General features: G+C 40.8%; 27 protein-coding genes, 3 long non-coding RNA genes and 2 other non-coding genes across 50 annotated transcripts; 18 read left to right on the plus strand and 14 right to left on the minus strand.

Annotated features, from left to right (window-relative positions):
• Positions 1 to 1,287: 1,287 nt before the first annotated feature.
• On the minus strand, positions 1,288 to 5,070 carry LOC135491164 (uncharacterized). Its single transcript, XR_010447783.1, has 4 exons — positions 4,901 to 5,070; positions 4,482 to 4,712; positions 3,984 to 4,216; positions 1,288 to 3,611 (listed from the first exon to the last, which is right to left on the minus strand). It is a non-coding gene; the product is annotated as an uncharacterized LOC135491164 (long non-coding RNA).
• A 2,161-nt stretch (positions 5,071 to 7,231) lies between these two features.
• On the plus strand, positions 7,232 to 16,337 carry LOC135491427 (slowpoke-binding protein-like). The gene is made up of 14 exons (XM_064777293.1): positions 7,232 to 7,417; positions 8,192 to 8,274; positions 8,615 to 8,712; positions 9,317 to 9,394; positions 9,686 to 9,837; positions 10,014 to 10,124; positions 10,477 to 10,658; positions 11,137 to 11,243; positions 11,368 to 11,462; positions 11,800 to 11,847; positions 12,336 to 12,466; positions 12,836 to 12,895; positions 13,997 to 14,038; positions 14,421 to 16,337. The coding sequence occupies exons 1-14, from the start codon at positions 7,361 to 7,363 to the stop codon at positions 14,692 to 14,694; spliced, it is 1,518 nt and encodes a 505-aa protein (XP_064633363.1). The 5' UTR covers positions 7,232 to 7,360; the 3' UTR covers positions 14,695 to 16,337.
• A 1,493-nt stretch (positions 16,338 to 17,830) lies between these two features.
• LOC135491372 (E3 ubiquitin-protein ligase Hakai-like) lies at positions 17,831 to 23,820 on the minus strand. The gene is made up of 5 exons (XM_064777194.1): positions 23,716 to 23,820; positions 20,995 to 21,171; positions 20,451 to 20,581; positions 19,980 to 20,128; positions 17,831 to 19,720 (listed from the first exon to the last, which is right to left on the minus strand). The coding sequence occupies exons 1-5, from the start codon at positions 23,738 to 23,740 to the stop codon at positions 18,553 to 18,555; spliced, it is 1,650 nt and encodes a 549-aa protein (XP_064633264.1). The 5' UTR covers positions 23,741 to 23,820; the 3' UTR covers positions 17,831 to 18,552.
• Positions 23,821 to 23,983: 163 nt separating this feature from the next.
• LOC135490752 (optineurin-like) lies at positions 23,984 to 35,811 on the plus strand. Of its 5 annotated transcripts, none has more exons than XM_064776200.1 (15): positions 23,984 to 24,119; positions 24,669 to 24,851; positions 25,851 to 26,050; positions 26,538 to 26,729; positions 27,055 to 27,342; positions 28,060 to 28,179; positions 28,457 to 28,705; positions 28,878 to 29,156; positions 29,588 to 29,746; positions 30,273 to 30,376; positions 30,801 to 30,953; positions 31,411 to 31,576; positions 31,885 to 31,998; positions 32,192 to 32,497; positions 32,796 to 35,811. In XM_064776200.1, the coding sequence occupies exons 2-15, from the start codon at positions 24,680 to 24,682 to the stop codon at positions 32,916 to 32,918; spliced, it is 2,625 nt and encodes an 874-aa protein (XP_064632270.1). In that variant the 5' UTR covers positions 23,984 to 24,119; positions 24,669 to 24,679; the 3' UTR covers positions 32,919 to 35,811. The 5 variants fall into 5 exon arrangements, with proteins under 5 accessions (XP_064632270.1, XP_064632272.1, XP_064632274.1 ...); XM_064776202.1 differs by having other exon boundaries at positions 32,799 to 35,811; XM_064776204.1 differs by having other exon boundaries at positions 32,192 to 32,410.
• Positions 35,812 to 36,608: 797 nt separating this feature from the next.
• On the minus strand, positions 36,609 to 56,239 carry LOC135490594 (inosine-5'-monophosphate dehydrogenase 1b-like). Of its 5 annotated transcripts, none has more exons than XM_064775812.1 (17): positions 56,015 to 56,239; positions 54,585 to 54,779; positions 53,473 to 53,571; positions 52,707 to 52,755; positions 49,354 to 49,455; positions 48,870 to 48,944; positions 48,343 to 48,549; positions 48,091 to 48,178; positions 47,706 to 47,808; positions 47,468 to 47,564; positions 47,094 to 47,190; positions 45,207 to 45,302; positions 44,791 to 44,934; positions 44,409 to 44,553; positions 42,064 to 42,207; positions 41,534 to 41,571; positions 36,609 to 39,979 (listed from the first exon to the last, which is right to left on the minus strand). In XM_064775812.1, the coding sequence occupies exons 2-17, from the start codon at positions 54,752 to 54,754 to the stop codon at positions 39,861 to 39,863; spliced, it is 1,773 nt and encodes a 590-aa protein (XP_064631882.1). In that variant the 5' UTR covers positions 54,755 to 54,779; positions 56,015 to 56,239; the 3' UTR covers positions 36,609 to 39,860. The 5 variants fall into 5 exon arrangements, with proteins under 5 accessions (XP_064631882.1, XP_064631883.1, XP_064631884.1 ...); XM_064775813.1 differs by having other exon boundaries at positions 47,100 to 47,190; positions 56,015 to 56,237; XM_064775814.1 differs by lacking the exon at positions 41,534 to 41,571 and adding an exon at positions 41,625 to 41,708 and having other exon boundaries at positions 56,015 to 56,235.
• A 2,083-nt stretch (positions 56,240 to 58,322) lies between these two features.
• Positions 58,323 to 60,971, plus strand: LOC135491363 (mitochondrial inner membrane protease ATP23 homolog). Its single transcript, XM_064777170.1, has 6 exons — positions 58,323 to 58,459; positions 58,952 to 58,997; positions 59,358 to 59,439; positions 59,683 to 59,817; positions 59,993 to 60,082; positions 60,451 to 60,971. The coding sequence occupies exons 1-6, from the start codon at positions 58,432 to 58,434 to the stop codon at positions 60,646 to 60,648; spliced, it is 579 nt and encodes a 192-aa protein (XP_064633240.1). The 5' UTR covers positions 58,323 to 58,431; the 3' UTR covers positions 60,649 to 60,971.
• Positions 60,972 to 61,888: 917 nt separating this feature from the next.
• Positions 61,889 to 67,425, plus strand: LOC135491293 (actin-related protein 2/3 complex subunit 4). Its single transcript, XM_064777055.1, has 6 exons — positions 61,889 to 61,926; positions 62,908 to 63,026; positions 63,520 to 63,631; positions 63,845 to 63,940; positions 65,181 to 65,375; positions 65,626 to 67,425. The coding sequence occupies exons 1-5, from the start codon at positions 61,924 to 61,926 to the stop codon at positions 65,355 to 65,357; spliced, it is 507 nt and encodes a 168-aa protein (XP_064633125.1). The 5' UTR covers positions 61,889 to 61,923; the 3' UTR covers positions 65,358 to 65,375; positions 65,626 to 67,425.
• Positions 67,426 to 67,934: 509 nt separating this feature from the next.
• On the minus strand, positions 67,935 to 75,836 carry LOC135491752 (mitochondrial carnitine/acylcarnitine carrier protein-like). Of its 2 annotated transcripts, none has more exons than XM_064777876.1 (9): positions 75,636 to 75,836; positions 73,768 to 73,860; positions 73,066 to 73,193; positions 72,681 to 72,771; positions 72,381 to 72,498; positions 71,992 to 72,064; positions 71,527 to 71,636; positions 71,056 to 71,180; positions 67,935 to 69,092 (listed from the first exon to the last, which is right to left on the minus strand). In XM_064777876.1, exons 1-9 carry the CDS (start codon positions 75,732 to 75,734, stop codon positions 69,030 to 69,032), a joined length of 900 nt encoding a protein of 299 aa, XP_064633946.1. In that variant the 5' UTR covers positions 75,735 to 75,836; the 3' UTR covers positions 67,935 to 69,029. The 2 variants fall into 2 exon arrangements, with proteins under 2 accessions (XP_064633946.1, XP_064633947.1); XM_064777877.1 differs by lacking the exon at positions 75,636 to 75,836 and adding an exon at positions 74,299 to 74,546.
• Positions 75,837 to 76,063: 227 nt separating this feature from the next.
• On the plus strand, positions 76,064 to 91,765 carry LOC135491751 (ubiquitin carboxyl-terminal hydrolase 15-like). Its single transcript, XM_064777875.1, has 19 exons — positions 76,064 to 76,190; positions 77,026 to 77,153; positions 77,572 to 77,681; positions 78,180 to 78,324; positions 79,664 to 79,865; positions 80,126 to 80,194; positions 80,428 to 80,617; positions 82,062 to 82,235; positions 82,469 to 82,627; positions 82,746 to 82,970; positions 83,303 to 83,481; positions 83,635 to 83,847; positions 84,082 to 84,176; positions 84,593 to 84,778; positions 86,209 to 86,398; positions 86,976 to 87,125; positions 87,559 to 87,662; positions 87,885 to 87,973; positions 88,150 to 91,765. The coding sequence occupies exons 1-19, from the start codon at positions 76,102 to 76,104 to the stop codon at positions 88,312 to 88,314; spliced, it is 2,862 nt and encodes a 953-aa protein (XP_064633945.1). The 5' UTR covers positions 76,064 to 76,101; the 3' UTR covers positions 88,315 to 91,765.
• Positions 91,766 to 99,157: 7,392 nt separating this feature from the next.
• LOC135490837 (NUAK family SNF1-like kinase 1) lies at positions 99,158 to 117,778 on the minus strand. The gene is made up of 7 exons (XM_064776388.1): positions 117,167 to 117,778; positions 114,135 to 114,255; positions 109,825 to 109,976; positions 105,703 to 105,768; positions 105,293 to 105,412; positions 103,843 to 103,975; positions 99,158 to 103,111 (listed from the first exon to the last, which is right to left on the minus strand). The coding sequence occupies exons 1-7, from the start codon at positions 117,446 to 117,448 to the stop codon at positions 102,015 to 102,017; spliced, it is 1,971 nt and encodes a 656-aa protein (XP_064632458.1). The 5' UTR covers positions 117,449 to 117,778; the 3' UTR covers positions 99,158 to 102,014.
• A 167-nt stretch (positions 117,779 to 117,945) lies between these two features.
• On the plus strand, positions 117,946 to 123,732 carry LOC135490782 (actin nucleation-promoting factor WASL-like). Of its 2 annotated transcripts, none has more exons than XM_064776274.1 (11): positions 117,946 to 118,009; positions 118,545 to 118,685; positions 118,801 to 118,887; positions 119,084 to 119,183; positions 119,752 to 119,853; positions 120,203 to 120,320; positions 120,684 to 120,726; positions 121,058 to 121,238; positions 121,752 to 122,251; positions 122,558 to 122,675; positions 122,970 to 123,732. In XM_064776274.1, the coding sequence occupies exons 1-11, from the start codon at positions 117,983 to 117,985 to the stop codon at positions 123,029 to 123,031; spliced, it is 1,479 nt and encodes a 492-aa protein (XP_064632344.1). In that variant the 5' UTR covers positions 117,946 to 117,982; the 3' UTR covers positions 123,032 to 123,732. The 2 variants fall into 2 exon arrangements, with proteins under 2 accessions (XP_064632344.1, XP_064632343.1); XM_064776273.1 differs by lacking the exon at positions 117,946 to 118,009 and adding an exon at positions 118,191 to 118,383.
• Positions 123,733 to 132,809: 9,077 nt separating this feature from the next.
• Positions 132,810 to 134,859, plus strand: LOC135490961 (protein shisa-5-like). Its single transcript, XM_064776548.1, has 4 exons — positions 132,810 to 132,873; positions 133,424 to 133,661; positions 134,046 to 134,182; positions 134,525 to 134,859. Exons 1-4 carry the CDS (start codon positions 132,810 to 132,812, stop codon positions 134,857 to 134,859), a joined length of 774 nt encoding a protein of 257 aa, XP_064632618.1.
• A 1,273-nt stretch (positions 134,860 to 136,132) lies between these two features.
• Positions 136,133 to 138,019, plus strand: LOC135491212 (uncharacterized). Its single transcript, XR_010447787.1, has 3 exons — positions 136,133 to 136,300; positions 136,845 to 136,981; positions 137,223 to 138,019. It is a non-coding gene; the product is annotated as an uncharacterized LOC135491212 (long non-coding RNA).
• A 3,248-nt stretch (positions 138,020 to 141,267) lies between these two features.
• On the plus strand, positions 141,268 to 143,356 carry LOC135491569 (uncharacterized). Its single transcript, XM_064777542.1, has 4 exons — positions 141,268 to 141,408; positions 141,497 to 141,743; positions 142,010 to 142,152; positions 142,387 to 143,356. Exons 1-4 carry the CDS (start codon positions 141,348 to 141,350, stop codon positions 142,773 to 142,775), a joined length of 840 nt encoding a protein of 279 aa, XP_064633612.1. The 5' UTR covers positions 141,268 to 141,347; the 3' UTR covers positions 142,776 to 143,356.
• Positions 143,357 to 143,881: 525 nt separating this feature from the next.
• Positions 143,882 to 153,485, plus strand: LOC135491570 (uncharacterized). 2 transcript variants are annotated; one of them, XM_064777544.1, is made up of 4 exons: positions 143,882 to 144,715; positions 152,046 to 152,231; positions 152,378 to 152,500; positions 152,797 to 153,485. In XM_064777544.1, the coding sequence occupies exons 1-4, from the start codon at positions 144,436 to 144,438 to the stop codon at positions 152,907 to 152,909; spliced, it is 702 nt and encodes a 233-aa protein (XP_064633614.1). In that variant the 5' UTR covers positions 143,882 to 144,435; the 3' UTR covers positions 152,910 to 153,485. The 2 variants fall into 2 exon arrangements, with proteins under 2 accessions (XP_064633614.1, XP_064633613.1); XM_064777543.1 differs by having other exon boundaries at positions 143,896 to 144,715; positions 152,794 to 153,485.
• A 734-nt stretch (positions 153,486 to 154,219) lies between these two features.
• Positions 154,220 to 156,637, minus strand: LOC135491246 (EKC/KEOPS complex subunit Tprkb-like). Its single transcript, XM_064776982.1, has 4 exons — positions 156,307 to 156,637; positions 155,753 to 155,875; positions 155,290 to 155,469; positions 154,220 to 154,771 (listed from the first exon to the last, which is right to left on the minus strand). Exons 1-4 carry the CDS (start codon positions 156,487 to 156,489, stop codon positions 154,679 to 154,681), a joined length of 579 nt encoding a protein of 192 aa, XP_064633052.1. The 5' UTR covers positions 156,490 to 156,637; the 3' UTR covers positions 154,220 to 154,678.
• Positions 156,638 to 158,210: 1,573 nt separating this feature from the next.
• On the plus strand, positions 158,211 to 161,059 carry LOC135490851 (E3 ubiquitin-protein ligase TRIM71-like). Its single transcript, XM_064776405.1, has 2 exons — positions 158,211 to 158,311; positions 158,453 to 161,059. The coding sequence occupies exon 2, from the start codon at positions 158,526 to 158,528 to the stop codon at positions 159,939 to 159,941; it is 1,416 nt and encodes a 471-aa protein (XP_064632475.1). The 5' UTR covers positions 158,211 to 158,311; positions 158,453 to 158,525; the 3' UTR covers positions 159,942 to 161,059.
• Positions 161,060 to 164,361: 3,302 nt separating this feature from the next.
• On the plus strand, positions 164,362 to 164,679 carry LOC135490963 (cytochrome c-like). The gene has a single exon (XM_064776552.1). The coding sequence runs from the start codon at positions 164,362 to 164,364 to the stop codon at positions 164,677 to 164,679; it is 318 nt and encodes a 105-aa protein (XP_064632622.1).
• A 577-nt stretch (positions 164,680 to 165,256) lies between these two features.
• On the plus strand, positions 165,257 to 384,906 carry LOC135491390 (plexin-A4-like). Of its 5 annotated transcripts, none has more exons than XM_064777229.1 (33): positions 165,257 to 165,287; positions 176,406 to 177,580; positions 184,844 to 185,029; positions 197,535 to 197,663; positions 299,516 to 299,616; positions 299,814 to 299,946; positions 300,901 to 301,069; positions 303,847 to 303,937; positions 350,853 to 350,967; positions 351,250 to 351,372; positions 351,701 to 351,817; positions 352,035 to 352,131; positions 352,738 to 352,767; positions 357,685 to 357,854; positions 358,059 to 358,204; positions 358,649 to 358,754; positions 359,246 to 359,382; positions 359,720 to 359,981; positions 360,316 to 360,570; positions 360,752 to 360,907; positions 361,141 to 361,378; positions 367,391 to 367,542; positions 367,783 to 367,973; positions 368,413 to 368,557; positions 368,961 to 369,107; positions 369,438 to 369,606; positions 370,957 to 371,160; positions 372,624 to 372,662; positions 374,007 to 374,110; positions 374,335 to 374,427; positions 376,146 to 376,315; positions 376,619 to 376,907; positions 377,112 to 384,906. In XM_064777229.1, exons 2-33 carry the CDS (start codon positions 176,444 to 176,446, stop codon positions 377,277 to 377,279), a joined length of 5,769 nt encoding a protein of 1,922 aa, XP_064633299.1. In that variant the 5' UTR covers positions 165,257 to 165,287; positions 176,406 to 176,443; the 3' UTR covers positions 377,280 to 384,906. The 5 variants fall into 5 exon arrangements, with proteins under 5 accessions (XP_064633299.1, XP_064633300.1, XP_064633298.1 ...); XM_064777230.1 differs by lacking the exons at positions 165,257 to 165,287; positions 372,624 to 372,662 and adding exons at positions 165,313 to 165,483; positions 371,635 to 371,667; XM_064777228.1 differs by lacking the exon at positions 165,257 to 165,287 and adding an exon at positions 165,313 to 165,483.
• Positions 384,907 to 388,248: 3,342 nt separating this feature from the next.
• On the minus strand, positions 388,249 to 396,970 carry LOC135491200 (uncharacterized). Its single transcript, XR_010447785.1, has 8 exons — positions 396,889 to 396,970; positions 393,262 to 393,383; positions 392,750 to 392,867; positions 392,138 to 392,253; positions 390,907 to 391,438; positions 389,811 to 389,981; positions 389,357 to 389,519; positions 388,249 to 388,932 (listed from the first exon to the last, which is right to left on the minus strand). It is a non-coding gene; the product is annotated as an uncharacterized LOC135491200 (long non-coding RNA).
• Positions 396,971 to 401,509: 4,539 nt separating this feature from the next.
• LOC135490905 (ankyrin repeat and BTB/POZ domain-containing protein 1-like) lies at positions 401,510 to 408,377 on the minus strand. The gene is made up of 12 exons (XM_064776484.1): positions 408,217 to 408,377; positions 407,826 to 407,888; positions 407,349 to 407,404; positions 406,960 to 407,104; positions 406,420 to 406,579; positions 406,159 to 406,204; positions 405,691 to 405,807; positions 405,174 to 405,301; positions 404,712 to 404,801; positions 404,155 to 404,316; positions 403,450 to 403,650; positions 401,510 to 403,073 (listed from the first exon to the last, which is right to left on the minus strand). Exons 1-12 carry the CDS (start codon positions 408,270 to 408,272, stop codon positions 402,867 to 402,869), a joined length of 1,431 nt encoding a protein of 476 aa, XP_064632554.1. The 5' UTR covers positions 408,273 to 408,377; the 3' UTR covers positions 401,510 to 402,866.
• A 241-nt stretch (positions 408,378 to 408,618) lies between these two features.
• Positions 408,619 to 418,788, plus strand: LOC135490645 (uncharacterized). Of its 2 annotated transcripts, XM_064775943.1 has the most exons (11): positions 408,619 to 408,818; positions 409,445 to 409,676; positions 409,997 to 410,146; positions 410,458 to 410,714; positions 410,927 to 411,056; positions 413,130 to 413,310; positions 413,713 to 413,772; positions 415,493 to 415,578; positions 415,793 to 415,890; positions 415,979 to 416,074; positions 416,394 to 418,788. In XM_064775943.1, exons 1-11 carry the CDS (start codon positions 408,624 to 408,626, stop codon positions 416,607 to 416,609), a joined length of 1,701 nt encoding a protein of 566 aa, XP_064632013.1. In that variant the 5' UTR covers positions 408,619 to 408,623; the 3' UTR covers positions 416,610 to 418,788. The 2 variants fall into 2 exon arrangements, with proteins under 2 accessions (XP_064632013.1, XP_064632014.1); XM_064775944.1 differs by lacking the exon at positions 413,713 to 413,772.
• On the minus strand, positions 418,752 to 422,327 carry LOC135490647 (cytosolic Fe-S cluster assembly factor NUBP2 homolog). Its single transcript, XM_064775947.1, has 8 exons — positions 422,190 to 422,327; positions 421,922 to 421,985; positions 421,491 to 421,574; positions 420,923 to 421,088; positions 420,464 to 420,615; positions 419,957 to 420,162; positions 419,617 to 419,709; positions 418,752 to 419,293 (listed from the first exon to the last, which is right to left on the minus strand). Exons 1-8 carry the CDS (start codon positions 422,265 to 422,267, stop codon positions 419,177 to 419,179), a joined length of 960 nt encoding a protein of 319 aa, XP_064632017.1. The 5' UTR covers positions 422,268 to 422,327; the 3' UTR covers positions 418,752 to 419,176.
• Positions 422,328 to 422,428: 101 nt separating this feature from the next.
• Positions 422,429 to 429,015, plus strand: LOC135490646 (POC1 centriolar protein homolog A-like). 2 transcript variants are annotated; one of them, XM_064775945.1, is made up of 11 exons: positions 422,429 to 422,522; positions 423,204 to 423,288; positions 423,498 to 423,669; positions 423,926 to 424,105; positions 424,323 to 424,430; positions 424,666 to 424,781; positions 425,232 to 425,365; positions 425,889 to 426,113; positions 426,610 to 426,696; positions 427,117 to 427,305; positions 427,531 to 429,015. In XM_064775945.1, the coding sequence occupies exons 1-11, from the start codon at positions 422,508 to 422,510 to the stop codon at positions 427,633 to 427,635; spliced, it is 1,416 nt and encodes a 471-aa protein (XP_064632015.1). In that variant the 5' UTR covers positions 422,429 to 422,507; the 3' UTR covers positions 427,636 to 429,015. The 2 variants fall into 2 exon arrangements, with proteins under 2 accessions (XP_064632015.1, XP_064632016.1); XM_064775946.1 differs by lacking the exon at positions 426,610 to 426,696.
• Positions 424,996 to 425,117, plus strand: LOC135491877 (small nucleolar RNA SNORD67). Its single transcript, XR_010447956.1, has one exon. It is a non-coding gene; the product is annotated as a small nucleolar RNA SNORD67 (small nucleolar RNA).
• LOC135491876 (small nucleolar RNA SNORD67) lies at positions 425,516 to 425,637 on the plus strand. Its single transcript, XR_010447955.1, has one exon. It is a non-coding gene; the product is annotated as a small nucleolar RNA SNORD67 (small nucleolar RNA).
• Positions 429,016 to 465,560: 36,545 nt separating the features above from the next.
• Positions 465,561 to 466,559, minus strand: LOC135490964 (somatostatin receptor type 5-like). Its single transcript, XM_064776553.1, has one exon. The coding sequence runs from the start codon at positions 466,557 to 466,559 to the stop codon at positions 465,561 to 465,563; it is 999 nt and encodes a 332-aa protein (XP_064632623.1).
• A 2,054-nt stretch (positions 466,560 to 468,613) lies between these two features.
• On the minus strand, positions 468,614 to 470,491 carry LOC135490965 (adhesion G protein-coupled receptor L4-like). Its single transcript, XM_064776555.1, has one exon. It carries the CDS (start codon positions 470,489 to 470,491, stop codon positions 468,614 to 468,616), a length of 1,878 nt encoding a protein of 625 aa, XP_064632625.1.
• Positions 470,492 to 472,662: 2,171 nt separating this feature from the next.
• LOC135491755 (neo-calmodulin-like) lies at positions 472,663 to 475,693 on the minus strand. Its single transcript, XM_064777882.1, has 5 exons — positions 475,670 to 475,693; positions 475,147 to 475,177; positions 474,337 to 474,480; positions 473,518 to 473,760; positions 472,663 to 472,955 (listed from the first exon to the last, which is right to left on the minus strand). The coding sequence occupies exons 1-5, from the start codon at positions 475,670 to 475,672 to the stop codon at positions 472,930 to 472,932; spliced, it is 447 nt and encodes a 148-aa protein (XP_064633952.1). The 5' UTR covers positions 475,673 to 475,693; the 3' UTR covers positions 472,663 to 472,929.
• A 937-nt stretch (positions 475,694 to 476,630) lies between these two features.
• LOC135491754 (glutathione S-transferase 1-like) lies at positions 476,631 to 479,610 on the plus strand. The gene is made up of 5 exons (XM_064777881.1): positions 476,631 to 476,811; positions 477,847 to 477,939; positions 478,190 to 478,305; positions 478,402 to 478,503; positions 478,749 to 479,610. The coding sequence occupies exons 1-5, from the start codon at positions 476,679 to 476,681 to the stop codon at positions 478,911 to 478,913; spliced, it is 609 nt and encodes a 202-aa protein (XP_064633951.1). The 5' UTR covers positions 476,631 to 476,678; the 3' UTR covers positions 478,914 to 479,610.
• A 126-nt stretch (positions 479,611 to 479,736) lies between these two features.
• On the minus strand, positions 479,737 to 527,835 carry LOC135491753 (probable G-protein coupled receptor 173). Of its 2 annotated transcripts, XM_064777878.1 has the most exons (3): positions 527,459 to 527,835; positions 514,507 to 514,563; positions 479,737 to 482,126 (listed from the first exon to the last, which is right to left on the minus strand). In XM_064777878.1, the coding sequence occupies exon 3, from the start codon at positions 481,558 to 481,560 to the stop codon at positions 480,406 to 480,408; it is 1,155 nt and encodes a 384-aa protein (XP_064633948.1). In that variant the 5' UTR covers positions 481,561 to 482,126; positions 514,507 to 514,563; positions 527,459 to 527,835; the 3' UTR covers positions 479,737 to 480,405. The 2 variants fall into 2 exon arrangements, with proteins under 2 accessions (XP_064633948.1, XP_064633950.1); XM_064777880.1 differs by lacking the exon at positions 514,507 to 514,563.
• A 1,548-nt stretch (positions 527,836 to 529,383) lies between these two features.
• Positions 529,384 to 532,861, minus strand: LOC135491566 (uncharacterized). Its single transcript, XM_064777538.1, has 2 exons — positions 532,585 to 532,861; positions 529,384 to 530,819 (listed from the first exon to the last, which is right to left on the minus strand). Exons 1-2 carry the CDS (start codon positions 532,855 to 532,857, stop codon positions 529,863 to 529,865), a joined length of 1,230 nt encoding a protein of 409 aa, XP_064633608.1. The 5' UTR covers positions 532,858 to 532,861; the 3' UTR covers positions 529,384 to 529,862.
• Positions 532,862 to 557,650: the final 24,789 nt, after the last annotated feature.

Consider the following 557,650-nt stretch of genomic DNA (forward strand, 5'->3'; position numbering starts at 1 on the left):
AACTGCCTGTGTATCGTGCTATGAAGTGTTCGATCCTGAGGCTCGACCAATTTTGGTGGGGATGGTGTGGTGATCTGGTAGCTCTTGGTGTGTTGGCCTTAGGCCAGATGGCGCCACCAGTCTCTTCGGAGGCTGCCGGGTGACGGGACCATGATGAGACACCGTAGGAGTGGGGAGGGTGAAGACGGCATGGTTTTAGATGAGATGTGAGGATTCTGTGTCGAAGGAATAAAGGAGTTTTATAGACATGAAGGTATGTTAGCGTGAGTTAATGCCGAGCAAGGAGAAGTACCCCCGACGAAACTTCACATTGGGGATGTACTAGGCTCGTAAATAAGCATCATAGATCTACCATTTTTATTCATTTCTAACTGCGTTGAACAAACATTCCCTTTTGCATCTCCACTTTTTTGGTGGTTCAGACTTCTGGGTGGCGACGTTGGACTGGATGGTTGGCAAACCACCATCATTCATCAAGCAATTTGACCGCATCAACCTGTGCATTTCAGAATACTAAGGGGCCAGACACGTTTTTCGAGGGGACAGTTTCTCCGTCTGGAGTGTAAATGGGGCATCTGAAGCTAATAATTTGAATTAAGCACTCCAAGCAAATGTATTTACTATTCTCCTACTGCTGTATTAGCAGATTAGAGGGGACTGAGGGCTTCACTTCTCTCCAAGGTAAGATGTCACAACTTTCTCAACACCAGATTGAGCATGGGCTAACCACAGGTTGTGACAATGTCCCCATCAACCTGTTTACAGCATGGTGAACAGAGGGCTACTTATTTAGTATGTGCATTCGGGGGGTGGGGTGGCAGGGACAATATTGAATTTCACCTTGGACATTGTCCCTGTGGCATATATCACACTATTTTATACTCCATGCAAATCTTCATGTCACACCCCAAAACGAATTCGTATCAGATTCAGTAGTGTCCACTGCAGGTTGTGACATTGTCCCAGTCATGCAACCAGATCAAACCAAACTCTTGAGTGGTGAAATTCAAAGACACCTATTCATGAACAATATAGGACCACATTTTCCAGGCATGAGAAAAACAAATCTAAGGCGACATCTCTGTAGATTCTTGAAATGCTATTTTTTTCAGAGCATTACTAGTTTATTCAGAGGAAAGCATTTTCTTCTGCAGCTCTTATCTAACAATGCAACGCCATAGACACTAATAAAGCAAACAAAATGACACTTGCATAGTTTACAATTTTATTCTTAACTGTAATTTACAACAATAACAGGTTGTAGGCCTAAATGGGCCTGCTCGTGGTAAAAAGGAATCACGGAACTGACAAGAGTGATCATGATCTCCAGTAAAAGACCAACATCAGGGAGAATCGTTTCTCCACCCGTTCTTTTTGCCCATGAGATGCAAGGTGAAACGAGCAACACAAATTTATAAATGACACGAAAGAGTAAACAAGGAACAAATGCCACATAACTATCAGGTATTTTCCCTCGAGACTGGTGACAATCAGACTGGCCTGACATTCTCATTACCGACTACCCCTCGGTGAAAAACCATCTAACTAAAATGGGGTCATTGTACACAGTGGTACTGTATTACCCCGATGAGAAGCACTTTCGCGTATGTCCCCCACTCTCAACTAAGATATTTGCGCCTAACGGTTTGACTACAGACGAAGTTGACGATGTGCTCCTAACTGATTATTTTTGTTACATTCAATGGACCCAGTCCTACAATCTCTGGAAGAGCAAAGTCAGCACATAATTACTGTGGTATGCAGATTTGCCGGCGAGGCAGAAAAGACCTGAACATTGCCACTCCTTTAGGAGTGTAGCAACAATATTGCTTCAAAGCAAGAAATGAATCTGCACATATTTACTGGTATGCAGATATGCCAGCAATAAGGCATCAAAACCTCGGTAAGCCCTTAATGAGCAACTAATTTACAAAATTACAAACAGGATTTATCTTACAACTACTGGTATGCAGATATGTCAGCGAGGCAGACAAGACCTGAACACTGCCACTGCTTCACAAGTGTAGCGCGATATTGCTTCAAAGCAAAACTTAAGTCTGCATATAATTACTGGTATGCAGATTTGACCGAGAGGCAGAAAAGACCTGAAGACAGCCACTGCTTTAGGAGTGTAGTAACGATATTGCTTCAAAGCAAAAATGACGTTTGCACATAATTACTGGTATGCAGATGCGTCTGTTCGACAAAAAGACCCTGAACACTACCAAGCAACACTAATTTACAATTGATATGAAAGAATAAACAGTTCAATGGAAAGCCACATAACTATCGGGTATTTTCCCTCTGGACTGGTGACAATCAGACTGGCCTGATGTGCTCATTATCGACCACTCCTCAGTGGAAATGAATCCAACAAAAAATGGGGTCATTGTATACAGTGGTACTGTATTACCCCGATGAGAAGCACTTTACTGATGTCCCCCACTCTCAACTAAGATATTTGTGCGTGTACCGGTTTGACTACGGGCTGAAGTTGACGATGTACTCCTGACGGAGCCATTGGGTGCTTCGCCCGCTCATTGACCGAGGCATGGTGACCTGGAGACAGTGACCGGATTAGCACTAGCTGGTCGAAGGACACTTCACAGGGCGTCAATTCGCAACTTCTCATCATTTTTAAGGCACGACCCATTCACGTGGACCAAGTCTTACCCGTCAACCTACTCCTTACGTAGCGTGGGGTACCAACCCACCGCAGATTCAGGAGTGTGCAATGGTTTTCGAATATCCTACACCCAATTGTGCTGCCCATTCGCAATAGGTTTAACCACCGTCATGCACCCCTGACATCGCCATCTCTCAGACGGTAACAGGAAATGGTGCATTCTGGCTGCAAATTTTTCCCAGAGGGGCGGGATAATGATTATTTCAGATCGATCAGAGTGTCACAAGTTCAGAGTGAAATCACCTGACAGTTATATGGAGTTGCACCAAAATGCAGACTCTTCATTTCATTTGTAAATAGGCATCGATTATTTTTGTTACATTCAATGGACCCAGTCCTACAGAGTCAAGGTTAAATGCGACTAACCCCATGGACTTTCATAACTGAAAACAACTTCATGTAGGTCACTACCTAAGCTACAGTGGCTGCAATACCAAGACGTTGGTTCCTCACTTGAAAAGGTCACCTTCACTGCCGATTCACATCTGTGTCTGTATCCTTCAACAGTGAAAACTAACACTAAAACTAACTAATAAGTAATGTAACTACAGTAGAACCTCCCTTAGCAGACACCTCTCTACGAAGGACAACACTAGTTTTGGTCCCAAATTGGTTGTTTCTATTTAGTTTGACCTCTCTAATCAGGACATCTCTTTATTAAGGACAGCACTTGTCAGTCCAGAGGGTGTCCTTAATAGAGAGGTTCTACTGTACAGTCTTTCTCTGCATCCAGGATGAAATGTTTTCCTTAGGAGCAAGTCAATAGTCCTGACGAATTTAGGTATAACTTCTAAACCTTTAGGCCTACAAAGTCATTCTTAGCTGAAAAAGTAAATCTTCAGGTATTTTCGGCGCCACTCAGTCCTTCGTGATATTCTCGGCGTTCACAATGTCCTGCATGTTCTGTATAACTGGTGAACCAAAGCTGAAATAATGATAAGGACTGAACGTGAGTAAAGGAAAAAGATGTTCAGCACAGTTTTCTGTCAAGTGATTTCAATGATCTCCTCCTTTCCATTTATAACCGTAGTGTTTCCCACGGCCACGTTTAACCCAGGCACGCTGTAAAGCCAAATGGTCTGCACGCGATTGATGATTGAGCTGCTCTAAATCACGGACAGGGACTTTGATCCCAAATGGCCGGTCTTATCAAATACGCTCTACTATTCATTCTTAAACTTTCAATTAACGACAGCCATTAAAAGATGACAATAAAATGATTGTGGACATTGCAATATGACAGAATGCTATCATCAAATATTTAGGTCCTTGGCAAGGAAAGGAAATGTTGTCGCACCATTGTTGAACTCCACTGCTTTCCATTTTTCCCAGCAAAGAAACTGTAGATACCCTTGATCATGTACAAACAAAGATGATAGATGTCTTTTCCAGTCAGTATGGAAGGGGTCCTATCGCGTTCAAGACATTTGAACTTGGTTGATGTGATCCTTGTCCACAACCCAGCTTGTTTACGAGAGATGTCACAGTGATCTACCAGCTTCAATTACCAGTAGTTTTCCCTTTCTGGTGCTGAAAATAAGAAAATAATTCTTTTGATTTTAATGACTTCTTCTACAAAGACAAGAGTTTTTAGAAACAGCTCCATGAAAGGCCTCTGGCTTACTAAGAGAGGGTTGTCAAATGCACAAGGACATCGTACAGTGATTGCAGTTCACTCTGCAACCTTATACGCCAGGAACTTGCCAGCACTACTGACTAACAGCTGGCTAACAGGACAGCACTTGACCAGTGTTATGACTAAAATCTGTTATTAACTTTCTGACTTAGTACTTACCCCTGGAAAACACCACTGATTGACATCTGTGTCTGCAAACTGGTGTGGTCAGCCGATCCCAGTCAATCTTGGCAGTGGTGTTTGGCTGGTTTTCCGGTAGGACAATTATTGTGTGATACCTTGCTTGCATGATCACCTATGCTCTTGTCCAGTCTGGGTCATCAGGTGGAGGTACTGGAAAGGACCGGCATAGTTTTCATTACCAGCACCCCTCCTTTGTATCTGCTGCACCTGTGAAGTATGGATGAAGTAGCCTACACAGCATATACAGTGACACAGTCAGAATCATGGAATGATGCACAGAAAAGTCGAAGTTTTAAAAAGTTTTCAGCTGCATTTTGCAAATTCCAAATATGCCACACCTACATTTTCACCTAAAGTTTGCTGGAAAACAAGAGAAATACAGTCTAACTACTTACCATTGTGTTCTGTAAATTCCGGCACTGTTTACTCTTGGAGGATAGGAGATGGCCCATTTCATGACAGCCATTTTTGCCCTTCATGATGATGTACATGATGATGTCATGATGATGTCATGATGATGCATTGATGGCCAAAAAAAACCAACAGGTCAGAAGCTCGCGGAAAATCGTTGTTAATGGCTGAATTCAAGCTGAAACCAAAAAGAAGGACTTACATTTAAGGAATTGAACCCGAGGCGGAGGACCTTGGTTGAGTTACCAAGACACTCGAGGGTGGAGCTAAAATACAGTCCAAACCCGAGCCGACAGGCGAGGGTTTGGACGAAATTTTAGCTCCACCCGAGAGTGTCTTGGTAACTCAACCAAGGTCCGAAGCCGAGGGTTCAATTTCTATTCTAAAATACCTCAAACTTAAAAAGATAGGCCACGAAATAACTTGAATATGTGCGAATTTGGCAAATTCCATCCATCGCCTGCCCGGAGCGCCGGTAGCGCCGTTGTTTACATTATGTTACGGCAGCCCGTATAGGAAGTCCGGATCGGCTCGCTCAAGTGACGCTAAAATCCGCGCAAATGGGCTATTTGGAGCGTTTTTCTCAGCAAATATGTGTAGTGCTCATTAAAAAACTTAGGGTGGTTGATGCTTCCTTGGCTGATTTGTGTTTGAAGCAGTGTTTTGAGAGCCTCAAACTTCTGAAGTGAGCTGTGTGCATGGTTCCACATTTTAGTGCAACCCGAGGGAACTTTGGTAGAGCATCTTGGTTGCGTGTCCAAAACACTCCACTCTCAGAACGAGGCTTATGCATTTTCCATTTAAAAGTTGACTTTACGGTACCAAGGTATTTTAGAATGACGAATAACATATTTCATGTACTACTTTTCTTAGTTTAGAACGGCCAAACAGTCTGATTCATGATCGAAAACATCGATGAAATCATCAGGACAGTGCGTCGCAGCATTGCGTGCAACAATGTATTCTTCTAGAACACGCAATATCCGCCGAAGTTTCTGGAATTCAAAATCCGATTCCACGCACTCATGTCATATTGTGCTTCGCAATATTCGGTTCTACAGATGTAGAATTACTCATAGAACCTAAAATTCATTATTATTTGTGCTTATTCACTAGGATGATGAAGGATTAGGTCAGTGTTTCACGACCGATTTTTCGTTTTCTCTGAGCAGCGAAGTTGCGCATTGAAAAATTTTGCGCAAAACATCGCCCGAACTTTGCCGACTGAAAAAATAGTGAAGACGTTGACTTAAATCAAGTAAAAGCGATCGTTTACGATCACGAGATCACAAAGAAGAAATTGACATAACATTTTTGATACTTACCCAACAAAAACCGTGTTTAAGGACAAAAAATTTGCACGAAATTTCAAAACTTCGCGAAATGTCTGTTGTCTGCGGGCAACGTGCGCACGTGCGGGAGTCACGTGGATCCGCAATGCGCCGAAATTTGCCCAAATATGGGTCTTTGGAGGGGGTGTTGGGTCAAATCCTCGTATCCTCAAAAAGGTATTTTTGCCTTCACAAACCCAAATATTGGTCCTAAAATTTACCATAGAGATAAAATCATAAAGGCGTTGGCATAAAAACTGCATTCACCCCGTCTTTTTGGTTTTGTGGCCTTTTTAAAATTCCATCCTCTACCTGCCCGCCCCCACCCCCACCCCGTTGGGCGGTTTCATTCTCTCCGTCGTCGGCAAATAGGAAAGTTGTGAAAACGGCCAGGAGCGGTTGCAGCTATATATGCTTGCTTGTCCACTCGGGCGATGAGTATAGCCTCCGCCGCGGAGAAAAAAAGCTATCTTCAATTAAAGGGAGCATATAAAGATTTGTTGATGGCAGCATATTGGGCTTGAGTTAGGTTGAAGGGATACTATTAGAGAATGGCTGTATAGAGACCAATCACAGGATAACTGTGGTAAGACGTTCCAGTCAGTGAAAATATAAAGCCTACTGCTTTCTCTGGTATTAAGATGTATTGCTGTAATTCTAAAGATTAGGCATACACAAGGACCTCTCTATTACTGACCACCGCCTTGGGACTGACAAAATCTGTCCTCAATTGAGAGGTGCGTCTCCTGATTACAGATGTTGAATTCAATGGAAATTGGAAATTTGGGACCAAATGCAGTGTCCTCAATAGTTATCTGCTTAAAAAAGTGGTACTGGTGTGGGTGTTAGCACCAAAAGTGTGTCCATACCAGATGACCGATAGGACATTATTGTCACAACCAGACAGATTAGCGGACACTTTTCAGTTCTACCGTCTGCCGCTAGATGGCAGGTAAGCATAAGATTAGTCATGTGATACATGTGTCCGTACAAAAGTACACAAGTCACAATTCATGTTTATTTCCTGTCATTATCTTTAAATCAACATGATCAATGTCTTATTTCATTGTCATGGGTTAGATCAGAAATGAAAGTGGTGTTTTAGGGATTCACATGGACAATATGGACCAAGGAAACGCTGTCATTGATTATTTCAATGAGAATATTTGGGTAAAGTTTGTCTCAATTTGATTTTCAGACACTAAGTCAGTGAGACAGTCAATTTGAACACTCTCCAAGTATTTTGACAGCTGATTTAGTCTAAATGTGATCCCAATACTTTATTGCAGCACATGATCTAGCTGTCAAGTTGTACTGCAACCTCCTTGGCATAGATCAAGATCGTACATTGATCATGTATTGCCCCCCCCCCCCGGCCCCGGTCAGGTTCTACCCAGGTTGAACTATGTTTCCCTAAATCAGAAGGGTTCTTTGTGTCCCAGATTTTATGCTTCCCACCCACATTCTGTGTTTCCTAGTTGTAAGAGCACTTTCTAACTTGGGCATTTTCGAACAGCCTGACCCTAACCCCAACCTTCTCTGACCACTCATCAGAGACACAAAAAACTAGGGATATTCAAAACCTGAGACACACAGAACCCGGGATGAATAATAAAACTCTAATGTTATCAAAAATAAAACCACAATGTTTGTTTAAATGTTATCAAGAATGATGTTCCAAAAAAACACAGAAATTAACCCAAAATTTGTTGTGAAAACTAATGGAAAAATCACTATAGGTCGATGAAAAATATGTTGGGCACATGATGACTATTAACCTGTTAGGCTAGAATAAAGACTTGTAGGTTTTATCGTAAGTTGCTACAATAGTGGAGTATCTAGACCTAGAGAGTTTTGTCATAGACCCCCCCTAAAGGTTTTGTTCAGGTAGAGTAGAAGTGGAATATCACCATGACTGACTATTTTCTTGCTTTTCTCTTCCAGCTCCCTATCGTGATAGGATGCGTTGGTTTACTTGTGCTGGTATTATTGATCTGGGTCTGTTGTAAAGTCTGTGGCGACGGAAGGTAAGCAGGATATCGAATATTTGGAACGGAGACCAGTGGCATAGGGAGACCAGTGTTTTAACCATTCCATAAAAAAAATTCTGTTGTGCAGACTTGGGGACGAGGTCACAGTCCTCGATCACGGCCCTTGATACAGCCTGACAAAAATCACCATGATTTATTGTTCAATGCGATCGAACTACGTCATTTCTGATCAGGGATTGTAAATTTTAACCCAGACTTTCAAAGCCAAATTTTCCTCGACCACCAGTATTTACGAACGGCATATCCCTTTGAGGAAAATATGCTGTAATATGCACAACAACATGATGATATTATCATAGTTTGATCCTTTTTCCAGGAACCACAGACAGTATGATTACACAGCTCTCGATCAGGAGTTGGGCCTTTCCCACAAAATGGATCTCGAGAGACGGATGCAGAGAAATGCTTTCAGAGGTCAGTCTGTCCTGCGTTTAAATTTGCCCTTCTCTGGCAAAAGTAGGGTCAAAGACAGATATTGAGCTATGTGGGTTTATTTTGCACAAAACTATCTTAAAAATGATATATGCTTGAAAAGTGATTGAGGTATGGACTTCAGAACACATCATTCATTGAACTTTTTTGGAGAAAAACTCACTCAATGGGAAAACCATTTGTAATGTCACCTTATCCACTTGTTATACTCTATTATAATAGCCTCCAGACAGTTCTAGAACAACTAAGAATGTTCATTTGACTTACACAATCGAAAAGAAAAAAAAATTGAGAAAAAGATTTCAAGAAATAGTGTGAAGGAGAATCAAATTTTAAATTCTGCCTGGCCTTATGATATAACCATGTCTACATGTAGGTCAATCAGCAATTCATACGGGTTGGTGTGTGGTCAGACAAGGTCATACAATTGTGTCTGTCTCCAGTAATTAAAATCATAAAATGGGATGCACCAAAAATCCAAATTGGGGTATCATACCTCACCCATGTGACTACCATTCAATTGAGGCATAGTTGGCCAGAAAATAGTTCTATAAAATTGAAATTTCATTGTTGTTCATTTTTTCAGATTCTGCTATAATCAGTGGCCAGTTCTACATGAGGTCGTCAGGAAAATACACATTTGTGGAGCATTTAAATGAGATAGGTTGGTAAAGCACTGATGGCTGAATAATGACTATTCTAAACTCTTGTAGCTCCTGGCATCAGTTTGGAATTTAGAGTTTTACATGATGACAGCACTTTACAAATACATTTCAATCCTTTGTTTGATTTATTGATTGTTATGTTTTAACCAGTGCAGGCACAAAAAGTCTCTGTGAAATCTTATCTTTTATAGAAGTAAGAGAATATCCTGAAAGACGTTTCAAAAAGCTCACACTCACTCCTGTGATGTGTTGTTGATGTCAACGTTGAGTTCTGTCCTTGTTTCTTTCAGGCAGCCGATTGAATCGGAGCTACTTCATGGTGAAGAGTAATCGACACAAGGAAAACGTTCTCTTGACCTTGACCCCAAAGAGTGACAAGTGTCCGCTTGAAATGAGCAACAGTACAAAAAATACTCTGACAGAACTTTTCAATATTTTAAAGGTAAGTGGTATGATTTTTTCGGAGTTCTTTTAGATAAGCTTGAAATATGTTGGCCCTGGAATGTTAGAAGCATGGATGCTATGATGATTATTTTCCATCATATATTCTATGACCATGATGACAAAAGACTTTGGAAGTCTATGGTATTATTGATACAGATTCTTTTTCTTTTCCAGCATCCATACATTTTCCCACTATATGACATTGATTTCACCCAAGGTTCTGACCACGTTGTCTTCACCATGATCTTCAATAGATATGGCTCACTGAAAGATCTCATCTATAAGGTAAATCATTTTTCCTCTATTTAATGGATCATAAATGGTGAAGTACTAATTTGTCTGAAGTAAATCCCTGATGAATTTGAATTACATGGCATTAATTTTAGAGATAATGAGGTAGCAATGTATTACATGAAGAGGGTGGCTTGACTCACATCTAGGGTCCTAAATTGACCTCTGACTGGTTTGTTGATTTGCCTTTCCAAAAGTGAGCTCAATTGAAGAGCAGCCTTGACATTCCAGAGGGTCCTGGGAAGATGTGTGCCAAGTAGATCTACTTTAGACCGATCGAACTCTGTTTAGAAAGCTCCAGCTGTACAAAGCCACAATTTTCTGAATTGATATATTTTTCTTCCAGTCTCGAAGTGAGGATGAATACCAGAACAAGTATGGGACAAAAGGAAAAGGTCTCTCCCTGACAGAGATCAAGACGTTTGGTCTCCAGATACTGACTGGGTTGATGTTCCTGGCGGAGAAAGGCTTTCCCAAGTTCAAGCAATTACACACTGGGAACATCATGGTTCAAAATGGGGTCTGCAGGTGAGAGGGGGTTGAAGTTTTATTGGAAAGCATTCAAAAATTGAAATTTATGCCGCTGTGAGAGTAAATTTACTCCCCCTGGAGAATTAGTCCAAGCCTAAGCAAGGTTCAAGTATTGAAATTCAATTCGACAATAGAATATTCCATTCCAGGACTTTCTCTCCAGGGATCTAACATTCCATTTACACCTCCTTTGACTGCTGACCACTATTTCCTGTCACTTAGTGCCACAGTGGAACCTCCCATTGTCGAACCTCTGTAAGCAGAATGTCCCTCCGTATATAAGGACAGTGATTATGGTTCCAGATGGATAATTTCTATACAGTTTGACCCCTGTAATCAAGACACCTCCCTTGTCTGTCTCAAGGGTGTCCTACAAAGACAGGTTCTACTGTGTTTACTTTCTCTATGTGTCCCTCCATACAGATACTCATTATGTCCATTAAGAAATAAACAACTATTTTCAAACTCATTTCAGGTTGACAGGTTTAGAGAACACATTTTTAGGATTCCAATCAAAGCTACACCCAATCATAAAGAAGAAAATAAAAAGAGACAAAAATGCTGTGGATAGCGTCTGCTTCGGTAAGTTTATAGTCAGATTTGATAGCCAAATACCATAAGACCCCACGTGTGGTCATTTGTCTCTGAGGCCTCCTTGTCTTGTCCATATTCACCTTGTCTTAACGCTGATATCGTTTGTTTTTAGGTCACGTGATGTTTGAGATGGCCGCAGGCTACGAGTTGGATGTCGGTCATCCTCAACCAATTCACCTGATGGACTGCCATAATAATGTTATCAAGGTAGCAAGATCATTTTGAATCTTTGAGAATAAACACAAAATGTATAATGTCAAGTTTTTTAAGGCGCTTTTATACTGACCAGTGCTTGTCGCAACTCAAAAGTGCTTTGCAACAACTGTCAATAATCCTATGTCGCCCCTCGGGGTCTGAGATTTCAAGTGGTAGCTAATTTGGTGCCTACTTGAGTGCAACCTTAAGGACAAGCGGCCACCAGACCAGTGTTAAACAAGACAGTGCCAGTGCTTCTGGGCGTGCATCCAAGAAAGTTACAATATGATGTATCTTTTGACTTGGAGATTAATTAATTTTAGTCTGACGTCATGATATGTTCTTTAAGGTGTTGAATCTGATTTTTGAAGAGGACAACTACCCAACTATAAAAGAGGTAATAACTTTCTTCATACTTCTGCTTTTTTAGCATTTTCCCCACACTTTGATGTGTTTTTCTCGAGGGAGTATTCATTCTAGGCGGAATGAGCATTTGTGTGTGCCACTACAGTTTGGCACCAATTGGGTTTATTGGCCAAGTGACTGAGTCTTTAGCCTGGACTCTTTATACAATCAAGGTCAAAATACAATCTCTAAAATGCACGATCAACTTCCATGCAAAGTCAGACGGTCCACCATTCAGTCATGGGAGCATCCTAAAATGTGGAATCGGGATTGAACGCCCCTTGGCACGGCAGGGATGATGCATATCATGTTTAGTGTGAGAACATTACACCACATGCATTTTCTTGGAAACTGACCACCAAATGACTTGTTACATCCGTGTCTCTCTAAAGCTTGCTTGGACAACCTATTTTTAACTGTGCACATCATATGTCTATCTAAAGATCACACCAATTTCTTTTTATTGGGGTTCCATTACAGATAGCAAACCATGAGTTCTTCAATGATACCAGATTACCGGAACTAAAAGCGTTTAACCCAGCACCAGTGAACTTCACTACCAATATGAAGGCATTACTGAAAGCTGCAAAATCTGGTAAACCAACAAATAGGTAAGGACAGATAAGACTTTATTTTAATTTGTTAACTGATTAGGAAAACCAGTGCAGTTGTTTTGAAATGGGTTGATTGCTTGATTGAATCATTTCAAGGTGAATACTGTTGAGTTTGAACCAGGGACCTATTGACCACTAGCTGAGTCTGAGCCACTAGACCACTACAGCTTCTTAAGTTGTCACTCCAAAACTTTATATCTTTTTGCTTTTATGAGAAAAAAGAGTAGTTCCTTGAAAGGCACCCTTCTAGCAACATTTTTGCACAGCGTTTCAAAGCGGTGTCCCCTGGCCATCCTCTGATCCGGTGAATTCCTCAACAATAATATCGACTGTGACAAGTTTTGATTTGTTTGTTTCTATTTATAGATCAAAGGAGAGAAGAAGATCTAGTCTGATGAGATCAAATTCAGAACTTGACACAGACAGGTAAGCATTACATAATTTTACCCCCCCCACCACCAGCCTAGGTTGTACCAGTACGCCTTTGGGAAATCATATATGTATAGTAGGCATTCGAACAGCTACTTCCTAATTTTGGTTGGGTCTGTATGTAGACAAACTGACAAGAAAGGTACTCTCAGACTTTAATACGACTTAAAGTATGTCAAACTTCTAGGATCTGGGATCCAGGTATTGAGATGGTTCAGGTAGGGCAGGCAGGCAGCGACCTGATTATCTATTTTTAGCATCTTATTGGCAGATGTATTGATGGGGAAGGAGCATCTCATCGTAGTTGATAATCTTTTACCTGACTCAAACTGCAGTTGCCCTTTCTGTCCTTGAAAAACTTGTCCTAACAAAAAATGTTTCTGAAATTATTGTTAAAATCGACCTCAAGTCCTTTGGATTTTTAGGGAAGTTATGATATCTATCAAATAGTCCTGTATAACTGTTTTTAGAACTACTAGAATAGTTGCAGAAGGAAAGGATTTGGAAAAGAAAAACGTTTCTCAAATTTGAGGAATATATGTCAATGTGACTTTTTAACTTTGCCACACCCGAGTTCCAAAAATGCAACTAGTTACAACACTGAGCCAATTATCATTGAACCTAAAATATTCATCTCTGATAGAACCAGCCTTATCAGGTAGATACTGCTGTCGATATAATGTTGAGGTTGCCCCTCAGGTAACGCATGTTTTGTCGAAAAAGATAAAAACTCAGCATCCCATGGAATTTTTGTGGGCGGCCAATCATTTACTGAGCATTCTCTTCATCTACCTGGCGATGTTCACTAAAAGAAAACTCCTGTACATTTTGTACTGAAATGTAGTATCATTACTTAGAGATTTACGTAAAGTTAGGGTGACATCAACTTACTGACAGTTTCAGATCAGTTTGGTCAATATCTCATGTACATTTGTGCATATAAATTTGTGCACTGTAGAGTTCTTTCAGGTCAAGTTAGCTCGGAATCAACTGCAGTAAACATAGTGAACGGGGTGTGATTTTCTCAGCAGATGTACAGTGTACAAACCACTGAGTTTGGCAAGGTTTGAGAATTGACTTCTAAAATTTTCCTCCTAGGACTAAAAGAGGCAGAAAAGCATCAGAGCCTGGAGGTGACAGGTAAGATGCTTGCAGAAAAAGCATTTTCTTTTATTGTTGTATTCCATCATCATAAATGGTGGAAAACAGGAGACAGATAATCAGTCTAACTGCAGAACAGCCGGCAGTGGTAGGCAACATTTAACCTGTGGAGCAGAATTTGAAAAAATGGCGAGTCTCAGCCAGGCTCCGTTCATAATTAGAGTCCAGGAAACTATCATGAAGACACTCAACCCTGATTAGCTTTCTGAGCACATTGTATAGTAAGTTGCTGCCTGTAAGGTAAAGCCAATTGTTTCCATGATAGTTAGGCAAAGCCATCTCCAAGTTGACCCCTAAGCAATTCAAACAATGCCAACCAGGCCAAGCCGATTGTCAAAAGTGTTTTCTATATTCATTTCAGGTCTGCCAAAAAGAAGGCCCCAAAGTTATCATCAAGGTCGCAATCAATGTCGTCTGACATGGCTCAGTCAGCACCAGGTGCCCCTGTGGCGCCCCCTCCACCCCCTGCATCAGCGATCAACGACGTTCCAGAGGTCAAGATCGAGAAAGCAACCGGGCCACGTGCTGCTCTCCTCGGCGAAATTCGAGATGTCCGAACGGTAAAGACGTCACTGAAGCATGTAAAACCGAGCCAAAAGAAGGATAGGAGTAAACCGATGCTGAGACGAAAATAGGACGTGCCAAGTACTGGTGGAGTCCAATAATCATGTTTATATTTTGGTTAAGCCATCCGCCAAGGTTGCGAAATAATAAAATGGACTTGCGCTGTGTATGACTCTTTGATTTCAATCCGCCAGTTTCGACCATTCCCTTGTTTAGAGACAAAGACTTGTCTCCAGGTGGATGTGTTATAACGTGTACATTGCGTGGCATGGTTGAATTTCACTCCCTACCTGGACACAAGGTCTGTTTGAAATTAACCAAGGCCTAGAATAGTAGCCAGGTCATGTGAGACTAAAGTCCATATCAAGCACTGTACATTTAATTGGATGTTTACCTAGGGACAAGAATTTGTTTATCAACAAGGGTATGGCATTAACTGGGGGATTCATTCACGATAACAATAGTAAGGGCTATCTCACAAGGAATTCAAGCCATTAGGACTTTCGAAGGACTATACCAATTTTTCACAAGTAATTTTGTGTCCAAGGGTGTGAAACTATTATAACTGCACGGTCTAATGTCACCAGCAAAAACAGTCACTTTTAGTTTTTTCAAAAGTTGATGTGTTTGGTCTGTAGACGCTCATAACAATTTATGATTATATCAATTGGAGTAACGCAATTCAATATCATACTATATGCTAATACTTAACACAGAAGCTACCGCTTTCAGAAGCTACCGCCTTCAGAAGCTCCTCAAGAGCAGATACCAGGTCATGGGGGGATGTTGTACAGTACATCCAGCTGTTAAGGACACCCTGGGACTGACAAATGCTGTCCTTGAAAGGGGGGTGTTCCGATGGAACGAGTTTACAATCCCTGATCATGGCCCCCCCAAAAGTCATTAATTGATGAAGTAAGTGCTAGTGTTCGATGGATTTATTGTTAAGTGTGATCAAACTACGTCATTACAGCTCGGGGATTGTAAATTTTAACTGTTCATATTGCTGAGGTCGCTTTGTATGTCGTGATGTATAGCAGCGACCCCTTTGATACCAAAATTGTCATCCCTCATAGAGAGGGTGACCTGCTAAAAGAGGTCTTTGTCCCTCCCATCAGGTGCTTTATAGTTGCATGGTACACCATGCTATGTATCGGTAGTTATTTTCACTCACAAGGCAGTGTCATATTTCAAAATTTTGTCACTTAAAAGCAATATACAATGGCTTTTCTAATGTACCAGTATGGCACTGTAATCACTTGTCTCTGCTCAAATGATAATGGCTGATGCATCATACTAGTCAGTACTTTTGATTTTTCTCCAGATTTAATAAGCTTGTAACACATTTGTATTGTACAATAACATTGTATTGTATGGCTCTAGGAAAATTCGTCCCCGGATAATTCGTCCCCGGAAAACTCGTCCCCGGAAAATTCGTCCCCGAGAAAATTCGTCCCTGGAAAATTCGTCCCCGAGGAAAATTCGTCCCCAGATAATTCGTCCCCGTGGATAATTCGTCCCTGGAAAATTCGTCCCTGAGGAAAATTCGTCCCCGGAATATACGTCCCCGAGGATAATTCGTCCCCGGAAAATTTAACAAAAGTTGAAAGTTTCCGACATTACTTTCTAGTAATAACTACTACCTACTCCTTTCGACTTTTCTCATTCAGTGTTATATCTCTATTTACTACCCTACTAGCTAGTTACCTACTCCACTTTTTTCATAGTAGGTAGAGGTAGGCAGGCAAAATAAATTTTTTTTTCAAATAAGTATTTTTACTACGGTAGTCAGAATGAAAGAAAAGCTCTAAATTCTTCCATAAAATATTTTGCCTGCCTACCCTACCTGTTATAAAAATAGTGGGGTAGGTAACTAGCTAGTAGGGTAGTAAAGAGAGATATTACACTGAATGAGAAAAATCGAAAGTAGTAGTTATTACTACAGTCCATTCGACAAGACTTAAGGGTCTTAGAAAGTAAAGTCAGAAACTTTTAACTTTGTAAAATTTTCTGGGGACGAATTATTTTCGGGGACAAATTTTCCCAGGGGACGAATTATCCAGGGACGAATTTTCCTTGGGGACGAATTATCCGGGGACGAATTATCCTCGGGGACGAATTATCCGGGGATGAATTTTCCTAGGGGACGAATTATCCTCGGGGACGAATTATCCGGGGACAAATTTGCGGGGACGAATTTTCCGGGGACGAATTATCCGGGGACGAATTTTCCTGTAACCGTATTGTATTGTTAACACTAAAGCACGAGTTCATGTTAGAAAAATTGATACGACAGGTTTTTTTAATGATCCTGCAGCTACATTCTAATGAGATTCTCTTGTTTCCTAATATTGATGGCAGCATCAATGACCCTGTTGTACTTAACTATTAAACCATCCCCAAAAGTGTAAATTGATCTTTTTGAAAAAGCATTGTCAATAAACAGTTATTGATATAGGCCAATATCAAATGATTTGACAGCTGATCTTAAACTTTATGACCAGCATTTTGGTTTGAATTTGCCAACATAATTCCAGAGACAATTCTACCACCTGTTCTGAGAATGTGGGCTGCCATAGTCATGCTTTTTTACAAATCATGAATATCTTGATTATATTATCTATGTGCTACTTTTATTTATGATAACAAGATGACAGTTAAATTGTAACTGACATTTGAGCGATATATGATTATGTATCTAATACTCACAAAGTTTTGTATACATGGTGTGTTAAGATTAATACTTAAATAAATATTTAAATAGATGTTGATAAGACATAGTGTTTTCTTCCTGCACTAATGGTGCGTGCATGACATGAAGCTATCTGGGTTCATGATTTTCATGATTTCCATGTTGTAATGTAAGAACTGTTGGAAAATGCAGAATGTCTGGGAAAGACGCGACATCACAAACTGCGGTGGGCGTCAGCTGGTGGCGGCAGGCCAGACATTGGGGAACCCACATCAAAATTAGCTAACCAGGCCAAATCTCTGTGGCAACAAACATGGCAGTTATTATTGAAGCAAACTGATGTCCACTCTCTGCACGGTACATTTGACTTGGCAGAACTTATCTCGCTCTCTGTACAGGACTTTGACTTGGCAGAACGAATATATCCCCTCTGCACTATTGACTTGGCAGAACTTATGTAAACTCTCTGCACTTTCGACTTGGGAGAACTTCTGTCCACTCTCTGCACTTCTGACTTGGCAGAACTTACGCACACTCTATGCACTTATATTGCAGAGAAAAAGGAACAATTGTATTTTCATGACAAGTGAATTTTATTGCCATCTCATGAATTCTAACATCAGGAAAATACCTTGGCAATTGTACACAAAATGAATTGAACAGTTTACTCATGATTCAGAGCTTACAACAGTTTTGAGACAGAAGAACACAGGCACGAGTCACTACCTTCGTTTGTATAATTGGTCAGACCTTACAACACCAGGTCACAAATAGTACAAAAAACAGAATTACGAAAGCATACCATATATCAAGTATTCATTAATACTTGCATATATTAACCATTTTTCTTATTTGGACCATACATACCAGTGGGACATCAGTGTGCTGTAAAGCCGGATAGGCCTATATTCACTGCCATTTTATCATACTTTTGCAAAATTGCAACTTTTGCGAATTTAAAATTTAGCGTGTTGACTTCTCCATTACAGTAATTTCAACTAGATTTTCTTTTTCTCACCATGTTTTCCGCGATTATTTGCTAACATGAAAATAAAATTCACACACAAATATTTCTCAATTTACAAATTAGTATTCAGTGAAAACGTCATATATCCAAAAACAATAAGATTCGAGAGAATGGCGAAGATGACATGTACACTCATATTAAAATACAGAAATCTGCTCAAGTCAAATGCAATGAAGCACAAATGTCTTCTTTCAAATGAGCCTTGCCTCATTAATGGAAGTACTGAAAATTGTCTGGGGGCCTCAAAGGTGGGGGTGCTGAAACATTGGGCCTGGGAGGGACAGGCCCAGGAGGTCCCCCTGGGGGGCCACGTGGTGGTCCCGAACCTGGCCAAGGAGGTCTAGGGCTGTGTCCCCCTGGCTGATTATATGAGGGGGACATCGGAGTCTCTTCATACTGCCTGTGGGGGCTAGGGTAGCGCTGTGGGGGAGGCATACCTTGTGGGTGGCCTGGTGGAGGCCCAATATGTGGTGGGGGTACGTTCATTGGAGGAGGATGCATTGGTGGTCCACCGGGTCCACTAGAGAGGGCAACAGAAGGCCGTGGGGGCATTTGGGAGGGTACCATTATGGGCCCTGGCATAGACATCGGGGCTGTGGCGTAACTTATAGGATTCCCAGCATGCGACATGGGGGCATGAAAGGACTGTGGCGGAGCTTGCCTCATTGGAGGTGCATGTGAATGGGATGGGAAAGGCTGAGATACGGAGATTGGGGCAGGCCCTGGTGGTCTCGATTGTTGAAACGAGACCTGGGGATACTGCATCTGCGGAGGCTTGTACTCCTGATGCTGTTGATGCTGAACACCTTGGATCGGTATCGATATCAAATTCGTCCTTGAGGACAAGACAGGAATACTTGAACCTCTAAAAGAGTCTGGTGGAGGTTGTGAATGTGACATTGACGCTGGAGGTGGCACAGGTTGAGGATGCTGCACCATCTGAGGTTGCGGTGGCGGGGCATGCTGAACATACACCTCCTGTGTCTGAGTCTGGTAAGCTTGTTCCGGCCGCGCCATTGAAACCTGCGGTTGCTGCATCGGAGCCTGCGTCTGCACAGGCTGAGAATGCGACACTGCACATACACCAACACTAATCTTCGCCTGTGCTCCTAAATCCGGCAGTGTGATCTTAAATGGATTGCCAGTCGACGCCGTGAGGGACGCACTTGTTGCGGCACCCGGAATTTGTCCCGAACCCGATTTCTTAGCCTTGGCTTCAACAGCCTTTAAATGGCGATGGCCAATATGAGCTTGTAAGTCTCTTGCGGATAGGTAAGTTCTCTTGCAACCTTTTGGCGTGTGTCTGCTTCCACCGAACGCGCAGATGTACACTGTACCGAGAGCCGATTGTTCAATACGTTGCACGGATTCTTCACACCTGTAAGACAGAAATAAAACAGGTCAATATTCGAGGACACTGTTTGACAATGTAGACCTATGTATACGTCCTTCAGCCAACACGGTTGGGCGTGAAAGGCGTAGATCTACGTCATTAGAATTCTCAAAACCTAGATGTATTCACCTGTACTTTGTTGCAAAGCTCTCAATGAGAAATTTCTGCTTTATCAACACATTCCTCTTCTAAAATTCTATTCGGATAAAATCATTTCAATATTATATTCATTTAAGTTGTTTACCTTGGGCAGTTTTTCTCTGTCTTTTTAGCACAGTTGAAGCAGAAGACGTGTTTACAAGGAATCATCCGGCCGTAGATGAGAATGGGAAGGCTGCATGTGTCACAGCTATGAATCATAGGGTCAAGCACTTTCTCTCCAATCAAATTCACCTGAAAGGTGGAAATAATTTAAATACACCAGTCATGCCAGTAGTCATTTTTGACCATCTTCACTATCAAGGTACAGCTTAACAGGACAGGTCTTCTTGGAAAATGGGAATAATGAAAGGGAATGTAACAGCTTATGACGTAAACAGACACATTTTTGTGCCGTTTATTTTTGCGATTCACAAATATTCTTGAAGAAGTTAAAATTTCACGATTTTTAGTTGGACTAATTTGCTAATTTCGTTCAGTTTTCCAATCAAAATTTCTTTAACTTGCGATTTTTATTTATGCGAAACTATGTGGGCATTTGATTATTGAATCGTACCTTGTTGGTCCAAGAGACCGTCTGGGTGGGAGTCCATGGTTCTCGGTCTTTCACCGGCGAGAGTTGAATATTTTCATGGTTGAGCAGTGCATTTTCTCGTTCTCTTTCTCTTTCCCTTTCCCTTTCTCGTTCTGGAACCACCACAAAGAAAGATTTTATATAAGTTAAGTTTCTACCAATTGGAAAACATTGTAACCAAATTATCTTTTTTCTCTCCAACATTCCAAGATGTGATCTTAGAATGAAGTCAGAGCCAGACACAGGAACCATCAGACAATATAGAATGAAACTTTTACTTCTCATTCATGGAAAAGCTGCCATACCACCATCAAATGCTATTTACACAATACTCTTTTTGACTGTATCAAGTCTCAGAATTTGGAATTGTATTGGACTTCATCCGTATCGTAACTGTCCTCTGGAAAACAAAGTCTAGACTCCCAATACCAAATTGGCATTCACTTTGTTTTGAAAGAGTTAGTTGCTTAAGGATTTCAAGTTCTAGCCAAAACGGTGGTGCAAACATTCAACTTATGATGCATACCCTCCTCCATTTCCTCCTCGTCATCATCAGGAGGTGGAGATTCTTGTTTTATCTTCTTGACATTCTTTGCAGCTTTACGCCCTCGACCTTTGCTTTCTGGACGTAACTTTAAGTTGATCGTTTTCCGGACAGATTGCGAAGCTGCACCAGCTGTTCCTTCATTGAGGAGATCAAGATCTGAAAATTAAATGAAATGGCCAGGGCCATTGTGCTCACCTCATGTGGAGGAAAGATGGATAAAGAGCATGGTATTGTGTCATGTAGTGTTAGGTTTGATGTAGGTCCAAGCAATTACAATTTCCCCAAAATGGCCAATTTACAGTACATTCGACCTCTGTGACCTTGAAAAGTAGGTCAAATCAAAGAAGACCCGGGTGACACATTGAATGGTTGTTAGAATTAGATGTACCTATGATATAAAATTGGTGCCAATCGGGCAAGTCATTACTAGGAATAATGGCATTTTGAAGAATTTAGGATTTGGCCCCCTCCCTGGAGGCCAAACGGCAAATCAGATCGCACCAAACTTCGGTACCTGAGATCACCTGACCAAGGGGTACATGTGTACTTAATTTGTGATCAATAGTCATTGCAGTTAAGAAACGTGCCATAGTTACGGCCTGACGGCGAATTTACGCCATTTGACCTCTGTGACCTTGACAAGAAGGTCAAATTAAAAACCTGTGTGACATATACTGTATGGTGGTTAGATGTACCCATGATATCAAATTGGTGGCAATCGGGCAAGAAGTTAAGGAATAATCACATTTTTAAGGTTTTTGGATTTTGCCCCCTGGTGGTCAAGTGGTGAATCATATTGGACCAAACTTCAGTCCCTGAGATCACCTGACTAAGGGGTAAATGTGTACCAAATTTGGTATCAATAGTCATTGCAGTTTAGAAACGTGCCATCGTTACATCCTAACGGCCAATTTACACCATTTGACCTCTGTGACCTTGAAAAGGAGGTCAAATCAAAAACCCGGAGGATATATGATGCACCTTTGCTAGAAGTACCTACCATATTTTTTTCAAAATTTCCCGACTACTATTAAGGGAGATATTGCATATTTTCACTTTTAACGTTTGGCCCCCTGGTGGCCAAACCATGAAACGAATCGGACCGAAACTTGGTCTCCAAGGTGTCATTACATAAGGGTACATGTGTACCAAGTTTCAACTCAATAGCTCTAACAGTTACGAAACGTGCCCTGCTAACGGACGACGACGACGACGACGACGACGACGACGACGACGACGACGACGACGACGACGGACGACGGACGCCACGGTATGGGATAAGCTCACCTCTGCTAAGAGGTGAGCTAAAAAGGAAGTGTTTTAACCAAAAAATGATTGATTGGTCGTTAGAGTTAGACTACTGACATACTGTATTCCAATGATGGTCTGACACGGTATCAGGCTGTTTCGCTACATTGCCAGTTCGCTACAAGTCGTTTCGCTACATGTGGCGGTCGTTTCGCTACATGGTAGGTCGTTTCGCTACATGGGTGGAGTCGTTTCGCTACATGATGGGTATGGTCGTTTCGCTACATGGAGGACGTTTCGCTACATGGATGTAGTCATTATTTTTACTCTATTTTACCCTACTATAATTCCCGGTGGTGACTACAAACCACAGTTTGCCGGTAAAAAAACTTATACGGTTTGATGGCGCGCAAGGGGTTCTTGTCGTCCTGGCCTGGGTTAGGCCACATAAAAAAAAGAGTTGGTGATCGTCCCCGCCCGCCCCTACGAAAAACGCCCGGTCCCATTTTTTGTTAAAATCCTAAAAAAGTTGGTATAATGTTCTCTGCTATAGGGTCAGAATTGCATGGTTGGAATCTCTATGAAATCTCCTTTCAAATGACACCAAACATGTCTGTTTAGGTTTATTTTACCCAGAGATATTTACTTGATTTGAGCGAAAGATTGCTCCTATAGCGCCACTTTGCAAGGCCTTCGCGTTGGCTCGCTCGTCTCCACCCAAGTAGCGAAACGTCCTCCATGTAGCGAAACGACCATACACATCATGTAGCGAAACGACTCCACCCATGTAGCGAAACGACCTACCATGTAGCGAAACGACCGCCACATGTAGCGAAACGACTTGTAGCGAACTGGCAATGTAGCGAAACGACAGTAATTCGTCTGACACTAACCGAGAAATCACTTTGAAACTAGCCTCAAAATGCGCTAAGTAACAGTAGATTTCACTCTACAGGGTGTAAATGTGTTCTTTAATTTTGGCATAGAGAGCACTGCTGCTCCACATTTACATTCCTTTTAAGCTCTGGCTGCCTTTTGACTTTGACAGCAGCGCCTCGAAGACGATGACGACGTCTGCCTAGTAATAGTACTAGGACTAGGGGGGCATCCCGATGAAGATCAGGACGCCCAGTATACAGAAGAAGAACTTATGGTGAAATCTTGGTTTTGATTGCATGCATTTGCATTTATAGGGGGGCTATTGCAACATACATTATACAATGCATTACAATACAATACACGTCACATGCATGGTGAATGACCATGTTTGTTTTGTTTTTTTTATCAGGAAGTAGCCAAATGCATCATCCCCCTGCGCTGAGACTTTATAATCACCCATCCTAGAGGTGGAACACATATCAAAGACTCTCTTGGACGAAGAAAAAAATTAAATCAGTCTGAAATACTCAAGAAAAACGGGAATTTTCAAGCGAAAAAACGAAAATTTGTTACCATCGTCCTCCATGTTGGAAGTCATTCTCCACTGCGCCAGTCCAGTTCAATATATAAAAAATACACGGCGAAGTATGTACTCCGTGCTGAAGAGTAGCAGGTACTGTATTTTTAGGACTACTTAACATTATCAAATACATCAAAGTACGAGTAACTGTAAGAAACGAATGCACATTTATTAAATAAATATATTTTTTCAAATGTTTGAAGTCGTAGAATTACGACAACTATGTGGCAATTGAAATCTATTTTTAGAAAAAGGGGAATCCCAAAATGGCAACCCCTGATTTTGAGTCACTGGACTTTCAACTTCTAATCTATTGAAACTTCATTTTGGGAAAGTACGCAGTTGGATTGTTGCATTTCTGGTGTCTTGGTATTGGTAACATATTGATTGTACTGAGGTAAGTATTGGAACCATATCCAAGTGTTGTTACACATGATAAATGATGAAATAAGATTGGCAATGACACCGTCTCCGACTGATCACTGAGTCGACTGACACTGATCGGGTCTGTTGTTTCATTTCCAGGAGAAAAGGTTAGCCTTTATACAGCAGCTAATGTTGGAGATCCTATTCATCACCATTTCATTGCTGACCTCACATAAGATTATCACTACATTTTCATCAGAAATAGCGTTTTAACATAGATCGCGATAATTTACCTCATTCCTGATTCCAGTATATGGCGCGCGGTAGCGATACGGTAGTAGCCTAGCGGGCGTCATATTTATCATAATAAGTTCATTGGGAATTAGCATCATGACGTAAAACGCAATAATACCGATGACGTGGTGTTGATATGTCTTCCGACGTATTTTTAGTTGGCAGAGCTTCGTTGTTGGGCAACAAAATTGCAGGCTTGTGGAGTCGGCCTTTGATGTTTCTACAAAATGGGACATAACGTAAAACACGGGCCTATCCATCCTAATCTACAATCATTTCGTTGCAGTGAACTGAAAAATGGAACTGAATGGTGACGTTCACTCACCTAGTGATGGGCCTGAGCATATGTCAGATTTCATAGTGCTTGGCCATGGATCGGGGGAGTTTCGGCGAAACAGTGAATCGGAATCGATGGAAGAAGTTGGACTCAGAGTAAGACAGCTCCTGTTGGAGAATAAGGAGTTACGAGGTGAGAAGATATGACAAACTGATAGTTTGACTTCTGAGTCGATGATTTATAGCCTATTTCAAAATTAAACTTAGTCTATTCTACTGTCATACTCCTCAGGCGTCAGATGAGCAATTGTCACCTTCACGCTCCATGGAACGAAAAAATTGAGAATACTGGCCGAGCCCTTCATCTGAACCTAACTTCAGATGTCAAAGTTGGAATTTTAGAGAAAAATATCATAAAATCACAAATGTTAGAATATCAAAACATTTAAAAATATGTTATTGTAATATAATAGCAGGATTGGCAATGATAGCTTTACACTACCTATGACTGAGTATGTCATGTTCATGGAATTCCCCAATGACTAAGTCTACATTTGTAAGGCCTACGACTTCAACGGTATGTAATCTAAATTCGTTTTTCCAACCTAAGTTGGCCCCTGCATTAGTTGTACATTTGTACTTTGTATTGTAGGCCTACAGGTAAGCCATTCTGTTGTATATGGTAGTTACTATAGCTAGTCACTACTGCCTCGATAAGCAAAAAGAAAGTGAAACGAAATGATGCAGATGCTTACCGAATGATGTTGAATGTTCTGTAGATAATATGATATGGCACATTCTCTCATTCTGCACAGGTGCAGGGCCGGAAAAGCGAAAATTAACCCCTGATTACCTCCGAATGCATTCGCTTGAAATTCCACAGATCTTCGACTCGTGCAAGGTTCCGTTATTTCACTAGACTGGTATTTCGGACCAGATTGTCATGACGTGCGCTCCAATATGGACCGAAATACAAGGCCAGTGACGTCATGGTGCTACTACAAAACCTTGCGAAATACACAAAGTTACGTCAGTGACACTGTAACAAGGCTAAGTCAATTGGCATTCACTTTGTAATGAAAGAGTTGTAATTGCTTTAGGATTTTCGGGTTCCAGTCAAAATGGTGTTGCCTATGGTCAAACAGCAACTATACTATACCAAACTAATTTATTTGAATTTATTCCCTATTAGAACATGTTCAGCAGAACACAGAGGCGATGGCCCAGCAGTATGAGGTGCTGAAGCAATGGAAAGAACAAGAGTTGGAGAGGCAGGCAAAGATCAAGACACAGTACAACAATGCAAAAGAGATCATCACAGCACTGAGAGAGGAGAACGCTAGGTTAAAACAAAAACAAGAACACATGGAGAGAGCACCAAGAAATACCGAGGCTAGTATCATGACGGGCAATTGGGATTCAATAGAGGGTTGTCCATAGGTAGGCAACCACCATTTTCGATAGAACTTGAAATCCTGAAGAAATGACTTAGACCTCCTTCAAAATTAAGTGAATGCACATTGGGAGGCAGTTCTCTGGAAAACAAAGGACACACTCTCACCCTTGAAATTGGCATTGACTTCATTTTGAAAGAGTTTTAATTGCTTTCGGATTTTGAGTTCTTGCCAAAATGGTGGTGCCTGTGGTCAACCCTTGTGGTATGAAAGGTACAAATATGATTGGTTGCAAGCCATTCAAAAAAGTGTACGTGTCAAATTTGGAAAACAACGGACCCGGGAACCATCTTGACATATATAGTTGTATCATACCGCATTGGGTAATGAGCTTTGACATGGAAAGTTACTATTTTCTCGCTCTAGTGAGTTAATCTGGGATGGACAATCTGGAAAACACATATATTTTGTTGTATCCTTCACAGGCTGTTACCGCTCAGACTGAAGATGAAAACGTGGAGCAGGAAATGTTGCATCATCAACTTAACCTACTCAAAGTAGAAAATGATGATTTGAAGAAGCAGACGTCAGAGCTGACGCTGTTAAATGAAGAACTGAAACAACTGAAACAAGAAAATGAGGAGTTACAAAAGAAGATGGTGTCTATGAGTCAGTCGGTAAGCAAAAAGAATAAAAGTGATTTCTGGGATGGTGGTACCAGTAGATTCAGACAATTTGACAGACATTTCCTTCATACAAGGAGTTGCCTTTTTAAAAGAAGGTGAAATACAAATGCGGAATAGCCCCCTGGCCAGATATGCAGACACAACCTGAATTTTTGAAAACGAAACATCTTTACAAAAAAAGGTTGCCAGACAGTGCCTTAAGACTAAGAGCCATTGTCTGGTGTCATTGACACGAGGACCTACTGTAATGATAGTTCGTCTTCCCAGCAAAAGGGCTATATTCTATTTGTCACCAAATTTGAATAAACAATTTCAGTCACCGCCACTCAAGAGAATGACGTCATCCAGTATGGAGGTGAATGTAGCATCCCATGAAGCAACAGAAACCCAGACTGAGGCTCCGACTGCAGAATCAAAAACTCGAGAATTAGAAGTTGCCAGAACGCAGGCAAATCAACTAATGCAAGATTTGGAAGCGCTCCAGAAGCTGAAAGATGACATTGAACAACAGAAAGCAAAAGCAGAACAAGAATGCGATAATTTGATGAACAAGATTTACGAAAAGGAAAACATCACATCGAAACTGCTGCGGGAAAAGCGAGAGGTGGGTTTTTCTGAGATATTGTCTCCATAAATCTTAAGTGCCCTGCAAACAAGCAATTTTGATGGCTGTGACATGCGACGATAATTGCTTTGACAAAAAATATTGTGTGCGGGTAAAACTGGTAAACGCTTGCTCATTTGCGGGATGCATTACCTTTAATGTGAAATGTACATAGTAACATAAATCTGTGCTGCAAGAGAAGTGTAGATTAGGAATATCCTTAGGATCAAAACCAGTGATCAGTTATCAGAAACTAGAAGTAAAACTAAGAGTCGGTCAATATTTTCGCCAGGGTTGATTTTTCTGCTTCAGGTTTTCTGTTGCCATGGAAACTCATCTCATTGGGATGAAGGTATTGGTTTCTGGTGCCGTTTTGTTTCATTTCTGGTTTTACTTTGTTTCTAGTTTTGCAGGAGCCCCTTTTAGATAGGAAAGAGATTCCAGACGTCTGGTGCTTTATGGTCGTCTCCTGCCTCTGTCTTGTGTTTTGGAGTGATATAACTCTTTCTCTAATTATCTCATCTGCTTTTTGAATTGTCACAATGAATAAGCCGATGAATATAAAGGTGGAAGAGCTTGTGTTACAGGTACCCGTGTAGATTTACTCCTCGAGATCTACCTTGATTACGTCTTTCTTAACATCCGTACACAATTTTGTGATGGAAATCCTGGATTAATCAGAATACTGATATCATCTATCTTATTCGTCTTTTCTAGGTCGTTGCCATGAATAACCAGCTTAACATTGAGGTGGACCGCCTCATGAAGGAGAACGCACACCTGTGGGAAAATGAGAAGGAAAAGGTCGAGAGCCTAAGGAATTATGACACTGTCCAGGTAGGTTTTCTTAATTAATACACCTCCCTTCAATATAGAGCTTATAAATGCTGGAAAATACACCTCCCACGGGCCTCTATAAAGCTTAGATACATCTCTGCTCTATAGCGCTTAGACATGTTTGAAGATACACCTCCTGTCTATATATATGTATGTTTATTTTCGTACATAATAGTACAGCTACAAAATATTGTGCAAAGTGAATGAACTTATAGCTTAGACATATTAGAAGATCAAAGTAAAACCAAGATTTAACCTATTTCTCCATTATAAACAGGACTTCGGCAGTGAAATGGACCAGTGTGTCGAAGTTGCCCCAATGCCAAGCCTTTCCACCGTTGAGAAGGAAACTGAGGAGAAGACGGGTGATGCGGAGTTGGGGACAACTTCGGGTGCCATTTCAATCAGGTCTGGCGATCTTCACGACAAATCGCAGAAGACTATTCAGGCAATTCTTCTGCAGCTGCAAGAACAGCAGGAAGCAAATCAGATAACTTCGAAAGAAGTCACAACAAAAGCACAACAGGTAAGAAATGATCCATGCTTTAAAGGAAGACTATAGGCCTGGGGGCCAGATGAAGTTAACTGAAGTCGCCAGTAGGTATCTCTACTATCTCACATTTCATTAGAAGTATTCATGCTTGTACGAGGTCTATTTTGATTGCAGAGTCAAATGTAAATATCTTTTTCTTATCTAGATCACCCAGTTACAATCTGAGCTTGACGAACTGAAAAATGCTTTGAAAGGAAAAGATAAAGAGATCGAAGAAGCCAAACAAAATTGTGCGAAAGAAATCGACAATATGGTGTTGATCGGTGTTGAAAAGGAAAACAAAGCTGAGCGACTCGCCAAAGAAGAGAAGCAGAAGTTGGAAGAGAAAATCAACTCGCTTATTGCAGAAGTTACATCAAAGGTGGCGCAGTTGGAGGGACTGAGAAAACATCTGGATAATACCACAGAATCACATCAGAAAGAGGTATTAAAGAGATTGACAAGCTTTTAGTTGATGGGGTTACCTGGATGTTCTCTTGAGAAACCTGGGTTGATCAAAAGTTGCAAATTGCACCGATTAAAATCACCAATTGTTTGCCTTATATTCCAACGGAGCAGAGCGTCGGAGGCGAGGGGTTGGATAAGCGGATTATGGTGTGTTATACAAACACACCGCAATCGTATCAATGGACGGAGCCTGATGCACTGCGTCATGACACAATTTGCCACAACAAGCCTCTCTCACTCACCTCAATCATGACATTCACAAGAAAGAACACCGGTCTTCCTCTAAATATGAAATTGAACCACACTGAGTAGCAAAAATGAGAGACCTATTCACAAAAATTTGAATGCACCCCCCAGGGAATTTGGACTCTTTGACATAGTTTCACCTCCTTTAATCTTTGTTTTCAGATTAGAAGTCTGAATGAAGTTAATGAAAAATGCAAGTCTGAAATTGCTGACCAGACGTCAGTGTTGGCAACACTAAACAACAGCCATCGGCAAAAGATTGAAGAGATGAGGAGAGAAATTCTGCATCTTATGGAGGCTGCTGATGACAAACGGCAGAAGGTAGGAATGATTCTTAAAAAGACGAACAGTGCATTGGATTACTAGCGTGGCGCTTGCAGAGGTAAGCGTCACCGCGTTCTTTCGGGCATTGGTCCTCACCTTGCACTAGGCAGAAGTGGCTACCCTTGCAGTTGGTCACTTTGGAATAAAATGACTGACGAAATTGACTTTTGAGAAAAGATGTCAAAGGACCTGCAAATGCTTCTTTACTCTACAGTTACTTGGGCTAGGTGTGAGAGCGCTTGCATTGAGGCCATACTGGGCATGCACTTCAAGCTGCAAGATCCAATGCTGCCAAAAGCACGGTGCCAGACGCCATAACTGTAAAAGCGGCTGCTGTTACTACCCAAATCGATACATGTAAACTCTAGAAACCCAGCATCACTGCTGTCACTTTCATTTTCCCTTCACATCAAGTCATGGTTCCATAATACATCCTGACTAGATTCAATCAACGTTAATTTGCTTGGCATTTCATTTCCTTTAAAACTGTTGTTCAATTTGAAAAAATTACTCAAAATTTCAGACCATGAGTGAGAGCCATCAAACTGAGCTTCTTCAGGCGCAGGTCAACAGACTGATCACTGATCTCAGGACAGAGTGCAGTAAACTAGAGACAAAGACAAGAATGTAAGTTGGCGATGCACATTGTCTTCAGAAATGCAGCCTTCATGAGGATTTCTGGCTTACATGTTTATTAAAGGGGTGAATTCAATTACAAATTTCAATTTTTTTAACAAACAGCGCACTTCTTTAACTCTTACGTTCCATTTCCGACTTTCATACCAGCATATAATGCCATATGACAAGCTGTGACCAAACTATGGCATATTCACCATAGATACTATGTGGATAATCTTTAGCTGGAGGGGCGCCTCTACAGAAGGCATATCTCATTCGTAATATGCCAATGTGTAAAACAGACGTGCCTCAATCGAGTAAATAGTGTTGAAAAAGTTTCAGATCTGACTTATCACCTGCATACATCGTTGTACAGCAAGAATAAAAAAAGGTTATGTCCAAAAAGTGATATGAATTTCTGTTTCCACTCCAGGTGCAATGATTACAAAGTTGAAGCGGACCGCCTCAGTCTTGAGATCCAGAGAAATCAGACGAAGCACAATGAGAGCGTCGAGGCAATGAGGCTTCAGATTGGCTCCCTCCGGTCCAAACTTCGTGCAGCTGAGATGGAAATTGAGAAAAAGAAGTGAGTCTCCAAGAATGACTAAAAGTGTCGAAATTTCTTCTCTCCAGGGATGAAATTTTAAACACGGATTAGATTTTTTGTATTGTGAAATGTTTTTAATCTCAGTTTGGATCACCATCAATACGTGTAGGCCTATTGGTGCTTTGACAATCTTGAAATTTGAGAGTGCCCCAAGAAGCTGACTCGCAATTTAGAAGCGGAGAGAATAACCCACTGCACGAAATCTGGGGTAACACTCCAGGATTCCAACTCCCGTCAGCAGTCTGTGACCTGGGATTCCCCAGTCTGTGACCTGGGGGCAATGGACCACAGAACTGATGAATTTGCTTGAATACTTGTTCATCACATACACTAAATCCACTTTCCTCAAATTCCTGGTGATTTTGCCTCCTAATTATCCGCTAGCTTCTAGGTCTAGTTCTAAAGTACTTATATGTTTATTTCTTCTTTAAATCAGACAAGATTTTGAAAACATTACAAGAAGTCAAACTCAACTTCTCGCCGATTATCAAGACCTTTTCACCACACACGACAAAACGGTGCAAGAGAAATCAGAAACGGAGACCCAGTTACGACAGAGGATGACTCAGCTTCAATCAGAGAGCATCAACAGACAGGAAGAGGTAAGACTCAAATGACAGGACACATTTAAGTCTCAAGCTTTTTATCCATGCCTCCCACTCTCACAAGAGAATACTGGTATTGGATATTCCATCTCAGCACTTGAAAAGTTCAATTTTCCCAATTTGCTACGACTTGCCAGATGGAGAAATAGTGCCCACAAGGAATGTCCCAGACATTTTTATGCACCTTTTATTTTTGTATTTCCTGATAACCGTGAAAATATGTATATTTATGTATAAAAAACACACAAAGTCACTTGTCTCTGAAGGAGTGAAGTTAGAGGACTATATTTCATCTTCTCTTACAGTGCAAGGCATTGAAAGATGAGGTCAGGATTAAACAGGAGGAAATTCAAGACCTATTCCAGAGGATTCGTACCATGCAAACCGAGAAAGAGGATTCTTCTGTGTATCAAATTCAGGTTAGTTAAATCTTTCCCTGTTAAACTTGAAACTTGTAGTTAACCACAAGGCTGTGTTGAGGGAAACACAGCTGACATATCAGGCTGTCTCTAACCTGCTCTTACACTAGGCTGTTCTGTAAGCTTGATGTGAAATCAAAGAGCCATCATTTGTCAAATTTCGTCATCCAAATTTATGATTGTTCTCCTTCAGGCTGAGGTGTTTAGAGAAGATTTTGGTCGGGAGCGCGAGGCACGTGAAAGAGCTCACGAAGAGCTGGCCGAAGCGCAAACAAAGCTCGATGATCTTCTTCAAGTAAAACAAAGACTAGAAACAGAGCTTCAGCGGTACTCCCAGCAGCAGATTTCACAGATGCAGCAACGGGATGAATATGTTGTTGTACCAAACACGTATCAGCAGCCGTATCCCCAGGTGAGGCAGTATCCACATCCTACTCCAAATAATGAAGGACTTGATGCGTTTGGATACCCACAACCAAATCTGACACCGCCAGCCGGGGTAATTATTTAGCCAATATTTTGTCTTTGGATTTACTTTTAGTAGTACCAGAAACTTATTACTTTGAAGTGATATGTTTGTGGATATTTGGCCAGATTATGTCACTGGTACAATGGGCACATGAATTTCTACATCCATGATATGAGTGGGTTACTATGTAAACAAAGCAGAAATTGATGCACTTGACCTGCTTTATCATGTTAAAACGCATCAGATCTTTTCTGTAAATGTGACAAATTGTATCTTAACCGAAATGTCAGGGTGGTACCCACTTCTAACTATATGTTTCTTATTTCAGCAGGGGCAAAGACCGTCCCCAAGTCGGCAAACACCAGAAAAGCACACCTGCCCCAAGTGCCAACAAGAATTTGATGACCTGGATACACTACAGATTCATTTGTTCGATTGTTTGGACCAATAATAGACAGTGAAAAGTGTTAGGTACACACCATCGTGTTGGTTCTGTGTTCTTCCACCAGGTGGCCTTCACCTGAAGAGGTTGAGACAGATTAACGACAGAGGGTTAACGAAATCTACAATTAGAGTTGTGCTGCTGATACATGATAAATGTACCAAATCTACAATCAGAGTCATTTTGCTGATACATGATACATGTACATACATACTGCCTTACGGGTATATCATCTGAGAGTTGTAAATATGATATGAAAAGTGTGAGTGCATGAAAGTGTTTCAAAAGGCTTCAAATTTGTGTGCATTGCGAAGAGCTTTGGGGGAAAGTGCAAGATGTAATCGAAAAGGAATGGTGTTTTCCGGTTGTTGTTTAATGTCTTATATTTGGTGATGTGTGGGCGTCTGCATTCCATAATTCAATATCAATGTACAAATGTATAATGTGATACAAGTGTGCCATGACAGTACCAATCCAGTTTGCGAACTGTGCGTGTTTAGTTGCTACTAGCCTTGTGTTATGCCTGAATGTGATGCGCTTAAGGTTTGCTTAAATTCGCTTGAAAATAGAATGGAAGCTTTTTAATTTGGATGATATGGGTAGAGCGAATGTCCATTTCATGGGAATATGGCATACACTAAAAAAATGTCTACAATGGCTGGGGAATGTTGTCAGGGTTTCAATTCAAATGGCTCATTCTTTGTGATGCACTGTCCAATTCTGACATCGTAAGTATTTTTAGATACCTCCAATTTTGAAGTTTCAGATAAAATGATAAATTTTGTTCAACTGTTGCATTTTCTGTATGAAATCACCAAATGTCAGCTTGCCATTTTCTAGTGAAATAGGCTATAAACTTGTAGGCTTCAGGTAAAACTATTTGGGATGGTATAAGGCAAGGTGAGGACATGACTTGCTCAAGCAAGATCTAATAGCCTAGTGTAAAATGAATTGTATCTTTTGGTTGAAGATAAGTTCATGGTGAAAAAATCTTTGCTTGAAACTATTACAGCATAGTAAGTCGTAAGATATTCGACATAAATTCATGGTCACCTGCTTTATAGAGGCGCAGATGTTCAAACCGTATATATGGTCCTGTAAATATCAGCACATGTGAAAGAAAATATGTTAGTTCAAAATTGTCTTATGTTAATGTCCATCTGTGATACCAGTTAGTTAGTAGCTGTGAGTTCGTCCAAATTGTTGTTTATGGCTGTTAATTGGATGTCGTTATAGTCTGATATCAACAACAGTAGAGGTTGTCATCCAACTTTACACTTTAACACTGGTCTACCTGAAACCTTTGAGTAGAACTCAGATGGGCTGCATATTCAAAGCCCTGCCTTAAAAGGAGAATGTTCACCAGAGACACATTTGTCATGTCCAAAAACCGACAATGGCTGAAGATTCTAGATATCAATCTATCTAACATTCAGTCAATGATATGAAAGTGACATCGTTAAAATCAAATGTTCATTGAACAAAGAGAACATCATGATACCCTTAAAAACCTGAAATTCAACTGCAAAAATCACAGAAAAAAATGAACAGAATCTCGAATCGACCTTTTCGAAGAACTTTGTTTGGGCCCTAACAATTCATGCGTTTCACCTGGAACAAAGGGACATGTAGTCTGGCGAGTGCAGTTCAGAAAAGCCTAAGAAAAAACCCCAAGTCATGGCTTTTTCTTGTGACAAACCATACTAACCAGACTCATTTTGACAAAAGGTCGGGATGCATGCAACAGGCTCCAATTTGTGTGACACCTTTAGGGCCCTCTCTTAAATGTCGGTTTAAGAGCAGGAAGTTGTATGACTCCATATCCCCTTTAAGGTGGCTCAGGCCTTCCCTTAGTGTGAACATTTGATGTGTTTTTGGCTTTGATTAGTCTTCTTCGAAAAGGCCTATTGAATCTAAGTACTTATCAACTGTGACTGGGTACATCTACGCTGCAGGAAGAAGAGTTGGGAAGGTGAAAGTCCCAAATCATTTGTTTGCTTTCCTCAGCTGTCGTGTTAACTCCAAGGGTCACCCAGGAAATGGCTGCAGCAGGGCTGGTTTTTTTATCCAACTTCAGGCCTACTGACACTGTCCATGGGCATAATCCAAATATCTTCTGCTAGAGCTGTATTACTGCCCAAGGGTGGAGGTTTGAATGTGTGATTGTTTTCCCGTATCCTGCCACATGGGCAGCCAGACTCGGACTTCAGGGGAAGCTAAATTGTATAGTTTATATACCTACCTGAAAATTATATAACTGCAATTACAGATTCATCAGAGGCATTATGAAAATGAAATATTATGAATTTGAGTTTTGGGGAGAAATATTAGGCCTCATGGATTACAAAGGACGTAATATATTGAGTAATCAATAGGCCTAGGTTCCAACAACTGCACATGCCATTAAAAAAGACAGAATATAACAGTCATGTTAAAAATTTCCAGACAATTCAAAACCATGCATGGTTTTTTTGACAAATGTAACCCGTTCTAGCAAAACCAGCTGCATGTCGCACATAAGATGAGCCTAGATGACACCAGGAGATAATAGAAGAAATTGATGTTGTCAGATTTCACAAAAGGCAGACAATAGCGAAATGAACAAACAGTCCGTCTCAACCTGCCAAGCTCAGAGCGACATAAGACTGGTTTTGCTGGAACGTGTCACAAATGTTTTTTGTTGAAGTGCTTTTGAAACCGTCATTTTTCATTTATTTCATTTACAATGTATCATTGGTAATTTCAAGTATGGATAACTTGATTACTTGGTACATACATGTATAAGTAAGCTTCGTGTACAGCTATTTGTATAAATAGGCTAGGTATAACTGATGATTTGGCAACAATTTGACCGGATTCTATGTAATATAGAAGAAATAAAACCCGTTTTATGTTACTGTCACTTCAGTTGTTATCTGCATCTTTATTTATTGATTCCCAGTCGGCATGAAATGCATATTCCTCAGAATGAGAGTGCTCAAGGTCAGCCTCATGAAACTCTCCCAGAACAGCAGAGTCATGATTCAATGATCCCGTCCACTGAGGCATCCCCAAGACAGAGCTGATCTACTTGCCAAAGATTGAAGCCAACAACATCCGGAAGAAACCAGTACCTCTCACAGGGAAGCAAAGACCCTCTGAAAAACGCCCACAGAAATGCCTTGCTGAGAGTAAGCGGTGGTCTCAAAAGCAACATCCTGATATGGACAAGAGGTGACCACCCTTTTGTTCTGGGGACAGGCAAATGCAGACTTGAAGCCCACCTCAAGAGGATGAACATGGCCATGTCCGGAAGGTGCCAGTGCAACACATCATATTAGACGCCAGCATGCATTATGGATTTTCATAACGGGTCACATTGGGCTCACCCAGCTAAGTCCATCATGCACCCGACTTCAAGATCTTGGAATATTTTGGATGGCATTCGCTCCATTTATCATGATAAATCTCAGCCCAAACATTTTTAGCATTTCAGAGGATATGTGGTGGACCATAACCACGTCAGCTCCCGAAGGGGTTTATATGCATAACCTTTCTTCCATCCAATTCACCAGTGAGCCACGAAGGATTTGGCAGGTCCAATGTTTAGGGGAAATCTATCCCCCACTCGTATCGATTTGACACCATAGTCATGCGTGCGAGGATGTGCCCCATCCTGAAGAACTCACAATTTGGCAAAATATAACAAGAACGCCTGGATACTACAACATAAATTCTTTATTTATTTGATTAATATATCAACGACTTCAACTTTGGTTTATACACAACACTTGGACCCATGCTTGGCCTGCTGTGTGTTTGAACATGATAATAAAATTGTTGATGACGAACGAAACAGTATAAACTAATGCTACAACAATATGATAAACATCTCTTGAGGATGTACGATGGGTTCCCCCTTATGCATATATCAATGCATCTTGTACCCCCTCCTCAAGGTAGGAGTACTTAGACCTCTCAATCTTGTAGTAAAGCTACAGTCAAAAACAGGATTGGCAAGTTTTCACCCTCTGCCCAAGTTGACATATACGACACCATTTTATCATGTTTTCATCAACATAGACACACTGTAATGTTGCAACAAGATTTCAACAGCCCGCTGAGACAAATTGCCCCAAAGCTTCAAAATGTTTGTGACATTGTTGCATCATTAGCTTGAGGAGTGTCAGCACAAGGCATGCATTGATACTTGCATACAGCACATATAACATGTATGCTACATTGCAGATGATACAAATTTTATGTTAATTTATGTTAATTTTAAGGCCTTAAGTTTTTATTTGGCTGTTTACTCAACTGTTACAGAAAGAAAATGAAACATAGGGTCTGACCCTTTCAGGATCAGTAGTATTTACATGTGTTGATGAAAACTTTTTCATCAAAAACAGTCGTAAATTTCTAAAGAATTCAGTTGCTTTTATACATTGGGATCAATTGCGCAGAACAAATTCGTCCCATTACTCCAGATCTTGAAGAAGTAGCCCAGCTAGCTGAGCTCAAATTCTTCTCAATGAACACATTGGTAACACACAATTTCACCCAAAACGGAAAAACCTTTTCCACAAACTAACAAAAGTGTGCCGTTATTTTGGCGAAAAGTGTTATGTCCTTAATAAGAAACAAATTTTGAGGCCTGCAGAAGGCCATTGGACACATGTTAACCGTAACCATACTTTACAACCCAAACTAAACCTTCCAGACAACCTCTACTAGTGTTCTCCTAGTATGTTTATAAAGGATCTGTGCAAGGCATGAAGTTGTGTGGGAAATTTCCAAATTCAAAAATTTTGCTGAATTTTCTGCTGAAAATGTACATGAGTTTGGTAATTTCCCACATTCACATTTTTAACATTGAGCTGATAACATTTAAAGACAATGATTTAACATGAAAATTAAATGCATTATGCAGAAAATAAACTTGCAACGTAATCTGAGGTACCAATGTTGTCCCAACACAGGAAAGACAAGAAAAGACGCAATCACATTTAACATTGCACTACTTTCAAGAATTGGCGATTATTTTTCTTTAAAGGCTAAGTGTGAGTTACTGGCCAACATCAAAGTATTACAGATTTCCCCTGTAGAAGGCACCTCAGGACTAAATCAGAAAGCGCTAACAGTTGGTAGATGAGCACATTTTCTGATTCCTGCCAGAACTGCCCTCTATGTAGACTGGGAATTCTGTAATTACATTTGGTATAAATGACCACCAGTAGATACTCACATCCTTGAACTGTGCAACAGAGCGGCTGGGTCGTGAAAAACATCTGGAATGACTTCTGACAAACTACAGACTGAACAGCATACCTGCGATCTTGATCACACTCATCAAAAATCGCCTGTCTGCATTTAAGTCATTGCAGATGCAACGGAGTCATTGCAGCAGTGGAATCATTGTTTTGGTATCTGATCCAACACTGATGACTCCTGATAACATAAACATGACCAGACAAAGATTATCCTTCACCATGTAAACTGGTTGTCATATTAAAGTGTGCTGCAGACTTGAAAAATTTATCGAAGATGCGCGATAAAATCAAACAGGTAGTATATTATTGCATATTGCAGTGACAAATGACTTTGCCACAGGCAAGAATGATAAACCCAAAAGACTAGCAATATTTGTTGTCTGCGATACATATTGCACATCTATGCATATGAAAACTGCTATAGTCTGTCGTGAGTTTTACTAGTAACTGATTTTTGTATGGTGATGACACATTTTGTACAGGTAATCAGTTCTAATTAATGTGAAACGGAGTGTTACAGAACAACATTCGAATACAATTTCAGTTAATTATGATGAAAACAAATAAGCTCAATTCAGTTGATGAGTACATGAAAGTTCGACCTAGTTTCAGGTGCAAACTGACAACTTCCATGTCAGGGCTGAGGCTGGACATTTTACATGGGGAGTCACATCATATGATTTCTGACAAAATCCCATGAGTCTTGTAAAGGTTTCAAGCTAACAATTTCAAAATTGAGGATCCCGGCCAAGTTTCAAGCTTCAAAAGACAATTTTCAGGTGTCATCTCGAGCCCTGAACAGGAATCGGCGATGGATACACAGACCTCAATTCAGGGGCCAAAATACTAGACATCCTGCCTTTAGTTGTTGAACTATGTTGATAAGTACAGACCAGTTGTATGTTATAAAAGAGCCAGATGATAAATGTAATTTGCATGTACACAAGATTTACCCTTCTTTGTGAGTCCAATCTGACATACAATAAACGTGTCTGGTAATAAACATCTCAACTAAGAACAGAAATTCAAAATAAGTACCAAACTTGAACCTTCCAAAAGTTCAAAAGAAAATACAGACACCACAAGACTTGAAATGACGGTTTGTTTCAAATAGCGTAGACCAAAAAATAGGGACTGCCTCTGTCACCTGAAAGACTTACTATCTTCACAGAAGGTTCACAATGTAGCAAGAACCATTTGTTGGAACAATTTCCAATTATCCAAATTTAACCGTTCTTGCAACTAAGTTAGAAAATGCAATGTCGACATCAGTTTTGATGAAAGGACTTTAATAGGTATTATTTATTTGTTGTAAAAAATACTACGTATAGTATTTAAAGTTGAGCCCCTGCGGTAAACCGCTGCGGTCTGCCACTGTAGTAAAATCAAACTTTATGACAATAGGAGCTAATAATGATGTTAAGTCTTTTACATTTTCCCATTATTTGACCTTACATGATGCCACATGGACCATCCAGCACTGGCCACGTTGAGAATATTTGGTATCTTTACAGTTCTTACAGAGCTGGCGTTTTCAACATCCTGATATTTCACCACAAACTGAGTGCAAAGCTCTAATCTGATCCTCAGTGTGAATACATGTGAGTATACAGTCTTTAGAATCCACGAAATACCGATCTTAGAGTTTCATGCTGAAGAATCTTTCGAAAAGCTGTCGATACCTCAGAAAATGCACTTATATTCATTTTAAATCCTCCTCCGGCATGATGTAGCGCATCACTGAACAATCGTGCATGCGGCTTGTGGAGCTGTTGGAACTGATGGGACGCCACTTCAGATTAGTAAAGCCTTTTTTCGAAGCTGCAAAAGAAAATATTAGATTTTATTTGCCATTGAAGTTTGAACAGTGTCACGTTGATGAGAACGTTGATAACCGAATCTGCTCGGGGATGCAGACACCTGTGTACCATTTCACGGCTGATGAGGTTTTGAAGCCAGGATAACAACAAACAGGGTAAGATGATCACGGCGAAACCACAAATTTCCGAATTTTCAAAACCACGGCGAAATTTAATGCGTCACTGTGACCACATTCGCTGGCACCATTGACACCGTGTCAGTTGGCACTGTCGATCCAATATTCGCATGGCCCATGTGCCTTGAAAATGTACCGTACACACCTGCAGCGGATTTCATACGATAAACCACAACCTTTACCATCACCTTTTACCTCTGGGTAGAATATCATATGTACAAAACACTTCAACATTTACAGCATTTTCCAGAAGAAACCCAAAGGAGATACACATGAAAGGGTCTTAGGCTTTTATTCGCCTGGCAATGCTAAAGCTAAGCTTCATACAGTGTGGGGTGAAATGTGGCTAATAGCAAGAAGAGAGGAGTCCCATCTTCTAGAGACAATCATAGAGAAGAGAAGCAAATAAGACAGTAATGTGTCCGGTCAAAACAATTTGTTAAGATAACTCAGAATACTCTTGTCCCATTTTCAAGCAAGAAAACCACAGCAAATGCTGTGAATCTTAACGTTAAACTTAACTCAACAAAAGTCCATGATTATTGTATAGCTAACATGTATTGTTAAATGTGCTAGCTTTGGGCCTGCTAGATCTCATAAGGTGCATAGATTCAGCAGATACACGGCATTTTCTATAAATTAAAGCAAGTATCTACACTTGATTGAAGATACATGGAGGGTTGGCAAAGGACTATGATAGAAAAGCAGTTAGTGAAAGAACTAATGTATTAGAAGCAACAGCATCAAGAGAATCAACTAACGTCCATTCATGAATGTTTTTTACACATCATTTTGGGCTCTGGAGCGCAAACTGCTGGTCATATTTCATTGGTTTTTGAATATGTCAATAAATATGGTTAGATAGTTTTCTATGTGTCAATGATGAGAAATATCCCAAATCAGGCCTCACTGAAAGAACCTTTTCATTTCAGACTACACAGAAGTGTTAGTATGCGAAAAACAATAGAGGAATGAAATATTGGCACCATTCACAAATTTAGTCCCAGGGTTAAAGCAAAATCCCCCCCCCCCCCGCCCAGTCAGTTTGCCAGTTGTAACCTTGCATAGGTATTTGGGAGAGAGTAGGTATTTGGGACAGGGTAGGTATTTAAGACAAGGTAGGTATTCAGGAGAGGGTAGGTATTCAGGAGAGGGTAGGTATTTAGGACAGGGTAGGTATTTGAGAGTGGGGCCCGAGAAGCCAAGATTTGAATTGCTGAGATGTTAATATTGGTGGTCAAGATGAAGGTGCATGTGCTCTTATGTGCTTGAAATAAAGACAATTATATCAATAATAATCCGATTCAACTAGAAAATAATTTCAAGAAATAAAACTGAAAATGTGATTCTCTTGATGTTGCTGTGGTTACATGACTTACAGGACTTAGGTGCAGCCGCACGCATGAATCTTGCTTCCCTACAATGGAAAGATGGACCAATAAGATATGAGCAATGAAACGGCAAACTTACGAATGTAATCCATGAACACCACCCTCTACTTGAGCAGAGACCGTTCGTCTTTCAAACTTCAATTCCCCAGAATACATCATAGATCTGTAAAAGAGACGATTTGATATCAACTGGAAAGGGGATCCATGGCATAGTGGTGAGGAGCTGGGTTTATAACCTGGCAGTCTAAGGTTTGACTCTCAGATGGGTCAGAAATGTTTCATCTTCTTGAGATGCTTAACCCTACTTGTTTCTCTCCATCTAGAAGTGAATGGGAACCTATCTGGTACTGAGGGTCAAATGCAAATGCCAGCTTTTGAGCACTGAATACATGCGACACTCCCCATAGAATTGAGCTAGAACTAGTAAGTCTTGGCCTACAACTGGCGTAATAGCACATCGGAACCCCTCATATAAATCCAACAGCAACTATCAAAATACTGTACCGAGCTTGACCTACCTCAGAATGGACAGACTCTTAGCACCGATATCCTGGCAGCCATGTTGGATTCCAGCAACCAGATATGGAACGAAGCGATGGATAGACCCCTTGTCGACGATATTACCAGAGACACCTTGAGCTACTTTGATCTTGTCATTCTCACTGAAACGATACGAAGAATAAATATGAGGTAAGGCATGTGCTTCCGTGCTTCTCCCAGGTTTTGAAAAGAGTAGAGGATCTTCTCCTTTTGATGGAAAAGAGCATAGGGGCCTTTTTACACTGAATTCAGTGCTTTCCATTGTTTTGAAGGTGCTAATGTTGTGAGCTCAATGTACAACCAGCGTCAGTGCTTACAATACATGCTCAATGTGCAAAAATACTAGTATAAATTGACCTAACATGGTACACTCACTATCAAATAGAATTACACCAAAAGTACTATTTTAACACTATTTTTTTCTGTCATGCATCACCTAGCGGATCAGAGAGTAAACTCTGTTACCAAGACTGAAAGTATTTCGAGAGAAATATTTAAATGAAATGGCCAGGGCCATTGTGCTCACCTCATGTGGAGGAAAGATGGATAAAGAGCATGGTATTGTGTCATGTAGTGTTAGGTTTGATGTAGGTCCAAGCAATTACAATTTCCCCAAAATGGCCAATTTACAGTACATTCGACCTCTGTGACCTTGAAAAGTAGGTCAAATCAAAGAAGACCCGGGTGACACATTGAATGGTTGTTAGAATTAGATGTACCTATGATATAAAATTGGTGCCAATCGGGCAAGTCATTACTAGGAATAATGGCATTTTGAAGAATTTAGGATTTGGCCCCCTCCCTGGAGGCCAAACGGCAAATCAGATCGCACCAAACTTCAGTACCTGAGATCACCTGACCAAGGGGTACATGTGTACTTAATTTGTGATCAATAGTCATTGCAGTTAAGAAACGTGCCATAGTTACGGCCTGACGGCGAATTTACGCCATTTGACCTCTGTGACCTTGACAAGAAGGTCAAATTAAAAACCTGTGTGACATATACTGTATGGTGGTTAGATGTACCCATGATATCAAATTGGTGGCAATCGGGCAAGAAGTTAAGGAATAATCGCATTTTTAAGGTTTTTGGATTTTGCCCCCTGGTGGTCAAGTGGTGAATCATATTGGACCAAACTTCGGTCCCTGAGATCACCTGACCAAGGGGTAAATGTGTACCAAATTTGGTATCAATAGTCATTGCAGTTTAGAAACGTGCCATCGTTACATCCTAACGGCCAATTTACACCATTTGACCTCTGTGACCTTGAAAAGGAGGTCAAATCAAAAACCCGGAGGATATATGATGCACCTTTGCTAGAAGTACCTACCATATTTTTTTCAAAATTTCCCGACTACTATTGAGGGAGATATTGCATATTTTCACTTTTAACGTTTGGCCCCCTGGTGGCCAAACCATGAAACGAATCGGACCGAAACTTGGTCTCCAAGGTGTCATTACATAAGGGTACATGTGTACCAAGTTTCAACTCAATAGCTCTAACAGTTACGAAACGTGCCCTGCTAACGGACGACGGACGACGGACGACGACGACGACGACGACGACGGACGACGGACGCCACGGTATGGGATAAGCTCACCTCTGCTAAGAGGTGAGCTAAAAACAAAACATCGAGAAATTGAGACACTGCTACACTGGGTGTATGGAGCAAACATTACACAGTCACAGATACCGGTATACATCCGATCCTATCTACACATTTCATAAAATTATACTGAGAAATCGTTGCTCCTAGACAATAGCGTGATAAGCGTGACCGGACCTCTGGGACAGCAATTTCCATGCACTATAGAACCAGCTGGCTAGTATGGCTCACGACACTAGCTCACCTCACGGTCATCTCCAAACCAGACTCGCTCGACTTGTGGGAATTTACAGTATCCAAGTCGGGGGACGGTTCGGGAATGCCTGGGTCATTTTCCCAGCCCCAGTTTATGTCTCCAGGAAGGAAGTGACTGTAGGCATCAGACAAAATGATATAACGTAAGTACCATCTTAGCCCTAGTCTTGGGCAATTTGCAACAGCGCTATTAAACTTGTGAATATTCCCCTAGGTGGTACAATTTAGGAAGGTACATGTACATGACAAAAAAACAAATTTCATTGTAGGGTTAGGTTAAATAAGAGTTTTTCAGAACAGACACTATGTTCATGAGCACCATTTTTTAGTGACCTAGCATACCTCGAACAAAAACACACGAAAATGCTTTCAAAACAATAAGCAACTCAAAACGCACTGAAAGAAAAGCGTAAGACATCACATTACACTTTCATTCCAAACAATTTTGAGAGAACTTTACCTGAAATATCTCATCGCACTGGACTTGCTGACCTCCATAGCGTCAAGAGAGCCCATGCCACGGTACTTTTTCAGGCGGACGCCATCGGCGAAGAAATATTCCCCTGGTGCTTCCGAGGTTCCTGCGAGTAGGGAGCCCATCATCACTGAAATGGAAAGTGTTGGAATAACAATCAACTTGCTGGATAACAATGACTCCCTGGAAGAAGTCAGTTTTAAAGCCTGAAGTCATGGGCTATCAGAAAGATAAAGTGGAAAGATCAGGGCCTGAAACCACTGAGGTCCTGGGTTGGATCCCCAAACATTCATGGGACACAGTCTTTGACAGCATACAGTTTAACAAGAACTTACGCCACCTATAATCAATAAGGGCAGAAACTCACCAGTGGATGCCCCGAGTGCAAGACCTTTGATCACATGGCCAACAGTCTGTATACCACCATCAGCTATCACGGGGACACCAAAGCGCCGGGCGTACTCAGCTACTTTATAAACAGCCGTTCCCTGTGGACGTCCAACAGCCATCACTGCAAGAAGAAAACATTTGGAAATGACAAGAGTGAATCACTTGAAAGCCTGACATCTGTTGACAGCATTCAAGTATTTTCGTACTCAGAATAACCAATAGCCGATATTCCTCCATAAATGTTCAGCACTTGACAGGGTGCACCTTTCTCAGGGGAGTCTTTTTCCGTCCCAAGGGTTTCAACTGTTGAACATGTTGAAGTGTACACCAGACCACTGGCAATTACAAATAGGAAGAAGAGCCAGTTATGGAGAAGAGGACTAGTAGACGCACCTTCCTGTGTAATACATATCGAGCCACTTCCCATCCCAACACGTAGAGCATCGACCCCAGCATCAATAAGGTTCTTGGCCTGGGCAGCAGTCACAACTGAAAGACAGAAAGATGACATTAGGACATTTGCAGTACGACTAAATCATTACAATTAGTCACAAAAGCACAAACACCAACAGTACATGCAGCATAATCTGCACACCACTATTCGTGCCCCTGTGTTTCAGTAACCCCTTCGAATCATGCTGAGGACGTGTCTTGAGATTATCAACTGGTAAAAGCTGTTTGAGGTGTAAGGATGCAAGAAAAGCTAGCTTACAATAATTATGGTGGCGATGACAGTTAAAAGTTACACTGCTTCTACCCAGAGAAGAGCCTTTCAAAGCTGAACTTTTAAAAATTTTGGTTAACGAGAATGAAGAGTATTTTGATAAAACCTCGAAGAGATATTTCTCGTTTTTTGTCTCCACATGGGATTAAATACACGAATGTATCAGACCAGTTCTTTTCATCTATTTCTTTCATTTGAATTGAAAGATGGTCGTTTTTAGCATGCTACTGCTACAGAGTATAGAGTGGTTAGTATAGGAAATCGAAAGGTATCACATTTCTTCCACATGCTCCAGCCACGGCAATGTAGGAAGCCATCTTGTGCGCCAATAGTACCCGTCACCACGGCAACCAATGGACACCTGGAAATATTCTTGATCGTTCTCAGTGTTAATTGTGCAGAGTTGTGAGCATTCACACCAATACTATGTAACACCTATCCAAAATGAGTGCACCAAAATCCGTCGAAACACCCATTGTTTTATTATCTATGATAATGAACAGATATATCGTAAACTTGTCTTTACTAGACAATTCATTAGAATATTTGAGTCAGGCAGTTCTAATGCAATCTTGGGAAGTTCTGGCAGGATTGTGGGAAGATGTTGTTAGATCAGCTGGGGAATGTAACTTAAAAGCATTGCAGCAATAAACAGTGACCCCTTGGTCCAGCAACAAAGCAAGATTTTTTAAGCAATCTGTTCCAATTAGTTATATGCACCTCATGACGCGATCTCAAGGTATCAATTTGACCAATACAACAAGTTAAAAATCTTTCTTACAATAAATCTTTCAACTCGTCAGATAGCATACGGTTGGTTAGCTTACCAAAGCTTTTGCAGTAACCCAACTGCTTTGTTAATCATGATCTACACTTCGCATGCAGTTTGATGACCGAGAAAGCTTTGGTCAGCTAATCGACTTCATGAAACATCGTACTTTAGATAAAAGTCTTGACCATGGGATCAGGCAACAGATCTCTTTTATCAAAGTGAAAAAGCAGCTAAAATCTATTTGATGATCAGAATTTCAAATCAAGTTGACAACGAAGTTGGAATCAAGGGAAAGGGACTCTGACTCTGTATCCCACGACAAAGGGTACCTTCCCGGCACATCTGTGGTGGGGTGTTTTTTTTTTGGTCAATGAAGTGAATTCACTTTTCTGTGATATCAAATTCATGGAGCAGTTTCATCTAGCTCTTTAAATGAGTCCACCACCACCATTACTACTGTGCAAAAGCAGCTTTGGTAAAGCGCCCACAAATGAGCAATAAGCACTGTGACCTGCGGTTTGAGTTGCATGCAAAAATCATTGCTTGTTTGCAATGGTCACTACAAGTCACATTGATCTGCAAGTCAATATCAAACCCAGCGACCAACAGTTTTACCTGCAGACAAGAGATCCTTTTGTCATACACAGCAGCGATTATAATTGCAGGTGGCTGCAATTAAAATTGCTCGCTTGCACTCCACTTTACGTTAGGAAACTTGCTTAATTAGTGCAGCCAGAGTCCCTTTCATTGGATTAGATTATTAATTCAACTAATTTGAACATACACTCACCATTCCCTCCAATAATTTGAAGTTCTGGGTATTTTTGTTTGATGAAACGGATCATGTTGATTTGATACGCAGAGTTGCCTTGGGAAGAATCCTAGAAGGTATACATTTATGATCATTTAACATCAGCAGCAAACTTCCACCAACTGAAAATGAACTTTAAGCCTCGCAAACTTTTCACAGGTTACAGTAGCTGGTTTCATTTGGGCTATCATCTGAACCGAAATAAGTGCTCTCTTTACATGAGTCAATTGAATAGGAATCGACAATGTCAGACCAAAATCAAATGTCCTTTTAGGAAGGGTGTCCTGCTAACCCAGACGTCTGCTAATAAACGATGTTAAACTGAACTCGGTATTGTGTAAGCTTACCAATACTATCACATCAACACCGGCTTGAGCTAACGCGTCCAGTCGACCCTTGTCATTTTCATGCGTACTGATGGCACCGCCTACTAATAACTGTTTGCTGCAATGAGAAAACGCAGTGTCAGATCAGAGGGAAACGTTAAAGGCGGGCCGTCCTGGAACAATGCTGAGTCGGCACTAATTAAGTTACAAGAGGTGGATTCTGTGAAGAAAAGAAATCTCCCAATTCATCTCAACTTACTGGTTGTCTTTTGATGCAAGTGGAAATTCTCTATTCTTCTTTAAATCGGTTCTTGAGATGATGGACACTAATTCCCCGCTCTCATTCACTATTGGCAGTTTACCTGAAGCAAGAAGACAGAAATTATGTTGGCTGCATATTACATGTACATGAACATGCAAGACATTTTAGAGTCTCCTGTACTGAGCAAAGCATGAATACTTTCATCTTGACCCTCAAGTTCTGGTTACCATTACGCCAACCCTTCATGAAGGATAGAGCAGGTCAGTTCTGGAGCACACGTTTTGGTGTCTGATCTGATGTGTTGCACTGGCATCTTTTGACTGTTCAAAATTGACAGAAGACAACTCGAACAAAAAAAACAAACTACCAAGAAGAGACTTACCTTTTTTACTTTTCTGCAGTATTTGGTTAGCTTCTTTTAGAGTAATACCAGCTGGTGCGACGACAAGATCTTCTAACTTGGTCATAACCTGCAAGATGAGGAAGAAATTTATTGTCCTGAGAAAGAGAAAGTCCAGTACACATGGTCTTTGAGCGTTTTATATGCCACCATAGTTAGGCCCCAATTGCATTTATGGCCCTGGTGACTTGGTATTCTTGAGTGTTTCACAATGACCGGAGAAATTCAACCTACCTTATATATGAATGTATTGTGTTCTTCTTCTGGTAAGAAATCGATATCTCTCTGTGTGATAAGCCCAACCAGTTTGCTCCCCATTTTCCCATTCTCTGTGATCGGGAATCCAGAGAACCCATGTGCATTTTTGGCTTCTATGACTTGTGCTACCGTTTGTTGAGGGGACATGACGACAGGATCCAATATGAAACCTTGTTCATATTTCTGAAAGAAATTGTTCGAGCATAATGTATTGTCAGTGAGAAATGAAGACCAACACTAAAAGATCACATGTAAAAACAGGCCAGATGTTTTGCAATTCACTCAAACACTTCAAATCTTTAGGTTTGGAATTGAAATGGAAGTAGATACAGGCCAGTAACTGTAGTACCCAATAGGAGCTGAGATTTCTTGTAAAATTGTCAGAATTTGGTACTTAGATCTAGATGACGTAAAGTAATATTGGTTGCTTGCACTTTCTTAGTCTTTATCAATTCTTGATAAAACAGATTGATCTTGTAAGCTCAGATCTCTTATTTCCATACCTTTACTTTTCTCACTTCATTTGCTTGGAACTCGGGTGTACAATTATGATGAACAATACCAATTCCGCCACAGAGCTGGAAAACAAATTGATTTGTTACTTTCGGTATTGATAAGCAAAGAGCCAGTCAAGAAATCAGATTGTTCAAATTCAAAGCAAAGTCCAGGGAAACACCAAATTGCTCTTTTTTTTCGAAGGCAAAGAATGGCACGACAACACTGACTCCTCAACTTTGACTGAGCCCAAAAGCCCGGATGCAACTATTCTTTTTAATCTTTGATAAAGATTCAAGTCAATGTTTTCCAATAGGGTACCAATATCAGTATCGTTTCAAGGCTAGATTATTTTATGGCCTGTCATGTACACGGTATGAAGATAGTCTGTCTGTTTTCCCTGGGATAGAAACGGGGTCAACTTGCATGGGAGCCAGCAGTGTTAACCACTTGGCTATCACCGTATCAGGCTCTTTTACATTGCATACTTACAGCCATTGCTATAGCCATTTTAGACTCTGTGACAGTATCCATAGGGGATGACACAAGGGGAGCATTCAATGTGATTTTCTTCGTCAATGCAGATGTCAGATCCTGGAGAAAAAAATATTTATCAGTGTGCATTACTGGTTGTATTCTTCAAAGTGATTTTTAAAGAGATTATAAAGTCCTTGTCGAAGTTTGATTATAATAAGTTTACCCACAAAATGAATACAGAGCATGCCAGAGGTCGCAGTATACAAACCGAAACTCTGTCTAATTTGAGCTGCATAGGATTCCAGGCTATAGAATTTTTCCCAGCACTGGGAGCAGGTCAAACACTGTTCCATGTGCTGGTACTTATCGATAGCAATTATTGCCAGAGTGCTGATCAAGTTCAACAGAATCCATTAGCAACACAAACAGATCAGGTATTTTCGTATTTTTACTCCATCTGAATGGAAAAAAATTGATAAAAAATCTCAACTGATGAATACAATTCTGATTGATGGGTTGATCAATATCATATCATTTATGAACTGAATGAAAAATCAATCCAATCACTGCCGAGGAAACTGTCAATCATGCCAATTAGTACCACTCCCGTTGTTTCTCATTAAAACGGACGAGGCTCTAAGGATGCTCTCGAGGAAAAAGATTGAGATGGACGACCCCAGTGACCATGGCGACACGTCAGAGTATTCTTCATTAACACACAGAATATCCATCCTGAAGATTTATTGATGGGAGAATTACCAAGACGGTGAGTTCGTCTGGTAAGTTATCATGCTTCTTGCAACAAGAAGATAAGGCAGCATTTGTGTTACTTTTACGTAGCATATCAGTATTCAATACATTTTGGTTCTCAAACCTCAGTTTTTAGCTCAAAACCTTTTTGGCTCACCGTAGGGGAGTCTATGTAATACCGCAGTGTCCGTCGTCCGGCGTCCGTCGTCGTATCCTATTTCAAAAACAGTGGCACGTTTCTTAACCGCTAGGGCTATGAACTTGAAACTTTGTACACAGCACCCCCTAGGTCAGGTGACCTCTGACACTGAATTTCGGTCCGATCTGATTCTCAACTTGGCCACTAGGGGGCCAAATGTTGATATCTAAAAGTGTGATATCTCGCTTATTAGTGACTTGTTTTCGATGAAACTTGTATATTTGCTATGAGTACCTACAACACGTCTTATATCATACGGGTTTTTAATTTGACCTACTTTTCAAGTTCACAGAGGTCATATGGCGTAAATTGGCCGTTAGAGTGTAAACTATGGCACGTTTCTTAACCACTAAAGCTATGAACTTGAAACTTAGTACATATAACCCCCTATATCACATAGCCTCTGGTGCTGAATTTCAGTTTGATCTGATCCTCAACTTCGCCACCAGGGGGCCAAAAGTGGAAATCTAAAAAGTGTGATATCTCGCTTATAAGTGACTTGTTTTCGATAAAATTTTTATGGTAGGTGCTCTTAGGAAGAATACATCACATATCTTACGGGTTTTCAATTTGACCTACTTTTCAAGGTCACAGAGGTCATATGGCGTAAATTGGCCGTTAGAGTGTAAACTATGGCACGTTTCTTAACCACTAAAGCTATGAACTTGAAACTTAGTACATATAACCCCCTATATCACATAGCCTCTGGTGCTAGATTTCAGTTTGATCTGATTCTCAACTTTGCCACCAGGGGGCCAAAAGTGGATATCTAAAAAGTGTGATATCTCGCTTATAAGTGACTTGTTTTCGATAAAATTTTTATGGTAGGTACTCTTAGGAAGAATACATCACATGTCTTACGGGTTTTCAATTTGACCTACTTTTCAAGGTCACAGAGGTCATATGGCGTAAATTGGCCGTTGGAGTGTAAACTATGGCACGTTTCTTAACCAGTAAAGCTATGAACTTGAAACTTGGTGCATATAACCCCCTACATCAGATAACCTTTGATGCCGAATTTTGGCCTGATCTGATTCTTTATTCGGCCACCAGGGGGCCATAATGGAAAAAGAAAGAAGTGCAATATCTTGCTTATTTGAGTGAATTGTTTTCGATAAAATTTTTATGGCAGGGACTTCTAGCAATGATACACCACATGTTGTACGATTTTTGGATTTGACCTCCTTTTCTAGGTCACAGAGGTCAAATGGCGTAAATTGGCCATTGGAGTGTAACTATGGCACGTTTCTTAATTGCTGAAGCTATGAACTTGAAAGTTGGTACATGTAACCCCCTACATCAGATAATCTCGGACACCAAATTTTGGCCTGATCTGATTCTTGATTTGGCCACCAGGGGGTCAAAACTGAAAAAGTAGGACGTGCAATATCTCGCTTATTAACGACTTTTTTTTTCGATGAATTTTTTATTGCAGGGACTCTTAGCAATCACACGATATTGATCTGGTTGATGTCATAGACAATTATTGGTTGGATCATAAACTTATATATACTGCCCTGTCTTATTACTTGACATCAATACACATCTAAAAAAAGTCTTCATGCCTGATTGTGTTCACCATATTCACCTCTAAACTAAGCATGATCCTGCCTACTAAAAGATGTATACGGTGAGCACAATGGCCCCTGGCCGTTTCATTTTTAACAACGCTTCTGGTCATTCCAAACAGAATGATTTTGATCCAAAAATTACTAGTCCATAACATATTATTAAACCAACACTTTCCATTCAATCAACATCCATTTAGATAGTGACCCCAAATTGATGAAAAGAAATATTTTAGGAAGAGGAAATATGGGTCATAGATGGGTCTTTGTAATGGTTTCTAAAGGCAAATCATAGACACTGTCGCTATTCAGATCATTCTATCTAAAAATACGGTGCTTAGATATCTATTTATCCCCCATTGGAATATGTCGATGTTTCAAAGCACGGTCCACTTTTTGACAGTCATACATGTCCTTTGACATATTAGGTTAACAACCCAGACAGAGCCATAATTGAAAAGGAAAGCATTTCAAAGATGCTATTGAAACTAGGGCCAATTACATGTAGCGATTCAAGGGAGAACTGTGTCATATATATGTACTGGTAAGGAATGCCAATCCTTTTCTTGTCTTGTCATGTGGACTTGTCAATGACAGGACAGGTGGTGCTGCAGTCTTCTGACTCCATAAGGCATTCTGAGAGAAATTCTCCTCTGGACTTTTAGTGGTAAATAAACTGTACTTGTTATACACTCTTGGTTCCAGTGTTTCACCTGGTACAAAGGGTCCCAGTGGCTTATGGCATTGTATCAAGTTCGCTTAGGCCTGGCCCTAATGAATTGTTCTGATTGGGCGCATTTGTTTTGTTCGGGCTCTGGTTCGTCTTTGTCCATTGCCCCAAACACACTTACCACTTCAGTGACTGCAAAATCTATGAAACCAGGAAGAATGAGGAAATCACTGAAAAGCAAAAGAAAGATTTTAGACAGACCACATTCAAAAGTCAACCAGCGGTTAACCACCAACTTACATCCCAGATATGCTGAGGGTATGGTTTGCGCATAACTGACCAATCAGCTTACAGAGCCATCAAATGACGTTGTGCACCTGATTATGCATGATTTTAAATTCATTCACTGGCTGTGTTAGCTGATTGGTCTGTTATGCGCAAACGCAAACTGTACCATCGCGATCGCTGCATCGGCATACCCAGTCCAAGTTCTGAAGTGTTGTACCCGTATTGCCCAAAGTCATACCGCCACTAAGTTCGACCATCTGGATCCAGCTGTTACAGAACGTGCTCATTACGATGATTTGCTGATGCCACACCCACAGTGTACCGTGATTTCAACTTCAATCAATGACTAGGCCTAATGAGTGTCAGTTTCATCGAAATCTACGAAATTTTTTTCGCAATTTCACTACGCGAGTCTACGGTAACTTCTCTTAATTTACCGTCGGGAGCCTCCTAATTCTTCTCTATTACTTCTAATGAGCAAATGTAAACAATTTTAAAACAATGACGTCATGTTCAGCCCTTAACTCTCTTCCCCCTGTTCAGACACATGACGTCATCACACAATCCCCACAAATGCATACACTACAGTGTACACTGTACATGCTCGTGTGCAGATAGATCCGGCTATTTTTCATAACACCTCAAAAGTGCAAACTTACTCGTATGTCAGGCCATGACCATCTCCAAATAGAAGGGCACCAGATAAACCATCATCAGGGACATAGCCTGTCCCGCCAGTTATCAAATAATCAGCCATTCTGTAAGATAAATCACGAAGAAATTAGCGCCCCGAAGTGATCACCATAAACCACGCTTCGCAATGGCGTGGTGGACACGCGCCTCGTTCTGACTTCTCAGGCAGCACAGGCGTGACGTCATATGTCAAACTAAAATACAACATTTTCACTAAAAAATTGCCAAAAAGTATAACCATCTCAGGAGGCCGTAATTCAAAGTTTTATATTTGTCTCTCTCTACATTTTCATTAACACTCGTTGTCTTTTCTGTTTTATGATGCGTCACTATATCAACACCCCCTGACCCTCTATCGCAAATGGTGAATCACAATCTGAAAATAGCTTATTGGACTTATTTATTATTAGTAACCAGTCAGTAACATCAGGCCTTACTGGGTTCTGAGAAGCGTATTCAACTTGAACAATGCACCTCACGATACTAGACTCCTGGGGCAGTCCATTGCGTCATCCTATGGTATATCCTTGGGGTGAGGGACGAGGCCGGTCTACTGAGTCCGGAGTGTACACGATACCGACACACCAATCTCCATAGCAGCGATAATACTCAAGCATAAGACCGCCTCATCACACTACTATTACTGCCCAAGGAGTATGTTCGAGGGTATATACCCGGGGCATATTGTAATCACACTGCTGGGTGCAAGGACCCTGATATTCAAGAGTGACTTGACCACTAAAGTATTCCAAAATCTCCCGCCATTTCTTAGATTCCCGGGGCAATCCATTTCGCCTGCTTATGTCCACCGCGTCTGGAGTGTACGGTAAAGACATCTCATGCGTCTGAGACATCGTGAGGCGGACTGTGCGTCTGAGACACCGTTATGCGTCTGAGAGTCAATAATTGCGTGAAGGACATCATATGCGTCCCATGATCAGACGACTAATGCAGTCATATCAAGATCAAATACCTCTGAGTAGAGATATCATTATGCGTCTGAGTGTCCAAGGAATGGTGCCGTAGAGGTATGGAAGCTAACTGGGGGAATAATTTTGCCTTTGGATTCTTTACCTACCGTTTTTCGTACATTGAATGAACATATCCGCTGCTCCTCATATCGGCTGTCTGGTGGCCAACGTGTGGACGCGTTGACGACGACGGAGAGACAACCTCGGGCGGGGGCAGATGCGCATTTATACCACTGCATGCATTTTCACCCATTGTGTCCTCTTGGTTTTCTATCATCGTTTCAATACCGACAGAAACATAACTGGAAAAGAAGACATATGACAACTGCTTGCCAAAATACTTTCCAAGCATTTAAATGTGATCGACTGATAACCAACACTCTTAAATGCGACGGAAGCTCTGCCGTGAATCGGAGAGAAAGCGATGCATATGTGATAACCAATCAGATATCAGGATCTTAGTCTTGTCGAATTGGTTACCGGGCTTTTGTTTTGAGCACGACACGATGTCATCGCGGTAGCAATGACAGCGCATAACACAACCAGCTTATCAGATTAGATTGTAGTTTGTATTTCTCCATGAAATACTTGGTAAAAAATAGACGGCAACGCCCTTATTCATCGTGATATGAGAGACCAAATACTAAATATGATTATTAAACTCCTGAGGCAGACCATTCGTCTTCCTCATACTTTCTTCAGGGCGGAGGGCCGGTCTACTGCGTCCGGAGTGTAGTATGCCGGAAAGTGACCACAATTATAGTTTTAGATTGGGAGTCCTTTTGAGGTATTTTGTACCAATGGCCGTCAGAATATCTCATTCTCGGCTAATTCCTCTTGATGTGGGTAGAGGGTGTTACATAGGTCATTAAGCTCGCCGGTGAGCTGCACTTGGGGTGCCACCTTTACCCCGCTTCTTCTGTTTTTTTCCACCCCAACTTCCAAACCTATATGAGCGGATTCAGCATCAGATGTTGTACCCGCTGAGACAAGGACAGCACATCCAATCAACCGCGGTGGTTAGTCAGAGGTCCCTGGTTCAAATCCGACCGTCGACGTTAACCTATTAGGCAGGTCACTTTGCCTCATGCCTTTCTCTTCCCAGGTGTGAAAATGGTACTGGTCAGAAATGCTCCAAATGGAGCGCCGATTGAGTATATGCATTCCGGACCGGTCTGGTCCTGTCGCATGAAGGAAAGACGACCAGGATGACAAAATGGACTGCATAGGATTCTAATGTATGAGAAGCTCGTCCAAATTCTACTGTATAAACCCGAACATTTAAAAATTTTAGCACTGAATTATTTAATTCCATCTTTAGAAGCACAAGGAAAACTGTCAATGTCGTCAAAATCATCTGCCCTGGCACCAAGCATTTTCGGCTAGAATCCGACACCGAGCTAGGATTCGAACCCCGGGGTTTTGTACCCTGTGCCAAACGCTCGTCATCATGCAATATCAACAACATCATCATTCCTTACACAGCTAAACATCAATAAATGTACATTCAGCGCAAACCCAACAACAAAGACCATACCTCAGCGATCACACAACCACATTTATCGAGTCTCGGGAAGCAAATCAGCTACGAATGCAAACAATTCGCATCAGCAGACGTCATGAATTGGATGTTTTCATTGAAGACGCAACTATGCTACATTCCAAATGCGCTTTTCCGTCTCTGTCCTGACAGTGTGTAATTTGACTGTCATGTGCGAGATCTGCCGAACAGACCTAACCAAATTTAGGTAAGTAGGGTGGATACCGGGATAAAATGATGCTAATCCTGATCAGTTTCTCCGCCAACTCGGCATCACACAACCAATGCATCGACTATGCCACAATCCCACACCCACAACGTCAGAGCAATATCGATTTTTCCTCCAACCGCGTATTCTTACCCCAACCTATCATCCCTTTTGTATTCGAGGAAAATGTTGGTATCATCCACGAGAAAATGACGTTTCGCCACAAATTTCAGCATAATTCATGCAACCTTAGAAGGGAATTCATTGTTGAGTGACCGAGGACCGATGCTGGTATATATCCATAAAAAATAATTACAATACGAAATGATTAGTACATCTTATCAAAAAAATATGCAAGAGTCAGCACTCAGAACCAATTTATGAAAATAGGGGGCTCTTAACAAATAGAGCTCCTGTGCCATAACTGTTTTTAAAACTGGTTGGTTGTGCTTAATTCTTACTTCAAAATGTTCCCCGTAACTGTTGATATTGATTCCAACCGTCTCACTGAATCAGGATGACGAAATAGACTGCCTCGGGAGTCTAAACCGGCAAGGGTGTGGCCAAGAGCCCATAACAAATATTCATTATCTATATATTTGCTACACCCTTGGAGTTTCTCACTAGAGGACCAAGGTTACCCTTTTCAAGGACCCATAACATGTGTTGTCTTTCCTCGTTCTGTGCTCATGGTCGCTCTAGAAAGCGTAAGTGTCGTTGTAGTAGTTGATACATAGTGTAGCTATGGTGATACATAACCCGCCTTCCCAGTTGCCATGGAAATAAAGTGAGCCAGGTAATCATCACGATAATGGTTTTGAGCTGACATTCAGTTGTGTTGCGATCAATTTCGGCCTGTGTCGCTGTTAAAAATGTCATCATATAAAACATGTATTGGTTATTTCTCAAAATAAAATACACTTTGAACTAAACCACGTGCAATCTCGACGACACTTGTGTCCCTGAAAGGACCAATGGCATTATCAAGGGCATTATTACCAAGCTGTCTGGCTGCCCAGTCACCTTCCACTCTTATACAGCAACCGGTCCCGACCCCGCAGTCGATGATAACCGGGAGTGTAATATGTGTTTGCGGCGATCTGTCAACGTCGTCGTCGCAAATTCCGTCAGAGACATCATCATGCGTCCGAGACATCATGATGGGGATGCGACTCTTGACATCAGCGTGACAGCTAAATAAAGACAAAATGTTGTTTCTTAGACATCATTATTCACCAGAGACATTCAACTGCATTATACATAACGGAATTGTCCGTCGTCGCTAACACACCGCTCGTCACGCCATACAGGAAGAATGGCACTCTGGGTGTTAAAATGACTTTGTCTTGTAACTTCCGTCTCGCCATGGGGGTTCTGAGCTAGATGCGCACATCCCTTCAAGTCATGTCAAAGACAGCAGTTGGAAATAAGACAACCTGACTCGCCACACGTTATAACCAAACAAAACATACCACTCGAGTCCATCATGAAGCAATTTGTACAATAGAAATGAAAGCATCCATTAGACAAAAAGAAAAGCAAGAATCAATCAATATTCAGATCGATATCCCTAATCATTACCTGCCGCTGCTTCCAATTACTAAAAGGCTACGATGAGAATTAATCAGCTGACAGAATCTAGAATACTAATCGAGTACACGTACTTGTAAGGTAAGGATGTAAAAATTTAGCCTTGGCGATATAATTGATTTACTGTAAAGTCGGTTCTGTCCCGTCACGTCCAGGCGCGGCTGGTGTCAGGTGAACCAGCTACGCGCGCGCGGTGTACCTTTTCTATATCACCACTAAGTTTAGCCATCCAGATCTACGTGTGGTACTGGGGGAAACACTCGAAAACAAAAACGTTAGAGTCCCACATGGATAGCCAATACCACGCCCAAGCATTTTCCCGCCACGAAAATCAGTCAAGAAAGCACCTGCTAACCCGTTTCCACAATTCGACGTTGGCGGCGCTTTTTCACTCTCTTGTCAATTATCTTGTGGAGGTAAAAATTTCAGAAGCGTCAAAATGGCGGAAGAAGGGCAGAATTCGACGGCAGAAACGGACAAACCGTTCCAAAAGGCCGGTCCAGATGACTATGGTTACTATTTTTACCCGCAAAGAAACGAAGAACAAAGTCAAAAGACTTCATACCTATCAAAATTCTTCAGTTACAATAACGCAAGGCGACACATCAAGTGTGAAATGAACGTCGTGTGGTGTGTGAAAAACAGTAAGTTAGTTTCGCCGTCTAGCGGCAAAAGGAGGAACTGATTTTCACCAAGTAAAATCCAGTGTTCTGGAATGAAATGAGCTGCTGAAATGAAATGAGATGCATGAAATGAGCAGCTTGAAATGAGCTGCTGAATCAATTGAAAGATTTGTTTGAAATAACTATTGATCGATCTGGTTATGTGACCCTATATACTTTTAAGTACCTTCTCAGTTGCAGTGTCTTAAATTAAAAGGGTGTGCCATTCATTATATTTGATCCTGTGAAAGGAAAACAGAATGCACTTGTACACAATCATGACTGACAGTGCCGTCAATCAATGGCAATTCCAATGCAATAGTGGAGACAGCGTAGGCCCTTAAGATGCCAGTAAAGTGGAGCACATGCACAGTCTTCCACAGACAATAATCTACATGCTGATCACAGTGAAGGGGTCTTGTGTCTTTTTATCATAAAATAGGTGATGAATCTTTGATATCTTTTTACTTTCAGATCCATTTGTAAGGCTACTAATGGGAGCAATGAAAAACAGCGGATGGTAGGTTAAACTGTAGATGTCAACACAGTCAACAATTAACATTGAATGGTGGATTGTCCTCAAAGTCATGGATCATGGTTGTGACTACGTCTTCAGAAAAGAGTGTGCCTTTTTCGCCTCATGACCTGCGCTTTGAAAGTTTGTGGCCAACCTGTTTATGAGACAAGAGGGATCAGAGGCTATCTAATCTAAAATATTGGTACTGTGAGACAAAGGAGGTCAGATTGAAAAAGGCTTTCTAAAATGCATTACTGTGTCCTGAATATTTGTTGATCTCGAGGTTCCATGAGTAGGAAGTTTTGCTCATCTCATCATTTTCCATTTTCTGCTTGGTGATTATTGAATGTGTTATACTTCCAGTCCAATAACTCTCAACCGTCATGTATCTTGTGAGAATTGTAAAGGCCGCGTAAATGGTGGATACGACCCCGAAACTAATCAGGTACGGTATTTCAATAAGTCTGTGCATATAAAGTTAGGCATGCCTCTACTTCTGATTAGGTTGGTTATATTTGCCAATACTTCACACACTGAGACCACATCTTAACATGTGCGTTGTGACTAAAGTAGAACTGTGCAGACCTATATAAACTATAACAGTGCATGTTTTCTTCTCTGTCAAACTTTATTCCTGGTGGAAGTCAAGAAAGTTTCATCAAAATCTAATTCAGTATTTTTTTTTCAGGTTGTAGTTTGTCAAAATACCGCCGTGAAATCGAGTACATGTTGTAGTGTACTAGCTCACGAATTTATTCATGCCTTTGATGCATGTCGAGCAAAGATAGATTTTGATAATCTGGAACATTTAGCATGCACAGAAGTAAGTCCGATTTTTGTCAAATAATTAATGGGTTGACAGTCGAACCTCCCTTAGCTGGCACATGTCCATCAGAGATATTCTACTGTACTCGAATAAGCAAAAAGGACAATTTGTAGTCCCAATTGTTTTTTCATTTAAGATTGCCTTAATTATCATTATTTTCTCATTGTTACAGATTCGAGCAGCAAATCTAGTCCATTGTTCGATGTCTACTGCAATTTTTGAAGGGGATGCAGGTTTCAATAATATCAAAGAGGCTCAGAAGGTGAGATGTAATTTAACCCTCTTCAACTCAGGTCTACAGAGAAAACTTATCTGTATACTGGGGCATGTTTTTGGAAATCTTTGGTCAAGAATTTGTGAGAAAATAAATTTGTTAACATAACAGTCAGGTGGTGAGTGTCAGTTACATCACCAACCTTGCTTTTTGCCATCGCTAGGTATGCCCCCTGAGAATTACAATGCTTGGATGTATTGCAAAACCCCTCATTTGAGGAGACATATTCACTGCTTTACTGCAATCGTATAGTTTACTTAGAGTGGATACAGTGGATATCGGAGGCAAGGCATTTTGATATGAGGCTTTTAGAATGGTGTTTCGAAATTAATAGCCCATGCTTTTCCTCTTTTCAGGAATGTGTAAAAAGAAAAGCGATTTTATCAATAATTATGGTCAGGCAGGTGACTGCTGAAAAAGCCCGAAAGGTAGTCGATAAAGTTTTTGATAGGTGCTGGAACGATCTTGAGCCAATTGGACGTAGATGCCGGCGGAAATCTAAGGACCCAGAAATGGCCTATCACGAAGGATATTTATATGGATATACAGATTGATGTACATTATTTAAGGGTGAATATAGGCAAGATACTTTATTAATTTTCAAGAAAAGGCGCTCCAAGTTGGTACCATTGGATCACCATGCCTATTTTCTCCCTTTAAGATTATTTCAAAGATGAGAGTCGAAATGCTGCTAGTTTTATTCTGTTTTATAGGGTCTGAAGTTTATATTCATGTTAAATTTTTGGAACCTGTGAACGTCATCGGGCTTTCAAGTCTGTATGTTCAGCCTACATCGGCTGCAGTATGAAGCTGTGATGAAATAAAGCCACCAGGAAATATAGGTTTCCAGGTTGTGTATGTGTGATTTTGAGATTAAAAATGCATTTTATTTCATCAATAGTGAGTTAGTTGCATTTCTTAGACCTCTATGTATTCTGCTAGAAAATCTCATATCAGTGATGGCTGCAAAAGTATGCAACTTCAGAGCAGCATTATATTACATATCAATGCTTGAGTTTATTACTCCAGGTTAGTGTGTCTCTCTGTGATTAATAAGCTTGAAGGATGGGATACAAGCAATTTCTGATGCCGCTTGGTGCAGATAGGTTCTGTTGCCCAAATGCTCTCTGCTTTATGTCATTTAGCAATAATCATCTCCGTCAATGGATGCTAACACAACGGATAGTTATTAAAACTAATAAATAAACTTTGGCCTTTTTCAAGCCAAATTATCAGCATTGTGGCATTGTGAGTCGGAAGACTTGCGAGTATCCTCCAGCTGGAGTGTGGCATCGATGAGTGAGTGTGCTAGCTAAATTCTTTGTGGCTTTTGACAATCACTCCCCCTCCAATTATCTCCCAAATTAGCCCGCCCCTGCCCCCCTCCTAGCCTCCTCCAACTGGAGTGTGGCATCGATGAGTGAGTGCGCTAGCTAAATTCTTTGTAGCTTTTGGCAATAACCGCCCTCAAATAATCTCCTTAGTTAGCCCGCCCCCGTCCCACTTGATTATATCCCCATCTCCAAAGTAGTGAGTTGTCAAATGAAAAGCCAATCTCCCAGTCTTCGGTCCGTCTGTCGAATGTTAGATGCACCCGCTGAAATTCTCACATAGTCAGTAGGTCGAGTGAGACAGGCTTGACATAGATGATCACCATTGACGACGCTTGGAGAATGATGAAAAGCACGTGGTAAGTGGGCGTGGTTTGTTTACAAAATCTCGCTTTAGTGTCGTTCCGCTAGCACAGAGGGCGCGCGAGATATTGCCAATACGGGCATGCGCATTTGAGAATTGATCGGCGATTTTTACTTCCGCAATTTCAGGAAATTATGGTGGGTGTGATTTCAACTTCAATAAAGTTATGATTTCTCCAATATCGAATGAAAAAACATGATATAAGTCGTTCCTGGTATAATTGCCATTTCAAGGGAACAAACTGATATGACATTCACATTAATCAAGGCTGCTTATTTGCAGTAAACATCGAACGAAGTTGAGCTGTTTTTTTCACTGATCTCTCGCCAGTCATCACTGATATCAGTGCACACTGCATTCCCTCTGATCTGTATAATATACTTCCATGCATGGAACATGTATGAATACATGCTCTGACAAACATGTTAGCAAAGATCAGACTGGTTCATATCGCACGGCCTTGATCACTTAATCTCACGCTATGCAGTTCATGGCATTACTTGCGCGTCAATGCCGTCATGACATGACCTACAAGACGAGTATGAGCTAGCTATCCGTATCGCTTGCGCTGTGCTGTGGTGTTGCATGGTTATTGGCATTTGGGAACAAGTTTACAATCCCCGATCACACCCCAAAAAAGGTCATCGATTGACTAACCAAGCACCACTGTTCAATGGATTTATAGTTGAATGCGATCAAACTACGTCATTTCCGATCGGGGATTCTAAAGTTTAGCCGGCATTTGCTAAAGTATGGAAAATTTAATCTATTTGAACGACTGAACATGGCGAGTTGATAAACTGTTTAGTTTCAGCAACAGTAGACCACAGACACAGTAGACCACCTTCGAAAGTCCACCAACAAACATGGGAATTCAATTGTGGGGCATCTTGACCGAGTCAGAGAATCATGCTGTGCAGACACCTGTTTTACACCGATTTTCGAGTGTGGTCTATGTTACCAAGTTATAATGTTGCTGTAGTGACATTTCTCTGAAACGTGGCATTTTGATGAGATGGCGTACTGTGGATAGGGCCCAGGGGCCCTGGCCTTTGGCCCTTTCAATTCATCCCTTCCGGGGCTTTTTCTTTTTCTCACCCAATTTCCTATCATTTCAGTCTGCCACATTAAAGCCATACTTAACAGCCGTCCGGCACACCCTGACGGCTGCAATGTGCCTAGAAAACTTTTCATCACAAGTTGTAGAACGACATAACAAGCCAGAGGTGGAAGTAAGGCAAGTATCTGTTTCACACCAGTCTATAGCCAAATGTCTCAAGGTACACTCTTGTAGGAAAGTGTAAGACAGCAGATGAATATTGTTGGAAGCACTTGGATATATTGGCTCATACACATGGCATATAAATTTAGTATCAGTGCCACAGTTTCTAGCAATATGCCAAGAAATTGCTTTGCCACAACTTGCCATGTACAGTAGAACCTCTCTATCAAGGACACCCTTGAGACTGACAAGTGCTGTCCTAAAGAGAGAAATGTCCTGATTGATAGAGAGGTCACATTGAATGGAAACAACCAATTTTGAATTAAAAGTATTGTCCTTAAAAGAGAGGTTATCCTTAATAGAGAGGTGTCCGCTTAGGGAGGTTCCACTGTATATCTATAGGTTTCGATAGGTGCTCTGGAATATATTGTCTTCATGAAGCTACAGCTGAAACAATCCTAATTTGAATTTTCATCAATTCTGACGCAATTATATCCCTTGTTTTCAGGAGTAGTAAAGAACTTTTGTTAACACCTGTGGTAGTAAGCAGGAATAGTAAAGAAAAGGTTCTAATAGAAGGCTCCGTTAATTCATTACGATTCAGCATTGCCATCAAACAGGTAAGACTACTATACTATTTACAAAATTAAAGAAATGAAGGTATTATTCCCTCAATTAATTTGTTCATCGCCTGTCTCACTGGTAAATCAATTTTCTAAAAGTGTTTGACGTTTTGTTTCAACTCTTTAAGAGATAGTAAAGACAGAGTTTTTAGTGCGCACAACTCCCAGAATGCTTTTTAAACATCTCTATATGACATCTGCTCTTTCCAGGCCGATGAAATCGAGAAGATCTTATGCAAAAAATTCATGCGGTTTATGATGATGAGGGCAGAAAACTTTATCATTCTCAGGCGAAAACCGGTCGAGGTGAGTGTGATTACCAATAGGACCAACGAGACTGCCCTGTGGTCAGGGTGGTGTCCTTTGGCCAGTATTGCTCTCTATTCTTCATGAGTTGAAGTAGCTCAGTTATTATAGCAAGTATGAAGATGAGAGAGGTATGGTATTGTTTATACTGTCTTCAGTAGAAACCCTTGCAAATTTCTATGGGGTCAATTGCAATTGAGCACTGTCCTATTTAAAAAACCAAATATTAATGGGGATATTTGTAGTGGTTCATTCTTCTCTAATCTAATACTTGATTACATCAAAGAAACAATATCATAAGGACGGCTTGAATAGGTCTACGTTCATAAATTGATGACATGAAAACTTACTCTGCATGGAATATCTTGTTGGGTCTTCTTTTGCCGAACTTTCTGATGGGGAAAAGTGAGGATTGTGTCTTTTATAGTGCAGTAGGCCCCCTAGAGTGTAGCTGATTAATATTCTAGAAAATAGGAACAAAATCGGCAGAGGTCGCCATTCACCCCATGTGTATAATACTGTCGTGGGTGATAAGTTCTTTACTTTGTCACGTTTGTGGGGCATAACTCGGGTAAGTGTGAAGCCCCTGGCCAGAGTGTTCTCTACCCATTGTCCCACCTGGTCTTTATGAATTAGCAGCATCATGCTTCATGTCATTGTTAAGTAATAGTCAACAACCAAGTACACTAGATAACCCCAAAAAATAAAGCGCTCTTTAACAATATGCTGCTTGGATATCTTGGAGAAATCTGGGCCAAAGGTTAGCTCTTCAAAATTAGACACTTAGTTTACCTCTACCTGGAGATGACTGTCTTCGTGGGTTGGAGTTGCCGCCCTGGCCTATGATTGTGGGGGAGGTGTCCCCTTGATGAACACCCCTTGGATGGATCAGTCCTTGCTTGTACACAATTCTCTTGGGAGGTAGCAGTATTTTTAGGATGGGGTCCTTAAAATAGCCAATGAACACATTTTTTATGTGCTCAATTTAAGCACATTTAGTTGTAGATTAGCCTAGACCTTGTTCGAATATTGGTTTTGGGCCCCTTTTCTTAATCCCAAGTCCACTACATATTATTGTAACACTCCCTCCCACAAACTCACAGACTTCTACCAAATATCCGGATTATGCAAACGTGAAGAAATCATGCTGAAATCAAACCTTAATTTGGGAGAGTACAGGGTTTGTCCCGAATTATGGAATTCAAAACTCTTCAGACTTGTGTATTTCATCTCTTTCCAGGGCTATGACATCAGTTTCCTGATCACAAACTTCCACACAGAACAAATGTACAAGCACAAGCTGGTTGATTTCGTGATATCGTTTATGGAAGATATCGACAAGGAAATCAGCAACATGAAACTGGCGCTAAATGCCCGTGCCCGTATATGTGCGGAGGAATTTCTGAAAGAGTTTTAGTTTGAACTGAATTGAAAGGTAAGCGCAACTTGCTTCAGATTTGGTGATAGCCTTTAGGAGTGCGCCAAAACCAGTGATTTGTGGTTACCCTTTGTTCAGATACAGTCCAACAGAATTATTTCACATGTGGTGCTGTACGAATCAATGTCTTTCACTAGATATAAATGACATTATACGGCAAGCAAAATCAGGCGATTAGTAGCTAAAGGGTTAATGTCAGATCCCATCACAGCTAATCTGTCTCTAACAATTTTCTATTCTTTTCCAGACCAAGCTTAGATTCAACAAATGTGGTGTAGAGGACTTCTATATTTCATCAGAAAATCTCAGTCCTGTTGTTCCAAGTCCAGATGTTGATAGCTACACCCATTTTCCTTAGTCGTGAGAAAAGGGATAGATGATATAGAAAATGGATAGGTGCAGTGATAAGATAAACAGGATGAGACATTCAGTCAAGAATTTTCATTAGCCATAACCCCTGAGGATTGAAAGCATGAGCGAAAAATTGTCAAAGCGGAAATTCCAAGATCAACAACTGTTGGTTCAATAGAATCAGATATTTCGACTGTGTTGGGAGTTAGGGTATTCTAAAGTTTCAACAAACCCCCTTACTTCAAAGAGATGGGTTTTTGGTTCCAGACAATTATCTTAATGTAATCTTTCTTACCAAGCAGCATTCCAGAGTGGGTTCAATATCTGACATTTGTTGATTGATTTTGATTGACACTTACTTAATTGATACAGTGTATATAGATAACTGAAGGCTTTTATAATGGGGTGTATAATTATTAGATGCATAACATTTTCTATGATCATGCAGTGGATGAACAGAATAGAGTTCATCCAGTCATGTCAGTATCTCTAACCTGCTATTAGTTGTGACCAAACTTTTTGAGAGCAGATTTCCTGGAACAAGGGTTTTCTTGAGCTAGACCTCTGCCAGGCTGGGAGTTACCCCGTTCCACTATCAAGGTCACCTACTCAAAGTAACCTGTACTTGCATGTCATTGGCTCCTTTTCCTTGGGTGCCAATAACATAAACCAACAACCTAGGTGTTTTCAAATCATTGGCGGATTGTCATTGTCCTGTAAGAGGAAATGCGTTACATCTTGAACTTACTGTGCAGATGCTCTTTGGCTGATTATGAGGGCGTCTGAATAAAAGGCCTATATTATGTGTAATAGGCCAATATGAAACGGACACAACAACACCAGCTCATTAGCGTCAACGCAGTATATTTTCCCTTAACTTCTAGCTAATTGTACATTTAGGAGATATACATACTGTAAAAAGAGTGAAATCTAAGAGGTAGTTCATTCCATTGCAAGTTCTCTAGATATAGACCACGTGTTTGTCGGTTATATTGCACCGATTTTCAATGCTACATGACTCAGTTATGGCAGCAAGCACCTAGGGATGGAAAAAAAACTGAGGTTTGTGACGAAACGACTGTCAATACCTGGATATAGACTTTGAATGAATAGGATAGGACTTAGTGTCAAGAGGGACTAAAGATTGTTTCACACCACAATAATGGAAAAAATAACATATACAAAACTCTTTCGACCTGAAGAATTCGTCATGGGTCAGAATAAAATAGTGTACATCGAAATTTTCTGGCCAACTTGCAATGTAATAAGCTGACACTGATGCATTGATGAGCAGAGTGTGCAGGATTATTGTAATTAGTGGCCCTAGTTATTTGTATGAGAAATGGCACTTGATTGTTTGTCAAACTTTGTCATGTTGATTCTTTTGTATACTATGCTCCTAGGGTATTTGCATTCTTGAAATTGTATTTGTTTTATGAATAGCTGATGAGATAGACATACATTTGTCTGTTCAACTAGATAATTTGGATTTTACACATTCGTACATTATGATGGACATGTATTATATTGAGAGTGCAGCAAGGTCATCTGGCACGATTTGATTCGTAAGTAACCAAGGCTTTGGTTAATGAATATCTCGTTCTGATTTTGACTTTTACATTTTAAAACATGGCCAGGTTTGACATAATCAGGGTGCCACATGACAAAGATTTATGATATCAATAAACTAAACTTATGTAAATAACTACAGTTAGTTCCGATTTCATTTGATATGGAACACATAGCTAGCCTCTCCCACATTTTGGATGATGTGCTGTTGGTCTTTCTGTCTGTCTGGTGTGACCCCTCTGGGGACAACGTGGCTGCATGCCCTGAAGGACCAGTCATGGTAGTCCAAAATCGGACACTGGCCTCCATCTAGAGTGAATGTACAAAGGATTATCTCTTTGTTGTCTCCTCCAGGGACAGTGTTTGAGGCTGTCCATCTTTAGTGTGACTGTGCCATGGTAGATCATGTTTCATGCAGATTTGGGACTAAAAGTGCTGACCTGCCCTTCCATGGACACGGATGTGCATACCCCTTCATTGGAGTGACCCCTCGGGGCCTGTCTTTGCTAGGTTCTGTGCAGGAGACCAGGCAATGACTGCCTGCAGTGTACTAAGGAGGGACAAATAATGTCAGATTCAGATGCTCGTATAGCCGAGGTCATTAATGAAATGAACAAGATTCAGTTCAATGTTATCTTACAAATTTTATTCAACCTGTTAAGCCACACACGGGATAGAGATCACAGATCTTTCAGTATTAGTTCCTGAGGAAATCAGGGGTTAGTGATCACTGGGGCCTTAGAGGCCACACAAAACCCTGACTTCCTCAGGATGCCATTATCAAATTATCAATACGTAGTTTGTATAAACAGGATGTCTCTATTCCCTCGGGATAATAGCAGCAATATGTTGCATACATTGGTTTAAATTACCTTATCAATTACCTAAATAAGTCTCCTGTTAGCTTTTAAAACCTGATACAGAGGTTTCCCATCATTTATGACTCCCACTCTGACTTCAATGATGATTAATAGTTGTTGATTCAACTGAACTGATAAACTTTTTCATATTGACTAAGTATCTTCACTGGCCCAAACATTTTTCAAATTCTGGGTAAGACCTGCTCAAAAGGCAAGAAATAACGAATAAGTTTTCTTTGTTAAATCCTTTTTATGGACAGGTCCAATTTTGAATTTCAAAATTGTACTAGTGCAACTGAAGTATGAAAACTAGTTAGTCAGTTGAATCAAGGATATCACTACATAACATAATCTGACCTCAAAATGGGAACTGCAAGGGTGCACAATCTCTCAGTGCTCCTGGAAGGGAGCTCAGGTTTCATCAGCGGTGACCCGTTATAACCAGTTTCTATGAACGTGCTTAAGTTTCCATAAATTACAAAAAAAGAACTAGCTTTTTCTACCACCTTCTACTAAGTCCAAGACCAAAGATGCAGTCATGCCTACCGGTAACTCCTAATTTGTGTGCATTAAAAAACAACCCTAAGATTTTAACAGTGAAAATTGTCAAGATTTCCCTGATGTTTCAGTTGCTTATGTGGAGCCATCCTGAGGAAATCAGGGGTTGATCTTTGCTTTTCGGGTCAAGGGCGGAGAAGTGAACATTAGCCCCTGATTTCCTCAAGATGGTGTGCAGCATGCTCCGAGAACCTTTTACAAAGATGCAGCAGTGCACCATTCATGATGAATTTGAACGAAAGTCCATTAAACCAGGAAAAATGCACTTCAGCCATTTGACAGAATAATTCAATTGTCCTAAAGCCTCCACTCATCACCAAGTTGGCGCAGCCCAGTTGAGGAATTTCATTGCCAACTCGTAACCAAGGAAACAGGCCTGAAAGAAAGAAAATACAGAACCATTACTTTAAATTAATTTTGAAGAGAAAGACACATTGCAAAAATTAACCCACGCAACAATTTGGCAGTCTGCAGTAGTAAGATAACCTCATCTCAACTGATGAGTTGGACCTCCATGCTGGGGACTACCCCCTTTCTCCAGTACCCCCAAAGAATACTTGAAGCCTAGGTAAAGTCAGTTGGTATTTGTTCAGAACATATAGCCACTACCTACATCAATCCTTACCATGAGATATTTAAATTTTTTTTTTAAATCAGGGGGATGGCTGGGCAAACTCACTTCGGTTCTAAATACGTGATGTGAAAGAAAACATTGCCACCACAAAGAGCCAAGTTGGTACATTTACTGATTCATCATGGGAGTTCCCTCCATTCTGAGCTGTCCCACCCTGACAGTTCCAGTCAGTGTTTACGATCCATTCGGAGACAAACCTAGAATCTTCCAAAACCAGACTGCCTCCCCAAACAGCCATGTTGGTCTAGTCGAAAAACTTCGGCACCGTGAAGAATGCTTAGTGTTCAAAGCTCATGACCGTTTGGTCTAAAAATGTTCCTCTGCCTGCTATGATCCTGTGATATTTTTATGTGGCCGTAATTTTCATCAAACTTGAAACTTAACTCAGTAATTTAGTCTAGTTAATAAACATTGAACAGGACCCCCACACAAAGTATTCATATCCCATGCACGATACGGGCTTACAGTGGAAGTTTATCACACTTCCAAGGTGTCTTTTCATGCCAATGCCACGTGTTTGCCCCATACAGTTTACTGGGCACCTGTGTAAGTGATACTACTGGCAAAGGTGTTGGCGTATGATTTCGGTCACTCCGAATGAGGATATCTTTTTAAGCAGCCCGAGCAGGTGCAGGAAGGGAGCAGCCACAATCCACTCCCCTTTAAATGGGGTGGGGGGGGGATAAACTGGATTATGAGGCATTTGCACCTAACATTGTTGAAAACAAACCCAGGATGCTAATGTGCATCCCGATAGGTTGAGTGACCCCGAGGTGGTTTCCCTCCCCCCCCCCACCATCATAAACAGAAATTTCTACCCTAGCATCGTCCCCAGGAATAAAATATATATAGGTTTCCCTCCCCCCCACCATCATAAACAGAAATTTCTACCTGATACATCCCACCCCACTTACACCCATGTGACATTGTCTACGGCAATACTCTCGAAGCTACTAGTATAATATACAGGAGGTCTAATGGAAAAGCTTACAATAAGTAGATCGAGTATTCTGAAAGGCCTTGGTACGCATTATCAATATTTGTTTTGATTGCAGCAGTCCTTGGCATCGCAAGCAAAGACCATAGAGGTAGCCAAGGACAGCGGAGGTAATTTGTTTGTTGTGCATGGGGTGGGTCTTCTATATTTCTGGGGGACAACAACATCCCGTTTGAGTCCTTGTGTGTGAACTCCCAGGCTTAAAATGTCCCCCACTAAAGTTACGTACTGTTTTATAAACCTAACCAGGGAAATCTCGTGCGTATAAATGGTAATTTACCTCACTTACAAGCAATTTTAAAGTGGCAGGCTATTAAAGGCAGGTGTCAGGCATACCAGATTACATTTTGAGAAGTCACCCCTCCCTCCACTAATGCTTGTACGAGGAATATCATTTTCAAGATAAAACCAGTCCCAGTTGGGTTCCTAAACTGAGGGGTTGGTCCAGGAGTTTTAGCAGACAGGGGTCCTGAATCTTTGTTTCCTGGCATTTCAGCCTGAAGTAACAGTGCACAACAGCTTGAATAGAACACGTCCCATCATTTGAAATCTCACTATGGGGAGAGGGGATGATGTCTGGAACTTCAAGGCCCCCTGGACACAGGCCTCTCCCTCTGCATATTAAGTCACCTGGAGGCCGCCAAGATAGTCCTACTCACTCATTTTCCCCCAACACTGACAATAATAATAATTTTGTAGGTTACCTACCGCATTTGCAGGGAATGCCCTTAGCATAACAGGAGAAAGACCCTTGAACAGGCCAGCTGGGCCCTCAGTCTTCATCATATGGCGAAAGACATCACGTATTCCATTGGGGTAGGTTCCCTCAGGAGCTGTTGAATAATACAAGAAATTTTACAGGAGTAAAAACGACGTGCGTTGACCGCCACGAAAATAAGTTCAATAGATATTCAATTAAAGGGCCATACCAAAAAAAAATGTTCAAGACACTAATTAAGACAATAACTGGTACCAACGTCCACCAGGTTTGCACAAAGTGTACATGTAAAAAGGTACAGCTAAACCTTTCTATCAAGGACACCTTTGGGACTGACCAGGCAAGGCTATCCTTAACAGAGAGGTGTCATGATGACAGAGGTCAATTCAGGGACAGTCTGTGCACAAAACCAGTGTCCTTGATAGAGTGGTGTACGTTATAAGAGGCTCTATTCTACTTACCAGTTTGTAATCTAGATTTGAGAGTATCGGGAGCAATAGCTACGACCCAGTTAGCCATGCCAGCTAAACCACCGGCCAGGAGCGTTCTTAGGGGACCAAGGTCACTTCGACTGAAATCAGAGATGACAGATGAAGGGGAGGAGCCAAGTGGATACAAAACTTTGGGCTACAATGCAATCCTGCTTACATTTAGATCCTGAGAAGGACTCAGATCATTTTATCACTCTGGATCACTTCAACAAACTCAAAAAAGAAAATGCATCTCAACAACGCATTAGATCTTGGGAGGTGTGATTGGTTTACGGCGTGGACATTTCTGCCAATGTTGTTTTTCTGGTATCAAAACCAACCTCCTCATGTGCCCGGAAAAGATACACAAGTGACTGTGCCCCCCAACAGATTCGATTAGCTGCTAGCTCACTGGGATGCTGGAGGCTATTATCCAAATAGGTTATTCCCACTCACCTTTTTCCCTCTGGTGTTAGGATGTTCTGAAGCCATTCATATGATGCAAAATAAGCCCCAGACGCAGGCACATCTGTAGTGGAAGAGGCAAAATAACTATAAGTTAAATATCAATACGCAATTTAGCCATCGTAGGAGCGTTGGTTTTACACAGGCCTATTAGACGTAAGATAGGATATTTGTACAGGCGCACCTCATGTATCCTGCTTCCAGCAAGAACTGCTCAAAACCCCTTGAAGGTTCGCATTAACGTTATATTTTTCTGCACTGGAATGTATCATGCCTTCCTAGGAATAAAGTTATGGTCTGTGAGCTACTATAGCGCCTCACTGCACCTACGTCCATAACTTTTACAAAGATCGTGAAAACGAGTCGGGCAAAGGACGCACCTCTCAACAGTGTAGCAGCAGTTCCCTTGAAGATGTTCCTGACACCACCCTCCTTGTGCAGCTGCTTCACCACATCGACTGGTCCACTATACTTAGGCTTCTGGCTGCCATGCTGAATCTGAATATTGAAGAAACTTTCTCATGTATTCATGAAATCAAATTTAAAGATTACACAGTTTTTATAAGCTCAGTCTCAACTCAAGCCTTCAAGTAATTGATATTTACTTCGTTGACACTACAACTACACGTACACAACACTAACTCTTTTTGTGAAATTTGGTTAAAGATAAAGATGGTTACCTGCAAAAGGCACTTGATTCTCTCTCCAGGGGCCATGATGGCTGTCGTGAAGACACCGGCAAGCATACCAGCTTGGAACAGCTGGATCATACTGAAAATATATAGCAGCATTTAATTTGTATAAGGTAAGTCTCCTGACAAGTACTGTGTGGTATGCAGACAGACCTAGCAGTGTTTCTTACAGAGGTGGCAATATAATGCCCTTCCCACACTTCAGACGGTATCAAAGCAATTTTAAATGCATCATCAAATCATACATAAGTTTCGGAATGGAACTCCAATGTCCACATGTTCATCAGTCCAAAACTAGCTGGACTTTTAAACAGGGAATGAAAATGCAAAAAGTAGGCAGAATCATTGTTCGTGCGCAATCTCTTAAACTTACTTCAGTTTATCATTTTCATTTTTCTGCTGCAGCTTTTTGCCGAGATTGAAACCGAAGAAGCAGATGGCAAAGATTGGAGCAATACCGGTCATAGGAGCTCCCATTCCCTTGTACAGACCTCGGAAACCCTGAAAGAATAGAACTTGTGATTAGAATCGAGTCGCAAATGCAAACAGATCCTTCTTCAAACAAACTGTGCTGTGCCAGTGGTACTATTTTGACTAGAATTTGGAAAAAAAGTATTACTGAGAATTTAGAAAAAAGCCACTATTACATTTTTCAATATTTAATCTAACATTATCACCTGAACTTGTAAATTAAAATAATCTTATCTCCTGAACTGATTTTTCTTAAACTTAAAGTACTAAAAGTTGATTTTGGACACACGCCTTCACCAATGCACGTAAATTGTAGTGATTTTTGCTTCTACACCAGGCATAGGATGGGGATGAAAAATATGCAAGCAAAAGAGGGTGCTGGTTTGAGGTACTGCTGGGTGGGTTTCATTCTTGTTTAGAACCATCCCATAACTTCATTTCTCGGTATAGCAGACACTCCCTAAGCAAGCTGGTTGTTAGATACCTCCAAGAACATACAGAGTGATGACAATGATGTTGTGATGGACTGGGGGGAGGGGGAATTGTTTACATGTGTTGGAGCATGTCCTTATACCCTAAGTGTTTTAGACCACTGGCCACTCACCTCCTTAGCGACAGTTTTCTTTGCACAATCGAAAGTTCCAGTGTAAAGAGGATGTCCTCCTGGACCAGGTTTGGGCATAGTCTGGAGGCGCACCTGAAATGATTCAATTTCAAAGTTGAAAAGAGTTAATCCAATAAAATATATATTTCCTTACTTTTTATACAACTTCTGAAAATAAAAGAATTTTCATCTAACATGCAACAGTTGGAGGTGGCCGTTCAAAGCCAAAACTAACCTAAACATAAGCACAATGCACAAAAGAACACTTGGTATGCGACCAAGCGATCTTTACTTTAGTTTGCAGCAGGTTATTTGTGGCCTTTAACCGCTTCCTCCGACTGATGCGAGGCTATGTACAATGGACCTTTTCAAAAAAGACGAAAACCAGAGCCCAAACAAAACAAATGCGCACCCTCAGAAGGCCTAAGCCTGCATCGGGCATTTGCCATAAGCCACTGTAACCCTTTGTTCCAGGTGAAACTCATGACTAGTCAGCGCCGAAACAAACTTCCCTGAAATCGTACCATGTACCTTGATAGTGTCCAGGGGGTGTCCAGTAAAGACAACACATACTCCTCCAAAACCACCAGCAAAAAAGCTCTTGAAAGGGCTGATTTTATTCTCAGACATCTTCAAATTTTGTAAAAGTTTTCTACAGAAAACATCCGTCTGCCCCTCTGAATGAATATCCTTCACTTAGAAACTTTTCAAACTGGCTGTCCACTCGAATGGTGGTCAGGTGCATTCCCTAATCTCAACTGATAGTGGCAATCATTACATTTATGCTACTAGATCAATGGCACAATTGAAGAAAAAAAAGTTCACCTTGTTCTATAATTCTTTGTTATCACTGCTTGAATTGATTATCTAATGGCAATGATAACTTATCAACTTGGCACGCTTTCTAGAAATGGTGTCAACATTAACACATTTCATTACGAAATAAACCTCGGGAAATACCAAGAGTAACCAGGACGCCAATTTTATCAATAGTGTTTCAATAAAAGGAAAACATTGTTCACCTTGTCCTACTCCTATAAATTCTTTGTCATCACTGTTTGCATAATTGGATTCTTATCGGATATCCAAGGATAACCTAACTACTCTGCACACTCTCTATCATCAATTCAGCAATTCTGGACTATTCCGAGATGGTGTGCGGCCAGTCAGTGGGACCCTTTCTGGAAATTTTGAGGATTCTGTCATGTCACGATATTCATTGCTGGGGCAGACACCATAGACTAGGCCTATTAGATACTGCTACTCAGCTACTGGCCCATTGTTATATGATGTTTCCCTTTCAGAGTTCTTAATACAGTAGAACCTCTCTATTAAGGACACCCTCGGGACTGACAAGTGCTGTCCTTAATAGAGGTGTCCTGATTAGAGGTCAAATTGAATGGAAATAACCAATTTGGGACCAAAACTAGTGTCCTTAATACAGAGGTTGTCCTTATTAGAGAGGTGTCCGCTAAGAGAGGTTCTACTGTATCTCCGATGTTCTCAAAATCGACTGGAATTGCACATGTGCGGATGTGCGCTGTTAACTGTCTTCTCTAGCTCTTTGACTTTTTTGGGGTCTTTATCTTTGTCTTCGAGTCTTTGACTTGACTTGAGACAAGTAAGCTTGAGATTGAGTTTTAACTTTGCCTGGTTTAAATTCTCAATCTATCTTGCTACAGTCTCAAAATCAAATTCTTTTTGACACAGTATTTTGTTATGTACGCGTCGTATGTGTAGCTAGAAATAAAGATAAGGGAGCTTTTCTGCTTGTCTGACATGCAATGTTTAACAGTGGCTATATTTTTGACACACCCTGTATTTTTTTGTATGGTTAATGGTAAAATAATTCGACTTTGAAAAGCTACCTTGATCGTATCCAACGGATGTCCGCATGCAACGAGGCACACGCCACCAAAGCCACCAGCAAAGAAGCTTTTCAACGGGCTGACTTTATTTTCAGACATCTTGACTCGATGTCTTTAGGGTGAGAAAATAAAATGATTTCAATAAATTTCAGCTGGAAATCAGCAATGACCTTGATCTCATTGAGCCAATCAAGAGCAGGCTTGCATCAGCCACTTGGGATGACGTCAATCCCTTACTGACGAAGAATGTGTATTTATTAACAGCTAAGAAAATTACTTTACTCCTTAACCAAATCTCTTGATTCTTAACTCAAAATACATCACTTGACTAAGTTAAAGTGGTAATCAAATGGGTACATTTTTCTAGAAAGCTCTTTTTGTAAAATTCGTCTGCAAACTTTTGGCCAATCAGAAGCAGCCTTACGTCGGCGTTCGAAAACCTTCCGCAATCGGCCTGTCAGTCATCATGGCGGAAGGTGGTCCTCCTGACTACGAATCGCAAAAAACTCAAATATCTGAGCTATTAAAGACTCCTTTGAAGAAAGGAGATGTTTGGTAAGTTCATGAAGTATCAAGGAAAACCAATGATATATATTTCTATCGTTTGATCCTTTTCATTTCCCTCTCTGAGGGTATTTATGGAGGCCTTTTTCCGACTCCTTTATTTTTCCAGAAAAATCATGAAAATGAATGGATGGATGAACCGGCTGGCTGGGAAGTCCAATAACCTCACGATCTAGACCAATGATCTGGTCTCGTATGAATCTGTTCCTTGACCGGAATGGCAGATGAAGTCGGTGAAGGAGCTCATGATAATAATAGTGTTATTTTGTTCCAGCAGATTTCCATCGCCAAACAAGTCATCAAGGCTGTCGCATTCAATCCTGCGATTCCTGATCCTCTTGGCTTGGCCTAGGGCCATCATTGTCTCGTTTTTTGCCACTGTCTTCTCATAATTATTATAAAAGCGTTACTTAGCTGGCCATAATATCCTGATACTACAAGCAGTCATATGACGAGGACCTGCATACATAACTGGCCTTTTCAGTTTCACTTTCAGTTCTTGAGTTCACCAATAAGTGGTTTGCGAAGATACTTGCAAACCCCTTTTCACAGTGATCTGGAGTTAACCTTGACACAAAGGTCATTTTTGAATAAAATTATTATCAAAATCATTCAAAATATCATGAACATCAGAAGACATGGACAAACTACGACGTACGCGTACTGTAATTTGGTTTAATAATTTTGTCTATATTCATATAGTTACTTTTTATGTCATTGTAAACTTACGTTGCCTGTGAAAAGGGAATAACCAGCCATCTACCAGTCCATCATGTCACAGTTTCAAGATTATTACATACATAATGCTCATTATATTTTCATACAGGTACTTGATAGACACAAAATGGTTTAAGCAGTGGAAGAAGTTTGTGGGCTTTGACAGTTGGGACACAAGGGCAGTTGGTGAAGACAATGCCTTCCCTGGTCCAATAGATAATGCCCCATTATTCAAAGGTAAGTCAGTGCTCTTGCCAGGAATTAGAAGGCCAGGGTTATATTCTCCTCTTGAGGAAAACGGGGAGTGAGAGGGCGCAGTTTTGGCCAAAAAAGGGTTGAAAGTTGCGTGATGCAATTTAGCAACTTTATGATAACTATTTTTATCTAAAGTAAAAATGCCAGTAAAAACGATTTCTGGGAGAAGTTGAAAATCATGCAGAAAGCTATAGTTCATGTGTAATTGTAATGGCAAGGCAGTCCTTTGCTAAGTTTTAGTCTTTCTGATTGATGCAGTTTGCGGTTGCCAGCTTTATAACTTGGCTGCAATTGGTGTCCGATTCTAAATGTGCCAGATAAAAAGGTGTGATGCAGTTTTCATCCACTGAAAGTCAGAAATCGAGTAGATTGAATAAAGTATGTTTTGTTTCTCTCTTAGATGGCACAAAAGAACTAAAGGAGCATCTCATTGATGAGTTGGACTACATGCTGGTACCCAGCGAGGCATGGGACAAGTTGCTCGCCTGGTATGGCACAGTAGACGATCAGGTAAAGACTTCAGAGAAATTTGCATGAGGAAAACTGTGCACATTGGAACCTCCCTTTACAGACCCTTCTCTACAAAAGGCACCCTCTCAATTTGGGACTGTGCATTTGGACCCAAAGTGGTCATTTCTGTCCAATTCGGCCTGTGTAATCGGGCACCACTCAATTAAGGACAGAATTTGTTAGTCCCAAGGGTGTCCTTAAGAGAGAGGTTCTACTGTACCTATTTTAACATATTATTTAAAGATGACATGAAACCTAAAAGATCAAAGCAAATTTGGATTGGATTGAGGTTGTTTTACTTCTCTTATCATCATAATCTCGATAGGTTGAGTTTTAAAAATTGAAGGTGATTGTAATGTGTATGATATGAACATTTCTTTCCCTTTGCCTTTACTAAACAAACAGCTGGCAGTGATGAATTGGATTCGATAATATGCAAACTTGCAAGCTTGAAATTCTGTTGTTAAAAATTAAATTTCTGTTCTAACTTTCTCCTAGGAGCCTATCGCGCGGACAGTGATTGAACAGGGTATGTTCGTCAAACAATGCAAGGTTGAGGTTTATCTTATGGACCTGAAACTTTGTCAGAACAAAGAGATGGACAAAGTATTGACCAAACGCTTCAGTCGGGCTGATACAATTGGTGAGTTTGTTGCTACCTGCTGGGCGACTTTTGATGTGGTCTGTAATGAAATTGTAAAAATCGTTTTCTGAAAGTAACTTTGATCTCCTTCACGAAATTGACTGTGTTGCCCTTTAATACCCCATTAATGGCTGTAGTCATTACGAAGAATCAGCTCACCTCGTTTCCTGTACTTCGCCAGGTGAACTGAAATACTTTGCTGGTTATGTGTAGGCGGTGTGTGGACACAGGCAACTATTCAGACAGGTAGCTTCTTGGCCTTCATCCATGTTCTGGGGGTCATCTCAAAAGTGTATATATTTACCAGGATGGTTACTCTAAACAATTTATTCTTCAAGGTATTTTGAGGATGGTTACTTTGAAGGTTATTGTTTTAACTCAATTTGAACAAGCGGACATTTACAGAAGATTTCATGACAGTCTTGAAACTACCGAATCGAATGTCTCCGCCTGGCCTTAGCTTGTTTTCAATAGTCTTGGATACAACACAAACAGTCTGGTCCATACACCACTTGCCTTGAAAAAATCGTTCTCATGTTTATCTATTTTCTATTGCTTGAGTTTTTCAAAATCCTGACATAAAAAATCATTGAGACGCCCCCTCATATATTGTACATAGCCAACATTAATCCAGGTAAATCACTGCACTAAGCATGGCAGCAAATATAATTATCACATAATTTGCCAAAAAATCCTGCAGTTACCATAACAAAGTGCTGTGGTAATGACATGGTGATATAAAACAATGCCCATAGAAAACGCAGTCATATAATTGCTATTTTCTGCACTGGGGCACTGTTTGGTTATTGTAACAACTGACATGTTAAAGTATATCTAGACAATGTACGCCCAAACACAAATTATCAGTCCTGACACTTTCTCAACAGCATTGTATCGAGATCAGACCTCAATGTATTGAATTCATATTCGTATTTGAAAGTGTTAGTCTGATCATGGTTTGAGTATATTTAGCCCTTGATGGAGTTTATCTCATTCTGATCGAGTCGGCTGATGTCTGGGTGCTGAGAGGGGATACTGTGAAGTCTTTACCAGGTGCTAGTACTAATAAGCCTTGGGCTCTTATCCTGTAGTTCTTCATTTCCTGCCATCAGTATCCTGTTTCAGTGGTTCCAATTTATGAGGGTACCATGGTCTGTTGGCTAAATGCTTTCTACCAGTAGGGCTGGGTACACAGTTGTCCCAAAACAACTTCCCCCAAACAATTGCCCTGGCCATGATTTCACTATTCCTGACAATAATTGTCAGAATGAAACCGTTAAAGATTGCTTTTATAGTTTAAAAATCAATCCAATGTAACTCACTAACTGATTCCTTTCAGAACAAATCGAAAAAGAAATGAAGACTCTGTTCAGCATCTCGGATGATAAGGAAGTGCGCCTGTGGAATAAATACATGTCGAATACCTATGAACATTTAAACAAGCCAGAAAATACGCTGCAGGATGCTGGGTTGTATCAGGGACAAATGATTGTAGTCGAACAACAGAACGATGACGGGACATGGCCAAGACAGACAAAGAGGTAGATATCTTGTGACTTTACCCCCGCAATAAGCATAAGGATTCAATAAATGGGCCTGTTTTGATATTGTTCTTCGAGAGATTTTAGTGTGCGACTATCCGTCCCCCAGATTATCTTCTGTCTGCCACCAGTTACAGTGATTTAGTCGATCAGCAATTTGAATATTGAGAAGTTGCTTTTAACTTGTCCCGTCCCAACTATACTGCTCTCCTTCATGTATGCAGTCTGCCTTATATCAAAAACGCTTTTGTTTTTTCCAGCTTATCTTCTTACAGTGCCTCGACGACGAGCATGGACATGAGTTCATCTTATGGCTCCTCTCCCGTCAGGTAAGGACATGGGGTTGTAAAATTCATTCTAACGCAGCGTCTGCTATCAAGCTAACTGCTCGATTCTGCTGCTCGTTCCAATCGGTTTCTTATCAAAGGTTGGGGTGCAAAGTTTTCAATTTACCACCTCCAAGAAGTCATCTGCAAAGCATTGAAGTGTTACAACTTCTGATCTGTATTAGCAAAACCTTAAAGGTCAAGTCCACTTTAATGTCTCCATCTTTTTCCCCCAGGTCTTCAAGTGGATCAACGTTCAACTCGTATTCCAACTCGAACAGCACAAGTGGAATAGGAGGTGGTTCATCGTCATCGTCCTACTATGGCAGTTCATATGACTACAACTCTGGTCGAGGCAGTGTCTCACCCGGTATATGTGGACTTAGCAATCTTGGGAATACGTGCTTCATGAACTCAGCTATACAGGTATGAATCAAGCCAGTGAGAGAATAAACACTTTTTAGCTCACCTCTTAGCAGAGGTGAGCTTATCCCATACCGTGGCGTCCGTCGTCCGTCGTCATCGTCGTCGTCGTCCGTCGTCCGTTAGCAGGGCACGTTTCGTAACTGTTGGAACTATTGAGTTGAAACTTGGGACACATGTACCCTTATGTAATGACACCTTGGAGACTAAGTTTCGGTCCGATTCGTTTCATGGTTTGGCCTCCAGGGGGCCAAACGTTAAAAGTGAAAATATGCAATATCTCCCTTAATAGTAGTCGGGAAATTTTGAAAAAAATATGGTAGGTACTTCTAGCAAAGGTGCATCATATATCCTCCGGGTTTTTGATTTGACCTCCTTTTCAAGGTCACAGAGGTCAAATGGTGTGAATTGGCCGTTAGGATGTAACAATGGCACGTTTCTAAACTGCAATGACTATTGATACCAAATTTGGTACACATTTACCCCTTAGTCAGGTGATCTCAGGGACTGAAGTTTGGTCCAATATGATTCACCACTTGACCACCAGGGGGCAAAATCCAAAAACCTTAAAAATGTGATTATTCCTTAACTTCTTGCCCGATTGCCACCAATTTGATATCATGGGTACATCTAACCACCATACAGTATATGTCACACAGGTTTTTAATTTGACCTTCTTGTCAAGGTCACAGAGGTCAAATGGCGTAAATTCGCCGTCAGGCCGTAACTATGGCACGTTTCTTAACTGCAATGACTATTGATCACAAATTAAGTACACATGTACCCCTTGGTCAGGTGATCTCAGGTACCGAAGTTTGGTGCAATCTGATTTGCCGTTTGGCCTCCAGGGAGGGGGCCAAATCCTAAATTCTTCAAAATGCCATTATTCCTAGTAATGACTTGCCCGATTGGCACCAATTTTATATCATAGGTACATCTAATTCTAACAACCATTCAATGTGTCACCCGGGTCTTCTTTGATTTGACCTCCTTTTCAAGGTCACAGAGGTCGAATGTACTGTAAATTGGCCATTTTGGGGAAATTGTAATTGCTTGGACCTACATCAAACCTAACACTACATGACACAATACCATGCTCTTTATCCATCTTTCCTCCACATGAGGTGAGCACAATGGCCCTGGCCATTTCATTATGGTTTGGACGGAGGGATCGCAAAGTCAGTGATGTTGGAGAAGTTGGACGTATTGACTCGGATCTGCTGCTAAGAATAAAGGAACTCATTTCAAACCAAGTTTTTGGGGATATGGAAAGGCCTTGTTTCCAATACTTTTTGCTGCAGACTCCTTGCTTTAGAACTACTTTTTGGGGTGTTTGCTGATATGAGAAACTTTCACCTCTTCTCTATCACACACCATTCTTCTTTAGCAATGGATTTGTTTAAAGTTTTCAAGGAACCAACGTCAAATCTAACCAATTGTGTTTCAGTGTCTGAGCAATGTTCCGCAGCTAGCCCAGTATTTCTTAGACGACAAGTGGCAGGAGGAGTTGAACTATGACAACCCGCTAGGAATGAAGGGGGAAATTGCCAAAGCTTATGCAGAACTAATCAAAAATATGTGGTCGGGAAAATACAGCTACTGTATGCCGAGGAATTTCAAGGTGAGTAGGAGTGTGAGAGCAGTCTATGATCTGAGAGCAGTTGTAAAGGATTCGAGGGGAACTTTGCGTGGAGCATCCCTTTTCCCCGCTGGTTTGAGTATTCATCAGAGAGGATGGCAGTTACTTAGGAGCCTTAGTGTTAGGAGTAAGTTCACTCAAGATGGTGTGCCTGCACCATTCTGAATGGTGTTGGTCTTTGAAACTGTGTCTGATGTTGATTATTTCATTTTCAGGTTTCTGTTGGGCGATTTGCACCGCAGTTCTCTGGTTACCAGCAGCAGGATGCTCAGGAGTTGATGGCGTTCCTACTGGACGGTTTGCACGAAGACATGAACAGAATCAAGAAAAAGCCTTATATTGAGCTGAAAGAGAATGAGGGCAGACCTGATGCGGTAAGATCGCCGCCAATTTTGAAAACTTTGCCAATGATTTGCCTGATGATTGTAGTTTTGTACTCATTCTCTGCCTGTTGTCAAAGTCACTGAAATTCAAGTATCCCTCTATTTTCAGGAAGTGGCAAGAGAAGCTTTTGAAAATTATAGGAAACGAAACGATTCTGTGATAGTGGACACGTTTCATGGTTTACTCAAGTCGACCCTCGTGTGTCCGCAGTGCTCAAAAATATCCGTGACATTTGACCCGTTCTGTTATCTCTCATTACCTCTGCCAATCAAAAAGGAGCGACAGATCGAGGTGTTCTTCGTTCCGTTGGATCCGATGAAAAAGCTGACTCAGGTGAGTCTTGTGTGTTTTGGATTCTGGGTTGGCTGAATCTTGCGTGGTGCCACATACACATGAACTATTTTTGTGTGCACAGGACATCCGTGTGGTCAAATACATCCGGTGCAAATGACGTAAAGCATGATATTGCCTCTCATAAGTGCACTCCCACAAAGCCTAGATTATAGTTACTTAGTTTCAAGTAGATAAAGGAAGTACACAAAAGACGAGTACATTTGTATAACGATTGCTGAGACCACCTAATTTACATTCGTAGTGGTTGTGAGTCAAGCTTTCTTCTCTTATTTAAGTGGCACATTAAAATATCATTGTTCCTTTCCTTCCAGTATAAACTAACCGTGCCAAAGATGGGTATCGTGCTCGATGTATGCAGAGAACTGTCCAAATTCACTAGTGTACCCGCCGAAAAAATGGTCGTCACTGATGTATATAACCACCGATTTCATAAATTATTCTCATCCAACCAAGGACTTTCCCAAATCATGGACCGGGATGATATCTTCGTGTAAGTACATGAGAAAAACCCTCTTGACACTTGTGTAAGAACTTGTGATATACCCTCTTGTCACTTGGTGTAAGTACATGTAAAATACTACCAGCCTGACAGGTTGCCGTTGCTCTCGACCATGTAACTTGATGCTTATTCCTCGCAATTCAGATATGAGATCCCAACGCCTGCAAACGAAGACGACCAGGATAAGGAACAGTCGTTGATACTAGTCTACATGAGGGAGAAAAGGGTCAGGCAGAGCGTCTACTACTCTCACAGCCACACATCAGCGCAGCTCTTTGGTACACCCCTCCTCGTATCGCTGCCCAAGAAGTCGTGTACTTACGAACAATTGTACAACATACTACTGCATAGAATGTCGTAAGTACTACCTGTCTGTTCACTGCTCTTGGCTTACTCTCACATTATGGGAGATCGGGCCTGCCTTTACTAGATGCAAAGTTCAGCTTGCTGGGAGTGTGGTAAAATCAATCTAGCCATCCGATTTATCACTTGATATTTGTCTTTGTGTCCTTCCAAATCTGATTAGTTTTCATAAGCTAGTCCTGAACATTTCTTTGGAAGTTACAGATCGTGATCTGTTTGTGATTTCAGGCGGTACGTGAGGCCTCCAGATGACAACAACTGGTGGAAAGACGGCAAGGAAGATGCTTCTTCAGAAGAGGGAGATGACAAACAGATAAATGGAGGTAATTATGTTCTCTGAATTCCATCTTACATAGTCAAGAGTAAATTCCAAGGCAAAGACCTTCCTGTATATGATGTTTGGGGGGGGGGGGGTCACTACTATATTTTAAGTTTGATACATCAGATGTCAATGAAATTGGCACAGTAGGTATATATGGAAGCAGTGCAGTGATGATTAATGAGTTATCTGTTGAGTGGCCTTATAAAATGAGTGTCCATGTCTTTTCAACACTTACAGTAACTAGTTTGGTTGCCATGCTGATCAAGGGATATGCCATGCTGTTACATGGCATTGTATTGACCTTCAGTGGTGACCTTTTCTGTTATGCCAAATTCAGAAGTTTGAAAAATCCTGAAGTGTTGGAAGTGTAAGGTTTTCATTCAAGTGTTTGGTGAAAGTTCACGTTGTCTATTTCAGAAGTTGAAATGAACAACGGCGAAGACAATGACGAGAACATGGAGAAGAAATCGGATGAAGATGAGGAAGACAAGGAGGATGCTGATGAGGACGACCATCGTCTGTTCACGCTAAGCATCATCAACTCGTACGGCAGCTCAGAGGTCAACAAGATCAAGGACGATGGAAAACCCATTAGGTTCATCAGTAAGTACAGCTGAACCTCTCTATGAGGGACACCCTTCGACTGACAGATGCCGTCCTTGATAAAGAGGTATCCTTACTTTATGGGACCAAATGCGATGTCCTCATTAGAGAGGGTCGTTAATAGAGAGATATGCACTAAGGGAGGATCCACTGTACTGAGGAGCTTTTGCAGTGCAATGGTCAATGTCAATTCTTACCTAATTTTACATGTCCTGGGTTTTTATTTAGGCCAGGGTATTTTTCAAGGAGGAAAATTGTCAACACTAGTGCTTGTTGGTAAATGGTCCTGAGTTTTAAGTAGGATGCCTGTGTGTTCTTTAAGGTATGCAATTCTAGCTTTTGACTACAGTGGAACCCCGGTAACACGACCACCCAAGGGACTAAGCCGAAGTGGTCGTGTTACCGGGGTGGTCGCGTTAGTGAATTTAAGAATCATAAGTAGGTTTTCCCGCCAAAACATCGTCCTAGCAGATATGCTGTGTGTACATTGACATGCATTAATGACTACGCCACCGGGTGATTCGATAATTTTGTGTGTATATTACGAATAAAAAATCATTTTCTTGAGTGTTTTGCGTTTAATTTACAACTTATGTAAATGAGTAAATAAACTGACGAGAGCTAATTAGACCAAACATTACATTAAAACTTGAGCATGCTAATTAGAGCAAGCATGTTATTCACACCATCGGCAGCTGCCCTTCTTGATGTCAAGCTAATATTCCCGCTAACATTGAGAGAGGTGATGTGAGAAGATGTTGAGAATTCTTCCTGATGTCTTCCTGCTTTAACTTCAGCCAATTTGAACTGGTACTGATTAAATCATCTTTTTAAAAACGTATTTTATCCATTTTACGACGTAGTAAGCATTCTTTACTTTGAGTATTGGTACTCTTACTAATCAACATAATTTATTTGTCCTAAAAACTACGTGTGCATGCCTCTTGACATTATTTAATACTAAATGATGAAAAACAAACCGTGAGTCGAAAAGAAAGTTTATTCTTCATTTTATTTGCGCTTACATTTGATCAAACTCACTTACACATCATTTATTTTCATATGGATTCCCATGGTCATTGTGTTCGAGGTGCTAACTATCAACACGGATTTGCGAGAAGGTGCCAATTGATACGATGCGGTCATGGTTGATTACGGCAATTAGGCCTCATGGTCGCGTTAGCGGGGTTAATTTGCAGTTTGGGACCGACCAAGCTGGTGGTCGCGGTTTGGGTACCGGGGTGGTCGTGTTAGCGAGGGCCAGTTAATGGGAATTAGAGAGAAAACCATTCGGGACCGGAGAATTTTGGTCGTGTTCGCGGGGTGGTCGCGTTACTGAGGTGGTCGCCGACCGGGGTTCCACTGTACCTGTTGCCTGTATTTGTCAAACGAGGCATACATCAAATTAAGTTCTACATTTTGTTTTGCAGATCGTACCTACCTGGCAATGGACTGGAACCACAAGGCCAAGGAGCGCTTCTTCGACGACAAAGTGGCTGAGGAATTCGAAGTTCACGAAACCGTCAACACAGAGCCCATTCAGAAGAAGCAGACCATCCAGCTGAATTCATGTCTGGAGTTGTTCACGACGAAGGAAAAGCTTGGTACCGATGATCTGTGGTAAGTTGGTCGAATCTTTCGCTGGTAGTGTGTATCGTTGGAAGACAAAGGATTGAAATTAACCAGGGAGATTTTGCCTTGTCAATGAAATAGTTTTATTTTCAAAAACCTTGTTGGTACCATCCAGTGGCTCGTGCCTCAGTGGTTTCTGGTGGAGGTGTGCAATTGACTTCAATTGCCACATACTTCTAATTTTCAAGCCAAGTTACCTTGGGTTTGTTGTCAGTGGGAAGCAGAACACCTCGAACAATTGAGAAACTTGAGTAGCTTCCTGGCCAAAGAGCCAATCCAGAGGCAATTTTGTTTCAACTCCTACCGTTCGTGATGCAGATTGAAAGTCCTCAAAGCAGTGTACAACAGCCGCACACAAATGCATGGGAGGAACAAGAAGAAGACTTGACCACCCGATCCCCTCTCTAGCTGACAAAGTCATTCCTTTCAGTTCTTTTTGCCCCTAAATTTCACCAACCACAAAGGATTCCAGCAAGTTTATTGTGGCCGGTAACCAGTATATTAGTAATTTGAATCCCCCAAGCGCTCTTGCAGCGTGCTAAACTTAGATCACTCATATTTTCAGGTATTGCCCAGCGTGTAAAAAGCATCAGCAGGCAACGAAAAAATTTGACATTTGGCAACTTCCCAATGTTCTTGTGATCCATCTGAAGCGCTTCTCATACAATAGATATCTCAGGGACAAGCTGGACGCTTTTGTGGAATTCCCAACAAAGTAAGTGATTGTCAAAGGTTGAAGTAACTTTTTCGCTTTTTCGAGAGGAATTCCAGTCAAAGGACACTGCCTCTGGGCCTCTGTGGCTCAACACTGGAAGAGAGCCGACTTCGTTACTGAAAAGGGACCGACTGTCTGGCACACATCTCAAAAATCCTGAAGAAGAAGAAAGTAACTTTTGCTGTGATGAAAATCACCTTGTTGGAACAATAACAGCTGCCATTTCAACAAGAATATTGCCAAAAACTGGCTTACCGTTGGGCAACCCAGTAAGTGAAAACAAAAGTCTTTCACAAAATGACCTCGATGTTGCTTGCCAGTTTCTGGTATGCATCGTTCAATTGATTCAGTGCTGCAGGCTATTTGCAAGAACGCTTCCAATTCTGTGCTATTTTTGTTGTCACACAACTCACTGATTGTCTTGATCTTGCAGAGGTTTGAACCTGAGGAAACTTGTGATCAACCCAGACCACAGCCCGGCGATGTACGACTTGGTGGCTGTCACAAACCACTATGGCGGTCTGGGCGGCGGGCATTGTAAGTATGTTCTGACTGGTCTGACACCCCTCCTTCAGTGAATGCTCCTTGCTTAGTTCTGGGATGGTGCCATATAGGCCTAGTGACTCAGACTTTCGCTGATTTTATGTCGTACAATGTTTATAAATCAATCGACTGTTAAGTTTATTTATCAGATACGCTTGATAAAGAGATTCTGATTCTTGTACTTTTCAAATAATTCGAAACTTTTTTCATTTGCAGACACTGCGTATGCTAAGAACCGTAATGATAATGAGTGGTACCATTTCGATGACTCAACGACTTCACAATGCAGTGAAGATTCAGTTGTGGTAAGTCTTGCATCTTCGAGTAGAATAAAATGTGGCACATCATCACATCAAAATGGGCGTTAAGTTGCATTTGTTGCATATGAAGTCATCCACATATTCATATAGATGAGGGTGTTGGTGTTGTTTTGATGCCACTCGATCCTAAATTGAAAAATCTTTCTTGTCTTCATCTTCAGACGAAAGCTGCGTACGTGCTTGTCTATCAGAAACGTGAGCCAGTGGACCCAATGGGAAACAACGAAAACCCTCGGCTGATCTCGGCTGCTGCAGGAGCGCCCTCTAAAGAGGATGGATTCAGTAACGGCAACTGCATGAGCGACGATGATATGGAAATCAATTGAAAGCACCATAGCTTAGACATGTGACATGATCGAAGGTGCTGCGTATCTGAGTTGCACCAAAGTGTGTGCAGTGATCTCCGAATAATCGTGAACCCAATCCCCACACAGCTCTGTTTGCGGGATACTCGAGCATTGACTGAACAAAGGCCATTCGGTGCGTTGATTGCACACCCAATTATGTCTATGATGATCCGTCACTGAAAACTTTCAAAGCTATAAAAAGCAAAAAACTAATCTGATATGATCAAGTGTCACACAACCAGATTTGTGATATGGAGAATGGTTGTTTCAGCGGCACACACCAAACACTGGATATTTTTCCGCTCTCCTAGATGATGTGATTTCCACATTTTACATCTTATTGTGCGTTTGCACTGACTGTCTGTTTTTCTGGTCCACCGTAATCTGACAGAATGAATTTTTCAGTATGATTGCACAGAACAGCTGTTTTTGGCTGCTAAGTGGCTGAAATTACACATTTTGTGCATTTGTATACATCCATTTTTAAACATTTTTTAGCCCTTTCTGTTTCAGATTCATTGTTACAAAATTTAGAGTCTTGGCTGACGACAGGTCGTTCCTAATTTGCCTAGCCAATCATATTTCCGAATTTATTTGGGCATTCGAAAGAAATATAAAGCCATAGAATCAAACAATGTCAGAACGGTAGGGGATGCTTTAAATGTATTCAAAAAGGTGATTCTTGCTTGGATGCTTGGGTATAAAAATTTCCAAGGTCTTTTTGTGCTGTGTCAGCATATTTTATCGCATAATGGGTGTTTCACACTAATTTTTTGGTTGTTGAAAGTTTAAAAGTAAAGAAGTAATAATTATTATACGAGTGCAAGCTTGGTCTCCTTTTGCATTGACAACTTGTGTGTTTTCCCCGAAACGTCTAATCACTTTTGCCTGATATGCCAGAGGGCTAGTAAAGCAAGAAGTACTGTATATCTTTGAATCTTGTTCCATTTTCAGATGGGATTTATGAGAAAAAATTTTCCAACTGGCCTGTTAATGGTATGGAAAGACTTGCACTCATTGCTAATTTGAAACACTATGAGTCTCATTATCTCTTTAAAGTAGTGCTGCCTTACATCTCGAGGTGTTAAGAATAATGTAAATAATGTAAAGATGTTGACAAATTTACTGTAAATTATTTCTGTTCAAATTCGAAAGAAGGGCGTTCACTTTAGCTGTGCTGTTAGCGAGTCGTCCAATTTTCGACGCAGTAGTCTTCAGGCTTCGTTAGTGCTCACTTTGGTAATTAGTATAAAAGGTGACTATAATCTTTGAGTATGAACAATGCATGATTCATTTATAATCGTGATTTGGATTTTACTATTAATAAGTGATATGTATAAAAATGTGGAAAAAAAGATGTTTGTACAATTATGCTTATCATGTTACGGTCGGTTAAAAAGCAAGGGTTAGATTTAGGACCATCTTAAAATATACGGATGCCAATTTTTACAAAATTTCCTCAGTTTTGAAGAGCAAGCCTGGCAAAAAACTGAAAAAGACACTATTGTTTGAATTTGGCCGGGTTATTTACTTCTTTGTTGATTGCATTGAAATAAAACAGAAATTGGGATCCAATATTGTCAACTCCCAACTTGTGCAATCGGATCTAATCATTATTATCGGTCTCCTAACCCTATTGAAATTTTTTGCAAGAGGTATGGAGCCAACTTTTGGCGACGGTCCACCTGGGTTTGATCATTTGTTTGCCATGGCATAGACACTCAGTACAAGAGACCACGGCTTTTACTCTCGTCTGAGAGGCTCTCGAATAGTACGTTGTGTCGTGAAGAGCCAGAAGTAAGGTTCTTGGTTTCTCCAGAAATTCTGAGTCGAACCTAGAATTGAACACGGGAGGGGGGAGGGCACTCCTACTCGCTAATTTATTGTGAGGGGGGGGGGGGGGCATCAGTATATTTCGAGGTGGTCCCTTACTGGTTTGTTTCCATTTCAATCCCACTTAAAAACTATACATATATTAATACATATACTTTTCTTACTCGACCTTATGACAAGTCATGGAAAGTTGTACGCAAGACTAAAAGTCTTTGGTGTGATAGGGTTGGTTAACCCTAAGATACTGGGGCTATTTTCCACTTCTGAAGTGTCTTAACTTCAGTTTCAGATTGAGTTCAAATTCGTCTAAGTAATTTTGGATGATGCTCAAAAGGGCTTGATATGGTGACTTTAAAGTTGGGAAATTTCCATTTTATGATTTTAACCATTCTGAAATTCTGAAATCTCTTCATTTAACTTAACAATGAGGCATCCAAAGGTAGCATCAAATCTGTACAAAACTGTTGTATGCTCTTGATGGTTGCAAAAATATAACACTGCACCAGTAAGAATCTGCAGTTTGGCAGAAGTGCTATCTTCAATTTGAGTGTATGGAATGGGAAAGGTTGAAATTGTGTTTTATCAACAACAAGCCTAAAATACTATTTTAGCAACGCTTGCAGTTATTGTAGATAATTCTGGTTTAAAGGCCTACGCCGTTAGTTGAATATTTGAAATTCGTAATTGAATTTGAAAATTTTAAATTGTCTAAATACGTACTGGATAAAAATGTTGACAATGTAATTGTGTAGACATATGTACAATGCTCGAATTACCGAGTTTAAGCAAATTCGTATGCATGATAACTGCACTATGGCATTGTGTAAAACTGCATTTCTATTTTCCTGGACCACCAGTAATTACAAACGGTGTACGCCTTTAATTTTATTTTCTGGAAAACTTTGGTTAAAATCATGACGTCGCAAGATTTCAAATTGTGTCGGAGAAGACAATCAATCTTGAAGAGTTGTCAAAAACTGTGTGTCCTCGTCGACCTTGAATCAAGATACTATCGATATCAAAAACATATATTACTTCAAAGTGATGTGTTTTGTCGATATGTATTTGAGCACGTGACTAATGTTAGGAGCTGCTGACGGACTGTTGTATGGTTTAGGCTTCGGATTTGGGTCGTTTTGACTTGCAGCCCTTCAGAGGTTACATAAATATCAATACATAAATATCAAATAGTTTTCAAGAAAATGTGTTTTGTACCAACATTAAAATTTTTTTGTGTGAAAGAAATATTAGATCGGTGTGGGATGCGGCGCAATTGTGGAGTTTTTCACATTTTACAAATTTATATTAAGTGGCCAATTGAAATTGAATTGAAAGTAGTTATCAAAGAATTTGTTGTGACCCTCATCTTTCGTACATTTGCCTACCTAGAGGTATCTTTCAAAATTCTATGAAAAGCCATGAGAAAGTACTCTTTTTTACTTGTTGTCTAAAACTCCTTGATACAGTTAAAAAACCCAACCAATAGCAAGTTCTTTTCCATTGTTTTTGCCTTCTCTGTGCTCCATTTCTCAATGATTGACCCTTGTTTTATGCCATCTCTATATATTGCCAACATAGCTGAATAAAGCGTTGTATTTTAGGCAAGGAAATCTTCTGTTTATTTGTCTACCGTATTTTGAGCACATAGATTCTAGTTTGAATACATGTAATGGCATATTTGGGGGGGGGGCATAGTATGGAAGAGTGCACAAAGGAGGGCCATGTTAAGCCATCATTACTTTGGGTTGCTGTTTGTGTGGGAAGATGGCCTGTGGCTGTGCTGAACCTGTTTTGACAACTAAAGCAATTCGTTTTATCTATCAAATTCCCTTAGTTTGATACTAATAACCTTCCAAAGGCATGAAAACCAATCCATTACAGGACCCTCAGTATGAAATTGGCTTAGGCGACAGTGGCGTTATCTTGCGGCAGAAAATAGAACTTCATCCAAAACTCTCAGATTCACTTTCTACCGCTAGGTAGCACCACTGTCGCCTAAGTCACTAGTTTTTTTAGGCCTTTTGCATGAATAGATTTTTTGGTATTGCTAATGACATAAGACACTGGGTGGGGCCCTTTAACTAAAGCAAGACGTTATATCTATCAAATTCCCTTGGTTTGATACTGATTACCTTCCAAAGGCATGAGAGAAAAAATCAATTACGGGACCCACAGTATGAAATTGGCTTAGGCGACAGTGGCGCTATTTACGGCAGAAAATAGAACTGAAATCGTCCAAACCTCTCAGTTCCACTTTCTACCGCTAGATAGCACCGCTGTCGCCTAAGTCACTAGTTTTTTTGGCCTTTTGCATGAATATTTTTTGGTATTGCTAATGACATAAGACACAGGATTGGGCCCTTTAGCTGTACATGCATGTACTGGTCTTGCAAATAACCTCGACAGATCTACCATTTTTATTCATTTTCTTCATGTGTTGGACAAAGATTTTAAAATTTTAGGACGATGTCACAACCTACTCAACACCAGCTTATGCATGGGCTAACCACAGGTTGTGGCATTGTCAGTATCAACCAGTTTGCAGCATGGTGAACAGAGAGGGCTACTTATTTAGTGTGTGCATTCTGGGGGGGGGTCAAGATTAAATTTCACCTTGGACATTGTCAGACAACTAGGCCATAGTCACCGGTTGTGACATTGTTGCCGTGGCATATACTCTATGCAAATCTTCATGCTCACGTCACACCCCAAAACGAATCCGAATCAGATTCATTAGTGTCCATTACAGGTTGTGACATTGTCCCAGTCATGCCATCAGATCAAACCAAACTTTAAAGTGGTGAAATTCAAAGACACCTATGCATGAACAATACAGGACCACATTTTCCAGGCATGAGAAAAACAACTCAACTAAATGGGCCTGCTCGTGGTAAAAAGGAATAACGGAACTGACCAGAGTGATCATGGTCACCAGTCAAAGACTAACATCAGGGAGCATCAGCACTCCACCTGACTGTTCTTTCTGCCCATGAGATGCGAGGTAAAACGAGCAACACTATGATTTATAAATGACATGAAAGAGTAAACAGTTTGACGGCATGCCACATAACTATCAGGTAATCGCCCTCTGAACTGGTGACAATCGGACTGGCCTGAAATTCTCATTCATATCGTCCACTCCTCAGTAAAAAAATCCAACTAAAGTGGGGTGTGCATTGTATACAGGGGTGCTGTATTACCCCGATGAGAAGCACTTTAAAAAATGCCCCCCCCCCCCCCCCCCCACTCTCAGCCAAGATATTTGTGCGTACCAGTTTGACTGCAGGCTGAAGTTGACGATGTACTCCTGATGGAGCCATTGGGTTCTTCGCCCGCTCATTGACCGAGGCATGGTGACCTGGAGACAGTGACGGATTAGCACTAGCTGGTTAAAGGACATTTCACAGGGCGTCAATTCGCAACTTCTCATCATTTTTAAGGTACAACCTGTTCACGGGGACCAAGTCTTACCCAGAAACCTCTCCTTACGTAGCGTGGGGTACCAACCCAAAGCAGATTCAGGAGATGTGTGCGTGGTTTCCGAATTATCCTACACCCAATTCTGCCCTATCCCAGATGCATGCCTGATGTATCGTAAGATGGAAAACACACCCAGCGTGCGTAATCATAGGTTTTATAATTGGTTAAATGGGATATCGGCAGCGAGACCAAATCGGGCCTGACTGCTCCAAAGTGTTGCCGACGCAATGCGAGAGATGAGACAGTCACAACATGACCAAATAGAGCTTGAATGCTCAATCGTATTGCCAAGACGGTATGAGAGAAGATTCATTGACAAGAAGACCAAATCGGAAATAGCTGATGCTTCAGTGTTACCAACATAGTGATAAATATGAGACACTAACAACCAGATCGAGTCGGACCTCCTGGCTGCTCAGCCGCGTTCCTAGCTTGGCAAAGGAGAGACGGGACAGTCACAGCCAGACCTAATTGGGTTTCCTCGCTGCTCGACCCTGTATCCAGCAGCACGCGGAGAAAGACGAGATAACCACAACCAAACCAAAGCGGACCTGTCTTCTCCACCGTGTTGCCAGCATGGTAAGACAGATGAGACAGTCAGAGAAAGAGTGATTTGGCCTAGGATGCTCCTCCGTGTTGCCAACACTGTGTTAGCGATGAGACAGTCACAACCTGACCGAATCGGTCAAAACAGCGCCACAACCGTGTGCCAAGACGTTGAGTGAGAGGTGACAACAGCAACAAGACCGAATCGTGCCTGACGGTAGAGGTGTCTGGCGAAATTTAGTCCGGTTGTGACTGTCTGTCCTCTCTTACAGTGTTGCCAAGACGGTGGAGCTGCGAATCCCAATTCGTTCTGGTTGTGACTGTCTCATCTCTCTCTCTCCATGCTGGTAACACTTATATGTTTTTAGATGTTGGGTCACAAATAGTCAGGATGGGTTTTGGGATGGGTACCGACATCTAAAGTGAATATAGGAGGCATATTCCGTGTTTTTTGTGCCGAAACTCGTCAAAAACTGTCGTGTGTCTGGTTATAGAAATAGAACAGGACACTTTTTCCTGAATCATGTTACACTTATTCCCCTGAAGCTGTTTTTTGTACCAGAGTAATTTATCAGGAAGAAATATTTCAAGAAGCGATGTCACTCAACTTGACAGGGACAATTCCCTGTTGTTAACCTTGCAGACGATGTCACAACATGTTTTCACACAAACAAGAAAAGAAAATTCCAGTGACAAGTGTTATGCTTTCACAAAACCAGTTGACCTTCCCAAAGTTCATCTGATTATTGATGGCAATCTTTAATAATCATATCAATAATGAACTCGACACCTTGGCAAATATGATGACCATGTAAACAAACCAGTCGTCTGCTCAAACTGGTCAGTGTTTGTTGTTGCGTTCGAACTAATGCGTCTCGACACAGGGTCAACACAGGAAATATTTACACGTTTCGCTGATTTATCAATTTATGAATATCCATATTTAGCTTTAGATTATGAATGAAAATCATATTTCAAGGAGCATGATTCACGCCGCAGATGGTAACCCTCATGCGAACCCGGGTCGAATTTCGTGGAAATTATGCAAATAAATTTGCTGAAAATATTTTGGTGCCCCTGCCTCCGGACGAGCCTTGCGGCAACGCGGCAAAGTGGTGCGGCAGAAGCGGGTATGGGTCTGCGGAACATTCCGTTACTTCAGCGAAACAACCCAGGTCCAGAGTCTAGACCTAACCTGTCACCTCCTACATATCTAACTTTATTTATCATTGGGATTGAAATTTGTGTAGGCAAACTTTAAAATTCCTGGCGCAAGATAAAAGATACATTTATCAACAAAAGATAAAAGACACATCTATCAAAGTAAATTATAAAATTAATTGAACTTCCATCCACCCTGTCGCCACACCATGACTATGGTTGTTCTTCCGGGTAGGCCTACTTTCCGAAAATTGTTAGTCACTTTCACATTAATTCTAGTTCTGCTGGCACTGCAGCAGTCAATTTGATTCTGGTCATTTTCATTCAAGACAAAATAACTCTTTCCAAACGAAATCTGGAACTATCATTTGCGCGCAAACGTGGGTGGCCATGTTTTTGATTCAGTATAGCAGGCGGGGTCTCACAATAAAACTTGTAAAATGTTTTCAATTTTGTTGATGTAATTATAGAGAGGAATTTGGACAAATTTTCCACAACATGACGTCATCAGCTATTTCAAGCTGTTGGTCAGGGTCATGATGAATCAGTTTTAGATGAAAGGAACCATGGGAACATGGACCCTTTATTCACCAGGTTGTGTGTTGAGGGGTGGTGTCGGAAGTGCTTCTTTTCTTTTCGTTGCATTGTTGAAAAAAGAGAATTAGCATTTGGAAATTACCTATTCATTATTGGGTTTGGCCCCTTATGCATCATTTCCTGCGGATTATCAGAGTGCTGTCATCGGCAGTCGGAAGTTTCGAATGCGTCATCGCCCCTGAAGGGCTATTAGGCTTAGCATGGGCTTAGGCCCTCTTTGCGGCTGGTCCATGGTCACTGGCATAAGTGTATATTATTAGCCAATCCAGAAAGAAGACACGTTCTGAAAGCTGCCTATTGCCCCCTTCCAGCTTAAAAAAAATAACGATACACTAACAGTGTCCAAAATATACACGCATATAATAATTTAATAGATGGTCACATGTTGCAAATTTCAAAAGAATGACGTCATTACGCGTTGAAACACGTCACAGAATTAATTCATGTTACTGTCCCATCTGTAGCTTATTGTTTTATTATTCAGATAATATTTATGTTGTATTTTATCCAGTCGTCGCATCGTCTGCTCCAGCTGTTAATGCGTCCGCCCACTAACAAATAGTTCTGATGACAGAATATTTTAATTAGGTTGTATTGTAACGAAATTTAGGATGGATTTCCATAACGTGGGCAGTGATTCATTACTGAAACAATAGTTTATTGACAGTCACAGACGGCGGCATTGGCGCACCCTTCACTGGAATAGGCCTACTCGTCGGGAATATAATAGCCATTCTACAAATAGTAGTACTTTGTCAAGCATCATGGCCAAAAAAGTGTTTAAAATCGCAAGACTGCTCAGTGATACAAACAGAAAGGAGCCTGGGATAATGCAAGGGGTAGCAACGAGGCAGATCCACTGCGCCTGGAGTGTGAGGCAGGTCATGATCTTCTGGACATGGCTAATTTTCAAGCCCTGGCATCTAGTACTGCGATTGTGATTAGGGTCATCTTGGACAGAAGACATGGGGAAGACCGTGAGACCCCATGGAGAGAGAATAAGAATTATGTGTTGGAAATGGCCCAAGTGTGGTCATGGCTTTGGGGCTAATATCAGATCTGGGTGCTCTGTGCTTGTGCTGTCCTTGGTGCTCATTCCAGATCTAGGTGCCCTGCCCTGTTATGTCTTGGGGAGGGGGGTGGGGTCATACCAGATCTAAGTGTTCTGTCCCTGTCCTGTAATGTCTTTGGGGCTCATACCAGATATAGGTGCCCTGTCCCTGTCCTGTCATATCTTTGGGCTTCACACCAGATCTGAGTGTCCTGTCTGTGTCCTATCATGTCTTTGGGGCTCATACCAGATCTTGGTGCCCTGTCACTGTAATGTCACATGTTGAGAGCACCACACGATGACAAAGGGACATACAAAATAATGCCGAGATATGATATACATTTTCCATTAATTTATTTAATCTCTTACATCGTCATAAATGTTTGACATCAAAATATCTCCTTTTAGCTGCTTTCTCAGCCCAATTCTCATAGCACCAAAACACTATTTTCTGATGAGAATAAACTAGAACTCTGCAAATTGTCACATTTGACTCTCTGAATTTGGTCTTGGATGGCTTCATCAGAAACCAATAATAATTTTTCACACCAAATTTCTGTCAAAAAGTGTCTGAACAGTTTATTCATGATCATAATATTGGAGATACCCAAACACCCCTATATCCTCTCTACATATTGCTATTCTTACAAGCACCTCCCTCAAAACAAGCACGAAAGAAACACACAATTTAAAAGGTTTTTCCTTACAATAATTAATAGCTTTTCATCAAGAGAATGCAGTTCCTTTGTACGGACTATTTTAGTCTTTGTGTAGACAAACTTAAAAAATACACACACTGTGAGTATTGAATAAATGTTGACACATAACTATGACTGCCCGGGTTGCAATGGCAAAACATGTGACTGACCTGGACACTGCCCTCGAACCCATGCATGCCTTTGCAATTATCCAGCCCCCCCCCCCCCCCCGCCACCGCAACAAATTCCATTAATGACACGGTTCATGCCCATTTCGCCTTGTCTTTTTTCGCCTTTTCCCATTTTGCCTTTAAAAAATATACATTTCGCCTTCTCCTATTTCGCCTTTTCCAATTTTGCCTCTTCCCAATCCGCCTTATTCTATCTCGCCTTTGTCTTTTTTCGCCTTTTCATTTTTCGCCTTATGCTATTTTGCCTCTGTTTTATCTTGCCTTATCACAAGTTGCCTTATCCATTCTTGCCTTCGTCTCAGTTTGCCATTGTCTTAATCTGCCTTCTCCTATTTCACCTTGTCCTAATTTACCTTTGTCCTAATTCGCCTTCATCCTATCTCGCCTTTACCCGCCCCGCCTTTGTATTATTTCGCCTTCTTCCCATTTCGCCTTCTTCCTACTTTGCAACAAACTTGGTGTCTTTACCCATGTTTGTTGAGTCAATCTTTCATATGAAAATGTCTTCAACAGTGTTGAAGGGCTTCTAGGGTCCATTCGGGGGTACCCCCAACCAAAACCCGGTGGACATTGCCAAAATTACAAGTGTAGATAACTTCTCAGCCATTATAGTCATATTACATTACATACCATATTACAAAAGACTTTTGAAAGACTTTTGTCTCTTTTACCCATGTTTGTGGGGCCAGTCTTTCATATAAGAGTGTTTCCACGAATTATGTTTTGGTACCCTACCCAAGGCTGTTGCTTAATTACCAATATTTTCAAATCTTCATAACTTCTGAACCATCTACATGTAAGCTTACATGTATCTCCAAAACCAACTTAGTATCTTTACCCATGTTTGTCAAATCTTAGAGTTTTCCAAGTCTTTCATGGAAATATTTTGGCATAGTGTTTTGGCATTCTTTGATGAGTAAGACTTGTGACCTGGTACTATATAGGAGGGATGGGGGTGCTAAGTATTTTATTGATCATTCAAAGTGTGAGTGCTTCTGAAGTTCTTTATTATGGACTATGGTCAATAGGCCTATTCAAATCCAGCAATCTGGAAGATGTATTCCTTTGATCATTGGGGAATTATGAGGCCTTCTCACAGAACGAGTTAGCTCATCTCAAGAACGTCACACGCAGTGTTCCCTTTAGATGGTTTTGGTACGTTTGATGTTCTTCATTCACAGCAATGCTATAACTTAGCATGAGATAATATAAGTACCAAAGTTTTTTTGAACAGAATCATTAAACTACTCAAAACACTGCCCCCCCCCCCCCCCCTGCAAATAATAGACCCCTTGCTTAACGAAGGGGGATTGATAAAAGGCGAGGTGAGATATGGCGAAACGGGAGAAGGCAAAATGGGAAGAAGGCGAATTGACACAAAGGTCAATCAGGAAAAGGCAAGATGAGATAAGGCAGGATGGAACCAAGGCAGAATAGGACAAAGGCGAAATAAGAAAAGGCAAACAAGGATGAGGCAAGATGAGAGGAAGGCGAGTTAGGAAGAAGGCCAATTGGAACAAAGGCGAGATAAGACGATGGCGAAATCGTAGAAGGCGAATTGAGAAAAGGCAAGTTAGGAGAAGGCTAAATGGGAGAAGGCAAAATTGGATAAGGCGAATAAGGTTAAGGCGAAATGGGCAGATACCAATGACACATCAGAGTTTGGTGTACATGATTTCAAAATTGAGACAGCTTCTCATGCACAGTAGTCATCTCCACACCTTCTTTCCCATTTCTGCCAACCTGGTACCCATTTGAGAACACAACCTGTAGCAGAGGTTGACAGAAACGGAACGTGACAATCCTCTCCGAACTTCATATTTTGCAATTATCAGAGCAATTTCTGGCCTGGTTATCGACTTTGATAATTAAACAGATACAAGCTACAATTGAGGCCAAATACACTGACATCATGGTCATATAACCATACAGCATTGGTCCGAATAATTATTGCTTTAATGACAGTACTTATTGCACAAAACCGTGATAAAAAGTGGGGTCATTATCATCTGCCTGATAAATGTCCGACTACACCAGCATAGCCGGCGGTAAACAACAAGTACAAAAAGGTGCCATAAGAAAATAACAATGTCTGCTAGAAAGTTTGCCTTATTTACTCGCAGATGTTGATCCCATTGACCCTTGAACTGAAGTTTGGACAACATTTAGAAAGAGTACTAGCACTTGTAGTACATTTTTGAAAACTGATGAGGTCTTAGCCGTTTTTTTTGTTTGGGTGTGAAAGATTCCAGAATCAAGCTGGTTACAAATACAATGGAGCTGCCAAGTCTTATACTGTTTATGTCCCAGGTGAACTGCACTCATATGGTATCTCTGAGTACATGTACATGTAGTGTATGTCATAATTGCCCGAGGAAGAGAGGAAATACTCTAAATTCATTGATCCAAGACAATTCGAGCAAGATATTGTAGACTGTTGTTGCTCAATGCCATACAAAATGTTCATTATGAATAGTCATTGGGTTGGCAACACCAAGTTGTCTAATGGTTATGACATCATGTTCCAGCTTGGTCTTTGTTTTGATTTGGTAGTAATTAATCAACTAGTCTTAGATCAGTGAAACTAGAGTTTTTGTCTTGTATGTAGAAAGAAGCCTTCAAATGTGTATTATTTTCGAAATTATTTCAAATCAGGAGTTTCAATTCTGCCAAAGAGGGAGGTATCCTGACGTCTTAATTTTTGTGTATTATAGTCTGTCCCTGTAAGGCCGACGGTAGTGCCACTTTTTATAGCCACGCTATTCTGGGCCAATTACTGCCAAGCCAGGCACAGACTCTAGCTTCCGCTAAATACGTGAATTCACACATGTCAAATTAATACTCCCAAGTCGTCGAAATCGTTTTAGATACAAAAATATGTTGAAAACCATTTTTAGAAAATGGCAGGCAATGTCAACCATTTCATCCTAATATTGTTGTTGTATTCAATGCTTTCCTACACACCTGATCAAAAAGGGGGACAAGCTTAGAATGAAATGGGATAAGGTACATGCAAAATGTTATGTATGTGAATTCACACAAGTCTAAATTTTTAGTCCAGATTCGTTAAATTGTTGATATATCCCTGCAAAGCCAGGTGTCCTGTGGACAATGTCATGTTTTATGTAGTATGTCTGTACATGTATGTATGTTACTTATGCAACATATGGTCGAGGGTGCCTATTCTTAAATTAGTGTGTCATTAGTTTAAATGTTTGTTATGAAAACTTATTAGCATGAAATTCAAAGTGATTTTGATACTTGTATGATTCATAGATGAAGCCATCACTGAAGGATTAGAGTCATTCGTATTTTATGAATTAGTTGCTCCCCCCCTTCTACTTATGGTTAAGTTGAAAGATTTTACAAACAATGAAACCTCATATCTGCCGTTGAAACATAACGAAATAAAAACATTTTCACAATTACTTCCAAAAATCATGATTAAAACATAGATTTATCGCACATTACTTAGATTCACATCATCTAAACCAATACCTGGCCTAACTAAAACATCTTACGAATCACATAAAATCATCGAAATATTTCCTATTTCACAAAATTAACTATAGCACTAAAAGATTAAAGAATGTTTCAAGACAGACGCTACTGGATCGACTACCAGTACATCTAGAGAATAGTATAGAACACAGAAACAATAGAACTTTCAATTAAAATATCCTTTAACAGTAATTTCTTTGATAGACACAACAGATAATAATCACGAACAATTCAAGTTTAAAATTCAGTAATTAACAAATTTAAGCACGACAGCATAACAAATAATGCTGACTTGTTCGAGTACTGGCCTTTGCTTAGGCTCAACTAGTGGTTTGGCTATATAGAGGGTCGTTCAAAACTCTCCATTTTTGTAAGCGTTTCGCTACAGGTTTCCTTTAAAAGATCGGTTTGGAAGAAACAGTTTGCGAACTAGCTAACCAAGGAATCGTGTCCAAGTCCCAATTATACACAATTCTAAGATTCTACCAACATTTCCACATGATTTGAGCAAGCCGAACACAACCTTTGAATTGACTGAGCTGAAATGGCTAGCTCCAATATGATTTGTAAGTGGACGCATGGCATAACTAGGGAACACATGCATATCAAGGTGTGTTAATTTCACTGGTTACAAATGCTGAGTGCTTCACGATAAACATTCATTGCATCATCAAGACGAATGACTGTTTCTCCTTCACCGATCTGACTAGCGGCAGTGTCACTGTCAAGAACAGCTACGACGAAATTATCCGATACGCCATTCGATGTCGACGTGAAAGTGTCCTGCACATTTTGATTTTTCAAATCAAACTCAGCCTGGACTGATTTGACCTTTGAGCTTTCAATGTCATCGATATCTGCAGAGAAACTGTAGGTAAATAAATGCTCGGCATCAGAACTGTCGTATGAAAAGTCCAAAACGTCACCTGAGGAATTTGAGCTCATGCTGCCATAGCTATAGCGATTGGTCGGTTCAAATTCACCCGAGTGACGCCCAGCGACATGTTTCTTGAGAATACCACGCCGCCTTACGACGGCCGGCTTACTCGTGTCAACATCCGTAGTTTCACCAATAACATTGAGTGTTGTACAATTAGAGTCTAATGAGTGTTCCGCTGACTTAATTTCAGCACTCCCTTGGGCCGGCTTATCACAAATGTCTGAATTCACGGAACTATTGCATTTTAATTGATCACAGTCAGATTTTGGTCTCGTCGTGGAGTCCAACGCAGCTTCTAAGTCTGTCAGATCAAACTTTTTCGTTTTCTCTGAGATGTTTTCCTCCGTCACACAGCCTTTCTGGCTGCTCTTATTGCTCTGATGATTTTTCAAAATGCCCCGTTTCGGTTTTCTGTTCGAGTCGAATGCAACTGGCGACGTTGCACCGTTAGCCGACTCACACACTTCCACAGCACCATCGGTAAGACTGACACTGGTGACTTTCGTCTTGTCACCTGATTTTGAGCGTTCACTGAGACTAGATCTTCGACGTATTTGGCGTCTTGGTGGCTGGGCATCGTTCTCGTCACTGTCTGACGAGTGCGAGTGGAATGAAGAATAGACCATCGGCGCCTGCAACGCTGCTGGGTGCTTTAGCCCCTCCTCCATTGGAGAGTAGTTGTAGCCAACATTGACCCACCAGTGACAGCTGATATCGGCGATTGTCGCACGCTTCTTCGGATTGACTTGTAACAGGTGTTTGATCAAACTGGATGCATCTGAAATCAACAATACAATACACTGTAAAAACCAACTAATACAGAAATATTTGAAAGCACCATGTTACAGGAGTTCACCAAAGATACTGTAAGCTCCTTTACATAGAGGCCCAATGTTTCAATTTTCCTATCATAATGACTTGACCCTAATTTTCACACCATCAATGTTTTCATTTCAACCCCTTATGCAAAACCTCATGATATCATTTGCCAAGTTATAAGCTCGAAAATATAAAGGGGTTTACAGTATTGAGACCAAACTGTATTGTTGACCAGCATACACATTATTATGTCATTCAGTGACCTTGGAGATTCTCAATAGCTTTGTAAACAAGTATGACAGAGATTGTCAATCACAACTGATGAACTGTCATGAATTATCTCATAGAATCAGGAAACTGGTTCAAGTAGTCATCCAAATCTGACCCACTTTGTGTTGACCATTTTACACTGAACTGCATCATACCTGCACTCTATGTACATTAGTACTGGGTGTTTCAAAATATACTTGACACTTCAAATTTCTACTACACTGACTATCTAACAAGTTATGATGACAACATTTTCTTGGATAGAACTAATTTGGACAGAACTAGAACTTGGTAATTAATATCATCTAATTTAGCAGCAATTAGGGCACAGAAGTGTCATATTTATTAAGGAACACCTAGTACATGGCATACACGGTCCAGGCCTCTTTTAATCGAATAAAGTGAGACTTGAATCCTTACCCGAGGGCCTGGATGGTTCATAGAAGTCTCCCTCCGTGATTTGTCGTCGCAATCGTTTGAAATCGCTCCCGTCAAACGGCATGGCACCATAGACTAGAGTGTAGAGAAGGACGCCAAGGCTCCAGCAATCAACCTGGAAAGAGGAGGCAAGAACCAATTACTTAGAGTGTTGGAATCAAAAACCTTCCTATCAAGACAATCTTGGGATAGAATAATTTTAAGAGGTTTTTCATAACATTATGGAATATAAGATTTCGTCATCAAACTGCAATATCAAACTTCTAATCTATTCAATTGGACCTCTGTAATCAGAACACCTCTCAGGAGAGTACTTGTATCGCACAATGTGGAACCTCTCTATTAAAAACACCATCAGGACTGCCAAGTGCTCTCCTTATAGAGAGGCATCCTGATTAGACAGGTAAAATTGAATGGAGACTACCCAATTTGAGACCAAACTCACGGTCCTTAACAGAAAGGGTGTATTAGTGAGGTGTCTGTAGGGGGTTCCACTTTATAATTTCACATTCTCACGACATCTTTGATTACTTTACTTAGTGATGTTTAATCAAAGTTCTGACGCACATGTAACCATTACTCTGAGACTTGTAAATATGTCTCGTGCTCCACTATTTGATCAAAGAAGCAAAAAGCCGACTTTGCTCAAAGTCTGGTGTCAAAGACCTCAAGGAAGAAACTTATTCTGCAGTGGCTACCATTTCGCCTTTGATGTGGTGCGCTTTCTTAACGCTACCGGGAAATGTGTCATGATCATGTTTTTTCCCTCGAGCATCTTTTTGTGCAACGAGGAAGTTCAAAGTCGGGTTGTTTTGATAAAGAAAAGGGCAGCAGAAGGTAAACAAATTAAAGCCATACTACAGTGGAACCCCTTATAAGGACACCCTTGGGTACTTGACAAAGAGGTGCCCTGATTACAGAGGTCAAATTGAATAGGCACAACAAATTCTGGGCCAAAATTTGAGCGTATTTTTACAAGGGAAGATGTCCTGATTTACAGAGGGGGGTTAAGGGAGGTTCCACTTCACTTTGCCACTTTGTGTGGGCCCTTTTTATGTGAGGCCTCTAAAGCACAATTCTCTGTTTTCTAGGTCTGATCAAATGGGCTCAATGACTCATGTCAAAGCTGAGCTGACACCTACTATGTCCATATGTGACTGACCATATTTGGAAAAGGGAAATATCGGGGCATTCCAGACTGACCAGTATGCCATATTAGGAAAGGATATATCAGGGCTGACCAGTGTACCACATGATAGGAAATTTGACCATATGAGCAAATGATATTAGACAAAATGAAAACTAAATCTATCTTTTTTTTAACTCTGTGAGATGAGACGTATTGTACCAAATTTCATTGACATTACCAGCCTCATAAAACCCGTTTTCCATTTTTTTTCAAAACCACTGCAGAAGTGAACTTATAGCTTACCTCAGGGCCGTGGTATGGCGTACCATTGACTATCTCCGGTGAGGCATACAGAGGGCTACCACAGTATGTGCTCAACAGGCTGTCGTACGTATACATGTTGGAAAGACCAAAGTCTGCTATCTGGAAAGAGGAATAGGGATTTTCATGAATGATATCTTCACAAAGATTCTACTTTGGCCAAGAGACAAATCTGGTTGAATGAATATCAATTCCTTAAGTTATTATACAAAGCTTATTTTCTTTACCAATATTTTTTGGCCACTCGACAACTATTTGCCTGAAGAGACTACAAAATATCGCCACTCAGGGGGGGTCTTCTGCCTGCTAGTCTGTTAGAAGTATACTTTATTCGACGGTTTTAGGGACATAAAGGAAAGTGTTCAGAAATACACCTTGGAACCATCTCTTACCTTGATATTATAATCTTTGTCTAAAACTATATTCTCTAACTTTAAGTCGCGGTGTACAACACCATTCTGAAAAGACACAAAAGGAGACATTTTTCAGCAAATTTCACCTAAGCATCTGATTTTGCAGCAGTTTGCCCTCAAGATTGACAATTCTTCAACCTGCGGGGGTTAAGACTCATAAAGAAGAAAAAGTCATTAAATGGGATTGGTCTTACAAGCTTAACAGGGAATCAGCTCATTGTCTCAAGAGACATCGCCATGACAACCCATTCCTGTGAGTGGTACCTTAATTTATGGCTCCTTGGAGTAGCAATTAAAGGTGGCGTGTGATGAATCTCCTCAGACTAAATGTATAAGGGGGATGTCTGGTCGTTTTGCCCCCAGGCCTTTTTGCCCTATGATCTTGTAGCCCTGTAGGTCTGATGCTTCTGTCAGGGAGGAATGCACCACACCCGGCAGAAAAATTTCTCAAAATTTGTCAAAGACGCAAATCTGTGCATTCGAACACAAATTGCAACATATGGACAACACTGCTGTAAACAAGTGTTGATAAGGAGGGACTGTTGTTTAATTTTATTGATGTGTCAACCGGAACCAGGGGTAGCTAGGCGCCCCCCCGGGAATCAATTAAGTAGGTCTAGCCGTAATAATGACATCATTACGCCTCATGGTAACCATGAGATAGGGCCGACACCTTTTGGCAACAGAACAATCAGGACCACAGAGTACATCAAACTAGGGATTTGGGCAATATTTGAACGCCCTAGGTACAAATCAGTATGGTGGCTTTTTAAGCTGTCAACAGAAGCCATTGATATGATACAAGGATCAATAAACATCAAAGCAATGATCTTATTAGAACTTTTTTCACCGAGCCGATCAGGGCGGGTAAATATGAGCACAGATTCAAAGGCTTCCGCTTGACGTCACGAGACATTTTGTTTCTACAGAGTTGCAACCTTCGTCAAAATAACAAGCGTAATTGTAAACGTCAGCCCCCACAACTTCGTAATTAGTAATCAATAGTTTGGATTATTAGCGGAAGAGATAATACGTTTCATAACGTCATCTGTTTCCTAGCACTTTCAAGTGGGAGTTATTTTCGTTTCAACAGCCAAAGATATGGTATTTTGATCACATCATGACCAATTGATACGCACGTTTTTCATGTTTTTCATGGGGAAGAGATTTTCGTTAGCAAAAAGCAAGCCCGACATTTTGGTGAAATAGAGCGATAAAAAGAGTGCATTTGGCCCCTCTAAAACTCATTAGAGAAAAGATTCGGGCGAATATTGTGGCCTAGGACCGGTATAACCAGAAAAACCTTCACTTTGGCACAGTGAACCAGCAATATTTACATCTGAAGCTTAAAAATCACTTCCAAGTCCAACAATGTCCATGTATATTTGTCTGAACTTAAAACGAGTTTTAAAGTGCTATTTGAATATAGAAGCCCATTCTTGAGACAAGGGTTAGACTGTCGCTATTCTGTTTATCTGATCTCAGATATGGGGTCAAACTTTCCGAAGAAACCATAAATGTGTAATCACAGTGTTCATGCCCTCGCTTAGGTATACATGTACACAGCGATAGTGTTTTGCTGCCCCGAAAACTAACCTTAGAAGAAAAAGATATACGGTTTTCTGTTTGTATGATCTCAAAAGTCGAGTTCAACACTCCCAAGAAACCATAGATGAGTAATCAGGATGTCTTGACCCACTCTTGAGAGTACGGACCTGCTATGAAAAAGACTCTCAAGTTCTACTCAAAACTGACAGTTTTATCCAGATTTTCACATCAAGACATAAGTGGTCGTGCCCGCATGATTGGAAATCAATCCTAGACATGTCAACCTCCTGATAAATATTTGGTTCAGTATGGGTTTTTATCATGCTATTTGATATTTTTTCAAAGACCTTTCACGTCACAACCTAAAAGAAACGCCAGTGTGTAAATTTAGGATCGTGATGCGATTAGGAAAGACACCAGTGTCATCTTGACTAAGTCCCTAAAGACACTAGCGTGTCAGGTGAATTTTATTGGAAAAACGATTGGGCACTTATCCAGTACCGTATAATTTGATCTGACGCCGTGTAAAGTTAGGCCTTAAGTTCTGCCCAGAAAAAGGTCAGAAGGGTTGCACTTTTCAGTTTTCTGCCCAGTAACTTTGGTCATAAGATCATCGAAGTTTGATCGATCCTTGATTTTTTTATTGGCGGCATGCCACAGACGCAAGCTTTAACGACAAACTACACCTTCGAAGAAAGTCAAATTAAATCTGCTCAGTAGAAATTTATACAGTTTTATCTTTTAAGAACAAACTTTTTAAAAACATATGCAACAGACCTTCATAGAATGAACCCCTTGCCTTGGGATTATGCTTGACAATATTTTAAAAGGATTAGTCAACTTTTCATGCAAATTGCACGGGACTTCACCAGAATGCTCTCTTGATCCAACTAAATTTCAAATGAAATTATGTGTGCAAGAAAAGCTGATTAGAAATTTAGCAAAATGACTCGTGAAAATAACAAACACAACGGAAAGAAAATTGTCAAGGTTGTTTGAGTTTCTGGTGAACAACTCTTGTTTGTGTAGGTCGAAAAACGTCCCAGGGTCGAGGGTATGTGTGAGAGTGATTCACTATATTTTTTTAAAGCACCCAAATTGGACTGGGTCACTGGATGAAGGATCTAGGCCCTACTATTTCAGGACAAAAGGCCTACAACATTTTGTGGTTATTTTGGAAAGTGTTCCAGGATGTTCCAGAGAATTTTGATAAAGGGTGCCCGGAATAGCTCAAATGAGACAATAGAGTCATCAAGCTGTGGTTAATTTAAGATCAACAGTGTCACTCTCGATACCAAGTACCCCATTGCTCATAGAAATGAGCATGAAAAGAAACCTTTCCTTTCCCTGGAATAATCTGACCAAGGACGAGGAAAAACATATCATTAGAAAACCTTAATTAATTGCATTCTGAACACTATTATTTGTGAAAATGTTTGCTTTTGGGTGAGCTTTCTTCAAAACAAGGACTTTTACCATAGTCGTTTTTCCCTCAAACAAATATTTTGCAATGAGGTCAACCCATTCTCGGAAAGACAGAACTTTTTGAGGAGAAGACTTATTTTGAATTTACTTTCTGGTTGCATTGTCCCATAGTTTTTTTTAGGGGGGGGGGGCACAACATTGAGACTTTAAGCCAAACTTTGCCTGAAAATGTACTTTAGAGCAAACACTCGTACAGAGTAAACCATATTGTCCAAGAGTACCATAAATAATGTTTATTGCCATATTACAAAAGAACTATCAAACATTTTACAACGATAGTACACTTATCAAATTCACAACAACCTAAACGACTGACATAAATTATGGATATTGTTCAACTTGTCTGACTCCGGCTTTGTCACAAACATGAAAGAGGACATATAGTTCCTCGAACTGACCTTCTTAAACTTCAAGTACATATTTCTCCAAATAAACGAATAAATTAGTTCAATAAATTTCGTCACAATGAGATTCTTGCACCTGACAAAAAGCGGAAACTCTCAACAATGTCTGCTAACTGATGTTTTCCGTTTTGCATGGAAATTGTGACAGAATGTAAACATGAACACTGTTGAACTTTAGCTTCCACGACCAGGATTATCTGAAAGTTGTCTGGGCCCTGGAAAATAGCGCTTTCTTCTGATATGAGTCTGGTTTTGCGTGGGTTGTGCAGTGGGTTGTGTACTATGGTTTAGGGCAGCTGAATCGCAAACAGCGGTTGTTATGTGGGCTTGGGCCCCATGTTTGCATTGTTACAGCTTGGTTTATGATATACACCAGAACATCAAAACACCAGAACGGCAGACAACGACTCATCAAGCTTTGACAAGATAGTGAAATGTGAGCAGCTCTGTGATACTATTAAGTCACACAAAACAAGTGATTTTAGTCACTGCGACCTGCCACAAAGTCATGGAGTGCTTTTTAACAGACGCTTTTGAGAAGCGGCTTCAGATAAAAGTTTCCATAGCCACACCCAAGTGCTGATCACAAACGGAATCAATCAGGGCGTGGTTGACTTGGCCGCACATTTTTCCTCATGAAAACTAGACGTTGCAGTGATCTTACCTGATGGCAGTGGTGGATGGCAGAAACGATTTGACGGAAGAATTTCCTGGCCTCGGTTTCATGTAGTACCTTCTTCTCATTGATGTAGTCATACAACTCGCCACCAGCGGCATACTCCATCACCAGGATGATCTTTTCTTTATTTTCAAACACTGCAAAGAGAAAAACATCAGACTGTGAAGATTCACGCATTCTAGGGGGTAGACTGCAAAAAGAACGGTTTGAGACTCTGCATGAGTTAAGGGATTTTTTTTTCAACCTTCTTCTTGCATCCAGTTCTTTTATTATCTGTAACTTCATTTAAGCGTAAGGGGGTACAATAATAAGAATTGGTTATTGCCCTGACATCAACAGGAAATGACACTATGGCCCAGCTCTCCCGCTGGGCTGAGAAACGACCCCGGGAATGTGACAGGCATAGACTGAGCAACAAAACAACACGAAAAACAAGCACAAACTTAATTTTTGAATTGTTTTCATGCAAGAAGAGAAAAGATTGCTGATTGAATTTTCCAATCGAACAAACTTTTGACAACTTTTCCAAGAAAACTTTTCAGACATTGCGTAAGATTCACGTGGCAGGCCTACATTTACGGCGGCCCTTGACATTTGAAAAATAGAAAAATCATTCAGAAGAGCGGGTTTTAATGGTTCGGAATTGTTGGGCTGGAAAACCAATTTAACTAATGATTAACCCAACCCAGGCAAACACGCTGCTTGGCCCTTCTTGGCGAGACAACATCACGCCATAAAGCAAGGCCTATGTACCCCTTTACCTGCTACACACGCATGACTCCAAAGGTCATGTAAAGGCCCAATAAGACCTTTCCAAACCACAGATGTCTCCAGAAGATACGTTATATAAATTCAGAATTCCTTTTCATACATGTACGTCAACCTGTCCCTCCCCTCAATTCATACAACCTTCTTCCCTTTGTTCCAAGGGGTGGTAAAGGGGACAAAGGGCAATGAGCCAAAGTGTGGAACGGAAATATATTTAAGCATATTTAAGCAACAAATTGCTGGTAAAATTTTAAGGGCAAATGTGTTAACCTCAAGATCCAGGTCACAGTTATAAGCCTCGGTAACTTTATTATAAATATATGACAATGTTACGTTCATAACTCTGAGTTCACCAAAAGTTTGTTTTATAACTAATAACTCGTCAGGCAGGTCCACGTTGGTCGTTCTACCGGTGGGGGAAAACAAACACCAATCACGATCGACTGGTCATCGGGTCCTGGAGAGTCAATACGGAAGATGCCACCGGGGATCTGCCAGGCCATGGGGTTTTTTCATATCAGAGCCAATGATCGAAGAATGCATCCAGGTGGCCAGTGACATGGAGGAATACCAAATCAGGTCCCCAGCATAGTCCAGAATGCTGAGTGTTAGCTTTTAGTATTGGTGCCCTGGCTATTTTGTACTTTTCCAGAAGTGTTTGTGTTGGGTTCTAAGTGAGACTCACCATAAAAGTTTGGTGCATTGCATTGGGTGTATGATCGCAAATCAAATCCGATTCTTGGTAATTTTGGAAAAGAATTTCACAACCAAAGAAAAATATTTTCAGAAGCGTTCAAATACCTGAAATGATCAGTAATTAGTCAGGTGGTTAGTTGTTTTTCTCTTCTGTCCGGGTTCAGGTGGAGAATTGGACACAGGGATTGGGCATGAGTTATTCCGAGATTAATCAAGTGCATTGATTCGAGGAATGAAACGTAGGATTCACTCGTGTCAGCGTAGTGCAGTTCGTCAATTCCTGTACATCTGAGTTCAGGAACGCAAGTGCAGAATGCAAATCAAATACCTCGTGTTCAAATTGTAATTATCTTTTAGTTTTAAAATTCCTTTTTGTAAAAAGCCAATGCACTGTTTTAACTGAATACTTTGGTAATGATCAGTAAACATTACACATTCTGTGGAGTTCTACTGGAAAGCCAAATTCAGGATCTTGAGTCCCTTTGACCTTGAGGGAACCTTCTTTCAGAAAATATGAATGAGGAAACATCCGCTGATTAGCAGGTCCTCTTTTTCACAGCCTGAGGCTCTTGACTAAACCACACTGGAAGGCACCAGCATGTTTTCGGCCAAGGCACCTGAACTTATAACGCTGCCAACAGCTGTATCTATAATCAGCTGTCCTAAAGCTTTCATAATGTTTTTTTATTAGCATTGTACAAGGCAATTCAATAAAAACGTCCACGTCCCCATTTCCAAGGGTGAAGGACTGGCCATTGCGAAGGGTTTTACTTTGAAGGATTGTCAAACCACTTTACAAAGCATGGCCTTCAGGCAGTAAAGTTTTTTTATGATGTAAAGTGGCTTTCGATCTGCCCGCTATGAAGATGATTGCATGGGTTAAATGGTCAAATGAAGTATATACTTTTAACAAAGCGTAATAGTCCTACTGCAATACAGCTGTACATACGAAAACTTACTTTAAAGGCCCTGCAGGTTTTGACAATATTTTTTGTGTGCTAAAACTTTCTGAATGGAAATGAACCTTAAGGAAAGTCAGGGGCATTTTTGAAAACGGAAAAGAAAATTTCCACACTTTCTTGCCAACAAGACTATACTGTACGTTGACCTAGTATGTCTATGGTTGTTATGGGATTTGATAGTGTAATGAAAGAGATATCATTCATTACACCGGCAACTACTGTCTACAAAAGTACACTGCAGTACATCAATCTAATTCTAATTGTATCAATTTGATACGAAGATAGTGCGTGGGTGGGTGGTTGTAAATTTATATCAAATATCGTCATCCACCAAGTTGACCGGAAGAATACAGAAATAAAATGATAGTCTAGTCTACATTTTATCTGAGTTACACCATGTCAAATCCGACCAAACTCAATTTCTAAGTGCCCTTAAACTTTACAAGCTTTGTCATGAATTCCAAGACTGATCGAAGTACAATAATAACACGGATCAGACCAAATTTAGAGAGCTGATTCACAAAATGGACAAAATTTGTGATAAAATTAGACGAAAATGACAGGTATTTCTTCGGTATTTCCTCAACATGTGCGGGCACTAGGGATCTGGTTAAATTTAGCCCCCTTGCCCTCTTAGCGGCTTTCAGGGGCAGATGGCCCCCACTTGAGACCCTGCTGGAACAAAGGGTCTGAGAGGAAGAAATACATGTCAGGAATGCGACCAAATATATCTGGAGGCAAATCACTGTGACCATGTTTCTTGTCCGAAGTTATTTCGAGTGTGGCTGAGAAATGCTAGACCATGAAGTTATGCCAAGTGCCGGAAAAAATGTCTAAAAATTACCCAAGGTTCTCTGGATTTGTGAACGATTCCTAATTGGGTAAGTCTGAGGGAGAAAATAAACTGAATTCAATTACCTTTTGCAGTTGGTGTCACTATAAACACACATTTGATAGTCTATGCATGTACGTGATGTACATTGTAGCTGATAAGTCAAAATCAAACAAACCTATTTATCAATCAGACAAGTTCAACAGTTCAGACATGCAAGATTCTTTGAAAAACAAGAGTCTTCTCTCAACAAATGATGACTATAGACATTTAAAGTTCACAAACAAAATATCCAATAAATTTCTGAGAATACCCAAACACCGATTGTTATTTTGTTCCAACCTAACTTAGCCAGAAATTCTATACATTTCATACACCTCTTTGTACTCATTTAGTTTGTCTAATTAGAAAAAGAAGACACGACGCACTCAGAATCGATCGGGAGTACCGCCAACGCGCCAGCGGCAGAAAATCAGCAGACATTTCCGCGTATCTGCGATCTACATAATTCCACTCTTCATGTGAATGCAAGTTGCGGAAAATCAATATTAGAGCCGTGTACTGACAGATGATAAGCGGCCACACCTTAACGCAATCAATTTCTTTACGAGATAGACTCGAGTTAACTCACTGAAGGCCATGAAGGGCGAGTTGAAAATTGACAGCAGATGGGATAAGGGAGTGGCTCCAGAAGCGAGATTTCCTGCGAGGCCTGGCTACTTAATAATTGCTTGTTGGGCTGTAGATACAATATGGCAAAAGCCAAACAAAAACCAAGCAAATTGTACACTTTCAATTGCCATTCATTGCGACCTCTTGAGCTATGTGAAGGCCCGTTCCCACTAAAGCAGTTTACTGTCGGGATTTCGCCACAAGCTTTTGGGGTCAGTTGCAATTGCCGAGACCATGCGGTTTCCTGTGCTTGGTGCTTTAGTGGAAATGGGCCTTTGCTCTGGTTACTTGACAGAAAGATGCAGTTGTAGAAAATGACTCGAAAAGTGTAACAAATGACAGCGTAGAACTCGAATTTGACTTACCTTCCATGATATTTATGATGTGTGGATGGCGCAGGGATGCCATGACTTTTATTTCACGTTGGATCCGCACCAGATCTTGTTCAGTCTGGATTTTATGTTTTCGGATGTACTTTATGGCAACCTGAAAAATACGAATTTGTTCAAATCTTATAAGTTAAGTCTCATGATGATGATGAACTACTTGAGGTTAATTGTTCAGTTAGGAAAACACTCTGCCTATTCTTTACGAGTAATAATGTCTTAGACCAGACTACTGAAAGATCAAAGAACTATAGTTAGGGGTAACATTTGCGTGAAGTTGGATGATCTGACTTCTAAGTTCTATCGTTGTTGATGTCAGACTATAAACCCAAAACTTTAAACTCTTAATCTTAAGTGTTGGCTATAAACTTCCCAAAAAGAGAAAACAGTGCCTAGATTTGAATTTTTTGTCAACATGGCTGGAAGGAAAATCAGAAATTGAATAGAACACCATATTTTAACTTTCATGTTCATTACCAGATACATGTAATATCGTTCTGATACTCCTGGAAATCAATAAAGCACATACTTATAGTGTTTAAATATGACATACAATGTACTGATATTTGAATGGTGTCCCTGTGAAAATCAATGCAATGAAGTATAAGCCTAGCAAGGGCATTATAATGTATACCTATAGAATATATCAGATCTCAAAAACGACAACTCTAAGAATGAGGTAAAAACACCTCAAAATCAATTGTCTTGTCTTCGCCCAATTTATAAAAAGGATTTTATCAACTGGACAGCAGAAAAGTCCTCCGCTCACTGCTGAGCCTTGTCAAAGGCTTCTGCCTGTCAAACACCTTATTTACGAGATGATGTCTCAGTGAAGCCATACATGAAATCTCAAGCAAAAGGCTACCCACGGGTCGCCCACGCTCCGTCACGAGTCTAATTACAGCTCATGATCATCAAATTGAAGTAGGTTGGGCTTTCAAAAGATGCTGTTGGATCGATACAAGATCTTAACCCTCGCAATGACACGTTTGCGTTCGAGAATTCAACGTGCAATTAATCGGAAGTATCGTACTGTCACGTCTTGAGAGATATCTGTGGTGACTTCTCGATTAGCGAGTAATGTACATTGTATCATCAAGAAAATGAATGATCATGCCGAAGAACCCTTCTTTTCCTTTACATGTACAAGTGCAGAACTTTTCTTCGAAAAGTAGTTTCGTTTTCGTTTTCGACTCACCTACATCTACATGTCTACCACAATCTATGTCGACATATTATTCATACTTGACAACAGCTTTGATATTATGAGGTAGAGCAGGTCTTAACAAGCACATCGACATATTTCTTGTTTATAATCAGATAAAACAAATATGTTCTATAGCTATTCACATCTTGACTTCCTGAGAATGCCTTGATCTCGTTGATTCATAACTGATCATTTCCGGCATTGATATTGCTGAGAAACGAGATAAAATAGTTTATTCTAAAATGAATCCAATTAGTATGTTTCCGGCCAATACCAATTGGCAATGTCCGACAAAAATAAAACTTCAATTTTTGAGAAAGTTAGAAATTTCTTTTGGGTTTTACCTGTCAAAAAATGTTTTCTTGTTTTTTTAACACATTGAAATTAGTAAAACCCGCAGCAATTTGGCCGCATACAGTATCATCGTGATTTACAGAAACATGGCTAATATTCAACAACACAAAGTCATCAAAGAATAGCCCGATAAAATTTCTCGAACAGGTTACCATGGTGACCGCAATATGGCATCGCCCACTCTTATTAATCATCTTGGCGGAAACTGACAATCAATGACAGAATCACTGCTTACAAGATACACGTAAATGCCCGCCATACAGATTCAATCAAGAAGGTCTGATTAGCAATTTGAGTACAATCAGCAGTTAATTAAAGGAAGTATTCCTCTGGCCTATAACCCTATACAATGTACATCCATCATGAGCCGCTTGGTTCTTTCAAGGTTCCATGTAAAATAGCTGCTGCTTGATTATGTGGAGTTTTTTAATCTCTGACCAGGTAGACATTGCTGCTTATCGCAGATCTGCAGGTGTAGAGAGAAGGATACTGCCTCTAGTTTTCTGCTGGTACAATGTAGGGTGGAGGTGCAAACGTTACGAGGTCATTTTACCGATAAATCAGAAGAAGACAACAAATATGCACCCTACTGAGATTGTTTCGCTGACAACATTTGGATCCACACAGTATGATACGACTTTACCTGTACAGCGGTCATGGCGGTGTAGTCTACAAACAGAATATTACGTACTATGTACATATACCTATTTCTAAGACTAAGTTCATCTTCTTAGGGTGAAAAACTTGCGCCAGGTTGTGTCAATCAGTCTTTCAAGCCAGTTCCACCCCCATGTTTTGGCCTACTTACAGTTTTTATGTGGGCATAACTGTATTCATGGTATTGTTAATGTTTGGTCCGACACCCAGGGGATATAAGATTTTGATAATCTTTAGCCAGACCAAAAGTTTGAGTCATACATGGGCTAATTTTTAGTTATTTATAGCATTTGCATTGGTATGGTACGCCTAATTTATATATATACAATGACAAGTGTATTTGGTGGGGATAAAGTTGGATTATCATCGGATTTAACCCAGGGGTTCCGATTAGCTTTATAGTGATCAGACAAACGTCAATTGTCATCATACTGGCAAAGCTTTTTTATACGCCATTAATCGATGACTGAGGATGATAATTACTTGCAATAATTGATTTATTAATTACTCATTCTGGGTTTAAAAAAAAAATTGTTATGGTATGTAGGTCTACCTGAATAAGAATGTAACATCAATTTGTTTCTAATTAGGCAAATTACGAACATTTTATTGCGATAAAAAGAAATCAGTACAGGGTTTGGCTCAATTGCAGCATGCCATGGGTTCTCCAGGTCTGAAATCTGGAAAAAGAGAATGAGAAGATATGAATCGCCAAATTGGTCCATCTGTTGCCAATCCCTGAAAACTATATCAAAGAAGTGTAATTAGTGAATCGTGGAATAAAATATCTCACCATTTCTCCATTGGTCCTGTCGACGGCAAGTTTCACTTTTCCATACGTCCCCTCACCGAGGGTTTTGACGATTTCAAATCGATGTTTTAAATTATGTTTATGGTGATGATGCTTGACAACTGGTTCCTCCAAAGGGGAACTTACTGTCCTTTTTGCCTTCGATTTCGTTGTGGTAGAATGAGGCATCTTTTTAGATTTTCGCGACGAATTTTTCGTGCAAGAAGTTGCGGACGACGTCTCCTCGCTTGAAGATGCTGGAAACGAGTTGTTTCGGTGAACCATAGGTCCTTTTGAAATCAACACAAACTCGGAATTAAAAGTTAAATCCACTGACAGAACAAGCCTTCTGATCTGATGACCGACAGCGTGAAAATGACACAAGTACACTAGCCTCTACAATGTATACCACTATCTGTGAAGTTGTTCGTTTCGTGTTGGTTGGGTTTCTGAGCTCCTATGTCACTCCGCAAGCTTTAAATCTAGGCCCTGATCAATCATAAGTGAAGCCTATTGACACATGTAAGGATTTCCACGAACTCTGCGCTTCTTGACCGAAGTCCTAACGTCCTTCGACCTGTTTGCTCTACCGGCAAATTATTGATGTTGACATTGTGCCAGGCCATTTTATACTTCGATCTCCTATCGGCATATGGTGGAACGAAATTCTCTAATCTCCAAGCGTCGTCAATGGTGATTATTGTTGCTCAGTCTCACTCGATCTACTGACTATGTGAGAAATTCAACGGGTGTATGTAATTTTCGACATTACCAACCGGCGACAGGGAGATTGCTCTCTGATCTTTCTGACCTGTAACGATGCGCGCGGTCTATGTGCAAAATTCTGTAAGCAATTATATTCAAAACTAATATTAATTAGATGTATTTATTACTATATAGTTAAGCTAATGACGTAATTGATAACCGAATAGAGTAAGTCGTTATGAAGTATTGATCATTTTGCTTGAGAGCTATATTTCTGTTGCGGCAGAAAAATCTGAGTGATTTAACCAGGAAATGAAATAATTTCATTCCGACAGCGTTACAACAGTCAAAATTCTTCTAATTTTTCTCAATTTCTGGTCGATCTGATCAACTAAATGACTGGTTCAGCTGGTCAGGGCCAGCCTCAAAGGCAAAAGCCCCGAAATGAGCCATCAGTATTGTTGACAAACGCTGAAAATGGGGTTTTATTTGGTTTGATTGGACACCGCTGTCAGGTACATAACATTGTCACACTGGACTGTCTACAGGATGGCCCAGGACCGTCTCTCTAATTTGACAAAGTTTGGCCTCTTCACCGCATTGCAACAGGTGCTCATCTGGAAAGAGACAAAGTCAAAAGCTCGTTCTTTTGCATTATTCCACATTCTTTCTTCAGTCCCTTGCATCTGCTGTGGTTCAAGTGTATCTGGCTGATCCTCCTAGTCGCAACAAGTGGAATAAAAGATGCTGCGGAGTGGCTGCTTTCATCAAAGACAACGAAATGAAGTCCTACTACATAAGGGTTTACGATATTAGGGTAAGTAGTGGTGTTTTAATATCAAGTAGTTACGGCTGTGATGGGCAAGATTTTCATAGTAACAAAATAATTCATAATTGGTTGTTTTTGTAAGCTGCTTTCATTTCTAATCCAGGCCAAGCAGTTACTTTGGGAGCAAGAACTGTACAACCAATTCAAGTTGAGGTCTCCAAGGCCATACTTCCAAACATTTGACGCTGAGGTAAGAAACTGTAAGACGCTAGCCATTATGAAGTAAACTTACTGCATTTATAGGGAGAACATAGGTGTCGGCCAGATAGGGCTGATTAAGTTACGCAGAGTTAACAATAGGGGTCTCTTTCAACAAATAGAATAAGCGCGGCCTACAGTGCCTTTCCTATGGGAAATTCAACGTTTATTCAAATATTCTCTTTCAGGATTGCCCTGCTGGTCTTAACTTCGCCAACGAAGATGAGGCAGAGTCTTTCAAGAATGCCATTAATGGAAAACTGCAGCAGAGGCAGAACAAAAAGATGGGTAAGCCTAAAAGATGGGTATGACGGAGGACTCTTGAAGCCTAGTGGTTAACACTGCTGCCTACAAGGCAATAGGGCCCGCGCTTGATCCCAGGGAGAATCCAGAATTGTATTTCTGGATGGCCTTCTGGATGAATCCAGAATTGTATTTCTGTGGCTTTCAAGGAACTGAAATTCCTGGCTTTTCATAGTCCTTCAAGTGAGTTAAACCTTGGTTACTTGTATCTGGTGTCTCTGCCAGGGGAAGGAAAAAGACCCCACCAAGTGAGAAACATGCGGAGCTTGCAGGGACTGTATCTCTGGCCGAGGACAGAGTCCCTGGGCCAATAATCCCAATCGGTGCCAAACCGTAGTGGCACGTTAAGAATACTCATCTTGCCTTGTTGACACTCACTTTCTGTCTGATGCCAGGTCAGTTCATGGTCACGCTCTCTATATTCATGTGTCTGACTGCTTTGGGGGTCATGAGGGTGTTTCAGGCCCTCGTGAAGGTCCACCTGTTTGCAGAAGTTATTTGTGATCAGCGCTTTTGAATATACTCTTATTGTCACCGTTTCTTCAAATTTTAGAACGAAGGAAGACAGTCCAAAGACAGAATGCACCTCCTTCATCAGCATCGGCTAACAATGCACCAAGGTCAAATTTGGCGACGTCAACACCCAACTTATCTGGTAAGTGATATGGATATGTACTACTGATGGAATGGTAAATGTCTCTGATACATGTAGCACGTAGATTGGTCAATATTATACTAGCATATAGAATGGTAAATGGTTTGTACTAGCACATAGAATGGCAAATGGTATGTACTAACCAGAGAATGGCAAATGGTACGTTCTTGCATATAGAATGATAAATTGTATGACTAGCATATAGAATGGCAAATGGTATGTACGAGCCTAAGTGGTATGTACTCTGGTAAATGATATGTACCAATAGGTAGATTGGTAAAATCTTCTTTTCTCACCCGGTTTACAATATCGCTTTGTTGTGTGAAAAGTTTTAATCCATAATTTCCAGCTTCCACGACCAGCTTGTCGTCAATGGGTGGAACTATGAAGAAGAACAAAGATAAAGACAAGAAGGGGAAGAAAGTAAAAATAACCAAGGAGGACATTGGCACCCCTACAGATTTCAGGTGAGGGTACTGAAATTATCTGGATGGATCTGCAAGTGTGAGACATTGGCACCCAAAGAAATCTTGCTCTCTTTTGCTTGTCCCCTTGTACTTGCTTGTACTAAAGACCATTCCAAGGAAATGTCTTCCCCTCTTCTTACTGCTCAGTTGGTACCCGAATTTATAGGGCTGCCACCTTGAATTTTTACAGCTAACTGAAATTTTCACTGACAGACAGGAGAAATCACATCTTACTTCAGCTTTGCTAAAGTGTACAAGAAAGCTTTGTTTTGAATTTTGTATAATCGATATTGTATAATAATTTGGTCTTCCTCATTGAAGTCACAGCTCTAGTTTAATCTTAAATTTTTCTTTATTTTCTAGGCATGTGAGTCATGTTGGCTGGGATCCTGAAAGTGGTTACGATGTAGGTATTTTATTGTGCTTATTGTGTTCAGGATGTTTGTTTACTCTTTCACTATTGGCCATTTTGGTCACTTCGATACTGAAAAGAACTTCATATTTTAGGTTCCCGTCTACATTCTACCCAAGTCTCAGTGTGAAATCATGTACCAAATGATAGGCAAGGATCACACTATTTGTTACAAGCTTTGCAACACTCTCAATCAATCGCTTTGTCATTTATATGTATATTTGACCTCCTGTATACCACAAACGTGGTCGTCTGGAGTGAATAAACTTAATTACTTACTATTGTGGGTTTATTAAAGCATACATTATTGGATCATTCTTTTCAGATGAATAATCTTGATCCGAATCTGCGGACATTATTCGATACGATTGGTGTGAATGAATCCCAATTGAAAGACAAGGACACTGCAAAGTTCATCTATGACTTTATCGAGCAGCAGGGAGGTATTGATGCTGTCAAGAAGGAGGTGGAGACTAAGTCACGACCTTTACCGCCGCCCCCTACTGGTAAGTTGAGTAATTACAAGGTTAATTTTTTTAATGCTAATTCATCGGTGTGGTTGATTTCTCCTGCTTCTTCTTCACTGTTTGCTGTGCACTTGGAGGAGTTATTCTACTCCACTTGGAGGAGTTATTCTACTCCACTTGGAGGAGTTATTCTACTCCACGTGGAGGAGTTATTCTACTCCACTTAGAGGAGTTATTCTACTCCACTTGGAGGAGTTTTCGTTTGAACTTGGAGTTATTCTTCAGATAATATTTCTGCTCCAAAGTAGGATGAATGTTTTTGGTTCGACAGGCTGATTTAGTTGATTGTGTCTTGCCAATATTTCTTTGTAGGGACGGTTACCAGTGTAAAAAGCTGTTTGTGAGGATACATCTGGTAATGTTTGATTAATATTAAATTAAGTCATTTCATCCTATCAGAACACTGAGTTTCTGAAAGGGAATGAGTCCATTCATCCATCATTAAACCAAATTTTTTGCCTGACCTGAAGAAATCCTTTTCTTGCTTTTCAGGAGGAGCCCCTCCACCGCCCCCTGCCAGAGGACCACCCCCTGCCAGAGGAGGTCCACCACCACCACCCAGCAGGAATAATGCACCTCCACCCCCTGTCCCTCGAGGTCCGCCACCGCCTGGGCCTAGTAGGGGTATGGGTGCACCACCTCCACCCCCTAACAGAGGTGGCCCGCCTCCACCACCAGTGGGCAGACCCCATGGTGGAGCACCACCTCCGCCCAGTGCCATGGGCGGAGCTCCACCCCCTCCACCACCACCGCCACCACCCATTGGTGGGGGTCCTCCTGCCCCACCACCGCCTCCAATGACAAGTGGCGGCCCCCCGGCACCTCCCCCTGTGAAGCCATCAGGTGGTGGTATGGGCACGGCTCTCATGGACCAGATACATCATGGTAAGAAGCTCAAGACTGTGGATGCGGCCGCCAAGGAAGCTCCTGCACCGGCCAATGAAAGAGACCAGTTGTTATCTCAGATCCGAGGTGGAGCTGCTTTGAAGCCAGTAAGTTAAATCACTTTTGAGGTATATTGCGGTGTATTGCAACCCTGTTAAAAATGCCAAACTGAATTCAAAAAGATTTCATAACCTTTACATCGTACTGCAAAATAGAGAATAGGAATGCATAAACATGAATACTTTAACATCAATAATCTGTTAAGAAGATAGCTCAGTTTCATTTTAAGACACTTAATCAATTGTCATCAATTGTAAACAGAGACAACTGCTGCTACACAACATCATTTTCTTTGTGTCCAATTCATTGTTGTCTGAAATAGGAATATCAAACATGTACTTGCTACTTTTCAGGTATCTGCTAGCTCTTCCTCTCATTCTGTTGCTGATACTCCAAGTGACGATGATTCCGGCATAGCTGGAGCTTTAGCGCGTGCCTTGGCGAGTAGGGGCAAGCATATACAAGCTTCTGGTGAGAGTCAAAACATTCCCTCATTGGTATCAAGTCTTGCCAAGAAGCCCTGATATTTTTCTGGCAAACCTTATGCTTCAGGTTACCTAAGGCCACACAGGGCTCAAACACACTTAGTGTACATCCTTAGCTGTGGGAATTTCAGTATCTGGGTATAAGAAAGATTAAAGATTAAGGAGAAGGTTTTATTATTATGCCTGAACTTGCAAGAGAAATTCAGGTGTGATGAATAGGCTTTTGGCAAAGTATTAAAGGTAATGACGAGTAATGGTTCGTTTTTTGTTGTGGTTTCAGATGAGGAAGACTCTGATGACGATGAGGATGATGAGTTTGAGGACGAAGATTGGGAGGATTAGTGTCGCAGATCAGTTTCTCCAGACATAAACAAGTTATATTCTTAATAAGGTTTAGTTCAATGGCGGAGTGGCGAATTGAATATGTTACAAGGCGCAGTGAGTCATGTGCCTTTTCAAGGCTCATACAGATGTAGAGGAGGTTTTGTAGGCCAGTAAACAACAGATGAGATGCAGTGATAACAATCATGTTTCATGAAATCTCAGAAAATAGAATATTACTGGTTATTTACCCCAGAAAAAGCAACATAAAAAAATGTTTAAAGGCCTACCGGTACTCTGTTCGTTCAAATGTTGCCCCTTTGAAATTGTATTTGAAAAATTTCCAATTGTGTTGGTACGTACCGAATATGAAATTCAACAATGCTGTTGTGTAAATTGATCGACAAATTCTATATAAATGCCGAGTTTCAGCGAATTTGCCTGCCTAATAACTGTACAACTGCTCTTTTTTCCGGAGCCACGAGTAATGTCTTTGTCTTTAAGTCCAAAAGTCCATACATTGAAATTTATTAGCTTGGTGGTGGTGGTAAGTGTACGTCATGAAGTCGAACTTTTCGGGAAAAGTTAAATCAGAAATCATTACTTTAATGTTGATGTTGAAGTGAAATGTGATATTCTAAGGCAAACACTCTGTCCGTGATGCTCAGCCTGCAATTTCTTTAAACTGTTCATTCAAGGTTCTTCTGATTAAAATCATGATATACTTATATACGCCGTTGTTGTTTATGTTAATTGATTACCTCTTATATCTAGCGTACCGGTACAACAATACTCTATCAGGAGGGTTAGTCAGTGCCCCCCCCCCCCCCCCACCCTCTGTAGGGCTAGAACTGACAATTGGACGGGTCGGGGAACAAAATAACATTTTCAAAAGGGTACAAAAAGAGATGTACATCTTAAAGTATGATCTTGGTCTGAACCTGAACTCCCCTGTCGCAGGCCTTTGGTTCATTACTAAAATGAACTGATGTTAGTTACGATACAGGCCTGTTCTGGAGTAGATCAACATGCCCATCCATCCCGGCAGATTGGAGCCTGTTTCAATGGTTTAGTTCTGGAACATCCTGTGCTTCTGAGCCTTTCACTCGGCACTTGCCTAGCTCCAGTAATGAGTGCGAGGGGAGGAGCATCCAGGTGACCCTGGTATAGGAGAATGGATAGTGGAGACATGGATGGCATATTTAACTCTAGGCACAGGTGGGCAGGTATTGGACGATGGTAAGTGGCAACATGGATGGTATGTTTAACTCCAGGCATGAAGCTAACATTGTTAGCGTCGTGCTCTGGACCACTTGCGGGCAGTTATTGGAGAATGGTAAGTGGCCAGATGGATGACATGTTTAACTCTGGATCTCTGGTTGGCAGGTACTTGAGGATGGTTATAGTGGCGACATTGATGGTATATTAACTCTGAACCACTGGTGAGCAGTGGGCAGAGTACGAAAAAACTTCGATTCCCAACGGGGATGTGTAGCACTCGCAGACTCTGGAGTGTGGAGCATCCGAGACGTCGGGAATATCCAGTATCGGAGACTGGGCATGTATGGTCGGCGGATCTGGTTCCCATTTTCATAGCAACCTCTTTCCTTTTAAAAATTGGTGCGCATTCCCTGCATCATAATATTTTCCTGTTACTTCAATAGAAATACAAGTGTGTTTTTTGGGTTTGTTTTATAAGTATTATCTTTCTTTTTATGCATTTTATATTCTTATATGCTTTAATTCTTATGTTTTTGCAAGACTTCATTGATAAAGTAATTAAACTTTAATAGTACAATGAAGTATTGTATTACAATACATATGCTGTACGAGAAAATGTGATCACATGCTTCCCGAAATTGGTGGCTTGCATTGGAACTAACTTTTTCCCCCTTGTCCGTCATTAAAGGCATTCAAGTGTGTCAACCATGACTATCTCCTTTGTCCCTCCACCATAAGACCAAGTTTCCCCTTATGACATCACTATTTCGCACACTCAGCGCCCCATTTCTGGAAAGGTGAATACTAAAAACCTGAATCTCAGGATGGAAGGGTCGGGGTGCAAGTGACCATCAATCACCGCGACCCTTGAGGGGTTTTTTTCCTGGAAAACAACATCCTCTTCAGAAATCCTGACAACACATATCACGAGGGCAAGCTGTGGGATACTTGACTGTTTTTTAACATTCTTGTTCATTTACTCTGGCCTTGCCACTGGTCCCAGTGGAATATCCAGAGGGGCACAAATTTCCCAAAGGGGGCGTGGAGCACCTGAGACTTTGGGATACGTCCTGGTTGTTTGGACAGATTGTGACAAGAAATGACTGTGCTTCGCGCGGGGACTTTTTTCAATATTAAAGCGTGTTTGTCCATTAATTACGGTTATGATTCTTAGCATATCTGTTTTTCCAGATGCTAAAACCAAATTGTTTCTTGGAAGTATTTTATCATTTTAATGATAACTGGCCGCTGGAGGACGGTCCAAGGACAGTAGACTGCAGAGAGGCACATTCTAGCGACGGTTTCTCCTGGCGACTGGGGGACAGTCCGAAGACAGTAAATCATGGCGTATAAGACGCGGTTAATTCTGTCAGAGTCTTTCAAATAAAAAGGAACATTAAGGCGACGGTTTTTCCGCATGCTGCTGGAGGACAGAGGACAGAGGACAATGAGGATGGTAAAGTTTGAGATGAGGTCCATAAAGGCAACAGTTTCTCATGCGGCTGGAAGAGGGTCCGGGGACGGTTGACTGTAGGGAATAAGGCACATTCTGGCGTCAGTGTCTCGAGGGGACTGAATGACAGTCCCAGGGCCGTAGACGTCGGATATGGCCCGTGGCGAGAGTTTTTCGAGGTGACTAAAGGACTGTCCTTGGAATGTGATTGCAGACGGAAATGTACATTCTGGGACAGTTTCTCGAGGCGACTGAAAGACGGTCTCATCTCAGGGCGGTGGACGATAAGGCACGTGGCGACCGTTTGTCGAGGCGACCGCAGGGTCTACTGCCTTAGGCTGAGCTATCATCTCACCATGCTTGTGAAGACAGGTAAAACGTACTTGGCAGTCTCTTCTATACCGTAGGTACAAGGGCCTAAGGAAAAAGATCTTGGATTCGCAATTGTAAAATCAGAATTGTAACAGCTACTGTCTTCAGCTTGGTTGTGACTGTGCCTAGGACGAGTGAAGCCGGTTGGTAACTTCTATTCAGATTTTGGACATTGTAGCAGCTACTGTCATCAGATTGGTTGTGACATTGTCTCTATGGGGAGACATACAAGACATATCCCTTCCCAAACCAAATAATTGTGTGATGTAAATTTAAACAGTTTTTGTAAATCGCTCGCTGATAAATGATCGAGATATGAATTGCACGATCGTGTTGATAATAGCAGAAATCAAAACGTGGAAAAGATTATCCTTCATTACAAGATTGATTGCTATCAGGAAGAATGGGGAACAAACAACCTTCTCTCCCCATCCCCTCCAGTGTAAAACAGGCCAACAAAAGGGCTTGCCCGGGAGTTGAACCCGGGACCTCTCCCATTGGTCTGGGGGGGGGGGGGGGAGATTGAAGTACATTCTGGCGACAGTTTCTCTTGGCGACTGTACGACGGTGACTGTAGACGACAATGTGGTACACATTCTGGCGAGAGTTTCGCCAGGCAACTGGAGAACGGTGAAAGAGGATAAAGTAAATTCTGGCGAGAATTTCTCCAGGCGGCTAGCTCGAGGACGGCAAACTGTTTAATATGGATTATTATGGGGACAGTTTTCCCAACGACTGGAGAACAGTGAAGGAGGTTGACTTTTGAGATGAGGGACATTAAGGCGACACTTTTACCAGGCTATTGTAGGAGGGTCAGACGACAGTAGACGGTTGAGAATACGGCACATTCTGGCGACAGTTGCTCGAGGTGACTGAAGGACGGTTTCAGGGCAGTGGACGCCGGATAAGACAGGTGGCGACAGGTTCTCGAGGTGACTGGAGGACAGTCCAAGGAAGGTGATTGCAGACGAAAATGGTCATCCTGGGACAGTTCCTCCAGGCAACAAGAGGGCAGTCTCAGAACGGCAGACGGTAGTGAGTCGACAAGGTCCATTTCTCCAGCGACTGGAGGGCGTCCCGCAGATGATCGACTATCATCTAAGGTACATATTGGCCGGCTGGCCATCCGTTTTTCGACCCTGCATAAACACAGTGTAAACGTTTTAGTGTTTCCATAAATTAGACAATAGCATTGCTATAGAGACAATAATTGTAAATCGATTGTATTGACAAGCAGGTTTTATTACAGGACTTCTCTTTTGGTTACACCTCTGACAGCAGTGACAGCTGTACTTACAAAGAAGAACTAAAACGTCGGACAGATTGTGATAATTGTAAAATGAGGTTCCAATAGGGGGAAACGTTTGGAACGCTACAATGCAATGTCAACACGAGGAGGGGAAACGCTCAAGAACATCCCACCGGCCTAAGACAGACGACGGTATTGTCTCAATATCAGAGATTTCAGAAAAGTTGGGCCTACCAAAGCGGCACTTGTTGACAGGAAGCCATCGATTTTTGGCACTAATGAACTCCTGAGTATCCATTTCATCAGTGAATTCTACCAGTGCCAAGAATGGAACAGCTAGGATCTCAATCAGAAACTACTAGGAATTAGCGAGATTTGTCTGGTAAATGACAGTTTTATTTCACAGTACTGGCCAGGACATTTAAAAAAATGTTTTTTGATACAGTACTTGTTAGAAGTAACCCATCTTATGTTATTTCACCGTATTGATCACAACCAACATTTCGTCAGTGGTTTCATTGATGCAGTACTAGTCAGAAGTGACTCCTCTCGTTTTATTTCACGTACTGGTCAGAAGTCGGTTACCATTTATTTCTAAAACTGTGCTGATCAAAAGTACCATACTTTGTAGTAACACCCACAAGAACGTCGTTACTAAATGCGATCCACAATTGTACATTGTTATTTCTGAACTGCACCGCGCTGTCAAGTTCCGGGTCTAACGATAATCACTATTCCTATACTTTATTATGAAGGTAACTTCTTTCCCAACTTTTTTAACCACATTTCAAGGAAGGCTCTTTCCAACTACATGTATAATCGACATCAGGGTAAAGGTTCTATCCCTACTATAAACAACATTTTAATGTGAAGGTTCTATTTCAACTATCAGCCATATCTAAGGAATAACGTTCTTCCCAACTATAAACCAAAAACGGGTTCTATCCCGCCTTTAAGCCAAACAAGGAATGGTGCATCGGCTGACGGACGTTGTAGTTGCTCGATCCTGAGCTTCAGTGCGACACTCGGTGCTGGGGGCGGAGCATACGAATGACCGATTCGAGGATGTACTTTCTCCTGCGTCATGGCAGTATTGATCAATATAGTTTCAAGCAAAGATGGTGAAGAGAGTCTTGGTGGTCTTCGAGAAGTTATCAACATCACCATGTATGGCACTAGAGGACTCGCGGGATTCGTATAAAACCGTGAATTCTACCAGTGCCATTAATGGTAACATTGGGAAGAATCCTGCTGCTTGACGACGTTTCGGGAAGGCCTATTGTTTTCCTATGTTGGCCTATAGTTTTCCTATGTTCCCTATTTGAAAAACCCACTCCTGTAATATCACCAACAGGGAAGAGATGGCCTATCCTCTTCCCATTGTCCTCTACAGTCTATCAACTGTATTTTGGGGAACGGAACGACCTACCCCAAATGCTTCACAACCACCCTGAGCTTTCATTTTGGACTGGCCTTTGGCGAAACCAACAGAAAAAATTGCGGCATATAATGAACCGGGAAACCAAAACTGAACAGTAGCATCAACCACCATGCCTAAAAATAATTACAACGGGAACAGTCCCCAACACGGTGTTGTACGCGTATTTGACAGTGTCACAGTCCCCGCAGTTTGGTTATTTCTCCCGTCCCAACGAAAACTAAGTATACGCCTATGTAAGCCATCTGGTGGGAAAACGTCGTGCAGACATCCTTGTGCCGAGTTATCCAGTCTTGGTCGTGGCCCTCCCTCCTCGTCGCGGATCATACCAGACACTGACCACTCGTTGAGCCACCACTCAGCTTGATGTATGAATGCCACGTCCAGTAAATGTCCACAACATGTCTCTGACGGCTATATGTAATCTGGAAAAATACGTAACCATAGAACAATTAGCCTGACGATAAACAGATCAGAGTTTCAATAGATTATGGTAACATGATTGCACACCTTTCGCAACCAGCATGGTTGACAAGCTCTGCACAAAGGACCGATTATTATGGAGTTTTGGCGCCGACATGGACGGCACAATCAAGGCAACAATTCAAATTTTGGGCTTTTTTCGTGTTGTAAACCTTATAGAAGGAGCTAGGGAAAAGTGTCAACATTTTTATGGTCTGCATGGTCTATGCGCACAAGGAACGAACCTCCTTGATGTGTCCAAAGGAGGACAAAACCGATTCCAATAACTTCGTCCTCCGTCTGAGGTCAATCGCCCCGGGTACACGCCGAGTCACTTTTTGCAGAGCCGAAAGAAGGCGTGTCAAAACAAGCGTCGATACGCATTAAGTAATTGGACAAAACAAAGGATGACTTCCAAGATTGGCACGACACTGCTTTTGTTCCAAACTTGGCGGCCGTGACGGGCGTCATAATGGGCAACGCCCTGTTTCAGACTTTTTGTGGGCGACAAACTGCGGCCCAAATTTGCAGTTTCAACCTATATCTATACGTTGGATAAAATGTGCCTTGAAATCTCATCGAACATTGGTTTGACTTTGTTGATGCAAAAACTATTATCACGCAGGGAGAGACACGCAATACGCAAAAGAGGAATGCAAATTATTTGCCAAATACATGAATAAAAGCTTCGTGCTTCGCTCTAAAAGATTCGGCGACGAATGGGACAGAAGCGAGAACCAGGCAAGGTGGAGAAAACGTGGAGCAGAAAAATGATGACACAAAACAAGAAGAGCACTTTACTTACCAGTCGAAGATGTCCTCACACAGAAAGAAAGTCCTAATAGAAAATTCCTTGGCGCCAACGCCCATCATGGTTGCCGCGCCGAATGAACACGTGCTCCACGAACTATCCTCATCTGTGGACGGAGCTAATCTGTCAGGCCAGCGCTTGTGTCCAACGCTTTTTTAATGACCCTCGTCCGTCTTGCATCACTGATTGGTCAGTGGGTGTCCAAATCTTTCCCGCGGTGTCCTCGGATAAGGCAAAGCCAAATTAAAGTATTCGTTTCCGGCACGTTAGGGAGTGTAGATATTTTGTAGTTTCACGTTTTCGTCTCATCTGATGTCACGTGTGCCTTGTTTCTTATCGGTTCTCTCCAAACAACTTTGTCCTTGTGTCATTGTATTGACGGATATCATTAGAACCATTGTCTTAGTTACAAAGTATAATTAACGTTATGTTATCAGGGTACTGTATCATGTTGCATAATTTTGCTGTGATGGACATGACATCATTGCTCCTGATCATGAGTGGTCACTGTAATGCTGGACGTTGTCCTGACAACAGAATGTCTTGTTTTTCAATCAAAGCCAGTACTCGATTCGATCATCATGTATACCATGTAACTTGGTAAAGATGATTTGATGGCAACACAGGTGTATGTAATAATCAAGCACACGTCATGAATTCCTAGCCATGACGCCATCTCCACCTCCTCTGGAGACGCAGTAGCTGACCAATGGCACTGGATATGCGGCGCCACGTTAGAGATTTGAATGTTTATTCTATCATGTGATGCGAATTAAACATTTAAGTTTGTTTCGCCTTGCCAGTCAGCGTAAAAGCTATAGATTAGTATTACGTAAGCTTACTTAAAGGCCAAAGACTATCCGCCTATTGACGGAGATGGGCCCATTCATGTGTGGACCACGGTCCATAGCCCAAAGCACCGGACTAGGGCCCTCAAACAATACAGGTCCAATGAGGTACCCAGTCGAGTGTGGGGTTGCCATTCGGAAGGGTCGTAATTGCTACCCCTTGTAACAAAAAGTTAGCCGAAATGAACCTAAGCGCATTTAACATGACAAAAGTCTGAGCTCCGGGAAAGCGTCCCTGATTTTTTCAGTCGTGTTACGTAACCGGCAATAGTCTTGGACCCAATTTGTAGAAAATGGGCACAGACGCGTCCGAGTTTTGGGAAGTGGGACGTTTTTAGCGCAGAAAACATTTTTCAAGGGTCAAATTTAAAAATAATTTTACAAACAATATCATGGTGTTTCTGATAATCGGGGGGACGCGCGTTTATGTTATTTTGGGAGAAAAGACGCTTCTCTGCTCACTTTTTGAATTAACGGTCCGCGTGGTAGCTAAAAATTCAAAACTCTCGCGCAGATGATTGGATGACTATTTGAAAAGTTGCATCTGACGTTTTTGAATTTTGAACTGCATGTATTTTTATTCGGGAATGCGACTTGCGACGAACACCAATAACAGGCCATATGTAAAAAACGTCGATAAGCCGTATCCTTGTGTGATACGAAATAAAGTCCCACAGGAATCAATGTCTGCACTATTGTTAAATCATCATGAGGGACATGACAAGAGAGACCTTGGACTTTTAGATTACAGGATGACAAAAAGATGTTTTCCTTCTGCCCAGGTGATCATGCAGTCTAACAGCCATCCTCAAATACCAGAGTCAGTCGCATGCTCCTCCCCTCGCACACGCAGGATGTCTTATACAGCATGCGAGTGCCATGATTGTGACGAGGCAAGCTCTTATAGTCTTCGGGACTTCAATGTATCTAACATGGTCGAATGAGAGTTTGGAGCTGTCACCTACCTCCATCGTCACGGATGTCGTGGTAGTAGAATATTCTTTCTCCACGCTCCATCAGACTAACCAACAATCATGATGTCCGAGCATGATGGCCATGCTTCATTATATACAGGCCATGGTACACGCAACCTTTCGATATAACTTGATGTAATCATATCATTTTGTTTGATTGTCCCATCACAATGTCACCATGAATGTGGACCAAACACAAACGATGGAATGTTCCCGCCACAAACGATTGAGACAGATTATGCCATTTTGTCCGGGTCAAAACCAAGACAAAGCAGGAATTCAAAAATGGGCGCGAAAAGCTAATATGGCTCGTGTAACAGCAATCGCTGTCCTTTACGAAAATGGTCCCAATCTATTGTTTGAAGGCGAATTGATGTGTATGATTCCGTTAAATATATATTTAGACGAAGAATATCTCAGAGTAACCTAAACGTTACTCAGAGAGAAGTTTAAGCGTATTGAATCCGCGGTCTTTGATCTTCGAAACCTGTTCGAGGAGATGTTGTATCGGCAGCAGAATGTGCGAGATTGTGACAGGGAGGCGTCCCAATCAATATGAGGAATGGTAATTTTAAAATTGTAAACCATAAATACCTTCAAGGTTTTGAAAAGGGCCTTTTTATGCGTAATGATGACTTTCCAGGGTCATTTAATCAAAGTATATGATTTTCGTGAGACTCAATTAACCCCTCAAATGCAACATCTGCTAGGTGAAAGTGCTACATCAACAAATCAGCTTTTGAGTGTTCCTTCGATTTTTTCAGTTCGTTCAATCGCCCTCTGCCTCATTAACATTTCACGATTCTCATAAAACAACACAGCCCAACTCTAACTCCACACATTTCGTAATAAGCATGAATAAGTAACACCCGTTGTTTGCGGCATGACCAGCGTTTTACGTAGGTCACCATTCGATTGTGACACAGGATGGTGACACAAATTTCGGGGAAAGTTTTGGCAGCTAGTTAATCATGGATCTATTGAAATCTCAGTTCGCGGCTATCGTCATTGTAATTTTGAATTCTTGGGACGCTGGTAAGTTGATGAATAGTAGCACTATGGAGGTAAAATGGCACCAATGGTGTCATCACTGTTACGTTCTTTTTCAGTGTCGTCTGCTTCCTTGTGTGACGTAACTTGTTTTCTTCTTCTTTGGCAACATCCGTTTATTTGAGAACTTGAACAGTAAATTTCTTGCTCTGTGTCATGGTTACGTAAGGTTACGGCATTCCAAGACATCCTGGTCTGAATACTCCGGACGCAGCGGTTCGGCCTCGCCCCTCCATTCGTCCCTTACAAGAAGACTATGTTTAGGATGACAGCCTCGGGAGTGCAGGACTAGGTTGTCCAAAGCAGCAAATATAGAGTTTGTGCATCATTTTAGAGACATTGAGCCTTCATTAGGCTAAACTGAATCGCCTTCTGATCTGACGTCTTCGATTTAACAGAAATATCGATGCAGTACATGCAAGCACAGGCTGTATATAGAAAGAACAACAGTCTGTGATGCACTAAGTATATGACGAAATGCAAAATCCAAAATGGCCGCCTGGCCGCCATTCTAAAATATCTTTTGCTGCTTTAGTTTTAGCTGATCATGATGGCGAAAACTGTTCCCCTTACATTGACTGGCAAGGAAACCCCATCGAACAATTCTGGTGTCCGATGTACTGCTGCGGTTTTCGCGACGACAAGTGGTGCTGTTCCACCCACTGGAACAGGTATTTTGGTGATGATTATGACGAGGCCACGGAAGAACCACCCGCGAAGAACCCCGCAGACGATTCAAATAATGACACTTTTGGTGGTGGGAGCAACTGGCAGTAAGTTTGCTGAGATTTCCAAAAGTATTCGGTGACTTCCTGACATATAAGCCAATCAGAAGCACTAGATTCTGCCTCATCGGCGCTGTTAACCAATCAGACGGGAATTCCTGTAGAATTTGCATATGAAGGGAATGAGCAAAAGCAGTTGCCACTTTACTCAAGAAGGAATATGTGACTTCCTATAACGAACATTTTGCTTGGATCCCAAGGTGTTCGTCAAGCCAGGGACGACTGTATACTTATACGGTTCGGCGGAACAACGCCTGCCTTTCATTTGCTGATGACAAAGACAGAAGGCCTAGCTTTCCGTTGCCAGAACTCCAAAGTTCCTTTTAGTCATTCTGTCAAAAAGTTTGTTTCCTAATCTTATTATTATTCCAGTACCATGAACTCGCTCTACCTAGCTGTCGGAATATTCGCTGGTGTTTTCATGGTCCTTACCATTGCCTACTCCACGTGCCTTTGCTTGAAGAAGGAGAAAAGCCGGACTCGGGCTTTGCGAGAGAGGCAGGCGCAAGGTAAGTTTGGGCAGGGTATAGACTCCTATGCAGGCCCTTTCGTCATCCTTATCGTCCTTCCGGGAGACAGGACGAGGCCGGGCCGCTGCATCCGGAGTGTACGTTAGGGTCGTCAGTTCCATCGATCACCACCTTCTTGAGAAAAAAACATCCTCGTGTTGCATGCCTTTTCAATATTCGCCGCCTCTCGAAATATTTCTGGGGAAACATGTTCACATAACATTCGTAAGCTGTGCACTGTGTTTGGGATGTAATGGCAAAGTAAGTAGTAGTACTGACTTTTCCGTTCACTCCAATGCCTGTGCCTGATTTTTCATGACATCCTTTCTATCTGATTTTCAGGGATCGTTCCCCGCACTGTGGTGGACTACAACAGGGGAGGCAACCAGGTGACAATCCGGGCCCCGATGTCCCAAGAAGGCTACCCCGGAGTTTACTCCGTCCCCTATGGCGATAGCGTTGTCCTGGCCCCGCCCTATCTAGGACCACCACCGGCATATCAGGAGATGACAGTCCAGATTTCGGCGCAGCCCATGGTAGTCGGTGGGGCTACAATGATTACAACCGGGGGCGCCGCTACTGCATGTATGCCCCGAATACCAGCTCCCGTTATGCCACCTACCGTTATGCCACCTACCGTTATGCCGGCTCCCGTTATGCCAGCAGTTGTCGATTAAAAAGATGCTGGTTCTTAATGAAGAAATGAGAACGAAAGCGTCGTACATAGCAGCGCTTTTATTCGTACTTCTGTCTCATTCAAAAAAAGAACTGCTCGAATAAAGAAAGATAATATTGAATCATTTTCGATTGAAATATACCATTCGCAATTTTAACGATGGAGCCATCAACCTTGTTCAAAGTATCTTCACCGGACCAAATAATTGAATTCGACATTGTGTGATCATGTACTCTAGTTTCACTAAATTAAGACTACTTCTGAATATTCAAGTCAAGCAAATGAATAGTGGCGTTCGATGCCATTCAAAATGTTAAATTTGGATAATGTGTATCGGTTTGGCGTGACACCAATTTGTCATCTTGAGAAAATCAGTGGTCAATGTTCGCTTCTCTGGCCCTTAGCAAACATCAGCCTTCTGTCGATGGAAAAGTTTTAGAGCGGTGAACTAGCTTATACATACGGGAATGTTTTTTGCACGTTTAAATTATTTCATTTTCGAGTGTGCAATATATGAATTTACTATATTTTTGTAAAGCAAAATAATAAATTATTATATATCATGATATGAATTCAGTTGTGATTTCTCACCTGTATAGTGAGTTGAAAAGTACCAGTTGAGACGAAGATGGTTCTTTTCTTGACATAAGAGTACGCCATGAATATTACAGGCCCGAGATTACAGGCCATTTTCATACGAAAAGAAACTGGCCATAGGAGCATATATGCCTATCCTCGAAAAACCAGTCAGTTACTAAGCTCGGTCGTTAGTGCCGAGTGTTGGCCTGAAGTTCAGGCCCTGCTTGTTCAAAACAAATTTTGTCACTAATGCTGGCGTTAACTTAAAACTTGGCGTTATCTTTTTCAGTCACGCCAAGTTAAGTTAACGCCAGCATTAGTAAAAGAACTGTTTTGAACGACCGGGCCCAGGATGATATATGCCATGAATATTACAGGCCATTTTCTACTAAACAAACTAACATTGACAGGGGTAGCGTTTTGTCAGCGCCACCACTCAAAAGCAGTTGCCCACCAATTATTATAGAACCACATGCTTTGACCAAAGATTGATATATATTTTTATCAATATCCATCAAAAAGCCATAATAGTGCCAATTTATGGCCAGAACACTTGACATTTACACCAATTTGTAAAGATGAATCAAATCAAATATCTATACTTGATCAAATCAATACAATAATCTTTGAAAATTTCGGGCGAAAGTAGGGCACGTCTTTAACGAGGTCTTTCAAAAGAGTGGCAGCCAGACATGGTCAATTGAGTTCAGCTCGGTATGAACGTATACCAAATTATTGATCTTCAATATTCCTTGGCAAAACATTGCTGGCGATATGAGGGCAATGATTTAAACTCCAGCTATCGACCAACCTAGAAAGATGTGGAAGATATCGAAATCGTTCAACAGGACTGTTACACCCTGGTAAGTTTTTGCTGATTTCGGAGATGTTTCTCAGTTTGAAATGGTCAGTGGTGTTGGCTAAAGACAAGAAAAGAAGGCATACTTTGGTATATTTTTAGGCCATGTCTTTTTTTCAGTTTGAAATATGGATGGTCAATGGTGTCAGCTAAAGACAAGCAAAGAAGTCACACTTTGGTGTATTCTTTAGACCTATCGCGATCGGGAAATGAGGAAGGCACTAAAACGAACAGAACAGGAACTACATCATCACTGCAGGGACATAATGCACGAGCATGATAAATCCTTTCTGTTTCGTAGGTGGCACCCCAAGTATTTCAAGGAGGTGGACGTGATGTCGGAGAGATTGACACAGCGGGGCCTATCTCCTTGTTGGGACGACGCAAAGTGACGTCAAGACTCATTTGTTCCCCTGTGTTCACAAGGAATCACGGAATCCTTTTTCATAAGATATATTACAGTAACCTGTTTCTGACATGCACAGGAAGGCATTGGCGAATTACAAGACACATCTAAATTATATTTAATCAGTGCATTGTTTCCACAGAACCATGAGCGAAATACTGACGATTACTCTGGCCCTATCTGGCACGATACTGGTTGGGACAGTCATCAGCCTGGTCATCATAGCCGCAGTCACCAGAATATGTTATCCGCCCAAAGATGAGGAGAAAAACGAAAAAGGTAAGAAATATATATGTCATGATGTAAACTCTCCTTTTCTACTCCGGTGTTCACTGGTACAATATATCCATACATTACAAGTGTACAACTCGTTGACACTTACAAGGAGCCGATCTTTCGTTCTTTTGTTTTCTTGTCTTCTTCTTCCTCTTCCTCTTGACTGGGGTCAGTCAATACTCTGTGACGGCCATACGGTAAAGTCTTAATTTTGTTATCTACCTCCCTCATATTTCTTTTATAGATTCCAATCAACGGCAGTCCAGGCTGGGAAAAGTAGGCGTGAACAATTCTGAAGATGAGGTAGCAATCGTCGAAGAATCATATGCGCCTGATCGATCGGGTCCTTCGGATTCATTTTCCCCAACGACCACAGTGACCCATGGCGCATCATCATCGTCACCAGTGTAAACAAACATATTCTGGATGACTGGAACGTGACGCACTGCGATTTGTCAGATCTTTTCCAGATGACGAATCAGATTACGTCTTGACAAACAAGGCTCTGAGACAACAGCGTTCTTCAACGAGCTTTTAAAGGGACAAATTGGACATGAGAGATGTTGATTTTTGGGGGGAAATGGCCCCCAGCAGGACTGTGACTTCTCCAAACAGGATCATTGAAAATCATTGAACTGGAATTTAAACACTTCAACGGAAATTATAGGGTCACCAGATATTCGCAAGCCATGTCCAAAATTGCCTCACAACACTTGCGGAAATTATTATTACAGATCAGCATTAGTGTGGCGCTACACGTGGCGGCGCATAGTGGCGAGTTGGCACATTATCCTCCAGGCAGCTTAAATCCAACGCCCAAGTTGTCCCTTTCTGAAAAGATCGCTTCTGGTGCTATCACACGGGCTGCTGTCAAAGACGAAATCGGAACATGTACTGCGCGCCTGTAAAAGGAATCAGACTGGGAGAATATATCATGGGACGGAACAATCTCCTTTTGGACGGTAATCCTGCTACAGCGGTAACGAGTGCAGTGGGCATTTTCATGTCATTGTTTTTTTCAGAAGGAGATGGGGCGGGGGGGGGGGGGGTCTTTACAGTTCTTTTCTGTTACTGCATAGCAAAAAAATCAAGTATAATAAAAGAAGTAAGTTTCTGATGTATAATTACATGTATTGCGATACAGTTCAATATGTGTGTAATTATGATTGTACATAAGTATAGTATATGTTGGCTACATAAATCATTAAATATTATCATTGTCCCATTTATCTTATTTCTTTTATCTTATGTACTTTCGTATCACGAAGTGCGATCTGGCATTTCGTGTTGTTTGGGACATTCACCAAGATTTTGGCCGCCTTCCTACATCTGTAATTTGCGAGAATTCCTGTCAAATTTTACTGTTACATAACAGAGGTGTAACATTTCTTGCCCAGTTATCAAATGTCATCAAATAAATCAAGTTGGAAAAAATAGAATACGCACGTATCGAAACGACAGGAAAAGTCACAATACATATTCGCCCTTCTATGCATGTACCATTAATTGATTTATATAATATTATTAACCATATAATATATTTACTTAAGCAATGGCCTGTTTTACGTAATTAGCACATAACGTTATACGGAACATGAAATCATAACAAAATCGATCAAAACAAAAAGGTACAGCAGCATTGGCGAAACTTTTTCGGAGTGCAGATGCCGTTTTCGTTCACCAGAACCACCGCTGTGTTGACGGGACAAACCCAATGATGGGACAATGGGAATAGGACCGCTGGTAACTTTCGAAGTTACAGGTCAAGTTCTTTTGGTGAGTGAGTATATGCGATATTTTCAAAATATTTTCATCTCAGTTACCTTTTTCAACCACAGTCGAGGAAGCGAAGTCTCCGTCGAGCTCCATGTCACATGGCAAAAAAATGATGATGATAATCCTCCAGAGATGAATGTCATGATAAAACCATTCCAAAGGGAGCGACTGGCCCCCTAATAGTCGTTTGGTGAACCGCTTTTTAGCTCAGTCAACTGGCCACTGCTGTTCATAAACTGACAAATCTTACTTCTGGTAGTTTGACTTCAAAGTTTGTCAGCTTACCAAGGAGTTTGGTCACCAGTTACCTTAAATTGGTCAACTTACCAATTAAGCCATTTTTTTCTCCAGCCACAGTCTCTTTTCTCGCTTCAGCAACAGGAGGCGAATACAGCGCCAATCACGTTGACCAGGGGACATCGGCAAAGACACTTCCACGTACTACTGGGGTGGTGTTGATTACAAGCATGCGCAAGAGCAGCAGACGAACAAAACTTCCACAGCAAAAACAGATCGGGACTATGATGCAAGTTTCGGCAGAGACGTCGAGAATACACAAACGCAAAGATTATCTGCAATGAATAACGATCCTCAGAGAGGTCGCCGGGAATATCTGTAAGTTAAAGTATGATATAAATCATCCTCGGATACCAGGGTCACTTGCATGCGCGGGAGGTTGTTAGTATCGAGTAAAAGGATCAGGATGGATGTAAAGTGGTAAAGCATGTCTTGAGGCAGTTCATAGGCATCCTATATATTATAAGGGGGAGGGAGGAAGCCGATCTATACTGCGTCCGGAGTGTAGGCATCCTTACGTAAAAGGTCCGTCAGGCAGCATCATCATTTGTATTGACCGTAGCAAACCTACATATAACATGCGCGGATTTGGATTTTTCCATGACTCTGATGAATGGTCGTTACGGTCGGTCATTGCCGGCACGTACTGATAAGGAAGTGATGCGAGGTGCGAGATTCCATAATTTGATTTATTTAACATAACGCTCTTTAATTGTTGCATTTTTTCAGCCCCCAGAACACCCTGTATGCTGTGGCCGCCATTTTGGGCGTCATTCTCCTCTTACTCATCCTCGTTTTCATTGCGATGATCTGCTCGAAGAAGCACTCGAGGAGGAGCAGAAATAGAGGTAAGTTTGTTGAAGCTCAGTAATGTATACGTTCTAAGGCTCGAGGGCAAATACGGTGTAACACTACCAGTGTCACCCTGGAATTGTTTCAAACTATTTCGCAGAAAGGGCGCATGTTTGGAGAAGGAGGGATGTTTACTCTACCGAGGAGGGGGCCGTCGGTAATAACTGAATTGTGCGTGTCTAGGCTGTAGGTTGAGTAAACAGAATGGAACATGTATGGAGAAGAAGGACCTGTGAATTAGAATGTCATAGTTCACTCCGTTCGTCAGGCAGTCTGAAATAAGTCCACCTAGAAACACCTTGCTCTGGCGGCTACCTTCGAAAGGAAAACCTAGTACGTCCTGAACTTGCATGGTAAATGTCACAAAATAGCAGCGCAAATGGCAAAGCAGCATTTTTTCTCATACCCAATTGACCTTTTTCTTCCAGGCGCCGTGCATTTTAACCCGCGGCCAAATCGCATCACCATCCATCCACAGACCGGTGCGAGAGGTAGCTACACGGGCATCTACACCTTACCATTAAACCACGGGGACCCTCTCCCATTCCTCCCTCCTTACGCACATTCACCACCACCATACGAAGAAACGGCCGCCGCGGAGGATAGGCAGCGCACTCTTGATGACCATGGGACACCGTCCACGGAAGATAGAATGGACAACAACCTAACTCGCGGGTCTTCCGCGGAAGTTCCGCGGATGATTGTGTCGCACAGGCGGGCAGCGGCAGTCCATAGCCGCCCGCCCCCAATCACCCGCAGTGCATTAGCCAGGGTTCGGCCTCTACGGTCAATGGGACTTGTTCCAGTGCATGTTAGTCAAGAAATGCCAAGTGTGGATTGAACGATAACGATGTGATACTTATCATTAGGACCAAAATTCAAATTTCATTTCTTTGACGATCAGCAGTGTTATATTATAGGCAGCATGTTTCCTACTTCATTTTTTATAAAATAACTCTCGACAGTTTCATAATCTAGGCACAAATCTGATCTCAAATGAAAAGTGCACGAGAGTGCTGCCAAAATCAATGGCATGAATAATTTGATTTATATTATGAAAGATATTGAGCTGAGGTACGAAATGGCGACAATATTATCAAAAGGCTTAGTTTTGGTCGATTTTGTTGCTCATGCTTTGCAAGTGAAAGTTTTCTTAGTGAAACTCTATATTGTAGAAAACGAATTCAATTTTGGTTATCGTGGTATACAATGTATGCACTTACTGGTTATGTTAAATGTATAGTCGGTTAATCTACTTTCGGAAGGGCCTATGAGCAACTAGTTAATTGATCCCTCCTCAATGCAAGCTAAGTTGTGTTGGTGTTTGCTCGGTGACCGACACACTATACTCCAGTGCCCCGAACATTCGCTGTGTGTGGATGCTCTTTGGGGATAATGTGTGTGTGAAGGAATGTAGTCGCCAAAATCAAGATCCGGAGAAGAAATGATGGCCTCACCGCTGGCGGTGATCCTGCTGGTCACTGGGATGTTGTCAATGTCGACTGGTAGGTGTATTTTATAAGATCTTCCACCGGCTATGACAAAAATAGCTTTCCGTCACCTCTCTCCAAACCATGATTGCCTTCATTCCAGCCTTCAGCAGACGACTGCTCAATGACGACGACGATACCCCGAACGAATGCTACGCGTACGAAGATCTCTCCGGGTTGAGGCAGAACGGCTTCGAATGCGGAGTAGACTTCTGCTGCGGCGACGCTACCAACAAGTACTGCTGTTCCGATTCCGACCTTGCCATTTTGGCGCTGGATAACCCGGACCTGGAGGACTGGGATGCTGCCGAGAAGGAAAGTAGGAAGAATATTGACATCAATCCATATGAGTGAGTATGACGTTTTCAGACCTTATTCACGTTCACGAAGGTTTTATGAAATATACTGTTATCGCAAAAGATATTTGGTTTGTCAAAGCAGTGATATTATACTAACATTGAAAATCGTCGTCTCCCTTTCTTTCGGAATCTTCGCCAACACAATCATTTTCTTGATCAGTTCCCATCAACAGTAGGCCTACAACCACCGATCATTGTCGTCGGATGGCCCTTTACCCTGTTATCATAATCTTAATTGTCCACTTCATTCCATTCAGCTACATCATCCCAGTTGTATCTGTCACGGCTTTTGCTGTGGTCGTCATCGTCATCGTACTCTGTATTTGTAATTACAAGAAGAACAGAGGGATAGTCCACGATGCTGATATGATCAAGATGAAAAAGGCTAAGAAAAGCAAAGGTAAGATGGAAAAAATGCACATCAAATCAAAAATATATCAGAGATCACACTTGAAAGAGCACTTACCTTTGTTGGAAAAAACTTTTGCCAACAATGTTCCAGAGTCTGCTTCTGCTCGGTAGGAAAGTTGTTCTTTGTTTTACGTCAGATTCCCTGCAACATGTTGCAATGGTAAAAACGATTGGGAACCTTAGTTGTAAAATAACGATAGCTCACCTTTTGGTTTGTTTGCAGACAAAAAGGAAAAGAAAAAGTTTAACAAGAGGAAGAAGAAGAAGGCACCTATTGACGTGGACTTGCAAGTCAAAGATTCAGACGTACCGCTTCACGAATCGGGCCAGCCTCAAATATACCACATCAGGTATCCTGAAGATGACCCTTACCACCTGCCGCCATTGCCAAGAAAGTTCCAGGCATGCCCGCAAGATGGCGCCAACGGAAACGTCTCGCCATCATCGTCTGCTGTTTGGAACAACACTACTCATCAGGCAGGGGCGCTGCAGATGTATGGTGGGGATCTCTATGGCGATGTTGGCAGCCCACCGCCTTATTCTGTTTCTTTGGCGAGCGGGGGAAAGATCTATTCAAATAGCAACCACATTGATATAAATTCTATGCAATAAAACATTAAAATGTGGCGGTAGACTCTAAGGAGTATTAATTGTAGGGGCACATGCATATCCGTCACACCAGAACAGAGTGATTCCGTTAATTTTTCCGTGGTAATCTCGTATGTGCATCTTAATAGAAAGTCCCATGAGCATAAATCTAATCTTGATATTTCATCTGAGCTTGCTGGCGACAAATTAGTGATTATACAGTGTACTTATATAAATAGTGCAGTGAGACGGAGGAACCTCTTTATTACGATATTCGATATATATCATATTCTAAGATCGAATACGACATGATAGCATTTCGGCCAAAGTGCTCTTGACTGAAGACCGACCAGCTCGCCTGGACTCCCGAGCCAATACGTCATCCTAAACGGGGGAAGGGACGAGGCCTACCCACACGTCCGGAGTGTAAGCACGCCAGGCTAAAGCCACGGTGAAATTTTACGCTCGGAACCTGAATGGTATCTTGCTCTAATGTCATCGAAGATCAATTTAGGGATTAGGCGTTTGGTCGATAGCTCATCATCAGATTATATAAACATGCATTTCGATGATAATGTAGTTGTTCCTGATCAATATCTGGCTAAAGTACGTGAAAGCTATATTTACATTCATAATATAGTAAGATTATGAGTAATAGCAGTTTGCTATGATTGACTGTTGTGGTCGTGACAATGAACGTAGGGTGTCCGGGGGTGTATCTTGCTTGGGAACCTCCGATACGAAGTCTTCATCGTTCTCTGATGGATGGTTCCTGTTCTGCCGCGTGCGGTTGACTCCTTGGCAAGGTGCACCTGGGGACACAGCTAACGGCATAAAGTCACGCGCGTAAATAATTATGCTGGTTACAAACAAAGGAAATAATCATATCGTTGTATATGTCGTATTAGCTGTCCTGTTCTCCTTTCAATGTAGCCTCGTCTAAGTAAAGGGAAATTGTGCAGCGTGAAAAAGAATTATGGATTGGGGTCAGCTGTAATTTCATTTTTCATTGTGATAATTATCAGTTAATGGAGTTGGTCTAATTAGAGTTTTGATAGAAAAGTACACGATAAAATGCTCTCTGTAACATTATGGTAGAAAAACGAATTATCGGGGAGCAATAATGTTGTTTATTACGTTCCGTTGATGCTTTTTCCGTCAAACAATATAGCGAAGCAACAGCTGGGCCACATTTGTAGCTAGGATACCCTTGGGATGCACGAAAGCGGCTTTCTGACAGGGAATAAAGACATCTTTCAGGCTAAAACTAGCATAAAATTATCGATCCCAAAGCAAACACGATACATCTTCACCTGATTATAATTGGTGTTTGTCCGCCTGAATCGGTTGGTTTCAGTGCAAAGTCAACAGTCAACTCTTATCCCCGGGATCCGAGAGGCGGATCAGTGTAACTTTGGTGGAGTGGAATCGCGCATGATTCACCGCTCACCCCGTCGTGCGCAAGGAAAAGCTCATCCCCGTATCCTGCGCGAGCTTCCAAGCGGCTGAAGTATACCAGATGGGCGTCAGCCACTTACGCAACTGTGGGTGTTCTCAAATCTCAAGGATCCAATCGACAGGTAACGCTTCTCCGGGCACTTCTTCAAGCAGACAAGCGAAAACCTCCTCCTTCGCGTAGTACGCTACCGCTACTCATTTGGAACCTTTCCATCGGCCAGGCATCATGGGTTGTTCAGCTCTCCTCCTCGCGGTCCTTCTCACCTCCATCCAACTCTACTCCGTACAAGGATGCTCCGAGCCTGTCAACTACGTGCCTTGGACTGCCCAAAGGAAGACTGCTTTCAGCAAGGTGGTCGTCTTGGCCAAAATAAAAGCGACGTTCGTTGACCCGAAGTTTGACTATGGCGAGGGATCACGGACTTACAACGCGGAGGCAGAGGTGATGTGTGTGTTCAAGGGAGAGACGGCGAGGATACCGGCGCTACTTAATGTCACCGAAGCAGGTGAGTTGGTTTTTATTTAATCACTGGCTTCACTTTTATTCCATTAAGCAATTTGAGTATATGATCTACATTAACGACTTTCTTCGAGTGGCACGTTTTTAGACTTTCTGTCGTCTTGGCTTACCCATGAGCAACGTTCCACCCTGCCGAGGGATCATGATTGGTCAAATATCGTATTTGTCATCTACAACCGGAAGTCCTGCCACGTCAAATGCTGCTGAATAAAGTGACGAATTGATTAAGTATCGATCTTCAAATTTTGGTCAGCACAACCTACGAGTACACCGACTTCTCCTATACTCTTTGTAACGGATATCCAAACCATTAGGGTGTTTTTCTCGGGGAATGTCCACTTTTGATAACATTTCAGAAATGATAAGGTGTAAGAAAGAAACATTTGACTTCAAAAGTCGTGCTCTGGTTCTGAAAGAGAGCGATGGAGGTCATTGCCAAACTATTTTATCAACTCACCTCATGCTACAGGTTGAAAACGGGGCAATTTCGAAAATATTCATGAAGTATACTGTCTGGATTATCTTCGAATTTACATTATAAGTGCACCCCAGAACGATGCATGACATGACCTATCATGTTTTGCTATTGACCTTCAAGAGAGGCCAATAGTGACACGCTGTTCAACTGCATGGCAATTCCTCAAACACCACCAACTACAGACATTCATCGCATCATCGAAATGACGGACGTCTGCTTTCCATTCCAATCACGTACTTTGCCTCTTTACGCGGAGTGGTTGTATTTTCGCAAGCTGACCACTGCATGGGTCGTTCGGTATAAATCTTCTGAGTGCTGCTTTCACATGCCCGACAGAAATATGAGACAGTGGTAACCTGAAGAATGGTTGTTCGGCATAATAATTGGCACCTTACCCTAATTGATGTGCCGGCGAAGTTGGTCATACATACATGTAGAAATGAAACGGCCAGGGGCCATTGTGCTCACCGTATAGATATTTGGTGCTTTGTAATTCATCCAGATTAAGAAACATTGTACATGTATAGTATATAGGTCAAACCAAAGTCGGTATGACATGTGATGTATCGTTGCTTGGAGTAAGTACCATAAGAATATCATCAAAAACAAGACAATAATAAACGAGATATTGCACTTTTTACCTATTTTAGTTTTGGCCTCCTGGTGGCCGAGTTGAGTACCAGATCAGATCGAAATTCGGTGTCCGAGGCTACATGACGTAGGGAGTCATGTGTATCAAATTTCAAGTTCAAAGCTTTAGTGGTTAAGAAACGTGCCATAGTTACAATCAAACGACAAATTTACGCCATTTGACCTCTGTGACCTTGAAAAGCAGGTCAGATCAAAAACTCATATGATATGTGATGTATCCTTGCTAGGAGAACCTACCATAAAAATGTTATTGAAAACGAATCACTAAAAATAAGCAAGATATTGCACTTCTTACTTTTTCCATTATGGCCCCCTGGTGGCCGAATAAAGAATCAGATCGAGCCAAAATTTGGCATCAGAGGTTATCTGATGTAGGGGGTTATATGCACCAAGTTTCAAGTTCATAGCTTTACTGGTTAAGAAACGTGCCATAGTTTACACTCTAACGGCCAATTTACGCCATATGACCTATGTGACCTTGAAAAGTAGGTCAAATTGAAAACCCGTAAGATATGTGATGTATTCTTCCTAAGGGTACCTACCATAAAAATTTTATCGAAAACAAGTCACTTATAAGCGAGATATCACACTTTTTAGATTTCCACTTTTGGCCCCCTGGTGGCAAAGTTGAGAATCAGATCAAACTGAAATTCAGCACCAGAGGCTATGTGATATAGGGGGTTATATGTACCAAGTTTCAAGTTCATAGTTTTAGTGGTTAAGAAACATGCCATAGTTTACACCCTAACGGCCAATTTACGCCATATGACCTCTGTGACCTTGAAAAGTAGGTCAAATTGAAAACCCGTAAGATATGTGATGTATTCTTCCTAAGGGTACCTACCATAAAAATTTTATCGAAAACAAGTCACTTATAAGCGAGATATCACACTTTTTAGATATCCACATTTGGCCCCCTGGTGGCAAAGTTGAGAATCAGATCAAACTGAAATTCAGCACCAGAGGCTATGTGATATAGGGGGTTATATGTACCAAGTTTCAAGTTCATAGCTTTAGTGGTTAAGAAACGTGCCATAGTTTACACTCTAACGGCCAATTTACGCCATATGACCTCTGTGACCTTGAAAAGTAGGTCAAATTAAAAACCCGTATGATATAAGATGTATATCTGCTATGAGTACCTACAACAAAAGTTTCATCGAAAACAAGTCACTAATAAGCGAGATATCACACTTTTTAGATATCCACATTTGGCCCCCTGGTGGCCAAGTAGAGAATCAGATCGGAGAGAAATTTAGTGTCACGGGTCATCTGACCTAGGGGGTCATGTTTACAAAGTTTTAAGTTCATAGGCCTAGCGGTTAAGAAACGTGCCACTGTTTTTGAACTAGGATACGACGGACGACGACGACGACGACGACGACGACGACGACGACGGACGACGACGGACGACGGACACTGCGGTATTGTATAGACTCCCCTACGGTGAGCCAAAAAAGAAGGTAACGTGATGACATCATGTCACGTGGTTTCGTGCTATGTATCAAATCATCATGGCATGCATGAAGATCGGAGTTCAAAATCAGTCCCCGCGATGACATTTATCTGACTACAGCACACATCACTGCCGAATGCCATTGGACGATATCAAATAGTGTTGACGGTGTTGTTATTGATCCTCGGGTGATTTATGGCGATGTTATGCCAGCAATAGTCAGTCCTGCCGACTAAGAACATTAACAATCTTTTCTATAGTGTCGTTTGCTGTTTTAACTATGTGGTGCAGCGACCCGTCAGTATACAACAGCATTTTCTTCTTGAAGACAACGACAGATTTTTGCCATGTGACAGAGTTCGGAAGTTTTACCACTTGTTTCCAGGAATCGCTGCGATAAAAATCGGCGGTCGTCATATTTGGACTTGGCAGTTTCTTCGTTTTGATTTTCGATAGAGAAAAATGACGTCGAGCTCAGCTTATTAGAGTAAATATATACTTTGTATGTCTCGGGAGTCTGGCTATGGTTTGCTGTTATTTCGTACATGTGCTGCGTCAGCATTCGAAAGCGATGAAATGTTATATTGCTAATCATTGGCCAGATCTGGACTTGAATGTGAAAATATGGAGCTAGTATTAAAATGTTATGCGTTTCCGCGAGGTTTTGATGTTTACATGCCAGACAAATTAGCTCGATGATTCCGAAGTGAAACATCATACATCTCATTACAAACCTCATGGGAATAAAACTGACGAGAATGGAACGTGTTACTGCTTTTTTCACTTTCGACTCTCGTATCAGACAGACATTTTGTTAAAGTCAATTATCTATGTATTCAATATCAAATCCCCACCAGTTCAGGGCCCGTTTGTTCAAAACAAAGTTTTATTACTCGTTGGTGTTAACTTTAACTTGACATGAAGTCTAAAGGCTTAACTGCAGGCGATAACCTCAGAGTTAGGGACAAATTTATGTTGAACAACCGAGCCCAGAAGGATGCTGTTGCACAAACGAAATTGATTCGCATTCTGATGCTGTTTTTAAAACAGCATAATGGCACGTTTTATAGAGTCAAAACAAAACAGTATATCAATGGTACGCTCTTAGAGTAATCAGTTCTTCCAAGGTTCGTTTCATCATTCATCATTTTTCATGGTCACTGTGATGTGATGTAGCTCCACTGCACTGACTGCATTCGATTACCGCCAGGCTGAAACCAAGTTCTACCTAAAGACAAGACTAGGCTCTTGGCTTCATGAAAAAAGACCTCACAAATTAGCAAATCACGATACAGTTAATGGAAGCTGGATTGTGTGGCCGGCTTTCAGTTACTTCTGCGTGTCAAAATAAACAGTGATGCAGCATGCAAAAACTAATTAGATTACCTATTGGGCCTCTGGGGAATGCAAGCATGTTTAATTTGTGCTGCAGAGGTGGTTTCATGTTGTCTATGCCTTTGCATCCGAATTTTTCATACCTGTCGTTTCGGAGAGAGTACCGGTATTTGCCAATGAAACGGCGATCTTCTTGGTGGCTGCAAACTACAAATTCAACAATGGTATGGAAATGAAAACATGAAAAGTAACCTACACCACAAGTTCATCTAAAACCCACGTTCCAAGACATAGCTTCTTCTTTTTCGTGGTAATCAACGAAGTGGTTTGCTTGAAACGTGAGCGGGGTAACTTACTCAGTTGAACAACCAACTCAAAATAAATCTTGCATCGCCAAGAGGAAAACAGTGGTAAGAGCGAAACGGAGACTTGTAAAGTGTTGCTCTAGGAAACATCTGATTAGGATCTGTGATGTTGATCTTGAATTGACTACAAGATTCTTGGCGTAGCATTGCCCAACAGACCTTCCTCACCGAATACCAACATACACTATAGTTTTACCTATCTAAGACCGCTTCATTAATTAGGCTTACTACGAAATCAACAGAAAGGCCATGCAAGTCGGAACACGACGTTGTGACCATCGAAAAGATTGATGTCGCCAAGGCTCTGAAAATCGGAATTGTTGCATGGAACCAAACGACCATGAACTCGTTTTGGGGGCTGACTTGAATGTAACAGTCTTGTATCGGTGAAACTATAGTATGTTGGTGGTAAGCTTAGTCTGTACGTGTTGTATTGACAGTAAATACATATTGCGCAGAAGCGGAAGTAGTGATGCTGTTACAATACTCTTTACGCATTCCTACATCGCTCTGAACATGACTTGGAACCACTTTAGACTAATATTTGATTATGATAGATGACTATGATATGTTCTTTTTTGAAGCTAAAGTAAACTTTCTCGGACTGTTTTTTTCAACGTATTTTTCTCTCTCTTGGACTTGGCCCAAATCTCCTTTCTAAATTCCAATATTGATTTGAAATGGTGTTCTTTAGGGTAACGTTATACTATACTTCTTAACAAAATTTCGTTACTTCAAAGAACTAATGAGTTTTTGTTCTTAACAGATGGTGGCTAACTTCTTGCGCACATTCACTTATGTTCCAGGGTCAAAATAGCATTGCCAACCGGTAAAACAGGAGTCGTAAACAGTATCTCTATTGAGATGCTGAATAGCTTGGAGCAAAGCGGAGTAAAAGGAAAGTGATGTTGCCAGTGTCAAAACAACATTACCTTCTGCAGAAACACGAGTCGTAAACACTTTAGTTCTGTTGCAGTTATACAATTCTGACTCGAGATTGATGCTGAAAGCGTGTGCAAAAGTACAAGTTTGTCTAAAACAGTGAAAAAGCTCGACAAGGAAAGCGAAGTAAAAGAAACGTAATGTAGTTGCCTGTGTCAAAACAACATTACCAACTGCAGAAGAAAGACATGAAGAGTCGTAAACATATTTCTGCAGGTCTGTTGCAGCTATGCACGTTTCCGACACGTGATGAATGCGATATAGACGCTGAAAACATGGACGAAGAACAAACAAATTTTGTCGGAGATGCACAATCTGGCACATAAAAATAGTATAACATCACGAGAAATGTTTTCATCAAGGCTTGACTCGAGCTTTTACAAGATAAAACGTCTATCAGTTAAATTACTAACAGGTGCAGACCTTGTTCCCCCTTAACTCAAGCAAGATATCAACTGAGCACCTCGGCATGAACTTGGAGATGTTCGGAAAAATAACATGAGTCAATTGGATTCGGATTTGCTGCTAAACGTGCGTGTGTGGTGGGTTCTAAAACCTCTCGTCAAAAAGCCAACCAGCTACCTGCTAAAGCAATGTATTCATGACCAGCTGCCTTTTATTTACCGATGATGGAACTTTGACTGTTGTAAGGTTATTCACCTCAAACGACTACTCCGAAAGAAACAGAAGGATATCGTTGGTTTTCAATTGAGGGAGAAATAGTTTGAGTGATTTCGATCTCAGATATATCGTAGGCTACACGGATCGTCCGCTGACCGCAAGAGATGCTATATTCACCATCGTTAAGGTTGAAGAAAGTCTATCATGAGGATCAAAAAAGGGGATGAACTTACTGTTGTTGAAGAAATATTTCATCGCTTAGTAGCCGCAGTGCCAAAAACCTCTTTGAGCATATCATCGTCAACATATCTTGGCCAGCATCATGTGTGAGCATATCTTGGCCAACGTGATATGTGAGCATTTCTTGGTCAACATGATACATGTCTGTGAGCATATATTGGTCGATACGATATGTGAGCATATCTTGGTCAACGTGATATGTGAGCATATCTTGGTCAACGTGATATGTGAGCATTTCTTGGTCAATATGACACAATGTCTGTGAGCATATATTGGTCGATATGATATGTGAGCATATCTTGGTCAACATGATATGCAGTTTGCTTGGATTTAGCTCACACATGACATATTAACGCATTTCCAGGAGAGAATCAAAACAATTGTAATTGGAACTGAAAATGCGGGTATCTTTGCTTTTGGATGGCGTCAATTATCCAGCCAAGGTAGAGGTGCTTCGACATTCCTTCAATATGCTTCGGAATCAACCCCGGGGAATCAACATTCAAAAGCTTCTCTTCTTAAAGCCATGTTTGCAAATGAGTTAAATTGGCAACCAGCTGGTCACTAACTGGACGGTATGCTGTTGGTTGGTTCCTTCAGTTCGGGCTTCGCTTTGAGTTAAAAAAGCATTGATCTGAGTGAATCATTTTAGTCTTGCTGGTGATTTATGAAATTGCGCATGAACTGCAGGCCTGCAGTTGGCATCTTTGGCTGTTGGTGGTTTGGTCCATCACTCACCTGCTTTCCAGATGAGGTTTCTTCAATACAGGGTTATTTGAGGTGCTCCTTGCATTCTTGTACAAGTCTTCTGAGTTAACCACCAATGTTTCCCCCAACTTATAGCCTTGGTTGTAATTTGTGGTAACTGGCGGCCAGCTGGTCATTAATTTGTATGCTCTTAGTTCGATCCGACGGCTCTGGCTTCCCCATCCTCTCGCAAACTGGACTGCAGCTTTGTGCATTTTGCCGACGGAATAAGGAAGAAAATATGTATCTCGATCTTATATGCTGAGAAAAAGTTGTTTCTCTAAGGTAGGTGAGTGAAACTGCCTGACAATTTAGGATGTGGCTTACCAGAAATAAAGGTTTTGCCGATGTTGGTTGGTTTGACAGGTAAAAACTAGTCATTGGTGAGATGGGACGAACTAGATTTCCATTGCCTCGCAAGTCGGCGCAGACAGTTGAGATATTGCAATATCTTTTAGACATTTTCCCTTCCCCTTTTCAGGTGAAGTCCCCGGCAAATGCACCAGCATCACGTTGGCACCCGGGAACACCTATATCTTGTATCTCTTTGAAGACATGCCCGGTAAAGGGGTATATATCCACAACGACTTTTTGCCAACGATTGCGGATGATGAGACCATGTCAGCCATCGGAACTTATTGTGGGGTGAAATCAGAAAAGGTTTTAGGTGAGTAATGAACAGTATACGGTTTTTCGCAAATAAAAGATAAAATACATTAACTGCCTCATGATCATAGTTTGCTCATCCGATGTCGTCTGCCCTCCTGAAGTTATTTCCTAAATGACATGGTTTCCAATTGATCTTTCTTCCAGGTGCCTCATCCGATGTCGTCTGCCCTCTAGTGAGTGGTCCAGGCGAGTGTGTTCCATTACCAGTAGAACCGAAGCCACCAGGGCCGAAAGAGGAGAAGATGCGGGATGGAAAACAAGCGAAAGGTAAGCAAAGTTTGGGATTGTGTGCAAAATGAATTGTACATTTTCATCAGACCCAGTGCTACCCCCTTCAGAAATTATAGGAGGGACACATATTTGTTTTTATGGATTGTCAAAACAGTGCTGAGAGTGATCTTAAAGTGACACATTTACGGCGTTATGAATTTATGGCATATGAACGTATCCATTCGAAGTAGTTACACGAAAGTGTATGGTTTTGCATCAACGAGTAGGCCTATGCTTAACCTCTCTCTATGATATAGTCGATGAAACCAATTTGTTTGTTTTACATGTAGCAGACGATCCCGCTCAGATAAAGGACAGCAAAGCCCCTCCGAATGGAGCGTCCAGCCTCCAAACCGTCGCCAGCAGCCTTATCCTACTCCCGATCGCTCTTTTGTGTTACGACTAATAATACGAACATGAACAAGGGCAAGGGCAACTGACTTCAAGGATGGAAATTGAGATTTCTGGTAAACGATCTCAGGAATACACAAGAGCAACGTGGCCAACGAGGGTTTGATAGAATGATTAGCAGATTCAGGAGCATTGGCTGTTTCGTAAAATCATTACAAGAATCACCGAGGTCATTTTCAGTGGTTTCATATTCTAGTGGACCACATTGGACAGACATCCCGTCTTTGTTATAGGGCCAGGCGGACTGAATCCACCGTAAAGTTGGGCAAATGCGAGTTTCCAGTAACTAAATGTATAATGGGTGTGGTATGAGTGCTATACGGATCTCAGGGACTGTCTGAAAGAAACCGGAGGAACTAGGGTGGTCTTATGCAAAATTAACCAAACTAAGATTTAATAAAGACTTGTCTTTATTACTTCTTGACCATCCGATCCCTTTTCAGTCAATTGATGTGTTTGTTTCCTGGTAGGCTCTAAATGATTTCATATTTATACATCAAATTTAAATACTAAATCTTTTTGTAAATAAAATAAATGTATTGATGTAAATAAAGAAAACTAAAAGAAGGTGCTTCAAGCGTGAGAATCAAGTATCATATGATGGACGCCAGCACAGCTTCATGTCCTTGCAGTGAAACTGTCTTTCTTCACACCCCTGCTTGGATGTAGTCTTCACGACCTTGCTTAGATCGACAAGCCAAACCTTACGCAAGACGCACAGCAGATCGGAGCCTATTTCAATGGGCTGTGATACTGTCCACACATCCTAGCTGTGATACAGTCTTCACGTCCTTGCCGTGATATTGTCTACACATCCCAACTAGCATACCGTCAAGTTGTGATGCTATCTTCATATCCCAGTGGAGTTCATGTCTTCACATCCTAGTTGCGAGTGTCTTCACACCCTAGTTTTGATACCGTCTTTACATCCCAACTAGCATACAGTCAAGTTGTGATGCTATCTTCATATCCCAGTGGAGATCATGTCTTCACATCCTAGTTGCGAGTGTCTTCACACCCTAGTTTTGATACCGTCTTTACATCCCAACTAGCATACAGTCAAGTTGTGATGCTATCTTCATATCCCAGTGGAGATCATCATGTCTACACATCCTAGCTGTGAGTGTCTTCACACCCTAGTTGTGAGTGTCTTCACACCCTAGTTTTGATACTGTCTTTACGTCTTGGCTGATAATCATGACTTCACATCCAAGCTAGGATACAGTCTTCATGCCCTTGCTTATTTGACAAAATGGAGGTAAACCAATGTATTGTATATGGTCAGACAAGAACCCATCACACCCTTTCCTATGGGATTAAAGACACAGATTAACTATGATGCATGTGTTTTATCAAGGTATGATTTTTATTGATACAATATAACTGAGTATCAGCGTTCCCACTTGTCAAAGATAAGGAAAGATCATGAACATGTCACAAGACCATCTCGACCAGAATCTTATCATTCAGCCGATACAAAACAAACTGGTTAGTCAGGATGTCACAACACCTGTTCAACTCTTTTTATGTTGTTGCGTCAGAACATAATGGTGTCATTCTAGTGAAGATCTCCTCATTGAAAGTCACAAAGGACGGTAGGATTAGTCACAACCTGTCCTCAAGACAGCAGTGTTTCAATACAAGACAAAGCCTTCCAAAGACAGCACTGTCGCCTGCACTTTCTGTGGCAATGTCTGTCCTAGCTTGTCTGCCAATGACAGCACTTCTTCAAAGTCACCTGTTAGGTGTCCAACAGTATGTCTATCAAAATGAAACAAAATCTTTGCTGGCTATTCGTCCTATTACAGCATCCAATAAAAGACCGACCTCTAGTTCTGGATCTTTCACTTTATAGACCTGGAATACAAATATAAATATGTTTACTTTCTGCACAGAATTCAGTGAATCTTAACACAAGAACTTGAGAGCTTGACAAGATCAGTCTATTTCACTAAATGTGATGTCTGAACATCAAATAAGCACAATCAGTTGAAATATTGACCACAAAGTCAACCAAACTTTCACTCAATGGTTGTGATGGCACCTCATTTGACCCCAAACAGAGAGTGAACCAAGCATATCTGACAAAAGATGACACAGTGTCAGGGTGAACAGATTGACATGATTGAAGCACCTTGAGGATTGTGAGCACACTGCAGAGTGCAGTGGAACTTTCTAATAGCGGACATCTCTCTACTATGGACAGGACAACCTCGCTGTTAAGGACACAAATTGGTTGTTTCCATTCACTTTGACTTCTGTAATCAGGACAACTCTTGATGAAGGACAGTATTGGTTAGTCCTGAGGGTATCCATAATAGATATGTTCTACTGTATTGTCAAGAGATCCCTTTTTTCAGTCTTTGATAATATACCTTTTTTATCAATTTTTCATCTGTATATTTCCCAATGGAGCTCAAATCAGTCTTTCTGCCTTGAATAACCTGTCCTAGTTTTTCACCATCTTCTGCTACGGTGTCGGGAGATGACATAACAGCGAGCAGGATGCTCCTCTGTTGATCGGTGATACCAAACTTTATCAGGGAGTCAGTTATCTAGAAAAAATATTCATACCATAAAAAAGGTGATTTTGTTTTGGGATGAAAGAGTAGCAAGTTACAGTGCATCCATGGAGAAGGTGTTCAACTTGTATGATTTTTGATCACAGAAACACAAATTGCGCGAAAGGTGAAGTAGCACCCAAGCGATTACTTTTAGACATTTAATACACATAAATCTCTGGAGGCTTCCCGGACACTTTTATTCTAATCAAGCTAATAAATTTGAAATGGGCTTCTCTGTCCCCTCAATCACATCATTAAATGTCATCATTCTTACATTCTTGTTGGCTGAGAGCGAGTAGAGAACTTCTGTCTGGAATTTCTTAGTTGTCATTTTGTTGACCGACATGTTGTGGGTTGCTTTCCTTGCGGCCATCAACACTTGGAATGGATGGATGATCTGGAAAAAGGAGATAAACCATTGAGGAACAAAAGAAAATGGATGTAGGTCTCCCTTCTCACGTAGCTGCTGGCTCACTGGGATGGAGTAGCAGGTCTGGAGTTTAGAGATGCTAAGGTAAAGAAAACCCCACTCACCGCATTCGCATGAACGAGTGGCGAAGCCTCCTGTGCCGCACACGATAAAATATAGGCATAAAATACTATTAATACGGAGGCAGAGGGCAAACGCTTGAATTATGAATATCATGTCTGCTTTGGAGAATGGCTAAAGAGTGGTCGCCAACGAGATACTTGGGCCTCAGCCACGCTATGTCCAGCTCCTGGCCTTGGATTTGGAAATGGCACGGCCTTAAGTAGTGCGCGCTCCGCCTGTAAATGCATGTCCTCTGTATAGCCGGGGACGAGGTAAGAAAGCCCAGACAAACTTACCATGGCTGGATTTATCAATATTCCGTCTATTTTTCCATCGACAGCCATTTGTTTCAGTTCTTTGCAGTTTTCTACATCTTCGTATAGAGCTAAAAACACCGACTTCTCATTTGAAACTGCCCACACACCGCTTTTATTGTCCAAAAACTTCATCGAATAAAAGTTTGTCATGGTCGCTGCCATCTTGGAAATGGATCTATTCTACAGAACACCACAGATTTGACATGATTTTAAAAGAATAAAAACTCTTTGTAGCATTTACTTTAATCTTTACAATATTGCAGATTTATTCTTAATTTGAGAATTAAGTATAATTTGCAGCGATCTGTTGATTATTTTGACTAATAAATGCAATTTAGTACAGCAAACTAAATAGGCAGCTTGGTGCCGAGGTAGCGCACGGTTATGACGTTTGAACACCCACTTTCCAGGTTTTCCCGATAGTGGCACTACTGTCTAATCGTGAAAAATGACGGGTCCAACAGTCGTTGTGGTATGCACCGAGCATTATCCGTGAGTTATCTGAAAAAAGTATTCAGATAAAAAAGATGTGCTTTGGCATAAAGAATACAATTCACAAAACATAGCCAACCTTTATCCCCGTTTCAAGGATTTCATTATGTTCTCTCTCCAGGAGAGCAATACTTTTTTAAAGGTTTACTCATTCATATCTTGCATGCATTGTATTGTATTTTTTATGCCAAATTACATCTCTTTTATCAAATTTTTTTTTCATATAACTCACGGCTAATACTCGGTGCATACTACAACGACAGTTGGACTAAGTATTTTCAGCCTTAGACAGTGGCGCCTCTATCGGGAAAGCAGGAAAGTGGGTGTTAAAAAGTCATAACCGTTCCAAGAAGACTTGCCCATCTTGACGCTAGAGGCGCTGATTTCGTTCAATTTTAATTTCGTCACTGTGCGAGTTTGGAAGCCTTAGGGACATTAAAATAGCAGACAACAGTATGGGGGCGGGAACCGAGATTTTTTTCGACATCCTAATTGAATCTCCTTCGCTACCTGGTGACAGGAAGAGGCCATTTGAATGAGCTAAGGCAATGTCTGGGATCGAGACTCCTACCTTTCAGTTTTTTGTCCTTGGCTGGCAATTCCGGTCATCCATCCTTCGGTTGAAGAAGCTTCCGATACCTGAACTCTAGTTAACGTGATGTTCTTCCTCAGCTGAAGTTTCTACTCAGTTTGTACGCCAAGAGGAAGATGCACTCGTACTTTGAACCAAAATGATTGCCATCATGATGGACTTGAATATAATATGTCCGAGTCGGTATCTGGACAACTCTCCCCCGGACAATCCCCCCCCCCCCGATTAATTGCCCCTCGACAATGCCCCCAGAAAAGTGCCCCCAGGCAATCAAATTGCCCCCTTCCCCTGTACGCATATTTTGGACAAAAGATACAGCGCAAATGTACAGGTGTACGCATTTCCCCCAAAATTCCTAGACTCCACCCCCTTCAGTGCGTTTGTACTAAACGGATGGCCCCTTACCTATCACCTGAACTGGACCCTGCTTTTTTCATGAGACAAAATGCATGAATTAAAGGCGCCTGGTTATGCAAGAAAAAGTTACACAAATTGCCAATAGGAGTCACACCTATCTCACGGTATATGGAAACTGTCCACGCTTGCATCAGGAATATATTTATTGCTTAATAAACCATGACCCTGTCCACTAACTGTATAAAGACCACCAACTTGACCTAGTACTCCATTGATTTTGCGAGTTCAAATGCATTGTTTCCAACAATTCTGGCAAGATCCTTATTTGAGAAAATACCTGAAAAGGTCACTTGGTGATTCCCATTGCCTTTGACCTGAATAGACAGTGACCAACTGACCAACTGACTAACTGATAACTTTATTCAACGAGAGAGACGGATTGTTGGCATTTATTAGAAAGAAGTAGCTGAGAGAACACGGAAATGGGATCGTTCTCGAGATACGATTTTGAATTGGATAACGAGCCCAAATATCCTCTTTGAGGTACTTTTGTAACTGCTATGTTTGCCTCGTTCATTGTTACGTGTCATTTCATTTAGCTTTATACTATCTGTTCACCAGCCCTTTGGGATAATAACTCATAGTTTCGATGTTCTTAGACCGGTTGATGTTCTTTATTTTCAGCCTCAGCCAAATGGAATTTCTAATGGTGACCTGATAGAGGATGGAGTGACATTCCGATTAGTAAAATCCCCGAATGATGGCAGCCGGGACAAAAGACGAAACTGTGATCGAAATCAAGGATGGACTATCAAAGATCGAGGAGGAATTCCAATGTAGCCTGTGTCTTGATCGTCTTCAGGAGCCGAAAATCCTGCCGTGTTATCACTCATTCTGTTCAGACTGTCTGGAAGCGTGGCTAAGACATTGTGGCACCAGCTTAGTGTGTCCAGAGTGCCGAAAGGAGACTGTCTGCAACGCGGTATGCTGTCTCCCCGACGACTTCAGAGCAAAGAGCGTCTTGGCGAACCTTCCTGCTACGGATTCCCAGCAGAAAAACCACCAGTGCACGTCTTGCGATTATAAAAACAGTGCAACGTGTGGCTGTTTAGACTGTGATGACTATTTGTGCAAGGAATGCCAGTTCGCGCACCGTCGTCTCAAAATTACGAAAAACCACCAGGTATTGCCGTACAAGGAGTACAATGTTCAATCTAAGCTAATCAACTTTGCAAAAAGCAAGAAACCTAAGGCTTTACTTTTCACATTCGGCGGTTACGGACCAAACATCGGACAGCTTCAGTATCCTACTGCCGCCGCTGTCTACAAGAAAAACATCTTCATCGCTGATCTCAATGGTATTCACGTCTTCGACGAGGACGGACAATTTATATCTGTGACCGGTTTAGATGAGGTCATACCGACATCCTTCTTGCGTCGTCCGTTGATGTGGAATCGTAACTACTGGTTGCTCCACTGTTTGTATCTCGTCCCAGAGATTGTGAACTTGGCATTTTTGTCCGATGGGCGCATGGTGTTTACGACAACATTCCAAGATGGCTACCTGTGTGACTCGGTTCTTTTCAACGCGAAACTTGAACCGGTTAAGTTTGGCAGAAATGTTATGAAACAACCCTGTGGTCTCGCTATCAGCAGCAAAGATGACATCCTTGTCGTTGACTCCTACCTCGGTTGTGTCTTCTGTTTCAATCCTGATGGCACTTACCAAAAAAAGATCTCTTGCAAAGGGAACGGGGAGGGCCAACTTCTGAAACCTGGGTACATCGCCTTGAGCAACCAAGATGAAATATTTGTTAGTGATCTTGTGAAAAATGGTCCTTATTGGTGTCGGTACATAAAGATCTTCGACTTGAGGGGGTATTTTATACGTCAGTTCACAACTTCTCAATTCTTGTTCCAGAATCCTTTTAATTTGTATAAGAACTATTTGATTTGGGAAGCATGTCAGATCAATGTCAGCGACGATAATAAGATCATTCTGATAGATTCTGAGAGTAGGGTGGTGCAGATGTTTGATGACCAAGGGAAATATGTCCGCACGTTGACCAAGAGGGAGGGGCTGAAATATCCCAGGTCTTTGGTCCTGATGGAGGAGAGGCGTTTAATTTGTACAGATGTTGGTGATCACTGTGTCAAAGTGTTTACATTCTGATACCACTACCGCCAATTCCTTTAGGTAAAAACTTTGTGTTTTGGCCTGAACTTCCAATTTGAACTTGAGGTGGTAGGATTCTTATCGAAATAACGAAAGTGACAGCTTTTGTGAGTGTATATTGTGTCAAACTTGTAGATACTGCTATTAACTTATATATGAAACTCTCCAGAGGCCAAATTTAAAAGTGGTTTGACTTTCGGAGCCAGTGACAATGCATGATGAACTTTGCGGGCTATCAGAAATCAGGAAGTGCAAGTGCACGAAGTTTATCTGTGGCAGTGACCAAATTTGCCTTCGGCTGAGTTATGCTGAGAAATGTCAAGGTTTTGGATGAAAACATTGCTTAGAACTTAATCTAATTGTCAAATGGTTCTTAACCTAGTTGCCCTTATCTCAAGTATAGGTTCAGGTTGAGCAATATGTTGGCGAAACTTCAATATTTTGGTGATTGCCAAATTTTCTATGTATTTCCTCATTCCGTATTTGAACAATGTTATAATGTTCTTGACCTTTATGGTGATATCATATTGGCACGTGCGCAAGAGTGATTTGTAATCATCTCTGCGACATAGTCTTCTAATTTGAGCACACTCTGTATCTGAAATATAAGATGTATGAAGTTAACCTCCTCGCAGTGTTAAAGGGAGCTATAGGCAGGAGCTGGGGGATCAAATGGGTATTCTTCAGGTGACTCTGTACATGTACAAGCTTGCATATTTTGCGTTGTACTTTGAGAAAGGGGAGACCCCTATTGGCGACTTTGCGTAACTTTATCTGTCCTACCTCGCTCCTGCCTATAGTATCTCTGGTCGTTGCTGTGATCAATACAAATAAAGTTCATTTTACAATACAGTCATTGCTTTCTCGGTGAAGAATCAGTGGTGATCCTTGGAGTGTCGAATCCACAACCTCCTTATTATGAGCTTGGTACTCTTACCACTTTGACACTGCTGTCCTTTATCAGATGAACTGACATGCTGTCTTGAAATTGCTGTCTGTGGTACTGTCAACCTTTGAGAAATCAACCTACTCTGTCCTTGCACCTTGCATTGCACTACCTACCTTACTATGAGGTAGCTAAATTCGTCTAAACCTATCATTTTAAACCTGTCTGTCGAGGACAGATGTGGGCATTTAAATTGGAAGACAACCTATTCCCATTATTGGAAAACCTAACTATCAAAGTCTGCTGCATAGTCGCACTGAGGGATAGGCAGTCTGAATGGGAGACAATTGAACAACCTATCTTTCAAGGACAGGTGCATCCGTCGACATGGGTATTCAATATTTCAAAATCATAAAGGGCAAGAAAAGTCCAGATTGAGATCCATTCTGTTATCCTTTATTCATTGGGATTATAACAATTGTCAAAAGGTTAAGTTAAACAAAATACAACAAGATTTTCATTCGGACAATAAAGAGTATGGCATCATGATTGTGACATTAATAAATCATGCATTGTACGCAAAAAGGACTGCTACTGATATACATGTATAGAATCAGATAATTTGCCTGTACGGATGGCTTGCTGAAGAGCAATTAAAGTTTTTATACCACTGAAAAGACTGAAGGTAGGCATACAATAGTTAGTACTGTTGATAGGATTGCTCAATAGCAGTAAAAAAGGTTTTTCGCGTTTGATTTTCAAGTCATTCCTATCATCGCCACCAGAGCAACTTGACCAGGGAACAGCACATTTTCACAGCGCTATGAATGAATGACGGCGTGGTCGAGAGTAGCGACGCCCATGCCGCAACCTGTAACGGACTGGCGTCGCGTCTTTCGGGCGACTGGCTCATCCACCCGTCAAGGATAATCAGCGAGCTGACGACGAACACGGCAATGAAAATCATGGTCCTGTAACGGCCCTCTTGCTCATCGTCCTGCTCTTGGCGACGTTTTTTCACATCGCGCGGATTGCCATCGCGAAAGCATACATGCCCGTCCGTCGCCGCCGTCACCATCGAACTCGTCCCAGAAGTGCGACCACCTGTCTTCGAACCCGGCGGTGCAGACTCCGAGCGCGTCACTCGACCGGCGTTTTCCGTTGAGACTCCGCCGACGCCAATGCCCAGCTCCTGCGCCAGCTGATCTTGCTGTCTTAGCAAAGAGTATTCGCCTTTCGTGATATGTTGGGCAGCGTCGACAAATATATCGTGTAAGGCGGAGCTGTCGTCACTTGTGACGGACGAATGTTGTCTTTCGTCCGGTTCGAAGTGACTCTCTGTCTGTGTTGAGACACTCTCGCGTGGAACGATGGTCGAATTGGAGGTCTGTGTTTCGCCGGTCTTTGAATCATGAGTGTCCCGCTGAAAAGCATAGAACTTGGTTACAAATTAGCTAAGACGAACCAAATGCACGGACAGCCACGCATACAACTTATTAGTTTCGAGGCAGAAATAGCATGAGAAAATTTCCTCCGACGCGAAATGAATTTATCATGTTATATTGCGTACGCGATAAAGGCATTATTCAATTTCAATCCATGGTTACCGCTCTGTCAAAAAGTAACACGCATCAATGACAACACTATCATACACCACGTGGGTACAACCTTCAGTCGAAGTGTAACATCGCTTACAACACCATTGCATAGAAAGTATAGTAGTACAGTACGATTTAACGGGTATGCAGGGGTATTCTACACCCCGGACGCAGTGGACCGGCCTCGTCCTGTCGCCCGGTAAGGAAAGGCGATCAGGATGACAAAATGGACTGCATAAGAATCCAGAGGTATTCCTACCAATAAGGATGTCTTCCTGTCGTCGCTATTGAGGTAGCCCTCGATCGCCGAGGACAGGGCGACATTGACGGGAGAGTACCGGGCAAAGTTCTTGGCCTGTACCCGCTTGCGGCACGAGGGGCAGAAGAAGAAGAGGTTGTGGGGGTGGACATTGCGGAACTCCTCTGCACGGTGGTAGACCAGTCTCCAGACGCATCTGTGAACGAACAATCATAAATGTTAAGTTTGTCACAATTATCATTCGGACGTCGTCTTCGGCACCATAGAATTCCATTCGGTTCTTTCTGTCTGGCTGGATACATATCTTTTAAAACAGGAGTTGAAAACATTCGCGATTGTTGAAGTCATTTTCTTCACAAATTGTCTGAAAGAGATATATCAATGGGCTTCACAGCACTCCAATGGAGACTGGAAGACAACTTTTACAGTTTCGCCACCATGCGGCAAGGTAATGAGCTAAACGTCTCTAGCGAGGACGGTGATTTTGACTCGCTTGAGCCGGTCGGTGGTCTCCCTACATGTTCCTAATTGGCTACGATATATCATACATATAAAAAGTCCGCTGAAAAAGTAACTTTTAATAGCATGATAGATGAGACTTTGATAGTACCATTTTACAAAGCAATGGATACGTAACGACATAGGATTACAATGCAAATGAAAATTAAACGATCATGATAGAAATGTGATTGAAAAATACTGAATAAAAAGAAAATCGAACTCACGTCTTGCAAAAAGTGTGTCCACAAGGTAGAACAACCGGCAGACAAAGATAATCGAGACAAACTGGACATTTAAAAGAGCCTGTCCAGTGATCCAAGCCGTGGTTGGACGATCTCTCTGCGGGTGAAATGGGATCACCTTCTTCGGATGTGGATGGCTCCTCCTCCTCCACAGATTGCTCTTGCGAGGCGGTTCTGGAATTTTGTCCAGTATCTAGTATTTCAAATGAATTTGTCACATTGCTGCCATAATAATGTGACAGAATTTCGGCAGGGGATCCAGCTGGGCGTGGACCGCTGTCAAAACTACCCCTGCGACGCTGTCGGACCAACCGCGGAATCGTGTGAGCGGCAAATGGTGCGACAGGCGCAGTTGGCCTATTCTGCATCGGGCTTGGTTGAGGCATACTTTGACCTGGTCGGGTATCCCTCGACATGTTCAAGTTGTTCATACCATGTGGTAGTCTTGGCGGGAGTGGTGGAGGAGGTAACATGATCGGTGGTGGTGGTGGTAGCGGGATCATTGCGGACGATGTCGGTGCAAGTGACCACGGTCTCGGTTGTCCTTGACCTTGCTGCTCCATTCGAATCCGGACTTGTTCCACCAATGTTTCCATCTGCTGGGGGTGACGGGTTTGGTCTGACATTGTAGTATATACAGTATACATACACAATTCTTTGACGAAAAAAAATATTAATTCATTGGAATGGAATAGCGGTTATCTTACTGTCCAAAAGCCATGCCGAGAGATAATTTTTCTTGCAGGCATGGCAGGGACTCGCTGCAACTGTTACGGGGCGTCACGGCGACGTCACGGGGCGCCCTTCGCAGAGTGACGTCAGTACTGCAGATTTTTCAGAGACGTTCATCTCGTCACCCCATTTTCTTCCAAATTTACTGAGCAATATCGAACAACAGGTCGTCCACTGACCGTTAGGGCCTAACGCCAGCATGGGAGACGCGGAAAAAGGCGCCAAAGTCTTCAAACAGAAGTGCGCGCAGTGTCACACCGCCAACAAAGGTGGCAAACACACAACCGGTCCAAACCTTCATGGCATCTTCGGACGGAAAACCGGACAGGCGCCAGGGTTTTCCTACACTGAGGCAAACAAAAATAAAGGAATCTCTTGGGGTGAGGATACGTTGGACATTTACCTTCAGAATCCTAAAAAGTACATCCCGGGGACGAAAATGATCTTCGCAGGAATCAAGAAAGTGAGCGAAAGAAAGGATTTGATTGCGTATCTGAAGGAGGTGACCAGCAGTTAGGGTCAGGCACTGTTGTGAATTCAGAACCTTGACGATTTTAAAGTAAGACACTGTCTTGACGATTTTACAGTAGGATTTTGTTGTGAAACCAAGAACTTGTCGATTTTACAGTAAGAATAAGATATATGGTCAACACGGACAATAGCTGTACAGAATTATATGTTGTCTCCACTCTGATTGTATTTGACTCTTTTGTACGACATGGTTGAACTGATTATGAAGTGATAAAATCTCATGCAATGCAATTATTGGTAATGTTATATCTGTTATCTCCTCATCCCCTCGGCAGCTTTGGTAGATGGTCATTGGTTTCTATAGACATACAGATTTCTAATTTGCTCACGGTTGCCTGTTAGCCATTAGGTGGTCATTTGTTTCAACAATCGAACAAATGACTGATGAAATAAAACCATTGCACAATGACCATGGCTAATAATCACAGTAATTATTGACATGCGACTTAGGACAGATGACGCACATCGACTCCACCCAACTACATGTACTATACAATGCGGTGTCGACATCTAGCGGACGTGATCAAGATCAATCTTATGTCATTACCATACCGAGGCTGAACGCAAGAGTTCAGAGACAGCGTTTGTTATTCGGTGAGTTGTCCGTGTAAAGTGTCATTTCCCTGTTTTGTAAAACGAGAATATTTCTGAAAGTTTTCATAAGTAAATTGGACGTATACATGGATATATATTCACGTTTTGGATGTATAGTATTGAAGGATTATGGAGTTATATCACTTTGAATTGCAGGTTTGAAAAGCATGTATGGCTATGATGCCGTCTGGACCATGTGAGTTGGCTGTGTATTTTGTACAGTAGCTAGTGCTTCTACATTGTATCTGCGTATGGTATTGTGCTTTCGGGAGTTTTGGAGCAGTGGAGGTGTGTCTTCATATCCTATCGTTGAAAACTGCGCTGTTTTGGCTGCTGTGAAGTTTTCTTTGCAGGGTATCTCATGAAACTGGGTACTGTACTGATTGATACCGATGGCTAGTTCATGTCATGACATAAGAGGCATGCCCTGTTCGTCATTTATTTCGGGAACGAATTAAGAGTCCCGGCCGGATCAAATTAGGCCTATGTCATTTCCGTTCGGGGATTATTATTATGGGCCTTTTCGAAGAAGTCGAATCCGAACCCAAGCAAGTCAGATGCGCACACTCGGAACTGGTCGGAAAGCATAAGCCAACTTCGGACAGTGCTATAGTATATAAGCCACTGTACTGACCCTTTTTTCCAAGTGAAACGCTTCGACTGGTCAGCGCCCAAACAAACTTCTTCAAAAAAATGATGGCATTGATGTAGCTTACGTCGTCTTGGGCTCAATCTTGGGCATTAATCACCACTGGGAGAACTTCGATATTGACATGCAGGGTTGTCAATTTGTTGCATACTGATGTAAGACTAAGAGGACATCCTTCTTACATGTCTTATCATTGTTCAAAAAGATGAACAAAAATCAGAGGGCTAAAAGTATCTTAGTTTGGCCTAAAGAAGGTATTTTGGAGATGGGGCCATTTTACCCTGGTGCAGTCGATCTGCTCAGTGTTGATTTTGCAAAAAAGGATGCCCAATGACTTCGGTGCAGTCTCTAGATATATCGATCTCTGCATTGAGGGCCCTGGACAAGTTTTAGCTGCACTGGCCTTCACACTTTTCGACAAATGATTCTGCTAGCTGCCTGATAGATTTACACTTTAAGAGCTCGTTAATGTCACAGGACTAATTACCGCTCATCTTACAATGCTCAAACTAACGATGATTCCCCTTCAAAGAAATCTAACTCCAGGGTGCTAGAAACATCGACATTTACGCTACATTCTCAGCGAGCGTAATCAATATCACCTCACATCTAAAATGTCTTGTAATTAAAAAATGTCCAAACGAACGGAGCTATTACTATTAGCACCCAAAGCGATGTTGTGGAGTGTGTAATGAAACGCTAGCCTATCGTACGTAGATAATGGGATATGAGATACGACAAATCAATCGCAAGGTTCCCTAGGTAGGCTAGCAGGAATCGTGTTCTCTCACGTAGCAACGATAGGTTGATCGAGAGTGCTGCCAGAGACAAGAGAGCTAATGGCTTTGGAACATCATTAAGAAAATCAATGGATCGATATGATATCTTCTCGTTGTTTTTGCTAATGATGGGAGACAACTGATCGATGCTTGGTACAATTGGAGCTTGATGTATCTGTCCAGCCAGGCAGATACCACCCCACATGCCACATGGCCTGCCTGGTGCATTGGACCCAGTGAAAGTAAACTAATCCATCATATCCTGTTTACTCAGTGACCTATTAAAACCTTGGCTCTGCTTGGTGTGCTACCATAACAAACATGAAATATTTCAACAGGAATGTCTCATTTGGTGTCTTAGACTTGATGAAAACATGACAAAACTAAAATGTGTAAGGTTGGTGAACCAATTTATTATCTGAAATATCCAACTAATTAGCACCTGACCTCTGAAGTAGTTATGTGAAAATAATGGCAATTTGTTTGTTGGTATTTATCCCCATGTCATTATTAAACGTTGGACAATAGTCCCCAGATATCTGGTTGTCCACTTAACACATGCCTTGGAAATATTTGTATGATAAATTGACAAATTAGTGCAATTATTTCCTGGCTTTTCATTATATATGGCTCAATTTGCCATACTAATTAGGGTCTGTTTTGACAGGAGCTGGCCACTTGGAGTATAAATTTGAAATAAATATCGACATTGTTTCACTTTTTATCAATCAAGGTGTCCTGGAATTTCGGTGTGATCACAGAGGAAGTTAAATAACTCGCATTGATGCTTTTGCCGTGTCCTTATTGCCGAGTTTTTTTTTGTCCTATACAAATCATGATGTTTGGCTTTGGTGTAACTTCATCCAAGTGTTTATCGAGGCTATTAGAAGAAAATAAACAAAAATTGCAAAATGTATGCCTCAGACACCTCTGGCTGTGTTGAAATGCCTGCACTGTTTGCTTTGGACAGGCCTATACTCTGTGGTAGGTCATTTTAACCCTTTTGGGAGACCAGTGGCATCGTGGTTGGAGAGCTGGGCTCATTATCAGGAGGTCGAGGGTTCGCCTCTCCGATGGATCACTGCAGTATTGTCTTTGTCGTTTGTGTCCTTGAGAAAGACACATTCCTCTCTTGCTTCTTCCTTCGAATAAGATAACTGAGGCTTCTTGTCCCTAGTGTCTTTGCCAGGACAAGAAAAAGGCCCAACCTTTTCTGTCCAAAGACGGAGTCACCAGGCCTAAGTTGTGATGGCAAGTAAATAAAATGCTCAACCTGCTTTGGAGGTGGGTGTTTCGTAACCCAATGGTCTTCATCTGTATATGGGCCCATCATGGCATCTGATTCTATGCTGATTTGCCATTACTTTTAATCAGGCTGTGGGCAAGTTCTGACTTGAATTTAGGTCCCTCATGTCCTACTGTATGTAGTTAGTATAAAAGCAAGTCAATGAACAGTGGTCATGGTAGTCATCTCTGGGAATCTGCACACTTGCAAGATATCTGAAACAAAGTAAGTTGTGGGTGAGATTTTGAAATTGTCATATGGCTTGCCCTTATCACCATCAGAATAATGCATGAAGATAATGTATTTTGATATTGTGCTGTTTATCTTCAAAATATTTTCGCCCAAACGACAGTGGGCAGGCCGGCTGTACGCATTGTACAACGACCCGCATTTCCGCCTACTTCTGTGTGCTACCTGTGTTACTTCGACTGTTCCTTATGCATGGCTGTCCCCGATTTGCATTCATTCATTCATTCATTCATGCTTTGCCTCAATGCACAGTGTGACCAGTGCATGAAATGGGACTCTATTGTTGACAATTCGAAACAAAAATATTTCTGGTATGCCTGTGACCCAAAATGAAATTTGGTGGCTTTTTTTGGACATGTAGGAATAGGATGGGTCGATCTTTTATCTGTGTCTCCCACACCGTTAGTTCTTAGGTCATTTGATGATGTTAGGTTATTAAAGTAGGTCATCTAACTTGGTGTGTTTTTTGTTCCCTGTGAAGATGGTGTATAGATATTAGTGTGGGAGCCGGATCATATCGATCATTGCTCATCAAATGAGTAACAGAGGTTTTTGAATGAGATCAGTTGTTCAAAAACATAGACCGGGTGGGACTTCAGGCCACATGCAGAGATTATTAAACAAAAGACCTCATATTGGGCCTGTAAAATGTAGTGCTGGTAACATGTTTTCCTACATGTATGTTTGTGTACGGGTGATCGAGTGAAAAAGATGGCTGGGAAATTTGTAATGCTTCACTTGGTCTTAAGCCTTTCGTTGCCGGGACAATTTCATGCCTGCGTCACTGTACCCGCATAAAATTTAAAAAGTAAGAGTTGAGTAATTTCTACTATACTCCATACAAATACTGTGAAAAATCTGTTGAAGATCAGAGGGGTACACATAAGGCCTTATTTCACTACGGTTGCACTTGCAGTTGGCAGCAAAAGGGTTAAATCAGGACACTGCTTTTACACCCAACCGCATAACTCAGCAGATTCTGTACACACCATACTAGCAAAGGGTCGCCTACACTATTGGCGATAGTCTTGAAAGATGCAGATCATCGCCCGCCTAAATTTGAGTTAAATCTATTGAAAATTGAATCGATTTCAAAATCTCATTTCTCTAACAGATGATCGGTATGCTATTGCTACATCGACCGTGCGCCGTCTTCCATCCTCGAATTCATCAATTTGAATCTCCTTCGATTTCTTACCCGAGGCATGGAGTTCATGGTACCTGATTAGTCTCAATACCACCCCAAGGTGACCCAAATCAACTGTAGGCACGCACATAGAAAGTATACTTTCACTTCTGTGCCTGAAACTCTAAAATTCAGTTGTCAATAAATAGACCAGCATGCAAAAAATCAATTGCCTTCATGGATATTGCATATCAACCGTCCCATTTTAAATGTTTGATAAATATGTTGATGGAAATTCATGTAAATTTGTTCAGCAGCCGTAATAACTCCACATTTGACTGATCAGAATGTCGTGAATCACATACTCCGTGTTCCCTGCATCAATTTTCTTTGAGAGGGTTGGAGGATGGGGGGGGGGGGGGCAAAGGTGTTACTGCATTTTCATCAAACTTAACCCCATCTCTTGGAATTGAGTCGCTGTTGCAAATGCAATATCATCACAGACCTATCGTGAACTTTATGATCCCTGATGCCGGCAAATCTAATTTTGCACTTTACAAATCGCATTATGAGACATGGCTTTGGTTGGTTTAAATCATGGCAATGAAAAGTGTGTTATATGTGATGAAAAGTGTGTTATATAGTGACCACGTGTTACATGAATAAATAGCACTTGGTTGTAAATTGTTCCTACTCTGCACACTTAACAGATATTATATCAATCGATCTCTTTCTCAAGTTGGTCCTTGAGAAAACAATTGCACCATAATGAATTGACTTCCTGTAGTGAATGTGGCATGGCCTACTTGAAACTGTTTTTTTGCTCATAACATTGGAGATTCAAGAAACAAATCTCACTCTGGATGGTTCAACAATTTAGCTAAAAGGGGTGATAGCAGAAATTTGAAGTTTGATGACCTGTTTTGGCAACTGTTTCACTGTCTGGCCCAATATCTGCCTTTGTTGGCCTAAATATAAAAGCTGTATTGCTGTAAAACCATAAAACATTCATGTAAAACCTGCATGATTTCTGTTTAATTGGCAACTTCTCTTTTACCTTTCTCGGTAATCAAAAATCTCCCCGAGCTATAATTGTAACACTGGTACTTTGTGAAGTCAGATTAAGAGCCCTTATTTGAACAATGGGGGGAAATCTCGTTTGTGTACACAATACCATGAATGTATTTCATCAATATTGCAGTATTTTCAATGCATTATGCCTGCATTAATCCATAATAATATAACTTTTTGATCCTCGTCTAAACCCACTTGTGTGGCTCGAGGCAATCTATAAAAAATTGGCGCTGTCAACAGTATTTCTGTCACACTTCTGTGAATAGGCTTACATTGAGTTGGGCATGTTCTTCTGCCTATGAAGTGCTGGAGTTTTCGCAAGCCATTTTAGTTGCTGTGATCGGCGACAGAGCCAAAACAACGTGACAGGTGATTCATTTTAACCAATCAGCGGCCGCATTCCAACCACAAAGATCATGTTGTCATGCACCGTTGCTGGTGGCAGGAACTGAAATCACTCGTTGGCGTGGCAATCTATACTATAGGAAGTGCAGCTACACATTCTTCACCAAGATGATATATGAGCAAGGAACCTTGTCTATCAATTCCATCATTATCTTGTGTCAATTTATAATGTTACTGCAGCAGATAAAATAAATAATGACAATCGACAATATTGTCCCATGTTATCCTCAGTACATCCTATCCTTTCACTCGAGCCATTCTCCCCATGATCTCTAGGCAATGTTCTTATGCTGGCAAACCGGACGCAAAATTTTTCTAAAACGGAACGATTCTGAATCGATTTCATCATTTGGAAAATAATTAATCCCGGACGCATGTGGTCACCATGGTAGCTTAACGTTTCTTCTGGCGTGCTGTTTGGTTGGAGATAACCTTTGCGGTGGCCACGGTAGTGAGCGAGAAGTACTCCAGTTGATTATTGAGGATTGAACGGTTACTTACACTAGAACCTCCCTTAGTGGACACCTCTCTATTAAGGACAACCTCTCTATTAGGACACTAGTTTTGGACCCAAATTGGTTGTTACCATTCAATTTGACCTCTCCAATCAGGACACCTCTCTATTAAGGACAGTATTTGTCGGACCCGAGAGTGTCCTTACTAGAGAGGTTCTACTGTACTCTGCTTTCAGTACTTTCTGGCTCTGACTGCTTTAGATGAGTTAAGACTGCAGTAAAAGAAATTTGTCACTATCCCAGCAGGGGATCTTAATATATTGTTCCTCTCACAAGAAATGAGTAGATCAAGGGCAAAGTGTCTTACTACATGGTTCTGCAGTGCAGGATCTTAGTTCATCTCCTTAACTGCAAGCATGGCATTGCCAGATCTTGTACAACTGCAACTGCAAGCATGGCACTGTAGGATCTTGTGAAACTGCAATACAAGCATCATAAGCATGGCTTTGCAGGAACTTGTGCAACTGCAATACAAGTATGGCATTGCAGGATCTTGTGAAACTGCAACTGCAAGCATGTCATTGCAGGATCCTGTATACAAATGGCTAGCCCCTATGCAGTATACAAGCTACAAAAAGATGGGGCACTGAGCTTAAACACATCTTATTCAGTGGTAAAGAAATTGAATTGGCTTTCTCACGCACTGTCATCGTAGCAGACTACAAACGAGCGGAGATACACTGAACAGAAAATCTTTGAAAAAAGATCTGTTGCCATTGGTCAGCCTTTGTATCACCTTCTGCACCCATTTCGGAGCATGATCGTCCCAATTACACATCAATAGTCTCCGCTTCTAATCTTAGGCCATGTTTGTTGGTCCTGTTATGTTGTCTGCCGGTGTGGTCATCATTTGGCGTGTCGCCTTATTGCCGACTTTCAAGAAGGGTATATGCTGCACTGCTGCATTGTCTATTTCTGTCTTCCTGTTTTCCCCTTTAAGATGCCAATATTTAGAATGGTTATGTACCCTTATTGCACGATAAAAACTAAAATCTATCATTCATTGTGGTACTGCTAAATCAACTTGACCATACAGACAAGTAATTGATTAATCCCTCTGCCCTTGATTCATTGTTTGAGAGAGATGGTCATCACACAAAACACAGTGCACTTCGCCTGCAACCAAACCAGCAGCCTAAAATGACCTAGTGGCCTGCAGGGAATACTTTGTTTGGGAATGTATCTAGAAAATCTGGCGGTCTGGTTTACACATTATGTACTGTATATTTAGAATAACGTACAATGTATGTAGCATGCAGATGAGAGACAGCTGTGATGTATTCTGAGGTCAACCCAGAACATGTTGATTGCATATGTTGGAAACAGGCCTCATATCCTGTGCCCAAGAAGGGAATAGCCTGCATTGATGGTGATTTGCTGCTGCAGAAGTGTAACGACAAAAAACAACTGAAATTGCATCGAAGCACCAAGCTAATATAATGTTGTTACAGGAGATGTGTTTGGAGTTTTGAAAAAGTTACTGTTATGTTTAGTGATGTATTGGGTTTTGCTGCAAGCGTGGCAAATACCCATTCCTTTGGGAGTGTAAAGCTAGCTGCTTATCTTGGGAGGGCCCCTGGAGGATGTGACTATAGTCCCTGTCACCCAACAACAAGTGTCAGGTGTTAAGGATAATCAATAAGAATTCTAGTGGTTTTATTGTTAATGTTATACTGATTTATTGCTAATGTTATCTAGCTAGCGAAATGCCAAAATCAGTAGTTTTGGCAGTTTTGAAGCTAGCTGCTTTGCATCATAATGAGACTAGAGATAGATCTTGACCACCGAAGGTTCCCAAACATATTGATATAACTAGAAATTACCAAGGCCCTTTCGGGTGGTAATTCTTGCAGTTACATGTGGTTCTTGTTAGAACTTCATTTCTCCTGAAAATATCAAATGAAACTTACATGTATGTGGCACAAACTAGTCAGTTGTCACACATTATCACCAACGTCTTGGGCCATACTGAAGGATTGAATAGTTGCATTTAAACAAATATCTGTGTACGTGTGTAATGACAATAAAAATGTTGTGTGTATGCGTGATAAATTCTCACCATGTGGCAGCCTGTATTGGGTGATACTTTTTCATTAGAACCAGCACAGACATGACAATGAAGTCCTTCATAGCCACATGTGCATGCAAGCTAGGACATGGTTTTGCCACTTGAATTTGAAAGCCATGGAGCTTCGGGTGTTTTTCTTTCCACTTTACAGCCCCTTTTGTGGACCTTTTCCAGTTGTGGGTGGTGAGATTTGTCTTTCTTCTTTGCATTGTAAACCGACTTATTGTCAATTAGATCCAAAGTCAATGTACTTTATAATTTGCTCTCATAATGTATTTACATGTCTGGTTAGCATGGAATGCATTAGTTCTATTGCCATTAGGGGACAATATAAGGGTCACAAGAGGCATCAATCTTTTTCTTTTGTTGTTGTACAGAAAATATCCTTAGGATGAGGACTAAACCATTATCTCCCTTGGAGGTTATGTGTTTTGATTGCCTTGATCTTTGGGATTGTGGGGTTCATGTTAAGCCAAGGGATATGGTATTGTCTGCAGGAAAACTAGGTGATTATTCATATGTCCTTGATATTGGTACAGCTGGGTCAATAAGTATGGGGGTGTTGGTACAGTATGAGTAGGAGCTTGGGGGTCCTTTTCACTTGATATCTAGGTAGCAGTAAAATTTGTCCAAGGGGATCATGTTGTGGACATGAACAAGGATTTATGACCATTCCATCATTGATTGGTGGTAACATGTAGACTCACATGGCTCCAAAATCGCTACGTCCCTTTTGAAGTTTTTAAGGTGGCAAATGAAACTGTTCCTATCCCACTTTGCTAAAGTATGTGTTTTAATTTAAAAAAACGTTTTTGACTCTTTATTACTTCAAACAGCCATGCGAGGAATTGAATCACCACCAACCAAAATGCCTAAATTCAATCACCTTTACACAATCAAAGTGTCCACTTCTCGCATTTGGTCTTTTAGATCCTCCTTATCTAGGAAAGTACCTAAATTGTCTTTGATTAATGAGTGTGTCGCATTGTCGACTTCTGTGACTTCAGGAGTCCTCGAACCATGTTCGACTTGGATAGTCACGGTAATTGACCATAAAGTCATTACCATAAAGTCGCTGAATGAACCCACCATTGAATAAACAGGTAGGCTTGTATGTACACCTCGAGAGGTTCCCAGTGTGTGTGCATGTCGTAAAATGTGAATGAAATAATGCGGTGGTTTACATAGGCCTACATACCATGTATATCAGAGGAAGAAAAGCCTGGTAGAAATCTAACAATGAGACTTGACATTGTTGACCAACTGTTCCTCCAACTGCTTTGGTGAGGAGGTAATGCACCTCACAGTACTATAGGCCCTACTTATCCCCCAGTTAAAGGATGTCATCTTGAGTTACGAAGGTCTCTCTTGTCACATTTGCCTCTTGATCTGGTCGACTCCTTCCTGGAAGTGAGCAGATCAAAGCAGACCCCTAAATGTGAAGGGTTGACCAAAGGTACCACCATTTTGGCAAAAAATTTGAAATTCTGAACTTAAAATGTAATCTGAACTCTTTCAAAGTGATCATGGGTGTTTCATTTTGAAAAGGCCTATGCAGACTTTTCAATACCGGAACAGTCACAACATGCACAACCAGAAAGCATGGCAAATTCCAATGATGTACATTATTTGCATGAACTGAAACAGTGTTTACACGTTAGATTACACTTTGTGATGGGGTGATATCCCAATGATAAGTTTGAACTGGGTCATTTCTAGAAAAAGTTGTGACCCAACAACTCAATGAGACTCCCACTATGTTGACACACATTCCAAAAGCCAGGATAAAAACTTGTCTCTCAAATTTTCGGGTGACCCATTTTTATCCAAATGGTTAGGCTCAAATCTTTTTTCAATTAATTGTGTGATAACCTCTATCCTGAACTACTGGGTAATTATTTGGCTGCTATTAGAAAAATATTGTGGGTTGTTAAAGTTTGTTGAAATAGTGGGGCGGAGATGCACACTGCATGGTTGAGATTCCAAATAGGCTGTCTGTACTATACCAGTACATATTTCCTCAAACTTTTGGTCATGTAACAAGGCATAGCCTGCTCTGTTGAGGGCTTTGAATCAACGCCAAGATTGACAGCAGTTGAAACAAAATTTCCCGATTTTCTATCCCATCACACATTCCTATGAATGAGTACTCCACACTCATAGGTAACCTAGTCCTATACAATATCTGGAACAATTTTGTTTCAACTTACACCAATCGTGTTTCAAAGTCATCAAAGGAGTAGACTTATTCTGTATGATGATTAAAACTGTCGAAAAACGATCGGAGTGAAATGGGCTCAAAGAAAATGACAAGAGGCAACGCCCTCCAAACATTCCCTAAGCAGGACAGTCTTTAGTTAGCTTTCTAGACCACGGAAAGAATTGTACGTTGAGACGATGAAGTTCTAGACTTTCGTTAACTCTTTAGTCTGTGCCAGTTTGAGATGGGCTGGCAGAACTTTTACTCTAAGGAGACGAACAAAGCTTATGCAATTAGTGAAGATAATGAAGTTGTTGCATCTAGCTAAAGGTTTCCTCTGTCTACATCACATAGGCCCACCAAGGTATAAGATTAGATGCTGCTTTCTCTCTTCATGTCTGGTTGTGAAATATGATCTGTGTCAGTTGATAAAAGAAGCAATTCATCATATTCGTCTTTTTAGAAGCTGTGTTTGTGGCTTGTAATTAACCCTTGAAAATGAAACGAATACGATTTTGTGTCATCTTATTGGGTTTGGAAGTGATTTGCTTGCCCTTGAATGATAGTTCCTCGTGGAATCATAGGTTTTAAGTCTTGTTCAGAGGATAGTGGCAAGGACCGTTTACTTGCAGTGCAAAAAAGATGGTCCGATTCGATAGGGTACATCCTGATTGTCTTTTCAATTTCATTTTTCATTGGCATTTACACGCCCCACTACACTTGACCATTTTGCTGTTGTCTAAATCTTTTTCTTGTGTGTCTTTGCAGGTGTGAAGTAGAGACAGCATGACGCCAAAAACCCAAAGATGAAGTCGGAAATTTTTATTCTCACAGCGCTATGGCTGTGCAGGGGCAGCTATTCAAAAAACTATATATCTAACAGGTTTAGATCAACGCACGTGTTTAATCACTCTATCATAGACCGTGTTACGGGAAAAGTGTATATCGGTGCTGTAAATAGGTTATATCAATTATCAGAAAGTCTGGTTGAGGAAAGTGAGTATTTGACCGGACCGAAAAATGACAATCCAAACTGCCCACCCCAGGGGGTGTGCACGTGCGTGCCGGGAGATAACTGTGATCAGTACAGAAAGGTACCAACGGACAGCGTAAACAAGGGATTGGCGATAGATTATGTGTCGAATATCCTCGTGGTGTGTACGAATTTGCTACAGGGTCATTGTGAGAAGCGAAACCTGGGCGAGATTTCCCGCACACCAAATAACATGGGAACAAACTCTATCCAAATTGTCGTCCCTAACGACCCTTCTTCTTCAGCTGTTATTTTCATCGACAAGGGACCTGCCATGTCCCTGACCCCTAAAGGAGTATTATATGTCGGTGCTACTAGGAGTAAACTAAATGGATTGGATGCATACAAAGATTTAGTCCCTGCAGTTGCCAGTCGAAATTTGGACAATTTCGAATTGGCTCACAGGTCATCGTTCTCAGGGAGCACGAAAGTTGAAATAGCCAGTCAACTCCAGGATATCTTCTTTGTGGATTACATATACGGATTTGGATCTGGTGGTTTCAGTTATTTTGTGACAGTTCAGAAAACGGCAACGTCGTCGCAGAAATATGCATCGAGAATGGTCCGGGTTTGCCAAAAGGATCCGGCCTATTACTCATATGCAGAGGTCCCTTTGGAATGCAATCAATCTGGAACTAGTTACAACATCGCTCTTGCGGCATACCTTGGAAAAGCCGGTGAGCATCTCGCTCGCAATATGACAATAACGCCGGCCGTTGAGGACGTCCTCTACGTTCTCTTCGCGAAGAGTCAGCCAAACTCCAAGGTACCCTTGAAGAAGACTGTGCTGTGCATGTACCCCATGAGAAGCGTGCGTAGCCAGTTCACAAAAAACATCCAGAATTGTTTCAAGGGGATAGGCAACACCGGACCAGCGCATATCAACACGCCACAGCCTTGCACACTTTCCGTAAGTTTATTTGAAGTTCTTATAATACAATGAAGTAATTTTTGTATTGTATCAGTAGTATGGTATATAATTTTTTACGAAATAAGTCAATATGTGAGCCAATCATTGAACATGTCATCTGTGAATGATTCTAATAATTCTACCAGCAAACATTCTACAGAATGGATGCAAGCATGATCAAGTACGTCAGGTTCGAAGAGACAACTTCAACATCACCATGTTAGAGGTTACTTCCGATGTTTGGTTCCTGCTACAGACATGCAGAAGTCCATTCTTCGAAGTGGCCTATGAGACAACCTGGTACCTGCTACGCAAAGATCGTCTGCCAAAGTTCCCTTCCCGTGAAGGACTACCCTTCCAAAAAAAAAGGTCCTTCTAAGGACCAAAAAAGGCCTTTCTAAAGGCCACCCCAAATATTGAAAGAGATCAATCTTGCAAGCTTGTAGTAGTATGGGCTGTTGTCACTTCAAAATTTGAATTTCCTACTGAGCTGATTGAAGCGCCCTCTTTTATCTATTTGAGAACTATTTTTTGAATTTCCCGCCTAGAATCTATTATCAGACGAATCCTGAATTTCCCGCCTAAATCATGGATCCACCACACAGATCCACCACATTGGAGCTCGAAAACAACATACTATACTACTTGTATCATTTGAACCTCACAAAATTACAGGACAAGTGCTCATACAGTCCCAACTGCATTAGCTTCCACCATACAGGCTCCATACGAATGCAACCATCTGATTGGTAGCAGCATGCTAAGCCCTCATCCATCAATTTATGTTCAGCTTACGATATTATTACTCCCATTTGTCTCTTTAGAAATTTTATTCCTCACCAAGCTTTCGAACCAGATGGCTACACCTTGCCGATTATCAAGATACATTTGGCGAGATTGAGGAGTCTTTACTTAAATGCAGAAATTTCAAGGTTATGATGGATAATCATGAAAGGCTATAATTTGCCTTCCCTGCAATTCGCCTTCTCTCCAGTTCATCGCCACCCAGTGGCCCTGTTGTGTAGGAAATAAAATGGCTGACCTATGGCATCAGTCTTTGCTCTTTCTGACGTCATATCAGCCATATGTCAGAATCACCAATTCGTTGACCCTGCATCTAAAATGCATTCTACAGGAGTTTTGAGTCGTCTGGGTACTTACTGGTTTTAAATGCCTCGGGGAGGTCTTCCTTTTTCCTGAAGAAAGGTGGCGCTGTTAATGTGTTGGTCCAACATGTTCAAAACTGTCGGGGAAGACCCTGAATTCGAACAAGGTCTTAGGGTCAGCAAAGCGGCTGTTATTTCAGCCCGAAGATGTAGGCGCAATGTTTTTCCTAATGATATCAACACAGCTGAACTCTGCGGCTAGAGTGATTGATCAGCGTTGAAAAAACGGTGTGAAAAGTAATGAAATCTGATGGATGTGGCAGAGAGTGGCGTCGTCGCTGATTCAGCCCTTTGCTTGCCATCTCAAAGTGTCGTCGCATCTGTGACACTGCGCTACTGCCGCAGCATAATTCAATTTCACTGAGTCACTGAGCCGTTGTAGTGGACACTTGATGAATGGTAATGGCAAAAGGGAGCTATGAAAAACCAGAGTGAGATACGTTAGCCTGAGAAAAAGAATGTGCAGATCCATGGCTTTGCTGTGCAGTTGTCAAAAGGTTATCAAATGTATTGGGCTAATCTTCTTTGATGAATGGCTGTTCTTGTTGTAACTCGCTTTCATTGTTATCACTTTCCAGAAAAAGCGATGTAAAAAGTCTATCCAAGGGTTCAGGTTCAACCTACAGTGGTGTATCTTGGTGAAAAGATTTGGCATCTGTGGGTTTGATCAACTTTATGCTTGTCAAGTTGGGCTCAGTGTGGTGGTGTACCCCATGCAGTCTTGGTGTTAAGACATCTGCCTCTTGACCCAAGGATGCTGGGTTTGATGTTGCAGATACAATAAAATGATTATTACTGCACATAAATTCAACTGCACTTTAAGACATCTCCGACTTTCTCTACTTGAACGGTCTTTATAGCTGAAGAGAGGCAGATGTAGAAACAAGATTGTGGCCTATGAGATGTAGACACAGGCCTTCCATGTTGTTCATCTTCGTCTTGATCTCAATCAATGTTGTCTACTATGTGCATGATATTTCATGCTTTGGGCCTCAGGAAGTGGTATGCAGGGGTTTGCACGGTATGCTTGGTGAACTCAAAGACACAACAGAACATGTAACAAGATTATGAGGTTGTTTTACAAAGGTGTTGATCTAGATCATAACCCATCCTAAAGTATCTGTCTGAGTTGGTTACATTCTTCATGTTCTTTGCCCACACCTAGATCCACCTGTCGACATTTCTCTTCCCTCTTGACTCTTTCTGGTAAACACTTCTGACTGTGATGGATCCTTCCCTTGGGTGATGACCGCACTGAACTGAGAAAGATCTAGATTGCCATGTGGTTTTTGGCAGTTCCCTTCTGCCAAATGACAGAGTCCTTTCTGTTCCACTTACTTAGGTACCTTGAGAGAAATGGCAATAATGGGTGCCACCAATGGTCCTTTTTGCTGCCTTCTTAGACTTCATCTTGTAATTCCGTCTGACTTGCGTTGGAGCCTTCCCTTCGGCGATTGTGTATAATGAGGAAAGGTCAAGATTGCTAGTGTAGGTTCTGAACCGAGAAATAATTAGTGGAAGGACTAGGACATGTGGCAGAAGGGAACTGCCAAGAAAGCTTCTGGGGTGTGTTTGAGAAGATCATGTTGCCACCAAAAACATTTGGCTTGCTCTATGACTCCTTATTGGGTAAAGTGATGAGCCTTCCATTGGACGGTCATGCACTGGGATGAAAGTTCAAGAGTGTCGATGAAGTGTTTGCCTGATGTGTCTTACCGAAAAATGTTTTGAAGATCATTTGACCAGTGAACTGCCAAGGAAGATGGTGTGTGTTTGGCAGTGACGTCACCACACAACCCTCGGTCTACCACATGAACCAGCAAGATTTGAGGATGTGTGGTTAGTGCATAGATGTCACAATCATTTTTCGTAGTAATTCTGAAAGGATTTCTGCACTGTCACTTCCCTGCGAACCGACAAAGTGCAGGAATTTGCTGCCGTCTGCTAAGTGGCTTACTCATGCTGTCGTGTGCTGGTTGCAGAGGCGATAACACAAAGTATTTTTACACTCTTCTAGTTCGGAATTTGTCAAAGTGACAAACTCCATACACCGTTTACGGGAGGTTCTGTGACTGTGTTTGAAGTGGCACGAAACTGAAATTAGTGGAAAAACGTTTGGTTGTAAGATAACTGTGTACTGTCACGCACTTGGTTCATTACGATATATTAAAGCATCAGACAGAAAGATAGATTTTTTAACTGTTTATTGGGTTTGATGAATCTGAAGCTGATACAGTGTTTAAAATTGAAAAGTTGGTTTATCTTCATATTCCATATTTGGAATCCACTAAATAGAAGGAATCGACATTGGCAACAAGGTTTTAGTTAGTTTTGAGGTTTTTTACTGGGCTTTTGAAACATGATGAAAGCACACGACTTCTGTAGCTTTGGAAATCGCCCTTTTATAGTCTTACTGCTTCCATGCAACAGAACTGAAAAAAAGAGCCCAATCGTACTGTCTCAACGCTCTTTACATTCATTCCCCAGCCAGAAACCTTCCTGTATACATACTGCGCTACACACTCGGCCATTTCAGGACAGTTGAAAGTACTGATTGGCAGTTGCCTCACCTCTCATCCACGAACTTTCGATCACAAGTCGGACCCTTTTCTACTGCTCCACTGTGCTTCCCCACTGATAGATATTATCATTAGCTGCATGCTGCTTCTGCATCGGAAAGCAAAGGGTTGGTATGAAACTCTTTGTATTGAACATGTCAAAAGATCTTCAGTTGATAAATCTCAAGAAGGTCGGAGATTAACTTTATCAAGATTCATGTGCCATGTTTAGATTTCGAACTGTTGGCAAAAACATGCAATGAAAAATCTATTGGATGTTTCAAGCGAGAAAACAATCTCCAAAAGTAGATTTATATCCGAGTGAGTCTCGTGTTTATATTGCAACAGCCTTGACTCACTTTTGAAGAGTACTTAGCAGTATGAGCTGGCCGACTCTCCTAGGATAAGTTCATGCAAATGTCCAACTCCAACTCCAACTCTGGATAATTTTTAAAGATTACAGCAATCTTCAACACTGAAGTCGAAACTTCAGTGCTTTTTTCACAAGGTAGAATTTCACCATGCCGCTGGAGGGTTTGTTTAGCATGCGATGTTGCTATATCAGAGTCGGGCTTTCAACCGTCTTGACGATATTGATCCATTTGTTGGAAGTGATTCCCTGGGGTACCAACGTTCCCTAAGTGGCCTGATTGCAAACTGCACTGTCAAAACTACATGCAATTTAATTGATTTTAAACAATGCTATGAATTCAAATGTAGGCATGAATAATGATGGCGGATTGATTGAGGAAGTTATAGTATTTGGAATCATTGTTATTGGAGAGATCTATGGAGATTTTTGTTATTTCATGATCAGGTTGATGGAATTGGCTGGATTTGTGTAGGACCGCTTCTTGGAGAGGTGGGAGATAATCAGGAGAGGTTGCTCATGGTGTTATTGTTGCATGACCATTTTGAAAGTCAAGTTTGATAAAGTGAATTGTTATCCCACCTTATAAACTTGTTGTAGCTCAGTCTCCTATCCATCCTCCTGTCCAGGGCTTCTCTCTTTCTGCCTGGCGCCACCATTGCCCTCGCGGTCAGCCAGCGTCATTGTTTACTCTCATGCATTTGGTATAAGATATCACCAGGAGATGGCAAAATCTCTACTCTTGCATAACACTCTAAGTAAACCATCCGTTGATTGCAAGAGCATTCTTTGTTGCATTTTCATGAAATATTCAGCTACCAAACAGAATGCGTGAACAGATTGCTGCCAAGTTTCGGTTCATTCAACAATTTTCGCAACACTGATTGACCGTGACTCATACTCTGTCACCATCGACGGTATCAATAATATACCGTGATTTTTTCCGCGGCTACTGAAATGATTATTATTGCAGCTGGTGTCCGATTACAGATCGCTGAATTCATTGCCTTTCACGTTTCTTTGGACTGTCTTCAAGCGTAGGACTATAAACTGGGCCCTGCTCGTTCTTCCAGCCTCTGCTCCTTCTTTCAGTCTTTGCTCCTTCTTCCAGTCTTTGCTCCTTCTTCCAGTCTTTGCTCCTTCTTCCAGTCTTTGCTCCTTCTTTCAGTCTCTGCTCCATCTTCATGTCTCTGCTCCTTCTTTCAGTCTCTGCTCCTTCTCTAGTATCTGCTCCTTCTTTCCATACATAGCCAAACCAAACTCTCTCTTGTCACTTGTGTAAAACTGTTGACAGTTGAGAGTTTGGTTGTCTGGGACACAATGAGACAGGAATTGGTGATTGGAAAGCTCATTCTGGAGGTTTGATGTGCTTGGCTACTCAACCTTATTACTCCGCCCTTGGTGTTCAGTCAACGTAGTTCACTGGGACAGAATCTTGGTACCATGATACGTTGACTTGCAAATGCATCTGTGTTAGGTTTCCTTATTGCCCTTAAGAGCTTGGCAATAGCCTGCCACTTGTCTGGACGCAATACCGACAAGGCTTTACAATTTGGCCAAACAACTTCTTTGAGAAGTTTTATGTACCGACTGCCTCAACAAGTTTGAATTCGTGTCCTTAGAATGAAGAGTAGACATGAGTGGATAGGATGTCAATATTATTCATAGAATTTTAAACTGTTGTCGATCTTTCATGCTGACACACGCTTATCTGCTAACAACCCTTCATTTGATCTGCATAATGCTGTCAACGAATTCATCTCGTTGGTAGCTGAATTTTGAGTGCAATTTGAAAAATGCAACTGTTTGAAATCAAGTTTATTTTCCTGCAACAGATCTTGGAGGATACACAATTCTTCATGCAGATTGGCCATTGTGGAGACTTTGGTATCTAAATTGTGAAGAAACGACTCTCTGCAGGGACACTTGAAGCTTGTAAAAATGTTCTTTTGCTGATGGTCAAACAGGAGAATAGATTTTTGAGTGGTTATGACAGTGAGAGGTTGGAATTGGAAGCAGACAAAAGTTGTTTTATTGGAAAAAAGGAGATGATGTGGTCTCTGTGTGCAGTAACTAGAGTTTTTGAAGACTTTTAAACTGAATCCTGAAAATTGTTGTGGTTATTGTTTTAAAAAATGGCAGAACTGTTGGCAAGTTCCACAGTGTCAAACACTGGTTTGAGGACTTATTTTGACAATATTGCCAATTATCAATGTCATCAATCTCTGTCTTCGACAGTTCAAGTCGTCGGCATGATCGACATGACTAACAAACCGGCAGCAACATCCCTCCATGCAACAGATTCATCGTGCATGTAGAAACCAATCAGCCCACCACTGTAGGACTTCACGTTCCTTGATATTTGCCTGGGTCAGCTAATTGTTGTTGCGGGCTATTTACTCCATTACAGTTTCGCCACCAGGAGGTAGCTTTTTCATTTCGGTGATTCATATTACAGCTGAAACCTGACGAGGGTATTGATTTCTAATGGCTGTTCTTCCCCACATTGCAGCCGAAATGTAGTCTTTTGGAAAAATTACAGAAATATTATCTTGTGGTGTCATGATGTGTATTTTCCACCTGAAACTTACAAGAGAACTGTTTTCACTTCTGAGTTGGCTTTGATGAGCTGAATCACTCTCCATACAGGACTGTCACTTATCGTATGGAGCGATAACAGCTCTCCAGTTGCAAAGGGTGATTGATGGGAAATCCCCTTACATTCTTCTTCTTATGTTCGATCTCGCGTCTTTCTTATTCCTATCTCAGATATTTAAAAGCTGCGCCGCTAGTAATAAAAAAGGTTCAAGTTACGACTTTCCTACTTGTTGGTTGGTGCGACCAACAGGCTAATAGACATGTCTCGAAAAAGGCCTTGTGAAGAAAGCAGTTGCCAATAGTCGCGTATATGCTGAGTCATCTGGTATCTCATTTGAAGCCCGATCTGAAGAATCTGTTGGTGGATTTTTCTGAGTTTCACGTTTCATGCCAGCCTCCTCATCTCAGATTGAAGACTCTTGTCGTAGGATTATTAGAAATTGAGAGCGGATGAGCTGCATGTTCCCCTGTGTCCTAGAAGGTGAGAAAATTCAATAGATTTTGTTTGTTCGCGATGTGTCGGATTCTTCTTGATAGCATTTTCAAATGATCTGCATTTTTCCCGTTCCAGAATTACAATATCAACGATGACTACTGCGGGACTCACAATTTCAACACACCGATCGGTGGGACTATTCCAGTATCGGCCACCCCTGTCATCAGCTTTGACAACACGCTGCTTACTGCAATAGCAGTGTCGCCGGTAGCTAACTACACCGTGGCATTCTTGGGGACGGAAAATGGACAACTGAAAAAGGTAAATTCTTGACCATTCTTTATCTTTCTATTTTTTCCTCATGTAGGGAAAATAGGTTCATTGGAATGATTCATGAAAACAAATATATTACTATAATATTCATAGTTGTGACTGAACTCATAGAAAAACGTCAATTCTCCAGTTACCAATATTTTGCTACGTGCCAATATGTGCTTCCCGCTCGCTGACTTCGAAAAAGTGCTGCTTCTGCGTGAAAAATTAAACAAAATTGTATAAATGATGGTTGTTTAGTCATCGTATCGTGAATCATACGTGTGCTAAGGAGGCTTTTTCAACAAGTTTCTGCTTCCGATTTGCCAAGATGCGCCTTGATACGGCTAATGAAAGCACATCCCTTTTAACCCTTTCCATTTCTCGATTTGAGAGAAATGGATATAGGGGCCTAAGGTATTAAACACATAGGAATACTCTTTGCTTTCATCTCTCTTTGACAAGCTTTGCAATTACAAATCAGACCATTTGAAATTAATGTAATTTGTCAGATATACCACAAATTTGGTAAGATTTTCTGTCAGAGAATTCACCTGAACATTTTCCATGTCCGGGAAGGAGATTTATAAAGTCAAGATTTTGGGTTTAATTGCAATTGCCCCGAGGGCTGCAGACAGAGGGCTTTGTTAGATTTGGCTTCGGTCTGAAGTCCATGATAAAAAAGTGTAATATGAAACTAAAAAGGAGCTTTGAATGGTTGAATATTTCAATTTCATCTCACAAGGATGAGCATCACATTAGAAAGATGATCAGTTCCCTTTGTAGAAATGCGATAGTTAAATGGGAAAGATGGAAGGTTTTCAGCTTTTGTTCTGAAGAAAGATATTTTGCCTCCCTCGTTCCCACAAGGGCGGAAACCATTTGAAGCGAATTCCGACAATGAAACTTTTGTGAAAAAGCCATACGTGCGTTTTGTTATTTCCCCATGAAAAAAAATCCATACAATAAACAAAGAGGTTTTCGTGATCTGACTAAATGACGAAGGAACATGCTATAAAACTTTTCAATCATGGTTTCTTTGAAATGAATATAATTCTTTTTCTGTTGAGGAAAATGACAAGAGGCATGATTCATGGTTTTCACGTGGAAACTGATCTTGGCACGTGTGGTTGCAGCGATATTTTCAATTCTGATTCTTCCTCACAAAGATGGGTGAAAAATCATAACTCGATGCTGGTATTCGAATTGTGCTTGTGTTGGTTTCGTGACATCTGCCTCATCATCAATCAATCAGTTTGGTTTGATGCTTCTGAAGTAACATCCCTGTTACGTAAAAATCTATAAATATTAAGAAAGAGCTCTTGAAATGGGTAACATAAGCAAGGGTTAAGGTGCCAGAACCAAAATTGAAGAAGGCAGCAAATCCTCAAATAAAACTGAAACACTGGGCTGCAAAATATCATGAAAATGCAGAATCATTTGGGCTTTGAATTCATCAACTTGGCACTGCATGCAGGTACCAGTTTGAGAAAATCTGCTGCGAACTCGGTCCTACTTAATGCCCTCAGTGAGCTGAAACAATACCTATCGTGATAATGTGCAAGCCCTTTGGGAGAGGATCAACATATACTTGAGAGAAAATGATATTAATCTTCCTCAATTCAATATGTCGAATCTATTCCCTGAAGTCCTCGAAGTCTTGAATTTCTGTTGAAAGTGGAAGATCCATTGATCGCTATGAGTATGTGTGACGCGTTGCAACCAAGGAGGTTTTAGTGATTGCTCTTTGGTTACTGTAAATCCAGTTGCACATCATCCAAGTCAGTGACAAAGCAAAGTGCGCAGTTCTTTATGCTGAAACCGCTCGACACATTTCAGGTGTCCCCAGAGAGATACGAGTAAACTTGCATTCCGTCAAAGTTGTGCAGTCACTGGTCATAACAACTGAAGGGGCAGCCCTGTAAGATATTCCTTCATAACTTTTAAAAGCTTTTAAAAGTTTCTCTTCTCGATTAATCCCTAAGGGGCGGGTTAACTCGCATTGGTCATCAACAACTGAGGGCGCAATGATGCCAGATATTCTCTCATACCTTTTAGAAATCATTTTGAACGTTTCTCTTCTGGAACCCCACAAGGGTATAATACACATTCAATCAAGCTTGTTTTGTCATTGGTCACCAACAAGAGGAAGCACCCATGCCCATATTCGTTCAGATAACTTTCCATAATGACGCATTGAAGACGATTCAAACTCACCGTCCTCATCCCGAAGATTTTCCCACCGAATGATTCTGCTTATCATCGCATGACGGTTCAATGCTCGGTATAATACACTGGAGGTCTCCGACTTACGGAGGTGTGAAAATGAATCCGTTAATTCACCACCGCTTCATATTTCTTGGGGTTCATTCTTTCTCCCTATCTGAGAAAATCTGACGTCATCAAATGCACTGGTGGACCCAGCTTTAGAATTTTATAATGAGGTATTTTCTTGGCGTGATACGCATTTTTTCTGGTTCTCTGGTTTCGCTGACACACAATAGTAAACAGACACCTTTCCCATTATTTACAAAAAATACGATCCCGGTGATCTGGAAACTGCCGGGGTTAGGTCCCGTGGGATGCTGTGAGTGAAAGGATGAGGCTCCCCTTGACAATATGTTGGCAAAGCTATCTGAAATTGGACCTCCGGGTCTGTCCCAAGGGTTCTTGGGATAGCTACGATTTAAATCGTGCATGATATAGCCTACCATCGTCAGCCAATTGGAAAAAATGACACCAAACAGCATCATGCTTTACTGAGTGTCAGACTTGACGTGAATCTGAGTTCTGCTGGTATCCTGGTGACAACGGTGTCTCCCACTCTGGGAATATTGGAGGTCACTCAACCTAACATTTCCTTGTGATTGTGAATGGAAAGTGTCACATTCGGGCAGATGGAAATGTTATGAGATGATGGACCCGATAATACCAGAAACTGAATACTAACATTATGATATTGAATGTAAACTCGAGTAATGGAAAAGGAAGGCAGGGCCAGACCCTTCATTGTCAAGCACCCCAATCTCACTGTAGGGTGGTACTCTTGGTATTAAGAAGTTTTGCCAGTGTGCAACACAAGGTAGGGTGGCCAGTAATTTAAGGTAGGGTGGCCCTATATGAACCCTTTACAAAATTCGAGAGCAAGGTCGGGTGGCTCTTCCAAGGTAGGATGAAATGCGCTGACAAATGGCCTTGTGGAGAACACTGGATACACTCATGGCCAGAACTGGGAAGATAAAGTGTTCTTTGTACGAGTTTTTCAGAGGAAGTGAAAGTCTTCCGCTAGCTGTAATAAAATCTAGATCACAGGGTCACCTTGTTCATGCTATAATGAACCTGACAAAAACACTGCCAAGAATTCTGTATTGAGCAGATGGTCATGAGAGCTGCCAACGAACCACGATCACCAGCTAGGCTAGGTCCCTACGATCGTTATTGGAATTACGCATCTTGATGCCCTGCGTGGCGTGATATTAGGTTTAGCCTAGAGATCCTTATCAAATATGTATAAACTGATACCATTAGACACATTGGAAGCAAACGATGCAAGAGAGAGGCACACATTTGTGTCTGAATCATAGCTGTGGGGTGTAGTCCTTCCTGATGATCAATTACTAATTCCCATGGGCATAAAATTCTTTGAAATTGAATGAAAATTTGAAATTAAAAATTTCGTATTCTTTTAAAATTCATTAATATTTCATTGAAATTTTTGATGGGGATGAGAAAGTTCTGATGTATGGCAAATCGAAAGGCTGAATATCTCAGTAACTGGATTTTTGTTTCTTTGATATTTTTTACTTCATTTTGATATGAAATGATTGCACGTAGTCGTCATCCTGTAGTTGTGTTATGTCAGTTTGAGAGCGCTGAAGTGACTTTAGACTTCCTGTTGAATGGGCAACTCTTTCCCTGTGATCTAGAACAGTCCATCCTCACTCTCTTAGGCCATGCAGGGATCCGAGAAATTGGCAGGGAGTGCCATCACATTTGGAGACTTGGACCTGTCAGCAGCCGATGCAGTAGGGCTGAGAACTCCTTTTGGCATGTATGGGAAGAGGGCCAGCATGGATGCCAGAGCCACTACTCATCTGGCGTCATGCAGGACAAGACCTCTCTTGGGCTGCGGTCCTGAAGGGCAGATATCACTGCCACTCACTCAATCAGTCTTATTGCAAATATCATCTTCATGTCTCTTATACTCAAGTATTGCGAAGCACTTTATAAAACACGTTAAATTTGCACACGCAGTCTATTGCTCATGTCCATTTTGTGTCATTCAAACTTACCTATGGAACACTTTTGCATGTTACTCCATTTGGGCTCAAACACAAGAGTATCCCTTTAATTTTCTAAAGGGAGAACTGAGTTAACAGCTCGGCCGCCAGGCGGCGCCCTGACCGATCCCGCGAGATCGCGCCGATCTCATGCCGCCATATTCAGTCTTTACTCTTGTGCTTCTACGAAGCACATCGTTTTTTCAAAGCTGCCGTGAATTCGATTTAAAACCAAATTCAACCAGCCAAGTCTAGACGATTTTTGGGTTCATTCACCTACGGAGTAGACCGCCAAACTAATCTTGGCATTAGTATTGTCCAGTCTATTTAATTATAGACATTTTCTTAGCTAGCTTAGTCGACCCGGCTCCATTATTTTGATCTTGGTAGGGTAGAGTTAAGTAGGCTATTCTCCGCTCTATTGTAATGAACAAGACTCAGATCCATTGCAATAGTGTTTAATTCAAGTAGGCATGTTTTCCTTTCCATTAATTATTGCGTCCTTTCTGGCCTACTTGGGGTTCCCAGTGTTTTTATTGTCATTGGTACCATTTTTTATATGGCGTACCCCTCCGACGGCATCCTTTGTCTCACCACAAAGGAATGCGTCTGGTGGCGGGAAACGGGCAGCGAAGACGCCTAAACCCTCTTCCGGTTCCGTTTCCGGGCATATAACCCGGAGGTCTAGCAAACCTCCCGCCACCACCCCTTCCGTCAGCCGAGTTCCGGTTCCGGCCGCGGCTGCGAAGGATGCGGGATCTGACATTATTAATGTCTGTGGTCCCAAGGGAGACTTACATCCAATAAGTCTCCAAGGGTTTAATATACCCCGGACCTCAGGGAACCTTCCGGTTCCCCTGTCGTCCGCTCCCCCGAGTACAAGCCCTTTGTACCCGCGGGAGCACCCTGCTTCCGGTCCGCCGATTGCAGTTCCGGTTACTGACGCGGGTTCCCGTTTTTCAGTAACCGAAGACTCTACTGGGGGTTTTTCTCAGTCTTTACTGCGAAATAACCCCAGTCCTCACGGACACAGTAGAGTAGGGCCGGACCTTATAACGCCACCTCCGAAACGCCATGCGTCTTCGGTAACAGCGTTTCCGCCCTCCGTACCTCCTTCTAAAAGGGCTTCCGGTAGCTCCATACCGGCGAAGGAGTTACGGGCATTTCCGGTTTCGGACTTCGTCCTACCGGAAATGCAGGCACCTTCCTACGTTGGCCAACCTCTTGGGTGGAACCAACCGGAAGTGCCACCCCCTCCTCGTAGCAGAGGCGTCGTTCCCATGGAACGAGCTACGCAGAGAGGACATCTGAACTCTAGTTCAGAATATGGGCAACTTCCGCTTCCGGAAGACCCATTCGCCCGCACATACGGCTTCCAGGGTTCGCTTATGCGCTCACCCTCGCCTCAACCGCCCGTCGTTGAGAGAAGCCGCACGTCGGGTCCGGAACCCGAGTCGGGACAGCAACTGTCCCAGCTCATCCAGATGGTAGCAGGTCTTTCTGATAGACTCAGCCATCTGGAGCAGGGTTCCGGTTCCTCTGGTGCGCCTGGTCCCATCGGATACCCACCATCCGACTCCTCTATTTTAGAGGAATTTTCTGAGAACGAGAGTTCTCAGCCAGGCTACCGCTCCCCCAATCAGGAGGAGCTGTCACCAGAGGAGGCCAGTATCCTGTCGGATATGAGGACACTCAGATCCTTGATCAGAGCGTACCTCCCGCAGGATCTGTGCCCTACCCCGCCGGAACTGCCAGCCTTGTCAACACCGACCTTTTCACTCTGGGGACAGGAAGTGGATCCCAATCCACAGGTTTCTCAAGGCTCCACTCGGGCACTTGAATTCCTTCCTCCCTCCCCGTCGGTGTTAGCAGTCTCTGAACTTTTGGAGCGTACAATCAGAGACTCACAAGGCGCCCACCAACGTACTTCCATCCCTGTCCTTCCGGCAGTCGGACCGGAAGCTTGGTGTAAACCGGGGAAGTTGTTCACGGCACAACTTCCTCCCGTTAGGCAGTACCGCGCTGACTATTATCGAGTCAGCTCGGCCGGCTGTCCAGCTGCAGCATCGACTTCCATATTAAAGGACGATGTACAGCTGGACCAACTCGTGCCTAGGGTGACCTCCTCCTCGGCTTACCGAGACCTTAGAGCACAAGAGGGTCTGGCCAAAAACACGTTAGCGGTGCTCTCCTACGCAGAGCACACTAACCTGGCCCTAGCCAGATCCCTAAAAGATAATGAGTCACTATCTGATGACACAAAATCGCTTGTGACATCCTTGTCACATTCGATTAGGCACGCTATTGCGCTGTCCGCCAAGACCGCAGCAAATAGCGTCCTACTCCGTAGAGACGCCGCACTGGGCTCTCTCAATGTCATCAGATCCCTCCAGCTGGAAGGGGCCTTAAGAACCGCTCCTATGGACGGTTCTTTCCTGTTCGCAGATTCTGTACAAGAGGCGGCTCAAGCACAGAAAGATTGGGACAAATTATATGCCCCCACTGCGACACAGAGGGCCAAGACCTCTCTACCTAACGCTAGAAAGATAGAGAGGCCCCAGCAGGCATCGGTTTCAATCCCGTACGCCAGGCAGGTCCTGCCTAGGCCTACCCCGCCTAGTCAGCCTGCTCCTGCTGGATCCTTCCGACGGGAAGCGGAGGGTCGCCGGACTGGAAAGAGGAAAAATACTTCCTCTAACCAGGGTGGATCCGGTCCGACTAAGCACTCCTTTCGCCCAAGGGGTGCTGGCCGGAAGAGGTGACTCCCCCCTCCTTTCTCCTCCCGGACGCAAAAAGGAGCCGACTCCGGTAGTCGGGGGCCGTCTGCAAAAATTTGCAGACATTTGGGACGATTGGTGCCCAAAGGGGTCCCCAGTCCCAAACATGTTGAGGTACGGAGTGAAACTAGATTTCAACCGTACCCCCCCCGACTACCATATATCCAACCCCAGTTCAGCCACCGAAGGACCCAGTCAAGGCCTCTGCCCTCCAAGCAGAGGTCGCGACATTACTGGAGAAGCAAGCTATCCAGGTCCTTCAAGATCCATGCTCCCCCGGCTTTTACAGCCACGTTTTCTTGGTTCCCAAGAAAGCAGGGACATGGAGGCTGATCATAGACCTTTCCAGGTTAAACACCTTCTTGAATGTTCCTCATTTCAAGATGGAAACCACCAGGTCTATAGCAACGGCGATACAGCCCAACGATTGGGCGGTATCGATGGATTTAATGGATGCGTACTTACATGTACCGATCCATCCAGACTATCAACACTTCCTTCGATTCCATTACGAAGGAAAGACGTATCAATTCAGGGCCCTGCCGTTCGGTCTGGCATCGGCACCCCTAATTTTTACGATGATAGTCACAGCCTTCGTCGCTCCCTTTCACGTGATGGGGTTCAAGCTCCATCACTACCTAGACGATTGGCTACTCCGTTGCAAATCGCAGGAACTACTACTGCAACAACTTCAGGTTCTAAAGCAAAAAGTAGTTTCCGCAGGTTGGATTATCAACGAAACAAAGTCAGAATTCATACCATCCCAAGACTTCGTTTACGTTGGAGTTCGGTTCCTTACGGCCATAGGGAAAATGCTGCCCCCCCTAGACAGGATAAAGAAAATTCTTCATCTCGTCGCAGAATTCAGAGGAAGGACTCAAGCTCCCGCAAGGCGATGCTTGAGCCTTTTGGGACTTCTGAATTCGGCAGCAGACCAAATCCCCCTTGGCCGTCTATATATGCGTCCCATCCAGATGTTTCTAATGTCTCTATGGAAACCCCACAGGGACCCATTAGACAAGTTGGTATTGATACCTCAATACCTACTCAAGAACGTCTGGAACTTCTGGGAGTCGGAGACTCGTCTCCAAAGCGGTGTAGATCTTGCTCCACCGCCCCCAGAAGTGTCCCTGTTCACAGATGCTTCCCTACTAGGGTGGGGAGCACATCTGAACAACGGGGACATGTCCATAAGAGGTCTATGGACAAGGGAGGAGACCATTCTTCCAATAAATATATTGGAAATGAAGGCTGTCCTTCTGGCCGTGAGGGCTCTTTCCCTTCGCCTGAAGAATCGGAGAGTAACCCTGTTCTCCGACAATTCTACAGTAGTAGCATATGTCAGGAGACAGGGAGGCACAAAGTCCGGCATTCTTTGCCAGCTAACTTGGGAGCTTTACCATCTTTGTGCCGACCTTGGAGTATCGATATGTGCCAGACACATACCGGGCAATCGCAACATCCTTGCCGACGCCCTGTCCCGTCAGAACAAGCTAGTTCAGACAGAGTGGACACTCCATCAGGAGATTGTAGACGACCTTTGTCGCCTTTGGCAATCTCCGAAGGTAGATCTGTTCGCCACCAGGCTGAACAATCGCCTTCCCATCTATTACTCTCCACTTCCGGACGAAGAGGCCCTGGAAGTCGACAGCCTTACAGCCTCTTGGGTCGGGCTGAACGCATATGCGTTTCCACCCCTCCCTCTCATCCAACCAGTCCTGAACAAGATCTTGACCAGCCATCCGGTGAGAATAACTCTCATCGCACCTTGCTGGCCAAATCAGGCCTGGTTCCCAGCCTTGCTGGAGCTCCTGATAGATCACCCCAGGAGTCTTCCTACTTGGAAGCACCTCCTGTGGCACCCCCTGGGGAGATGCTACCACCAGAACCCTGGATTTTTCAAGTTTCACGCCTGGAACTTATCCAGTTGCATCTCCACCAGAGAGGCTTTTCGGACATCGCTGTCAAGCGCATGTCCGCACCTCAAAGGGGGTCTACCCTTGATGTGTATCAAGGAAAGTGGTCTACCTTCACTTCCTGGTGCAGGGAGAACGGAGTTAATCCGATCTCTCCCTCTATATACAGATTAGTTGATTTCCTTATTGAATTATTCACGGAAAGACAACTATCTGTCACGGCTATAAAAGGGTACAAGTCCGCCATCGCTTCTACCCTCCGTGTTTTAAGCACCTGGGATCTTCGTTGGGAGGACCAAATAACCCCTCTTTTCAGAGGAATGTTATTAGAGCGTCCTAGACCGGTTCACAACACCCCTAAATGGGACCTTTCTGTTGTCCTTAAGGTGCTCATGAGGCATCCTTTTGAACCCATGTCTATTTCATCCATGAAATATCTGACACTCAAAACGGTCTTTCTAGTAGCCTTGGCTACCGCCCAACGGAGATCAGAGCTCCATGCACTTTCTTTTAAGAAGCTGGCTTTTAGAGAGGGAGGGGAGGTTATCTTGGCTTTTATACCAGGATTTCTGGCGAAGAACCAGGGACCGGCCGCCTCTCGGCCCCCGGTTACTATTCCCTCTCTGTCAGGAACGATCTCTTATGATCTTCCTGACAGAACTTTATGTCCCGTCAGGGCCCTAAAGTTCTACATAAATAGGACAAAACCTCCCGGTATCCGCCAGGGGAGAGAGCGTTTGTTTTTGTCCTACAAGGAGGGAAATAAACGAGAGATAGCGGCCGCCACTATTTCAAGGTGGATTGTGGAGACTATTCGTCTTTCCTACAACACCTTGAAGACTTCCTCTGATCTTCGTGCGCTAGCTTACATCTCAGCGCACGAAGTTAGAGCACTAGCCACCTCCTGGGCTAACTACCGAGGAGTTGCTCTTCAAGAAGTCGTTTCCGCTGCATGTTGGAGTAATCACTCCACATTCTCTCGTTTCTACCTACGAGACGTTTCTTCCCTCGTAGATGGCATGCACACAATCGGCCCGATTGTGTCTGCGGGGCATGTTGTTTGATCCTGGCTAGATCAAAAAAGGGGGGGGAAGCCCGATTGAAGAGTCAAACGCGCATCTTGCGCCATTTTTGATATGCCCTATCTTCAACATCCAGGCAACCCCTAGTAGACTAGAAAGGACGCAATTTCTTATTGTTGTTTAGCAATAATTCATTCTACACCCTTCAACATGCCTTACTTGCTCTAAGCTCTGTTGCCGGAAAGAAGATGGTTTTATTACGCAATTCTAGCGCTTTCCGGAGAATGGGTCTATTACTCTCTATAATATGATTGTAATACCGAGATCAAAATACCGGTCCTCCGGTTCTCCCCATTTCTTTCCCCTGGCGGTCCTCCTTAGCTAATATGCCGGTGGTGCCTCCTGGATGGAACAACAGCTCAGCCTTAGGTAAGTCCTCGTTTCCCACCTCCAATAGGTTGCTGGGATTCGATGCAAAAGTGTTCCATAGGTAAGTTTGAATGACACAAAATGCCCATTTCCTTACAAGAAATGGCCATTTTGTTAGTTCATACTTACCTATGGAACACGGCCCTCCCGCCGTCCCCACAAACGGGACATACTCTTTATTAACGCTCAAGAGTAAAGACTAAATATGGCGGCATGAGATCGGCGCGATCTCGCGGGATCGGTCAGGGCGCCGCCTGGCGGCCGAGCTGTTAACTCAGTTCTCCCTTTAGAAAATTAAAGGGATACTCTTGTGTTTGAGCCCAAATGGAGTAACATGCAAAAGTGTTCCATAGGTAAGTATGAACTAACAAAATGGCCATTTCTTGTAAGGAAATGGGCATTTTCTGCACAACAGTAGCAGTGCATGATTCTACATCGGATAATCATATCAGACTTTTTTCCCCTTGATAATAGAAGCCCTTCGGCAATGGAAACACTTCGTGTCTCACGAATTAAAGCCTTAATCATTGTCAATAATTGATCTACGAGTCTTTTAGGGAAAACTATGAGATCTACAAATATGAATTATAAATATGTATCAAGTTGTAATTACATATATCTTTTTTAACCCTTTTAACCCTTAGCAAATTCTTGACAAATTTACTTTGTGCTCCAGTTCTATTTTAACATGTGAAGAATCAGAAATTCTGACATCCATTGATGAAATTGTCAATCGACAGTTGTTAAATCCACTATTGTTGCATGCACACAGGGGTTTATTCTCTGCTTGCAATGTAGTAGGCAAAATAATATTTCAATGATGGGCACTGTGCCTTATCAATGTTTGACCACATGTCAAATCTCATTGCTCGCTTATATATCTTTGATGATAATAATGTATTGCTCCACCACAGTCAGATTCCAGAAATCTGACCTCACGGTGTCAATGCTGAAATTAGGGTAGAAATTTGTTGTGATAATTTCATTATGACTGATATTCAGAAGGCAGCCTATGTGTTTGCAAGCTTGTACATTTCATTACCGAGCATTATGTTTCGACTTAGTAATATGCATCTTCTTGGCGCATATCCGGCTCGCGAAGATATCTTGCATGTTTTCATAAGCTGTCGTTCCTCATTCCGTAACCATAGTTTGTATTCCCACTTGAGAAGATTTTGCCTTAAAGCTGAACTGACATATTTATGCAAGGAACTCAGTGGTAAATAATGTTCTTTGCATTACCATGAACATTGCCGCATAGAAATATTCTTGATGGATTTCAGTTTGTTTAGAGTGGATTTCAGAAGGGCATGGTTGCTAGTGTACATGACTGGCATTACTATAAAACTGGAAAGGTTTGTTAATGTTTCAGTTCGGGAATTGATACTAAACTGAAACAAAATTTACATATGAAATTATTGATATTTTATGAACAAAGAAAGTGTGCAGATACAAACAAACCTATCAACCAAGAGAACTTTCCGAATAATGATATAGATGATAATCTTTTGCATAGCTATTAGTATTACTTGTCTCGACTGCTTGTCAAATCAACATATCGCATTGATTCAGTCAGTGTCAACAAATAGAGTTGTATGCTATCGGTAATGACCTATGTCATATTCTACTCAGATTACTTATCCTGTTCAATATCCCAAGTATTCATATGGGCAAAGTGATTACTAGTTAATGCCTGATTAATTAAACCCTGATTAATTTGTTTTAGGCTACTAGCTTTAACCACTTTCCTGCGATGGACTGCCACAGTCTGGCATCGGACTGTCGGCGCTCTGGTGTGCATTGCATGGAGTTCGCCATTTCATGTATTACGTCATAGGCTGCACAAATGTTAATCGTCGCTTATCAAATCATTTCTAAAATGGTCCGTAGCAAAGTGGGAAAGGACCATATGGCACCATTCTATATCAATATTATTTCTCCTGTTTAAAATTGACAAGAAGAGAAATGATGTCAAGCAGGGACATTTTGGCAGATGATAATGGTATTGGTATCATTAGTGAATAGTACAGGGTGTTTGTGCATTCATGTTGACGATTTCATGAAAAAATCTTTCTGTTTCTATTTTGCAGGTTGTTTTGGAATCAAGCTTTCATGCTCAGGAATATGAAACAGTCAGTGTGGATACTACTAAAGTAAACAGCGATCTGCATTTCAGTCCGAACAAGCAGGAATATATATACGTGATGACTAAACAAACGGTAAGTGCGTCTTTATCGAAGCTGAATTTCGTAATGTCACTATCATATTAGATATTAGACAGTGAAACCTCTCTATTGAGGACAACCTCAGGACAGCTGTCCATACTTGAGAGGTGTCCTGGGTATTGAGGTCAAATTCAATTGGAAAGACCAATATTGGACCAAATGCAGTGTCCTCAAAGAGAGGTTTTTGGTTCACCGTCTAGGTGAGTCTATACAATACCACAGTGTCCGTCGTCGTATCCTATCGATGATATTTGTATGGTAGTTACTCCAAGCAACGATACATCACATGTCGTACTACTGTGGTTTGATCTATATACTATATGTGTAGCATGTTTCTTAACCAGGATGAATTCTTTACCACCAAATATCTATACAGTGAGCACAATGGCCCTTGGCCATTTCATCCTTTATGGAGAGGTGTCCGCTATGGGGAGTTCCACTATATCATAGTGTATTGAGGCAAATTGAAATGGAATCAATCCTCCTTGAAAATGGCCCTATGGACTTTAGTTGTTCTCAATTGCCCCCCTCCTTATATCGATCAAAAATCTTTGGGCATTGTTTGCCTCCTGCCCTCTCCCGGCCATGTGTATTGCACCCTGACTGGTAATGAAGGGGATTCTACTAATGGACCAGATGATATTTTGAGCAATCCAACTAGACATCACTCAGAACAAAACCACTCCACTGATGGAATATGTATGCTATCAAAGAAGAAAATGTGTCTTCAAATTTAATATCCTATCTCACACACTCAGCTTCCACAGGTGTCTATTACAAAAGGCAACCCTCCGGCAAATTCCGTCACATCACACTTTCTTGACAACCTTAATTTCATTATCCAGAAGTTTTTCTTTGAAAGCAATAATTTTCTTTCATCTTGTCGGAATGGCCGCCAGTTATAAAAAGTAATATCAAGTCACATTACACTTTATAGAAAATCAAAGTACATATGAGATGATTTTGAAGTGTTTTTCTACCCCGTGGGTACGAACTGATTTAATTGATAGGCAACAGATTTGCGTTTGTGCTGAATTAAAAAACCAATGACTAAATAGATTCAGAGGAAGCTGCATGTTCTGCTGCTTTTTGCTGATTGCCTACTGACATACGCTATCCAACGATAGATTTTGCCTTTGAAAACATGCAAACTATGCAATACTTAATCCGGTATTCTGTCACCAGCTTTAGTCCTAACCTAAGTGTAACCTTGTCACCAGAGCCACATGAACGCCATTACGAACATCAATAAGCTCTTTCAATACCAAATTCACCATTTTAGTATCGTTTTATACCTATTCATATGTAGCCAATGTATTTTCCATACACACCATTAATGCATCCATCAATATCGTCTCAAATGACCGGAATCTATACACTCTGCTTCCTGTATAAAACTGCTGTATTACCAAAGTCTTACCAATCAAATAGGCCTGAATCCTGTTTTCTCTTTTCTCTAGACTGACAGTACATCAATGCATTGCCAACTTCAGCCATCTTAGCATGAAATAATGTCTGAAACAAAATGGTCAAAATCCATCCTGCATCTTGTGTTGAAACTGTACATCAATGGATTAGAAACCATAGTCTTCTTAGCTTGAAATCATCTCCCCTTCTCATAAACAGCCCTTGGGAGAACACTGATTGTGGTGTAATTTGAACTCTATAATTTCCAAATCGAAAATAGCAACTGAAATTGTAATCATTGGTGATATCACTGAACATTTGTAAGGGATAGTGTGTCAAAACATCGTTGTGACTGTGAAGTCAAAAGAAGGGGAGCGTTCCAAAAAATAATTCGAGATGTTGAATACGTAACGTCAAACGGTGATAGATTTTATTGGGTGGAGTCTAAAGATGACATGGTCTCCTTTCTGAAATGTAAATGTATCAATTTTTTTGTGCGAAGAAATACACCGGGTTTAAAAGTTCCTGTTTGGGATGATTTTATAGCATTGAATTTGTAACATGAGCTGTAGTGTTTGGAATGAGACACTGGTGATTTTCTGGTTGGGGTAATTTTGTGAGGGTTGGTGTTGCTATAGAAAATGGAGAAGACGTCTGATTGATTTTAAACTATATTCTTCTGATTATGGGTTTCTAGTTGTATTGGTTAGGATGTGTCAGGGTGACGTGTCTTATTATTTGAGTTGCAGAATGTTCTGGATTAGAAAACAAAATATGTATAATCACAATACTGAATCCCTTTATGGACATTTGCAGAGCAGTTATTTGAGATGTTGGATATCAGGAGTAGAGATGCTATTAAAACATGTTAGATTTTCATACGGTGAATTCTGGCTGCAATATGAACCAAGTCTCATCAACATGCCAATGTCACTCATAGTTCCTGGTACCAATAGTGGCGGATAAGACAAGCTTCAGAAACATCTAATAGCATCCTTTGGCGGATCAGACAAGCTTCAGAAACATCTAACAGCATCCTTGTAAGCAAAGACAGGAAGGAACTGCCTGCTTAAGTCAAAATCAAAAGGAGGTGTCAGTAATTAGCTATGATGTGGGTTTGGTTGAATTTAGCTATACCTTGAATTGCACGTCAGGCTGAGCACACAAGGTTTTAAGTATCGATCCCCTCAGACACATCCAAAAGGCAAACAAGGGTTGCGAAAAAACACATTTCTAAATCTATGAAAAAGATGGCAGCTTGCATCAAAATGAAAAGAAAGTGTCCGTTCTGTCCAATAAACCAATACCAGCCTGCCACTTCTGATACTAACAACTGTCAATTGGGAAGTGATGACACATACAACAGGCAGAACAATCATTCGAGTGCATATGAATGACATGCCAGCTTTAAATCTTTGATTCAAGTTTGTGTTGAGCAAAACCCGAAGCGCAAACGAACTGCCAATTAAAAATTTAGATCAAAAGGGGCTGCCAATTCCCTCGCACAAGTCGATGCTGAATATTGAAAATTGCCTTCTGTTGACTTGGTTGATACGCACCCCACAGCAACAAAATCAGCGGCACAAAAACTAAAACCAATTTGATTGAAAAATGCTGGGATTATTCAATTGTGGAGTCGCTGTGCTTGGAGCTATGGCGCCCGCTAATAGACGCTACTGCTAGCGATGCTATGCTGCATCAATTTGTGTTGACGGGAATGACAACATGAGGCATGGCTCATTTCATCGTCAGATTGAAGCTTGTTGACATGCATTTTTGGGTCGATGAAGGCAAAGCAACAGTAAACGGGTTGGGGTTAGTATTCTAAGTCTTTAGCAAATTTCAAAATTATAGGCGCAATATTTTTCAAGTTTGCAGTATTTCCCTAAAGACGATACCATTTAAATGATATCAGTTTTTGCCGTTGGCATGTTTGGGGATGTGTTACCTGACCTGAAAGGTTCAATATTTCCTTTACTGGCTGTGTAGTTCGCACTTGGATGTGGCCAAGTCATAGCGAGCGCACTGGTACCGGTTGTTGACCGTCAACTGTGAAAACACACATTATACTTACCAGTGTCCACAGAAAAGAAACTTGTGAAAACAAACCACAGGCACCGAGACGAATTAATTTGGAAGTGTTAGGGATTGATAGAAGTATCACTCATACATAGTCCATGTCGTTATTTCATGAAGCGAGGAGGTATCCTCTCTTCTACGCAGATGTCTGTGTTCAGTAGACAATCCTTGCACCATTTGATAGGTTGATGTTGGCAAAGCGCTTTCGGTAGCGAGACCTGCTATCACTGCTTCAGAAGATATTCCACTTCAAACCTTTTGAGATGGAGGTTCTCCTTCTTGTTTGAGCTTTGCCGTACGAAAGAAATCACAGGTTCATAGCTGCTGGCCATTTCTTTCATAATCAAATTGTTGGAGTCTGATGCTTCCTTATTTTCATTTGAGCTAGAGATGCTGTCATAATGGAGTCTGCCATTGTTCGTTATTCCGCCGCTATCTTTCGTCCAGACGTCACAATTCGAAAGATGAGCTGATGCTTTTTTCAAGCCGCGTCTTTCCGATGTTGAAACGAATGCTTTGGTTGCATTTTGGAAGGTTTTCACTCTCAGTGGATGGTAAAATTACAATTTCTTCCCAAGGAATATTGCGTAGCTGTCTGTTATGAAGCCATTACCCAAAGAAAATGAACAGTGTCGGGTGAACAGTGACCGGACTTTAATATCGTTTTGTTTGGTGGCAACACCCCTTGGTTGAAAAACAAGATATTTTCAAAAATGACATTATGTTAAAGAGTTATGAAATTAAACCCATCACGGTGCATAGACCCATTTTTGGAAATCTTGCATTGAAAACAATGTATTTTAAAAAAATGATATGTCGAGGCAGAACACATGCCTCAGTATGAATGTGCAGTTTCAGCTATTAAAGAAAACGCCGGGTATCGTCAAGAAAAACACCCGATATTTTTACAGCCGACCCCAAGGCGGCAGTCTCACTCATCCTGTCTGCCTCTGCTTTTAGAGAAAATGGACCAAATTGATGGCATCCCAACGTTTTATTGTAGCGGTTGTCTTTTAATTGGAACAGCTGATTTCACTCAATCACTAAATTTGCCTCGGGGATATTTGCAGATTTTTTGCCTATTGGTTTGAATAAGCTGTGATAAAGTGTGATTGAACGAATGGGAGGTATGCGGAAGCACTTAGTTTAATGCTCCCTGTCAAATTCTGGAATGAATTTTTCAGGACAGATCCACCAGAACTTTCAAATCAAGCACCTCAGCCCTTCTATTCTAATCTCCCTGAAATACTATCACTGTATGTTTTGCTACCGCCTGGAAGAAACCTCCATCATTATCAGACAATAAGCCTCATAAAAACCAAAGTCGTCTCAGTTATTGGAAGATACTCTAAAAAAAAGACAATTTCCCTCGCGTTAATAGATAGTATAGCTCATGCTAGGCAGGGCAATCACATGATTACGAAAAGATTGGATGCCTCGGTCTGCCTTGTTTGGAAAGCAATAACCATGTCAAACCTCAGAACAGACAAGATTCTACATGAAATGTAAAAAATACGGGTATTGCCATGGTTATTCTTCTTTTTGCCTTGTTGAGTCCGTTGACAAGCAATACAAGGGGATCTGTAACGGCAGGGAAACCAAGGGACCTACAATTTTCTTCTAGGGTTACAACTTTGGTGAGCTGCTCTGTTGCCATATGCAGTAATATCTGCAGATTACAAGAGAAAAAGCCAAGAAGAAACTATGTTGGCGCTAAAAAAAGTAATCGGTGAAGAAAAGGAAACTGTAGCCAAGTCAGCTCACGCAAGGATATTGGATGGTACTGGTGAAGAAGTCGATTTCCTTCAGGGCTTTGTGATGTTGTTTCTTTTTTGGGCAAGGCAAGAACTTGTAGGGAAATTGGTGACTTTCTGACAGTTGCGATGAAACACAGGCATTTTGGCCGCTGTAGGCAAGGCTGGAGCTATAGGCTAGGCACTGGGAGAAAAGAAATGTCTTTCAAAGATCATCGAACATTTCAAGACATCTATTGGGTTCCCTGGTGGTGGGTTGAAAGTATGAAGACGTGCCTTGCCTGAGGAAGGGGGCAGTCATATTGTTGATTAGCAGCACCAAAAACAGATAGCATGGTACAATGGATCTTCGCTTTGCTCAGGCGAAAAATCGTTTTACAAAATTGTTTTATCCAAAGGTTATAAAATGTCACCACTACTTTTTTATTGCCTCTTGAAAAAGTGCAACATACATTATCAGGCTTTATCCCCAGTTTTACCTGAAGCGAGCTTAATCAGCTTCAACACTCCTTTTTGTTGCTGTTTGAAAAAATAGCGACAACATTGAATGCCTGTCACCTCCACCCGATATCGTGGCAGTTATTGGCATGTTACGCCAATCTGTTTGGCGTACCGTATGATGTTGTTGCCTGGTGTGGTTGCGTGCAGGGGTGGTTGTCGTCGCAACAGTAACACACTGCTCCAGTAGTGCTTAGTCCGCTGTGCATATTTAGAAGGGCACTGTACCCTCCCGCTCCTAGGGGGCACCACTGTGTCCTTTTTACCCCCTAAAATGGTCCCAGCCCCCTAGAAACCAAAATAATATTTACTTTTGTGAAAAACCTCTACAGGTGCATATTTGTGTGGGCTCAGAAGCTCATAAGCTTCCTTGAAAAATGACCTAACACTATGAGTTACCGATAACAGCAAGTCATCGTGACCTTTGCGTGATCAAAATTGGGGTGATTCGTGTCAATTTTTTCATTTCAATCTGCTCAACTCCTTGTCAGAGCATGCTTTGAACCTCTGATAAGATATCACTGGCTATGTTGACAAATCCAAGAAAAGTTTTGTGTTATTTGAAGAAAAGCTCTCTAAGAAGATCAATAAATAACAGAGGTTGGAGCCATAGGTGCCATTTCCAGATAAGGAACCTTCTTAAGTGAAAACCTCTATTAAGGACAGTGCTTCTCGGTCCTGAGGGTGTCCTAAATAAAGAGATTCTGCTGTATTCTAATGGGGAAACACCTTGTCAACAACAGTTAAACACTTTTATATAGGAACAGAACGGCTATGAACCATGCTGATGACATTCCTTTTGACCCCCTGCGTCATGCTGACCTACCTATGATGATCCACCTCTGAAAAGTCCCACATCTATACTATAATGCGCGTTGTGGCCGCTAAATAGGAGGCGATTTTTGTTTCAAAATTGGGCCTCGAAAATGCATTGAATTCTTGCAACTTTTGGTTTCGTAGGTGTGGATCATAAGTAAGAGTGTCACTGAGGGTGTCATACGTCGAATATCTTGGTGGTTTTAGAATAAATAACAACTTTTCAGAGAGCACGTCGACTGGAGAGCTCCGCTCATTCTCAAAAGCATACACAAACTTCACGCATATTCTCCCTGCCACATCAGTATTAGCTTCCAGTACGTATGTAGTGCTACACAACCTGGTCCATGGTGCAGGGTATTAGCAGGGAGATTAATGATTAGCCTATTCTATTTTAGTTCTATTCGAGAAACAGTTATGCCAGGATGGACAAAATATGTACAGTGGCCAGCGCTTGCTCTTTGATTTATTCTTTACTGACTGATGTTGTCAGTTTGAATTGTGTTCTGCATCTCTCCATGCACCTGGCTTTGATCCGACAGTGGCATTGGGTACGGGAGTGGGTAGGTGATATGCCTAATATGTCAGGGCCTTATTTGGAACAGGACCTGCTGTCACTGGTCTCAATGCATTGTGTAAAATAGCGTACTCCAATCAATCTATTGGGGGTTGCATGTAGATAGCAGCAATAAGTCCCTAAATGCAGTTCATTGCGTGTTTAACCTTTAATAAAACTTCAGTAACGTTAGAAATTTTTAAAAATGTAGTTCAATCATCGTGCCCATTTAACTAATGTATATTACATTTCAACTTTGCCCGCTCCATGGGTATATGCTAGTTTTATAAATAGAACATGAAACCAAGGCTCGGCTTGAATCTGTATACTTAACCGCCAGACATGTCTCTGCTATAACTGTGCCATCATCGCTAACTTCCTCATGAATTTTTTATCTGTTTGACTCTGGTAGAGAATTGATGGGGAGTGTGTATGCAGATCATATGATGTATGAGTTCTTGCGCTGATATAATATGGTTGGTTATATTTGCCTGTCAGTCTGACATGGAGAAATTGGTCCTGTTCTTGATGGAGAGGGCGGACTTTGATTAAGTGCTGTAGTACCTTTGTTAACTTGAAGTACTGACAGCTGATTAAACCATTCTTTAATATCTCTCTGTCTGAAATTTTTGTGCACTGTATATTTGGGATTATTAACTGCCAATATCTTAAATCTATATTGTTACTGTTGTTTAATTTGCGTTTTGATCTATCTACTTAAGGTAAGTTTGATTTTGAAGTCTCGTAAGACCAGGTAGGCTGTCCAATTCCAATGGTAAATGTGATAAAAATAGCTCCCCCTCACAGAAAGCTTATCTTTTCTTGTTAGAGATTTTGCAAAATGCAACGTATTTTATTTAACCAAACTGGCTAATCCTTGTTCATGTTGTTCTCTGTAATTTCCGCCACAACGAGATTGGAAGCCACAGATGCGAACTTGCATTCTTAAAATGATTTCGTTGAAGAATTTTTATGTAGCTCCGCTAAATGATTGATGAGGTATAAAACGTTGCTGGTACTGGGAGCGTGTTGAGGAAATTAGCAGCGAGGTTTTGTCGCTGGGAAATGGTGTTGGTGGCAGAAGTGGTGCGAGTTGATTGCAACGTGCCGAGAGTGCATTGCCTGTTTCGAGGGGGGAAGGGGGGATATTGAGGCTCATGCTGTATATGGCAACGGGTCTGTTTTCATTTCCTTGAGACTATGTTTTAAATGTCTTAAATGGTTGCATTTCTGATTGGTTTCCTCAAGTCAACATTGATCAGAATACCGTGCATAATACTGCTGCCAACATGGGACCGAATTTCCTTAAATTGGCCATAAGAATTAGAAAAATCAAGATAACGTTTGCTGAAGTTGCGTCACCAGTGGTCATGTGTATGTGTCATACCAACACTGATCACCGGTTCTTGTCATTGGCACTTGCGATGACCGATGCAAACAAGCGATTATTGTCACATGCGATCATGACTGATTGCAGGTCGCAGTGACAAAAATCTCTCGTTTGCGGGCTGCTTTGAAAGTATGCTGAATAGAAGGGACTGATTAGTAACCAGAATCATACCTCCCGCATATTGTTGCTGTTCACGATGCAGCCATATTTTGCGTAGATGTCATTATTAGTTCATCCAATTCCACACCCCAATCTCATATTGCTCAAATGGTTCTCGAGTTCTCTATGGAAATTAGCAATTTGTGCAATATTGCATGCAATCAGTGTTGGATATCTATAGAAATAATCGTTTTCCAGAATCTTGCCGCATCATCAACGCAGAAGCTCGATTTAGCCTCTGAGTTTATATCCACTCTTTCAGGAGATTGTTAGACAGTGTTGTGATTTAGGCATTGCAGTGAAAAACAGAATGGGAAAGTTAATTTGTTGATATATTGTCATCTTCCTGCATAATCGCCATAGCATCTCTTTCTCAGCACCCTTGAGCAAAAGTTATCACCAGTCACATCACGAAAAGACCGATCAGAATCCTTAAATGGAAGATGTACAGCTAATTTGTGAATAATTGTGTTCCATCATGGTGTCTGCAGGATTAATAATTTAAAAGAAATGACTAATTCAATTCAAAATTCAATATTTGGTAATGGATGAAGATTAATGTATCTTAATGCACTATTAATGTGCCACTGTATCATTGGCATGCTGTGTGAAATTTGATTTGATTATGCCTCGTCCAGTCATGCACTAACCTTATCAGCTCATTCTGTTTTCCTTGCGCTCACGTCTCATTAGCAAATTGACTAGGGTACCAGACTAGTAACTTTCACACACTAAAGAGTTCTTTATAGAATTTGGTTATCAGTTATTGGCCCACCCTTGAGATCACATGAAGAATCGTTCAACAACCCGATCCACCTCCACTTCAAATGCCATCTCATATCACCCAAAAACAATATTTCGAAACATCCCTGTGAAGTTTGTTTGATCCTGCCCCCCCCCCCCCCAAGATATCAGTCGGTTTTATGCTACAGTGGTGCATTCATGAATTGTTCATGAGTTTAATGGCTACTTCAGCAGCAGGCAAAGTGAATTATAAAAATGAGATACCAGCAGGATTTGTTACAGGTATTGGTTTCCTCCGGCAGTGTTCAGATGGTTTGTTTCTGTTCGTTGTAAGCAGTGTGAAAGAGAGTTGTTGTCTTTCAATAACTGTATTGTAGAAGCCAAACTTTGTGATACCCCCTGTGATGACTTGATTCATTGTCTATGCATGCCTTGTAGAGACCACATTGCCTTCTGAATATTATTGATGAGGTCGGAGGTACTAGAACAAGCTGTATTGCCATTGCCAACCTCGAAATTTGCTTCCAGATGAGAACTCGGTTATTCCAAGCTGACAAAGTCCACAGATAAGTATCTGTGATCAGGAGCTTCTTCTCATTATCCCTTTGCTAATGGGATGTAGTGTGTGGCTTCTGAGGCAAATGGCAAGTCAGATGTTACACTATCAGATGTGATTATCAGGAAACATTGCTTCAGGTGACATTGAATTGACCTCTTAGGCTAGGTTCTTGTCAAATCTTTGCATTAAACTGCAAGTTCCAAGTATGGTACTACAAGTCACTAACTGTTGGAATAGTTTACTGTTTCTTAGTTTCTAATAGAGATGTTTGCAGATTTTCAAGTGGCTTCTCTGAGTTATCTCGCCCAAAAAATAATGACTGCAAGATAACTTTTTTTACCAATATCCAAATTCAAGTTTAAAGTTTCCACTTAGTTAGGAAAGTTTGGCAATAAGTCTTATGGCTTTTGAGTTAAATTGCTCATTGACATGGAATAATTGATGGTGTTGACATTTCTGGTGAACTCTGGTGTAGAAACCCCATCTGTGATCTTTGCAAAGGATCTGATACACGGAAAAAAAGGTGCTTCATCATCTTGATGAGAGAAAACTTTAGGATTTACGAGAAATCTGTTTTGGCAATTTCGGGCTTTCAAGAGACAAGTTGCTTCCTGTCCTGCACAGTACAAATTGCAGCCTTGGAGTTGAGATTCTAATAATGACTTGGCTCAGCTTGTTACAAGACATCATCAGATCCTCCTCAAACTTTTTTCACAAGAATCGATCCTTTTTTTGAAACAATACAAGTTTTTATGAGAAGAATCCTAAAATCAATCACTTTTAGTTCATCTTTTTACCAGAAAATCCCAGCGTTGTACATCACGGCGACATATCGGATCAAAGCACGGATCCCTTTGCTCCATGCGGATTATTGTAACAGAATTGATGATCATTCCAAACGACCTCCGACCCTGTGTTCCACCACGCGTAATCTAACCATCGATTGCAATATTGACGGGTGACAAATCTAAAAGATGTTGGCTCAGCATCAACATGTTTCTTCAGCACATTTTTTCCAACTTGGACCAAGATAATTATGTACATTTAAGTGTAAGTAATGTGTACAAATCTTTGTATGGTAAGGGTGGAAAATCTCCATCATGTGTTCCACCTGAAGTAGAGCAAGAATCAATGCTTGCGTCTCTACATAATGTACTACTGTCTTAGTTTAGTTAGGGTGAAATCAATTAGAACGTGGCTCTACAAGCTAAGTAGAAGTAAGGACCTGTGCACTAACCCACAGATGACATACGCCACATAGGATTCTGTAAGGGTGAGAAATACGTCACGAGAGGTTCCAAATGAAATTTGCCGATGAAATTTAATCCTAATTACAAGGTTTAACAAGATTGGGGCCTGGAAATATTGGCACTAATTTCATTTGATTGTCATAAATTGATAGATTGGTTATGGGATGTTGCGCCTCTGATATTTACTGAGTGCTTTTGGGGTGTTTTTCCGACCTTAGGTCTGAACTTCACCATTTATAGTTAAACTCGATCATGTAGTTCAAGTTGGTGCTAATTTGGTGTATGCTGGGATTGGTGTTGCTTTAGGTAATTGTCTGGTGTTTATGTTTTGGTAACTTAATTGCCCTATTCTGTCTTAAAGATATCATATACAACTTGTTCATAAAGTAAACGCATCAGGGAACATGGACATTGTGACTTACTGCACTTGAATTTGTCGTGGTATCATGCTTAACTCTGGACCATAGTCTTTGCTTTCTGTTCTGAAGACATCACCCCTTAAGCAGGAAATTAGATTACAGGCATGCCAGCTCGTCTAACGCTTATACAAAGGTGACGTTGAACCAACAGATGGAGCTATTTGCTGACAAGTGTTGCAGCAAATCCTCCTCCCTAAAGATTTTTCACCTTGACCAGGAAATTACATTAAAGATATGACAACTCCTTCTACAAAGGGAACATAGAGCCAGCACATTGAGCTATTGCACCATATCCTCGCTCAGCACAGGATTTATTGTCTGGATCTTCGCTCCTGAAGATTTTACAGCGCAACAAGGAAATGACTCGACACATATGACAATTCACGTGATTCTAACATTATTCCACTATCTTGTGGCGCTGTTGCGCCAGTGACGTCTCTTCCTCTGGCCTTGCGTAGCGTTTTAATCTCCGGCCATATCATCAGGTGTCCATCTTGCCAGGAAATTAGAGCCTTACTTATGTGTGTTTATTTGCGTCAATTCGTGAAGATTGATCACAATGGTAATAATGGTGCTTCATGGACGAGGCGGTTGTACATTTAGTGGATACCATGCACCATCCTGCTGTCTTCGATGCTTATGAAAGAGGTATCATCCTATGAATTCTGGTTCTCATCTCTCATCTCATTCTTCTGTACCATCAGCCTTGATTGTCGTCCCCTCTGGATTTCTAAATCCCTCTGCAAACAAGCGATTTCTGTCACTGCAACTTGCTGCGTAGCCATGCGATTCATTGCATTTTAACCAGTCTATGGCTGCTTTCCAATCACAACCCTCGTGTAGTCAGGTAAGTCTCAGTTCAAAACAAGAAAAGCCACTCGTTTGCAGAGGGCTACGCTTCAATGACAGGAATTTGAGGCGGTTGGGAACTTCAGAAGCAAACGAGATGAACGTTTTGCTCTGCAAATCATTTGAAATCAAATTTTAATCACAATTTTAGTTAAATCACTGAGAATATAGGAAAAGGAAGAAGTAGTTGAGTCAGTAGGACACACCATCTTTGCTCTTTCAAATGATTAAACATGAAAAATTGAGGAAGGAAATAAAGTGACAGAACATGATTAATGAAAATAGAGAAATTTCGATATCATGCATAATTAGATTTCTGATGCAAAATTAAATATTTCATTGTGACATTAGGATAATGGCTATTGTGAAGGCATTGAGTTAGGTGTGTTCAAAATATGCAATGAAAAGTAGTGCTATTGTTCTTGGGCGGTGAATGTTCAATTCAGAAAGTAATTGTTTGATGTTATTTATTATTGAAATTTTAATGGAACTATAAAAATATGTTGCATGAAGTTTTGCTAATTGGCTGTCGAAACCATTAGAAGAACGAAACAAAAAAAAATCAACCAAGTTAATGGAAAGTGTTCAATAAAATTGCTTAGAATGAAAAAGCCTCTGATAACAAATTGAAAATTCTAATGCTCGGCATCAAAAATTTATTTAAATTTTTCTCAAATTAACATTTTCAACGAGTCTGAATTGGTTTGCCTGGGTTGTAACATACAACAATGCCCGTATCAGCATTAATCGCATTTTCTGCCGTATGCATCGAATATTGATCGGCGCCGTCTAGGAGTACGTGGCGTATCGCATTGTGTTATAATGTGCATAGTTTTTGGTTGACGTATGTCATGTATGTGTTTGCTATTATTATAGGTACCTAGTATTCTAGAAAATTCCTTGCAGTGTTTTGTTGCTATCTTAAATAGCTGCTTAAAATATCTATAAAACTCTTTGTGCAGACCAATGTTTTTGTGAAAATTGATTTGTTTTTCCCAGTATGATTATACCAATTCGATAACATCAGTTATCGATGCTTTTCATGTTGCTTGCCCCATGCAGCCTTCAAATGAGACATAAAACTGATGTTTCTTGTATCTTGTATCTATGCAAGGCCAGGCAAAAGACCCCTCCAATTGAGAAACATGATCAGAATTTGTGATGGAGTCTTTCTCTGGGCTCTTGCCAATATGTAAGAGTCATTAAGAAAAACCAATTGGTGCATAATCGTAGTGGCACACTTAAATGCTCAATCTGCCTTGGAAGAGGAACACTCTACAAAAGTGGCCCTCCAGGTGCACTGAAGACGAGAAGAGTGCTTGCCCAAAATCTTCAGTTACATGAAAGGTGTAGCTTTCTTGTTGTTGCTTAGTTTCAGATGCAGCTTCTACAGTTACTGCATCTTATGTTTATGAGCCTTTTTTCGGCCTAGATCGCCAAGACAACTCTTTAGCTTCCTGCCTTGTTTTTGGCTCACCGTAGGGGAGTCTATACAACAGCGCAGTGTCTGTCGTCTGTCGTCGTCTGTCATCGTCGCCCGTCGTCGTCCGTATCCTGTTTCAAAAACAGTGGCACGTTTCTTAACCGCTAAAGCTTATGAACTTGAAACTTTGTGCACAGGGCCCCCCAGGTCAGGCGACCTCTGACAATGAATTTCAGTCTGATCTGATTCTTAACTTGGCCACCAGAGGGCCAGAAGCGGAAACCTAAAAAGTGTGATATCTCTCTTATGAGTGACTCCTTTTCGATAACATTTTTGTGGTAGGTACTCCTAGCAAGGATACATCACATGTCATACCGACTTTGGTTTGACCTATACATTATACATGTAGCATGTTTCTTAACCAGGATGAATTCCTAACTACCAAATATCTATGCGGTGAGCACAATGGTCCCTGGCCGTTTCATTAACAGCATGGCAGGATTTTGCTGACACAAGTTTACTTTAGGTCACGTAAAATGTTGTTTCTCCGGGTCATACAAGTAGGATATCTGTTGATGATTCCTTACATTATGGTAGGTTACATATTTATGAGAGCTACATTGTTAGTTGTTATTGTTTTGTGGACACCTTCTTCAAACATTTGTAGCCTTTTGTAAACACGGTAGCTTGGCGGGTGTTGGATATTTGGCAGTTTTCAATAAATTCAGCATCAAACAGCAACTTGATCGAAAGCACCTTTGGCTATGATATTAAATATAATCCATCCAAAAATAACTTTATGAGCGTTTAATTATAGTCTGTGTAATTTTTTCAAGGTTTTATGTCAATACTATGTGTTATTGTATAATTTGATCATAGTGTCATCAAATATCTTATTTTGATAATAGCACAGTTTCAAAATTTTGTTCTGTGATTAGTTACTTGATTATGCAATTCTTTTTCAAGGTTGGCAAAAAACGATGTATTCTTTATGGAATAATTCGATGTAAAAATTATGATTATGTTTTAATTTGATAAGTGACTCTTTGTCACATCAAACAATCTGTCTAAAACCATTGGCCCAAGAAAATCTCATCTGATCAGTACTTAATTATAAATTTTAATTACTGTTTCCATCTTAACAAACGATGTGCCTCATTACAAAAAATTGTATCTGTGATGGGAATTCACTGAAGTATAAAGGATGAGATAACTGCATTAAAACCGTTAATCATGTTTTAGAAAAAAGTTTTGCTCTTTGTCGAAGCCACAGAAAATACTGGTGTTGTGTTATTTTTGACAAATATTGACGGATATAATGTCCAGATGTAAACCAGTGTTGAGTGCGGTTTGTAGTGATATTTTGAGAAAAAAGTCTTGCTCATTGTTGAAGACCCAGAAAATAATGATGGTGTGCCATTTGTAACAAATATTGCAAGGAAATGAATGTTGAGTTATAAGTGCGATTCTTTATTGTAAACAGCCGTGGGGAAGGTGCATGATTCTCACATGTTTATGAAGAAACATGTATTCCTAGCTCTACTAATCAAGTGGAAGCATCTTCGAGAGCAGCTCCTGGTCTTGAATCAGGAACTGCTATCTGTCAATTTACGATGATGAAATCAATTAGCAGCTAGGTCTGTCAAAACCCTGACTAAAAGCAGCTACGAGTAACTACACATCTACCAGAATTTACTGACAGTGCCTCATGTCTGAGATGTCACCAGACCTCTGTGGGAACAGGCTGGAGGTTCTCTGGCATCTGCAATCAGTCAACATCAATAAATTAGCAAGTAAAATATTTGTCAACAGTGTCAGCAAGAGCATGGTTTTCTTGTTAACATGATGCTGTTGATATAGTAGGGACAACACATGAATGCTGCTCACTATCAACAGACTGCTGATGGCAAACTGTTCACATATCTACTACCATGGGATTCTGTGCGGAATCAAATCCTGCATGTGATCGACTGCTCTTTAGATAAATCCAGAAATCGAAGAATTTAAGCTTTTAAGTAGCAATGTTCGTTGCACATGAATCAGAAAATGAACAAGACATTAATACCATTTTGTTGCTTGTCACTTTCGATCGATGTCAGCTGGAGAACCACTTGACAAATATTTCACTAAGTACAACAGGTGAAAAGCATTGAAATGATTTCACAAGAATATGTACTTGGGCATGCATGCCAGTAAATGAACAGCGATAATCCAGTTGTTGCTGATGTCATAATTCTCTTGCTGTTTCGTTGCTTCAAGGGACCATAATCCAAGGAGAATAGCAAAAGTGTGGCAGTGGGATACACAATTTATTTGTGATTCAAACATGACTTCATATCGGTATGCTGTCGTAATGAAGAATGAATGAGGAAGATTCACATTGTAATAAGTTCATTTTCAAGCTGCATCCAACTCTTTATACTGCCATTGAGAGTTTTTTTATCACGTGGGTGAAAAAACTCAACGCTGTCATCAAATGAAATGAAATAGAAACGTTTCGTGGGCATCATCTGAGAGGACAATGTCATCAAATTGATGAGGCAGGTCCACTCAATAATCATATTGATCGAAAGGATCGCTTTCATGGAGTCTTTTTAGAAAATAATTCATGCAAATTGGGGCGCACGACTGAGGACAATCGGTAATCATCGTGGCGTGTAGTGCTTTTGTTTGTTGTCAAACCAACCCTTGAACGACTCGGCTGGACAAATGCGGCCTTATTGTTCCAGAACGAGTGAACCTGAAGTGCGGAGGCGAAAATTGAATGCGAAAATCTCTCTGGTCATGATTGGAGTGAGAATGGATAAAAAAACATGTATTCTCCCATTTCAGACAAAGCGCCAATTATCGTAAATACTCAATCTGACGTTGAAAAACCTGTCCGAGTGCCTTAGCTGGAAAGCTAAGCGGTATCAAATAATTGCATCATTACAAAGCCATTATTTGCCTTTGTTCACCTGAAATGAGAATCTAACACGCAGATGCGCGATGACTTCACAACTTAGGTGATAATTCGGGAGTTTAATATCACCGAGCTGATTATTGTCACCATTATAGGTGGCTAAAATCTAAGTGACTGAGTTGTTGTGACATCACTGCATAAATTAGCATACGTCAGGCGATGAAATTTGTTACTCAAAAGTGATATATTTCAGTTTTTATTGGATGGATTTTGATGAAACAAAAACTAATTTGATCCTGATGGCATGCTTGACAATTGAAGTTGTTCAAATATTGTCATCAGATGTTGTCAAAATGCCTTTATGGATTTTAAAGTTGCTTTTATAGTTGTCAATTAAATGTTTAGTGTCAAATTATTGAACAGCGGCAACGATACATCATTCTGATATTGAAAACCCATACATGAACTAACTGCTGTTTGAATCTTTTCCAATGTTGGCCCAAACCGACAAAGTCATCAGACAATAGAACAATATTCTGGGAAAAATCGCTCTCAAAGACATATGGCCCAGTATCAGATGGACTTTAGTTTCATCGTATAATGACCCCTTTGGGACTTCAACAGCCATGCCATGCAGTTAAATCATGCTCAGCTGTTGAGTACCGTAGCACCACTTCAGAGACCAAATCGAATACTTTTCCAATGACTTGCTACCTCTCAAATCTCAACTAGAATTTATTTGCGTAAAAGTCTTAACCAGTGCCGCTTAGTGTCAATTTCTGTGAGTAATGTCGCAGAAATTTGATGATGAATTATGCTTCAAAAATTCATTCAAAATCTGAAGTCTCAAAAAGAAAATGTAACCTTGCCGAGCGTATCATTTCTTGAAGGATAGATTTAGCTGTCTTCACAAAAGCATTGCTAAAATTAGTATTTTCAAATTTCTTAAGGGCGTAGGCCTTTAAACTCCGCAAGTGGTCATTCTCACCAATGAGTAATCAACTTTCACCATGTGTATACAATGGCAGTGAGAATTGACCAACAAGATGGTGAGAAAAAGAAATCGATGCTCGGACCGACAGCTGGTCGAGAGTACACATTTATTGGGCGATCAATCTTCCCAACGCCTTTGTGAAAGGTTAGTGGTTGGCAAATACCAGATGATCTATCAAATGATTCCTTGATAAGTGACTTTGATGTGCAAAATAATAGGATTAGATTGGCAATAATGTGACTTATTGAGGCAGTAAGGCTTATAAAGTGAATAGATCAAGGATTGGAGCTAAAGTGGAACACAGAGGACAAACAAAAAATATGAAATTTGCGACAAATGAAGCACATTATCAGATGATAAACATTGAAACATGATGTATTTTCCGTATGTCACCAAATCAAATCTGTTCATGGATTGTCAATCTATTATTAGTATTCTGTTTGTATAACAGATGTTGAATTGGTGATATGAATGAAATGTTTATCGACTGTATTTCTGAGATGTTTTTTTGCATTCCACAAATGGCATGGAGTCTTGATAAAATATATAAATGTAAGGTATTTTCTCTATTTGCAGATTAACTTTGTGGATTTTTAAATCTTGCTTTACACTCAAGTGCACTTTGAAGAATTGATGCTGAGTTTGTCCGAAGAAACTATAAAATATAACAAATAGCCTTTAAAAAGATGTCGTATGGAATAGTTCTGAAGTTTGAAGTTACAATTTCTGCGAATTTTAATCGAGATGCCTTGAGCGATATCTTCTTTTTCACAAAATGGCAATTTACAAATATCATGGAAATCCTTTGTTCCTTGAGGCAGTTGAAGTCACAAACCCACGTGCAAAAACATTTTTCTTTCAGTCTTGTATAATAACTTCCCTTTGCGCACAATTGCCTGCAGATTACTAGATGTTGAATGTAGTGTATTAGGCACTTAAAGTGCCGCGAATGAGAAATGTTCGAGTGATTTCAAGTGATATCTAAGTGAACTCGAGGAAGATTCAAGCACTTATATCGGATGTAATTTTGAAGGATCCTATAGTCTAGTTTATACTTCCCTAATCAGGGCACCTTTCTATTAAGGACAGCACTTGTCAGTCCCGAGGGTGTCCTTAATAGAGAGGTTCTACTGTATATCAATATCTACCTGGCCTACTTGCTGCGAAATCGGCTGTATGGGCGTCAACAACTGAATGGTTTACACTAATTTATAAAAGTTGTACTAGTCATGCTATAGTACAGTGTCGCCAAGAGTACTTCTCCAACATCTGGTGTTAATTACAAACATTTATCAATTGGTTGAGAGTGCACGAGTCCCCTCCACATTTATGTCAAGAGGCCTTGTTCTGTCTCATCTCCATGTACTGCTTGTGGAGGTAAATCGGAGTTGAAGACTGATGAGAAAACTGTACACTACCCAGTGGTGGCTACAACCCGGTGCTAGCCATAACTGCAAAAGCAGCACAGGTAAAATGGCCAAAAAAATGATGGGCCCATATTTGTAACTATGACCAAGTTGTTCCATTATAGATTCTATCATGGAAGCATTTGCCTGTGTGCTCAATCAGTTGTCAATTGAAGGGGAAGCGGATCCAAACAATTCTAAAACAAACAGCAAATATTTGGTCCTGAGTAAGATGACCCTGGTGTGACCACATCAGATGTGATTAAATCGGCTATCTCAGGCCACAGATCAAACGTCCGGAATTTCAATTGAATTTGATTGATTAAACGTCAAACAAGGACATGTGTACATCTCACAGTACAAGTCAATCAATTACACAGATTCTATAGGGACAGATGACACCCAGTGTTCGTCGATCCGATCGGCGCAAGGGCGATTCAAGCCAAGGGGACTACAAGAAGCAACTGGTTAAAGAACGTGAACATTTCACAGTACAACTTAGTTACCGAGATTTAGTTGGTGAATACTTGCTGCAATTGGTCCAATCGGCCTCTTCCATCTATCTTAACATTCCTATCTATATTATGATATCATTGACATGATTGAGTAAGTGATAATTTGAACAAACCAAGAGTCGAAAGCAGAGCGTAATTATCGGAGTTGATGTCTTGATATAAATTGCACCCAGGCAGTGCGGGTACTTGAATCACCCGGAGATGACACTTCTAGTTTCGTGCCCAAACTCGAAATAAGATTACATTTGTTTGGGGCAAACAGATTTAATTAATGCCGTTCCAGGAACAATGGTTGCCTAATATTACGCTATAAATATGATTACGAAAAGGGCAATCATTGGAATGCGCCATTGAAAGATAAACATAACTTTTGTAATCATTGATCAGGATGTGTTGATATGATGAGCTGGGGGTGCTTAATCATCGTTAATCGAATCAGTAATTACCCGCTTTTATAAGGCCAGTGCTTTGAAGTTGCTGGACAGCACTCGAGGGTTATTTTGTTTTATTATTGGCGCCTTGATTAATTTGTCTCAGTTCAAATTTTGCATCATTGCTGACATTATTTTCCTTAAACTCGAACTCATTTGATTAGAACCGGTTTAAAGTCAGCGGAGGCTACGTTTCTGGGCCTGGATGCTTAAATGGCATTAGCAGTAACATTGGTGTTAAATCTTAACGTAACTGAAATAATACTGAAGGAGATGATGCTAGCAGCTAAGTTGAACTAACGCTGGCATTTGTCTATGATGCCAACTGAGCAACTGGGCCCTGATCTATATCACTCAAATAAAACTACCAGTGTGTCTTAGCACTACGATGATTTGAAGGGTACTTTGATTGATTTTGTTCCGGCTTGTCCCTCAATTGGCTGACAAGCTCAAGCAAAAGGTTTTTTCCTAAAGATTTGAATGGTAGTTTGATAGATTTTCTTTGGGTTCGGTTCATCTCTTGATTGGCTGATGAGCTAAAGCAAAAGTCTTTTGTCCCAATCACCTTTGCTGTGCTGCCTTATAACTAATGTCCTTTCATGAGGACGCTGATTCTGAAGATGAAATCAACCGCGGCAAGAATCAGATCATCCGTCCTGCCGCCCGATCGTCCCGATTGAGATCGACAGGAACTCAATCTTGACAACGAGTTAATTGTGTGCCCAGGGTTTATGACAGCTCGTCATCCTGGGGTCAAGACTGACAATGGACCAATTAAATGCAAAAGAATTATTAGATTGGTGAATCTTCATCTTGGATAAAGTCGAAGTCGAGCGTGTCTTGAGTCACCCAGGTGCGTAAAGGGAAATTGCTGATTTCTGAGAGGCTGGGTGATCCAGTTATATCCATCATTGACTTCATCAGCAAAGAAATTCACCGTTTTCATAAATGTTTATTACCAGAGCATTATTGGATAAAGTTGGATCTCATCGTTGTGGACCTGGCACCGAGAGATACCGAGGTGTACAGAACAAAGAAACTACAAAGTTTTTATTGGCACTCCTGCATTTGGTGATCAGATTATGTCCATCTTTGAGTTCATTGGTTCAGAAATCAGTGGAAATTCAATATTCGTCTCATAAGGACAGTTCTACAAAGATTTGAGCACCTACTGAAAGGGTCAAATAAATCTTAATTTGTGTAAAAGTCTTCTAATTTGTGGTTTTCCTGAGTATAGTTCCAGTATCTGTCTCGTTAATTTGGCGAGTTGTATTTGAGTATGGAGTCTTTTCTCTGTTGATGAATACAGTAGTCCACCTGTGATGTGATCACATTTGGAGGACGCTGAGGTTGTAGAAATGAATGAAATAGAATCAGATAAGATTGTTGAGGTTGTAGTAATGAATGGTACAAAATCAGATAAGATTTTTCCAGCCTTCTTCCCAATTAGCAGCGGTTGTCATCTCGTCATACCTTTGTTCAATTGTGAGCTTTGGGAAAAATCATGAATTCTGACTTGTACTCTTGGGACTTCTAAAATGTGTTATCTGATCAAATGTGCCGTTATTGAGGTTCCCAGTCTTTGTCTTCTACCTTCATTAGAGAAGGACATTTGAGCAAATTTCTGCCAATTTTGCTGTGATACTCCTGGGATTGGTTGGATTTCTTTGTATCTGATCTTGGTATTCATGTGGTTCAGTAACATTCACTGTTTAATGAACTGAGTTTCTTCTTTCATACCTTGGTGTTATCCCTGGATTTGTGGTAAATTTTAAGTTACCCCTGGGATTGAATCCTCTCTTCCCATGAAAGTCCCTCTGCTAATTTAGAAATTAAGTGTGGTTTGTCTGATTTTCTACCTATGACTTGTCAATGTCATGCCCAAATGTTTCTGAAGCTAGTCAAATTTAGAAACAAATGGATAACCACTCTGTGACAAGATTCCATCAAGGTTTATGCAGTCACTATCGAAGATTGACTGCTTGCTATCCACCTACTGTAGTCTCACCTCTGCTTGAGACTGTGCAAGACACATCCATCACCTTCAAACTTAATGAAAACCGGAGAAAATATTTGATGTAGTCAATTGGGCTTCTACCAATATTTAACCTGGTCGATGTTGCAATTTGCTGCTCTCGGCCTCGGTATCATCATCATCTAATCACATACCGGCGACATCTATTAAGGTCATATATCACCGTTTGGACAAGTCTGCTGACCCCTCGCTTGCTCTTTCATCGGAATAAGACAATGAAGGCTGCGGGAGCTAATGTTATTGGTGTAGAACTGGGGAAATTAGCCCAGGATTATGACAAGGCATGAACCCAGACAAAGGGATTGACACGTTATGGGCAGGAATTAGCATATAGCTATTTCTGGTAGGAATCGAGACTAAATGTTGAGGAATTGCGATGATTTGACATGTCATTGTCATATTCAGAAGTCATCTTGCCAAATCATTTGACAGGAGAGAATTAAAGGCTAGATAGAGACAGCTAGAGGTGGATGATTCCTTGAACTTATCAATGGCCATTTGAAGAACCTCCATACTCTGGAGGATGGCGCGTCTGCAGGAATTGGGGGCGCATCCTGGGTCGCCAAAATCGCCACTACCACCACTTTGGCTACTTTAACATAAGACTTCGTTCAGGAATCTCAGTAATATCAAGACATCCTTCATCCATGTCCATCCTTTTGATGCCAATGCCGTTTCTTATGACATCTGTGTGAGGGTATGATAGGGTCATCAGTCATCACAACATCGCATGAGCCACCATCACTATCAACAAAGTTACTCGCAACCAATTGAGACCTGCATAGCAGTCAAGGGTAGTTTACGAAATGGTGGAAAAATTCTATCCATTTGGTGTTGAAGTCATAAATTAGGACATCTGTCGCCAGCTGTGCCAGGCTATGACAGCACCATCGGTCATCGCTTGTCCCCCTGGTGTAAATTGCATTAGCATCGCTGACCAATGCTATCTGTCTTGGTATTTTATCAAGTAAATTGGTGTGTCATACAGAAATGATTGCGGGGAATGTGGTGTTGGTGTTCTGGACACATATAAATCATCGCATGCACTCTAATCGTGCGTATGACAAATCGCTCTTCGAACATTTTCTGATTGAATCTAATGCTGATATGAGTTCATGGTCAGTGGACTGCGCTGTCCATGGCACCACCATTTTGATGCCAGTGCCTGCAGTCATATCCAAGGTACTGGTGTTGAAGCTTCGAAGATAGCAGTTCAGCTCTCTAGTATTTGAGGAGGTTGTCTTCATTGCAGTTAAGAGCATGCCTTTGAGATCTCAACTTTACTTAGCAGTATTCGCCTTGGCACTGATAGCCTCTGATCCTATCCACCCAGATTGCTCTCAACCATGTCAGGTGAACATTTTGCAAGAATACATCAACCCTCACTCATTTGGAATTCCTGAACCCAACCTTCTTTTACTTGAGGGTCATCTATTTCTCCCTGATTATCAAGGCAGCGACATATCTTGGAAAATTCCACTTTAAAATCTCACCAACAATAGCATTGGCAAACTGATAGTCAAGGAAAGGACATAAATCAAATAAAACTTTGCATAATTCCGCAATTGGAAAAAGTTAAATAAAACGAAAAGTCATGTTTCCTTCCTGGCAGGAGTCTCCGTGAGTTGATTGATCCATAATTTTTTGTGCATTTTTCAAGTTGCGTTTGATTCTTTCTGCCTTGATTAAGAATTGTCTATTCCCACTGGGACACTTTGTCGTTTGAAAAACAATGCTTCTTGCTAATTGAGCCAAGGAGATAAATCATCGCACAAGAACACCTTGGGTGTTGGCAAAGAACAAATTGGTTTTCGTGCCTTGGTTGGAAAAAGTGGCATGGAAGGTTCGTTTAGATGTGCAAAGAGATCGTTGGGCCGACAATGGTGGAACATCTCCAGTTCCGCTATCTGATTTCGGAACAGCTAGATGAACTAGAGATGTTCTATCATTGTCTACCCAACAATCTCTTCACATCTAGAGTTGATAGTTCAAATGGTTTGCTGAGGACAAGCTAGATCATGATTTAGGACTCTGTATCTCAAGTGTCCTGCCCCTTGTGAGTGACTTGATCCTCTTCAGATCTTGAGCTAGTAGAGCAATCAGTCAGTGGAGTATAGAGAATTGGACGAGATGAGCAGGCTCAAGTGTAGGGTTGCATGTTCCCATCTCCTGCCCCTTCGAAGTATTCTATCCTTCTTCTGAAATCAAAGGAATCTCTTCTGATAGGACTTTGTGTGTTGTAAAGTCAGTCAAAGATCTAAGCTGGATGTGTGTCAAGTATAGATGGTCATGATGAAAAGGGCTACGTTACATCTTACCAGTTCCTCTCTCCTTTTTCAAGTGCCCTCACCAATCTTGCCGGCTTCTTCCTGGTGTCTCTTTTTACTACCATTCTGGTGTCTCAAACGCCAATCATCTTCAATAAAAGCTCTCTTGCCAAGTCCTCCCTCTCGAACCCAAAGCATCCACCATAAAACCTTAACTTGTATTTGAAGCACCCTTGATCAGAGTCTCTCACAGAAGTCTTCTAACATTTCGTATTTTTCAAAGATACAAACTCTAGTTAAAGAATAGACCATGATGAAGGGCCATGTTGCACACGCAGCTTTCCCCTCACCAACGTCGAGCCTCCTTTGCGAGAGCTTTCATCAATGGAATTTAGTAAGCCACAGTCGTGTAATTGGACATCAGCCAAACGAATGTAATTACAGACTAGTGGGTCAGCGGCTAATGAAGATGTGCATGTTGTGAGTCAACGTGTCCAAGGGAACTATTTTCTCTTATTAGGAATCACCATGACAATGTCGTAAAGACTTTGGGATCGTTTTCATCAAGTTTTTTTCCCGCAATGGAGAGTTGTCGTTATTCGTTAAAGGAGACCCTACGGTATAATGGCACATGATGTCTACAGCACCTCCCTCATGTCATCTTGTATTGTTTCTAAATTGAGACTGATGTGAGATGTCTTTGAGTGACGACTGGGTTGATTGGTTGAAAGACTGCAAGAATTCGGACACAGCAGAGTGAAAGTGGTCAACCTCTGGAGTGAATCGGTCAAACTCTTTAGCAAGAAAGGTTGAACTTGGGACTAAAATTGCTTTGACGTGAGATGAGACCATAATATCATTTATGGTAAAATTCTAAGTTGCCTTTCCAAGAACTCTTAGCTGAATTATGGTGCATTGCCTTCTTTCTTAGGTGGGAAGATTTTATGATGTGACGCGTGTGAATTTCGTTGACACAGTATCCGTTTAGGGGTCTCCTGGGCACTTCTGAAGGTTGATGTGTTGCATGCATGGAGAGATTGGTGAGTCAATCAATGTACATGACCATCATACTTCAAGTGTCAAGTAATCCCACTGTCCAATATGAAATATACAGAGGGTCATCAATCATGACACTTCTTCGTGTTCCTGAATGGCTGCATTTCCCGACTTCCAAGATAATCCTATGAAATATCTAAGAGTTGTCCATTCATCACCAAGTATTCCTTTATCGATCCATTTCTCGCCAGATGGCTGCTGGTTTTTGGTCAGATCCAAAACAAATGCTCTTGTCGAAATGGCCAACACTGGTGCCTGCAGAGGACCCCAATTTCCTCGCCAGGAAATCCTTTTGACAGCGACGCAACTAACCACATGCCTTTGAGGCTATTAATGGCTTCCTCTTCTTGATTAAAAAGATGGCCAAGATGATGTTGATTATGGACGAAAACATGCGGCAGTGTCATGTTCTTTGTTTCTGTGTCAGATTATCTTTCTGATGCGGAAGTCATAGCTTGTTTCCTTCCGGTCAGTGCCATTTTGACGAAATTTTTGAAGTTACTGTGGTCCAGTTTAATTGTAGATCGGTGATAAATATCACATTCTTGTACAGCTTCTTCTTATCATACCTTGAGGCATGAAAACCTTGCACCATTCAGGTCAGTTTTGAGGTATGCTAGTAGGAAATGAGGAGAACTTTAGAATCATTTTATCTTCTTGTCATGCATCGTGGCATGAAGCCTTGCACATTTAAGGTCAGTTTGGAGGTATGCTAATTAGGGAAAATTTAATATCCTTTCATCACTATTAGTAGGGCTTCTAGTCTGTCTTGTCTTCTGATGATGTGGGACTGGGTCACTGTATAGGTCAGCGTAATAGGATATGGGACAAAGTGGAGGATCTAGAAAGGAAAATTTGAGGCTTCTTTCTTTTGTCAGTTTCTCTAGTGTCTGAGTGAGTCATATTTTCATTTATTTTTATGGTAGACAGGACATGGATCAAAACTTAAAATACCTCTTCCTTGTCAGTTAGTCTGTTGCGGAAGTGTATCCTTGTCTGTCTGTTGGAAAATTCAAAACTGGTAGTGAGGAAGTCTATGAAGGGTCTTTCTTTGTGTCACTTCCTCTTTTAATGAGAGTGGACCATGTGGTCAGCTTTTAGAGTGTTTGAAAGGAAATGGGCCAGTTACGCATTTATGAGTCACCTTGGGGTGAGGTTCTTATTGAAGATTGAAGATATTTTTTTGACTCGCTTCATCTTTGATATGAAAGTGGACCATTTGGTTAGTTTTACCAAATCTACGAAATCAAAAGTGCTGCTGTCGGGCAGTCAAGATCACACGGCATTGAAGTTTTGATAGAAATATGGTTACAGACAACAATTGAAGTCCATCCATCGAAAGATGAAGCTTCTTTCCTTTGTGTTCAACATTTCTCGTCTCACTCTCGACAGTCGGGTCATCAGTCGTAATCAGTGATGATGGAAAGGTCCAAGGTCCTTCTTTATAAGAGGCGGCCAATAATTGAAGTCCACCTTGTCAATAACTGTGGCTTCTTTTCAATTACGACCGAAGAATGCAATCGACATCAAAGTGAGGTAATAAATTGTAGCGGCATCGCCGCCTGACGTAATCTTTTGTTGAAAAATTGCTATATTTCATGGCGATACCATCAATTTTGCACTGCACAATGGCAATTACTGTCTTGAGAAATGATTTGACTTTCTTGGTCGACATTGCGACGTGGCTTTATACCTTCTGATCGACCTTCCAACAGCAAGATTCCCAAATTTCCTTTGTTATCAAGTTTTGATTAAATAATTCATTATAAATGCATTTTCTCATTAAACAAGGAATTTTTGTGAGATTTTGCACACATGACATGTCACAGTGTATCAGATTTCAAATCTCATATCGCGCAGACAGGTTTCGTCAAAATGATCGATTTTACATGAATAGTTTGACTAAGTTGGCGCCTGTGAGCTGACTTCTAATTTTGACCTAATTAAAGGTAAATGAATCACAGCAGATTTTGCTTCAAGTTGGTATCATTTCAAGTTGACAAATATCATGTACTTTTAAGGAAAAGAACTGGACACAAATCTACATGAATTTTCATCTAGCAGAGATGAATTGAATTTTGCACAGAAGTTTTATAGAATCGGGAATTTGTGTAAGAAGTCACGTCTAATCATTTCCTGTTTCATTCATTGGTTTCAGGTTAAAATTTGCCAGGATGAAAAGCAGTTGATCAAGTATTCTTCCTTCGTTCAATTTTGCTGATTAGGTTTCTGTCATAGTGTTGCCATTATCACGTTTCAATAGAATGCCAATCGGTTGCATTTTTTTGCGTTTTTTCCCTAACAATGGATTATAGAACTTGGGAGTTGTTTCAGGGTAATTGGACTAATGATACTGACCTGCCAGAACCGCCAGACTCTCAGTGTTACGGGCTTGTGTGATGTTTGAACGGTGTCTACCCTGTTTTCCAATAGGTGAATGTATGATGGTTGTGTTCTTTCATTAGCCAGTAAGCCTTCTAAACAATGTTCTGTCTAGAATCTTCTCTATCATTCTATGAGCGAGAACTTTTGATGAAAAAAAAAGAAATGGAATGAAAATGGAAGAGAGGCAATGTTTCTCATGGCCAATACAATTTCTGATAAAGGTCTGTTCTGGATGGCGATATCTTGGAGGTTGTCTGCTTAATTCTTCCAATAGAAAAATACCCTACATTCTTCCAATGGCCAAACCATCAGAACTTGTCCAATGGCGAAGTTGAGTATGATGAAGTGCAGACCTTAGCTGTGATCTTCCAATAAACAAACGTCCAAACTTCAAATGCTTCCAAACCTCATCAACCAATGAAAAACTGTTAGTGTCTTCCAGTGGCCGAATCTCGGAGCTCGTCCAAACCTCGGCTGTGTTTTACTTCCTTTGCAATGGCCGAGCTCAACCATCACCACTACAGAACAATTTCATTTGTCCTGAGTGGCCATCAGTCCGTCTCACCCCAAGTTTAGGTGGAAATAAGGCTTCAAATCTGTGTGAAAGTTGTACAGTTATTCAGGCCAGTTTGATTTGCATCGGACATCCGGTTTTGCTCATGTTTCTTATGGAAGTCCATTAAAATAATTGATTTATTCCCGGCGCTGGATGCTTTTTGGGATTGTGTCGAAGTGACGAGCGTTATTTGATTACCGAAATGTACATCCCATCTTCCCCTAATACAATCTAGTCTCATTTTCTGATAGAGATTGGGTTGCTAGAAAAACACGGATTTTCATGCTTGGGCACGCCTGTGTCCGTGAGGATGGTGCTTGGTTGGCCATTTTGTTTGATTGGCTCCAGGAAAAACATGCGACTTTTGCTCCGTAAATGCCGCCGAGCATAAGCGTTAGGTTTATCTGTCACCTCCGGGGGAAACATTTCTTGTCGGAAAGTTTTCATTGTAAATAGTTTTGGGGCAATCAGGTGATAAAAAGTGATGATAAAATTGGTTTGGGAAATTAAGTGGAGAAGGAAACGACAAATGTTGCGCAGGATTTTTCTTCTGGGATTAGAATCTTATACTTCTTTCTAGTTGTTGCTGTAGACCCTCGTCGGATAATGTTTCTCACTTGTTGATTGTAATCATGACATTGACAAGCCCCCAAGGTCGGAAGAAGAAAATGGGGAAAAAACGTACTGGATTTATTGACCGCATCGAAATCTTTTCAAAGCTAGCTGTTGGTTGCCGTTTTGTCCTCCCCTCCAAATTTAGAAACATAAACAAAAAAGCATCAAAGTTCCCATCCGGCATGTTCAGCAGCGAAGAAGTTGTGAAGTATTTATAGTTTCATGCCTTGAAAAAGAGTTTGATCAAATTAACTTGGCCAGAGTTTTGTTCTTGATGTGTTTAATGGCCTAAGGGAACACGATATGCTGATGCAATCTAGATTTTGTTTAATGTAACTTGGAAAAACGTGGAAAAGTCTCACAATTGGTTGTAATTGGCAAGACTAACTTGCCAAAGGGACATACACCAAGTCTCAGGACATTGCAATCATCTGGGGCTGGCATAAGTTTGAATATATCAGAAATATTTACTGCCAACAAATTAAGTTATGGCTTAGTTGATATCGTTGGGAATTACTGTATGTTTTTAGGAGTCATTGGGTTTTGTCTCTGTTGGTCTTTTGAGAGCGCATTCCTGTCTGCAATCCTTCGTCATTGTTACAGGATTATAGCTTGGAGCATTGCTGAACTCATGTCATGGTGCAACCAGTCTTTGAATTTCTACGGCAGTGAATCCTGAGCAGAAATATCTGAAGAGGTTGACACATCGACAGCAATTGGCAGCGACTGCAAGACACATTGTTTTAGTATACAGCATCTCTGACGAACACGAGACATCCTCTCATCTGCTTTCTGTAGTATAACTGATTCTCTTTGACTTTCTACCTGACTAATCTCAAAGCACTCACAACCGTGCACGTTATTGAGTTAACGATAAGCCAGAAAATGCGTGCAGTATCCTGCGCCGTGCTTTAATCTGCGGCTAGCCTCGATGTGATATCATATGGCGTAAAAGCGATCAATTCCGGTATGCTCTTTGATTCATTACTGAAGCACTTGGTATTGTTTCCATAATTATGGTTTTAGTAGCGCGGCCGGACCCCGCTGATTCTTCAGAAAATACGAGACATAGGGGTGCACAATCATCGAGGGGAAGTTACACTGGAAATGCATTAGGCCATTAAGTTGTGACAAGAAACGTTTTGGCCTTCTTTTCAATTTGTGGGACATGGATTGTCATCTCTTTAAAAGAACTGTAATTAACTTTAGTTTCGTTGAGTTTGTCTCAATCGAAGTTGGTTGAATTTACATCTTTACTAATAAGTAGTTTACTCATTAAAAGTGTAGAGTGGATTTCTGCATTGTCATACCAAAACAAGTTCTTGTGTCCAGTTTGCCCTAACTCTGACCAAAAAGTCAGGATTTTCAAGTTAAGTTGAGGTAAATCTACAGAATCGATACACATGTAATGTGCATGGATGTGTATTTTCATCTGAAGTTGTTCAGCGATTTCCAGTCGGCATATCTGTAACCAGGTCAAATCAATATTTGCCCAACTTTATTCAAAAGTTTGCAAATTTGCCAATATATTGAGTTAAGCTGACTGCAGGTGCACGATATGGTTATTATTCTCGATTAATCAGACACTGATGATATTACTCACTGCATTTGAGACAAGGCTGCGTCTTCATGAATATTTCCTTTGTTGGATCAAAGTGAAAGATGCCTTTCAAATCATCAGTAGACTTCTTCCATTTTGATCTTTTGAAAAGAGAAGCAAAAATCTAGGTTTTGTAGGGTGTTGGGGGTTTTAGGGAATATATGGCTTCGGGTTCTTAACAGTCACTGTCATACTGGATTACCATTGCCCATTAAAGAAGAAAAAAACAATCATTGATAGAAAAAAGGGTTTGCAGGCTAGTGTTACCTTCGAGTACTGTTAAGTCTTAAATATTATTCTCTTAAAAACTTATTATACAAGACAGTAAAAAGTGTGTGAGGCAGCATGACTGCTAAAAAAGGCAGGCTTGCTAGTCCAATACCAATAGGTCTCTTTCTTTGTTTGATAGGAAGGGTTTTGTAACGTGTGTAGACCTTTTTGTTACTGATAACTTGATTGGAAAAACCCATTCTAACTTGTAATCAGGTAAAAGGGTGCTGCATGATTGACCAAAAAACTTCAAATTCAACGAGAACTAGTGTCTCGTAAAAAATAATGTCAATGAGGGAAAAAATGAGATGGCCTTGCTGCTATTGTAACCATTTGTATCCGTGCCCAAATTGTCCTCCCACGTAGAATCTGTTCCATGTGCGTTGACAAGGTCTTTGCTACGCAATGCATACATCACTGTGTAAATGCACAGCAAATCAGTGTAAACCTAGGGTGAGAACTAGCCTGGTTTTCCGCTTAGAAATCCTGAGATGAAAGAGACCCTGAACTTCCTGCACTTAGAGGCTTTGTGTCATTTATGTCATGTGCTACAGCCACTGAGGTGCACGTGGGAATTGGTGTAATTTTGTCGTAATTTGCATTTTGATGTTTTCATTAGTTGCCCTGGAAACACCTTGCTGTGTCAATTTGTATGCAGAGGTCATAAATGGACATGAGAAGATTGAAATGGGGTCTGTATCGTTAACCCTCGTGTTTTACAATCAGAGTAAAAATTATATATTGCGACAAAAGTATTTTCAATTGAGGACAAATCGTCCATTTAAATCTTAAAAATTCATTATTAGTTTTTTCGTAAATGTGAAATGGGCACTTTATGATATGATTTCAAGCTCTGTTATTTATTCTCACTTATAGGCATTGATTAACAAATAGGCATTGATTTTAAACAAATTGCCAGTGCCAATATTTTGTGTGACGAAATGTGATCATGTTCTTCTTTTCTGTCTATTTTGGGTAAGTTGAAAAGTCAAAGGTTTCTCGATAAGTAAGGTAGGAAGAACATTTTTAGATAATTTTGGCTGTCAGAGTGGCAGAATCAAGACCTCTATTCAAAATTACCACTCGTCACCTCTGTGGTCTTGGTTTGACTTCCAGTCAAGGCAGGTCTATGGGTAGAGAGAGAACTTGCATACTTGTACGTATAAGATTAAGTGGTACCATCTCCTCTAAAAAGTGTGAGGTCGGCATGTAGCAGGTTTTTCACCTCAGTGTAGTAGTTAAATATTGAAATTCGCCCATAAATCACTTCCCGTTTAATCCCTTCCCACTTGACACTGGATTGGCGGAAATCACTCTTGTCATGTTTGCAAATCAGTTCAGGTGTTCTCAAGAATGCTGTGATTCACCCTTACAGGAGAGGGAGACGTGTACATTTACGTGTACATGAAGTGTTTGAGTGATGGCAAGTGATTTTGATGAATCGCACTTTGGTTGCTTTTAACAAGTGTAACGCTACAGTGTAAACCTCACTTAGAAAATCTGCCCATCATCCTCCTTAAGTGAAATGTAATACCTTAATGCTACCTCAAGGTATCACAGTGACGAACACTTAAGGGTTAAGTACCAATATCCTTGGCACTATCCATCATTTTTGTGGTAATGCCTCTGACAATGGCCCATCAGTGTGTCTGACATGCTTGCATTGTTCCATGTCCCTCTTCAATCACCTAGGCTAGAGGTGGAAGAAAATGCAGAAGAATCTCGGCATTTCTCTTGTACCATAGATCATTGGTTGCATTGCCTCGTTAGGTTCATGGCTGGCGGTGTTATTGGCGAATGTCAACCATATCCCATATCTTAAGAGTAGTGTCATTTGAAACAGAATGGTTGTGGTATTGATGATATGTTTTCGGCTAGAATTCGATCTATTTTGAAAGATGTTGAAATGGAAGCTGTTTCATGATACAGTCCAATAATCGAGCTGTGCCCTGAAGGGGAATTCTAACTCATACAGGAAATATTCAAATCAGGATTTTTGTAGAAGAGGTTAAAAAAAAGAAGTTGACCTGAGAGGTTTGGAGTGGGGATGGTACCAGCAGGCCTACCCTTCCAGAAAACCAATTGTACTTTCCAGACATTGGGGAGATAAGTACTATAGCATTGAAAAAGCCACAGGAAGTCAATTGTTTCATTCAGACCACGTTACGTAGGATTCAGGAAGCAAGCTCTGTTTCTGGAAGCTATCTTTACCAACTTGAAATGAGGAGTTCGAAGAATTCTGTCTGAAACAGGAAACTACTGCGATATCCGAGGCTGCCCACACGTGTCAGAAGATCCATTTTATCATGTCTAGGCAATTTCGTGGCTCATAGGACTGGTGGGCTATGAGACCCCTGACCTTCTGATTACTTGGATCATAAGACTGATGCTTAGCCACTGTGTCGCCCCCCCACCCTTTCCCAACGTGTCTCCCCTCCCTGTGCCTTTTATGGCAGCGGCTTGAAGTCTAAGATATCTCTAATAGGATCAAAACAAAAGACTTATCGATTCAGCTTGATTCTGAAGATTTTCAAGACTGTGTTCCTTCTGTAGCCTGTGGGAACCTCCAAGCCCCAGGCTACCCCCTCGGTCCTCATGACTATAATGATTATTGTCAACCTTTTCTCATCTTCGAACATGTACTATGCGATATTAAGTGCCTGCAACTCTGTGATACACACTTATCAATAGACTTGTCTCATTCACCTGCTTGAGGGCATATTCGCCATATGCTCAGGGCTTCACACCCCCACACAAGCACTCTCCGGAATGAACATGATGAAAAGCTTCAATGAATGCGTCCCTTCACAATCCCTACTCAGCTCCAACCTTTATTCCTGAGCACAGGAGTTCGTGATCAGATCAGCCTGCGAGTCTCGATACCTTACTACCAACCGAATCCAATTTGTTGAATCAATATGGCATTACGGTGGTAAGCTTATCACGCTGGGCCAGATAGAATCGTCCACTGTTTTAAAGGATTACGATTCTGAACGGGAAGAATATTGCTAAATTGAATGATGGGTTGACCGGATATAAATGCTTGGCTTTTCTGTCCAGTTCTATTCTGGTTCGTTTCGTTCTCCCTGCCTGAATATTGGAGATTTTATTCGTTCGATATGAACTTCAAAGAATTATCGACTATTTTGATTGGATGATGTCTGATGGATTTTGTCCAGTGGTACCACACTGCGTCAGCTCAGCGGCAGCCATGAAATTATTTTGATGATAAGTACAAGTTAGTGGCACTGGACCTACAGTTTGATAGGTGACATTAAAATCCTTTTGGAATTCCTGGTCCAAAATTGTCAAAGATGTCTTACAGCGAACTCCAATATGTGACGCTGTATAAAATTTCAACGGTGGACTCTTTAGCGTGACGAGTATCAACACCTTGGCAATATCATCCATCAATCTCTCATTTACTTTTGTGGTGAAGAAAGCAATTTTCACTCAATCGCTGAAACATTTAGCGGTGGCCGCCGTATCTTTTGAAATGCTGTTGATGGTGGAATGGAAGATCTCTGTCGGAAGTCCCCACGTCGCCCATTATTGCCTCAAATTACCCTTTCACGCCGCCGAGCTTTTCATTGGCAAATCCACAGGTAGTGTGCCATTAGAGCTTGAGAGGTGAAATAGCGAAACAGGGTCTCTTGTGGTTATGTGTAGGCAATAATTGCTGGTTGATGGTCTCTCTGTCTCGTCGATGCTGGGCGTAGAACGAGCTGATGTGAAAAGCAAAGGCTGTCTCGGTGGTGCCTTAAAGCTTTGAATAGCCAAATGCTTTGGTGAAAAGGCAAGCTCAGTTTCTTGTGGTTGTGTGGAGGCAGTTGTAACTGGTTGATGCTGTTTTGGTGAAAAGCAAGCTAAGGGCTTTTGTGGTTTTGTGTTGGCAGTCACTGGTGGAAGAGAGTCACCAAGTCTCAAGGCATTCATTGCTTATTGTTACTCTAGGGCTGATGAAATGGTGAGCCTGTTTCTTTTCAGATACTTTTGTTGGGAACAAGTGTTGCTATTAGATAAACCTGCCTAATGGCATTATATCTTTGTTTGGAGTCTGCACTTTCTTTTATCTTTTTCCTATAAAGGAACCACTCAGAGGTAATTGAATTATTTTCATGGAAATATTAGAAGTTCCGAGATATGACAATCAATACATTGACCACCAGAATACATAGGAACTTGTCCACCAACTGATACCCCTGTCCTTTCCTGTGTGAAGTAGCCTCCCATACCATATGGTGATGACTCCGAATCGTACAACATCCAAGTTGACAGCTTAGCTATTGTGTTGTCACTTACTCACATCGTGACTTCCGATATTGTTGTACACTGTCAAGAATCTCTAAGGTGTACCTAAAATAGGATCTCTTCGCTTCACACAGAATTCTCAATGGGTTCTTGACAGTACTGCCGCTTTTCATATCACAATCCAGCACGCTACTCAAGAAGTGCCCAATACAATGGGTGATCATTCCGTGAGCACACGACGACAGTATGTCACTAGGCAAGACACAATAACGCACAATCTGACATCATGCAGCATCATCAAGCGCTGATGCGGGTCATTGTCAGATATGCAGTCATTATCTTCTTACCTGGTTTAATAAACTCAATATCTGAGGCGTTGGCAATTTTCTGAATGACTCGAGAAATCATCTCTGCAGGAACAGATGAGGTTTCTTCAATAGTGCTGAGGTATCATTGTGTTAAACCTGCTGGGGTCCTTCGATATTAGAGGAATTGAGATATTTGCTGCAAATTGGTTTCTTTCGATGACTCTTTGTCTTTGAATATGTGAATCGAAAAATGATATCTGCAGGACAGCAGGCAGCATCAATGGTGCAAATCATTGTCAAGTCTTGCAGGGGTCCCTCAGGATTGAGATTATCAATATATTTCCTACAAAATACGCAAATTGGAAAATGGGCGCAGAATCTGGTGCTTTCAAGTTTGAAAATCAGTTTTGTGATGTCGTTTGGATTTGCAAAGTAAAGAAACGGAAAAAGGATTTTCAATTTTTTTTTCGCGGGCCCAACATAGAAGCATGACGGTTATCTATGACCGATTAACCCAGACTAGATGAGACCTCCTCAAAAGGCCATCAAGAAAATCTGGATAAAAAATTTGGATCAACTCGTCATTGGCGTATTATTGCAATTTCCCAGGTGATAACGGTATCCCCTTATCCCCATTATGCGTTGTTGACTCACCAACCATTCAACGCCAGGCAGTCGCCAATGGCCGATTTTTCCTAAATACGATAGATTGGTCATGCGACCTTGTAATGAAGATGGACTGGTCGGTTAATCCTGACACAAGAGGGCGGCGTTTTTTAGGTCTGGTACATCTAGTGCCCTGGAGTTGGTTCACGTAGAGTTGGTAATTATGACTGTATATAAAACTCATAATACTGCACATAAATGTACATGGCTAATCAATAAATGTCAGTTGACATGGACATAACATCTTATAAATCCATTAGTACTGTTCGGATAAGGAGTGAGCGTCTTCATATCTTTTGATTCGTACCGTCAGCCGGGATCGCGGTGACATCATCTATTCAGGTCAGCTTCCCGTATGACAATGTGCTTGACCTGGGGATTTGTACGAAGAGCTCAGAAGCCACACTTGGGTATTGTTGTCTTGTTGATGGTGATACTCGCCCCGGAGGTAACGTTGTTAGGGGTAATGGGTGGGAGAAAGTGGGTGAAGAATTGAGAGATGATATTGTAAAGCCACTTAGCATTGTTGGTTGATAAGTCGAGGAAAAACTTTTTCAACATCCAAATGCAGAAGCTAGAATTGTACTTTGGAGGTAATGTTTTAAAGAATGATGGGTGGGTGAAGAAAGAAGGGTCGCTCTCTTAGCTTACATACATAGCCACTTTGCACTGTTGGTTGATAAGACTAAGATAAAAATGCAGAAGCTTCATCACGGTGTTGTTGTTGTTGACGATCAAGCTTTAAAAATAAGGTACTGGGCAATTCCAAAATGCGTTGAACACATCTAACTTTGATGCAACTCAATTTTATCACATATCACAGAAGCATTAAATTCAGTGCTATGAATATTGTGCAATAGAATTCAAACTCTTTGTAATCAAAGTTGTGGAGGCAGTTTTAGTCCCATGTGTATTTTTAGCATGCAGCAAGTGCGGCAGGAATATAATTCAGTTCTTTATGAATTCAGAGCTAGAAATGGGATCTTATAAGTCGCAGTCTGTTCATCTGAAACTACGGATTTATAATATCCACCTGTTTGCATAAAATGCCTGGTTGACAAAAGCAATGAAATTATGTGGCATCTGGATGTGCGATTGTCTAGGGACAACTTGACTCACTTTTAACAAAGGGATGCGATATAATGAATTCATAAATGCAGAATGTAGTCTGCAGAATGCAGAATTAATATTTTGGTGAAGTTGAGTGATTGCAATGCATTGCATCTATTGTAGCATTAAATGTAGCGCAGGGACATTCTAATCAAAGTAAAATAGAGATAGTTTATTTCCCAATCTTGGTAATTTTCTGTCTACAATTCTCATTCTGCTGCTGGGTGCGAATATACAGCTAGAGAACCAACAATGTGCTTAGTTTGAAGTTCCAAAGGGAACATCGGTGGCATTTTCAGAGGGTGTGTTTTATTTTGTACTTCATATCACATTATAGGTTACAGTGTGTGTCAGTTCAAGTTGGGAGGAAATGTCAGTGCATTTTTGTGCACCTCCCTGTACATGATAAAGTGCATCAGCAATCAAACCTCTGAGATGATAGATATAGTTACCCATTAGTGAGTGACATTGAAATTATTTTTGAAATCAGAACAAAAATAATTACAAAGTGTTCTGTCAAAATTCTGTTGGATGGATGTATCCGGTCACAAAAGTAAGAATAACGTTCAAAAAGTTTTGAAATCATTTTATCACTTTTCATCATGAAATTAACATCTGCAGGATTTTTTGGCATAAAAGCTTTTAGATTGTGGCTTATTTGAGCTAATGACTCTAAAGGGGTAAAAACGTTAGCAAGATGACAATTTCAATTAGTGTCATTTTAACGTCTCGAATTACCCGATTGAAATTGAGACTTATGAACTTCAAGGTCGAAGCGGCAGCACAAGATAAAAAAAACTATAGACAATACTTGCTGAATATCCGAGGTTTAGGAATAGTTATTGGTAAATGTTTCTCTCTCAACAGTGGTACAATGTTGTCCTCCAGGGCTAAGGTTTAGTGGTGAAGCTAGGGATGTTAGCCTGGCCCTTGACTACGATCTAGAGAAGGAAGTCTCCGCGGGCTGAGTGGTTTCTTCCCCTGCTCTTGACATGACATTGGTGATTGCCCATGATCTCCCTTCCTTTCCAATACAATGCCGGATGGCGAAATGAGGGAAGGAACACTTTGACAAGGGTTGGACGATTGGTGACGATCTCATGTCCTGATTGTCTGTGCAGTCGGCAGAAGATGCGATGATTGAGTGTCCGCTTTATCGACAGGTTGGGTGTCGCCATGAAATGGCCATTGCAGCTTGATCGTATCAGCGGTGACCAGGATGGTCAGTCAGCAATGACATGATTTGAAAAAAGACAATAGAAGAGACGTTGAATACACCAGTGGTCCCTCTGTCATAATCAAGAAACTGCTGGCATGCTCTACCAACTACTTCCACTGACAACAACGATGAACTCAGAAGACTCAGCGGTGCTTTTCATCAAGTTATTAACTTAGGCAAATCTGGTAAACACAGAGCTTGGAATTCTTATCCTGCCCTACCTTATGAAGCATAGGTTTTTGCAGGAAGCAAGAATCTCCTTCTTTGGAGCATGACACCCTGCCATCCCCTCTGTTGAGGGAACCGAGGACATGCTCTATCAACCACTTCCGCTGACAACAACTAACTCTCAAGACTCAGTGGTGCTTTTCATCAAATTATGAAAGTAAACAACCGCAGTGAATGCTACGTGATTCCATCACAATATAAACACAAATAATCGTGGAGGTGACCAACTTTTGCAATCGGATTATTTGCGAAATGAGGGATTTTAGCATTTCACACGACAGCTTCGGTACGTGATGTCATCAGATTGATCATCAGTTGATTAATTTGAAAGACGAGCTTAGTTTTGATATTTGGTTCTTAGATCATATCTTAGAAGAAGAATGGCTGATAGAAATCATGGTTCAAAATCATATCGAAGGGACTACATTGTCTGCAGTTGATTTAAGTGGGTCACAGATGATGTGGCCACTCTTAGTCACTGAAAGTTTTGAGGGACACTCTTGGTGCCACACAGTACTCTTTGGTTCAGAGAAGAAACATCAGTGTCCTGCCTGGGGAATCTGAATCGGTTTGTGGTGCTACTGAGTGTAGAACCCATGACCTCCGGTTTATGAACCTGGCGGCCTTCTGTTAGGCAAATCTGTTGTCTTGCTGTGTCATTCAAATCCGTAAATCTTATATGGAGGAAAAAAATCTATTGTGTCGAATGTTCCACCATCAACGTTAAACAAAGTTTTTCTTACTCCATTTCCTTTGGTTCTGTTTCAACATATCCTCTTCTGCCTGATTTGAGGGCCTTACCAACCATGTCACTTGTCTCACAGTCGAACGGAGAAATTCACGTCCCGGTTCATTTCTGATAATTACAACTTTCACCCGTGTCGTCCGCCCTGCCCATTGTTTGGGCGTTGGCGCTAAATCAACACATATTCGCCAGGGACCAATGATTCATTTCGCGTTGTCTCTCTGAAACGCGTCGTTTGACGATCCGCTGAGATCGAGGCCATTATCTTGCCGGCAATATTTCATGGCTGTGTGACATCATGCAACGTTTGTCATAGGTCCGCGAGATAACACGCAAGAGTTGTTTCGACTTGTCATAGGTCTCTATGATGTGACACCAGTGCTTCCTTTGTGCTTGACATCTCGTTATTGGAAGGGGCCGGTTTATCTCTTACATCTTTCCACTCCTCTGGTTTGTGGACAGGGAAGTGGCAATTATGGTTCCGTGCAGGGTGGGTCGTGATATGACATGATATGATGGGTTATTGTGATGGTTACTTTGTTTGACGGAAAACTGATAGTAAAACTTTGTGAAGTCTAATTGATTTTCTGCTAATTTTTATTCAGATTGCTGTCAGAAAAAAATGATGCCAGCCTCATTGCATTTGCCTCAATCACTGTCAAATTCACGAGTTCAAAAAAATACAATTGCATTATTTGATGTGGAGGATTTCAAACTTAAGTTCAATTTGTGCTCGGCTAGAAATTTGAATGGTGCTTCTCTGTCAACTTACCACTTGTCAGTTTTAGTGTTCTCTGGTGGAAAAATATGTGTCAGCTTCAATAATTTTCTATCAGGAAACACACCATGTGGCCAATAACTCTTACGAACTTTGTTACCGGTATCACCTTTGATTTGATGGTGCCCGAGGCATAAATACACAAGTATGACACTGATTAAAATCCTAAAAGTTCAAGTTCTCCTCAATAAAAAAAGTATTATGTATAATGAACATTTCTTCATCTATTGGATTGCCATCCAGGCGCAAATACCTGAAAAGTGTGATGCACTTAACTTTTCCAAACTAGTGCAAAAAAGAAATAGCAAAAACGTTATCCTTAATGTCAGAACACCATTATACAAAATGTCAATCACTAGCTTCTGATTCTATTTTTATCCAAGCTGTGCAATGCGCTTGAGAAATCTGTCGTTGGGTGTGGTTGCGAAGCTGTCTCCGATTCCTGGTATCTTTTATGAACCAATCGTCATATTGATCTGTTAGTTGCAACCATCTCGAGTGAGAAAGAATCTTAGCATATTGATTTTTGGAGGAAAAAGAGAAATATATAGTTTTATAGATGATTTGTGGATGGATTTTTTGTGATAGCATATGTCTCAATTGTCGAAAACTGTTACTGAAAACCGAAATGCCTGTAAGGCATTTATTTCTACAACTTAGCAGTTTTCGATGAGGTAAGGTAAAGTGGTACGGTTGCTGTGATACTATTTTAGCACCCACAGTGACCAATTACCTGTACCTGAAAAGGATGAATTACAATTCCTGCAACAACTCCTGCCTGCAAGTATTTTGTTAAAGACTGGAAGAGAATCCATTAGTGTATCCGTAATCTTGTTTTGTCATTGAGTAAGGTGGAGGTGCCATACCAGTCACCCTTGTAAGAACCCTTTAGTCACATCACTGGTCACTGTGGTGTTATCAGGGGGAATAAGCCCTTAACACTGGGTGAGGTGTTGTAATCAGTCCGAGCTAAATGAATGGGTGAACTTTCGACCTGTAATCTTGAGGAAGTTATGTCCAGAACCCCTGCAGCTTTCTGGGCCCTACAAATTAAACCTTTCATTTTCAATGATTGCTTGAATGCCGATGATACAAAAGGGCATTCCTATTCCTATCTTTAGAAAGTAAAATATTTCGAGTTGATCCTGCAATAGGCCACAAGATACCACCCTGACTCAGTAACCTGCACTTCCCTTTGCCTCGAGGCAAAAACGAACACTTGAATCCTCCTTCAATGATGGTTATAGAATGCTGACAGAAAAAGACGTTCTAATCCAAAATATTTGTGGCTGGTGCCCCTCCACGGGTGGTCACCACAAATCATTTTCAATGGGTGGCATGCTTGGATACTGGAAATTTTCTCCGAAGGACCAAAGGAGGGTCATATAATCCGCATCAAGAGATATCTCAGGTTGATAAAATACCAATGGTAGCATTATGATCTGATATGCCACATGGTTCTTGTTGCTGGGTTCTTTCAAATTTATTGAGGACTGTTGGTTCATGTTCGGTTGTAAAGGAGCTGTCTGGGGGCAGTAACTGCAGAAAGAACATGTGGTCTTTTTCTATTCTTCGAACTAAATCGATGTCTGGAAGTTCCGGACTTTAAAAAACAAAGTTAAAAGTTCAAGAGTAACTGTTATCTTCTGATGTCATTCTGTTACAACTGTCACATGCCTTCTAGAAAAAACATATAACCTCGGGTAAAACGTTTAAATCAATTATCCAATCAAAGAAACTGTTCTAATCAAAAGGTCACATGCCCATTATTCTGTTAGCGTCATCTAGTGTATGATTATAACAAAACAAATAAGTTAATTACAGCCAATGTTTCCAAGATTAAAGAATCTAGAGATTAGTCATCCTACTCATTTCATCACATGAAATTTTGCGGCAAAGTCGTGTATTCTAAGATGTTGTTGATCAATAAAACAGTTACAAACCAGACAATGAAAAAATCTGAAGTTCAAAGTGACAACTGGTGGAGAAGGTTCCAGAACATGCGCATCTGGGAGGAGTAGGGGGTGTTGGTGGAAAAACATTGTCATAAAATTAGAAGGGCTTCTTGACTGCTGCAGTAATTGCCAGTTTGATGGCAAAATAAGTTTGCCGTAGTTCAAAGTGCTATTTAGCGCCCAGAGAAAGTTCTAGGATATGCTCGTGCATCTGGGAGGAGTAGGGAGTGGTGATGGAAAATACTATCATAAAATTAGAAGGGCTTCTTGACTGCCATAAAGATAGCAAGTTTAATGGCGAAATATATCTGTAAATAAAAAATCTTGCCAAAGTACTACGTGACTTTTAGTGCACAGCGAAAGTTCTAGTATACTCACGCCCATCTGGGAGGAGACCAGAGGATGTTGATTGCTAAACTCTCTTTGGTTGAGAAGGACCTGTTGTTCATTGCCAAGTCAGCGGCAGACTTTGAGATGCGTCTACAAGAAATCGGTTGGCAGTTTCCATGAGGTGTTGTCTATGAAAAAAGGAAATTTGAATTGACACTTTGGGGAATTCAAATTATTTTCTATACAGGGAAAATTCTTGTCGTCAGTAATGTAGCTAACAGCCATAACATCTCAAAATCCTGACCAAAAAATGATCAATTTACCTCTTAGAGCAGTTGCAAAATTCTGTTTCCTGATTCAATTTAGGTGACATCTCACACCTCGCGTTTAATAGCAGTTCTTCATGAAGCTAAACATGATCACCTCTAGCAAAGCCATCAGGTTACAGCCGAAGCGTTCTACCGCTGCGAGACATGTTCCATGTCGCTACCTAATTGTCTCCTTAACGTGTGTTAACTTCAGTGTAAATGATGTTCAATCAAGCAAGAAGGGGAGTTTTATTAGTTTTATTGCAAATTGCTGCCTTACTTTGGTAGAGATGGTAGTAAATGAAGCGAAAAGATGGTTATGCAATTGCAAATTAGTTTCTTAGTTTAGAAATGGATCTTATGATTCTAATTGACATCTTGCATTTCAGTTCATCAACATCAGTATCTGGTTGTCAATCTGAGCAATTTTTGGTACTTGTCTTTGAAAAGAGGGTGTGAATGTCACTTTTGTTCAGCAGAAATTGTTCCAACTTGACTTAGTTTTAAAGCCTTTCCAGTTCTACATTCCCTTATTTAAGGCAATCCCCCACACACTTTTTGCGGCATTATCTTTATGTCAGAGATCTTAAGTAACATGCCAGGTTGAAGAAAAGTTGGACAGCCATGAAACAGCTTGTGTAACTGCTTGTGCCTCAAGAAGCGGTAATTGGAATTGACATCTTAAATGTTTGGACCAATAACCTCATGTCAGTCGTAAGGAACAAATGTTCTGTTAAATTTGCTGTGTTTCCGTCATAATTGAATCGAACATCATCATTAGCCGCGGTCCATCGGTTACGTCCGATTTGCTTACCGTCTTACTGGAATGAGCTCTCATTAGCCACGGCCGGTCTTAGCTGTCTGTCTAAATGTCCAGTTATGATCGGCGGGAAATGGTGGGTGAAATCTGTTGACGATATGCTTCATTTAGTTGGCAATTACGCAGATTCTGTGGTGATAATTCCATAGCCGATTCGGATTTCCATCTCCCAAACTTGTTGGCGACCAAAGCCAAAGAGGTCAGTCTCCCCCAAGATCAGTGTCTTGATATTGCTTCCCTCCAGGTTCTTGCATATACTGGGTGTGGTCCTGAACCACTGGTGTCGGCTAAAGTATTTCCTTGAGGAGTTTACGAAAGCTCCCCAAATATTTCTCATTCCCAATGGCCCTGACCTTCAAACCTGTCATCTGGACATTCAGTGTCCTCATAATCCTGAAAGTGTTTACATTCTTATGAAGATCCATCTTTCCATTGGAATTCACTTGGCCGCTGGCATATTTGTTCTCATACTTGTGGTTCAGGGTATGAATTTTAATCATTGTGTTGTCAGCTTCTTGAAGGAAATATCCTTATGATATGTATGGAGATAGCCACTCTTGCATTCAGCAGTTTGAATGTTTTTCACTTGTCACCATGTTTACAATTTTTCTGGATTTAAAGGTACTCTTATTTCACCAAACTAAGACAGTTTCTACATATTCAAGCCGGGCCCCCAAAATATGCACATGGTCGTTCAGTGCCATTCAGCATCATTTGGATGGACAGTAGGTTGGTGACACCAATTTGTCCGATGGTTATGACCACATGTTTCAGACTTTATGCTGATCTTGTAGTAGTGAGTGAAGAGGTCTTAGAGCGGTGAAACTAGAGTATATCATTATTGTTTACCAAGAAAACAACCAAAATCATACATCAAATAATGTCTTTTAATCCTGACTTATGAACCTCTTCTTTCTCATTGCAGGTAAGTAAAAGATGATAGTATTTCAAGTCAAAGTAAGGTAATACAACCTTTTGCGAAAGGAAACTTTTAGAATACATTGGTTGCAATGTGCTACTGTTTACAGTGTTTTATGTACCATGCCCCAATTTGGAGGCAGGCGCAAATTATTATTCAGAATCACATTTCGATGTTCAGTTTGATGAGTTTATGTTTCTTGTTCCTTTATGGTTTGACATTGATTATTTGAATCAACAGGCATTATTTGGTGAGGTTTGATTCCCTCATATTTCTAAAAGAGGTCGAATATCAATGCTGCTTCATAATAACAGTATCAATGACTGAACTAAAAACGATACTTTGAGTTCCCTCGAGAATGTTCTAGACTTGCATTATCATAGTCTACTTCAAAAGAAAATGGCACTTGCATCTTTCGTAATTTCTCATAGGAAATGCTGCATTGAACAAAGAGTATTATTTCATCTGAAACTTCAAAGTCGAGTCTATAGATTCTAAGAATACTTAGTTTTCCCGAATCAGACAAAGTGTGATGTGTCCATACATTGTCATAGGGTCAGATGAGAATTCCTGTCCTAATTCTAACATTCTAACAACTAAAACTTTCCATGTCATCATTTGAATATCAAGAAGAATATTCCAGAAAATCGTCACCAGAGGGTTTATCTGACAAGACAAAACTGTACTCTGTAATCATGTTCGGTATTATAAACAGACATCAAACACACTAATGATATTATTGGAATATTCCAGAAGAATCATAAAAAAACATATTATGTGTTTAATACTGACCAAAAGTGGAAATAAAAATACCACTAATATTGATGATATCTGTATTTTCAAAGATGTTCATTTCATTATTAGCTTCGTTATAATTCTAAGTGTGTGTTGATGATACCAAGAATCTATTATGATAAAGACTAGTCATTATTAATTTTTGATCATAGGCACTTCTTAAATGTGTAGTTTATCGCTGCAGTTATGTCCATGGTCGTTCCAAGTCGTATAGTCCTTAGGCAGGGCAACATGAGTACATGATCATTTGATAAAGATCCTGCAAATTCACTCAAATGGGTTTGCTTATTGAGCACATGGTTTCTATTATTGATCGCTGGAATGTTTTGACTAGGAACTGAATGAGTGCAACTGAAAAAAAATCTGTCAGCTAGATTGCTTCATCTACAGAGCCAATATCACCCTTGGCTCTACCATAGCGACATTTAAAACTCAAATCACATAACAAAAGACAGGTTAGTGAATTGTTACAGTTAAATGAAACTTCTACGTCGTATTTCAAAATGTCGTCAGGCATCCAGTGGATATTGTCAGAATTAGCATAGCTAGCGTTCAAATAGCACGCTGGGGATCCGATGCTAAGTGTCGAACCTTATTGCAATTCCTGCTGTTCTTTTCTGTACCTAGCAACACATTAAATTTCATTAAAATCAGTTGCATTGTAGCTAGTCTATAATTCTTGGGCTTTCTATGCGATGCATGCAGTGTAGCTTGGTTCATTTAAATTGAAAAATTATTAGTTGGTAACCTAATATAACTTGAGCACTTCATAAAATTTTCATCGTGTAAAGTGCAGTTTTTGAAAGGCTGGTTAATCAATGTTGCCACTTTTAGTAGCATTTCTGTTCTTCACTCATGAAAACCTAGTGATACTAGTTAAAAAAACCCAACGTGAAATGATTTTCGCTGCATTTGCTGGAGTTAAGAGCAACTATTGGGCAATAATTTGCAGAATTTTATACCAAGGAGATAGTAATGGAAGTGACTGGTGTTTCTTTTTGTGGCAGTCACTTTGAATCAATAACACCCCATTAGACAGTAATCAAATTAGAATTTGATGCCCCAGGACTGATACATGTTCAAGGACATGTCATTCTTTCTAAGTTTGAAGGCCATACGTAATTGATGGCTCTGTCTCACTACATCTTGTAAAAAGAAGGACACCTTTGGCAAAAAACAGTAAATTCTGACAAAAACCAAAGTTTGTTGAAGTAAGTTTTTATTCTAACCAAATGGTAAATAATTTGTGACGTGGAAGGAAAATTTTGAAGGGCAGTTTTGTTACCGTTGGCCTGTTGTACATGGTCACAGACAATGTCGTGAAAGAGCGTCTGTCTACATTAGCTAGAGCCTTGTTGTTGAACACATTTTTTAAACTTTGTAGTCTGAAAAACACACACAATGGGATACTAGCTTTAGTGGTGTCACCAAGGCATTAAAAAAAACAGGTTCATCTGAAGCACAAATTAGGTGAAATATTGATGTGAGTATTCCTCAGAACTGAAAACTAAAAAAAGAATGATCCTAAGGCTGAAGTTACATAGACCTCATTCGTTCATTTCCCACGAGTCACTTTCCAGGTTTTTCTTTCATTCCTCGGTGAATGCACGCCACAAGCCCGTGCATTCACCGAGGAATGAAAGCAAAAGGGGGAAAATGAATCATGGGAAATGAACGAATGAGGTCTATGTAACTTCGGCCTAAGGCACTGATTAGTCCCAAATAATATGCTAAATAAGGAAATAATGAGAAAAACTGACTTCAGGTATGAAGGTTAGCTTGATAATTTTTTTACATTTTATGTCTATTCTTTGGCATGTTAGCCTGATAAAATATTTACATTTGGTTGTTTACCACAACAATTGCCCTAGAGCCGACAACGCAGGTTCCTTCTGTTGGTAATTCTTCTTTATTGGGAGGATAGAGACCTGAGGGTGTGGTTTATGAATGGGTTTGCTTAGAAAGGATATAATCAGCAGGAATAGTTGTTACTGATATCATGGTTTATGAATGGGTTAGCTTGAAAAGGATAAATTCGGCAGGAAGATTTGTAACTGATATCATGGTTTTTGAATGGGTTAGCTTGGAAAGGATATAATCGGCAGGAAAAGTTGTTACTGAAAGAAACCCATCATTGAGGGCATTTTGCAGCCTCTCCTTATTGTTTGGTGTCCGGAAACCCCAGTGATGGGCTATTTCACTATAATCCACTTTCTCATACTTCTAGCAATATTCATGACAGCAAAAACATATTGTTTGTCTTCCCAGTCTGTTTTACCTGGGGCTATGCCGACTCTGCTGATGATAAACCCTGGAAAGACAAAGCTTTGCTGTGTAAATAGGAGAATATCACATTCATATGAGTTTGAACAAAAGGCTAAACAATGGCTTCATCTATAATGCACTACTCATAAATTGTAAGTGGTTTTTTCGACTTGCCTATAATGATGTGAACAAGTTAATGATCTGGTATGTTTTGAAGTCATTTTGAAATAAACATTTTTTTGTTTCATTCATGTAACACTTGTTTCTTCAATGATGACCAGAGCCTTGCAATGAACAAAAAGGACAAACAGATTCAAATTCATGTTGTCATTCCCAAAGTCATGGGACATTTCTTTGAGATTTGGGTATACCACTTAAAAGTAAGCCTGCAGGCATGTTGTCTTAAGAACAAATCAAGTTATGCATCTCATAACTTGTCAGAAAGTTCTATATTTAATATCTATAATTGATATTTCTTTGAAGAAGCTAGATATGGTGGAATGTTCTATCAAAAATTTTATTGAAATTGGAAATTGAAAATTTGAAGAAAAATATTTGTGTGTGAACCACCTAGATCATTTGTTAAAGTATCCAACAATGGTGAGCCAATGTAAAAATCAGATTGTAAAGAATTTTACAGCAATATTGCAACCCATAAAATTTTTGAGGGGGTTTATTTTTGTCGGTTATTCTATAAAAGAAAAATTACACTTCATTGACAAGTCTACATTTCTTGTGCAAGAAGCCAAGAAAAATAAAAATAAGTGCAAAAAAGGATGAAAATATGGATTTGTTTTTAGCTCAGCTGACGAAAGTCAGCAGAACTGGTAAAATAACTATTCAGAATGGTGTCTGTCTATCCATCCATAAACACGATGCACGTTTTGTAACTGTAAGATCTACGAATTTCAACTCTCGCCATGAAGAAGAACAGCTGACGAAAGTCAGCAGAGCTGGTAAAATAATTATTCAGAATGGCATCTGTCCATCCATCCATCAACAGGGTTCACGTTTTGTGACCGTAAGATCTACGAATTTCAACTCTCGCCATGAAGAAGAACAGCTGATGACGAAAGTCAGCAGAGCTGGTAAAATAACTATTCAGAATGGTGTCTGTCCATCCATCCGTCAACATGGTGCACGTTTTGTAACCATAAGATCTACGAACTTCAACTCTGACCATGAAGAAGAACAGCCAAGGAAAAGTCCCCGACAGAAAATGATCACGGTTCCACTAAAATTCTGCTCACCAGGGGGCTAAATGCCTGATAGCGTAGGAGTAATAGCCTGGTAAACAGATATACTGTAACGTATAAAGTAGGAATGAGATTGGAGACCATTACATTGCCAATAAAAGATATCAGAGATCCCTAATGTGCTTACTTTGTTTGAACATAGTGCTTGCTTGCCAAAGGTTATTTTGGGACATGGAAAGATATCATGAGGATGATGTGTGGTTTGATTTTTGAAAGTGAATTTCAATTTCAATTCAAAAGAAGTTGAAATGGTTGTGGACAGATATTATGAGGTTGGTTTGATATTGGGAAGCGAGTTTGAATTTCAATTTGAATTGAAAAAAAATGCCCGAGATATTTGTCACAAACATTTCTCCTGAAAGACCCCTCTTGAATTGCAAAATTGAGAATGGGAATTTCATGCAGTTGATTGCATACACACAAGACAGAGAAAAAGACACGTGTTGAATACTGAGTGGTCTACCACATGTTGATTTTCCATGTCAAGGAGAGAAACTGTGGTATTTCCTATAAATGTATCCTTGTACTAAGTGACTAACAACATAAAAAATATCGAGTTACTATTGTGAGTATTGGTTTGGATGCTTCATAACATTAATGTCAGATTTGTAAAAAAATTGGGTTGGATATTGGAATAGAGTACACATGGGATGAAGATTTAGAAATTTGTTGAATTCCATCTGCTACTGAAAACCAGAATCAGTGTGCTGAATGGTCTTACGAAAAGTGGGTGGGAAATTGGAAAAAGTGGGAAGTGGGAAAATATGCCTCAACTACCCATAATGGATCATGCAACTATGATTGGAAAGAAGCTGTTGAGTAAGCTACAAGAATGGTGGCCTGAGGAAATTGGTCACGCATTCCCGAATATGGTTCTCACAGTGATGATCATAAAACTATATAAATTGCTTCCATTGCTGTTTGGATAATTCATTTCTGCCCAGAGGTCAGTCCATGATATTTTTTTCCTGAAATCTTTGCAAAATTGATTTTGCGAAGACGCTCAAAAATGCTGTTTTCATCTGAAGATATTTGTTCCCATGTCCCACATTCCATCGTTGGCTCAACGAAACTCGCAACCACTTTTATTGGGCAAATTTCTATGTATTCCCACGAGGCCTCTTTTTCTCTGTACGGCACTCCTCAAGTCCTATAATCTGTGGAAGAATTCCAAAAAAGAGATGATCAAGGTATTTGCACACAGTTATCTCCTGCAAACCCCCTCAGGCAAAATCATCAGAAAACTTGCAGCAAATTCTTCAATTGGGAAATCTACATCTATGTTTTGCCATGAGGCCACTTTTGTCTGGCGTCCTCCTCCGATCCCATAATCCAAAAAAACTAAAGAAGTAGATGACCAAAATACTTGCCACAAATTACCATATTGGATATTGGGCCCATGGCCTGTTATTTCATAGCCTCTCTCGATCCCAGATACTTTTCATGATAATCGCTGTAGCTATGTCGGCTTTCTTCATGATCCTGATCCGACGAGGAATTCCTTTTAGGGTATTGGTCAGACTTTGAAGTCTGAGTTGATTGCTGATTCCATCAGCCAGTGGTGATATTGCATTCCTTCGCACTTCATTTCACCACAGCATACTTATTCAAGTGTACATTTTGATATTGCTTTGGATCCAACATGTATGTCTCTTGTGGACACTCTTGGAATGAATACACCTTGACCCCTCTTTTGCCTTGGGATTCACCATCCTCCATCAGCATCATGTCCCTAAGATTTTGGCATTAAATCTGGCATTGAATCCATTGTTCCATGCTGTTGGTAGGCTAATAATTATAAAAAGAGTTATACAATATCAGAAACATTTTCTTGGAAGAAAAATGAACTTGATGATTATTAAAATGGAATCGCACACTTTCCCAGTTGGATATCAAGAATTTGCGAAGTGTATGTTTATCCAGACCTCGGGCACTAACTTGGGTTGTGGGAGTATGTCCATTTATGGGGTGTCAAATGGTTTGCAAATAGATATGCACTAGAACATCTCTTAGCAGATACCTCAATAAATAGGCCACCCTCTCTATTAGGGACACATTTTTTGTCCCAAATTGGTGATTTTCATTAAATTTGACCTCATGAATCAGGACACCTCTCAGTTAAGGATGGGATATGTCAGTCCCAAGGGTGTCCTTATTCAAGAGGTTCTGTTGTAAAATAGATGCATTCCTCTGGGAGAGCAAACAGACCAGTTTGCATTCATGATATCCATAATCAATGAGTTGGAAAGAAACATACTGGTGCATTGTTTACCAGTATGGAAAAACGAGATCTGAGATTGGTGGAATACGTTGCATAAATTGGGAAAAAATTACCCGAGGCAATTAATTATGCATATCTCATGGTATTTGAACCAGTTGAACAAGAAGAGAAACAGTGTACATTATGCACATGACATATACTGGTGTTTTCATTGTAGGAGAAGTGGAATCTTTAGATTCTCATCTCACTGTAACTTGGAGTCTGTTTTCTACTTGTTTTTTGCCTCACAATATACTGAGTCTGCAGTAAAGTTAGAGTGAAAATTGCCACATTTGCGGAGTTCATAATATTCTGTGCTTCTTTCCGCAAAAATTATCGCGTTGCATTCCAGCATTGGGGATTATTCCAACCCAACTAATAGACTGCCTTGAACTTGTACATTTCATGTAGTCAATTGTTTATCAATGGATGCTGTAATTCAATCAATCTATGTAGATACCAACTTGTAGAAAACTTGTGATATTCACAGAAGATGCTTTTTGCCTAAAGGTTTGCAGCATATTGAGATTTGGTTTCAACATATCTGCTCCATGTTCACGCATACATTTATTCTAAAGATATATCATATGAAATACAGTAAACAAGATATTCCCACAAATATTTAATGGATTGTATTGTTAGCTCAGCTGACAAAAGTCAGCAGAGCTGGTAAAATAACTATTCAGAATGGCGTCTCTCCCTCCAGCCGTCAACATGGGTGCACCTTTTTTACCGTAAGACCTAGGCACTTAAAATCTGGCCATGAGGAAGAACAGCCCAGGAAAACTAGCAGAGCTGGTAAAATGACATTTCAGAATGGCATCTCTCCTTCCATCCGACAACATGGGTGCACGTTTTCTAATCGTAAGACCTAGACACTTCCAATCTAGCCATGAGGAATATTTTCCTATAAATATCATGTCCCACTTTCTGATTTTCAAAGAGTGTGGAGGAGACGAAGCCTTGAAAAATATCCCCCCAAGGCCGTTCCTATGTCATCATACCATCATCCCCCCTTGAGTTAATCCGACATCAGGAAGCAGACATAGATTTACAATTCAAAAGCCATCCTTTGACTGTAATTGCAAAATGCCAGACAATAATTGCACCCTTTTTACTTGTAATGAAGATTTTTTTTCTGAACTCCATGTGGTGAATCACAAAACCTGTAATGATGAAGATATTGTCATTCCTAGAGCCATTTGAGCCTATATATCGCCATTACGTTTGACTTCCATGGCATAGGGTGGTCTAATTGCTTCTGTTGAGCTCCAAAAAACATTTAGGATTCGCTTTTTATGGCGCGTAATCCCAAATTTTATACCATCGGAATTGAAATCGGTACCACATTGGGGCCTTGAGTATATATCTGAAATATCTAATTAGTGAAGATGTGAAGGGAAATTGAGTTAACCACTTACTGGCAGCATTTGTGGTGACTTGTAGTGCTATGTGTATCATGTGGCTGCCAAAGATGCATAGTTGTGTGTGCCCTACTACCTTGAGACGCACCTGGGTAAAGCTTGAACCTGACTTTTCCCCACAACTGAGTTTGCTTTGAAAAACATTCTGTCATATTCTACCCTGGTGCAGGCTGTGCATTTACCCAGGGTAATAGGAAACTGCAAGTCATGATGATGATGTAGGAGTACTTTATGAGTGAAGACGCTTATAATGATATTTCATAATGAAGTCAAACACTAGAATTAAAAAGTTTCATTCAGTTAACTACCAAGAAATCTATTACAATTGCCTGCTACTTGGAACACCCATAAATCAGGCAGTGGGAAACTAAGAGTAATGGTCTCTTCATTGAGCTAACTCATTAGGATGTATCCCAAGGGCTGAGACATTTGAAGTGGACATTTATTTCACTTTAGCTCTGGTTCAAACTAGACAGTCATTTTCTTCCTGACACTAATGGTAGCGGTGGTGGTAGGGATAGACAAACTGCTGTGGCAGTGGAGAGATACCATTTCATATGGTTAAACATTGTTGGCAGAAGTTATGACAGCAGAAGCTCATTTGTCTCTGAGATTCTTACTCCAGTCCATCATTTCTCTTTCATTGGGAGTTTCCAACTCCAATCCATCATTTCTCTCTGGAACTCCCCTTCAAACTATACTGAAGGTACAGTCTACAGGCTTGTCAGTAAAACAGCAAAAGGAGAGGCGAAGTTGTATGCCAAATTGTCTTCAAAAGAAACTGGTACCCTTCTTGGCACTGTAATGACCCTGCTGGCTAGGATCATCTTCTTAACCATCTTCTCCTTCGCGGCGTGTCATCCCCCAACAGTCGCCAAGTCTTACCAACAAGAAAAGTTCCACTGTCACCTTGCCTTAAATTTCCATCTCATTGCCAGAAGAAAGGCTGGCATCCCCTTAGACTCTCTGGAGCCAACCATACAAAACGTGGCTTTGGATGTCAACGTTCCCCCGGAGGAACCGACCACTCATCCGCAAGAATCCATTAGGCCAATCACACACTCGGTAGCGTTGCTTCTGGCTTCGCTTTGAACGATGGAACGACCGTCTCATCATGACTCAAAAATGCCCATATCGGCAAATCCTCAGTGTAGCAGCAGCCGCTTAATATCGTTTCATTCACGTTATAGCTCAGGGACAGGCTTGAGTGACGAATGGAAATAGTAGATGTGGATGTACTATTACTTCCTGATTGGTGCTTTAGTGCATTAGAGGTACAAAAGGAAGAAATGATACCATTGTAATGAAAATAGTATCAGAAAGGTGTTTTGAGTCTGAAAGAGAACCTTTTTGATTGTTGTTAACTTCCAGGCATCGGTATGGCGGCTCCAGTGTTGTCATTCTAGTGCAGTTGTAACAAATCTGGCTGCAAAAGATGCTTTAAGAACCTTATATTCTTGTATGATATGTGAAATACGAGGTAAGGCAGGACAAGAACTACCTCATACCTACTGGTTTGACCGTTTGAATGATGTGAAGCTATAAATTCTGTTCCTGTGTGATGTTGTCGATGTTATGTTGGAATTCTTATTTTGAGAATATGTCTACCTTTTGTCTATATACATTTATGTACACATCAGTTTTGGATGAGTCTTAATTATCAAGTCTCGTCCAGAACTGATGTTTGCGTTGCTACGAAGTCGAGATTTGAAGCAATCACTATCCCTACTTATATTTAGACCTTCAAGGTATTCTTTAATTAAGTTATGAGTATCCCTGTATATTCCTTCTACCAACTTCACATTCCCACACTTCTAAAAAACACCTCAGTCATGCTTGACAAAACCTACAAGTGTTCATAAAAAAAACGTCTGAGCTTTTCTCCCTGTGAAAAGTCGTGGAATTTTGTGGCAATTAACTCCATGAACATGCGTAGAAAGCAGCTTATGCCTTACTTGCTTTACTACTTACGTGGTTCTGCACTCTTGATGAGGCTAGTTGTAGCTTACGTTTTTAGCTCAGCTGACAAAGTCAGCGGAGCTAGTAGAATAGCTGTTCAAATGGTGTCCGTCCTGCAATCCATCCATCCATCTAGGGACCCATCTGTGGACAAAATTGGACATTTCTGATTGGGAAGGCCTAGCCACTTCGTTGACGGTGCTAAATTAGGAGTTGCCCAAGGTGAACTCAAAACACGAAAAATCAGCGCGATCCGACCTGTATTAAGAGAATGAGGTCATTTCGCGTTTAGATTTCTTTCCCTTTTTACCTCGGTCCACAGAGCAAATATTGTTTTCAAATGTGGCTGAATATTTTTTAATATTTTTTCATTTTTTACTTTTAATGGAATTGATATAGTTTTCACCGCCAGTTGGCGCTGCAGGCACATTGACTGAATTTTGGCGATTTCAAATTTGGCGGTGGCTCAACTTTTTGCAAGCAGTGCCGCTGATTGGCCGATCGATAGAAGAGATGCCACCATTTAAAAATGGCGGTAGTCGCTGCTTCAATGAAGATGAGTGAACTTTCTCATGTTCAATCGGTTGATACTCTTTTAATCAACATGACCATGTACCTGAAATTTGTTTAGGTACTGAAAAGAGTCTATATAATTCAGATTTATCGATAGTTTTTTATAATATTGCGGAAATTTTGTGCACAAATTAGCGAAAGTTGGTGCTCGTCTCATGTCATTTTAGAGCGAGAAATTTGTTTCCGTCGATCTCTACCACTGAAAAATCGCTTGCATAGCTTCGAATTTTTGTGAAAATAAGTATCTGAACTTGGTTTCAAATAGTCTAGAGAGTTACCTTTGTGGTGATACATATGGTATGTGATAAATATTTGTAGAATTTGTGAAATTCGGTTTTCAAACGTGCCGATGAAGCAAGCGATCTCGCGTGAATTTTGCAAGTCCTGATATGTCGACCGGGTGTCAAAAATCACTCGCCTAAATTCAATTCAAAGATCAAAAATAATATCTGAACTTAGTTTCAAATAGCCTACGCAATTATCATTTCGGTGATATATAATGCATGCATGTAATAATTGATTAATCTGCCTAAAACGCGCAATTAAAACGGCGAAAGATCGTGATAAACACTCTGGTGGCGGTCGCACTAAATAACGACCGGTAGGGCCGGCGTCTGGCGGAGAAAAAAAGGTAGCGCCCGGAGGTTGAAACGGGATTTTTATGCACTTTTAACTGTATATATATGTTGTTTGGATGTATTTCTAACAGTTCTGTAACTTTGATGACCAAGCTTGCGCCCAAAGTTGGTAAAATTGATGCTTGTTTATGGACTGCGCTAGCGACCGGAGAATTCGCCGTCGGCCATTTTGGCTACGGTCCCTGAGTTGTTGTGGATGGCAATTTTGCAACAAATTTCGCCATTTACGTTTGTTTACAATTATTTTGAAAGTCACATTATGACATCGTAGTATGAATCCCACTGCAGTTTCGTTACGCAGCAATGCTCATGTTTTTGGTTTGCAATCCTGTACTGTCTGTACACTGCGCTGTGCATGGCTGTACTGTAGCTGTAAAAAAGACAAAATCCATAGCCTAGCCCTATAGGACAGGCTTAGAGTATAACTCAACAGGCCCTCATGATTCATTTGATGGACACCTTATTTGATAGTACCTCATCATTAAGTCCACTAGATCCTGTTCTGTCACATGTCGTAGACGATAGACAATTTTCAAAATGTAGTACACCACTCGCTCATCTTTAAGCCCAGCTCTCGGCTCACATCATGTGGGCACGGTTGGCTGTTGAGTGTTATGGTTCAGTCTGTGAGACTAATTTAAAGAGGTTACACTTTTATTTTGAATTGGAAAACAGCCCACAGGACTGACTTTTCACTGAGTAATAAGTGTGCCCTTCGAAGGTTAAGTCTCTTTCTGGATTTGCTTCCATAGATGCCTTGTTCAGGATATCATCTGACCGATGCCTGATCAAGCACAGACTGTATCCGGTGGTGTACATTTCCCCGTCTATGTCACCCTTTTTTATTCAGTCAGTGTTAATTTCTCTTCTCTTTTTTTACAGATCAACTGTTGTTGGTTATTGCAAGAGGAGTCGTTGGCACATTTCAAGTCCAGGAAAGCACTTGCTGTTCCCACATTCAGAGTAAGGTGTGCTTACTCGTTTTACTGCTTTCCATTCCCGGAGAGCGTTATCAAATATCTGCCGCAAGGCAACAAATATCTGCCGCAAGGCGCTTCAAATATCTGCCGAAAGGCATCAAATATCTGCCGCACCAATAAAGTTCATTTTGTTAACCAACTCTTTATCTTCTTTTCTTCACATACAAAAAAGACCGTCCCAAACATTTGGCTGCATCCACTTCATCAATGTCCAGACAACAGTCGGTTCATTTGACCATTGTAAAGCACCAGGCCCCACCTCACAAAATACACTGTAATAATTATGTACCTTGTGTCCATGTGCATGTTATTAGTTCCACCTACGCTGCATGAAGACAAGGACTCCACTCTTTGACGTCACCTCACAACTCCTTGACGTCATCACACACCCCACTACTGCAACGGCAATAGAAATGACTTTACGTCATAATACCAGGGTGACGTCAACTCAGTACTTCAGCATGCACTGATATAGCAAGAAGGTCTTTCGCATCAGCACCTCTGCGTGCTAGACGTTATAGCTTCACGTTGCCTCATAATAACGGTACCGACACACACTTGGCCCTTGCCTTCACTTATCCATTTCAGCTGAGCGCCAGGCCCTTGGGCCTCTTGTTGTGAAATGTCAGTCCTCTGGGCGCCGTTGAAGCCGTAGGTATGCAAGGGAGACAATGGTGATGTCTGAGGGCATGGGAGTTGTTTGACTTCTAACTCGATGTCTGAGGACATGAGGGATATTGTTATCTTCCTTCTCATCAGGCTGATTTGCATCGGTGATACAGCAGCTCTATTTCTCTCATATAAAGTTGAATCAAGCCAGGTTTCAGAATATTACCATAAAACATTGTCATGAGTTCGAGATTAGTCTGCCCTTACTGACATGCTTCTATATACTGATTTGGTTCAAGCCTCAAAATTTACTCCTAACCTGGTCATGATTTGAGGGCTCTATTGTGCGAAGGAAGTTAGTTTTGCAAATTGAATATCGGCTACACGCTGTGAACAGATGTCTGCCAAACTGAAATCTTATTTCCCTCTCCTACAACCCAGACACGGTTCCTCAGTGGTTGTTGGTCATGAATATTGAGTCAATTCAATTGAAGTATACATTGCCTGTATGGACCAGAAACTCAGTAACAGCATCAGCGTGACCCAAATCTCTATTAGGCTGGTGTCCATATAGACTGTTCCCTTGTGAACTTGCTGACTTGTGGCGTTGTTTCCAATGTCTCGATTGCATGTTCCCTTGAACAGCCAGTGGAAACGTCTAATAAGGCAAAGGTTCAAATGGTTTGTGGCACGGAACAGGGAACAGGGGGAAAGTGCTCAGGGGAACAGACTATGAATATGTAGACTTCGATTCAATAAAAGGTCCTTGTTTGTAGCTCTCTTTTCTGGCATGAGCAGCACGATTCCGAACAGTGGTCAACCCACCAAAGAGCCATGGCCAACAGTCTCTTTTCTAAGTACCAGAAAACTTGATTGAGTGGTCAAATTATCATCTCTTGCCCACTTCATGAAGATATCATCAGACTGATCGCTTTAATACGTGTAACAGGAGCAGTATGAGCCAGTACTTAAATGGGCGCATGAGCCATGGCTGTGCGGAACAAGTGTCAATTCAAGTGTAACACGAGACCTTCTCGACCGTCTACGTCTCAGTCACGATATTTGAACAAGCTCATTATGTCCCACACCCACTCCTCGTACATTTCACATAAGTCTCTATCTCACATTTCTTACGGTGTTCCATGTCACATTTCTTATGTTTTTTTACGCTGTATGATGCACGGCGTCTCTTGAAGTGTCTCTTGAATGCTGAGCCTTCAGATGCACATGTCAAATTTTTCTCCACAAAACTGCCTCCCTAAGAGACCAAAGTGTCTCTGGAAAAGGTCAGGTGAAAGTTTACGATATTTGAAACACATTGTCCTTTCTTTCCATGTCCACCGTTTGTACATTGTGGATTTCTTCTAAGTCAGCCTGATGTGTACATTTCTTTACTTCAATCTATGCACTGCAGTGAAACGTTCACTGAATTCTAAGCAGTAGAAGCACAAGTTTTGCGTGCGTATGTAGCAAAACTGGATTCCCAGGGGACGTTTCCTGATGCAGCTTTTCCCCAAGCTTTCCATGCGAGGGTAGATGTCTTTGAAGTCATGGGATGCAAATTGCCCAATAAAAAACTTCCTAATGGAAATCAATGCTTGATCCAATTCTGGGCTCATTTGAATTCACAAGCAACTTGACAAATGTTAAAGTTCACTTTGTGTTGATTATTGGGTCCAGATTTTTGAAGTTGGCAGAAACCTTTAAGGGTTGGCAAAGACCAGCTATGCTGTTGTCTACCTCTGAATCTTACTTTGGCAAATATGTATCCCTGGCTGCTCATTCTGTTGGGAGAAAAAAAAAAGAACAGGTCTGACATATCAAAATGCGCCAAGTGCATTTCTTGTGATCCAATTGCCCCAACAACAGCTAATCAGCTGCCACTGTTTGCCCAAAAAAACGGTATTGGCATCCTGTCCGATGCGTTGAATCCGTGATTCATGCCCGCCAAGAGACCGATACTGATCCAAGCGCATTGCTCGTGCCAGTTGAAACAGAAATATTGATAAGCGTACCATGCTTGGGGAATCATTGGAAAATCTTGCAAAATCTACAAGGATCTCGGAGACTAATGGCATGTTTGAGTTTTTTTGCTGAGAATGACTGTGGTTCCTTTGAATCTCTGTGGCGGATCCAATGTTTGTCATTACGTTGATTAGTCGTATTGAGTGGATGAGGCTTTTGAGCATTTTCGTGAGGAAAATTGTTGAAGTTGACTTCCCATGTGGTGTGCAGGAAATTCTTGAAGATCTTGAGGGACCTGCATTGATTTTCAGGATCGTTTATCTGTCAAGGTCAAACATGTCAAATGTTGTTGCATTGATTTTCCATAAGTTGGGGTGCCCCTGTCACGGTAGACAGTCAGTCCGAACTGATCGATGCTGAATGTGTGGCCTGGCATGGCCTCGAAAAACGTCAGAACTGAAATTGGCTGGGAAATCTCTGTAAATAGCTCACTCATTCAACTTAGTGCTCATCTTGGGTCACATAATTTCCTGCCAACTTGGAACTTACTTGCGCTCCTATATAACAAGTATAAACAGATCATTCCACCCTGACCCTATCTATTGTTGTGTCCGGGACATATATTACTTCGCCTCCCCTGTTGTGATACTGATATGTAATTGCTGGCCTGGTGTGTTTAGCCAAGAGAAAGATATTGATAGTGCTACCAATGCTTGGGGATTGCTAGGCAATGGATGACCATGTGGCTAGAGCAAGAGTTATTGCCTCCTATGATAGGATTTTTGGTTGGTTGGAGATAAATTTGTAGTGTAGACTTTATAGGTTGACAGGATTCCTGGGCTTGTTTGAGGGTTATTGGCTTTGGTATTTGACTTCGTAAGTCTTCCAATGCTGGGGGATTGCTAGGCAATTGATGAGATTCTACAGCTAGGGCTTAATACCTCAGATCAGATCAAGATTAATTTGTATGTTTTATGGTGTTCTTCTTGACTGTATAGTGTAGTCTGCCTTCAGCTGGGGAAGAAAAGTGAACCCAAAGCTACTGGTCGCTTGGATGGGGGGGGGAATTCCTGTCCATAAGCTTCATGTACAAGGATCTCACTTTTAACTACTGCAAAGAACGTGGCGATCGTAGGAAAGTGCCTTGCCGAGCGTCACAAGCAATGTCTCTGAGTCTGGTATTATCAAACCATTTATGTTATATCATGAGGAAGATACTTTGCCCATGGTGCACTTTTGGTGAGACCTCGGGGACATTGCCTTGCCCAGAATTACTTATGTAGTGTCTCTTTTTCCATCCTGAGCCATTTCCCAAGAATTATGTCCCAATTAATACTGTATTCTACACCCCAGTCAATAAATAATTCATCTGTATACCATGGACACCTCCATCCCATAATTGGCCCCTCGGATGCCATGTTATTTATTTTTATCCCCTCTCCCTCTTAAATATTGCCACTGCATCTTATCTAGTCATAAAAGTAAGCCAATATGGCTACTGAATCTTATCCAGTCGGCAACTGACATAAACCTGTCAAAATAGATCAGGTTGCGAGTGTCCAGTTGGCAGGTCTGTCCACATTGTCAGGGGTCCTGAGTTAATATTGGTCATAAAACCTTTGATTAGTCCCATTACATGGTCCAGATATGTGCGGTCAGACCAAGGGTAATCCCCGGAATGGGTAATTGGAATGGTGATCGTATGGGTCATCTCAGGCGGGAAATGGCATGTTGATTGAATTTTGCTCCGGTTTTACAAATAATTGTGTGATTCTGATCATGTCAGAGAATAAAGGAAAGATTGTAAACACAGCTTTATTCACTGACATCTGGTCCGAAATGAGAAGCAACTGGGCTTTATGGGAAGCCAGCGTTTTCGTTTACTGTTCATAATTGCGAGGTGATTGGTCCATAAAGTCACCATTGCCCTGTCCTCAACTACAGTTATAGAGTAGGAGTGGGGGGGGGGGGGGGGGCAACCTAACTGGAAGTGTCTGCTTGGCAATGTTGTTGACAAGCATAGGTTCTATTGTATAAACAAAATGTTGTCCTTATCAAAATTTCTCAACGGCACTTCAAAAGCCCATAAATAGCTTTTCTCGTGTATCAGTTGTTAATCAGCAACATACCAATGAACACCGATCTGAAACTGTCCAAATTCAATCTGCAACTCAATGAATTCCATTTCCTCGCTTTGCGAAAAGAAGGCCGCTCGCCTTAATCCACGATCTTATTGCTCGATCTTTCCGCTAATAGAAAAAACTCTATTTCCGTGATATATACCCATTGTATGCTTAGCATACTCAAGCTGCCAGCTTCCAAGCGACATTAAATCAGCAAGCTCCATTGTAAGCAGTTGATAGCCACAATAGTCAATCTTTTCCAGTCATCTGTCTACCCAGTATCTGATTGCATAATCCAATCAAATATTTTATATTAACCTACTACTTCCCAATTGGCCTTGTGCCATCAAAAAAATCTCACAAATAACGTCTTCCACATATTCCTTGATCATGTCTTGTCTAAATCTGGCTTTACCTGCCTCGACAACTGACACAGATATCACGAGGAATCCATCCGGAGCTTCATAACAAGCTGCTGTTCTCATTCCCAATCAACTGTCTGCTTAATCCACTCATTCGATGTCATCTTGCAGTGTTGTTTTCAAGGCTGCCTGTATGATCATGTATTGGTATGGCGGTTTCAGTTCTCACGAGGAAGATTCCGTCATCGTCATCGGATGCTAACATGAAAATATAAACTGTTTCAAGTTGTTGTGAGGGTAATAGAGTTTTTGTGCTACTGTCTTTGGCCTGAAAGATTCAATGCCTGACATTGTGAATTATGCAGACTTCGTACATCATCCTTGTACAAATAGCTTACTCGGCTTATTCAGGGCATCCTTTCTATCAACCCTTTGCTGTGGGTGACATGCATAGCAGGTCATGCTACATGTCCGATCACATGGGTATGACGTGCACTAAGGTTTTAATTCATCAACACGTCTAGGCTGTAACCTCTCTAAACATGATATTTGCCCTCGGGGAAACATTAGTTTGGTCCGAATACTATAGATGATGACACTTTTGACTCGGTGAAGTCCATTTCCTCAGTCAACTAATGGATGGCAACACTCGAACATCAATGATCTTGTTGCAGATACAAAAGAATCCATGCACACATAGTTGCCAACTTGTACCATTCTTTTGCCAAATTCCAGTTGTTTAGAAAAGTTCCCATCAATCTAGATTTACACAAAGGACATCTACGCAGCTTGTGGAAGTAATCCTGTGAATTTTGCAAATCCTCCTGTTGGCATTTTCGAAAAATGTTCAATTTGCATGTTTCTTGTTTTCCCTGTGGAGATTGAGCAGGTAACACAATATGCGACTCAGGACATTTTGAAGTTCTGCAGGTGCAATTCGAATAGAATGGAACATATTTCTTAGCCGCTAGAGAATTGAGACCAAAAGTACATTGTATGCCATTCAAGATGTGGACTTGCCTGGTTTACTATGTTATCGAAAAACTTTTCTGATATTTCTTGATGATTTTTAACATTACCTATCTCGATGTTGTCTGAGGATGTTAAAGCATCAGAAATCATAACCAAAGCACAATGCAACTTCATGTGGTAGGCCAAAGGACAGTCTAAACTCCCATGGTTGGGCAATAAAGATCCATTCTGCCGTAGTAGCCGAAAGCACAATCCAACCTCCTGCATGCGATAGGCCAAAAGCACAACCCAACTACCTGTGGTAGGCCAGTGCACAATCCAACCTTCTGTGGTAGGCCGAAGTACAATCCAACCTCTGTGGTAGGCCAAAGCTCAACCCAACCTCCTGCATGCGGTAGGCCAGAGCACAACCCAACTACCTGTGGTAGGCCAATGCACAATCCAACCTTCTGTGGTAGGCCGAAGTACAATCCAACCTCTGTGGTAGGCCAAAGCTCAACCCAACCTCCTGCATGCGGTAGGCCAAAGCACAACCCAACTACCTGTGGTCAAAGCACAATCCAGCTTCATGTGGTAGGCCAAACACAATCCAGCCTCCTGTGGTAGGTCATTTTGTGTTTTGTAAACCTACTCCATTTGATATCACAATGCCAATAAGCATAAACCACTCCTGTCAATATCTCTCAAGTATCATGTCTGACTTCTTTGATATCATGATCTTTTCTAATACTGAGGCTTTTGTGAACTCTCTCATCTCTTTGTAATTCCTCTGTGGCTTTGTTATTGCAAAACCTCAGTATTCTCCTTTAGCATATCCCTTTTGATTTCCTTGTTTCCCTTGTTGTATTGAGCTTTTCCATTGAAGTTTGTGTTTTTAGACTGGAATGAAATCTGAGAGGCTCTTTGCGCTAAAAATGATTTCATTCTCAATTTCTTTTGTGTTGATATTTGTATAATTTCGAATAGAATTTAGGTGCATTAGGCTTGTCCATAGGCTGTTCATTTGTGCTCTTTCCAAGTACTGTGTTTGCTTTTGACCTTGTGAATCGGGCCACACACGAAAGGAACCGTTGTTTGGCTTATTTGCCGTTCCCAGGAACACACTATTGAAACAATGCAGTCCAGAAGTGAACACTCTATGGATACGCAGCCTTACAGACATATGACTGGTTACAGATTCAGCAGATCTGTGTCTTTCTATCGTTCTTCAAGAGAAGTGTTGCTTTTAAAAAGGATTTTAGCTTGAGATATTTATGAAGCCAACAATAGCCAAACATTCTCTGTCACATCATTGAAGGCACAGCTGTCTCAAAACCAAAGTCACCCTACTTGACAACATGCTCCTTACAAATATTTTGCAATACATCTGATAACAAGAATGTAAAATTCAACCTTGACGAAGCCAAAGAAAGCTGAGCAAACTCTGTCGCATTTTCTCAACATAATGTGCTTCGAGGGACCTTGGGAGTATGGAATTTATTCATCGAGGCGTCCTGATACCCACCTCAAGAAGCCAAAGAAAGCATTGTTGGCTCAGCAGGTCCATTGCCCTGAAGGGTAAGAATACCACGGCCAGTCTTTGTCACATGCCAGGTGAATCTAAAATAGTTTTTCTGTGTCCAGTCACTTGCCATTGGCTATAAGGCGCATGCTCTCATCTGATGAGTTAGTATTAAGATGGCTCTATCTTGGTTCCTTCAAGGACATAGTTCTTCTACTTTGGAGAAAAGGTGATAGGGAATTGCTCCACTTTTCTTGGCTTCATCAAAGCTGACTTTAACAGCTTTTTCTCTGGTTTAGTCATTTTGTGTGTGTTACCATTGTCAGTGATGAGAAGTTGACTACAGTGTCAGGCTCAAACCAGCGCTGGAGGCATTATTGTTGGACGGCGCACTTTGCCTATTCTGAGCAAAATACATTTATACAAAAATATGCATTCGCTACTTCCTTAATGGCTTTTATTTCCATTCATGCTTTCTGCAAAGTAAAAATTACCAACCACTGAGATAATGGAACCGTTTGGAAAAAAACTAAATTCTGCACCGATTGGCAACTTTCTTCAACAACTTGGCAAAATTTACAATAAAACCCTACATCGTTGGTACATACTTTTGTTCCCATTGATGACTCCGAGCAGTTGTGTGGCTGGGAAAAAGTGCAAAACCAGCAAGCTGATACCTTGGCAGTTGTCTACTGGGTCTAATTGCTTGTAGCTAGATGGTATACTGGTAATCGCAAAATTTTCGGGCAAGTTCATTTTTGCTGTTTGCAAAGATTCCTTTTAAAGAATTCTAAATTTAAACTTTAGTTTTTGCGGATTACAACATTTCTGTTAGTTATTCCAATCAACAAATATTTATTTGCGATTTTCATTTTCGTCAATTGGGGTTTGCAAAAGCCGCAAAAATTAAACGCCCACAAAAATGCGGTGGTTTAGCGTACAGAGTAACATCTCCGTTTGCCTACTGTGAAGAATATTACCGTGATGGGAAAATGTTTCCGCACCTTCAGAACAAATTAGTTTATCTTTCTTCGCCCTTGTGAATTGGTTGTTTTCACTGGGCGATTTAGAGTTGTTGGTGAGGAAGTCTGTTGAAGATCAGATTAGCACTCGCTTGGTGTAAATTGTTCTGAAGGTTGTTGGCATTTTGACTAAGAACGTTAGCTGTCTTATGTTATTAGAAATAGATATTTTGAGTTGATGATGACTGAGCACATAGTGCATTGAGCTTTTTGTGTAGTTATTGATGGCAGGTTCCCTTGCCTTGTGTCTGAGTGAAGCACGTTGAAAGAGACTTTGGCAAAATTACTCTTGTAAATTTAACTTGGTGGCCCAGCAGATCTAAAGGTCATTGGTGAAGTCATCCTGAACCTCATGGTCTTATAGGCACACTCCCTTTGAACGTAACTGGGGTAGATGCAAAAACCTTGAAAGATGTCGTAAAGTTGGCTTAGCACACTTGTTGAAACGAGTGACTGCTGTCACACCTGGTGCCAAAATAACTTACGAAAGCATGTTGAGAAGCATTTTTAGGTACTTTAAAAGTTTCAGATGAAATATAACACTTGTTCCACTGCTGCATTTTCTGTGCAAAATTACTAAAAATCGGTGTGCCAGATGCTTGTGAAATGGACTATAGCCATTAGCCATGTCATGTTTGTTGCTGACCTACCAATCCCAGCTGATTTTTCTTTGTAAGAAATTGCTTGCAGCATCAGTTGCTTTTACCTTTCTTGGGATCCATAAAGTATCGAACCTACCATCAGCTATCAGCAGACTATCAACCACCCATCAGCAAATCGGTAACTACCTGTAAACAGTTTCTTGTAGAACACATTTAAAGTGATCTCTACTGGATCATTAGCTTGCTAGCTTGCCAGACTACCTGGGAGGCTGGATAGAGGCTTGTATCATTGTTATCCTTGGCTAGCCTAGCTTGTCTGTGGGCTAGCCAGGTGGGTCGACTTCCTATTTGCTGAAACAGCTTTACTGCCTGCCGCAAGATGTTTTTTCCTTCTGAGTGGTTTTTGATACGGTGATTGTAACCTTGTCTGGTTCTAATGTTACTTGAAGAAAGATCAGCAGGAAACTATAGCTAGGTATTCATTGATCAACAATGAATGGAAAATATAAAGTAGTTCCTCCCTGTAGGCGTTTGCTGAAGTAATGAAGAAGTGGAATCCCTATAGATGATGCAGTGAGCCACATACCTTTTCAGGGCCTGTGCTAACTTTGTATCAACAACGCCAGCAGCTGATGACATTATTGGCATCACCCAACGTCATGCAGATGAGCTAACAGAGCCAGTGAATGACATCACAACTTAAGCCCAACTGTGGTGCGATTTCTTTGTATTCAATTCGCATCTGGTGTTCTGGTCAACACGTCTGTGGCTACGTCTCTGAGGAGTCCTGTTTATTGGTTCATAAAAATGCAAATGGCCGCTTAACGCGGCATCAATTATTGACCACAGATACGTGGCTTGAAAAACCTCGATCATTGTGGATTTTCCACTTCAAAGTCTATCCTTCCCCTGTGGATTGATAAAAGGCAATCTAATCGTTCTAGCTGGTTATTAATTTTGTCCGCAATTGCTCGGTTTTTACACCGAGTGGCTTGGATATTGTTGCTATGGGAAAGATGGCATGCGATGTTGACAATGTGGTTAGGTGGAAATGTGACCGCAAAATAAAAGAAAGCAACATGGTGTATTTGCTGTGTTGCAGGCTAAAGACGACAGATGCAGGTTTCTTTTTGCTAGGAGACAACAGTTCTAAAGATAGCACCAAGGTTGTACGAAAAAGGAAAAGCGCAGTTCTTGCCTGGATGTCTTGTCCAATCATAAAACGTCTTGCCTTGGGGTGGAAAGTTCTTCCCAAAACAGGGCACCTTTCGTCCAAAACATGGCAACTTCTTTTCAAAACAAATGGCAAGGTATTGCCAAAACATGGTAACCTGTTGCCAAAACATGTCAAACTACATGTACTTCCAAAATGTGGCAACCTTTGCCATAATATGACTTCTTCTTGCTAAGGGATTGTAACGATATCCAATAACTGACTCATCTGCAGAAATCGCATTGAAATTCCTCTGATTACGAGCTTGTAAAAATCGATAAAAATCCAAATGTAATTGGGTAAATGGTGGCATGTTAGAACTTCTGAGCACTCATGAGCAGCATAGCGGATCCGCGGTGAATCTGCCATCAAAGTGGAATCGGAATCGTGCCGTCGTCAAAAACAAGGCTGGCTAATCACAGTCGTGTAACCCATCAACAGCAATCAGAAGAGTTTCATGTAGATTTTGATGAATCAGCAAAATTGGTATAATCAGACTTGGATAAGATTTTCCTGACTTGGGTAACTTTGTGGGATTTAGTGGTTATGGTAGGGGAGCATTGTTTGTACGTGTCATGCTCCATTCAGTTTTAGTAGTTGTATGTCGGGAGAGGTACGCCTTCTCCCCCAGTTACATGGGAGGTTCTGCTGAACCCTGCCTGACCAACATCTTAGTTTTGAAGTTGTGAATGAACAGCCCTTGGTCAGCACAGTAGTTGTACAGAGTTTAACTTTAAATTGGAAGTCATTAGTTCAGAATTCCATTGTCATCTTTTAGGTGATTATTTCTCTATCCACTCACCCCAGGAACAATTTTTTGCCAACTTTGCCATTTGGAACGTGCTACTTTCTGCCGAAGTAACCAGATTTACTTAAATCGCACTAACAAGACTAATTCGCTAATAAAATCTGAATTATTCTGCCAGTGTGCTGTGTCGGCATGCAACATCGAGCTCGACATGGAACAAGTCCACATTAGTCACCTAATGCTGGAGCATTTAGCGCAATTTTTCCGCAATCTGTTTAGAGAGATTTGTGAGTGAATCATTGAGATTTAACCATCATTTGATGAGACTTTAGGAGACTGTCAATGACTTATGATAACAATTCACCGCTCTGGCTTTGAAAAGCTACAAAACTCTTGTTCGCGTTTGGTAATGTCGTGGTCAGGTTTCAGACATTTGTTGCCAGTTTTTGATGCCATTCTGATATGATCATTGATGACTCATTGTCAATTTAAACGAGGATATCGGACTTATAATCGCTTGGATCAGTAGTAAACCATTTATGTCACAAAGCCGCTCGATACCAGAACCCTCGGCCTCGGATTTGTTGTTGATCTTGTGTCAGCTGAATCAGATGGTGGTGGAATTTTGTTCAACACAAAGATTTTGTTGATAGTCACAGCTATCTCATTGTCAATGACTAACAGAATTTTTGGCCAGAGAGATACTTGATGGTTTGATTGTTTTGCAATTGCGATTTTGAATGAGTCAACTAATACTGTCAACCAAAAACACAAAAACTAGCCCATTTCTTGTTTCGACGACAGCCCAGCTACAAGATGTATATTTTAGTACAGTGCTCATTAGACATGATTCCCTGTGGCACATGTGATCCTATTTCTTTCCAAGTAGTGATCTGTAGCTATTGTCGCATCATGATCGGCTCAGATCTCGATCCGCTAATGAGGGATGTGGAGGACCGGTCCTGGCGCAGATCGATATTATGGTAAACAAGTAGCTTGTTTGTTGAATCGTCAAGGACGTCGTCCTTTCAAAATGGCAATGGATCATGCTCTTTTCGAGATCTGTATCAAGTAGCGCTTTATTCGTAAAGAAATATGCTAGATGTAAGCTTACTAGGAGGGAATGGTGATGTCGTCCTGGGCAGCCTGTGGTGCAACATGGCAAATTGAGACTTGGAGAATTCCAAGGATTGAAATCAAATTCCGAAAGACACACTTTTGTTTCAGATAACATCATTCAATTAGTTTGTAATTTGATAATTTACTTCTAAAGCACACTCGTTAAGCCACATTTCTTGGTTTGTAACCAAAAGTACTCCTAACCTTTGAGTGCAAATGCCAAGTAAAACCATACCTTGCCAGTAGCAGTTGGGAAAAATCTTACGATTCAACTCATTGATGCAAAGTGAGCATTGATTATACCCTTTAGTCAGAACATCTTTCCAATTGATCTGATTAAGCCATCACAACTACATTGGCTAATTAATGCTGTTGGTCAATCACTTTACCTTTTGAATGAAACCTTCTCCAGTTGTGAATAAAAAAATATTGAACTTATTGGCTCTGACTCAAAAACGACTGATTCAAATTGAACATATTTTAAGTACCATTGGATCAATAACTCTTTCCAATCAATCTGAGGAAGCTATCACTCTGGATGAACTCATCACGTATTGATTTGCTAATATAAGTTGTTGGTCAGCCCATTGATAATTTGCTGCTAATATTGACCCGCTGACTGCTGCCACGTTGTGAATGGAGCACAGACTTCCACCTGGATGAAGGAAGCCTTCTGGCTTCTTGGAGAAAGATACCTTCCACCTGGCAGGTTTGGTTTCAACAAAAGAATGCTGGAATCTGGTATACATTTTGCTTCAGTGATGGATGTCTGAGGCTTGTAAACTTATGACGGAACAGAGTATAGTTCTTGCTATCCTAGCCTACCTTTAGTGCGTGCTTTGATACATCTTGCTACTTCTGTCGTGGGAGACAAAAACAGCATGTTGATCTAGCCTGTGGGTCTGATGCAGCTCTTGTGCCAATGTTGCTACTTAAACACTTTTCCTTCTTCTGATTTTCTGCTATCATGTGCACGATTTTGTCAAGAACTAGGATATTGACAGCTGGAGAAAAAGCATGTTGATGTAGCCTTAGCTCTGGCTCTGCTATAACACACCCTAAATTGCTATCAACCGGATGATTTTGGGTCTTCTGTTGCTCTTCGTTGCTTTCCAATCAGACTGGTAAAGCAACTTGGCGGCTTTTTCCACAGTACAGCATCTTTATTCTTTTCATCTTGGGAACTCGCATACCTGTGGATCAGCACATTGATTTGCTTTCTTCCTCCTCCTTTTGCTGTTGTCACAATAACTTACTTACTTACTTAATTTCCTAGCTCAGTGCATGACAAATTTGGCTGTAGCTTTCATAGCAGGCCTCCATCCCCAACAGTTGAGTAGTGCTACACTGTACAGTGCTATACCATTGATCAGGTTCCCACTCTCTATAAGCTTAAAAATAAATAATGTCCGTATCATCCAGGCACCAAAAGCAAGTTATTCAGTCCTCAGTCACGTCTTGATCGAAGTCCTCAGTCTCTCACACCTCCTGTAGCTCCATACCAAGGTCCCTACCATGTTTTTTCGCCATCCAACTTCTCACCATTGCTATTTGCTGAACTTGACGCCTTCGCTATCGCCATCGTAAGAAGCTATTGACAGCTGATAATCACCTCAAGATCAGCGCCTGATATAACAGATTACTTATAGGGAATCGATAGCCAAGTTTGTCGTGGTAAGATCGCTAGCTCCATCGGGGACAAACGTTGGCCGAGGTTCCTTTGTGACTATGCAATCGCATTGAGGCAACCCTTGGCCCATCTTTGTCCAATGCGGATTACTGTCCGAGGCACTAATGGCACTTTTGATGATGTTTATTAATATTCTTTACAAGTCTTGTATTAATCCTCTGAAGATTGAGAACAGTCAATAATGAGATTGCATCGATGGTTAGAGCTATGAATAGCCACCTCAGCCTCTTGAGTCGCGGTCCTCTTTGGGTCAGCTGACTTTGTGATCCCTTACTTTAAAAGGCTAATGAGAATTTATCCATTAATTGGACTGTTGATTGGACACTGAACTGTCTGTTACGTATCCCCGATTGCCCAACATTGGCCAGTTTGCAAAATTCCTTTTCCCATGGAGACAGGTCACAAGAAAGTGTCCAATCCCTGGAAGGGGTGAGCTATAAATGGAAAGCTGAGGAATTATGCTTGAAGTGAAATATTTCAGTATGATATCTGCTCCAAACTTTAAAAATGCTAGAGCAAGTTTCAGTGATGTCATCCAGCTTTCGAGAACAATCTCTAAACATCCCTCAAGATTTGCTTTCCACTCAGATTGTCAAGAACACAAAGGAAGGCCAACCCACCAATAATATCCACAATTTGCCTTGTAACTTCCTGACATCATGACAAAACATTGCAGAATAGAACACCGAGAAAGGTTTACAGAAAAGTCAACATTTTTCATGGTTTCACTTCAAAAGATAATTAGTCTCGTTGGGGATGTTGCTCCACTCCTAGTTGATAGGAATCATTGTGCATTCTGAGCACAATTGGTCACAATTATATTGAGTTATTTGACACGTTTGAATTGAAAGGGAGCCCGAGAAAGCCCTTAGGAACGAGCCCCGCACGAACATGACCAAGATTGTTGTGCATTTCTTTGAAGGCCAGCGACCATGTAACTTCGTCTTTTCCTGTTACATGTTCCAGAGAAAAGTGGCCATGATTAAGAAGTTTCTTTGAGAGATCACGCAGCTTTCTGAGGTCAGATTATCGCTAATCTTAGCAACTTTCTCATTTCTTTGATGGCGATTGCGATATTTTTCCTCATCTTTTTCGCCACCTATTCCTTTGTGGTGGTGTGTTCCCTTTCCCAGACACTTGTCTGGCTTCGAGTGGTTGGTCAGTTTCTTATCACCAAAAAATGATTGGAAAGGAAGTTTGGCCTCTCGATTGTCTGTTTCATAGTCAGAGTGATTCACTTTAGTGAGAATATTCTTTCTCGCTCAGAGAGTCAGAAGCTTTTCAATTTCTAAGGGGTTTGTGTTCCACTTTACGATTCAGTTCTGATATCTTCAGGTTTTGATACCTCCTTACTTGCGTTTGCTTTTCATTAAGGAGTGAATCACTCTCTGATCCTGCATTAGTATCTTAAAAAAGGGATCTGACTTAGAAATATATGTTTCCTTATTCTACTTAAGAGTTTTCTGAATCAAATCTGGTGTGTCATGCTAGCTTAGGACCCTTTACAGTTCTTTCCAAAGGTTCTCCATCTTCAGAATCTGTCTTGTATTACAAATCAACTTTCTAATAAACATCCTGATAAAAGGCTTGGCTTGTGAATCAACCTAGATACATCAATACGAACCAGATATATCATAATGTAGTTTGTCATAATATGAATAAGATTCACCTGAGGAGCTTTCTTCAGAAGCTGCGCAAAAAATGATTTACTTAGTGTAATAATCTGATTTTGTCAAAGTCACTGACGACCCATGGTTCTAATATCATTGGTTCGCCCGCTCTCCAACTTCATCATGTAGAATTGCTCAACCTTTATCATACAGGTCGATAAAATGAAACCTTGTATTAACTGAGGTGATTTCAATTCTGCACTTATGCTAAGAGAGAAGTGCCTGGTCATGGCAAAATGCTTGGCACCCTATTGGGAGCTGAGAAGTTCCCTGCCGGTAGTGATAAAAACTCCTGTTTAATTGATGGTCATAGTTACAGACGTTGCATAACAATGTCCTCTTTGAGGATGCCAGAGAGCATTTAACCTAATCAAAGACAATCCCTGATCAAACAATGGCAATTTGGCCGAGTCTCGAAAGTCCAGGGGATTAGTCAACGGCCTGTTTGTGCTATCAAGGATGACACGCTAGGGAGCGATTAGAAGGAACGGAGGAGTCTCTTGACCGTTTACAGACACCGTTGTTGACGATGCGATTTTCATTAAACAAGGCCGAGAAATGATGTACATGGTCCATGTGCATTGTACTGAGTGTCCGTTCAGGCTAGGTTGAGATAGATTACAAGTTCAATTTCATGTTTACCTGAGCAAAAATGTTGTACATTGTCTTCTTTTCAAGTAGAGGGTTTTCAGTCTCATTAGGTTGGATTGACATTTCCTCAGAGGGAGGTCAGTTGATCAAGAATTCTATCTGGCGTGTTTTTTATCGCGTTTCTTCTCCGTCCAAGATGTTAATTTCTGTCGTGGTGTGATTGCACCTTGTGAGAACTTGCAGACGTGCCGCAGATTGCCGTCTGTGTGTCCTGAGGGTAATTATTACGGAATATTCCTTTTCATATCTGCGATGCTGCTCGTCTGACTTTTGGGAGTAATTAAAAACGTTCTTCGTGGTTTGGCATAAAGCTTGGTTAGATGCCATTGTCATTTTGAAGCTGTGGCGATCCCCTGCGGTCAGTCATCTGGCCAGTCTCTTCAGTCTGAGAGCAACTTTGAGAGATTGTCCTTTTGATTGGTGCTGATGTCGGGGTCAACCCGTGTATGAGTCAGGTATTTCTAAAAGAATTGTGATTATTTCTTTCTTAAGAAAATGACTTGATTTTGGAATTTCTTATGCACTTTGCTTTGTGTTCCTCCAACAATACGCCAGATGGCCCTGAAAAAATATGGGCATTCTTCAATTCTGTCTGGTCTTAATGAATTAGGCAGAGGTGTAATTGGCGGTATAACATATCTAGAAGCAGATGATTGCCTGTACTGAATTGATGTGAAAAAATTTCCCAGCTGGTAGGCCTAGAATGTCTTTATTTGGTACTAACATGACTAAGGAGCTCATCGCTGCTTACAATGCTCACAATATCAAACTGGATAGCTTTATTAGTCCATAAGACATGTATCTGGTTTCTTACAATCATAATGCACCGATCAGCATGCGTGCCCTGTATTCCAAGATCAATTATTATCCGAATGACCTGCCGACAGGAGAATCGTATTGTTCTTTAATTGACTTGCGCTCCATCCAGGGGGTTGATGGGAGTTGCATTGAGTCAGCACAGATTTCACCGTGGAGACCTAACAGTTATGACCGATGACAGCTATGACCGATAACAGCAGATAAGGTACTTGCTTGGAATACTTCAACGTTTGATCTCAATTTATGTAAAAGAAATTAGAGAGAGGAGCGTTCTAATGTAGACATTGTGACATCAATAAAAGCATTCAAATCTGAGTGTACTGGCCTAATGAAAATGTCAGATTCATAAATGCCATTGTCTCTACTAAATTCATTCAAAATGTCAAGATACTATAGGGACTGGTAGCGATGCAATTGTCTCAGCCTTTCAGATACTTTATGTCAGAAATATTGTATAGTATATCAAAGTGTTTTGATCAGAAAATACACTGTAGAAGTAATGAGAAAGAAAGAAGCCATTCGAAGAATCATAAATGTCATTGTACCTGAAAAGTCCATAAATATGTCATAATTGACGTGTAGGATTTACCAATATCGAAATGTTTTGAGTCCTCATCTAAGTCGAGTGTTAGTCTCAGTGACATAATATATCTTGACAGCTTGAGTTGTGTCATTTGATATTGAGCATAGTCTCATGTGCATTTGGTATGGAGAGGCTTATGAATGTATATGTAATTGTATTTAGTTGGGTGAAATGGATATTTGGATTAACCCGAGTTTTCTATATGGTAGGGCTAGTACTTTTCGAAATAGAAATTTGTAAAATGTATGTGATTTTGTTGCCAACACTTGGTGGGATAGACTCTAGTATTGGAATCATGTCAACTTGAAATAAGTACATATCCATTTTGTACAGGAAATTAATACCAATACATGCAACATTTTGTCTGCTTTGATTGAAACAGAGTGATGAGTGTTTGGATGACTTGAGGTAAATCGTATAAGATGGGTAGCTGCTAATATCTCTTAGTACATCGGATGACTATCATATGTGGATTAATGATGTATCAGATAGGAGGCAAGTGGAGTGATGGAGATGCTGTATCTAAATTCTTAATAACTAGTATGATGATATATGTCTGGGAAGGCATTGGGTTGTCGCAATGTAGCATTGATGGGAATGGATACTTTCAGTTATGATATGACTTATGACAGTGTCTTGGAATGCAAGTGCGGACGTAGACATTTTCCCCAAAAGGTTGACGATTAACCATTAGTTAGGAAGCTCCAGCTAGTACAGTACTTTCTACTGATGGTATGGTATATAATACTGACGTCACTTCAACTTTATTCTGGCATTTTAGGTTTCCTCAAAATAAACAATGAGCAAATGGCAACCTTTGATGTTGTCGACTGCCTGTTCTGAGGAAGTTTGAGAGGGCCAGTGGCTTTGAAATGAGCTGTTGGTTAGCTTTGCAGCTTCTGGAAGCCTTTGAACTACTCCATGTAGCGTGCAGCAATGTTTTCGGTAAACCTTGTGTCAGATGTAGCCTTGTTATTATAAAGCACATTCATAACAGTTTTCAAATGAAAAGGAATAAGCATCACTAAAATATCACCTCTGGCATGTGCTGAGGAAAGGGCTGATCTCAAATCTCCTCTTTACTAAGTAATAGACTCCTCTTCATAAAGCGATAAACCTCTTACATTCATTAGGCAGCAGTGTTCTGTTTAGCCTTTTCAACTTTCTTTTCAACTAATCTTTTTAATTGAATATCTCCATATCATGCCCATTGTCTTGTCTGGCGACCATCGATTTTTAAAGTAAACAATTTCACGCTTTAGTTGATGGGCAGATTACATCCCGAAATTACGCCTCTATGGGAAAATGACGATCTGTCTCTAGCTTGACATGTTTTACCAAACAAAGCATTTCAAAATGACATGATTGTGTTTTGTAATCATTTTTGTCATAATAAAGGGTCTCGCCAAAAGGTATGAAATTCTGAGTGATTTAAACTGACGATGCATGATAAGGGCCAAATGCACTTGTCAGTTCCCTGCATCCTTGACTGAGAATCTTAAAGGTGAGGAATCTCTTGCCTCTTGTGGAAGAGCAGAAACAAATCGGATTGTCAACATTGCCTTAGGAGGTTGCATGATAAAAGGGTCTCTCACCAGCCTAGGGGATTTCCCATCGCAAACACTGAGGTAATCTAAAGAACGAATCGCCAGATGTATCCACTTGATCGGAAAAGTCGCGCCATGTAGCAATTGTTTTAGTTTCTCCATTAGAGTCATTTAGATCATTGTCTCGCGATGGTGTGATTAAGTTGATCGTGCGGAAGACAGGATGAGGATCGTCCATCTCAACTCTTTTGTTTTCACCACGGCGGTGTTCACCCTTCGGTGATTTCACATTTCTAGATCCACTTCTCCTTCGATCTTTTCAGCTTGTTTTAAAAGCATGTTATGTCGATCATTAACACTTGAGGTGTCGCCAGAGTATTTCACAGTGGTATTGACGCAACCTTGGTTATGGTGCAGAAGTTCACTTGTCATTGTGCAGGATGATTTGAGTCTTGGAATTCTGTTTTCTCGAGAATGTCAGGTTCTTTAGTCCTTTCTGTGGTAATGCCTCTGAAGAAAACGGCAATCAAATGTCATAGGAGTGAAGAACCATTTGTTGATGACTGGCACGCAATGTTGCACATCAGATCTAATGGGTTTGTAATGGTGCGATTATCATGAAATGGTACACGAAAAAGGAGGGATGGAACATTTACCCCAATCATGCTAATTGGCCGTGATGTGACATTTCCGATTAGACAGAAACGACAGTTTCCTTCCCTGTATAGTATTCCTTTGAAAGTAGGTCAGTTGATCACTGCCATGACTGCTGGAAGCTGTCGTGGTTGGAACCTGCTCTGTCACTTACCAGGGTGTCATGTGTTGGTACTTTCTCTACATGGTTGGTACCTACTCTGTCACTTACCGAGATATTCTGAGATGAGGCATAACAAATTGTCTGGTCTGCCCCTAGAATTCAATCAACTTGCAAGATCTACAATGTTTACAATTACTCGTGTCATAGAGTGTCTTCTGGTGAACTAATCCCCACTCATCCCAGAGTGTAAGCATCCGCTAACCTAAAAACAACAATGCTGATTGAATGACACATCCTTGTAATCTAGCCAAGGCATGGCCCAAAACAATAACTGCGCCCAAGAGAATACAACAAAATTAGATCAGGCCCCCTGTGGCGAAAAGTTTTTTGTTCGGAACTTGCTAATCCGTCCCAAGGCAAGGACAAATTTCTGTAACTATTTCCAGAGTTTGCTATCTGCAAAAAAGTCACCTTTTCTTTGTACGATTTTCTTCATGCTGGGTTTCCTATTTCCTGATCACTGGTGGTGGCTAATAGGGGTCATGCTCGTCCTCAGGCATGCTGCAGCCTTGGAGAGGGTGATTGATATGGAGATTGCTTTGCAGGAAAACAATTTTGGAAACCAGACAAGTTGTGTGAAAATGGTAGAATTTTTCTGATGCCTTTGGGCATGGCCAATAAAACAATGTCTTTGAACTAAGGGTTAGAACTGGCTACCTAAAGACACAAGGACACACTTGGCACCATTATTTGAGAACTTTAGATATCCTCAAGAGGCTATCAGTGAGTATATTACTCCCCTTCTCGAATATTACACCTGTTTGCATTGTTGCAGAGTTCTCTTTTGTGCTGTCATGGTTATCTCGACAACCACTTACAAGCCCATTATAAGAACGAACCCTTAACTCCTCATGTCTATTTGCATTGCTGCCGTGTTATCATTTTCTGCTGTTGTTATTCTTCGAGACAACCACTTTCATGGCCATTATAAGAATGAGCCCTCAAGTTCTTATGTTTATTTGCATTTGCAATATTGTCACAATGCTATCTGGTTATGGACCATAAATAACATCAACAATACCTCATATTGGGCAAATATTACGCTACATTGAACCGAATGTTGAATGGAATCCATTGTCACAGCTGATGAAGCTTTTCAAATATTTGTATAGCTTTCCCAACGGTGTGGTGACTGGGGTCAATTGTGCGAAAATGGAGGGGCTATCGCAATATGAGGGTTAAGGTTGAATTTATAAAATACAGCCAGAGGGCTATAAAATGTCATCAATTCAGCTCAATATCGTATTCCCAGTAGCGGTTTGTGAGATGAAATATCGGGTAGAAAAGTGTTGGCTTCCTCCATCTAGGGTTCAAGGAACAAGCATATTTCAAAAGACTTCAGCCTTGGCAACCTTGTAAGTTTGTGACAAAAGTTTGCTGAACAATATGTCAAGGTAAACCTTTTGTTGACATTTTTCGAACATTGTTGTTGATAAACATTGTTAAAGAGGTTCATATTTCAAAACATTACTTTTCTGAACTCATGAGTTTGAGTTATGGCATCTTGACAAACAATGTTTTGAGTTGCTGCACATTGCTACCTTTGGACTTGGCGGGGCCTGATGGAATTTGGTATGAAAATATGGGAACAGGCGGCACTGTGTACAGTTCTTTAAAGCATAGATACTTTTAAATAGACCTCCAGATGGAATTTGGACAAGCTCAGTGTTGACATTGCTCATCATTCAAAAGGATGAAGCGTGAATGAACAGGCCCTGCTGATGATGTTTGTGGAAGAGGAAGGGGTACAATAGGCCATGGGCTAAATCCAAAAAAGTAGCTTTAGTTTTGAATTTGTGAAGACATTTTTGGGGCAGAGTGAAGTTGCCCTTATCTGTTCACCTGGTGTGTTCAGATCCAAGTTTATAAATATGTAACCAAGCCCACAATATTTTCTAGTTTGTTTAAAAAACATTGCCCTATAGATTACATTGTTTCCAGGTACAGACAGTCAATTATCTTGGAAATTACACAGGATCCTGGCGACTGACTGCACTGGCTGTCCTCATCTATGACCCACAACTGTCAATCAAACAATCAGAAGTAGAAAAAGGCTAACTTGTTTGCAAACTTGTAACCAACATTTATAATTACCTCCATATCTGTTCAGGATCATGATGGCTGACTGCACTGACTGTCCTTAACTATGACCTGCAACTGTCCATCAAAAAGTCTGAATTAAAAAAATAGCAAAGCCATCAGATGTCAGTTTCCTATGCTGAGAATCACTTCATGGGACATTATTAGTCACAGTGGCAAAACAAACAGAAGTTTGTTTCTGCAAAGATAAAGAATGGGATGCTGGATGCTGCATGCTGTATTTGTGATTATAACTATACCATCCTGGTTGATGAGTGGTGTCATGGGAGACTTTGGTGTAGATTGTTACTTTTAGACAATGTTGGGATGAAGTATCATTCTGTGAGAGCTATTATAGATTAACCGTTGAAGTCTTTTAAAAAAAGGCTTAAATATTCAACCTACTTCCAATACTTCCAATCAACCCTCGAGCGCATTTGCCTCCCTGCTCCCCATTAGTTATGACCCTGTGGTCACCACAAACATAATCCTTATCCAAGGACAGTCATAACACAGCTCATCCACTGTCTGTTCATCTCAGAATATAAAAGCATCCCCCTAATCTCCCCATCTTTTGTTCTCTTTTGCAACAAGGAGCAGAAGTCAGGGTCTTCCTGTCTCAATCAAATGTAAAACATAATAGCTGACCCCTTCATCATCAAAAGTCAAGGATGAACTGAAATCAACCTTATCTGCGTTGAAAAGATAATCTTGTATTTTCTGCATCTCCAATTTTACCATAATCTCATATTTTTTCTCTTATTGCGGGGTCAGTGGCTTCTTTTGTTGTGAGTTCCGTAACATGCGATGGTCTATCGCCATAATACCATATCAAGAGTAAACCATTATCGACTAATCCCAGATAAAAAAAACGGACGCTTTTTCAACGTCAATCTGTCTGGCAGTCTCATATATTTTTCAGTAATGGGGGCAATGGTTTGTACTGCCACAAAATAGCCATTTCCCACTCTGATGTGGCGGGGTTGGTCTTCTATTGGTGACGCTAATTAGCTCAAAGAGTTCCCTGGCCTTTCTAATTAGGCGCACAATGGTGCCAGAATAAATCCAGGCGATGTGTTTCCTGACACGGATCCTGCATTAGTCATGTTAGCCATTCTGTTCATAGTAGGTCGGTCTGTTCTGCACTGAATCTAGAGATTGATAGATCCACTCTCCAGAGAATGTCTGATGACCCTGATGAACGGCTCTATTTAACTTCAAATTGCAGCCATGTTCTTGTATTTACTCCTTGTTGAAGTTGAGATGTATTGTAAGTGCCCCATGAATTCGAGATGTATGGTTACTGCTCCTCAAAGTTGAGATGTGTTCTAACTGGTCCATGAAGTTGAGATGTATTGTAACTGCTCCTTCAAGTTGAGAAGTACTCTTGCGATAACTGCAAACGCCGAGCAATTTTTTGCTTCTGTGCTTTCCTGTGTACACTGTCACATTTGCTGCAAATTACCTCTTGCTCAGGAAGCACTGATCCCATTTTCATGGACTAGACCTTTCTTTATGGATTCTGAGCAAGACAGAGGCATGTTTTAAAACCTTAGACGTGTTGTTATTTTTGTTGCCATGACTAATGATTCCGCAGTCAAAATAACTATGCCGTTGTAAGAAGCTGCCTTCCAGCTGTAATGTGGCTTACTTTTTTCGAAAAATTATTATTTTCTTCCGGTCATGACTTTCTTATTATTTTGTGCGTGCCAGAGGATGTCTGCTATTAGCTATCTGTTGGTCCACCTGGATCTAATGACAAAACTGGCATTGTTTTTAATGCCCAGAAGACGAGATCAAGAAAAAACTGGGACTGGTTACCTGTGGGTTCTTTCAGGGATGATGTTGACGACTTGGTCAGTTATGATGTTGCAGTTATGGTTGCCCTATTGTATTGAAGGTATCATGATGATGTTGGTTTTATAACTGTATTTTTAATATTTCTCCTTTTAGGTAAGTGTGGCATTGAAGTTTTCAACAAGAGGTAGGAAATCGTGCAGCTCGTTTTAAGTGATTTTAGTAACCGTTTGCACCAGAAAAGATGGTTCATGTCCATTATTTGGCGCCATTGTTCCACCATATCTCTCGATAACTCGTGGTTGCAATTAAGAGTTTATAAAACGAAAACATTATTCAAGGTGAATAATGATGTTCAACCATTAACCTAATTCAAAAGGATGGATGGATGATTTAAACAGCTATCATCAGTTTAATGGACCAGTGCAACAGTCCTTTGTGATGTGTAATACCGACATCCCTGCTACATGCCCTTCTGAATATGTCTGTTAGTTGGACCTCGGGGTCACTGGTAGGCCAGCATTGAAACATTTTGTATTCAAATCCATTAATTATACTTCTCATCATACAGAAATTCATAAAATTGACATAGCCACAAAAGAAATGCATAACTCGATGACAACTCATGTATAAATCTTTTGTTTTGAATTGTAGTAATGAGCTCGTATCATGCAATGATATGAAAGGTTTATGTGGTGATCTGTTAGGAGGGTTGTTGATAACTTTATGACAGGTTTAGTGTAGAGGGACATGATAGACGACTTTGTTAACACTTAGGGACGAATAATTGTCAGGCTCAACTTGACAATTGATGCATTTTGGGAGTAAGCTTTGTTGAATTTGATGGTTAGTAACATCTGGAATTGATGAAATCAAATAATGAAAGGTTTTGGGGTAAAAGTTAAGGTCTTCTTGTCAGTATCTGGTACCTCTAGGTGTTTTCAATGTCTAATGCAAGGGGACCTTATAATAGGGAGGTTCAGGTTTGTTCTCTGTCTCAAAATAATCCCTGTCCTGGAGCGCGATGGTTCGAAGGGTTTTGTCTCCCTGAACACATCCTGCCTCTACTTACACATGCTGTAGCTTCTACTTAAACATGTTTTAGCCATTCTGCTTCTATTTATACATGTTTCAGCCATTCGGTCATGTGTTGCTTGGTCATATCAGTATCCAGGGAGCCATCTGAGTGGATTGGATTCTCATTATATGTAGTCTTTGATGATGTTGCTTTGGTCATTCTCCCGGGTGATTAGGAGGGGAGAAAGACTGCAAATCGACGACTCGGCCTGTCTTGTAGTTTGCTCTACTTGCTTGGCTGTGGCTGTACAGTCTGCTACAAGGTTCTTTCCATTTTAGGTTCACTGCCTTGGCCATTTAGTAACCAGGGAGTTAGCTTATTGGATTGCTTTAGTCTTTGATGCAGTCTCTTTGGCCATTCTCCTAATCGGACGCAAGGAGAACCTTTTGAAGTCATCCATACCCACAAACCGTATAACTTGATTATAATCTGTCCGAATGTCACCAAATCACTTCTTTCTTCCCATCCGACAGTGATATCAATATAACGAAAACGATTCCTCCGATCATGAATGCAGCTTTCTAAAGGCATGATAGATTTTGGCAAGTGAATTATGCGCAGTTAGAAGCCGTGCCCACAAGCAGTCAACACGTCTTTGTGAGACTTGGAGAAGTCTGATGAAATTTCCTCCTCAGCCTCAAGAAATCTTAAGCCACTAAAGGAAAGTTGTTCTTGATTTCTCCAGCACTATCGGACATGACAGATGAAAGGCGAGTTGAACTCTCGTCGGTGTGGCGCTAGTTCTCTCGTTTCGTGAGTGGTTCTGCTTGGGTAGTGAGCGTGCAAATGAGTTGAAGGAGGCTGAGGTGCATGTCTAAAGGAACTTATGAGAGAGTAATTCAGGGTGACTGCATCTTGATTCACCAACTCCCAACATCATTCCTTTGCTGGTGGCTAAGCAATGGATTTTGTTATCTTAGAGCCTTGTTTGTGAAGATGACACACCTTTTCAATAAGAAATAGGTGTCTTTTGTAGGTTTTTGGATTTGGAAATCTGTAATCTGGTTTTTGGCTCACCGTAGGGGAGTCTATACAACACTGCTGTGTCTGTCGTCGTCTGTCGTTGTCATCCGTCGTTGTCGTCCATCGTCCATCATTGTCGTCCGTCGTCGTCCCTTCAATATGGTTGTTTTTCTACTCTTTTATAAGTTAGCAGTTTTTTTCTGAAAGTGTGTCCTGAGTCGTGGCAGGGGTTAATTTCAACCAACTGTATAAGAACCGGTATCATGACTTTCAATTACGATATCGTGTTACTATCAATATCATATTTTGCCTGAACCAGTGTGAAGCAATGATAACCTATATCATATTGAGAAAAAAAATTAGGATAACAATACAGATTGGAAAGGTGCTGAGTCAGCATTATTGTAAAATGCGGGTTGTTTTGTTGTTTGTTGGAAATCTGTTGAGATGACTTATCAGCTGTTGGGATTTATTGGAGTTTCCGTGTCGCCTGCAGAGTAGCGAATACTAAATAATAGATTTTACTAAGTGCTAGCCCATGAATTATTTTGACACTATCAAGAACTTATCGACAGTCATGTACAGTCTAGCTCATATAACTATCGTCGCCTATATCAAGCAAATCTCTCAAACTAGTTCACTGTTTTCAAAGCAGTTTTCAGTATAGAATCCTCTGACCGAGAGGTTCTGTGGAATTTCTGGACATGAATCAGTCCTTGGCTACCTCGGGCAAAACTAGACGGACAAAAAGGGTTAAACACCAACTAATCTGATTCCATCACAAGTATGATGCAGAGAGTTTGACAAAATTGAGTGCTTAGTCATACCCTTAGCTTAGCCACTACATCATCCTGATACCCTGGATTCCCATTCCATCATACTGATACCCCTGGGAGCCAGTTGCACTGACCAGTTATGCATACCAATACAGTGCAACTGGCTCGACCCTGGCTATTCAGCCTTGCCCTCTCAGCGACCACTAATGTAAGATAGGAGAGTTGCTGCAAATTGGATTAGGTCCATCGCAAACATGTCAACGCGCATCCATAGCTATCCTATCGGATTCATCAAGAGAAAGATTAGCCCTGATCAATGTCATTTCTATACGCATCATGATTCATCAACGTATATTAGCTATATGAAAACTTCACTAACCAAATTACAGTCACATATGAATTGACGCTTTGCCCCTGAGCAAATGTTGAGGAATCGCAGGCCCTGACCCCCCTAATTTAGAAATTATCACCCTGAAAGTTTGATAAACTAATTTTGACGGGAAAGAAATTGGCCATTATTAGCGGAACTGACTCCTTCATTGGCTTACCCCACCTTAACTTAGGTAAGTGCCTTTCAGTTTGCTAAGGTGACGTCGCTTTATTATTGGGCGATCATAAACAGTGGGGTGACAAGGGACTAGTATTGGTTTGTTGACTTGAAATAATAAATATATCATACTGGAATGTTTTCAGAAAACATTCACATAAGCCGATTTAAAAATAGAGGCAGCGTGGTCAATGTGTTGGTTCAACACATTGACCTGGATAGACACATCGTTTGATTGTGTCCCTGGGCTAGCCACACTCTGATTGCTGTGTTCTTTGAATAGAGAGAAACAAGAGTTGCAAGACATTGAATACTTCTTAGCCCCCCCCCGCCCCACGTCTCCCATTGTACGAAGTTAATGAATTGAAACCAACATGAGAAAAGTGACTGTACAGTAATCCCCACTCCCATCGACAAGTCAATAATATGTTATCATCGTATTGGAGATTCCTCCTCAATGAGTATACAATAAAATATCATAAGAAGTCCATCCTTGCCTGGAGTACGTACCCAAACATGATAACACATACCACCTAATCGATCCAGCTGTTCACGACTAGACCACAGCCACCCGGGATTCTGGCTAAATTACCCAAAATATCAATAATGGCGATAAAAATATCAATAGTGGACATTACATCTCCCTGCGGTCTACCTACTAGTGGTTACTATGCACTGTTGTGGGTTGTTTGGTGATGCAGCAGAGTAGCTTGCTACGATATCTGTCGATATGATCATGGTCGTTGTGCGTTGATTTCGTTCATTTGATGGTGCGATTTGGCTTTGAGATGTTTCGTTACAAAGGGTACTTGCAGTATGAGCCAGTTGGCCTTGGGAATAAGAAGAACATTCAAAGTATCAATAATGGCGTCAAAAACAGCTGGCTACGATATATTGGGTGATAGTGATGTCGTTTTTGCTGGCTTGGTCATACTATGCTGTCTTTGTGTGATGCGGTGGTCAGGATTACCCATCGCATATATCACTGATGATACTGACACGTGCTGGTTTGTGGTGCAATTTGGCTCTGTAATGTCTGGTTTGAATGGGTCCATATGGTATAATTTTCATATGAATTGTGGTTTAAAACTCCAATAAGGAATGGCCTGTGACAACCAATAACCCAGATAACTATCGTAAACAGCCATTCACCAACAGTGTAAAAAATGATCTGTTTTCCAAGGTCACTCAATGGTTGAAACACCTTGCTGCCCTCAGGAGCCAGAAAGATCACGAGTTCCATCTTGTTATTCTTTCAGTTAGTAATGTCAAGCCTCAGCATCAATACGGAGGCCAAACTTCCCTCGTCAAGAGAAAATTATCCGGAAAATTAATGTTCTGTTTTCGACATCGATCTGCGCCATTCTGATACAACTCCTCTATGCAGCTTCTAAAAACCTAATTAAATCCTTTCTCAAAAGTATGCGTTATCTCGATTTTCAATCACGTTTATGACAAAAGGCTGGCATTTGGCTATTCAACATGTATTCTGAGGTATTTTTCAAGATGTTGAGTTTTAATGGATATTTTTTTGCGATGTTGTAAGATCTGACGGATTGTGAAATTGGAATTTTCCTCCTGTCATGTTGATTTCTAAAGATGTCCGCTGCTATTTTGAAGATGAAAAGGTACTCGTAATCTATCTGCAGCAATGCAATTTTCGTGGTAGAAAGAGTCTTTGAAGATATTTATTTGAAGTCTTGCAGTTTCTCCACATAAGAGGAGGCGCAAGGCGGTGGACATCATGTGCTCTGCTGATTTCTGTTGCATCAGCATCCGGTTGATTTGTATGTTGAGACAATATTAACTTTTGAAATATTGGGAGTTTTCGACAAAGTTTTGGATGTTTCCAAACTTGATGGCTGAAATTGTTAAATCGCGGTAATGAAAACTCTTGAGATGTAAATGTTATAAAGAAAGTCATTGCGTTATGGAACTTGCTCATTAAATTTCCTCTAAATACATCTGCTAGCCATATTTTTGAAGGAAAAATGGTTTCTAAGTGAAACTAATTGAAATTGAGGTAAATCCTAATCCAATCAGCACTACACAATCACTGTGTCTCGATTGTTATTGTCAGCTAAACCGCTTTATTTTAAACCAATTTTCGCAAAGCCATCATTAAGTGACCAAAACCACATTGGCAGAACGAAACAAAACCAAAGCTGTTGGAGCAGCCACAGTGAATTCAAAGATGCGACTTGATCAGCCCCCTTTGCCCCTCCCACACACTTGCACTTGATATCTAATTTTGCTTACTTTTGGACCATCTGATGATTTTAATTCTAATCCAGTTTTACTGTATGCAGTCATCTACCCTTGTCAAAAATTTAAGTTACAGTTACTGTATGAGTTGCACCACAGTTTCAACTGAACGAGGTTGGAATAACTCAGCGACTTTGGATATGTTGGCATCGGTAAATTTTGAAGAAGTTGGCTTTGGTGAACTTTAAAACCAGTGTTGTGAAACCACGTCCTACCAAGTTGAGCAAATAAGATTTATTGGTGTAACAAAAGTTAAATCACTTAAATCATTCTGTCATAATGACTCTTGAGATGAGTCATAGTTATTGAAATTCATGAGCAGACGTCGCCTTTTATGTCCATATTAACAACGTTTTGTTTTCGAAATGGCTATGATGATTTCGATGCGTTTGGAATAAAAAATGAGGCTAATCATCTGAGGGAATGGAATATTTGAGAGGAAAATTGCTGCGATGAGATGATTCGATTATTGTGAGGGAATCGTGAAATTAAATATGAGGATCGGTGATTTATTTCAATTTGATGCCAACTTTTTTCTTTGCTGATAAATAGTGGTGCAAGTTTTTACTGTAGGCAAGAATGACGCACCATGATGGACGCACAGTGATTGCTCGTAATTTGACAGAATGGTGATTATTTCGTCCTTTCGACAAATTGGCACTGTCTATTTTGACACTGCAGGAAAATGATAGCGATATTTAGAGGCCAATATGGATATGGCCATCAGTGGGTTGGAAATAATGCACCGATAATGGCAGGAATCGTTATGATTTTAAGACTTCCTTATTCTTATAATACGCTCTTTTTTCACTGACAACTCCCTTTAATCCTCCGTAATGATGCTTGATGTGGGTCACACTCTCAGATATACAGTTCAATTCATTACTGTAAGAAATCAATCTCCCTGATGGACCGTTCCATCAAATGTTCCCCGGCCCTAAAGACCTACAAATTCCTCTCTTCCATTCACGCTTGCACTCTAAGCCATTGCTTACCATTCAAAGAACGCACATAGATGACACTACATTTATCAAACTTGAAACTCAGCATAGAAGAATGTCGCTCGTGGAATTCTCCCTGAGATGCTAACCCTCCAGTGGGAATTCTGTCATCGACATTCTACCTAAATTGGTTATATTTTATGTTTGAAGATTAATTGCGCTTTGAATCAAAGAAGGATTGTCAATGTAGGACAAACTTCTTGGTCTGAGTTTTCTTTGTGATGATGCTTTTTTACCACGAGAGATGTCTTTATTCACCCTTTGACTTTGACAGATCCCCGTGGTTTTGTCATCCTGATATGTCATGTGCCTTTGATTGATCAATCAATCAACCAATCCAGACACTGGCCTCTGCTATCCTTCATCTGCATTTCAATTTTCCAGTTGAACTTCCGAAATCTTGATTTTCTTCCATTTAACGTCATTTTGGCCCTTAGTGACATGCTAAATTGAACCCTTTGTGTTTTCACTGCTAATCTAGCTAGAGAAATGTTTGTGATGATTCAGATGCATCCACGAAATGGCATAAATGTTTCATCTTTTGCAATTGGCTTGCAATGGCATGCGTGCTGGCCATTTAGCATGCAGCTTGAAATCAGATGTCATCGGGATCAAGCAGTAATGTGGGCAAATTGAAAGAGACGCTTACGTGAAGATTTGCGTAACTTGCATGCAAGCATGGACTGAAGACTTAAATTTATATAAAATAACGTTTATGAGAAGAAAAAAAAGTTACTTTATATAAACGTTTGCTTGCACCAGTTAACCTATAAAGAACTGACAAGTTCTATTCCATGATGAGTTCTGAATTGATCGCTACTTAATAAAAAAACTAGATAAAGTTAACCAATACATCCTCGGTTATTATTCCTCACCAAAACACCACTAATGACTACATCATAGCCGTTTAGTTTTGGAGGAAAATTGTTTATGAGAAGAAAAAAAAGTTAGTTTATATAAACGTTTGTTTATGAGAAGAAAAAAAAGTTAGTTTATATAAACGTTTGCTTGCACCAGTTAACCTATAAAGAACTGACAAGTTCTATTCCATGATGAGTTCTGAATTGATCGCTACTTAATAAAAAAACTAGATAAAGTTAACCAATACATCCTCGGTTATTATTCCTCACCAAAACACCACTAATGACTACATCATAGCCGTTTAGTTTTGGAGGAAAATTGATCCGTACCATTTATGGGCCACTTTATTGCGACTCTTGTGATTTAGTGCACAGTAAACATTGATTTTTTTCCAGGGTTTCTGTGGCTCTCCATCAGGGAGCATTCAGCTAAAATAATGGACATTGAAATGGAGAGCGATTCAGATCAAGGCATTACTCTTTTTTGTCTTCGGCCTCTTATGGTTGCACTTATAGCTTTTATAGGAAGAATTTGCATTCAATTTGTTTGTCTTGGATGTCTTTTTCAGGGCACTTTTGATCTGACAGAGAAGCCATTATTGCTGATGAAGCATTTTAGTATTTTTGGTGTAGTATCAAATTTGGATGAGATTATGCATTCTGTAGAAGTAGTCCTTTTAAGTTTAGTGATCTTAGATGTTTTAGTGCTAAAGCTAGCATTGTCTAAAAACAGCTATCTGAGGTTAGTTAGGTTCCGTTGACGTCATAATACCACAGATACTGATTAAAGAAGGTCAAAGTGGTGAACAGAGCTGGGTTTGAAGCCATGCAAACCTTTGATTGAAACTTAGGAAACCTTGTCTTATAACCAATACATCCTCATATTCCAAGTCCAACCCTGCTTGGAAAAAGGTGCCATTTCTAATTCTCTGACCACCTCCATTACATATTTAGCCCTGCTCCAACTATTTCCCCAAAGGGAGGGAACTGAAGGTTAACTGGCAAATTGAAATGAGTTTATCAGGCAAATGTAAGGTGCCATTTCCAATTCCCTGACCACCTTCAATACATGTTCAGCCCTGCCCATGTCCAACTGGTCCCCAAAGGGAGAGATCCTTGAACAGAAAGCTTCGTAAATTGGCAAATTAAAAATCGATACCATCTGACAGGAGCTACTGATGGCGCTACTTAGGTGCCAGCGATCATTACCGTGATATCATCGCCAACAGGTTGCTAACTCTGAAGACTTTGAGAGCCATGCTAGCTCAGGGCTAAGTGCTAAGGTTAAGTGCTAAGTCCAGTTGGGGGAGGGGGGTGCTTTGTTGACATGGTTTGATTTGAGTTACCTTGTAGTGCAACCTCTCTAGTATTAGACTGGCATATGGTGTCCTTGAAGAAAAAGGCTGTCTAATTAGTGAGGTAACATTGAGAGTTATCAATTTGGGACCAAAAGGCGTATCTTCATTGATATCCCACTTCCTTAGCTCGTCTATGTTAAACTGCTGTTTCCATCAACATTGCCACCCGACAAACCTGCAATTACCACTTTTACCCACAGAGAAGCAGTCTTTCTACTGTTCTGATTACAATGAAAATTATCGCAGCAATAAAAATCCCTCGTTTGCTCTGCACTTTGTGCTATCCAGAAAATCTCCAACACTTGCCTCTGACACTCCTCCCAACTCAACTCCTCAGACCTGCTGTTAACTTTAAATTCCCCGAAGCCAACTAATATGAAAAATAGAATTACTAACATTCAGCATATGTAACTTTCTCCTCCCTTCAGGCAAATCAGTTTTTATCAAAGGAATTAGAGGCTTAACATTTTGTTGTTTGAGTTGATTGAATTAATTATGAATGACACCCACACTCACAAGTGGCAGAGCTTGGAGATTTGCCCTCGGCTTCGGTTTCATTATGAATTAAATTATGACCTTGTCGGTTTGAGCACTGCTGGACTGGGTGCACCTGGCCGCTGGCTCTCAGTATCAGTTCAACTTCAGTGTCTGCTGATGGATAGTTCTTAAAAATGGAATTCGGTGCTAGTGAGTCGAGCCACTCTGTCAAGTTTGAAGTTGCTGAAAAGTCATGCTTCTGGAATTTTGAGAGGGGTGGTGATGCCTGGTATTTTAAGCTGTAGGATGCCCTCTGGATGTGCTCAGAGGTACTGCCAGTTTAAGGTGGGATGCCTGAATTGAACACATTGTGGGTACAACGCCTGTCAACCTTTGAAGCTAACCTTCCAGGGCTCAGTTGCTTAATCGGCATCAGCAGTAACTTTGGCTTGAAGACCTTACAGTACTTTTGTAAATGAAATTTACTGAAGGAGATTGTGCTTAGTTGAGACAACACTGGCATTTCGTCTCTACTGGCGATTAAGAAACTTGCTCTTGAAATAAGGAAAGGTACTTTCCTTTATTCACCTCATTGCTTCTATGAGCAGACAATGTTGTCAGTATATCGATCATGAAGTTCGGACCATGATCCGTGATCCTCTCTTTGGAATCATGATCATGATAAAGGCACTTGAGTTGCATGACCCTTAGACCTTGCCAGAGGACCTTCTCCTGCATTCGGTCTCTCAATGAATCAACAAAGAAAAAATCTGCTTGATTTGTCAACCCCAATTAATTTTCTTGCACAGAAATAACTGCCAAAGCACCCTTGACTAAAATGGTCAAAAGTTTTTAGCCTCTGAAGGGTACTTGAAGACTGTGTCTGGTTGATTGGGAGGTCAGGAGCTGGAATTAATGGCCCCTCTCGTCTTTCTAAGTGTGTTACGTAAGTACAGTCCAGGTCTCATTAGACCTGAATTCTGTGTACATCACCCTCTCTAATAGGCGCATTGCACCAGTAAAGTTGGGATGAAATAATGGGTAGATATGGTGATGACTCAAATTCATTTGCTTGCACACCTCATTCAATATCATCCCCGGCGGATATACATTGCCATACTAGGTAACTTTTGAAATAATGAAGAAATCAACGCTAGTTAACAAATAGAGTCCTCCGGGGGACCAGGGAATGGCCAGAGGAAACTGTGAGTGTTCTTGACACATTTGGATGCTCTATAACTTCTGTTCATGCCTTGAGGCGAGTTGGTTGGAAAGTCTCCTCGGCCAGGGGAGAGACACGTCCCGATCGCCCGAAACCCCCGGGGCGATCCTTGTGGCTTCTGTTTCCTATTAGCTGATGATTGAAACCAATTGGCAATTAACGGATGGAGAATTGAGCAGATGGACTAGGCAGGTTTGGACCAAGTCTTCTTGGGTTGTTTCAGCGGCACAATTTTGCTTGATGAAAACTGTTATTTCTAGCATTCTTAAGATGGATTATGTAACTTGTGTGTGGGTTTGTGGGTTTGATGTGGAGATGATGGTGGGGTCCTCTCTTCTCCCTACTTCCTTGACATATCACTTCAAAGTTCTGCCAAAATTGCAGTGTCTTTGGCTAGCAATGCATCTCAAATTTTCTGAGACAGTTTCGCTTCCCCCTGTGTCAAGTTCAAATTTCAACTCTGTTGAGTCCCTGGATTGGTGTCTGCCAGTCAGCCACTCTAAGCTTTATTCCAATCCAGACTGCTAAGTATCAATGCAGTTCAAAATCTCCCTTTTGAAACCTTTGCAAAGAAGAGCAATATAAGATTGCTTTAAATAATTGTTGATCCAGTCTGAAACATTTTCTCATGAAAGTCTCCCTCCATCTCAAAAGGAAATTTCTTCGTTGCATTGATTTTGGCATGCCATCTTGGTTTGCTGTTGTTAGAGAAGGAATTGTTCCCTGTGCCAAATTTCCTGTTAATTACAGCGTCATTGATTGGTACTGAATTCAGAGCGCTTGGCTGAATATGCATGCCGTGTTTTCTGCATTAACCAAGTGGAAAAGGGAAGAAAAGTTGTTCTGATGCTGTTTGGCATTACAGTAAGTCTGAGTCGAGAGTCGTAACTTGGACAGTATCCAAGCCACATTGTTATTCATGGAAAGCAAAAAGAAACAAGATTAGCTGATCTCTGTTACAATGATTTAGGAAATGCAAATTTGTCTTAATGCTGTTTGGCATGCCGTCTGTCAATCTATTTCTCTGACTGTCTGTCTTGAAGTTGGTTAACATAACCAAACTGTATTCCGGCTTTTGTCATTCTGGCAGAGATTTGAAGGGCTCGTCATACATTGCTTCACCAAACGTCTGATCATGGTGACGGGCAACATGGGTCCACTCCCCAACCCTACCTCCTCTATTTGGTTTGAATCAATGATTGGCTTTCTATTCGAGATGATTACCCTTCTTTTCATGAGAAGGTTGCAAGCCTGTTGTGGCTAGTGGTCAAACAAAGCTAAAGATAATCTCTGTGACATTGCCCCTCCATTTGTGCTCCAGGCAGGATTGATGTTGTTTTCAGTCATCATGGGTCATGATAGCAATTCCCCTGGCCCCCATAACTGCTGTCAGTTGGCCAGGATTGACAGCTTTTAGTTATCACAGTCTGGGATGAAATGAAACAAGCACTCTCAATACTCCTAGCCCCCTTTCAACTGTAGCAATCAGAACCAGTGTTACCATTTAGGACTACAACCTTTCTTTCACAACAGCGGTTAGTGGTCAGGGATCAAATAGAACCAATGGCTATCATCTTCAGACACAGCTGCTATCAATACTGGTCATCATCATCATCATTATAGAGGTATCATTGTATCATCACTTGTGATTTTACCATTCTATGATCATGGTGGTCAGAGAGGGCAGTCATCTCAACTGGGCACCTAAAATGTGGCACTAAGCCCTTCAACTTCAAAGGTAATACTATGTTACTCCGGCCAACCGTTGCCTAGTTTTGACTGGGGATAACTTATGTCAAGAGAGGCCATGCCACTGGATGCTTGCTAAAATTGGAGTCAATTAAGCCAAAGTGCCTGCGCCTGGCTTGTGGCAGCAACTGCATTGCCTACCACTTGGTCCATATATTGAACCCTCTCAGCTCCGGAGTGGTAGAAGCCACAAGTATGGTTAGACCTCTTGAGTCTGTTGTGATGTCAGGCTGAGAGAGAGAGCCCTGACCACTTGTGGTGTGGCTCGATAAGATAGGATTGGAACTGGCAGTGTGATTTTGACTTTGTTGCAAGAATGATTAGGCTAATAGCCTGAGAGATGCCTGGCATTCTAGTTCGCCTGAATTTAAGAATGTGTGGACGTTGGTGCTTAGTTTCGAGTTGATAGTCAGTTATGACTGGTGTCTCTCTGGACCTAAGTGAACCACGATTCTTTTTATGATGTTTGCTCTATTTCAATAAACCATTCTTGACGTTAGCAATCGTGAGAACAACTCGCAAAACTGAGAATAGAAAATAACCACAATCATGTGAGAATTCCCTGTGGTCTACTGGTTTGACCAAGCAAGTGACCTGCCGTGGCTTGGACTAATTCTGTTATTGATTTCTAGGAGCAGGTGGTTCTAGAACGACCCGCAGGGTATGCTTTTGCCGTCTAAGACTAAAAGACCCCATCAGCTGATGTTAACAGCATTATCCCCCAAGTCACTCTTGTTAACCCGATGTCAGCTATCGCTTCTTTCACCATCTTGACGTGTCCTTTACTTAGGCTTGAGAGCAAGGAGTAATTTTTTAGTTGTGATAAGCATTTTGTGCTGCCGGCAATAACCTTGAACCTTGAAGTGTTAGCAGCCTTGTGGTAGACAACAACAGGCATCTTCTGCAGATCAGTTCCAATTCTGTATCAATTATAAAAAGGGTCAGCCACTCCGTGATATTCAGTTAAGAAAAATACATGGCTGTCACGGTGGAAAAGAGTATGAAACGTCCAAACAAGGAGCTATCAGCCGCTTGTCATCGAGATTACCATCATTAGGAGAAGAAACGGTCATCCTGTATGAGATGAGCATTCACACCAACATGCGCCAGTTCATGGCAAGGCATAAGCGGGCAAAACGTTCCAAGGTGAGACGTGACGATAAAACATAAAGAAAATGGTCAAGCGATCTTGTGAAAAGAACATTATCGAGTAAGAATATGACAAACTGTTAAAATGATGAGCTCAGTTATGATCACAAGACATAATAGTCTGAATCACTTTGTGCCGCCGTGTGAAAAAAAAGCGGCGGTAATGCATGTCCATTCTCAATGACGCCCAAGAGATGCCAAGTTACTCACGAGAGTTTGGCAAAATGATGTCCGTAAAAAATTCGATTTAACAATGTCCATCGAGTTGACTCTAATCAAATCTCTTGTCATCTGGAGAGTTGGCAGGACTGTCATTGTGCCCATTGGAGTGATCAGTCAATGTCACAAGATTGATGAGCAGTGTTATGACTATTGACAGTGATTCGAAGTGACAGTCAAGTTACATGGGAAACTGGCTACACTTTGCTCTTAAGCCGAACTGCATCGCAACCTGCAATATCTAACCAATTGTATGCATGTGTTTATGATCACCATCCGCTTTGACAAAAATCGATTGTTTGCGGGTTGCTTTTCTGAGAAGTAATAAAATGCTCATGCAAAGTTATGATATTGGTTTTAAGGTTTTGACTGAAGAGGTTGAAATATTTTGAATGAGTCATAAACAAAGTTAACATTCCATGTCGCTAACTTTCCTTCCTGTCATCACCATCAATCCTTTGTCACAAACCATTTCCTTCATATCCCTTACCTCGTAACCCCCCAGGCGACCCGATGGTGAGCCAACTCTGCATCCTGTACCCTCTATTTACTAAAATGATTGTATTCTTCCTAATGGTGTAGTTTTGACTTCTGAAGAACAATAGTCATTTGTCTTGAAGCGATGTTTGTCTGGTGTGTTGACTTGGAGAAGTGTCCTCTGATGATCGCAAAGATGACAGAAGTCTTGGAATATTTGATTATAAGGATGCTAAAACTTATATACCTCCTGAAGGACAGTTGAACCATTAGTTCCTGTCACCTCTGATGTCTTGGGTGCGATTCCAGGAGATGCCTTGCTTTGGCCTCAACTGGAGCGAGGGTGTCATTGCCTGAATGGCGTATGATATAATGCTCTCCAGTTAATTGGGATAGTCATTGTTTTAGTATGTGACTTGACTTCCGTAATCGTGAGATTTATTAAAGTGTCCATATCTAGGGAAATCGGGATTTTATTTGTGGCATTGTTTTGATATGACGCATCAGCGATAAAGCAGATACTCGGGCTGTGAGTTATTGCTAGAATCCTGGATTCTGAGAATAGGCTCTGCTTGCCATAAAAGGTTTACCCCAGAGGCTGAAATCAGTGTGACAGTTTCAGAGGTTTTATGCTAAAAACAGTTTTGCAACCCTTCGTATCAAAACTTTCCAGTCAGCTGTATCCACATGATAATTTCTACACCAACATCATTCCACTTCACACCTCGATGCCCCTGATGACAAATAAAGATCTTGGTTTCTTTCAGAAAGTCACCGGTGAGGCATCAGCCTACACAAATCCAACTTATTGCATCCACAAATACATTTATCACAAGTTGGGGGACTAGCAACTTTTCCTTATTGGATTTAAGTGTTTACTTGTACCTCAGTGGCTGGTTTCACTTAAAGATGGATGAGCAAGTTGTGCAGTATGGTGCTTAGATTAGTACATTGCTCTGTTCTTGTTTGGTTGAAAGTTATTATAACATTGATGCCAACCTTACCATCCTATCTGTACCTGTAGTAAAAAAATGCCCCTTGGGTGTATGAAAAAAACAGGTTTCACATTGAAAGAAGAAGAATCTTTTCACAAGACTACAGCCAGTGTGCATCACTACTAGTCAAGTAAAGTTGAGATGACATGGACACACAAGTAAGAGACTGGACTGGCATTCGATCAGTCCTCATTAAGGGCGCTCTTGAGAAACTTCGATGACTAGTAACCTTATGGCGAAAAGTGGTAATTATACAAATTTATTGACGTTCTCCTAGTTGAGCCAAATCTGAAGAGTTTTCGGAAATTCCTTGTGACGTTGAATGGCCATGGTTCATCGTTGACTGGAGGGGAGAAAGCTGTAGCTCATGTTTTCCAGAATGTGGCGCTGAATCACGAGAAGGGATTGCCCGTTTTGCAACAACGCATTGTGGGTAACCTTTTGAACAAAGCATCATGGGTAACCTTCATTGCTTCCTCGAGAACTGAGACGTCACCCCCTCCCCCATACAATTTCACTGATTAAATTGCTGCATCAGCTATCGAGGTTGATGTTACAACTAAATTGGAGAGTTTCTGAAAGTGTCTTTAATGGGAACTACAAAGGGTAGGATAATTGCAAATTGAGGCCATTGATGAGAACCTTTTAGGACAGTACGCACAATTGTTCGTGTTAATATGCAGGATTGTTCGCAGTTATATGGCAAATTGTCCACGTTAATATGGTGATTCTTCGGCGTAAGTGAGGATTCATGTTGGTGGAAACAACGACATAATATCATTACCGATGTCACACAGAAGGAAATGAAGTTTTGTAACCGATCTCACACCTTTATTTCGGAGCAGTTGGCACTTCCTCTATGGGACTTGGTTTCTTGGTTAACGATAGGGCAACGATAATTCAGTGGTAAACGATATTGTTGATAGAAGTTATTAGTTAATGAGTTCCTTTGATGTAAATATCGTGACTGCTGTAACCCTGAATTGGTGCGCAGTTGGTTGTGGAAATGATAAGGGAGAGATTTCCATGTTTGGAGGACTCGCCACATCAAAAGCCATGAACCCCATCTGAGGAGCGTTCATCAACAGGATGGATATTGAAGATGTCATTTCAGAATCGAGGAGGGGATCGAGGAGGGGATCGTGAATTTAGTCACCTTGTGGGGTATGGCTGTCACCAGTGTGCCTCGTGCACTTGTTTTGAAGTACCCAGTAGATATTGAAGTTTATATGAGACAAGGACAAATGACTCTGAAATCAACAGTTATGAGTTATGACTTAAAATATTGGCAAAGGGAAAGTTTTACACTCGAAATTTTCAGTTTCCTTAACAAGTTCTGCTCCACTCTCCGCTCCCCCCTCCCCAATTTCAAAATAACGATATAAAAATATGGTGATCAATACATCGTTCCTTGATCATTGAAGTACCCATACTAGGCTTTTCACCTTGGGAGTTCAGAAAAATATTTGTTGGTTCAAATTCACTGAGATTTTATTTGACGATAAATCTTTCGATAATTCAGCTATATTTTTGTCTCAAGGAATGATAAAATGGTGAAAACTCGCAATCTGCACCAGCATATCTTAGTCATTGAGTAATGTTAGATTGCCAATTAGTAATCATTAGACATTATTATTTATGGGATAGATTACCACTTATAGTAATCAAGATATTGTTCGCAGTGTCATTTTACGATGAGCTGGTCGCTGATCCTACAGCTCGAGGAACTTTTAGTTGAAAACTTGGTATCACTGACAATACAATTACATGTAATCCCTGGTGATACAATTAATGTAAATGAAATATGTGAACAATAAAATTATCAACCAATATGTGTACATGTGAATTCTGCTTCTCGAACTGATGTATTTTCTATCTGATGAAAACAAAAAACGTATGTATCTTCTGAATTCTATAAACTGTAAAAACAGTGTTTAGTTTGTTACAGATTTTGCATTATATTTGAACGATGAAATGTCCTCAAATTGAGTCAATAAAATACTCATACCTGTGTGATATTTTGAATATCTTTTTGTGTTTTTATTCGTCAGTAACTGTAATTTGGAATGCGATGTTGTGATATCATTGACGCTTTCGATACTTTAATTGTGTAATCTGAGACTAAAATAGGAGTATTGTTTGGACAATTTTATTCTCGATGCTGTAAAGTTAATAAATGTTAGCGTTCTGATGCAGAAATGATGTATTTGCTGATCACACTGAAGATATTTTCCGAAAATTTTGACTGTTTGGCCTTCGCTTCCAGATGTGTAAACCCTTGTGCAGTGAGGTGGCTGTTGACCACAACTTAAAAACAGTGCCCTTGCACCTCCAGGAGGTTTTGGATTCTGGACAACTCAATTTGGCAGTCTTGGTCAGTTTACCAAAGAAAATTACCACCTTTCAAACAAAAAGGAATGAGGCATCCCTCACAAAATTATCTTGTCTGAGATACTTTTACTCTTAACTAGAAGGTAATTAAACTAATTGCCACTGAGTCGTTAAGCTAATTACTCTTTCAAACACAAGAGTGAAAAGGCCTGCTCATTTGTACAAGATGGCAGTATACCACTGTCTGATATTCTTGCTCTTGTTGTAGCTGATTTGCAGCAGACTTGACCGAGAGGTCACACTCCTTAGGCCATTCAAACGATTCTAAGTTTCATACTGATGATATGGGTAACTTGGCTTAAGCGTGCATTATGCTTCTACAGTAATGACATGTTACAGAGGGAGAGGATATGGGTAAAATGGAGGATGCATTTCCAGTGTGTGCTCGTTGTGCTTCAACAGCAACAGTACATTGGTAAAATGGAGGATTTGTTGCCAGTATAGGACTATATATATATATATCATTAAGACAGAAACTAAGCGAAAATAGTTCTTGTCATTGGCAAAAGTAAGCTTGGAGATCACTTTGGTAAGTGCTGTGGACAGAAGCGTACAAAACATTTGCCCTGCCTAACACATTGTTGAGGGGTGTAAGAATTCCTTGGTGGTTTGCTGGTGTTTGGATTGTTATCAAAGACTAGGCTGCAATAACAACCATCCCTCTGTGTATATGAATGATGGCTATCTGACATGTCTGATATATAGGAGTGCATGGCCTACGGTACTGGTCAAAGTAACATCCTTTTGTCTCTTGCAACATTTGTGCAATAGTTTGAGGAATTGATACTGAGCTTGTTATATGGTTTTCTCTCCAACACCAAGGCTGAAATGTTGGTCAAAACTTAGCTGCTTTGCTAGAAATTGCGTGGAATGTCTGCTTCACCCAAGCGATGTCTGGTAAGAGGTGGCAATTTCCACTCTAAATCACCTCTAAACCATTGAAATATGATGTTATTATGATGGGAGAACTATATTGCTGATAGTAGGAACAATAGTTTACTTTACAAAATACCCCTCTCGGTCTTAAATTGCCTTGGCTATCATACTTCTGGCCATTTCCTTCCTACTGCAGTTGCTGCACAGACGGGCAAGTCAGTAAGACATAACTGACTTGCTCCTGATCAGCTTGAGTGTATCCATCCAGCTTCCTATCTCCTTTTATCTTGATATTCCATGTTATATTTGCAATTTACTCTGTACAAGCCAGGTTAGATATTATTTTTTTTAGCAAATTAATGTTTTTTCCACTGATTTGCGGATGTTAGAAAAACATGTTGTTGATATGAGACATCGTTGATGATGCAGCTGTAGGTGTTTCTGAGTTCAGTTAACCCTAAATTGCTGTGAATGAAGTGAAATGGTGGCTCAGTAACACTGCTGGACTACCAAGAAAAACATGCAGCCCAGGGGTCTGTCATAATCCTTTGGGTCTATGGGAACCGGTAGATCCTCTAGCAGAAAGAGGGGTTGCTTTGAAAGCAAAGGAAGCAGTTTCATGTCACTTTTGCCATCTTTCCGTTCTGTTCAAAAGAAACCTCATCTCCGTTTGACCGTTGGTAATCCATGCCATGGATAATAATAGCGAAAGCAGCCATCCCCTCCTTCTTTTCTGCTTACTGACTTCTGAGATCTACCTATTCCTATGCGAAATTTCCCGTCGCCTTTCTGAGGTCTTTATCAACCAAAATAGCATGCCGCTATTCATCTTGTATTGCCATGGTCTTTGACACGGTCTGTATCACAGACGCTAATAGCCTCCAGTTGCTATATTAGCCCTGTGTCACCGTTTCTGCCTCGGGCGTCGGCCACCCAGCTGACAACCAAAGATCATTCACTTATTGGACAATAATTAGCTGATCTTAGAAGTGTTCCTTGACCGCTGCGGGTCTGTCCGCCCGCAGTGCTATGGTTTCTGCCTACAGGCAGGAAATCTGGTGGTGTGGACACGTAATAATGGAAGTAGAGTGGTCTGAGGGGATTAGGATTAGGGTGGGACATTCATATTTCGAGCAATATTTGGCTGCGCAATGGGTGCTGATGTTATTTTAGAACCAGTCATGGGTGGGACTCAGATGGTGTCTTAGAATACAGAGTGTCTGAGGTGATGGGGCACTGTCACTAGGGTGAATAACTCATCTGCTTTATTACATAACCCTCAGTAAAATCAACTGTCGGAAATATTAGGACCTTTCCTCATTGATGTGATGAAGTGATTCAGTGTCTTAATTTTCCCTAATTGTTTTTCGTCATGGTGTCATCTTTGTTTGGAACTAATTTCAAGGTTGTCTTCCTGAATGTCTGTTATGATTATCATCTGGTATCTCTCATCCAGGATGGTCTCTGCAAGCATCCCCTGGGATCTATATGATTCCAAGTTATGTAAGATAAGAAGGGATGTCTAATGACCAATGTACAATGTACAAATGCAGGTTTCTCTGTTTGGTATATTTGGAAGTAATTTCAAGGGTCTCTTCCTCAATTTGCGTCAGATTATGGTTTGATTATGTCTGGGTAGTCATCTGGTTCTCCAACATCACCATCTTTGATTAGGAGTCTGAGTCAGTTTGACCAAATCATTGCACCCCGTCTGGTCCAGGAAGGGCTGATGACCTCATGTTCCCCAGGGATGATTTTGTGTCTCATGGAAGGGTTCGAGGAAATGTGTTGGGTTCTGTGGATGATCTGCCATAGCCATGCAGCCATAGTACTGGTCAGAAGTAATATGTTCCAGCAGTTGCAACATCAAATTCCACAACCCCTTTATGTGTTCACAAGCAGGGATCTTTAACCCAGTTCAACTTCGTAAATATGATCTGTGCACTGAACAAAATGGTTTTCAGATCTTTATTTCATGAACAGTCATAAGGGCTTCTTTCTATAAGTTATAGATTATCACACACAATCATCTCAGAAACTGAGTTACTCATGTTTAATGATTTGTTTTAAAGGATTAAAGATTTAATTAATATCAAAGGTATCACGCTAGTTTCAGCCCTTCAGCCCAATGTTGATAGGGTTCCAGCTCTACTGTTAAATAAGACATGTAAGATATTCACCTATTTTCGATGACACATCTAAGTTATAGATAATGTCACGCACAATCGGATCTTGGAGCGAGTTACTCAAATCTAATGATTTGTTTTAGTTGATTGGTTCTAATGATTGAAGATTTACCGGAGATCAAAGCTCTGCCTCCCTGTGACCTTGGTTTGAAGGGATTCTTTGTGATTCATATCGTGTGACAGTCGCAGTCTGCACCTTCTAGGGCTCAAGTTGATTTAAATAAGATTGTAGATTCCTCTCGGGGGTCTTGTGTTGTGTGATTCAAGAGTTGTAGCGGAGTTCTTCATTCAATACGGGACTTGCCGCTAATAATCAATGCCTGACATCATCCCCTGCAGTGCCAAAAATATATTTTCAGGTCTAGTAGTAGTAAATTTCCAATCACGTGACATATTGAGTGATGTCAGGTACCAAAGCACCAAGTCCCTGACATGTAGCAGATGTCGTTTTGAAAAGAAGTCTGAGGAATTTTGAATAGTCTTAATCTAGTGTTGTCAAATTGTGGAGTTAATCAGCTCAAGCTGATAAATATATATATGAAGACGTCAGCAATGTCATTATCCTGCAAAAGTGGACTTCCGCTGATGTGTTTGTCCAAATTTTTTTCAAATTTTACTTATCGTGTGTTCCTTCTTCTCTTTGTAGATTTCTCGAGTGAAAGTACAAGATTGCGCACAATACTTGACATGTGACAAATGTCTGGCTGCCAAGGACCCCTACTGTGGTTGGTGTGCACTTGAAAACAAGTAAGTGTCATACCAGAGGGCACAGGTGCACCCCTGTCAAACTAGGCTGATTACAAACAGATTTCCCCCGTCTAGCGAATTTCGACTTTAAAATTGCACCTTACAGACGTCTTCAGCAGTCATAGTCAATGCCTGTCGACATCTTTTCTTTAGCTGTATTAAGTCATCCAAAACAAAAACCTAACCTTTACCTTCAGGTGCACAATCCAGGATACATGCCCCAATGCCAACCAAGGGATGCGGTGGCTCCCTTACAGTGGCTACAGATGTACCAACATCACCAATGTCCTTCCAAGACAAGTGCAGATCGACCCCACGAAAACCACAGCGGTAAGTCAGAGAGTGGTTCCTCAGAAAATGTAAATTAATGGAAAGGGTGGTTGCAATTTGATCCCACAACCTCTGGGTCAGGATTGCAGCCCTGGAACCACTCTTTCAATACTACACATCACATTACCCATGGCCACGTGTGACAGAAAAGCTTCCCCAAGGGTTAATAGCTGAACCATATTGGTCAGCGCGGAGATAAGATAAAATACTAGTCCAAACACAAATTCTTGTAAGAAAAAAAAGCCTTGATATTGAGATGATTCTTGTTCAATGGTTGTTGACGAGCATGTTAATGGCTGGTCCGTACCTTTATCACCTAGAATGCATTGATTATTAACCATATAATCTTCTAGAGGCATCTTCTAATCAGTACGCACTGTTATAAAAAAGGACGACCGCAGAGTTATGTGGATACCTGAAAGTACTTTATCAGTTACGTGTTTGGCGTGTGTATTGTGAAGGCTTGCGGTGCGGTATTGGCAGGGCTTACGGTGCGGGCGTGCTGTTAAATAATCATTAAGCACTTTTTACGTCTCAGTTTGCTTTTTCCTGTCACCTGTTCGACTAGATCAGATAGCTTCCATTCTACTTTTCGTTAGGGAATGTTCAGCCTTAAAGGTGAACTATTACCCAATAAGCAGTAGTTCCTTTGGTACTGTTTGTATAGTCTACATCGTGATAAGGTCTTCTCCTTAAACATGATGGGAATGCCGTTTGTACTCACTGGTGGGCCAAGAAAATAGAAATGCAGTTTTACGCATTGCCATAGTGCAGTTATCTTGCATGCAAACCTGCACTTTCTGTCTAGAATGACTTGCAAATGCAGAATCACTTCAAAATTGACTTAGTCTATTCAACGTAGTTGGAGGCGTTTCAACTACATGTTAGATATTGCTATTCCGTGAGCCTTTCTTCAGGAAAGTTCTCATGATATCCCAATTTTTCAACTTCCAGCTCCAGCTGACTGTAGAGAATCTCCCGGGACTGCCGCAAGGTGATCAGTACCACTGTATGTTCAAGGGTTATGATGTCACACGTACAACCTCCGCTACCAAGGACAACGTGACAGTACAGTGTGACACGCCTTATCCAAACCTTCTGCCACCCATTCCAACCGGCAATGGTAAGTTATGGTAGGAGTTGCCTAGGGTGGGATTTGGATATCTTGGTCTCACCATTGGATGCTGCCCTATCCCATGTTAAGCCACTCATAGTTTACATAGTACTGTGACTAGGCACACTCTCTTGGCTTAAAGTCCATCAGCAGTTCATCTGACCTAGCTGTTACTATTAGATTGAGGCCTGTTATACTCCAAGGTGAAAAGAAGAAATTTGGGGGTAAGGAACCTTTCTCAGAGGTTCTAAGGAACAGTGAGTCAGGAGTGTGTCACTTGCGAGGTTCATCTAAACACGCCGTATTTTCTTGGAACTCATCATTACTACCTGAAGCAGTCCTCTGACTTGGTGGGTTGATAACTGATACTTCTTGAAATTCCTCAATCACCAAGGCCTACTACATTCCTGGCTAATTTGTAAAGCGAGCTAGCTCTATTCAGTTTCACTTGTGGGCTTTTGATAACTAATACTTCCAAAAATTCTCTTGTTTCCTTCAGCCACCAAAGCTGACATCTGCGGCTTGGTGGAGCAAACTACCTCCACCAGATCTCTTACTTGTTAGCTTCATTACTAATACTTCCAACAATATTCCCTCCATACCCTCATAACCAAGGCTGACCTTCCTCACTACCCTAAGTGGCGAGGCTAAACAATGCTAGCAACTCAAATTAGCAGTCACAACCACGGTCCCAAATGAGTCTGGTCAATGTTGATCAAATTTTCATCCTGGTGATATGCGAGGTGTTCCGGATCGAGTGCGTGTGTAATGGGGCTTGAGTGTGGCTAGGAATAAGTGGTTTTGCTTCAGAGAAGCCCATGGAATATTTAGAAGTTCGCTTGAATATTTGAAGAAGTTGGAAAGTTTAGTTGGAATGAGATGTGGGAACTTGGGTAATCTTGTATGGGTTTCATCCCCCCTAACATGGCCAGTTCAGCCCACTATCACTTTGCCCAACGGCTGGTTCAGCCCAGTTATATGTCGTAGCGACCTGTGTCACTGATCCTTCTTGTGACTCTATATAGCAACAAAACCAAACAGAATGAAACAAGGCTTAATGTTCTTTATTTGCCACGAAAACAAAGTCAGCTTAACCTACAGTTGTGCAGTGGTTTCGCGGATGGAACAAAGTCCGAATGGAACGTTAATAAATAAGACTCGCTTTGATCCTCCATTACAAAAACAGTTGCAGGAAAATTTCCCAATAATTTACCTTACGTTAAAATGAAGCCAGCTTGATGGTGAAAGAGGAGTTGTCCTTAACCATTATAGTGGGCTATTTTGAATTATCTGCAAACATGACCTGTGCTCGCAAATCAAATCCCAATGAACAGATGTTTAGCTCACCTCTTAGCAGAGGTGAGCTTATCCCATACCGTGGCGTCCGTCGTCCGTCGTCGTCGTCGTCGTCGTCGTTGTCGTCGTCGTCGTCGTCGTCGTCGTCGTCGTCGTCGTCGTAGTCCGTCGTCCGTTAGCAGGGCACGTTTCGTAACTGTTAGAGCTATTGAGTTGAAACTTGGTACACATGTACCCTTATGTAATGACACCTTGGAGACCAAGTTTCGGTCCGATTCGTTTCATGGTTTGGCCACCAGGGGGCCAAACGTTAAAAGTGAAAATATGCAATATCTCCCTTAATAGTAGTCGGGAAATTTTGAAAAAAATATGGTAGGTACTTCTAGCAAAGGTGCATCATATATCCTCCGGGTTTTTGATTTGACCTCCTTTTCAAGGTCACAGAGGTCAAATGGTGTAAATTGGCCGTTAGGATGTAACGATGGCACGTTTCTAAACAGCAATGACTATTGATACCAAATTTGGTACACATTTACCCCTTAGTCAGGTGATCTCAGGGACCGAAGTTTGGTCCAATATGATTCACCACTTGACCACCAGGGGGCAAAATCCAAAAACCTTAAAAATGTGATTATTCCTTAACTTCTTGCCCGATTGCCACCAATTTGATATCATGGGTACATCTAACCACCATACAGTATATGTCACACAGGTTTTTAATTTGACCTTCTTGTCAAGGTCACAGAGGTCAAATGGCGTAAATTCGCCGTCAGGCCGTAACTATGGCACATTTCTTAACTGCAATGACTATTGATCACAAATTAAGTACACATGTACCCCTCGGTCAGGTGATCTCAGGTACCGAAGTTTGGTGCGATCTGATTTGCCGTTTGGCCTCCAGGGAGGGGGCCAAATCCTAAATTCTTCAAAATGCCATTATTCATAGTAATGACTTGCCCGATTGGCACCAATTTTATATCATAGGTACATCTAATTCTAACAACCATTCAATGTGTCACCCGGGTCTTCTTTGATTGACCTACTTTTCAAGGTCACAGAGGTCGAATGTTCCGTAAATTGGCCATTTTGGGGAAATTGTAATTGCTTGGACCTACATCAAACCTAACACTACATGACACAATACCATGCTCTTTATCCATCTTTCCTCCACATGAGGTGAGCACAATGGCCCTGGCCATTTCATTTTGAGTAAAAACCAAAAATGATGAAAATTTTGTCGAACCAAAACCTGATGCGGTAGTAATTTGAGGTTTACCCTATTAGACAACCAAGAACTTAATGCGAGGTATTTATTTCAATTCTAAAAGGGCTCCTAATGAACACTTGCCGTCAAATTTAAACCTAGCAGGCCTTGGTTGCGACACCAAGGACCGACGTAATCATATAAGACTTGACACATTTTCCATTACAAACATTCTGCGACCGAGTCCTTTTAGAATATATCACACTTCATCTTTGTATTGTTTCAGACCATATCAAAATGCAGCTTTCCATTGGATTGAAGGACAAGGAGATCGTCTCGACCAACTTCACTTTCTTCAACTGTGAAGTTCATACATCGTAAGTGTTTCACCTCTACTTCTACTTAGCTACTTTTTTTGGGTTTCATGTCACTCCATGATTAATGTCAATGGATTTGTTAGTAACTGTGACCACTGCACACTGGCACTGGGGCGGATTTCATAAACTTTCATTAACCAATTGAGCATTATGAAATAATCGCACATCAAAGGGAAAGCCCTGACGACCTCCTCGCCAGAATTAACAAACGATTGCAAAAATTCTAATCAGGAAATCGTGATTTGAATCTCATAATATTCGTCGCAATGAGGTTTGCTGTGGGTTTGTAACTTCAAAGTTATTTCAACCAATCACTTCCAAGGTAAAATCCTGCCAAGAAATTTTAAAGGAGCCAGCTATACCAAGCTGGTCTCAATTCTTAAACGATATAAAAATTGACAATGAACGAATGAAAATACATCTGATTGACACCTCGGTCAGTCGTTTTTAGCTCCATAATCATGAAAATTATAGTGAAGTGCTATTGGTCATGTTTCACATTGACTGTAAAATAAGATAGTTTTGTTAAAGGGAGTAATACAAAGGGACACACTGTGAGGTATCTGTAACATCTGTTTGATGAAAAAGATAGTATACCTGACATCAGATACGTCTGTTGAACGTGTGTTTTTATTGGCAATGACATTGCCATAACATTATTAAAAGGCATCCCATTTGAAAAGACGGACCTCATCATTAAGTATAAAAATACTCCTTTGGACATAAAAATCAAAGAGTCTATCGAAATGACAAAGGTTTCGTTTCTTCTTCAAAATACGTCTTGTTTTCAATGATTAATGATATTTTATGTAATTTGACCATTGTGACATTTCTAGAGAAATCTCTGAATCCGAAACTGCCAATTACAATTAAAGTAAGCGACAATGATATTAGTTACAAGTGTGTGTGCGGTATTTTTTGCGATACTTAATGCTGCATACTTCATGTCTTGTAGAATACAATCCCCATAGGGCATGATGAGACTCAAGTGTCGATACAACGTCATAAGAATAATGTTGTTATTATGAAGTCAGCCTTTGACTTATTGGAGATGATATTGCACATTTGGAGAAACATTATCTATGTCCTGTTAGCTCTAAACCCTTCAAATGGCCTGGCTTACCCCACAACCAGAGAACCTGTCAATGAAGGGATGGTAAAAAAGTGTTTGAGGAAAGCACTTTTTAGCTCACCTGGGTGAGGTTATGTCATCACGTCTTGTCTCTCGTTCGTCGTCTGTTTGTCGGGCCGTCATCATGGCTTGTCGATTGTTCATCTGTCCGTCCATCCGCCTGCCGGTCCGCCGGGCCGACCTTCATCCATCCGTCAGTCAACAATAGTGGCACGTACTGTTGAGTCTAGAAAGTTGAAACTTGGTGTGTAGATGTCTTATAACAACATGTCTTGACACACAAAAAATCATGCCATTTGACCTACTTTCTGGGCTCCAGGTGGCCATCTTTGAAAATCTTATTTTGTCAATGTCTCATGAATGCTGATAGCTAAAACCATGAAACTTTTACTGTCAATACTTCTGATGAGACAACATGTGACACTTAATGTCAATTAACCTAAACTTTAAAATGTCAAATATTTCACCAATAACTAAATCACTAAAGTCTACTGCATCTCATCAATTCAAAATTTGACATCTCTTCAATTTCCCATCAAAATTTCGTTCGGTTAAACAAATAATTGATTCATTTGAAAAGTTTCAATCATCAACTTGTCCTGTGTCGAATCACACGAAAAATAACTAAAAAAGTTTAGTTCCATCTTTTTGATAAAAATTCATTGGGCACAAGACAGGTATCTAAAAGTTTAATTATCTCTCCTGGTGAATTAAATTTTAAACTATTACCAGTAATTGGCAGTGTTTTGTGCAGCCACCCATGTGATGAACTTTAAAAAGTATACAACGTCTAAAAGATTTAATATTCTGTGTTTGAGAATCAGTCTCATTAAAAACTTTATTGATTCGCAAACGAGCGATTAAAATCATTGTCACCTACAATCTTGACGGCATGCAACAAAAATCACTCATTTGCATTGGTCATCGCTGGTGTCTGCGACAAGAGTCTGTGATCACAGCAACCTATATACGATCGGTATCAAACACAGCGATTACCGGTTTTACCCACACACAATCCATCTTTTGTCGTACAGAGCAGTGATTATAATCACAGGTCACAGCAATTCAAATCGTTCGTTTGCGCGGCGCTTAAACTTGCGTAATTATTATTAATATAATTTTTTGTGCAACGGAGCTTTAAATCCCGGTGGTAATTAACTCGTGAAAAAATGGATGGAATCGGTGAGCCGTATCCAAACTATTCCATATTCTATATCTACCCGCCGAAGCGTACCGTAGATGATTTATTGCCGTTTTACCACGATTGATTAGCTCGGAAATCTATCATTTTGTAACCAAATGAGTTTGATCTTCCCATGACCTACGGTACTTTGTAAATACGACTTTTTGTCAAGCGGTTGAGATTAATATTATCCTGGCGGTGACTCACGGTGATATCTATCCGCAGTTTGTTTTGTGCAGAATCTGATTTTTACGAAATTGCCAGCATTTTTCTCGAACGGGAGCAGGTGTTTTCTGCGGTTTTTCCATTTCCTGCTTTTCGGGAATGAAAATTGCTTGATGGTCTTTGTGATTGAAACGCTGCGTTGAGAAAAGATACCCATAATATGTTTTTTTCTCTCCATTATCGACATGATTGGCTTGATTCTGCCTGGAAAATGGGATTTTTTTCTATAACGGTAGATTTTTTGGGGCAAGTAGGTCAAATGGCATTCACAACTAGCATAGGATAGTTATACCCATTGGCATTGGACACCCAGAGGCCAAACACTAACTTAGATGAATATTTATGATTCGACTTTGGTAAAAAATTCTATGATATAAAACATCCCTATTGAATCCCACCAGGAGGCCCAGGTGGTGAATTAGCATGCATGGTCAGGAAATGGCGAGCTCGTTAAATTTGATGAAATATATATTAGGAGATGAAACCAAGCAAAATATGTCTTAATTGACCAGACATTTTATATTGATTGATATAGGAAAATGCATAGAACTATCCATTCAAGAAGGGTTGAAACGATGTTAAGTCGTGTTTCAAGTTAAGGCTAAACTTCCTACCTATAATTTTGTACGTGAATGTGCACTTTACTGGAAATTTTATTTGGATAATAGCAAGTATAGAGACTTGATTTTAGTTAGAAATTCATAGAAATATCTAGGGTTGAAACAAATTGGAGCCATGTTTCAAGTTAAGATGACACTTTCTACAGAAGATTTTGTACCCGAGTGGGGATTTTACTACTGAATAAATTTGGTTAGTGTCTAGAATTGAAAAGTGTCAAATTTTCATTTGGGTTGGCTACGAGTTGATTCATACGCTGGTTGTGAGGTTTATATGCAAATAGGAGAATGTTCATCTCTTGTTGGCGGGAGCAAGTGAATAAGATACCGAGACAAAATGCGGCGGGAATACTAATGACGATTCGTTATATGTTGTTAAATGCATACATTGCTTGATTCTCAGGCTGGTAAGATTGTCTATAGATCATTGGCAAGGACGAATCAGTACATGTCCTGTTACCAATTGTGTGTGTGCCATGTATAGCGCTGGTCACTTTGATGTCTGCATCATGGCAGGACATCTTAAACCTAACTTGCATTGAAAGCCAAAAACTTATATCAGAATCCCTATGCATCATTAGTCTCTTTACATACACTTGTTCCATGCCCGCCAACACTCGCTGCCAGTAATCAAGTTCTAAACCAAATATCTTGTTGTAATCATGGGCCTGTGAAGATACACATATATTGTGTGGGGGCTTGTCAATTACTATGTGAATGGTCAATTTAGGTATCTTCACTTGCCTGTGATCACATGGTGCAATAGGAGTCAATTTTGGCGGAGAGAACGTCCTTCGATCTGCTGGGAGAATGACAGGACTGCCACTCGGGTGTGATCCCCCTGTTACACGGCCCCTACCCGCACTCACCACTCACAATAGCTCCAATCGATTCCAAACCAAACCCAGGACACTGCGTATAGATTTCGATTGGATTCGCCATTGAGTAGATCACGTAGTCGATCCTCTAATACCATGACTCGAGAGCGTGACGCTGTAATCGGAAAATCCAATGAGATTTTCCGTGATTCGCTACGATTTTCTGTAGTTCATTGCTAAAGAACAAGCGGGATGAAAACATCACAGGATGAAATGGATAAGTCCATCGATAATGGGCATTAGACAAAAAGCTTCAGAAAAACATGGAGAAGTTCTTTTGGGGAGTTTGAACTGTGAAATTGGTGTATTTCAACTTGAGGGGGTTCTGTGGGATCGTTTGAAACGAGTAGATTATGTGACTTTGTTTAAAGTTAGCAAGGCGTGTCAGTCTGCAATGAATCGCGGAGGAGGAGGCGGTTTTGGCTGAGGATCAATTTTGAATGAATAGAACTGAAAGGCTTGATGATAAATGAAACCGATCATTAGAAATGCGGTGTAGAAAAGATATGTGATTGACTAAATGCTTGTTTGGATCTTTCTTTGAACAAATTGTTTTAGTCACCCAGCAATGGGTTATCAGGCCCTAGAGAGACCCCTCCATAGGAATGCTGTAGACACCTGTCTGTACTGCGGTGACAGCATATAAATGAGCCACACAATGATCCAAACATTTATTCATAAATTCTTGTCACAGGGCAGCGAATAGCTGCACCAGACAGGCGCAATTAATTTCACATTCAAGCAGTGCGGGCATGTCAGATGGTTTTGAAATTGTTGCGCTAATCCATTTTGAGCTGGTAGGCTAGCAATTATCAGGGTATTAAAGTTTTCATCAGCGGTAATCCGCCTGTAAGCTGTTGACAACAATATTTCATAAATTCGACATTCTTGAACAGGATGTGGATCACTTTGTCAAGATTTTGCATTCAGGGTGTTTTTCATTGTGGTCGCTATTGCATTGGTTGAAGTTCATAATTCATAATTGTTAACCCTTTGCCACTGCAGGACCACCAAGATCGTGGCATAGACCTAGAAACATTTGAAATCATGTTAACAGCAGCTTGTAGACGTGTTATCAGATGGTGCTGCCATTTCCACCATATTGGGGACGCCTTCAACATTGTCTTAAGGGCTTTATCTTTGAATTATGATGTAATTTTGATGGTTTAGTTCGACTTTGAGATTTTGGGGGTTGATGGACCCACCATAGGGTGTAACACAAAGAATCCCCCAGCCAAAATGCAATGCCAAACCATGAATAAATCACTGCCCCTTTAAGTTAGATCATGTTTACTTTGTATAAATGATACCCTTATGTGTACTTGTATGAAGCCGTGTGTTCTTGTACGCAACATTTGATGAAAAAGCATCATTTCCGATAAAAATCATGTCTGAGCAATTTATGCTCTTGGAGATTGATAAAAAGCTTTATAAAATTCTCAAAGGTTTTCTCTGCATCTTCTTAGAAACCTCATAAACGTCTGTACCGCCTGGTTTGCTAAGGCAACTTCCTTTCTCTAGCGTTGCTTTCAAAAAAAAAAATTTAAAAAGGATCGTTTTCTTGACTTTGTGGTTCAGCACTCTATGAAATTAAAATTAAAAAATACCTGATGTGCATGTGGATCTGAAGAGAATTTTTCCGCTCCGTTAAAAAAATTGTGAAAGAAAAGTGTGCTCATCTAAAGCCGTGTTGAGTTTTATAAAGAGACTTTCGAAAGTTGCTGTCACTATAAAAGGAAGGAGAAATATTACGAGCATCTGGTGTTAGCAGGGATATGAAATTATCGATCTTGGATGAAATTCAGACTTCTTCCTCTTACTTAGCATTGCTAAGTGCTAAATTTGAAAGCTAGAATAGATAGATTTCTGTATCAACTCTCAGTGATCTTTGAATTAAAAAAATTCCACCAAATAAAAGCATTTTAGAGTTTATCGAATGAAAGGATTTTTGCAAGAAAGAAATTTCAGACCTTTTGCCTTCACTCATTGGCATCCGGGTGTTAGATTTCTTCTAACATTTGAATTTCTTCTTCTTCAAATAGCAAATAGATCCATCACACTGCCGCTTGTCAAATGAGGCTGCTGTGTCAAAATTAAAAAACATAGCAAATTGTAACTTTAAAATCATAGCAATATAACATGTCAGCAAAATATCATGTCAGCATGGCACCCATTTCGATGTGAATAAAATGGATCAGACGCCATTGTCTGAGGTGTCAGCGATGCTACTTCCTATCTCAACAATCTTTGAGATGTCAATGAAATTTAATTTCGACTGACCTTGTTTCTGACCTCTAATATTTGTATCGCTGCATGGTAAAATTCATTGATTTTCTGATTGGCGCTTCTGTTCAATTCGTGACAGTATTATGACAGCTAATTGACACTCTTGTCAGGCAATTAGCAAACATCGATATAACGCTTCAAATTAATGGATGATCCATGGTTTATTTTGGTGACCGAGGGGAACACAGAGTTGCTCAAGAATTTGAAGTGCATGAAACTTAGTTGGTTATAAGTCGTTGATTTCAAATTGTCAAGAGGATGTTCAATTCAATAGGGTATCAGCATCCTGCTAGGTGGTGCTGGCTGTCACTAGGTATGATGGTTTTGTCTTGTGTTATAAATGGCCCGTCTTCAGTGTAAGCAGGCTTCTGTTAACCTATACTAATTACTGATTCGAAATTGCAAAAAAGTAGTTGTCTGTGCTCGTTGCCTGTGGATCTGCTCCTTAGGAAAAGGTGAAGTTGGTACTCTTGATCAATTAGAGCTTCATCAAGGCACATTGCAACAACTTGTCTAAAATATTACTAGGTGCAATTTCACTCCAGGGTATACTTTACTCTCGCTTATTTCATGAACTCTTTAAAACTAAATTGGAAACCACTTAGCCTAGTCGAAACCTTGTCAAAAATGTTGTGAACATTTCGAGTTTGTTTCAGATAATTTCTTGAGGGCACGCCTTGTAAAATACGTTAATTAGACAAAATGGAAGGTGAAATTAACGCTGACATGATATGAAATTGAGACAAATTTAAAAAGGCTTTGATGGGCTCCTTTTGAATTTGACTGGAGTGCAGTTTCAAAGTTAGGTATATTTTCTACTGCAGTGTGTGTACATTGATGTATTAAAAGAAACTACAAGCCAGGTTGGGTTGATATAGAAAATGTAAACATCAAATTGCTAATGGGAGTCTGTCAGTCTCGACTGCGTTGAAAAATGTAATAATTTTGATGCGTCTGTGGCAGAAACGGAACAAATTCATCATATTTGAGTTACCTTGCTTTATACCTCACCAATTCCTTTGAAGTGGTCGAACCACTTGGCGTACTGTCAAACTTTTATCGCGCCCATGATTTCATCGGTAGACAGATCGCCGGCGGTAACGTCATAATTGGCTCATCATCGACATGGACATATTGAAATTCTCACTATTGCGGTGCCTTGAAGCAAGTTGTCAACCGCACACACAAAGTTGCGGTGCGCTCGCTTAGAAAGTTCATATAACTTGTCTGCCCTGAGCAGTTCGGCTTCATTTTGTCTGTTTGTCCTTGGCTACAAAGCAGACGGATGCTTTGACTGCAGTGAGGTAGGATATGAGACTTCCCTTGACGTCGTCTGAAATTGGAAATCACCAGGTATTGCGAAATTTGGTTTGTGGTGATATAATGGGACAATTTGGCTCTTCTTTGCAATTTTTTAGGCCATGTTTGGGCTATTTGCATGTTTGGTTACAAGGCTTTCCATGACAACAACTGATCTGATCTGACATTAGAAATAGCAAGGAAGTCAAAAGCATTTACAAAAAATTTTGATGAAAGGAAAGGATGGCATGTGTGGGCTCTTCCTTTGTACAATGTGGAACTTGTTAGGTTTTTTTGGGCACTTTATGGTGTTGATTATCTTGTGCTCCTGTTTGGGGATATTGAAATTGCCTGGTCAAGAGATACGATGGTGGGCTTCTCTCAAAGTCTCTTCAGATGAGGGGTTGTTGAGAAAAATGGTTATGCCATAAAATATTTTAATACTCTGCAAAGGAGAAGTGGTTTGCATCAGTTTATTTTTTTGGCGGTCCACGAAAATTGCTCGTTTGGCTTCCAAAGTGTCCTCTGATGTGATCGGATATTGGCAATCATGAGTCACCAAAGGCAGACTTATGGAAAGCTTTGCTGGGAAACTTTGCAGTCCGGTGGTTCTGCTTTGTACCAAGGAGGCCCTGTTGATTGTCTCCAGGGAACGTTTTATGGTTATTGACTGTTGCTATCCTTTTTAAGGTAGGATATTGGAATTCGTCAGGTACTTCAGGGAAGCAAAAATTGTTTGATATTGTTTTCAAACATTGCGCTTTCTCCTTACTAATGGTGTCTTCTTATACGTTTTCGCGGCGACCTGGGGTGGTGTTGGCAGATTAGGATCTTTTTCACTTTCCCACTCCAAAATATCTTGAGGTTGACTCTGGTTTTGTTATTGGCAGTTAATGGTTTTCTCATTGTTACAGTTATTGCTTTCCTGTTTGGTGAAATTATTTGCAATAAAACACCGTTTGAATGTTTAGTCATGCTGTCATTACCTGAAACGGTGCCTGTTGAGTCATAATTACACTATTGATGAAAATCATTAGATTCTGTTCCTTTGTAAAAATTCTGCGATATGTCAATCATGGGCTTTATACATCTATTCGCACGGAACTTGCCTACAGAACTGAACTGAGTCATTCTGAACCCTGCATTGAAAACTTCCAGGGTTGAATTTCATGCCCAAGTCGTACAAATGTAACCTTGCTTCAAACGTGTCGGATGCTGTTTCGAGTCTATGTAACATTAGATGCTACTTAATGTCAATCATTAAGCCTCAACCGCATGGAATCTGCGTCAACAGCATTGAGTCATTTCTTTTCTGAAACCTGTAGGTGCGAGTCATTGGATCAGTTCTTTGAGTGTTTGTCATCAGAAAGTTGCGATCAAATTACGTCCTTGCACCACTCACTTCTCAGTATAATCCTCTCCTTGAGAGATGAAGGTGCCTCGCCAGTCAAGTGAAGTAGGTTTCCTCTTACAATCTGGGGTGTCGTTAAAACACTCCACAAACAGGTGGATTTTTCCTCACATCCTCAGCTGGAAGCTGCTATAGCCATTGCCAATGACTGAGGACATCAACGAATTTCTACCATCTTGGGCTAGTTCCCTCCTTGGCTTCTACCAGATGTTGTCCAGCATATCAGAATAGTTGCTCATTTGTGGCAAGAACCTGGAATTGAACCCAATGTAGTGTCTCGGCTTGCTCAAAGGCGATGCGATGCTCACTTCAGCGACAACCGCAGGTTGACCGGTTATGATGCGGCTAATATAAACATTATAATTACTTGGCCAGGTTCACTCGCTGGCGTGGCAGTCCCTGGAGCATTGTGGATGCCAACTCGCCTCAGAGTGCTTACTTTGATGCTCAGATGACTTGCTTGTACCTTGTAACCAATCTCAAATCACTGGAGCGTTTCCGTAAGTCGGAGCCTGACATCAAAGGGGCATTGTGCAACTTGTGAGTTATTTCATGCTCGACGTCCATGAAATCATCTAAGCTGTTCTTTTCTGATGAAGTTTGTTCTTGTTACCGTTATTGTAAAACAGTGTACAAACTAGCGTTATCAGTTGCTGCGACCTGCGATGGAACAGTCGTGACAGTCGTGGTTTGAGTGCTATCCTTCATGGCTCCACCACAGCTTGCAGTGACGAAAATCACCTGTTTGTGCAGTGCTTCATAAGACTTAGTTCACTAGCATAGTGATGATGCCGATGAGGTTAGATGGTAGAATTCCATGTGGCCCATGAGGAGAGATGTTTTGCTGGCCAGGACATCCCCTGACCTCTTAACCACATAAATATCTTTCTTCTCACTTCGATGGAAGTGATTTCATGGTCCCTGATCCTATCATCGAAAGCGACTGTTTCCTAACTTCATAGTTATATGTTCTATCATTTTGTCCTGATTAATATAATCATTTTGTGATTTATGGAGCTATTGTCGCTCTCCCCAATTCAATCAGACCGAAAACAATCGGAGCTTATCTTGTTCATCTGAAGAAATCATTTCATGGTTCGTGACGGTGAAACTATTGGCAATTATTCTTTTGTAACCTAATACACGTTTATCTAGTTACCACAGGTGTCAGATTTACCAAAAGGGGTCAGATTGTCCAAAAGGGGGTGATAGTAGGTCTCTAAGCCAAAATGAGATAGTGCTGTAGTCATATCCGTCTTTGAGAGAAGCATGTAGGTTGATTCATGTGTGGTTGATTCCCTTGTGTTCTCAGGCAGGCCACTTGGCTTGATCTCCACTATATTCAACTGAAACGGTAGAGACAAGGGTGAAAGTTATCATGACAAAGATCCTTGATCTTTCAAAGGTCTTGTAATACCCTGTCTCTGTCAATTTGTCCATTTGACAACTGGACAGCAGCTACCTAAACATCTTAAAACCTTCAGCATTTTAACCGAAAAGACATTCCGACTGTTATTCATTACTGCCATACACACAAGATTTCGATTCCCCTTTCCTCGACTATGCTGCCTGACCACACTTCAGTACCAATTATCATAAATCGTCAACTCTTTAATGCAGGAACCTGTAACATTTGGCCTTTACCACTGCTTCTTAATTACCAATTAACAACTCGCCTGACAATGTAGAAAAAAACCTATGCCTTTCTGCTTCTCGAAAATGTCGGTCCCCTGAAGTGAGCGGGCATTATTGAAAGAACTAGACCAAAACCTGCTAAAAATTCAACAAACAATTCATCCAAATAGCTTTATTGTCACTATCACCGCAGGGACCTCATAGACCACATGTGTTCCTGACGTGAAAAATATTGCGCTGAAATTTAAGCTGAGATATCGCTTCCCGTAGTCTCCAGACAATTTTCTCCCCATCTTTCGTATGCAGAGTCATGCACGGAAGCTGTCACAAGGATGTATAGAGGTATCTTCGTAACGCGATCGCTTCAGACCTGTTAGCAAGAGAATTTATAGTAGATTAAAACGAGACAGTTTGAATCCAGAAAAGGATTTATTTCACCCCTCATGAATCCCTGGAGCCCCTTCAGGAGATTGTGCCTTGACATGGCTACATATACTGAATTGTTGGAGGAGCTCTTTAGCGTCGAAAATCGAGAATTCATCTAATGAGGATTTATAAGGTTTTGCGTTTCAATAGATGCTGGTCCCCAAGAAGGACCCGTCGTTTTAATGTTTAGCTTTTGATGGGGAAGGGTAGTAGTCAAGGTCATCGGATTCCAGTCAATGTGGATTAAGGAAATTGATGGATTTTCTTGCCTGAAAGGTGTAGGGAGGATGTCGTAAGTGCCTCTTGGTCCAGATTATTACCCTCGTTCAGTTTGAAGTTGAACTCAATGTGACTTGTTATTTGAGAAGTCGTCTCTTCATGTCATCCATGGCGTTTGAAGTCAACAGAAACTGACCCCATAACTGGACAGAGTCCACCCATTTCACCATGTTTACCCCAAGAAATGCTTCTTTTCTGGAAAGAGGCAAATGTTGTCTTCTGCAACATTCTGCTTCTCTGTTGATTGGTGATAGGTTTTAACCTGGCATGACTGATATTGGGTCTGGTGTGGCCATAGTCATGCAGAATCAAATATATTATGTTCTAATAACTGTTTGCTCCTGCATTATGATATTTCGACTTTGCTGCTTAACTTTGGCGAACTATGTATGAATGGTGTCATCTCAACCTCCTCCTAAACATATCCTCACAATTGCTTCTTTTTGAAACAAGGAAGCTGATAAGGGATCTGAGGTCACACCGGCGATGGATTACCACCGGTCGGTTGTTGATGACACCGCTAGTCAATAAACCATATTAACCTCACCGTCCATGATGGACAATTTGTTTGATTTACTACCCGATGCTGATGTAGAAATAATGGAATAGAACTAACGGTCTGGATCCAGGACAGACCATTCATCATGGTATTACCATTGTCCGCAGCTGAAGATGGCACTCGCTATCTAAGAAACAATGGCTGAATGGTGGCAAACGCTTATCATGAAATTGGTTCAGATTGGCCAAAGTTGCTTATTTGGGTTTCTCTTCCAGGGTAAATGATGATGTGAAACCTTATACGGAAGGGCTGCTCCGTGACAAAGGTTGAAATAGGTACTGCTGTTGTTTAGCAAAGAGGACAGCAACAACAGTCACAACAATCACAACAATAGGATATGGCAGTGATGCCAGAAGAAACATTTCAACAAGAACTTTTAAGTACCACATGACATAATAAACAAACCAAACAAAAGAAGTTAAACTTTTGTGAGTGTGCTCATCTGCCGTCTTAGTCGCCTTTAAAGAAACTGCCACATCTTAGAACATCTCTGCAAGTGAATCATGCGACTTCTTTGGAACCCCACTTGTTGTTGGGAAAAAATATCTCTTTGATTGATAGTCACGATAAGATTAATATGTGCGGCCAGATCAGCCCGTTGTGACCAAAACTCCCACTCTAATTAGCCAAATGGACACAAGTAGAGCTTCAAGACTGGTCAGAATGTTCCAATCCATGTCAACTCGGTTACATACCCACGTGGTCAGCTTTGTGTCACTGCCTTGCTCAATTTGGCAAACCCTAGCGAAATTGCTGCTTGAAAAAGGAGGTATAGTTATGGGAACCTTTAGTTAGATGGGCAATGTATATTGATGGCGGCTTAATGCTGGTGCTTTGATACTGTGATGGTATTTCTTACACTGTGGTCGTTTGATGTTTTAGTTGCTTTTGAATGTCAAAAAAAGGATGTTCACTCTGCTTAGCTTTAGCGGGTGAATACTTTGTGCAGAATAGCACCACCAAGTGCAGAGAAAATGATTGAGGGAGGCGACAAGTGACTCACTCAGATGCCACCTCATCCTGGCAGAGGTGTGAAAAGGTGTGAAAAATGCCTTTGCAAACAGCTGTAATGCTTTACCACATAGCTCTCTTAGGAGCTACTACCTGGATTTAAGACTAGTTTGATTAGAGGCTAACTATGAACTCTCTTATGGTGAATGATGATCTACTTTGAAGATGGATGCTTCTTTTGTCCCTTGCAGGATGCGGGATGTTCATTTCAGAAAGTGACACACGGCCTTATCAGGCTTTGCTGCATCACTGACTGTTTTCATCTTCTCGGCCGCAGACCATCACGCCCGATTCAGCCATTGTTCTTCCACCATTCGTACAATCATTTCACGCGTTGTGAGCAGACGCATTGAGCCACGAATTCGTTATCATTTCTGTCGGGTGAACTCAGTGTCTTGCCGCTAGCCAGCCCAGCTTTGTCTTGTTGTAGGAGTGGAAAGTCTGGAAGGTTCCTATGATGTTCAAACGTAAAGAATATTGTAACCGCAGATATTTATGTGCTTTCGAAGTAAATGTGTGAGAAAATTTCCAACTATTACCCATTTATATGCCTTGGTGGAGTGAGGCAAGTTAGACAAAGATACCTGCATGGAGTCTAGCGCTGACATTGGGGTTCAAGCCAGGGACCTCTTGACTGCTAGCCGAGAGTACAAGTCACTTGTCCACACGGTATGTCCTTTAGATTTTACAAACACGTTATTTTTTGAACTTGGCTGCTAGGGGACCCAACTTTGCTAAGGTTTTCAGGGTCTTGGCATAATAGAACAGGCAGGGTATTCTCTAGGACAGCAAAATTGAATGCAAATCTGATCGGTGAAGTGATTTCATTCTTATCGTCTTCCCTAGATTAACATCTAAATTTACCAACAAACCTTCTGCTGCAGCTTAATTTAGCCACCTGATGCCATATTTTGGGGCAAGAGAGACTCGCTGTGACATCCGGCCACATTTAATTCACAGATTAGCCATGATATTGTCACATGAAGCTCATGTCCCCGGGCAAAGGTGGAAGTCAGCATGGCCATTTCTCACACTGGGTGATAAATGGCCGGGTGATATTGGCAAGAGATGTTCTGACCCTGTCCCCCTCAGGGTGGTTTCCTCCATGATTCTGCTTATCTGTGGCAAGTTATTGAGAAACAGTGACTTTGTGGTTTGCTAAAACTTTGCTCCAGGCATTAAGGTTGAAATTTATAGGTTAAATGTGGAATATTTCAGTACAGGGAATCATTAAAACCAATTAGGAGACCTGCTTATTTGTGGTTATTTATTGAGAACTGTGTATTGTGGTTTGGTTAAATGTCGTTTCTGGTATTAGGCTGGTAAAGAAGATTAAAAGGTTTGAAATATCAGGTTTGGTGATTATTTTGAAATTTCACACAAAAATCAAGACATTTGAGGATTTATCTCATTTTGACAGTAAGGTTTTAGGCACTGGGGTCATATCCGTGGTAAAGTTTCATTCAGGAAAGTGCCCACTGAAATGCTCCCATAATTTTGCCTCTGAAGTCAGCTTTCATCCACCAGTTGCTTTGCGTCTCGAGAAAAAAACAAGTTCTGAGGTTTCCCCATTTACAACCACATCCTTCAACTTGTGTAAAAAATAGTAATACTCTCCATTCAGTAGAAGCCGTCTCTTCTCACGATTCCGTACCACAATCAGGAGAGGATTACTAAACAAAGAAAAGCGCCAAGCGATCTCCTGTGACAGCGTCATGAGTACACCAACTTCAGCCGAGAGAAACGTGATCAAAGGTTCAGCTCACTTCGCTGCCGCATCAAGTACTTTGCAACGTGAGCAAAGCGGATGCCACGCTCTCTCTCAAAGCAGCCTAATTGACGCGGTCTTTCATTACCCGCTCTTGGAGCCTCTTATTCATGGCTGAGATTTCCGATCCTTGCCAATACTTAACAAGATGCGAGTCGTCCAATTAAAACAGCAACAAGCGTGCGTGTGAGTTCTTTTCCTCCTTGCAGCCAAGTCTGCGTGAGTTGTTATCAAGAAGAATTGTGTGTCACAATTTTTGCGTTGGCCACATTGTACTCGTATGTCGAGGCTTTCAGGCTGTTGCTGTGTTAGTTCTGTGCTGATGCTTTCCATTAGCTCTTTCATTGAAAATGAGCAAATTTGCCAATTTTTAGCATTGCGAAAGTTTCATGGTTAAAAGTACACCGAGTTGAACTTCTGACTGCATAAGAGTGCAATATGCCAATAGCTCTCGGTGGTACATGCTGATGCGCTCCAATACAAGTTGAGATATATGTCATTATAGCATGGCACGAAACTCCCTCGATTCGATAAAAAGGGCTACTCAGCTGATTCCTATCCAACCAAAGGCAGCCACACCTGAATAGCGCAAAAGAAGGGTCAAAGTGCCACCTCGTCATGAAGGTCACTCCTAATGAGATGTCCAACACATGCAACAACATCATGCCTGTCTTTATCCATGCTCTGAATACAATATATGACCGCTCAATACCGCTTTTGTTCCTTTACTCTGCCTGATTAGCGGAATTAACACTTTGCGCAACTAGACTTCCTGCAATAGCATAATGAAAACATCGGACAATGAGCTAGCTGGCGCCATTCTGGCATAATGACAGGCTCGCATGCAAAGAGCAGTTCTGTTATATCTTATGTATGTGATATGACAGGTGTAAGACATGCAGGGTGTGACATGCAGGGGTGTGTCTGAACCAGTAGTGAGGGTACGAGTTGTCCAATTACAGACTTACAAAATGTGTGGTACCGTACTGGACCAGAAGTGACGGTCCGAGGTTTTCAATTGCATTACTGACTTACAAAACTATCACTACTGTCCTGGACCAGTAGTAAGGGTCAGACTTTTTCAATTAAGTTACAGACTTCAGTGATACCGTACAACATAAATGTTCATGTCAACACGATTCGGAATGATGCCAAAGTTCGAGTCCCAATTCAGAATCACATTGTAAAAGTTGCTCATCGCAGATTTTGGGTGTGTGAACTGTTATCATGGATGAGTTGTTTAAAACAGTGGAGAGGACCTTAAAGATGAAATCTACATGCCTCAGTTCAACACACAACATAACCCAGGTATTCACATGCCTGGTGTGGATTAATACAAGAATCAAACAAAATGAAACAAAATCTCCAAGAGGGCCATTTGATTTGGCATGTCTCAGTCACTGATGAATTCACCAAGTGACCGCAGGGAGACGACTTATCAAATAGAATAATTCTGTCTAAGATGACTCCACCGAGGGATCCTAATCAAGAAAGACCCACTGATGAAATATGGATAGACAAGTTTGTTTATTGGCGGATATGGAATACAGAACTTCTGGAGATGACTGAGCCAATCTGCATGTATCATTGGATGTCTGTGGTCTTGATACTGAGACGCAACCAGTGAAACACCAGCCTGACTTAAACATGTTAAAAAACAAAAGATTTGTTTATCAATGTACACAACGTGAAGCTTTTTAACAAAGTGGTGCCAGGTGGCAAAAAAATGACTGCAATATCCCTGGTATGGTAACTTATTTGTAACATTTCCAATACACCACGAAGAGGATACATCTTCTCAGGTGGCAAGTTTTTTTCAAGCTGCTACTTGTTTGAAACAACACAGAGTTGGTTTTAATTATTTCTGAGACAGCATAAAGTAAGTAAGTCAAGTGGTCAGACTTCACCAGGTTAACCATTTCTGAGTTCTTTCTTCTGCAGTGTTTGGATCTGGTATTCCCTGACTTCATGGAAAAAGAAGCCCTCTTTGGCCTGCCCCCGGCCCCCTCCCCGTTACAGCGTTGCGTCAGTGGCACCAGAGTATTTTAGCAGGGTGCGTTAGTTTCCCCTCCGGTGGCAGCACCTGATTGCGAGTTGCCTGTGAGAAAATATATTTCTTTCCGCTGTCAGCCTGACTTTCTATTGTGTACGCAAGATAAGTTACTTTATAGTATCATGAGAAACAATGCAGGATATGTTGAAAGTTGTTACGGTTTATCTCACCTGAGATACTCATGGGTAGACAAGACAATTGTATTGTGGCAACAAGCGTACTATGAAGATCTTTGTTACTGATAAAACCCGGAGCATTGTGAAATGAAGTGAATTTTAAAATTGCAGTGATGCTGCTGTGCATTTGATGATCATACAATTATTGTATGATATCATACAAATTTCCCAACATTCGATAAGTCTAGATAGTGGCTTCACAAAGCAACAAAAAAAAAATTTTCTGGAAGCGTCTCAAAACTGTTTCCTGCTCAGCAAGTTTCGACTTGTTGCTCAAAGTATGTCATGGGCCTATTGTTTGTTTATCAAAGACAATCGAAGTTAATCAGAACCAGCAGGCCTGCCAACTCAGGTCACCCAGATGTAAGACGTATTTTGGATGATGATGCAACTTATCGTTTGGGTGGCATGATGTTGCTATGCGAAATCGTAATTGCATTCATTGTCAATGACAAAAAAGTTATTAATTTTCATTTCAGGATGAAAAAATTATCCCCTTCTTCTCCCTCAACATATTTTCCAGTGGTTTGCATCAACAAGCCATAATTGAAATTAATCAAAAGTCTACTGCCCCGTCTCTGTATGCAGTAGTGACCTCTAGCTTTTGTCTTCAGAACTGAATCTTGTATCACTGAGGCCTTTGAAGCCCGCCTGTTGACTACACGCTGTGACTCAAGAACGTTGCCCCAAATAGAAGACATACAATATTTAAAGACTGTTACCTGGTATTTAAGATGCAAAACAAAACTAGAAAAATTTTTGTAACCCTAATCATATGTTCAGCTGCCTCAAATTAGAAGTGATGGTCGCTTGGGTTTTGGAGTGGAGGGTTTTGATGAAAAAAGCTATTAGTTTATAAAGTTGAGATACAATGTTTTCCTTGACGTATCACTTCTCACCTTGCTTGATCTAGCTTGTAACAACCAAAGCCGGAGATATCACTCTAAATGTGACAGAAACAACTCAATTTTGTGTTGTATGGATAAAAAACCCATCAGAAATTGAAAGAGATTACAACAGAGGTGCTAGAGTAGTTTTAGCTCTCTATAAGCGTGCGTCCCTAAATAAGATTACCTCAGAACTCAAACATCATTATGCTAGCTGCACGCAGTCGCATCTGGCCAATTTACAATTGCTGTTGATGCGTGTTCATTTCGTTATTTCATCAAAGGAAATCGCAATGAAATGAAACGCGTTGACTCCACAATAATCATGGCTCAAACGCAATTTTAAAGACGGATAAACACATTTCGTGTCTCTAATGAGTTTCTTGAGTTTGGTGGTTTTCATTCTGATCCTTAAAATCGATTGTTTTTAGCTCAGCTGACGAAAGTCATCAGCAGAGCTTGTAAAATAACTATTCAGAATGGTGTCTGTCCCTCCATCGTCAACATGGATACACATTTTGTAACCGTAAGACCAAGGCACTTCAAATATGGCCATGAGGAAGAACAGCCAAGGTAATGCCCCTGTCAGAAATTTTAGCACGGTTCGACAGAAAATTCTTCTCACCATGGGGCTAAAGGCATACATTACAAAGACATTTTTTGTCGCTTTATTCAAATAGATACATGTAGAGGTTTCTTTGTCCGGAGATAGCAATATCAAATTACCATTCTTTTTTTGACTCCCGATTTCATTATCTGATTGGTCGGAAATTAGTGTACATTGTATGATGATCTCCATTACTTGATTACGGACAATAATGTCATAAAATCGTATAAATTTCATTAATTTCCGTCATGGCAGACGCCTTATTGTGGTTTCACTTGGTGAACGAATTGACATGGAAACAACCAATTATTCACAGACAATTTTCAAATCGAATGTTCAGACCTTTTTTTTGAGGGAGGAATAGGCCTCCTTGTGGAAACTTTGTTTGTAATTATGCCTCTAGACTTCGTAAGAATTTCTTATCAGATTCTAACCGGCAATGATTTCTTTCTGGCACAACAGCGGTGCCATTAGGTTATTTTTTACCCCTGCCTCCGGTCTAAAGTGATTTGTGTCAAACAATGACAGCTTGACTATTGCTAATGGAATTATGACACCTATTGTAATATTTCGTGAAACTAAAAACAGATGATATGATTTGATAATGCAAGATTAACTCCGTGTCCATCCAGATTGTTTTCAGTGTTTCTTTTGAAACATGATATTTCCAAAAAAGATGGCCTAAAGCCAATCTTACAAGTCAATTAATACAGCAATTTTTTCCCCCCAGTGTCAAGGTCTGGTCTGGTCCCCCGGGTGCTTGACTAGTTCAGATTTCGTCCCAGTCGTTAAGTAATGTGAAGTGCCTTACCTAACGAGTCGCTAATCAAAGGTGACAGTCTGCGTCAGCTGACCTGGTTCTGTGGTGGACCTCGGGCATCGTCATCCTGTCACCGTCAGTCTGCCACTGAGTCATATACATGACAGACACCCATTAAAAATCCTGTCAGAATATTAAAAATCATGTCAAAAGCTTTCTGTCATAACTTTTTGAGACGTTAATGAGTGTAATGTTGTTTGATTTTAAACCAGGTTTTTTTTCGATTGTCTGGTTCTTTTGATTGGCGATTCTGCCTGATGACATCATCTTTCATTGTTGCTTTGATTGAGCACATCCTTCAGAATATCTGTTTGATTTTAGAAAAAGTATTTTTTGGTACCTCTATACTCAGACCTTAATTTTTAGACATCTTCTTAGAAGTCCTCTTGTGGCAAAAATACCGATCTTTTGTAAAAGAAAACTAGCAATGTACTTTTGTAAAAAAGTTTCATGAAGGGGTTAGTTTGAATATTTTTTTGAAAAAGAATGTGATGGGAAAAATCTCTCTTTATTTCAATTAAGTTGAGTTGGTGGAGTAGAGGATTTCTGTTTTTTTTCCTCCTTAAAAAGGTTAAGTTGACAACAGAATTGGAAAGACCTTTTCTTGAGTTCTCTGTTGCGTTTTTGGATTATTTAAATCAAACCATAAAAAGGCATTTTGGAGCAATATTTTTCCAAGTATATGTAAATGCAGTTCTAAAGATGACATGTTGACACAAAAATATTTTCCGTTGTTTTGCTTCGTCTCATCGCTGATTCATGTAGGAATTTGATTCGAAAAGATATATACTTTTTTAGCTCACCTCTTAGCAGAGGTGAGCTTATCCCATACCGTGGCGTCCGTCGTCCGTCGTCGTCGTCGTCGTCGTCGTCGTCGTCGTCGTCGTCGTCGTCCGTCGTCCGTTAGCAGGGCACGTTTTGTAACTGTTAGAGCTATTGAGTTGAAACTTGGTACACATGTACCCTTATGTAATGACACCTGGGAGACCAAGTTTCGGTCCGATTCGTTTCATGGTTTGGCCACCAGGGGGCCAAACGTTAAAAGTGAAAATATGCAATATCTCCCTTAATAGTAGTCGGGAAATTTTGAAAAAAATATGGTAGGTACTTCTAGCAAAGGTGCATCATATATCCTCCGGGTTTTTGATTTGACCTCCTTTTCAAGGTCACAGAGGTCAAATGGTGTAAATTGGCCGTTAGGATGTAATGATGGCACGTTTCTAAACTGCAATGACTATTGATACCAAATTTGGTACACATTTACCCCTTAGTCAGGTGATCTCAGGGACCGAAGTTTGGTCCAATATGATTCACCACTTGACCACCAGGGGCAAAATCCAAAAACCTTAAAAATGTGATTATTCCTTAACTTCTTGCCCGATTGCCACCAATTTGATATCATGGGTACATCTAACCACCATACAGTATATGTCACACAGGTTTTTAATTTGACCTTCTTGTCAAGGTCACAGAGGTCAAATGGCGTAAATTCGCCGTCGGGCCGTAACTATGGCACGTTTCTTAACTGCAATGACTATTGATCACAAATTAAGTACACATGTACCCCTTGGTCAGGTGATCTCAGGTACCGAAGTTTGGTGCGATCTGATTTGCCGTTTGGCCTCCAGGGAGGGGGCCAAATCCTAAATTCTTCAAAATGCCATTATTCCTAGTAATGACTTGCCCGATTGGCACCAATTTTATATCATAGGAACATCTAATTCTAACAACCATTCAATGTGTCACCCGGGTCTTCTATGATTTGACCTACTTTTCAAGGTCACAGAGGTCGAATGTACTGTAAATTGGCCATTTTGGGGAAATTGTAATCGCTTGGACCTACATCAAACCTAACACTACATGACACAAGACCATGCTCTTTATCCATCTTTCCTCCACATGAGGTGAGCACAATGGCCCTGGCCATTTCATTTTAGTCAGGCACCCGAATAGTACTCTGAATTATAGATTAATTCCAAATATCACCAAGGCTTAACAATATATTTTTATATAAGTACCGTATATTGTTTGTCTTGGATAGAAATGACAATCCTTCCAACTGATATATTTCGAAGTCCCCAGGGTTACCCTGGATACAAATTGATTTCATTATTAAATCATGCTATTAAAATGATTACATAGTATCAGAGAAAAAACACATTGTTCAACTTTGTATCGCAGAGAAATAAAAATCGGACAATTGTCGTTCGTTCATTTGCAAATTGATTAGTTTACTTTTATACCTACATGTACAACGAGAATAGCAAAACTTGGAAAATATGAATATGTGTGTTTGAATAAAAGTACAGTAGAACCTCTCTTAGCGGACACCTGTCTAGTAAGGACAACCTCTCTAGTAAGGACATTAGCTTTGGTCCCAAATTGGTTGTTTCCATTCAATTTGACCCCTCTAATCAGGACACCTCTCTATTAAAGACAGCACTTGTCAGTCCCAAGGGTGTCCTGAATAGAGAGGTTCTACTGTACATGTAAGGTTACGTGTCAGTAAGTTTTCATCCTTTGATACCGAACTTAAGGTATTGGTTGTGTCACCAAATAACGCGAGGGTGGAGCTAAAATATAGAGCAAAACCAAGGTGGCAGCTGAGGTTTTGGGCGAAATGGCAGCGCCAACTGATCTGATGGTGATGTAATTTCTTAAATAACGTGTGATTTATTAGTTTTCCTACTTTTGCAGAACAGATCTGAAAAATGAATGAATATTTCAATCATAGCGTCGATGTTGTATGTAGAGGGTTAAAAGCATTTGGGGCGTAATCAGAAATGATTACACATATCATTTTCAATAATGCCCCATATCAAAAGGAAAATTGGTAAAAAATATGTTTTTGTTCGTAATGAGCTGTGATTAAAGTTGGTAAATTCTGCTGCAGGGTGAGCCCTGAGCAATGGAAATAGTCCCTGCAATCGCTTTATTCAAATTAGTGCAGAGCTATAAAAAGCCATTGCGCATAGTCTTGTACTAGTTCTTACGAAGATTAAACGCTGTGGTATCTTACGATTAAAAGCAAGCATTCTGATTGGTTGGTTGATATTGTTCCCTGCGGCTGGTCATCAGCAGGTAAATTGGCGATAATCGTCTGTTTTATCACTCTTATTATGCCATTATGAAGAAAGGGAAGGTATGTTTCACTCTGAGAGACATGTGAAATTTGCCGTTTAGAAATCGCCTTTTCTAGATGGTTTTAGAAATGAGATTGGTAATTATTGATAGTAGGAGTTTAAAGTCTTTGAACCAGTGAGGAAGACATGTTGGGCTTTTCCTGAGGGGATTTTGTCGAAACCTGAAGAATCCAAGTCCTTCTTAGGATTGATAGGCTACTTTGCGCTCCAGGACTGAGATAAGGATGACAGTATCAGAGGTAAATGCCTCTCTTTGACCTGTCTTATTGCCTTCTCTATCGCATGCTGCATTGACACTGTTCTTCTTTATTTGTCTCTGAGAGTCTATATGAGAACTTTCTTTTGGCAAACATCTCAATTGACAGAACAGCCCATAGTCTTATCAGCTTCTCCAGCTTCCCATTGTCTCCGAACCATCCCTGTCATCTTCTAGAACTCTTTCCTGTTTTCTGGTTCGAATCATTCACACGCTTTGTCACGAAATGCGCCCAAATGCACAAAATGTGAAGAAGTGGAAACAAACAATGGAATCATCATTGTGCGCCAGGATGCGTTCTCTCCTGTTGTGTTTTTAGTCTGTTTCAAACTGTCTTGGTGGAATTCGTGTACAAGTTGTAGTGCATTATGTGCACTGCACGTAGGCTAAGTCAAGTTGGAATTGACTGCGGTGAAAGTGCGAGTGGTGTTGCTATATCCTCCAGCTAATGGAATGCCTTTATTTACCTATTGTTCCCTAACAATACTTGAGTTCTTTTCTTGCCTCTTGTGTGTTTAGTTTTTTCTACCCATCCGGATTAACTGTGCAAATTACTTAGCTGCGTATTGGGGGTGATTTTGCCATTATATGGCGAGGAATAAGCTTTGTATTGCCTTGTTGAAAAATGATGTAAGGATGATAATGTGAAAGGAGGTAGATGAAAAAAGGCGTGTCGGAATGTGAAAGCCTTGTGGTCTCAGAATATGAACTACTTAACTTGATGCATTTGCTATCTTGCAAAAATCATCCTCTCTTTCGTACCTTTGGAGTACCGAAACTGAAAAAATCCATTCTTAAAAATTTGTTGATGTAAAGACAGATTTCACTGGGAGTCTTTCATTCAGTTTGGTATGTGTTTCAAAAATGTGCATGCCTCAAAATGAAAGACTAATGTTCAGAGTAATTGAACTTGTTCTTAATAGCCCTTCCAAATTTGGGACCCCTGCAATAGATAACGGGGGGGGGGGGGGGCTGTGAAGCTCTGTACAAGGCCCCGTCCCAATTCCCAATAAGCAACTTCAACCGAATCCCAATGTAGTGATCTACGCTGCTCAAATCCTGCTAAAATGTGGGATATTTAGCCCAATTCCCAATAGTAATTTTCAAACAATCCAAGCATCCCATGGAAGACCATTCCCTTGGGAAAAACTTTCAGGTTAACTTTCTGTTTTGCTGTTGTACACCACAAGAATGAATTGCTGCAATAAAACCACCTACTCCGCCCCAGCGCTGATTGCAACTTTTTCACCAAAAGCTTTATTGCCGTAGATTGGTTTCGTTAAGCCGTAACTGCCAGTAACCAATACACTACTCCTTTTTCAACAGAGTTCTTCCGTTGTTTGAGAACATTACCGTTGCCGGTGATGGCCATTTCTTGCACGCGACTCATGGCAAGTGACGTCTTCAGTGTCGGTTTTACTGCAGATGCCGTGAGTCACGTGTGTGAAATGGCCATCCACGTGAATGTCCTGCGGCTGGGGTAAATGGTGTCTACTTAGGTCTAATGTTCTATTTGCCTAAGTGTGACAAAACACAGCGTCTACACTACCTGGTTTAAATGAAAGATTTTCTAGTTGGAAGAATGGTTTCGTAGCAAATGTATGATAATGTGGTCGATTATATGTGAATATCCGGTCATGCAAAAGTCACATGTTGTAGGCCCTTAAGCTTCTCTCAAAGTATATGTGCTGAAAAATTGTGTATGCAATATTTTTGCACAATCTTGTGTAAAATAGAAGTTCGATGAGTTGGATTCTTTATTTGGCAAGATGTTATTCAGATCAGTCATTGGGCCATTCACAATGATGAAGCCCAGGGGGAAAGTGTTTTGGTAAGAAATAGCCCATGGAACCTTTGTCAGTTGCTGCCTCATTGTTTTAGTTGAGAAAAAAGAATCCACTGCAGTGCGCAAAGGTAAAAACAAATACTCAAGTCACCAATCTAAGACCATTTCTGAAATTTCCAGTCAATGCTGATTGTCATGCTCATCGTCTTTTGATGGCTTTCAGCATGTTCAATTCGGATTGACAATGGATTGGCGACACCAACTTGCCTGATGGCCAGAGCTTCATGTTCCGGCTTGCCCCTTCAACTTCGAATTAATTTAATAACCAGTCTTGGATCTGTGAAGCTAGAGTATCTCTTTTTAGGTATAGTGGGCTGATTCCTGCAAAATTGTTCTTTGTTTGTTGTTTTTTGTAACCATTCTTGCATGCAGAGAGGTGAACAGAGAATAGGATACCGAACCAAGGAAATGGCACAGAGCACTAAAACTGGAACGCACGCTGGAAAAAGGAGCTGTCCACTTATGAAAGAACGATTTTCATTACCTTCCCATAATGGCTTAGCCATATCAAGGAAATAGAAGCTTTCTGTGGTGCCTAACTTTAAAAATAAGTCCACCTCTTTGCTTCGCTCATGATTGGCAATTTTCATCTCTGAGGGTGGTAAGAGGATTGTATGGTTATCATGCAAAAAGAGTAATCTTCTTGTGTTGGTGGCATTTGTGTGGGGGGTAGAAACTGACTATTATTTTCAGAGCTGCTCTCGTTCAGGTTGGAACTTCCTCTACCGAATATCAAATTTGTTTGTTTCATACCAAGTTGACATGGAAGTAAACATGAGTTTAAGTATTGATGGAATAAGAAGTGTTGAAAAGTTATTCATGTTTGCACGTTAGGTTCAGACTACAGTGATATGCAGAAGCAAGAAATATTGTGTCCTTTGGATCATAAGGAGAATTTTTCTGTGCCAAAACTGCACATTAGTTAACAACTGCACTGATGTGCTCAAGAACTGACTTGATGTACACAAGAGCTGACTCAACATTTCGTCAGTCAAGCAATTTTTTTTCAGAGAGGTGAAACTACAAGGCAGAATTGGCTATAGCTGCGTGAATGACGTAAACCACATCTCTCATCTCATTCTATCGATCAAGCATGCCCTCACATCAGATCAAAAATAGCAAAAAGTTGCTACTCTTGCATGAAATGTTGCTTGTTTGGCTCACCTACTGCGTTGCTAATCAAAGGGAGTGTCAGGCCATTGTCCTTACCCAGCGACAAAATTGCTTCGCACACCATTGTGCAGAAACGTTATGAGAATGTTGTTCGGTATTGCCAGAACACGCAATCTCTGTCAGTTGACGTTGGGCAACAAGACCGCATCACTCGTGTTATAAAACTAATGAAAGAACATGGCACGGCGATAAATTGCATCTTTTGAAGTTTGTTGTGCCTTGTGTTGTGATGGACAGGTTTGTGGTGTATGATCGCACTTCTCAAAAGAAGTGGCTGCTGCGGAGGGAATCGATTGAAAATTTGGCCGTTTTGTGGTGATTGGTTTCACCACGACGAAGCACGCTCCTTGTATTGCTAAAGATCGCTGCTGTAACCGCCCTCTCTAAAGATTGAAGTGTGTTCAATTTCAGATCTGTTCATTTTGTGGTGATTGGTGTTGGTGTTTGCTGTCAGTGTGAACCAAAATCTGGCACCTATCTGATTTGAAAAAGGGGTTCAGATCATCATTCGAATCAAGTGGAAACTGCAATGATATACACCATCACCAATCTGATGGTCAGTTATTAACTGACCAAATTTGTTTCTCTATGTGTAGAAGCCATTAACCAACCAAGCAACCAATGAAACTCGTCAACCCAACCAAGTAAACAACCAACATATTGTGAGGAAGCAACCAACCTGACAACCCAACCAATCAAGCAACCAATATGTTAGGAAGCAAGCAAGCAAGCAACCCATCAACCAACCATCCCATCAACCCAATCAACCAAACAACCAACCAACCATCCATATGTTGGCTAAAAGATTGCACCAAGTGCTGATGAGGGGACCCCGGTGATGTTGGCAGCATGATTGTGCAGTGATCAATAATATCTCACTCAGTACCTTGTAAGCAAAGCCAATTAGCCAAAGAGATGGACTTGATGTCATCCCAAGATAACTGAAATCCAAAATACATTGATGTACACTTAATACAGATGTCATTCTAACAAACTTAGTTTGAATCCGTCAAAGCAAGTTGGGTGTGAAAGATGAAGCTCACATCGCCTTACAACATCCCGTGACATTTTGCCTGATATGTCTCTATCCCTTGTATTGACATCATCATTAGCGACTCATTCGATATCGTAATCAGTGTGCATCGACCGTTACTTGATTTGGGAGCACTTTGAAGATCTGATGATGTCCCAAAACTCTAATGGAAATCATTGATTGAAATGGAAAATAAACAATCTTGTAGATAATCGTTAAGAAGTTATTGTTTTCCTTTTTGGCCAATAATTGGGGGAAATTAAAGTAACAGAGTTGCTGCAACAGAATAAAGCAAAGTAACAGAGATAACAGATAATTTAGTTTGTATCAGCTTTCAGCCAGCTTCACCCTGGATCATGGTGACAGGTCACAATGAATATACCGATTGCAGGCCAAGGTATAGAACGACCAGAACTTTCTGTGATAGATGAAGATGAGGGGTGAAAAAGGAGTGCATTTCTTAGTAAGCAGTTGAAAGACACTGTTCAGATGTAACAAGAAAAAAGGAACTTTTTTTCAAATCTTCTCAGTGTATGGCCTAAAGCGATTTGATCAAGATCCCCAAGTCATCAGTCTCTTCACTGTGTCTGAACCGTGTTGAAGCCGTTAGTAGGGCTGCCACTAGGGTCATCATGGTTCGCTTTCAACCGTAACCCAACCTTCAAATCGAGAAATTTCACGCATGAGAAGAAGTGACTTCTGACATGTTTGCCATTTGATCCAACTGATGTCAAACGAGCGACGACTTTCAGATAATTATTCAAACAATGCACAAAAATTAATTGTTATTTGATCCTGTCATCGTTAACAATGGGAATCCCATAGCTTGATAATTAGTCCAATCAGTTAGGTTTTAGAATCCTCAGAGTTCGAGGTCTGGATTTGTTCTCATTAAATGTGGTGATTAAAACGGACAATGAGATCCAAGAAGGATCTCTGAACTTGTTTCGTTTCAAATTCCACGATTAAAAAACAAGTGAAGATATTGTCTGGATGATGTCATGCAATTTTCTGTTTTCTTTAAGATGTCTTGAAAGGGCAATGCTGTCTAGACTTTGCCCTTGAAATAACCAGCTGGGACCTAACTCACTAGTTGTGGTGGCAATGGCTACTGGCAAGTCTCAGGCGTTCAACATCTAGGTCATAAGGCTGATGCCAAAACCATATCTCAGCCATCTCTAACTTTGAGTCTGCATGCTTCTTTTACTCTTGCATCCTCTGTAAAATGGCTTTTTGCTGGGATGATAAACTTTGTCAACAAAGCCTTAGATGATCTGAAGAAAACTTCAATCATAATTGGTTCCATCTTCTGGCTTCAAAAAAGCCTTTGTCATTTTCTCCCTGTTGAAAAAAGGTGCTTGCGGCAGTTTTATCCGACTTTAGTGTTCAAGAGGCTGCTAAGTTGGCGATCGGAAAGGTCGCCAGATGTACCGGTGATCGTGTCTCATTAGGGGTTTTTGATCCGGAGCTGATCAGGTGCGTACGATGTTAAGTATTTGCTAGTGATTACCGTTCATTCCAATGTCACCTGGATCTCGCAACTGTTGAAAGGAATAAGGGGACTCACTGTTCGTCTTTTATCTCTCGTTCACTATCAAAAGGAATTCTTGGCAATTGATCCTGGTTGATGTATTTTAGTTCAGAAGTGTTGCCTATGTCCTATTAACAAAATGAGATGCTGTTTGTGTCCCAGTAAAATGAGGTTCTGTTTGTGTCTTATCAAAATGAGGTGCTGTTTGTGTCCTATCAAAATGAGGTGCTGTTTGTGTCTTATCAAAATGAGGTGCTGTTTGTGTCCTATCAAAATGAGGTTCTGTTTGTGTCTTATCAAAATGAGGTGCTGTTTGTGTCCTATCAAAATGAGGTGCTGTTTGTGTCGTATCAAAAGAAGATGCTGTTTGTGTCCTATCAAAATGAGGTGCTGTTTGTGTCCTATCAAAATGAGGTGCTGTTTGTGTCCTATCAAAATGAGGAGCTGTAAAATGAGATGCTGTTTGTGTTCTAACATAATGAGATGCTGTTTGCGTCCTGACAAAATGTGACGCTGTTTGTGCTTCCGTTTATAGAAAAATGAGAAGGGTATCATAATTCCTCTTTATTAAATCCCAGGATCTATTTCAAAATGTCTGATCATATTTCTATGTGACCATCCTCCCTAATATCCTATCATAATTCATTTCAACAAAAGACAAACTTTCAACCTCAGCAATCCAGCGTTGCGTGCCAGTGGTGACATCCTGGCAATTCCGCATTTTATGAGTCACCAGCTGAGTGAATAGCCGGGACCAGATGCGTTTTGAAATTGTTACAAAAGTGACAAAAAAGGTTCAAAAATTGATTTCCTATCGTGCTGTTTAGTGAGGTTTTTGTTGAGGGATCATCACCGGTTATTGAGGTCTGCAACTGTTGTTGACAACATCGGGTGATGTTGTTCTAAACTGAAAGCCACTCTTAGTCAGCGAGTTGTTATTTTTACCAGTGAGTGGAACCCTTTTTTTCCAGGTTGATAAAAGAGGGCAGCAGTAAATAGTTGGCAGTCTAGGTATTCCTAATGACACAATTACAACTTACACATTCATGAGTATTGGTACCGAGATAATCAGCTTTTTCTGCCAATTGTGCATGAAGTTGGTGTGCAGGGATCCACCTGACACTGGTCCAGCCAGACAGGCACTCAGACTGAAGATTTTCTGACCATGAATATTATTACTGAAAAATAGGCTGAAATGACCCCCAGCTTGTTTGAAACATGCCAACACTGCAGCCATCTTGGATATAACCGTCCTACGTCACTATACAAAAACTGCGATGCCTCTGAGCTTGAAATATGTTTTGAATTAGCACAAAGTAGCTAGAGAAAAAAATCTAATCTAATATGCACAGCACATAACATAAACTATTCAGTCCTTTATCACCCCAAAAATCAAAATGAATTTTGTAAAAGTAGGATTCTAAGATTAATTATTCAAACACACACACCAATTACAAGATTAATTTCGCTTCCACCTGCTCTATAATTACCTAATTTAAAAATGATTGCAAAATTTGCCGCTCAGGAAAAAGTCATGAACAAACCATGCAGTTCTAAATCTCGACATGCTGTCGCCGTGAGTCGCAATAATTTTCCGAGCGGTCGATCTTGTGTTTGTTATCTTTCCAACTCAGGCCAGACGTGACGGTCTTTGCGCCATTAATGATCATTATGCAAATTGGACGATCTTGTTTCTCGTGAAAATCTCAAATCGAGAGGTTTATGGCCCGTTATCATTTGTGCGTCCATTTTGGAGCATGAGCGGTTTAGGTAATCAGTTGTTTAAAACATACATGAGGGAGATTATCGGGCAGATCCTTTGAAAACACCCCATTTAGGAGCTGATTAACCCTTTATTGTCAGTTTGGCCTCTTCTTTTATTTACACTTGATTGTAGTCTGATTTATTAACCCGTTGATTACGGGTGACGTGAAAGGAAAGTTTACCTTAAAGTAGCAGTTCAATCTCTGACTTCAGTGAGGTCATCTTTTATACCACTTCCATTGTATCCCAACTATCACCAACCACAGATTGGGGGTAAAAAACCCGCTAAGCTTCTGACCAACTATGATTGAATAAATGAGGTGAAAAGCGTGCCAAGATCCCCTGCTATTTTATACGGATCATTTACCGCAATCGGCATAAAATGTCCCGATTTGCCTGATTATCTCTAGCGGCCATTGTCCGTTAAGACGGTACACTCAAGAAAAATAATGAGATCCTCCGTTAAGTCAGGTGAAGAGCTTAATGCTCGTTAAGATTGAGATAATGAGTGATTCATTGCTCGGTGACTTTGGTTCTGAATTCGGTTGGGTTGGTTGTTTAACAACCGGGCAAAATGGCTCACCTCAAAAAGTCTGCAAGAGGACAGTCTGTGCTGATGACTAATAGATGACAGCACTGTCTTTTCGCTACTTGCAATACAAAAAGCTCCTCTGAGGAAATTCGTGTGGTTTTATTCTACTCTTCATCTGTTACATGGTGCGGTGAAAATGTTAAACAATTATCGCTGATGCAATAAACAGCCTTCTTGAAGGCAGCACCCTCTTGCTGTCAAGACGAAGCTTTCTCTTTCCAATTGATTCGCGGCCGGCCACAATGATCATTTCCAAAATGAAAATGCTGTCAGATAAATACTTATTATTAGATCAGTAATCTTATTGTTTTGACAGCAATATCTCCTATATCTGTCAAAATTGAGTTCAGAATACTGAGTAGTTTGCCTTTGTCGATAATTTTCCCAATCAGGACTGTCAGGTCCTATAAGATACAACAGGCAAGGACAATCTTATGATATTTTACCATATTACTCTGATATTACCAAAATGATTTTATTACTTTCCTAATAGTTGTTTGTCTTCTAGACGCTGCTTGTTCCTGAGATAAGGAAATCGTGCAGTTTTCCATTTTGCTTTTCCTTCTTATCCCTTGACATCAGACATTTTCTCCATAATCTACTTGAACTCGAGGTTGCCCATTTTTCTCCCCATTTCCAACCTCTTGAACTCAATCATTTCCATTGTCTCATGCAAACTTCAGCCTGACAAATTATTCCACCGTGGACATCAACAGTGAAACTTTTTCTGACTAGAAGACCTCTTCACATCCCATCATATTCTTCTCGAGTTCAAAACTAATTGACTCCAAAGTCAATTCTTTTGTCTCTGCCATTTAATACATCCTAATAAAAAAGTGGTAAAGACTCAGTGAGGTGATTTCTGCTTGGCACTTATGTCACAGCATGGGTTCTGACAAGGTTCTAATCCAAGCTTTTAATGGACAATGGCTTGGTCAAGATCTTTTGTCTTGGGCCTTTTTCCACCCGACTTATAATTTGTAAAAAACAGCAGTTATTTCCTGGTCCATTTGCACATTACTGGTCATAGTTTTGAAGATCCTATCTTAAGCTCCTCTCCACTGCTCTAATGCCAAATTGAGTGCAGTCTCTCTGCTCGTGGACATTGAGTTTCTGACACAAATGCCAAATAAAACAGCAATGAACATCCTGAATCATGTCACCATGTCAGAATGCTGACCATACTCGTAATTTCGATGATGTTGTCTAATCGTTGAATGTTCTCATTGTCCTAGCAGACTAACTTCTGCCTACTTCTGAGCAGAAGCTTCCTGTATTATTTTGGCTAAAAAACTAAATACATCAAGAATTGTTTTATACATGCGCTGTCTGTATAGACAACAATGACCGAAATGGCATGTGTCTGTTGTAACTGATGGCCGTACAGGGATTTCCTATATCATCTGTCTATGATTTTCAATAGGAATTCAGTATTGGTTGTCTAAGTATCAGCTGCTTTTGTCGTCTCTTGTCCTTTTGCCATGATGCAATTTTTTCTATCTGGGACATCCTACTTTTTAGGGGTGATTATGTCATTGTAATGACGAGGCCTCAAGGGGGTGTTAATTCATCAGATATTCAATGCCCAAACAATCATTTTGTCATCAAGTCTTCTACTGTCCGATCCAACAAGATGTCTCCTGTCGTTTTTTCATCCAAAAAACCCTCGTAATACGCCACGAATTGGTTCCGCGATGACTAAACGCCGTCTAAGATTAGTCGTGGATATTTCGTTCAGTTAATGACTTCATGGCCATTGTTCTAGTCCATTTGTTTCCAGCCTAAGCCCCTTGTCTTGTCAGTTTGCGACAGGATTTGTGCTGTCAAATGAAGCAGGTCATTAAACAAGCATCCCTCGAAAAAATCACTCCAAGTTCAGCTCGACTCAAATTGGTTTCCAGCTGGTAGATATTTTGTATTTAGAAATGCATTAGTAGAGGCTTTTGGATGAAGTTAGCACTGAAATGGCTTCATCCAAGTTTCATTTTAATGTGCATTGCCTCGAAATAGGGTATATTTCGAATCAGGCATTTTACTATTAGAGATAAGGCATTGTTAGGATGAAATTCAACTTTCTCCGGGTTCCTTAATTCGGCTTCATTACCGAGGAGTCGCTGTTACTTCTTAAGATGTCACGCTTTAGGAGCTCCCAGTTTGATAATGGTTTTTGTGTAAATACGCCAGGAGTGGATCAGGGTTTGATTTAACTTTGATTAATGGGGTGAATCGAGAGGTCGTCTGTGTACCTGATTTGCAGCGATTTAACTCGTAATGGGGTAAAGTTCATTCTAAATTGTCAGGAAATGTGCACAAAGTCACACCGGTTTGTCTTAATTTGTACTAAGAATTCCGACCTTGTCGAATTGGCACCAACTTGGTATCAAAACGAAATAGGATTACAAGTCTCGCCCTCCAAATCGGGTTTAAACTCCCCTGAACTTTTGATTAGCTCGGCTCTCGAAAGAATTTGATGAAATTCGCCCAATAGCGTCTTGAGTATGGCTAATTTGAATCTGATTGGCGTCGGAACCCGGTTTTGAAATTCCATTTCGAGTTTCGGATTTTCTGTATTTGTTTGAACGCGAATGAATCAGAAACTGAATCAGTTCGTGGATTTATTTGATTTGATTGTTATTTTCTGATGATGACACCTCATCACGTCCTGCGAAGGTGATTTTGAAAATGAGAGCTAGAATACAAAAAGAGTTTTCGCCTGTCAATTTTTCACTGTTAAAGCTGATTAGAAGTAGAAGAAATGCCAGGTTTCAATGGTTTGATGATGTGCTTCCCTTGAACTGCACTTTCTCTTGAAAAAACAGGAAAACCTGTACTGGCTTTTCCCATCTTCTGTCCCTACAAGATTTTATATATGTGATGAAGCAAAACTTGACAACAGATTTATAAGTCGGGGAAGATGTGGTTAAATCTTCTCTTATGATCGAGACGAGACCCTGCACTATTCTGCTGTACTCGAGACTTTCCACGAACAAAAAAGCTTTCCTTACAAAAGTTCCTTTGATGTTGAGATCTTGTCATCAGGTAAAGGGCTTCAGACTTAAGAAAAAGTATGTGTAATCTTTGCCCTAATCCTAAAAAAATGGTATTTGCTGATGTGATCTCAAAGTTATATGGAAGATACTCTATCTGGTGCTCCTCTTCTTTCTGTTTTACCTGTTAAAGGGACTTATTTGGGGTGAGATATGTTGGTTTTTGATAGAAAAGTAGCTTCTAGCAGGACATAGACTTCTCCAAACAGGATAATTGAAAAAACATCAAGCTGCAATGCACTACACTAGAACAGGACGTAACCGTAGGCCTGCCTGAAATTCAGAAGCCATGTCCTAATCTGCCTCGGCAACACTGGCGAAAATCATTGTTAGAGATCAGCATTACTGTGATGGGGGCACATGGTGACAAGCAGGAATATTTTCCTGGTCAGATAAGCCCCATGCCCAAGTTGCCACTTTAATAATCTTCATGTTGGGCTACTCGCACTTTGATAAAATAATTTGCTTCATCGCGGGAGGCAAAAAAGAATTCGCTCATTTTGGCATTGATTACTTGGTATGAAAAAGAAGGTGTTGCTTACACTTCGTCAAAACATTTTGTATCAGTTAGTTCCGTGAATTTCTCCTTCTGATCCAGTTTTCAATTATTCTGCATCGTCATTAGATTATTCTGGCAGTAATAGAAGTAATTTTCAATTTGTTACGCTCGTTCCTGAATTTGCGCTCTGCTAATCGCATCTTCTACAAAGGCTACCGAGGCAATGGGGCCCTAACAATTTGTCCAGATGAAAGTTGCGCCTATTTCTTTTAGATAATCATGTACCCATATTGACTGTCTCTATAACTGATTGGCCGAGATGCAGTTATTGTGGAGGATGATGGTTCCCCAGAGCGACACGTGTTGCTAAAGGTGGGAAAATTAGATCAGCCACCGGACTGGAAGGTCAATCTTGTCCCAAGCTGTACAATCAAGTACACCATGCATGTATAGCTCTGTTGGAGAACAGCACTCTGTGACGAGGTTTACAAAGTTAGTTACGTAGAGGGATGGTTCTATTTTGTTTAGAAATTTCAATATCCCCAAAAATCATTGGCGAATTTTTTCATGAAATGTAGTATAGGGGACCATAACATGGTGTGATGGTTTCTTTGGTCTATTTTTGCCCAGGCACATTATTTTTGCGTTCTGATGAAAACTGTTTCAAACAAACTCAAAATTACAGAGAACTGTCTATGTCTGTCAGTAGTGACTCATGTGGACCACTAGTATGGCTTTAGTCAAGTTGGAGTACAACACATCCAGATTTCCATTTTCGCTCAGAGTAAGACCACGACTACTCTTTTGGTGCACTGATGTCGGTGAATGTTAAACCTGCTCTGATTGGATTCGCATTCCTGTCACAGCGTGGCTCATATTTTATAAAGATAAATGGAAATACAATAAGGAGCCTATGCATAACTCAAATAACCAACGCAACAAGAAATGCCACTAAATCCTCGGGCACTGCACTGATTTGCATTCATGTCCAACAAGCTTTTACATAAAATCGTTGTGTCAGTAGAAAAGGAGAGTCTTCAGTTGTTCTTATCGTGTATGCTTCATTGTCTTTCTGATACATGTACTTTGTGATATAGGAATGTGTCTCTTGTCGGATACTTTTGAGAGTCTATCAATATTCTGTCAGTATAAGTTGGTGTTTAATATTCCTTTGTCATCAGATGTTTCGTCGCCTCTGATAACAAGTTGACAGTACCTGGGTTGGACGTTTTAAAAATGTTGGCAAAAACCATTTCTGTTTTGTTAAAGCAACAACTGATTGGTTCTCTCCACCTAGGAGTAAATTGATACGGACAAGCCCATGAGTAAATCATTGCGGGATTGGGCAACGCTAGGATATGTTTGAGGCAAATTGTAAAATTTATAAGCTGGGATCATGGCTTGGGTCGTTTTACAACTTTTCTTTGTCTTAGAAAAAAAGAGCATATGGGTAGTTGACTGCAGGCAAGCCTCAAAGTCTCATTGTTCTTAATCGTTACTATACCCTAGGGCTGGTTGAACATGGCATTTGATTTTATTCCCCATCACCGCAATAGCGTACTGTCTGACATCTGCCATCATACAGTCAGTGTTTTCTTAATAACGTATTACTTTATTTGCTCAGACAAGTCAAATATTTGCAGAATTTTATTGAATATCTTTGGGTACAATCAGAACTTGTCGCTTGGGTAAAAGTATTTACTTTAGCTTGCTTACTAAATATGCGTCTGTGTATTTCATACGGTCTTTGGTCAGTGAAGTGAATTCATTACCTTGTTGATCTGGTCAATGGACCAGCATTCCCCTCTTCGTCGGTGTTGACTGCGATTGTGTATACTCTAGTTCATGACCACAAATTCATAATCTGAGTAGCCTGACTGATTTTTGCACTCTGGCCTTTCTCTTTGTGATGTATATCTTGGAATATTGATGTTGTAATTGTTACCGCTCTTACTTGGCACTTTATTCGGACTTTGTTTCCCTCTCAATGCCCTTGATAGAAACTGTCCAATGCATTTTCAGTCAAATTCCAAATTTAAAATGAGATATGTCTCGTATTTTTGCGATGAAACTTCACATGTTACCCAGTATACCACTTTGGGAAGTCATAAGAAATATTTGTGGTCACATGTTAAGATGAGAGTCTAGTCTGACTCCACCAGTCTCATTGTGGCTAATTTCTTGACAACTGGACACACCGTTCCATCGTAAACATATTAGGTGCCGGATTAGGACCATGTTATGAAGAGTACCGTCTAAATAATGAAAGAAATAACTCTCCTAAATAGGAGATGGGAATGTTCTGGCGATGTGGCGACGACCAGATAAGAGGATCTTGCAAAGTGGTGAATCATTAACGAGTTTCCTTGATTCGCCATTCTTATGCTAATGGTTCCAATTTATCATCCTGTAGAAATCCTCAAACTCGTCCATCTCGTTCAGAAATGACTTCCCAAAGTTACCTGTAATTTCGTTGCGGACTTACCAAATTGTCTAAAGCTGCAACGTGGTGCGATAAGTTCATCTCCATCGAAAGCTTTTGGGATGTTTCACTGATTGTTGTACTAGGAATGTACAGGTAATTTAAGTTAACTATCATGGAACCAATACCAAGATTTGCTAGGTTGATTTTTCTTGACTTTCCGTTATATTATGTACAGTTAATGTACAAGGAATTTGACTCAGTTTCAGTAGAACTAAACCCCAGCTTCTCATTCTACAATTTCTATATGAGCGTAAGTACTGAGATTACGCAAATTACAGTCCTCGTTACTTTGTCTGATTTATTTACTGAGCATCGCACAAACTAACACTGATGAATCTGCCGCCTAAGGTCGCAAAGAAACGAGGATTAGCTGCGATTGCCCCCTGATTAATGTGTACAGCAAATGATTCTTCCCCGGGAAAAATCGGGCGCTAATTGCAAAACTTCATACTGGGAGTTATTAGCGGAGGAAAAAGTCTGTTGCTGCCTGATAGGTTTGTGCTATAACATGACGTATAATCTCATTCTTCTAAAACCTCGAATATCTGAGGCTAATTTCAACATAAGTCAATTCAGATTGCCCTTAAATAATTTTTCTTTGCTTTTGTACAAACTTTTTAAGAGATTTAGGCAACTTTGAAATTAACTTTATAATTACGTTTAGAAGAAATGTTAATTTCAATCCTGGAAGGAAAGGTTTATTTTTGGACTCTGTTGATTGTGATGGAGACATGCTGTAAGCTTATCTGTCACTTTTGCTTTGTGTTCGATATTATCAAAGCATTGTTGAGGCAAGAATGGCAGTTTCTTATGTGATTAAAAATTATAAGTGCCCCAAACAAACCATATTTGTCGTTGTGATCTGAAATCACAATTTTAATGTCCATGACTCTTCAGAGGAAAAAAACGAAGAATACTTTTGACCTTGTTCACAAAAGTTTCTCCATAAATCATCCTATTCCACCTGTTGAACACGCGGCTGCCTTTCATCTGGACATTACGTATATTCCTGCCGCCAGTTGATGAGATTTGCGGTCGACCTCCATCGTCGATTCCTATTTACCAATCAGTCGGCCGAGAACGTAATATTGCCATACCATTACATGCTTCGGTTGGCACGGATTGGCCATCAGTCAAAATCAGCCTGTTGGACATCTGAGTATGGGTTATTGGTTTACTTTCCTTCGTAGGAGTTGTCAGTTGGTTGTTATCGGTGGTGATTTGCCTTGATCCTTTCCGAGAATATCGTGGGTACGTCATCATGATGATCTTCCGACTTGGTGTAGAAGTTGACAAAGGCAGCTTTAAGCTTCAGCAGGTCCAGCATGTTTCTACACTTCTCTGGCGGTAAACTGAAATTTAACTGATCCGCTGTTTGAGAAAGTGATCAAGGTTTACAGCAATCTCCTTCAAAAATACCTTGAATAGGTTGGAATCTGTACCATTCCTGTAGACTTCGATGAACATTTGTTGCAACGCCCTTGCAAATATCTGGTGACAACACTGAATTGCTTACTCAAAATCTAACATGCCACATCTGCCTTCTCATCTCCAGACCACCTTAATATCAATTTCTTTAAAACTGTTTGGCCTGAAATTAGATCGTCTGTAGAAAATATCTTCTCAAATTGATTCAATGCAGCAGACCTAACAATTCTCCAAGCTGACGTATCCATTCTCCGTGCAGACATTTGGATCTACAAGCAGACGTAGGCATTCTCCAACCTCTCAGTTTCCTTTTCATTATTTTGAGCACGTCATCACTGCACCATGAATGTCATGTTCTCAACTTGTGTGGATTCTGCTTTTGAAGAGTTTTTCTCAAGGTGTTTTGAGTCTTCCTTCCCACTCTAACTGGGACATCTTGTGCATTTTTCTGATGTGCCGGTTGTGAAGTTGGAAAATTATTGGTCTATTTGTAGTACATTGTGGGTGTATGATAGAAATAGTCCTCCAGTTTTGGCGCAATAGAATCATGTTCTTTGTTGATATCAGCGGCATGTTAAACTACGACATTGAAGATGTTGGTAATAAGTTGTGCAGTTCTGCAGTTTAGATGAGAATAAAAGATATTGACTCCCTTCCCTCGTATCAAGGACACCAAATCATGCAATAGCTGCTTACAAGAAAACAAATATACTTGATTCCCACCGTGTAGCTGTAGGATATCGCATGCAAGGATGGACTATCAGGCAATAAGTCTGCAGTTACCCAGTTAACATGAGAATTAAACCTTCCTTTAGCTTCCAAGGTCATCAAATCACAAAGTGTCTTTTGAGAATACAAATATTTTAAAATCCCCATGCAGCTACAGCAGCACCCTCAAGGACAAAGTATCAGGCCATAACTCAGCAGTCATGCTCTTAACGTAAGAGATCAACCTTGCCCAAATAAATGAGAACATATTGTCCCTGCATGGTTGACCATCAGGTTTTGAAACTGCAAGCTAGCATATTTTTATATCAGGCAATGAGTGTGCAGTTATGCAGTTACCATTTGAAACCAACCTTGCCTTTAGCTCCCAAGGGCATTGAAACACGCAATAACAACAGGGAATCCTCATGGCCAGCATTCAAGGAGCATGCCTACAAGCTTAGACATCTATTATTGGACAATAAAGAGATGGTAACATGCTTATATTGTGCAGCTATTGGACATCACATGCAACGAATTATCCACTGGGGAATCATACTGCAGTTACACCGTTCACACGTCAAGAAATCAACTTGCCGTATGCTCCCAAGGGCATTGAATCACGCAATAACAATAGTAAAGCGTATCCACCACGGTCAACTATCGGATATAAAAGCTCGGACATCTCGATATTGGGCTATAATGAGATGGTTACATGCTTACTCGGCTAAATAGTCAATATAGACATTGCTACTGTTCTCCCTGGGATATTCAGTTGCGGAGTAGCATGCTAACTGTCTATATTGGTAATATTTTGCATCAGGTCTGCAGTAACTCAGTTAACATGCAGTGGTCAAGATGGACATTGGAGAGAATTGGATGGTGAGGGATGGGGAAATTGGGTTTAGTAGGTGTGGTGCATCAGATCTTGCGACTATCGCATACTGATCTAGGAACAAAATGTGGGCAGGAATAATGATGATTGTCTCTCATTACCCTGGGGGCAAGAGCAAAGCAAGTAAGGTTAAGTTATTTGCTCAAGAACATGTCATTCTTGAGAGCATTACTTTTTGGGAATGGATCCTACAGTTGATAAGATGGAAAAGGAGGACATTATTATTCGAATGTGGACTATAAGTCAGTCACGAGTAATGTTCTTTACTCAGTGTCAATATGGTCACTGGTCCCTACTCTAAGTGGAACACACTATGAAAATGTGGCTAACACAATGAACTGATGGCTGCATTTAAGGAAATCTAGCCTCGGGACTGGAGGTTGTGACTCGACAATAGACCTATCATGACCATTCCTGAGGCATGGTGCAATTGTGTCTGACACAGCTGCCCCCTCGGAGGATTGTCCATTGCATCTGCATAGCCCTGAGGCACACTCACAAAAAGTTGGCGCATACTGATGTTTTTTTTACTGGATCAATATTGGCATAAAAGAAAAGTTTGTAACATCTGTCGGTGCACCTTTTGTGCTATTAGGTACTTAGTCATTTCTTTAGACATTTGGTTGAGTTTATTTGCAGTTTTTGACAGTGAGTGAAAACCTGATCATACCCTGAATTTGATGTTTAAGTTCACAGTGTGAACTCAAGGAGATGCCAGAACAAATTCTAGTCAAACATGTCAAAGGTAGCACTTCAAGAATGTAAAGCATAACAAGGGATTATACTTCTGACTTCAACCATGAATGGGCATATCTCCATATCCTGAGAAAAGGCAATCGACAACCCAGCAAGCGACAACAGCCGGACCCTCTACTGCCCATTTCAAGGCGATAATCCACACCATGGTGACAATACAGCACACCATAATTGGCAATCATACCAGTCTTGACCATGTCGTGCACCGACATCAAATGGCCGTAACAATGTCAGATGACGGGTGGCCATTGTACGTCTGTCGGGCACCGATGATAAATACTTCCTGTCAGCGGCTGTAACGGAAATAAATCGAGCCGAATATAGCAACATTGAAATCAATACAATTGTTACCAAGCTGACTGAGTTCGACTGTTCATTTCAGTCAGCAGCCATTTTACTGCGACTGTAACACAATAATCATCCGGACAAGTGTTGATATGGTCAAGTAAGTTATTTTCTGTAACAAGTTACGAACAATTTAAGTATTCTCCTTATCAGAACCTTCTAAATATCCTGTTTTAGTAAAGTAAACCCAGCAGGACCTATCTTGAATTTAGGGTTTTTGCAATTGATCCTAATCATACTGGTATATAATGGAATTTATATCCAATGTAGTCTCAAAATACAAAATAAATCCAGGGGCAAATGTCCACATCACTATCCCAATTCAGACTTTAATACCAAACTCCCAGCCGAACGTACTCAACTGATCCTCAAGAGGAAATCTACAGCCAGGCTTCCTGCGAGGACTGGCTCAACTTTGGACTGAAATGGATACTTCATTTCCGTAGTGGACTTATTCGAGTGATTTATGAGGAAATGGAAGTATTTTTAGTTTTGTGTGTTCTTTCTCTTGTTGACAATGGTATCAGAAGTTCTATGCAGATTCTGCGGCCGATGGGATTTGGTCGCCATGATTACATTGTGTGGTTTCCAGAAATTAAGTGATACGGTGGAAAGAAGTCGGAGATGCTGAGGGCTATATTCCTCTTGTGCGGAAAAAGGAATGGATGGACATGTCCATTGATGACTTTTATAAATATTTCAATAACAACATTTATTAGAACAGAAAGCTGCAAAGTAAGACGAGTTGACTGCGGTTTGACTGCATGCCAACTTCCAAGCTTTTTAAAGCTTTTAAAAAAATTACTCAAATACTGATATTGGGATGTTGGCTTGAAGTCACGTGATTAAACTAGGATTGACTCCTTGGTGAATACGTGGATACTAAAGCTTAGTGTCTTCGAAAAAATCTCAATACTTCAACTAAGCAGCAAAGACTGGGCACAGATCCCTACTCCATCACACCATGGAATCAAGTCAAAGTTAAACCTTATTCTGAAATAAAGAGCATTGCTTGGCCCTCCTCAGTCCTCAAAAAGTAAATTCTATCATGATCTAGTCAGTCAGGGCTGGGAATACTTCGAAAGTAAAGCTGGTCAGGGCTTGGTTTAGCTCTGAAGAAAAACTGGTTAGAGATAGGCTTAGCTCTTAAGTGAAGACAATGCACAACCCCCACTCTGCTATCCATGGATTGATCCCCAACCTGCCTTCCATGGAGCTGCTAACGTTGATTGATTGAAGTCGAGTGATTGATTGTCCAACGTTGGCGACCGATATGAGGTTTGAAAACAAACAGATTCCCTTCCGATTGGATGCATCACGCAAGTATGAAATTCCATTGGTACTGAAGGAATTCCAACAGACACTGGTTGATGGAGTGGTCTTCTTCGGTGTACAGTTATGGTCAGGAGTAACATCATATCTTGTTGGTCTTCTCTGTAAAGTTGGCATCAATCTGTAGAAGAAAGTAGTCTTTCTTACTAAACGAATGTTTAGGCTTAACTTGACAACAAACTTCACTGGAATGCAGGCTTTCTTACTGAAACTACTGCGAGCCTGGAATACTTGGATTTGACTTTTGCTTGCTAAGCTAGCTTTCCAATGAAAGTACCTCAACATGCAGATAGCATACTTCATGATATCATAAAAACAACAAAGCTTCTCCTTTTTCCATCCCTTTGAATCACGTCCTTCTTGACCTGTGCCATTTGCCTCCTGTCGTCTGCCGATGGGTATTGTCGTCTGCTCTTGGCTAATCCCCTTTCCGAGCTGACGAAAACAAATTACCATCTTCTTTCACCAGATTGCAGACATGCACATTTTTGTATGGGACGAGATTAGAAACGTGGGCCAGAGCTGTATTAGGTTAGGTGGAACACTAAGGGGCTGACACAATTGTCGGTCGTGTCGTTATGATATTTGCTATGGGTCGTTCTGGCTTCGGGAGGTGGGGCTAATTTAGCCTCAATGTCTTATGGCTGGACTGTAGATTTATGGTTGTGACGTGACATAACAAATGCATTTCGTTATTGGCGAGTTCTTATTTCAGAACATACTCTATCTTTGTGTTGTCGTCGTGATCCATTAAGGTTAAATCAATTCTGTGTTCTTTTCGCTAGGTGAACGTAATCTGTCAATATCACATTCATGAATTTTCAAGATCATCCCTGGATTGTCTGATGGTTATACTACGTCCTACTTATAATACAATCTTCTTGAGTTTCTTAAGAAACTTCCTTGCTGGCCTGTTCTTCAGGCAAAGATTGGACAGACATCCCAACTTAATTTGCCTGAACATTATGTATACTGCTGTCCTTCCACATTTGCAGTAACACAGTTACATGTGGTCTTATTGATGTGAAACAGACTTGTCCTGCTTGTCACATATTATCACTTTGCCCTCCCAGCTTGGTTCCCTCTCGCCTTTGTCCTACCATACTTTGTTGATCGACTTCTAAGAGCTCTTGTGTCACAAAGACGTACCACCATCAGCCGTTTTATGTCGCGCATTCCCAAGGTCTGTGCGTGCTATTTCAAGATGGAGAAATCACTTGGGGGTTGGTTCTTTCTTGTTGAAAGTATACTAGTCTTTATCGTTGAAAAATCTTTCCTGTTGAAAGACGCTATGGTGTATTGGAAATTGGATCACCTGGTGTTGGCTCTTCTTTGAAGACTTATTAAACAATTCCTTGCTTGTTGCACAACACGTATTGGGACTGACAAAAACCAGTTCAGACAATGAATGCATCTTGAGCATCAGAAGAGCTCAAGTTGGCATACATGGTGTTGCTAGAGGTTTGGGATGAAAATATTGAGTTATTTTGCCTTCTTCAGTTAGGCACTCAAAAAAATGCCAAGGTTTTTTTTGCTTATGGTCAAGGTTCTATAATCAAGTCTTCAGAAATGCCTTGCCTTAAGATTGTGTTGCTTGGGTGTGTTTACTTTCTTGGTTCTATGATTATAAATACTGGTGATCGTGCAGATCAAAATGTGACATTGGTCCAATCTCTTAAGATATCTACAAATATTGGCAATATCACTGATTGTATTTGTAAGGATGCTACACCGCTGATCTCGAATGGATGGACGGTCACACTCTCTTCTACTCTGAAGTTCTCCCATCATTGCCTTGTCTCCTCTCGCAAATCAGTCACTTTATTCATTGCGTTGAATCTTTGAGATTCCCGGCTACTTCATCTTGATAACCGTTCTTTATTTGCCGGATTCCGCTGTTGAGTGTCCTTAGCCGCGTCCTGATAACATGTTTTGTACCTCTCTAAAATACATCAGGATTGACTGCTTTATTACAAAAGGAAAAAAGATCAAAACTCTATCATAATCTTGACGAAATGTACCGAAATTACCATCTGAAGCTGGTCAGTGTCTTTCAATAGAGGCAACACATTCCAGCACTTCGGTATCTAAATTCCATCCCCAATCCTAATGCCCCAGTATCATATATCCTATTACAAGTACTTTTAGAATATTGGTTTTTCGTACTCTATATGCATGGAATAGTTTGATCCAGTTTTGAGGAGCTCATCACGGAATATTTTACTGTGGCGCTTCATCGTCGATGGTACTCTTCTTATCTTCTTCGAACACTGTCAAGAATTACGCCATATATTGGCATTTCCACATGAAAGACTCATCCATTTCACTGAAAATATCAATACTTGTTTGGCAGTAATCATGCATTTATCGGTTCTGGTTTGCCTGAATTATGCGACGCATACCGCACGGCCAATAATTCCTACTTGTGAATATATGGCTAGATACCATGAATATAAATGGAGATGGGTTTTTTTTCAAGAGCATTTGAAGTCAAGTATGTGTCTCTTGGGTCCAGAAGTGTTGAGGATGAGACTATGATGGATGGTAGAGAGAACATTTAACTTTTCATTGATGCAGTCGTTTACAGTTGAACCTCTCTTAGCGGACAGCTCTGTTTGCCAGACACCCTATCTATTAAGTTAAGGACACTGGTTTTGTTACCAAACTTGTCATTTCAGTTGAAATTGACCTCCGTTATCAGGACACCTCTCTTTTAAGAACCGCACTTGTCAATCCAAAGGGTCTCCATAATAGAGAGGTTCTGGTGTATCATTCAACGACTGCAAATATCCTAAATGGCTAATAATTGCCTACCACAAGTTATCCATAACTAGTTGCAGTTCCTTGTAAGCAATTACAAACCCTCGCTATCTTAGGCTTGCAGCAGATCCTAGCTGCCCTACTAGGTAATCAAGCAGCTCGTAGCGATAGCTCAGAGATAATCGATCACTTGGATGAACCGTTCATGCCTGACTGCAGAGGATGGTCGGGATTCATCAAATATAGAATTGAACTCGCACAGATTATTGATATGCGGGACAAGTAGCTTAGGTGCCATCGGAATTAATTTTCCACCGCAGATCGACAGAACTTAGCTTTTGCGGCAATCAGAAGTAATTCTCTGCCGCAAATTGTCAGGACTCAGACGTGATGACTTTTGCTATTATTTTCATAAAGACGAGCGTAGGATGATGTGCGTCTTTAGTGGGGGATGATTATTGAGGTGGATGCATCTGATGTAAGTGATTTTCTTCTGGTCTTTGGTGAAAGACGGCAAGGGTCCCACTCTGTCATGTTATAAGCCACTCTGACAGTTTGGACTCATTCTCTCAGGAATAGTCCAACTCTAATGGTTATCTACTTCTTGCTTTGGATGCAAATTATCATTAGTCAAACAGGATGCGTTTTTCTTCCATTGTTGATGATGAGGATGATGAAGATTCTGTATGTCTTATCTCTCTGATATGGTCCAATGACTATCAGTCATCATAGATGGCCTTTTGGGATGAATGAACCCAAAATTGTCTTTGGTCAAATCCATTTTGTCGGACTTTAAAGTTGGTATGCACTGACTTCAGGTACCTCTCGATTCATTGCTTCCACTACACAGTTCTTGTTTTTATGTGAAGGATTCCTAATTTGTATTTCTTAGTCAAGCTTTCGTGATTTGGACTTTGGAGTGCCAATTTGGACTCTCAGAGTGTCTGAAGTCGGAAATGATTCTGAATTTGGACCTGTCCAGTATTGTTCTATATCTGCATTCTACCACTGGCTCTACAATCAGTTATGACCACTGGCTGGTGTCGACTTGATCAAAAACCGCCAGAGGTACCTGTTACTATATCAGAAGAGTCACGCCGTAAGATAACAAAACCAATATGTAGCGCGGTAATTGCGCGTCGCATTCCCACACACCAGCGATATATCATCAAGTGCGTTAGTAAAGTATTAGCGGGTATTGGTATTCGTAACGGTAACCTGGGGCGAAGTGTAACTTTGAGAAGAATGGTAAATTAGAAGCTAAATGGTGATTATCCACTGATATGATGTGCTCGAGGATGTTCCTTCACCCAGAGTGATGAGTTTCCCATTGTTCCTGGCCAACTGGCCGGATATTATTGACTGAGGGGAGAGATATGACTTTAAATGTGAATAAGTTTTCCAAGTTTCTGTTTGGATTGGCAGAGATGAACGAGTTGTCCCGAGAATAGTCCTGACTACAAATGGTCGTTTGGAACGAGTTGCTCTGAGAAGTTTATTGGTTAGTTCTAACTACAAATATTCCTTTGACACAAAGTAGCTTCACAAGAGGTAAAAATCCGTAGTTAGCAATTGTTCAGACATAATATGACCATCGTTGGAGAGTCCTCACTCAGTAGACTTTCTCAAGATTGTGGCCATTGATTGAATTGTTTATCGTGGATACTGGCCGGGACAACTCGTCACCATCCATCTTTATACTTTTGACGGTCAACGACATTCTATTGCAAATTTTATCAGGCAATTTGTTGTAATGTCCGTGCTAGTAATGATGCTATGTGCCTCCGACAAATTGGTTGAGCCTTCTTGCCTCTTGATTAGGCTAAACATGCTCGATCTCCATGACAGTAGTTCACGGGTTTGATAAATAACTTAACCCCTAAGTTCATTCTGTAGAAGGAAATTGACAATTTACATTCGTCCTGCAGTCATTACCAACCCCAACACCAAAACTGATAACAATTTTGCAACAATTAGACACCCTATTTCCTGGATGTTATTTTGTCAGTTTATTGACGAGTGCAAAACTTCTTGTATGGTCTTCTTATGGAGTTTTATATCTTCTCTTTCCAGATGTACCTCTTGTACCCAGAGTGACTACCCATGTAACTGGTGCATTCAGAACCATAGGTGTGTCTACCATCGGGAAGTCTGTGGAAAGGGCGAGGTGCTGGTCACTGGAAAAAATGTAAGTTTTTCTGAATTCTTGCTAATCAGATGCAAATTTGATGAAGATAGTTAATGCTGTACTGGTAACAGAAATGATTGAAGGGAGTGTGGTCCAAAGGTACCTGGCTTACATATGGCCATGGTTGCATCGTCATTCTAAACTTTGTGCCGCTTTGGTCCAGTGAAAACAAGGCACACAGACTCGACAGACCTTTGGTCTCCTCTTTGTGATCCTCAGCATCCGTGATAGATGGCTCTTGACCACTCTCTTGCTCCACGACTTGTCTATATTTCTTTTCAGACACCTGGAACCAGCGACAGGGTCGGGCCTGGAATGTGTCCACGGATAGAGTCCAGCGACACAAAGATCCTCGTACCATCTGGACATGAGGAAAACATCATCGTTACCGCAGTCAATCTCAAGGTAAAGAAAAAGCAAACTCGCTGAATACGCTTCTTGGTCGGAAAAGCATATTGCCATTTCTCTGCCTCTGTTTCTCTGTGCAATAGTTCCTACCAGTTGTTGTAACCTCCAACGTATGAGCTGCGTTTGTTTGCAGTTGTAGGCAAGTTATTCTCCTCTGGACTGCTGGTGTCTAGGGCCAAGTCAAAGCAAAATGTTTTTCATTTAGACATCTTTCCAGGGTGTGCTTCAAGGTTATTGGTTGTGTGATGCTGGTCCAGCATGGGTGAGACAATTATAGCCTAACCAATATAACTTAATTTCTTAAATGTTCTTGCTTTTATTTCAGGACTTTCAAATTGATCTCCGTTGTTACTTCAACATTGACGGCGGTGTAGAGGTGAATGCTCGTCTGGTCGTTTCAAACACAGGTGGAATCAAGACCATCAAATGTGATCCAACGAGGGTAGGTTCTTAATAGGAAGTTATGAATGAATTGACTTGGGCTCATACAAACCAGGGATTGGCTTTATCATTGAAGTGACCAGTTCAGCTAAATTTTGATGGGCACCACCACCAAATTGTGAGAGTCTATCACCATCATCCAGAACTCTTGTTTAGGGTGATTCTGATGCTGCTCAAGTTATAAAAAAAGTGCTGATTTTGCAAATCTCCCATTTCAGTTTTCTTACCCTGAGGATACAGGTGTGCGCAATGTTCCCTTCAAGATAACCTGGGGGACTGCAGGCAAGGCAATTGACAACCCGACAGGCATACAGGGTAGGTTATCAAGCGTCTGCTGTTCATTCTTCCAGGACATAACATTATGATATGAACTTGCTATAGATTTACGCTCTTGCATTGTCCTTTATCACCTGTGCCAGAAGTATTGAAATCTTTACTTTGGGGGAAATTCCACAAATTTTTCATACAGATCAGGGACCAGCTCTGGTCGTTGGGTTGCTATTACAAAAACCATGCAGTCATCTCTGCTGGAGTTTTTTGGAGAGGGGGGATGGGGTTTGACTATGATGGTGTTAAAAATGTTGGGAACTCACTTGGTGAGCTTGGACTTTGTTGCCCTAAGTTACACACATCTTCTCAATCTTGTGGATTCTTCTGGCAGTAAACTCGAGGCACAAAATAAACAATTCTCTTGTTACGGGAAAAACTTTTGTAAAATGTGACATATCCAAGGATAAGTGCAATGCAGAACTGATGATGTTGTAATGAGGTACACGAGAGGACCTTTTCAGCTACGTTTCTGATATAGATGTTAGACCACAGGTGTTAAAGGGACTGTGTTTGCTTATAATCGTACCAGATCCAATCCTTCACATTTTCTCTTTCCTTTTCCATCACTCTTTCTCTCCTCGACATTTCTAGGGACTGGGCGCTCACGAGAAATAGCGACACGTAAATAGCTACTATACGCGTCACTGTTTGCACGATCTGTCAGTAGATGGTGCTCTATGTTAGACTAGCCCTTATGATATATGGGACCATGTGTATTGTGTTTCGTATTGGTGATGTAGTTCTTTGTGTTCTTATTCAATCGGATAATTTTTACCCAGTTAACCCTGCTAAGTTGTTTTGAAATTTATTCGAAAATTATTCGAACAAAATTATATTATGAAAATCCAATATACGTTGGAGGTTAGGAGTTTCGTCTACATTAAGATAGAGGAATTTCTTGCCCTATCCCATATGCTGTCCAAAACGGACATGAAAGTCTGTGGAAACCCACCACCAAAGGGTTCTCAGTGAGGGACCCTTCCTAATTCACTGAGAATTCTTGTCCTTTACATTTTATCCATGGTATATGCCATACCCAAGAACAAAAGTTTTGAGAGAAGTTGCCTTCTTGCCTTTTAGACAAAGGCACTGTCCGTGTGGCAGCCTGACTGAATAAACAGTTCCTTTCCTGATATGTTTGAGGGGGAGAAAACTCTTCTAGCATTGGCTTCTCGCCAATGGTCAGATGCTTCCTAAACTTTTCCCCAGAAGAAATCATTTTCCATTGTCAAACACCTCTCCTTTCCACCATCAGAATCCTGCAAGGTGCTTGAGACGACAGAACACAGAGTGACTTTACAATTCACTGCCACTTCCTGAATAATACATAAGTGCATGCATTCAGCCTCATTTTGCTTGACAAATGTTAAAGGCATTAATCATCAGAGCCAAAAGGGGCAGCGACTCCTATACAGTCAGGCGCAGACTATACAAACCTATCTCTGACACCACCCTCTTTAAACCCACCAACTCCATTATCAAAGCTTTCTTTACTCCAAATGTTCTCTCTTTTTACGCATTTTTTCCCTTAAAAAGTTCATGTACCTGTAATTTACCTTTCTCTCTTCCTTGCCAGGCATGGGTGAGTTTGACTGGGTGTTTTGGTCCAGCCCTTGTTGATTTGGTAACATGTCAATGACCTTGACCTTCAGAGGTCATAGTTTAACTCTTCAAGGTCGAGGACATATTCTTTTCAAGTTATCTTGGCATCTTGGCTATGCCCTTGTCACCCAAAAGGAAACTGCATGACATATTTTCACCCCGAGAATATGTCAAGAGGAAATGACGTATCGAATACTGTGTGACCATTGAAGGTTAAATGCGGCATTGACATGTCCCGTTCAAGTTCTGACGACAAGGGCTGTGCTGTTGTATGGTCCCCCACGCTAGTCCTATGCTTGAGTATACGTATCATGGTCCTGAATGTTCGAGTGTAGTTGAAAAAATATTCATGTTAGCAATACAAGCATTCTTGTCCACATTTGAATAAGGTAAAATGGTATAATTATAGAAATGATGTGTTGTGTCAGCTGTGTAGGTTCATAATTGTACCACTTTACTTCACAAGGCAAGAAGTTTTCGGATCCTGTTTTGCGACGCACCACCCGGTTGACTGAATCTGCACTGTCTTGCTTGCACCAAGTTACACCGTATTGATATGTTAGCGAGGCCAGTCATTCATCATGTTCATGAATTCTAAACAAATACATGTATACATCATTATACATTTCATAGCATGTCAGGTGTTCAGCCCAATTGACGTAATTGACATACTTTACGAGTAATTCCTGAGGCACACCTTCTCTGAATCTTGGTTTTGGCTGCAAATAGAACATTTTCAAAGGCTTTATGTAAATGACCTTTAAAAGGTGATGAAACTTAATGGTGTACAGTTTCTCAAATATATGAATTGTCAAAAACTTGTCCTCTCAAAAATGCTTGCAACTTTCCAGGATTCTCCATTACTCCATTGGAAGTTCAGCTAATGGATCATCATATTTCTATTCAGTTAACATCTACGGGGAACCTGCCTTGCCAAACAATATCAAGTTGACTCCATTTGCTGTTTAAATTAATGAAATAGCGTATCAAATTTCATTGAATTTTCAAATATTTTCTAAAGCTGTCACTAAGGTTCCTTTCATCTTTTGACAAAGCTGATGTGATGTTGCTGACAAATGAGATGAGATGATGGTTTTTTTTCCCCTTCCGAGTTGCTGATGTTGCATCGGGATAATCGGAAATTAAAACCACTTGCTTTGTTCTCTGCTAGTCACTTCTTATATTGGTCTCCAGTGACTTTTAAAATTGGTACTGAAACAATACGATATGCTGATAAGATTAAATCCTTTGTTTTGCTGTGTGTGACACTTAATCCATTAGAGACAAACGAAATGTTATAAAATCATGTTTAAAAAAATGACATAATGCGCAATTTGTATCCTTCAATTTGGTTTTTGGTTACTTGTGTGGAGCGCAGTAGCGTATCTTCTGGTTATAGGCCTATGTCTAACTCTCAATCCAAGGGTTGTAGGTTTGGACATCAGTCTTGTCATCTCTTAGGCCTTCACAGGTCAAGCTGAAATGAAGGCATTCACTTGATACCCCACCGTACAAGAATTGTCAGTACAATTAAAAGGCTTTGTCCTGTTAAAGTTTCAATCATAATTTTGATAATAATGAATTTAAACTCATTTGAGAATGTTCATGACATTATTGCCCTGGTAGTGTATGTTGAATGTATGTTGAGTGTGTGTGGTGTGATATGTATAGTTTTGAGATAGCCTCTATGTTGTCATGTGTACTTGCATGGATGTTGTGGTCACACTTGGCAGTGTCAATCAGTCTCCATTATATTAGTGTTAGAAATGTTGAGAATTATGGTATAGTTCCCTATGCCATGTCATCTTTGATTTTTTGGGGTGAGTTTGTTGTCTTAAATATGTTTGAGATGAATTAAAACTCGCTCACCAAGTAGTAATGATTAGTAATTGCCTCAAAAAGTCTGAAGCCTATCTCATCAAGTGTACCTACTGATGTCATTTGGAGTTGTTGAAAGAAACTCCCAGAAAATATACTCCGATCGTGATTGACTAACGCGCATCAGAACTGGTTGCAACCTAGAGCATCTGACAAGTGGCCTCATTAGACTTCCAGGGTCACATTCTACGACCGGTTGATCGAGCCAACCTAATATCCTCCCTACCTAATATTGTCATTAGTCGATGATTGCCTCGGAAAAAGTCTCCCAAATGAATAGAAAACAATGACCCATCAGAAGGGATTGGTTTGTTTTTCTACGATGGCTTCTCTCGTTAGGTAAATATCTTGGTTGATTGGGAAGTTTTGATGATCGGTTGTGACGTCTGTGGCAGATCAACATGGTCAAGGTCATAGTGTTCAAACATTTCGCCTTACGAATGGTCGAGTATGATTCGATAAGTTATAGATTTCCTAGTTTGTTCCAGTTTAAGGTTACTGTGGTCTTGTTACAATAAAACGTACAATGATTTTATAACTGTATCAGTTTTTCTTGCTCCACCATTCTTGGGTTGTCAGGGCTTTCCAGCTTCTCCTCCACTCCAACCATTGTTGAAGGTCTGCTGTGAAAGACGCACTAAGACCCTACCTTCTTTGGAATCGATTGTAAGCAACACTAAAACTAATAAAACCAACAAGGGAGATTTTGAGGCTGAAATAAACTTGTAGATACTCATTTCCAATGTGTTTGGTGGGTTAGATATGATAAGGAAGTCACGAAATCCGAAATAACTTTCTAAAAGTTTTTCTGCCAGGCTATTAGGGGCAGCCTCTAGGACAGCCTGGCAGTTTTCTTCTGCTATCGGTTCAGCCTGGCAACCACAACAGGCTACTGATAGAAGTTGGAAAGCCTGATGTTGTGTTTCTGATTGTTTGTTGCATGTGGATGGCTGTGTTGTGATTTTCATTATGCATGACTTTTTGATGCTGTTTGGTATAGTCACCTAAGTTATTGCTTGGACTCTACTCCATCATCACATTTCAAACCCTTGAAGTACCAGGGTCTTTGTCTCTGAACTAATGTAAGAGAATGTTCTGTCTAGACTTTTAGTCATTTGAGTGTGATGACTAGAACTAACGGCCACGAGATTTATCACAATTTCTCCTTCATCAGCTTTTCACCTTTTATGGCAACTCTGCACTAATTATCACTATCATGATCATCATATTTGAATGTAAAAAAGACATGTGCAGTAACATGTACTAAATTGCCCGCAAATAAGAGATTTAAATCGCATGCGACAATAATCGCCTGTAAGTGGTGGTTGTCACAGGTCAGTCCATATCAAACCCAACTATGACTGGTTTTACCCACAGATGAGAGATCCTTTTGTTGCACAGTGATTATAATCACTTGTTTGTGCATCGTTTACTTACAGTCACACTGACAGAATCTTTGAATTAAAGGAATGTCACAATGTACTCCTTACACAAAGAAACCCACATTTCCAGAAATTCACCAATCTAGGTTGGCTTCTTTTGCTCATCTTACAAAAGAAATTAATACATGAAGATACCTCAAAGATGTCCTTTCCTCTGCCCAATTTTTCTGTCTCGCAATGCACAGCTATCTCTCAAATCTGCAGTCATCTGAACATGAGACCACTGCACCTGCAAGATCTAGGCACACATTTAAAGAGTCAAAATGTTGTCCTAGCAGCTTTACCTCAGCTGTTGGATCAGACATGCCATATAACGTGTTTATCAGCTCAACCTCAGCTGTTGGATCAGACATGCCATATAACGTGTTTATCAGCTCAACCTCAGCTGTTGGATCAGACATACCATATAACATGTTTATCAGCTCAACCTCAGCTGTTGGATCAGACATGCCATATAACGTGTTTATCAACTGATCCTCAGCGGTTGGATCAGACATACCATATAACGTGTTTATCCGCTTAATCTCAGCTGTTGGATCAGACATGCCATATAACGTGTTTAACAACACCACAAGTTAAAATTTTTCAACTCTTACCGATTTCCTCCCTTTTCCAGTTGAGGTATACAAGTGCTCCGCCCTGGCTGACAACTGTGGTAGCTGCCTCATTCTCGACTCTAAGTACGGCTGTGGATGGTGCGTGAACTTTGGCTGTAACATCCGTGGCAAATGTGCTAGGGAGTGGCTGTCGAGTTCGTCAACTTGTCCAAATCCTCAGATATTCAGGGTAAGTTCAGAGCTCATAGATGTTTTGAAATGATTCCGGCCTGTGTAAGGATGGTTTAGGCAGCCCTTGCAAGTTAGACAAAGATACCTGCCAAGACCTGCCGCCCTTGGAGATCAACCAGGCACCTATTGACCGTTAGTTGAAAGGGTTAGCAACTAAACCACACTCTGTTCAAAGATTCATATCTCTTCTTTCTTGTTGCAGTTCTACCCCACATCAGGCCCCAAGGAGGGTGGTACCAACATCACCATCGAGGGAGCCAACCTGGGAAAGAAACAGGAGGACATCAAGGATGGCATCAGTGTTGCTGGCGAACCGTGTAAACCATACTACTTCTCTCAAGCAAGAATGTAAGTGTTTATTCAAGAGAGGTTTCGTTTAGAAATTAGGTATGGGGGGAACCTGGGCAGGAAGCCGGAGGACATCATGGTAGGGGTCAATGTGGTGGACATCTCATGTAAGCCGTACTATTTCTCACAGGCGAGGATGCAAAAATTTAGCTTCTGAAAGAATTCTGTGGTGTTTAGTACGTTACAACTTCAGTTGTGGAAAAAGATACCTTGCGGTGGCTTTGCAAGTCGACTTATTGATAGGTCTGCAACAAAAGTATCATTCCCCAGTCTTTGAGCTTACAAGCTAGCTTAAATTGTTACAGATGGACACCATCTCCGACAGAAATGTTACCTCCATTCTTGATTCAGTCAACTTCTGCCAGCAATTGATGCAAATATACCTGTACCTTAATTTGTAACATGAAATGAAATGTAGAGTTGATGCATGTTCATTTCTTTCAGTATCAAATGTGTGACTGGAGCAAGCCCCAGCGAGCAATTTGGCCGGGTCAAGATCGTTGTAAACACGAACTACATTGCAGAGTCGACAACTGATTTTCACTATGTGGTGAGCTTTCTTCAAAGTGTTTTAGCATCTCCACAGGCTGAAGAATAGAAAAATCAGCCAGATCAGTCATGTGGATTAAGAGTCATTTTGTGCTCAATTTTCATATTAGTTGACCTCAATTACCTGGGAAGAAATTGCACCAATATCGTAACAGTTTGTGGCGGACTAATGCGCTCCTTGTCAAAAAATTGCAGTTTAAACCTTTCACTGCAAGCCTTGGCATTATTGTAGAGTCCTTGGATATTGAGATGAGAGGTGAGGTCAGTGCTGGGCATTTGATGTAGAAGGAAACTGAAGACCCTAGAGAAGACTTTGGTTGGTATCTGAGAGAGAGAGACCATATAAGTCAAATGAGGAAATAATCTGAACATGGATTAGACCCACCATCTGAGAGCTGTTGGCACTCTTTATTCACTCGACTACCTGACAGTCCAATCGTAGAGTGGCGCCAGTTCTGTGTGGTTTAGTTTTCAATAATCTCTCTCTTCCAGGAACCGGTTATCTTGAACATCAACCCGACTTTTGGCCTTGTTTCTGGCGGCACCAAATTAAAAATCATTGGAAAATATATGAATGCGGGAAGTCATATTATGGCAATGGTGGGTGGACTACCATGTGAGGTCATCAGGTAAGTCAACTTCAGGCCAGTTTCAGATTGTTTCATGTTGATGTGTCTGTTCAATACTTCGTCTGGTGTGTCATACTTCCATATAATCATGATCAGTCGCCTCTTTACAGATGAAGCCTCTTGTGGTTGAGTGGTCAAACTTGGCCAAGTTGTGGGGTCAGCCTCTATGGAGTCTGACATCAGTGCCACGTGTTGTAAGGCTGGCCCAACAAGTTGACCATCATGTCGCCCCATGACAGCGGTCAGGAAAGACGTTAATCACTAGAAGTCAGCCATTTTAGGAGGACCTATGTAGAACAAGTCCAATATTTTGATGCATTGATTTCACATTTTCCAGCAAAAACGAGAACACTGCTGAGTGCATCACGTCTGCTTCAGACAAAGTGAAAAACGGCAGCATCATGATGAAATTTGACCGTGCAGAGGTCCGGTTTGACAGACAGCTATACTCGTACGTGCCAAACCCGACAGTGACCAGCGTCGACCCAGAGAAGGGAATCTTGAGTGGTGGTGTCATGTTGAAGGTCAGAGGAACTGGGCTGGGAGCTGTGCAGGACCCTATGATGTTTGCTCGTGTATACGGCGTTGACTATATCAGTGTAAGTTTCATAAGTTCAGGGCTCGAAGTTCACATAGGCAATGGAGGCAAATCCCTTGGGGCTTTCCTCCATTGCCTTGGTGAACATTCTTTCTTCATGAAGGCAGCTTTTTTAAAAGGCATGGAAATTTTCTGGTAAGGGTAGTTGCCCTCCAGTTTTAGTAGTGTGGTTGGATCTTCAGTTGACATGATAAAGACACAAGACTATTTCATTTCACCCTTTGCAAATTCTCTTGACTTGATTGCAGAGTCGGTCAAAATTGGTGCCGAAACAGCCATTAGAAATTTGATGATATAGCAGAGGTAAATGATGATAAGTATTGTATACCTTTCAGGATTGCAACGTCACCTCATATACAACAATGAAGTGTTTTTCCCCTGACGTCAACGCCTCCGGACTTGTCACGAATGCCAACGAACCAAAGCAGATTCCATACGGTTTCATCATGCAGAAAGTGCGGGTCACGAGGAACAACAGTAATCAGGGGACCGGAGTGCCAAAGTTTTCGATTTATCCGAATCCGCAGTTTATGCCTTTCAAAGGTGGTGTTATGTTTTTCCAGAGCAAGAGTGACTACCTAACAATTGACGTAAGTGATGAGAGGCAAAGTTGTGTTTATCTTCAGAATTCTGCCCATCCTACTAACTTCTTCCACTTTTTTGACTGTAATCTGTCTCGATAAGGGGCAACTTTTAAGTATAAAACTGAAACTAATCAAAGCCAGACACAATATGCTTTATGTTCATTATCTCTTTTTGCTTTCAATTCAGGGCAACAATTTGAACCATGCGCTGAAGGAGTCTGACATCATCGTCAGGATCGGCACGGGTTATTGTAACGTGACGTCTATTGGAATGCGACAGCTCAACTGTAAACCACCAAGCAGGCAGCCAAGCCAGAATGGGGGAAGCAGTCCTAATGTCTTTGTAAGTAATAGATAGGAGTCTCAGATGTTTCTCCAACCCATCAACTTCACCCTTTCTTTCCTTACTAAATTTCTAGTTCTGTTTGAGAAACTGGGACTAGCCTGTTTGAGACATGCTGCTGTCCCAAGTTGGGGCCTGTCACGTCAAATTCTAATGACCTCTGAGCAGTTGGGCTGGGGTTCGTGCAGGACATGAGACAACATTGGCCATCTTTGCTTTGTGACGTTTTGCAGGTACACGTCGGTAATCTGACCTTCCCCATCGGACGCATCAACTTTGAGGAACCAGCGGGAACGCTCCCAATCGCTGTTATCATCGGTGTAAGTGTCGCAATCGGCATCGCTGTTATCATCATCGTCATCATCTTCATGGCGTACTGCCGTAAATCTCAGGAGAGCGACCGCGTCATGAAACGGATGCAGACCCAGATGGACGTGTTGGAAAGTCGTGTCGCAAAGGAGTGCAAGGAAGGCAAGTATTTTGATTATCTCCATTTTCTTGCTGAATATATCTTCTAACATTGGCATGTAATGCATATATATAGTTTGCTGGTCAATTTTGCCTCTGATAGGGCCAAACCAAACAAATGCTGTGGTTCCTCAAACTTTTTCTTTGCCACCTAGGCCGAGAATCATGAAATATTTCACCAATGTCCCCTAAGTTTAGAATGACATAATTATCTGTCTAACCAGCAAACCATTTCGGGGAGGGAGGCTGATATACTGGAAATCCTGACATACACTGTGTTTTCACAGACACGTTTTCAGGGCCCGAAAACTTGTCTTTGTAAAACAGTATATGTGAGTTTTACCTGTATATCTCAGTATTGAAAGTCTATTCATGATAATCAGTGTGGTCCCTCGGCTTTTTTGTGGGGTTTAATAAATATATTCTGGGAATTTCCCCCGTTCCTCCAATCCAACAATTTTTCCTGCACTCAAACTAACCAGTCTCCTATTAAAATCCCGCTGCAGTCTTGTATGAGGCAGACTTATATCGGATGTCCCTGGGTAGGCAAACACCTCTTTATGGCAGTGACAGGGGTTCTTCCATACCGGAACACCACTATGATGTCATTGATGAACTTGGTAGGAACCACATGATTTTTTTATTTTGGCCAGCATCTCTGTTGTGTGTCGGCTGAATAGAATTTGCCCACGTCAGTCTAGTCTCGTTATGGAGTTTTGTCAGTTCGTCCGTCATGTTAAGAAGTTCGTTAGTCGGGTAGTTCGAAAGAATTGGGAATTCGTAGTGGTTTCTTAGACTGGTTCCTAGTATCTGCCGTTTTGTTGGAATTGGGAACCGGTCTAATTTTAGATCTCTTGTTGTTGGCTTATGTCATGCATTTCAATTATTCCTAAAGGGACAATGGCTTTGTCTTTATCCTGATGCAGATGCAGTCTTGGCAGTGTCAATCAAAGAATGACATGGATGTGCTTGTCATATACCATTGCAAAGAAGATTTCTGAGGCTGTTCTGCTTGGGCCTAAAAGCATATGGTCCCTTTAAGATCTTTTTTTTATCTTCTGTACTTAATGTATTGCACCCAATTTACAATAAACATATATCAGGTTGCCCTGTGAAGATTGTTTTTTAAATCCAGGATTGATATACCATGTTTGATGGTCAGATTTTGTATCCATTTATTTCTGCGGATGTGTACATTTTCCAATGATTAGACAATGTAGTTAAACATTTTTGTGCCCCTAACGTTCCCCCTCTAGCAGAAAAAATCGCAGAAATATTAGGCTCGCGAAAATAAAGTAGTTGCAGTATACTGACAATTCTAGGGTATTTTATATGATTAATGTGTAACAGAAAAATTTATGAAAATTATAAAAACACAGAAATCAACAAGAAATTTTGATACAGTTAAATCGTTGCTGTGAAATGTACCAGTATAATAAAAGGCTGGTGTACATTGCCTTGTATCAAATGTAACAAATAGCTTAAATAAATCCTACAAATCTTGTCTCTACCAAATCCTTCACTAATTCCCTCTCCTATCCACTGGGCACAAATCCTATCTATTCCATGATTTCCTCTCTCATACACTTACAATGTAAGGTAAACTGGTACAATTATTGCCCCAGTTCACTTTTCACCACTGCAGTGTAGGAAGCAGCTGGGAGTACACGTTAATGCACACAGAGGCTATCGTTGTACCAATTTACCTTACCTACATATGTAAAAATATTGGAAAATTCCATATTCATATTGTAAAACCAGAAATAAAATATATTCTACAATTTGAATTCAGATGTTATAGGCTTTGCATGGCTGTGTAAAATGTCTCATACTCCTTTCACAAATTTTGATGTTAGATATCTTTTGAGATTTTGATGTGTTCGAAACATGAAGGGTTTTTATCCACTTTGTTTTTTTCTTGTGATTGTGCTGTTAATTAAACAATTTATTGCAATTCAGTTGAGTACATTTGTTTATAAGCTTCAGTAATTCAACATTTGCTGAATTTTGGCCTCAGTTGGTTGGATTTGTAAAGGTTGTACATATATTTTTTTGTCAAATTTATTTTCTTACTGAATAAATTTTGCAAGAAATGTTCCAGTTTGCACCACTTGGCTATCTTTCCAGTTTTATCCCTCAGTCACTCTATGGACATGTCAATTTCGTCGGTTTGACTGCTTTTGATACATCTTATTGGAGAGACAGAGTGGAGCCAAGTTGAGCATAAAATGTCCAAACATTTTGCAAAATTTATTTCTAACTTTATTTTTTTTGTCATTTTGATATCTATTTCAATATTTTTACCGCTCCTCTACTTTCTGTTTCTTTAAGATTGCACCATCTATCATTACACATTTCTTGACCCATTCACTGCTACATTGAGATCGTAAATCTGATATCTTGAAATGAAATAACAGTACCGCACAACTATCAGCTGAGTGCAAGCCCACATGCCTCTTGTTCCCCATCTCACATCTTTATGATGGTTAATGCCTGCAATAACATTACCTCTGACATTAAAGACGTGGAGCGGCGATAATTAAAAGAAATCAACAATGCCGTAGCACAAAGACTGCACTCCTGGTGTCACATAGGAAGCTTATTAAAACATACCTCAAAGACGTATAAGAGAGATCGCAGGAATGCCTGTGCCGGAAGAAAGAGAATGTCTCAGCTCACTGGGAGTCTTAAATTACAAACTAGAGTCATATTCGACTTGGGGTATTCTTTTCCAACTTGGCTTCTTTTTTTCTTCTAAATACCCCATTTGTACTTTGTATGTTGCCATGGCAATCTCATTTTAGCCTGTCAAACCTAATCATATCTTTCAAATTTCGTTTAGACTTGTGGCGTGCTGCGCTAAAAAAGGACGACAAAAAATGATGCGCTAATGTGATTTAGTGATTGAGCTTGATAGCGATAGAATTGAATTTTTGAAGCAGAGAATTCGCAAAGAAAAAAGCGTAATACTATAAAGATAGAAACGAGTTTCATGTTACGTGATTTAGGTTTTAAACTGTGCTGTTATATTCTCAGCAACCTTCTTAAATTTGGAATTTTCAGAAAAATTTGAAAAGTAAGGTTACAATCCAAAAGCAAAACACTCTTACAAGATATAAGCAAAACACACTTACAAGATATAAGCAAAACACACTTACAAGATACAAGCAAAACACACTTACAAGCTATAAGCAAAACACACTTACAAGCTATAAGCAAAACACACTTACAAGATATAAGCAAAACACACTTACAGACATAAACAAAACACGCTTACAAGATATAAACAAACCTCCCTTACAAGATATAAGCAAAACACCCTTACAAGATATAAACACAACATGCTTACAACATCTAATCAAAACGCAATTCACACAAGATTTTAACAAAACACACTTACAACATATAAAGAAAATACACTTACAACATATGCAAGAAACGAACAAGATTTAGATTTAAAACTGTGTGCATGGCTGTTTTTCCGTTCAATTTGAATTGGCGTCATGTGGTTGTATTTGTCCTATTTCAGCATTTGCCGATTTGCAGTCGATTTTGCCTGAACTAGGCCTGGTAAATGGCCTGCATGGTTCGTACTAACCCTAAATTGCATCCATGGCACCAGAGATTTTATGTTCAGATTATGCTAATCAGTGTTACTTACTTTTCGATGATTTTGGTGTTTGGCTCAAATAGCATTGGATAGGGATTTTATTTTGTAGCTTGGTGTGGGGCTGGTTTGTCATCTAAATGCAAAATTTAAGTAGCTTCCTATTAGTGTACTTCATTATGCTGTTTATCTACCGCTCTATTCCGCTATTGGTCGCTTAATATAACCAATTTTGGTTTGTTTTCGAGTTTACCCACATATACGTAATAGGACGTCAGCCACTGCTGAGCACGTAAAAACGCTGCGTCTATACACGTCATCCATCCTAAAAAAGTTAACCGTGAATTCTTTAGTGGCTTAACTTAGAATTTGATCTGTTTCAAGATGACAAACCAGCCCCTGAACATCCTTTTTCATATTTGTGCCCAACCATTGATGTCTCTATATTTTGACTTCAGCCTTAATTTCAGCGCCTCACTTCCCAAAACACCGTCAAGCCTCCTTTCATAGAAACCACATTCGTTTCTTTCTCCTCTTTTTCGTCGCATTCACTTCCTGTGCGAATCCACAACTTCCTGTTTAAAGTGCTTCGGCTCTTAAGATGCATTATGGGATTGTTGGTGTTGTTTTTTGTCGTAGCATAGCATTGTTGTCGCTTTCGGTGTCGTGTCAAGGTGTTGAATATTGGATATTCCATGCCTTGTTGATTTCAGTTTTTGCTTTTATTGGGTTGAGGTATCAGGTTTTATTTTCTCATTCTTTTGAAAATGTTACATAATACTTTAAGCCACTTAGAATTCCCTTATATAATCATTTCACATTTAAAACAATACATTGGGGTCCTGCATACATTGTAAAACAACATAACTCGCTGCCTGCTTTGTTGACGTGTTCGGTTTGTGCAGCCTGGTACTGCCGGCCTCAGCATTCAGACATCAACATGATCAGTCAGGACCCCAGACTCACACTAGTGGCATCGCCTTTTTTTCGGACAGACATATTTTCCATGTGGCCAGGGAAAAGGCTTAACCATGCACCCCTTTAAAGCTCTTGAATAATACCAGGCATTGAGATGACACTTAATCGTTTTGAAATTTTGTGAATCACAGACGTGTATTTTTCAGTTGACATCAGAACTTTTAATGCTGAAGTACTACAAAGTTGAGACCATCTTGTGCCCATGGGCTCATACCATTTTTCCTAATGTGATTCCTGGAACACCAGACATCAATGTCAAGATGGCTGTCTTTGTCTTTGAAAAGTAGACTACTGTTCAGATGTTTTGATCAAAAACTAAAGTCCAACAAAGTGTAGACCCATATTTGCCCATTGATACGTGACTTTACTTCTTGTTAGTAATTCCTTGATGTTGCGGCATCAATGTTGTCAAACCCCAATCTTTGTCTTTGAAAATTTAGTCATTTCTTCCTTTAAACATAAAAATGTATTGATTGCTTTGAACATTTGCAAAATTGCTGACAAAAGGCTGAATTCTTCAAATGAATCTGGTCTCTGTTGAGAGGCACCAATTTGAAAGAGCAGATGAGCTCATTCTCGTGGACTGGTTCTGTTAGAACTCAGGAATCCAGATTCAGACATGTCAGTGACAAATTTTATTCAACCTAAGGTTACTGGAATCATATGTACATCCGTGTATGTCAATGCATTAGTTTTGATGTCATCTCAGTTTGAAAAGACATTGCGCTGGTTGCAATAGGGACACTCATTAAAACGAAGAAAGTCGGGAATTTTAATTCCAATTTGCTTCAAAAGTCTTTGTCTTTCAACATTGTTCAACAAAATTAATGAATACAAAGTCAAACGGTTTCATCTTGCCTCATTAGTGTGATCAAGCTAACGAGAGAATTTTTTTGTCATTTCTGGGTAACGAGTTTGAGCAAAGTGAACACAATCAACCTGGAATTGAATTGGACACATAAAAGTTAAATGAGACAAACCGAATTCACTCATAATTTCATCCCAGTCCTGCTAACCGTAGCTTAATCATGGACGTTATCGTTAGCTTAACTGCGTTTTGGTTTTCGCACGATTCGAGCCGGTTGAGAGGGGTTGTCTAATGTAGCTGGATGAAGGGGGTGCAGGAATGAAAATCGGGGCATTGGTGCGCTTGATGGTTTTCTTGCCTTGGGTATGGTAAGGCAAATTATGAAGTTTGTTCGGAATCCTTGGCTCGATGAAGTTCAATAGTTTGAAACGGCCCTCGTCATCTCTGAATGGTACTAACCGTCTGTTTAGACTTTCATATCTAGGAAAAATGGTGGTCTTTATTCTCGTTTCCTCAGGTTGTTTCAAAATGCCTGACAACAGATTTGGTTTGTCACTTCTTGGACAAAATTTCAAACCGAACATTTTCTCGTCCATTCTAACCTTCAGTGTCTCTCTTGCAGCATTTGCCGAGCTCCAGACGGATATGACAGAGCTGACTCAAGACATGGCGAGCATTGGTGGCATCCCATTTCTCGACTACCGAAGTTTCTGCATGCGTGTGCTGTTCCCAACCATGGACGAGTGTGACCATCCAGTCTGCAGGGCACTTGAGGTAGGATTTGTTGAATCGATTGATTGATTGGACAGTATCTTTAAATACCAGAGTCCTGTTTTTGGTCCCTTGCAAAATGGTGTTACCACCAGGCTCTCTGGTGTAGCCGAGGACTGGAACCCCTCGGCCACTTAAGTGCAGGAGGCTACTTTCTTGCCAGTTGAGCAGTGACTGTTTTGTAAGCATTTTTCCACTTAACTTTGTTGAACGTACATGTATTCTTGTTCTTTCATTCTCCAGGTTGACCTCAACCGTAAGGAAACCATAGAGAAGGGACTTCGTCTGTTTGATGCTCTGATCGGCAACAAGACTTTCCTTCTCGTGTTCATTCGTACGCTAGAGGGCAACAAGAACTTCTCCATGAGAGACAGGGTGAATGTCGCATCACTTTTGTCGGTTACGCTGCAAGGAAGAATGGAGTATCATACTGAGTGAGTTTTTCTCATGCTTTACGAAAAAGCCTGTCTGTCTCCCTAACAGAGCTTCTCAGCTTGAGTTGATAGAGATGCTGACCTAGAAGGAGGCAAACTTAATGGACCTGACAGTTACATCACTCAGTCTGTCTCATCTGTTGTGTTAAAATAGGCTTTGGCAAGTCAGAAAGAGTCTCCTCTACAGGGGGTGGCTCTACCACCACAGTTATGCAGTTTGTCCCAGTTTTGGTTGGCAAAGGGTGCTTGCCTACATGGCGGCCCGCGTCGGCAGTCAAAGCCCTCTTTCAGTGGAGCGTTCCCTGCAAAACCCCTTGGAATCACTTAACCACGGTATGTTGTGCTTGTGCCTTCTTTTGAAGTGACCCCCTCCCCGGGTCTCCTACACCCTTGTCTGTCCCCTCTGAGGCCTCGTCTAATCTTCTTTATCTCCCTTCAGCATCCTCAAGACATTGCTGGCAGAGCTCATAGAGAAGACTGTTGAGAGTAAAAACAATCCCAAGTTACTGTTGAGAAGGACGGAGTCTGTGGCGGAGAAAATGCTCACAAACTGGTTCACATTCCTACTTTTCAAGTTCCTCAAGGTAAAGATAGGGGGCTTTATCGTTTAGGGATTAAACTGGTATCCATGTACAGTACCTTAATAAGCCAAAACTGGCAGTGCCTGTCTAATGTTAAATAGTTGCATGGTTCTGTTAATCGCCACTCGCTGTTCCAGAAGACTGCACCCCGATTTGAAACGATCGATGCTCATTTCATTTTGATCACACCCAGTCGATTTATATTAAGAAAGCGACAATGTTTTATCTTTCGGGGACCGGAGGATGTGGGATTAATTGAGTGAACACTGATTGTCAGGAGCATGGAGGTTTGCTGTCTGCATCTTTGTCGGTTTTGTTAACCCTTTATCTAAAAAATTGACAAATGCTGTCTTAATTACAGAAGCAACGATTGTTAAATTTATCTTTCGTTTATCCTTTCTTGCAGGAGTGTGCCGGTGAACCCCTCTTCATGCTGTTCACGGCCATAAAGGCACAAGTGTCAAAGGGACCAGTCGATGCAGTCACATCCGAGGCCAAATATTCACTATCAGAAGACAAGCTGATTAGACAACAAATAGATTATAGAACTATTGTAAGTATTGAAGGTTGAACTATAGAGATAGATTTCAGTTACTATGCATGTAGAGATGTACTACTGAACTGTAAAAACTGTAAATAGAACATTTATTACAGAACTACAGAAATGAACTACAGAAAAATTAAAATGAGCAACAGAAACATAAAAAACTATAGAAAAGGACAACAGTAATATAAAAATAGATCACAAAACTATAGCAGTAGACTACAAAACTATAGAAATGGACAACGACCTACAAAACTTTAAAAGAAGCTGTATTTTGTGTTGAGGACAAAATCTTAGAGGTACTGTTACATGGAATTATAACCATTGTTTCTCTTGCAGACGTTGAACGTGATAGAATATGATGCTACATATGGTGTCCAGGAACATCCGGTGCGGGTGTTGGATTGTGACACGATATCTCAGGTCAAGGACAAGATCTTAGATATAATGTACCGTAACTCACCCTTCAGTAATTCCAATCGTCCTCGCAGGGATGCACTTGATCTTGGTGAGTTGGTTTGACGTTAGTTTTACTATCGTTTATGAATTGAATAAAAGAGTAGTAGGTGAAGAGTGTTGATTGTGTGGTATTGAAAAATTTAGTGTAACAGTGACCTTTCATTGCTGCTGTTGTGTTGCTCTATGCAGCTAGTGAGTTGCATTATGCAACCTACTATACTCCTGCAGTTGCCTAATGAATCTGGCTGTGCTTTATGCAACTAGGTACACTCCTACAGATGCTATTATAGCTAGCTGCAGTTGCTTCATGCTTTATGCAACTAGCTACGGTTGCTTAATCACTGTTAAGGCAATTGGATAGACTAGTTAATGCAATCAGCTACTGTTGCTTCATGCAACTAGCAGAAATGCTGCCTTATGCAGTGTGTTTGACAGTGCCTGGATTTGGAACAAAAGAAAGAAAGTCGCCAGCCCTCACTTGAGAAGCTGATTATGCTTCTGGGGGCCTTTCAGATGAAGATAATTGACTCGAATGATAGATTGATTGATTGATCAGGATGTTTTTGAAAAGTCTGTGTCGGTGCTGCTATCTGGTTTATCAAAAAGAAACTAGCAGCCCAGGGAGTTGAGGCCTAATCTCTGTTTTTGGTCTTGGCAAATCTTCAATAAACTTCCTCGACTCATAGTCATCCTTCAGAGTGATCATGAAGAAAACTTGTGGATAATAGAAACATCTGTTTGAATAGTTTAAACCGTCTCCTCCAGGGTATTTTCGAGTTCAACAAAAACCTTTAGTTACTCAGAAGAATCGTGAGTAAAATGACACAAAGTTCGTGGTGGGCTTAACAAAAGCACTAACTGAAAGAAGTGGATCAATCGTACTAACGCATGATTGGGAGGTTATAATGGGCATGAAAAGTCTCTCACTGCTGAGTGGCTGTGAATGAAAATTAATATCTGGACTGGGTTATGTGGAGAGCACGATTCTTTGTAAAGTGAATGTACAGAAGACTCTTCTGTGTAAAGTGAATGTGCAGAAGACTCTTCTGTGTAAAGTGAATGTACAGAAGACTCTTCTGTGTAAAGTGAATGTACAGAAGACTCTTCTGTGTGAAGTGAATGTACAGAAGACTCTTCTGTGTAAAGTGAATGTACAGAAGACTCCAGGCCCGATTCCCCTGGTACATTTTTCCGCTGCAGTCACGATGTTGATATCTCGGCTAGTGTTTGGTGGGATGCGGGAGTATCATCAAAAGATGCCAACATCTGTCGATTAAATGAAATGATGGGGTCGGCTTAGTTTTCCATTGATGATGACTGGGTGGGAAAATGTTCTTGTGGAATTAGGCCTTCACTCTGATTCATCAATTTCATTAAAATTTTCTCGTTGCGTTTCCAGAATGGGTCACGGGCGTCCAGGGTCGCATCGTCCTCCAAGACGAGGACGTCACGTCAAAAACCGAGGGAGATTATAAACAGGTCAACACACTGCAACATTACAAGGTGCCAGACGGTGCTAAAGTCTCGCTTATTCCACGCCAATCCTCGAGCAGTTATAACCTGTCGCTGCTTTCGGACAGGAGTGCTTATTCACATCGATATGGTAAGCATCGCTTCTAAATCTGATATTGTCTAAAAGACAAGAACATCTTGTTGCATTTGACATCTTTTCACCTGTGTCAACAGTTGCTGAATAGCTCGAGAAATCAGCTGTTGTGTGTGGCAGTGTCACAGTTGCTAGCATTTGGTCATTACACTGCATGGTCAACCTGCAGTGTTGCTGGACGCAAGTGTACCTCTGGTCTTCCTGTGGTAACTGAGCATTTGTTACTGCAAGTTAGTGCTACGCTGACTGGTTCAGATCAATGTGATATATGACTGAAAAGGTGCTGCCTGAAACAAAATTGATCTAGATTCCGAGCCAGTATGCTTTTGTTTGTTACAAATGTTCAATTCTAATCCGAAAAAAATTCATGAAACCAGTGTTTTCCATATGACTTCATATTGACAAGATTATTTTACTGAAAGTGTCTAAAAATGGTATAAATATGAAAATACCGCTTGTTTATCAAAACAGATTATGTAGTGAGACGAGCTATAGATTTATGGCGTAAGTATATTGCACACGGAAACTTCTCTAGGTGTGAGTTGTCTGCAGGCTGTCGGATTTACTTTCAGTCGTATGGTTGTGTTTTATAGCCCTTTTACCCTTTCCAAAAAAACATACAAGAGTTAGTTTATGGCCCGAGGTCTCGCTGGGTTACCTTGGGGTGTCGGTTTGGTGTAGGACTTCGTGATGCCACAGAGCAGTAGCTTTGCATGGCTGTACAAGTTAACCCTTTTGCTGCCGCAGGGTTTTAAATTTTTTGCCATTTTCAGTGAAAAAATCGTAAAACGGTTATTCATTTGAATTAAGTGTAGCTTTATGGATCAAGTATTAGCTACATTTAGACACAAATTAGAGTCACTTTGCAATTTCTAAGTGGTTTCAACCTTAGGCGGTAAATACCGAGTGCAGTAGCAAAAGGGTTAAAGGAGAAGGGTCTCGAGATAATTTCAGTCCGACACTAATTTGGTTTACGGAGTTCATGTGGACTAATGTGCACGACAACATTTCAGTATGTCGGTGCAAAATTTCGGATGTATATCTGTCATTACCTTGAGGCACTTCTCCTTTAAGATTTTCTGGTGTATATGGTGTTAGGTGTCTCAGAATTGATTTCCTGCCAGAAATTTGATTTGTGCTCTTGGCATCCCTGGTCATTCAAATGGGAGGTGGTTCCGAGGTGACATGAATATTTTGGCATCATCATGCAGTTTGAAAATAAAAGTGGGCTGCCATATCTAGATTTTTTGAACAACTGCAGGCTGTGGAACACAGAATTCAGAACTTTATACTTGGCTTTTTCAATGGTTTGAGGAGCTTTTACAAGAAATCTATACTTCCTGATCATTGATTATTCTTGATTTCTAGGTTGCTTTAATTACTTTGATCATTTGGTTTGGGAATCTCGTATTAATTTTTGTTTATGTTTCTTTTGATTTTCAATTTTTGTTTGACCTCAGGTCCGCCACGTGCCATTCTCCACCTGGGTCCAGGGCCAGGTAAAACATGGCAATTACCATTGCAACATTTCAGAAAGTCCAGTTCACAACCTAACAATGCAACATGTCAAGTTTTGATTTATATTCTGAAACACCTTGGTTACAATGAACCATTGTTTGCAGTGTATAATGCACTGTGCCTGGTTTTGGTGTCAGCGGTTGTGGTTAGGCTACCATACCGTTAACTGCTCGAGTTGGAAGCAGTCAAACATCAGTCACGATCGCATTTCGATGTTTGGTTTGATGTGATTTACAATAAAAATTGATACCTCACCGTCTGTTTTGGTTGTCTCGCCAAATACTGCCTGGGTGGAGTTACGACTTTGCCCAAAACCTTGGGAAGGCACCTCGGTTCGGCCTACATTTTTGTTCTGTGCCTAGTTCTTGTTCTTTGCTGAGACAACAAGTACCTCTAGTTCAGCATCAATTCCTTAAACATGTTACATGAGAGACTTTCTTAAGTGTTCTGGTTACTGTATATCGCAAAATTATTGCGCCTATAATTTTGGTAATTTGCGAAATCACGAAGTAGCGAGTGACATTAAACCACCAATATCCTGGGTGTTTGGTAGACACGGTAGACCTTACCAACTTCTATCTGCAATTCCCTACCGTTCTATAACCCAACTGAGCTAGAGTGACCCAGCCTTGACATGTAAATAGCCATGAACCTCACCCATCCGCTATGAAATTTCTGAAATGTAACAGGATATTTTTCATCAGTGTGCAAACGGCATCATAAAAGCCTTAAATGCTACAGCGTAACAACAATTCTCCACCTGCGAGGCTTTTTAACTAAAGTTCTGCTAGAGCTTTTGAGAGACTCAATGTTTATTTGTGTCACCACGGTAATGGTCAAGATGGTGGACGCACAATCAAAACAAAGAGGCCCAGGTTGTGTGGGTGTTAATGTCACACAACCTCAAATTTTTCGTCACTCGATAGACTATTAGACAACTCCAATACTCGAATGTACATGTAGCCATTGCATTATGAAACCACTCAAATTCAAGTTTAAAACCTTTGTGAAAAATGTGCAGAGAAACTGTACGGCCGTAGCAGACATATCTTACAAATGCTGTCCTTAATAGAGAGATGTCCGAATTAGTGAGGTGTTCTTCTTAGAGAGGTCAGATTGAACAGAAACAACCAATTTGGGTCCAAAACTTGTGTCCTAAATTAAAGAGGGATTCCTCAATAGAGAGGTGCCGTGGTTCAACTTGACAATGTTGTCTAATGTCTAATAACCAAAAAGAAAATTGTGAGGTGACTCAAAACTAACCAATTTGTTTTGTTTTTGTTGATTTCTGATGCTGATTATCTAATTCCTCGTTGTTCTTTCAGAAAATGCATCCTATTTCGCTGGTAGTCCTCAGCTCAGTCGGTCCATATCACCCAACACCATTAGTATTGACTTGGAGAACAGTGGTGTCAAATTTTATCATCTGGTAAGTGAATAGGGGGTTCGAATTCTATTGTTTGATACAGAACCTCTTGAGGCTGGTTCTTGGATAAAGATCAAGTTGAATACAGTCATGAACCTGTCACTGTCAGGCGTCCTTGAAACTGCTCAGTATGACAGGGGTGGAGAGATTTGACGGAAGTTTTTCCCGGGATTTAGTAACTGTCGGCACGTCGTTGATTCCTGAGGAGGTTTTCTTTGTGATTTTAGGTCAAGCAACACGACGTGAATGACAACAAGGAAGGTGACCGCGGTAACAAGATGGTCAGCGAGATCTACCTCACACGATTATTAGCCACCAAGGTAAGAGATCACGAGGGTTTCCTGCCAACAAGCGCGTTTCGCCATTTTGGGTGTTAAATTTGTTCATTTTCACACCATGGTGGACTTTGTCATCTGTGCAGCAATGTGGCAAAGTTAGCCAAGACGTTAACTTACGTCTGTCAGCAAGGTCAAGGACACGGATTACCGTCCAAAATGGATGCCCAAATGATGCACTTTGCCATTCATCTTCCACAATTTAAATTCAACCGATTCCAACCGATTTCATTTATTCCAAGATCCCTAGTGCAATGCTGAGTGTGAGTACTTCACCGCCCCCTCCGCATATTTACGTGCTCTGGGTTTGTATGTCATAATATAAGCATGCGCCCCTAGAGACTCGCTAAGGAACCTCTACACGTGTGTCGCTACTGTAGAGCCGCACATAGAGAGACGAGTGATGACCTGGACCCGGAGAATTCGCTAGCGGTACCGATGAGAAGAGGAGAAACTCCAAGCACTTGAATCTTTCCTTGAGTTTTCGTCTGAAGTTTGCTGCACATTGAATCTGTTCTACCACACCTCAGGAGCAGGTGACGCGAGCTTATCTTGTTGGAAAAGAAGCAAATAAGTACCCTTCTATGGTTATACTGAGACAATAGCAGGTTACAGCCAATCAAAAAGTCTCTCCTGCTCTTTAAATGGAGCGAAAATAGACATTTGATATAACGCTACCGATATAACTGGCGAGAAATTGAAATGTTTTAATTGTCAGACAATTGATTTACATGTGCAGCAAACTTGAGGTTATTTTCTACTAATTCCCTGAGACATTTCGAGTGCTGTTATAGAATGCATTCACAAGTGTGTTTTTCGCCCATTAAGTTATCGCTCCACCCCATTTTGTTTAGTCATCTGTTTCAGTTCCCGCTATTTACCACGGCCATTCCTTGAAAGAGTTCTGCTACTTGTTTTATTTCAGATTGTCCGTGGAGTTTGGAATGATCTCAAAACTAATGCAACATTTTCATACTTTTCAGTTTTTCCCCATCACTAATGCTCATAAAACATTATTACAATCTCTTCATCATGTTCATTGTATTATGGCTCAGTTGTGTGATGCACTGACTATTAAGTACTGAATACTAAGGCATGTGTATTTCAACAATCTCTTTCTATTGCTGTATACTTACTGAAATGACACAACCGTTACACTGTAAATTATTAAGCTTTTGATACAGTGACTTTTGAAAATTAACAGCAATTCTAAGTTAAATGCATGTAATTTCTGTCTTGACAGATTGCAACTCTTAACCAAAGGATGCACCTTTTTGCCTGTTGTTTTAAAAACTGATGCCAGTTTAACTTAATAGTACGAAATACATTGCAGCAAAATTTTGCAGAAAGGGGAGACCTCTTTGAAATCAAACATGTAATATCATGAAGAAAAAGGAATTTTGTAAAAGATTTTACTGGAGATGGCATTTTAGATGATTATTCAATCTCAGTTTTGTCAGTGATTACTAGAATTTCAACTTCTTGGTAAGAGTAATGTTTTTAAATCAGATTCTTTTCCAAACCACTGTTTATCTTTCAGAAGTATAGTCAATGCCATTTTATCTCAACTGCGACCTGAGGCAACCACAGATGAGTTGCTGTCTTGTCAGAAAATTAGTGTACCTCCTGCAATGTTAACTAAGAAACAAAATCTTCAACAAACATTTCACATTCTGATAACTTTTCTTCTTTGCACTTGACAGGGTACGTTACAGCAGTACGTGGATGACCTCTTCGAGACCATCTTCAGCACCGCCCACCGGGGAAGCGCACTCCCTCTCGCCATCAAGTATATGTTTGATTTCCTGGACGACCAGGCACTGCATCATGCCATAACTGACCCAGAAACAGTGCACACTTGGAAAAGTAATAGGTATGTACAGAAGATGTGTCAGCAGCTTAGTTCGGGCGCGGATCAGGGGGGGGCAATCATGGCTAGGGGCCCTTTCCTTACTAACTGAAGTCTAAAGAACCTTCAAAACAAAAGGCAGAACCACTTGACAATAATTGACACCGGGTACAAGCTGCATTGATACACTTAAGTGTAAGAAAATTATAATTGTCAATAAGTCGACAATTTCTATCAGTGCTCTCAGCCATTCAGTCGAAAATCCGAACACGTCCTTGTACATCTTAGCCCTTCTTAAAAAAATCTAACAGCATCTTTTCCTTTTAGTCTTCCACTGCGATTCTGGGTCAACGTGATAAAGAACCCCGATTTTGTGTTCGATTCCCACAAGTCCAACATCGTCGATTCCTGCCTCTCGGTCATTGCTCAAACCTTCATGGACAGCTGCTCGATGAAGGAACACCGCCTGGGGAAGGACTCGCCCTCCAGCAAGCTCTTGTACGCCAAGGATATTCCCAAGTATAAGAAATGGGTGGAGCGGTATTATCAAGACATCAAGATGATGCCCGCCATATCTGATCAGGACATGGGTGCCCTCTTGAGTGAGGAGAGTAGGGTGAGTGACGCATTTGTTTAGGGAAGTCAATATCTGATGCTGGCTAGACTGGTTGCTGACCATAGCTTCGGAGCAGTCACCACAGTCTCCCCTGAGATAGCTTTAGTGATTTGAGGTTGATAATTATGAATATTTCAGAGTTGAAATCTCCCAATTTGTTATTTCTGAAAATTCTATAACTTTTGTCTATTCGTCTATTTCCAGCATCAAAAGGAATTCAATGTGTCCGCCGCTTTGAATGAACTCTACAATTACGTTATCAAATACAACGACCAGTTACTCCAGAATCTGGAGGAGGATGAATTTGCCCGGACTTATAAACTTGCTTACAAACTAGAACAAGTCCATGGGTGCATGGAGAGTGAAGTATGAGACTGCATGGAGAGTGAAGTATGGAACTGGATCGTGCCATGCACCAAAAATATGTCTGTTTTCAATGCCTGGATTTCAATGCAATGTTCAGTGACTGATGTTCATGTACGTGTTATGTTCTGGTGTATAATAAGCTTGGTGTAGAAGTGCATTCAACAGGACACATTCGGCCGAACTTGCTCCCATCGAGATTTGCCAAGGAATGAGAGATTTTCTTTGGGCGTTATTCAGGATGTATACTTCAGAGACAGATTTTTACAGAGACCAGACATTCTTCATTTTAGCTGTGATCATGTGACATATATAATGCAGACGTCATGACAACGGAGACAATTCTTGGCAGAACTTTTATAATTTGTGCTTTCCCTTAAAGGGGCTGTGGGCTTACTAGCTTGCAGTAGTGTTAGTCCGGAGCTCCTTTAAGTTTGAGTGATGTTTCTTAGGTCAGGTTATAAGCAAACTTTTGAAGTGATAAAACAACATACTAAGTTGCTGTGTATTCTGCTTGCCATTTAATCATCATTATGTTATAGGTCTAATCAATATCAGCTTTTTTGCCAATTAGTGATAAATCCCTTGACGCTTATGATTATGAATCTCAGTTTAAGGGGAGACCATACATTGTATTAAGAGGTATAATGCAAAAGCTATAATGGTTTGCAATGAAATGCTTTGGTTTTCAGATCCGGGGAACTGTCAGCTTCATTTCACCATATAGTTATCTCAATTTTGTTCAGAATGGCTTAGCAGCTTTTTCACGGAACTCTTGAGTGTCAAAGGTGTTATCATTATCAGTAATAGGCTGCCAGCAAACTGATGGCCACCGCTACGTGACAATTACAATGTCTGAGATGATGCCATTTTCACGCATACTCTAGTGAAATCAGTGCTGTCTATTGGGTTTTACAGAAATAGTTTGATATAAAGCTCGAGTTGCACAATTTTATTCACGTTTGCTCAGCTGTGTCGATAAAATGATTTATTTTTGTGAACGTTTTGCGCCTTCTGGTCTGACTTCTTGACAACGACATGTTCGTAGCGTGAAATCTGCATGTTGTTAATATGTATGTGTTCATATTTCTCAACTGGTGCTGAGATTTTCCGCATGTTTACTGTAAAATGGGGTGAATTTGGCCCAGGGGGTAAAATTGCCCTAATTTCCAAGAAGATTGGCTGTAGTATTCTGGTTACAACTTTCATGTTGTCGAATTATAAGACATATCTCGTATATAAGGGTCAAGGCCGAGTCTACTTACTTTGTCAGGAAAAACTAGACAGATCATCCAAAATTAGTCAAATTTATCGTAATACTGTAAAATCAGAAAACATTTGCTCTGACCTATTTAATTTTGCAAGTCGTAGAAATTTCAGAATTTTCTTTCATTTTTGTGGATAAATAAGTTCCCCTTTCAAATTTCGCAGTTTCATTTTCACCATTAATATGATTACCGGTAGCAAAATGAAAAAAATAAAATGTCCATTTGGCAGTTTGCAGTAATAAATGCTAGATTTGACTGATTTAGGGTGAGGTTATACCATGACAATTTTGCTTGTATCGACATAATCTTGTTGATGTGGTCAGAGTTTCATGATAAGCTGTTAATGTAACATGTCATTACATATCATTAGTTCATCAAAATCTCTAATAAAGATTTCATAATCAAACCGCTAATTCTGAAGCAAAGCAATGCTTTCTGAGTATTTCCACTGAACAGTTTTGTAAACAAAAATTCCGACACATTGCCTTACAACTTCTAAGCTTTGAATGTTGTATTGAAATGAGACTTCCACAAGATTTACATCTTTCAATTCAGAAAGTCAGGTCGATCGATCATGGAGCTGCTATATGCAACTTAACCCCTTGTAATCTGGGCGCTCAATAGCTCAACAAGCGCAACTGCACAATCTATGTTAAAGCTTAATAGTTAGGCCTAGAAATTTTGTTCTTACACATGTTTCATTTCTTACGGTTAAATCATTATTTCTGCATGCCATTATGAATTAGTTTAGGTTTATTTAATAACGTCCTGTTTGTGTGATGAAATATTGATGCGAGACATTCTCTACTATGAGTCCTTCCATGGCTTTTGAGTCTGGGTATGAATAATTTAGGGCGGGTTTAACCGAACATCTCCTGCAGACAGTTCCGAGAGCTTTTCCATTTAGCAGGACTCCTTGTGACGTCAGTCCTGCCATGCACGAGGTCTATAAACCTACATGTATAAAGACGACTACATTATATGACGCATATCTTTGATCGGCTGTGACAGTCTTCGCTGGCTCTGAATGACTCGAATAACTTTATAAGTAAAATTTGTTTATTTTATTGTAACCGCTAATGAAAGGCCCAGTCGTATAACTCTTTCATCTCTTATACCTCGAATGCCAGGCTCCTGGAAAGGAGGCAGTTTGTACCATATTTCTAATTAACTGGTGACGAACTAACCAGCTTATTCAGAAAGAGCTACCAATGGGGTTTGAACCTTCAACCTTCCATTCAAGAGGCGGATAACTCGACTACTGGGCCATCGGGATTGGTATGTAAACTATCATATACCTTATAGGCATGTAAATCCTTTAACACATCACTGTCCACTGTATAATTTGAGATATAGATAATACGACACTCTAACTCCATCAGTCCTCATCAACACATATGAAATTGACAAGGTGTTACTTTCAAAATGTGGCCTACACTGTTACCTTTTAACTCACAAAAAAATGGCAGAAAATCTTATCATGTATTCTTTATTCATGGCAAAATATGTTTACTACCTTTGTGGCTCCATATTATATCTTAACCCGAAAGATGGCCTTCTTCAAGTATTAGCCCTCGCTTTCAGTATTGTATACCAAGTTGGACGCACCCTTTTTCGGTTGAAGTTGGGCCAACCCCATATATAAGTGCATATATATAATAAACAAACTTTACTATAAGTGCATTCACAAACTCGTAGGATTTTTTCAAATGACACAACAAAGCATTCTTTACTTCTGTCAAGATTCGGAGACACTGCATCTTTTACTCTTTATTGATGGCGATATTCCACTCAATGCAGACGTACTGTGTCGATGCTATTAAGATGACTTGGGCATGTCTCTAATGCATAGGTCTATTACACATAAGATAGGTCTTTTGTGAAGGCACCTCTGAGCTGGCTACATAGCATCGACACAGTTTTTTTTTACACAGTGTTGTTTTTTCCTCGAGAGCTTGTACCAGTTGATATTGATTCACCAAATTCCAGATTTTCGATGTTGTTATTAAAGAATTTGATGTCAGATGTAAAATAAAGGTGTGTAAAGTTGTCATGTGGAGAACTGGCCATTCAAAATTCACTCGTGTTCTCCGTTAAGGTGACTTTTTAAGAGCTACGTATTACAAGCGTTCAACTTCATGCATTCATCAATAGCTTTATATAATTTTGTACAAATTTCAAAGTTTTCCAGTGTTTTTTCCAAGTGCAAATAAACTTTGTTTATTTACGTAGGAGCTGATTATTTTCAAAGTATCTCCTCTTTCTTGTAAACGTTTCAATTTCCTATGAATGTATAATTTTACATCAAAGATTTTACATCAGTGTAAAAATAGAGGTTTTACCGATGTGCACATGTATAAGAAAACTCCTATTACATGTGAATCTTCAGTTTTGCATGTGGCCCATTTATTTTCCAGTAAGTTATTTTTACTTGTGACCCTCTTTTTATTTGCATGTGAGCTCTTGAAATTTACATGTGCATTCACCTCATTTAGTTACATGTGAATCTCGGGTTCACATTGATAATGTGAATTTTTTACAATGTGAATTATTAGATTTTACCTGCAATGTATGACCGGTCATACACTGCTGGTTTTACATGTAAAATTTTACAGGAAAATAGTAGATTTACATGTGAATGTGCATGTTTCTGCTGGGATATATATATACAACGTGTACTTTGTGCTGTTGTGGGGATGATTTTGATATGAATAAATTGATGATCGGATTAAAATGGCTTTGAATGATCAGCAGCGTCTTCATGCATTGATGATAAATTGTTTTTGATTAAAAGAAATGTTTACCTACTTCCCGAGGGTTTTTACAAAAACTTTATCGAAGCTTTTATTTATTTTAATGTAGTGCTGGATACCACTTTGGCCTACGAAAATGTCACAAACAAAACAAGCGAAATGGTGAACAAATGATGCACTTATCACTCATAGCATCTCCATGTACAGAATTTGTGTCCTTAGGCTATGCACTTCATCATCATTGTAGATGTTCCATGATTGCATCCGTCGTGGGATCGACCTAGTATGGTTACACGTTTTTTATTTCAATGCAACAACAAAACCAGCTCTTAGAAAGCTGGTACATTTATGTTACGAAAGTCGTCCCGAGAGTTTTGGATGTTCTAGGGCGTTTTTTTTCTTCAAAATGACGATAAGTGTATTTTTCTGATTGACAGATTTGTGTTTTATGATTAATGTTAAGAAGGCCTATTTGCGCTGGAGATTTTGATATTTGCAGTATTTTTATCAAGCGTTAAATCGATGTGGCAGTTACAAATGTACCTAAGTTAGGAAGAATTTGTATTTTCCTTAAATGGAGTATTTCCTTTTCTGTGAATACTTGTAAATATGGTGAGTGTCTGAATGTCCAAATTACCCATGGTGGAATTTAAGATCATTGCCTAGTTGTTTGATCTAAATCATAAGCACTAATCATTCATAATGTTGATTCAGCAGGACCTCTCTATTACGGACACTCAGGAGACTGACAATGCTGTCCTTAATTAAGAAGCGTCCTGATTACAGAGGTTGTACTCAGTGAAAATTACCAATTTGGGACAAAATGCAGTGTCCTTAATAGGGTGGGTTTTCCTCACAGTGGCACTAAGAGAGGTTTCACTGTAGGGTTTTTTCTACGAACTGATTACGGGGGGGGGGTGCACTGTTTAAGAAGAAATTATGAATAATGACGTCATCCTCCAATGGATGGTCTGTCGTAAAATAATTGATGTACTGAGAGCTATAGCCCACAAGTCCATTTGTTCAGAGAAGGTCTTATGGGATTTTAGTTCTCAGCACTTGAATCAAAGGAAATAATGCATTTCAATTCTGCGAGGTCACTTGTGTCTGCTTGTGTAGGATGCAGTGCAGCTTGTGTATGAATGGTTAATTGGAAGTCTAAATGAAAGTGGAAGTCTAAATGAAAGTCTAACTGTCTAACATAGAATTTATATGGATCGTAGCGTTGTTAACTATAAAGTACCCCGGTTAAGAGGTAGTTCTCAGATTCTCCTATGGTGTCGCCTGTGGTGTTTTACCAATAGAATGGCCTGTAATTCGTTCATATAGTGTGTTCAATGTATGCATTCATTTTTTGCCAGAGAAACATTGTAAAAAGGCAACAATTTTGTTAGAATGATTATGCATGTTCTAATTTTGAGATTATTACAAATTCTGGATGTGCTTTAGAAAATACTCCAATTTAAAAATGTTCATGACTATTCGAGCGAACTGTGTACAGTCCAAATCACAATTGTCATCCCTAACTTCGTGATATTAGCGTGACATTGACGCGCTACCGCACACAATTTACGTGAAACATAGAGAGATAAGCATGTCACTGGTGCGTCATTGACGTGCAACTCGGGTCATAACTAGCGCGTACGTTGCGTGTCAGTGACGTGCACCAGCATGAATATCATTTGTGATTTGGACTGTTAACTGTGAAATTAAATGAGCGATATTTAAAATCACTGCTGCAACCAGGGATTATGATTGCTGGGTGCAAAAAGATGGGGATAAGGTTTCAGAATGGGGTACAATTAGTCACAAATAGAGATTTGGGCAACCTTAACAAATCAATATAACATCCATACATGCATGTACAATGTACATATCAATATCTGGGCAATTAAGATTAAATGGGTCAGGTGACCAAAAATTCACAACACGTAGAATCAGTGTAACGAATAATTGAATTTTTTCATGCAATTTCTTATGATATGATGTCAAAATTGTTCATACATTGTGCATTTACTTGAGTCTGCTTGGCGAAATCTTTCCTTCACTTCACTAGTGTAAAAATTGTACAAAGATTTCTGTCGATAACTTTTGTAAATTTGTATTTCGCCAAGTGGGGATTTTGAAATATGGAGTGCTGCCAAACAATTTGACACTTATCCATGCCTGTTTTGTCTTGTCCGTATTTGTGAACATGTGAAGACACCTATTGTGAAAATTGTAAACTACCGTAGCTTCACCTGATAAAAGTTTGGTATTTGAAATTGATTTTTGTGTGAAAAATAGTTGTGGCTTCTTTTCACGATTTTAGTGTACTGGTATTACAAAATCACACTTTGATGGGATTTGACGGAAATTGGCGGGGTATCTGAGCTGTTGGCAGGAAGTTCTAAAATTGCATTGGGGTTAATGGTCAGAGCAAGGTTGAAATTTTATTTTTAAAGGCAGACTTTATAGAGTCAGCTATTAAAGGGAGAGTATAGGCAGGAGGTAGGGTTGGTCAGATTAAGTTTAGTACACAAAGTCACTGACGGGGGTCTCTCGTATCTCGCAGTACATCAAAACTGTTCACCGTTGTATAAGTAACATGATTATCACTGAATCAAAGACAAACCCGACTCCAAAATTTGCATACTAGCCACCTGATGACTGCTAATTTCACCCCGTAGCCCCTGCCGATACTCCCCCTTTAAAAATAACTTTTTTGGTCTGACAGCCACTTCAATTCCGGTGTTTTAAAAATGAACTAAAACTTGAACATAACTGGACTAGTCAAATTTTGAACAGAGCAACACTTTGACAGTCCCAGATGGGCTGCTGTTTAAAAGCTGTTTTAACAATATTTTTTCCCAACCAAGTGCCCCACCAGATTTTCAACTGGGTAAACTGTGCAAAATACGCACTGAAACTGGGCTAACCCTGGGTATCCACAGAATCCTCAAACTGTTGGTCACATTTCTATTAGTGTCGTGTTTCATTTGCTGATGTTTTAGAAACAGTATTATAAATACTTATGTATTTCGAGGTTTTCATGTGTACATGCTTTCAGTGTGTGAAATTCACTTTATAAAGATGCGATGTTGTTTTCTCAGATATCAAATAGCAGTAGAACCGCTCTTTAACAACACCCTTAGGACAGAAAAATGCTGTCCTTAATATATAGAGGTGTCCTCATAACAGAGGTCAAATTCAATGGAAATTACGAATTTGGGACCAAATGCATTGTCCTTGGTAGAGACTGTTTACCTAAAAAAGAGCTGACCCTTGAGGGAGGTTCTACTGTATCTAAAAAGTAATGACATTGGTATGGTCATTGTCATTCTCACAGAGATTTTCACCAACCCCACTGACATACACATACATGTACATGTACTGATGAGATTTGAAACAGCAGAATATTTTGTCAAAATAGTCAAAAATATGGGTAATGTAACTCTCAGTCCTTGGATTCTTCAGTTCATATAGCTCCTTACCCCTTGCTTTAATGGGGTGTCGTCTGTTTTTAGTGTGTGTACATTTTCGCTGCAAACAGTCAACATGTCAGATTTCATAAAAAAGATATTTTGTACTTAAGAAGAAAATAAATAAAGAATAAAAGATTAAATGCATATAGAATTAGGGATTCTTCATTTCTTTTTAAACACCATTTTGACGAGTTGCCACTGAAAGGTCTTTGTGAAGTCTTGGCAAGTTACTTTGTGCCACATTGATCTGACACAGTCTTTTGTTTAGAACTGCTATGGCCTAAAGGTTATCACCTCTGCCTGACAAGCAACAGGAACTGTCTACTCACAGCATCCTCCTCCTTAGAACCAGGACATTCTTCCTCTTATTTGCTTCTGTGGTCCAAAGATGTGAAAGAGGAACAACGATTCCACAAAGAGGGGGTTAAGTTTGAGAGAAATGAAATGGCCAGGGCCATTGTGCTCACCTCATGTGGAGGAAAGATGGATAAAGAGCATGGTATTGTGTCATGTAGTGTTAGGTTTGATGTAGGTCCAAGCAATTACAATTTCCCCAAAATGGCCAATTTACAGTACATTCGACCTCTGTGACCTTGAAAAGTTGGTCAAATCAAAGAAGACCCGGGTGATACATTGAATGGTTGTTAGAATTAGATGTACCTATGATATAAAATTGGTGCCAATCGGGTACTAGGAATAATGGCATTTTGATGAATTTAGGATATGGCCCCTCCCTGGAGGCCAAACGGCAAATCAGATCGCACCAAACTTCGGTACCTGAGATCACCTGACCAAAGGGTACATGTGTACTTAATTTGTGATCAATAGTCATTGCAGTTAAGAAACGTGCCATAGTTACGTCCTGACGGCGAATTTACGTCATTTGACCTCTGTGACCTTGACAAGAAGGTCAAATTAAAAACCTGTGTGACATATACTGTATGGTGGTTAGATGTACCCATGATATCAAATTGGTGGCAATCGGGCAAGAAGTTAAGGAATTATCACATTTTTAAGGTTTTTGGATTTTGCCCCCTGGTGGTCAAGTGGTGAATCATATTGGACCAAACTTCGGTCCCTGAGATCACCTGACTAAGGGGTAAATGTGTATCAAATTTGGTATCAATAGTCATTGCAGTTTAGAAACGTGCCATCGTTACATCCTAACGGCCAATTTACACCATTTGACCTCTGTGACCTTGAAAAGGAGGTCAAATCAAAAACCCGGAGGATATATGATGCACCTTTGCTAGAAGTACCTACCATATTTTTTTCAAAATTTCCCGACTACTATTAAGGGAGATATGGCATATTTTCACTTTTAACGTTTGGCCCCCTGGTGGCCAAACCATGAAACGAATCGGACTGAAACTTGGTCTCCAAGGTGTCATTACATAAGGGTACATGTGTACCAAGTTTCAACTCAATAGCTCTAACAGTTACGAAACGTGCCCTGCTAACGGACGACGGACGACGACGACGACGACGACGACGACGACGACGACGACACGGTATGGGATAAGCTCACCTCTGCTAAGAGGTGAGCTAAAAAGGTATATACATTTCATGAGGCAGAAATTATGCCAAAACATAATATTCCCACGGGCGGAGCCAGACAGGATGAGAGGGGGTTAATGGAGACCTTGTTCCTAGGAAAAAGTTTAAAATTTCTTGATACATTACACCTGCAATTTTAATTTTTTGATCCTGGGTACAAGGTTGTTTATTAACCCTTGCAGCCCGTTTGGCTCAGACCGTGGGAATATTTTTTTGTAGGAATTGTCATTGTTTGGGAGTATTTAACTTTTATGGCAATATTAACCCCATCTGGGCTGGTGGTCTCTACTGTACTGTCTGTCAAGAATTGCTGCATTGAGTGACCCCTTACAAAAAATATGTCTCAATTTCACCATGGTACAGTGAGACGAGATTCTCACAACTAGGTGCACTTCCTGGCTGCTCCACTGTATCGCCAACACAAAAGAGAGACAAGACAGCCACAACCAGACCAAAACAGGCCGGACTGCTCCGACATGGTAAGAGATGAGATTGTCACAACCAGGCTAATTCAGACCTTGGGACGGAAACCAAACTTTGAAGTTTAGATTATAAGACACCTATGCATGATAATTACAGGGGAGCCCATTTTTCAGGTATTCTACACCCAAACTGAAAGGCGTGTCCAAGTGGTGAATTTTTACATGGAAAGCACTACTAACGCACTCAAAGTACATGCAGAGATCAGTCCCTACAAATGATTTCTTCTGTTTCTTCTGCAGCTCCAACCAACCCTTGTAAATGCCATATTCACTAAAGCTAACAAAATTACACTTGCAAAATTCTAATCCGATTATTAACAATACAACTCTTTAAATTGAATACAGAGTTACATTTGATATATACTCTAGACTCACCGATCTAAGATCGGTTTCATTAATTTGAGGCATGACCGCCCCAAGTGTGATATTCATTAAACAGGCCAAGGTCCCTTCATACTGATTGGCTCACACTTGTTGGTCTATTATGAAATTGATGCAAGGGCGACAGGTACAACCATTGAACATTATTTTTGGATTGCATATCCAGAAACAGTGTTAGTGGCGAGTCTGGAGTATACACAGGTTGAAAGCCTACATGGGCCTACGTGTGGGAAGATTGAATCAAGGGAACTATCTTGTAGCAAGTATGATCTCAAGGCAAATACAAACTTCAGGGAACATCATAACTCCAACCGACTGTTCTTTCTGCCCATTACAATAGCCAATGAATGCGACATGCAACTAGCAACGCTAATTTCCAAACAACATGAAAGAGTATACAGTTCAATGGAAAGCCACATAACTATCAGGTATTTTCCCTCTGGACTGGTGACCATCAAACTGGCCTGATGTTCTCATTATCGACCACTCCTCAGTGGAAATGAATCCAACAAAAAATGGGGTCATTGTATACAGTGGTACTGTATTACCCCGATGAGAAGCACTTTACTGATGTCCCCCACTCTCAACTAAGATATTTGTGCGTGTACCGGTTTGACTACGGGCTGAAGTTGACGATGTACTCCTGACGGAGCCATTGGGTGCTTCGCCCGCTCATTGACCGAGGCATGGTGACCTGGAGACAGTGACCGGATTAGCACTAGCTGGTCGAAGGACACTTCACAGGGCGTCAATTCGCAACTTCTCATCATTTTTAAGGCACGACCCATTCACGTGGACCAAGTCTTACCCGTCAACCTACTCCTTACGTAGCGTGGGGTACCAACCCACCGCAGATTCAGGAGTGTGCAATGGTTTTCGAATATCCTACACCCAATTGTGCTGCCCATTCGCAATAGGTTTAACCACCGTCATGCACCCCTGACATCGCCTTCTCTCAGACGGTTACAGGAAATGGTGCAATCTGGCTGCAAATTTTTCCCAGAGGGGCGGGATAATGATTATTTCAGATCGATCAGAGTGTCACAAGTTCAGAGTGAAATCACCACAGTTATATGGAGTTGCACCAAAATGCAGACTCTTCATTTCATTTGTAAATAGGCATCGATTATTTTTGTTACATTCAATGGACCCAGTCCTACAGAGTCAAGGTTAAATGCAACTAACCCCATGGACTTCCATAACTGAAAACAACTTCATGTAGGTCACTATACTACCTAAGCTACAGTGGCTGCAATACCAAGACGTTGGTTCCTCACTTGAAAAGGTCACCTTCACTGCCGATTCACATCTGTGTCTGTATCCTTCAACAGTGAAAACTAACACTAAAACTAACTAATAAGTAATGTAACTACAGTAGAACCTCCCTTAGGAGACACCTCTCTACTAAGGAAAACACTTGTTTTGGTCCCAAATTGGTTGTTTCCATTTCATTTGACCTCTCTAATCAGGACATCTCTTTATTAAGGACAGCACTTGTCAGTCCCGAGGGTGTCCTTAATAGAGAGGTTCTACTGTACACTCTTTCTCTGCATCCAAGATGAAATGTTTTCCAGACTACCTTAGGAGTAAGTCGATAGTCCTGAGGAATTTAGGTATAACTTCTAAACCTTTAGGCCTACAAAGTCATTCTTAGCTGAAAAAGTAAATCTTCAGGTATTTTCGGCACCACTCAGTTCTTCGTGATATTCTCGGTGTTCACAATGTCCTGCATATTCTGTATAACTGGTGAACCAAAGCTGAAATAATGATAAGCACGGAACGTGAGTAAAGGAAAAAGATGTTCAGCACAGTTTTCTGTCAAGCGATTTCAATGATCTCCTCCTTTCCATTTATAACCGTAGTGTTTCCCACGGCAATGTTTAACCCAGGCACGCTGTAAAGCCAAATGGTCTGCACGCGATTGATGATTGAGCTGCTCTCAATCACGGACAGGGACTTTGATCCCAAATGGCCGGTCTTATCAAATACGCTCTACAATTAACGACAGTCATCAAAAGATGACAATAAAATGATTGTGGACATTGCAATATGACGGAATGATATCATCAAATATTTAGGTCCTTGGCAAGGACAGGAAATGTTGTCACACCATTGTTGAACTCCACTGCTTTCCATTTTTCCCAGCAAAGAAACTGTAGATACCCTTGATCATGTACTAACCAAAGATGACAGATGTCTTTTCCAGTCAGTATGGAAGGGGCCCTATCGTGTTCAAGACATTTGAACTTGGTTGATGTGATCCTTGTCCATAACCCAGCTTGTTTACGAGAGATGTCACGGTGATCTACCAGCTTCAATTACCAGTGGTTTTCCTTTTGAGGTGCTGAAAATAAGAAAATAATTCTTTTGATTTTAATGAATTCTTCTACAAAGACAAGAGTTTTTAGAAACAGCTCCATGAAAGGCCTCTGGCTTACTAAGAGGGGGTTGTCAAATGCACAAGGACATTGTACAGTGATTGCAGTTCACTCTGCAACCTTATCCGCCAGGAACTTGCCAGCACTACTAACAGCTATTTAGAATGTAAAAATTTCTGTTAAAGGAACACAACAGGACAGCACTTGACCAGTGTTATGACTAAAATCTGTTCTTAACTTTCTGACTTATTACTTACCCCTGGAAAACACCACTGATTGTCATCTGTGTCTGCAAACTGGTGTGGTCAGCCGATCCCAGTCAATCTTGGCAGTGGTGTTTGGCTTGTTTTCCGGTAGGACAATTGTATGATACCTTGCTTGCATGATCACCTATGCTCTTGTCCAGTCTGGGTCATCAGGTGGAGGCACTGGGGAGGACCATAGTTTTCATTAAATTTTTTTTATTCTAGATGATAAATTCAGCTAACGTCACCATTGCGTCACTTGCCAGATTTATGATGTCGCACTGCCAAAATTATGATGTCGTTTGCACATGCCATGAAAATGGCTTCTCGGGAGGACCCATTAAAATTATGGGACGCCTTTTTAGAGAGCGCGGAAAAGTATCTATCTTGGAGCCTATCTATCACAGCCAAAATAGAACTGATAATGATGCACCAGTTTTTATCCAGGCGAGATGATAAACGTGCTTGATATGGCACATTTAGCAAAACGTGGCGAATGAACAGACCCCCTAAAATGAAACAAAAACTGATCACGGTCGCCACAGAAGCAGTGATTATTTCAAACGACAACTGCATCGCGGTACTACCAATCAGGCCATGCTTGTGTACCGTGACGCTCAATATTCGGTCTTCATATATATCTAAATTAAGCCATGTATTGGTGGCTTATATGGTAAAGATGAGCCTTAGACTAAGGCAACATGAATGATCGAAAGATCAAGGAAATCGCATCGTCATGACGTTGTCCGACATCATGAATCTGGTGAGTGACGCAATGGTGACATTAGTTATCAATTTTCCAAAGATGATGTCACCAGGAATGAAGATTTTTTTATTCAGCCAGGTCCACAGACATTCCTCTCACTTCAAGCTGCACAGGATTGCATATTACTGCTGACCTGGAAGAATTTTTCCACCCACAAAACTTCTTCATGTAAAATCTAGGGCCACAGATTCTTGTTCAATTCATATGCATTGAAAAGGCAAGCAGGTCAGCAGGGGCTCAACAAAATACTATTTTCTTGCACCAAATGATGATCATGAAAGTCAAGTGCTGTTTACAGTTTTTTTTGACTAGCTTAGGGCCTACAATAATCATTTACCGTACCAGAAATATTCTCGCCTGGAGCAGTTCTCTGCCCTGCTCTTCTTAAACTGTGCAGCTGTGTACAGACAGACACTCCCATGTTTTTATGTTGCGTCTACCCATCTCATCTTTTTGGAAACCATGTTGGCTAAAAAATAACTTAAATTAGAACACATTTGTAACCAGATAATATTGATTTTTGGTGAAATTTCTGCTTCTTACATTTTGAAGTGTTCTTAATATTGTTCCTGTGGTGGCAAGGTATCACTCTCTCAAGTCCAATGCCTGGCATTGCTGTTTCAGCAGCAGTATCACTGTGCCTTAGATCACAGGCACGAAATCATTTCAAACTGACTGCTGAATTTATCACTCAACAAGCTGACATTTAACTCCATGTCTCGGAGGCACATAAGTCGCCACCCCCTTTTTGACAGTGTGTCGGTGGATACTTAGCCATGCCAAACCAAACCGCTGCATCTTTTTCTTCTGTAATATTTTGTCGGATCTCTCTTGGACAGCTGAGTGACATCAAAGTCCCTAATCTTGAAACAGTCTGAAAAAGAACTCGAAGTATTAGAATTGTAGTAGATGTAAATTATAGGCAAACCACAGGCAAGATCCTTTGACCAAAGATGGTGCCTACCTTACCAGAATGAGATCTACACTTCTATTGGAAATACACCCTTGACCATAATCAAATCTGTTTTAAATTACAAGGATTTTTCGTGGACCTACAGAAGGTAAACAATTAAGACTAGCAGTGGCACCTCCCTTAGTGGACACCTCTCTATTATGGACAACCTCTCTATCAAAGACAACCTCTCTGTTAAGGACATGAGTTCTTGTCCCCAAATTGGTTGTTTCACTTCAATTCAACCTCTCCAATCAGGACACCTCTCTATTAAGGACAGCATTTGTCTGTCCCAAGGGTGTCCTTAATAATGATAGAGGTTCTACTGTATTACTTTTGGAGCTTCCAAAGTTGAGCTCGCCTAGAACCAGAATATGACACTATAGGGCACAGGAATCCCGATTTCCCAAGGACCACATGGGAAAGGAGGACTACAGCCTCATTGAGTGAGATGAGTCTTTCTTTTGGTCAGGAAAATACCAAGAGAAATGGAGAGATGCATTGAGGCCGTTTGTCCCACGATGGATGGAGCATGGTCTTTCCAAAAACTGTGGGGAAGATGTTCACATACAGCTCACAAAGTTCACCAAGTTGTCAATGCGAACCAAAGCAATACCCTACCAGAGATGCTTGGCCTTAGTCTCTCAACAGTTGTCCACACCGCAGCTTGGATGCCACCATCTCAGCCAGTCACTGTTTTCATCCCTCCTCTTGTGCGTTCATCTTCAATGCTGATCCTGCAGAAGTAGACCATTTTGTTTATTACAAGGAATTGAACAACTTGATTTTCAACTACAGGGGCCGACACCCACAGGCAACAGCCCAGTGATGGGCAGTGTCTTTGTCCTTTTTTATCCAAATCCATCTGGCACAAGGCTAACCACCTCAGTTTGTAAACAGATGTGGTATTCCTCTGCTTGTAAAGCATGGTCTTCTACTCTTTTCCCATTTTGTATTTGGTGGCAACTGGAAGACACCTGCATCCTCAGTTTCTTTGGACACAACACAGATCTCATCTTTGTCGATCATCACCTTGTATTTGTTATTTTCCTTTGCAGTATCATCAAGGCATCAGCAGACAGAGCTACACCCACATAATGAGATATGTAGGTACGATAACAGGAACAAGGCCATTACTCCAGGCTTGTTATTGAAAGAACAGTAAATTTTCACAGCCCACAAAAATTTACATTTTATTTAAGAAGGGAGAAAAGACACTTTTAAATTTGTTACCTCCATTTGTTCACATGTAAATTGATCCTTCCTAGGAATGGGGAAGACGGTTAGGTGAAGTGCATCCATAGCTCAGGACTTATCATCATACAAGGAGAAACATCTTTGGCCAGCCAGTCTGCAATAAAACAATTCAAAATTTTAAGTTGAACATTGAAATAATTTTTGGCAAAACACCGAGTTACTTGGCCAATAAACCCAATTGGCGTGGCATAAAAAAGCGTGCATCCCGCCTCTGAAGGAAGAGGAATACTCCCAGGAAAATAAACTCTCAAAGTCCTGAGCGAAAACTAAAGACAAAGAAGAACATTCTGAAGCTCCTTCATGTCCATCTCTCTATTCTATGGGTGTATACATTTCTTTATATAATGTACCTAGTCTTGTCTTTGGAACCAAGTGCACAGTTCTCCTTAGGTACAATTTTTCATCACCCTTTTATACAAAGTCTGTCTTTGACACCCAACAACTGGGAAGGAGGCAAGGATTCAATTTTGAATCAATTGAAGTTTTACCTCACTATTCTCTAGATTGGGTCCTGCTTTTAATTCTCGGACATTGGAATGGTATTGGAAGTGAATGAATCCATAGTTCAATACTTGTAATTACACTTGCTTGAGAAACATCTTTAGGCTGTCTGCAATTAAAAATATAAATTCTATTTTAAAAAAATGAATAACAAAGTGTATCTCACAATGCAGTGGAAACATGCAGAAATTTTTGCAGCATGCAATAGTTAAAGGAATCCCTTTGCACCAATTTAGAGAATCGCACGATCATCCCAAGGGACATCTTAAATCTGAACACCAGAGATCTTTCTGGTTGTGACATTAGCCTGTCTTCAGAAGACAATAGAAACCTGAACATCAGAGATATTTCTGGTTGTGACATTGACCTGTCTTGAAGGGACAACTGAAATCTGAGCACCTATGTGTGTTTGTGAGCCTGTCTTAAAGGAACATCTCAACACTGAAATCTATTGGTGGTTGTGACATTGACTGAACTTATAGGGACATCTGAAATCTGTACAGAGATATATTTGTTGTTGTGACATTGACCTGCCTTCAAGGGACATCTAAAATCTGAAAACGGAGATCTTTCTGGTTGTGACATTGACCTGTCTTCAAGGAACAACTGAAATATGAACACCTATTATTTTGTGGTTGTGAGCCCGTCTTAAAGATACATCTCAACACTGAAATCTATTGGTGGCTGTACAGATATATATTCATTGTTGTGACATCGACCTGCCTTCAAGGGACATCTAAAATCTGAACACCAGAGATCTTTCTGGTTGTGACATTGACCTATATTCAAGCGACAACTGAAATCTGAACACCTATTGGTTTCTTCGAGCCTGTCTTAAAGGTACATCTCAACACTGAAATCTATTGGCTAGTCTTCATGGGACATATGAAATCTGTACAGATATATATTTGTTGTTGCGACATTGACCTGCTTTCAAGGGACATCTAAAATCTGTACACCAGAGATCTTTCTGGTTGTGACATTGACCCGTCTTCAAGGGACAACTGAAATCTGAACACCTATTTGTGGTGATGAGCCTATCTTTTAAGATAGGCTCATCACCAATGTCGATTTCAGTGTTGAGATCGACCCAAACTCCAAGGGACATCTGAAATCTGTACAGATATATTTGTTGTTGTGACACTGACCTTTCTTCAAAGGACACCTAAAATCGGAACACCAGAGATCTTTCTGGTTGTGACATTGACCTGTCTTCAAGGACAACTGAAATCTGAACACATATTTGAGGTTATGAGCCGGTCTTAAGAGATACCTTAACACTGAAATCTATTGGTGGTTGTGACATTGACCCAAACTCCAAGGGACATCTGAAATCTGTACAGAGATATATTTTGTTGTTGTGACATAGACCTTTCTTCAAAGGACACCTAAAATCGGAACACCAGAGATCTTTCTGGTTGTGACATCTATTCGTGTTTGTGAGCCAGTCTTAAAGGCTCATCTTAACACTGAAATCTATTGGTGGTTGTGACATTGACCCAAACTCCAAGGGACATCTGAAATCTGTACAGAGATGTTTGTTGTTGTGACATTGACCTGTTTTCAAGAGACATCTAAAATCTGAACACCTGAGATCTTTCTGGTTGTGACATTGACAAGTCTTCAAGAGACAACTGAAATCAGAACACATATATGTTGTGGTTGTGAGCCCGTCTTAAAGGTACACCTCAGAACGAAATCTATTGGTGGCTGTACGGAGATATATTTATTGTTGTGACAATGGGTGATATGAATAAAGAGTAGCAAATGCTTTTACTCCGGTTTTGTTTAGGAAGGCCTAGTGTAAATGTACATGAAGATTTAGATAAAAGCATTTGCTAGTCTTTATTCATATCACCCATTGACTGGTCTTCAAGGGACATCTGAAATCTGAACACCTGAGATCTTTCTGGTTGTGACATTGACCTGTCTTCAAGAGACAACTGAAATCAGAACATATAGATTTGTTGTGGTTGTGAGCCTGTCTTAAAGGCACATCTCAGCACTGAAATCTATTGGTTGTTGTGACAATGGGTGATATGAATAAAGACTAGCAAATGCTTTTTTCTAAAACTCCGCGTACATTTACACTAGGCCTTTCTGTACAAAATTGAAGTAAAAGCATTCGCTAGCCTTTATTCATATCACCCATTGACTGGTCTTCAAGGCACATCTGAAAACTGTACAGAGATATATTTGTTGTTGTGACATTGACCCTCAAGGTAAAAGAAAAATCTGAACACCAGAGATCTTTCTGGTTGTGACATTGTCCCGCCTTCAAGGGACAACTGAAATCTGAACACCTATTTGTGATGATGAGCCTATCTTAAAGGCACATCTCAACACTGAAATCTATTGGTGGTTGTGACATTGACCCAACTTCAAGGGGCATCTGCAAACCGCTCAAATATTTGTTGTTGTGACATTGACCTGTCTTCAAGGTACATCTAAGATCTGAACGCTCGAGATCTTTCTGGTTATGACATTGACCCGTCTACAAGGGACAACTGAAATCTGAGCACCTTTTTGTGGTTGTGAGCCTGTCTTAAAGGTACATCTCAATACTGAAATCTATTGGTGGCTGTACAGAGATATATTTATTGTTTTGACATTGACTGGTCTTCAAGGGACATCTGAAATCTGTACAGAAATATATTTGTTGTGACATCAACCTGTCTTCAAGGGACATCTGAAATCTGAACACCTGTTTGTGCTTTTGAGTCTGTCTTAAAGAAACACCTTAACACCGAACTCTATGGTGGTTGTGAAATGAGCCAACTTCAAGGGACATCTGAAATCCATACAGAGATATATTGGGGTTATGACATTGACCTGTCATCAAGGGACATCTGAAACCTGAACACCTATTTGTGTGTGTGAGCCTGTCTAAAAGGGACATCTGAACACCAAAATTTATTGGTGGTTGTGACAATTGACCCATATCCATCTTCAAGAGACATCTGAAATCCGTACTGAGATATATTTGTGGTTGTGACATAGACCTGTCAACCTGTACACCAGAATTGATTTCTGGTTGTGACATTGACCTAGGAACATCAGAAATATGAGCACCTATTTGTGGTTGTGACTGTGAGACCAAGGTACATCTGAAATCTGACCAAACTCTATTTTCTGTGGCGTCTGTAGTCCTCCGCAAGAAACAGTCCTTCCCTGCTAGATTCCACGAAAATCAAATGCCTCGCATTCATGCATTGCATGTCATTCATGCACACAGCGAATACACGGCACATGGTTAGCTGTGGCCTGTGCACGCAAAATGGCTACCGACACATTGTATTCAGTTATCGCACTGGACTGGTCAGTTTCAATACGATTTTCACTAAAATATATGATCAATATCTCCACATACTTCAGTTTATCAGATGCAGAATTACATTTAGAACATGAATATCTGGCTTAGGCACTCTGATGAGAATCATGGAACACTGAATCGATGTTTTTTTTTATGAAAAAATCTTCGCGCAGCAGCTGCAACGCTGCAATCACTTTGCCGAAATCATCTGCAGAAAACTCCTTATTATTACCCCGATAACGCAAAAAACCTAAAAAAATCGGAATATAGATGAGCTTCGATATCTAATCGATGAACTTACCTTCCATAATATGTCTTTATTCACGAAATAGAAGTAAAATGAAGGACTAAAAGAGAAGTTTTGAACCCGCCGCATCGCTGAATCTTCCACGTGTGTTGGTCAGACGACGGCGTGATGACCGGATTGGACCAGATGACGTCATCATAATGAGTAATATTTGGCGCCAAATCTTCATTAAAAAAATGCCGCCCGGGTACATGTACCAACCCGCCCGGGTAGTAATACTTGGCCTCAGATCAGACTCCTTCCCCTGGTAATTTATCTCTATCACCTCTCAGGAGTCAGGATATTCAGAAATATCTTTCTGAGAGTATCTGTCACCGTCTGTTTGTCTTCTTAGTGTGACGAATAGTTGGTTGTGACAATGTCTTTCATGACAGGCATGAGAGTAGCTCTCTTTTTGGTCTTAGGGGAGGTGGAATGGGGGGGGGGGGGGGGGGGGGGGCGGCGGCAAAGCGGCAAAGAGGCACATTTGAAGTTCTATTCCCTTCGAAAAGCGACCTGGTGGTGATAGAGATTAGACAGAAGGAAGCAGACCGAATGTGACCCGTCATAGCAAAACGAGGCGCATATCGCACAAAAGGTGAGCCTAAATGACACCAGGAGATAATGAAAGAAACATTGCGTGCGGTCATACTCAAATTTCACAGAAGCAGACAACAGTAAAATGAACAAAGAGTCAGTCTCAACCCCAGGGTCCAGGGCCGTATTTAACTTTTTTGTCCAGGGGGGGCAGTGGGATAGATCGCCGGAGGCGATCTGCATGCGCCGCAGGCGCATCCGAACGGGGGGGGGGGGGTCTGGGGGCCCTCCCCCGGAAAAATTTGAAAATAAAAGGTCTGAAATGGCATTTTCCTGGCATTTGGAAGTGTGAATCAATAGTACTTCTACTCTAAAAAAGTACCACTTTTATGAGAAAGAAGACTAGGGATTTTACTATATGACTTGTATGAAACTCCTCTGTCAGAATAGAAGACTAGGGTCAGGGCACTGGACTGGTCAGATTATAAGGGTTGCACCTGAGTTGATGACATCTGCTATCCATATGCTGCTATCATGCTGGTAAAGCAATGGCTAAGATTAGTTTGTTTTTTTATAGCTGTCTGAAATTTTTTTTTCAACATTTATTCCACAGGGGGGGCAGCTGCCCCCCCTGCCCCCCCTCTAAATACGGCCCTGGGGTCTCAACCTGTCAAGCTCAGAGCGACATGCGCCTGCTGGTTTTGCTGTGACTAGCCACGAATTGGGGGCCTGGCAGCTCCAGAGCGTCCTGCTCATTCGGTGAGGGAGATGAGACAACCAAGGTCTTGGCTCTCCCTTTGTCTTGTGAACATAGAAAAAACGACGAGACATCCACAATCGGACATTTGCTTTGCCATCATGGTGATAGAAATAAGAGAGTCGCAAGCAGCCCTGACAGCGCCAATACCACGCAAAACGAATCTCTCTTGGGTGCTGCGCCATGTCGTCGACACGGGGAGAAAGATGAGACAGTCACAATCATAAGGACCGAATCAGACCTAGCTCAGTGCCCCACCGTGTTGCCATGAAAGAGACAGATGAGACAGATGAAACAGCTACAATCAGACCAAATCAGTGCTTCATCGTGTTGCACTGTGAGAGACGAGACAGCATCAACCACACCGAATGGGGCTGGGACAGCTCCACCGTACGCGTTTTGCCAACATGGCGAGAGAGGTGAGGTAGTCCTAATCGCACCGACCAAACCGGACCTGGCTGCTCAACTCTTTTGCTAACATGGTGATGGAGATGAGATAGTCCCAGGCAGACCGAATGGGGCCTGACGTCTTGCCAACACGGCTTAGAGACAATCAAACCGAAAATTTTTAACTTGCTACGCCATTTCGTTGTCACGGGGGAGAGAGCGATAGTCATAACCATGAAGACCGACCCAAACCTATAGCTACTCCGTCATGTGACAGAGAGACAGTCACAAACAGACCAAATTAGGCCAGGGTGGTTCATCGTGTTGCAAAAACTGCAAAAGACGCGACAGCATCAACCAAACCGAATGGAGCCTGGCAAATCCACCGCCTTGCCGACTCGGGGAGAGAGATGAGACAGCAATAGACACCTGGAATCGGACCTGGCAGCTCAACTTTTTTATCAACACGGTGAGAGAGATGATGGGACAGTCACAACCACACCGAACCGAATCGGGCTTGGTTACCTCATCGTGTCGCTGAAACAACTATGAGATTGACGAGCTGAGACAGCATCGACTAGGCCAAATGGGGCCTAGAGCTACAACATGGTGAGACAGCCACAACCAGCTGGAATCGGATATTGGATCTCAATTGATTTGCAAGACGGTAGCAGAGATGTGACAGACACAACCAGACTGAATTTGTCCTGTCTGCTCCACCGCTTGCTAACATGGTGAAAGTGGTGAAACAGTCACAATCACCAAGACGAATCGGACCTGGCCGCTCGACTGTTTTGCAAACATATTGAGAGAGATGGAGCAGTCACAACCAGACGGAATCGGGCCTAGCAGCACAACTCTTTGCCAACAAAGTGTGTGATATGACACTGTCGACCAAATCGTCGGGCCTGGCAGCTTCATCGTGTTGCTGTCTCGTCCCTCCCACATTTGTTTCGGCAATACGACGAAGCAGCCATGCCTGATGAGGTATGGTGTTGACCTTCTCTACTCTCTCACGACTTCTGTCAGGCCCGATTCGGTGCGGCAGTCTCATCTCTCTCATATCGTGGAGGTGCCACGACCAATTCCTTGTGGCTGTGACTGTCTCTCCCCATCTCTGAGTTGCCAGCTGCGATTCAGTCTGCGTGATTGTGGTCGTCTTATCTCTTTCACTGTGTTGGCTAAACAGTGGCGTTCCGAGGACCAATTCCGTCTGGTTGCAGCTGCCCGATCACCTCCCTCCCTAAACGACGGCCGCCAAGCCCATTTTTTAGTGTGCAGTCCGATCTCTCTTATCGTGGTAGCAATTAGACTATGCAGTTGTCAGGTCCTATTCGGTATGGTTGAAGCTGTCGCATATATCTCTCTAATAGTTTCGGCTAACCATTCCTGATTCGTTTAGGTTGTGATGTTCCATACGTCTCACAATGTCGGCAACACGATGAAGCAGTCAGGCCAGATTTGGCCTGGGTTGTGAATATCGCATCCCTTTTACCCTGTTGCCAGCGCAATGGAGCTGCCAGGTCCGATTTTTTACTTCTGGCTCTGACTGTCTCATGCGTCGGCAACACAGCGGAGCAGCCAAGTCCAGTTGGGTCTGTATGATTGTGAAAGTCTTATCTCTTTCACCATGTTGGCAAGACGGTACTGTGAGATAAGACAGCCACACCCAATCGGGCTGGGCTGCCGTTGAGTCAACACGGTATGAGAGATAAGACAGCCAAATCCAGATGGAATTGGACCTCGCAGCTCCTCTATTTTGCCAACAGGTTGGATGAGATGAGACAGTCACAACCAGACAGAGTCCGACCTGGCAGCTGCACTGTTAGACCAACATAACATAAGAGATATGACAGTCACAACCATGCGGACCAAATCGCAGTTGGCTTCTCCGTAATGTTACTGAGACTGTGAGACAGTCACAACCAGACCGGAATTGCACAGTCACAGCCAGACGGAATCGGACCAGGCTGCCCAACTGTTCTGTCAACATGGTGAATGAGATGAGAGACTCACAACCAGACCGAATCTGACCTTGCTGTTCATCCGACATGGTTGGACATTCACAGCCTGACTAGATCGGGAATGGCTCCTCCATCATGTATCCAAAACTGTCAGAGAGTTGAGAGTGCATTAATCAGGCCGAATGGACAGCTCCATGGTCTTGCCAACATAGTTAGAGAGATATAACAGACGGCCACACCAATTTGGGCTTGGGTACATGGTACTGTTGTACCAACACAGTGAGAGACAGAGGAGACAGTCATAATCAGGTGGAATTGGACCTGGTAGCTCCACTGAGAAAGAGATAGGACAGTCACAACCAGGCCAAATTGAACATGACTGCTCAACAGTGTTTTGGACACGACAGAGAGATAAAGCTGCCACAACCAGACGGAATCAGGCCTGGCAGCTCAGCTGTTTTGCCAAAATTATGAAAGAGACTGTCACAACCTGATGAAATTGAACCTGGCTGCTCTACCATCGTGTGGACAATGTGAGAGAGATGAAACAGCCACAATAAGAATGAATCGGACCTGGCAGCTCCATTGTTTTGCCAATACCATAAAAGAGACAGGCACAACCTGATCAAATTGAACCTAGCTGCTCTACCATGTTGTGGACACTGTGAGAGATGAGATAGCCACAAGATAGAATCAGACTTGGCAGCTCCATTGTTTTGCCAATACCATAAAAGAGACTGGCACAACCTGATCAAATTGACCCTGGTTGCTCTACTGTGAGAGAGCTGAGACAGGCAGAAACAGATGGAATCTCCCTGGGAGTTCACTGTTTTGCCAACATGGCGCGAGATGTATGCTGTCACAACCACATTGAATCAGATTGTGACCAGACACATCGGATTTTTGGAAAATTCGCCAGTGTGCAGATCTTGTTGGATTTTGACTTATTCAATTATGAAAATTTTGGACAAAAATGGACAAAGACAATGGATGTGAAAATGAGTGCATATATAATTAACATATTCTCAGAATGAATATTAACAACACGATAATAGTAATTTTGATAACAATAGCACATATTTGGCATCATCTTATTTAACAACTGTTGCCACATAAAGTGGAAATGCCGACGGGCCATTAAAGGGAGGCTTGAAGGGACAAATGAAAGCAAGTTTGAAGGCCAGTGTTTCTGTAGTGTAAATAATTACATTTCGTTCGATATGCCATTTTAAGGCTGACAGGTAAAATTTACCCTCCCTTGTGTTGTCTGACATGCAGATACAGTGTAACCTTTCTTAGTGGATATTTCTCTATCAAGGATACGCTCTCTTTTATTTTTAAAGACACTGAATTTTCTTGAACTGACCTCTGTAATCAGGATGGCTCTCGATTAATTTTGGACAGTCAGCAATGTCAGTCACAAGGGTGTCCTTAATAGAGAAGTGCAGTGAAATGGATGACAATACATTAAAATAAAGGCTAAAATACCCAAAGAATTTTAGCTTACAATGAACACATGCTATTGGGAGGGCCTACATTTCTCCCTATATGATTCAAATGCTAAGGTGTACTGTACCAGAAAGACTTAGCCAAGATCTTGCCAAAAGGATGTAAGATTCCTAGGTCAATGTAACTAATGGATAAAAATTTGTTTTGTGATTACACATAAGTACATTCTGTACGCTGTTGACGCTTCTTTAGCTGGTTTAGATGCGTCTCTTACACCTAGGCCTATTACAGGTAGGCATTTTGTACAGAGGTCCCTTAACTAGGTTAATAGCAATTGACACAGTGTATGTATTTAGAAACTCTTCAAGATTATTATCACAGGATATAACTAATAAAAACATGCAAAGATCAGGAAACAGTGATGAGTAATACGATTTCAGCAACATTCAAAAGATATTTTCTCCTTTGGCTTTTAGACCACCTAACACAGAAAGACAAAGTAAGTGTTCCCAATAAATAAATAAATTACATCTCACTATCTCATCAACAACACTGAGTCCACCAAATAACTTTCCATGTCCATCTTGTAACTTCCAAAACAAACTGACTTTGAAACCAACTAAACCGAGTCACTCGGGTATTACTCTCAAGCCAGTCATAAAATAGAGTAAGTTTTACTGTACATCTGAATAAGTCCTTTAAACAACTCCTAAATCTAGTCCAGCTTTTAGTTGGTTTTGTGAAATATGCTTAAATCTAATTGAGGCTTTAGCTGGCTTTGTGAAATATATATTGTGTTGATATTTCCAGCTAATCTTGCATCAAAAAAGCTTTAGTTGGCTTTGTGAAATATAAATTATGCTAATATTCCTAGCTCGCCTCGTGAAACATGTAATTTTCTAACCATCTAAACCAAGCCCCTCTAGTAAGTCCTCAATAAGGTTGAGTTTGTGGTTTGCTTCAGCAGTGTCGCTGTACGACTGGATGAAATTGGTGATGTAGAATCTGATGTCGTCGATGATTGGGATCGAATCGCAGTCCTCACGGCCATCGACGCTGGCTGCATCCTGCTGGATGAGGTCTGCGAAGCCTTCCTGCTCAATAACCTAGGAAGAAATGATGTAAGAAATAAAATACTGTGTCCGAGGCAAATTATCAAGAACAGTACCTTATTAGCTCTTCATAAATCAATGGGGGCAATATGCGGTAGTTTGGGTGAAAGCACTAACTATACCTCACAAGAGGCACTCAACCATACCATATTTAGAATCTCAGCCAATGGTCACAGCATCAATAACTTGAAAAATACCTTACTCTTTTATACTGAAAGCAGTCAGCACTTTTTCTTCTTCTCATTTTATAGGCTGGGTATTTCTCTATTAGAACTGAATATTCATCAGTTTTAATTTTCAACCATAATGTTTAAGAAAAATTGATTAGCTCTAAACATTCTTGATCTGCTCTAAGCAATCAAATGCTTACTGCATCCAAATTGTTTGCCACAAACTCGGCACAAGCATCCTCTAGTCGTGGGAGAGTGAATAATTGTGCAATACGCAGGAATTCAACCACGCAGTCCACGTCGATATATTTTGCAATTTCTGCGCCACACTGCTTCTTTAGACCAGGAAGGAGGTAAAGGTCGGCAAAAAAAAGCACATCATGGACATTTTCTAGGGTGATCTGTAAGAAAGAATGACATCTTCTAAAATACTTCATTTGAAAATACCCTGCCTCCCTTGTCAGATACCTTAGAGGCCATGTGCCAATCCTTTTGACAGGGGGGTCATTTTAGAGAATGGGTACAAGCACTGTCCACCCTTAAGTTTGCAGAGTAGGGGAACTGTGGAGAAATGTCAAATCTTCTTATCGGCATTTGCTTTGGGGAGTTTGCTTTTGCTCCTACATTTAGAGACCAATTGGCATTGGCCTCAAGTGACTCTGTACCCTAGCTGGTGGATGACTCCACCGTCGTACTCATGTTCTCACATAGATGGCATTTGTTTGCCTTGACAAAACATTCCAAGCTACAAAGAATGTCCATTTCATGTCAGATTCAAAGGCTATTGCAACTAAAGTAACGTGGCTTGGCCACGACAACCAGCGACGTGTCATTGTCACATATAAACCAAAACCTGATTGCGGCCCTGTTAGGTTCATAGCAATTTTGGGTTCCAGGGAACGCACCTCGCATCTGTTCCGATAGATATAGAAGATGATCTGAATGAATGTGTCAGGTGTGATATCGTGGACTGTCACAACCGGGTTGTTCTTGCCAGTAATCGCTGTCTCTCCAAACGGGTCCTTGATCATTGTCTTGAAGTAGTCACTTCGACCACAGAAAAAAGCCTGAAAAGAGTTCTCAGTCAGTTAGAATGACATCTATTGGAGGACAAAAGTTACAAGGATGCAGACATGTTGTTATATGTGCATTGATGAAAACGAAACAACATGTCAATATGATGTTATGCGCTAACATGCTTTCTAACAAACGGACCCAGGTTGAAATTGTCTTGTTCAAAACCAAGGCAGACATTTTCTTGTGCAGAGTCATTTCGATAGGTGCTTGAAATGATGACTACGTTTGAAGAGTTCAGATGAAACCTAACCACAACTAATGCCGCTAAAATGAGGCACAGCACATTATACATGTAAACAGAGGTACATCACAGCCAAGGTGTTGTATAATTCTGGATTTAGCAGGTATGGACCAACTCCATTTCTCATGATATTTGTTTACAAACCTGGTGACACCAGAACTGGTATCCCTCCACAATAAAACAGACGTCGGGAGAAACTTGTTCACTTTCTGGTTGGAATGGCAGTTGGCTGAACTGAATAAAGAAACAATCAAATCATCATTTCACGTCAACAGCACCAATGATATGTAGGAAATGTTAGGCAATTCTCTCACACAGTGTTTAAGGCTGGATAATCACATCTGGCTTCATGCATAATAAATGTGTGCAAGAAAACTGCCATGCCAATTCTGTATTAAGTGATTAAGTCTAAAAAGTGGTTACCGGTACTGTAAAATACACCAAGAGTTACATGGAGTCGTTATAAAGACTTCTTCGATCGCAGTACATTGTCTGTACAGTAATAAAATATTTCATGACAAGGCCATTTTAAAACTTTTAAAGGAACTTTTATGTCATAAAACATCATAATCTCGTTATTGTTAACCAAAGGACTTTTTCACTTACAAATGATCCAGGCAGTTCCTCAGGCAATGAGTTGACCGCCAGCTGTTCAAAATTGCCCTCAAGCTTGGAGTCACTGGCACTCTCCACGATACTAATGACGGTCACACTGATGCTCGGCTTTTCCGTCTCTGCAAAGACAGTAACAGCAGAGAGATAATCATCAATATTTCTTCTTCTTCAGCATTTCCTCTGCATTTGGAGGAGTTATTCTCCAGGGAGTATTCCTCCTCCAATGCAGGATGAGCGTACTTTACGTGTCACTACAGTTGTACAGTCCACAATTGGGTTTATTGGCCTAGTTACACAGTCTTTGGCTCGAGATGGAGTCCACTCAAGTTACTCATGTTTCTCACTCAGTGGCAACTTCTGCTGGCCATGGCGGAGACACCCGATTCAAGGAACCTTGAAATTGAACCTTGGCAATATTTAATACATGGTAGCCAGCTGTGTCAACCACGAGGCTGTGAGGCTCCTCATAATCCTGCGTAGTGATATTTTGGGCAGGATATGAACTCACCAAATTGATAGATCTTCCTCATCTCCTTTTCCAGCATTTCCAGCAAGTTCATGAGTTGGCACTGACGAGCCAAACGGATGCAGTCCTCGACATGGTCCAGGTGAACCTCCATACGACCTGTAATGAAAAAGAGTGGCAAAGATTATATTTCACTCTTCACTTGATCTGTATTTGAAGCTGGTGAGGTTGGTTGCTGTTGTTTCTTATTCTAGGACAGGGTCAAATTGACCAAGAGACTCAGAAACTAGAACAGCCTGTCATGGCAGCTGCTAAAAAATAGATGCCTTCATAAGGCAGCTCGCAGGCAGATCTTAGATGCTCAGTGCCTTTTGCTTGCATTATCCTGCACAACCAAACCTTGCTTGCCAATGCAAAGGAACTCTGGCAGAAATAGTCTGTTTCATGTCACATTCAAAAGACTATCAAGAGTGCAGGAACTTCTTGAAATCCACACAGGTTTTTACTGACCTGTGTAGAGATATTGGAGAATCAACTTGAATGCTTCTGGCTGCACCTGGAAAATGATTGAAAATGGTGGTAAGTCACACAGATGAGATCACTTTCAATGGAGTTGTGATTCATGTAGAGTCAGGCAGGAGTCGGGGGTAAAATTGCTTGTCTTAAGGTGACTAGTATGCACTTAATCTGACCTACTTGGCTCCTGCCTATAGCCTCCCTTTAAAGGACTGAAACCCAGTATACACTATATTTCTACCAACATCAACATACCAACTTATGCGTCAAATGAATTTCATCCTTTCCATTCCACTTATTCTGAAGCATGTCGGCAAAGTATGCCGATCGAACATGAAGAATGCATCGGTGGGCTGTAAATATATACCCGTGCACAATGAAAGTAATATCCTCATGATTCCCTCTCTCCAGGAGCCTAAATTAAAAAATAAAGAAAAGAGAACATTTAAGAGTAAATGTGATCATTCTCAATAGAAACAAAATCAGATCACATCCGAGGAAGTAAACGAGCTACGTGTACTGCTAAACAATTGGACGGCGACTCTCTCTGACAGCATAGATTTCATCTGGGGTATCCGGTTTCCTCCTATGTTTCATTTCAAATCACTCAATATACTGCTGATAAAACAAGGTGTGGTGGCCCGGCGTCCATACCAAGTGATTTTCATTCCCTTTAGCTTTGACCTGAATGCGAGCTTGTCAGTGATGTTGAGTGTTATTGGGAAATCTGCGTACTGCATGCAATGCGGGGGGGGGGGGAGCGAGCTGTCTGTGAATTCATATGATGCGACTTACTTCCTCAGAAATTCTTGATATAGCCCTCTCTGCTTGGTGTTTGTGGGCAACACCTTGAAATTCTTCAGTGTGTTTCTGATCTTATCTGTTAGTGCTCCATAGATGCAGCGCTCCCCATCAAATGTATTGGGTTCACACTTGGCTCCTGTTCGAAAGATATAATTAGCCTCGTGAGTTGTTGCTCAGGCATAATTGACCCCTCCCAAAAATTATCCTTGTGGTTGAAGCTGACAAGTGAGCCTCAGTTATTAAAAGCTGAACAAGTTTCTAGCAGGTTTTCATTGATGAGTGATACATGTAACATGCAAGAAGCGAATGGGATTTATGTATAAATGCCGAGAAAAAAAAGAGGAAAATATTGCGATATACCATATTTCAGACCTTCTCACCTTTTTCAAGGAGGTACTTGACTAACTCTTCATGTCCACACAAACAGGCATAGTACCTGGAAAAATATATATGTAGTTCTAACTTTTTCTCTTATGGTTTTAAAAAAATTACACCTCTTAGTCATAATATTATCAAATACAATGTAATACAGTAGAACCTCTCTATTAAGGTGACCCTTGGGACTGGAAAAAACGTGTCCGTAATTGAGAAGTGTCCTGATACACTGGTCAAATTCAATGAAAATGACAAACTTGGGACGAAGTCAGTGTCGGTAATATAGTGTCCTTATTAGAGAGGTGTCCGCTATGGGAGGTTCTGTAATCGAATTCTAATTCGACACTGAGAATTCTGATGCCGTCTACCGTTACCTCAAGCAAGTCATCTACTAAATGACAAGGTGAACATTAATTAAAGATTCATTCCAAGTTACTCTCTATTCCAAATGATTGACTATCGGTGTCCTGAATGTAACTTACAGCGGGGTGCTGTCCCACTGATCTCTCACATTGAGATCGACCTCCTTCTGCTCGACAAGATTCCTGAAAAAGGCAATTTTAGCTGATGTAATGATCAAATGACTGAGATTGAGAAAGCTTCCCAATACTACACTAGTACTGTAGTACTAGTAGGCCTACAGGACCATTGTGATTTTAGACATCTCCCTTGGCCTTATCTTACAGCACCGAAATGTCATAAAATTTTCAGGAGATGTGTTGAATGGTGTACTTATTTCGTTTATGGCTGCTAATTTTTATTTTGATGACTTTATACCTGACTTTAAACCTGGTGGAAGATGGTGGGCGCTGTTGAGGATGCATGACAGCATTTTTGGGTGGAGGAAGGAAAAAAGTTGCGAAATAAACTTACTGCACGCGGGCCAAATCTCCTCGGCAACAATTGATAAATATCTCCTGTGTGTTCATTATGTCGCAAAGAATATTGATACATTGAATATGTCGAAATTGCAATTAGCCAAATGCAAATATTTGGACAAACTTTGGCGAGATTTTGAGGAACAAACCACTTCGTTGTCACTGGAAAAATTCCTTTTGGGGCCTACGCCAATAGCCACAATAAACAAAACTTTCTGCAATAAATTGCCGGAAATTATTCCACTGTATAATGTAGAATAAACAGATCGATATAAAAAAATAATACATTAAGTGATAAAGTCATTTATCGAGGAGTAAATGCCAAAAAAGTATATTTTATTTTGTATGCTGTAAGCGATATCCATATTATACGTATTAGGCAAAGGTCAAGGTCATATGTTCATGTTGACATTTTCAGATTTTCTCAAATTTATTTGCTCCCCATTCACCCAAAAAAAGTCCATTATGTTCAGCAGAAAACAAAGAATTAGAGAGGCAGTTTATATATTCACTAGATACCCAGAACCAGGAAAATGTAAAACGCGGTTAGTCCCAATGTTGGGAGAGAAAGGAGCTGCAAGGGTCCAGATGTTGATGGTGAGATTTTGACAGTGACACTTCAATGATTTCATGATAACAAAAACATTCCTTTGCTAACCTGAGATGATGTAGGCCTATCCTGATGCAGCGCGTGGCCTGGCTTGTCTTATGTTTCACCTAAATAAGCAAAAAATGTCGCAGTGACCTTGTGGTCTTTGGCATTGCCTGAATCCGAAGTAAATTTGTCCTTGTTTAGGCCTCCCTGCTGAAGTTTTTGAGTGAAGTGAAGGCATTTGACATTTGGGCTCTGCATGATTTTACCTTTGTCGAACCAGAATATTCTGTTGCCTTGCAAGTCAAAGACAGATGTAGTCATGCAATATGGTCCTGAGTGGAGACTAAGAGTAGGCTATGGACATTTCATGGGTATAGTTCATAGTTGTATTGTATTGTATTGTAAGAGTCTTACACATTTGCCACTTTGCAATTGCATCATTCAGAGATTATTAGCAACAACCAGCATTTGCGACAATGACGGTTTTTGCTGCCGCTAGCTGTTACTGACCGTGACACTCCATAATTGTATTTATTCGGTTTTTGGTCTTTAAAATTGTTAATTTCATATTCGTATTCAGACATTAGTCTTATTGCCATTTCTCAACTATGCTTTCCTTTATATTCAGACTGAGCATATTCTTGGACAAGTCCTTGAGCTAAAGAATGCCAAGCCTGATCTTCATGTCGTCGTCTACTTCAGTGGAACGAACGAGAAGACCATGCATTATTGGATTGATAGGAAATATGCCAACCACAAACTTCTGCTGAAGCCACAGAGGGGTGATGACCTGGGAGAGAAACTGATGAACGCTTGCCTTGATAGCTTCCATAGTGGTGTTGAGAGGTTGATCATTGTTGGTATGTACATGTATGTGATGCCTGTAATATAAGAAATCATTGTCAGTCAAAAGAGGCCAACAGACAGGTTCACTCTTTCCAAAAGCAGGAACTGCTTCTACAAAATGTAAAGTGGACATCTATACATAGTCTAAACCGAAACAGGGAGTTGTAAGTAAACACAGGAAAGTTTTTTCACCCTGCTACATGTAAGAAAAGGTGGTACTGTCATACAGCTACAGCGTCTGTCCACATAAATATGTGTACTGCCAGCTATTTTCTACACAGTATAGCCATAGGCTATAATTGTACAACTTTACCTTATGTTGTTTCTTTTTAAGGCTGTGACATTCCTGGGATCAACCACGGTATACTAGAAGATGCATTCAGTATGTTAAAGTGGGATGATTGTGACCTCGTGATAGGCCCAGCAGAAGATGGCGGTTACTACCTGCTCGGAACCAATAGACGCATTGGAGTTAATACAATAGGTAGTATATCCCAGCAGTGTTCTCTACTTAATTTTGGTGGTAGGAATTGACAAGAAAGGACAAGCAAAAAACCCCACCAAGTGAAAAAGATGTGTACCTGTAGCTTGCGATGGATTCTATTTCTGGCCGAAGACTAAGGTTAGCAGGCCAATGCACCCACTTGGCTCCTAACCTTAGTGGCATTTATCAAAATGCTCATCATCCCACTTTGGAGGAGGAATACTAGAGAATGATGCCTCCAAGTGCAGAGCAGATGCTGAAGAAGAAGTCCCCAAGGGTGCCCTACTATATTGCTGTATGATCTTTTTCAGAATCCCTCTTCAAGGGTATCGAATGGGGTACGAGTAAAGTCTTCGAACAGCAGGTAGAAGCTGCGGAATTCCTCGGAATGAAGGCAGCTAAACTTGACCAGACGCTTCGCGATGTGGACACACCAGAGGATATAGGAGTCTTTGAGCAGGAATTGGGTGTCCGAACGAAAGAGGTTACCTCACCGATGTGGTCAATTATTATTCCATGCTTGAATGAAGTTGATGAGATTGAAAACTGTTTACAGAGTGCTATTCTGGTAATTATGCTCTTGAACTCTGCGTTTGGTTTTGTGTATATACTTTAAATGTTTTCTGAGACGAGAAAAATATTTAATGCCTATTTTGGGGCCATTATCTATGCTGGATCAAAGTTGTGCGGGTGTCTTCAGACAGGGATGTTTGTGTCAAGAAGGCAACAATACTTGTTAAGCTTTGCTGCGTTAATGTGATTTATGTCCTTTATTTTCAGAGCTGCAGTGAGCCGAGTAAAGTCGAGCTGATTATCTGTGATGGTGGAAGTGATGATGGGTCGGTTGAAAAGGTCAAGGAGGTCCTGACCGATCGGGGTGTCCTATGGAAGCTTATCCACAGTCCTGCTGGTATGTATGTTGTTGTTCTAGTCTTTTAGAAAATGAAGGCGCTCTTTTTTGAGCAGCTAAATTTCTCAAGGTGTTCACTTCATGTGGACCTTTCAAAGAAGATTTTTAAATGAGACTCTAAGGCCACAGCTCATACTTGCTTTGACTAGAACTTGTTTTGCTGACGCAATTAGGATGTTGTTGAGGGTCAGTTTGGAACAGAGCCTTCAGCTTGTCTGTCTGACGATGTCATGCTGTAAATCCAAAAATCTCGACAAACTCAGTGAATTTCCCATTGTTACATGTACTCTGTTATCTGGTTGTATATCTTTGAATGTCGGTCTCAGTTGGTCAGTTCATTTATTAAAGGTCTATGTTTATAATAAAACTTTCAGATTAAACAAGTTACTACTGAATGGAATTGGAAAATCAACTAACAAGATATTCATGGATTTCAATTTTTATCAGTTATGACGTTTTTCATCAATTTTAATTATGTAACAAAAGGCTAAATTAATTACTGGAACCATGAGTACTGACCTAGTTTTATGTCGATTGATATATTAGTTTAGAGGTTCGGGTGTGTCTTTACTTCTAGGGAAGGATGAGCCCACTGCATCTGGTGTTATGGAGGGCACTGGTGAAAGTTTTTGTTATCTTTTGGTCAATGCTACTGTGAACCACTAAATTTTCTGGGCATTTTATTTTCATGGATTATGCAAATTACCTAGATTTGCAAAAATAAAAAAGTGTGAAGAAGTGTTTTTATTTTAGAAACCAAAGGAATTTTCTTAACCTGCCAAAGTAAAAATTGTAAAGAGTTAAACTTTTTATCAGAAATTTTCAGAAATTACAAAAAAGGTGTGAAAATGTGGTGGTTTACAGTTGCTTCTGAGGCTGGTTGCACTTGGTTTCTGAATTCTGGAGGAAAAACATAACCATGTACTATACCATTCACAATGAAAGAACTATGCTGCAGTATGTCCAGTCCCATAGGAAAACTTAATCCGTTTCAAATTTGTATGAAACTCTAGTGGAACCTCCCTCAACAGACATCTCTCTCACTTTGTCGAAATAGACAATGCATTACCAAGAATGAGCAGTTTAAAGCATGTTTTTCTCAGCCAGATTCTAGGCTTTTTTGGTGCAGTACCTGCCATTTATGAAATTCCTCCAGAATCACTATTAACTTGGCTTTAACTTATTCCTAAAACTAGGCATGTGAAGTATGATATTCCCCCTGTATTACTTTTGAAACTTTTAACGGGATATTTTTCTGATATCTGCATTGCACTTAGAATTGGTGTATGTGTGTGGAGGTACCAATACTTTAAGGCTTCTAGCTTATTTGCCTATTATATGGATGGAATCAGACTAGGCAACAGCCTGTCATGGAATTTTGGGTTTGATGATCTTGACGGATTCAGTCGCTTTGCACTGCAAGAGACTCCAGGAAATTTCAATCCCATTTTCCCGTTGCGTGAAACTGACTTCTTATTTTGTTATCCTTTTGTCACAGCCAAAAGTGGTTAAGCTATTTTTGCACTTGATAACTCAGCATGATTTCTTCATTCAGATTCATTTATCGGTATTTCCATGGCATTGGATAGTTACAAACTTTTATTCACAATATGTATATTTTGATACAATTCTTGGTAAATACAAATATGATGTTGTCATGTAAAATTCAAATTTAACTCTGGCGATCTTCAAATGCTCATTCCTCTTTGCACGAAATCAACACCTCAGGGATCGTTTTTGCAAGCACCCATGGTCGGGCACTTTGTGAATAGTGGCCTCCGTCTTTTGCAGAAATGGCCAATGAAACATAATGGGCTGATATGCAACCTGAAATCCTCTCAAAATATTCTGGCTTGTTTCAAATGCTTTATGTGACTATTGTAATGAAAACCAGGCATGTGAAAGTTGAAGTAACACAGTAGGCTGTTAAATATGGTCCGAAGACCAGATACCGTGGCCAGTATGTAATGAAAGGCAGTGTAGTTCCAATCTACTTTATATGTTTTTCTTGGAATCCAAATACCCCATTGCACTTTCGTCCGTAGATTCTAACCACCCAAGATTTTTTTCCAGGTCGTGGACGACAGATGGTCGCAGGGGCGTCCGAGAGTTCCGGAGACAACCTTCTCTTCCTTCATGTCGATAGTCGACTTCCACAGAACTTTGACCAACATGCTGAAGACTGTCTATGGATCCCAGGGATTGTGGCGGGAGCCTTCCGGTTCCAACTGGATTTTGAGCCAGGGAAAGTGGAGTAAGTTGAGTCATAAAATATACCCTTAAGGTATTCCTGCGGGTGGGAAAATGTGATCATGTTTGTAGATAAAGTGGTATTCACTCAGAGTATAGTCCATTACTTTATCTTCAAAAGCACTCTGACTCCCATTGTTCTTGCTTTCTCAAACTTTGACTTGTATTTTGGGGAGTGTCCAGAGGACGCCGTGGGGGTCAAAATGGTTGAACAGGGTTCAAACTGGCGGGTTGGCATGGCACAAGCACTCAGGTTTGGTCATCTATAATGGGGATACATAACATTTGTGTTCATAATGTATGAATTTTCTGCAAGCCTTGACCTTAGATTGTAACACTTTTCTTGGGGACAACCAATCTAGGATGAGCTCTCCTGTCCATTCTGAATATCTTCCATTCGTTACAGCCCTAAGGCTAGTCCCCGTGCTAGTCCAACTCCTACTCCTGATGATGCGCCGGGCCCGGTGTATGTATCAATTTCATGAATATATCTCTACCTGTCGTGTTTGTCTTAACCTCTTTATGGTCTAAGGTCATTTAAGAAAGAGTCGAAAGAAAAAGTTTGAAAGTTCTCGGCAAGCTGGGGAATCGATTCTCCAGGGTGTGATGAAAAAAGTGTTACATGTGATTTTGTCAGCAAGCTGGGGAATCGATTCTCCAGGGTGTGATGAAAAAAGTGTTACATGTGATTTTGTCGGCAAGCTGGGGAATCGATTCTCCAGGGTGTGATGAAAAAAGTGTTACATGTGATTTTGTCAGCAAGCTGGGGAATCGATTCTCCAGGGTGAGATGAAAAAAAGTGTTACATGTGATTTTGTCAGCAAGCTGGGGAATCGATTCTCCAGGGTGAGATGAAAAAAAGTGTTACATGTGATTTTGTCAGCAAGCAGGGGAATCGATTCTCCAGGGTGTGATGAAAAAAGTGTTACATGTGATTTTGTCAGCAAGCTGGGGAATCGATTCTCCAAGGTTTGATGAAAAAAGTGTTACATGTGATTTTGTCAGCAAGCAGGGGAATCGATTCTCCAGGGTGTGATGAAAAAAGTGTTACATGTGATTTTGTCAGCAAGCTGGGGAATCGATTCTCCAGGGTGTGATGAAAAAAGTGTTACATGTGATTTTGTCGGCAAGTGGGGAATCGATTCTCCAGGGTGAGATGAAAAAAGTGTTACATGTGATAATGTTGTCTTGAAACAATATTTTTTTAGAGCTGAATGCTCTCTAAACAGTCATGTCATAGGTGTTAGCTTAGATTGTCCATCCTCATGTTAGATTTGTCCTGAAACGAAGTCAAGAAAGTGTTATACATGTATGAAAAGGATATAACCAAATCACTCATTTGATTTATTGTCGCACAAGTTTCTGAGCTGGCTTTTGCTATGTCTCCATTTTACCTTCTTGCTAGATTTATATCATTTTGTGTGTGTCAAACATAAATCTAAAATCATACCTGTGCCTGGGGTCAGCTTATGACCTAATGGAGTGGTCGTTTTTGGTAAGTTTGTAATTGATTAGAACCGTCGGACTAAAATATTTTGAGGTTTATGTGAGAATCATTTCTTGTTTCTTCATGTCCTTTTCTATGATCAGGTTATTGGTCTATCAGGGCTGAAATTTCACTTATTGTCATGTGTTGCTAGTCGAGTGTCAGCTGGGACCTTCAGTCACTTGGTACTTCGTATTTTAAAACTACCTGTATTATGTAGGTCGGTACAAATCCGTCTGAAGGAAAGCTGAAAGGGTGTCTGTAGGCAGAAGTCAGGGAGGTCAGATTATGTTACACAAAGTAGCCGATATAGGGGTATCTCCCATGAGCGATAGGAAATATTATCATTGCCAAATCAAACATAACCCAGGCCCCCCTGCCTGCTAGATCCAAAGACTACCAATTTGACCACCTAGCTCCTACCTATAGTCCCCCTTCAACACGGCAAAGAATCCGACCACAACTTATTGTGTTGCACCACACGGACTGTCTGAAAGCTTGACCATGGCCATCACAACAATGCTTGTTGTTTGTCTTGTAAATCTAATGGTGACGTAGTGAAGGAAATTTAAGGACTAGTTTTTTTTTAACCTGCAGCACACTGAGGAATACTTAAGGGAAATATCCCTTGTGACCAGATTCCTTTTTTTAAAAGACACCCTGATGCTGGTATATCTCTCATGTCTCTTTCCATCTCCAGCCCAGAAACTGGCAAGACTTCCAAGTTGAGCAAGTTCCAAGCACGACTTTTAGAATGGGGTGCAAACATAAGGTCGAAATACGGAGGTATGGTATGAATAAATCTTGGTGGTCTTTTGACCTTTTCTGGGTGCGAATTTGAGAAAAATCATTCTTTCAGCTAGTTAGGAATGAAAACAAAATTTTGAATAGCAATAATGGTCGCCACCGGATAAAACAATACACAAGATGATAACAGTTGATACCTCAGGTCAAATTGCAATAGTGTCAGTTTGTGATAAGGGTTAAATTTCTATTGCAGAGCTTCCCTATGGTGACCAAGCTATATTCCTGAGGAAGAAGATTTACCTCCAGGTCGGTGGTATGCCAGGGTACCCCCTCTTTGAAGATTTTGCTTTGGTAAGTGCGTCATCATCATTGCCAATCATCATCATCATTACCTTTTTCGTAGTCAGACGTTGTATAATGTCCTTCTTCTTTCTTTCAGATTGAAAAATTAAAGTCACTTGGCCATATTGGTATCGTCGAGGGCGAGCCTTGCTTGACGTCTGCTCGGCGCTGGGAGAAACATGGCTATTATAAGGTACAGTTCTGTTTGATTGGCAAAAAGGTTATTTGTCTCAAGCAAGTCCCAAGCAAGTCCTTAGCAATCTGAACCACAGCAGATGCCGAATTTACCCTACCACCGACGAAAAATAGGCCAGTTTCCCAAGTTTGATCGTTGCCAGCTTAAATAGTGCATGGTATATAAATGTTTCATTCATAGACTACGACTTCTTTTAGTACAGTGATGAAGGTTGTCCTTATGGTGTTACCTGATGGCCATCTGGGTTGTCAGGGCATTCCAACTTCTCCACCCTCATGCCTCCTAGCTCCTAAAATCCATGAAATTCACAATTCAGGTAACTGGTATGAACTCCATGATGGTGGCTGCCTACATGTGCGGTGTTTCACCAGACCGCCTCGCCTCGTGGTACCAAGCCGGAAGAAAAGAGAAGAAGCCCGGCACCTCGGAAAGTGCAGAGAACAGCTCGACACACGATGACATGAGCGATTTAACGACACCTGCAAGCGATGGCGCAGATCGGGTCGAACCAGTCGAGACGCCGCCATATTGAAACGAAAAATGTGCAATGACTATTCCGGATGCTGAAATGATTGCCGGGAGAGCTGACGAAAAATGGGTGTGTGCCTTCGGGCTTGTTTGTAAGCCTCGCTAGGCAAACAGGGCCCTTCTTGCTGTGTTTCGATGTGAGAACTAGTATTGAATGGACGGTCTAAAACTGCAGATTCTGAGTAAATTTTTTGTGGAAATGTGTGACGATATATCATTATAAGGATTTGCATTTGTCAAAATGCGTGTTGAAGTGTCGATTGACAATATCCCAATGTAATGTTTCGCATTTTAGGTTGATTGACCCAGGTTTCTCTTGACAAGATAGCACCTTTAATGAAAACTAATTTCTGTGTTTCAAACCGAAAAATGTGCTCTCACGTTAACGCCATTTATCTATTGATTTGGCAGTTTCTGTGTTTTATATGTAACATGAGGCTCTGAACCTGCCTTTTCAATGATATATTGAAATGATTCCAAAAATATCCTGCCCAAACCTTATAATATATTTCGACAAGCATTTAAAATCAATCGATATGTGCATTTTGTTATTCCAGTACCACTTGTGTGTGTTGAGAGAAGATCAGACTTTTCGCTAGATTTTCTTGATTGGGGAGTCGATTTAGACATTTATGAAAATTGTGGGATGGGGTTTGATGCAATTGACTTCAAAGTCCAGAGCTTTGAACTGCGGGCCATTTCCAAATTTCATGCTTCAACAGGAATTTTTTAGGGTTGATGAAAGGTCTGGTAGATTCTGTCAAATAATTTTGGCGCAGTTTCAGACTTAGTGCTGTGTAGTCATTTATACATGTTATAGTTTTTTTAAACATTTATTTGGTTGCATTAACTTCTACTTGGTGTGATTCATCAGCTTATTACTTATTACTTATTCTAATATTGATATACATGTACATGTACATTTACATAACGCCTGATGAAGCCGCTATCCCACCGAACACCATTTTTGAACAAGCGCGCTAGGTACAATTTTTAAAGTTGGGAGAAGGGGGGAACTCTTCAGCCTGCACTGGAGAACATGCTGAGATGATGAACCTCACCGCAACAAAGGTTGTTATGACATACTATACAATCTGGTGATGTCATACCATATAAATGGCAGCCTGCATAGACCAGTGCAGGTTTTTTTGCGAGAATGGCCAGCCAAACATGAATGGGCCCATTAGTAGCCACATGTGACCTGATTATCCTCTCAAAAGTTATATTCTCACTGTGGAGCTCTGATCTACTTACTCTTTAAAAACTAGAAACCACCAGGAGGACTCCCTTCTCAAGGATACCTTCCCTTTCTTGACTCCTAGACTCACCGCGTCTATGGAACACTTTGTTGCTACAAGCAATGTCAAATTCTATGTTTTATCTTTATTATACCATAGATAATTACGATTATTGTGTATATATTGTTATATTTTACAAATGAGTGATATTTACCTTATATTATCATACAAACCTTGGGTAGAATTAGTGAGATTTTAAGATTAAGATGTTGTCGAGTTTAGTACTTGGACAAACTGCAGGACTTAGCTGATCTAATGCACCTTGGCATTTGCCCAGTTGATGGAGGTTTACTCCAATGCTGCTTGAGCAACAGGGCCTAGACCAACCTACCATGGTTTCACAGGCAGGGAGAGTTCCTCAATCGGCTGTAACTTTTCCGTTAAGTCCCATTGCTACTATTGTAAATGAAATCCACCGAACAAGACAACTATTAGTTGAGCTCATACTGGCATTTGTCTCCAGTGTGTGAGAAATTGGGCCCTGACCTATCAAGTGCCTCCAATGAAACATTTTCCTTCTACTATGGTTGAACATAGTGAAATTCTTCAGCGATTGCCTCCGACTGTGTTATATTGGGTTGCATAATCCTGAATTCCATGAGTGTAGAAGACGTTTTTGCTTTTGCTATACTTTGCATCACCAGGTATCGATACTTCATCATGACTCTATATGTGTCTAAAAAACTGACAAGTACTCCATATATCAATGTGATTCATAAAATATATTGTTATCAGATTAAATAAATGTTACAAATATCAAGTATTCATATGAATACTTGCAAATATATATATATATACATGTGTTGATGTACATATGATGTTTGAATGTAAATATTGCGGAGAAAACAATACTTCAAATATATGTTCCAATGTTTATGGTTACAACCGTCTTCTTTTTTACTTTGACATGTTTGATAAGGAGAAACCTATTGCACTTTAAAGGTCTACTCTGTCCATTAAAAATTTAAAAATTGAACTTGAAAATTTGCAAAAAACTGTGTAAACATGTTCTGAATGTAAACTTCAATAACGCCATTGTGTAAATATGCAAATACTCCGAATGCCAAGTTTCAATGAATTTGCATGCATAGCAATTGAAATATGGCAATTTCTATTTACCTGAGCCACATGAAAATACTTTTAACACAAACAGAAAAGGCCTTTAAGTGGACAAATCAGTTTTATTTCTTGCAAATTAAAATTTTCTGCAAGGTGAGATGATGCGAAAGACTAGAGTGACATCTTTGGAGAAAGTTCACAAGGTCTATGCTGATCACGACGACACTGTCTCTTTGATAGTCTTTGTCAATTTCGTGAGGGCTTCAGCTGTTTGTGTTTCCGGATGGTCCTTGAGTATCGTCTGACCTTTTTCACAGCACATCACAAAATGCTGAAATTCGAATTTTTAAAAACTATTATGATTGGTGTGATGATTTATAGAAGGAGAAGAAATTCATCTTAAGATTATGTATGCTTTGCCCACAGTCCTTCTGAAATAGAGTATACCCTCCCTTACAGACATCTCTGTAAGCAGGCCACTCTCATAAGAGGATGCTGAATTTGGTCCCAAGTTGGTCACTCGAAATCAATTTGACTATCAAGACATCTCTCTATTCTCTCTATTAAGGACAAGTTGGCATGTTTCAAGCATTTAATCTTGGCTGGTCTTTATATCTTATTATTTATTCTGAATTATTACTGCTTCATGCTCACCTTGTCCAAAGGAATCTTCCCCAAATACTTCAACTTGAATTCTTCGCAGAGTTTTTCCACACTCCCAGCAGAGTTGAATATATCGGTGATCTCCTGAAGAAAATGGAAAGTGAAAGTGAAAGCAAAGAAGATTTGTGGCAACAGCATTGCATTTGGTACCAAGCCTGGAGTCCTTGTGTCCAAAATGTCTCAATGGTCATGAGAACAGTTTTACCAAAAACCTCTCGACTACCAATTGTATGTCAACATTATCCCAACAGTTCTTTAGTGTTACGACCTTTGAAACTTTGGGGACAACTGATTTCTGGTTTCACTTTATTTTAGGGGTTTCTTTACTTACTCCACAACATGGACAAGCATATCCACTCATATTTTCGACAATCCCAAGAATTTTCAATCCCATCTTCCTGCAGAAGTTAATCTCTTTCCGAATCGTTCCTAAGGCCACTTTCTGTGGAGTGGTTACTATCACAGCACCATCAGGTTTGGTATTCTTAAGGGCTTTCACCACTGTCAGGTGTTCGTCACTGGTGCCTGGGGGCGTATCTAGGAAAAGGAAAACATATGGGTTAACATGGTTAAGATTACTTTGAAGACTATGATTATCTTAGTCAATTTGGGTTGGCCAGGGCCTTCTGATGAGTTGTCTGTGGAGTGACACGAAAGAGAATTTCTGTTATGAGGACATATGGTGGGTTGCAGGCCTAGCCATTGGCTCACTGATGAATATCTAGCCTAACTCAATCTTCATTTGAGGTAATTCATTTCACTTTGACTAGGCCTTAAAGAAACAAGAGAGGCGAATGACCTAACTCAAACATCTGCCAAAAGCATTCAATGCCCTTACCAACTATCAAGTAGTCTAATCGTCCCCAAAAGGTATCCTTTATAAGTTGCATGATGAGTCGCGTCTTTCTTGGACCTCTGAATGTAATGGAACTATCGCTGGATTCTAATAGTGATCCTACAGACATCACTTTCACATTTCCATGCGGGGACCTGAGATATGACAAAGAAATTAGGAAATGGCAGAATGAGTTGGCAAAATGTGGATGTTAGTCATCAACTGGGCACCTGTATAACTTTGAGGCAACGTGGAGAGAGGTGTTGAGGCCAAGCTATGGTAATAATGGAATTCAGTTTGAGACTGAATCAAATCAGCTCTCTCTCTCGCTCTCTATCCATTATCATATCATCCTCTTCCAACAGTACATCAAAAACTTCTTTGGTCACATCACTTGGTAACAAAGAAAGATAGAAATATGCCATCATTGCATAGATTTTAATGGAAATAATTTCTGCTCACACTAATGCTTTCCAACCATACTCCGTGCTGACCACTTGCTGCCCAGCCACCCCCATCAAATTTGGTACGCTTGGCCCACATATATCGAGATCCAGTAGTGCTGTCTTCTGTGTGTCTAGTCCAAGAGCTATAGCTAATGATGTGGCTATGCTGGACTTTCCAACTCCTAAAACAGAGGAATATAGAACATATATAAATCAGTATTTAAAGGGAGTCCATAGGCAGAAGCCAAGTGGATGCATTTAAGATAAACCAAGTCCCTGATAGGGGTCTCTCTTATCACAGAAACTATTTGTACAGCAAAACTATTTACGCTAGTGCCAATTGCCAAAGTGAACATGATAAGGTCCCATGAAGCCAAGCATAGTCACCTGAAGACCACCAATTTGACCCCCTATCTCCTGCCAAGCTTTAAGGCAATGAAATTATCTACTTAGACTTTGCCCCGACGCATCTATTTTCTTCTGAATGTCCTAAAAGTAACGCTTTCTATTCATCAATCCCTCTGTGGGATGCAAAAACAATGGAATAGTTCGCATCGTACAGGACACCACAAGTTAATCCTTACCCCCTTTTCCCGAAAGCACCAAGATTTTGTGCTTTATGGCATTCATCCTGAGATCAATCATACCTTGGTCTGGGTCTTCAGCCCCTGAATGATAAAATATAAATGAGTGGCTACTTTAGGATCACCCCTGTTTTGTCTAGTTGTGTCCTTGAGCAAGACATTCAATCCTTAATTACTTAATTCTTTGAAGCTCCTTGTCACTGGTGTCGTTGTTGGCGCCGAGTCTACCTGTAATTCCACACTCAACAATAAATTTCATGAGCTCAATCAACTAACAAACATTACCGCCTTGTCATACATACTATATTATAAATCTCTGGAATACCACTTCAGTGCTTTCTGCATGCATCCTCATTTTGATATTTATCACAGTGATCAGAGTCATAATCAGACTGATGATGTGAACAACATTTTGCGACAGTCAACTTTACCTTGGGATTTGCATAGTGCTTGACCTGGACAGCCCTCACACATGCTGGCTCGACCAGCTTGCTCCTGCAATTAAGATTGTATCACATTTACTGAATGATAAAACATGAGCAAAAAGTTAAAGAAAGAAAGAGGACTGAATTCATTAATAGGCCTTGTGTATCCATTGTGTGAGGGAAAATAATTCTGGGCCACCCTGAATTTTCTTGCAAAAAAATGACTTGTGATGACTTATCAAAAAGTTTCTCTGAAAGTGATCACCAGCTTTACCGATTCTGCCGGACAACCTCTAGTAGTAGATGACATATTATTAGACAGTTCTTTACTGTATTTAACTTCTGTAGACATTTTTTCACTTAGAAAACACAATTTGAAAATGAGGTAAAATCAGGCAATTTTGAAGTCACTTTTGACCATGCTTAATTGTTTACTTCCGCTTAGTTCTGAGCGTGCGCAGTTGTGTCTAAACTTGTTAGCGCATGCGTACTGAGAACAAACCTACCGCCGTTTTTAAAACCGAACTATTTCAAGTTGGAGTCGATTAACTCTCTTTTATTCTGTATTTGTGGCAAACTTCAAGTTAAGAAAATGGGTACTGTACTTGTAAGTATATGTGGACATGATATCACCCAAGAAGCATAACTAATTTGTTTAAATGAAGCTTATTTTCAGATGTTTTGCTACGAGATTTTTGTGGGGTCTATTTTCGGACATCACTTATAGATTTTCTGTACACTTTAATATACACATTTAGATCGTTATCATTTTCCGGATAATCAAATTTGAAAAACTCCCCTTTGCAAGTGTAAAATCTCTATGAATCGGAGCCTAACTAACTAAATCAAATATTGCACTCGAACTGAAAGAAGAAGAACAAAGAAGTGTGGTGGCGGCATTCACAGTAAGGGCCTATAGTACTAACTTAGGGCCTAACTGGTAGGCGTATTCGTAGCGGTAACTCAGTAGTACTGTACGTCAAACATTCATTCTCAAGATTTTTCTCAACCGCAGGCAGAAAATGAAAATTCAATACGACAGTTCAGAATGACGATGGTACGGTTTGCGCATAACTGACCAATCGGCTAACAAAACCAGCAAATGAAGTGAATCATCTGATTATGCATGATTTACCCATACATCATTTGCTTGCTCCATTAGCTGATCGGTCAGTTATGCACAACCTGTAGCTGGGACCAAAGTTCTGAACTGTCATATTTGTCCAGAAACGTTTCTTTGTTAACACAGTCATAATGTTAGGCTTCATTGTCACTTCTTTGTTTTCAGGAGGATCCTACCTTGGAGCGCCATTTTAGAGGACATAGAGACACTATCACAAGTCTTGATTTTAACCCAAATATGAAGCAAATAGGCAAGTACTTTACATTTCATAAATAACTCGGTTGTAAAATTTTTAAAAGTCATCTTGTCATTCCAGTATTTCTAGATTATAGATACAAAATACGTGTTGATGTAGATACGAATAATTAAAACAGGCTCAGTTTGATCTGCCCCAGAAGGTGGCGGCCTCGTCTCAACTGCTGTTGGATTTTTTCATTATTTGAAAAAAAAATTTTGCAGCCTCTGGTTCCATGGACTCGTCATTGATGATTTGGCACTTCAAGCCGCAGATGCGAGCGTACCGATTTGTCGGCCACAAAGATGCTGTGATGTCGGTTCGCTTCTCACCATCAGGGCATCTGGTTGCCTCTGCTTCAAGAGACAAGACAGTCAGACTTTGGATACCAAGTGTGTAAGTAATTGGCCTTGAGAGGTGTGGGGAGAATAATTTTCACATGTTCTCCAGTGCACCAAAGATCTGAATCCCTTTCTGATGCCATTGTGGCCAATGGGGTCGATGTATGTCCATGGCTGTTTGCACTACCGCGACATGGTCTGAACTTGAAAAGTCAAAAAAGTCTTGAGAAATGTTTTTTTCATCCATACAACTTTTACACTAAGCGTTCTTCTTTTTGTCTTTTAAAATCAAATTTGTCTTCTGCTTTCAGGAAAGGTGAATCGACTGTCTTCAAAGCACACACAGCTACAGTAAGAAGCGTAGACTTCTCAAGTGATGGCCAGCACCTGTGCAGCACCTCAGATGACAAAACTGTCAAGGTCTGGACAGTGCATCGGCAGAAGTTTTTGTTCTCCCTGACACAGCACATGAATTGGGTTCGATGTGCTAAGTAAGTTCATTCTGTTGAAGTTATTCATCCTGTTGAAGGGATCTTAGCATGCTTGTTTAAATATTGGTAAAGAATGTTATTTTCACTTGTTTTATAGACGAGTCTACCTTTTGTGCAAGAAAATAAGCCTGAAGTCCCAACTGGCCATGTCATGTGTTTGTTGTAGAAATGAATTTACTTGTTGCGTTTATTTATACTTTGAATATTCAATTTGCAGGTTTTCTCCAGACAGTCGATTGATAGTGTCCGGCAGTGATGATAAAACAGTCAAACTCTGGGACAAACAGAACAAGGAATGTGTCCATACATTCTTTGAACATGGAGGGTGAGTGATAAACCATCCAAATCAATAAAGGGGCTTGAGTTTGTGACAGAATCTTGGTAGCAGAGTAGAAATGCTCTTATTGTGACAGGCAAGGTGAACTTGTTGGTCTTATGCCTTGGAGCTGAAGCTAGGGTTTGAGGGGCAGGACATCACTAAATGGGGAACCGGCTGTTCAAAGTAGATACCTACCCGGTTGTAGATAGTTTAAAAGAAACAGATTCGAATCTTCCTTCAGGTTTGTGAATGACGTTGCCTTCCACCCCAGTGGTACTTGTATTGCTGCTGCTTCCACCGATAGCACTGTGAAAGTCTGGGACATCAGAATGAATAAATTGCTTCAACATTACACAGGTAAATTCTGAAAAGTTTAGTTTTTAATGCCAGTTGTTGAGGTGTGTGCGTTAAGTTAGTTAAGAGTTAAGATGAGAAGAAAATAGAGTTACCAGACCAATAAACCTATTTGGCACCTTATTATTGTGGCTTGCAAAAGTGCTCTTCCCATCTTCGAGGAGAAATACTGATGCTCCTCCCGCCTTGGAGGAGAAATTCTGGTACTATTTGGGGTTGAGTGTAAGTGATGAGTTGCATACTGGAGCAGACATCTCGTTTGACGTCTGCTTCCTGACCTCGTTCCTAATGGGAGCACCTGGAGACTGGAACAAGTGCACAGGGGCCATCTGATACACTCAATCAACCTCAAAGTTTATAACCTGAACGCATCAAAATATTTCTCATAGTTGTAGCTGTTAAGTGGAAAGTTAAAAAACTAGAACACTTCACGGTACTGTTGTTCTTTTTCAGTCCACACAGCCCCAGTGAACAGCCTATCCTTCCATGCCAGTGGTAACTACCTTATAACAGCCTCAGATGATTCCACGTTGAAAATACTGGATTTATTAGAGGGACGATTGTTTTACACGCTACACGGACATCAGGTAACTGTGATACCAGAGTTCTTATATATACCAGAGAAAGTTCATGCATGATTCTCAATTGGTGTTAAGAGAGAACAGCCAGTTTCTGTATTACTAGCTGTGATATCCAACAATCAAATGTTGATTAATTGTTTTTTTCTCAATGAGAATTGAGTGTAAGTGATGAGTTGCATCCTGGGGCAGACGTCTCGTTTGACATCTGCTTCCTGACCTCGTTCCTAATGGGAGCACCTGGAGACTCGAACAAGTGCACAGGGGCCATCTGATACACTCAAAAGCTTATCATTTTCATAAAAAACTTCTCTGTAGAAATCAGTGATCCGATGCCACGTTGTACTGTCAATTGAGAAAGGTTTCTCATAATCAATATATGGATCTTCTGACTGAACTTGCTCTCAGCGGATTTTTTCTATTCACATTTTTACATGTAAGTCTGTTGCACGTTATGTACCGGTAGTCAACTGGCTAAATTAGCGTTTATACAGTATTTCTTAGACTACGACAAGCTATTCCTATATTGCAGGGTCCATCAACAGCTGTTGCGTTCTCCCGGTCCGGCGACTACTTCGCATCGGGAGGTTCAGACGAGCAAGTTTTGGTGTGGAAGACAAACTTTGACCAAGTCGACTACAATGAGGTATTGCAGTCTCACCGCGCCAGGCAGGCAGGGGAGGAAAAGCCCACCGTCCATGACATTCCCCCGAGGTCACCACATTATAGGTCGCCCGCAAGGGGCTCACCTTGCCAGGTTGGTTGACTGTGAACCTGTTTGAATCATGATGAATATAGGTTGCTAATGCTGGCTCATGTAAAGAAAGATTGAAATTAGTACAGAAAGTCAAGTTGCCTTGAAATGAAATGAAATTGTATGTGGTCCACTATAATGAGTTAAATGAATGTGAAATGTCTCACTTGGCTCTGAAGATTGTGTCACTAAGTATAGAAAGTCGCTCAGTTGGTAGAGCAATAAACCTCCAATTGATTTTTCTGTACTAATTTCATTCTTTGTTTGAGTTTTTCCATTCTACAGAACTATTTCCCTTGCTCCTTGCTTACAGTACTTTTCCAATATCTATTCCTATTTTGGTGGTGGGTAATCCTGGTTTTTTTTTAATGGCAAATCTCTCCCTATCAATCAATGTTAGTACTTCCAAATTTTATGCTGTCAATAATATCAATGTAGAATTGAATGAATACATGTATGTGTGCATGCAATAAAAATATACCGGTGCTTCAATTTGCAGCTTGATGCCCGAAGTGAGCTGAGAAGTATGACAGACACTGACCCCGGTATCACTGATATTGGTCCCGCTTTGTTCTCACACCCTCAGGTACAAATTGAATTCGTCACTTTTAGTCTTCAGGCTTCTACTTACGGTAAACTGTCTTTTCTTTCGACGGCATCTGGCTAGTTTTAGTCCAAGTCCTTAAGGATGTGGCACATGTTTTTACTTCCTTACCCACCACCAATTGCTTGTATACAATGTTTGCCTGTGCTTAGGTAGTATTATTTGTGTAAGTTAATATTTGCATGAATATGAAATTAAACCTCTGACATGTTAATGGCCTCTGGCATATTTTATGAATGGTTTAAAGTTTGGTCCGAGCATGACAATCGATGGTGCACTGAGCACTGCACACTGCTTGTTGAGTAGTATTAAAAAAGTTGTATACCGCTATCGGAGAGTCCGAGTCAATACTCCACTGCAGCCCCATATCTAACGTATTATTTACACTTCTATTTTCTTTAGCCGACCAGTACCACTAATGGAAGTATGAGGGACCTAGGCGCCACATCGGGTGACCGTGCTTCGCGAGCTTACCAGGAGAGGGAGGATGAGTCAGTCCCGACCAAGCAGCCACTGGAAGCCAAATCAGTCTCCCCGGAGTTGGCCAATACGCTTGAACATATTGTTGGACAATTAGATATCATCACACAGGTAGGTGCAATCATGGCACATTGGAGAGTATTTGTTACAAATTAGGTATTGGAAGAAAATTTCCACACTGACTTGAAAAATCTAAATGCAACTCTGCGATTTATTTAATATGACCTGTCCTGAACTTTATTACAAATGCTGTCATCAAAGCGATTTATTTTTAAGTTAACTTCAAAAATTTATATTGTGATCAAAAATTTACTTTAAAAAATATTTCCTTTTTAGACGGTGTCCATCCTTGAGCAACGCCTCACCATGACGGAGAACAAGCTGCGTGAATGTCTTGACAACCAGCAGAAAATCACACTGCAGATTAGGCCGACCGATTGAGAATTTGAAATTGCTAGAGACTAGTTTAAAAAACCAATATTCGTTGGTATATCGGACTTAAGAGTGTGTTCTTGATTCAACGGGCTTGTGTGTGGTGTACGAAAATCAAGGATATGGACCTAAATGTGTTGATATTACTGGTCTGTATCTTTATAGCAAGAGATATGGTTGTGAGAGGATTCAAAAGATATTTGTCAGTGCTGGGATGCTTCAGTTTAAAAAAGCCCCTTGAAAAAAAAAAACTGGCCTAACATTGAAACCCGTCATATCACATGATTCTTTTCCCTTCTGGATTGTTAAGAGAACATGTAGCTTGGAGCTAGAGAGATTGCCCTGAATATACATAGGCCTAATGAATTCAGAACTCTTGCTTCTATGCCGTGCTTGGGGGATGAGTCCGACAAGAGAGCCACCTTTTAGTTCGAATTGTTGTAATGTGTTCATCAGTGTGTCATAATGACATGAAGTGTTGATGTCAGTCTGATGTGTTCATGCATGAAGGGACGCTCATGGATATTGTGTGTTATTCATGAATGGTACCGGTATTCATAAAGGTATTGTGTTCGTGTGTTCATGGATATATGTTTGCTGGTGTTCTTACATATGTAAGTCTGTGTTCATATGTTCAGGAAACACCTTGGCTGGTGTTTATAGAAGTCTGTTTTATTCTGTTTGTATAATGTCACTATAATTATCATGGGTGATATCAGTGCTGCTGGACAGTATTATGAATGAGTATGTAAGCATTTAGCCAACCTTGAGCACCACTTGATGGTAATTTTGTCTCCGAGATTAACCCTTTAACTGAACAAACCGTCATGGTCATGTTTCAGAGATGAGCTTCAGAACTTCGTATAACATGTTTAGTAAACCTCCCAGCATGTCCTAAGGCTTATCTCAGTATTTTTGCTTTTAGAGAATAGAATTTTAGTTTGCTGCAGTTATTGGACCGTTGCATTTATAGTTGTGTATGATGATGGTAGAAATCATGCTGGTTGTGATGGGAAATATTGTTCAATCTTATTTTATTTTTGTCTCGCTGTAGTGATAGTGGTCATGAATGTGCGCTTTGGGTAGTACAGTAGAACCTCTCTCTTGAGGACACCCTTGTGACTCTGACAAAAGCTGCCTGTAATAGAGAGGTGTCCCGACTAGAGAGGTCAAAATGAATGGAAACAACCAATTTGAGACTAAAGCCAGTGTCCTTTATAAAGAGGGTGTCCTTAATAGAGGGGTGTCTGCTAAACGAGGTTCCACTGTAATTAATTTCGTATTGGTATGTTCTGGTAATTCAGATGTCGAGGAAAACATTTCCTTTTTACCTTTGTATAGTGTACAGGAATATTTTCCAATAAAGATTTTAAATATGATTCCATATTACACATCTAATTGCTTACATAACTGTCAATATTGCAGTCAATGATGACTATTACAACAGCAGAGGTCAGAAGACAGGCCTGACAACACATACTATTAGGACTTTGGACAATATTCAGAGCTCAGATGGAGCTAAAATGTTGGCCACTCGGTTTTGGTCTACATTTTAGCTCCAACCCTGCATTTTCGGTGAGACAACCAATACCTCCAGATCGGTATCATTTCCTTAATCAATATATTCATCATTAAAAAAATAAAAAGCTAGGGACGAAAGTTTGGCCGTTACACCTAGCGGCCAAACATAGAACCAAAACTTTTAATGTTGTGACGATTGTCTCATCTGTCGTGATTGTGACATCGTTTATGCAGGATAAGCCAGCCGATCCCCCCAAAAAACATGTTTTGACGATTGTCTCATTTTTTGCGATTGTGACATCGTTCATGCAGGATAAGCCAGCCGATCCCCCGAAACATGTTGTGACGATTGTCTCATCTGTCGTGATTGTGACATCGTTTATACAGGACAAGCCGGTCAATCCCTCCAAAGCGTTTTTTTATATTTGTCCGAGGTGATGGTGCCGTTGCTCCCACAGAAGAAGCTGGCTGATCTCCTCATTCTGTTGAAATTGTCTATGGTGATTATGCCGTTACAATATATTCATATATTCCTTCCATTCCATGTGTTATTGTGCTGCAGTCCTATTATCGATACAGAGCGATTTTTTTCTCCTATTGGAGATGAAATGGGAAAAGTTTGGATAATCATTGATCTAGCAGAACCATTACAGTCTCAAATGATAATGTCAAATCATGGATGTTTATCTGCAGCTCGTTCAGAATCAGGTTAATAATTTGTTGACTTGATTTACACAGAGTGGCGGCTCGAACGGTTGGAGACAATGCAGAAGGGGCAAGATTTCAACACATCCCTTCTTTCATTTATTTGACCCGCTGTTTCCGTTGGAATATGCTGTGTAGAGGCTGTTTAACCGGTTTTGGTACGGCTGTTTCACAAAGACCTGTTGCACGTTACATAGGCCTTGTGTACAGGCGCCTTTCAGCTGGCTTAATAGCGTCTACTCGTATTTCTGCGTCAATTATGATGTGAATTAGGATCATTGCCTGAACATATCATGGCTAAGACACCCAAGGCAGTCCACTCACCATCCTCACCGGCCTTCCTTTTAGGATGGGAGGGGCCCGAGCCACTACGTCCTGAGTGTACCTTGGCTGTAGTCACAGCAACGTCACGAAAACGACGTATAATCGTACAGCTTCTCAAGCTGTCCCACTTAGAACGCCGTGATTGGTCCACGAAGTAGAACTCGGTGGTTGTGATTTGACAACAGACGAGATCACATCCCCTCAATGATTGGTTGATTTCTAATCAGGATTCTGTGTTTCTGATTTGACAATCTCATCAGATGCAGACTTGGAGTTCACTTCATTGGCTGGCAATATAGGGAGAACCCAGGATGTAAATAAATTCCTGAGCCCTGCTGTGAATCAAGCTGTGAATCAGTTTGAATATGGATGGGACGACATTTGCACAACCCCACGATGATGGGATATCTCAAGAAGAAGAGAGAATACTTTCTGCGGTGTTGCTAATTGTGAACGAAATTCTCACACCGGCCGTTATAGTGCTCGGTTTATTCGGGAACATTTTGTCCATCATCATCCTCGGTCAGCCCCAGCATGCTAAACTGACAACATGCTTCTATATGCGCGTATTATCAGCGTTTGACTCAACAATTCTACTGACTCAAGTCCTTGTCCGATGCGTTGTCAACTTTCACCCAAATCTTATGTTTGAAAAAGGACCAATCATGTGCCCTGTAATGTTTTTCACGGGTGGTGCAGTCGGTCTTTCTAATTGGACAATCGCGGCCATGACCTTTGACCGTTTCTTAGCTGTGCGGTGTCCTCTGAATGCTGCCAGTTGGTGTACGAAAAGGCGCTGTAAGATAACAGTTTGTGTTATCATTGTGTCTTTTTTGGCCATGTCAGTACCATTTAGCATGCGTAATTTCAATCCCAAAGCTAACGTAATAAAAGAAATGTGCGGATTCGACCCGATAATGTTTCCTGAATGGTATTATCCCATGATACACGTTTTTTACTCAACATGTTTGATGACCGTTCCCTTTTTCGTAATTTTAATCTTCAACATTACAATCATTTTGACCCTAATAGAACAGCAAGTCCGCAGTGCAAAGTCTCAGCTACACAACCAAGCAATAAAGAAGAAAGACGGCCATGTCACCGTCCTACTTTTCGCTGTGACCATCACCTTCTTCATCACGAATATCCCATGGACCGTCGACCAATGGGTCTGGGAGGTCTCTCCACTCGACCAGAGCTCACGCCTGAAAAGGATTAGGAAGGTCGTGTATGAAATAGAATTGCTTTTGATGTATCTCAACCCGTCTGTTAACTTCTACGTTTACTGTCTCGCTTGTGGGAAATTCAGAGACGACGTTCGATCATTGTTCGTCAGTAAACCAATCAATGGTGGGAAGGGGATTGAGTTGAAGAGTTGAGCATCAACTGGTACAGCGTCTGTAAACAATATCGTGCGATTTGTAATATAATGTAGAAGGAACCAAAGATCTCGTAGGAAACCTATAGGCACAGAATGCAGAGAGAGTCGCCCTGGTTGTATACAACATCATGGAGAGAGGTCCCGACTGCGAGTTCGGCCGCAGAGGTGACAGATGCCGATGTTACAAAATTTCGAACATCGCATCGATACCACTGTGCCACTCATCGATACCACTGCGCCACTCTGACAGTCCCGTTCGACAGTCAAATATCTTGGACAAAGTCACTCTGAATAAACCATACATCGTAAAAAGCAAAAATCAGGAAGGCGGACGTGAAGGACTTCCAATTTCCGCCCGAGGGGTTCTTGATGCAAGGCTTATTTGTTCTCTCAAATTACAAGTAGTTGAAATATATGCATATTTAGCTGAATTGATCATCGCCAATAATTACCAAACCGCTGTGAAGATATGACACCCGCAATCAATGTAAATTATTAAGCTGCAGCGCATGCTCCAGACACGAGTGTTGTAAATACATTTTTGTGTAGTTGTTTTTCGAGAGCCAACGAACAGTAAGATGTGCCTCCTCTAGCATTTTGTGCTGAAATCTCAGAGAATATTATTTACACGATTCACTCTTTTCAACTTTACAAAGAAAAACTGATCCGGAAAATATAGTCATAAGATTTGTGGAGTCCTGGACGCATTCGCATTGTTTTGAATGGGTAATACGGCAGGAAGTCTGTTAATTGTGTTGTCAGTCAGAGTTTCCGTCGTTTTTGTGGTACGTTCCCAGACAACGGTGCAAAATATGGAATCAGGCGAAATCAAATTTCGATGTTAGGTTTGAGATGTTTTTGAATAGCAATTGATACCGAGCTGGAGGTATTTGTTGTCTCCAAACACTCATACTGACTAATACTGGCGGTGTGCGTCAATCATAAAGTCTCCTCCTCATTCTGAAGGTGGATACGCACAACGCTGGTAGATCGCCGGGCATGCCAACACAGTCAACCCGCTTGGATGGAGCTGTCGTTTCGCTCATATCATCGGCGAGACGTCTCGGTCTTCATAAGTCCACTAAAAGTGGCCCCATGTGCTACACTGTGCATCTTGAAGTGGGACAGGCCAATTTAATCTCCATTCCCGCGTTGTTTGGCGAGGCAACCAATTATTACTTACCTCTAGTTCGGTATTTAATGATATGATTATTATCCGAAGATAATCCATGAAGATAAGCATTGACGAAACGATGGATTTCACGATCGCGCCCCCTCTCAATGGTGAAATATCTCCAGAAGAAGAGAGAATATTTTCTGGGTTATTACTAACAATTAACAAAATTCTCACACCGGCCGTTATAGTGCTCGGTTTATTCGGAAACATTTTGTCCATCATCATTCTCGGTCAGCCCCAGCATGCTAAAGTAACAACATGCTTCTACATGCGCGTCTTATCCGCGTTTGACTCAACAATTCTACTGACTCAAGTCCTAGTCCGATGTGTTGTCAACTATCACCCAAATCTCGTGATCGAATACGGAAGTTTCTTTTGTCCAATGATGCTTTTTACGGGTGGTACATTCGGTCTTTCTAATCTGACAATCGCCGCCATGACACTGGATAGGTTTTTAGCTGTGCGATTTCCTCTAAAAGTTGCCAGCTGGTGCACGAAGAGACGATGTAAGATAACAGTTGCTACGATCAGCATTTTCTGTTTGGTTGTGACAATACCATTTAGCATGCGGACTTTCAACCCTAAAGCTTTAGTCCTCAAAGATATCTGTGGATTTGATCGCGCAATGTTTCCCGAATGGTACCCTCAAATGATACACGTTCTTCACTCGACATGCATGCTGACCGCCCCCTTTTCCCTTATTCTTATCTTCAACATCACAATTGTGTTAACCCTAATAGGCCAGCGAGTCTGCAACACAAAATCACAGCTACACAACCAAGGATCCAAGAAGTCAGATAGCCACGTCACCGTTCTACTTTTCGCAGTCACAATCACATTCTTCGTTACCAACATCCCTTGGACCGTTGACCAATGGCTGTGGGATATATTGCTTGTTGTTCATGATAACACTAAGCGGCTAAGAATGGTAAGGAAGGTTGTTTACGAATTCGAACTTCTCTTACTTTTCGTCAACCCCTCTGTTAATTTCTACGTGTATTGCCTAGCCTGCCGTAAATTCAGAGAAGATGTGGGAGTATTACTTTGTCAATACCGGCAAATGTAGACCAAGATCTCCAGGCATGTAGCATGGAGGTTGCATAGAGGTTGCAGGGAGGGGGAGTGGCGCAACCCAAAAAATATCGAATCTAAAACAATTATGTTAAAGCAACTACCGCACAGAGGCGTGGCAGTCGCTTTTGTTGTTCTTGTGGTTGAAATGGACGCCCTTGCGTTTAAAACTGAATAAGGCAAGGGCCTCCATTTCACAACGACAAAAAATCCAGGAGGAATTCAGGAGGTTGGGTGTTACAGTAGAAAACTTTAAGACATTTCAATATCCCAAAATCATTGCCTGGTCTCTGTTTCTGTTTCATCTTTGAAGATATATGAAGATATATGATATATGATAAAAGAGGGCTGGACTTTTTTACTGATACAAACTACGAAGAACGATTTGCGGATGTCGTCGGCAGTATCTGTGTGATTCCCATTGTCAAGTAATTGCGGAGAACAATAACGCACGATGGAGGCAGGCAGGCGGACCAGTCTGGTTGCAAACGCTCTAGTTGCGCTAATGATTGTGGAGGAAACGCGATCATCCGGGCATGGAAAGGAGCGGCGAAGGTTGGAGCCAGTTAAGCAAAAATACTGCATGACGAAGAGAGCCGTGTTTCAAGTTGTCAACATTATTTAGAAAACTATAGACGATACGCTAGTATATGAATGTAATATCTTTGTTTAGACATGATGTTTCGTCTTGTTGCCATTATGCTTTATATGGCAAACAAAGCATAACGAAAGATAGCCGTTGATGTGTTTTCCTTGACCACTTGTAATTACGAACGGTGTACCCCTTTAAAGCGTGACTGACTCCCACTTACACATCAGTTAAAATGATTTGAGGATTGAGTCGTAGAACTTCATTTCATCTACATGTACGTGTATTTTTGTTCCTTTTCGGTTTATTAGATGACCGTGGGATTCTCAAATATCAAACCCTGAAGCAATATTTTTTTCTCTCGTGACCTGTAAGTCATCTGGAAGTCTGATTTGATATGGATGCATGCATTAGTAATTGACAATGCAGCACCCCGGCTATTAGCAGGCTCATTTGGCATGACAATCTATGAAGGTTACGTGCACCATCCAATTTTGAAAATACTCTTGGAGGTACATTTGTAATTAATTGTCTTGTTGACCAACAAGGCAATTATACTCCAATGTTCTAGAACCTTCGAAAAACTGTAATTCGCATCGTATTAAACATGCGTTTGACCACCGGAAACTATCACGTCACCCCTGAGATCACCACTGATGACCACAAACCCGGATTGGCTGGATGCAGGGCGTGCCAAGGCAATCTCCCAATGAGAGGAATAGCTGCCATTTGCTGCCTCTTGAACCGGAAGAGACCAACTGGAAGAGGTCAAATGTACGCTAGTAAACGGTGCTAGTATCACTAAGCACCGCTGCCAATGGCCAGGCTGGGATATTGCGTGATCTTTAACGTCGCAATCATACTAACACTTGTAAAACAGCGAGTCCGCAGTGCCGAGTCTCAGCTACATTTCCAAGGAACCAAGAAGAAAGACGGCCATGTCACCGTCCTACTTTTCGCTGTGACCATCACCTTCTTCATCACGAATATCCCATGGACCGTCGACCAATGGGTCTAGGAGGTCTCTCCACTCGACCAGAGCTCACGCCTGAAAAGGATCAGGAAGGTCGTGTATGAAATAGAATTGCTTTTGATGTATCTCAACCCGTCTGTTAACTTCTACGTTTACTGTCTCGCTTGTGGGAAATTCAGAGACGACGTTAGAATATATGTATTGTGGTGGTAGGAATCTAGGTAATTCTAAGCTATTTTAACAAAAGCCCTTACAGGCCTTTTTGTCTCAAATTAGCTTAGAAACCCCTAAGAACCAGACACCACAATACATATATTCTATCATTCATTAGATTCCCAGTGAAGCGTTGCAATGAAATGGTCAGTGAAGCGTTGCAGTGAAATGGTAAGGGAATACTAGAGTTCAATGGGTTAATGTAATCATGACTTACTGTATTCCAACAGAAAGTACACGTCAATAGCTTTTTTCCGTGCATTTTACCTGATATATGATGTTGGCACTGTTCACTGCATGTACATAATTTTACTAGTAAATAAATAGAAAATGGCAACAGGATATTTATTAAATACCGAAAGGGCACATAAGATTCCACTTGGTTTAAAAGCTGAGAGGCAGCATCATATCATTACTCATAACCCATCATCTGCTAACCCCAAAGAAACACTGTATGTTAGAATACCGGCATTGCGAGAGAATACATTCTTTGTACCTAAATCTCTTTATCTGTCTGCTGATGTAACCATTTCTGGTAATTCTAAAAATAGTGTTGTAAATAATCTTGGTAGAAACCTGATTTCAAAGATGGTGGTTAAGTGGGGAACAGAGCAGATATTTGACCTTGACGAATACAGTCATTATTCTACATTTAAAGATCTGTGGTTTACAGAAGAAGAAAGAAATGATAGAGTTTTTCAGGGTATTCAGTCAAAAAATCTTAGAGAATTAAGATCAGGAGTCGCTGAAGCTGATGTCACTGGAGAAACAGCTAATGAAAAGACTTTAAAGAAAGTGTTTGACAAGAAGTACAAAATACCATTAGATTTTGAACTATTCCATCATCATGCTCCATTTTACAAGTTTCCAATTCAAGAAGATGTGATTATTGAAATAACTTTAGCACCAAAGGAGGAAATCATAGTCACCACAACCACAGCTAGCATGGGCTACAAACTAGAGAATATTTGTTTTGAATATGATACCGTAACCAACAAAATGATTGCTAGTCAATTGAGTAACAAGTACAACTCTGGATTCTCAATATTTTATGATTGGGTAGACCATTTTAAGACAGTCAATGTTACTGCTAATGAAACACTAATTAATGAGAACATCAACTTTCCAAGAATGTCTATTAAAGGATTATTATTACTATTTGTGTCTGACTATGTAGATGGAGCTAGAGATTCAGAGAAGTTTGAAAACCCTAACATAAGTAAAGTGCAGATCACAATAGAGGGTGTTGCCAATCAGGTGTTCCCAGAAGGAATGAGAATGATGGATCAATGGGAGGAGATCAAGAAACATTTTATGTCTGAAGATTTGAAGAAAACTCATGACTGTAACATGACCATGGAAAAATACTATGGTGATTCTAATCACTATGGTTTATGGTTGGACCTGAGAACTTCTGAGGATAATCGTCTTCACGGATCAGGAAAGAAGCTCCAGAACACAAAAGATGGTATTCAATTATCTATTACAAAGAAATCTGGAAAGGGACCATACAAAATGCACATATTCGTGGTTTCTGACGCCCAGGTAAACATCCAGAATTCTCAGATTGCTTCACTCCAGCACTGAGGTGCTGCAAGAACAGAGTTCGCTCCAACACTGAAACAAAGTTCGTACAACACTAAATTAAATACTGAATACTAGATAAATGAGTTTTACTAGTGATTTTCTAAGTAATTAAATGGATACACCAGGAAAGAAAGATATCATAAATACACTGTATCAAAGTTTACTGTTGGCATCAACAACAATTGGTTACTCTATGTTACTGAAAAGGTTCTTGAGAATCAATATTGGTCCCCCAAGTCAGGCCAACCTAGAGGAAATTCTTAAACTGGGAGGAACTGTAGCTATTAGTAATGGAACATTAGAGTACCTTTACGATCAAGGAATCCTACCCAGAAATATTATGAAGTAAGAATAATTTACTTATTTGATAAAAGGTAAATTTGAAAACGAAAATTTGCTTAAGTAAATGGTTACTGTAATGAACATAGATTCAAGTGACTATTCAGATCAGAGTTCAAGTGATTTAACAGTCAATCTCAAGACTGAAATTCAGGATGCATGTAGCATCACTTTAACTTTTGCAGTAATACCTTGTACATTCTACAACATAAGTGCAGCCAGGGAGAATAACCGAATCAAAGTTAAGGGGTTTGATGTGGCAGAGATTACGCTACCAGATGGTCTCTATGACCTACAGAGCTTTTCAAAAGTATTTGCGGATAAGTTGAAAGAAAATAGTATGAGTAGAGGTGCTGTCAGATTTGACCTTGAAGAACCAACAGGTAAGGCCATCTTACACTTCCTAAAGAGAAAAAATGAGGCGCATTATCAGATCTATTTTATTGGTAAAAGTAATGAATTATTTGGCATGAAATCAGAATGGCCTTACCCTTTAGACAATAAAAGTAAGGATGATGTTGTAAGCGAGAAACCCATCAATTTTAGACCAATTAACCATTTTGTTTTTCACTGTGACATAATCGAATCTAATAGTGTATTAAGTAATGGTGAAGCATCTGATGTGCTAACCACAAGACCAATAAAGGAAGCTAATTTTGGGGATTTAATAGCATACACATTTGAGAAACCAATAGCAATTCCCTGTAAACCAAGATTCAATAAGCTGAATATTCGCTTAACTGATGAAAAAGGTGAAATCATCGATCTTAATGGTCATAATGTACAGTACCAATTGGTATTAACTCGAGCTATGCTCTCAGGGACACATCATTGAAATTAAAATTCATTGGAATTAAATGGCTGGCATTGGCATGTTATTTGGATCTGCAATAATCAATGGATTAGCATTCACTGGATCCGGTTACCTTTTTAAAAAACTAGACAAGAATGGCTATGAGACTGAAGTGAAAAGACATGATTTGGCTCAGGAGCAATTACAAAAAGCTTCAACCGAATGGGAGGAGCATAGGAAAAGTACCATTGACTTCGTTAACCTTGAATTAAAGAGAGAAAGAGACGCTTCTATTGATTTTAACAATACTGATTCAGCACTTACTGTTTACAATCATTTACATCCAGAAAGAACTATTGTACTACCTCAGCGACCACAATTAAGTGATTACTACCAACCTAATGATGAAATGAAGAAATACGAGTACCTATGGATTATCCTAGGACTTAGTGGTTTAGGGTTAATAATTTATTATTTTACTAGGGTTAGAAAGACTAAGACAACTGATCGGACACAGTCCTGATGATCGGGCACAGTCCTGATGATCGGACACAGTCCTGATGATGAGAAGCGGGACTAAGATTTTTGATGTGAAAGAGTAAATCCAAATGGATGTTGTAGTCTAATGATCAGTTTTGATCCTTTTTTCATCTTAAGTTCTTCTATGTAGTACTGTCTTTTCTCCTTAGGAATAACACTGTTTTCTTCTAAGGCATCTTTCATGGCTGATTCATCCTTATTAAAAAATAATACTAAAATTCTTATGTTCTCTCTGTAGTCCTTGACAACTGAATTGTACTTCTGAACTAGTAACCAAACAGTGAGATTGTAGTGCCTGCCGGAAAAGGCAAGATTACATAACTCGGACACCTTCTTTTTTGTGTCTCTCAAATTAGCACAGTCATCAATGAGGAATAATGTGTTAGAACCAGCAAAGGTCAGAGTAGCAAACTGAAGCACAAGGTCCAAATTACTGGCCACAGCTTCGGGATTAACTATGTAGACGTTCTTGTCTTGGTAAATCCATTTCCTTTCATATGTCTTATTGTTGAAATATGTTGGACAGAAAATGACTATGTTCTGGAACTTGTGCCGATACTCCTTTTCTAAGAGGTCAAGGGCAAAATATGTCTTACCACAATTGGTAACACCAGAAATTAACATATTGTGTGGCTCGTAAATAAATACTTCACTCATTTAAATGAATGTAAAGGATGACACACAGCAGTATCTAAGGGATTTGTACTACAACCCCGAGAGTCCCGTGGCTTACAGTTCTTTGAGTAAAATCTGGAAACAGGTCAAGGAAGATATGACTTCGTCACGAGAGCAGAGCACAACTTCGTTGTTAGGGACAAAGTCCCGCTCAGGAAAACTTATTAAAAAAAAAGAAGTGAAAGAATTTCTAGAAACACTGCCAACTCACCAACTACACAAACCGGCCATTAAGAAATTCACCTTCAGGAAGACAATGGTATCGTACATCGATCAACAATGGCAAGCAGATCTGGTTGACATGCAGAAATTCGAGAAACAAAATAAAGGCAACAGATTCATTTTAACAGTCATAGATCTATTTAGTCGTTTTTCTTGGGCTCTAGCAGTTAAGAGTAAGAGGGGAGAAGAAATCAGAGATGCATTTAAAGTGATATTTGAGGAAGCAAAACCAACGAAAATCCAGTTTGATGACGGTAAAGAATTTTACAACAAACACTTCAAGGAACTCTTAACAGAAAATGACATAGAATGGTTCTCCACAAAATCTGATAAGAAGGCAGCAGTAGTAGAGAGATTCAATAGAACCCTTAAAGAAAAAATGTGGCGTTATTTCACCGCTAAGGAGACTGACAAGTGGATTGACGTTCTGGATGACCTGGTCAGCGGCTACAATAACACATTTCACTCATCAATAGGTATGAAACCTGTAGACGCCAGAAAGATGGAAAACGAAGGAACAGTGTGGTACAATCTTTACGGTCTTCACCTCAAAGAGACATTTGGTGATCCAAAGTACAAAGTAGGTGACAGTGTAAGAATTTCAAAGTACAAGTCCATTTTCGGTAAAGGTTACATGCCCAACTACACTGAGGAGGTGTTCCAAATCAAACAGATCATATTTACTCACCCTATCGTCTACCAGCTTGAGGATTACCACAAAGAAGAAATTCAAGGATATTTCTATGAAGAGGAATTGAGCTATGTTCCTAATCCTGACCAGCTAGAGTACAAGATCGAGAAAATCCTAAGGTACAAGACCAGTAAAGGCAAGAAATACGGATTAGTGAAGTGGAAGGGTTACAGTGATAAGTTCAATGAATGGTTACCAGTTTCTGATATCAAATCATTGAAATGAAATAAAGTCTCTAAAGTGACTTAAGTCACAAGAACAAGTTCGAAAAACGTAATTTAAAAAAAAAATGTCCTACTAAATAAAGAAAGAAATGGATGGAGCAATATTTAATGCTACTGTCAATGTGTATCAGCAACAACCTATGTATCAGCAGCAACCTATGTTTCAGCAGCAACCTATGTATCAGCAACAACCAGTAATTTCAGGACCTACAATTTATTGTGTTAAGTGCTGTGAAAAGAAACCTGAAATTAATTTTGAAAAGAACAGGCGTAATACAAGGCGTAATAAACTACTTGATTACTGTAAAGAATGTGGTTCAAGTAAAATCAAGGGATGTAATAAATGTTATGAAAATAAATTACTAAGTGATGGTGAATTTGGTAAAGACGGAAATAGAGGTAACTGCAGATCATGTTTTAATTCATATTACAAAAAGGATTACCTTGACCAAAATGGTAATAGAGACAGACACAAAATTAGAGTTGGTCTAAACCGCATTTCTAAGGGAGAGTGTACCGGTAATTCATCATTCAATCTAGGATGTACAGACAGTTTCTTCTCACAGTGGTTAGAGTACCAGAGGAGTCTATCTCCAATAGGACAAAGTCCCGAGAACAGAGTTCGAATAGTAGAAGAAGAGTTGGATCATGTCTTACCAATCAAGGAATTCAAAGATAAACCTGAACTGTGCTTTGCTTGGTTTAACATTAGACCAATGTCTAAAACACAAAACAGACAGAAGAGTGCTAAAGTAGACTACACACTATTTAAGGATCAATTGGATAGGTCAATGGATTTCATGGTAAAAATGAGAAGTGAAAACTGGTTTGTCTTTCGAGACCAGGATGTAATACCAAATTGGAAAATAGTGATATCACAGCATTTCGGGGATTATCTTCGTGATGAAAATATGATTCTGCTTGATAGATTATCGAATTTAAATAATAACATGAGAATGAACCAGAACATTAACATATGTAGTCAGACAGAAATCATAAACGAGATGATTAAGTTGAATAATAGACTTGAAAGAAATTTACTCTTTGCAGTGAATTGATTTTATTTTACTTAATTAAATGAATAGAACTTGGGGTTACACAAAACGACCACGTAATTGGAAAGAAAGATTAGAACGATTTCATAGAGAATTAGAGGCAGAAGTAGAGTCAAAGTTGGAGCCTGCCCTCACCGAAAGGCAGTGCACTGAAAATGACTGCATCACACTGCTTTTGACTGAAACCCCCACTGCATATGACTGTCTTAGGCATATCATTTTTTCTTAATGTTTTAAAACCACTGATTTTGACTGAAAGACCACTGCAAAGCACTGCCACTTGCATATCTTTATGAACGACGTATTTCAAAAACACTGCCTATGACTGAAAGACCACTGATTTCCACTTCTCCAACTCTGATCGAACCCGTGGCATTTTCAACATGACTGAAAACCACTGCTTTATGACTGGTGAGATTAAGACTTGATGGCAGTGTAAAGCAGTGGTAATTGCAGTCAAATTCAGTGTTAAATATCACCCATAATTCAACCTGAGACAGGAAGCTAGTAAGTTTGAATTTGATAGTCAAACATTCAAGGAATCATGGTAGCTCTTCATATTTCTCGATATTTACCCGAATTTCAATATGAGAAGAGGGGAGTTTTAGTCAGTTTGAATTGGAACACATAAGGAGCCAAATGAATGCAAAAAGGGTAATCTAGACAGACACTGAAGTTGTATTTTCAGCAAATCAAGAAGGCTGTAGGCCCTATAGGTGTTGTAATGCATGCATACACTGCAAATTATCTGCATGGGAGCTCAATACACATCAATCAGTTAGATCATTATTCTACAGGCCGCGTGCAGTTACTTTATTTGGACGTCAATTTGATCTAGCTTTAATCCCTGACATCACTGACAGTAGCTATGTGCTATGTGTCGTTTCAATTGTCTAGTAACCCATCTGACCACTGTCATTATGACAAAGTTTGCAATGACGTAGGTCAAGGACGTGAATTTGTCATCTTTTTACTGTGTCACGTCATCATGCAATGGCGATGTCCTCTATTTGTGCAGATGACGTCATCACTGCCATATTGGACGCAAACACACCGTCTAAAATAGGACAGCAAAAGTAACAGTTCGCTAGAAGTTTTTGCTTTTTCGAACAATTTCTTTGGTTGTCATCAGTACAGGAGGTCACGTCCCCCAAACCTCTCTCGGCATCCGTGCCTGCATGCCATTAAATAAATTATTCATATTAACACTGAAAATGACTGCTCCCTCCAAGAGGTTTTGGAAATCGCAGTCAAAATCAGTGGTGTTTCAGTGTGGATTCAGTGTGCTGCGAAATATTTAAATTAACACTGAACCCCACTGCCAGCCCTGTGCATGATGCATAGTGGGGAGTCATTTTCAGTGTCAAAAGCAGTGGAAATCAGTCAGCCTAAATATTTAAATGAGCACTGCTTTTGACTGCCTTACCACTGATTTTGACTGTCTTACCACTGCTTATGACTCCCTAACCTCTATTTTTGATTGCTGTATAACTGTATGCTTTGGTATTGCGTGACTGAAAAACACTCCCTATGACTGCTTTCCACTGATTTCAACACTGCCATAAATATGTGAGGTAACACTGCAACCTGACTGAATCCTGACTGATATCACACTGCCTTTCGGTGAGGGTGGTCCCGAAAAACCTTTAAAACCTGCTGTGCCTGCTGGGACAGAAAAACCTGTTGGGTCAGAAAAACCTTTAAAATTTAATGTACTTCAAAAACCTGTAGTGTCTGTAGGATCAACACTAAACACTAGAAATGACAGAACAACTGATTCTAGTTATTCCCACTAATTAAATGGATGGAGACAATAAGGTTTATCCAGATTTAAGTAATTTAAACTCTGAAAGTCATTTGAACTATGAAAGGTCTGAAAAGCATACAGAAAGTAACCCTCAGGCTTTCAGACTACAACAAATATGTGAGGTTAAGAGTTTCTTAGAAAGCGAGATTGAATTTAGAAGAAAGATATTTTCAAAGTACAAAAAAGCATTTAGCGTAATTACTGGCATTAGCCATTTCCTTAATTTAACTAGCGTAGCAGCCGGATCTGTTGGTGTTTCCGCTCTAGCTGGTGTCATGAAGGCACCGATAGGCTTAGCTTTGGGTGGCGTAACAATAGGTAGTGCCATTATTTCATCAGCCTTAGGCTGGGAGAAAAAGAATATTCTAAGGAAAATTGAAAAGCATGAGAATATCAGAATGTTGGCAATTTCAAAACTGAACACAATCAATGATTTGGTTAGTAAAGCCTTAACCGATTCTCACATATCTACAGATGAGTTTACTTTGATTCTCAAGGAGAAGGAGAAATACATTTCGATGAAAAATGCCATTAGGAAAAAACAAAGGGAGGCAAGTTCAGCTGTTGATGTAGAGTCTTTAAAGAAGACTTTTTTAGAAGAAGGAAAAAAACTAGCACAGACAGAGATGCTAGAAAAACTAAAAGTTCAGTAAATCAAACAGGACCCGGACTACGTCCTAATCCTAATGTGGTGTATCACTATCACTATTATCATGACTTCGGTGTTAGGGATGAATTTCACCAAGTAACACTACCATCAGCACCACCCTATTCATTAATTTAATCGAACTTTGTTCTCTGGACGTAGTCCGACTCAAGCGAAGTTTGAATCGCTGTAATCTATGTAGCCTTCATAATACATTCCAAATGGTAAGGTGCTTATTCCATCTTCAAGTATGAACCTCTTGTCATCAAAAGGACTGAGGCTTTTTTTGTCAACTTCTTCCAAATAGATTTGGTGTTTATCTGATCTTAAGTGTCTCATCTTGTGGTAAAATGACCTACTTTTTTCAAGACAATCAACATAGTCATCAAATGAGATATTTCTCCTTACTACATTCTTGGCAATACCCTTCAATTTCTTAGAATCGTAATCTTTTGTCGATCCTTGCTCTCCAGACATAGTCTTGGTCCTGTAAGCGTACATCTTACTTCTCAGGGCAATGAATTCAGTCATCTCTACTCCTCCTAGCTCATCCTTAAAGTAGCCTGGTACCTTCTTCTTACTGGTATCATAGAGTGGATGATCTTTTGGATAATTACTGAAGTCAAAATAGTGTTTCAACTCCTTTAAGTCTTTAGTTAAGTCATCAGTATTAATGTTAAGTACAAAGGAATCTGTATCTAGATACAGTAGTTCAATATTTTTCTCACCAAAGTACGGTTGAAGAACTTCATAATAGAATTCATACATTAATAATTTAGACAATTCAAGTACTGAAGCTCCTATGTAGATTGGTTTGTTGAATTTCATTGATGTTTTCCTCATGCTAATAGCAGCATTATGTTCGTCAAATACGCATATCGATGAAAACCTGGGATTGGCCATTACATTCCTGGCTCTCTCCCCGTCCGATACAAATTCAATTTCAACCCTGTTCCTTACATTCTCACAAGTTTTTCCATAGAACGCATTGTTCATCAGTTTAAAATAGTCTTTCTCAAAATCAGTCTTAGAATCCATACGTCTTTTAGTGTTAAAATCAATGTATGGTGCTAACCACTTTGATTGTTTAAAGCTTATCACTGAATGAACCCTCTTAAGTACCATTCCGTGCTTGAGGTAAAATTGTAGCATTCTGTAATGCACTATGTAATTAGTTTTATCCTTTTGTGTTAGTATTAGTTTCTCTACATTTGATCTTTTATCATCGCCCAGTAACTCTCTCTGGTAAGGACTTAATTCATCATCTTCAATAAAGAGAGATTCGGGACAGAATGGAAAGTTCCTTGACTTAAATTTAATATTTCCTGGATACTCCAAATCAACCTCTAAGAAGTAGCCTACTTCACTATCACTTGGAATTGCCATAATCTGCTCTTTACTGATAAAATTCATGTTAAGTCGAGCTTTGCTCTCTGGACTTTGTCCTAGTCGGACTTTGTCCTGAGAGCATAGCTCGAGTGGATCAATATCTATCATTTCAAAACTACCATAGGGTTGAGGTTCCATCATGGACCAGCCGTAGAGATTATTTGCGTCTACGTAGAGTAGTTTGTGGTGTTCATCTGCCTTGACATGTCTTGTTCCCATAACACCCGAAATTCCACCTCGTATTGCTTTCTCAAAAGTAAGTAAGATGTTGGTATCAGTCAGTAGTTCTAGGTTTATTCCTGTGTACATGTACTTCAAACCAGCTTGCCAGGTTAGGCCTGGTGCCGAGTAACAGTGACAGGGATCTATCTGAAAGTAGTTCAAATTGACATCCCTGAATTTCTCAAATAAATCAGCTAAAAGGATCACATCAGTTTTGAGGTAGAGGTCAATGAACTCACCGTGATTCCTGATCTTGAAATGATCCCATATTACCTTAGCCTCATCATAGGCAGAATCAGGTGCCATTTCATTTTTCAATTCGTCAAAAAACATAGACTTTTCTAGGTAAGTAACATTGTAGCTTTCATGTGATGTGTAAAAAGAGTAAGGTACTGAACCCTTCTTCCTCAATAGCTTAAAGTCAGTGGTATTTGGGAACAGCTGTCTGGTAATTTTAAAATCATCATCCAACATTGATTTGGTTATGTTGTCTAAACTGGACTGCAGGAATCTGTACGAGTCCAAAAACCTGAAACAACCGAACTGAAATGAAATGTATTCCTCTGATGTTTTGGCAAGTATTTTCAGTTTCTTGTACTTCGGTAGCTTATTCATTAATTCTTTAATAAATAAGTGAGAATCGTAATTACTGAGATTGTGAAAAAACACTGGAACAAACATAGCTTTCTTTTCATTCAAATTACACGAGTTGTGAGCAGCACCTCGATATCTACCACAGTAGTGATCATGATCCTTGACCTTGTCATATCCCAAAGGTTGATTACAATAGTAACAATGTGTTTCTAATTGATATTTATGCCAGTCTTCATCTGTCATTGTTAGAGGAAAGTTACAGTTCAATAAATTAGAGAATTGTTCTTCCATCCTGATTAACCAATTACAGAACACATCTACAACATCAGCACCCCTGTGAGACACATACTGGCTACTGTAAAGGTGTGTGTAGTCTGAGTGAACATAAACACCAACAGCTGATGCATTTTGTTTAAAAAGTTTCTTTGAACTCGGTTCTTTCATCATAGGTGGCTCTACTGATACTACTGGTATGTTGCCTTCGGCAGAAGAACAAGGTTCGCTTATCGCTTCGAAATCAGCATAGATCACAAACGGAACTCTATTTTTGAATGAGTGTTTTTCAAATTTAATTTGTGACCATTTACTGTTAGGTGGAGGCAAAGTAATCTTACAGTAATCGTGTTCTCCACATTTCTTTTTATGTTTATCTAGTGTTGACTTCCTGTAAAAGTAATTCATGCATCTCCTGCAAAGATACACTCTATGAGCTAGTGTCCACAAGAAAAGATTGATGTCTCTTATGTACATGAAATGGTCCTTGAAATAGAGCAGATCAATGACATCATCATCATCATAATTCTTGGACAGGTAGAGAGGTTCTAGTTTTGCCTCACAGGTGCTCTTAGCCCATTCGTTCTCTAACTTGAACACATTAATCTTGAGATTATTATCACTCTCTATCTTAGGGATATCCTTTTGAATACATACAGGAAATGATTTGATTTTGATATCAGTAGTTTTCGAACTCTGTTCTCGTGACGAAGTCATTTGTAGCATATCGGTAGTGATATTGAATGTACTCTCGAGCTCTGCTCTCAGGACAAAGTCCGTCTCTGGATTTTCTTTCAGATATTTAGCGGCCAATAAAGACCAGAGAAAACATTTATTGTCATTTGATTCCACATTTATTACTGCTTTTGTTTTAAATGGTAATTTAGTGTAATGACCACCTTTACACCTCTTGTAAGAACAGATGGTCATGTTACAAGACTCTATTTTATTTAAAGTAAGTCCAGAACCTTGAAAGTACCTTTCCTCAATCTGTGTCTTAATGTAGTTTAACTGGTTGGTTATGGCATAAATTGCCTGGTTCCTTGAAATTATGCTTTCCATTGGAGACTGTATGGGGTGTGTTACACTTTCACCCTGACGATCAAACTGAGCAAATACTGATATGCTAATTTTGTGATGGTAATCATTGAGTTGAAATGATACCTCCTCTAATTTATCTCTGTATTCATACACTTGTTTAGCTTCTCTGTCAATCTTCAAACTAATGGTGACTACAGGCTTGCCAAATTGTTTTACTATTTCTATTCCACTCACTTTCTTTATGCCATCTAGCTCATTTTCCTCAAATGCAAGTTTCTTATCCATAGTTTTAGGGATCAGTGATGGGGCTCGGGGTTGAGCAATAGGGACATAATCCGGATTTAATTTACTTAAGTGACCTTTGGTTCTCCTGTGAATAGCCATATTATTGTAGGATATGTACTTGTCACATGTAGTGCAAAGTATTTTCTGATTCTTATCAGTCATTCTATTTATTAGATTAAAATTTATTAAATTCAATAAATATCTTGAATTAAATAGAAATGGACTTCATAATCAATGAACAAGAATGTAATGAAGCCAAATTTGAGTACTACTTAACAGACCAATTAGACATAAAATCCATTACTTTGAAATCGATAACCTTTTACAATTCATGGTGGACAGGTGATTTTCTACCAGAGGGAGTAAGGATTTTCTCATTTCTAGTCGAAATAACCAGAATTACAAAACATGAGCCCTTAGATAAAAAATTATGGTGTAGGACATTATTTGCTCCTGGACTTGAAACAGATACACTTGAAAAGGAAGTCATGAAAATTTGCGAACGGCATTTGGAAAATGATTCTACCACAACTAAAGACACCATTACTCAATACACATTTCCATACTCTCGACATTTTAGTTTAAGTGAGTTTTGTGAGGTATGGCAAAAATACATAAAAGAAATTGGAATAAGCCATGTGAAAATTTACTGTGATAACAATAATTACATAACCCTTGAACTTACAGAGGATAAAGAGTACCCTCTGAAAGTAGACAAGTTAGATAAAAATGAAAAAATCAAGATTGAGAGAAACACAGAAGGTTTTCAAATAAGCAAAACCATAAGAGAGGTGATAGAAAAACAGCTCACAGTGGTGAATGAGTGGTTTGGCTTTAAGCAAACTAAATTCACCAAGAAAGGAAAATACTACTCCACAAGACCACTCAACTTTTACAGGAAATATCTATTCCTGCAAGCTAATTTGGTTGACAAAGCTAAGACCCTCTACAACAATAAACCATCTAACATTTTCTGCATCATACCTGTAGAAGATGGTGACCAAATAAAAATGCAGCGATACGAACCGAATTGTAAGAAAACGATAAATAAGTGTACTAATCACATAAAATTCGAAATCACTGATGAGAATGGTAAGCTAGTTAATTTCAGAGGAACAGAGGTTTCTTTAGAGTTAAGAATCGAGCTTTGCTCTCAAGACGAAGTCTGACTGAGACAAGGTCCAGAGAACAAAGTTCGACTCGAGCAGAGCTCTCAAGACGAAGTCGGACCACCTGATGAGATCATTCCATTAAAGGAATAGTACATTTCTTCTCTTTAACTACAGGTTTAACAAGAGGGTTAATTGATCCCTTCATGACTGCTTCATTCGGACTACGTCCAGAGAACAAAGTTCGATTCAAGCCTGATCGCTGCTCTTTACTTACTTTTTTAGGAAGTTTCTTAAACATGATAAATGATGCTAAAATAATTGCACCTAAACCTAGTACATAGACATAAGTATTACTACTAGATTCACGCAGTGATACATCAGTATTTTGAGATTGTGGTTCTTCTTCCTCTAATTCTTCTTCCTCCTTTTCCACAACTCTGTTGTTTGGTGAGGAGTCCTGTACTTTAAATGTCGTCTTATCCTTTTTTATCCTCTTAAATTCCTTAGATCTTCTACCCAGTTCTCTAGACCATGCTAATTGTTTCTCTGATCGAGGTTTCTTAGACACTGAAACTTTAGTAGTATCAGTTACAGTTTCAAGTTCCGTTTATCTCGGCCGAATTTAATTCGAACTATGTTCTCATAACCAGGTTAATTTAGTCTTCTTTATCATCACTACCTGTGATATCTAGACTTTCATCTATTGATTTGTCACATTCAGAGACAGTCATATTTGGTGTATTCATATTTGATGCAGTCATACTCGATGTATTCATAGATGATTCCTCATGACAATGACCTAAAGTAATAAGTGTTGTTGAGGCAAGTGCAGTTAGTGCACCCATTCTCAAACTCAACCATCCAAGCCATTTATCCAACTCGTTAGTTATCAAATAATCATTTCTAAGATCATGATAAAGATTATCTTCATCATCTATTGGTAATAACCACCTTGATAATTTAGTGTAAGCTTTAATTACTGTCTTACCCAAAGAATCATTAAGTCTGGCAGCCATCTTTGTTTCATACATTCTTTTTCAGTCATATTATCTAAGTCATTAAAAGTTATTTGTTTATTAAGGAAATCCTTGCTTTTACCAGTTGCAACTAGAATCTCTAAGTCTTGTTTGGCTTTAAGGCCACTATCAGTCAAATAGTTCAAATTTTGTTGATTGCTAGTTGAGCCTTGTTGATTGTTAGTTAATCCTAGTTGGCAACTAGAATTGACTATTCCTTGACTGGGATTAACTATTCCTTGACTAGGATTAACTAAATTTGAACTATTCAACTGCTTGTTTGAAACTTGTTGATTTGTAGAGCAGTTCTGTTGAAAGTTAGTTCTGTTTTGTTGGTAACTACCAGTGTTCTGTTGGTTAGAAGCCCCAACTCGAGCTAAGCTCTCAGGACTCATAACACCAATCTGTTTCATCTGTTGTTCAATCACTGCAGATGTCTGACTATTCATTTGCTGATTATTCATTTAAAATTATGGAAAAATGACTGTTAAGTGCAAAATGCTGTTTTCACAACTTTATTGCATCTTAACACTAGCTCGAGCTGTGCTCTCAGGACGAAGTCCAGCTCGAGCTGTGCTCTCAGGACGAAGTCCGGCTGGTGTAAACTTAATATTACTGATGCAGTTAATGTCTCGACCTGCACTGGCACTCAGTAAAACGTCAAACTGCTTGTCAATATCCTGGTCATATTCCTTCTCAACCTTGTAATTCTGGAAGAAAATACTTTGAGTGAAATCATACCATAATCTCTCCAAATCATTTACTCGCTCCTTGTTGGTTAAAAAAGGTGTAAATATTACATAATCAATTTTCAGCGTTTTAAAGGCTTGGTGTAAAAATACCTTGTAGTTAATGGTGACCTTCACACCACAGTAATGCAGAAATCTAAGGAAAGCATAGTACACTAGTCTAAGGTCAGTGATATTCTCATCGGTTAATTGCGGTTTACCAATTGCCCTGTTAATAAATTCAATGGCAAGAAACCAATCATATTCCCCACAGTGAAATTTAAAAAGCATGGCTTCACCATGTAACCCTTGGTTACATAACTTAGAGGGGAGAGTGTTAATACCCATTTTTAGGGCTGACTGAAGAGTACTTTCATATCTCTGCTTACTAAGACATTTTCTGTGACTTGAAAAGTAGCAATGTAAATACCCTTCCACAAAGTCCTTTAAATACTTAACTGCCGATTCGGACAGCCGACTCCATCCAAGTTTCCTTAGAATACTGTCAAAGTAACGTGTCTTGTTGTCAATATTGATCTCAAGAGTTTTAAAATCATCGTCGTAAGTAGTCGAATTGCAATTGGTGCAGAATTGATACTTCACAGTTTTAGCTGCGTACCTTGCTGAATTCAAGTTTTTTTGATACTCAAAAAGTGTCCACCTTTTACAATTACGGCAGAATTGAGCATTAGTGTTGGTACTGACGTCATATTCTTTCATTCTTGGCAGGACTACTTTGATTGTCTCAGTCGAGCTTTGCTCTCTGGACTTTGTCCTAGTCAGACTTCGTCCTGAGAGCTCTGCTCGATCCATAACCCTAGGACGAATGTATCCTTTAAGATTCTCATTGTTCCACTCACTAGAATAATAGTCTTTTAATGAGATGTATTTATTCATATTTACATAATAATTATTTTTTAAACATTGTTTTGATAGAAGGTCACCTAAGACCTTTTACGTGATTTTACTGTTTTACGTGATTTTAAGGCTTTAACACCCCCAATTAAACCATAAATTATGGAACTAACAATAGCAATAACTGCTATGATCAGATGTTCGGCTAGAAAGCCAACAACTGCACCAATTGTTTTCAGGAGAAATGATACGATAGAACCGATGATTCCCGGTAAAGCCGCAGCTGATTTCTTGGCTAGTTCTTTTAGCCATTCAGCAAACTTCTTGAGACCTTCTTTTACTTTATCTGGTATTGATGGTTTTGGTCCAGGTTCTGGTGTAGGTCCTGGAGTTGGGTCTGGTCCTGGAGATGGTCCTGGTCCTGGAGTTGGTTTTACAGATTTATTGACACCACTTAAAGCACTACTGATACTAAGACCTAGAGTTGTAAATGTCATTACAACAGCTGTTATTATGGCGCTAATAGTTACACCATACGTCTTAAAAAGTAACTTTATTCTGTCCTTCAGAGGAATAGTTGAATCTGGTTTCTTTAGAACATCAACAATTAAACGTTTAATTCTTCTAGTTTGTGACTCCCTGTCATTGTCTAACCTCCATACCTTTGACTGTTCCTCATGCAATTTGTCATTTAGTTCATCTATTTGCTTTTTCAACTCCCCCGTGTCTTTAGAATCTTCTTCTACAGACTTTACATAGTCTCTTGTTAAATTATGAAGTTGATTTTCTAGTTCTTGTATTTGCATGTCCTTATCCCTCTTTACTGCAGCTAGTTTATCACCAGCCTGTTTTAACCCTCTAAGTTCTCTCAAGGCATATTCAGTAAAACCCAGTGATTTAAGTTCATCATCATTAGAATCTATCAGTTTATCTATTGGTTTGTTTGAACTGTTTACCTCATTAATTACTGCCTGTGTTTCAGGGGTTACTAATGTAGGTTCCCTTACTGGTGGGTCAGGTGCAATCATACCTCTAATCATGTCAACAAATCTAGTACCAAACTTAGTCTTTAATGTGCCTTCAGCATAGAAGCTTCCATTATCCTTAGTTAAAGGAATTAACTTGATAATAATGGTTTTATCCTTATTACGCCAGTCAAATAAATTTTCGTTTTCAAGTTTACCTTTTATCAAATCAACTTCATACTTTGTTTTCGGATTGTAATAAAGTTTGTTTCCATTGTAACTAATGTGTGGTGAAAGATTACTCAATTTTTTCTTGTCATAATTCCAGTTTGATCCTCCCAATGCTGTATCAAGTTTATCCTCTATTGTATCGTAACTTAACTCCTTTTCCATCAATTCAGGGACAATACCTCTTACTCTTTCTGGTGTACTGAATGAAGTTTCAGTAGTAAGATTTCCACCTCCTGTGTTGTATGTTGTGCCGTCATCTTGAAAAGTTCTATTGGTTTCACTTGTATTAGGATCTATCTCATCCATTTGGATATATTCACCTCCTGTGTTGTATGTTGTGCCGTCATCTGGATAAGGGAGATTCTTTCTCATTTCTAGAATTTGTTCAAAAGTTCCTGATGATGATGATGATGATGATGATGATTGTGGATCATTTCATAATTTTCACCTCCTTCAGCCATAATTACTTATTTATCTAACCATAAAAACAATCAATGTACCAACAACTGAGTAAAGCATGAATTTAATTGTTTTATGAGTATCATCCACCTTCTCAACTTTGGTGTCAAGTTTAGTAGTAGTAGGAGTATTCTTTGAGGTTTCAGTTGTTTTTGGTGTATCAACATTACTATTTGGTTTATGACTGGTCTCGAGCTTTGCTCTCAGGACGAAGTCCGTCATTGATGTACCAACGCTACTCTTAACTCTTATTTTCTTAGAACTATTTCCTTCCATCAGTGGTGGTGGTAAGGTCTTTTTGTGGTTAATGTCATTCTTACCGGGTTTAGCATTTTTTGGTGCTATTAAAATGTTATTATTGTAGTTATCCAGCTTACCAATAACGAGTACCATATTTGATCCTATGACATACAATCCTGGTGATATTACATAATCTAGTCTTGTATGAGTGTCACTCACTGCTTTTTGATATCTTTGAATTGAAGTGGGAATATCAGGATGTTGATTAATCGAGTCCTTTAATAGTTTGTTAAATTCCTTCTGAGCATCCAATTCTGTACCCGGTACTCCAATTATTGGTGTTCTGGTCAACGCCTGAGCACCCAGAATACAGTAAACATATGTTCTTATTGTGTCATTCAACCTCTCTATTCCAGGATTAGAGAAACCATTTGATTTAAATATCATGAATTGTTGATAGGTTTGACATTCATTTTGTGTAATTACATCAAATACATTCTTGTGTCTCCTGACATGATCCTTGATGAAAATATCTGGATATTTGAAATTAGCCATTCCAGCATCCCAGTCTTTACTGAACATCGGTGGCATTCTATTTTCATGAACTTGCATGAGGAAGAAATTGATTTTAGAATCATTGATGTAATATCCGGGATCAGTTATGTTCGGGTTGTAATCCGGTACACTCCATGACCTCCAACCACCGTTATTTTCAAACACCGAGAAATCGTACTCGTCTTTTAAACCAAATTCACTCAATAACCCTCCTAGTTTCCTATGGTTAATGTTATTGTTTGTCTCATTAAAATCACTTTCACCTGGAATTGGTATCTCTAGATTCTTCATGATCTTCAATATTTGATAGTAAACATGAAACCTGTAAATTGACCTTAACAATGGGTCACTGCGATTCAAGTGATCGTCTATTGAAATACCACAACCTGTTGTAGCAAACCAAACAGCCATGTTAAATTGGTTCTGGTAAAACGATAATGGATTCTTTTCCAGTCGCAGACAGTCTTTCTTATTTTTCAGGCTCAAAAACCCAGGTGTTATCTTAGTTTCTTGTAGGCGGAAGAAGTTATTAGTATTAACAGTTACTTCTAAATTAAAGAAGTCATAGGTGAATTTACTTTTATGTTGATTTGCTATTGGATAATACATTTAATTTACTTGAATTTTTTCCTTGAATTTTGGTTAATGAAGACAGTAAAAAGGCCATTTATTTTAATGGAATAATCTCACCAGATGGAGAAAGTGTGACGTTAACATCATGTCTCCATGGACAGAATAACATTTGCCTTTAAACCATAGTGATATTCAGTTGTACAATGACCATATCAGATGTTGCAATCATTAATTATTTGTGCTTGCAAATTACAATGGCCATATCAGATGTTGCAGTCATTAATTATTTTTGCTTGTCAAAGACATGAAAAGGCCTATTGTGTCTTAATGCGTTTATCCGACAGAATTTTCGAAAAATATTTTCAGCGCTGAAAATTATTTTTGCGTCGTTAAAATAATGTCTCGAAATTCTGTCGGATAAACGCATTAACGAACAATAGACCTTTTGTAATACTTTGGGACGTGAGTATTGTTTGGTAACATATGTTACCATGTACATGCAGACTCTGTCAACAATATTTTAAATAGATTCAAGCAACAATGATTAATCACTGTAACAGCTGTCTTGTAGGCCTACAGCATTTATTGGAATACGCTGGGACTGTCAAGATGTGCGAACTTCAAGGGTTCATTTCTCTGCTAGTTTTTAACGGATATTTGCAATGATGTATCCTTGGAAAGCTATTGACGTGTACTTTCTGTTGGAATACAGTAAGTCATGATTACATTAACCCATTGAACTCTAGTATTCCCTTACCATTTCACTGCAACGCTTCACTGACCATTTCATTGCAACGCTTCACTGGGAATCTAATGAATGATAGAATATATGTATTGTGGTGTCTGGTTCTTAGGGGTTTCTAAGCTAATTTGAGACAAAAAGGCCTGTAAGGGCTTTTGTTAAAATAGCTTAGAATTACCTAGATTCCTACCACCACAATACATATATTCTGACGTTCGATCATTGTTCGTCAGTAAGCCAATCAATAGTGGGAAGGGGATTGAGTTGAAGAGTTGAGCATCAACTGGTACAGCGTCTGTAAACAATATCGTGCGATTTGTAATATAATGTAGAAGGAACCAAAGATCTCGGAGGAAACCTATAGGCACAGAATGCAGAGAGAGAGTCGCCCTGGTTGTATACAACATCATGGAGAGAGGTCCCGACTGCGAGTTCGGCCGCAGAGGTGACAGATGCCGATGTTACAAAATTTCGAACATCGCATCGATACCACTGTGCCACTCATCGATACCACTGCGCCACTCTGACGGTCCTGTTCTACAGTCAAATATCTTGGACAAAGTCACTCTGAATAAACCATACATCGTAAAAAGCAAAAATCAGGCAGGCGGACGTGAAGGACTTCCGATTTCCGCCCGAGGGGTTCTTGATGCAAGGGGTTCTCTCAAATTACAAGTAGTTGAAATATATGCATATTTAGCTGAATTGATCATCGCCAATAATTACCAAACCGCGGTGAAGATATGATGGTTTAGAATGACACCCGCAATCAATGTAAATTATTAAGCTGCAGCGCATGCTCCAGATATGAGTGTTGTAAATACATTTTTGTGTAGTTGTTTTTCGAGAGCCAACGAACAGTAAAAAGTGCCTCCTCTAGCATTTTGTGCTGAAATCTCAGAGAATATTATTTACACGATTCACTCTTTTCAACTTACAGAGAAAAACTGATCCGGAAAATATAGTCATGCGATTTGTAGAGTCCTGGACGCTTTCGCATTGTTTTGAATGGGCAGTACGGCAGGAAGTCTGTTAATTGTGTTGTCAGTCAGAGTTTCCGTCGTTTTTGTGGTACGTTCCCAGACAACGGTGCAAAATATGGAATCAGGCGAAATCAAATTTCGATGTTAGGTTTGAGATGTTTTTGAATAGTAATTGATACCGAGCTGGAGGTATTTGTTGCCTCCAAACACTCATACCGACTAATACTGGCGGTGTGCGTCAATCATAAAGTCTCCTCCTCATTCTGAAGGTGGATACGCACAACGCTGGTAGATCGCCGGGCATGCCAACACAGTCAACCCGCTTGGATGGAGCTGTCATTTCGCTCATATCATCGGCGAGACGTCTCGGTCTTCAAAAGTCCACTAAAAGTGGCCCCCATGTGCTACACTGTGCATCCTGAAGTGGGACAGACCAATTTAATCTCCATTCCCGCGTTGTTTGGCGAGGCAACCAATTATTACTTACCTCTAGTTCGGTATTTAATTATTATCCGAAGATAATCCATGAAGATAAGCATTGACGAAACGATGGATTTCACGATCGCGCCCCCTCTCGATGGTGGAATATCTCCAGAAGAAGAGAGAATATTTTCTGCGTTATTACTAACAATTAACAAAATTCTCACACCGGCCGTTATAGTGCTCGGTTTGTTCGGAAATATTTTGTCCATCATCATCCTCGGTCAGCCCCAGCATGCTAAACTAACAACATGCTTCTACATGCGCATCTTATCCGCGTTTGACTCAACAATTCTACTGACTCAAGTCCTAGTCCGATGTGTTGTCAACTATCACCCAAATCTCGTGATCGAATACGGAATTTTCTTTTGTCCAATGAGGTTTTTTACGGGTGGTACATTCGGTCTTTCTAATCTGACAATCGCCGCCATGACACTGGATAGATTTTTAGCTGTGCGATTTCCTCTAAAAGTTGCCAGTTGGTGCACGAAGAGACGATGTAAGATAACAGTTGCTACGATCAGCATTTTCTGTTTGGTTGTGACAATACCATTTAGCATGCGGACTTTCAACCCTAAAGCTTTAGTCCTCAAAGATATCTGTGGATTTGATGGCGCAATGTTTCCCAAATGGTACACTCAAATGATACACGTTCTTCACTCGACATGCATGCTGACTGCCCCCTTTTCCCTTATTCTTTTCTTCAACATCACAATTGTGTTAACCCTAATAGGCCAGCGAGTCCGCAACACAAAATCACAGCTACACAACCAAGGATACAAGAAGTCAGATAGCCACGTCAACGCCTTACTTTTCGCAGTCACAATCACATTCTTCGTTACCAACATCCCTTGGACCGTTGACCAATGGTTGTGGGATATATTGCTTGTTGTTCATGAGAACACTAAGCGGCTAAGAATGTTAAGGAAGGTTGTTTACGAATTCGAAGTTCTCTTACTTTTCGTCAACCCCTCTGTTAATTTCTACGTGTATTGCCTAGCCTGCCGTAAATTCAGAGAAGATGTGGGAGTATTGCTTTGTCAATACCGGCAAATGTAGACCAGGATCTCCAGGCATGTAGCATGGAGGTTGCAGGGAGGGGGAGGGGCGTAACGCAAAAAATATCGAACCTGAAAATTATGTTAAAGCAGCTACCGCACAGGGGCGTGGCAGTCGCTTTTGTTGCTGTTCTTGTTGTTGAAATGGACGCCCTTGCGTTCAAACTGAATAATGCAGGCGTACAAAAAATGGTTGGGTGTTCAGTAGAAAACTGTAAGACATTTCAATATCCCAAAATCATTGCCTGGTCTCTGTTTCTGTTTCATCTTTGAAGATATATGATGTATGATAGAAGAGGGGTGGACTTTGTTTACTGATACAGACTTCGAAGAACGATTTACGGATGTCGTCGGCAGTATCTGTGTGATTCACATTGTCAAGTAATTGCGGAGAACAATAATGCACGATGGAGGCAGGCGGGGCATATACACATACCAGTCTGGTTCCAAACTTTACTGCTATATTTTCGCTAATGATTGTGGAGGAAACGCGATCATCCGGGCATGGCAACGAGCGGCGAAGGTTGGAGCCGGTTAAGCAAAAAATACTGCATGGCGAAGAGAGCCGTGTTTCAAGTTGTCAACATTATTTAGAAAACTATAGACGATACACTATAATATATGAATGTAATATCTTTGTTTAGACATGATGTTTCGTCTTGTTGCCATTATGCTTTATATGGCCAACAAAGCATAACGAAAGATAGCCGTTGATGTGTTTTCCTTGACCACTTGTAATTACGAACGGTGTACCCCTTTAAAGCGTGACTGACTCCCACTTACACATCAGTTAAAATGATTTGAGGATTGAGTCGTAGAACTTCATTTCATCTACATGTATTTTTGTTCCTTTTCGGTTTATTAGATGACCGTGGGATTCTCAAATATCAAACCCTGAAGCAATATTTTTTTCTCTCGTGACCTGTAAGTCATCTGGAAGTCTGATTTGATATGGATGCATGCATTAGTAATTGACAATGCAGCACCCCGGCTATTAGCAGGCTCATTTGGCATGACAATCTATGAAGGTTACGTGCACCATCCAATTTTGAAAATACTCTTGGAGGTACATTTGTAATTAATTGTCTTGTTGACCAACAAGGCAATTATACTCCAATGTTCTAGAACCTTCGAAAAACTGTAATTCGCATCATATTAAACATGCGTTTGACCACCGGAAACTATCACGTCACCCCTGAGATCACCACTGATGACCACAAACCCTGATTGGCTGGATGCAGGGCGTGCCAAGGCAATCTCCCAATGAGAGGAATAGCTGCCATTTGCTGCCTCTTGAACCGGAAGGGACCAACTGGAAGAGGTCAATTGTACGCTAGTAAACGGTGCTAGTATCACTAAGCACCGCTGCCAATGGCCAGGCTGGGATATTGCGTGATCTTTAACGTCGCAATCATACTAACACTTGTAAAACAGCGAGTCCGCAGTGCCGAGTCTCAGCTACATTTCCAAGGAACCAAGAAGAAAGACGGCCATGTCACCGTCCTTCTTTTCGCTGTGACCATCACCTTCTTCATCACGAATATCCCATGGACCGTCGACCAATGGGTCTAGGAGGTCTCTCCACTCGACCAGAGCTCACGCCTGAAAAGGATTAGGAAGGTCGTGTATGAAATAGAATTGCTTTTGATGTATCTCAACCCGTCTGTTAACTTCTACGTTTACTGTCTCGCTTGTGGGAAATTCAGAGACGACGTTCGATCATTGTTCGTCAGTAAGCCAATCAATAGTGGGAAGGGGATTGAGTTGAAGAGTTGAGCATCAACTGGTACAGCGTCTGTAAACAATATCGTGCGATTTGTAATATAATGTAGAAGGAACCAAAGATCTCGGAGGAAACCTATAGGCACAGAATGCAGAGAGAGTCGCCCTGGTTGTATACAACATCATGGAGAGAGGTCCCGACTGCGAGTTCGGCCGCAGAGGTGACAGATGCCGATGTTACAAAATTTCGAACATCGCATCGATACCACTGTACCACTCATCGATACCATTGCGCCACTCTGACGGTCCTGTTCTACAGTCAAATATCTTGGACAAAGTCACTCTGAATAAACCATACATCGAAAAAAGCAAAAATCAGGCAGGCGGACGTGAAGGACTTCCGATTTCCGCCCGAGGAGTTCTTGATGCAAGGCTTATTTGTTCTCTCAAATTACAAGTACATGTAGTTGAAATATATGCATATTTAGCTGAATAGATCATCGCCAATAATTACCAAACCGCTGTGAAGATATATATGGTTTAGAATGACACCCGCAATCAATGTAAATTATTTAGCTGCAGCGCATGCTCCAGATATGAGTGTTGTAAATACATTTTTGTGTAGTTGTTTTTCGAGAGCCAACGAACAGTAAAAAGTGCCTCCTCTAGCATTTTGTGCTGAAATCTCAGAGAATATTATTTACACGATTCACTCTTTTCAACTTTACAAAGAAAAACTGATCCGGAAAATATAGTCATAAGATTTGTAGAGTCCTGGACGCATTCGCATTGTTTTGAATGGGCAATACGGCAGGAAGTCTGTTAATTGTGTTATCAGTCGGAGTTTCCGTCGTTTTTGTGGTACGTTCCCAGACAACGGTGCAAAATATGGAATCAGTCGAAATCACATTTCGATGTTAGGTTTGAGATGTTTTTGAATAGCAATTGATACCGAGCTGGAGGTATTTGTTGCCTCCAAACACTCATACCGACTTACTGGCGGTGTACTTCAATCCTGAAGTCTCCTCCTCACCCTGAAGGTGGATACGCACAACGCTGGTAGATCGCCGGGCATGCCAACACAGTCAACCCGACCGCTTGGATGAAGCTGTCATTTCGCTCATATCATCGGCGAGACGTTTCGGTCTTCATAAGTCCACTAAAAGTGGCCCCATGTGCTACACTGTGCATCTTGAAGTGGGACAGGCCAATTTAATCTCCATTCCCGCGTTGTTTGGCGAGGCAACCAATTATTACTTACCTCTAGTTCGGTATTTAATGATATGATTATTATCCGAAAATAATCCATGAAGATAAGCATTGACGAAACGATGGATTTCACGATCGCGCCCCCTCTCGATGGTGGAATTTCTCCAGAAGAAGAGAGAATATTTTCTGGGTTATTACTAACAATTAACAAAATTCTCACACCGGCCGTTATAGTGCTCGGTTTATTCGGAAATATTTTGTCCATCATCATCCTCGGTCAGCCCCAGCATGCTAAACTAACAACATGCTTCTACATGCGCGTCTTATCCGCGTTTGACTCAACAATTCTACTGACTCAAGTCCTAGTCCGATGTGTTGTCAACTATCACCCAAATCTCGTGATCGAATACGGAATTTTCTTTTGTCCAATGATGCTTTTTACGGGTGGTACATTCGGTCTTTCTAATCTGACAATCGCCGCCATGACACTGGATAGATTTTTAGCTGTGCGATTTCCTCTAAAAGTTGCCAGTTGGTGCACGAAGAGACGATGTAAGATAACAGTTGCTACGATCAGCATTTTCTGTTTGGTTGTGACAATACCATTTAGCATGCGGACTTTCTACCCTAAAGCTTTAGTCCTCAAAGATATATGTGGATTTGATCGCGCAATGTTTCCCGAATGGTACCCTCAAATGATACACGTTCTTCACTCGACATGCATGCTGACTGCCCCCTTTTCCCTTATTCTTTTCTTCAACATCACAATTGTGTTAACCCTAATAGGCCAGCGAGTCTGCAACACAAAATCACAGCTACACAACCAAGGATCCAAGAAGTCAGATAGCCATGTCACCGTTCTACTTTTCGCAGTCACAATCACATTCTTCGTTACCAACATCCCTTGGACCGTTGACCAATGGCTGTGGGATATATTGCTTGTTGTTCATGAGAACACTAAGTGGCTAAGAATGGTAAGGAAGGTTGTTTACGAATTCGAAGTTCTCTTACTTTTCGTCAACCCCTCTGTTAATTTCTACGTGTATTGCCTAGCCTGCCGTAAATTCAGAGAAGATGTGGGAGTATTGCTTTGTCAATACCGGCAAATGTAGACCAAGATCTCCAGGCATGTAGCATGGAGGTTGCATGGAGGTTGCAGGGAGGGGGAGGGGCGCAACCCAAAAAATATCGAATCTAAAAAAATTATGTTAAAGCAACTTCCGCACAGAGGCGTGGCAGTCGCTTTTGTTGTTCTTGTGGTTGAAATGGACGCCCTTGCGTTTAAAACTGAATAAGGCAAGGGCCTCCATTTCACTACGACAAAAAATCCAGGAGGAATTCAGGAGGTTGGGTGTTACAGTAGAAAACTTTAAGACATTTCAATATCCCAAAATCATTGCCTGGTCTCTGTTTCTGTTTCATCTTTGAAGATATATGAAGATATATGATATATGATAAAAGAGGGCTGGACTTTTTTACTGATACAAACTACGAAGAACGATTTGCGGATGTCGTCGGCAGTATCTGTGTGATTCCCATTGTCAAGTAATTGCGGAGAACAATAACGCACGATGGAGGCAGGCAGGCGGACCAGTCTGGTTGCAAACGCTCTAGTTGCGCTAATGATTGTGGAGGAAACGCGATCATCCGGGCATGGAAAGGAGCGGCGAAGGTTGGAGCCAGTTAAGCAAAAATACTGCATGACGAAGAGAGCCGTGTTTCAAGTTGTCAACATTATTTAGAAAACTATAGACGATACGCTAGTATATGAATGTAATATCTTTGTTTAGACATGATGTTTCGTCTTGTTGCCATTATGCTTTATATGGCCAACAAAGCATAACGAAAGATAGCCGTTGATGTGTTTTCCTTGACCACTTGTAATTACGAACGGTGTACCCCTTTAAAGCGTGGCTGACTCCCACTTACACATCAGTTAAAATGATTTGAGGATTGAGTCGTAGAACTTCATTTCATCTACATGTATTTTTGTTCCTTTTCGGTTTTTTTGATGACCGTGGGATTCTCAAATATCAAACCCTGAAGCAATATTTTTAACTCTCGTGACCTGTAAGTCATCTAGAAGGTTGATTTGATGTATGTATGTATGTATGTATAAACCATGTTTAAATTTAAGCGCCCTTTTCAGATTAAATCCGTTCAAAGGCGCTTTACAATATTTATAACAAAATTACGATCGAAAAAAGATGGGTCTTGAGCATCGTTTGAAATGATGCAAGGCTCTTTGCCTGCCGGACCTCAAAAGGGAGCCCATTCCACAAAACAGCTGCGGAGAATGAGAAGCAGCGCTCCCCATATTTGCTCCGGGCCCTTGGAAGTACTAGTCTATTGTCATCAGCCGACCGAAGGTCTCTTCCTGGCCTATAGATATTGACCAGGTTTGACAAGTAGCCAGGCGCTATTCCATGCACACATTTGAAAACGTGCATGAGGATTTTATAGTTCACCCTCTGCTCAACCGGCAACCAGTGGAGCTCACGTAGTACAGGGGAGATGTGGTCTCGACGCTTGGTGCGCGTGATGATGCGGGCCGCCACGTTCTGCACCCTCTGCAACTTGTTCATAAGGTCTTTTGAAATGCCATAGAGCGGTGAATTGCAGTAATCCAGCCTTGATGTGACTAGGCCACACGCTAGTGAACGGGTTGCAGAAGTGTTGAGATACTGACGGATCAGTCCAATATTCCTTAGTTGGGCGTAGGCCGACCTACAGACAGCATTCATCTTTGCCTCCATGTTCATTTTCTTGTCAAACATCACCCCCAAATTTCTTACGCATGCCACAGAGTCAATGATAGAGTCACCAACATTCACCGAAACGTGATCCAGGGTCTTGGAACGATGAATGGATGCAAAGAGTGCCACCTCCGTCTTGTCGTCGTTCTTTTTCAGCAAGTTCTCCTTCAACCAGGAACCATGGTCAGTAATGCATAAGTCAAGACAGTCAAGTGTAACTTCCTGTGCTTGTGGGATCCCCGGATTAAAAGAGTCATAAAGCTGTGCATCATCTGCATAAAAATGATGACCTGGGCCATGGTTTCTTGTTATGTTGCCGAGTGGTTTTGTGTACATGCAGTACATTTTTGGGCCCAACACCGACCCCTGCGGAACACCATGTTTTAAGAGAACGGACGTAGATCTTTGACGATCAATAACGACAGTCTGATACCTGTCATCAAGATATGATGCAATCCAGGCAAGAGCAGAGCCAGTGATGCCAAATAACTGTTCAAACCTTTTTAGAAGGATCTTATGGTCAATGGTATCGAAGGCTGCAGAGAGGCCGATCATGACAAGCACTGTCACATCACCCCTGTCCAAACTACCAAGGATGTCGCTCTGAACCCCATTTGATATGGATGCACGCATTAGTAATTGACAATGCAGCACCCCGGCTATTAGCAGGCTCATTTGGCATGACAATCTATGAAGGTTACGTGCACCATCCAATTTTGAAAATACTCTTGGAGGTACATTTGTAATTAATTGTCTTGTTGACCAACAAGGCAATTATACTCCAATGTTCTAGAACCTTCGAAAAACTGTGGGTAATTCGTATCGTATTAAACGTGCGTTTGACCACCGGAAACTATCACGTCACCTCTGAGATCACAACTGATGACCACAAACCCTGATTGGCTGGATGCAGGGCGTGCCAAGGCAATCTCCCAATGAGAGGAATAGCTGCCATTTGCTGCAAGAGGCCAACCGGAAGAGGCCAAATGTACGCTAGTAAACGGTGCCAGTATCACTAAGCACCGTTACCAATGGACAGGCTGGGATATTGCGTGCCAAGGGTGTGACGCAAGACTACCCTCTGCTCGCCATCTTAATACCGGGCCCTGCATATGTCTGAGTGAAACCAACAGCTTTTATAAAGAAATATCACTGGAGTGAGCTATTTTGGGCCACCGGATATAACATAAAGAATGAACCAATTCCAAGGGGACAGGTCGTACCACGACACAATCCTCAAGTCGTGGATAGCAAAGGTGGGAGCAGGGTGGCAACGGCGTAATCAGATCGAGTCTATAAGTTGACGATGGCCGGAAATCACATCTATGTCACTAAAACGTACCTCGTTCAAAAATGGTCCATGTATTTTGGGCCATGACGAATTCTCAGCACTGGTTATCGGCATTCTGAGGAAATCAGGGGTTTAATATACGCTCGGGTGCAGGGCCGGAGAAGCGAACAAGAACCCCTGATTCCCTCAGGATGGTTATCGGTCGCTTAGCCCGTGTCGCTTGGTCTCTCCTACCACAGCCGAACGCAAGACTCAGTCCCGTTTCTATGCGAGAAACTCCCAATTTAACGAAGCAGATTGGTGCGTCGAACGCTGCATCATGGGCGATCATAATAACTGAACCTTGCGCAACACTCATCGGGTCTTAAATCAACAGGATATCACATGTGGTAAGGTTGTACACAATCTGCCAAATTCGCCCCACGGATTCTTGCTGATCTCCTCTGCAGTTTGAGTGACTTACTAGTAGTACTAACAAGAGCGACCACGCAGGCACTTGAATTTGACAAGTTCTGCTGTACGTAGATTATATGTCGCTCGGTCAATTCTACCATGGCTCGACCAACCTGATCCGTCACGCTGCTGTACAATTGTATTAGAAAAGCCCCATCATCTTAGGAACCTAGTCATCGTTTTTGGTACCGATGAGTTGACAAAACAGTGCTCTAACGTCTTCTCTGAATTTTTGGCAGGCCATGCAATAAACGTAGAAATTAACAGAAGGGTTGAGATACAACAAGAAAATTTCGATCTCATATACGATCTTTTTTATCATCTGCAGGCGTGGGGACATGTCTATGACTAAGATCTCCCAAACCCATTGGTCAACGGTCCATGGGATATTCGTGATGAAGAAGGTGATGGTCACAGCGAAAAGTAGGACGGTGACATGGCCGTCTTTCTTCTTGGTTCCTTGGAAATGTAGCTGAGACTCGGCACTGCAGACTCGCTGTTTTACAAGTGTTAGTATGATTGCGACGTTAAAGATCAAAATTAGGAAAAATGGCGCAGTCAACATACAAGTGGAGTGAATAACCTCTATCGTTTGTGGGTACCACTCTGGAAACAACTCGGGATCGAATCCGCAAATATCTTTGAGAACAGCACCAGGCCTGGGGTTAAAGGTCCTCATGCTCAACGGTATTGTAAGTCCAAGACAAAATAAGATGATGACACCCGATGTTATCTTGCAGCGCTTCTTCGTGCACCAACTGGCAACTTTCAGAGGAAATCGCACAGCTAAAAATCTATCCAGTGTCATGGCGGCGATTGTCAGATTAGAAAGACCGAATGTACCACCTGTAAAGAGCATCATTGGACAAAAGAAAATTCCGTATTCGATCACGAGATTTGGGTGATAGTTGACAACACATCGGACTAGGACTTGAGTCAGTAGAATTGTTGAGTCAAACGCGGATAAGACGCGCATGTAGAAGCATGTTGTTAGTTTAGCATGCCGAGGCTGACCGAGAATGATGATGGACAAAATATTTCCGAATAAACCGAGCACTATGACGGCCGGTGTGAGAATTTTGTTAATTGTTAGTAATAACCCAGAAAATATTCTTTCTTCTTCTGGAGATATTCCACCATCTCGATGGGTCGAAATGGTACCGCTCATTTTTGGGCTGTTATTTTTATGACTTCCAAGCCGATTTACGACCAGAGAATTGCTACACACCTGAGCGCCAACACCAAACGTGAATACATGTACTATCATTAATAGTCTTTTCTCTCTCAAAAAGCCCTTTTTACCAACCGATGTACGATGTTGTCCTTTCTGAACCTATAGTTGCATCGTTTCAAATTCGATTGCCAATTTCAAATTCTTAACGAATGGCGTAGTCCTTCAATCTTTCTTATACGTGCAGTTGATTATAATGTTTTACCTGCGATGACGACACGCCAATCTGTTCTTATATATACTGTACATATAGTTGATCATAATGTTTTACCTGCCTCAGTTCTGGAAACGTCCTAGTTCGGAAGCGCTTCCGAAATCGGACTCGGATTCCGAAAAAGGAAGCCATGGGCTTCCGAAATCGGAAACGCTTCCGAAAAAGAACGTTTCCAGAACTGTGCGTGCGATGACGACACGGCAATCTTTCTTACAGTTGACCATACCTGCGATAAAACACGGCACTAAATGAGAGGGTATATATCCTAGGAAATAAAAAGTATATATCCTAGGAAATAAATTTAAATAAATCGATTACGGCGGGATACGTACGTAAGCCCAGCTGGCAGAATTTCGAATTTCGATTTTTAAATGAGCCTTCCGATCTCAAACTTCGTAGATACGAGATATTGCCTTCCAATATAATTTTACGAAAAATTCTACAGAACATTTCGTAGGAAAAAAATGTATCGTGTGCGACGGACTGTTAGTGGTGATATCCTAAAATTTTCATCAAGTTGTCGTGGATATCTTAGAAAATAAAAGATCTACTTTTGTTGGGGTATTAAAATTGCCAGTCCGTTTTGAATTCATTGCACCGCACCTCAATCGTAATATGCGGTAGCATGACGTACATGTAGCCTTTGTTCCTCCAAATCTTGCGGAGTTGGTCTGAGTTGTCACCAGTTGTCCACTGCAACACCGATGTTGAATGCCCGAAGCGATTGCATGTAATCTTAGACTATAATGATTTGTCAGCAGTATCGCTTTTTTGTCACTCGGCGCAGCCATGCAACCGACAATTTGGACGTACAGTACGTGTATATGCTGAATTCTATAGCCAAAGGTACTTTCATCAAGATTACGCCTGCATGCTTGGGAACTACGGATTAGTGTCACCCTCTCCACCAGGTTACTGACCTTTATGGTAACGTTATATCACACACTATACTCCATCGACACACATCTATATATAGCTCAGTAAGTTCATAAATAATGTTTGTAGATGCTTTTAAGGTTTGAACAGGTTGTTCGAATAGAGCTCAAAAGAAATACATTTTGGCGCCAGTGACGAGTAGAAGTTGCGAGTGCGTCATAGACGATCAACAGACCCGGATCCGGCAGAACACAAAATCCGCTCATTTGGGATATGCATTATGTTATTTTGCCCCTGACATGAACCCTTGTTCCACTGTCTCATTGAAAGGTTATCAGGGCACCTCTTGACAACATCGACACCCACGAACATTTCACGATAGGCCAAAACCGGCAACGGCTAAGTAAACGAAAGATGATATATGTCTCCTAAAAAATAGCCTGAACACGAATATTCAAACCAAAAATATGAGGTTTTTGCTTTGAAATTACATTTATATAGAATCGAGAAATAAAACGATTTGGATGATGATAAATGACATTAGATGAGTGCGTTTCGCCACATAAAGCATATTCATATAATAATATAATTGGTACTTCAGCAGTCAGCTTATGGTTTTTGTATCACAGATCAACTGAGTCTGGCTGGTCTCCCTTGTGTATAGGTAATGTCATTTTGATATATGGGACGTAGCTTGGCGATATAAGTCCAGGAAGATAGATGTTCATGTTTCAACAAGCACCACGACTATTTCGGTTAATAGTTGATATTGACAATTTGTTCGGAATAAGCAGAAGCAATTTGGTGACCCTGGTCTGATATGGGGGGGGGGGGGCAGTGTAGATATGATAATTTTGTGAGAAACCTAAATACATGTACATCACTTATGGCCAAGGCCCCTTTAGAGGCGGGTATTCGTAGTTGTGTTAGTTGTCCCGGTAGATGGCGCCCTGGATGACGTCGTTGTGACGTCACGCCACATTACAAAGATCCGTTTGTTAAAACCAAATGCAAGTCCAATAAATACACCTTGTAGACTATTTAAGATGACGAACAAGTACCACATTACGACATTGTCCGTGAATGTTCCTATGAATCCGAAAATCCAAGTGAATCCCATCAACAGAGAGAGCTTCAAGTAGAGAAGGAACTCTAACCTTTGTCCACTGACACCTTTCGCCTTTGCCCCTAGCTTCTTGGTTCTCGCTATCGATACGCTCGCCACTATAAAGAGTATAGCGTTCATTGCTATGATAAGAGCTAAGGGAACGACAAAGGCGTAGATGAGGCCCTGTTCCTTTGTGAACCAACACGCTCCTTCTTCGTTAAGGTCAGGTCCGTAGCCTATCCGGACATTGCCAAGTTTGTCCAAAAGGCCACACGTAATGACGACGACTGCAGGTACACCGTAAGCATAGGCGGAGTATTTCAGAATCTTCGTGCGCAAATTGTCGGTAGTCGCCACCATTGCTTTCATTCCTCCGGCAAAGGTCAAGGTCAAATTCATAGCAATGGCGTTCATCCAGAAAAATGTTGCCAACCAGAAGTAATGATTGACCATGGCCATTATCTGACATGATAACCTGTCGGAGATAAGACTGACAGCTGTGATGAAAAGTAACTGTGCCACGAGTAGGTTCGCGCAGAGGTTCATCAGCATCATGCCCGGCAGAGTCCGCAGGCTTTTGTGGACAAGATGCGTGACTAGAGTCATGACCAAGAAGAGAAGCGAAAGCGCCACACCTGCAAATGTAAGGGACGGAGGCACTTTTGATGTGTAAAGAAAAATCAAGAATCCATCCCGGATACAAATGTAAACTTTTTCGTCACCGATGACGTGCTCCAGTGACATAAGTTCCCCAGTTTTGAGATATGTCAATTCGCCAGTATCATTATTTTGTCTGAATGAACTCCGGTTATATGAAACTATCTCACAGCCGTCGAACTTGGATGCAAATACGTCACAGAGTATGAAGTTTAATGTCTCATTATCAAGCAATTCTAGGACAATTTGTCGGTTAAAAACGTCAGCATCGACATGTTGCAGGTATCCTTTTAAATTATAATCGTAGGGTACCCTAACGAAGTCGCCCTGGCTACACTTTAGAGGTAGGGACACCGCATGGCTATAAACTCTAAACGAAGAGAGAAACCCCCTACCGAAGAATTTATTTTCAACTCGATTCAAGAATGACACGATGTTTAACATTTCCATGGTGACATTTTTATTATTTTTCAGTTTTAGAAAGGAAATATCGATTAGTGTATCTGAACCGAAGGTTAGCTCCTTTCCGCCGATTAAGGGAAATTCTGTCAAATTTGTTTCGTCAAATTGTACGGTTATGTTGGCAACGTCCATCGGCGCTACAAACAAATACGATGATAAAGCAGAGCGGAAGTCTTCACTGGCAGTGTCGCGGTATGATGTATTGCCCGATGTGATGATTTTTAAACCTGTGATCCTCACCTGTAATTCCACTGCGATAAAACCATCAGGCCCCAGAATGGGCGTGGTGTAGGCTCGATCAAAAGGGTCTCTGAGGCACGTCTCGTTCCACTCCACGTGACTCATGTCACACCGCCGGGTTTCCCTGCAGGAGCGAGTGAGCGGGTCGTAGACGCGAGTCCGATCCGAACCTGGGGCTGAGGAACACGCGTACTCTGACACAGGTTTCCGCATCAGAATCTCGTAGCTTAAATCAGTACTTTTAGTTATAAACGCAGGGGATGTTATGGTGGTAGGTATTGGCTTAAAGCCAGGGGTTCTGGTTGGAGACATTGCCGAGCCATCAGAGAGTCTGCTTTTGAATTCATCGTCACAAGTTAGAAGGAAGCGCATTCCATTACAACGCGCACAGAACTCATTCCTGAATCCAAAAAGCTTGTCATTGAAAAAAGCAACAACGGGGATTGATAAGAACCTGCATTGCTCCGCGTCTTTGGAGCTGTTCGGATCCAGTTCGCGCAGCGAAAACGGTACTTCAGTGGCATTGCAACCCTCGACAATTTGAATAGTAAACTTAGACAGCATTGCCGATAATGAAGAATCACATTTCCTCAACAAAAATCCTGGTCGCTCTGCCGGAACCACAGCGCAATACCTTTCACCACTAAATAAGGTAGAATAAACGATGTTCAAATCCAGTGTGAAATCTATGCTTTGGTAATAACAGTTCTTGATTCGCCAATAGGGGGACTCGGAGAGCGAAACGTTGTGACATTGAGCGCAATATACATTCCGAAAAGGAGTTCCTTGATACATTACGGGAATTCGATCGTACAAGGATGTAGAACTAGTTTTGTTGGATTCACAATTTCTTTTCACATAGTCGTTTGCTTCCTTTGGGCAGCGCGAAACCATCAGGTAATGTGGGGTATCCGGCCCCACTTCTACACAAGACGTAAACGAACGATGCACTGATAAAGTTATATTCATACTCCTTTGAATGCAATTCGTGTAACCTTTACAACAATCTGCAAACGTTTCACAATATTCATCACAGTAGCAAACGTCACCTTGCACAGTCACGTGACCTAGACACTTCGCTCCGGAAGAACAAGATACATCCGGGCACGTGAACAACCTCGATCCGCTATCCTGCATGAATTTAAAATTCAAATAGTCCATGATGTCCCGTCGTTTTCTCGGCCGGCTGATTTCACCGGGGAACGACTGCTTTAGCAGATCACCATGGCGAACTTTAGTTCGAAATACTTGTCCTTCGGACGATTTAAGCTTTCTGTCGTTACGGGCATGGGTTCCAATGTAATGTTTACCAAGCGGCCCGTGGTCCGGCCTAACATGTTCGAAGATCGAGACAATGGCAATGCCTGCAAAAGCAAACAAAAAAAAATGTCTGAATATTTGCCAAAACTTGGCGGGGAATGCTAATCATTGTGATATACCTTAAAGGGGAACTATAGGAAGAAGTTATGGGGCCAATTTTGCAGGCTTTCAAGGGCCTGTTGTGGCTGATTCAGCGAAATACATTTTAATCATACAAGTATGCATAGTTTCGATATACTTTAGGTAGGAGAGACCCCTGTCGGCCACTTTATGTAATTGTAGAAGCCTACCTGAGTCCCTTTAATCATGATAGAAAGCAAAAGTACCCAAGTTCATGAAACAGCATTGTTGTCATGATGTACATGTGTGATGCACTGCACATGGAGAGAGACGAAGAAAAAACCCACTGACGTGCAGGCAAGGCACGAAAAATACAAGTGACATAAAACTCTTGACAACTTACCAAGCAGCAGACAGTGAGTTTTCATGCTGAATCGTTCTTCATCAATGATCCCATAGTATGATATGACAGCTACATCCCGATGGCTGATTGCCCTTGTAATTGTTGTCCAATGTAAAATTGCTTATGTTAATACTATAGGGTGGCCCAGAATTATTTTCCCTTGCACAATAAAATTGTAGCATACCAGACACTTTATTTTATAGTGTCCAACTCTCGTCGTAGGACAGCTGTGTGTTTTGTTGTTCAATTAATATTGCTCGAATGATGCCGTTTCATTCGCCAGGCCGAAAGTAAACAACTTTATCGCATCAATTATTTCCACGCACATTATTTTGCCGATTCGAAAATAACATAGGACATGCATACGGTGAACGTCTGGTCATCGCTAAAAATAGCGCTGGGATAGCCTGGTCATCCTCCAAACAGCTATCCTGAAAAACAGCTCCACGCACGGCCGTTAGAATGTCTGTCGTGTTTCGAAAGCGCGAGCCTCGGAGGACTTACTGGAGAAAAGCAGCAAAAATGCAAATGAGCGGCTCGGCAATAACCAACAAATGGGTATGGAGCTACATGTATCAACTGCAATAAGTGAACTGAATTCGACGTTGAGATAAAAATTGTATTTTATTGACAAATTAAGGGCGAACCATTAGTGTTCATTCCATTAGTGTTCATTACCTGACAAACAGGAGCCTGTTTTCATTGAATTTGATGTAGATATCTAAGTTACTTGTAAATGTTAATCCCATCGGGGCTTCAAAATAAATATTTATAACTGTATACATTCGCGCGTAAAAGCAATTAGTGATCCCTGGAACATTGTCATGATAATTGTCCTACGCTAGCTTATTGAAGTTGTATTAGCATTAAGCTACATGTCACTATGGTCGGTTAGAGGCGTCTAGGACGATTCGTTCCATGAACACTTTTGTTTATAATTAAGCATGAATCGAATCCTAGAAGTCCATTAATTGGCCATCATCTTAACAAATTCTGAAAATAGAGGTAAGGGTTAGTAGCAAATATGGTTACCTATGTTCGAGTTATGCGAAATCGGCAGTAATCCGTTATAGGTTCTTTGTTCTCCGGCAAAGTTTGTTGGTGATCATTCTCCAAGCAGACACTCGAAAGATATTCTCTCTGCCAGTACTGACGCCATTACACCGCAGTCAAGAATGTTGCACAGGCATGGGATGATATCGGAATCCACAGATCAAAAGCGATCGATCAGTCCCCACTACTAACATAACCCTTGACATAAAAGAGTGAACCAATAGTGTCGTGGGTACGCGTATTATTTTTCCGATTGTGTGTATCAGTAAATTCGGTGTTCATCAAATTCGATGATTTTGGTAGGCCTATCTTCACGCGCCTGTACTGTGATCTACTCCCCAAGAAGTATAGCGGATTCAAAATGGAAACAAACAGTTAGCGCTTGTCAATACAGGTACATGTACATGTAAAAAGGCATGATCGATGCCATGGAGTTCGGAAAACCACCCCAACATTTATTATCCCTGGTCGGCATCATCCGGCATGTTTCCTGGTTACCCACCGTCATAGTTGATTTGGCCATCCCCATCCAAGTCCGCCTCTTTGATCATCTCGTCCACCTCCTCCTCAGTTAACTTCTCCCCCAGTTTGGTCATGACATGCCTCAACTCCGCGGCGCATATGAAACCATTGCCATCTCCGTCGAAGACTTGGAAGGCCTGCCTCAGTTCCTCTTCGTTTTCGGTGTTGCGACATTTCTCGGCCATGAGTGCCAAGAATTCGGGGAAGCTGATGTTACTGTTGCCTGAAGATAAGAGAATGTGATTTCTGTTTGCCCTGCTATTTGGCACACATTATATGGGTATACACTTATTTATGTATACAGTATGGAATAGAACCCCTGGGCAAATACAAAGTTTGGTGGATATCGGTTCAGTACTTTGGTGGCAATTGGCCTGTTTGTGTAATTCTGTCTTCTTGACCTAGACTTGTGACCTTGACCTCGTCGTCTCTTGTCACATTCGGATCAATCTGGCTTAACATAAGTTTTCAGAATGACCCGATATGGAACCAATAGAAGCCCTACTGTGTCCGTGCCACATTCGTTGACAAAACGAATACAAAAACATATGACTTGGCTGCGTAGGGTGTTCCTTTGCGAGTTTGTGGCCTCGTGGAATTGTTCCCAGTGTCTGCGTAGCATGTTCCCTAGTACAACCAATGGGAATGTAAACCAAAGGTTCGTTTTGTGTGTGACGCGTCACAAGGTCACAAGGTCACATGCGAACACAGAACACAGAAAAACGCCACAAGCGAACAGTCTACCGCCTTTTGGTGGCGAGGTGACTCCTGTCATTAGCAAGTTAAAATGGCCACATACCACATTCGTCAGCCTCGCCGATCATTTCCTGAAGCTCAGCTTCGGTAGGATTCTGACCTAATGACCGCATCACTGTTCCCAACTGTTTGGTCGTAATGCTACCATCACCATCTTTATCAAAGAGGGAGAACGCCTCCTGAAAAGCTACAATGAGACACACACACACACATATATATATATAACATTATTAAATGGAGAATCCATGTATAGCAAGGAGACCACGTCCTCTGACCAGCTTCGGTAAGATTCAACGAACGATCCTGGCCTTAAAATATGATTTAAAGCAAGAAAAAAAATGACTGAAGAGGTTGATACAACAAGTCGTATCCTTGTACAGGTGCACGGACGACCCCACAAAACCTAAGCATTCACAGGTGAACCATCCGGTACTGGCTTGGCGAATTCCATTTCTTGTCATCAGATGGCCCTGAAAACATTAAAGGCGTTTTCCGGAACAAAAGTTTCCTCGCCAGAAAAACTCATAAATCTACTGAGAAACATAAAAAATTCTATGCCAGACAGTTCTTGAAGTGATAACATAATAGACATTCGTACGTCGTTGGGTGTAAATTAGCTATTGCAAAATAAACTGGAAAACAATTTACATGGCATTGAAGATGTTGTGCTTTCTGCAAAATGCGACCAGGCAACTCATAAGGCCTATCTCCACATAATGCTTCACGCCGCCTATCACGAAATCACGAACGGATAACAAAGATCGTGCATGTGATACGGCGCAAACGCAACGGTGGAGACAGGTCTTTAGTGTTATCTTTACATTTTATCATGCATCAATTCTAGTCTACCAACCAGTTATTTCGTCTTCTGTCAGTAGCTCCGCCTGAAGACAAAGAAGAGAGTACACTAGTGTACCGCAGTTGATAACGAACAAGAAGTTAAGGAGAAGGTATGGTGGAGTTTTCAAACATTCAGAAAAAACGTTATTGGAATTTTAAAACTTCTTTGTAATAAGGCTTGAGTCTGTTTGTTTAGCGGAAATATCACACGAGTGGATGTCTTGTCCGGTGGCAAAGACGACTGACAACTATTTCAATACGTTGGTTTGTAGCATGGCTAGCTTCCACTCAAGAAAGTAGTATCTAGGTCCAGTCCTTCTTTGAAAGTCTTTCTGAAATCCACTTCTGGAGATGCAAATCCGATGGTAACCAGAATTGAAATTAGAGAAGTCATGAGGTCTTCATGTGGGTTGGATTCATAAAAATAACCCCTATGCTAAAGTAAGAGCTCATTCATGCATGTAAATCGACGATACACTTACATTTTGTAAAAACTCGTCCTTGTTTTTAAATTTGCAGAATTAACAGTCACTCACCATAGTATGTTAGCTTCCTTTTCGAAGACAAATCCAGGACAGAGCCATGCAATAATATTATATTATTATAAAAGCATGTGCACGTATTTTGGTTTTAATCTGGATAGATAAACTAATATTTCTTGTGTGAGCCTTCGGCCCTTTCTTAATACGAATTTAAAGACAATTTTAGGAAGGCTTACCCGCCTAGTTTTTTTAGGAGGCGTTGTGATGACGTCATAACACGTGATTTCATACCTTCGTGTGCGTGTGAATGTATTCCGAGTTACTCGTAATCGGCCTTATGATTTATTTGGCCCTGGCATCATCACAATACACCATGCTCCTGTGGGTGTCATCTCTGAGGACGGACACAAGGATTTTATGATCATCCAGGGATATTAGTGATTTATCCGTAATCCGATTATTAAAAGCGATACATAAGCTTCGGACAGACACACAGCGGGCAGTTTAGAAGACATATCTACTTTTTAAAGGGATAACTCGAGCGTAGTATTCAGCTGACTACGAGCTTTCCCATGCTCGCCACTATGTGTCGCCACTGAATTGATATCAAATTAATTGTTTTCGCTTGTGTTACTTGGCGGATTTCAAGTAAGACTATTGCTGTTTTCCGTTCAAGTGTGTCTGGGGGGGGGGGGGGGGGGGGGGTTATTGCAGTTTACTGATGATCCTGTTTGGAGGACGGTCCAGTTATAAGCATTTTTTCGCACGAAAAAACAAAATATCTCATTCCCAAATTTATCAGTCCTTTAATAACAAAAGTGAATATTTTGCAATAACTCCTGTGAACACCTGGGGTCTTGAATCCCTATTACACCAGCAAAGGGAACTGCCAATATAACTGAAACTTCTATGCCAATAACTTGATTCAAGGAAATAATTTAAGAACAGATCATAAAATATCGTCGCGTCAAGCTACATATCATTATGGAATCGATTGCTTTTCTATTAGCGATACGTTGTCTTTTTTGAGCCAGAACTAGTTTAATCGTCAATTCCCGTCAAGATGCCTCAATATGTGTTGCATTATTTCAATATGATGGGGCTGGCCGAGCCCATCCGTTTGGCCTTCGCCCTCGCGGGGGTGGAGTACGAGGACAAGCGATATTCAGGTGACGAATGGAAGCAGTTCAAACCAAGTAAGTCGTGCAGACATGCCAAGTAATAACCTGGTTAGGTGTAGTCAGTAAACTACACTGGTGTGTATCATAGTCCTATACACACAGGGCTAAGCTTTTAATGATATTTTTCCAGTTAAAATTTATATTTTATTGGTATGTATTTTAGTTTTGACACCATACTCTTTCAAACATTGACACTAATTGGTCGCCTTTGAATTTCGCCGCAATTTTAAGACTTTTGGCCAAAATCTAATAACGATTAAAGGCGTGGTTCTGACTCCTCACGGTCCCTTCCCCTCATATCAGCAGCCAAAACATTGAAAATATACTGCATAAGGCCTTGATAATGGACATGTCAAGCTATCGGTGTTGTGCGACAATATCCCTCCTTCACCGCCGATTTCATCTCCAAGATAAGGCGTCAGGACGCCTGTTGTATCCCCACTCTCTTGGAAATAAAGATTTCTTACACAAATATGCACCGGGAAGAGGTTTATCAGATTCTGCAAAGTCATCATTTCCAAGAGGGCAGACTACCAGATGAGGAGGCGACTTAAGAATGCTCGCACACCGCCGGTAAATCTAAATGGGTACTGGACGGCCCTGTACAAGTAAGCCCCTCACGGGTATCAAGGAAGTTTAGTGTGTTTGTTAAAACACGGATGTACACATTTTGTATTTACTTCCATTTTTACACATCGTATAATATACCGGTATACAAATAGAATCTGTGTGTAGTTATTTCGCCGTGTCGACTTACGGTCATCGATTGCCGTTGCTGGCTTTCACAAAGCGCATGCCTGAACCTCGAGAAGAAAATTACGGTTGGGTGTGTCGATCAAATCGGGTCTAGTTTCTGCAACAATTACTTACACGTTTTGTGCAGGTATTTTGCAGATGATTTTAGGTCAGGTTAGGGAGAAATAAAATCGGGAAGTGGATGCTGTGTTTTGCATGTTGAGATAAATATAGTCCGTTTAGAATCACGTAGCATGGAAATAGACCCGGTAAAAGAGCATGATTTGAATTTTCAATAACTTTTTTGTGTTCCAGGTACCCCAGTTGGTCAGATGCCTGTCCTCGAGGTCGATGGAAAGATGCTGAGTCAAAGTGGCGCCATCTTGCGGTATGTTGGCAGCGAGTATGGTACGTGTCAAATCTGGCCTGCCAAAATAACCTGTTTCGCTTTTTCGCAATTTCATCTACAACGCAATTCATTTCGGCAATGCCGCTGTGTGTAGACAGATATAGAATTACTAGAGATAACAAGTTTGCGTAAATAACTGTACAACGGCATTTTGTATAACTGCATCTCTATTTTCCTGGACCACCATTGATTACGAACGGCGTGCCCCTTGAAATGAAGTTTGTATGTAATTGTTTCACCTTATTGCAGGTTTGTCTGGCAAAGACATTTGGGAGAAAGCTAAAGTGGACGAAGCGTTAGGTATCATCGACGACATTGTGATCGAGATGGTAAAAATGAGATTTGCAAAAGACGCGGCTATAAAGGTAATGAGTGTTCTTTTAATTGTCGATATGAATCGCGATTTAAAGTATTGTGTATGTACGTGGAGTTCTTCACAACATTGCAACTGTTTCTTTCAGGAACAAGCCAGGAAGTCATTTCTAGAGAAGGCGCCACCTCTACTGAAAGCCTTAGAGAAGCTGCTGGAGGTGAATGGTTCTGGCTTCTACGCTGGACCAGAGGTACGTAAACGCCCTCAATTTTAAAGACCTACGCCGTTCGTTAAATATTTGAAATTGTAATTGAATTTGAAAAATACGTACTGAATAAAAACTTCGACAATCCCGTTGTGTAGATAGATATACATGAAAGTACGAACGGTGTGCGAGTTTGATTGACAGAGCTCTTCGACGTCTTCATCGGCTATTACTCCTTACGACCTCTCTCACAGCTCGATCCTTACGCCTCCTGTTTCTTCTACATGTAGGTGACGATTGCGGACCTCAAAGCCTTCCATATCTTGCGCATGGTGACTGATGGCAATGCCGATCTTCTTGCCGACATGCCAAAGGTAGCGGAAAATATAACAAAAGTTGGTACTTTGCCCAATATCAAAGAATGGGTAGAGAAGCGACCACCAACTGTTATGTAATACACGCCTTAGATGAATGTTGTGCAGCGTGTGCTGTCGCTGTTCAGTTAGAACAAAGTTGAAATGAAACACCTGCTTAAGTCGCTGATAGAAAGTAACGTTGCACGTATGAGACGTCTGAAAATACAGGGTGAAATAATACTTCTAATGGTTTCTTAAAGTGGAGTGACTAAATGGTATTGAAGTTGAATATTGTTAGAAGTGTTTCCTTTTGAAATGAATGGTTGCGGCAGCGAAAACTAGATCAAAGCGGTAAGATTCGTGTTTTCTTTTCAACGAATATTTCATCTGATATTGCCCGATCGCCTCTACAGGATTATTTCCCCTCACACAATGGATAGCCTACACAAGGGAATTCTATTGTGCAAGGGAAAATAATTCTGGGCCACCCTGTAGTTTTCATTTCAAGCAACTGCTTTAGAAATATCGCATTTTGAAAACGTTATTCTGCTTGAAACCCGGTGCAAAGACTTTTTTACACCCTGTAGTTATATTATAGCAACTGTTTATGTTGTGTGATGACCGACACTCATCGGTGCGTGTCGCAGAGGATATGGGAATCGCCCTGCTAACCTTTTCCACGAAATTAACAACGAAATGGCATTCATTTACATCATTTATTTAACTAGAAAATAATGTCATCTATCAAAATTTGATGACTTCCGAATATCTTGGTGAAGCAATGACGGTAAATGAATGATGACGACTATGGTGACATCCTGACCGTCGATGCCCAAGGTTGAGTTTTAATGGTGGGCATTTGCTATCCTGCCCGAGGACCACTCCACTGAGAACGTTTCTCGTTCCCGTCCCCTTATCGGGAATACAATAGAGACGTCCGGATTTTGAAATTTTGGAGTCGTCATCATACCCACTCAATCAATTTTGTATTGTTGCTACTCAGTTCATCGTGTAAACGAGTGCATTTACTGCAATTTGCCATTCTGGAAGTCAAGGCTTGATTTACGGAATGTGGTTTCTAGCTCGAGAACACATGCCCAAAATGATGACGTCATACACGAGAGCAGGTCATTCTCGTTGGATCGGTTCTCGGAACGGGATAGCGAAAGCTCATTTATACGAACGATAACGGGATTGCCTTTAACAGCGCTAATGTACTACCCTTCCCTATTTTGTTGTTGTATACTGTGTACAGTAGTTCCGCAATCGCAGTAAGCGACATTTCTAACAATAAATTAACTACTTGATTCGCTTACTCGACTCGGACTCTTTCCTTTCCCAAATCATCATCGGAAAAACTACATGTATCGTGTCTGTGGAAAGGATTGGAGTCAAGAGGACACAGGGATGACGTACAGTTGGGTTACGCGCAGGCCATATAGGCCTACGGACATCGCATGTAAAGAGACAACAAGGGGTTGGCCTTGCACTGAATGATTGGGTTCTGACGTCATACGAGTATTTTTGCCACCGCAAGGACTGATGGTTGAACGTGAATGGTCGCGTCCGTTATCTCCAGATCTCGCGTTGCCTACTCCAGGAGGGTTTCACTTTTCACATAATCCTCACCCCGGTTCCTCATCGCCGTCCTAAAAGCTTTGTTTTGAAAATAGTAAACAAACGGAAAACACGCAACCTGTGCATAGGATATCCACGTTGAAATGACAATGAATACATGAGGGGCAGCTTGCCTAATGTCAAACATATTCCAGGCGACCATGATGACGTATGGCGCCCAGAATGCGACGAAGCAACACGTGATTGTGACGTATAACTGCGTCAGACGCTCATTTTTATAAGTCTGCATTTGATGCAATCTGTATGTAGCGACCTGTGGTTGGTTTCGGAGGCCTACGACTGCAGGGTGTGGAGGCCCTGCTCCGAATCCCTGAAGCCAGTTAGTGATTGCTTGGCCAGTAGCGCCGGGGCCGAAGAAGGTCCAGTTGTGACTCCGAGCTGGTGTCACCCCGATTGGTCGCATTTTCCTATGTTTGCGCATGAATACGAATATTCTTGAATAAATGGTTAAGATACACCCTAATGAAAGAAGGAAGATTAACATGAAGCCCAATGTGTCATTGTCTCTAAAATATTTGTACTCTAATGTACATTGAGCTTGCAATGGAATGAATTTGTAAGTTCCGAAACCGAAGACTGGGGGTACTGCCATCAGCATCGCGAAGCCCCAACCTACCCCGGAAACATACAGACATTTTATCCCACGGAACTTCCTCGTATGAAAATGGCTATGGACTACGTTCATATGGCGATCAACAGCGAGAACAAACAATGCAAACAACGCGCCGAATGTCAGGAAGGTATTTGCCAAGGCGAATATCGTACAAAAAGCCTGGCTGTAGCGCCATGTTGAATCTTGAACGACAGTGGCGACGACTAGCGGATAACACAGAATTGCTTTTCCCATGTCCGCCGCGGATAGGCTGATCATGTAATAAAATGGTGGCCGATGGAATCGTTTATTTTTTACAATGGTATAAATAACTAGGAAATTTGTCGTTATCGCGACAAGACAGATGACAATGAGAGACGCAGCCTTTCCGGCGATGGTGGCGCTACTGTCCGAAGGTGTCGGGTGCACGTAACTAACTGTGTCATCCTCCAATTCCAAGTCACATGACCCGTTTGCGCAGGCGTCATGGTCGGAGTCAGAGTGTGGGTGTTGCATCTGTCCTGCATTATTTCCCCAAGCGCACTATGATAACGTGTATAGCTCCGTCATGAAAACATGTTTTCCTTGCATATCCATTACGAAATGACGCAGATGTGCTCTTTCAATACCATAACCAAGCAGAATGTTCTATTCGATTAGACCAGGTAGGCAATACTCATATTATTTCCTTCACCCGAACTATACCATTTCCTCGTTTATAAGTCAATTTTCTCCTTCCTTAGAAATCGTTATCAAGGTCACTTCAGAATATTCACCAGTGACAATCAATCTCTCAGCAATCAAAACAAGATTGAATCAACAAACATTCGGCAGACTATAATCACGGCCATTTTGAATCGGCAAATGACGTCACATCATTCAAGAGAAGAAGTTTTTTCTATTCGATCAATATTGAAGAAGTTAAAGTCCCGGGAATTAATTTCCGATCATCTATTTCTTATTCAAATACATCGCCTGCGATTCAATGGATTGCTTTCTGAGAATCTCTGATCGTGTGATGGGCATCAGAAGATCGGCCGTCGTGTTCCGCAGACGTCAAGTTGTTTTCCTAGCTATTGGGTCTGAAACGATAAGAAATATTGATGGATTGAAAATATGTTGCTATTCGAACTAGTCGGGGACTATCTCAAAAAGGTATCAAAATACAATCGGTGATGCCAAATATTACTTTACCAAGTTAGTGTAGGGCCGAATTGAGTTGACAAACGTTAGGCAGGGCAAAACTAAAATGGTATATTTTCGTTTCGTCGTAGGTTTCTGGAAGAAGCGATAGTGGTTTGGTATCTTTTAGCATCATGATGCGTAGGCTTTTTGAGATAGATGTGTGTACATGTACACTGTATCTATAAAGACAGGGGCAGATCGGTGTTAAGTGCAGGCAATGATGTGGCCAAAGACCCGAAACATCCTGCTCTCGTGTTGCATTCTGAAAGAATTAGAGAACTGCAATTAATGGAAGACGTATTGTGAAAGATTGCACCAAACCGCGTTAACTAGGTTCGACATTGACTTCCGGCCGCAGGCTGTCCAGTCGAAAGTGTCAAATCAGCATCACCGCAGCATCATGGAGTGGTCGACAGTTCATTCGTTCAGTAGGCTCATAAACGTGTCTAGATAACGCATCCAGCAGAGCAATAGCTGAAGCAAATAAGTATTATCTCACTCTAATAACGCTTAACGTAAGGAACTTAACATCTCTGCTAATTCTAGAGACTCAAGAAATGGCGTCTCAGACGGTTCATCGCGTTCATTCGCTCAGACGGCTAATGAACTTGTCTAATCAATGCATTCTATAGGAACAATACCAGGAGAAAATTGTTTCCTCATTAGGAGTCGGGGACGTGATTCGACTTTATAATGAGGGGACACGTTCAAAATTGGCCGGTAATTGGAGCGGTCGTGTGTTCTTGTCAATACATTTCCTAACATTTTTCTATCTGTTCTTCTTGCTTATGCAAATTATGTTGCCATCAATTGGATTTAGCTAGTGTCCATATCAAAATACACCAATAACAGTACATCAATTCATAAGGACGCTCTTATGTCGGCCGTTCTTCTGTCTATCCCAAAGGCCAATGTCATGTCAGTCGGTGGTAGAGCATTTTCAATTGGAGCCCCTCAGCTGTGGAACAAACTTCCTTCAACTGTTAGGAACTGCAGCTCTCTGTTATCTTTCAAGGGACAACTTAAACATTTGCTTTTTAAAGAGGCCTATCAAGCGCTTTGAGCGGCCAGTTAATGGTTGGATACTGCGCTATATAAGACTCGTATTATTATATTATATTACCACTTTTCAGATAAGGTTCCGTCCGAATGTTCTAATTTCTATTTCAAAATGCTTAAAATTCAACTGACATCATAAAGGTGAAGGTAGAGTATACTGTTATTAGAAGTCTGAAGAAGGCAGGAGATCCCAATTGCCATAGCGCGGTCGCGGGCTAATAACCATCTGGACATGGTAATGAAATAAGGGGGGAATCAGTAACGTGGAAGGGATAATATATGACGGCCAATCTCAAAGCAATTTGCAGGACAATCTTTCACTCTATTTTCCATCACTTGACTACCAGCGACCATTGCCAATCACATTGCATATGCTCATCGTGTCCTTGTCGTTCATTTCTCGACTATGATACAACACAGAAGCATGCGAGTCCACTGCTGAGAAAATTGCACAAGATTGCTTTCACAGGTTGATAACCATCTTGGCATTGCAATCGAGATGATAGGGTTGGCAAATCAGTACAAGAGGAAGGATTTGTCAGGATTACTGACACTAAAGACATTTTCCACTCTGTACGGTTTATTTCTCGACCCATCGGAGTGAAATCATTAGGTTGTGACTTTTTCTCGTCCTTCTATATAATGGGCCAAATATGAATATTAGAAATATCGTACCCGGAATCAAAATATGGCCTATCCAGGTGACCCCCCAATGACCATTGAGCTTCGCTGAGGATATTTTTAATTTCAATATTTTAAATTTCTGCGCAGCCCTGCAGTCACGTTCCCTAAAAGTCCTGTTTGGCTTTGAACTCGAAATAAAAAACAAACTTTAAAGAAATCCGACCAATAATTAGCGCTCCAAAGCCCCAAACGATGCGGACATAACGATAACGAATGGGCTATAGTATATCAGTGTAAGAATCTAACTACCTTCTTCCTGTTCTGTTTTTACTCCGCACTTCGAAGAGTTGTAATTCATTCCTCATAATAGTATTTCTCCTCCAAGGCGCGATGAGAGGTTCTGCGTGGCATACGGTTCGCGCCAATTGGATTTGTTGGCCGTGCTGCTACCAAATCTCAAGGTAATATGCGGGACAATCTGTAGTTCCATTTTCAATCATCTCGCTATCAGCGACCACTGCCAACCACCCTTTAAATTCTTGTGATCATGTCGCCAAGTTCTTAACCATTATGCGCTGATGAATCACTGAGAAGCTTGCGAGTCCTGTAGAAGGCAGGAGATTACCACTGCGATCGCGGGCTAATCATCTGCAGACACAGCAATAGGGATGCGAGGCGAATACAAATAAATGAGGAAGGGCTGATATGACAACCAATCTAAAAGCAATCTAGGGACAATCTGCCGCTTATCTGCTAGCTTCTGTCGGGCTATGTCAGCAAGACAAAGAACATTGAGGCGCCCGTATAACGTGAATGTTATTTGGACATACATGAGGCACCCTGACCACAATGTTAAACTCAGTTTTAAATGTTGTGCACATATGCGTCTCGGCCATGCACATGCGCAGTGATACTTGTAGTGAAATATAAAACGATCGAGCTCCATCAAAAGCGATTTCAAGGCAGATTTTCAATAACTTTTATCATCAAAACAAAATGTCTAAAAGTTGATGGAACTGACATGATGTTCCAAATGGCCGTTAATATAAAAAAACATATAAAACCACGACAGACGTAGTAAGTTGCCACAAGTTCGCAAATCATAGAGGTCTTTATGAATACTTGATACCACTGATATCACGTTACCTTAAACTGAGATATAATGATGTAATGACGGCAACCAAAACTAAACGACACCCGCTTCGCATCGATTACGATTCGATGGACGCTAAAACTCTAATGATTGATAGACGCAGATACTAACGATGGATAATTATATTAAACGCTCCTGATAGACGCTTATGCTGCAACATCCTGGCCATGGCATGATATACTCCGCCTGACGATATTTTAAGCCTGATCTCAGGACGATGCTGCAGTGGCAATGGATACTACGATAACTATTAAACATTCAACGAAGAGGACGAGCGTATTTTGGCCTGACCTCCAACACCTCGTCCGATTTATCCTATGCCCTTTTATCGGCGGTGAATATCAGTCCTAAAGATGGTTATACGCACAACGACAGTGGATCGGCATGATTTATCCCAGTTTTTGGTATATACCTTCATTCTAAGTATTCGTCTGAAAGGCCGTTTAAAACCGACTCGCATCGAAAGTTTGAATCTTTTTAGATGTTTGCAATAAAATTGCGATTATGGTAGAATGAAATATGTTCGCCTAAAGGAATCCAAAATTGCGATCATGGTCGAGTGAAATATGTCCGCCTAAGGGAATCTTTTGGCAAGCAGAAATCTGTGGTTATATCTAAGGATATATGATAGAATAAAATAGTATAGCCACTTGTTTCAGCCGTCCAAATATATTGGCCCATAGCCGTTTATTGATGAATTGTTATATTAAGTATCTGGTTACCAAATGAGAGGCCGAGTTAAATATTCGTACATACGTTTATTGTAGAGATATGCCCGTTCTGAGAAGTTCACCCACATGCATGTTACTGTGATGCAGGCCTTCATTGCTTTGACAGCAATGAATATTGTGGTTTAAGGAGGTGATATCGAACTGGCGGTCCTTGGTTGTCAAGACCGCTGCCACAACGGCAGCCGCGGGTTGCGGTTGAATTTGACAACGACTCCAGCGGTCCTGATTCGACACAGTCAAGGACCTACAGTGAGGTATTGATACTAAAAGGGCACATACTGAACTTTTTTTCATCAAACCAAGCTGTCTTTGGTTGCGAAACCAAGGACCGCGATCAAATATATAGAGAATTCTTTTTGCTACATTGCTGTAAAAAACGACCCTTTCAGTAAATCGCACTGCAGCTAATTCGTGTGTGGCGATAAGGACACCGAGAGGGACAAATGGCACTATCTGCTCTTGACACAGCGATGCCCCCTCTTTCCTTAAATGCTTCCATAACCCAAGATGGCGTCGCCCCCAAATGGATGACTGAATTAACAGACTATGTCATCAGATGGTGGATTGTCCTGACCATCGTTGGCATCCCAGGGAATGCCATGTCCCTCTTGATTACATTAAAAAAGGATAACCGTAGAATTAGCACATGTACGTACATGACTGCTTTAGCGCTAGTTGATACAGCTGTGGTGATGCTGGGAGGTACACATAAGTTACTCATCATCCATGGTTTGGCTGCAGAATTGATGTCCAGCAAAGCATTTCTCAGGTAGGTTAAATTTCGGAAACTTTTGTCTTCCAAATTCATTGATTACTAGGGCTTGATTGCTAGATTGACAACAATCTGATTTAAAACCGATGCAACTTTGTTGTTAATTTAACCCGCAGTTTCATCTGGTATGCTGACGCTGTCGCCGCCATTAGCTCGGGCCTCTTTCTCGCCGAGATGAGTATAGACCGGGCCATCGCGGTCAGCTTCCCCATGAAGGCCGTAACCATCTGCACGACCTCCAGAGCAACCAAGGTCATCATAGCTACATTCGTATTTGAGGTAATCGTCCATAGCCAGGCTTTCCACATGTACACGTTGCCAGACCCTCCGAATGGCATCATCCGGCGAGAGCTGCCCGGACATTTGGAGTGGGCGTTGACCCTATTTAACACGTATATGCTCCTTTTGGGCACCATAATACCGTTCGCGATTCTGACTGTTTCTAACATAATAATCATCATCAGACTCCGCCGAGCCGCCACCGAAAGGAAGAAGCTTGAATCTCGCCCCACGAAACAGAATCCGACGCAACAACCGCATATAACCAGGATGCTCCTCTTAACGTCCACAGCGTTCCTCTTCTGCTCCTGCCCGAAACGAATCTGGGAAACATTTTCCTCTCAGTACGATTTGAGCAACACATATTGGTCAACACGCTATTGGTTGGAGTTCTGGATTTTTACGAAATTGTGGGAAACCAATTTTGCAATTAACTTCTATATCTACTTTTTAGGAGGTGGGCGTAAATTTCGTAACGATGCCAAAGAGGTATTGACAAGATGTTGTAAGAAATCGACCTGAAACACATTCAAGTAATATATATAACTCTAAACTCTCCTGTAAAATTGAAATGGCACAGATTTTTCCGAGCAACTCTCTTGTGAAATGGAGAGTCGCAAAAGTGATCTAGCCCAACCTTCCCTTGTGAAAGGGAGATGCCACCAATATAATCTAGCCGGGTCCAAGGCGCTCCTGACACCTAAGAAATTGCGATGCCACCAATATATCGGGTACAACTTCTTCCTGTGCTATTAATATATCACAAATACTATCTAGCACAAATGTCGCCTTTGAAAGTGAGATGCCATCAATATTACATCTAGCCCAACTCTCTTCACAGATAATTCATAACAGACTGAGTGGAAAAGTATGTCATCTAATGAAAGTAAATTGGGATTAGTCTCAGGTGAGTTTCACATATTCCTCGATCATAATCATGTAAATCCCGTACTCCAATTATCTTTTTCACATAAACCGACAACTCACCACGTTTCTGTCACCAATTTCTCATGGTACTCCAACTGAAGCTGAATGATCACCCAACAAAATTTGATACCATTCCCTCGAGTTCAATAGCAATAGATAATTCATAACAGAATGAGTGGAGAAGGTTGTCAAGTAATCAAGCGGGTACCTCGGATATTGTTCACAACTGCATGCTTGCTGAATGTTCGACCAGGCGATGATATTTCCATATACATGTATCGGGATCGACGCTTGGACTTGCTGGATATCTCGTAGATGGTGATGCGCAGGCGCTTACAGTGCTCAGCGATGGGTTCACCTTTGTCGAGACTTCCTACCAGCAAAGTGCGCATGTGGGTTGTCCAAAACAACCGATCGACGTGAGGCTGGGGGAAGATGCAGTTGTTATTGGAGCAAAGCTGGCGGTAGTCAGCCCAGTTCTTAAACCCGATCTAGCTTTTCGAGAAGTGCTGGTGTTGTGACATCTTTAATCTATGTAAGACTTGGAGGAAAAGCACAGTCTTTTAAAAAAGTGATATTTTATCGGTTTGGAGGGAATGTGGAAATAATACTTCAATCAATTTGCGGCTACTTTCATGGCATACCCTAAAAAGCCAAAGCCTGTCTTATTGTATCATTCACAGATCGTCAGTGTTTCGCAATTCAAAAATACTGAGTTGAGAGTGGAGCGTCGAATGGGACATTAATATATCTATGACAAATATCAGGCGATTGTAATGTAAAGGAGGAAACCGGAGTAGCCACGGAGGAAACCTACGCTGTCGCCTCTCTATCGTATGAGTGTACCCGGACCGACCGGGAATCGAACCCAAGGCCTCAGAGATGACAGGTGCATTTGTTTCGCAATTTCTGAGCGCTGGTGTGATTTACCAATTGATTAATTTGATAATAACTACAATTACGGATACAATGAAGACATTATCAATTTCTCAGGCAATGTTTCTCCCTATTATGTTGAAATCATCCGTGACTTGACACTGATAGGCCGTGAGTCTCTTGTTACACACATATGTGTCTTCCAACTATTCGCTGATACGATACAGGGAATCCGTCACCGTAACTGATGGTGATTAAGTGATGGTTTGTCTGAAAGGCCTGCAACCCCCCCTGAGAGATACCCTATTTGCATGGCTGATTGGTAAAGTGGTCTGACACAACGCGGGGGCCATCCATCTAGGCCAACGACGCCTTCGGGAACCGTGAAGGAACACCAAGGAGAGTTTCAGAAGAAAATAGAAGATAAGTTAGCCGCCAAAATCGCGTGACAAAGCTAGTTCCTAAAAATTCTACGTTCATCAGGGTTCCATAACAGAGATGGATCAAATGGAAATTTTAACAAACCACAACAAACATTTTGTATGCCTGTTGTGTTGTGAACATCACATCTGAAAGTGAAATTGATGTGGTCATTAGAATGCCCGCGTCCACTAACATTGTAGTATGGACTTGATTGCACGACTCCAGCTCATACAGGAGTCATGTTCTGAAGGTGTAGAGACGATTTTTCCGGACAGAGATACAGCGAGACAGATCCACAACCATAACAACAAAAATACATCGAGAAAAGTAGAAAATACATCACATCATTTACTCCATGACTCTGACAGCACCTTGGGTTCCACTTCTCAAACAAATGAGAACAGTAATGAAAACCCGTCAAAATCCCATAGTTTATGTTTCTTAGAAAATGCCGCCTAAGTACCATGTTGGCAATGCCAAGAGACAGATTAATTACCAAGACCATCCTTTTCTTGATAGCTGGCGTAATATGTCACTTTATCATTGGTGGCTTAGCTGCAGTAATACATGTAGGTAGTAAATGCTTCGAGATGGCAAGTTACACGCGAACAATAGGTGTGAAACAATTTACAAAGGTGCTCTTGCGAGCCGAGCCACATGGAAGACTTCCGCCGGCGTTCCTGAAGTACATGCACATGTACATCGTATGTACATTTGGTTTCTAAAAGTTGATGTGGAATTGACATGATGTTCTAAATGGCCGTTAATATAAAAAAACATATAAAACAACGACAGAGGTGGTAAGTTTCCACAAGTTCGCAATTCATAAAGGTCTTTATGAAAACTTGATACCACTGATATCTCGTTACCTTAATCTGATATATAATGATGTAATGACGGCTGCCAAGACTAAACGGGTAAACGACACCCGCTTCGCATCGATTACGATTCGATGGACGCTAAAACTCTAATGATTGATAGACGCAGATACTAACGATGGATAATTATATTAAACGCTCCTGATAGACGCTTATGCTGCAACATCCTGGCCATGGCATGATATACTCCGCCTGACGATGTTTTAAGCCTGATCTCAGGATGATGCTGCAGTGGCAATGGACACTACGATAACTATTAAACGTTAAACGAAGAGGACGAGCGTATTTTGGCCTGACCTCCAACACCTCGTCCGATTTATCCTATGCCCTTTTATCGGCGGTGAATATCAGTCCTAAAGATGGTTATACGCACAACGACAGTGGATCGGCATGATTTATCCCAGTTTTTGGTATATACCTTCATTCTAAGTATTCGTCTGAAAGGCCGTTTAAAACCGACTCGCATCGAATGTTTGTGTCTTTTTAGATGTTTGCAATAAAATTGCGATCATGGTAGAATGAAATATGTCCGCCTAAAGGAATCCAAAATTGCGATCATGGTAGAGTGAAATATGTCCGCCTAAGGGAATCTTTTGGCAGGCAGAAATCTGTGGTTATATCTAAGGATATATGATAGAATAAAATAGTATAGCCACTTGTTCCAGACGTCCAAATATATTAGCCCATAGCCGGTTATTAATGAATTGTTATATTAAGTATCTGGTTACCAAATGAGAGGCCGAGTTAAATATTCGTACATACGTTTATTGTAGAGATATGCCCGTTCTGAGAAGTTCACCCACATGCATGTTACTGTGATGCAGGCCTTCATTGCTTTGACAGCAATGGATATTGTGGATTAAGGAGGTGATATCGAACTGGCGGTCCTTGGTTGTCAAGACCGCTGCCACAACGGCAGCCGCGGGTGCAGGCGGTTGAATTTGACGACGACTCCAGCGGTCCTGATTAGACATACAGTTAATGACCTACAGTGAGGTATTGATATATATTCTACTAAAAGGGCACAATACTGAACTTTTTTTTCTGCGATCAAATAATATAAATAATTGTTTTTGCTACATTGCTGTAAAAAACGATCCCTTTAGTAAATCGCACTGCAGCTAATTCGTGTGTGGCGATAAGGACACCGAGAGGGACAAATGGCACTATCTGCTCTTGACACAGCGATGCCCCCTCTTACCTTAAATGCTTCCATAACCCAAGATGGCGTCGCCCCCAAATGGATGACTGAATTAACAAACTATGTCATCAGATGGTGGATTGTCCTGACCATCATTGGCATCCCAGGGAATGCCATGTCCCTCTTGATTACATTAAAAAAGGATAACCGTAGAATTAGCACATGTACGTACATGACTGCTTTAGCGCTAGTTGATACAGCTGTGGTGATGCTGGGAGGTACACATAAGTTACTCATCATCCATGGTTTGGCTGCAGAATTGATGTTCAGCAAAGCATATCTCAGGTGGGTTCAATTTCGGAAACTTTCATCTTCCAAATTCATTGATTACTAGGGCTTGATTGCTAGATTGACAACAATCTGATTTAAAACCGATGCAACTTTGTTGTTAATTTTACCCGCAGTTTCAACTGGTATGCTGCCTCTGTCGCCGCCATTAGCTCGGGCCTCTTTCTCGCCGAGATGAGTATAGACCGGGCCATCGCGGTCAGCTTCCCCATGAAGGCCGTAACCATCTGCACGACCTCCAAAGCAACCAAGGTCATCATAGCTACATTCGTATTTGAGGTAATCGTCCATAGCCAGGCTTTCCACATGTACACGTTGCCAGACCCTCCGAATGGCATCATCCGGCGAGAGCTGCCCGGACATTTGGAGTGGGCGTTGACCCTATTTAACACGTATATGCTCCTTTGGGGCACCATTATACCGTTCGCGATTCTGACTGTTTCTAACATAATAATCATCATCAAACTCCGCCGAGCCGCCACCGAAAGGAAGAAGCTTGAATCTCGCCCCACGAAACAGAATCCGACGCAACAGCCGCATATAACTAGAATGCTCCTCTTAACGTCCACAGCGTTCCTCTTCTGCTCTTGCCCGAAACGAATCTGGGAAACATTTTCCTCTCAGTACGATTTGAGCAACACATATTGGTCAACCCGCTATTTGTTGGAGTTCTGGATTTTTACGAAATTGTGGGAAACCAATTTTGCAATTAATTTCTATATCTACTTTTTAGGAGGTGGGCGTAAATTTCGTAACGATGCCAAAGAGGTATTGACAAGATGTTGTAAGAAATCGACCTGAAACACATTCAAGAAATATTTATAACTCTAAACTCTCCTGTAAAATTGAAATGGCACAGATTTTTCCGAGGAACTCTCTTGTGAAATGGAGATGTCACAAAAGTGATCTAGCCCAACCCTCCCTTGTGAAAGGGAGATGCCACCAATATAATCTAGCCGGGTCCAAGGCGCTCCTGACACCTAAGAAATTGCGATGCCACCAATATATCTGGTACAACTTCTTCCTGTGATATTAAGATACAATGTATCACAAATACTATCTAGCCCAAATGTCGCCTGTGAAAGTGGGATGCCATCAATATTACATCTAGCCCAACTCTCTTCACAGATAATTCATAACAGACTGAGTGGAAAAGTATGTCATCTAATGAAAGTAAATTGGGATTAGTCTCAGGTGAGTTTCACATATTCCTCGATCACAATCATGTAAATCCCGTATTCCAATTACATGTATCTTTTTCACATAAACCGACAACTCACCACGTTTCTGTCACCAATTTCTCATGGTACTCCAACTGAAGCTGAATGATCACCCAACAAAATTTGATACCATTCCCTCGAGTTCAATAGCAATAGATAATTCATAACAGAATGAGTGGAGAAGGTTGTCAAGTAATCAGGCGGGTACCTAGAGATTATCTTGGGAATCTCGAATATTGTTCACAACTTCTTTCTGAATGTTCGACCAGGCGATGATATTTCTATAGATCGGGATCGACGCTTGGACTTGCTGGATATCTCGTAGACGGTAATGCGCAGGCGCTCACAGCGTTCAGCGATGGGTTCACCTTTAAGCCTGCAGCACACTAGCCGCCAACTTTGGCTACAATGAGCGTTCAGCTGACGCCTCTCGACGCCGAAGTTGGCGGCCAGTGGATCCCGGTCAGAGCACACCTGCCCAGAATCGGCGTCCAGTAGCGTCTTTTCCGCAACTTTAGGCTGCCATTTTGAAATCATGTGACATCAAGACGCATACTGATTGGCCATAGCCTCGCCGCCGACGCCAATTCAGGCGGCAATCCGTAGCACACCTGGCTTCTTCTTGCGTTCAAACGCGGCGACACGCGTCAAAAATCAAACATGTTAGATATTTGGCGTTTAGTTGCGGCAAGTGGCGGCAAGTTGCGTTCGCCGACGCCGTTCGTAGCAGACTAGGGATTTTTCAGGCGTTCAGGACTCTTGCGGCAAAAAACGCCTGTGAACGCCGAAGTTGGCGGCTAGTGTGCTGCGGGCTTTATCGACACGTCCACCCAGCAAAGTGCGCATGTGGGTTGTCCAAAACAACGGATCGACGTGAGGCTGGGGGAAGATGAAGTTGTTATTGGAGCAAAGCTGGCGGTAGTCAGCCCAGTTCGTAAACCCGATGTAGCTTTTCGAGAAGTGCTGGTGTTGTGACATCTTTAATCTATGTAAGACTTGGAGAATAAGCACAATCTTTTAAAAAAGTGATATTTTATCGGTTTGGTGGGAATGTGGAAATCATAGTTCAATCAATTTGCGGCTACTTTCATGGCATATCCTAAAAAGCCAAAGCCTGTCTTATTGTATCATTCACATATCGCATGTGTTTCGCAATTCAAAAATACTGAGTTGAGAGTGGAGCGTCGAATGGGACATTAATATATCTATGACAAATATCAGGCGATTGTAAATGTCAAGGAGGAAACAGGAGTAGCCACGGAGGAAACCTACGCTGTCGCCTCTCTATCGTATGAGTGTACCCGGACCGACCGGGAATCGAACCCAAGGCTCAGAGATGACAGGTGCATTTGTTTCGCAATTTCTGAGCGCTGGTGTGATTTACCAATTGATTAATTTGATAAAATCTACAATTACGGATACAATGAAGACATTATCAATTTCTTAGGCAATGTTCTCCCTATTATGTTGAAATCATCCGTGACTTGACACTGATAGGCCGTGAGTCTCTTGTTACACATATATGTATCTTCCAACATTCGCTGATAAGATACAGGGAATCCGTCACCGTAACTGATGGTGATTAAGTGATGGTTTGTCTGAAAGGCCTGCAACCCCCCTGAGAGATACCCTATTTGCACGGCTGATTGGTAAAGTGGTCTGACACAACGCGGGGGCCATCCATCTGGGCCAACGACGCCTTCGGGAACCGTGAAGGAACACCAAGGAGAGTTTCAGAAGAAAATAGAAGATATGTTAGCCGCCAAAATCGCGTGACAAAGCTAGTTCCTAAAAATTCTACGTTCATCAGGGTTCCATAACAGCGATGGATCAAATGGAAATTTTAACAAACCACAACAAACATTTTGTATGCCTGTTGTGTTGTGAACGTCGCATCTGAAAGTGAAATTGATGAGGTCATTAGAATGCCCGCGTCCACAAACATTGTAGTAGGGACTTGATTGCACGACTCCAGCTCATACAGGAGTCATGTTCTGAAGGTGTAGAGACGATTTTTCCGGACAGAGATACAGCGAGACAGATCCACAACCATAACAACAAAAATACATCGAGAAAAGTAGAAAATACATCACATTATTTACTCCATGACCCTGACAGTACCTTGGGTTCCACTTCTCAAAGAAATGAGAACAGTAATGAAAACCGTCAAAATCCCATGGTTTATGTTTCTTAGAAAATGCCGCCTAAGTACCTTGTTGGCAGTACCAAGAGACAGATTAATTACCAAGACCATCCTTTTCTTGATAGCTGGCGTAATATGTCACTTTACCATTGGTGCCTTAGCTGCAGTAATAGGTAGTAAATGCTTCGAGATGGCAAGTTACAAGCGAATAATAGGTGTGATACAATTTACAAAGGTGCTATTGCGAGCCGGGCCACATGGAAGACTTCCGCCGGCATTCCTGAAGTACATGCATAATGTACATCCCTCGTATGTACATTTGGTTTTAACATATTGGTGCAATCACTTGCAGACATTTAGGAACATAACATTTCGTCTTAATTTTTCTAGGATATCTCATTTATTTGCGAAGATGCTACATATGGGGCATTGATACATTTATACATCTATACAGCAATGCCATTACAGCCGCATTTATAGGTCGTCTACTACGTAATGTACATGAACGTTGTTCGACTGAACATAGGCCATTTTTTTCTTCGCCCTCCCCGTTGGTGATAAACCGATTGATCAATTTGGAAAGATGGTTCGACAGTAATACGATCAAAAGGACATTTTCTTTTTAAACGACGCGAACCCGAGGCAGCCAAATGTGCTTAAGGCCAAATTCCCCATAAATACGATGTTATAGCAAAATGTCTTTACAGCAGGGAGGTGTCAAGTGATTTGAAGTCTTTTCATCTTGACGCGGCCATATCTCATTACGCGCAACTATCAGGTTATATCAAAGTCTAGAGTTGAAATCCTATCAACTTGACGCGGGCGCATCTTATTACGTACAACCGACTTACACCAATAACCACCCTTGGCATTGACGTTAAAGGCATTCGCCAGTCCGTAAAAAAAAAGGATATTTGTAATTGAATTTGAAAATTTCTAATTGCATGAACACGTGCTTAATATATATTCATTGTCGTTGTTTAGACAGATATACAAATACTATACACATCAAGTTTCATCAAATTCGTATACATGATAAATGCACTATACGGCAGTACTCAATTACGAACGGTGTATACCCCTTTCAGATAAAATGTTCAAAAGGCTGAAATTTAAAAATTTTTTGGTCTTCTCCATAGATATTCCCGGAGGAATTTATAACGGTACCATCACAACAGGCCACAACTGCACCAGCGCTAAGTTAATGACATCCATCCATCCTAGATCGGAGCTAACAAGCTTTCGCAAACCCCCCGAAAACGTCGACGTAAATGCCTATCCCATTGTTTACCTTCGTTTTCAGGAGGTCAAACAATGAGATAGGCGTTAACGTTGGCATTTCGGGGGATTTGCGAAAATTCCATATATTTAGTATACTTGCATGTGAAGTTAGGCCAAGGTATATGTCCAATAAAGTAACGCTGAAAGGGTGGATGTCGTCCTGGGTGCCGACAAATGGTACCCAGGTTCGAGATCGACTGGACAATAAGCACCCTTGGTGCCATTACACTAGACAAATAGCACCCAGCTTCTTTTTGCCTGGCTTACTGATCTTAGGGACGAGGACGTTTCTTGCAATCTCGTTTTATCTCGCGCCGTGGTACTTGTGGTATTAGCAGTGCGCGAAATAAAAAGAACAGATAAACAGAAAAAACGGATGATTTATTCAGAAAAAGTATATAGGAGGGATATATCCGAAATGTGCTTTCAAAGCCCTATAGGCCTAAACGCGTTTTTTTCGGTTTATCTGTTCTTTTTATTTCGAGCACTGCTATTGCCGCACGTACCACGGCGCGAGATTGCAAGAAACGTCCTCCCTCAGATCCGTAAGCCAGGCAAAAAGAAGCTGGGTGCTGTTTGCCTAGTGTAATGGCACCCAGGGTGTTTATTGTCCAGTCGATCTCGAACCTGGGTACCATTTGTCGGCACCCAGGACGACATCCACCCTTTCAGCATAAGTAACTGGGTCGAGTCAAACCAATACATTCTCCATTGCCCCGACAGCTACAGACGAGAGAGAAAGAGGTCGATATCATCCCATCAAGGAACAAAACAGGTTCCCATTTTGTAACACCTCGTAGCATAAGATAATTGCATCTCTAGCCTACCTGGAAATGCTTGCCCACTCATTGATAATATACATCAGGTCGGCAACCATTTAGGTTCCAGAATTCCAATATCGTTACTAATCCGGCCATTTATGTCCTGCACCGTCCCGTGGGCTAAGATAACGGGCAAGACCATTATCCGTGTATTTACTCCGCTTCCCTTCAGCCCTGGAGCCGCTCCTGCAAGAAGGCGATATCGCTAGTTAGATAGGCAATATTCTCCCCAATTACAGGAGGCAATCCAAGCCGAACAACCCGCGTAGATATACAGGGATGGTATGCTTAACAATGATCGGGCTTGGAGTAACGAAATCTTGCTTGTGAAGGGAAGTGCAGTGTGTATCTGGATTCAAAAATCTGCACTGAAATAGCTTTTGCGTAAAGACACTTCGCGTGAGCAGGAAGATGCGTGCGTGTACATTAAAATAAATGGGTAACGGTGGTCAACCTGCCTCAGGTCTGTACACATACCTGTCACGTGATGGGCAGACTTGAAGCCAATTTTGACGTCAATAGTCGGAACACGGGACGTATAACGACTTGGTACATGTTGATATTTCTTACGGCGGCCATTTTCTCTACACATTGATCACAGGATGGACAGGATGGACAGGATGGACAGAATGGACTGTAAGTCCCTACCGTAGACAATTATCCGGCTGGAGGCTGATCCAGTGTTATACATGTATGCCATGTATGTCATGTACATGTATGTATGGACTTAAATAATGGTCTTTATACCACTTGCAAATGAGATTTTACGGGACGTGATACAGATAGAAGCTCATGCTGTACATTACAGGTACATTGTATATACTAAATGCTCACATAAAATGCCACCGTTGGAATCCCAGCTCAGGATGGCTTATTCAGGCAAGAACACTGCAATAAAACCTGTTTCGAGTGTGGTTAAGTTGCTATCCTCTTGTTGTATCTGCAAGTGTCAGAATCAGTATTCTGAATCAACAACCAAAGACGCCAACAATATGATTATCAGCACCATTTTCACTGCCACAGCTATTTCTATCAGACAACGGATACGTTCCAGTCTCGCCTCGAGTCCTTAACTGTTGCATGTTGAAGCATACTTAATTTTTTGCGGATGAAACTTGAATCACACTTACAATTTCATCCTTCTGTGAACACTATTCAAACTTCGCCGCGATCAGTAAGTCATCAACTCGCGGCGAACAAATTGACACGAAATGGGAAGCAATCTGCTTTCCCTTCAATCGCTTCTGAGAAAGATTATATTTAACTTCACTCAATATTCGCGAAACGATAATGATATTGACTATACTTGATGAGCAAACAGAAGACTTGGAACAGTACGCGTCGCGAGCGGACAATTATTCGTAAGGAAGTAATGTGGAGTATCTTCTGGGAAACAATCGACTTTTGTGGTTGTTGTGTTCGATCGAAGTGTTTTGTCCTTTAAATGGATCCTGGGAGGAACTGTTTAAAGAGAAATGCATTCATTTCTTTAGCGAATTGTAATCAATTTTCCTAAGAATTTCATCCAACCTTGAGAGCATTTCCTTGCAGTCTTCGCTGAATAGTTCATTGGAATGATGCCCTAACAGTAACATGCCTCATATGTGTTGTTGGTATTTTAAGAGGTTAAGAAGTGCATACCTACGGTGTTAAATGTAGTTAGGCAAGTGTCCGTCACCCCCAACTTTATAATCACGGACATGTAGTTGATTAGGTGGAAACGAAGATTTCTCGCGTTTTTGATTAGTTTTGCAGAATCTCCCCAGAAATAAGTAATTGCTTTTTTTGTAAATCGACATATGAGCAAAACATATACATAATGCAAATGCATTTTTATCATGCAAGCTGTCACGATCGATGCACAGTTTAGCAGAAAACTACTTAGTATTTCACGTTGCACAAGGTTAATTTACCTCTCATAAATTAACCCCAGTCTTGAAACTATCAGTGCTACAACCTGTCTAATCGCTCTATTTATATACGTACATCTGAACTTTGTTGTTCAAAACCATCAGTTTTGTCACTATCGCTGGTGCTAACTTAACATGGCGTTTAAGTTCATTAAACTCAAAGCCAAAGTAATCTTAGCGCAAGCGTTGGTTTAAAAAAATTCTTTGAACAACCAGGTCCGAGACTGAGGAAAGTAGGACTAGGAGACCTGCCACAGGTCACACGCCGACTAGGTGAGCCTGGGGGTTCCAAACTGTGATCTCTTGGTCACTAGCCGATGGTCCTAGTCACTAGACTGTCAGGGAACTGAAAAGTGGCACATATTCAATCAGGCCAGTATATCAGATTGATATTTTCTTCATTGAATATACTGGGTAGACGCTATCTAGCCGGTTGAAGAGCGACTGAACACAAAACCTACATTACGTGTAATAGGTCTATATGTGAAACAGACGCACTTAACCCGGGCAAGTAGCGTCTGGACAGTATCCTTTTTGAAATAGTATTTTTGAGAGGCTTATACATGTACATGTATATTTATGTACGGAACAATCGAACTGTAAATCAGCGGCTGAGTTTGTGAAGACAGCCTCGATAAGTCATTATCAATTGTCTGACATCGACGGTTACCATAACAAATTCAAAACCATTCTCGTAGTACTTGCCAATATCGGGTTGAGTTAAGCTACAAGAAGTAAAATCACGGTGAAGTATCATTGAGGGCCAACCCTTCGTTGATCTGCTATGCACTAGGTAACACAAGAAGGAATACAAGTATATAGGGCAGTGACATGTATTCATCCACGACCAGAAGTTTCGCACAGACAAATAGAGCTGCTGGGATCAAGGTGGCATTAATTCTCAATCTGTGGTTGATTTAGCGACGACTGATTGGCCCTAGAGGTACATTTTTACCGAAACGTATGTACAGTAATGTACACGTATTGCACACAGTGTCAAACACAGGGATCTGGCCTATACTTTTGACTTTACCTGACTCCCGTAATACGGGAGTCTAGTCATGATAATCAGATTTAGTAAACTTCGACCAAAGGTAGCTGAGATCGATAATCTTGGTTTTTAGTTTGTTTGATCTCATTACTTGCTTTAGTTATTACGTGTATTTAAAAAGTATTTCAACTTTTTGAGACTTCTGCCGACGGGGATGTTTAATCGGGTGTTGTTGTTCACCGATCAAACTCTTGTGGTGGAAGCTTGGACGTTTTGCTCACTCTTTGCCGGATCAACCACAATCTTCAGAATAGCTAGGCAACCCAAAGAATTTCAGAAGAGTATAACATGCTTTCTTTGTGCAACCTACGTGTAAGTAGGTAGTTAAGAGTTACTTTGTTGCCGAATTTGCCAAACAAACCTCTTCCTACAAAATGTAAAAAAATACCAGAATTGCAGGAGGCTGTGAAGACACGTACGTTACGCCAATGTTCTTGGGGTCCCCAGTAATCTTGACTCTGCATCTGTTTAAACGGTTTTTCCACGCGGCAACTTTCCCGTTTACTTCTCCTGAATCAAGGAATTCCCTGCTGTATATCAGAAGTTGTTCATATTACCTACCTAAGATAAATTGATTTCACACCAAAGTATTTCTTTGAGTTTGTAAGCTATGTTGTTCGTAATTCTGGCTTGTGCTTCATTAGAGTAACTAACTCTTCGGTTTTTCAAACCTTGATGTTAACGGTTATTTCTGTCAGTCTCCGGTATTTCCTCTCCGTTTTGAGCTGAATCGGTTTGAACTGTACAATATCACCGTTCATGCGAACAATAAAGTTATGGCAACCTTCAAAATCAATTTTTGTCGAATATTGTTCTCTATCAGTTAAATTGATGTTGAGCATTTTGGCCCCATTCAATACAACTATCAAAGATTCTTTCACCAAGAACGCATCAGTGATGAAGACGTAGTCTTCATATTGAAATTCTAGCTTTCTTTGCCGGAAACGCCTAGACATCGGATCGTAATATGACAAAATAAAGTAATGGGATGTTTTCAGTATCTTATGGGTAACAAAAACGAAAAAGTCGGCGTGAAACGTATACTTCATGTCATGATTAAATGGCCTTATGACATGACCACATTTGGCAACAACATTGAGATACGGTCGCCTATTTTTCAAAACGTTATTCTCAACAACGTTGCATTGTGTTAAGGTCTTATGGCCCCTCTTGCTATTTATTTCGACAATCATCGTCATACTTTGTTCATAGAACCACGCTCCGCCGATCGTTTGTCCAGATGGTAATCTTGTTCTCAGCCTAATATAAATGTAGCCTTTAGGCCTGAGTTCCAGGTCACTTAGAATCTTAGTCCTAAACTTAAAACTCTCGCGATCTAAAATGATAAAGCTCCTATATTCTCCACTATAGTAAATCAGGTTAGTTTTGACGCTCCTGACAATCGATGGATATTCAATGTCACTTTTTGAAAAGTTCAAGAAATGGAAAACGGCCTGCTTCAAATTCGCTACATCGATGAAAAGGAGAATATCAATTTTGACGAGGTAGAAGAAGTGGCTGAATTTTATGAGGTGGCCATTGAAAGAAATTCGACTCCGAATGTAACTGCCTTGCGGCCTGTGAACCTAAATACATGTACAATGTATATGTTAAGGTGCATACGTGTTCCGTATGGTAACAAACCAAGGGGGGGGGGGGTCTATGTGTTACTGGTTATACTTGTCCTCAAATCAAAAGAGATGTGTCCTGGGTTGTAATAATTCGTGCCAGGTGCGATGTTGGAGGGTTTGTTGAAAGGTAGGGTAATATAAATTCTTAATATCATTTCAACTGGCTATATACTTGCGGAAAGGATAGTCAACCCGAACCACAACGCAACACGGACCCGAATCTTCCCATACAACCTGGGACTGGACACATATATATCGTATATGAAAATCCAGTGATGAAGTAGAATATGTCCCCGTGGAAAAAGCCTTCGACACAATAGTATCCAATATCCCAGAGATTTAAAAAGCGCATGACAGAATCACTTGTTCCCGGACATTCCATTTTATGACATTTCGAACTTCTACACCGGCAGGAACCCACTATACATGCAGCAATTCATTACTTTATGCGTTACTATTTTTTTTCTTTAGGGAAGCTATTTCTCGCCGTCTTCTTAACAGATCTTGAATATATCTGGCGTCCATTTTTTCTGCCGTAAATCTGATGACCTGCATCAGTGCTGCTGAGTTTACACAACTCCGTTGACGTATCAAACTCGAATGTCTGGCATCGTGGATTGTCATTACAAACTGAGGAACACTCAAGCAAAGACCCCACCCGGCAATTCCCTAGATTCGACCTTAAAATAGATAGATCAACCTGAACTCGTTTGAACGAGGCTGACATTCTGAACGCCAATGGTGTTTTCTGGATGCCAAATGATAGCCACGAGAAGCATTTAAGCAAAATTATTGCAGTTACTTTGCTAAAATCGAAGGAAGCTTTGATGAAAACTTGATAATTAAAGCCGTTGTCCAAGAACAAACTCTGAAATGGATGACCTGGAATTGATCGAAGCCACCCGTTAGTGTTAGGCCCGGAAGGTGACATTACCAACCCATCATATCAACGTAGATGGTATCAACACCGTAACTGTTAACATTATGATCGTGTCAGCGGTTCTAGCTGTCGACAGGATACAAATTATAAGTAGGAGAGTCATTCAACATGGCTGTCGTAGTTCTGACCTTGCCTAGGTGCACCTGCTTGTGTAACTCTGTGGCTCCTACGCCGGTGGCAGCCCCGGCTCCTTGAAGGTCCAACCACGTCGCACAGATCTAATAGGCGAGCGACCAGACCAACGTTGGATCCAAGTGTTGGCGATAAGGCTTAAAGGAGGCGGCTCCTGCGCAAGTACGGGGACAACAACTTATTCCGTCGCTATACACAGTTACAGAAACGAGAACCAGAATTATTGGAATGTGTACGAGGCAGCAACATTCACATGTAGCTGGTCTTGGCGAATACTTGATGATAGTTGCCAGTGACAGAAGGCAATGTCGAAGGTCCCTCGCACTTTTAACGGCTTCAACCATCAAGTAACTATCGGGTTTTGGCATCGCCCTTTCAAATACATGCAGGTTTATTGAAAACAATACTGAATAGTATATACATGTAATCGATTATTGTCGCATCAACATTTTTTTGTGTCAATCCTTTGTTGACTTTCACAATATCGATTATGAGTAAAAGCGTTACAAGTAAAAGCGGGGATTGCGAATCAAGAAGATAATTTATGAAGGTTGCCAATATACCAACAATTCGCTTTCATTTACATCTAAATTTGGTACAGATTTCTTCCATCTTCTGGTCACATTGATGATCGAAATGTATTGATTGATTGTACATTATATCTTCCAAGCTCTCGGCTATCGATAGGTAGCTGTATTTAGCTGGGATCGATACTCAATTAGCCGACTGGATCCAGTTTTTACTCATACATGCCCGGCTGAGCAGCCAAAAGCGAGCAGACACTCCATTTCGCTGTCCCACTGCACCTCCGGTGCGGAAAATTAATAGATAAACATTTTCCTCGAATGGATACAGTGATCCAGGGTTGAAATGTAAAGTTTGAACTTGGTTTCAGGGGCAGGCAACCAAGAGCTCAGCGCATTTGTCCTGAAATACTAAATTTAATCGAAATCATTCATTTTATTATGGTAAAAGGGAACCTCTTCAGTATATTGTCTGTGATATCATCAAAAGAGCAGAATGACTCAAGATTTATTTTCTTTGTTTTCGGTCGTCATCTTATCTACCTGTACCTGGAACCCAACAGTCCGCTGAAAATCCGATTAAACCAAATTCATTCTTGACAAGAATGTTTGGTTCCGAATGACATCGAGATGTACAGGGTGTGAGCAAACACTTACAGAAACCAAGAAAGATAAAGTTCTCTTAACTCTCACTAGAAAATATCACCGTCCAGAAGTTTGGTTTTTAGTATATAAGGTATTGACAGGCTGGAAGATGCGGCCAAGCGACGAATTGCTACACATTAAAGGTTATTTGACGGGTTGATGTATCGGTAACGAAATATTGGGCTGGCGAATACCTTTGTTGGCTACGAGATGATTCAAAGAGAATATACGTTTCAATGTTCAGTTTTGTAACGATTTCTTCGTACAATGTCGCGTTGTTGCAGCTGAATGACATCCATTACACGGAGCCTAAAGGTATCGTCTGGCTCGCCTAAGAAAAATATACGTGCTTACTTGGAGAGGAAATGACGACACAAAAGCAACATACAAAAGACTAGTTCATTTTGAGGGGTGTAAAGCCCGCATTAAGTAATTTTATCCGATTGTACCCCGCCAACACGGTAATGGGAGGGCCTTGTTTCTATTGTACCGTGCATTACACCATTCTTGTAAAGAATGACAGGAATACAGATGCCGTATACCTTCTCAGTAAAAGAAACTCCAGTCACAATAAAAAAATATTATTCAGCAAGTGACATAGATTACGACTATCTTGCTCTGGGGGCCATAGTGCGACCTTTTTATATTTGCGATGGGTTTATTAGGAAATGGTTCAGAGGCCACCAGGGGGATACTCTCATTTCTGCGCGACTGATTGCTGGTGTTCCGGAGACTGCAAATGCTAGATTGACCGCCGGGGGACGGAATTGTAACGTGACAGTTGTAATGAACCTGCGATAAATGTACCAGAGGTAACAAATTTGTGGAAGGGGATGTTATAGAACGCGTAGTGTCTCACTCCTGGTACAATTTTGTTGATCTATATCACTAGTATCAGTATAGGTACAATGCATTTAATGATATTACCATTGCAAGTCTTATATTATAACTGAGTCAGGTCAAGAAACCGAACTGCCACAAATTATTTAAAAATATCCGAGGAGAGAAATAGTCAGTTTGATAACTCATTTTTCTTTCCTAGAGCGATCTAATCATGCATTCCAGTACATAGTTTGCCTATTATTATTCACTGTCCGTCCTTATGATATCAACCTGTACATGCACGTCATTTCACGCAGCGATATTGAGCATTGATTGCAAATTTGCGGGTAAAAATATTTCATCATGAACTCGTCAAAATATCGTGGAATATTCTGCAAGAAAACGATCCCTTTTGTCAACTACATCATGAGAGTGATTGACAAAAACAGCTTCTTGAAAATTGCTCTGCAGAGAAATCACCAAATCTTCCGAGGTCGACCAGAGAAAATTGCAAAGCAGAAAAAGAGATCCTTGCGTCTTGATTGATTCAAGGTATGCGAATTTGCTTCACATGGTATAAAAAGGTTTGACAAGGTTCGGAAGAAAAAACCCTACGAACCTTGATGGGAAATTGGTTTCCGTTGTGAGGTCGGTACAAGATATCGGGAAGTTAAGTATCATGCAATGGTAAATTTATAATGATTTCTTCGCATGTTTCTACGTTATCGGAACTAGATGGAGGATTGGATTACCTAGAAGACCTGAATTATTAACTATCTGGTGATTACTTTTGCATCTGACTTGACTATTTTGCCCGGTCTAACGCTGAATACAATTGGCAAAATTAATGGTGACAAAGAGCGTTCCACTCGTAGTCTGCAATGCGCCCTGAACTTATCGACTGGACTACGTGACAGATTTATAATGGACTGTCCGATGACCGGTATCACGTTTTCTTTTCTTATTGTTTGGGAACGCTGAAAGATAGATTGACACGTTTTTCTTTGTTTTCTCCTATTGAGAGGTCATGGTCTCTCTTAAGGTCGATTGAATGGAAACACTGAAATATGGGGACATCCTCATATGTTACATCCGTCGGCAGTTTCCACTAACACTTACAGTATCAAACAACTGGGATGATTTTTATAGAAGAATCCCATTACCTGTCATCAAGCTGAAATTTGCATTTGATAATGATGAAGTTAAATGGGAGACTGAAAGTTCAAAAAACGATAAAATGCAAACCGTCGCATTCCAAAGACAAAGAGCGTTCCGCAGCTATGCATTGGTGAATGATGTCGAATTACGGGCTGCGCAAGAGCCACTCCAAATTCGCTGCTTGGCCATTCTACAAACGACGAAAAGCTAGATTGACAACATTTTATCGGTTGGGAACATGCTGCGGTAATACCTCATAAATTCTGGTCAACGATCCCTCAATCTCCGGGAAAGTCGTTTGTTTCCCATTTGCCTTCCCATGATAATGATTTGCTGAACTGGTAAGTGTGGCGGATCTTTTGTTAGTGTCCGCGATTGGAATTTTCCGGACGGTTTCTTACTCCAAGAGTAAGATAAATGTTTGTATGCTATTGCAAAAAGAGTAATGCTGGTCAACCTGCCTCGGGTCAGTCCATATATCAGTCACGTGGCGGGCGGACCTGAAGCCTTTAAGTCGTAAGTCAATTAACTTCCCAACGCAAATCACTCCCCCAGCGCATTTAAACGTGGCTCATACTTACTCCATTTTCGCGTGCGATAATTGTCCAGATCGTTTTATCCCCGAAGCAATATATCCTCGTGTCACGGCTCACAGCCCAACTATCCTGTGATACGCCGCACATCAACATCATGATCTGCGAATATTTCATCAAAGTGCCGCGATCAAGTAAATCATTGATAAATATTCATGAAATATAACTGCGTCAATTTATCCAACAGTATGGGCCAAATAAGATCTCAAAATCATGATTGTCCGCTAATACTTTTGGCTCGGCATTTTCGATATCGCTTAATTACGTTGTGAAAAATATGACGCGCGGTGGGATTTGGAGTTATCTGTCAGTGACAAAATAGTCGCAAGCCCAATGAGGATCTGTGCTGGCATCGGAGAGCGCTTAGGCCAAACTTGTTGACATCCTTGGTATTGGCAGACTCTTTCAAATAAAGACCCTGGTATCGGCACCCTCACAGCATCAGAATCCCACAAAATTTGCGTCACATATCTGTCACAGCAAAACTATACCCAATAAACAGTCAGCGCCACTAGCGGCGGTCGTAATTTTTTTCTTGTGCCAGCACGGATAATATTATGATATGATTTCCAGAACTGATCACGCTGACACATATTACACACACATATTTAGACCAAGTACATTTTAGATTGTCTTTTGAATGAAATAAAACTTTTCAGGAGAATATCAGCAGATAATTCCGAATAAAAAAACATATGAGCCGCATAAGTTATTATCCAAGGTGCGTAATCCTCGTGTAGACGGGAGTAAAGAAAAAAAACTGAAACTTACGCTTTTTATTGTGAGACAAATAATCGGATCAAGCCAGCAACAACTATCGGATTAAAATTCATTTGCAACTTTCGAATTTTTAAAAAGAAATCCTGAGAGCAAACTGTCATTTTGAATTACGACTTGAAGTTGAAAATAATTAGTTTAAAATCAAATATTTTTCTTCTAAGTGTTTTTGATGGGTGTGTGCGTGCGTGGGTGGTGCGTGCGTCTCTGTGTGAGTGTTGGAGGGGGAGATAAAAAAAAATCTGTATGCGGGTTAATCTTTCTGAATTATGAATGACATAATGTATATACTGCGTCGAAGTAAGGGGCGCCAGTATACAACAGGCCAATTTTAGGCCGGCAATGCATGTGTAACTGACACGTTTCATAGTTTCATACGGCAGATCGACACAGTAATATTTCATTTATGTGTCAAAAAATTCCATCGCAGCCTCAGGAGGCTTATGAGACACTTAACAATAAATTCTTTGAGATTGTATCAGGCGAAATATTCTTTTTGGTTCTTAATGAGTGTTTTTATGATTTTAACACATGGAGAGAGACGAAACAGCAAATTAAAATCACGCCGAGCGTTCTTTAATGTTACACATGGTGATCAACTACGCATGCACGCCGTAATTTAAAAAAATTATACCATCGCACAGAATTCTGATCGTGCAAAATGAATATGCATGAATTCTTGTCAAAATGTTGCATCTTTTTATGGTCCCTGGAGTCCACAGTTGACTCGAATTTTCGACAAGTAGTTTTTAGAGAAATGATTATAAAAGCCGTCAATAACCCCAGAAACATCTCGTCCTCCTAAATCAGAAAATAATTATACCCCACGCAGCGACAAATGAAGAACATTTACATCATTCAAGCGGAAGTATCTCCTCTTCATCCTGTAATATTTTGATTAGGATTTCATGCAACAGTTCGGGAAATCTTATTTACGGGCTCGTTTCCGAAGTTAGAAAAAGTCCCGATTTGACAGGTTATATTGCAAGGCAAGGCAACACTACATGGCATGTTCTCCGATCCTGTTCAATATTCAAATGACCTGTAATGTGCCTGTAAGTGGTAACTTTTCGAAATCTTAATTCGTGTCCTGCTGCCATGCACGCAGATGATGGTTAATGCAAAACATCAAACGTTTCTTCAGCCACTCTTCATTTAACACATTGAATTTTTATAAAATTTCAGAACTAGGCCCGGCCTATTTTTTGAAGAAGATCTGCATCGTTGTTAGAAGCTTATCTGGTGCCGTGATCCACTCAAAAAATCAGGGAATTGATCAGACAAAGTCATTTTCAAATGCAGACACCATGTTTCGAATCAAAACTCAAATCAGATTCAATCAGAAATAAACTTTGGATTCAGAGAAACTACCCAAAAATCAGAACGGACGCCATAATTCGGCAACATATCCAAATATTTAAGTTTCCCGGACTCGAAACTTACTTCGCGAGATAAACGACATCACTTGACTCAATAGATTAGACAAGCAGAACCTAATGAGATTCATGTCAACAAATTCTGTAGAAATTAACGATAATGCATTACATTATGTTCTTTCAGATTTTATGCTTGGCTGATAGCATGTCTAGCAAAGTGCCATTACTTTTGCATCAACTTTGCATTTCAATTCATTTTCAGTTTAATTCGAAGCAATAAATATAAGTTAGATATGCATGTATAGCTGTTGACGCGGTGCTCCATAACTAAAAGTGGTAAACATATTCTGTTTTAATTTCATTAGTGAGCTTACTAATATCATACATTCAGATAATTGTATGACTTTTGGCATGTTTTTTGCATGAAGTTTTCAGTTCTTGTCCCGCTCTTCTCGCCCTATCTGGGGGCTTATTCATGAAGCATTCGTAACTTTGCGAGGACGCTAACCTTTTGTTTGACAGACAGTACACAATAGGGCAACCGCAAGTTAACAATAAACTGCGCACTGCGTAAAGTTGCGAGGGCTTTGTGAATACGGTCCCTGGTCGTCTTCGTCAATATCGGTATCGGGTGCCATTTTGAAGAGACCTCTTGGGGTGCCATATATTGCATGTATTATAATTGGCTATTTATACTCCATGAACGGTGTTATTTAAATGTTATTGTATGCACAGGTCGTCACAGTCATTGGGTAAAGATCTGTATGCCACGCCAGCGGATATTTCTAACGTCTTCTTAGTCAATGTTCCAGGGTGGAATGGGAAGCGGTGCTTTGCAGATATTGATGACAATAAAGGCCGGACCAGGGCCTACTTAGTCATACTGGTACCCTTTTGTGGACCTCCAAATTGTATGGTTCTACTTTTTATAGTACAGAAAGGATAGGCTACCGGTATTCACGAGGACATCCCATATACGATTTACATGCCGAAGAAGTGCTTTCAGGACGCATGATGATGGCAACAAGGCAAAGAAACAGTCCCAAAAATTAAACTGAAAATTGTAAGAACCATTGATAGTTGTGTGAACGCTGAGTGCAGAGTGTGGTATACATGCTACTAGCCAGTTTTCAGCAACACCAACCCATACTGGCGAGCGTCCGTTGGCCAAGTTGATAGAGCTATCAAATATCCGCTAACCGTGACGCGGCTGTCATCGGAACCGGAGATATGTCTTAAAGCGCCAGCGGATCAATGTCCAAGCCAACAAGACGCGACAACTTCAATGTCCTAGCTGAGCTATTTCAGCCTTCAAATTTCCTGGAGCTAACTCGCGTCTTCCGAGGTAATGACACGGATTATTTACTTGCCTTAACGGATCCAGTACACCGTCGGATCAAATTCTGCAATTTCAGATTACACTGATGCTTAGCCGGTAAATTGAATGAAGAAATCGTTAATAGGCGATATTGAAACTCGGAAAGGCACTCAGCTTGATCAGGGGTTGTAGTTTCGGATGGATTCTTTGCATTAGTCTTGCCTCATGTTCTGCATGCCGATCGAGTTCGATTGAGGGTGATTGAAATTGTCAGGAAGCGATCGGAATTCAATTTAAATGACCATCTGAATATTGGGTTTATTGGGACGTTTCATGACAGTGGGTACTTGTATAAAAAATATTTGTCCAAGCAAAAGGCCATAGGCCTATCGCGCTGGGGCAAATTATCGTAACAATTGAATAATCGTTACAATATATTACAATGTTTTCTGGTGATGTGCAATGATTGCAGTGAGATTGTGAGAATTACTATGGTGTGATTTACATGATTAATATACTTACAAGAAAGCAAGTCTATATTATCGATCAAAATTGGGTCTAATATGGCATGGAAATGAGGATGGAACTGCATTTTGCTTTATCCCTGGACCGCCAGTAACTACGAACGGCGTACCCGTTGAACAGCTGAATAAAAAAGGGACTTGACCACTTAATTCGTACACTAAGAAATTGAATTGCCGTACGCGAGTCCCACGCGATTCCCAATACTTAAAAACCGCCCCAAGTAGATTGCAATACAATGTAAGCTAATAGTGAGTAACATGAACCCTTTGAAATTTCCCTTTGCATGTCTCCGTGTCTATTCTGTAATATTCTACAGCACGATACATCCTTATAAAAAATCCTTTACAACTTTTCAGTGAGAAGAATAATGTTTTCTTCGCCGGCACGAATGATGCGTTTCTGTTCCCATTAGAAGCAAAAAAAGTTGCAGAGCTCCGCTTATAGGCTCAATAATTAATGAAATTGCCTGAAGACAATTAGCGTCAATCATTGCAGCAATTAAGCCATAGTTAAATGATGCGATGAGGCTCTTAGCATGCTTATTACGGATGTAAGCTGCTTTCAATCTGAGAACAACGTTCGTGAATTTAAAGCAAAAAATACAAAAACAAAAAAAACACGAAAAGGAAAAGGGTACTATATACTTCAAGAAGCGTTGCTGTAATGTTAATTTCTCACCTCCATACCGTTCATTCCGCCAGAAATTAACATGGATTGTGAAAAAAACACGTCTGCTCATATTTTATTCGTCCCCTCGATTGTTTCATCCAAAATAATTACTATACCAGTATGTATTTCAGACTCCACAGCATTCGCCTGATCAAAGTAATAAAGAGTAAAAGAATGCACCCACAGGCGCCATATGTGATGTAATTGTAATCTAGCATGTCTCGGGTGTCATCAGTATGCTACTTACAGCATGTAATCACCCCATTACATGTCAGAATCCGCCCCATCCCATCCAACTTGTGGCTTACCGCAATGTTGGCAATTTGAAATAATTTGGATTACAACGCCGCTTTCCCCTTCGCTCTGGTCGTATATATTAGCCATTCACTTATCTTACGCTACCATATTTTCCACCTTTCGAACAGATTAAACTTTCTCATTTAATGCCTTCTGTGGAGAGATCTTCTTTTAAATTGACCACTTAGAAAATTATCCAGTTGTAACATCGCCTGTCGCCGACAAAACACATCATTGAAAACTGTTTTGTCAGCAGTCTTGCATTGTATCTGACGCTTTTTATCTGGTTGTTGCGCGTACTGAACAGTTCATCTACGTTCTACTGAAAGGTTTCAGGACAAGGACGAGATAATTCTAGCACAACTTTCCTCGAGGTTACTACAACTCGTCTATCTATTGCCAGAAAACTTGATTGGCGCACAATATTGAACATCATAGTATGGCCTTAATGCATAACCGTGATAACGGAAGATCTGTCAAGTGTAGTGTGTGCTATCATAGTATTCTCACAATCATAGCCATGGAGATAGAGGAATAAGGCTTTACTGTTGTCATGCGAGAACTGGGCGCTATCTTGATTTTTAATGGAGTAGAAAAGGTAGGCTGAGATGTACAAAGAGATGTACACAAACACGTACACATTGTCGCATCTACCTGGCAACCAAGAGAGCAAAAATAAAATAATTTTCCGACGTGATATATGATGGGAAAACGTCTCTTATCAGAAGCTTACAACTAAAACAGTTCGTGTCCACTTTTAACGTCTTTAATGCCACCCATACCTAGATTTCCTAAGAAAATCCAGGAGTAATTGAACCACATTTTTGACAAGAACCCACTCCGAAAGAGGGCCCGGTGAGTGGAAGGATTTTAAGGCGTGTCTTTCGATTGATTGCGGGTGGGTTTTATCAGATTATTCAAGCAAGTTAACCATGCGAATGTCCAGTTGATAAACGACCACCAGATCATCATCCATCCTTGTTACTTAAGACAGCGCAATATTCAAGTCTCGTCACAAAAATACGAATGGGTAGAGCCAACAATCTGGGATGGAAACCATGCACATATTGCTAAGTATACTCTTATAATGATTAATGACCACGAGATGGACATCTTTCTCCATTCTTGTGACTGAACTGGCTAAAGTATTCAGGTATCCACCAAGGGCGACCTCGGAGTTGTGATGTCCACCCAAGCATCCGAGAAAGCACTTCTCACGTCTCGTCCAGCTAGACCCCGTACGCCCTGATACATTATGGATGGCCTCGTTACTGTTGGACACAAATTGGGTTCCCCCAACCGTCCAATATAACAGATTATTCATAATTTCGTGATGGCGCAAATATCATCGTTATTTCCAAGTCAGGAGTCAGTGGAGAGCCGTAAATAATCTGTAGCGCTTTGTGACTGGAGTAACGCGTTTTACATTAGGAGAGGCTGTTAACTTTATCGAATCATTCGCAAGATCGACGCGCGGGCTCGTTGGAAAATGGCTAATACCCTTTCAGCAATGACAGCCACGTTAATGGGTTTGGTTGTGATAGTTATATGTAAGCTGGAGATGGGTCCAGAGATATGCTTCGGCGAAATATGATTTGAGCCTACATTTATTAGGACCGTGTTTTTTGTGATACTCGACAAATGCCGGTGATCATATATTGCTCTACACGGTTAAGATGCTGATCCTAAGTTGTCTGGTTGGGGGCCAAATCGTCTCTCAACGGTATAACATATGTCAAAATTCTGCCAAATGTTTTACAGACAATGCGTTTGTGGTGCTATATCCCTTTTGTATGAGTAGGTTAACACTGCATGCATGCGAGAATGCATTGTTATGTTACACTGCACCGCACCCTAACAAAGGAGAAATTCATGTGGAATCGTATGAAGTGTATTGTAACAATGTACAAGGCTGATAGGCTGTAGAATTATTAAGGTAACGCGCACTGGTTCCGTGTGAACGTTGAAAACTTCACCCACAAGTGGAATTGCCTTGAGTTGTCATGGTTATTCGAAGTTCTGTCAAAGATGATACTTTCACTCTGCAGACAAGTGATTGGTGTATCTAGAAGACTTAAAACATACTTTAGTTTGAAGCTCCTGTTTGTATCCGTCATTCAGCATGACGTGCTCTTCTCATCGATTCTTTAACCCCATTGATCCCCTATCATTTCTCATGTAAAATTTGTAATTTTTACATCTTTTCACAGCCAAAGAAAAATTGTGGTTGGCTATCCCTAATATAAGGCCTCTTGGAGGCCTGACGACACGGTAGTTTCGAAAACCAGTCCCAAAAATATTTCAGTTGATTTACGAAAAATTGACGTGTTATCACGTACCGGTACTTTCGTTCTGATATTATTCATCTTGATCAACAGGCAACACCTTCTTAATGACTGAAAGGATGTCATCTTAAGCCATCCGATTAACGTTGAGCTGAAGAAAGAGGATTTTCTGCATCCATGGCAATGCACTCTGATGCCAGAATTTTTAAAGGTAAAAGTTAAGACAGACAAGCAGATTATTAGTACATGTAATGCAGTCTCCATTAGATGACAACCGTACTTTTGATCTGTCTCATTAGACTGTGAGGCAATACGAATTGCCGTTTTATTTTACAGATAACGGTATTTTTCTATGTAAACTGAAATGAAAGTACAGCAATACGACACGTCTCAGATAAGAATCACGACTAAAAACACCAATCTAAAGAAGTGAACGTACAGTGTAGGGAGGTTTTGGCCTGCTGCCTTTCGTGCTGCAGATAGGATGCTTCCTCTGATGAGCTTCTTGCATGATAGCTACGTTCTGACAAGAGTCCATTGGAGAACATACTTGATGAGCTACATGTATCGACAGGCTGCGTCAAGAAAAAGTAATTAATATGCCACCGAGTATGTTATCTGAAAAAAGGACATCTCCGTTGTGCTGATTGCAAGGTTGTATTTGAGAATACGTCTGCTTGGAATCCTGTAGCACATTTAGTTGTGTAGTGCTTAAGACAACATTTTGTAACTCTCTGACATGATGTTACTTAACACGGACATAGATATTCAATTAAATGTAGCAACTGCGACAGGCCGCCACCGGAACTCCTCTGTAGTCAAAGACAAGTGGGGGGGGGGGGGGGGGGGGGGAGTATGGTTTTTGTAAAAAAATCGCCCGGGCGAGGAGTTTAAAATTTCAAGAAAGGTTATGATCCAGGTGATTAAAAGATAACTAATCAGACCTACCCTTTCCCGTTCTTGGGGGTTACCACTCCTATATTCCTCAATCGCAGTTCATTTGATCTGCAATAAAAGAAATGTGATGCTTAACATCAAAGAGAGGTAATTTAGAGGTGTCGGATGCCAAAGGTTTCGAAGACATGAGTAGGTGTTTTAGCATAGCTGTTGACTTTGACTCATCATTCATCATCGTACCATGGTTGTTTCATCTTACGGTTTTTACCTTCTCCGTATTAGCAAATGATTCCCGACCCATCTTACGGCTATCGACCATCTTTGGGTACGATTCTGCACTGTGTGCGTGCGTGACTTCATCGCAGACACTACCGAAATACGGATTGAAAATCTATATTCTCAAATTCAGAAATTCCCTTGAGCAGTCGTTTTCAATTAAATCCTAGTTCCAGATTTCTAATGGCATAATTATCCGTTTGTCCTTGTTAATTAGACAACCCCAGGCAACGAGTCGTGTTAAAAGAAGAAATACATGTAATTACCAACAGAGAGGAACTCGATATGTCGGGGACATATTACCATAACCAATTAGAGCAGAATTCGGAAGAAACCCCCGAGTTTCTGTTGGTAATGTCCATTTATCATACAAATTATAATGACAACGACTAATATTGACCTACGCGGAACTTTTAGGAGACGGAACTGTGGATTTCAAATGCGAAATTCTGTTTTGGATTTGGGAAAATCCGAGTGGAGTGAAAATATTGACAGTAACATTTATAAAAAAAGACATTAGTGGGGTACCGTTGTGGTTAAAGTAGTGTATTGCCCACATTTGGATTGTAGCTGCAGTGTAGCTCTTCTATTTACAGCTGTGTTTCTAACTGTCTGATTCTAGCTAGCTGCAGCATTTTGTTGTTTCACACTGGTTGTGAACGCCGACAAGCGTTATTTCCAACCAGGCGTAACACATGTTACCAGGGAACCGCAGTCTGCAAGATATTAATGAAACACTTCCCAAACATCCGCCGCGAGCAATTCTGAGTTGATCACACGATTTGGCGTCTTCCCATCAGTGACACACTCCGTACTATAGGGTTTCCAATTCTTTGGGCTATTTGAAAAATAAGCATTAGCGAACTGGCAAGAAAGTGCCTGCTTCTTTGTACTCTAACTCTTAGAAGCCTGCAATGCACTTAGTAGTTCTTATGGTTGCATGCCGCTTTTGTGAACTGCAGGGAATCTTGCGAAAAACTTAGAACAATATTCAACACTGCTTACACTAAAATATGCGGAATACGAACCCAGATGGATTTCTTTTCCTTCAGTAACCCCGTCCATACTGTTGGGTTCTTTATTCTGAGTGCTATTTGAAAAAAAGCAATAGCGAACACGCTAAGGAAAACAAACTTTGTCAAGAAGGAGTAGGCGTACCATTGTTATGTCAACCGGTTGTCAGCATCTCTGCTTGTCTAAGTCCAAACTAAAATCACGAATCAATCCTTTCACTGAATTTTTCTGTCGCTGATGCATCAAACTAGCACGTGTCTGTTCGCCGTGTCATTAGATAGTTGAAAGTACATGGCAATTTGGAGAATACGGATTGACGATTAGGCACGTAATGCTTACAGTTTTTATTCGGGATTGGCATGTCGTCTGCATTAATGCCACTTGTGCTGCTAATGGAGACATCACTAATCAAATGGCTTCCAGCAGCGAAGGGTATGTTCTTAATTTTCACGCATTAATGTAGAGAGATATAGAACATATTTCTACTACAACCTTCCATGCTGTCATATATTGACATATTGTCGTGTTTCTTCTGGCCTGTTAAAGAACCGGACTAACTGGAAGTACATGTACTGTTTATCTTACCAAATACCGCGAGGGTGGAGCTAAAATGTTGGCCAGAACAGAGGCGACAGTCTATGTTTTGGCGAAATGTTAGCAACAACCTAGCGGTGATTCCAGACAACCAGTACCGAAAACCAATACCGACAGTAAGGCATTTTCTAAAACAAATATTTTCTAAAACAAATCTAACTTGATATGTTTTGGGAATGATATACGGAGAATCAGCCTTTTCTCTCATTTTATACCAACCCAAGAGGTAACAGCTTGATTTGCAGTCACTAAAAGACATTTGGCCAACTATAAAGTGCTTTGTGGAGATGCCATCGTTCGTTCCTTAAGTTGTGTTAAGTTCTGGCTTCATCATCAGGGGTTAATGCTCGCTGTATCTGGGATTATGTCTGACATGCTCTCTACATCATCTCTGGCAGTTAGACGGTAAGCCCCTGAGCCAACAGTAATGGCTCCCCAGTCTGACACTGATCACATAATTCCAAGAGACGGATGTCGAAGATGCAATCTCGTCATATGATCATCTATCGCACACTAAGGCACTGGAGTAATGCCTCCTTAATGTCCCTTGAAACGAGGTTGGATCAAGGCGGATAGATCGTCTGCAGAATTGATGGATGAAAAAAGGCGTCCGATGGGGGATGGCGGTGATCTTCTGACAATGTGGGGGAAATAATAAGGCCAATCTTTTATCGTTTTCTAGGGAGTCTGTGGGCGGCTTTCCTTCGTATGACAATTTTGATAGAAACAAAACAGTTTGACTCAATTTGGTGGAAAATATATAAGGGTGACTTACCAGTTAGAAAATCTGAGACAAGTTTCGACCTTTTTTGAAGGTAGGCCGAGAAAGGGACATGGTTTGGCCAGAAGATGAGGAAGTGATTAATTACCAATATTTGGGGGACCAAAAGCAATCATACGTCGACTGATGCTCTTCAAATCTATGACCGGTGTAACAGTTTTAAATGTGCTTAGATAGAGTGTGCTCGAGACAAAGGATTCTATTGTGCGCTTCGAACCTATGATTCACTGAAGGTTATGTATCTCGACAGAACCTTGCCATATCCGTCACCATATCAAAGGGAAGGACATATTTTCTAGGATGGACATTTACGACTTTTACACCGGTCTTTGTACCTAAACTTCTGTTGAACAAGAAAAAGATGAAAACGACAAAATGACGAAGAAATAATTCCTTCCCCCTTTAGTCTGTCGTAGATAATCTGTCTGCGTCTCTAACCTATTTGCGGAGGACCGCTTTTCTTTCAACGCCAAATGCTGCAAAAAAAGTCACACTGTACGAGGCGACTGTCGACTGTATATTGCAAGCTTATAATGTATCATACGACTTATAGCATGTAAAGACAGACGCCAATTTATCTATTTGGTCCCAACCGGATATACCAGCACATCAGCCATCTGCCCAAACACGATATGCTACTGAAGGGTTGGTACCCTTCTGTGCGCTCTATCACAAGTAGATGTACAATGATAAAGTGTTTGGTAGAGAGTTATAGGTAGAGTATAGGAAGGGGTAGGAGCGGTGAGATCGATGACTGCAGGTTGATCAAAAGGGGTATGAGCTATCCCGTACTCTCTGTCACGCTGTCAGTCCTGAACGAGCTCCTTTTCTACGCATGTTGGTCAACTCCTGCCTCTTCTAGTACCACCCCCCCCTAACCACATTAACCATGTCTTTCGTTATAGCAAAAAATGGTGCTGTTGTGCTGGGGTGGGTGTGTTATTAGTGGATGTTCTTCCTCACTGACAGCAGTTATAATAACCCTGCTTAGCCTACGATTCGACATGTTTTACAATGTGTCCTACTATGTATCTGAATAATGGATTGCAAAGGATATAGTTGAAGGACTAGGAATTAGCGGGATCGGGCATTTCTTTACCCATCGGACTTTTAAAGAATCGCTTTAAGAATGCTTGGAGATGATACTCATTTATCACCGCCGTTGCCAAGCCAGCATCCCTAATAACTGACTCTCTTCGCAGCCAAGTCTTTGTTGGAGTTAATCTTGGGGTTGGTGTTCAACAATGAAGGATGTCACGCCAAGATGAGATTGATCGATTTTTCGGGGAATATTTTGAATAATACCGCGGATAATGTGGCGCTTACCTGTCAATTCATCATAGCAATGTCAATTTGCGCTATAAACCCTGCTCTGGTTTCATTATTGGTCGTGTCGAATTATTCGAAAGGGTTCGACTCAATGTACATGTACACGCATAATGGCTAATGAAATAAGATATGTTCATAAATGGAAATATTTTATTGATATTTTGCGTCGTTTACGACGACAACGATGATTGACGCGCTGAGAGGCAAAACTTGTAAGTGTGGCCTTATTATAAAACAATAACAAGTTCATAACTGATGTAAGTTGTCAGCGTTCATCTATTCAACTGTATTCAGTTGATACGAAATAATGCTCTATTTGAACTTCATAACGGCCATTCGCAATGGCATAACCATTGCATCCATTTGGACATTTTGACAACCAATTTGGTTATGTCGTTATATGATAAAGGTAACAAGTTCACCATTGCTATAACATGTCAAGAGTTCATCAGCGGTCTCAGACACATTCGGGTAATGTGATTTCCAGTCCCTCCTGCGGACAATGCCCAACCAAGTTTCCTAAATCATGGGAGAGAAGCACGGAAATTGGATCTCGTTTCTGCAAGGGGAGGGATCTCTGTTGGTTTAGGCATCGCATGTCCGTCTCTGTGGGCAAACTAAATACTTTAGCACGGTTTGTTTGATATCCTTTGGCTTGAGACGCGAGACGAGTATTGATATTGTTCGCGTGATGAATGTAACTTGGGGGATTTGTCAGGATTATTATGCGGATCATTATTGCTGGGACGGAATAAATTCGTAAGTCAGTTTGAATTTACCTTAATTGACCAGACATTCAAAGCCATCGGTTTCACCTATCTTGGACCCGTTCTGAATACTATAAACAAAGTATTTAATTCACCAAGCTAAATATTATGCATATCCGATTCCATTCAAAGTTGGCAGTAACATCAACAACCATTGTTTTATTGTCTTATCAAGGGGTTTGATAACAACTAACTAACGTTACAGCTTTCATGGGGACAAGGAAGGTAAGGATTGTTAAATCTTCTCTTTACTAGGCACTATATTACGTCGATAAGAAGATCAACGCCGCTGGAAAATGTTGAAATCATCGCTAAAAAGAAAATGATTGCCTTTGAAAGATTGTGAAGAATTGGTAAAACGCGCTCCTCTACTAGAAGCCGCATTTAATCATACCTCTGACAACAACACCAATCAGTCATCAGATTGAAGTGATTCTAATCACCTCTTCATCTTCCACACCCGCACCAAAACACCATTGATCATCGCTTCACAATGACTGACAAAATCTGATTTCACGCCATCTTGAGCATGAGAAAATAATTTCCTGCTTGCTAAGGAGAATAATTCAAGTTCCCCCATCATCAAAAGTTGTTTTTTATCTATTGGGACTGGCGTGAAGAACTAATTCATCCATGAAACAGCACTTTGCACTATCATATGAATTCGACATGAAGTGTTTTGTGAATGGCTGTTACGCTGTACTTTCTACAATGTCTAAATGTACAAGAAAGTTCTACGTTATACTGGAATGAAGTCATAATGCAAAACGAGGGATTAATCGTAGCCACATGTACCTGCGATTATTAAAGCCGGTGATCACTGGGTTTTGGTATTGACTCGCTGCGATCTGCGATGACCACCGCTATCGCGGTTCCGTCATTTTATGATCCGCTGCACCCAGACCGACCCAACAAAGCTTTTGCTTTGCGATCGCATACGCTTCGCGATTCAAACAAAATCGCATTCCAGTCAGCGTAAACCTACCATAACATTGTGTAACAAGGCCATTACCACCAGTGCAGCTTTGAATCAAATCCTCTCCTATCGACTTAAACTAGCTCCAATTTCATATCCCAGGCAACGTCGGAAGTCGTGTTTCCTCTACTGATTAAAATAAAAACCTAGTGACAAGCCAATCTATATGGATCCGCTCTCAGAACGCGAGTTTCCGTTCTTCCACGCCAGCTGACGACATATGAAATCTTACCCTGAGGGCCGTAGCGGAGCCGAAGAAAGAAATCCACCCAATAACTGCTAGTAAACGATTGATTTTCCGCGGAGAGTCGGCAATGTATCCGTTGAGTAACATATGAAATGCATTAACCATGTAGATCGCTGTCTTGAGGGGGCAATAAACAAAATATACCAATAAATGTTGTGCTCTTGTAGTGTTCCATGATATGGCCCACTGTTATTGATGCAGTTGTAATAATTCTCTAGATAAGATTCGTATCTTCCGGCGTTTGAGAAAGTTTATATCACGAATTGACGACAGCAGCTGCTGAAGATCTCCTGATAGCAGGAGACTTTTACAAAATCAGGTTGGGACTTGCCGCGTTGCGAGGGTGATCCGAGTCGCATATGTTTGGATTTATTCAGCGTTAAAAGTATTTATACGTTCTTTTGTCACCTGGTATAACTCTGCCCAGCTGAATTTCCTCCTTCTAACTTGCTTACGTTTAGTATTTCGCATTGGCAGCCCCGGGAATAATTTTGTCATGATAGTGCAGCTGGGATCGAAGCAGTTACTGAGGGCATCTAATAAATATTGTTAAGAGTTCTGTCTCAAACGCGGCCTGGCATGACGTACACTTGCTCAGCGTAGTTTACATAGCAAAGCATCTTTGGAACCTCTGCACATTTTTCAAAATGGGCACATTTTGTCTCTGTAAGTATAAATTACTGAGTAATTCAACAGCAGAGCATCATTAAAGGAAAATATTACTCTCTTTTATGAGGCCAATTGAACACTCTCATACAAATTTCACTTAAGTAAGATTGAAATTTTCATCAGCAACGCTAGACCTAAGATCCTTTAGTGGCACGTTTAAGAGATAGAGTGATGATATATTTCATCCAGAGCATGAAGCAATTCGGATAAGCAGGATTAGACTCAAGCTTAATAACAGGGATCAGAGCCGGTACTGCCTTATGTGTACAACCGGATTATTCAATCAGACAATTCGTTTCCCTGCATATACTCATTACATCAGAAGACACATTTGAGGGTGCATGGCGAAACGTTGTGTGCACAGCAAAACACTCGGAGTTCCATTCATGAAATTATGGAACATAAACGCAAGAACCCCAAACTATTTTATTTTGTGTAGAAAGATGGGAGGTCGAAACGTTTCATTTACCTGTCAAAGTGAAAAGTCGTCATATCAGCGTATACACCGTCTCGATATAGCCTTGCTTGAATGAGAAATCAATCGATTTGTATCAAAATATCAAACGAAATTAGATAAAACGCCCGACTACGCAGATGTGATGACTTTAGCTGTGTATTTAATTGGATGGAAGTAATTAGCTGAAACTTATCCTACACGTTATTGATTGTTCCTGCATTCAAGTTCGCGCTATTTTGCCACGTCGATGTTGAATTGCTTGTTACACAGATCGGGGTGTCTGATATGTGAGTTGAATGATGTACGCATCTCCAAACTTAGAATTTTGATAAAGTGGAAACGACAAACTATTTCATGACAAAAATCCAATTGAATTGACATTTCAAAACTGATTGGGTCAAAGTAATCCTGAAGATATCAGGGTTCATGTTGGCTTTTCGTACCCAACGGAATATTGCCTCTGAATTCCGCAGGTTTTGTCCAAGTGGTGTGAGAGAAATAGATCTCTGCCTTAAAAGTCAACCACGAACCAACTTATGTTATGGCCATTTGCATGAAGCATTAAAATGTCATTCTTTTCGATATTTCTTCCTTAAGGCGAAGGGCCCTGAACACAATCCATTGGCAACCGCTACGCCAAGCTCCATTTTTAGTGTTTCCGATAAAAAAACCTTACATCAAGTAATCTTCGTTACCAGGGGATTTGGAATTCGAATTTTCCGTGAATATGCCGTATCCAATGTAAATTGACATCAGTCAGAGTCATCCTATCCATTTAAAGGCATGTGCGTTCGCCAAAAGCTTATAGGTTTTAATAGAAGTTTAACTAGAAGTTCGAAATATATGATTCACCAACTGTTCTGTGAACAACTGTGCATGCCAGATTTAATCGCGCTGACGTGTATAAGTACTGTACTACGGCCATGTGTATGTTCAAGCGATCCACAATCATAAACCATACGTATTTTTGAACGAGCATTGCCTTTAACTAAAGGCGTGGATGGATAATTTTATTTTAGCGCAGTTTGATTATTGAATTCGGATATAAGAACCACATCGGCGCAATTGTGAACATTTTTATATCAAATTTCTCCCGGTTTCTGCCCGGCTTACCACCAGGACGAAGATCGAAACTGACATAGCTGAATATGGCGGCGAATGCCGAGTAATTCTGCACGCGTTTATCAGACATCCAGGCTATTTAGATGCTAATTTTCCCAATCACTATCAGATATGGATCGTAGATGCGAAGGTGATGGAAGATCCATAGGGATTCATATTTCTAGAACCACGTACCAGCGTTTGAGGCAGCGTGTCGATCTTTTCGGTCCAAATGAGACGATTGGTTATATTCCAAAGGAGTATACCAGTATGTGGGGATCTATTTACATACAGAAGCTTTCTGAGATGTGATTGACCGGGAAAATCTTCGAGGGTATACGAATTCCATTGTACATTCACTTGGCTGTGTTAACAATCCCGGTATAGAAGATTGTTCTAGGCATATGAATATTCTTATTCAGATTCGTATATATACGCGATTCACATTCTGGCGTAGATTCTTGAAAAACATGGTTTAAGATCTCAACTAAACAAGACTCTTAAATGCAAAGGCACTGTACATGCTCATGTATTAACGACCCTGAATATAATTCAACTGCATGTATTTATAACAATCAATTTAAGAAAATAATCGGGATTTCGAGCTTGATACGTTGGTGAATAAAAGTGTCATGAAAACGTACCTTTTGCAGGAAAATACGTTGTCAATGTCACCAGAAGGTGTTCACACAACGCAATATTATCATCAACTGACAACTTGGAAGAGAGGAGCGAGTGGGACTTGCTAAACACGTCCTTCGCAATATCCGTATTGGCCGGGAGCCCCTGCTACTCTAATTAGCGGTCTCTGGCCTTGGTTGCGTGCAATCAAATCAAAGACTGCTTGAGGGAGTCAAGGCAATTGTCGTCGACCTTTGAATAGCGATTTATCGTGGATGGAATACCGTGCAGACCGATACATTTCTTACAATATGGCAAGTGCTGCAAATTACAAATCAATAACTCCGTTATAATGGTAGATTTGACTTAATGTTCTTAATAAAAAGAACGAATTTCCTCTGATGCAGGTTAACCTTGAAGGACCAATTAAGCATTATTCAGTGCGTTACCAAACTATGGCGTGCACTCTGCAGTAGCAGTTCCCATCAAATTGCGCCAAAAATTAAGGTCTGACTGAATTATCACCCAATTCCAATTTTAATCCCAACAGGACCGGAGTGAGCCTTCCGCGCAGCGATCGTCTTCGTGCGAGCTGCGCGGAAGGTTTTTCGCACAAGGAGTTGTGCGCGCGAGGAAAAATTTCGAACGACGCTTTCCTGTAACAAACCTGTTAGTTCGCAGCTGAGCTGGGGAATCGAGGCTATGCATACTTATATAGTATATATAATATGCAAACGCAATGCATTGGCGGAATGCACTGCGCCTCCACTCCCCTACCACTCTATTCTAACCTTAGAAGGTGTCATGACCGATTCGTCCGAGAATTCCCCGGGTATTGTAGCCATCCTTGTTGCACTTAGCAGGACCAGGTAAAACAAAAGTTCCTGAAACTAATATTGACAATGCACACTGCAATGCATTATAGGCAAACAGACTGCGTATTGAAATATTCTCCAACCACTCTTCTGATGATCTTCTGATGACCTTGACGGTGTGTCATGTCGGATTCGTTTTTAAATGCCCCCGGGTATATTGTAGCCAACCTTTTAGTACTTCGCTGGGCCAGGGAGGAAAGGCGGTATTGAGGCAAACATTGACTTTTGACCTTCTGCATGAACAAAATGAACGCAATGCACTGGCCGCTGTCCCTTTCTTCCTGGCGCTCGCCTGACCTTGGTGTAATATCCAATTCGATTTATTCCTAGGACAGTTTAAGCCATTGCTCTTATGCTTTTAGTACCATTATGGGTCAGCTTCTGGTAACCCAATAATCCCATTAGGGTTATTGGTTTGCCAAAGGAAAGTGGAACGCGATCGTTAGTGCTCTGTGAACTCAGTCTATATGTGTCTAGTATATAATGCATATTTTGGTAGTATAATCAAATATATCAAAATACCTGTAGTTAGTATGTGGGATACGCATTGCATGTGTCATTTAATGCTCATTCTTCGGTGTCATTAAAGTATGGCAGAGCCGGATCCATGATTTCGCGAAAAAAGGGGGAGGGGTTTTCTTCTCGTCTTGTCTTTTCATTGGGAAGTGTTAAAACCTGGTAAAACATAATTGTTCTGCCAATGAAATGGGGGGCTGGGGGCATGGGTATACGAAGTCACAACATCCATATTGGCACAATCCATTTGGGAGCTGATATTCTGTCCGGAAGGACACAGTGCAGGCGATGCACAAAATCTGACTTGAACATGGACAGAACGTTAAGGATTGAAAGAAAACATCATCCTATAACGAACACAAAACGTGTCGATAGAATTAATTCACGCCCACTGTTATAGCGATCTCATACGTGGACATAACGATCATCTCACGACGTTCCCAGTTGGAAACGCATACGTGATATTAGTTCTGTGTTCGTAGCTTTGATGTTAATACCGTACGTGATCAATTAATTACCAGCAAGACATAGGAATCGATGCAAGAACCTTTAACAATACGCGGTCATTAGATGAGAAGCTTATAGAACGTTGTATCAAATTACATTGGCAGAGCTCATGTATCATAAATGATATTGAACGCCCTCATGGCGAGATGTATTTTTGTGGTCCGATGGTGCTTTATATGTAATGGCTTTTTCCAACTAAGGTATCTTTGTACAGCACTCGACCTGTGAAGCCCGGAGCGGTTCGAACCGACGACTCTTGTATGACAGATAGGGTTATTGGAAAGCAGTGGAAACATCAGCGCCTGTGGCCTCTGAGATATCTGGTTCGATTCCCGGTCGGTCCCGATACACTCATGTGATAGAGGGCGACTCTCTTCGACAACATACGCTTTCTCCGAGGTATCTGGTATAAAGTAGTTCTGCCTGAAATTTATTACTGGTACAGTGAAAGCAATCTACAGAGAACAGAATACTTAGAATTTACACTGATGACACATAATTTAGCGGTTCCCATGTCTACTTTTAATGCATTTGAAGAACATAGATTAGAAAAAGCAGGTTCCCTGGGTAGTAGTGCAGTAATAAATATAACTATTCGTTGTTTTTTTGGAAAAGCATTTAGATGTATCGGTCCATGTATATCCAACAGTAAATTTGCAGTCTGTACAGTACGGAGGGTGTTATTCGTAAACCTTAAGAAAAATGACTACTGTATAAACGCCTTTTGTTCCTAAAAATGTTGATGATGAGCAAAGGTAGTAAGTATCTGAGACTAGTAAATTTCACGTAGTTTTTCTATGAAACTAACAAGATGTATATCCGACAAAACAAAAAGTAAATTGTAACATATCAAATCACGTTATTAAAAATATAGAGGTAGTGCAGTTTATTTTATAACTTGATTCTGCACAATGCGAATTATTATAAAAAAATATATTTTTGTTTTTCTGCACTCTGCGTTTCCACAGACTGTTGGCTTGAATGCGCAGTTTTTCCTCGTTCCGAGTTCGCTTGTGACACAAAATGACCATTTCCTTTGACTCTTCGGATGTTCCCATTGTTTGTGATAGGGACATGATATGTAGACAATGAAATCAACACCACAACTACACACGTTCATGCATCCGCAGCCTAAAATGAACAGTTTCCCACGTGTCCCCAAGAGAGGGAAGATTTTCCTGTCTTTTGCACAAAACTTAATCAAATGTAGAATGTAGCCGATTTTACTCCTATGTTCATGTTCCCACACACTGTTATTGTATTACGAGTGACATTCATCAACAGCCACTTTACCAGTTTTGCATGTGATGCACGCCACTTTCTCACTTTGTATATGGGTCATACGAGGAATGTTCATCAATAACAATGTTACCAGATCATCCTGTAATGCACACGACTTTCCTACACATTGTGTATGTGTCATACAAAGGGTGTTCATCAACGGTAATGTTACCAGATCCTCTTATGATGCGCACGACTTTCCTACACATTGTGTATGCGTCATACAAAGGGTGTTCATCAACAGAAATGTTACCAGATCTTCCTGTAATGTACAGGATTTTCCTACACTTTGCATATCGATCATACAAGGGATGTTCATCAACAATAATGTTACCCGATTTTCCTGTAATGCACAGCACCTTTCCACACACTGTGCATGTTATCTACAGGTTAACATCAATGATACCAAATTTTCCTGTGATACATAGCACTTTCCCACTCATTGTGTATGCGTTACAAGATATGTTCACCAACAGCAATGTTACCCGAGTCAATAACACAAGTGCAGTTACAGTGTGACTTGGAGCATAGACATTCTATTACATACTACATGAATACATGCCAACTCAACTTAACCAGTAAATGCCGATTTCGGCAAATTTCGTCTGATGCTAGTTGCTACTACTGCAAAATCAGGAAAACGGTCATCGTTCCAGTTACGCCATTACAATTGATGAAAGATTTTGAAAGTTGTTGAACAAATAATCATTAGTAACCAACCCTTAACAGGAGTTGGCCTAAAATAGAAACTGGAATGCCAGATTTGAATACGGAAAACACTTCTAAAAGCATCCAATGCAAGACGAAAAGCTGCGGAGAAGAAAAAAACTAGTTTCATTATTTCCTAAGTTGCCACTCGTTCTACTTCAAAGTTTTCTCCTATCAGTGACATTATGTATACCATACATTTATACCCCCCCCCCCCGAAACACTAATAACTATAGCTGAAACAAAAATAAGAAGAAAACGACAAGATTAAACAACGGACTCACCTATTTTGTTCGAACTCACGTCACGACTGAACTATAGATCCAAAGAATCAGTTCTGGTGCTATGACCAAATCTGACCTTTGTTTATATCAAGCAGACGACCGTGACGCATGCGCAGAAGAGCTACCTGTGGTATCGCGGTGATAAGTCGAGATCACCTTTGCATATCGTGGAGTAAGGAGGGTATCCGTAATTTCCTTGCGAAGAATTCCATAAATGACAATGCTGTTGGTACGGATGGCAATTTTGCTTCTCTGCGCCAAGGCCGGCTCTGGCAGCGAAGCGGCTAAGACGACTAGCCGGCAGTAACTCTCCTAATGGCCATATAGTGCGCCGAGCGACGCTGCAATAATAACTCAGATGAATCGTGCGCGTTTATTGCATCTCCGTATACCGTATGGAGAAAGTTGCGGAATAGGATAATGAATGTTTGCCATTTATTTCCATTGCTTTCGAGTCTGGCGTCCGTTTAGGGGCTATAAATTTTATTTCTGAAACCTCTATGGTCGAAGAGAAGGATTTGGAAACAACTGGAGACATGGTATTAGGTGACGTGGTATGACAAAAGAATTTCCGTTTAGAATTTATTCAAGAATTGAAGTAACGAGAAGTGGTCCTCAGTTTGTTTGCCGTGCAACCTAAAGGTTACTTTTGACGTTACTGTGCCAATGACAAACCACTGTACAGTTCTATACAACATCTATTACAAATTTTGCGTAAGCTAAAGAATTTGCATAATGCTTGAGAACTGCTGTTATCCGATGCACCACTAAATGTACTACGAACACCTTACAAGTATGAAAAACACTGGTCATGGATCGTCGTAAAAATCAGTCAATGGGTTATTTTCCGAAGGTTCTAAAAACCTTTATCTACAGCGCCTGCGAGAAATACATTTTCTTGTTGCATGCGGATTGTACATGTAGTGCACGAATGCATTATAAATGTCAGTTGACCTTGCCAACTTGTCATATGTGCCATGTGTAAAGGAAACAAAAAAAACAACAAAAAAACAAAACAAAAAACATGTATGCGTGAGTGAAATGAGTGGAGTATGTTAAGGAAAATGCAAACGTGCGCTGAAGGAGTTTATGAAACCTTTTCTGACTGTATATACTGTAGTTGAAATGTACTACATGAGGTACAGGTGAAGTCATGTTTATTTTCATCTAGCTCGAAACGTAGTTTTTTTCAGCAGAGATAGCCATAATTACGTATGTAATGCTAATCTCATATATCATGGTAACTAATAAAACCCCTCAAAACTACAGTTTCGTTCTTAGATGCTTTACAACTAACTGACTATAAGGAAACAACATGTATACGGACCAATCGTAATACGTTCCGTATTTCATGCCTCTATCCATGCAATTGGCGTCTGACAGCAATCCCATTTTAAACTATCAAATTATAGGATGCATTTTGCAAATGGTTTTAATCTTGCCAGTTCGGTGATGAATGACAGAGGTTTATTTCAATTAAGTTAATGCATAACTGCCTTGAATTAATGTATAAACTTTGAAAAGCTTCGATACATTAGATATATCATTTTTTGCCGGTTGTCAACATGTAAATTAACAATTCATGTTTTTTGATATTTTGTCATTACAGTACTGTAATAATTATTTCGCGTTCACGCTTGAAAATCTTAGTCATATATCATCATAGAAACAACAAAAAAACAAAAGGAAAATAGATCTTGTGGACGTTTAAAGGGATAAGTGCAATCGACGATAAGAGCGCGCAATGACCCTTTAGAATAAAGTTACTACTGACTCTACAGATGCAATGAAAGCTACATATGAAGTTTCTCGATATTCGAGTATACATGTCCAGGGCGTGTATCTCTTTTAACAGATATCATGCACTTGTCGTATCGCAACTGGCAGTTGCACACCAGGCGAATAGTGCAACTCACGCGGGTAAAATGTGTTCAGTTGCACAGAATCACTTAGTATGCGGCGACCGTAGCGGTTGTGACATGCCCATAACCTGTTTCTCGAATTCAGCAAATCTGAATGAATTGACGGAGTGCCCGACTTCTTCGTAATACGTGACTGAAAATCAATCAGTCGGGACATATTCAGAATTTCTGCCCATCAGATTAATTAACAAGTTTTTCTCGTGTCATGTGACTTCAAATCATCCAATCACACGGGCTACGTTATTTTTGTATATACATGACTGTATACATTGGGAGGGAGATTGTCAAGAATATAGTCCATTTGAACTGGACCCAGATGCGCCCGTTGATTCGGTCGTATCAATGGATCAGTCGCAAAGGGCTAACATCACATTTTCCGCCAATCTCCAAGTGAAGACACTTTTACCAAGGGGTCATTGTGGGCCCGGTAGAAAGAGAGGATTTTAGAGGATTCAAGAAATTCAACGAAATGGGCTAAAACATTATGTCCCCAATTCCCAAACGTTGATTTCAGCCAACCATTTATTGTACATGTTGTTAAATACTGCAATACGGTCACGTTCTAAAACAGTAGCTTGGTATTGCAAAATCTGACCATTATTTCGTATTATGAAATTATGACGACCTGGAAAATTAGCTCTGTACATATCTCTAGCGGTAACTTGGTGAGCCCACTTGCTCTGTCTTACTTTATTGAAGTCGACGTTAACCATTTCCGACCCATCGCGGATGAATAATAACCTGTTGTTGGTTTCATCAAATAAAATATCCGTGATGACACCTTCCGATTCTGGAATATTGAAAACTTTCTGGTCTAACGTGCTGGTATTCCTGTTATGAATATACAACTTAATTTGACCGCCCTTTTCAGGAAGATTTTTACAAATCACGAAGTCGCCTAGGCCATTGGAAGCCGTGAGCCAGCCTGCACTGAAATATTGGTGTAAAACTTGATCAAAATTAAGATTAAGAATAATCTTTTTATTTTTATTCTTTTTCATCACATGACCAAACAAAATCTTGCCCTTACTAGAGTCTTCTAAAGAAGGGCAATTAACAAGAACCCTATTCCCGTCCAAAACAATCGAAGACCTGGCGCACTGAAACGATGCGGCGTGAACAAATTTCAAATGCACTACCCCCGCCACGTTTCCATCCAGATCTAAAAGTGCCATCCCTTTCTCCCAATGAACCATAATTGTGTCAGCATATTCCCCAAATATAGCGAATTTGCCTTTAAGTATTAAGTGTTCTTCTAAATGCAAAATCCCTAAACTCATCCTGAATTCATATAGGTGAAATGTAGTTTTTAAGGTGTCTTCCAGTTCGAAGTTGGTTACAATAATTTTATCTTTTTTCCTGAAGTAGTAGACCTCATCGTTGTATTTTACGAAATGTTTCATGGTTAGCACGTTTCTTTTGTAGTAGGACAGTTGAACCTGAAAGGAAACGCATGGTGACCGTACCAAAGTTGGGAGTTCAAGTAAAACAGAGATGTAAAAACCTTGAACCTGAAAGGATACACTAATCATCGTCGTCATGCTCTTGTACCGATGACGCAGATAGTGGTGTCCCTTGCCTAACTCGGGCACATCACCACCCACATGTCTCTGTAAGTGAAGTTTGATGAGCTGCAAAATACTTTTTTTAGTAATATCCTTCATAGGGAGGTCAACGTAGAGAGAATGTTGCAGTAGGAGCTATCGAGGCCGCACTTTTATTTACTAAAGTAAAATACTTTCAAGTACACATTGTATAGAATTATGCGTCGTACAGTCGTGCTTTTGAACAGCATTTACACGCCGATTTTGCAGCTCAAGACGTCAGAGCAGAAAGATTAACACATAAATGCAACTGTTTCGACTTGGCCGTTCTTGCAGACTTGGTCTGCCATCCACATTCCTGGCTGAGCAAACCTAGTGACAACTCCCTATAGCCATCTGCGAGTGAGTTCCTTCGCCTTCACTCTGTTCTCGCGTGAGTGATATTAAAATCGTTATAACGCTACGACAGACACGCTCTCTCATACTCTACCTAAAAATTATACACCTGAAATTATTGGTTGTGATGGTAACTCTGGTGTTGGATTTCAGTAACGACACCAACGGCCTAGTAACCAAACAACCCTGAATTGTCATCCATCCAATTTTATAATTCAAAAACCGACATTTTCAGTAAATATCAACTTTTAGGTCTGTTATACGTTCACCAATACTCTCTTTAACGCTTAAGTAATCTATGTATTATTTGACCATTTTATTACTTAGTGCTCTCTTTTATCCTCTTTCTCTATTGGCACAGCACACAATGTTGATTTTGTTCAACTTATGTTGATTTTTTTCACCTTATGCAAAATGTAAATTTTATACGGATTCAATAAACGTTTTGAAATTGTAATCTGTAATTCCGTTCGATGTCACCAACATCAAGCGAACAATGACTGTTTGAATACAGGGTGTGAAAAATGACTTGCGCCGGATTTGCGCTTGCATCACAATGCAGTAAATGGAATCAGAATCTTCAAACAAGAGGCTCATGGATCTGGCGCTCAGCTGAAATACATGGGTACAATGTACAAACCTTGGAAAGCACCTGGTAGGTTTCTTTCAACCTCAATTTTGTAAACATATTCATATGCCTATAGCACGCATACATACCAAAGTAAAAAGACTCTTGGACAAATAATGACGAAACGTGCCACTTATTAGTGAAATTTAAGAACCTGACCTCTATGACATTAGACAGTTGACTTCCATCGGCTGAGCTAATAATAATGAGAAATTCTGATGGAAACAAATTGCCTTCTCTCTCCTTTTTTAATTCCTTCAGCAGAAAATGTTACACAGAAGTTTTTCGAACATTTTCACCTAAGGCATTGGAAAAAAGAGTAATGCAGGTCTTTTTTATTTTTCAACATGATACATAATTGTAGCTTAACTCCTGCACACTTTTCTTGTAAACCTCAACTGCTTGCCATATAATGGTCACAGGCATAAGAGGCGAATGACTTCCCAGTGCGTAGTACCTGCATGGAAATCCTTCGCCAGATGTCCCATAAGAAAACCAACTGCCGTCAGTTTTTTAAGTGCGTACCTTTTATTGATGTGATCTTTATACGGGTACCTCGTGTGATTACCATTGCCATGCTTACACAGGCACATGATCGCGGATATATATTTTCCATGCCTGCAACCACAAACATACTTGCTTTGACCAGCGTGAGTACATCAAACTTCCCACTGCCGTCTCCAAGAGTAAAATACCAGCTTTCAATCGGCTGATCTGGCAAACTTTCTGTTTCCTGACGAAATTGAACGTCTGACATTTGGGGTCACTTTTACAGTGTGAAGAACATTCGAGAATGGAATCAACCTCCGGAAGAGTTTCGTCGGGGGAGGCAATAGAGACGTCTGGTCGATTCGTTTTGAACAACGCCGACAACCCAGTGCTTGACGTGAAGAAAGACGCCGGTAACATCACAAGCACTATCGAGTAGGCCATTGCCATCGTTCCTACAGATTACTCGCAACCTGCTTCAGATATTAACATCGATAGGAAATTTAGACATGGGGAATATCAAATATTGACCCTAAATATTCTGGCGTCACATTTGCATTGAACTCCGATCAGCTTTCATGGACGAATGCAGCGACATTTTACATGTTGCCTAAGTTTGGGTACTGATTCTATCCCGTCACTCGACCCCATTCGTTTGATTTCGGTTCGTCGTGATAGTGTTCTGGTTCGGATAAATCATGACTATCAAGAAGTACCTCATTGATTGCTATAGGTATTCCAGGACAGTGACGATATCTCTTCAACTCAGACGGTGAGTAGTTTTCCTGACCAGCTTTAGTCGCAAACCGGCCTCTTGCCGCCATTATTTTGCCAATTTCGTCGCAGTTGAGAAGGATTCAAACCTTAGCCCAATGCACTGTCCATTTTCTTTAAAAAAAAGCCATGGATCCAATAACTGATGACATAATCTTTCTCGGAGTGCTGCTAACTAAGTTGCGGGCCTGTTGGTGCCCTCAATATAAATTTTGACTCTAATTTAAACAACGCTGTAGCTCAATCTCCGCAGTGTCCTTCAAAATGAAACGGCAATCAACGCGTGGATCAAATGGGTGAGGAGTCTCAAAACGCTGCTCACTGAAGCCGTTGGATGCCCCGTTGGTTCGTTCTAAGTCAGGTCGCGCTCGTTCATGGTAGTAGAGATGACATCGCACAATCTCATGATGACCAGCTCCTGAATGTGTATGTTACCACTTCATATCAACGTCGGCATATCTACACGCATTGCCATTGAGAAGCATAGTATCCATGACGAATGTGTCTGGAAGCTTGTAACAAAAACGTGCACCATGGTAGTTATCTCATCAGTCTCTGTCACCAGAACTTCGATGTGCAGAATAAACATCTCTTTTGAAGAGGCATTCCGTATAATTCATTGTTATGTCTACAAATGGTTTTTGAAAGGGCCTGTGTATCAATGGATCTCGTCGCATAATGGATACAATGGTGTTTTGTTTCAAACGATTGAATAGGGAGAGGTTTCTAACCTTGAAAAATATGTATTATTCTTCACCAAGGTCGAGCCAACTTCAACAAAATTGTTATCATTTCATCTCAACTGAAAATACGGGATGTCCTCGTGAATACCGGTAGCCTATCCTTTCTGTACTATAAAAGTAGGACCATACATTTCGGAGGTCCACAAAAGAGTACCAGTAGGACTAAGTAGGCCCTTGTCCCGCCTTTATTGTAACTTGTCATGCACAATCTGCAAAGCACCGCTTCCCATACCGCCCTGGAACATTGACGAACAGAACATACCCGCTATGGTGTGGCTTACAGATAATTAGCCAATAACTGTGACGACCTGTGCATACAATAACATTTGAATAACACTGTTCATGGAGTATAAATAGCCAATTATAATACATGCAATATGTGGCACCCCAAGAGGCCTCTTCAAAATGGCACCCGATACCGGTATTCACGAGGACGACCTGTATTTATGTATTGTAAGAAGTACATCAAGCGCAACCTTTCAGTGCATTTCCAAGCTGCAACCAATGGTCATATTATTACAGTACAATGATTGTATATATACGTTTATCAAGACCATTAATTGATTAGACCCTGTAAAAAAGAGTGAAAACCAATTTTTTTCGTACGCTGGTTACAAATTGAAAATAATTTTCACCACCAATTTTTTTCCAGACTACCATCACCAGGGCAGGGGTTTTTCGAGTTATTAAGCTTTGATTGCCACATAAATGTTCTTCTGAGGGGAAAAGTTAAGCAGAAATTCAACAATTTTTCAGAAGAGCCTTCTGTACTTCCCTCGAAAGTATCGCAATGCTCCAAATTGTGTTAACTTAACACAAAGAAAACATGTTTCGCTAAAAATTAAAAGTACACCAAGGCATACACAAGTTGCCGGGCAACAGTGACTTCAACAACTCAATTTGATTTTTTCTCTTTTTAGCTATGCCACTGCAATTTGCACAAGATTATTTGCAATACATATCTTCAAGACAACCCCGACCACGGTTCACATACTACATCATCTTCCTTGCAAATGACCGACCTTTAGTTATTGATGACGTAGTTCCGTCCCTGCTTGAACTGGCCACCTTTGCTCCCAATGGCCTTGACAAAGCCATCTCATTATCATAAGATTTTATGGCCTCTAGTCACCCGAAAGTTTGCCACCTGGTTAAAGTAATATATCAAAACATTTTGGTTGACGCTGTCTTATTTTAGATGCCATACGTTTTTGTGATTTTATCTATACGTATAGGCCCCCGCCAGGTGGCCAGTGTGTAACCACTATTAGCCGTTTCCGGGCTGCTCTCTGTAATGTTACCAAGAGAGTGGTTGAGTCACTCTATCGACAGATGTTCAGAATTTATAGCTTATGTGGAGGGAGGGAGGTCGTCGTGGGGAAAGCAAACAAGTGACGTCAGGTCTCACGTTCTAACACGTGACCTGGTACGCATGCGCTGTTTGACTAATGTTGGCGCAGAGTCAGTAACCAGAGGTATGTCAACATACTGCGGTACAGGCCTATGTTTGGCTATGAAAATCGAGGTATTTACAAATACGATATCAAAAATCTCTTGCATCGCTGGTTTTCCCGCACAGATGAGATTCTTCTCTCCGCGGAGAACTGGCATGTCATTCGCCAAGGTGAACCGTGCTGTCACCGTGTACACAATATAATTCTGTTGTCCAAAGGAAAATAATTATGGGCCACCCCCGAGTTTGAACCAACTGCCTTTCGATGCAAGGTGCCTTGTGATTCTTAAAGCAGGACCCACGAAAAAGCCCCTGACGTCAATGAAAAACATCGTTTTCGAGACAGTGTATTTTCTGCAATTTAAGGTAAAGATGTTAATTTCCTGTATAATCAGCATAATTTGACGAACGATTTCTGCCATCGCAATGAAGCGCTTGCCCTTGGCTCCCTCAAGACTATACTTGTATCATTGTCTCTGTATTCAATAGTAAAATTGTACTAGATTATTTGGTACTAAACAAATACATATATGTATAGATCTACAGATTGATTTTTTTCAAGGTGGAGTTTGAAGCTAGACATTAGTTGTCAATATATACCCCTAGCAACCACTGACAACATAACGTCATTATATACCATGCGTTTTTGACTTATTTGGGGGTCAGGGAGATGAGATACAGCCAAAACAAAAGTGTTTTTTTTTAGAACATGTCTTCCCCCTTAAGTTGAGGTGAAATTACTGTGAATAACAACCATGTTGAAGTTTGCTCGACCTTTATAGAATGATGTATTTCAACTTCTTCCTATTGATTAATTCAAGAAAAAACACCATTGTATCAATTGGTGATGTTATCAATTGATATCTGGGCCTTTTCAGAAATTCATTGTAGATATAACAATAAATTCAATTGCATTATTTTCAAATGAGATGTTCATTCTACTTATTAAAGTACTGATCACAGAATCCGATGAGCTAACTACCATGGTGCACGTTTTTATCTTAAGCATCCAGACACATTCGTCAGGGATACTATCCTTCTCAATCGCAATGTGTGTACTACTTTCAAGAGCTGAGCTGACGTGATGATGTCGTCATAACACTTCTTTATTGAACGAGTGCGCCCTGACTCCGAAGGAAACAACGACGCTTGACTTTCTGCTACTTACGAAATTAAGGGGCGTCCACTGGCCACACATTGGCTCCATAGACGAACGTCGTCGACTGCTTACCGCGGTGGAACCACGAGTGAAAATGTGGGGCATGCCCTCAGGCTCGAAAGATTAGCAATCTGAGACTGGCTCATCGACAGGTGGCTAAAAATTTGCTAAAGAACAATGAGCATCTCGACTCGACTTCGTAATGCGCAACATCATCGAGCGCTGACACTTTTGCACCAAGCTGTCCAACATCGTTTAGCAATATTGAATGCTTGGTTAATCCAGCAAGCCGTGTTGTTTGCCTCCGGTGTCTTTCTTTCTCTAATTTGTGATATCCGTTACCGCTACCTAAATCAAACGAGTTCCACTTTAGTGAGTTGTCTTTGAGTCGTAGTTTTTGATAGAACTTGGCTATTAAAGAAGCGTTGGTTTGAACGTCGTGAAGCAAAAATCATGAATTATATTCGTCATCGGTCAAAAGATACGTCAAGTGTCCGGTTTGCGATTTGAGCTGGATAACAAAATTGCCTATCGTCTGGGCGAAGGAGATATCGGCACCGTCCTGGAATACCTCGATGAGGTACTTCATGATAGTCATGACGTTTCCGAACTAGTCCACTGACACGACGACCCAAGAATCAAACGAATGGGATCGAGTGACGTCACTTTCGACCAATGACCAATATTTACGTGGAATTGATGTTGTCATAAGATGACTGTAATTCTAACTCTGAAAAGCAGCATCGTAGAGTGGAATTTACTACCCAGCAACGTCAGCGACGCAGAGAACAAACAAAGATGCCGTAACTTGCTAGACATAAGATGTCGCTGTACCCGTCCGTGTGAGCTCGGTATAAAGAAAGAGCAAGACTTGAGGGTCAAGGTGTGATTTGCCCCTTGTCCTAATTTATGAAAGCGGTTTATGAATATCTAAGCAGGTTGTTGCAAGCATTCAATCTGTAGGAAAGACAAATGAAAGATGGAAGAGGTCTACTCTATAGTGCTTGTGTTGTTACCTGCGTCTTTCTTTACGTCAACTACTGGCTTCTCGGCATTGTTCAAGACGAATCGACCAGACGTCTCTATTGTTTTACCCGACGAAAATCTTCCGGAGGTTGATTCCATTCTCGAATGTTCTTCGCACTGTAACAGCGATCCAAAGTGTCTGACGTTTAATTTCGACAGGAAAAAGAATTTTTGCCAGATCAGCCGATTGAAAGCTGGTATTTTACTCTTGGGGACTGCAGTGGGAAGTTTGATGTACTCTCGGGCATCGAAACAGGTATGTTTGCAGTTGCATGCATTGAAATCTTACCGGAGTCATCTCTGCCTGTGTATTGTGACAGAGTCAGGCAAGGAACACCACCACCGCCGCCGCCATACGAAAATGCGAGGAAGTAAGGACGTCTGGCCGATGCCATCACGTCATGCACTCACGTTTGCGTTTCAGAGATTTTCGAAAACTCCCTAGTGTAGTTCTACATCCGGCTGCAGATTCGACGTGATTTTGGCCCAGTGTGTTGAATCCGTTGAATTCTCTGTTTCGACGTGGCCTGCAAAAGTGCCGAAAGGCTAGGCTTGGAGACGAAATGATGTGTATTAGCCCTCTGCGTCTAGACCAACGTTACGCACCCGAATCAACGGGCGTATCAGGGTCCGGTTCCAATGGACTATATTCACGACAATCTCCCTCCTACGTCGTTGTGATTGGATGATGAAGTCACCTGACACGAGAAAAACTATAGGGCTGGCAGATATTTGGAATACATGTAGGTCATGATTGCACGTACACATCACACAAAACAGTCGGGCACTCTGTCAGTCTCCTCAATCTGATTTGCTAGAAATCCTTAGGAATTAAATTAAAATTTTAGGTATTCGGACTAGAAAATATTAAGGCCATGCCGTCACTACCACTATGGTCGCCGCATACCAAATTATTAGTGCAACCAGAGTCTTTAAAATAAGTAAATAATTTGAAAGACACTGTTGCAACTTATTGCATCTCGGGCTGATAGGCTGAAATTCGGATTATGTCCTGACTAAATGATTTCCAGTCACATATTATGAAGAGGTCGGGCTCTCCGGCAATTCATTCGATTTGCTGAATTCCAGGTTATGGGCGTGTCGCAAACAATATGGTCGCCGCATAGCAAGTGTTTCGGTGCAACTGAATACATTTTAGCCAATTGAGTTGCACGATTCGCTTGGTGTGCAGCTGCCAGTTGCGATGGATCGCAGCCAGTTGCAAAAAGTTAGCAACAAGTACATTGCTGTACATTCCATCTGTACATTCCATCTGTACATTCCATCTGCACATTCCGTCTGTAAATTTCAACTGTACATTTCATCTGTACATTTCATCAGTACCTCTCATTACGTCTATAGCCTATCAGTACCTGGGTTTCGAAGAATTGCTCCGAATGAAATTTGGTTGCGACATTTATCTTGCCATGCCAACCGGGAGTTTTTCCGAAGCCCTCAACACAAAAGCCCTCGGAATCACTAACGCCAACGCCAACTTTTTTGTATCTCATTGTCACGGTGGTGGCATGGTTCACATTGCTAGCCACGGGCCACTACAAATTCGCCGGTATATTTTGTCAAAGTGTTCTTAAAGCAGCCTAAGGCACTCCTCTCAGTTCCCTTCGCCCCTCAATTTCACCAGCAACAGAGGAGTCCGGCGAGTTGATGTTGGCTTTGGTGACGCCGTATTCACCAATATGAGCACAGGCACGAGGAAATAAGAGCTCAACATCCCTAATCGACTGACAACCACCCCCTTCTGAGCTCTTCACGTGCCTGTGGTAGGTGTGACGTAATTGAGTGGTATTCACATGAAGGGTCACTTTGAGTGTTTGGTTCACACCTCATTAACCACTTCAATTTGACCTTTGATCTTTATTGTCCCATTTTTCCATGGTATTTTTCACAGTTTTTAAAAGTTGGCTTACCAGGAAAAAGTCAGACAATGTCGGACTTTTTTGAGAACAATTAGGAAAAACCTGAGAAACCGTTAAGAAGTCGGAAAAAAACATCCTGCTAGTGATTGCTCGATTTCCTTTCAGGTTCAATTATCCTATTATGAAAGAAGCGTGCTGGAAATGAAGCCTGTCGTAAAATACAACTTAGATATATACTATCACAGGAAAAATGATACCATTATCATAAGCAGTTTCGAAGAGGTTAAAAACACCATCAAAACAAAATATCACATGTACAAATTCCGGCAGAGTTTAGGGATATTGTACCCAGGAAAACGTTTTGAATGCGACGGACAAGTAGTAGTGCATGGGGAATATGATGACACCTTGATAGTTTCATATAAAAGGAAAATATACCTTTTTTGCCTGAGTGGAATTTCAGCAGAGAGGGTGCACCAAATTTTCCTAAAAAGAGCGTCATTTGCGTGCGCCAGTAAATCATCCTATGTTTTGGATGGAAATAGGGTATTTCGTCATTGCAGTAAATCCCATGGTACTTCTATGGGCGAGATTTACAAATGGTTGACGGAAATCAACGTTTGGGACCTGGATTTGTAGGTCAAACATTCACAACGTCGGCGGACATTTCCATGTCACCTGCTGGATATTTTTTCTGACGAGACGAAACCGCCATGAGGTTGGAGGGTACAAGCTGTCGATTAGAAGGAGCATCTTTTTTATCTTTAGGTATCTATTATTGGACTTGTATATATTGAAAGAAATACGTTCGGGTATAACCTAAGACAAAACCCGAAAAGATCATTGATTTTTTAGATTCGAAAATTAGTCATTTTATGGTTCAGCTGGCAGTTTATCAGTCGACGTGTTTCGCACTGAAATCAGCAGAATGTTTCTGAAATCCTGAATTTTCACAAAAATCGGCCCATTTTACTTGAAATCTAAAGGTGGTGGTGACCTCACTGACATTTACTTGTTAATAAAATTGCGTCCAAAGTAAGACTTTGTGATGCACCAACGCGGCAAATGAAGAGTTTGTTTGCGGTGAGACTTTTAACCAGCCGACTACACGAACTCCATCTTTTCATCACCCTGATCGATTGCGAGGGCATGGTAAGGTGAATCTCTCAGAGAAATAAATTCCATAAAGCTATAACGAGGTCAGGGATCGAGGTAAAATGCAGCCCAGAACGAGATCGTTTTTTTAAAACACGTCTTCCCACTTGTTATTCAACCTCAGTGACATTGGTTACTAAACTCACAGATAGTAATAATCCAACTGATGACGGTTGAGCGTATAAAAGTGGTGTAACATGGTCATTTTGTCTAACCATAGTCTTTGTGATACACCAACAGAACTCCAAAGAAACATGGATGCATTATGTTGTGGTCTGAGAGTGTGGCTGGTCAGCAAGGACATGCCATTACATCTACTCGGGTGCAGAAGTATCCCAAACTATGCCTGTGACAACAAAACTGATGCAGGTGATGCTTTGCAAAAAACTGAAAGCAAAAAGGTATTGATCTCAGCTATATGTGGCAGAAATATGGTAAATATCAGATCAATGCTATGGGAGTACTTCAATATCAAAAGTATGCTTTTTTTGTACCACCCAGTACACATAATGGAAAAAAGACCGTATTTTTATTCAATAGTAAAATTGTACTAGATTATTTTATCCTAAATATACCTTCGGGTTGATTTTTTTCAAGGTGGAGTCTGAAGGTAGACATGAGTTGTCAATACATATCCCTAGCAACCACTGACAACTTAACATCATTATATACCATGCGTTTTGGACTTATTTGAGGGTCAGGGAGATGAGATACAGCCAAAACAAAAGTGGTTTTTAGAACATGTCTTCCCCCTTTAAGTTGAGGTGAAATTACTGTGAATAACAACCATGTTGAAGTTTGCTCGACCTTTATAGAATGATGTATTTCAACTTCTTCCTATTGATTAATTCAAGAAAAAACACAATTGTATCAATTGGTGATGTTATCAATTGATATCAGCCCTTTTCAGAAATTTATTGTAGATATAACAATAAATTCAATTGCATTATTTTCAAATGAGATGTTCATTCTGCTTATTAAAGTACTGATCACAGAATCCGATGAGCCAGCTACCATGGTGCACGTTTTTATCTCAAGCATCCAGACACATTCGTCAGGGATACTATCCTTCTCAATCGCAATGTGTGTACTACTTCCAAGAGCTGAGCTGACGTGATGATGTCGTCATAACACTTCTTTACTGAACGAGTGCGCCCTGACTCCGTAGGAAACAACGACGCTTGACTTTGTGCTACTTACGAAATTAAGGGGCGTCCATTGGCCAAACATTGGCTCCATAGGCGAACGTCGTCGACTGCTTACTGCGGTGGAACCACGAGTGAAAATGTGGGGCATGCCCTCAGGCTCGAAAGATTAGCAATCCGAGACTGGCTCATCGACAGGTGACTAAAAATTTGCTAAAGAACAGTCAGCATCGCGACTCGACTTCGTAATGCGCAACATCATCGAGCGCTGACACTTTTGCACCAAGCTGTCCAACATCGTTTAGCAATATTGAATGCTTGGTTAATCCAGCAAGCCGTGTTGTTTGCCTCCGGTGTCTTTCTTTCTCTAATTTGTTATATTAGTACCGCTACCTAAATCAAACGAGTTCCACTTTAGTGAGTTGTCTTTGAGTCGTAGTTATTGATAGAACTTGGCTATTAAAGAAGCGTTGATTTGAACGTCGTGAAGCGAAAATCATGAATTATATTGATTTCGTCATTGGTCAAAAGATACGTCAAGTGTCCGGTTTGCGATTTGAGCTGGATAACAAAATTGCCTATCGTCTGGGCTAAGGAGATATCGGCACCGTCCTGGAATACCTCGATGAGGTACTTCATGATAGTCATGACGTTTCCGAACTAGTCCGTTGACACGACGACCCAAGGATCAAACGAATGGGATCGAGTGACGTCACTTTCGACCAATGACCAATATTTACGTGGAATTGATGTTGTGATAAGATGACTGTAATTCTAACTCTGAAAAGCAGCATCGTAGAGTGGAATTTACTACCTAGCAACGTCAGCGACGCAGAGAACAAACAAAGATGCCGTAACTTGCTAGACATAAGATGTCGCTGTACCCGTCCGTGTGAGCTCGGTATAAAGAAAAGGCAAGACTTGAGGGTCCAGGTGTAATTTGCCCCTTGTCCTAATTTATAAAAGCGGTTTATGAATATCTAAAGCAGGTTGTTGCAAGCATTCAATCTGTAGGAAAGACAAATGAAAGATGGAAGAGGTCTACTCTATAGTGCTTGTGTTGTTACCTGCGCCTTTCTTTACGTCAACTACTGGCTTCTCGGCATTGTTCAAGACGAATCGACCAGACGTCTCTATTGTTTTACCCGACGAAAATCTTCCAAGGGTTGATTCCATTCTCGAATGTTCTTCGCACTGTAACAGCGATCCAAAGTGTCTGACGTTTAATTTCGACAGGAAAAAGAATTTTTGCCAGATCAGCCGATTGAAAGCTGGTATTTTACTCTTGGGGACTGCAGTGGGAAGTTTGATGTACTCTCGGGCATCGAAACAGATATGTTTGCAGTTGCATGCATTGGAATCTTACCGGAGTCATCTCTGCCTGTGTATTGTGACAGAGTCAGGCAAGGAACACCACCTCCGCCGCCGCCTTACGAAAATGCGAGGAAGTAAGGAGGTCTGGCCGATGCCATCACATCATGCATTCACGTTGGCGTTCCAGAGATTTGCGAAAACTCCCTAGTGTAGTTCTACATCCGGCTGCAGAATCGACGTGATTTTGGCCCAGTGTGTTGAATCCGTTGAATTCTCTGTTTCGACGTGGCCTGCAAAAGTGCCGAAAGGCTAGGCTTGGAGACGAAATGATGTGTATTAGCCCTCTGCGTCTAGACCAACGTTACGCACCCGAATCAACGGGCGTATCAGGGTCCGGTTCCAATGGACTATATTCCCGACAATCTCCCTCCTACGTCGTTGTGATTGGATGATGAAGTCACATGACACGAGAAAAACTATAGGGCTGGCAGATATTTGGAATACATGTAGGTCATGATTGCACGTACACATCACACAAAACAGTCGGGCACTCTGTCAGTCTCCTCAATCTGATTTGCTAGAAATCCTTAGGAATTAAATTAAAATTTTAGGTATTCGGAATAGAAAATATTAAGGCCATGCCGTCACTACCACTATGGTCGCCGCATACCAAATTATTAGTGCAACCAGAGTCTTTAAAATAAATAAATAATTTGAAAGACTCTGTTGCAACTCATTGCATCTCGGGCTGATAGGCTGAAATTCGGAATATGTCCTGACTAAATGATTTCCAGTCACATATTATGAAGAGGTCGGGCACTCCGGCAATTCATTCGATTTGCTGAATTCCAGGTTATGGGCGTGTCACAAAAAATACGGTCGCCGCATAGCAAGTGATTCGGTGCAACTGAATACATTTTAGCCAATTGAGTTGCACGATTCGCTTGGTGAGCAGCTGCCAGTTGCGATGGATCGCAGCCAGTTGCAAAAAGTTAGCAACAAGTACATTGCTGTACATTCCATCTGTACATTCCATCTGCACATTCCGTCTGTAAATTTCAACTGTACATTTCATCTGTACATTTCATCAGTACCTCTCATTACGTCTATAGCCTATCAGTACCTGGGTTTCGAAGAATTGCTCCGAATGAAATTTGGTTGCGACATTTATCTTGCCATGCCAACCGGGAGTTTTTCCGAAGCCCTCAACACAAAAGCCCTCGGAATCACTAACGCCAACGCCAACTTTTTTGTATCTCATTGTCACGGTGGAGACATGGTTCACATTGCTGGCCACGGGCCACTACAAATTCGCCGGTATATTTTGTCAAAGTGTTCTTAAAGCAGCCTAAGGCACTCCTCTCAGTTCCCTTCGCCCCTCAATTTCACCAGCCACAGAGGAGTCCGGCGAGTCGATGTTGGCTTTGGTGACGCCGTATTCACCAATATGAGCACAGGCACGAGGAAATAAGAGCTCAACATCCCCAAATCGACTGACAACCACCCCTTCTGAGCTCTTCACGTGCCTGTGGTAGGTGTGACATAATTGAGTGGTATTCACATGAAGGGTCACTTTGAGTGTTTGGTTCACACCTCATTAACCCATTCAATTTGACATTTGATCTTTATTGTCCCATTTTTCCCTGGTATTTTTCACAGTTTTTAAAAGTTGACCTACCAGGAAAAAGTCGGGCAATGTCGGACTTTTTTGAGACAAATTTGGAAAAACCTGAGAAATAGTTAAGAAGTCGGAAAAACCTCCTGCTAGCGATTGCTCGATTTCCTTTCAGGTTCAATTATCCTATTATAAAAGAAGCGTGCTGGAAATGAAGCCGGCCGTAAAATACAACTTTGATATATACTACCACAGGAAAAATGATACCATTATCATAAGCCGTTTCGAAGAGGTTAAAAACACCATCAAAACGAAATATCACTTGTACAAATTCCGGCAGAGTTTAGGGATATTGTACCCAGGAAGACGTTTTGAATGCGACGGACAAGCAGTAGTGCATGGGGAATATGATGACACCTTGATAGTTTCATATAAAAGGAAAATGTACCTTTTTTGCCTGAGTGGAATTTCAGCAGAGAGAGTGCACCAAATCTTCCTAAACAGAGCATCATTTGCGTGCGCCAGTAAATCATCCTATGTTTTGGACGGAAAGAGGGTATTTCATCATTGCAGTAAATCCCATGGTACTTCCATGGGCGAGATTTTCAGTGGCCATGTGGTGAAAAAAGTAATCAAGGGGAAGAAAAGGGAACGTCTTACTTTTGCCTTTAAAAACGTTTTACACCACTATTTCAGTAAAGATTCATGGATATTTGCTTCCAGTAGCCTGGGCGATTTCGTGACTTGTAATAAACTTCCTGAAGACGGCACTAAGGTGAGATTGTATGTTTATAACAGGAACACCAACAGCTTAGACCAGAAGGTTTTCCATCTTCCGAAATCGAAAAGTGTCATCACGGATATTTTATTAGATGAAACCCACAGCAGGTTAATATTCATCCTGGATGGGTCAAAAATGGTTAACATTGACTCAAATAGAGTAAAGCAGAGCAAATACACGTATGACCTAGTTATCGATGAAAGTATGTTGAAGACAAGTTTTCCAGGTCGTCATAATTTCATTATGCGAAAAAATGGTCAACTCATGCAATATGAGGCTAATGTTTTGGAACGTGACTGTCCTACAGCACGAAAGAATTATTACTAGAAATGGTTGACGGAAATCAACGTTTGGGACCTAAATGATTTGTAGGTCAAAACATTCACAACGTCGGCGGACATTTCCATGTCACCTGCTGGAAATCCTTTCTGACGAGACGAAACCGCCATGAGGTTGGAGGGCTCAAGCTGTCGATTAGAAGGAGCATCTTTTTTATCTTTAGGTATCTATTATTGGACTTGTATATATTGAAGGAAATGCGTTGGGCTATAACCTAAGACAAAACCCGAAAAATCATTGATTTTTTAGATTCGAAAATTAGTCATTTTATGGTTCAGCTGGCAGTTTATCAGTCGACGTGTTTCGCACTGAAATCAGCAGAATGTTTCTGAAATCCTGAATTTTCACAAAAATTGGCCCATTTTACTTGAAATCTAAAGGTGGTGGTGACCTCACTGACATTTACTTGTTAATAAAATTGCGTCCAAAGTAAGACTTTGTGATGCACCAACGCGGCAAATGAAGAGTTTGTTTGCGGTGAGACTATTAACCAGCCGACTACACGAACTCCATCTTTTCATCACCCTGCATCGAGGCTTCATCTGGAAGGCATTTTGCTTTTACGCTGTGATTGAAAATCGATTGCGTGGGCATGGTAAGGTGAATCTCTCAGAGAAATAAATTCCATAAAGCTATAACGAGGTACCGCCTCCACGCCCTGGAGGCTCCACTGCAGAGCGTTTGGTGTAGACAAAAAGGTCACTTGACCTTGAAAGATTAAAAAAACTAAGATAGAAAATTAGAATTAATCGTTAACCTTGTGTGAAGTCCATTCTGGAACGTGGGGAACGGTAATCAAGTGTTCATGCATGTGCCAATAAGAAAGATATAAATAAATTTTTCTATTTTTCAAAAATCTAAAATGGCGTTTTTGAATCCTTTGAGGTCAGGGATCGAGGTAAAATGCAGCCCAAAACGAGATCGTTTTTTTAAAACACGTCTTCCCACTTGTTATTCAACCTCAGTGACATTGGTTACTAAACTCACAGAAAGTAATAATCCAACTGATGATGGTTGAGCGTATAAGAGTGGTGTAACATGGTCATTTTGTCTAACCATAGTCTTTGTGATACACCAACAGAACTCCAAAGAAACATGGATGCATTATGTTGTGGTCTGAGAGTGTGGCTGGTCAGCAATGACATGCCATTACATCTACTCGGGTGCAGAAGTATCCCAAACTATGCCTGTGACTACAAAACTGATGCAGGTAATGCTGTGCAAAAAACTGAAAGCAAAAAGGTATTGATCTCAGCTACATGTGGCAGAAATATGGTAAATATCAGATCAATGCTATGGGAGAACTTCAATATCAAAAGTATGCTTTTTTTGTACCACCCAGTACACATAATGGAAAAAAGACCGTATTTTTATTCAATAGTAAAATTGTACTAGATTATTTTATCCTAGATAAATATACCTTCGGATTGATTTTTTTCAAGGTGGAGTTTGAAGCTAGACATGAGTTGTCAATACATATCCCTAGCAACCACTGACAACTTAACATCATTATATACCATGCGTTTTGGACTTATTTGAGGGTCAGGGAGATGAGATACAGCCAAAACAAAAGTGTTTTTTAGAACATGTCGTCCCCCTTAAGTTGAGGTGAAATTATTGTGAATAACAACCATGTTGAAGTTTGCTCGACCTTTATAGAATGATGTATTTCAACTTCTTCCTATTGATTATTTCAAGAAAAAACACCATTGTATCAATTGGTGATGTTATCAATTGATATCTAGGCCTTTTCAGAAATTTATTGTAGATATAACAATGAATTCAATTGCATTATTTTCAAATGAGATGTTCATTCTGCTTATTAAAGTACTGATCACAGAATCCGATGAGCCAGCTACCATGGTGCACGTTTTTATCTCAAGCATCCAGACACATTCGTCAGGGATACTATCCTTCTCAATCGCAATGTGTGTAATACTTCCAAGAGCTGAGCTGACGTGATGATGTCGTCATAACACTTCTTTATTGAACGAGTGCGCCCTGTCAGACTCCGAAGGAAACAACGACGCTTGACTTTCTGCTACTTACGAAATTAAGGGGCGTCCACTGACCACACATTGGCTCCATAGACGAACGTCGTCGACTGCTTACCGCGGTGGAACCACGAGTGAAAATGTGGGGCATGCCCTCAGGCTCGAAAGATTAGCAATCCGAGACTGGCTCATCGACAGGTGGCTAAAAATTTGCTAAAGAACAATGAGCATCTTGACTCGACTTCGTAATGCGCAACATCATCGAGCGCTGACACTTTTGCACCAAGCTGTCCAACATCGTTTAGCAATATTGAATGCTTGGTTAATCCAGCAAGCCGTGTTGTTTGCCTTCGGTGTCTTTCTTTCTCTAATTTGTGATATCCGTTACCGCTACCTAAATCAAACGAGTTCCACTTTAGTGAGTTGTCTTTGAGTCCTAGTTTTTGATAGAACTTGGCTATTAAAGAAGCGTTGGTTTGAACGTCGTGAAGCGAAAATCATGAATTATATTCGTCATTGGTCAAAAGATACGTCAAGTGTCCGGTTTGCGATTTGAGCTGGATAACAAAATTGCCTATCGTCTGGGCGAAGGAGATATCGGCACCGTCCTGGAATACCTCGATGAGGTACTTCATGATAGTCATGACGTTTCCGAACTAGTCCACTGACACGACGACCCAAGAATCAAACGAATGGGATCGAGTGACGTCACTTTCGACCAATGACCAATATTTACGTGGAATTGATGTTGTCATAAGATGACTGTAATTCTAACTCTGAAAAGCAGCATCGTAGAGTGGAATTTACTACCCAGCAACGTCAGCGACGCAGAGAACAAACAAAGATGCCGTAACTTGCTAGACATAAGATGTCGCTGTACCCGTCCGTGTGAGCTCGGTATGAAGAAAAGGCAAGACTTGAGGGTCAAGGTGTGATTTGCCCCTTGTCCTAATTTATGAAAGCGGTTTTTATGACTATTTAAAGCAGGTTGTTGCAAGCATTCGATCTGTACGAAAGACAAATGAAAGATGGAAGTGGCCTACTCTATAGTGCTTGTGTTGTTACCTGCGTCTTTCTTTACGACAACTACTGGCTTCTCGGCATTGTTCAAGACGAATCGACCAGACGTCTCTATTGTTTTACCCGACGAAAATCTTCCGGAGGTTGATTCCATTCTCGAATGTTCTTCGCACTGTAACAGCGATCCAAAGTGTCTGACGTTTAATTTCGACAGGAAAAAGAATTTTTGCCAGATCAGCCGATTGAAAGCTGGTATTTTACTCTTGGGGACTGCAGTGGGAAGTTTGATGTACTCTCGGGCATCGAAACAGGTATGTTTGCAGTTGCATGCATTGAAATCTTACCGGAGTCATCTATGCCTGTGTATTGTGACAGAGTCAGGCAAGGAACACCACCTCCGCCGCCGCCTTACGAAAATGCGAGGAAGTAAGGAGGTCTGGCCGATGCCATCACGTCATGCATTCACGTTGGCGTTTCAGAGATTTGCGAAAACTCCCAAGTGTAGTTCTACATCCGGCTGCAGAATCGACGTGATTTTGGCCCAGTGTGTTGAATCCGTTTAATTCTCTGTTTCGACGTGGCCTGCAAAAGTGCCGAAAGGCTAGGCTTGGAGACGAAATGATGTGTACTAGCCCTCTGCGTCTAGACCAACGTTACGCACCCGAATCAACGGGCGTATCAGGGTCCGGTTCCAATGGACTATATTCCCGACAATCTCCCTCCTACGTCGTTTTGATTGGATGATGAAGTCACATGACACGAGAAAAACTATAGGGCTGGCAGATATTTGGAATACATGTAGGTCATGATTGCACGTACACATCACACAAAACAGTCGGACACTCTGTCAGTCTCCTCAATCTGATTTGCTAGAAATCCTTAGGAATTAAATTAAAATTTTAGGTATTCGGACTAGAAAATATTAAGGCCATGCCGTCACTACCACTATGGTCGCCGCATTCCAAATTATTAGTGCAACCAGAGTCTTTAAAATAAATACATTGTAAATAATTTGAAAGACTCTGTTGCAACTTATTGCATCTCGGGCTGATAGGCTGAAATTCGGAATATGTCCTGACTAAATGCTTTCCAGTCACATATTATGAAGAGGTCGGGCACTCCGGCAATTCATCGATTTGCTGAATTCCAGTAAAAGGTTATGGGCGTGTCACAAACAATATGGTCGCCGCATAGCAAGTGATTCGGTGCAACTGAATACATTTTTGCCAATTGAGTTGCACGATTCGCTTGGTGTGCAGCTGCCAGTTGCGATGGATCGCAGCCAGTTGCAAAAAAATAGCAACAAGTACATTGCTGTACATTCCATCTGTACATTCCATCTGCACATTCCGTCTGTAAATTTCAACTGTACATTTCATCTGTACATTTCATCAGTACCTCTCATTACGTCTATAGCCTATCAGTACCTGGGTTTCGAAGAATTGCTCCGAATGAAATTTGGTTGCGACATTTATCTTGCCATGCCAACCGGGAGTTTTTCCGAAGCCCTCAACACAAAAGCCCTCGGAATCACTAACGCCAACGCCAACTTTTTTGTATCTCATTGTGACGGTGGAGGCCACTACAAATTCGCCGGTATATTTTGTCAAAGTGTTCTTAAAGCAGCCTAAGGCACTCCTCTCAGTTCCCTTCGCCCCTCAATTTCACCAGCCACAGAGGAGTCCGGCGAGTCGATGTTGGCTTTGGTGACGCCGTATTCACCAATATGAGCACAGGCACGAGGAAATAAGAGCTCAACATCTCCAAATCGACTGACAACCACCCCCTTCTGAGCTCTTCACGTGCCTGTGGTAGGTGTGACATAATTGAGTGGTATTCACATGAAGGGTCACTTTGAGTGTTTGGTTCACACCTCATTAACCCATTCAATTTGACATTTGATCTTTATTGTCCCATTTTTCCCTGGTATTTTTCACAGTTTTTAAAAGTTGACCTACCAGGAAAAAGTCGGGCAATGTCGGACTTTTTTGAGACAAATTTGGAAAAACCTGAGAAATAGTTAAGAAGTCGGAAAAACCTCCTGCTAGTCATTGCTCGATTTCCTTTCAGGTTCAATTATCCTATTATAAAAGAAGCATGCTGGAAATGAAGCCGGCCGTAAAATACAACTTTGATATATACTACCACAGGAAAAATGATACCATTATCATAAGCCGTTTCGAAGAGGTTAAAAACACCATCAAAACGAAATATCACTTGTACAAATTCCGGCAGAGTTTAGGGATATTGTACCCAGGAAGACGTTTTGAATGCGACGGACAAGCAGTAGTGCATGGGGAATATGATGACACCTTGATAGTTTCATATAAAAGGAAAATGTACCTTTTTTGCCTGAGTGGAATTTCAGCAGAGAGAGTGCACCAAATCTTCCTAAACAGAGCATCATTTGCGTGCGCCAGTAAATCATCCTATGTTTTGGACGGAAATAGGGTATTTCATCATTGCAGTAAATCCCATGGTACTTCTATGGGCGAGATTTTCAGTGGCCATGTGGTGAAAAAAGTAATCAAGGGGAAGAAAAGGGAACGTCTTACTTTTGCCTTTAAAAACGTTTTACACCACTATTTCAGTAAAGATTCATGGATATTTGCTTCCAGTAGCCTGGGCGATTTCGTGACTTGTAATAAACTTCCTGAAGACGGCACTAAGGTGAGATTGTATGTTTATAACAGGAACACCAACAGCTTAGACCAGAAGGTTTTCCATCTTCCGAAATCGAAAAGTGTCATCACGGATATTTTATTAGATGAAACCCACAGCAGGTTAATATTCATCCTGGATGGGTCAAAAATGGTTAACATTGACTCAAATAGAGTAAAGCAGAGCAAATACACGTATGAACTAGTTATCGATGAAAGTATGTTGAAGACAAGTTTTCCAGGTCGTCATAATTTCATTATGCGAAAAAATGGTCAACTCATGCAATATGAAGCTAATGTTTTGGAACGTGACTGTCCTACAGCACTAAAGAATTATTACTACAAATGGTTGACGGAAATCAACGTTTGGGACCTAAATGATTTGTAGGTCAAAACATTCACAACGTCGGCGGACATTTCCATGTCACCTGCTGGAAATCCTTTCTGACGAGATGAAACCGCCATGAGGTTGGAGGGCACAAGCTGTCGATTAGAAGGAGCATCTTTTTTACCTTTAGGTGTCTATTATTGGACTTGTATATATTGAAAGAAATACGTTGGGGTATAACCTAAGACAAAACCCGAAAAGATCAATGATTTTTTAGATTCGAAAATTAGTCATATTATATTTCAGCTGGCAGTTTATCAGTCGATGTGTTTCGCACTGAAATCAGCAGAATGTTTCTGAAATCCTGAATTTTCACAAATCGGCCCATTTTACTTGAAATCTAAAGGTGGTGGTGACCTCACTGACATTTACTTGTTAATAAAATTCCATCCAAAGTAAGACTTTGTGATGCACCAACGGGCAAATGAAGAGTTTTGTTGCGGTGAGACTATCAACCAGCCGACTACACGAACTCCATCTTTTCATCACCCTGCATCGTGGCTTCATCTGGAAGGCATTTTGCTTTTACGCTGTGATTGAAAATCGATTGCGTGGGCATGGTAAGGTGAATCTCTCAGAGAAATAAATTCCATAAAGCTATAACGAGGTACCGCCTCCACGCCCTGGAGGCTCCACTACAGAGCGTTTGGTGTAGACAAAAAGGTCACTTGACCTTGAAAGATTAAAAAAACATAAATAGAAAATTAGAATTAATCGTTAACCTTGTGTGAAGTCCATTCTGGAACGTGGGGAGGGGTAATCACGTGTTCATGCATGTGCCAATAAGAAAGATATAAATTAATTTTTCTATTTTTCAAAAATCTAGAATGGCGTTTTTGAATCCTTTGAGGTCAGGGATCGAGGTAAAATGCAGCCCAAAACGAGATCGTTTTTTTAAAACACGTCTTCCCACTTGTTATTCAACATCAGTGATATTGGTTACTAAACTCACAGATAGTAATAATCCAACTGATGATGGTTGAGCGTATAAAAGTGGTGTAACATGGTCATTTTGTCTAACCATAGTCTTTGTGATACACCAACAGAACTCCAAAGAAACATGGATGCATTATGTTGTGGTCTGAGAGTGTGGCTGGTCAGCAATGACATGCCATTACATCTACTCGGGTGCAGAAGTATCCCAAACTGTGCCTGTGACTACAAAACTGATGCAGGTAATGCTGTGCAAAAAACTGAAAGCAAAAGGTATTGATCTCAGCTACATTGTGGCAGAAATATGGTAAATATCAGATCTATGCTATGGGAGTACTTCAATATCAAAAGTATGCTTTTTTTGTACCACCTAGTACACATAATAGTAAAAAGACCGTATTTTTATTCGATAGTAAAATTGTACTAGATTATTTAATCCTAGATAAATATACCTTCGGGTTGATATTTTTCAAGGTGGAGTTTGAAGCTAGACATTAGTTGTCAATACATATACCTAACAACCACTGACAACATAGCGTCAATATTCCATGTTCACGGAGAGGTCGGAAATGTTTTCCCGGTTTCCTTGGTAACCGATTTCTGTAATCTGCGAATCTGCTGTACAGGTGTACGACTAGTTGCAACAAATGGTTCACACGGATAATATTCTCGATTAAATCCGTCCTTAATCAGCATAAGTGTCAATTTAGATATGTTTTGCTCATTTGTAGGTGAGGTTTAGTCTGTTGGATTTTGCCTTCTCGAATACGACACACCCTTAACACGTGATAGTAATGAAAATGAGGTGATAATTCGTTTTACGTCACCAGGAAGGTGTAAGGTGTATCCTATCATAGATGGATTCGTTCAATGTGAGATCATGCACATACGAGATTGAACTGCATATAATGGTTTTGAAAAGCCGGTGAATGATAATATTCCAGTCCCGCGGATGGGATACATTAATGAGGTAAGATCTTAATTTTGAAATAGGGAAATCTAGTTGTTTTGTCAGTTGCGTTATCGCCTACCTTTTCGTTTTTGCGTCCATTCTTATCCATTAAGACCGTATAAGGAGACACTATGACGAATTCCACACGCAAATTCTTTAGGAAGTGACCACTTGGCAAGCCCGGCTTACCAAACAGCGACTTTTTCTTGTCCTGAATGGAGAGCCGAACTCATTAATATTAAAGTAAAGTCTCCAGCTCGCCAAACAGGGTAGATTTTTTACCTGTTTGGCAAGCCCGGCTGGCCGAACAGGGTGGCTTTTTAGTGCTGTTTGGCAAGCGGCTCTCCAAACAGGACAAAAAAAAGATGCCTGTTCGGCGAGCGGCTGTCCAAATAGACCCGGCCAATTCTTTAATACCGACCTTCTCGAGTTCATTTTCAATTACGGATACTGATAAATTGATCAAAGGATTATAGTTAGGATGGTACACGAGTGATTTAGTAATTTCGTTTTTACTTTGAAGTTATTGCCTTAGCCAAATTATCCATTTCGGTAGTTGTTGGAGCACTGCAATTCTTACGATAAAACAATGCAACGTCTCCAAGTTGTAATGGGGTACCGGTGATACTTGTTTATCCTAGAGTCTTGTTTATCGTAGAGCACTTTCAATATTATTCTGTAGCATTTGCAAGAAAAACAATTATCGTGGCACTGCCCGTGACCCTGAACCTGACCAATGTGTTTCAGCCATCAACAAAATCTATAAACATATTGACCACAAATTGTTTTCTTAACAAAAAATCGACGCCCTTCTGTCCGAAACCATGGCAACGGAATCAGCATTTGGACGGTTGCTATGGATACGTTAATATACCATGTCAGGACTAAATATCGTCCATTGTCTTCTTGGTGATTTTCTTGAACGAGATTTCTCCTCATGTTGCGTGAGGACGAGGCGCGGTACTGTTTCACGACTCCTCACGATTCAAGATTCAATGATCAAACAAAAACAATCTCTCGATCATCACCATACGCTCGGGCGTGCTAGTCATCGACAGAGGTTTTTTTTGGTTTTCTTGGGGGAAGAAAACATTGGCTGTTCAGGTACCACCACTTTGGCTAGAACTTGAAGTCCTAAAGCAATTAGAACTTATTCAAAATTAGGTGAATGCCTATTTAAAACATGGGAGACTGTGCTCTGGGAAGCAAAGAACAGACTCCCACCCTTAAAATTGGCATTCACATCGTTTTGAAAGAGTTCTAAATGCTTGAGGTCAAGTTCTCGCCAAAAGGGTGGTGCCTATGGTCAACCCTTAACATAGTATGATTTCCTTATTCCGCCAATTTCTATCTTAGCACTAAAATTAAAAATTATTAATTTTTAGAGTTTTACAAAATCAAAGAACAGGTTTATATCCGACTATGGTTTCTATGACCCACCAATTTCCATCTCTAAACACTATTATCTAATTATGGCCTTTTTTACAAATGTATCAAGGATTTCCATAAACCATTCTATGTTACTTTTTGATGTGCATTTTTACAAAGTAAGAACAGAGGCAAAGCGATGGGGCATGTGATTATGAATCAGGCTTACGAAGTGAGGAGTCCATCATATAAAAAGCAACATTCTGTTTAACGTGTCACACGAGTTGTTTCGGTTGGATTCCACTATGATTTTCCAGTTGGAGATAAAAGCATGCGATGGTCCTCCCGCCAGTGAAATAATGTAGCGATTGTTATTGCCTGGTCATGGCGCTGCCGTGTCCCCCCTCTGACAATCTCGTCTGTTTATTCCTCCCTCGCAAGGCCGCCGCGGGATATCGCTAACAATCCCCATGAAGAAAAAGCATGCGTGATGCTGCGATGTGAATACAAGTAATGGATCTCCTTCACCAATAATTGATCAATAATCGGTTGTTTACACATTGCAAACCTCAGTCTCGCGTGATTGGAAGTAAAAAACGCGATTGTAAGCCGCTTCAAAGGTAAAACATATTGAGACGCCGAGATGAAAACTAAGTAGACAATTTTTGACTGATGACTTGCATGAAGTGGCCCAAAATTGATAAATGCCTCGATCATAGCGCACTCTTAAAATATCAACAAGTAAAAATATGATTTTATGGTAATTCTTTACTACTGTCCCTGTTGCACCTGCAGTGAAATCTGAGTTATTTTTTCACAATCGAAATAGGAATTCTTAACAATTTTAATGGTTATTTTTTAACCACTGAAAGCTAGAACTACTGATTAATGGTTAGTTTCACTGCTATTTTAACTAAGAAGTGCGGTAAAATTTGATTGGAAATTCAAGAAGAAATTTCTTTATAGTGTATTGTTCCTGCTGACAGGGGGCTGGGGCATTTACTTCTGTTAATGATTCAGGAAGCATCCCCAAATGGTGTTAAATATGCAGGTACTCAACGTTATTTTTTTCATAATTATCTTATTTTCAGATGACCCTATTGCAAGGTTTCTTCGCATACGCAGCAGTATTATTCTCCTTAAACGTCCACGTTGCCAGCCAACAAGGTAAGCTGACAGAATACGGATCCATTTGCCAAATCAAATGACATAAGCTACTAGGATTATTTCTGACCTAGTGGGTAGGAATTGCGGTCGTTTCGCTGGTGGTTTTGCATCAGAGCCAACATTTAGGACAAGTGACACGCTGGCACTTGTCGTATAACCTCGAAAGTAAAAATATTATATCAGTGGTAGCCCGGGCTTTCTCCCCTACCCCACTTGTCTAGCTTCAAAACCATCCCTAAGCTCCAAGGAGCGAAACGACTACGATTTGGAGCGAAACAACTGGGGCGAAAAGGTCATGGAGCGAAACGACCGGCTACCAGTGGGTAAGGGCAATTAAATCACAATTAAATCTATAGTTGCAAGGCATATCTAGACCAATTATCAAAGAAAACCATGAGTAGCAAATGATTGAGGTTCAATAAATATTAATCATTTTTTGAGACACCCTGTGTATAGATAAATCCTGGAGGAATCATGTTTAAAGGACACGCCCGCCCGCCCATAAATTAGTGCTTTTGATGTGATGTATTTTTGAGGTAATCTATCACAAAGCGTAAATGCATAGGAAATGAAACAATTCGATATCCATGGTAATTTTTGATTTCGGTGCTAAATATATAGCCTGAGAGTAACCAACGCCGGTTACTCTTAGGTTAAATGAAGTTCATGGGACCCCAGCCTGCGATAGCCTGTTAGAAGTTGTCCTCTGAAACCCTAATTTCTTGCATAATTCATGGATCGTAAGTATCAATGAAGACTCAGTGGGCGGTGCTCGTTCCACTCAGAAGGAAATGCTATTCAAAGTTTGTTGGTCTTGAGTTTAACTGAGTTCATCCCCGGTTGCACGCTTAACTTTTTTTTCGCAGGAAGCTCTTCGTCAGAAATATTATACTACTTATGTTCGAAGGGAAAACCATGTGAGATGTCATATTCAATATCATAAACTGTTCCGGGAATACCTGGATTCTTTTGTTTTGATTAATTAGTAACTCGAATCGGTTTCCCCCTGAATTAGTGTATCAATTACGCAAGATTTGATGAGAACAAGTGTGAAATGGGATACAAGTTTTGTCACCTCAGGCGGTTTTTGGACTCTTTATGACGCCAGGGATATAATTTCGTCTCCATCACGAAACAAACACGACTGATAAGGTCAAAATACCACGAATGAGAAGGTTCATAACGTCAGGACAATTATTTCATGCGAAGACAAGATAATAATTGGCAAAATCATGGGGCTCATGACGATTAGGGTCAAAATAAAACAATGTTGTCGCCCACATTTCTCTTTGTCATCAAAGTGTACCAATACCAATCAAATGTCTAACTAATTGCAGTAATGGCACTGTG

This window comes from Lineus longissimus, chromosome 7 (genome assembly GCF_910592395.1).
Source record: "Lineus longissimus chromosome 7, tnLinLong1.2, whole genome shotgun sequence".
Classification (NCBI taxonomy): domain Eukaryota; kingdom Metazoa; phylum Nemertea; class Pilidiophora; order Heteronemertea; family Lineidae; genus Lineus; species Lineus longissimus.

What these genes read in the sequence shown, in the direction of transcription:
- LOC135491753 (XM_064777880.1), bottom strand. Translation starts at nt 481,560, where the DNA reads ATGCAACACCCACACTCTGACTCCGACCATGACGCCTGCGCAAACGGG.
- LOC135490645 (XM_064775943.1), top strand. Translation starts at nt 408,624, where the DNA reads ATGTTGACATTTTCAGATTTTCTCAAATTTATTTGCTCCCCATTCACC. An exon ending in CAAGGGTCCAGATGTTGATG is followed by an intron (nt 408,819 to 409,444) that starts GTGAGATTTTGA and finishes CTTTATATTCAG; the next exon opens with ACTGAGCATATTCTTGGACA. An exon ending in TCTTTGAAGATTTTGCTTTG is followed by an intron (nt 415,891 to 415,978) that starts GTAAGTGCGTCA and finishes TCTTTCTTTCAG; the next exon opens with ATTGAAAAATTAAAGTCACT.
- LOC135491570 (XM_064777543.1), top strand. Translation starts at nt 144,436, where the DNA reads ATGGGTTGTTCAGCTCTCCTCCTCGCGGTCCTTCTCACCTCCATCCAA. An exon ending in ACTTAATGTCACCGAAGCAG is followed by an intron (nt 144,716 to 152,045) that starts GTGAGTTGGTTT and finishes TCCCCTTTTCAG; the next exon opens with GTGAAGTCCCCGGCAAATGC. An exon ending in GGATGGAAAACAAGCGAAAG is followed by an intron (nt 152,501 to 152,793) that starts GTAAGCAAAGTT and finishes TTTTACATGTAG; the next exon opens with CAGACGATCCCGCTCAGATA.
- LOC135491372 (XM_064777194.1), bottom strand. Translation starts at nt 23,740, where the DNA reads ATGACTTCCAACATGGAGGACGATG. An exon ending in TTCCAACATGGAGGACGATG is followed by an intron (nt 21,172 to 23,715) that starts GTAACAAATTTT and finishes TTTAATTTTCAG; the next exon opens with ATCTTGATCTCCTCAATGAA. An exon ending in ACAGAGAAAAACTGCCCAAG is followed by an intron (nt 19,721 to 19,979) that starts GTAAACAACTTA and finishes TCTGTCTTACAG; the next exon opens with GTGTGAAGAATCCGTGCAAC.
- LOC135491427 (XM_064777293.1), top strand. Translation starts at nt 7,361, where the DNA reads ATGGACAATATGGACCAAGGAAACGCTGTCATTGATTATTTCAATGAG. An exon ending in GTTCAAAATGGGGTCTGCAG is followed by an intron (nt 10,659 to 11,136) that starts GTGAGAGGGGGT and finishes AACTCATTTCAG; the next exon opens with GTTGACAGGTTTAGAGAACA. An exon ending in TCAGAACTTGACACAGACAG is followed by an intron (nt 12,896 to 13,996) that starts GTAAGCATTACA and finishes TTTTCCTCCTAG; the next exon opens with GACTAAAAGAGGCAGAAAAG.
- LOC135490964 (XM_064776553.1), bottom strand. Translation starts at nt 466,559, where the DNA reads ATGAGCGGTACCATTTCGACCCATCGAGATGGTGGAATATCTCCAGAA.
- LOC135491752 (XM_064777876.1), bottom strand. Translation starts at nt 75,734, where the DNA reads ATGTCTGAAAATAAAGTCAGCCCGTTGAAAAGCTTCTTTGCTGGTGGC. An exon ending in AGAAAACTGTCGCTAAGGAG is followed by an intron (nt 73,194 to 73,767) that starts GTGAGTGGCCAG and finishes CTATTCTTTCAG; the next exon opens with GGTTTCCGAGGTCTGTACAA. An exon ending in CAAATCTAGATTACAAACTG is followed by an intron (nt 71,181 to 71,526) that starts GTAAGTAGAATA and finishes ATTATTCAACAG; the next exon opens with CTCCTGAGGGAACCTACCCC.
- LOC135490851 (XM_064776405.1), top strand. Translation starts at nt 158,526, where the DNA reads ATGATGGCAGCCGGGACAAAAGACGAAACTGTGATCGAAATCAAGGAT.
- LOC135490594 (XM_064775812.1), bottom strand. Translation starts at nt 54,754, where the DNA reads ATGATAGAAAACCAAGAGGACACAATGGGTGAAAATGCATGCAGTGGT. An exon ending in AAATGGCTATAGCAATGGCT is followed by an intron (nt 48,945 to 49,353) that starts GTAAGTATGCAA and finishes TTTGTTTTCCAG; the next exon opens with CTCTGTGGCGGAATTGGTAT. An exon ending in TATTGGAGGGAATGGTGAGT is followed by an intron (nt 45,303 to 47,093) that starts GTATGTTCAAAT and finishes TCTGTCTTTCAG; the next exon opens with TTGTGACTGCTGCCCAGGCC.
- LOC135491363 (XM_064777170.1), top strand. Translation starts at nt 58,432, where the DNA reads ATGAACGTCGTGTGGTGTGTGAAAAACA. An exon ending in GCAATGAAAAACAGCGGATG is followed by an intron (nt 58,998 to 59,357) that starts GTAGGTTAAACT and finishes TTATACTTCCAG; the next exon opens with TCCAATAACTCTCAACCGTC. An exon ending in AACATTTAGCATGCACAGAA is followed by an intron (nt 59,818 to 59,992) that starts GTAAGTCCGATT and finishes TCATTGTTACAG; the next exon opens with ATTCGAGCAGCAAATCTAGT.
- LOC135491246 (XM_064776982.1), bottom strand. Translation starts at nt 156,489, where the DNA reads ATGGCAGCGACCATGACAAACTTTTATTCGATGAAGTTTTTGGACAAT. An exon ending in TATTGATAAATCCAGCCATG is followed by an intron (nt 155,876 to 156,306) that starts GTAAGTTTGTCT and finishes TCCTTTTTCCAG; the next exon opens with ATCATCCATCCATTCCAAGT. An exon ending in CGCTCTCAGCCAACAAGAAT is followed by an intron (nt 155,470 to 155,752) that starts GTAAGAATGATG and finishes TATTTTTTCTAG; the next exon opens with ATAACTGACTCCCTGATAAA.
- LOC135490963 (XM_064776552.1), top strand. Translation starts at nt 164,362, where the DNA reads ATGGGAGACGCGGAAAAAGGCGCCAAAGTCTTCAAACAGAAGTGCGCG.
- LOC135490647 (XM_064775947.1), bottom strand. Translation starts at nt 422,267, where the DNA reads ATGTCTACAGAAGTTAAATACAGTAAAGAACTGTCTAATAATATGTCA. An exon ending in GGTGCTTTCGGGAAAAGGGG is followed by an intron (nt 421,089 to 421,490) that starts GTAAGGATTAAC and finishes CCTCTGTTTTAG; the next exon opens with GAGTTGGAAAGTCCAGCATA. An exon ending in GGAAGATTCCTTTGGACAAG is followed by an intron (nt 419,294 to 419,616) that starts GTGAGCATGAAG and finishes TTCGAATTTCAG; the next exon opens with CATTTTGTGATGTGCTGTGA.
- LOC135491569 (XM_064777542.1), top strand. Translation starts at nt 141,348, where the DNA reads ATGATGGCCTCACCGCTGGCGGTGATCCTGCTGGTCACTGGGATGTTG. An exon ending in ATTGACATCAATCCATATGA is followed by an intron (nt 141,744 to 142,009) that starts GTGAGTATGACG and finishes CATTCCATTCAG; the next exon opens with CTACATCATCCCAGTTGTAT. An exon ending in AAAGGCTAAGAAAAGCAAAG is followed by an intron (nt 142,153 to 142,386) that starts GTAAGATGGAAA and finishes GTTTGTTTGCAG; the next exon opens with ACAAAAAGGAAAAGAAAAAG.
- LOC135490782 (XM_064776273.1), top strand. Translation starts at nt 118,264, where the DNA reads ATGACTGGTTCAGCTGGTCAGGGCCAGCCTCAAAGGCAAAAGCCCCGA. An exon ending in GAGGCAGAACAAAAAGATGG is followed by an intron (nt 119,184 to 119,751) that starts GTAAGCCTAAAA and finishes TTCAAATTTTAG; the next exon opens with AACGAAGGAAGACAGTCCAA. An exon ending in GTCAACACCCAACTTATCTG is followed by an intron (nt 119,854 to 120,202) that starts GTAAGTGATATG and finishes CATAATTTCCAG; the next exon opens with CTTCCACGACCAGCTTGTCG.
- LOC135491751 (XM_064777875.1), top strand. Translation starts at nt 76,102, where the DNA reads ATGGCGGAAGGTGGTCCTCCTGACTACGAATCGCAAAAAACTCAAATA. An exon ending in ATACTACTGCATAGAATGTC is followed by an intron (nt 83,848 to 84,081) that starts GTAAGTACTACC and finishes TTGTGATTTCAG; the next exon opens with GCGGTACGTGAGGCCTCCAG. An exon ending in AAAACCCATTAGGTTCATCA is followed by an intron (nt 84,779 to 86,208) that starts GTAAGTACAGCT and finishes TTTGTTTTGCAG; the next exon opens with ATCGTACCTACCTGGCAATG.
- LOC135490646 (XM_064775945.1), top strand. An exon ending in ACACGCTACACGGACATCAG is followed by an intron (nt 425,366 to 425,888) that starts GTAACTGTGATA and finishes CCTATATTGCAG; the next exon opens with GGTCCATCAACAGCTGTTGC. An exon ending in AATTAGATATCATCACACAG is followed by an intron (nt 427,306 to 427,530) that starts GTAGGTGCAATC and finishes TTTCCTTTTTAG; the next exon opens with ACGGTGTCCATCCTTGAGCA.
- LOC135491293 (XM_064777055.1), top strand. An exon ending in AAGCCAGAGGTGGAAGTAAG is followed by an intron (nt 63,027 to 63,519) that starts GCAAGTATCTGT and finishes CCTTGTTTTCAG; the next exon opens with GAGTAGTAAAGAACTTTTGT. An exon ending in TCAGCATTGCCATCAAACAG is followed by an intron (nt 63,632 to 63,844) that starts GTAAGACTACTA and finishes TGCTCTTTCCAG; the next exon opens with GCCGATGAAATCGAGAAGAT.
- LOC135491754 (XM_064777881.1), top strand. Translation starts at nt 476,679, where the DNA reads ATGCCTCAATATGTGTTGCATTATTTCAATATGATGGGGCTGGCCGAG. An exon ending in ATGGAAGCAGTTCAAACCAA is followed by an intron (nt 476,812 to 477,846) that starts GTAAGTCGTGCA and finishes TTTGTGTTCCAG; the next exon opens with GTACCCCAGTTGGTCAGATG. An exon ending in GCTTCTACGCTGGACCAGAG is followed by an intron (nt 478,504 to 478,748) that starts GTACGTAAACGC and finishes TTCTACATGTAG; the next exon opens with GTGACGATTGCGGACCTCAA.
- LOC135491755 (XM_064777882.1), bottom strand. An exon ending in GACAGAAGACGAAATAACTG is followed by an intron (nt 474,481 to 475,146) that starts GTTGGTAGACTA and finishes GTCTCATTGTAG; the next exon opens with CTTTTCAGGAGGCGTTCTCC. An exon ending in TGGCCAAATCAACTATGACG is followed by an intron (nt 472,956 to 473,517) that starts GTGGGTAACCAG and finishes CTCTATTTTCAG; the next exon opens with AATTTGTTAAGATGATGGCC.
- LOC135490965 (XM_064776555.1), bottom strand. Translation starts at nt 470,491, where the DNA reads ATGTCTCCAACCAGAACCCCTGGCTTTAAGCCAATACCTACCACCATA.
- LOC135490837 (XM_064776388.1), bottom strand. Translation starts at nt 117,448, where the DNA reads ATGGTTCACCGAAACAACTCGTTTCCAGCATCTTCAAGCGAGGAGACG. An exon ending in ACAAAGATTATAATATCAAG is followed by an intron (nt 105,413 to 105,702) that starts GTAAGAGATGGT and finishes TCCTCTTTCCAG; the next exon opens with ATAGCAGACTTTGGTCTTTC. An exon ending in CGCCATACCACGGCCCTGAG is followed by an intron (nt 103,976 to 105,292) that starts GTAAGCTATAAG and finishes TCCTCTTTCCAG; the next exon opens with GTTGATTGCTGGAGCCTTGG.
- LOC135490752 (XM_064776200.1), top strand. Translation starts at nt 24,680, where the DNA reads ATGGAACTGAATGGTGACGTTCACTCACCTAGTGATGGGCCTGAGCAT. An exon ending in TGGTGTCTATGAGTCAGTCG is followed by an intron (nt 26,730 to 27,054) that starts GTAAGCAAAAAG and finishes AAACAATTTCAG; the next exon opens with TCACCGCCACTCAAGAGAAT. An exon ending in TCACAACAAAAGCACAACAG is followed by an intron (nt 28,706 to 28,877) that starts GTAAGAAATGAT and finishes TTTCTTATCTAG; the next exon opens with ATCACCCAGTTACAATCTGA.
- LOC135491390 (XM_064777229.1), top strand. Translation starts at nt 176,444, where the DNA reads ATGAAGTCGGAAATTTTTATTCTCACAGCGCTATGGCTGTGCAGGGGC. An exon ending in TGCTGGTCACTGGAAAAAAT is followed by an intron (nt 350,968 to 351,249) that starts GTAAGTTTTTCT and finishes ATTTCTTTTCAG; the next exon opens with ACACCTGGAACCAGCGACAG. An exon ending in CACGATTATTAGCCACCAAG is followed by an intron (nt 374,428 to 376,145) that starts GTAAGAGATCAC and finishes TGCACTTGACAG; the next exon opens with GGTACGTTACAGCAGTACGT.
- LOC135490905 (XM_064776484.1), bottom strand. Translation starts at nt 408,272, where the DNA reads ATGAACACACAGGAGATATTTATCAATTGTTGCCGAGGAGATTTGGCC. An exon ending in GAGGAAGATCTATCAATTTG is followed by an intron (nt 405,302 to 405,690) that starts GTGAGTTCATAT and finishes CTGTCTTTGCAG; the next exon opens with AGACGGAAAAGCCGAGCATC. An exon ending in AGGAACTGCCTGGATCATTT is followed by an intron (nt 404,802 to 405,173) that starts GTAAGTGAAAAA and finishes TTCTTTATTCAG; the next exon opens with TTCAGCCAACTGCCATTCCA.
- LOC135491566 (XM_064777538.1), bottom strand. Translation starts at nt 532,857, where the DNA reads ATGTTACCGGCGTCTTTCTTCACGTCAAGCACTGGGTTGTCGGCGTTG. An exon ending in ACTCACGCTGGTCAAAGCAA is followed by an intron (nt 530,820 to 532,584) that starts GTATGTTTGTGG and finishes GTTTCCTTTCAG; the next exon opens with GTTCAACTGTCCTACTACAA.
- LOC135490961 (XM_064776548.1), top strand. Translation starts at nt 132,810, where the DNA reads ATGGATCTATTGAAATCTCAGTTCGCGGCTATCGTCATTGTAATTTTG. An exon ending in TTTGAATTCTTGGGACGCTG is followed by an intron (nt 132,874 to 133,423) that starts GTAAGTTGATGA and finishes TTGCTGCTTTAG; the next exon opens with TTTTAGCTGATCATGATGGC. An exon ending in GGTGGTGGGAGCAACTGGCA is followed by an intron (nt 133,662 to 134,045) that starts GTAAGTTTGCTG and finishes TTATTATTCCAG; the next exon opens with TACCATGAACTCGCTCTACC.